This window comes from Saimiri boliviensis, chromosome 2, assembly GCF_048565385.1.
Source record: "Saimiri boliviensis isolate mSaiBol1 chromosome 2, mSaiBol1.pri, whole genome shotgun sequence".
Classification (NCBI taxonomy): Eukaryota; Metazoa; Chordata; class Mammalia; order Primates; family Cebidae; genus Saimiri; species Saimiri boliviensis.
In genome coordinates this window covers 64,405,497-64,982,212 of record NC_133450.1, presented here as the reverse complement: position 1 = coordinate 64,982,212, position 576,716 = coordinate 64,405,497, and the positions used below count along the sequence as shown (strand labels likewise).

The 576,716-nt window shown below is 45.8% G+C and overlaps 4 protein-coding genes, 2 non-coding genes and 1 pseudogene across 19 annotated transcripts; 4 read left to right on the top strand and 3 right to left on the bottom strand.

The window, feature by feature from the left end:
• Window positions 1-22,907: 22,907 nt before the first annotated feature.
• RPS6KA5 (ribosomal protein S6 kinase A5) lies at window positions 22,908-214,927 on the bottom strand. Of its 2 annotated transcripts, XM_003939861.4 has the most exons (17): window positions 214,591-214,926; window positions 156,588-156,659; window positions 135,990-136,208; window positions 106,869-106,984; window positions 101,966-102,073; window positions 84,268-84,351; window positions 81,216-81,319; window positions 61,980-62,130; window positions 59,633-59,794; window positions 57,430-57,555; window positions 56,912-57,045; window positions 56,027-56,120; window positions 51,183-51,353; window positions 47,210-47,401; window positions 28,617-28,776; window positions 26,059-26,222; window positions 22,908-24,761 (listed from the first exon to the last, which is right to left on the bottom strand). In XM_003939861.4, exons 1-17 carry the CDS (start codon window positions 214,694-214,696, stop codon window positions 24,522-24,524), a joined length of 2,403 nt encoding a protein of 800 aa, XP_003939910.1. In that variant the 5' UTR covers window positions 214,697-214,926; the 3' UTR covers window positions 22,908-24,521. The 2 variants fall into 2 exon arrangements, with proteins under 2 accessions (XP_003939910.1, XP_074249573.1); XM_074393472.1 differs by lacking the exons at window positions 22,908-24,761; window positions 26,059-26,222 and adding an exon at window positions 26,230-27,973 and having other exon boundaries at window positions 214,591-214,927.
• On the top strand, window positions 157,648-158,376 carry LOC104653192 (dnaJ homolog subfamily C member 17 pseudogene; annotated as a pseudogene).
• Window positions 214,928-242,881: 27,954 nt separating the features above from the next.
• LOC120364140 (U7 small nuclear RNA) lies at window positions 242,882-242,943 on the top strand. The gene has a single exon (XR_005579483.1). It is a non-coding gene; the product is annotated as a U7 small nuclear RNA (small nuclear RNA).
• A 21,363-nt stretch (window positions 242,944-264,306) lies between these two features.
• DGLUCY (D-glutamate cyclase) lies at window positions 264,307-369,941 on the top strand. 6 transcript variants are annotated; one of them, XM_074393474.1, is made up of 15 exons: window positions 264,307-264,533; window positions 273,700-273,808; window positions 307,101-307,202; window positions 310,112-310,242; window positions 316,838-316,991; window positions 319,966-320,164; window positions 323,919-324,069; window positions 326,405-326,527; window positions 331,385-331,588; window positions 340,007-340,267; window positions 348,453-348,552; window positions 353,895-354,043; window positions 357,794-357,913; window positions 362,627-362,778; window positions 369,265-369,941. In XM_074393474.1, exons 4-15 carry the CDS (start codon window positions 310,140-310,142, stop codon window positions 369,412-369,414), a joined length of 1,866 nt encoding a protein of 621 aa, XP_074249575.1. In that variant the 5' UTR covers window positions 264,307-264,533; window positions 273,700-273,808; window positions 307,101-307,202; window positions 310,112-310,139; the 3' UTR covers window positions 369,415-369,941. The 6 variants fall into 6 exon arrangements, with proteins under 6 accessions (XP_074249575.1, XP_010348874.1, XP_074249574.1 ...); XM_010350572.3 differs by lacking the exon at window positions 273,700-273,808 and having other exon boundaries at window positions 307,101-307,162; XM_074393473.1 differs by lacking the exon at window positions 273,700-273,808.
• LOC120364180 (small nucleolar RNA SNORA11) lies at window positions 276,964-277,094 on the top strand. The gene has a single exon (XR_005579522.1). It is a non-coding gene; the product is annotated as a small nucleolar RNA SNORA11 (small nucleolar RNA).
• A 6,056-nt stretch (window positions 369,942-375,997) lies between the features above and the next one.
• GPR68 (G protein-coupled receptor 68) lies at window positions 375,998-408,570 on the bottom strand. 4 transcript variants are annotated; one of them, XM_010350570.3, is made up of 2 exons: window positions 408,412-408,570; window positions 375,998-378,635 (listed from the first exon to the last, which is right to left on the bottom strand). In XM_010350570.3, exon 2 carries the CDS (start codon window positions 378,534-378,536, stop codon window positions 377,409-377,411), a length of 1,128 nt encoding a protein of 375 aa, XP_010348872.1. In that variant the 5' UTR covers window positions 378,537-378,635; window positions 408,412-408,570; the 3' UTR covers window positions 375,998-377,408. The 4 variants fall into 4 exon arrangements, with proteins under 4 accessions (XP_010348872.1, XP_003939909.1, XP_074249577.1 ...); XM_003939860.4 differs by lacking the exon at window positions 408,412-408,570 and adding an exon at window positions 386,602-391,592; XM_074393476.1 differs by lacking the exon at window positions 408,412-408,570 and adding an exon at window positions 384,020-384,293.
• A 5,916-nt stretch (window positions 408,571-414,486) lies between these two features.
• On the bottom strand, window positions 414,487-568,053 carry CCDC88C (coiled-coil domain containing 88C). Of its 5 annotated transcripts, none has more exons than XM_074393469.1 (30): window positions 567,554-567,623; window positions 566,915-567,015; window positions 556,763-556,871; window positions 507,470-507,539; window positions 491,520-491,578; window positions 490,319-490,402; window positions 487,846-487,986; window positions 487,240-487,424; window positions 486,470-486,551; window positions 485,991-486,149; window positions 472,825-472,971; window positions 471,729-471,873; window positions 468,086-468,270; window positions 463,059-463,196; window positions 460,512-461,582; window positions 457,112-457,239; window positions 455,256-455,397; window positions 453,941-454,129; window positions 452,697-452,858; window positions 450,555-450,832; window positions 446,996-447,139; window positions 444,552-444,738; window positions 440,534-440,679; window positions 435,706-435,801; window positions 433,826-434,067; window positions 427,286-427,474; window positions 425,456-425,512; window positions 422,824-422,892; window positions 421,565-421,854; window positions 414,656-417,810 (listed from the first exon to the last, which is right to left on the bottom strand). In XM_074393469.1, the coding sequence occupies exons 2-30, from the start codon at window positions 566,965-566,967 to the stop codon at window positions 416,788-416,790; spliced, it is 5,970 nt and encodes a 1,989-aa protein (XP_074249570.1). In that variant the 5' UTR covers window positions 566,968-567,015; window positions 567,554-567,623; the 3' UTR covers window positions 414,656-416,787. The 5 variants fall into 5 exon arrangements, 4 of the variants coding, with proteins under 4 accessions (XP_074249571.1, XP_074249570.1, XP_010348867.3 ...); XM_010350565.3 differs by lacking the exon at window positions 567,554-567,623 and adding an exon at window positions 567,804-568,053 and having other exon boundaries at window positions 414,657-417,810; XM_074393470.1 differs by lacking the exons at window positions 507,470-507,539; window positions 556,763-556,871; window positions 566,915-567,015; window positions 567,554-567,623 and adding an exon at window positions 500,259-507,463 and having other exon boundaries at window positions 414,487-417,810.
• Window positions 568,054-576,716: the final 8,663 nt, after the last annotated feature.

The window sequence follows — 576,716 nt, the reverse complement described above, 5'->3', positions numbered from 1 at the left end:
TCCTCCCAAGGGTGTTGTAACTGGTGGGTGGCTTCTAGAGAATGTAGAGATGAGTGTAGAATCGGGCAGAGATGACAGCCTGTGACGTTGAGGGTAAGACATCAAAGGAACTGTGGCCCCCTCCTCGCCTTCTCTCCAAATCATTAGCCTGGAGGAGCCGGCTGCGCTATTTTAAGGGCACTCACGCCCTTATTTTTAGGGCGCTAAAAATAGTGCCTTAAGGCACTCATGCCCTTATTTTTAGGGCACGCCCTTATTTTAAGGGCACTATGGAGCCCACCTTGCAGGCTTCCTGCCATGTGAGCCAACTTGAAAGCGGATCTGCCAGCCCCAGTCAAGCTTTCAAACAGTGGCATCACTGGCCCACATCCTCACCTTGACTGCAACCCAGGAGAGACTCTGAGCCAGAACCACCCAGCTAGGCTGCTTCTGAATTCATGACCTACCAGAACTGTGAAATACTGAATGGTTATTGTTTTAAGCCACTAATTAGAGGATTACCTGTTGTGCAGTAATAGACAGGTAATACACGATCTGAGTCTGTGCTTACTCTGCCAAGAGATGCCACCTCCGGAATGATCATGTTAGGTCATGATGTCTTCGGAAGGCTGGGAGAAGCTGGTGTGGAGGACGGAAGGTGGGAGAGTTTCTGAGGATAAAAGGTGAAGGACAGGTAGCTAAGGGAGCGTGGGCAGAAGGGTGGGCTGAGGAATGACCGGGGCCCAGAAGACTGGGTGGGTGGAAGCAAGGGGACTGAGGAATCAGCTACCAAGAGTTATGGGAATGGAGACCCAGGCATCCCCTCCCTGAAACATCTGCTCCGGGGCTCCTTTTTTGGAGCCCTCCAATGACGGCGGCTTGATGAGGGGAACCATGAACGGGTCCTAGAGGAGAAGGCCTTTGGCGAACACTAAATGGGTGAGTGCTTCCTTCTCCTTTCAAGGCATCCTTCGGGGCAATTCAGAAAACGCTGCATTCAATTGTCTATACACAGTTTTCTTTCAAGCATAAGTTAAGGTGAGTCTTCTAAGATGTCAATTCACTGATATAGACTGTTGTGGTTCTTTACCACTCTTACTTAATTCCAAGGAGCAGCATACCTACCCCCACGCCCCCAAAAGGAAACAAACAAACCACAAGTCCAAGTCAGATATCAGGCATTTGTACATTGACAGGTTTATTCTTAAAGCTTGAACAAAATCTTTACACACACTGAAGTTGGTAAAAGGTAAGCCCTTACTGCTTTGTTAAAAATAAAACCCATACATAAAGCTGTCCGGCCAAATTCCCAAAACATGAAAACATCATGTTTCTACAATACATCCGCTTTTTTGATTCATGTGTTTTCAACTCAACAGAACTCAACGACTCATCCTGATCTACCCGAACGAAGAGAAAATTAACTTCAAGACCATGAAGGGAAAAAAATACATGCCTCTTATGACTGTTAAAGACAAGTTGCTGTGGAATTCTGAAAATTCTCAATTAATAGTTAATAGTATAAAAATGCTTACCTCCATATAGCTCATCTTTAATCAAAGGCAGACCAGTTATCACTATAAATAAAGCACTCAAAGAACACTGCAATGACTATGCGATCTACAGCAATGAGAAGAACGTAGAACATTTAGCCCTCCTAAACAATTCCAGAAGAGGGAAAGTTCATTATAAATTAATACTTGAAGATTCTAGCCCAGCTAGAATAGATTTTTAAAGATTACAATAAAGTATACAAATATGAAATTCAGAAAGGCAGATAAAGAAACGCTATCCCTTACTAAACACAGGTGGTGGCAAGCAAACACCGTCATTCTCTCTGGGTGAAATTAATGCTAGATTAATACCAATCAAATAATCGAAAATGACATAAAATGAAGATACAAAATAAAATGGATCCTTGATGTGAGAATAACTGTAATCCTTGCATTTTCAGAATGTTCTTAGGTTCTTCTAGAGAGACTTAGGGAAAAAAAGCCATGCAAATAAAATTCTAATGACGTGCCAGTTGAGTGATTTGCAAAGGTTTGCCTCAGAAGGGCTTTTTAAAGAGGCTAAAGACATTCTAATTACATTCCAAATTGATGTTTACACCAAAAGAAGAAGAAAGCATCTATTCCCAAAGCTAACCCTATGGACTTCATAGAATTGCTTATACTTTGTAACATTTTCTGCTTCTTTCTTAAATATCTAGGGGGAAGGTCAGCGTGTGGGACATAATACCTCATTAAGCCAGGCAGAGGATGGCAAAGATCAACAAAAGACAAGAGTCCACTGCACTCCAGCCTGGGCAGCAGAGCAAGGCACCGTCTCTAAACGTAATAATAAATAAAAGGAAAAAGATGCACGTAAATTTCTGCAAACAGAAGTGTTCACCCCACAGATGAGAAAAGAGGACTCAGGAGAGCCCACACAGGCACCTTGGTGGTCTGAATCTAAAAGATGCCCCTCTCAAATTCTGAGGATGATGAATTAGCTACTGTTTATCAGGCAACTAACAGAGCCAGCAACAGAAAGGTTACAAAGCCACCTTCAGAACAAGCCCTTTGAAACTGGAAACAAAGTTTTGGCCAGAGATGAACACTCACTCATATGTCTGAAGACAAAGTTTTTTAAAAGGACACGGACTCCAGATCTTTGATTTTATGAATAGATCCACTTTGGTTGGTAATTCTTCTGCCTGACAGGCTGCCTTGGGCTCCTACACAGCTGATGTGACTGGTCAGCAAATAGCTCTGTAAATCTGTCTAAACTAGTGAATTTGGTGGCTACATCCAGCTGATCGCTGCTTGAGAGTTTAGAGTATACGGGTGACTGACCTCAGTATGGTAACCTGGACTGCAGCAAGATTGAGCGCAGCTTCCTTTAGATGGGTGGAAGAAGGAGTTACGGAATTTGGTGGCTACATCCAGCTGATCGCTGCTTGAGAGTTTAGAGTATACGGGTGACTGACCTCAGTATGGTAACCTGGACTGCAGCAAGATTGAGCGCAGCTTCCTTTAGATGGGTGGAAGAAGGAGTTACGGAAATGTATGTGGATGTGTGCACATGGAGGGAGTGAGGGGAGGGCTGGTGGGGAGGAAAGAGGAGAGAGAGAGAAGGGTAATAAAAGGAAAGTTAAAACTAAAGGGATTTACTTTGTTGATGCCAATTTAGTGGTCAGCTAACAATAAAAGTTACTACTATCATTTCCCAAAGATGGAACAAAGGGTGATGTCACACGTAGATGCTAGATGATGTCCCCAAACCTGATGTATTAGAGGAATATCAACACATTGTCTCACAGCGTTCTTACCTGGCGGCTGGCGCCACAGTAGCATCTCCATGGCCATGCACGTGGCTCATGCCTGTAATGCCAGCACTTTGGGAGGCTGAGGCGGCAGGATCGCTTGAGCCCAGGAGTTCAAGACCAGCCTGGGCAACACAGTGAAACCCCACCTATATTTTTAAAAAAAGAGAATCCCCAGTCTCTTTGAAGTATGCACCTTGGAAGGAAACAGTTTCAGGACACTCTGGCACTTTTCTTTCTACTCTGGGAAGGGATCCGTGGGCTTTCTACAAGAGAGCAAACAACCCGAATTCTTTCCTCTGGGATCCTGTGGGCTTCCCCTTCCCCAGAGGCCCTGACATTGCTTAGCAGGCATTGACCTGAAACGGACTGCTTCAAGGCGTTCTAAAGGACCTTTAAATAAGATAGTAATAAATCCAGTTGCTACAGAAAGACAAGAACAGTCATGATTGCAGTCAGTTTTAAAAATAGATGTACCTTCCCTTCTTGCTCTCTCCCATAAATACTAAATGGAAGAAGACACAAATAGAGAAGAAAGTGTCTTTAAACTATTAAGAAAAAGAAGAAAACAACCTAATCAATGTGGGACACCATGCAAAAATTAAAAAAAAAAAAAAAACAAACAACAAAAAACGAGAAAATATTACCAACCAGGCCTTTTAAATAAGGATGGAAAAAATTTTAAATGCTTACATCTTCTGAAAAAACCCATGATTAGCTCCAAGTTTTAGAAAGTTCTTGAACAAAAGGTGCACATCAAAGTAGTGAGGTAGCAGCCCCACCTTTCCCAAAAAGCTTTCAGGAAAAGGCTGGGCAAACACCTGCTGGTGAGGTCACCAGGAAGAAATCTGCTTCCGGCAGGAAATCGCACTGGCTGAGCTCTAAGGCTCCTAAATGCTAAGATTCTCGTATGTGCTAAAAACACTGCTATGATGACTGTGAGCTGATCATCTATGCATCTCTCTGAAATAAATGAAGTCAACTCAAGACATTCTACAAATTAGCCAAGTGCAATGATATATTTTAAACCCACACTCAGACCAACAGTGTACATCATAAATTTTTACTAGAACTATTTCATAACCATATATATTAAAAATTGGCTGGGCACAGTGGCTCACGCCTATAATGTCAGCACTTTGAAAGGCTAAGGTGGGTGGATCACTAGGTCAGGAGTTCAAGACCAGCCTGGCCAACATGGTGAAACCCCATCTCTACTAAAAATACAAAAATTAGCTGGGCATGGTGGTAGGCGCTTGTAATCAGGAGGCTGAGGCAGAGAACTGCTTGATTGAACTTAGGAGCTGGATGTTGCAGTGAGCCAACATTGCACCACAGCGCTCTAGCCTGGGCAACAGAGTGAGACTGTATCTCAAAAAAAAAAAAAAAAGAACAGAAAAAAAAAAAGAAAACCTACTTAATTTGATACTTTATTGTTAAAAGTATTGCTACTTCAAAATGCTAGTCAATATCTTTTCCTGCTACAGAGAAGTGGGTAAAGATATTTTTTAAATTAAATTGCTATGTAACAGCAAGTCTTCATAAATATTGATTACATCTGTATTCTAGCCATCTTTGGGGTCAATGCACCTATAGATTCTTTTATCCTCTTTAATCAATCCCTCAGTATGCTGTTGAGACGCAGAGGGACAGGTTATGCCCATTTTACAGATGAAGAAATGGAGGCAAGGGGAGGCTGAGTGATTTGCTCAGGGTCACCAAGTCTGTAGCCAAGCTGGAAATAAAGTACCAAACTGCCTTCCCACCTCTTTTTCACAAAATCCTCAGTAGTACTCATGTAGAGTGTCATATCTAATACATTTTACTCTTCACTTAAAACCATGGGTTCAGGGAAAAAGGAATTAAGTGAGCTCTTTTGGTAACCTTGTTTTCTTTTAGAGGATGAATGTACTTCTCTTTAAATGCTGGTAGGTCTAGTTAGTAAAAACTGAATTGTGAGAAACAAAGCTGGGCACAGGCCAAGGCAGACATGAATGACAGGCTTTATTTTTCATGGTTTACAGTTTTCCCAGAATTCAGTTCTCACAAGAGGCTCACTGTACAAGGTCTAACTTTGCATCTAACTTCAACACACCGCCTTCCCAATCATCTCACAGCGTTTGTTTGAACACAAAATAAAGAATATATTGGTTGATCTAAAGAAATAAACAGTATTACTCAGTAAGAGTCCTAGAATATAAAAACATGGTATTCATCTACAGCAAAGACAAATTATCAGTACCTTGTAAGAAATCACTTTAAAAAAATGGAAATTTCTTCTAAAATGGTTTTTCAAAGCTATGACTCATAAAGAAATAACTAATTTTCAATGTCTAAATACCTTCAAAAGAAGCAAATAGTCCAATTACGTGAAACCCAATAAAACAAGATCTGATGTGAAAACACTGTCAATGAAAAGTGCAAAGTTTAAGGGAAAAACAGCATCTGATGTGTGCATCCTATCGGGAATCATTGGTATCTAGTGCTGCAATGGAGTACTAACCCCTAGTTTAGAGTCTGTCACATGGAAGGCATACTTAAAACTTTTATCCATATTAAACAAATTTGTCTTTAAACAAAATTAAATCACAGTTAGCCTTTGCTGGGAGAAACATTATGAAGTGTACGAAGCAGTCACAACGAAAAAAAGCCCTGGAAGTCAGCAGAAAGAGGCGGGTGTGTTTTGCCGTTCTCTATATGAAATGCGTTCGCTACGAAAAAAAAAAAAAAAAAGAATTTTGTTATGATGCTTTACTTGATTTGCCCATCTTTCAACATAGGCTTTGAAAAATTCCTCTAAATGAAACAATTTTATAAGGGATGAAGATGTCATCATGATATTTTCCACTACAGAAACTTCTTAGGTTATCACTCAAAAAAACAAAAACAAAAGCCAAAACTTAGCAAAATAATCAAACTAAAATTTCAAAGAGTAGATTAATCAAACTAAAATCTAACAGTGAAGTGGCTAATAAAAAAGTAAGCATCACATTTATGATGTCTAGATAAAAGTCAACCAAATAAATAAGATGGATCCCTTACTTAAAAAAACAACAAAAAACTCCACAAAACCACAAACAAATCACCAATGGATGTGTTAAACATTTAATACACTCTGAAGTTTCTATATTAAATCAAAATCATAACCATCTTGAAAGCTGTATTAAAATAATCCTGGAGCTCTGGAACGTTATTCCCTCTTACAGCTGTATTAGGTCTTCAGGAAATCAGTGTGGTGTTACTAGTTTACGTGTATCCTATTATTCTTTTAAAAAGAAACTAACACAAATATCTGACACCCTTTTGCTTGATTAATTATTTATACCAGAGAGAACTCTGTATATACCACTACAGGTGGGGGATTACTGGCAGGGCAGATAGTCGACTTAAGGAGGGGGGTCTTATTAATTTGGTGTTGTAAGCCCCCAATACACGTGTCTATACACATACATAAACACACACCTATGTAATTTTCACAAGACAAAACTCTTAAAGTACCTACAAAATAGAATTTTTTTCCTCCAAACCAAGATATCTGTTAATATAGACTACTGATGCGACCTAATTTTAAGTAATTATAGTGCAAGGAGCCTGAAGTATAAAGATTTGACATTATAATGTATAATTCCTAAATAATTATTAAATGATTAATGCTTAGTCATTAACCATTTAGTAAGTGGCTACTAGATTTAGAACAAAACTTACTGTAGCCATTATAATCTGCAAATATTTGAAAAACAACATGAAATCAGCACAGAAACTAATTTTTTAGAAATAGCCTACATAACAAAGATTATATATTATAGTCACAAATTTTTATCATTTTTGATTTCATAATGTACCTTTGTCTCAAGTAAGTCCATTTAAATACTAATTAGAATTTTTAAAGACTTGAGTTTTTTGCTAAATGTGTCATCATTAGAAAAAGTTTTCTGGATGTTTATATGAGCAGGGTTTGATTATTCTGACATCAGAAAGCCAACACTAGACTCCACAGCAAGGATACTGCAATTTAAAAATCTGGAATACTTTTAACAGATTTTACTCAAATATCTGAAAGATATATCAGACTCAATAAAAAAAATATACTGTACTTACTACAAATACATTATTTTCCAAACCCATTTTTTTTTTTTTTTTTTTGAGACAGAGTTTTCACTCTTGTTACCCAGGCTGGAGTGCAATGGCGCGATCTCGGCTCACTGCAACCTCCACCTCCTGGGTTCAGGCAATTATCCTGCCTCAGCCTCCTGAGTAGCTAGGATTACAGGCACGCGCCACCATGCCCAGCTAATTTTTCGCACCTTTAGTAGATACGGGGTTTCACCGTGTTGACCAGGATGGTCTCGATCTCTTGACCTTGTGATCCACCCGCCTCGGCCCCCGAAGTGCTGGGATTACAGGCTTGAGCCACCGGGCCCGGCAACCCATTCTTATTTTTAAAAATATGTACAACTAGACTAGTGATGCAAAATACTTATACAAGTTTATACATTTTAGGTGTGCTTTACTAGAAATATATTATGAAAAAAATTTCAATACCTAGTTACTTTAAAAAATACCTTCAAAATGCATACCATTCGAAACATAAAAAGGACTGATTTTATTGTACTGCAATATATATCCTTAACATAAGGATTTTATGCAAAACAATCTGCAGATAGAAACAATTTTATTTACATTTGCCATAAAAGTATTTGGAAGTTTTAAAAATCTAATTAATTTTTTTCAATACATTTGATCTTTGCCTTTGCCAGGAACAAAGTTTCAAGTGATATCTCCATCAGTGAATAAAAAGATGTATAAGTTCACTCATATTGACAAAACTTTTGCATTCAAATAAGTATAGATTATCTAGAATAAAGATATTTCTAATGTATATGTTGGGATTAATGGAGATAATATAGCCTCTGAGTACTTAGCAAAACAGCAAAATCATGAGTAGTGTTAATTTTCCGCTATTTTAAAGGTATGTTTGATGAAAAGACAACTGCTACAAATGATTTCACGAATGAATACTTCAGCTAACTGTACAAATGAGCCTGCTTCTAAGACAAAGTTAACATAGGTAAGGTAAGAGAGATTTTAGAAAAGCGTTCACCAAAGAAAAATTGAACTAAAACAAAGGCCTGGTGCTCCCACTATTTTTTATTACTGTTTTTTGTTTTTTTTTTTTTTGAGACGGAGTCTCGCTCTGTCACTCAGCCTGGAGTGCAATGATGAGATTTTGGCTCACTGTAACCTCCACCTCCTGGGTTCAAGTGATTCTCCTGCCTCAGCCTCCCAAGTTGCTGGGACCAGAGATGCCTGCCACCACACCCAGCTAATTTTTGTTATTTTTCTTAGTAGAGATGGGGTTTTGCCATGTTGGCCAGGCTGGTCTTGAACTCCTGACCTCAGGTGACCTGCCTGCCTCAGCCTCCCAAAGTGCGGGTGCTCCCATTATTACAACGAGTCCCAAAGTAAGAAATTAAACTTCAGTGCAAGATGCAATAAATAATAAGCTGGATATGATCACCATGGAAACATAGCCCTTTGATCTTTATCTTTCCAAGCACTACCCAACACTGGGAAAAGTAGGATCCCAAGGAGGTTCTCTCTGTTAAGCTGGAACTTTGGTGTTAACTGTAAGACACAAGTTTATTTTGTCCCCAAGAGCTTAATCTCTGCTTAGAAAAGATTTTCCAACTATAAAATAACCATGCTTCGGAGCTGATGCCAAAGAAAGGAGGGCAGGATGGCATTCTCTGAATAGCGAGGTGTTAGAACTGACTTCCTCAAACTAGCTGTAGCTTTTCTAGCTATGTGTGTGTGGTTTTTAAAAATATAAAATTCATTTTAAGTGTACCATTCACTGGTTTTTACTATATTTACAGTGTTTTGCAATAATTACCACCACCTAATTCCAGAGTATTGTCATCACCCCAAAGCCCCATTGCGGGTATACATGAAGTCGTGCTCGATTTCCCCCTCACCAGACCCTGGAAAGCACTAATCTTTCTGTCTTTATGGATTTGCTTGTTCTGGACATTTCATGAAATGGAATCGTATATCACATGGCCTTGTGTGTCTGGTTTAACTGGTAATTCTTAAGCCATTCCAAAGGGGCTATAATCTCGAGAATACCAAGCCACAGGTGCTCGAGACGGTGACTCTGTTCTCCCCGCGCATCCTTGTTTCTATGGAGTTACCATGTCACAATGTCCTACTCTTTGCTGCCTTTTGATCACAGGAACATGGATGTAATCAGAAGTGCAAACTTATCTCTAGAATAAGTCTTTGTAATTTTAAAAATCCACTGGATAAAGTTTCACAAGTAGGAAAGAATTACAGAGAGGAATACAATTCTTGATCTGATTATAATATTTTAACAGTGACATGTGCCCAGATTATATTTTTCTCTTGGTAGCACTGAAACTTAAGCTATTCTGGAAGACACAGACACTAAGCCATTTTTTGGTATCATAAAGCATTTAATAAGTGCTTGGTTGCATGTGAAATGTTTTTCAAAAACAGAAGTTAAAATGGGAAACCACAGCAGGCTGATTCTTCATAAGATTTCATGTCAATATTCATAAAGAGACATGATTTCAGAGGTAAGTTTGTTCTCCATAAATCAGTTCTTCCAGTTTCAACTCAAATTTCAAATAATTGTGCTCCAAGTGAGATTTTTACGTAGAACACAGAAACTCATAATTAGGGAATCGGGCTTGCAAAAGGTAGGCCAAATATTGATGTAGTGTGGGTGAACTGTGAACGGCATTAAGCTCTCTATTTTTTTTTAAAAGGCTAAAAATGTTTATATAAAGATGTAATCATCCAAAAGATTCCAGTCTCTCTTTTTCTTGCTCCCAAGCCCCACACAAGAAAAGCCTATTTTAATTACCACAAGTCTGACTTAGCAACCCTTTTGTAGCCTGTCTATGAAAACAACAGGCTTAAGTCCCAGAGTGACATGGATCTTATCGTAAATATTGTTATATTGCTTGTGTCTGGAACAATACCTGGCCTGAAGGCAGTGCTCAAAAACTATTTAATGGACAAAGAAACAAATGAATAAAGCTGGTGCCCTCACATGGGAACATGTGACAACCAAGTTATCAATGCCAGAAGCCACAGCAGAGAAATCAACAATGGCATTAAACATGATCACCACCAGATTTGTGCTTTTGGCCACAACAGAGTAGCTTGTGATTGGACTAGCACTCCTACTGAAAACAACAGTGAAAGCTAAATTAACCCTTTTCCCATTTAGAAAAAAAAGTCCAGCTCAACGCCAGCACTCATTTAATTTTATATGAACACATTCTTTGAGGCTAAAGCAAATCTGATTTTCAATGTGAAAATAAAATATAAAAACTGTTCTTGATGTTATTTCTAAACAGAACTAGTATCAAAATCATCTGAATCATCAGAATCATCTATTTCAGAAAAACCAAATTCATTAAATGAATCTCTGGCCAACAACTGTTAAGAGAATGATGTTAACATCATGTGTAGGAATGCTACATTTTCTAGGATTTGACATTTCCAGCGACTGAGAATTATTATACTTTGTAAATGAAAATAACCACTACTAAAAACAGAATGCTATAAATAGAATGATGTACTTTTTTTCTGAAGTCAATACACTAGAGCTACACAAAAGTAATAATAAAGGCAAGAGAGTTCGTGGCAAAGTTATCTCAGGGTCAATGCTGCAGCAGCAAGCGCTGCTGGGAAGTATTCTTGGGGCAAGCAGGAAAAGGGTTAAACAGAACATCTTTTATAGGCATCAAGGAGAAACCAATGCAGGCAGAACTTGACGAGCTACAATAAAAGACCTGAAAGAGAAAGAAGGGAAGCACACTTTGGTGAGCTGCATGTTCATTCTGATTTCTTCTTTAAGGCACTACAAATTCACAACACAGAGAAATAAATATCTAGCAGAAAGCAGTAATGTCGAAGAGACAAAAAGTGGAGCTTGGCAAAGTAGCTAGGATTTTGGGGGGCAAAATCCCAGAGAGAAGAAACCTCAGGGAAGTCAGCCTGAAGTACTGGTACAGTATCTCCTTGATGTGTCTGCCAATCCTAGACTCCTGAGCACAAGGTGAGACCTCGAGAAACCCAGCAAAAGGCAGCAGATGGGAGGCTAACAAGCTGAGCAGCTCTTGGTACTGAGGAGGTTGGAATTCAAGGTCGCTACGGTGAAGTGGCCCTGATAAACACCCCAGATTTTCAGATGGGATCCCAAAGAGGCCATATGCTAGGAGTAAGAGCAAAACTGAAATATACAAGCCTTAACAAAGTCTAAAACCAACCTTCAACAGGATTACAGTGATCTGCTTGTATTTTATCATACTGCCAGAAGAAAACATAACCATCTTAGAGCAAGATAACATCATTCAAAGCCCCTACAACATTTAACACACAATGTATGACATGTCACCAAACTGACAAGATATGCTAAAACACAGGACCAAAGGACTGACAGCAGATGATGGAAACAAAAAATTACAGGTGGTAAATCAGACACTGGATTTCTCAGACAGGAGTTTAAAACCACTTTGATTAATATGTTCAATATAGAGGAAAAGACTGAAGATCTGATCAGAGATCTGGCATCTACAAAAAAGTGTCAATGGATATTTTAGAACTGAAAATATAAGATATCCAATTAAATTTAAAATCGATCAGACTCAGCAGAATAGAGGATAAGTTAACTAGGTCAGTAAAAACTATGCAGACTGAAGTGCATACAGGAATAAATTCAGATGGAAAACACAGGACGGTAACAGACATATGCAACGTAGTATAACATAATTCCTAGAAAAAGAAAGAGAATGCATTGGAAAACAATGACTTAAAGAATGACTGGTTAACAATTCTAATAAGGAAGGACATCAACAACAGATTCAGGAAGTTTACCATCCTTAGGAAAGATATAATGGCACACAGAGGCATCATAGTCACACGTTTAAAAACAAAGATGAGGCTGGGCATGGTTTTCTATGCCTGTGATCCCAGCACTTTTGGGAGGCTGAGGCAGGTGGATTACAAAGTCAAGAAAGTGAGATCATACTGGCCAACATGGTGAAACCTCGCCTCTAATAAAAATACAAAAATTAGCTGGGCATGGTGGCACATGCCTGTAGTCTCAGTTACTCGGGAGCTGAGGCAGGAGAATCACTTGAACCTGAGAGGTGGAGGTTGCAGTGAGCCAAGATTGCACCACTGCACTCCAGCCTAGCGACAGAGTTAGACTCCGTCTCAAAAAAAAAAAAAAAAAAAAAAAAAAAGAAGAAGAAGAAGAAGAAGAAGAGAAAATCTTAAAAGTGTAAAAGTGACCAGAGGAAAAAGATGCATTACCTTTAAAGGAAATAAAACTAATGGCTTTTCCCACAGAACTTGAGGATTGGAAGGATATCTTGAAAATGGTGAACCTAGGCTAGGCGCAGTAACCCGCACCTGTAATCCCAGCACTTTGGGAGGCCGAGGTAGGCAGATCACTTGAGGACAGGAGTTTGAGACCAGCCTGGCCAGTATGCTGAAACCCCATCTCTACTAAAAATATAAAAATTAGCCAGGTGTGGTGGTGCATGCCTGTTATCCCAGCTAACAAGAATCACTTGAACCTAGGAGGTGGAGGTTGCAGTGAGCTGAGATTGTGCCCACTCAGCCTGGGCAACAGAGTGAGACTTGGTCTCAAAAAAGGAAAGAAAAAAAAATGGTGAACTCAGTATTTCATACAAGGCAAAAACATACTTCAAAAATTAAAGGTAATATTGAATTGTGCCTGAATGTAATGATTAGATGAGTATATTACATGATACATGAATTTTATCTTAATAAAATTGTTACAGAAAAATAAAGGCAAAAGAAAAAAGGTTTCAAAAAACAAAAGCTGAGAGAATTCATTGTCAGAAGACTGGCACTAAAATAAATACTAAAGGGAATTCTCCAGGTGAAGGAAAATAATCCCAGAGGGAAGTAAAAAAGGCAGGATGGAAAGAAAAACATCAGAAAACATAAATATGTGGGCTAACAAAAACAGAGACTTGAAAATATAGAGGAGTAGTACTAATAATGTCTGTCAAGTCTGAAATACTTATAGAATAGTATAAGATATATATATATATATATAATATATATAGAGAGACAAGATATATATAGAATGTAGAAGTAAAATACATGACAACAATTAACACAAAAGGAAGAAGGGGGAAAGCAGATTTAAACTGTCATAAAATTCCTGCATTGTTGGGGAGCGGTAATGTATCAATTTAAGGCAGTAAGTAAGTCAAAGACGGATGCGATAATCTTTAAGGTAATCACAAAATGAATTTCTAAAAATCTCTAACAAACTAACATAGGAGGAAAAAATGGATAAAAGACTTGGTTTATCAGAAGAAGACACAAAATACTGGAACCAAGAGGGTATAGGACAAAAATGTTAAAGAAATTGTAAGATGGCAGACTTAAAACCAGTAATAAATAATTACATTAACTGTAAATGGACAAGATATATTCCAATTAATGACAACTTTCCCACAAAGAAAACTGCTCATTCAAGTGGCTTCAATGTTGAGTTATTTTAAACAGGAGGGATAATATCAGGTGCAAACTCTTCCAGAGTGTAGAAAAAAGGGAACATACCTCCAAAGTTTTTTTTTTTTTAATTTTATTTACTCTATTTTCAGCATTTCAAAATTAGTATAACTTATCACTGTAGGGGAATAAAGAAAAAATACATGATTATCTCAATGGAGGCAGAAAAAACATTTAGCGAAAACTAGAAATAAAAAGAAACAATCTGGCATATGATATCTATAAAAATTACGTAAAACATAATATTGAATAGTAAAATATTGAATTCTTATTTTGAGTTCAAGAAGTTAAAGTAGTCCATTGCCATTACTTCATTTAACATTTTAGTAGAGGTCCTGGTCCACTCAATAAGTCAAGAAAAATAAAAACTGAAAAGGCAGAAATGAAACTATCCTGAGGCCAGGATAATATTAATACCAAAACTTGACAAAAATAGTAAAGAAAGAAAAATTGGCCGGGCACGGTGGCTCAAGCCTGTAATCCCAGCACTTTGGGAGGCCGAGGCGGGTGGATCACAAGGTCGAGAGATCGAGACCATCCTGGTCAACATGCTGAAACCCCGTCTCTACTAAAAATACAAAAAATTAGCTGGGCATGGTGGCGCGTGCCTGTAATCCCAGCTACTCAGGAGGCTGAGGCAGGAGAATTGCCTGAGCCCAGGAGGCGGAGGTTGCGGTGAGCCGAGATCGCGCCATTGCACTCCAGCCTGGGTAACAAGAGGGAAACTCCGTCTCAAAAAAAAAAAAAAAAAAAAAAAAAGAAAGAAAAATTACAGTTCTATCCTCCTTTTTCTTCCTCTCTGCCTCCCCTCTGCCTTTTTTCAAAGACAGTCTCTTGCTCTGTCGCCCAGGTGGGAGTACAGTGGAACAATCTTGGTTCACTGCAACCCCTGCTTCCTGTACTCAAGCGATTCTCCTACCTTAGCCTCCAGAGTAGTTGGGACTACAGGTGTACACCACCACACTTAGATAATTTTTAAATTTTTTGTAGAGATGAGGTCTCAGTATGTTGCCTAGGTTGGTCTCCAACTCCTAGGCTGAAGCAATCCTCCCTTCTTGGCCTCCCAAAGTGTTGAAATCACAGGTGTGAGATACCACACCCAGCTTAGGCCTATCCTTCTTATGACTCAAAATCTTAGGCAAAATATTAGCAAACTATATCCATTGATACATAAAAAGAGTAATATATCATGAACATGGAATTTACTCTATTTTCAGCATTTCAAAATTAGTGTAACTTATCACTGTAGGGGAATAAAGAAAAAATACATGATTATCTCAATGGAGGCAGAAAAAACATTTAGTGAAAACTAGAAATAAAAAGAAACAATCTGGCATATGATATCTATAATAATTACATAAAACATAATATTGAATAGTAAAATATTGAATTCTTATTTTGAGTTCAAGAAGTTAAAGTAGTCCATTGCCATTACTTCATTTAGCATTTTAGTAGCGGTCCTGGTCTACTCAATAAGTCAAGAAAAATAAAAATTGAAAAGGCAGAAATGAAACTATCATTATTTACAGAAGATATAACTATAGACCTAAAGAAATCTAAAATAATATATAGAATTATTAGAATTAAAAAGTGAATTTAGCAAGGCTTCTAACTGGAAGGGCAATATACCAAAAACAATTCCTATATTTCTGTAAACAAATTAAAACCAATTTGATAATAAAATAAAACTGTCAAAAACATAGATATAAATCTAACCTCTACATGTAAATCTATAAAACTCTGGTGAGACGAATTAAATACCTAAGTAAATAGAGGGACATACCATGACCATGGATTGGAAAACTCAAAATTGTTAAGATATAATTTCTCCTGAAATAATGATTTATACATTCAATGCAACACCAAGTAAACCCTAACATCCCCTGCCACAAAAACCAACGAGGTGATTCTAAAATGTATATGGAAATGCAAAGGCAAAAGAAAGGTTTCAAAAAACAAAAGCTGAGAGAATTCATTGTCAGAGGACTGGCACTAAAGAGAATTCTCCAGGTGAAGGAAAATAATCCAGGTGGAAGTAAAAAAGGCAGGATGGAAGGAAAAACACCAGAAAACATAAACATGTGGGTAAACAAACAATACAGAGTCTTTAAAATATACAGTAGTAGTACTAATACCAAGTACTAATAGCCAAAACTATTAGAACTATTAGATCAAAGTTAGAGGTCTTACACTACCAGATACGAAGACTTCATAAAAATGACAACTCAGCTTTTCAATACATTGTGGTGGGTCAAGTGAATACTGATATGAAAAAACAAACTTTGGCTACTATTTCACATCATATACAAATATCGGCAGTAGACAGACTATAAGCCTAATGTGAATGATAAAACAATAAAGGTTTTATTTTTATTTTTTTGAGATGGAGTCTCACTCTGTTGCCCAGGCTGGAGTATAGTGGCGTGATCTCGGCTCACTGCAACCTCTGCCTTCTGGGCTTAAGCAATTCTCAATTCTCCCGCCTCAGCTTCCCAAGTAGCTGGAATTACAGGTGTGCACCATCACGCCTGGCTAATTTTTGTATTTTTAGTAGATGGCGTTTCACTATGTTGGCCAGGCTGGTCCAACTCCTGACCTCCAGTGATCCACCTGGATCAGCCTCCCAAAGCACTGGGATTACAGGCATGAGCCACCTCGCCCAGCCAATAAAGCTTTTAGAAGAATATAAGAATATCTTCATAATCTTGAATGTGAACATTCATTAAATATGATACAACATTATTACAAATTAAAGAAAAGATTGGTATATTGGACTTGATAAATTTTTTGGTCATCAAAGGAAAGCACTTAGGAAGTAGAAAAGCAAACTAAAAGAGAAGACATTTATGGTAATACATCTGACAAAAAAACCTCATGTCCATAAAACATAAAGGACTCTTGCAAGTCAATAAGAAAAAAAGAGAATCCAATAAATATGAACAAATGACTTGAACAGGCACTTAACAATTGAGGATAGCCAAATGACTATTAAAAATATAAAAAGGTGTTCCATACATCATTACTTATCAGGAAAATGCACCTTAAAACCTTAGTGAAATACACAATCACCAGAATGGCTAAAACCACAATCAAATATGCATTTGTCAGAATGGCTAAACTACTAGGGCTTATGGTACCAAGTACTGATGAGGATGTGGAACAACTAGAACACTTATACCTTACTGGTGGGTTTGTAAGTTGATACAACCACTGTGGAAAACTATCTGGTAATACATTTTACAGCTAAATATATATTCATCTTTCGACTCAGTAGTTTCACTCCTTGTTTGCTTTTTGAGACAGGGTCTCACTCTGTCGTCCAGAATGGAGTGGAGCGGTGCGATTATGGCTCACTTTTAAGTGTACACACAAGAGAAATGAGTGTACATGTCCACTAAAAGATATGTACAAGAATGCTTATGGCTGCTTTAAACGTAAAAGTTAAAAACTATAAACAACCAAAATGTCTATCAATGGCAGACTGGATAAATTGTGACGTATTTATCTGATGGAATACTACACAGCAATGAAAAAAAAAACCAAATTATCGTTATTGTTACATGCAACAACATAGATGCATTTCACAGACATAATGCTGATTAAATTAAACCAGACACAAAAATCTACAAACTGTATAATTCCATGTAGAGGAATGTCAACAACAGTGACAGAGGTCAGAATGGTGGCTATGTGTGAGTACTGACTGGGAGCCTCGTCTTGATCTGAGTGATGGCTACTGGATGCATAAATATATAAACACTTTTTGAGCTGTATACTTAAGACCTACCTGTGCACTTATGCCATATTGCAATAACATTTTGAACAATATGATCACTATCTGCATGTAGTCTTAGTGCTTCATTTGGACTGGTCTCTTTGGCCACTGTATGTCAGTGTTTGGAGCAGTGGGCAAGCTGGGGAAGGAGTGGGAAAACAGAGGAGAGAATTACCACGTGGGATTCCTAAAGAAAAAGAACCACTTAAGGAAGCTTATAAGTTCCTTTATCTACACAGTAGACAAAACTTTATAAAAGAGATTTGTCCAGGCTGGGCATGGTAGTTTATTTCTGTAATCCAAGCACTTTGGGAGGCTGAGGCGGGTGGATCAGGAGGTCAGGAGATCAAGACCAGCCTGGCCAACATGGTGAAACTCCATCTCTACTAAAAATACAAAAATTAGCCAGGCGTGGTGATGTGTGCCTGTAGTCCTAGCTATTCAGGAGACTGAGGCAAGACAATTACTTGAACCCGGGAGATGGAGGTTGCAGTGAACTGAGATTCACCGCACTCCAGCCTGGGCAACGAGAGTGAGACTCTATCTCAGAAAAAAAAAAAAAAAAGAGAGAGAGAGAAAGAGAGAGAGATTTGTCCATATGGGTAATGAAATAACATTTCTGTAAAGTAGCCTTTTCTATGTTTATTGCAGATGTTTGTATGTCAGAACTGTGAGTCTACTTGCTTTCTCACACAGCATCATTATTTCCTTATGCCTAATAATTTTCAGCACAAACATTTCCCAGCTCTGTCCCAATCAAGTTCTTATTTCTCTGATCAGAATTACAATTTATAAATGTAGGTCCACATGTGGGTATCTTAAGAAGTAGTGAGTGAAATACCAGTGTAGAAATACACAAATGAGTGTGAACATATAATAGAAAAACAGAAAAACAATGCAAGAAAAAGTGCATGTACTAAGTATGGAATGAACTGATGCAGTTAAGAAAGACAACTCAAAAGGCAACTCATGGTTGGGCACAGTGGCCAACACTGGGAGGCTGAGGCGGGAGGACTGCTTGAAACTAGGAGTCTGAGACTAGCCTGGGCACCATACCGAGAACTTGTAGCTATTAAAAAAAAAAAAGAAAAAGAAAAGAAAAACAGCTGGGCATGATGGCACATGCCTGTAGTCCCAGCTACTTAGGAGACTGAGGTGTGAGGATTGCTTGAGCCCAGGAGATAGAGGCTGCAGTGAGTTGTGATCACTCCACTGCACTCCAGCCTGGGTGACAGAGTGAGACCCTGTCTCACACAAAGACAACTCATTTGAGCCAAGGCTCGACTATACTTTTAATTGTCCACATAGAAAAGAGGAAAAATAATGCTTTTCATCTTTTAAAATTTTCCATTTACCTTTTAGTAAGACAAATTCTTATCTTTACGTAAAACTGTGAAAGAACGGTTACATAGATTATTGCAGCTTAGATTATTTTCAACAAGTTTAAATTCCACACGTAGGGATACATACCATTTTTATCAGCTATACTTTAAAATGTCAGTCTTTAAAAATTCTTCTATGTGTATATGTGGTTTCTTCTTCTTTTCAAAAATTCATGCCTGTGAAGTTTTTAGGAATATTTTTCAAAACTTCAGTACTGAAGCATTAACTTTTTATGTGATATAGCACCTTTAAATTTGTGTTTTTATTCACACAAGAGCATTATTGTACATTAAATCATTCCTTTTGCTAGTATTTATAGTTTCAGCGAACAGCAGTATAGTACCTAAATTAAACTACTAGGAATAACTGAATGCCTGCCACAGCAACAGAGCTTTAATGAGGATAATTATTACACATATATCCATTCCAACATAGCAGTGCATATTTTACATGACCAGCCTCTTACGTAGTGAAAAATAAAACTACTGTTTTAAAATGTCAAGTTCCTCAACCTTACTGGATTTTAAAACAAAACAAACAAGAGAAACAAGGATTTTCTAATCTATCTACAAGCAGAAATGCCAGAAAATAAAGCTGCAGTATTCCGTACAGCTCAAATTTCCTTTTCTAAGTCATGACATTTCTCTTTCATTCTCTCTGTTTTCTTTTTCTTCTAAGATAAGAAAATGTAAAACATAAATGAAAAGATAAAAACTGCTTAATATGGCAAGGAACAAGAATGAAACTGGATTTTTTTTTTTTTAGTAAAGAGGCAAATTTTATACAACTGTACAAATTAAAAGTGTTATGCAATGAAAAACAATAATGGAAATAGCATAGTGCTACATACTATCCCAGTTTCCTGTGCTCTGAAGAACAGCTGCTATACTAAATACTAACTTTACTTATCTGAAGTATTCAATACCTTCTGATAACCCAAGCAGCATTATATTATAGCTGGAAAAATACTACAAAAGGTCCTCCTACCTCTCCCAGAAGAAGTACACCAAGAAACTGAAGCCTGATGAATAACTACCAAGAATCTTGTCTTTTAATACAAGTCTCCTTCTAAATACAAAATACTAGGCTTTTGTAATGTGGTTAAAAGGAATAATGGAAAGGAAATGACTGGCAAGAAACATTTCCTATTTTGCAAGACACAAATATTTGGAAGCCACTTTAGTTTCTTACTCCTTTTTGGCCTAATATTAGGAAAATATTAGGCACCTACTTAATTCACAAATTCATGAAACAGAGTGGACAACAGCCTTGAGTAGGGGAAGCATTTGGAACAGCAATCAACTACTTAATTACGTAACGGGGAGCTAGGCACACAAAGAAAAGGGCTCAGAAGAAATATCTTGAAAAGTAACCAATGTAGAAGCTGAGGACAGAAGTGAGGCTAATCAAATGTTCTTAGGAAGATGTTTTCCCCTTGAAAATATGCGCTCCCCCCAATAAAACACGTAATTACTACTCAAGGAAAATACTCTGTCTAAAGAATGTCACAATTTGGAGTGAAGTTATTTAACAAAACAGGGAATAAAGCCTTTATGTTGGCTGTAGCATTTATTTTATTTGTGTAGATTATACTTAAAATATTTCCTTCATACATACTTCTGTTAAATTTTTTTTCCTCATTCTTGAGTTTTACAATGTCTCCTATCTAAACTTCAAATTTCATTAGCACCTGCTACATTTGTTTTAGTGCCAGATAAAGGTATCAAATGATGACAGACACTCATGTGAGGTATACAATTAATTAAAGACTAGAAATTGGGATATTATCATGTAAGACATTTGAGAGGCCAAAAGTCATATAATTTTGATACTTATGCATGATGTTACAGTAATAATTCATCTTTATAATTATTTTGATGTAAGTGGCATATCAGAATTTAACTTATTTACTTAGATCTTAAGGAATATTAGATGTATTTTTGCATGAACACTCAAATCATGCTATTATTATCGGTCATTGGGAGAACAAAGTAGTGATCAGGTGGTCTAAGGCACATATAGACCCAATAATTTAGAAATTTTCACTATTATGAGATACGCTTTTCCTACTAAATATGTCAGTAATGGCTCTTGAAATGGGGGCAAGGTGAATAAGTACCCAGTAAATTGTGTACTTTTATAAAGTAGTGTTTTTGAGAACATAAACTGAGATGCAAAAGGAATTTCCTTACTTTAAAAAAAGTGACTGCTATCTTAGTAGACGACTTTAAAATAACTTACCTTATATTTAATGGTTAGTCATTTACATACTTAAGAAATCAGCAGCAATCTAAAAAAAATCAGAAGGCAGTTTTCTTGGATAATGAACTTGTGACTCCAAGATAGACAACAATGTGGAAATTAACTCAAGAAACTTTCTATTGTAGTAACTCAGTGGTTTCTCACTTTATAAAGGTTTGGAAGAATTAATGAATTTCTTTTTTCTTTTTTTTTAAAATATGGTCTCGCTCTGTTGCCCAGGCTGGAGTGCAGTGGCGTGATCACAGCTCACTGCAGCCTCGAACTCCTGGGCTCAAGTGATCCTCCACATCCTGGCCTCCTGAGTAGCTAGAGCTACAGGCATGAGCCACCATGCTCAGTTAATTTTAACTTTTATTTTTGGAGAAACAGTGTCTCACTATGTTGATCAGGATGATCTCTAACTCCTGGCTTCAAGTGGTTCTCCTATTTTGTACTCCTAAAGCCCTAGGATTATAGGCTTGAGCCACCACACCCCACCAGTGAATTTCAAAATGCAAATTAACCTCTTTTAGACACAGGATCTGGCAGAGTAATGAAACTGGTCTTTCTTAATTTCTTTCTTTTATCACCTTCCTTTTCTTATTCTTGCCTCTCAATTTGTTATATATAGTTACAAAATATATGAATCAGGATTTATGTTGGCATGAAAATTATATACAATATGAAATCACTAAGTGAAGAAGGGAAGGGGTGATTTGGCTCTAGTCCCAAAGTTAATGTCATAAAGAGAAATAATGTGAAGTATCTGTATTTCTTAGATCTTCTATTTTACTCTTAATACCAAAAAAGAGTCCTATCATTTAACATTTTTATATAAAGTATTTTGCATTGTTTATTTTTGATGTGACCAAATGAAAGCTTTCTGAATTTTAAAGTGCAATTCACTGTATATTAACCAACAGCCTGCAGACTACCTAACTGCTTCAAACTTGGCATCAAATGCTGTCTTTTTGGTACTTATAAGTAGGGTAAGAATGAAGATACTTGACAAGGGTGCAACAGTACGTGTTGGCTAAGGTCTTTTCAAAAGCCCATTCTAGATTATTCAGGCAGGCTCATCAGTTGACGGCTAGCCTTACCTTTCCTTCTTCTGTTTGTCTCACTGCATTTTTACTCATTTCATTCTCTGTCAAGTCCTCTTCCAGAAGAGGCAATGGAAACACATGAAAATGAAACCCATTAATTTCCAACATTCAAAATGAAATCAACCACATCATCAATCATGAGGGTATACTGTCTGACCATTTTTCTGGATCATTTTTTATTAGCAACATAGTCCCTTTAGTTTGTACTTTACAACTAGTATTTTCTACCAGGATGCACAGTTAAAAAAAAATGGCTTGAAGAGCCAAATATGCTCAAAATATATAAAATATAATTATAAATATGGTCATTCTCTTGAGATCTGTGCCTGACGGAATCACATTTTGTGAATTTGCAATAGTTTGGTAATAATGCACACAAAATTTCCCATAATTACTAGGAATAACTGAAAGTTGGACGTATGAAACTTTCACTAACTCAGAATCATGTAGCCATTTGGGTCAGCAAAAAGTATAAAATATTATTCCCAATAACCACTGTGGACAAAAATGTAAACAGGATAATACAATATCTTGAAAAAATTTTTAATATTTGCCATTTTTTTTGCCTGTGCTATTACTATATACATTGATTTAGTAATAAATATACTACCATTACATAGAGTGCAATATTTTTAGTATTCATAACGGGTTGAAATTAATGCTGCTATTACCTCAAGAAAGGAATAAATAAATATCATGTCCAAATTCCAAACTAATGCTCAAAAGGTTATCATTAACAAACACTATAAAATAAACATGTTGGGCATTATCTTTTTAAGCATGATTCCTGTAAACATAGCAAAAATCACTTTTCTCAGTCCTGACATTTCACATGATGGCTTTAAAAGGAAATATAACATACAAATCCTATCACTTCTTTTTTTGCATAGGGAACGAATCAATTATCTTTTTAAATGCAGCAATCTTTCAATGAAATGTTTTCATCACATAGTACTTGTTTTCTGTATGAATTCAGAACTTTTGAGCAATAAAAGTGCTCTGCAGAAGTTTATAAAATATGCTTTCTAGATTTAAAATTTAACAGAAAAATTTCCAGCCAAGTTGTAGGTATGATTTTAAAATATTATGTACATAATATATGACTACAGGAGGAAATTCCTCACTGTAGCACAGCACAGTGTACAAACATGAAGCACAGTGTTCAGTAGAATTTCCCTTCAGGTTTTCCTCACATTGGTGCACACGTGGCTGACTACAACATTACACAACATGCCCCATTCTACTTGTTGCATACAAAGTAGAAGAGGGATGTGAGGACAAATTTAAAGTAGAAAATGAAAATAAATGGCAAAAATACAGTGCAAATGCTTTAAACGGTGCACTTTATAAAATAGTTTGCTTTATTCATACTTTTTAATAAAGTGCAATGTTACCTAAAACAGAGAGACATGTACCTTAATATTCTGCAATAACCATTAAAACAAATTGCCAGGAAAGAGCAGTGCAAAATTAAAAACATACACATAGCTTAGCATGCATCTCAGATGGATCCCACAGAGTATGGGACCTTGAGTTCTTAAATCTTTTTTTTTTTTTTAACTTTTTGGAAAAACATTAATAATAGCAGGTTATCATCATATGTAACCATAAAATAAAAACAATAAGTTAAAATCTTCTCTCCAGAAATAAGTATATGCCACACATAAAATTCGTTACAGAATCTTTTTTTGAAAACAGACCCCTTTCTCTGATAAATCACCATTTGAAGGGTGCAAATTTCAAAAACCCACATTGTCCACAAGGCAAAGCAAAAGGCATCATCACAGTATGAGTCATTTCTTGTTGGCAGACACCCGGAAAACCTGTGACTTGTTCTGCAAGCAGCTCAAATCTAACCCTAATTAAATTTACAGGAACCTTTGCTCTTTCATGAATAGTCTTGTTGGCATCATGCTAGGTTGCTAAAAAGAGTAACATGTGCTCTATTCACAGTAACATTCTCTGTCCAGTGCTTTTGGATGAGGATAACCAAACAGGTTTTTCTGAAAAAAACCATTAGGAGGCAGATTCCAATGAGACCAACGGGAAACATTTTTAAAAGCATAAAACATGGCCTCAGGCATATGCTGAGGGAAACAAGGTGCAATGGATCACTGTCACACTCCTACCATGCCTAAGCTACTCAGTCCGAGAACTGGAAGAGGGTCTCTGGGTTATTGCTGTCGGCAGGATTGCTGGGCTGCAGAGTCTTGGTGGGTGTAGTTTTACCATGAGAATGAGAGGAAGAAGAATGGGAACTCTCACTGGAACTGCTGCGCGTCTCCGTACTGGTGCTAGTCTTTTTCATTTTTCTTCTCTTAGCCAAAGGGGCCTTATCGACATTCTGAAGGCAAAATCCCTCTCTTTTGTATTTGTTAAAGGCCTAGGGGAGAAAAAAAGGGAACCTCTGTGAAGGTAAAAGCACTGACGTTTTCCTAGCAGTTATGACTTACAGCAGAAGACAACTTTCCATTGGTAAATGCAGCCCCAAGTTGTTTTAAGGGAACAAAGCTCAGAAAACCTTTGTATCGAAGTCTACTGGCAGGGTGGAGAAGTTCACCAGAAAACATTTCTGAGGGCTCTGTTTAAATCAAACTAGCTAGGCTGTCTGAGAGTCACAATTCTAATAAATCTTTGGAAGAAGTTAGTACTACAGTCTAAAACAAAACAATCGAATGGAAATTCATGAAGACCATCTGTAACCTAAACCACCCCCCAGTGCTTTTACTGGTTCTGTGTCTAAGATTTAAAATTCTGAACACAAAGTCCCAATGCAAGCAGACTTGATGCATTGTAAGTCTTTGCTCTTTACTTCCCATTCAGTGACAGGGTATATCCTGAACACTTACACACACAGAGAAGCACAGCTCTACAGCCTCGCCCTGGCCCCCTCCTCCTGTAGCCTGTCTTCACGCTGCTTAGCCTAGGCTTGGACAAGGCTATAGTTACTCCTTTTAGTTGTCACCTTGCATCCTATGTCATGAGAAGATTTGGATCATCTGACACAAATTCTTGCAGTTAATCTCTTTACCATCTCAACATTTCCTAGTTTATTACTTTTTAAATCCATTTCTGCTGCTGAAGAAGCGCTATCCCTATCCCTTCTCCTTTCTCAAAATAATCCCTTTGAAGGTGATTTTCTTTCTCCATAACTCATACTATACATGAATTATCTTAATGTATTTGCATCTACTTGACACAAATGTGCATAATCCACAGTTTCTGCCACACAGTCTCAGCCTTTCAAACATATACTCTATACTTAATCCCAATTAACTTACTTCATATCCCTCCCAGTTTTAAGAATGTGTGATGTACTAAATGGCTGTGGAATGAATGGACTTTCACATATGCCTTAGTTCCTAATGTTTATTATGGTTTTTAAAGAAAATGATTTAGTTTATTTGAGAGAAAAATGTTCTATTTATCTCATCTCATGAGGTCATTCTACAAATCAAATACATACTTTGTGGGTTAGCAGTGACTCTGGTCCCCTGTGGACTTTCTGCTATAAAGTATTTATAACCAAGAAGCAATTTATTAAAACATACTTAAAAGTAAAAGGACACATATTATTTTAAACATGAAACGAAGAAAATGTATCTGAGGCTACAGAGTAAGAACATTTGATTACGATTCCTACTCCAACTGCCCAACATGTGCAGAGCACAGGGCCTTACGTGGAAGGTTGCTTTCACGCAGGTATGCACGGCAGCTCCTGAAGATCCCAGAATATCCGGAGTCATCAGAGGATTTGAGGACAGCTGGCTGCCATCTTGAAGCCATTCATTGTACCTCAAGCCAGACATTTTAAGCCTTTTGTTTGGATCAACTGTAAGAAGTCCTGTGGGAATAGATATTTTTATTCTATCATTTTAAAGATAGTTTTTAAAAAACCTCAGAAATAAATCTCAATTATGTTCACATGACATGATGGTTTCTATCTGGCTTTAACCGCCTATAGAGATAATTAGATTTTCTTATTCATTTAAATTCTTTAGTGAATACTGGATTCTAATGATAAAGTCATAGTAGCCTACTTCTAGGAAGCTGCAGGCTAACTAAGTGGCTTTTCAATCAGGAGAAAAGAACCAACCAAAACAAAGACTCCCACTGGTGACTTGGTAAGCTCCAAATGAGCAAAGCGCACGTAATCTACTTCGTCCATGTACCAAACACTTACTGGCCATCTTCTACAGGTCAGGAAGGGCAGTAAGGCACTAGAGATACGGAGATGGAGATACAGGGAGGAGCTATTAATATCAGAAGACACACAGACAAAACCCCAGCTATTATAATATCAGGGACAAGTGCAGTGGCAAGACACACAGACACAGTGTGTGGGCAGCCTGGGGGAGAGTGTAGCCTAGGCAGTGTGGGCCTCCTGGAAGGCTTCTAGGAGATGAATCCTGTAGGATAAGGAGAAGTGGCTTGGGGAAGAGGAGGGCTCCAGGGATTAAGAAGAGCGTGTAAAGACACGAGGGATCTGAAAGCTCGGCACTTCTGAGAAATTCAAATATCCTCCAATGGCATTGCTGGGGTGAGGAGGAAGCAGAGGTGTACAATATCAGGTCATGAGGGGCTTTGAATGTTAAATGCTAGGCTAAGGAGTCTCACCTGAAGCTGAGAAGTGAGACCCCTTACCCAACTCCCTCCTCGCAGACCTCCACCTCCTCCCTCTGGATGAGAAGGAGGGTAAAGAGAGATAAAATACCAAAGAACTAGAATCCGTGGTCAAATGATCTGCTGTGAAGTGACTTGCTGACACCACTGACCAGGCCATAATGAGCCCAAGGACTAGGAAGATAACTCCCTTTTCCATTCCCAGCATCTATGCTAACTATAAACCTTGAAGTGTTGCAAATAATGTTTTCCCTACCTGCCAGAGCCTGGCTCTGGGTCATGTCCTCCACTTTTACACGACCCAGACCCTCTCCTGGAAATACCTCTGCCAACTAATGATCTACTGCCTTTGTCTTGTGTCTGTAAGCCCCCTCCCCTGCCTATTCCCGCATGCTCTGCATATGAATTAGCAAATCAACGAAAGCCAAAGACTGTGAGGTCAGCTGCCCAGCCAATGGGCAATAACACAGTTTCACCTCCGCTCCCCCTTCAGAGTTCTAAGTCCTTAAAAAGGGAAAGAAGCCACTTCTCTGGGAGCTCAGTGGTCAAGGCATTAGCCTCCTGCAGCTCCCGGCCAAATAAAAAGCCACTTCCTTTCTCAGTTCGGTGTTCTGAGAGGTTTGTTCCCCTCTGATCCTGCTACAAAGCGAACAGAGTCTCCAAAGGATTTTCAGCAGAAAAGAGGCATAATCACTTTTGGATTATAGAAAAGTCCCTCTATCGATAGATGATGAGAGAGATAATAGTTTAAGTTGGAGGAAGTGAGGCAAGGTGAAAGGATGCTGGAAGATCTGGGGAGAGAAATGGTGATGAGAACAAAGGCAATGGCAGGTGAATGGAAAGGAAGGGACGGCCAGGAGCACTGCTGAATCTGTAGGACTCCGTGACTGGCTGCGGAAGGCGAGGCAGGTGCAGGTACCCAGGAGGACATCGATGTTTCTGTTTTGGTGATCTGGCTTCTTAGCAGTGCCACTATTGACAGGAGGAAAGACAAGAGGAGGAGCGTGTTTGGGGGAAAGAACAGTCAAAAAGTATTGGTTTGTTTTAGATGTGTTTGACTGAGATGCTAGTGGGAGCTAAGTGCTAGTTCATGCTAGAAACGTAGATGTCATTGCTAAGGAGAATGTTCTGATGAGAAGACAATGCTGAAGAGAGTAGCCTTTTTATATTCTAAAAAGCCTTTTAGAATATACATGGATTCCTCGAGTAATTAGCACACATGTATGTGTAATGGGCATGATTCCACTTCAATCACTACACATCATATAAAAAATGTAAAATTTCAGCTGGGTGTGGTGGCTCATGCCTGTAATCCCAGCACTTTGGGAGGCCAAGGTGGGAGGATCACAAGGGCAGGAGTTTGAGACCAGCATGGCCAATATGGTAAAACCCCATCTCTAATAAAAATACAAAAATTAGCCAGGTATGGTGGCAGGCACCTGTAGTCCCAGCTACTCCGGAGGCTGAGGCAGAAGAATCAATTGAACCCAGAAGGTGGAGGTTGCAGTGAGCCAAAATTGCACCACTGAACTCCAGCCTGGGCAACAAGAGTGAAACTCCATTTCAAAAAAAAAAGAAAAGAAAAAAAAAGAGTAACATTTCATTAGAGTCTTACCTTGGATCAAATCTTTAGCCTCTTGGGATACATTCTTCCAGGCTTCTCCTTCAAAGGAGAAGTCTCCCTTTTTAATTTTCTTCATGATTTCCACTGCGCTGGTACATGTCAAACTTCGGTCATGAGATTGGAAGGGAACCTGTCCTGACAACATTGTGTACTATCAGGGAAAAAGTAACAAAACAGAATGACTACCCAGATATGTTAAAGCCACTCTCTAATAATCCTAATAGTAACGTCATCGGTGTAATTTACTAACTACTACGACTAGCATAATTGAGTTTAAAAGACTATGTGACTTCTATCACTGAGGCAGCAAATACATCTCAGAGAGTTGTAAACCAGTGGCATGGCTTATTCTGATGTAAAGATTTAAAATCACATTTATAAATATGTTCAGGGCAATAAGAACAAAAATGGATAATCCCAACTGCTGCAGAAAAGATGGTACTGATGTTAACAGAAAAGAGAGGGACAGCAGAATCCCTTAATAACTATGCTTTTCTATACATTTCCACCATTCTTTCCCCAGGACACGGAACCATGGTTAAGGACTTGAAAAACTTTATATAAGCATTCCCATTTGATCTGTAATTACCCCTGTTTTTATTTTATTTTTCTCACTCTTGTCTTAAATACAGTGAATTATCTACAGCCACCTGTTTTCATTGTAGCCGTATGTCTGAAATCTATGTTTAAGATTTTTCCCCTTTAAAAAGTTAAGAGAATAACAAGCCAAGGCTTGTCTTTGTAGCAGAGATTGGATTTTAGAAAATCGTTCCTTTAAAATTCTTGGCGGGGGGAGCAGCTTTCTCTGCTCGCTGATTTTTGGTCTTGCAGAGATGGTAGGCTGGTTATCAGTGGTGGTGGGCTGCCTGGTGTTAAGTAGCTAGTGTCTGCATATGGACCAGAGTGGACGAAGAGACTGCCCCACCAAACAGTGTGAAAAGGGACCAGTGGTGTCGGCAGAAGCCTGGGCTGAGAGAAGCGTGTTCATCATGGCACTTAGGAAGGGACACATAGGGGAGGCTCAGTGTCAACCCCAACCCTTATTAGGAAGCATGGAAGCCACAGGACACTCTGGGGATCTAGAAACAACATGCCATCTTTGTTTTCTGGTCACGCATCTGAAAAGGAGGCTTGCCCTCACAGTGACAAGACAGTGAAGCAGCTTTTACACACTGACTCTCAGAAAAGATGGAAACTCCTAGACAGGCTAATAAAAATAACATAAAAAGGACAACCAGTAGATCCAATAGGTACATAATAAACAAACTATGAGTAAGAAGGATGGAGAAGACAGGAATAAGACCCACACGCAGAGGTAGAGAAACTTGACAACTCCGAGGTTACTAGAGACTAGAAGGCTTTGGGCAAATTTGGATTTTCCGAAATAGAAAATTGTGCCTGAGAAGAATAAAAACTATATGCATGACAATGTGCAGAGTTTGAAAATAGAAGAAGACATGGAGAAGGAACCTCGGTTCCTAATTTGGAGCAACCTAACAAGGAAGATTCATTGCTGTAAGAAGGGCAAGGTCAGAACATCTGTAGAACACAGACAAAACTCCCTAAAACCTTGATGTAGCTTCAAGGCAGGCTCCGACTAGGTCTGAGTGAGCCAGTCCACAGGCTGGCAGTAACTGTCCAAGATTAGGCTGCAGTCTCATAACTGATGCGGTGCCTCCGCCTGCCCCTCACCTGACTTCTTGCCTCCTGTATCCTTCATGCGGACACCAGAGTAACAGTCACGCAACTTAAATCTTACAACATCTCCCTGTTCAAATCCCGTCACTGGCTTCTTTCAGTCTCTGACTCTTGCCTCTCTTGTTCAGCCTCAGTTTCTTCAGTTCCCCATATTCCAATCCTGTGTTCCTCACCAAGAGTTCTTGGGCCTCTGGGACTTTTCACATGCTGTTGGTCTTAGAATGCCATTTTCTTTGTCCAGCTGGCAAAGTACCAAGCATCCTAGGGTGCCTAGGGTGTAACCTTTCGGTCTGGGTAACCGGGAAATCTGCAGTCCTCTACTCCAGAGAGAAGACATGTGGCACAAAAGCAGGGGAAATGAGCATTAGGGTCACATCTGGCTGCAAACAACTGCTTTTTCAATTACTAGCTTTGAGACGGGCAAATTTGTTAACTTCTCTTAGACCATTTCTTCATGGGCAAAAGTAGCAAGTCATATATAAGGCTATACGAAATCATATACCTAGTATTGTGTCTGACATACAGTAGGTGCTCAGCAAATGGTTAATCGGTTTGTCTCTTAAGGCTTCCCCTCTATAGAAAGAACCCTTTCTTCATGATCTTATCCTCCACTCCTGTATCCACAGAACTGAGGGCCAAAATCTACAAAGCCACTGAATTGGTATGCACACCTATAGATGCCTTATCACTTTGTGGGGTAACTCAATACAACGGCTCGCCTTGCTAAACCATGAGCTCTCTAGAAGCAGAACTAGGTCTTATGTATCACTCTATCCCCTGAACCTTGCATAGTCCCAGAGTTTGCTATCCCAGTATCATTATTTTCTGAATGAGTAAGAACTCTTTAAGAATACTTAAGACAGGAATATGATAGAGATTGTACCGTGGTCTTGACTAAACAGAGGAATGCCACCAAATGATAGCTCTAATGAGTCTGTGGAACTTGTGTCACATGTATTCCAGACCCCCTCCTCTTCCTCAGATGCCAGGAATTCAGCTCCTTTCCCCTCTCTTTCTGCAATCCTATTTCCCTGACACTTGCTGCTGAACAGAATGTAGTTTCCCCAGGTCTTGCCTTTCTAGCTGCAAGTTTACCTCCCCAAACGTGGCGAAAAAGTTCTCCTAACATCTATGGGGAAGCAAGGAAAGGAAAGTAGGGCAAAATTAGTCCTGTGAATGCGATAAGCATCTTTATAGGGTATTTTCCTGATCCCCCAGAAGTGGAATGATATAATTCTCATTCTGCAGAGCAGAAAACTGGGCATGGAAGTCAGGTTATTAGTCTGCCCAAGATCCAGCCTGAAAGAGGAACTTAGTGGTGGTGGAGTTGGTGCTAACAGTAGTAATAAAAGGAGCTAATGTTTATGGACTGCTTTCTTTGTGCCAGGCTCTGTTCTAAGTACTCTATTTGTATTAGTTGGTTTAATCCCCACAACAATCCCATGAGGTGGGTACTATTATCATCCCTATTTTCCCAAAAAGTAAAGTCTTAATAACGTGCCTAAGCTACATTACTAGTAGGTGGCAGTGGTAGGATGTGAATCCTAACAGTTTGTCCCCAGAGTCCAAATTCAGTGTGTTTGACAGTAAATCCTACATTTGTTTTACTAATCCTTATTCAGAAGTCATGAAGTTCCAGAAATTTAACATCATCATCTTGATATCATTTCCTGGTAAACATGTCTACAAGCCATTCTAATTTTATTCTGGGTACCTTTCTTAGAGGGTGATACACCCTAAGCCCTATTGCCATAACCCTATACTACACCGTTCTTTTGTTTTCTTCCTGCTCTTTTCTCAGACTGATTAAAAAAAAAAAACAACTTTTATTTAGACATAACATGCATAGAGGTAAGTGCCAAATACTAGGTGTACAGCTTACTGACATCCCAAAATAATACCTGTAACCCAGCACCCATATCCAGAAACAACATTCCCAGCATTCCAGAAGCTCCTTTCTTATGGAGCATAAAACCTGATGGAGGCCAGGAGTGGTGGCACATGCCTGTAATCCCAGCATCTCGGGAGGCTGAGGCAGGAGGCTCAGTGGTAACAGTAGTAATAAAAGGCAGGAGGCTAGGGGGTTCAAGATAAGCCTGGGCAGTGTAGCAAGATCCCCATCTCTACAAAAAATAAAAGTAGCCAGGGGCAGTGGCACACACCTGTAGTCCCAGCTACTTAAGAGGCTGAAGCAGAAGAATTACTTGGGCCAGGAGTTCGAGGCTGCAGTGAGCAATGGAGTGAGACCCTCCTGTGGTCTACTAAAAAAAAAAAAATAGTAATAATCCCCAAACCCAAAAACTTGGAGAAGAAATTACTGCCATGGGAATACTCATCTGAGACTCAGAATTCAAATTTCTGGCAGATACCTGGAGTCGGTGCTGGCAGCTGAAATGGCTCCCTGAGGCCTGGACACAAAAAGATAGTATGGGGTAAATTAAATGAGATGCTGAACTTCCTCGGCACAGCGCTCAGGAAGCAGTTCAACAGCTAAGGAAAGTGAATGACTGCTGGAAGAGATGGACCACATAAGGCTTGAGAACCTGCCATCTGCCAATGCTCCCAGGGAGGGCTTAGAGCACAGTCCTGTCACTGAGGCAGTAAGGAACATACTGGCGAGAGGAGGACTGTGAAGAGAAGTTTGGTGATGGCTGTTCACAGCAGGCCAGGGTTGACAGTGGAAGCGGTTGTCATAGAACTGAGCTCTCTAGCATCAATGCGATGATGGGGTTTAGGCACAGCAGAGACCAGGTGGCCTCACTTAACCATCAGTGGCAATAAAGCAAGGCTGGGCAGACAATTACGATGCCTAAACTTGGAGGGATTTGCAGCTCTGGCTGACAGCGAGGGCAAGGCAGATGGAAAGATGACTAATGTCGCTTGACTTGTTTAATGTTTCTTTCACTGATAAATAGAAAGGCTGGCATCAGCCACTAAATGGAAGAAGTCAGTGTCCCTCACCCAGTTTCTCCATCTACATCAGTTCACAGGCCCACAATTCTTGATTGATGGGGAAAACAGATCCCTTTGAAGAAGGGACTTAAAATGCCACAGCAATTATAGGTAGTAGAGTTCCCCAATTTTTCCACAGAGAGACCTGTGGCCACTTGCCAAGGTATACTAAAAAAGGGAAAAACCCAGGCTTTTATGAGACCTACTTGGGGTCTAAGCACTGACACCAGGGGGCCCCAAAACATTCTAATGATCCTCTGGTGGGAATGGGACTTGTTCATACAGATTACAGATGAAGTTTTGGCCAAAGTTCATTTTGCAGTGCTTAGTACTATCATGGTGCTCACACTGGTTCCCTGGCTTGTGGAGCAAGAGCCATGATGGGAGGAAGTACCAAGTGGAAGCCCCTGAGGCTGTCTCTGGCCAAGATCATAAGTCACAAGCAAAACCTTTTATCTGAGAGATTAATGTCACAATTAACTGAAGAATACAAGGGTGGTAGGCCCCACCACATTCTCATTCCAGAAGGATTGTGGTGAATGATGGAGGACGACCAAAACCAAGTCAGCTGCGACCCTGAAATGCAGCTGCCATGCCGAATGTGGTACAAATTGATACGGCTTCTGGTATGGATAAGCACTATTCATCTGGTCAGTGGATGCTTCTTGATTCCCATCAACAGGAAAGATTGAAGCAGGAAGTTTTTACACAGCAAAGATTGCATTCAACTGCCTTGTCAACTGCCTTTACAAGGCTACGTTAACTTTCCTGCTCTGTGTTATAACATAGTCTGTTGGGACCCAGATCATCTTGACATTCTGAAGAAACCCATGCTCGTTCTCTACATTGATTTCTTCATTAAATGAGATATAGTAAGCAGGAACTAGGAAGTATCCTAAATGCCCTATGAGCCATTTGCATGCCAGAGGATGAGACAATAATAGCACAAAGATTTAGGGGACTGTCACATTAGTAAAGATTTGAGGGCTTCAGTGGTCAAGGGCATAATGAAACCTCCTTCTCTTAAAGACAACCTACCTTGTACCACTAAGAAAGAGGAATAGAACTTAGCGGCTTCTTTGCATTTTGGAGGTAGCATATGTTGGATTTGAGAATACTGCTCCAAGAAATTTATCAAGTGACTTTAAAGGCTACCCATTTCAAGTGGGGCCTAGCATAGGCTTTGCTACAGGTCCAATCCTGCCAATTAGCAGGACGCTACTTGGGCCATAGGATTCAGTTGCTCTGATTGTACTAGAGGTATCTGTGAAAGATGAGATGTTACCAGATCCTGGCAGGCTCTGAGTGCCTGGACAAGCGATACCAAGAGTAGTGTATCATGTGCTAAGATCAGCAGATGCCTTGATTCACAAATTCAGGGAGGTACAGCAGCAAACCAATGCACTATGGAAATGGTACACTTGGAGTCTGCCCTAGGCAGTTCAGAAGGCATGAGAAAATGACACGCTTACATGCATGTCACCTGTCTTGGCTGCACTAACATTTCTTCCTTAACTCACACTATAGCCTCATTGAAGGAGGTTTCCTATGATCAGCTGATAAGCCTGGTTGACAGATGGTTCACTCAAGTGTAGCTGGCCTGTGACATGACAGGCTCAGCAAAGATACCAGCTGGCTCAGGATAATACCTTGTGGGGTCGGGGTGCTGTCTCTGAGAGCTGTGCTGAACCAATGGCTGATGGGTCCAGGTCCTCTATATCTAGATTCTATGGGTACATGACCCACTTACAGAACTCATGCTTCCTGGCTCTGCTTAGAAGTCTGCTACATGAGTTCAAGTGATCAACTGCGCTTGGTAACAACATACGGCCAGCCCAGTAGTACATGCTCTGCTTTCTTTTCCTCACTCCTGCACCCTTGGGATTATGCTCCTTAATAACATAATATGACATTAAGTATTAGCTTCAGGTTTCACTTTCTGGGGAACACAGAATAGAATATCTTTCTCTCCACTCTAAATTTTTTATTGAATTAAAATACATTTAACAAAATGTACCATGTTAACCATTTTTAAGTGTATAGTTCAATGGATTAAATACTTTCATGGTATGCAACCATCATCACCATCCATCTCCAGAACTCTTCTCACCTTGTAAAACTAAAACTTTCATTAAATAATAACTCTCCATTCTCCCTTCCCCCACAACCCCTGGCAGCCACCATTTTACTTTCTGTCCCTATGATTTTGAATACTTCTAAGTAACTTCTGAACATACAGTGTTTGTCTTTTTGTAACTGGCTTCTTTCATTCAGCATAATATCTCTAATAATCATCTGTGTTGTAGTATATGTAAGAATTTCCTCCCAAGGCTGAGTAATATTCCAGTGTATGCATATAGCACATTTTACTTGTCTATCATCTACTGAAGGAAACTTGGGTTTGCTTCCACATTTTAACTCTGTATGTGTCCATTAGATCTAGTTGGTTAAGTCTTCTGTTTCTTTACTTATTTTCTGTCTGGCTGTTTTAGCCATTATTGAGAGTGGGGTATTGAAGTCTCCAATAATTATTACAGGACTGTCTACTTCTCACTTCAGTTCTGTCAGTTTTTGCTTCATATACTTTACTGGTCTGTCACTAGGAATACAAGTGTTTGTTATGTCTTCTTGTTGAATTTGATCTTTTATTAACATATGAGGAATCTCTGACCCTTTGTCTTTTGTAAACTTTTTTTTTTTTGAGACAAGATCTTGCTTTGTTGCCAAGGTTGGAGTATAGTGACATAATCATGACTCACTGCAGTCTTGACCTCCCAGGCTAACGAGATCCTCCCATCTCAGCCTTCTGAGTATCTGGGACTACAGGCACATGCTACTACATCTGGCTAATTTTTAAATTTTCTGTAGAAATGAGGTCTCATTATGTTCTCCAGGCTCATCTCAAACTCCTGGACTCAAGTGATCCTCCTGCCTCCAAAGTGCTGGGATTACACATGTCAGCCACTATGCCCAGCCTCTTATAAACGTTTTTGATTTAAAGTCTATTTTGTGGCTGAGAGTGGTGGCTCATGCCTGTAATCCCAGCACTTTGGGAGGCTGAGGTGGGCCGATTGCTTGAGGCCGGAAGTTTGAGACTAGTTGATTTAAAGTCTATTTTGTGGCTGAGAGTGGTGGCTCATGCCTGTAATCCCAGCACTTTGGGAGGCTGAGGTGGGCCAATTGCTTGAGGCCGGAAGTTTGAGACTAGTGTGGCTAACATGGCGAAACACCGTCTCTACTAAAAATACAAAAATTAGCTGGGTGTCATGGTATGCACCTGTAATCCCAGAGACTTGGGAGGCTGAGGCATGAAGTGAGCTGAGATTGCACCACTGCACTCCAGCTTGGGCCACAGAGCAAGACTCTGTCTCAAAAAAAGACAAAAAACAAGTAACAACTCTATTTTAGTGTAGCTACTCCCAATCTCTTTTTGGTTTGCTTGTTTGTTTTTGAGACAGAGTTTCACTCTTGTTACCCAGGCTGGAATGCAATGGCACGATCTTGGCTCACTGCAACCTCTGCCTCCTGGGTTCGAGTGATTCTCCTGCCTCCACCTCCCGAGTAGCTGGGATTACAGGTATGCACCACCATGCCTGGCTAATTTTTGTATTTTTAATAAAGATGGGGTTTCACCATGTTGGCCAGGCTGGTCTTGAACTTCTGACCTCAAGTGACCCGCCTGCCTAGGCCTCCTGAAGTGTTGGGATTATAGGTGGGAGTCACCGCACCCAGCCCTGATCTCTTTTGGTTACTATTTGCATGGAATATCTTTTCCCATAGTTTCACTTTCCATCGATTTGTGTCTTTGGATCTAAAGTGATTCTTTTGCAGACAGCATATAATTAGTCATGTTTTTAAATCCATTATGCCAATCTTTGTCTTTTGATTAGAGAGTTTAATCCATTTGCATTTAAAATAATTATTGGTAAAAAGGAAATAACTTCTGTCATTTTGCTATTTGTTTTCTATATGCATGATAGCTTTTTTTGTCCTTCAGATTCTGCATTACTGCCTTCTTTTGTGTTGTTTTTTTTTTTTGTAATAAAACATTTAAATTCCTTTCTCCATTCTTTTTGTATACATTTTTTCCTTTTTAAAAAATCATACTTTTAAGTTCTGGGGTACGTATGCAGAACGTGCAGGTTTGTTACACAGGTATACACGTGCCATGGTGGTTTGCTCCATCTATCACCCTGTCATCTACATTAGGTATTTCTCCTAATGCTATCCCTCCCCTAGGCTCCCACCTCTACAGGCCCTGGTATATGATGTTCCCCTCCCTATGTCCATGTGTTCCCATTGTTCAAAACCCACTTATGAGTGAGAACATGCAATGTTTGGTTTTCTGTTCTTGTGTCAGTTTGCTAAGAATGATGGTTTCTAGATTCATCCATGTCCCTGCAAAGGACATGAACTCATCCTTTTTTATGGCTGTATAGTATTCCATTGTGTAGATGTGCCACATTTTCTTTATCCAGTCTATCATTGATGGGCATCTGGGTCGGTTCCAAGTCTTTGCTATTGTGAACAGTGCCGCAATAAACATACGTGTGCATGTGTCTTTATAACAGAACGATTTATAATCCTTCGGGTATATAACCAGCAGTGGGATTGCTGGGTCAAATGGTATTTCTAGTTCTAGATCCTTGAGAAATCACCAGTCTTCCACAATGGTTGAACTAATTTACACTCTCATCAACAGTGTAAAAGTGTTCCAATTTCTCCACATCCTCTCCTCCAGCATTTGTTGTCTCGTGATTTTTTAATGATCTCCATTCTGACTGGTGTGAGATGGTATTTCAATGTGGTTTTGATGTGCATTTCTCTCATGACCAGTGATGATGAGCTTTTTTTCATGTTTGTTGACTACATAAATATCTTATTTTGAGAGGTCTCTGTACATATCCTTTGCCCACTTTTTGATGGGGTTGTTTTTTTTTTCTTGTAAATTTGTTTAAGTTCTTTGTGGATTCTGGATATTAGCCCTTGGTCAGATGGGTAAATTGCAAAAATTTTTTCCCATTCTGTTGGCTGCCAGTTCACTCTAATGATAGTTTCTTTTGCTGTGCAGAAGCTCTTTAGTTTAATTAGACCCCATTTCTCTATTTTGGCTTTTGTTGCCATTGCTTTTGGTGTTTTAGTCATAAAATCCTTGCCCATGCCTATGTCCTGAATGGTACTGCCTAGGTTTTCTTCTAGGGTTTTTATGCTGCCAGGTCTTATGTTTAAATTTAATTCAGAGTTAATTTTTTTTATAAGGTGTAAGGAAGGGATCCAGTTTCAGCTTTCTGCATATGGCTAGCCAGTTTTCCCAACACCATTTATTAAATAGGAAATCCTTTCACCATTGCTTGTTTTTACAGGTTTGTTAAAGATCAGATGGTTGTGGATGTGTGGCATTACTTCTGAGGCCTCTGTTCTGTTCCACTGGTCTATATCTCCGTTTTGGTACTTGTATATATTCTATAGCTTTTTTCTTTGTGGTTCCCAAGAGATTACATTTAATATCCTAAAGTTATAACACTCTAACTTGAATTTATGCCAGTTTAACTTTAATAATGTATAAAAACCTCTGCTCTTCTAACAGCTCTACCCAACCTCTTTTGGTTGTTTACAGTACAAAATTACATCTTTATACATGTGTGCCCCAAAACAAACTGATAATTCTTTTAAAATGCATTCCTCTTATGTCACATAGAAAACAAAGAGTGAAGTTGTAAACTGTTGTTACAATAATGACAGCTTTTTACAACTGGCCATGTATTTACCTTTACTGATATCTTTATTTCTTCATAAAGCTTTGAGTTAACTATCTAGTGTCCTTTCTTCTCACCCTGCAGGACTCCCTTGAGCATTTCTTATAGGGCAGCATTAGTGGTAATGAAGTAATGAACTCCCTCAGCTTTTTATGGATCTAGCAATATATCTTAACTTCTCCCTCACCTTTGAAGGACAGTTTTGCCAGAGATAGGATTCTTGGTTGAGTTTTTTTTTCTTTCTTTCTTTCCTTTTAGTGCTTTGAATGTATCAGTTCGCTGCCTTCTGGTCTCCAAACTTTTTGATGAGAAATCTGCTGATAATCTAACTGAAGATCACTTGAATGTGTGGAATCACTTTTCTCTTGTTGCTTTCAAGCTTCTATCTATCTATCTATCTATCTATCTATCTATCTATCTATCTTTTATTTTATTTTATTTTTGAGATGGAGTCTCATTCTGTCACCCAGGGTGGAATGCAGTGGCGTGATCTCAGCTCACTGCAACCTCTGCCTCTCAGGTTCAAGCGATTCTCGTGCCTCAGCCTCCTGAGTAGTTGAAATTACAGGTGCGTGCCACAACGCCCTGCTAATTTGTGTAGTTTTAGTAGAGACAGCGTTTCACCATGTTGGTCAGGCTGATCTTAAACTCCTGACCTCAAGTGATCCACTTGCCTCAGCCTCCCAAAGTGCTGGGATTACAGGTGTTTCATTATAATGTGTTTCAGTGTCGGTCTCTCTCAGTTAGTCTTACTTGAAGTTTGTTGAGTTTCTTAAATGCTTATATTGTCTTTCATCAAAACTGGAAAGTTTTCTGCCAAAACTAATTTCCAATAGACTACTTCTTTCAATATTTTCTCTGTCCCTTTCTATCTCTTCTTCTTCTGAAACTCCCACAATGCATGTTAGTCCTCTTGATGGCATCCTACAGTTCCCTTAGGCTCTGTTCTTTTTTTTTTTTTTTTTTTCATTTTTCTTTCTGTTCCTCACACGCAATAATTTTAATTGTCCTAATTTCACTGATTCCTTCTTCTGCCTACCAAATCTGCCTTTGAAACCCTCTACTGAATTTTTCATTTTAGTTATTGTGCTTTTCAGCTGCAGAATTCCTTTTCATTTTCTTTTCAGATTTTCTATCTCTTTACTGTTATTTCCATTTTGTTCATACATCTTGTCTTGATACTCCTTTAGGTCTTTCAGTGTCTTTAACGCAGTTGTTTTAAGTTTCTGTCTAGCCAAATTTACCAGGAGTCCTTTTTCATGGACAGTTTCTGATGATTTATTTATTTATTTATTTTTGAGTGGGCTATACTTTCCTGTTTCTTTGTATACCTTGTGATTTTTGTTGAAAACGGGACCTTGAACTTAATGATGTGATACTTCTGGGAATCAAAATTCTCCTTCCTTAGGGTATTTTTTTTTAACTTGTTATTTTTTATTGCTTTTTGTTTTTTGATTGTTATAGACTGTCTCTGAGCTGAGGAGCAGCATGAAGTACAAACTGAAGGTCTTCTCAGGTCTTCGATGAGCCTGTGGCTTTGCCTGGGCATGCTTGGTAACTTTCTAATTTTCCCTGTATAAGTAGTTGCTTTTGAATGTCTGGCTCCCAAAGGGAAAAAGGAGAAAAATGAAGAGGGGAAAAAGGGGGACTGGTCCTTTAAGTACCCCTGAAAATCACTTCATCCAGAGGAGGAGTGGCTTGCAGTAATGGTGGCAGGCACAACAACAATGACCACTGCTTCTTTGTACCTCTATAATGAGAAACAGCAATCACAGCAATTCGGATCACAGATCCTCTGTATTTAGAGGACAAAGTCCTTCTTACCCATCCTGGCTCCCACAAGCTGTGTGTCAGTTGTTTTAGGAATATGCACATAGCTGCCTGCTACAGGGTTGAGGGTGGGGATTGGATAGCTACTATAAGTTGAGCATCCCTAACCCATACATCTGAAATCCAAAATACTCCAAAAACAAACTTTTTGAGCACCAACATGCTCAATGGGAATGCTCACTGGAGCACTTTGCATTTTGGATTTTCAGATAAGGGATGCTCAACCAGCAGGTATTCTGCAAATATTCCAAATCCAAAATACTTCTGGTCCCAAGCATTTCGAATAAGGGATACTCAACGAATACTCTGCTAAGGGCTACAATTGACCAAAATTAACCAAAATTAACTGCACTTTATGTCCAAGTCTTCCCTGGAAGTTGAAAACCTTCAATTAACTTCAGAGTTCCAAAACAGTTACGTCAGAGAGATTCTGCCACTGCAATTGATGGTGAGACAGATTCCTGGTGCTTCCTACTGCACTGTCTTTCCAGCATCCTGTCTTTAAAATATCCTTCTATTGTTGATGAATATTGGGCTGTTTCCAGTGTGGGGAATTTTGAATCATGCTGTTATACATCTTCTTATACATATCTTTGTTACAGAAATGTACATATTTCTGTTGGATATATTCCTGAATTGGAATTGCTAGGTTATTTGGCCTGCATATGTTCAGTAGATACTGCCAAATAGTTTTCCAAAGTCTGCTCTACTTCTTTGTTCTGCCCTACTTCCTAACAGGTATATTTGTGGCTAAATATAAGAAAGCAGGGGAAGGAGCCGTGGTTCACACCTGCAATCCCAGAACTTTGGGAGGCTGAGGTGGGCCGATTGCTTGAGTCCAGGAGTTTGAGACCAGCCTGGGAAACATGGCCAAGCCCTACCTCTACAAAAAATATAAAAATTAGCTGGGCATGGTGGCGTGTGCCTGTGATAACATCTACTGGGGATACTGAGGCAAGAGGATCATCTGAGCCTGGGAGGTTGAGGCTGCAGTGAGCCACAAAAGCAACTGCACTTCAGCCTGGGCAACAAACAGAGCAGGATCTTATCTCAAAAAAAAAGAAAGAAAAGGAAAGAGAGAAAGCAATCTTTATAACTAAAGGTTTTTTGCTTTCTGACACATAATAATGCAACAGATTATTGGGTGAAAAACCTGACTTTCCAACTTTGGAAGTATTGAAGAGGAAATTGGTGATGATAGAGAAGATCCCTTTTCTGGAAGAGGTAGAATTCAACAAACTTTTAGGATCCTCTCAGTTCCAAGCCCTTAAAATTTTAGTTGATTATCTAGCAATCAATTTATGTTAAGGATAATTTTGTATCTGTAAATTGTTTGCAAACAGTGTAGCAAGGTATAGGGATATATCCACATAAAGATATGTATCATATATGTATGTCTGTATATATGTGTTATACATGTTCACATTGCATACATACACACATACAGAGAGAATGCACACTAGAGATAAGTAGAGAGAAAGAAAAAGCAAATGTATCAAAATGTCAGATGTTCACAGTATTATTCTCTTTTATTTTCTCTAGCTTTAAAATTTTCAAAAGAAAATTTTGAGAAAAAAATTAAAAAATAAGGTCCCAAGAATAAAACACTTAGAGAAAATATTTTAAACAAAATTTTATGACATCTCATAGGAATGTTATATATCTTATCCTACTTTCTCTAAACACTGTGTGCTGTGGACTGAATGTTTGTGTCCTCCCCCTGCCCCCTGGGGATTTATACGTGAAGCCCCAGATCTCCATGTGACTGTATTTGGAGACAGGGCCTTTAGGGAGGTAATTAAGGTTAAATGATGTTATATGGGTAGGCCCCTGATCCAAGAGAATTAGTGTCCTTAAAGGGACAGACACTTTCTCTTTGTGAGGGTACAGACCAAGGAAGGGTTATGTGTACACACAGCAAGCAGGAGGCCGTCTGTAACCCAAGGAGAGGGCCCTCACCAGACACCAATCTGTTGGCACCTAGATCTTAGACTACCCAGCATCAAGAACTGTGAGAAAATACATTTCTGTTGTTTGAGCTGCCTAATTTGTGGTATTCTGTTACAGCAGCCTAAGCAGATTAATATACCATGTAAGCTCTATTTTATACATTTCAGGCAGGCATTGTATATCCATAGGGTATAATGGGTTATAATCAAAACTTCATAATACTGCATGATGTATCTTCCTGGAGTATTTATTTTATTCAGTGGGGACAATATAATTGGTTTCATATTAAAATATCCACATGCACGTTTATTAGATGAAAAATACAAAACTTCCATTTATTTTTAAAACAAATCAGGAGACCTGAAATAAATTTTGTGCTTGTTATGGGATAATTCAGCCTTCGTATCTAGATATGCATTCATTTATATGGAAAAGTTAGCAGAGCACTCCTTTTTTTCTGATAGTTTAATGAAGACATTAATGTCATTCATTTTAATCTGTATTTTATCATGTACCTCTAAAAAGCAAGGACTTTTGTTTTTTGGATACAGGGTCTTGCTCTGTCACCCAATCTAAAGTGCAGTGGCGTGATCACAGCTCACTGCAGTCTTAACCTCTGGACTCAAGTGATCCTCTCACCTCAGCCTCCCAAGTAGTTGGGACTACAGACAAGAGCCACCATGCCCAGCTAATTAAAAAAAAATTGGGGGAACTGGGCAGCGGCTCACGCCTGTAATCCCAACACTTTGGGAGGCTGAGGTAGGCGGATCACCTGAGGTCAGGAGTTTGACCAGCCTGGCCAACATGGTGAAACCCCGTCTCTACTGAAAATATAAAAAAATTAGCTAGGTATGGTGATGGGTGGCTGTAATACCAGATACTTGGGAGGCTGAGGCAGGAGAACTGCTTGAACCTAGGAGATAGAAGTTGCAATGAGCCGACATGGTGCCACTGCACTCCACCCTGGGTAACAGAATGAGACTGACTCAAAAAAATTTTTTTTAATTTTTTTTTCTTCTAGAGACTGGATCCCACTCTGTTGCCCTGGCTGGTCTTGAGCTCCTGGGATTAAGCAATCTTCCTGCGTTGGCCTCCCAAAGTGCTGGGATTACAGATGTGAGCCACTGTGTCTGGCCATAAAAGGCAAGCACTTTTAAAACCACAACTATAACACCAATATCACATCTAAAAAAACTTAGTAGTAATTTCTTTGTATCATTCAATTTTATTCAAATTTCTAATCAATGTTCAAATTTCCCTGGCTGTAGTATACACTTAGTATATAAATTAGATCTACATGAACTACATTTAATTTGAATTTAATAAATAGAATTTAAATTAAGCTAGGCACTGTGGTTCATATCTGTAATCCCAGCATTTTGAGAGGCCAAGGCGGGAGGATCACTTGAAGCCAGGAATTTGAGACCAGCCGGTGCAACAAGGCAAGACTTCATTTCTATTAAAAAAAAAATTAGGTGGGGTATGGTGGCACGTGCCTGTGGTTCCAGCTACTCAGAAGGTTGAGGTAGGAGGACTGCTTGAGCCTGCAGTGAGCTATGATGGAGCCACTGCACTCCAGCCTGGGTGACAGAGGGAGAGACTCTGCCGCAAAAAAAAAAAAAAAAAAAAAAAAAAAAATCTAAATTAGAAAGTGCTTCAATCAGGATTTCAGTTAAGATGCAGACACTGTTTCTCATATGTCTTTTCATCTATAAGTTCTCAGGTTACCTTTTCTTACCATTTATCTGTTGAAGAAACTGGGTTGTTTGTTCAGTAGAACTTCCCACAGACTGGATATTGTGATTATACTCTGTTATATCATTTAGACTGGTTTTTTGTACTATTTTTCTTAAAAATTTGACAATTAGATCTAGAGAGAAGCACGGCTTCCATTCATGTCATTTCACAAAGTTATTTCTATAGTTAGAATTCAGAGGCTCCAAAATACCTTGCTGCATGTTTAAGACTGCCTTTTAGAACCTTCAAGAGCTTGATGGACATAACTGGCCTTGTACAAGAGAATATAAACTCCTAAAAATAAAAGTCTCTTTTTTATTTAGATTAATTTTTATGACATGCTACCAATATAAATGTCATCAATTTAAGTCCTTCAACGAAACTCAGACCTACAAGTCAGTTTATTTTTGTTTAAAATGTTATTCACAGATATGTAAGTTTAGTTTCAAAATTATACGTGATGACTGAAAATTAATGAGATTAAAACTATATAAAACTTAAAAATAAAAGAACCACCATCCTGCAGGGACAAGTGACTAGTCATTGGGGAAAAACAACTGGCATCAAAATAAATACCAAATTTAAGCATAAAAGAAAAATATAATTCTAGAGAAAAATTTAGGAGGATATTTTTATAATCTTGGGTGGAGTGACAATCTGACATCAAAGACAAATATCATAAAGAAAAAGACTGACATATCTTAGTACACAGACATTTAAGAATCTTCTCTGTTTAAAGCCCTCTAAAAACAAAATCAAAATCCCATATTACCATATACAGTTTTTTGAGTTTTTTTTGAGACGGAGTTTTGCTCTGTCACCAGGCTGGAGTGCAGTGGCGCTATCTCAGCTCACTGCAACCTCCGCCTCCTGGGTTCAAGGGATTTTTCTGTCTCAGCCTCCCAAGTAGCTGGGACCACAGGCACGTGCCACCATGCCCGGCTATTTTTTGTATTTTTTAGTAGAAATGGGGTTTCACCATGTTGGCCAGGCTGGTCTCGATCTCCTGACCTCGTGATCCATCTGCCTCGGCCTCCTAAAGTGCTGGGATTACAGGTGTGAGCCACCGCCATACACAGTTTTAAAACAAGCGGCACACCAGAAAAAACATTTCCAGTATTAATGTCAAAGAATGAAAGTCTTTATTAGAGCTTTAAAAGGCAGTAAGAAAAATCTCCCCATAGGAAAATGGACAAAGCTCATAAAGATCAATTCATAAAAGAGGTTGGGCACGGTGACTCACATCAATAATCCCAGTACTTTAAGAGGCTGAGGCAGACGGGTCACCTGAGGTCAGGAGTTCGAGACCAGCCCAATCAACATGGTGAAACCCTGACTCTACTAAAAATACAAATATCCCAGGCATGGTAGTGCGCACCTGTAATCCCACCTACTTCGGAGGCTGAGGCAGGAGAATGGCTTGAACCCAGGAGGTGGAGGCTGCAGTTAGCCAAGATCATGCCACTGCACTCTAGCCTGGGCAACATGGCAAGACTCCATCTCAAAAAAAAAAAAGGTAATTAAAATAAAAGAAAAAATATAAATGTTCAAATGCGTGAAAAGATGCTCGACCTAAATATTCATCAAAGAAATACATGCACATTATCACAATGGGATAGCATTTCAGATGAAAACTGATCACCAATGTACTCCCATACAGTTGATGAGAACATAATCTGGTAAATTTTTCAGAAGGAAATCTAGGCACATATGTTAAAAGAAACTTGTGCATACCCTTCTCCTGGAAATCTATCCTCAGGAACAATGAGACAAACACAAACACATATATAAAAAATATTCATTTGTGTAGCTTATAATTAGTGAAAAAAATGCTAACTTGTTAGTCAATAAATGGTTAAATAAGTTTTAGAGATTCAAAATACAGGTATAATATATTCTTATTTGTTTAAAAATTCAAATACATACATGTGTATAGAAAACATGGAGAGATGCAAAGCCTACATACCTACAGGGGAGGAGGGGCTGGAGGGAGAGGGAGAACTTGAGCTATACATCTCTCTAGAAGATTATGAGTAATTTTCACCTTGTTTCTTCTTTCTGTACTGTCTGAAATCTTCCCAAGATTATGCATTACACATTATATGTGGAAAAAATAATGATACTTGGAGGAAAAAATGCAAGATTTTACCAGCTTAATGTTCTGTTTCTAATCACAGCAGCCAAAGACATTTTGTGAAAAGCATGCTCACAATTACTTTAAATTACATAGTAGAAATACATCTAATTTAATCTATGTGTGTTAATTTAGCCTAAATGGTATTCTTTAATTACATTTTAGTCTGAAACTTCACAGAATAGTTTTTAAAAAATGTTTTTCTATTGATGAATCACTTTGCTATTTTCATATTATGTCCAGTATGTCTTTAAAAATATATACTATAATTCCTTTAATTCTCATTCATAGAAAACACAGCTAACTTAAATATTTTAAAATGAACCAAAAGAAAAATTCCTGATTTTTCTCCAATATAAATTTTAAGAAAGGGAAATACTCTTCGGTCAGGCCTCTAACTGGTTGTACAGACAAGAAACCAATTCGCCAATTTTTTCATGAATGTAAGAAAACACTAAGGAGCGAGATAAGGAGAGAGGACACCAAAGAAATGAGCAGGTTAAATGGCTCTATTGAAACGAACTCACCAAAATGACGCCCAAGCTCCACAGGTCACAGGACTCATCGTAGCCGTTCTGATTCAAGAGCTCTGGGGCCGCATAATGAAGGGTGAAGCATGGAGTTTTCAGGGGCTGATTATCTGGCGGCTTTAGCCGTGCAAACCCAAAGTCAATTATCTTAATTTCCAAATTGTCATTTTCATCAGTGAACAATAAATTCTGCAAGATATCAATGCTTACATCAGTTTCTTTCTAGACATGTCTTGGGATTTGCTGGTTCTATTTACGTAACACCGTACATTGATAGTTGATTCACGTGCAGAGAGATCTCATGGGGAGACCAGAAGGCAGGGCATCAATGCACTCTGCATGACGCTTTTGGTATTATTTCAATTTTACCACATCACGTGAAACATTTTTCAACTGCACTATCCTCTTCTGATGTCAGACCCTTTGTCTAAGCTTTTCCCTCTGCTTGTGTTTGTCATCTGCTTCCTCCACCAACCTACCTTCCCCCACATCTATTTCTCATTTAGAGTTACCATCCTAACCATCCTACCAAACTGAAGTTAGAACTTTTAATATTTTTTCCTAACACTACTTACTTTTCCTTTCTGGCACTGATCACCTCCGTATTGCTAGTTTAATGTCTTCATCCCCATTATACCATAATTCCAAAAGGACAGGGACTGTGCGTCTACCTTATTTTTTGACCCTACCCCAGGCTGGCCTGGCAAAGACACAGAGTAGGTACTTTGGTAAATATGTGTTCACTGAATAAAGTCACAAATAAAATAGTTATATAATATCTAGTATTGCCTATTGAAGAAGACATGGTGGAGATATCATTATATTTCAGAAATACCTTCTCCAACAGCTAATACTTAAACATATTTTGATACTTAGAGATATTATCCCTTAAATATTCAGAAAACATTATTATTTTGAATCATTCATCTACCAAGGCTTTTCAGTCACTAAGGCTTTGTAGTATTACTTTTCGTATTTATCACATGCTTAATAAATACTAACTGTACTGATGCACAAATTATTTTAATAAGTACATTAAACTAGTACTGAAAGTAAGTGAAATCTGATTATATCGTTTTTAGGCATCCTAACAAAATCTGTTATGCCTTTATAGTCATTAAATTGTTCCCAGCTCTGGAATATCATTTGCTTTGTTAATGCTATTCTAGCTGAAATAAAATACATTATAGAAGGTATCACTGATGCAAAGAAGAAAAATCTAAGCCTTCCATTTGCAAGTGAATAAAGTGGGTGGAAAGAAAAACAAAAAAAAAAATTAGCTAAAAAATGGTCTTAAATTTTCTAGCATACAATGTTTAATCATGAATTTGTGACAATGAAGTCACAGCTGGGGTTGATGGACATGTGCTTGGGAAGACGTCTTTCAGCAAATAACACCTGAGCTCCTCTGCAGTACAAGGCACTGTACCACACAGAGCAGCTGAATGAACCACTGCTGGCCTTGTCTTCATTGAGCCTGCTAAGTCTTTGGAAACGACTACGTTTATTCTATATTAAGACTGGTAAAGGGCTTCCTTGATTTTAGTTCTTTTTTTTTTTTGAGACAGTCTCGCTCTGCTGCCCAGGCTGGAGTGCAGTGGTGTGATCTCAGCTCACTGCAACCCCCACCTCCTGGATTGAAGTGATTCTGGTGTCTGAGCTTCCCAAGTAGCTGGGATTACAGGTGCCTGCCATCACGCCTGGCTATTTTTTTTTTTTTTTTTTTTTTTTTTGTATTTTTAATAGAGATGGGGTTCTGTCATGTTGGCCAGACTGGTCTCAAACTCCTGTTCTCAAGTGATCCACCCACCTCAGCCTCCCAAAGTGCTGGGATTACAGGTGTGAGCCACTGCACCCGGCCAAATTCAGTTCTTAAAGGGGAAGAAGTGAGGGGATGTGGCAATCACTTCAATTTGGTGACTTTAATCCATTCCTCCGATTCCTGAGCATGTAAAATTGAGAAACACTGCTCACTTGCCTACATCTTCTCAAGCTCAAAGTCAGTGACAGTTCTACATGGAGGACGGTGTGTCTAGTCAGGAATGGTGGGAAGTCACCATTCAATCCCCTTTTATCCTCAAGTTCTGCCTGAAACAAATTGGATGTATATAACTTTTCTTAATCTCAGAAGAGTACAGGACAAGTTTCAAAAATACAAAGCAGCTTACTAAGAATGTCAGCCAGCTTCTAAATTTATCTGACTCTTACCTAGACTTTGGATTCTGCCTATACAGAAAATGAATCCACAAAGCTACCTACCAAAAGAGAGATAATCAGACCTTAAAGTGCCTCATGGGAAAATATTAAACTTTTAGTTTGGAAATGACATGTACTGCCATTTAAAAGCCAAAGTGAAAGATATTGTAGTATGAAAATATTAGTTCAAAGGTATATTTTCATTTCTCCAAAATCCAGTTTAAGACTATAATTGTAGTTGAAAGTCCTAAATAATCTGACAGTTCTGCCTCATTTCAAGTGAGTATTTGAAAGAAAAACAGTATAACAAATGAGAAGAATTAAGCTACATAAGTATCTTTTTATCAGGAAAGGAGGAATGCAAATCTAAATTCTGCAAGAGAGGACAGTTGCCTCATTTGAGACTCATGAGGTGACAGATGGCCAGTTTTCAAAGAATAAAACATGTGAAAATGAATTCTATACAGTCATGGAACAGATCTTTTCAATAAAAAAAACTACATGCTTGTTCCTTGTCTATCAAGAAAACATTTAAGTGGTGTGCTTTCACATTTAAAAATAGACAGCTAATCTCCAATGTACAGAGCACCATATTTTCAGTGGGTGTTATGTAGGAGAGTGAGAACTATGATGAAGGAAGCAGGGACAGCTATCACAGTTGCAAGTTAATAAAACACAATTCACTTTTGGTTAATTACTAGTAATGTGAATAACAGTAATACAAAATACATAAACAGAAGTTTAAATACATGAAAGGAATAAACCAAATATGCTTTAAGGCACAGAATTCCATTACAAAATTTTCTTCTGCATGTGAAGTTGAGACACTTAAGTACCTTGAATTATTAGAAGAGGAGGATGCTTGAAAAAACAAGCATCCTCCTCTTCTAATAATTCAAGATACTTAAGTAAAAGGCAAAAATAGTATTTTTAGAGAAATATTCTCTTGTGGCTTAATCACAAAAGGAACATCAAATAAGTTAATATTTTTAAATATACTTGATAATGTATTATAATCACATGATAATTAAACAATTTTGGAGAGAATATGTACAATTTTGTATATGGTAAAGGATGAATCATCTTTTTTTTATACATACTGGTTTTTGCTTTTCAATTTTCATTATTTTGTTGATTTTCTAAAAGAAAGGAATTTTCATATTTTTGATACTAAAAAGAGATCGTTCTAAGAGTCAGAACGTTTTCTATTGGCCTTTCCTAAGAGGAGATATATAAAAAGCTGTTACTTCTGCATAGTTCTATAAATATGATAGCACAATCACAGAAAGCACATAGAAAGATGGCATAACTAATTAAACCAAGACAATTCTTTAAGTATTTAGAGTAGCATTATATACATTTTTATTCATGAGCTAACCAATTTGATTACAAATGTAAAAAATAAGTTTTCAAAATACATCATTTAGAAAAAAACCCTCTAAAATTGTATGTATGAGATACTATTTTCTGCTATAAAAATTCCTGTTGCTATTTTTAGTTCACAACTGTTGCATAAAGTATTTTTTCCATAAAAGGCCCTCACACTTACAAATACAACCTCAAGATGATCAGCTGGCAAAAAACAAAGACAAATTTATTTTAACCTGAAATACAAAAGAAAAAAAAAATCCAAGAAACATATTTTTAATTATCTATTTGACAGCCCTGAAAAGCAAAAAAATAAGGAAACCTCCCCAGAAACCTCCCACACATTTGGGAGATCTTTAACAATGATGCTAGATTGGATTACATAAGAGATCAAGTTATTTTATACCTCAGGTTTCAAATCTCTGTGCACCACTCCAACATCATGCATGTGGCTTACAGCAGAAACAAGCTTCCTCATGATGTAGCTAGCTTCCGTCTCACTGAAGTGCTTCTTTTTCTTAATGCGTTCAAACAATTCTCCCCCATTCAGAAGTTCCATCACTAGAAATGTGTGAAGCTAGAAAAAAAAAAAAAAGAATAATGTGGTGGGCCTTCCTGAAGCACAGTAGAAGTTTATTAACATATACAACATTTATTGATTAGCACCAATAAGTTTAAATAATCTCTTGTTAAAATAATCAATAGCAATCCTTGTATCTTAGAGGAAAGAGCTGAAAGATACTGTAGCTATTTTAGAATTCTATTTCAGTAATGGAAAATTTCAAGTACTGCAGTGAAATCTTTATACTGTATATCCTTTACCCCTTCCATGATGAATTCTTTCATTTGTAGTGTTTTAAGAATGAGGTCTCTAAAAAGAAATCTGGCCTTAAATCCCTGGCCTAAGGGATTCTCTCATCTCAGGCCTCCCAATGAGCTAGGACCACAGATGTGCAGCACTGTACCCAGCTAATAATTTCATTTGAATTCCACTCCAACCCTCTCTACTAAGTTTACACGTTTCTTTTTAAACTGCTGACAATAATGTGAAATCACTTGCTTTAAACCATATAGACTCTGAATACCGACTGAGTATAATGGGCAACTGCCCAAATGAGGCCTGGCACACCCATCTAATGGCAAATTAATCTTTTAAAAAAGATATTGAGGCCGGGCTCAATGGCTCACACCTGTAATCCCAGCACTTTGGGAGGCTGAGGTGGGAGTTGCTTGATGTCAGGAGTTCAAGACCAGCTTGGTCAATACAGTGAGACTCCACCTCTACAAAAAAAAAAAAAATTAAAATTAAAAAAGTTATTGTTTGATACTGTCATTTTGAACCTCTTGTTAGGACTCAACAGATTAGTTTAGGGTTCCTATTAATATTCATTACAAAAACCCATAAACTCACTATGGGTTTCTGCTTTAATCCCAACAGCATTATCTTCACAGTTACTCTGTAAGTTATATGTTTACCATGCTTTCTCTTCTTCCCCACCCCTGGCCCTTTTCTGTCAGAATGCATAATTTCCATGAAGAAAATAATATGGGAACTATAAAAAAGTAAAGGACTATAATCCCAGCACTTTCAGAAGCCAGGGTAAGAGGACTGCTTGAGCCTAGGCGCTCAAGACCAGCCTACACAACATAATAAGACCTCATCTCTACAAAAAATAGTAAAAATTAGCCAGATGGTGGAGCACACCTATAATCCCAGCTACTCAGTAGGCTGAGGTGGGAAAATCACTCAAGCTCAGGAGGTCAAGGCTGCAGTGAGCCATAACTGTGCCACTGCACTCCAACCTGGGTGACGGAGTGAGACCCTATCTCAAAAAAGAAAAAAACAAAGGACTTAATCAGCTCTCAAATGAACACAAATGGTTTAGAAAAAGATATTATATCAATATACTGAATTCAGGTGCTAAGCATTATAGGGCCAACATCACTTCAGAAACAAAAATGTTTCCTTCTGTATTAGCAAAACTCAGAATAAACTGCTCATAAAAAGATAATTATCAGTACATTATCCTGAACATATTAGATAAATTGTAGAGTGAACACCCTTCTAACAAGAAAATTGCTCCCAGCCTGCTATACATCAAGCTAACTTGAGTTTCTACATCACACAAATAAAGTCGAGGCTGCAGGTCTACTCCAAGTGCAGGCTGGTGAGCTTTCAAAAGATGGAAGGCAATACCTGCAGTGCTATAAGAAGAGATTTAGAGTTCAACCTGGATTTGAAGGTGAATTCTGTTATTCATTCATGATCTTGGGGATGCTACTTTATCTTATTTTTTAGGATCCCTATCAATAAAATGCAGATAACAATGAGAAAATGTATGTGTGGTAGAGCTTGAATGATGGGCCTCCAAAGCTGTTCACGTTCTAATGCCCAGAACCTGTGTTGGTTACCTTGGAAGGATGGCAAAAGGGCCTTTAGCAAATTAAGGATCTTGAGATGGGAGATTATCCTGAATTATTCATCAGAGTTAGCAGTATGATATGTGACCCTGGAGGCAAGATCTTAAGAGCGATGCACGGAAGATTCATAGTCGAAATGTTGGAAGGTGTCTAGAAGCTACAAAAGGCAAGTAAATGGACTGTCCCTTAGAGCCTCCAGAGCAGTGGTCCTCAACTTTTTTTTTTTTTTTTTTTTGAGACAGGGTCTCACACTATCACCCAGGCTGGAGTGCAGTGGTGCAGTCTCAGCTCACTGCAACCTCCCCTCCCTGCCCCATCTCAGGTTCAACCGATTCTCCCACCTCAGCCTCCTCGGCTTCCGGAGCAGCTTTGACTACATGCGTGTGACACCACACCTAGCTAATTTTTGTATGTTTTGGTAGAGATGGGGTCTCACTATGTTGGCTAGACTGGTCTCAAACTCCTGACCTCAAGTGATTCAGCTGCCTCGGCCTCCCAAAATGCTGGAATTACAGGTGTGAGCCAGGTCCCCAACTTCTTTGGCACCAGAAAATGGTTTCATGGAAGGCAATTTTTCCATGGAAGAGGGGAGGCGGTGCAGAACAGGCGTTAGATTATCATAAGAAGTGCTGTGACTTAGATCCCTCACATGCACAGTTCACAAAAGGGTTTGTGCTCCAGTGAGGATCTAATACTGTGGCTGACCTGCCAGGCAGTGGAGCTCAGGCAGGAGTGCTGGCTCACCTGCCGCTCACCTCTGGCTGTGTGCCTGGTTCTGCTCTAGAGAGAACCAGCCCTCCTGACAGCTTGACTTTAAGCCAATGAGCCTGATTCTGGACTACTGACCTCCAGACTGAAAAGACAATAAATTTGTATTGTTTTAAGTTTGTGGTGATTTGTTGCAGCAGCAATAGCAAACTCATGGAGTATGTGAAATGCCTATCACGGCACACAAAATGAACCACACTACTGCACAAAGGCTGAAGACCTATCACAACCAATTTTAACCATTAGTCGAAGAAAAGATTGGATACAGGGATGATCTAGGCAACTGTATCACCATCATGGGAAAAACCCAAGATACATTACAACTGCATATTAGATTGATAATGTAATTTATACTAGTTTGTTTAGGATCATATCATGTGACAATTTATATTTTACTAACTCCTGAATATATAAATAGCAAAACATCTACTGAATCTGTGACATAAATAAAATTTAGGAATGTAGTTCCTGGGACCTGACGTTAGTTTAAAGGTCACAGATCAAATATCTTGTCTGGGACGTAGGTACGGGTAGAGCTGCAAACCCAGACGGAACATCTAAGATCACCCATTGATTCCTTGAATGATCTGAACTTCCTCTATGTCATCTTCAATAGGAGACTGTCCAGGGAGCCTTTTCTTAAGCACCTTCGTGGCCAAGGGACTCCCTACCTCCTCTGGTGTCGAGTGGCTTGATGAGGCAGAGGAGGTGGAGGATCAGGGACAGCAGTTCCCCGAGTCCTTGCCTCAGTGGCATTTCTTTTCTGACTACAAGAACCAAAGAGTGAGTAGAGGATAACAGCATTCTTGGGTGCTTACTGCCAGATGTGATTCTGCCTTCCCTAAGGCAGTATTGCAAAGCAGATAAAAGCTGTTTGGGCTCTGAAATTGGACTGTGTGATTCAGATCCCAGCCTTACCACACTTACCAACTGTAAAACCTGTTACTTAATTTCTGTGAGTGTCCATTTTCTCACCTCATGGGTCTGTGGTAAGGACTGAATAAGATAACACATGCAGAGTGCCTGGTACAGGACCTAGACCACACGAGATATATGATAATAAATGGCAGTAGATATTATGGTTGTGGTGCTACTGTTGTTGCTGCCTGGCCTCACCACGGTGTATCATTCCTACCAACATTTCAGTGTGGTGGAGAACTGGGCCCCATCGATCCTTGGTCACAGATATTACAACAGCACAACAAAGAGCACCCAAAGCTGGAGTCCAGGTTCTCCTTAGTAGATTCGCTTTGACTTGCTCTGTGACCTTGGACAAGTTTTATGACCATTCAAAATCTCAGTTTCTTCACTGGTAAAACTGGAGCGAAGCACATTCAGGATTGGCTTGCACTCTTGTGCTTCCAAGTTGTCTTGAGTAGGACTGCATCACCTCCCCCGCCACCGCCAGTCTCAGGGGCAGAGAATAGTGTAATGGAGCAATTTCTGTCATGGGTGAGGTGAACAGACATGAACTGGACACATGGGGCTCCTCCTCTCCACCTACTGCAAAGCAGGACTGAGAGTAGAAGAGGGGGCAGCCTGACCTGGCCAGGTGTCTGAGCAGAATTTACCACCTGGAGCCAGAAGATAAAAGGAGTATCTTTGCTTTCTACTTCCCATTTGTCCTTTAGCTTGCATTAATTAGGCTCCAGACTTTCTCAGTTCTACTCAAGAAGCAAAAGGGAATTTGGAGGCTCAAAATTCCTGAGTCCTGAGAAGTATTTCAGGACTAAGTGATGGTGGGTAGCAGTTGCACTGGCAACAAGGACATTGTGGCTAATGACTGCACCACTGAGCTCCTGCCCGCCCCCCTTCTTCCTGTCATAGGTTCATAGGTGGCAACTACTGAGTGAGAAAAGCATGAGAAGCGAAGAGATAACCTGATTTGGGGTTGGGAACAGTGTGTGGCTGGGGAGGGGCTTGGGAGGGTGGTTTCTCTGCCCTTTCTGGTGGCTGGGTGACGTCCCATATCCCTGACTCTGACCCAGCAGCACCAACAAAACTGGTGAAAAGTACAACCTTGTATGTGAATTAGTACACAGAGAAAAAAAAGCAGGATACCTGATCATGAAAAACTTCATGCAACTTCACAATATTGGGGTGTCCTTCACAGAGTTTCAGAGCTGTTATTTCTTTCTGAGTATTGGCTTCCATCCTGCAAGATGAAACACTACATGTCTCTTCAGGCAAGTTTTTATATCAGTACTGCCCCAAGACTAATTTTGGTTTTATTTACATTGCATTCAGAATATACATGTTACAGTATATAGTAATAAGGGTTCCATGAAAGTAATGAATTATACCACATACTAGGAAAAGTAGTATTCTGGAGAAGATTATTATTTCTGACTCAGAAAAGTACAAATCATATGAAGAAATGAATGCTCTACTTGTCTGACAATTTGATAATAAGAATATGCAATCTTAATGATAATCATAAGTTACCAAAACAACTAGATGGTTCTCAAAGCTATCAGTAGCTTGCTAAATAATTTTAGAGAAAAGAGTTTCAAATATACAACTAGTAGAAATAGTAATGGCTGCTAAAATCACTGAGACTGATTAAATATGTCACTGTCACAAAGAAGTTTTCTCTGAACTTGAAAGCAAATGAAACTATGATTTATGTCTAACATGGATTAGTTTATGAGAAAATATCAATCAGAGCTAGAAGTATAATGGACCAACTGCTGAGCCAAGTGTTAAACCTATGGGTAAAAAAGTATTACAATGTAATACGGTTTCTTTTTTTTTTTTTTTTTTTTTTTTTGTGATGGAGTCTCGCTCTATTGTCAGGCTGGAGTGCAGTGGCTCAATCTCGGCTCACTGCAACCTCTGCCTCTCGGGTTCAAGTGATTCTCCTGAATATTCATTTTAAATAAATACTCTTAATTTACAGAATTCATGAATACATAAGAAAGAATATTATATTATAAACTGTCATACCTTTTGCTGATTATTTTGACTGCAAAAGCTTGGTTACTTTTTTTATGCACACACTTTCGACAAATCGAAAAACTACCTTCTCCTAATGGTTTGTCCTTCAAATCTAGGTCATAGTGTTGATAGAATGGAGAGTCCTGTTTAGAAACCAACATCATTTAACTTGAGAAAATGTCAGTAATACACAAGGGATCAAATAAATTATACAGTAAAAGTATTAATATTAATAAATAGGAATAGGAGACATTTATAACCTAAAATTCACCTTACTTTATAGGTAATTTCGATTTTCATCTACATAGTTATTTAAGATACATAATACTCTATCATTGTGAAAAGAAGCTCATTCAACTTGACATTAATTCTTTAGGGAAAATAATTGCTATTTCCATTTTTTTAATTCCACTTTAGTTGAAGGGCAAATTTATGAAACTTACTAGACTTAAGAAGATTAGTTAGAAGTTGGTATTTAAACACTCACAAAATCTACAAACACGTCATATAAGTTACCACATCTATACCTTCATCATTGCACTCCTGGCGACATTTGTCACTCCAGGACGTTCGACTCCCATATGAAACTGAAGAGGGTCTACGACAGCTGCATTACGCTTGAACAGGATGGAAGGAGCAACGAAGGAATAGCCCTAAAAACAAGAAAAAGAAATATAAAGAAAAACGAATTGCAGTTTTCCAGTTTAGCACAGATTAGACTGTAATGATATTTTTTCTTAGAAAAACACTTAAATATTTGTTGAGATTGAGTCTAATTTTATTTTATTTGCAATCTAAAATGCAAGATTGTTTCAAATCATTTGAACAATGCTGTTCAGAAGGATATAATGCCATCTTCTGGTAGAACTAACCCAATTCAAAAATAAAGGTAGAACAAGACTTCTTCCTTATTTCACCCCTAAAATCAGACTCATAGATGAAATTTTCCTGGTTTGCTGATAAAAATTTGTTTATAAACGTAACTGACTTCTCAAAAAAATTCAGTAAATGCATTAAGCAAAGTGGTCTTTATTTTTTTATTAATATTATTTTTTTTGAGACTGAGTCTGGCTCTGTTGCCCAGACTGGAGTGCAGTGGTGCGATCTTGGCTCACTGAAACTTCTGCCTCCTGTGCCCAAGTCATTCTCCTGCCTCAGCCTCCCAAATTGCTAGGATTACAGGCACACGCCACCATGCCTGATGGGGTTTAGCCATGTCTTGAATTGGTCTCGAACTCCTGACCTCAAGCGATCCACCCGTCTCAGCCTCCAAAGTGCTAGGATTAAAGGTATGAGCTACCAGCCCCAGCCACAAAGTGGTCTTTAAATGCTATTGTTTTTCAAACTGGAAAAATGGCAAGTCTCATTAAAGTTAGTTTCTAGTTTAGCAGTTATTTGATTCTCATTTATAACTTCAGAATAATTAAATTTAAAATTGTGTTTTGGAAAGGAACAAAGTCTAATGGCAGAGTGATGCTCTGAGCCAAGTGATATAAAGATGGATGACTAATCCTTTCAAGCTAGAAACCCTTCACTTATCAACAAACATTCAAAAAAATGTTCAGTAAGTGCCCAGTTACATACTAAACACTGATAAGCAAAGAAGAAAAGACATAGTCTGGATGGCCAGATTAAGCATACTAAAGCTATACTGGTCAAAGCAAAGCTCTGATGCCATTTAAGAGTTAGAATATTTTATTTTTTTGACAAATATCCTTTTCTAAATATAAAATCTAAATCTTTTTTAAGAGTTAGCAGTTAAGACTAGTTATTGATGGTAAAGAATAAGATAGCGTTGTGAACTAAAGAGTGTTTTTATACAGGGGCTGGGCACAGTGCCTCATGTCTACAATCCTAGCACTTTGTGAGGCCATGGCAGGAGGATGGCTTGAGGCCAAAGTTCAAGATCAGCCTGGGCAACTAAGTATGGCTCTGTTTATACAATTTTTTTTAGCTGGGTGTGGCAGCACACATCTTGGTTCCAACTATTTAGGAGGCTGAGGCAGGAGGATCCCTTGAGCCCAGAAGGTCAAGGCTACAATGAGCTACGATCATGCCACTGAACTCCAGCCTGCGTGACAGAGTGAGAACCGGTCTATTAAAAAATTTTTTTTTTTTTTTTTTTTTTTGGCTGAACATGGTGGCTCACACCTGTAATCCCAGTACTTTGGGAGGCCAAGACAGGAGGATTACTTGAGGCCAGAAGTTCAAGACCAGCTTAGGCAACATAGCAAGACCTTATCTCTAAAAAAACACAAAAATTTGCTGGGTATGCTGGTTTGCACCTATGGTCTCAGGTATCCCAGAGGCTGATGTGAGAGCATCACTTAAGCCCAGGAGTCTGAGGCTGAAGTGAGCTAGGATAGCACTGCTGCACTCTAGTCTGGGCAGCAGAGTGAGACCCTGTCTATATAAAAAAAAATTTTTTAATATGAATAGAGGTAAAATAAAAGACTACTGTATTTTCTATAAAAGAGTCTGAAAAAAAAAATGTCAGGTATAAAATTAAAACTTCCCTTATGCCAAAAATAAACATGTAAACAATATCTGCTATTGAGCAAACTACAAGCTTCGGTTAACAACCTGCAATATTTCTGCACTTAATAATTTTGAAGATATTAGAGAATCCCATTTTTATGACGCCAACAAAACTACTTCGATATGGGAAAATTAATCTCTTCTTTCAAAGGATATATGGCCAGTGTACATGTGCACAGTATGGGAAATTACCTGAAACAGCTTCTCAGAGCTCTGGGGCAGGGCTGCAGGAGAATAAGTGGGATCCATTTCTGTGAACTCTTCTGCAAAGTTACTCACATCTAATTCATCTCGAATGACTGGCTTAAATGGTGCAGGCACTTTTTTGGCAGCTAAATCATCCCAATTTATTTTCTAAAACAAAGAAAGTTGGTACGAAGTAGAAATCAATAGCCAAAATGTATTTCCTAAGAATAATAAAGATAGATTAGAATTTTGACTGGTAGGGAGAGAGGATAAAAATAAGGGAACATATTTCAAATCAATAATAAAAAAAAATGTATCTTTTTCCAAGCAAGACCACAGCAGTTTATAGCTTGAGCCCATGCTGTGCCTCCAAGATGAGACTTTCACTGTTGAATCTCAGAGTGTCCTCTGGGGGGCACCAAGACACCCTAGTTTACTCTTAAAGATAACAACAATACTTTTGTCCTGAGCCTCTTCAGAAAGGTGTTAAGCCAAAAAGAAAACAACAAAAAATCCAAAACAAAACAAAAAACTGAAATCAAGGGTTTCCAAATGCTCTGCGGATGTGGATATTAGCTCTAGAGGAATATTCCTGTTTTCTAGAGGTAATGCTACTTAGCTGTCCACCTGCACTTGCTTTTCCTCCTGGTCATCCCGACAGACTGGAAAATAAATTCACCATAAATCATGCATGTGCTTATGTCTAGAGATTCAAATGACACTATCATACTGATGCAATCACTCTTTTCTTATTCAATTGTGTTCAAGCATTTTAAAGACTGCTTCTTATGTCCCTCACAGAATGTAAGCCCCTTTTCTAACTAGGTCACTTCACTTACTGAGTTACAATACTGAAATCCAACCCTTTGCTGTTTCTTTGTGCTCCTACCATTTAAAATAACCTCAGATAACACTTACTGAATTAAATTCTACAGATCTCCTATTACCATATTTCTTCAAATCTAAGATGCCATCACTGATAGTAAGATACACAATTATTTTATGTATCATTAAGAAAAAAGTATTAATCATAGAATATAAGATGATGGTCACTGTAATATGCATACTAATTTCAGTGATGATAAAATATGAAAATGTGCACTTCTTGGTTGATAAAATTCAGTAAGTTTAATCAATTACCATATAATGTTTTTATTATGCTGTCTTGTAGATGCAATAGAAACAAAATAATTAAATTACAGATCTTCAAATTTCTCGGCTAAAATGCAATTGAGATCATTTAGTTCATCTTCTTTATTTGATCCAGTGAAACTGAAGCCCAGAAATAAGAAAGACTCTTTCATTCAAACACCAGTTGGTGGAAGAGTCAGGATTTGAACACAGTCTCTTGACTTTCTAATGAGCGTTTTTTTCTCTCTGCAGCTGTAATGTTTTCCATTACAAGCACATAACTTGTGCTTCGCTACTGTACATATATTAAGAGAAACTTCTATAGGAAAGGGGTAATTTAAAGAAACATGTTGTTAGCAGGAGAATGTTTAATATGTAGAAAATGGAATGCTGTTATGATCCTTTCCACCCCCACTCCATTTACAGAGAAAAAGGCCATTTAGGCCTTTACAAGTAGAACTCTGGTCTTTCCAAAAGTGTCCTGATCATTTAAAAAGTCAAGGCAATTAAGTAACCTAAAATTACTATTCCAAGCTACTGAAAAGATAAATTTCTCTAATATGAAAGACACATTGCAATATTCTCAAATACAGGGAGCAATGGAGAAAACAATCTTAGAAAAATATGATTGGGGGTACTTTACTCAAATCATTTCTTAAATTTTACCTGTTAATTTTTGAGATAAACTTCACAACAACTTGTTTGAAAGTGTGTTCAAAGACTAATCTTTCCAGGCCATGTGAATCTATGAAATACATATAATAAAGTTTATTTGATTCTAAATGTTTTTCTCATTATGTTACTGAACTTCTGTAAGATATGCAGTATTTTTTAAAAATTATATTGACAGACTAAAAGAAATATGCCCTTTTTTTGAGCACAGAAGTGCAGAGATAATTCTCATTTCCAATCAGTATTTGTTTTTATATATTTAAAAAGAAATAAATAACACAAGCTTACTTGACGAAAGAGTTTTTTCTTTCATTTTGATATGTTATTTTCATTTGTTTTGGTGATAATAATGTAAAAGCTTAATTTACGGAATAAAAAAAACCTAGATGGTCCCTTTAGACCATAATATTTGGGTCAGGCTTACTGATATGATGAAATGTCAGTGGAAAATTAACCCAAAGGGGACTGTGTTCATTAATTTCACCAAGAATGCCAAGGACCCTGAAAGCGGCAAGGAGTAGGAAACCATTTATCTATTCAATAATTTCACCTGAAAGAAGAGATGTTCTTTGATTTCATCTGCATCACGTGGACCACATCCCAGTCTCTTCTTGGGATCTTTCATCAAAAGACGCTGAATTAGGTCTTTAGCTAAAGCACTCATTTCTTGGGGATATGGAGGCTCACTTTTTAATATTCTCCTGTAGGCAGACAAAACTTGCTGTTAAAACAGAAAATGACAAAAAAAAAAAAAAAAAAAAAAGCATGGTGAAATACACTTTGAAACTGAACCACATATAAATAGTTAACATGTATTAATAACATCTCAATACTATTGAAGAAATATGAAGTCAAATTTCTGAAACTCGAGTAGGAACAAAAAATGCTCGCTCATTTTTCAGTGTAAGTCAATCCTGGTGGGAGGCTACATCCCAACTATTTCATTAGGGGGAGAAAAGGAAAAGCTTGGGACTAGATTAGACCTCCCATATATAGACTAGACTCAATGATTAAAGACTTCACAACATATAACACTCTTAACAAGTTCAGATAAGTGAACTGAGCACTCAGATTTAAAAGTACAAAAGACAATAAGCCTCTCCACCTCACTCCTCTTCCCTTGAGTGTCAGCAAACCTAAGGGGCCCATGGGAATGCAAAGGGCAGTCCACTGAGACAAGAGGGGGTCAGACCCACCTGGAGATAGTTCAGCTCTTGATATCGGGAAATGGGCACTAGAGCTGGAGCTTTTCTTGGGGTAAAAGTATCTGCTTCATTGTTTGCTGCTATAAAATGGCCAGAAAACCCCTATGAGACCAGTCGAGCTCAGAGATGGAGTAAAGTCCACAATTTATTATGGAAAATAAAAATATAAGATGGTAATCAAGTTTCTTGATGAGAAATTTATTCTGAGGTCACAGAAGAAATCAATTCAATCCAAGTGTACCTTTCTCCTTCTTAAGATCCAGATCAATAATTTATTAAGAAATATTGAAAGGACTGACCGAAATGAAGAACCTTAACACAATATATATGAAGACAAACAGTTACTACATTAATTGGGTATGCTAAAAGATTACCTATTGTGCATTCAAATATTAATAACCATTATGAAACAAAAACAGATAACTAATGTATAAGACACAGTATAGTGTGGTGGGTTAGAACACAGACTTTGGACCCAGGCTGAGTCCAGTGATGGCTTGGCTTGATCTCAGGTGACCTTGAGACAATTAACCTCTGTACTTCAGTTTTCTCACCTGCAAAATGGACATAACATCAGTACCTACCTAAAATGGATATTACGATGCTTAAATGAGTTAAGACCTGTAGAGTGCTTAACACAGCACCTAGTGCATAGCAGATGCTCAATAAATGTGGGCTACTGTTATACTCCCTCATTCTACGGCAACCATATAAAAAATAGGCCTAGATGCTCTATCAAGTAGCCACTGAGAATGACTGAAATGATAATGAAACTGTAATTTTTAACAAAAGATTCCAGCAGTGTTGTTAATCTCAAAGTTAATTCTACCTCTAGCACTTAATTCTTGGAACCCCCAAAAATGCTGGTAGAACAAGGAAAAAAGTAAGCAGCAGCCTGTCTTCTTTTTGATTCTGTAATACTCTCCCACTGCTCACTGCTTGTCTGAATTTTCAGCATTAGTAGACAATCCTCTTCTCAGATCAGATACAGATACATCTGAGAAATAAACGGGGAAACCTGTTCCTCGGGGAAAAATAAAGATAGCCTTTCCCATTTTCTCTACCTCTACTGTACTTTTTGCAGAAAAAAAAATTTGGGTAAAAAAGAATCAGGGTCGAGATAAGCAAATTGTGACATTTACTTTTGTTCAATCAGGTAGAAATACATGCACTTTGGCTGACATCATCTTAGCATACTGACCCTGCACCATCTACTACTTCTTAAACCTTAAGAATACTGCAACGTGTATGAAAATCTACTTGATACCAGGCGCTGGGGAAAGAATGTCAATCCTGTGAAAACAGAAAGGAGAAATGTCCAGCATGGTGGGTCCATCCTCAAAAGGAGTACCCAAAAACAGAAATGGCTCTGCTGAGATGCCAAGTCTGGAGAGAGGAGCACAAGGAGACCACATGCAAGGAGGTAGAATTTTAAATTCAGATGAGGCAGGGACCACACAGCAGGAGAAATTGAGTAGAAATCTGAAAGAATGTCTGCAGAAAACAGTGCTGATAGGGGAGCTTGAAGAACCGTCAGTGATGGCCTGAACCCCTTCCTTTCCTGAGTGAAAATCGTATGGCCAGAAGCAGCAGCAGGGACCCTAGCAAATGTAGACGAGTTATCTTGCCCCACTCTATGAAAACAGAAGGTATGTGGAAGAAACATCACTTAGGCTCCCTGTTGTCTCGGTAAACCGAATACCACAGAGTTTCCCTAGTGAGGTGAGGAGGTTCTAAAGCCTATTCCTGTTAGAAAACTGCAGTGCCAGGAAGAGAACCAGACACTGGGAGTCATGTGGTGAGGAAAAAGGACCTAGAGCAGGCTACATCTTTTCTCCATGAGAAGGCAGTACTAGATGTAACTTTTTCTTATACCATTTCCTTGAAATATACTGAGTTAAGATAACGGTGGCGTGACAGCTGGGTCAGGTGCTGTGAAAGATACTCCTGGAAGTGGACTGCATCTGGACTGAGAGGTGTGAGCAGGCATGCAGACCCCTGGAAGCCATGCATGCTCAAGAGCTGTTATAAGGGACAGTTGCTGTGCTGAGCTTCCCATGCTGGGGTGGTCCACACGTTCCCACTTATTCTCATCACCAATGGTTGAGGGTGTCTTCTGTGGGCTGGGAAACCACACATAGGTGGTGGGAAGGTCCTTGATGAAGACGTGTTTGATGCTGTAATGTTTCCTGTCCTGCATCCTTATATAAAGCTAACTAAAACTGGTGCCCGATTCCAGTCTATTGTGACATGTAAGTATGAACATCAAGTGAACCCCAGACCACTGCTGGCTATGCAGAATGGGCACTGCAGAAGTGGGGCTAGGGGTAGAGAATTCTGTGAGACATTTAGTCATAACAATACTAGAGCATCCTGCAACAGGGGCAGGAAGACATTTCTTGGGTACTGCTGTCACTTCTCCAATGTGCTTGATTTCTGAATTGGTAATATCCCAAAGTTATCTTTTTCTTGCTTAAAAATGGATCTGGAAAACTCCAGAAATGAATTACAATTAGGTAGAGCCCAAATAAATCTTAGAGCCTTCTGAAAAGTCAGAAAAACCTCTGAGTTGACAAGCCATATTAAACACTTCATGTGTGTTATTTAATCCATATAATAATCCTATCAAAGACTGCTATTTTTATCCTTTTACAGAAGAGGAAAGACTCCTTTCAAAAAAACAAGAAATATGAATATTGAATAAACTTGCAACAAGGATTTAGAACATGGGTGACTTAAATACTCATTTTTAAAATATGTAGCACAAATAAGAAAACTCTGAAAAAGACAACTCCAGTGATTTGCCTAGCCACATATTACAATGTGTCATGAAATGAAACTGTTAAAGTGTAGTATTAGCAAAATAAATTAACAGCCAAATCAAGTGAACACAGACGACACGTTTGAAAAATTACTAAGCTTTTATAAAAACTTGTATTATTATTATTTATTTTATTTTGAGATGGATTCTCACTCTGTCGCTAGGATGGAGTGCAATAGTGCGATTCTCCTGCCTCAGGTTCAAGCAATTCTCCTGCCTCGGGTTCAAGTGACTCTCCTGCCTCTGCCTCCTGAGTAGCTGGGATTACAGGCACCCGCCACCATGCCTGGCTAATTTTGGTATTTTCAGTAGAATGAGGTTTCGCCATGTTGGCCAGGCTGGTCTTGAACTCCTAACTTCAGGTGACACATCTGCCTCAGCCTCCCAAAGTGTTGGAATTACAGGCGTGAGCCACCACGCCCAGCCAAAAACATGTATCATTTTTTAAAAAATTACCAGATCATGTACCAAAGGCCACAAATGTTGGGGAAACCAACTGTACAGGAAACAAACAATAAATAATGCAAGACTCTTGCCTTATACTACAACCCAAATGAATTCCAAATGGATTGAGGAACTGCATTTAAAATATCAAATGAAATAAAATTAAAATCCACACCAATAATATAAAAATGAATATAAAATTTCTTCCTACTGATGAATTTTCCAGAAACCTCTGTGGCAAAAAGAATTCACAAGTGATTAGCTTCAGAATGTACAGAATATAGGGTAAAGATACCAACATTAAAATTAAACCTATGATGGGAGAGATACAGATACACAGGCACAGGTAACAAGCGAGGATGATAAAATATTCATGGCAGAATGTAGTTAGTGAGTGCGTGGGTGTCCACTGTAACAAATGTTTAAAAACTTTTATAATAAAATGTTTTACAAAAAGTAAAACTATGAAACTTTGTACATGTGTTTTTCTATGTTCACTGAAATATAACAAAGACCTGTCTCAAAAAAAAAAAAAAAATCACTGACATTTAAGCACAACAGTCTTAGTAACAATGGGCGATGCTCACTTCTTAAACCCACTAGGTTCTTTGTTCAAGTGTCAACTTTTCAGAGAAGCCTGCTCTAACCATCCTATCAAGAACAGCCATTACCTCCATACTCCTTATCCCTTGGCTCTATTTTATTTTTCTTCATGTATATCATATATTTATTTGTCTATTATTTCTCTCTCCCAACTAAAATATAAGTTCTAATGGAGTAAGAATTCTGTTTTGTTCACTGCTTTATTCCCAGGGCCTAGAACACTGCTTAGCATACAGCAACTCCTCAACAAATATTTAGTGAATAAATAAATGGTCAAATTGTTTTCCACTTACTGTATCTTGCCCACTCAGGATCTCTTTTCCTCACAGTTTCAGTGAGATGCCTGCAAATAACTCTTTTGCTTTTCTGCAAATGGCATGCGTTCTCATGGGTTGTTTATTTCTATTTGTCCTCCATTTAAAAGTTCACAATCTTTTCCACTTCATGACTTTTTACTTCCTGGTTCCCATGTGGTCCCAGAATTACAAAATTGTTGACATGCCTGCCTGAGTTACAAACAGCTTTCAGTAAACTTCACTTACTCTAAATTTTTGTCCAATACTAGGGGAAAAGTTTAGCATATTATGGTGTATCCACTCAATCGTACATTATCCAGCCATTACAGAATTATGTTTACACAGAGTGTGTAATTAGAACAGAATGTTTATACATGTCACCAAACTGAAAAATATAAATATTTCTAGTATGAGTACAACATTATACAAGTTAAAAAGAATAAAACAAAACATATCAAAACATTAATAGTATATGTTTCCAGGTATTATTATTGACTCTTTACCCTATATCCATAAACTATAATAAACATGACATTTAGAGTAGGAACAATAAAACGAATTTCACTTACAAGATCATGAACCCACTAACAGGAGTACAGAGGGGCAAGGAGGCCATGGAGTTCCGAACCTCCCGTGTGCCCCTGCGGGTACTTCCCCACCGTCTTTTCTCGTTTACTTTTGGTGGCAGCCCATTCCTCATCTCCATCACAGAAGGCCTCCCTGACAGCCCAGCCCCAGGGAACCAAACCTCCTTTGTCCTCCCCCCAGCATTCTTCTTACCTAAAAGCACTGAGACATTTGTCATAACTCCCTGATATTATGAGTTTTCATGTATTTATTCCATATCCTTCCCAAATGCTATATAAGAGTTCTCAGGACAAGGACTTTGCCTTATATTTCTCTTTCTCCTTAGGAGTAAAAAATTATTCAACAAATACTCCATTGATTAATGAAATCAATTCCCTGGTGTCTGTGGGCCAGTACTTCCCAGTCTTTCACCTGAAACAAGCATCTGCCAGACTTGGAAAGAAAACAGCAGTATGGAAACAAGTGTTACTGGAGAAGACAGCACGGATTAACTTTCCAGTAACTGTATTTGATCCCAGTCCAACCTCACGGTAACTCTGAGTCCCAGGCAAGTGACATTCTAGTTTCTTCATCTGTAAAACTGCATATGCTACCACTTATTTTTCAGGGCTCTGCGGATTCCAGAATATAATGTGGGTGACTTCTCAGCATAGAGGCTGGCACACAGTGGTCCCCAGGGGAAGGGTGCTGCTGGTGTCACTCTACAGGAGTCTGTCTTCTTTTAGCAATGAGACAGGCTGTCACTTCCCTTTTGGTGTTACTGGGTTCTTCCTTGATCCAATTAACCTGGGTTTCCCTAGGCCACACCAGCCAGATCATTAATAATAAAAAAATGAGATTATTTGGCTGGTACCTTTATCTGCTTCTGCGGAATCTGTGACTGCACTCAAAAGTCTCACCCACCCAGTAACTCCTGGAGTCCCCAGGGCATATCTTATATGAGCTATAAATAGTCTTCTTCACTGTCACATAAACCACCTTTTTTTTTTTTTTAAGTACTGAGTCTCCTTCTGTTGCCCAGGCTGGAGTACAGTGGGTGCAATCTTGGCTCACTGCAACCTCCACCTCCTGTGTTCAAGCAATTCTCCTGCCTTAGCCTCCCGAGTAACTGGGATTATAGGCACCCATCACCATGCCCAGCTAATTTTTCTATTTTTAGTAAAGATGGGTTTCACCATACTGGCCAGGCTGGTCTCGAACTCCTGACCTGAAGTGATCCACCATCCTCAGCCTCCCAAAGTGTTGGGATTACAGGCATGAGCCACTACGTCTGGAAAAAAAAATAAAGCATCTTGTTTCCCTCTTCTGCCCAGTACACTAACCAGGTATCCTGCCACACTGCCTGGGAAGCCATCTGAGAGGTGCACACTCCTGCCATTGCTTCTGGGACTGGCTTACGTCTGTAAACTCAGTATTCTGGGAGGCTCAGGTGGGTGAATCACTTGAGGTCAGGAGTTTAAGACCAGTATGGCCGACATGGTAAAACCCCATCTCTACTAAAAACAGAAAAATTAGCTATGCGTGGTGGCATGTGCCTGTAATCCCAGCTACTGGGGAGAATGAGGCAGGAAGATCAATTTAACATGGGAGGCAAAGATAGCACCACTACATCTAGTCTTGGTGACAGAGAGAGACTCCGTCTCAAAATTTTAAAAAAATTTTAAAAATAGGCTGGGCACAGTGGCTCATGCCTGTAATCCTAGCACTTTGGGAGGCCAAGGTGTGTGGACCACAAGGTCAGTAGTTAGAAACTAGCCTGACCAACATGGTGAAACCCTGTCTCTATTAAAAATTCAGAAAAAAAAAAAAAAAATTAGCCAGGTGTGGTGGTGCTTGCCTGCAGTCCCAGCTACTTGAGAGGCTGAGGCAAGAAAATCACTTGAACCTGGGAAGCAGAGGTTGCAGTAAGCCAAGATCGCGCCACTGCATTCCAGCTTGGCAACAGAGCAAGATTCCGTCTCAAAAAACAATTTAAAAAAAAATAAAATAAAAGCTAGTATAAGACACATAAGTAAGAAAAGCACATGAACATATATTTAAAAAATAAGAAACAGACTCACAGAAAAGCTAAAAGCAATCATTCCAATCTATAATATTGATAATTTAATATTAACTCCATCTAAAAAAAAAAAAAAAAAAGACACTGGAGACAGATTATCTAAATAATACATATAAGATTTATCCCAGAAAAGATACTCAGAATGATTATTTTGAAAGAAAAATGTATTGTAGGATAATTTAGTTATCACATTATTTGTAAATTTCTGTCACACACACAAAAACTATGAAATTACAGGTTGACACCACAACAAAGTGGATAATTAATTGATTAAAGGGAAGGAATCCTATTTAAATTCTTGAAAAGTCCATTTGCTTTAGTTTTAAGGTTTTAGACAACCTGAATCAGGCTTTTTTTCTCTTTCTAAAACCAGAATGCCAATTGATTGATAGAAAGAGAATAAAAGCAATATAAATGTGAACATTACTTTGTTCAGAATATTCTTGCCATCATAAGCAATGTATTTCTCTCTACACTCAGACCTAGAGTGGAAATGATTATTTTTAAAAGATTGCTTGTATATGTGGAATCAGAAAGAGGGGAATTAGTGAGAGAAGCCACCACTTAATGTTGTCAGGCTAAGGCCATCCCTTAGCACCTGTCACCATTACAGGTAGAATCTTGCAATTGGACCCAAATTCTCAGGACCATGACCAAGGCTTCCTATATTCTGAGGCATTTTCAAACTGTCAAAAAATCAATTTAAAATAAACGAAGTCATATTTATTATTTTTCATAAGAGGTTTGATTTTTAACTCACCTTGACTTTACAAAGAAGTACTGCTCACATAGCTTTGGTATTAAATAAATTGAAACAGTGAGAAATCATTTACTTCCTAGCCTGTCCTGGAAAAAATACACTTTAAATTTTTAACAGTTTTACTGAAGTACAATTGACGTACAATAAAATTCCCACAAAGTATATAATTTTATGTTTTTTTAATTCCACGGAAGAAAATATTCAAACCTTGGTAAGTTTTGACATATGTATACACCTGTCAAACCACTGCCACAATCAAGATAATGAACATATTGATCACCTTCCAAAGTTTTCCTATTATAAAGCTGGTTGCCTCGCTGGGAGGTCAGACACACCCAACTCTGCTGCACTCAGCACCTGACTCTGCACCCGGCACCAGGCTCCGCACTCGGCACCTAGCTCTGCCACATGGCTCCCCTGGAAGGCTCTGGCTGATACAACCCTGGCCGGTTCTCGCACCGGAAAACCCACCCGACAACCTGCCAACCAATAGTGGCCCGCCCCATCTCAATCCCGCTCCCCTGGACCCAGTCAGGGCGTCCTGCTGTTGCTCATTCCTCATAGCCATAAAAACCTCCCACCCCAGGAAGTCAGTGAGACTTCTCTGGCCCCCTTTCCCCGGACCACAGAACCTTGCCCTGGAGCTGAATAAATTGGCATTTAATTTTCTTATACTGGCCTCAGTTTCCTCATTTTAAACTCAGCAATAACCCTTACAAGTGGTGCCAAAACCCAGGAGGAATTCAAGACCCCTCCTGGGGGAAACTGACTCCTCTACCATAAGCTGAACCAGGGAGCCGCCGCCTCTCCGATCGTCTGCAGCCATCACTCGGTAAGACTCCTATTGCTCATAACCCCATCCTCTGTTTGCTCCAATCCGAGGAGACCCTGTCCGTAATCGCGGCCGCGTCAGGGACTCCTTCCCATCTTGAGCTGTGGGTCTTGCAGAGATGTCGTGGTGCCCCTGCTCGCCCGTTCCGGAAGACAGGAATATTGTGGAGATGTCCCTATACTCCTGTCCTTCCCCGTAACCTCTGGTAGTCGGGCGTTGATGTCCGGGATGCCTTCCTCACTCCTGACTATCCCGCAACAGAGAGGGAACTATGGGTAATCAGGAGTCCCACCTAGACCCCGAGTTGCCATTGGGATATCTAGTCCAAAATTTACTGAAACTGGGCCTCTCCATAGAAAAGAAAAGGCTGCTTTCCTCTCCACCATGCCCTAGCCTCAGTATCCTGTGGATAATCAGTCCAAGTGGCCACCGGAGGGAACTTTCGATTTCGGCATTTTAACTGATTTAGACAATTTCTGTCAAAAAAAATGGTAAATGGTTGGAGGTTCCCTATGTTCAGGCCTTCTGGTATCTCCGCTCCCATCCCACCCTCTGTTCCTCCTGCACCACCGCTCAGGTGCTCCTGGCCAAAGAAACTCCCTCACTGCCCTGGGCCCCTCCACTCTCCTCCTCCTTTTCTGACCTGATCCACCCGAGGAACTATCCATTTTACCCGCCCGACTCACAAATCCTCTGCCATATGCAGAACCTCAACCCCCTCCAGCTCCTCCTCTTCCTGGTCCCAACCTAGCCTCTCCTGTTAGTGCTCACACTTGCTTGTGCTACGCTCCTAACGATGAAACCTCTCTCCTTTGTCCCCTCCACAAGGTGGCCAGGGCAGAGGGCTTGTTTGAGTACATGTTCCCTTCTCCCTCTCTCATCTATCAGCCATTGAGAAACACCTAGGGTCATTATCCACCAATCCTACTGCTTACACCAAAGAATTTCGCTACCACACCCAGGCTTACGACCTCACCTGGCATGATACCTATGTAATTCTGTCCTCCACCCTTACTCCAGATGAGTGTGACCGCATCCTTACGGTGGCCCGGGCACACGCTGATCAGGTACATCTCACAATCAATCAAATGCCAGTAGGTGCGGCGGTGGTCCCCGAGGCCAACCCTAATTGGAACTATCAAACTGGTCAAGATGGCCGCTGCTGCTGAGACCAAATGCTACAATGTCTCCTAGCGGGCATGCAAACCGCAGCCCAAAAGGTAGTTAATTATGATAAGTTAAGGGAAATAACTCAGGGTCCTACTGAAAACCCAGCCACCTTCCTTGACCGATTAACTAATGCTATGATCTTTCATACCCAGCTGGACCTGGCCTCTTTACCGGGGGCTACAGTTCTAGCCACCCATTTCATCTCTCAGTCAGCGGCTGACATTAGAAAGAAACTTAGGAAAGCTGAGGAGGGCCCCCAAACTCCCATACGAGACCTGGTAAATATGGCATTTAAAGTTTTTAATGGCCAAGAGGAAACGGCTGAGGCCACCCGCCAGGCATGTCTACAGCACAAGGTAAGCCTCCAAACCCAAGCTCTTGTGGCAGCCCTGAGGCCGACAGCCCACCAGGCAGCTGGTGGAGGGAGTCCATCAAAGCCTGCCAAGAACTCTGGAGGCGTTCCGCCTGGGGCCTGGTTCAAGTGCGGTCAGGAGGGACACTGGGCACGTCAGTGTCCATGTCCTCGACCATCTACCAAGCTTTGCCCGAACTGCAAGCAGCTTAGACACTGGCGCAGTGATTGCCCGTCCCAGATTACAGGCCCACCCCCCACACCTCTATGTGGAGGACAGGCTGGTTCGCAGGAAGCAGTCCCATCACTTGAACTTCTCGGCCTTCTGGACAACTGACGCAGCCCGGACTCAAAGACCCCCATCACCCTTGCTGAGCCCAGGGTAACACTGCAGGGAGCGGGTAAGTCTATTTCCTTCTTAGTGGACACGGGGGCTACCTATTCTGTATTGCCTTCCTACTGAGGACTATCATACTTTCCTAGGTTTCAGTCATGGGAACTGACAGCAAGCCTTCCTGTCGCAATCACCCATCCTTTAGCCTGTGTCCTCAAGGGACACCCCTTTTCCCACTCCTTTTTAATCATACCCTCATGCCCAGTCCCCCTTTTAGGACGAGACATTCTCCAGATGGTGGGGGCCACTCTCCAATTCACTGGCCCCTCACACTCAAGCCCATCATCCGCCTACCTCCTACTGCCACTCCTAACTGATGCCACACCCTGTCTTAACACCCCGCCCCAACCCCCTATTCCTCCTGACGTAGTTAATCCCCTGGTATGGGATACCTCCAAGCCTGTAGTGGCCAAACATCATCCCCCGGTTAAGATACTTCTCAGAAATCCTACCCACTTTCCTTCACGTCCTCAGTTCCCCATCTTGAAGGCCCACCGTCAAGGCCTGAAGCCTATCATCACCCACCTGCTAGCCCAGGAACTAGTTATTCTCACCAGTTCCCCTTGTAACACTATCCTGCCAGTCCAAAAGCTGTCCGGTCGCTACCGCCTGGTTCAGGACCTGTGCCTTATTAACGAGGCAGTGGTACCCCTCCACCCTGTAGTCCCCAACCCATACACTCTGTTATCAAACATTCCCTCCACTACCCCTCATTTTACAGTTCTTGACCTCAAGGACGCCTTCTTTACCATTCCCCTTCACCCTGGGTCCTACTTTCTCTTTGCCTTCACCTGGACCGATTCTGACACCAACCTGTCACAATAGCTTACCTGGACAGTCCTGCCTCAGGGATTCCAAGACAGCCCTCACATTTTTGGACAAGCCTTGGCAGCCGACCTTGGCTCCTGCCCCCTTCAACCCTGTCTCCTTCTCCAGTATGTAGACGACCTGTTACTTTGCAGCCCCTCCCTCTCCCTATCCCAACAGCATACTGCCACTCTCCTTAACTTTCTCAGATCTCGGGGATACCGAGTATCTCCCTCCAAAGCACAGTTAGCAGTCACCTCAGTGGTCTACTTGGGCATTTGCCTCACCCCCAAAACTAAAAGCCTAACAACAGATTGCCGGAAGGCACTTCTTTCACTGCAGCCCCTGGAGACTGCCAAACAGATTCTCTCCTTTTTAGGATTTGTAGGATTCTTCCACCACTGGATACCTAACTTTGCCTTTCTAGCTAAACCTCTGTACGTGGTGGCTAAGGACACCCCCAGGGGACCTCTCTCCCATCCTGAGATTGTAAAACGGGCTTTGAAAACCCTCCAAACTGCTCTGTCCACCACACCCCCATTTCACCTGCCGGACCTCAATCACCCCTTTTATCTGTTCACTGATGAGAAACAGGGCATTGCTGTTGGGGTTCTAACCCAACCCCTTGGTCCTGTGTTCCACCCTGTAGCCTACTTATCGAAGCAACTTGACCCCATGGTCAGGAGGTGGCAGCCTCGCCTGCGGGTCCTGGGAGCAGCAACAGAACTTATCAAGGAATCCCTAAAACTTACCCTGGGCCTGCCAATCTCAGCGTTCTCTCCTCACAGGCTTACCGACCTCCTCTCCCACAAATCCCTCACTCACCTAGGGCCCTCTCGTCTATAGGAGTTCCACCTGCTCTTCGTTGAGAATCCTTCAGTCAGCCTTCACCCTATTTCCCCACTCAACCCAGCTACCCTGCTTCCTCTTCCATCCCCTACTGCTTCCCCAGCCCACTCCTACCCTGAACTAATGGATGTACTTGCCAAACCTCGGGAGGGCCTATCCGACCTTCCCCTGCCTAACCCAGACCTTACTTTCTATGTGGATGGAAGTTCAGTAATAACAGCTGACGGGAGGCGAAAGACAGCCTATGTGGTAGTCACAGATTGAGCCACCCTCGAGGCACGTCGCCTCCCTAATGGAACCACATCACAAAAGGTGGAGCTCATTGCCCTAACCCGAGCTCTCACACTAGCACAGGGAAAGCGAGCAAATATCTATACTGACTCAAAATATGCTTTTCTTATTACCCATTGCCACTCTGCCCTCTGGAGAGAGCGGAGATTCCTCATCACAAAAGGGTCCCCCATAATCAATGCTACACAGATCTCCAACCTTTTACAGGTATTATAATTGCCCAGGTAAGTTGCAGTCATACACTGCCGAGGACACCGTGCCCAGCATGATGCCATCTCCTGGGGCAATGCACAGGCAGATACAGTAGCAAGATCTTTAACTAATGCCAAGTTAACCCTTACCCCTTTTCTCTTCCTTGCAATGGCCACACAGCCTGTATACTCACCATCAGAAAAACAGACCCTTATACTAAAAGGGGGAACATAATCTAATCAGGGCTGGATCTTCCTAAATAAAATAATCGCCCTTCCCTGGGAACAGGCCCCTAAAATTATTGCTGAAATCCACCAATCCTTACATACAGGGCCTAAGGTGTTACACTGCTTTGTACATACCCTCTTTTTCTCGCCAGGTCTGCAACAAACAATTGAGCAGGTACACATGGCATGCGTTACTTGCTCTACGGTCTTGCCTCAGGGAGGCTTAAGGCCACAGTTTCCTACTCACCAAATGCGTGGCAACCTACCAGCCCAAGACTGGTAAACTGACTTCACTCATATGCCCACTCACAAAAAGCTCCGCTACCTCCTAACTTTTGTAGATACCTTTTCAGGTTGGATTGAAGCCTTCCCCACCTCCCAGGAGATGGCAGACAGGGTGGCATCCCTCCTTACTCAAGAAATCATCCCTCGCTTCGGCCTACCTGCCACCATCCAGTCGGACAATGGTCCAGCATTTACGGCCCAAGTAGTCCAGCTAGTTGCCAAGTCCCTCAACATCTCCTGGAAACTGCACATCCTTTACCATCCTCAGTCGTCGGGTAAAGTTGAACGGGCCCACAGCATCCTCAAAGACCATTTGGCCAAACTTGCTATTGAGGTAAAACTCTCTTGGCCCACATTCCTACCTCTTGCCCTGGCCCGGGTCCGGGCCACCCCACAGGGGCCAAGGGGCCTTAGCCCCTTCGAATTGCTGTATGGCCGGCCCTTCCTGGTTTCTCACAACCTCCCTGTAAAACCCCCTCCACTGGCTTCCTACCTTTCCTTCCTCTCCCTCCTCCGCCACCTGCTAAGGGAGCATGCAGACTGCTCCCTCCCTGTTGTGCCAGGACCAGAGGACTCCCACCCAGTGGCGCCTCTCCAAGTGGGCGACAGTGTTCTTCTCGGAGAACTCAAACCAAGATCCTTGCAACTTGGGTGGTTGGGACTCTACATTGTTATCCTAACCACTCCCACAGCAGCCAAACTCCTGGGCCACACTCCGTGGTACCATGTGTCCCACCTCAAACTGGCCCCCCAAAATGATCAGTGGAAATCCGAACCCCTGGGCCCCACTTGCCTCCGCCTCACCTGTGGCCCTGACCCGTCGCCCCCTAACCCTTCAGAACCTCCTCCTGACAGTCCTTCTGATATCACCTCTTGAGGCCAACTCATATGTTTGGCGCTTCTACATCCAGGAATCCTGGACTGAGGACCCCACCACCAGGACCCATTATCTTGCACAGGCAAACTGCCAAACAGACAGCTGTCAGTCTACCGTCTCCATCCTCATCCCGCACGGTAAAAATGCTGTACTCAGTCGCAATCATGGGTTTCACTTTCGGCATGGGCTGTGTTTTCTATATGACCAAACCAAGGACTACTGACATTGGTGGAACACCACCTACAGGGGGTGCCCATACTGCTCTTGTGTTATTCACAAGCCACAGCATCCAAGTCGTCCCAACTGCATGCTCACTCGCTTCAGCAATGGTTCCTTAGCCCTCAGCATCCACGACCCCTGGCACAGCCGTTGGGATGCAGGAGTGTCTGGTAAAGTCTATGAAGATTATACCCGGAGCCACCTTCAGGGAACATTGCTAATATTCTGGTCCTATACCCACATTGTCTCTGAAGCAATAAAACAGCTCGGTTCTGTAAGCCATACAATCCTGCAAAATGAAGCCACCCTAACTAACCAATTCAAATCCTCAGATAACACCTCTCAACCTTTCTCTTGGTTGACTCTAGTACAGCAGGGAGCCAACATGTTAAATTTAACTAAAGCCATGAATATCACCAACTGCTTTTTATGTGCCTCTCTCAGCAACCCCCCCCCCCTTAGCTGCAGTTCCCCTTAGGTCCGGGTTCAATCTATCACAATCACCTATGGGACCCGGCACCATCTTAATGGATATCCCCTTGTTCCAAATACACCCTCAAAATTTCTCTTTCTGCTGTGAGACAGCCAGCAGCTCCAGTACCAGCTGTAACACCACAGTAAAGGTAAAATCCTCCCTCTACGCACCACCAGGAGGATATTTCTGGTGTAATGGAAACTTAACTAAAGTTATTAATGCCTCCTTCCCTTTCCCTTGTGTGCCTATCACCTTGGTCCTGCAGTTAAGAGGTATACAGACAGGCTAAACTTCTATCCCTCCTTCCACCCTCCCCTAATCACCAAGACAAACGAGCAGTCTTCCTCCCAATGGTCATTGGTCTCTCTCTACCATCCTCTCTGGTGGCGGCCGGGCTGGGTAGCGGCGCCCTAGACTACGGTGTCACCTCAGCCACTCAACTAGAGGAGAAGCTTCTCGTGGCTATCAAAGCGTCGGCTGCCTCCCTGGCCTCCCTCCAGCGACAAATCACGTCACTGGCCCAGGTAACTCTCCAGAACTGATCGGCCCTTGACCTGCTGACAGCAGAAAAGGGAGGTACCTGTCTGTTTCTTCGGGAGCAGTGCTGCTATTACATCAATAAAACAGGCCTTGTAGAAGAAAATGTCAACACTCTATAGCCTCCAAGAGGACCTCCGCAAGAAGCAGAATGCATCAGTCTCGCCTCTTAATTGGTGGCAATCCCCCATGCTAACCTGGCTAACCCCTATTATCACTCCCATCATCGTAGTTTGTGTTCTGTTAATGCTAGCCCCTTTTTTCCTCAGGTTTTTACAGGCCCGCATGAAGGAAATTTCCAGGGTGGCCATAAACCAAATGCTACTTCACCCCTACGTCCCACTGCCAACCGAGGCACCGGCCAACTGACCCTTCTCCCTCACTCCGCCCCTATTCAGCAGGAAGTAGCCAGAAAGAAGCGGCGTCCTATATCATCAAAAGGGTCGGAATGTAAGGCAGTTGCTTTGCCAGGAGGTCGGACACACCCACCTCTGCACTCAGCACCTGACTCTGCACCCGGCACCAGGCTCTGCACTCAGCACCTAGCTCTGCCGCATGGCTCCCCTGGAAGGCTCTGGCCGATGCAACCCTGGCCGGCTCTCGCACCGGAAAACCTGCCCAACAACCTGCCAACCAATAGCGGCCCGCCCCATCTCAATCCGGCTCCCCTGGATCCAATCAGGACGTCCTGCTGTTGCTCGTTCCTCATAGCCATAAAAACCTCCCGACCCAGGAAGTCAGCGCGACTTCTCTGGCTCCCTTTCCCGGACCACAGAACCTCGCCCGGGAGCTGAATAAATTGGCATTTAATTGTCTTATACTGGCCTTAGTTTCCTCATTTTAAACTCAGCAATAACCCTTGCACCTCTGTTCCTCTGTAACCTCTCCTGCCTCCCCCAATCCCTGTCCCGAGGCAATTGATATTCTGCTTTTTGTCACATAGATTAGTTGGCATTTTCTGGAATTGGAATCATACAGAATATATTCTATACTTTCTTGCTCCGTTCGCTCAGTGTAATTATTTTGAGAGTCATCCATTTGCAAGTGTGTAAACAAATCATTCCTTTTATTAAAGAGATAAGGTCTTGCTACATTGCCCAGGCTGACCTCAAACTCCTGGGCTCAAACAATCACCCCACCCAACCCTCCTCAGCAACTGTGACTACTGGTGCACTATTGCACCTGTCTTACATAAATTCCTTTTCATTGCTAAGGAGTATTCCATTTGTATGAATAAACCACAATTTTTTAACCACTTACTTACTCACAGATATTTGGATTATTTCTAGTTTTCAGTTACTACAAATGAAGTTGTCATGAACATTCCTGTACAAGTTTTTGTATGGATATATGTTTTCGTTTCCCTTGGTAATTACCCAGGAGTGGAATGCACAGATTAGATAGTGGTTAATGTTTAACTTTTTAAGAAATTACCTGTTTTCCAAAGTTTTTGTACTATTTTACATTTCCCCTTGCAGCATATGAAAGCTCCAGTTCCTCTAAGTCTTTATCAGCACTTGGTGTTATCAGTTCCTTTATTTTTAGCTATTCTTGGGGAGTATATAGCGAGTATTTCACTGACGTTCTAATTTGCATTTTCCTAAAGACTAAAGATGCTCGTAGTCTTTTCATGTGCTAATTTACCACCTACACATCTTCTCTGGTGAACTGTCTGTTCAAATTTTTTGCCCATTTTTAATGAGGTTGTCTGTTTTCTTGAGTTTAAGAATTCTTAAAGTATTCTGGATACCGGTCCTTTAGCGGACATATGATTTAAAATTTATCCCAGTCTGTGACTTGTCTTTTCATTCTCTTAACAGTTTTAAAGAGCAGAAATATTTAACTTGGATGAAGTCAAATTTATTAATGTTTTCTTTTATGGATTGCACTTTTTGTGTCATATCTAAGAAGTCTTTGCCTAAACTAAGCTCATAACAGTTTTCCTTTATGTTTCCTTCCAGAAGTTTTACAGTTTTAGGTATTACATTTAGGCCTATATCAATTTTGAATGAATTTTTCTATATGGTATGAAGTATTTCTTGAAGTTCATTTTTTTTTTTCCAATTTGGATAGCCAATGGTTCCAGCACCATTTGTTCAAAACTATCTTTATAAAAGATACTTTATCTTTGTCAAAAATCATTTGCATTGATTATTTGTCTATCGTGACACCAATATCACACTGTCTTAATTGCTGTAACTTAGAACGAAATATTTTTCAAGACATATTTCTTCAAAGGTGATTTGGCTATTCTAGGTCCTCTGCATTTCCATAATGAATTTTAGACCCAGGTTGTCAATTTCTAAAGAAAAAATAAATGCCTCCTGGAAATGTGATTGTGTTGAATCTACAGTTCAATTTCACAAGAAATCACAACTTATAGCACAGTTTCCTCACTCTGTGGTTACCAATACTCAATTGAATACCTCTGCACATCTCTGGACTTCGCTCTGTGTGCCACTCTCCTCTCCGGCACTCTGGCCTGCAAACTCTAGCTGTCTGGGTCTTGTTAGACTCTCAGTTCCACCACCTCAACTGCATCTGGGTTCTGCAGCCTCAAAACGCTCTCAAGGCAATAAGCTGAGGCAATCACAGGGATCACCTCATTTATTTATTTTTTTCCTCTCAAAGATCACTGTCCTTCACTTCCAGATATCCAATGTCTTCGTATCTGTTCTTTCATATATTTTGCCCATTGTTTAAAGGCAGGAAAGTAGATCTGGTCCCTCTTAATCCATCTTCTTTGGAAGTGGAAACTCTATTTTTAATTTTTAATGTCAAATCTGTTCTCAAAGTTATATAATTGAAGTAAAAACAGGACAAAACCTAACTAGTAACTAGTATAATGTTGATCACTGTTCACTTATTTGTTCATTAACCCATTTTATTCCTCAAATATTTATGGAGTTCTATATAGTAAGTACGGAGAATCAAAGCCAGACATGTCCCTTACTCTGAGAGCTTACAATCTAGTGTGACAGATAGACATTAATCAAATAATTATAAACAAAAATGTAATACTGCAACTGTGATATCTGCTATGAAGGAAAAGAAGAGAATAATGCTCTGAGACCTATTAGAGGATAATTTTATGGTATTTGTTTCTATTGAGCCTACATCCATGAGTTCAAAAATATCATTACTGTTTCTTCATGTTAAAGTCACAAAGAAACAAATTACATATACAGTGTAGAAAAAAGTATCCATTAAATAAACTTCTCAATATATGATGTACCTACTAAGTGTAAGATAATATGCTAAGTGCATGACACTATAGATCAAAAGTTAAACTTCAGATTTAATTGGGCACATAAAATCAATATAAGAAATATAAAGAAATACAATATATCTACATGATTTATAATAGAAAATAAAATTTACCATATAAACATCACTTTGTCTATCATTTTAAAAAATTATTTTTTTGACATCAGCTTAACTGCAGAAATGTGATCAGTTCCTTTGAGAAAACAATGCATTTATTTTATTTTGTTAAATCTTACCTAGATATCTCAGCTTGGGAATTTTTTTCTCCATCAACAGTGAAAGGAGATGCTCCAGTCAGTAATTCATACATCAGAACACCTAAACTCCACCAGTCAACTGCCTATAAAACAACAGTAATTTTATTTTATAGAATTATCAACTAAAATATTATGTAAGAAAGAAAAAAATGAACAAAAGAAAGCTATCTATTAGAAAAATGTTTTAACGAAAGGATTGTGTAACCTCCTTCTATGTAAGGAGTATTAACACATGCAAGAAAGACATTTAGAGACCAAATACCCAAGTATCCGCCATACAGAAAACATGTTATTTCTTTTTATCTTTTTTTAAAAAAATTCTTTAATTTTTTGCTTTTAAAATTTTGTTAATTATTTCTTAAACTAGTAACTGTTTCACCTTAATTTTAAAAAATCTAAACTTGAATGAATTTTAAAAATTTTAAGTAGGTAACATCTTTGGGTTTATGATAGGAAACTAAGTATTCAGCTCCAGTAAGCCTTATGATATGCCTAAAATTCAAAGAACAAAAAAAAAAAAAAAAAGAAAAAAAAAGAAAACCCACATCCAAGGGTATGTTATTTTTTTCCTAACTGCCTAAATCAATTTTTCTTACGGAACCTATCACACATAAACCTTAGGATCTTCACTGATGAGACGATCTAAAATAATATAAAATAAAATGTGTTCTAATTTGGAAACCAATTTACAAATGCATTTTCCTGAACTGAAAACATAGCAAATTATATATAATTTTAAAAATCTTTTGTTTGTTTTCTTTGAGATGGGGGTCTCACTATGTTGCCCAGGCTGGTCTCGAGCTCTTGGCTCAAGCAATCTACCCACGTCACCCTCCCAAAGTGCTGTGATTACAGGTGTGAGCTGCCATACCCAGCTTAAAGAATCTTGATGCATTGAAAATTACTTCTTCTTTAATTAGGCAAATCAGAGGTTTAATAACTTGAACACATGAGTGTAACCAATGAGAAATATTAACTAGATGTTAAAATTTCAAACTATCTGCTTCCAATTACCAGGGCCTAAGTTTCAGAGTGGTGACAAAATTTATGAGCCCAGAACTATTAAGAAAATACAAAGTGCTGACATATAAAACCTATCAAGCAGACTACAATCAGGAAAGAATTTACTGAACTCTGTCCCCATGCCAGGCACCAGGATGAGCACTTTGCATATGCTATCTCATTTAATAACTGTCACATTGTTCCAGGTGTGGGAAGAAATATTTATTAACTAGCTATTTTCTGCACCTTAGGTATACAGAAATTCTAGGAGTAATACAAGATTTTCTTATGTAAAACTGGTTCCATTAGGTCTCTGAAGATAATTTTCAAATTAACAGGTATAAATTCCTACCAAACTCCCCAACAGCTTCATTAAATACCAAGAAGCTCAAAGAATACGAAGAAGCAAACTAAACCAGCAATTAAACTCTTCTATTATTTATACAAACAGTTTTACTGCCATTTGAGTCAGAACCCTCAGAATGTTTTGCTGTTGGAGTTAAAACCACATTCTTCAACTGACGAAGATCAATAATCAGATTCTTAGCCCTGGGTCCCAAAACCGACACCATACAAACTTGAAGAACATGCTTTTAAATATATGATTAGTCATCAGGAAGGAGACCAAAGATTCTCCACAGTCAGATATCTGAACTGTATATGTGGGACTCTGAAAGGGAATGAAGGAGAAGGAAAGATGGGGAACAAAAAATAGAATACCTTATTTGGATAAAGCTATTAATAAAACTGAAGTGTTAAAAAAAAAAACTGAACAAATTTTGTACCCTTTAATACAGAAAAAAACCATGACCTAGATTTTATAACGTAATTACTTAGAAAGCTTCTTCTAGAATTCTTCGTTTTGCACATACAAAGGGAAGAGTGGAGGCCAAAAAAAATTGAGCTTAGGAAAATAAACTTAAACTATCTAGAACTCAGGAGTTTTTCTTTTTCCAAGCGTCGTTAAAATGTTATATCTGTTGGAAAAATTATTTTTAAATGATCAATTATGCAATTATGTAGCTCATTTCTCCAGTGTCTCTGGAAAGTTAGAGACAGAAACTGGGAATAAGAAAATATGGGTGATTCCCTTTTCATTGACCTCTCAGTGACCTCTTAAAAAGTAAATAATTAATCAAAGGTGATACACATGACTATATGTTTCTGAATGTTTTTTTTTTTTTTTTTTTTGAGACGGAGTTTCGCTCTTGTTAACCAGGCTGGAGTGCAATGGTGCGATCTCGGCTCACCGCAACCTCCGCCTCCTGGGTTCAGGCAATTCTCCTGCCTCAGCCTCCTGAGTAGCTGGGATTACAGGCACGCGCCACCATGCCCAGCTAATTTTTTGTATTTTTAGTAGAGACGGGGTTTCACCATGTCGACCAGGATGGTCTCGAACTCTCGACCTCGTGATCCACCTGCCTCGGCCTCCCCAAGTGCTGGGATTACAGGCTTGAGCCACCGCGCCCGGCCCTCTGAATGTTTTTCTAGCAGAATTAAAAATGCCAATAAGTGCTGACCAAAATCATTCATCATGACTCAAACAGGAACAATGTGCAGTTTTACATTGAGTGACGCTTTCGTATTGCATTGTGGCTCAGTTGTATCCTAAAAGATCAGGGTCTCATGCAAAAATAAATAAATAATTTTTAAAAAGAATGGAGTCACAGATTGTACTCTGTTTAAGAAACAGGCTCTCTCAACAGAAATAAAATAAAAATTACTTGAATAATTAATTTTGAGGTCTCAACTTTAACAACAGTATTACTTTATAAAACACAATTCTCACCAATAAAATCTTTAAAAAGGGAAATCTAGAATGTCCTAACCTTTGTATTATCATTTTCTTCAAAAATACTAGATATCACAATGTGTTTAGAAATACAAAGCAAAAGAGAAAAAAAAAGGAAGGTAAGATAATCAACACCAGAAAGATGGCTCTGTTGTAGAGATGACCTAAGTTGTTAACTAGGATTCTTATAGTACATTTTATAGGAATATATAAAGAAGCATCAAAAATAGAACATACCTTGTCATGTCCTGAATCTCCCCCTCGGACAATATCTGGTGCCATGTATTCAATAGTTCCACAAAAGGAATATGCTCTTTCAGTCTTGAAGAAACAAACAAAAAAGGGGTTTGATTTCAAGCTAGTATGACAAGTGACAAAAGAAGAAAGTTGATAATACACGTTAGTGGTTGAGATACACTCTAGTGGCAAAGTAGTGATAGAATCTACCTGACAGACCTTCTTTTCATCAGAACAGACCACTGCCTACATAATATGAGTCCTGGGTGTATGAGAAAGACTTCTCATGCATGAAATCCATCCATCCATCCATCCATCCATCCTTTCCATGAATCCCTTCATTTATTCTTGTTCACTTATTGTATGCATGTATATTTGAGTTGTTGACTTATTTAACCATTTTTTTTTTAAAGAATGCAAATAGTACTAGTGAGGCAACATGAACTGTCAAACACATTGGTATAAATGACTTTATCAGTCAAGATTGAGAAAACAGTTGGAAACTTGAAGGGGGAGAGAAGACCAAACTCTAAGAAGTGGAAATAAACCCAAATATTTAAAAAAAGATAAAGTTTTTTCTACCTTACCATCTTGTGTAGGTTTGACAATGCTTATGATATGTTTAATGATGGTGCACAAAACTGTCTTGGAAAAAAAAAAAGATTATTTCTTAAAGGTAGATATTTCTTTTTTATAGAATTTAAGAAATTCTAAAGGGCTAATATATTGTGCCTGAAAGTTAACCTAAAAAATTATTTTTTAAATGACCGATTATGCAATCACATAGCTCATTTCTTTATTGTCTCAACTTAGAGGAAGCTCAAAACCACTCCGAGTTAAGTGCTTAAAAGATATTTCTTCTATCTTTTCCATGTAATTTTTGGCCTCTCTTATAATTCATTTTAGCTTATCTGGTGCTTTGGGAAGTAGCTGATAGAATATACATTAATATTTATTTATTTATTTATTTATTTATTTATTTATTTTATTTTTTTTTTTTGAGACTGAGTTTCTCTCTCGTTACCCAGGCTGGAGTGCAATGGCGCGATCTCGGCTCACCGCAACCTCCGCCTCCTGGGTTCAGGCAATTCTCCTGCCTCAGCCTCCCGAGTAGCTGGGATTACAGGCACGCGCCACCATGCCCAGCTAATTTTTTGTATTTTTGGTAGAGACGGGGTTTCACCATGTTGACCAGGATGGTCTCAATCTCTCGACCTCGTGATCCACCCGTCTCGGCCTCCCAAAGTGCTGGGATTACAGGCTTGAGCCACCGCGCCCGGCCTAATATTTATTTTATAGAAATTCCAGAAGATAGAAAAATTAAAGCTTAAGTGTTGAGAAGTTCCAATCACTGAGAATAGTAGTAAACAAAGACAAACATTCCTTAATTCTCTCAATTATTTTAAAACCTTGCCATCTTATCCAGTTCCAAATCTATATTTGCTTCCTCCTGTGTTATTCCCTCTGGGTTCTAACTTTCAGGTCTCTGCCTAAACTTCCTAAGAGTTTATCTTCTATTTGTAAAAATATCACCAATTGTAACTTTTGAATTTGTAATTATCTGCCTACGAAGATGTATGTTATCTAGAGTGTATACCAAACATCTTAAAATAATTCTACCACGAAGACAAACTGATGAGATTTGACAGGGGAAGGATGCACCCCAGAACATATTCCAGACCAGGCGTGGTGGCTCACGCCTGTAATCCCAGCACTTTGGGAGGCTGAGGTGGGTGAATCATGAAGTCAGGAGTTTGAGACCAGCCTGACCAACACAGTGAAACTCTGTCTCGACTAAAAATACAAAAATTAGCCAGGCATGGTGGCACAGGCCTGTAATCCCAGCTACTCAGGAGGCTGAGGCAGGAGAATCACTTGAACCTGGGAGTTGGAATTTACAGTAAGCAGAGATCATGCCACTGCCCTCCAGCCTGGGTAACAGAGCAAGACTCCAACTCAAAAACAAACAAACAAACAAACAAACAACAACAACAAAAAAAAACATATTCCAGAGTCTCTGACAGGGGCAGGAAAGACTTCAAGGTAATAATTTTACTGTAATTATGGTTTATTATTTGTTCAAAATACAGTAATTTTCTCAAGTAACAATTTTCTCAAGGAGACAACCTATTCAACATTTATGACCATACTATTTTATAAGCAACATTAGTTGTCACAGAGTTTAAAAACTGTGAATGAAAATTTACTTGATTATGAACAAAAACAGCAGGAGTGGGATGTGTACAACATACTAGCAGATAATATGAAATACTCATGTGTCTTAAGTGATTAGCCAATCAAGGAGGCTTCGTTGCTCCTTAGAGAAAAGGATCAGATAACACTGGACAAAAAACTAGTTTTCTTCTATGGAAGAATCCCAACAGCAACTCAAAGGCCGAACTCAAGTACTTCTCATTGAAGACTCAGATGAAATCATTCCTAGCTTTCATCTGCCAATGTTTTGTCCTAATCATATCTGCTTGGGACAGATAAATGCCGGTGCAAAATTACCAATGAAAACAGTTTTTTTTTTTCCCCATCCCATATTTGGAAAGACTGTTAATGTTGGCAAATCTCCACACACAAATCTAGAAATGTTTGATTTTTTTTTTTTAATTACATATTTCATTGGTAATCGCCAAAGACCATGCTCACAAGAAAGAAAGGGGAACTCCTGGGTTCCAGCTAGGAAGTAGGTACAGAAAACCAGAGAGGTAGGCATATGACCTAATGCTGTGGCTGCGCAAAGGGAGGAAATGTGAGTTGTTACAGATCTCAGCAATGCAGAAACTTGAGTTTTTATACCCTAGGAAGATAAAAGATGAGGTTCTCAGCTCAAATGAGATGAGCTAGAATTACCACTCCTGTATAACCTTGAAACCAGAGAAAGCTAAATCTCAGTGAAAGCAAACTATAGAAAAATAAATTTACCTGCTGGCACTCATTTGTTTCCATCTAGGCCCTAGCTTAACAAAGTTCTTCCTGTGATCTCAAATGCCTCGGCTTATGCTTCTTAGATTTGAGATCGGAATTAACTCTTCCGAATCGTATGGAGAAGTAGGAAAATCTGGAAATCTGGCAAAACATGATGACACCCTAGGACAAATAATAGAACCAGAGACGTTCTCACAACTTAGACTGCCCAGAATTCCTGTGAAGCCCTGATGTCTTGATATTACCAAGTGAGTGAAGTAGACTTCACAGACACAACAAACAGAAGGATTACTTGAAACAATAGAAAAACAATCTGTAAATCACCGGTATGCTGTTTGTAAAAGATAAAAGACATAAAAGAAGACAGCCTGGGCAAGATGGAAAAACCCTATCTCTAAAAACATTAAAAATAAAAAATTAAGGCATGGTGGCTCATGCCTGTAGTCCCAGCTACTTGGGAAACTGAGGCAAGAGGATCATTCATCTGAGCACAGAAGGTCAAGGGTGCAGTGAGCCATGATCACCACTGCACGCCAGCCCGGGTGACAGAATGAGATCCTGTCTAAAAAAAAAAAAGAAAGAAAGAAGAAAAACATCTGTTTTTTTGTTTTTTTTTTAAAGCATAGAAGAGATAAGATGTGAAAAAGAATCAAATAGAGCTGTGCAAATACAGAAATAAGGCAATAAAAAAGGCAAATTAAACATATTAGACACAGCTAAAGAAAGAAAGTACATTAGAGGATACTTTTGCAATATTCTGGATAATTTTCTCAAGACTTAGTAAAATTGCTGGGCATGGTGGCTCAAATCTGTAATCCCAGCATTCTGGGAGGCCAAGGTGGGCGGATCACTTGAGATCAGGAGTTGGAGAACAGCCTGGCCAACATCGTTCAAACCTTGTCTCTACCAAAAATGCATGGTGGTGTATGCCTGCAGTCCTAGCTACTTGGGAGGCTGAGACAGGAGGACTGCTTAAACCTGGGAGGTGGAGGTTGCAGTGAGCAGAGATAGCACAACTGCATTCCAGCCTGGGCCACAGAGTGAGACCCTGTCTCAAAAAAAAAAAAAAAAAAAAAGACTTAGTAAATTTGAGAAAATTAACCAGAATGTTCCAAAAGTCCTAAGCAGATTAAATAAAAATATATTCACAAGTGGCCACATTCTGTGTGTGTGTGTGTGTGTGTGTGTGTGTGTCTCAAAGGCCCATTCCTAGATCTATTCATATGCAGCAGCTAAATTATTAGTTAATATGCAGGGCAAAATAAAGCATTTTAAGACAAAGACAGAATTTATTAATCATTGATCCTTGCTAAAAAGAAACTAAAGTATGTATTTCAGAAAGAAGCTGAACTTGGAAGAAAAAAATTCAGATGCAAGAAGCAAGAATAAGCAGAGAAAATATATGTGTAAGTAAATGTAAACAAGCACTGAATTTATAAAACTGTACAGTAATGATTGTGGAAATTTACCAGGTAGGACTAAAATACTAAATAATATGAAAATTAGATGAATAACTGAAGTTGAAGCATTCCAATGTTCTTGTACTGGTCATAATCACCTGAGAGATAATGGATAATTTCAGACTATTCACAAGTTTAAAATCAGGGTAATATTATAGAAATGCCTTGTGTATAAAAATAAATAAATAAAATCAGGGTAATAACCACTAAAAGAATAGAAATAGAATATACATGACTTCTAGACCATTAGGTGGACATGAAATAAAAAGATCTTAATCATTTATATAGAAGACAGAAAAAAGGAAAAAAGAAGCAAAGAGGAACACAAAGCAAGATAAGATAAATAAATAAAAATACATCAGTAAGCATAAAATACAGGTATCATAACTCACCAGTTAAAAGACAGAAACTCCTGATCAAAAAATAAAATCCAGTTATAGGTTATTTACAAAAGGCACACCTAAAACATAACGACAAAGAAAGATTGAAAGAAAAGACATGAAAAAAGTTGTATCGGACAGCACTAACCAACAGAAAGGTGAAGTATCTTTATTAATAGGAGGAGAAATGAACTTTAAAGCCAAATAATTATTAAAACTACCTACATTACAAAATAATAAAAGGAACATTTATTTCACTAGGAAATAACTCTATTCCAAGTTTGAATATCCTTTAAAATTTTTGAAAAGCCTTAAAATATGTAAAATAAAAATGGAGAGATCTTCAAGAAGAAATGAACAAATCCACAATCATCACAGATATTTTAAATTATGTTTCTTACAACTGACAGATCAAGAAGGAAAACATTAGTAAATATATTCAAGATATGAATGATATTCATGAAAATACACAAAACCCTGTATCCATCATCAATTAGAGAATACCCACACAGGCTTTCAGACATAAAATTCTAAGCAAAATATTAGCAAATAAAATCTGGCAATGTTCAAAAATATATATATCATGGGAAGTAATGTTTGTTCCAGGAATTGAAAGACTGTCTAACACTGAAAAAGAAAAAAAATAATCTATTCATATAATTCACACCACTATGTGGTTAAAGAGAAAAACCGTAAGAATTTCCTTATAACAATAAACTCTTAGATACTAAAAATATAATTTACCTACCAAAAACCTAGAGCAAATACCATACTAAATGACTAAAACACATGTTCTTTACTATAAAAAAAAATACATACATATAAATATAAAACTTGGTAGACAAAGCAATAAAACCAAGCCAAACCCAGACAAAATAACCATGCCCAAACACACAGAAACTAAAAGGTATGAGAAATGAAAAGAAACAAAGACATTATTACTTACAAATAGTGGTTCTGATTTTTTTCTTTTTAATGTAATCATCTATACAAAAATCCAAGTCAATCTATAAATTTGAACACCTAACAAGAATTCAATGTTTTATGCATAAGGTCAACAACATTCCTATGCACTGACAAGAAAAACATAAATATTCTAGTTTTTAAAGATAATTCTTACAATTGAAACAAAAAGTATAAATAGAAATGTCTAATAATATACATTATAAAATATAATATAAAATATACAGTACAAAATATTATAGATAATAGTACAAAATATTTTTGAAGGACATACAAAACAACTAAATATATGGGAAGATATAAACATTCACTGAGGCAAATTCATTGATTGGAAGGGTCAATATCCAAAAATTGCAGTTCTCTCCAAATTAATTTATATTATATTCAATTCTAGAATTAATGTGGAGGAGCAGAAAATGCCAGGAACAGAGAAGACAGTGAAGAGGAAGGAGGAAGGTCAGGAGAAAGGAGAGGGAGGTAGGGCGAGGGTGAAGAGGAAAAAGACCTCACCTTTCCAGAATCAAGACTTACTATAAAGTGATAGGCTTTTTTTTCTTTTTTGAGATAAAGTCTCGCTCTGTTGTCCAGGCTGGAGTACAGTGGCGTGATCACAGCTCACTGCAACCTTGAATTCCTGGGTTCAAGTGAACCTTCTGCCTCATCCTCCCGAGTAGCTGGAACTAAAGGCGTACACCAACACACTCAGCTAATTTTTTAATGTTTTGTAGAGATGAAGTCTTCCTATATTGCCCAGGCTCATCTCAAACTCCTGGCCTCAAGCGATTTTCCCACTGCAGCCTCCCGAAGTGCTGAGATTACAGGTGTAAGCTACCATGCCCGGACAGTCAGATGCTTTAAGATATTTTGGTTCTGATGCAGGGCAAGGCAAACAGACAAATGGAATTGAATGAAGAGCCTAAAAACAGACTCATAAACATGCATGGGAACGTAGTTATATGACAGAAGTTGCATTTCAGTTAAAGAAAAGACTGACTAGTCAACAAATACTTTAAAGGTAATTGGGTTATCTGCATTAAAAATATAAAATATTTCCACTTGGTTTTATACCCTAAATTTAAGACCTAAAATTGTGAAACTCCTAGAAGAAAACATATGGGAAAACCTTCAGGACATTAAATTTGCCAATGATTTTAGATATGACACCAAAAGCACAGGCAATAAAAGCAAAAATAGACATATGGGACTATATCCAACTTAAAAAATTCTGCAAATCAAAAGAAACAAACAGAATGAAAAGGCAACCTGCAGAATGGGAGAAAATATTTGCAAATCATATATCTGATAAGGAGCTAATATCTAGAATGTATAAACAACTCCTAAAAACAACAAAACCCACAACTAACCTGATTTTAAAATGAGCAAAGGACTTTAAGAGTCATTTCTCCGAAGATAAATGCAAATGGTTAACAGCATATGAAAAGTGCTCAACATCACTAATGATTAAAGAAAAGCAAATCAAAATTACCGTGAGATTTCGCCTTACACTCATTAGGATAGACCCTATAAAAACAAGAACACAGCCGGGCGAGGTGGCTCGCACCTGTAATCCCAACACTTTGGGAGGCAGAGGCAGGTCGATCATAAGGTCAGGAGATCAAGACCATCCTGGTTAACACAGTGAAACCCTGTCTCTGCTAAAAATACAAAAAATTAGCTGGGTGTGGTGGCACGTGCCTGTAGTCCCAGCTACTCGGGAGGCTGAGGCAGGAGAATCGCTTGAACCTGGGAGGTGGAGGTTGCAGTGAGTCAACATTGTGCCACTGCAGTTCAGCCTGGATGCCAGAGCAAGCCTCTATCTCAAAAAAAAAACAAAAAACAAAAAAACCCACCAGGCTGAGAGTGGTGGCTCATGCCTGTAACCCCAGCACTTTGGGAGGCCAAGGTGGGTGGATCACGAGGTCAGGAGTTTGAGACCAGTCTGACCAACATGGTGAACCTCTGTCTCTACTAAAAATATAAAAATTAGCCAGGTGTGATGGTGCACGCCTGTAATCCTGGCTACTCAGGAGGCTAAGGCAGGAGAATCTCTTGAATCTGGGAGGTGAAGGTTGCAGTGAGCCAAGATCGTGTCACTGTACGTCAGCCTGGGTGATGAAGTGAGACACTGTCTCAAAAAACAAGAAAATAAAACAGAAAAAAATAAAAAAAACCCCAAAACCACCAAAATAACAAGTGTTGGCAAAGATATGGAGACTCTGGAACACTTTAGCACTGTTGGTAAGAACGCAAAATGGTACCGCTGCTGTGGAAAATAGTATGAATATTCCTCGAAAAATTTTGAAAATTAAAAGTAGAATAAATATATGGTCTAGCAATTTCCCTTGTGGTTATATATCCCAAAGAATTGAAGGCAGACTCTTGAAGAAATATGTGCACAACCACAGTCACTGCATTATTCACAACAGCCAAGAAGTGGGAACAACCCAAATGTCCATCAACAGATGAATGAACAAACAAAGTGTGCCATATAAATACCATGGAATATTATTCACCCTTATTAAAGAAAGAAATCCTATCCCATGCTACAGCATGGATGAACCTTGAGAACACTACGCTAAGTGAAATAGTCACAAAAATAAAATACAGGATAACCCTATTGACATGGCATACCATAAGTAGTCAAACTCAGAAATATAAAGTAGAATAGTGGTTGCCAGGGGTTAGGGGAAAGAGGAAAAGGAAAGTTGTGTTCAGTGGGTATAGTTTCAATTTTGCAAGATGAAAAAAGGCTAGAGATCTGTTATACAACAAAAAGAATATTATTAAAGCTACTGAACCATATATTTATAAACAGTTAAGACGGTAATTTTTGTTTTGTGGGTTTTTTTTTAACTAAAATTTAAAAACTTTTATTCAAAAAACATAAGCCTTAAAAGAAAAGAGTAGTGCATTGGATCTTATTAAAATGTCAAATGGCAAAAAATACCATGAAACAAAATTGAAAACAAGTAAAAATGTTAGAAAAGAAATTTACAAAACATATAGTTATAGAGGGTAGGTATCTATAACACTTAAGTAACTGTAACAAATCAATAACATCAGGGGGGAAAATGCAACACTGTGACCGAAAACATAGAAACAACCTAAATGTACTTCAGTAGGATAGAGGATAAATATACTGGATACTAATATAAAGGATTATTATACAATAGTTAAATGAAACATCCCATTTATCAACTTGGATAAATTTCAAGAATAGGTCAAATAAAAAATAATTCGCACTAGAATATGTCATATATGTACACTCAAAAAACAAAAGATAATAGTATATATTGTTTATGGACATTCACACACAAAGTAAGAGTACTAAAACACAATTAAATTCAATCCACCACATACTCTTTACCTGCACCAGTGCAGCTACATGTTGTTGGAGAAAACCGTATAGTCAGGTTGACCAATTTCTTTCATTCATTCATTTTTAGACAGGGTCTCATTCTGTTCATCCAGGTTGGAGTGCAGTGGCATGATCTTGGCTCACTGCATCCTCTGGCTCCCGGATTCAAGTGATCCTCCCAGCTCAGCCTCCCCAAATAGGAATATAGGCAGGTGCCACCATGCTCGGCTAATTTTTTATTTTTATTTTTATAGGAACGAGGTCTCACTGTGTTGCCCAGACCGGTCTCAAACTCCTGGGCTCAAGCGATTACAGGCATGAGCCACCGTGCCCAGCCAATTTCACTTTAAATTCATGATCAGGAATCTCATGTGGGTCTTTAATGGTACCCAGCAAACACATTCATTTCTTTTATCCATTCACTCCCCCACATCGTTAGTTGGTTTTCTTCCTCACACTCAGTGAGAAAACAGATCTTCTATAAGCTGCCAGTACATGACATTTTACCTCTACTCACATGTGTGCCTATTGACTCAACTTCCCACAAATGGAACTAATATAGTGCTTTACACTTTAAAAAGTATTTTCACAAGCATCAATTCATTGTGTCAGTATGACAATTCTATAAAGTAGATAAGCTAAATATTATTTTACAGATGACAAAATTAAGACTCAGAAAGGTTAATGACTAAGTAACTTGCCTAATGTCCCAAAGCTAGGAAACAGAGAATGATCCCCCTAATTAAAATGCCTCTTATATGTTCAAAGAATTAATAAATAACATTATCTGAATTGAGCAAGGTTAGATTTTTCTACTTCTAGAAAAAGAAAAATAGTCATAAATCTATAGGCTTTTCCCTTTAAGAACAGATACTCTGTACTGTTCAGTCAACACATTACTTTTCTTGACTGAATCTTATAGTTGTATTTATCTACCTGGGGATTCATGTTAATGATCTGTTCTGAAAATTTTCAAATGTTCACTATCAAATCATAAAAACAGAATGCATATACTATATTTAATCATAAACATGAATGTGTCCTTTTTGACATTATTTGCTTATATAAGAACAGACACAATTTTGAAGCTATTATCACTTTACCCACACTTTTTAAAAATTGTCTTTAAATCTTCAATGTGAAAATTAAATATACAGTAACTACCAGATTCTCTGACTGGAAGAACTCAACAAATGTTTGTAAAACTATACTACCAAAAAATTCTATGGATGATATATATTAGCCTGCAAATTAGAAATGTTTTATTATTTTCAGAGTCTCAAGAGATTGAATTTTGTGGTTGAGAGCAGAACAGTAAAAATAGCAAATTTTCATTATCATAATATATTTTTAAAGTTTCTAAAATAAATTTACTTTAACCTGTATGCATAGGCTGCAAACCATTATCTAGAAACAATTATAAGGTCTTGGCATGGTAGCTGATGCCTACAATCCTGGTACTTTGGGAGAGTAAGGCAGGCAGATTATTTGAGCTTAGTTCAAGACAAAACTGGGCAACATGCTGAAACCCCCATCTCTACAAAAATACAAAAATTAGCTGGGCATAGTGGCCGTGTGCCTGGAGTCCCAGCTACTTGGGAGTCTGAGGTGGGAGGAGGGCTTGAGCCCAGGAGGCAGAGGTTATAGTGAGCCAAGATCTTGCCACCTTGAGCAACAGACCAAGACCCTGTCTTAAAAATAAAATAATAATAATAGTATGAACATTTTTATATGAATATTTGACAAATATCTCTAGAATATAGACTCAGGAGGATAAGGAATGTGTTATGTTCACCATTATATCTCTAGGGTCTAGTGCAATACCTGGCAATGGTAAATACTCCAAGATTTTTGATTACTAAATTAATATATATACAGAGATAAGTATAATTTCATGAGCAGAAACATCAAACATACATAAAAAGTAAATTTCTGAAGACTAAAAATATTTCCCAGACCAAATGAGGCCATAATTTATAATGTAAAATTGTGATATACTGACAGAGAAGCAGATTTGAGTGGGAGATTACTTCCGTTTTGAAAATGTTTATTTTGAGGAGCCTGTGAGAGAGTCAAGTGGAGATACAACATTCACATATTGAGTCTTGAGCCCAGAAGAGAAGGTTGGGAAATGAACAGCATATAAGTAAGGCATAAAAAGAGAAGAGTACCTAGGATTGAGCTGAGGGGAACCCACGGATCAAAGAGGAAGAGCCTACAAAAGGCAGTAAGAGAGAGAAGGAAAGTCAGGAGGGTGTTGTGTCACAGAGCCAAGGTAAGAGGTGATTTCCAGTTCCACACTACCAGGAAGTCAAGCAAGGTGACTAAAAAGAACTAATATGCAGGTCAATGGCAACACTGGCAAGAACAGCCTCAGTAGATGGAAGGGGGGAGGGTACAAGCAGAATTGGAATTGATAAGGGAATAAGTGATAATATGAGTAAGAAGAGACAAATATTGACAAAGGAGAATAATGAGACAATAGCTAGGCAGGAATATGGTATTCTGAGTTTTTTTTTTCTTTTTATTTATCAGTCCATTCATCTCCCTATTTTTAAAACTGTAAGAAGGAAAGACTACGTATGCTTAAACAGTGACAGAAATAGTCAAAGAGGAAGAGGTTAAAGAGAAGAGAAGGCAGGTAGAGTGTATCAGTCCATTCTCATGCTGCTGATAAAGACATACCCAAGATTGAGCAATTTACAGAAGAAAGAGGTTTAATGGACTCACAGTTCCATGTGGCCTGGGAGGTCTCACAATTATGGCGGAAGGCAAGGAAGAGCAAGTCACATCTTACATGGATGGCAGAAGGTAAAGTGAGACAGAAATTGTGCAGGAAAACTCCTGTTTTTAAAAACATCAGATCTCGTGAGAGTTATTCACTACCATGAGAACAGCAGAGAAAAAACCTGCCCCCATGATTCGATTACCTCCCACCAGGTTCCTTTCACAAGATGTGGGAATTCAAGATGAGATGTGGATAAAGACACAGCCAAATCGTATCATTCCGCCCCTCGCCCCTCCCAAATTTTATGTCCTCACATTTCAAAACCAATCATACCTTCCCATCAGTCCCCCAAAGTCTTAACTCACTTCAGCATTAACTCAAAAGTCCATAGTCCAAAGACTCATCTGAGACAAAGCAAGTCCCTTCCAGCTATGAGCCTCTAAAAGCAAGTTAGCTGCTTCTTAGATACAATGCGGGTACAGTCACTAGTTTAATATACCACTCCAAATGGGAGAAACTGGCCAAAACAAAGGGATACAGGCTCCATGCAAGTCCAAAATCCAGTGGGGCAGTCAAATCTTAAAGCTCCAAAATGATCTCCTTTGACTCCATGTCTCACATCCAGGTCACGCTGATGCAAAAGGTAGGTTCCCAAGGCCTTGGGCAGCTCCGCCCCTGTGGCTTTGCAGGGTATAGACTCCCCTCTTGGCTACTTTCACGGGATAGCATTGAGTGTCTGTGGCTTTTCCGGGTGCATGCTGCAAGCTGTTGGTGGATCTACCATTCTGAGGTTTAAAGAACAGTGGCCCTCTTCTCACAGTTCCACTAGGTGGTTCCCCAGTAGGAACTCTGTGTGGGGGCTCCAACTCCACATTTCCTTTCCACATTGCCCTAGCAGAGGATTTCCATGAGGACCCCATCCTTGCAGCAAACTTCTGCCTGGGCATCCAGGTGTTTCCACACATCCTTTGAAATTTAGGCGAGGTTCCCAAACCTCAATTATTGACTTTTCTGTGCACCTAAAGGCTCAATTCCACATGCAAGTTGCCAAGGCTTCCATCCTCTGAAGCAACAGCCTGAGCTGTACCTTGGCCCCTTTTAGTCATGGCTGGAGCAGCTGGGACATAGGGCACCAAGTCCCTGGACTGCATATAGCAAAGGAACCTTGTGACTAGCTCAGGAAACCATTTTTTCTTCCTAAACCTCCAGGCCTATGAGAGGAGGGGCTGCCACAAAGGCTTCTGACATGGCCTGGAGCCAATTTCCCCATTGGCATGGTGATTAACATTCAGCTCCTCATTACTTACGCAAATTTCTGCAGCTGGCTTGAATTTCTCCTCAGAAAACAAGATGTTCTTTTCTATTGAATTGTCAGGCTGCAAATTTTTCAAACTTTTATGCTCTGTTTCTCTTTTAAAACTGAATGACTTTAATAGGACCCAAGTCACCTCTTGAATGCTTCGCTGCTTAGAAATTTCTTCTGCCAGATACCCTAAATAATCTCTCTCAATTTCAAAATTCCACAAATCTCTAGGGTAGGGGCAAAATGCCACCAGTCCCTTTGCTACAACATAACAAGTCACTTTTGTTCCAGTCCCCAACAAGTTCCTCATTCCATCTGAGACCACCTCAGGCTGGATTCATTGTACATATCATTATCAGCATTTTGGTCAAAGGTATTCAACATGTCTCTAGGAAGTTCCAAACTTTCCCACATGTCCCTATCTTCTTCTGAGCCCTCCAAACTGTTACAATCTCTGCCTGTTACCCAGTTCCAAACTGGCTTCCACATTTTCAGATATCTTTTCAGTAGCATCCCATTTGTGGTAATAATTGCTATATTATTCCATTCTCATACTGCTCATAAAGACATATCTAAGACTAGGCAATTTACAAAATAAAGAGATTTAACAGACTTACAGTTCCATGTGGCTGGGGAGGTCTCACAATCATGGTGGAAGGCAAGGAGAAGCAAGTCATGTCTTACATGGATGGCAGCAGGCAAAGAGAGAGAGAGAACTTGTGCAGGGAAACTCCCATTTTTAAAACCATCAGATCTCATAAAACTTATTCACTATCACAAGAAGAGCATGGGAAAAATCTGCCTCCATGATTCAATTACCTCCCACCAGGGCCCTCCCATAACATGTGGGAATTCAAGATGAGATTTGGGTGGAGACACAGTAAAACCGTATCATAAAGATACATATTTAACCTGGAAACCAAGAAGGCAGAGATGGGATGGAGCAGAAAGAACCTTGTTCCAAAAAAATATATTTTGCTGAGTTGGAGCTGACATATGAAACCAAAAAGGAATGCTATCTAATCAAAACAAATGATCTCATGGGAATATTTTTAAGGTAGAAAGGGTCTAGGTAGAGAAACTTCCTAAACAGGTACTGGGTGGAATCAGAAGAGCAAAGAACCATTAGATCAAGTTTTAACAAAGGACTCAGCAAAGGAAAATTCCTACCTGAGCCCTGAGAATTAAACCTGAAGCCTAACATGACAGTATGTCCTCTAGGGCTAAGAGGAAGAAGGAGCAGGCAGTCTAAGGATCAAAGAGACATGCAACCCCTTAGGCTTAATAGTAATGTTAAACTATTAACATAACCTAGAGCAAGGCTGTATTCAGTAAATAAGGGCGCCTATCAATTACTCCTCTACTTCAGCTTGAACTCTATCATTTCATTTTTGTACCCAACCACTAAGTGCTCAAAGACAATAGTATCTTACTGGATCCCCATCATCCCCTTGAGGGGAGGCTGTTGACACAAGAAGCAGAAAACTCTCCTCTTCTCACACAGCATTTCACACACTAATGTTTATTACTGTATTAAGACCTAACAACTCTGGTTAACTTTGATTTTTATTTGTTTGTTTAGTTTTGGGTCCTAACATTTGCTGTTTCCCAGGGCCAAAGTCTATTTCTATCTATTGCCAAGTGATCAGCCACGCCAAATGATCAGCCACACATACTTTCCAACAGAGGATTCATTAAGTGATTATTTTCATTAGTATACTACCAGAACCTACTCTACCATCTAACACAGAGGCCCCTAACCCCTGTTAGGAACCAGGGCACACAGCAGGAGGTGACAGACAAGTATTGCCACCTGACCTCCGTCTCTTGTCAGATAGCAGTGGCATTAGATTCTCCTAGGAGTGCCAACCCTATTGTGAAGTGTACATGCAAGGGGTCTAGGTTGCATGTTCCTTATGAAAATCTAATGATAAATGAATAATCTTGAAATTATTTGAATAATCTTGAAACCATATCCCCACCTCAGTCTGTGGGAAAATTGTCTCCTAGGAAACCAGTCCCTGGTTCCAAAAAAGTTGGGGACCGCTGATCTGGTACATAGAAGGCCCTCAACAAATATCAATGGAGTGAATGAGCAAATGAAAGTGATCATCAAATCTCTCTATCCAGGGGGAATTTTACACATTTACAGACTAAGGACCCCTTTGGAACTCTATTGAAGCCTGTGGACCCCTTTGCAAAATAGTATTTTAAAACAGATAGTATTGTGGAGGAAATTAATGACATTGAAATACAGTTACAATATTATTTTTTTAAATTGAGAGATCATCACAAACACACTTCTATGGTACAGGCTGGGCCTGCCAAGTCCCAGGCTGTTCTATAGAGAGATCTGGCTGGGCCAGTTCAGAGGCAAAACTACTGATGTCATCTGTAGCTTTTTTGTTCTTGATTTCTCAGAAAAAAACCCTCCGAACTCCTACCTGGGAAGCCATTGTGTTCAGAGTGAAGTGGTAGAAAGCGGCTAAGGGAGTTTTCACAGTTGTGTGTGTCCATTTTCACCATACCTGTCATTTTCTGTATGGTATCCTCACCCTTAGCTGTGCCCATTGTCCCTGAATGCACAGACCTTTATAGTCTTCCCTTAGGATAAGGAAGGCACAGCTGCCTATATGAACAGGGGCAGAGATAGGATCTGGGGGTTACCCGTTTCTTACACAGACTTTCAATCAATCCTTCTGGGTCCTGCATCACCTGCATTCCTACTTTGAGAGATAACTCCTGACTCCAATTCTTGAACCTTTCAAGGGGGTCAGAAGTACACAGAGCCGCTTTTAGGCTTCCCATGCATGTTACTGTTGTCCGTCTTCTAAAATGTGGTTGCTGTTTTCTCTTTTCCCTTTTGAGTGCATGTCTATTTTATTCCTTTCCTTTTATTCTTGTGGGATTTATTAAGGAGGCAACAGTAAACAGATTTAATCTGCTACAATTTATTGAAGTTGCCACTAAAATTTTACAAAGGCATAAAAAGTTTTAAGAATCAAATTTAGAAGTAAACTCCTCAAAATTCATTTAATCTATTTTATAACTATATTTGTATCAAAGATAATCAATTTACTGCAGTAACTACAGCTTCATGAAGGCAGAGATCATTTCCATTTCATTTATTATTGTATTGCCCAGTACCCAGCATAGTAGAGGTGATCAATAAATATTTATTGTATAAGTAAAATGAATATACATATGATTAAAAAATTAGAACCTTTAATTTTTATAATTTCAGCACTTATCTCACTCACCTAGGACTGCTTTAGCAATACTCCAAAAACCAATCAGAAATAGATACACCTAACTTGGAATCCAAAAATGATATATTTTATAACAACAAAGTCCTTCACTACAAAAATATTACTACAATTCCATATTCTATACCAACAATTTCCTGGATAGAAATGAAACTGACATTCAAATTTACTTAGTTATCTTGAGTAACTAGTAGTGTAGAAATAAATGTAACTTCTATTACAACCACTACATAAACAGTATTTAACTACAACTTATAGATGTACAATTTTAAGTGTCATTAAATGCTTTTGTAATATTAAACAAATTCTAATTAATACCAAAAATTAAAGTCCTCCATACGTAAAATTTGCATATTAGCCATGACATTTTAATTCATATTGAGCAAAAACCAGCAATATTATTTATTTGCTCTGGCAGATCTCTCTTTCCTGTCAAGAGAATTCAAAGGGTCTTCATAGCATGTCCTGCTTTGCTATTGTAATGTAAACTGTATGTACTTTGCGTTGCGAATTTTTTTTTTTGAGATGGGGTTCTCTTGTTGCCCAGACTGGAGTGCAATGGCACGATCTTGGCTCACTGCAACCTCTGCTTCCTGGGTTCAAGCGATTCTCCTGCCTCAGCCTCCCAAGTAGCTGGGATTACCGGCATGCGTCACCATACCTGGCTAATTTTGTATTTTTAGTAGAGACAGGGTTTCTCCATGTTGGTAAGGCTGGTCTTGAACTCCCAGCCTCAGGTGATCTATCCACCTTGGCCTCCCAAAGTGCTGGGATTACAGGTGTGAGCCACCATGCCTGGCTAATTTTGTATTTTTAATAGAGACAGGGTTTCTCCATGTTGGTAAGGCTGGTCTTGAACTCCTGGCCTCAGGGGATCTACGCACCTCGGCCTCCCAAAGTGCTGGGATTACAGGCATAAGCCACTGTGCCTGGCCAGCTTTGTGATTCTTTATTGGCCATCATTAAAACCATAATTCTCCTCAAGGGCAAAAGAGTTATTTAATTTTTCAGTTACATTTTATATATTTCATGGGGAAAGTTAAAAGCACAGTGCTTTTTTTTTTTTTAATAAATAGGAATTCTGATATATCCATCAAGGTTTACAGTATTTTTAACAGGATGGTCCCCTATTAATTCTAAACTAAAAATCTCTATATTTTCATGTCAAAATGTTCCCCTGGGCAAACCCTGCACAAAAGTTCAAATTCATATGGCAGTTTTCTACTAAATGTTTATTCTGCAGCTAAGTTGTCATCCTTGTTTACATTGTGTTATTATTAACTTCAAATTAAAATATCATACTCACTTCATCAGCCACAAACTCCTTACTCAGACCAAAATCTGTCAGCACCACATGGCCATTAGAATCAAGTAGAATATTCTCAAGCTTAATGTCACGATATATAATCCCCAACTGCAAAAACAAACAAACAGGAATTTTAAAACAATTTACAAAAAAATGAATTAGGACAGTCTTTCTAATCTACCATTTTTTTTTTTTTTTTTAAAAGGTATTTCCCTCCTCAGGATCCTGTGGTGGCCCTTGGTGACTGGTCAGGGCAAATGTAAATTCTTTTACCTGCTGCATTCCTCAGACCTCTCTAACCATGTCTTAGTTCTCCTCGTGCACAGGGTCTACCTTGTTGGGTCAGCTTCTTTAGGGCCTCCCTCTTGACTAGTGCTTCTTTATGTCTCTACTCTTCCTATTTCACCCTCACTCTAGATGACCTTCAAGTGTTTTCGTGGCCAATTCTTGTCCATCACTTCCTAATGGTTTCAGAAGGCTTTTCTGACTAACCAGATCCCACCCTGGTCATTTCTTTGTTTTTCATCCTACAACACCTATGTTTCTATTAGGTGTCCCCAAACTTTTTACACAGGGGCCCAGTTCACTGTCCCTCAGACCGCTGGAGGGCCGCCACATACTGTGCTCCTCTCACTGACCACCAATGAAAGAGATGCCCCTTCCTGAAGTGCGGCGGGGGGCCGGATAAATGGCCTCAGGGGGCCGCATGCAGCCCATGGGCTGTAGTTTGGGGACGCCTGGTTTATATTATACTTACCTATATATGACTGATATTTTCTAGGTATATCCTATTTGTCTTTATATACTTATACTAACTCTGTTTTTCACATTTTATGTATATATCCAATATTTGTGCAGCACACCATGTATAAAATAGGTAATTGATAAATAATTGTTGATTAACAGGCTCTTAAACATAAAGGTTGAAGATCATAGGTTAATTTCACTCTAGTTCTTTTTTGTTTTGAGATAGGGTCTCACTTGGTCACTCAGGCTGGCATGCAGTGGCATGATCCTAGCTCACTGCAGCCTCAAACTTCTGGGCTAAAGCTATCCTCCTGCCTCAGCCTCCAGAGTAGCTAGGATTACAGGTGTGAGCCACTGTACTAGGCTCAAACTTTAGTTCTAATTTTTTTTTTTTAATTTTTTTTTTTTTTTTTTTTGAGACGGAGTTTCGCTCTTGTTACCCAGGCTGCAGTGCAATGGCGCCATCTCGGCTCACCGCAACCTCCGCCTCCTGGGTTCAGGCAATTCTCCTGCCTCAGCCTCCTGAGTAGCTGGGATTACAGGCACGCGCCACCATGCCCAGCTAATTTTTTGTATTTTTAGTAGAGACTGGGTTTCACCATGTTGACCAGGATGGTCTCGATCTCTCGACCTCGTGATCCACCCGCCTCGGTCTCCCAAAGTGCTGGGATTACAAGCTTGAGCCACCGCGCCCAGCCCAAACTTTAGTTCTAAATAAGCAAAGTCAATCAGTTAAGTAACATTTACTCTATTTTACTCTGCATTTATAAAACTTACTTTTTTGTAAGTTCTACAGCAAAACACGTCAGCTATATAACAAATCTATCCAACTCATACAAGAGGTGCTTGATCTGCATGAATTCTACTTTTCATGTTTTTAGTTACATTGGCCTGAATTAAATGTTTCTAAACTTAGAAATGTTGTTTTCCTCAACACTAAGAATATGAGACAGTTCTTAATAAACTCTTAAAAGGAAAAACAAAATTATACATACAGAAAACACGAGGGGCCAGGCACAGTGTCTCATGCCTATAATCGGAGTACTTTGGAAGGTGAAAAACAAAATTACATACAGGAAAACTCTAGGGGCCAGGCACAGTGTCTCACGCCTGTAATCTGAGTACTCTGGAAGGCTGAGGCAGGAGGGTCACTTGAATCCAGGAGCTCAAGACCAGCCTGGGCAACACAGTGAGACCCATCTCTACAAAAAAACTGGCACACATGTAGTCCTAGAGCTACCTGGGAGACTTAGGCAGGAGGATCACTTGAGACCAGGGTGTTTGAGGCCACAGTGACCTATGATAGCATTCCAGCCTGGGCAACAGAGTGAGACCCTGTCTCTATTTTTTAAAAACAGAATAAAAAAAGCGGGAGGACAGGCACAGGTGGCCCACACCTGTAATTCCAGCATTTTGGGAAGCCAAGGTGGGAAGATCATTTGAGCTCAGGAGTTCAAAACTAGCCTGGGCAACATGGCAAAACTCCATCTCTACAAAAAATACAAAAATTAGCCAGGTGTGGTGGCGCATGTCTGTTGTCCTGGCTACTCGGGAGGCTGAAGTAGGAGGATCACCTCAGCCCAGTAGGTTTGGAGCTGTGATCATGCCCCTGCACTCCAGCCTAGGCAATGGACTGAGACCCGGTATCAACAAAACAAAACAAAACACAAAAGCACCAAGCAATTTCCTCTAAGAGCCTCAGCAATTTTCCTTCCTGTATGTCCTCTAAGACATACAGGAAGGAAAATATCTAGAGAAGGGACATTGACTTCAAGCATTACATGCATCTAACAACCAGGAGATGCTTTTACCTAAAAAAAAACCTCTTTGGAAAACATTTTAGGAACAAGTAATTTACTATCTGTGTCACCTCATTACTTGCAAGTAAACATCCATTTTTGCCTCTTCCTGTGAAACCTAATGTTAGTAGCTTTTCAAGATTAACATTGCTGGCTTTGCATTATAATTATCTGTATCTTTTTAGTAAGGTTAAGAGAAGGTTAACTGAGATCTCATTTGCTATATTACTCCCATTCCATATCAGTTACAGTTATACCCAATATTCATTGTTTTCTTTACTTCTGTGTTTGACTATGGGCAAGTTTCACATAAATTAAAAACTGGATTTTCAGACAAGCACAGCGGCTCACGCCTGTAATCCCAACAATCTGGGAGGCTGAGGCGGGCAGATTGCTTGAGACTAGGAGTTCAACACCAACCTGGGCAACATGGCAAAACCTTTCATCTCTATTAAAAACTACAAAACGTGGCCAAGTGTGGTGGCATGTGCCTGGGTCCCAGCTACTCGGGAGGTTGACATGAGAGGATCACCTGAGCCTGGGACGGTGGAGGCTGCAGTGAGCCGAGATCGCACCACAACACTGGACTTTCTAGCTTACCCACTGGAGCTATTCATTTTGTTTTTTACTCATATTTATAATGATTTCTATCATCATTTTTATATCATAAGCTAATTCCCCTAAATCATAAGTTCCAAAGGTCCTTCTTTGCAGCATATTCCTGGGTCCAACTGTTTCTTATATGAAAATGTCTTAACTATCTTATATCCTATAAAAATCATCTTAAAGCTTGTTATTGTATCAAGACTTCTATCAAAAGAAGTCCAAGTGTCTGCTTCGCTACCTCGGTTTGAGTGCCTACTTTACTGGACCTCGTTCCCTTTCCTCTCCATTGCGCTGCAGCCCTGCCCTCCACCCATTGCTGCCAAAGGTTTCTTTCTCTCCTTGTTCTCATACATTTTTCATTCAGTCTCCTTAAGATTCTTACCCTGAACAATCTCCCATCACCTAGCAGGTCTTGCTTCTGCTCTGGGCTGGATCTGCCCTTTTCTTGATCTGTTTTTTTCTTCCATTTTATCATTTATTCTCACAGCCTCACCCATCTGTTACCTCCACCTTGCTGCCTGCCCCTTTAGAAATTTCATCATCCTTCCTTTTCCCTCCAATTCTCTGCTTTCTTTTCTATGCTCCATAATCAGCACTTAGATCTCTATCTTAAATTAGTGTAGGACCCGATTACAACATGACAATGAAGGGTGGCTTCATGATGTACCTGAATTGTCCTAATTTAAAAATTACCTGAGTACTTTCTGTCTCTGAGGAAAAACATGAGCCCAGCCTACAGAAAGACTGCATCTACAGTATTTCCTCATTAAGTAAAACAAACAAAAAATGGAGTCAAAATTTCTTGGCTCAAGATTAATGGTATCTGCAATAACTTTTTTTCTTTTTTAGACGGAGTTTCACTCTTGTTGCCCAGGCTGGAATGCAATGGCATGATCTTGGCTCACTGCAACCCCCACCTCCCAGGTTCAAGCGATTCTCCTGCCTCAGCCTCCCAAGTAGCTGGGATTACAGGTGTGCACCACCACACCCAGCTAATTTTTCGTATTTTTAGTAGAGACAGGGTTTCTTCATGTTGGCCAAGCTGATCTTGAACTCCTGACCTCAGGTGATCTGCCTGCCTTGGCCTCTCAAAGTGCTGGGATTACAGGTATAAGCCTCCACATCGAACCTGCAATGACATTTCTTAAAGTTTAAACTGATTGTTACAGTTTAAATAGGGTCACAGACATGAATTTTATGTAAAGTTTTTTAGTAAGAGTTCATCCTATCTGGGGACAATGGAGTAGAGAGTGGGTGGGAGCAAGAGATGGTGTCAGGGACAAAACAAATGGAAAGAAAGGCAGAGTGGGAGAGTGGAAAATAACGCTTATTCTACAACCTCATCGGGACACACGCTAAAGATGTACAGGCAGAGTCTGCAATGCAGTAAATTAGAATGAAGGAAATACGTATTAAGACTGTTGGTTTCATTTTACTGGTAATTTTAATAATTAAAAGCCTTTATTTTAATGATACTTTGTAACAAATAAGCATTCGAATTTTTTCTGAAAAAAGGTCAAAAATTGCTTAGGTTCTATCTTTTTAATCTGCATCACAGCAAGTACAATTGAAAAGTAGATTTTTTTTCAAACAGAATTACGAAATTGAGAAAACTGGTAATCTTCTTCTTTAAGTGTGCTTTCATAATCTCCACTAAGACAATAACATGTAACAACATTAGCTCTTCTAGCTCCATTATTACCTTAGTTAACAGACTTCAAAAAAGAAACTTGAAAAATGAAGTGTCTTACCTTGTGGAGATGTTCGAGGGCAAGCACAATCTCTCCAACATAAATCTGCACCTCATGCTCTGTGAAACGTTCTCTTTGAGAAAGATGAGTAAAAAGTTCTCCACCATTTATATAATCTAAAAATGAAATATATTTGTCTTTCTTTTACTTGTATTCATAAATGAAAAGCAGTGTTTCCTTTTAATCACTTTGGATTCACCATAAGGCACTGATTTTAATAGATTGCTATTTACACAGTTTAGCATATAGCTTCATGGAGATATTTAGATTCAGATAGCCATACAGTTTCACAAAAGAATGATTATCCTAAATATAATCAAATGAGTTTGCAAAGAGTATTGTCATTAAAACCATAGTTAAAATCTGCATATATATGAATACATTTTCTCAAATACAGCATATCAGAAACCTCTGCCATCACCATGTAATGCATAATTAACCTACTCTGGAGTACCAAAACATCAGCCACTACAATAAACAAAACCAAAACAAAACACAAAGTCCCATCCTTTCATTTGTAATAATTGCCAGTCACCTGTAAACAGATTCCCTATTTTCCAGAAATGTCTACATGCACTTCCAAAAATTTATATTAGGTAGTAGATAGTCTTTTATTTAGCCCAAAAATGTATTACAACTTGGTCAAATCAAAGATTCTAAAAGTAGAAGATTCCCATTTCCCTTTCATTTTTCTCTATTTTTCCCAAGGGGGATCATGAAATAGGTGACCATAAGAAATAAACAGGCCGGGCATGGTGGCTCAAGCCTGTAATCCCAGCACTTGGGGAGGCCGAGGCGGGTGGATCACGAGGTCGAGAGATCGAGACCATCCTGGTCAACCTGGTGAAACCCTGTCTCTACTAAAAATACAAAAAATTAGCTGGGCATGGTGGCGCGTGCCTGTAATCCCAGCTACTCAGGAGGCTGAGGCAGGAGAATTGCCTGAACCCAGGAGGCGGAAGTTGCGGTGAGCCGAGATCGCGCCATTGCACTCCAGCCTGGGTAACAAGAGCGAAACTCCGTCTCAAAAAAAAAAAAAAAGAAAGAAAGAAAGAAATAAGGGAGCTGGTTAATTAAAAAAAAAAAAATACAAAAATAGTTATGTTGATATATGGCTCTAATAGACATGTCTTCTAAAACTCAGAAACTCAGAACTTATTTATTATTCATTACTTTAGGTAACAACTATACAAATTAGAAACTGCTCAAAATCCTATAGGATAATAAACTTTTTGCCAAATAAATGTTGCTAAAAAGCTTTATACTTTCATCAGAAACCACTGATACATTAACACAATATCTGTGTGAAAAACCATTAACAACTAGAAAAGTCACAAATGCAATTTAAAGCTCTTCTCCTGAAAACTTTGAAAAGCTTATTTCCCAAGTATATTGTTGTCTACCACAATTTGATTAAGAAATGAAATTCTTCATAAACTCAAAAATTTTTCTTTTACTTTGTCCATTTAACTTTAAACTCCAAAGAGCAGATACAACAGAATTAAAGAACTCTAACAGGTAGTTGTTTTTGCAATGCAGTTTACAAATCACATGTCAACAAAAAGCATTTCCCTTCTCAGGCTTCTGTATTTTGCCAAGAAGTTTTAATTATATCTGAACACAAATCTAATTATTAAAAAGGTGTAAAGGAACACAGCATTCCTGCAAACTAATAATGAACTTTTTTTCCTACCTTAAGATAATTATTTATTTAAAAACCCAATACTCATGTTTATGCATAAATGGTTTCCACAGTCAGTCGTGACACAGAAAGAGGCACAGGTACATCAACTGACAAACTCCTACATAGCCTTGAGTGTCCAATTCAATCATCTCATCTTTTATAGCCACTCCAGCAGAGTTGATGACTTTCTTCTATGTTACCATTGTACTTATTTAAGACTTTCAGCACTGCAGGTATCCTGCTATACTGCAATTGTTTATTTGCATACTTACTTTCTCCGCTAAAGTAAGGATTAATACATTCATCACTATTTACTCATCATAGTGCCTGCATGCAGTAAACACAAAATAGATGCTTATGGCATTAACAATTGAACACAAATTCTTAATATTGGAATATATGATAAACAGGGTCTCTGAACAAAACCACTCTGAAACCTAAGAGGCCAGTCTATTATTTAAAAAATCTAATGTACTACTGTTTCAAATGCAACATGGCATAGTCAAAAGAAACAGGGCTTTGTAATTGATGGATCTGAACTACACAACGGCTCCACAGCTGTCCTTCCTTAAGCAAATTAAGTCTCTCCAGGCTTCAGTTCTTTATCTATAAAACAGGAATAATAACTACTTATAAATTATTGTTACTTGGGACGAAGTGCTTTATTTCCCATTTACTGGGAAACTGTGAAAAAGTAACTGTAAATCTCAGGAGACGTACCTAAAATATCAAGTGATCTACTTCCTACTTCTGGGATGAACTGACCTAACAGCCCAAGGTAAAGACTTGACATTATAAAATAAGTTATTTTATTTTGAGGGGGCTGTTATGGGTTGTATACTAAGTTTAACAGCAAACTCTATGAACTTGGGGATGCATGGGTGATACAGTGGTGAGCACAGCTACCTTCAAACGATAAACATAGGATGTCTTTCCATTTATTTAGGTCTTTCATTCTTTCAATAATGTTTTATAGTTTTTAGAGTATACATTTTTGTACTTCTTTTGTTAAATTTATTCCCCAAAATTTTATTCCTGTTGATCCTAAATGATTTTAACTTCATTTTAAGATTGTTTATTCCAAATGTATAGAAATACAATTGATTTTTGTATGTTACTCTTAACTAATTTTACTGAACTTACGTATTAGTTCTAGTAGTTTCTGAGTAGATTTCTTAGGACTTTCTATTTACAAGATCATGTCATCTTTAGATAGAATTCTTCTTCCTTTTCAATCTGAGGCATTTTGTGTCCTTTTCTTGCCTACAATGTTGAATAAAGTGGGAAAGTGGATATTTTGTCCATGTTCCTGATTTTAGGGGGAAAGCATTCGGTCTTTAACCATTAAGCATTATGTTAGCTCTTGGTTTTTCCACAGATGCCTTTATCAGGTTAAGAAGTTCACAGCCACTCCTACTTTATTGAGTATTATCATGAAGAAGTTGAATTTTGGAAAACGCTGTTTTTCTACATCTATTGGGAGGATCATACACTTTGTGTTATTTATTCTGCTGATATGGTACATTAAATTGACTTTTGGTTGGTAAACCAATCTTGCACTACTGGGATAGATTCCATTTGGCCATGGCATATAATTATTTTTATTTGTTGCTGGATTTGGTTTGATAGAATGTTGTCGAGAATTGTGCATTTATATTAATAAGAGATAATGATCTGGACCAGCCACGGTGGCTCACCCTGTAATCCCAGCACTTTGGGAGGCCAAAGCAGGTAGATCATGAGATGTAGAGATCGAGACCATCCTGACCAACATAGTCAAATATTGTCTCTACTAAAAATACAAAAATTAGCTGGGCATGGTGGCATGTGCCTGTAGTCCCAGCTACTCAGACGGCTGAGGCAGGAGAATCGCTTGAACCTGGGAGGCACAGGTTGCAATGAGCAGAGATTGCACCACTGCACTCCAGCCTGGTGACACAGTGAGACTCTGTCTCAAAAAAAAAAAAAAAAAGGAGCAGTAGTGGTGGTGGTGGTGGTAATAGTAGTAGCTCAATTTCTTGTCTATTCAGAAGTTGTATTTCTTGAGTACTTTCTAGTAGTTTGTGTCTTTCTTGGAATGTCTTTATTCATATAAGTTATCTAACATGAATAACAACAAAACTGTATGTTGATATACAGTTGTTCATGGTATTCCCTAAAGATTCTTTCTAATTCTGTAAGGTCAGTAGTAATGTCCTTTCTTTCATTCTTGATTTTATCAATTTGAGTCTTCTTTTTTCCTGGTCAGACTACTCAAGGTTTGTCAATCTGTTGATCTTCTCAAAAGAATAATCTTTTGGGTTCATTGATTTCTTTTGTTTTCATATTCCATACTTGATTAATTTCTAATCTTTGTTATTTCCCTCCTTTCTGCTTGCTTCGGATTTAGTTTGCTCTTCTTTTTATGTGTCTTAAGGTGGAAGATTGGGCTACTGATTTCGGATGTTTCTTGCTTTTTTAATTTCAGCAATTACAGCTACAAATTTCCCACTAAGCACTGCTTTAGCTTCCTTCTGTAAGTTTTAGCATGTATTATCTTCATTTTCTCTTACCAAAAAAAGAATTTTTTTTTAAACCTCAAGACCAGGTCTCACTTGGGAGACACCCAGGCTGCAGTACAGTGGTATAATCACAGCTCACTGAAGCTTCTAACTTCTGAGCTCAGAGATTTTCCGGAGTCGTTAGGATTACAGGTGTGTGCCACCATGCCTGGCTATAATTTTTTTTTTGTGGAGATGGGGTCTCACTTTGTTGCCCAGACTGTCAAAGTATGTTTTGATGATTTTATTTAATCTTTAACACATTGAATACTTAGGAGTAGGTTGTTCTATATGGTTGTGAATACCCCAAATTTCTTTTTGTTACTGATTTCTCTTCTCATTCCATTGTGAAGAGAAGACATAATTTTTATTATTTTAATTTTTAAAAATTTATTAAGTTTTTAAAAAATGGGCTGCCATATGATCTACCCTAGAGAATGCTCCATCTGCATATGTATCCTGCTATTGCTATTTAGAGTTCTATACATGTCTATTATGCCTAGGTGTTGTTTAGGTCTTCTATTTCTTTGCTGAAACTTTTTGCATGACTGCTGAATTGTCTATTTCTTCCTCCATTTCTTTCAGTGTTTGCTTTATATATGTTGGATCTGTGTTAGGTACATCCATGTTAGCCTCTATGTTGTTAGGCCTTCTATCTCTGTGGTTTCTGCATCCACAGATTCAACCAACCATGAGTCAGAAATATTCAGAAAAATAACAATACAACAAATGAAAATAATGCAAAGAAAAAAAGTTTAACAACTATTTATATAGCATTTACATTGTATTAAGTATTAGAAGTAATTTAGAGATGACAAAGTATACAGGAGGATATATATGCTATATGCAAATATTATTCCATTTAATATAACAAACTTGAACATCTGAAGTTTTTTTTTTTTTTTTTAATCCGTGGGGTGTCCTGGAACCAATTCCCTGAAGATAATGAGGGATGATGGTATATATTTACAATTGTTATATCTTCATGATGGATTGGCTTTCTTTTTTTTTTTTTAATCATTATGAAGTATTCTTTTAAGTCTCTATCAGCATTTAAATACATCTATTTTGTCTGATATTAGCATAAACACTCCAGCTTTCCTGTGGGTGATGTTTCCATAGTTTATCCTTTTAATCCTTTTCCCCTTTAATCTATTTGAATCTTGGACTCTATAGTGTATCTTCTGTAAACAGCATTATAGTTAGGTCTCCCCCAGTCTGACAATCTCTGCATTTTGATTAAAATGTTTAATCCACTTACATTTATTATGAACATAATGCTGCAATTTTCCTTTCTTGTTTTCTATTGTTCCTCTAGTCTAGTCTTCCTTTACTCCTTTCTTGTTAACTATTTTCTAGTGTAAAGTTTTAATTCCTTTAATACAGTCTCACTTAAAAAATTTTTTTAAAGTTATTTTCTTAGTGGTTGTTCTGCAACTTGCCATACAATATTACCTTATCAAAACAACTTTGGATTTATACTAACTTAATTCTGATTTTATATAGAAACATTAATTCTATATAGCTCTATTCTCTTCCCCTTTTGTGCTATTGTTATACACAGTACAACTACATATGTTTAAAACCCAACAATACGTTACTACGACTTTACATAATGTTGTCTTTCAAAGAAGCTGAGAGAAGACAGAAGGGCAAATACATACTTGTAGTTTGTTATATTAGCCTTCCTACTTAACGTTTTTCTGTTTTCTTCCTTTTTTCCCAGTGGATTCAAGTTATAATCTGATTCTAACAACCCACTTCCATCCCCACCCCTCGTTTTTTTGTTTGTTTGTTTTTTTTGAGACATAGTCTTACTCCGTCACTCAGACAGTACAATACAGTAGCACAAACTCAGCTCACTGCAACCTCTGCCTCCTGGGTTCAAGTGATTCTTGTGCCTCAGCCTTCTGAGTAGCTGGAACTAAAGGTGCGCACCTCCACACCTGGCTAATTTTTGTATTTTTAGTACAGTCAGGGTTTTGCCATGTTGGCCAGGCTGCTCTCAACTGCTGGCCTCAGGTGATCGGCCTGTTTTTATAGTTATTTTTCCTTTAATAACTTGGCGTGACTACTTTAGTAAAGTATTTTATCTGCAGTGTGAAGCCTCCAATGTTGCTCCTCAGACAGCAGAGTCTTGGGCATGTGAACAATGGTTCTGGCAGGGCTCTCTTTGTACTTTCTTTTACTGATCTGTTAGGCTGTTTGCCTCTTGCTGGTATTACACCCAGGTGTTAGGACCCACTAATTGCTGGCTGGTCACTCTATTGTGGTGGCTCATGCATGAAATCTTAGCCAAGGTAGGGGAATAGTTTAGGTCAGGAGTTGGAAACAAGTCCAGGCAACATAGCCAGAACTCATCTTTTAAAAATAAAAATAAAAATAGCCAGGCATGTAGTTCTAGTTACTCAGGAGGCTGAGGCAGGAGGCTCGCTGGAGCCCAGGAGGTCAAGGTTGCAATGAACCATGACTGTGCTATTGCACTCCAGCCTGGGCAACAGAGCGAACCCTGTCTCAAGATAATACTAATAAAATAAAGAACAAACTAGATGAGGCTATTTGAGTGCCTTTATATTTGCATAGGAATTTTACAGTCAGCTTGCCAATCTCTACAAAAAAGTCTGCTTGGATTTTTATTTGGACAATTTTGCATCCATAGCTCAACTTGGGAGAAGTGACATTTTTAAAATATTGCATTTTCCAACCCAGAAATATGGTGTATCTCCAATAATCAGGTTTTCTTTCATTTCTCTTAGCAACGCATTATAATCTACAGAATAAGACTCCTACTTCTGGACTACATTTTGGTCTCTGATTCTGCATATCCTTAGAAAGGAATATTTTTATCTTTAGAAAGGAAGACCAATGCAGTAGTGAAGCATGTCTTTGGTGTCAGAAAGTCCAAAAATCTTAGCTATACCTTTTAGCAATTGTGTGACTTTGAGCAAGATGTTTAATCTCTCTGAATGTAAATCTGTATTTTAAAAGAATGATATATCTTCCTAAGGTTTGTTCATTTTATTCAACAGATATCTAAGCTCTTATTATGTATCAGCCACTCTTCCAGGCACCACACACACAGCATTGAACAAAACAGACAAAAATCTCTAACCTAGTGAAGCTTGCGTTCCAGTCAGGAAAATAAGTAAATTAGATATTATTAATAAGTTGGAAGGTCATGATTACTATGGAAAAAGTAGCACAGATAGAAAAGTCTAGGGAGTGCCAGGGTAGAGATGAGGATTGCATTTAAATAAGGATGGTTAATATAGGCCTCAGTGAGGTGACTTTTGAGCAATTACTTTAAAGGGGCAAGAACACGAGCTGAGCACATATTTGAGGAAAGACTGTTCCAAGCAGAAGTAACACCTAATCCAAAGATCCTGAGGCAGAGCAGGTCTGGTGTATTTGAAGGTCAGAAAGGAGATCAAGTGGCTAGAACAGAGTAAACAAAGGAAAAGCAATAGGAGAGTCAAGGTCACAGAAGTAACTGGAATTAGGGGAGTAGGGCAGATTATACAGGGCTCATGGACCTTTACTGGAGCTGTTGTATACATGGTCTACTGCACAACATGGTGTGATCTATGTGAACAGTTGCCCTTGTGGCTGTGTAGCACAGAGGCCCTAGCTATCATCTTTTACTGTGAATGAAATGGAAGACTGGAGAGTTCTTAGTAGGGTAGTAGTGTGATATGACTTTCATTTTAATAGGAGCAATGACTCTGGCTACTGTATTGAGAATAGAAAGGGTAGAAGTAGGGAGATCCCTTGCAATAATAAACAAGGCAAGAGATGACTTGCTAGGAGGAAGGTGGCAATGGTAGTAGTGATAAGGACCCAGCATAACTGAGCAACTGGAGAGATGGAGTGGGTGTTACTTGAGATGACTAAGGATGGGGGAAGAACAGGTTTGGAAGGGGCTATCCATTCACTGTTGGATATGAAGAATGAACAATGCCTGACTAATAGTACAAGCTAAATAAATGGTAGTCACCATTGTCGTCGTCGTCATCATCATCATCATCATCATCTTGAATTATACATTCTAAGACTGGTAAGAGGTTCAAGAGAGCACCACTGGAACCCGTTCAGAAGGAGAAGATCAATTTCTTGTGGCCAGTTGTAGGGCATTAAGAGTAACTTCCGTGAACCATCATGAAAGTGCTTCATGCGGCTGGGCGCGGTGGCTCAAGCCTGTAATCCCAGCACTTTGGGAGGCCGAGGCGGGTGGATCACAAGGTCGAGAGATCGAGACCATCCTGGTCAACATGGTGAAACCCCGTTTCTACTAAAAATACCAAAAAAAATTAGCTGGGCATGGTGGCGTGTGCCTGTAATCCCAGCTACTCAGGAGGCTGAGGCAGGAGAATTGCCTGAGCCCAGGAGGCGGAGGTTGCGGTGAGCCGAGATCGCGCCATTGCACTCCAGCCTGGGTAACAAGAGCGAAACTCCGTCTCAAAAAAAAAAAAAAAAAAAAAAAAAAAAAAAAAAAAAAAAAAAAAAAAAAAAAAGCAAGTGCTTCATGCTAATTCCTTGAAATTATCTAAACTGTTTGGGTATGTGTAGGCCTACATGCATTATTCTAAGAAGAAAGAATCCACAGCTTTTATGAGATTTGCCAAAGACTTATCAGCCAAAAATTTACGGAACACCACTTTAAAGACAACATAAATTTGAACGGAAAAGTTCCTATCAAGTTTATTTACAAACAAACCAGCAAGTACTGACAGCACATGAGAAATTTCTGAAAACAGGTGCCATAACTCTGCCCTGAGAGCCCACATCACACACTTGATCTTGCCCAGCATGCCCACCAGTGCCACACTCCCCCTGACTGTATGGATTAGTTCTCCCTGCATTTTACCCTTGCTTGGCATAACTATCCTAGAGATTATTTGTATTCACATTTGGACCAGTGGGGTTCAAAGCTTAAGAAAAGTGAGATGGAGCAAGGGATTTCATTTCCAATGACAGCTCTGACTATCAAGAATGTACTAAAACTGTCTCTCTGATGTCTTTACACCTCTTTGTTTTTTAAGAGATCTAGCAACTCTGTTAGGGTAGGCCTTGGGCTTGCCCTTGAAAGTAAAAATTTAGCCAGGCAGCAAAACAACAAATAAGACAAAATATGTAAAAGACTATCAAGGGTATCATTAAATTTGAGTTGAATTTTAAAATTATTATTCTCTCCAAAGGAATGCGGTGGATTCTGAGCTAGAGTTAGCAGTAGGATCAAAGTGGTCAATTATATTGTGACCACCCAGATCCTCACTAACATCATAAAGAGTCTTCTCAGCCTTATAACCTAAGGAAAACCCCCAGATCTTTTAGACCCCCAGAACCTTTTCAACTGGCCGTAAATTACATTTCCTCATATAAAAGCATATTAAATAACTTAGGTTGAATAAAGCACTTGAAAAATGTCTACTGCTAGAATTTATGGTCCAATCTACCTGGTGGGCTCTTGATCTAGGCCAGCTTATCTATCCTGAATAACTTTTCTACCAAAATTGTGATCCATTAGATTTCTGAAAATTCCTTCCAAAGTCTCTGCCATTCCAACAAATTAATTGTAAGCTTCAGCATTCTTGTAATTTTTAAAGCTAGTGCTGTTTGTCTTCTCTTTATTATAGAAAAACTATCAGAAAATAGCACGATATTGCTCAGTTTTTACTGATATTCCTCCAGTTTTTTGCCTCTGCGGACATATAATGAAAATGCACTAAGTAGTATTGTTCACCTACACTCCTGGCTACTGATGTGTGTACAGAAGTGGCATCTTAATAACCCCAGATAGTCAGGGAAAGTGGGAAAGGACTCCTGATACACAAGAATCCAGATGTAAAATAAGGACTTCGGTGACCCTCCTTAAAAACTTGTAAGTGAACACGGGCCACTGCTTACGGACCTTTACTGGGGCTGTTGTGTACATTGTCTACTGCAAAACAAAGAATAATAGCAACCAGATGAGAAAAATCATACAACTAGAAATACTGGATACTTATTTCATGCCTGTTCTAGTTAGATGTGATGAATCTGATCCCAATAAATAATGCTATAAAGTAGGTACTATTAAAATAATCATATAATCCTCAGAGAAAATAGGAATCTCCAGAGAAGAGTAAAACTGAGAGTGGTTAAGTAAATTTTCCAGAGTTACACATCTTAGGAAGGTGGAGAGAAAGGAATATGACCGTGTCTGACTCTGAAGACAGTGGGTTTAGTCGTTGTCTCAGAGCTGCTCCTTTCCCCTCTCCGGCTTGGCTTTCCTGCTGCTTATGAGAAGCAGCCTCAACAGGCAGTTGGGCTTGCTAATTTTTGTCAGAAAAACTGCCTTAAGATCACCTATTCTGTCTTCCAAATACTTAAATGACTTAGAACCAATAATTCTATGTATCTTATATAAGAATGCTATCTCACATGCTTTTTCCAGTTAAATTATGGAGGGCTCATCTGAATGTTACAGTAACCAGAAGTAGACATTCTATGTCTACTGAGGGTTTTTTTAAATGATTAAAGTAAACAATGAGTTTAAATACTTTTTTAGACTGCCAAGCTAAAATTATTGCTAGTAGATTTTAAGGCACCGAACTTAGGGGCAGCAATTTAAATCTTGTAGTAGAAAACCTTGAGCTGTTTTCTCAAAAGAAAGTACTGCACCTTGAATGCAGAGTATCTACAACCTTGCAAAAAGCTCCTTAATTTTTCCTAAGAGGTTAGCATTTTAACCCACCTGCTTGTTAAGGCAGAGGATCTCAATTTGGCAACATAGAAGAGTGAACATTCATGGCTCTCGCCAGAGATTAGAACCTTGAAGTATCTGCAGACCAAATATCATTAAATAATACATAAAAAGGACAACGCATATGATCAATAAATCTCTCTTGATATGCTATATTAGGGCTCTGGACAAACAGCAGCAGAAAGTTATAAACACAGATTACACTTTTGGAAAGATTATACTCTCCCGTCGTGTTCCACAGGCTTATGTTATGAAGCTTGAAGAGTGGTATGAAACTTTTGATTATCTTTAGTCTAGGAAGTACATAGTGGCTCCTAAATGAAGCCCTTTAAAAGAATTTTTTTCCTCAGGGCTTTTTTTTTTTTTAATTTTAAAATAAAAACTGACCTTGGCACAATTTCAAACTTTAAAAGAAAATTGCAAGAACAGTACAAAGAATCCCTATATGCTCACCATGAAAATTCACTAATTGTTTACATTTTGTTTCATTTGCTTTAGCACTCCTTGTTTTCATGTATGTGCATATTTTTCCCCAACCAGTTGAGAATATGTCGGAGATATCGTGCTCCTCTACTCCTAAACATTTCTATGTACATTTCCTAAGAACAAGGACATTCTTGCATATAACCACAGTATAATTGTAAATATCAGAGCCATTAACCATGATAAAAATACCATTTCCTAATCTACACTCCCTATTCAAATTTTGTCATTTACCCCAAATAATGCTCTTTGTGGCTACTTTTTTCAGTCTAGTTTCTAGTTCAAGTTTGTACAATGCGTTAGAAATCATACCTCTTTAGTCTGGAATCCTCAGTCTTTCTTTCTTGATATCTTTAAAGAGGACAGACCTGATATTTTGTGGACTAACTCTGACTCTGGGCTTTATCTTATGTTTTCTCATGATGCAGGTTATGTATTCTTGGAGGGCATAGCAATAAAACAATGTTGCCCCCACTATAACAACTCAGGAAGCATGGATGTCAGTTTTCCCAACATTGGTATTAACTTTGATCACATCATTGTGGAGTTTGCCACGTTTCTCCACTATAAAGTTACTATGTTTCCCTTTGTAATTAACTGGTAAATTGTAGGGAGAGGAATTGAGACTATGTAAAAACCTCCTCCTCCTCATATCACCCACTCATTTTAGCATCAAGTGATGATTTTCCAACTCCCATCATTCCTCTTCTATGTTACTTGGCATTCTCCCATAAGGAAGAGCTTTCCCTTCGCCCCCATTTATTGCACTTTCTTACTTTCGAGCATAACAAGATGTTCCAGTTCCATCTTGTACTTTTTGAGGCTTTATTTTAATGTCACCACCACTCATGGATCACTATCTGCCAGGGGTGGTTACGATGCACTTTACATACCATCATTCCATTTAAGCCAATCAACTCTAGGTGAATAGGACAGCAAACTATCAGAGAGATTAGCCAATTTGCCTAGGATCCTGCAGCCAGGATATACTGAAACCCAGAAACCCAGAGTTGAACCAAGTTAGTACTTGGTAAAACAGAGAAAGAAAAATGCATGTCCAGAGAAGAGTAGATTATTTGGCTTGGCTGGTGCACAGGTATCAGAGCACAGTAGTGGGAGACTGGGAGGGAAAGACAAGCTGAGGCTGGGGTCAGATTGTTTTGAGAGCCTTACTATGGACTTTAGAATACATTCTCTTCAAGTAAATAGAAGTCACTGAGAGATTTCAAGCAGTGGAGTGACCCAATTGTGGCTACGTCATAATATATATATTATATTACATAATATTAATGTAAAAAATGGACTGGAAAGGATTGAAAGAGGTCAAAAAATAGACATCAGCACTATTTCTAATATTAAAAATGCTTTCTGACATTAAAAATGCTGCTTCTCCTGATAAAACAAAGAAGGAGCACATGTGGCTAAGCTGTGTATAGCAATGAAGTTGCATGGCTCCTACACATACCAGCTAGGTAGCCTTGGGCACCTTTTTTTATTCCCTGAGCCTCAGATCTATAAAACAAAGATGATAATCTATTTCTTCAAGGGTTGCTTTCAAAGACTGAATAAGATAATATATAAAAAATGCCAAGAGTAGTGTCTGATACCAAATAAGTATTACAAAATCTAAATATTACAATAAAAATATATTTGCTACCTTCATCTAAAACATCTTTGTGATTGTGAGCACAGACGTGTAGAATTTTCTGACCTACAGGAAACCTTAGTTTGTTCTGACATTGTCATTCTAATAACAATGAGAACAACGAAAACAACAAGAAAATGGTGCCACAAAAAACATTCTTGTACATTTTTTATCGACTTGGGCAGGGATAAATTGGTAGGATGGATTCTTAAAATTGGATTGCCGAGGCTGCACGTGGTGGCTCACACCTGTAGTCACAGCACTTTGGGAGACAGATGGGAGGATCACTTGAGCCCATGAGTTTGAGATCAGCCTGGGCAACATAGTGAGGCTCCGACTTCTGCAAAAAATAGAAAACAACTAGCCAGTGTGGTGGCATGTGCCTATAGTCCCAGCTACTTGGGAGGCTGAGACAGGAGGATGCTTTGAGCCCAGGAAGTCAATCAAGGCTGCAGTGAGCTGTGACACTGCCACTGCACTCCAGCCTGGGCTAGACAGTGAGATCCTTTCTCTCAAAAAAATAAAATTAAATAAAATTAAATTTTAAAAAATGGATTGGCAAGTCACAACAAACATACATATTACATTTTGATAACTGCTGCCAATTTTTGGTAAGTACCTCCTCAAACAGGCTGAAGCCATTTGTATCACCCACCAACAGTGAATAAGTACAACTTTAAAAGTTCTTATATCAAATATCTTTAATTTTTGCCAATCTGATATGCATTGCAAAGATATAGAGAATTTTAAGGTACAGAAGAAAAGAGAAAGGAAGAAAACTTGAGAGCTTGCAGCAACTGGACCTAATCATCTCACAGAGAGGAAGATATAATGGGGTTGTGGGTTTGAAAAGTAATAAGAGGCTGGGAAAGTTCATACGCAGTTCACGAGAGAGGGGTAAAATATTTGCTAACCTCTGTGAAGCTCTGCTGAGACTGACAGCATGAGTTTCAAGCCAGACCCAGGTGACGCATTCTGTTGACACATAAGGAGCTTAGCAATACAGTATTGGGAAGACAAGTTCAGAGAGTAATCCAAGTGACTGCAATGTCAGGTGAGGAGAAACGTGAAGAGAACAAGCGATGCCAGTGTGCCAGCCAAGGCAGATTCCAGGTTAGTAAGGGTACAGATGGAACCCAAAGGAAGTAGGAGAATTAAAAAAAGGCTCAAAAGAAGGTAGAGCTCAGAAGGGATTTAAAAAAAGGCTTGGGGAGTATAAGAAAGGAGAATGATGGAAGATTATGGCTAAAGACTTTGAGGTCTTAGAGGTGCAACTGGTTTGACTGATAAGGCCTAAGGTGCAGCAATACTTGTAAATGCAGAAAAAGAAGTGAAAGAGGTTTGTCATGGTATTGAACTTGTTATCAATACTGATACTAAAATTGTAGAAAGTGATGTGAGGAGCCGGGCGTGGTGGCTCAAGCCTGTAATCCCAGCACTTTGGGAGGCCGAGACGGGTGGATCACGAGGTCGAGAGATCGAGACCATCCTGGTCAACATGGTGAAACCCTGTCTCTACTAAAAATACAAAAAATTAGCTGGGCATGGTGGCACATGCCTGTAATCCCAGCTACTGAGGAGGCTGAGGCAGGAGAATTGCCTGAACCCAGGAGGCGGAGGTTGCGGTGAGCCGAGACCGCGCCATTGCACTCCAGCCTGGGTAACAAGAGCGAAACTCCGTCTCAAAAAAAAAAAAAAAAAAAAAAAAGAAAGTGACGGGAGGAAACTAGAGGAAGGGAAACTAAGTCTGATGAATGCCACTGGAAACACAGGCATGAGTCCTGGGAGTCAGTCAGCTACAGAACTGAGGGAAGTGGTTTAGAAAAGCCCTTTTAAAAACAAGGTGCTGTTGAGAAATGATTTTTTAAAATGATGTTTAACTATCATCATATCGTTGAGTACAGGAAAATGGCCGTCTGTGACAGGGGCTGCTAGAGAAGCAACATCCTCCAGAAACCAAAGGTTTTACTTTAGAGGAAAGAATAAATAAAGCATTTCAAGAGTTTGTGCACACAAAGTTACTCATAGAATACTAATCCTTTCTGTTAGTAGAGGAAGATGAAGAGGAGATGTTTGAGTAGGGGGAAGAACACAAAATTCCTGAAGACATAAAAAAATCTCCAAAGCTTCTAAAATTGTAGGCACATACAAAATTAAGCTTTAGAGAGTACAGTGTACCAACAGTCATACTTCTTTATTTACATATTGTACATTTTATTCTAAAAGCTAATTTACATGTATTCTGCCAGAAAGTCAAGTTGGGATCTGGCACTACAGAGGCAGACTAAAGTCCAAGGGCAATTTTCTCTCTGCCAGGCACAGGGTCTAGCACTATCAAATACAAGGCACTAATACTAGTTGCAAGGCATGAATAAACATGTAATATTGCAGTAAATAACTGTTGTAACCACATGGATATTAGGGTAGATTCTTTACCTCAAGTTCCAGCACTGATACGGAAATAGAAAAGGGGGAGAGGAGAAGGGAACTGGTAATAACAGTAAGAACATCTTTCCTGATGGGCACGTCTCAAGTTCTGATCTCTTCCAAGGGAAAAATTCAGAATAAGTCTTCACACTTACTCTGGTTACAAGTGAAGAACAAAAGAAGAGTATCAACAATCCATCTTTATGACAATAATGAAAAACAAATAGGTAAGGCATAACTCTAATACATGTTCTCAGAAGCTGTCAGGCCAGATTTGTTAATGTGACTCTTCAAAAAAACATTTATCATCCCACTGAGATTGATCTACAGTCCCTACAATGGAATATCTTATAGGATCTGTATGCCAATGACTTGTTTCTTCATTAAAAGACATTTCATTGCCATGTATATATTATATTTTAATCCTTTTGTATTTGTTAAATGATCTTCTTTATATGTAGGATGACAAATATTCTATAATTGCAAAAAAATTAATATAAATAATTATAACTCCCACATAAGATTGTTATGAGGATTAAATGAGCTGCTGAGGATTATGGGCCAAGCATACAGTAGGCATTTATTAAGTAACTAATAGCTCCTAATATTATTTACAGTATCAATTAGTTTATAGATGAAAAATACTGTCAAACTTAATTATAATGACTTAAATATAAAATTTATTGTACCCTGACTTACATACTCAATGTGGTTATAATTTTAAGACTTCTGAACGCTTAACATATATTTCCATAAAGTACTACCAGGATCTAATTACTTGTCAGTATTAAGCCTAAGAGAGACTTTCTTATATAACTGATATTTCAGTGCGATCCTAAGTTTTAAAATTGCAGAAATATCCGGTTTTTATTCAAGTGCAATTAACTTGCTTTTAAAGATTTTTATGTTCTGGTATTTGGAATGCCAGATGAAGCACTCTGATACTGTGTCTCTAAGAAGCACAAAAATAACACAGAAATCACACAAATAATGTGAAAATTCAAAAACATAAAATTTCTCTCATTTTAAAACACACTACCATCCTCCCTAAATCCCACGTGTCCCATCTTGTCTTTCTTCTTTCTTTCACTGCCAAACTTCTTTAAAGCATGGTCTACATGGCTGATGCTCCTTACCCACGGTTTCCTTCATACTGCTGCTATAACAAGCTACCACAGACTTGGTGGCATAAACAATATGTATTTATTATTTTATAATTTTGTACTTTACAAGTCTGACATGGACATACTGGGCTAAAATCAAGGTGTCTGCAGGACTGCGGTTCTTCTGGGGCTCCACGGAAAAATCTATTTCCTGACCCTTTCTAGCTTCCAGAGGCCACCCACATTCCTTGGCTTCTGGCCCCTTCCCTGATCCTAAAAGCCAGCTATGGCAGCTGAGTCACTTTTCACATTGCATCCCCTGATCTTCTCTGTAATCACATCTTCCTCTCACCCTCCTCTTTCCTCCCTCCTTCCTTCTTCCTATTGTGTAAGGACCCTTGTAGTTACACTGGCCCCACCTAGATAATTTAGAATAATCTCCCAATTTTAAAGTCAGCTGATTAGTGATCTTAATTTCATCTGTAATCTTAATTCGTTTTTAGCATGTAGCTCAACATATTGACAGGTCCTGGGGGATAATAATATGGGTATCTCTGGGAGGCCATTATTCTGTCTACTACAGCCTCTATTCATTCCTTAATGTACTACAGTACAACTTCCACCTCCATAATAACACCATAACCTAAAAAAATCTCTTGTAACTAGAGTCAAAGAATACTTTTCAGTCCTCATATTACTTAACTTTTTGCCCTTTGCAAACCAAGGAAAAGAATATTTCAAGGGCAGCAGAGTGGCACAAGAACTGCCTCTATGGATCAGCTCAAATTGAGTTCCTCAAAAATGGCTGTGTTAACCCACTGAATTTTGGGGTAGTTATGTAGAAAAAGACAACTAATATATTAGTAACTTGTAGATCATGCTTGTAACTTAGTGATTTGTTTGGATCACAGAGTTAATAATCAAAACAATCTTTTTATTTTTCCAGAATGATAGCCCTTTACACATCTGTCATGATATTAGGGAAACAATTTATATTTCATTTCAATGACATATAATTTATGCAGATATTAAACAGAAGCAAGTAGATTTCACTTTATTAGGAAATAATAACACTTCCTTCTTGGATCCAGAACAGCAAGCCATATGTGTGTATGTGCGTTTGTATGTATATGGAAGGGTAGGTAGAGAATGGAGGAGAGAAAAATAGCCTTTAAACCAGTAAATTTCTTTCTTAAAACAGTAAATTAATCCTGAGAATTGAACTGAAGATCTCTAAAAAATTTCCAAGATTCTTAAGCAATGCATATCATTCTGAAAATTAATATCTTATGGTTAATGTTAGGGTAAAACAGCATCTGCTCTCAATCAAAATTCTAACTTTCTAAGCACATAACTGTTGCAGTTTCAAGCTGCTTGTCTTTGCACATCTGATTTGACTTAATGTTGAACCCAGAAATCTCTCCATTATTCCACAGTTCATACACTTTTATTAGCAGATGGAGAAAGTGACATTCACAGAGACACTGGGTTATATAAGCTTTAAAGTATTACTAAAAACTAGAGCCTAAATAGCCCATTTTCCATTGAAGATGCAAAAGGATAACCACAGAAAGGGCTAGCAAGCTTATTTTAAGGCTATGTCTTGTTCGAGCAATTGCATGGAAGTCAGCTTGTAGGAGGGGAAGTCGTAGAGTTAACAGAAATCCCACATCTCCTGCTTTCAAGGAAAGATTCTGTTCTGCTTTCACTCTCCAAACACCCAAACACGTGCTTATTTCCAGTAATACTCCGGCTGACCTCTAGACATCTAAGTTTTCTATTTCAAATTCTCCTTGTTAGAATTTCTCTCCCTCATATTTCTTCTTATGGTGGCACCTTCAAAGACCTGTTATTAATTTCCACATGCCCCCTATGATTCAGACCACTTTTCTTTCTCTCTCTCTCTCTCTCTGCACTGTTACTTGGTCTTCTTTTCTTTTTCCTACAAATTTTCCTCTTCCTTCAGATATGCTTCACTTCCATAAACTCCCATATCTTCTACTCTCATTTCTACCTACTTTTTCCTCCTCTGAACTACCTAAATCTCTCTTGATAGCTCCCTTTTCTTATCTTCTATCTAAAATATGTCTTAACGTGACATGCCACACAAACCTGATAGTAATTTCATTTTAATGTCATGCCAAAGCCATGTCAATTTATTTTTCATTTGGTTTTAGCTCAACATTCTAATAGTATACTCTATAAATGCATTCCAGCTTATCAAAATCATTACAAAGTTCTGACTAAAAATATCTATCAATCTTGTGAATTAGTCATATTTACTTCAAAGCAAGGAAGTGCTTTCAGTTACTGTCTGTTTTGTCATACTAGTGACTGTAATATATCATGAACCATTCTGTTACAATCTCAGCAAGCATCCTCACCCTTGCAATTATTGAGATGAAACCAATACTCAAAAGTGAAACTTTAATTTTTAAGTACCTTTTAACTCCACTGAAAGGATGACTCATGATCAAATAACTGTCTACAAGGCTGGGATGGCATTCATTATTGGAAATAATCCTTGGCCTCACCTTTACAAATACTTTTGTTATTTGCTTCTTTAATGTCTTGTGAATTCTACTGATTAATGTGACAGTTTATTACAGTTATAGATCAGCTGGTGTTTTAACAAAATCACCACTAACAGAAACCAGAGAATATCAAAAGAAAAATTATTTTTTACAGATTATTTTCCATACGGAATTCCCTCCCAGTGTCATTTGAAATAAGTACAAGTTTTAAGAGAGAGAGAGAGAGATAAAAATATTTTTATATCTCTTGTAACCATGCATAAGTACAGAAAAAGTTACAAAAGGAGACATGGTCTCCACGTTATGAGATTTAGGAAAAGCAAAAGAAATATAAAGGGAAAAACCCATCAAATCCAATCATGTCATTAGATATAAATCACAGCCTAAAAAGTTATTAATGCTGTAGAATTTTTTAAAAAAATAATCAGAAATGTGACTTACAATCGATGAGTTTAAAGCAGCGGTCAACAAATTATAGCCCGGAGGCCAAATCTCGTCCACCACCATTTTTGTAAATAAAATTTTATTGGAACTTGGTCAGGTGCGGTGGCTCACGCCTGTAATCCCAGCACTTTGGGAGGCTGAGGCAAGCAGATCACTGATGTCAGGAGTTTAAGACCAGCCTGGCCAACAAAGTGAAACCTTGTCTCTACCAAAAATACAAAAATTAGCCAGGTGTGGTTGCACTGGCCTGTATTCCCAGCTGCCTGGGAGAACTGCTTGAACCGGAAGGCAGAGGTTGCTGTAAGCAGAGATCACACCATTGTACTCCAGCCTGGGTGACAGCAAACTCTGTCTCCAAAAAAAATTTACTGGAACCCTGCCATGCCTATTCGTTTACTACTGCCTATGGTCAAAAAGACCTTAAGGCTTGCAAAGCCTAAAATATTTACCATCTAGCCCTTCGCTGGTCAAAGTGCTGGTGGTGCCTGAGTTAGAGGATGGCAGATACAATAAAATGAATAGAAGGCAATTACAAGAAAATACAGCATATTGTAGGAAACAATCACACATACTCAGTTCAAGCAGAAATGCTTGTCTATTCCGTATCTGGCTACTAAAAGCAAAACGTCACAGGTAAGCAACTGGCAAGATAATACTAACATTGGATCTAAAAAAAACCAAAAAACAAAAAAAAAAAGATGGCTGATCACTAGCAGCTCGGGATTGTAGCTCCCAGTGAAAGCACAGAGAACGAGAGGACGCTACACTTTCAGATGAATTTTTGTTGCTCAAGCACCAGGAAGATTCCCAGCGGAGGAGCCCCACGGGTTGCCAGCACGACTCTTGTGACCGGCGAGGCAGTATTGCCAGCGCCTCCGAGCGGCGGTTCTTGGTGCAGAGTCAGAAAAGCACCATCAACCTTAACACCGCTGTTTTAGTCGGAGCAGTGGGTTGCTCAGATTTCGGCGCTGAGAATCAGTAAGTTAGACGTCCACTCAGAAGCCCAACTACAAAGACGGTAAATACAAAGACCACAGATGGATAAATCTACAACGAAGGGAAGAAAACAGCCAAAAAAGGCTGAGAATACTCAAGATCAGAATGCCTCTCCCTCAGCAGGGGATCACAGTTCCTCATCAGCAACGGAACAAGGCTTGATGGAGAACGAGTGTGTTCCAATTACAGAAGCAGGCTTCAAAAGGTGGATAATAAGAAACTTCTGTGAATTAAAAGAACTTGTTCTAACCCAATCCAAAGAAACTAAGAATTTTGAAAAAAGGTTTGACGAAATGTTAACAAGAATACACAATTTAGAGAGGAATATAAGTGAATTGATGGAGCTGAAAAACACAATAAGAGAACTTCGTGAAGTATGTACAAGTTTTAACAGCTGAATTGATCAAGCAGAACAAAGGATATCAGAGGTCGAAGACCAACTTACTGAAATAAAGCGAGAAGACAAGATCAGAGAAAAAAGGATAAAAAAAACCAAGCAAAGTCTCCAAGAAATATGGGACTATGTGAAAAGACCTAATCTACGCTTGATAGGTGTACCTGAATGTGACAAAGAGAATGAATCCAAACTGGAAAATACGCTTCAGGATATTATTCAGGAAAATTTTCCCAACCTAGCAAGGCAGGACAATATTCAACTCCAGGTAATACAGAGAACACCACAAAGATATTCCTCAAGAAGAGCAACCCCAAGGCACATAAACGTCAGATTCGCCAGGGTTGAAATGAAGGAGAAAATACTAAGGGCAGCCAGAGAGAAAGGTCAGGTTACCCACAAAGGGAAGCCTATCAGACTCACAGCAGATCTCTCGGCAGAAACCCTACAAGCCAGAAGAAAGTGGGGGCCAATATTCAATATCCTTAAAGAAAAGAACTTTCAACCAAGAATTTCACATTCAGCCAAACTAAGCTTCATAAGCGAAGGAAAAATAAAATTTTTTGTGAACAAGCAAGCACTCAGAGATTTCATCACCACCAGGCCTGCTTTACAAGAGCTTCTGAAAGAACCACTGCACATAGAAAGGAACAAACAGTATCAGCCTTTCTAAAAAATACCAAAAAGTAAAGAGCATCAATATAATGAAGAATTTACATCAACTAATGGGCCTAAAACCCATCGGTATGCTGCATCCAGACCCATCTCACATGCAAGGATACACAAAGACTCAAAACAAAGGGATGGAGAAAGATTTACCAACCAAATGGAGAGTAAAAATAAATAAACAAAAAGCAGAAGTTACAAATTTTGCCTCTGATAAAATAGTATTTAAAGCAACAAAGATCAAAAGAAGCACAGAAGGACATTATATAATGATAAAAGGATCAATGCAACAACAAGAAGAGCTAAAGATCCTAAATATATACGTGGGATCCTAAAATATAGTGGGAGACTTCAACATTAATATTAGACAGATCAATGAGATAGAAAATTAACAACGATATCCAGGACTTGAACTCAGATCTGGAACAAGCAAACTTAATTAACATTTATAGAACTCTCCACTTTAAATACACAAAATATACACTCTTATCAGTACCACATCATATCAACTTACAGGTTTAAATGAAATATTGGTTGGCTCCTTGTTTGTTATTTTTTTCCCTCATTTTTTTTCATGTCTCCATGATTAAGCACAATTATAGGCATACCCATATTTAGACTGCATTCTAGCCCGGGCAATAAAGCAATACCCTCATTCTCTCTCCCTCTTCCTCTTTCTTCCTCTTCTTTATTCTTTTTTTTATTATTCTTTTTTTCCTTTCTTTCTTAAAAAAAAAAAAAGATAATACTAACATTGTAATAATCTTATCATTTGGAGAAGTCTGTGCAAACAAGGCAATTTTATCCCAACGGAACAAGTCCCATCAAGAAGTCTACAGTGAGCCATGAATAGTAGGAGCATGATAGCAGTCTAGACAAGAATCTCCACATCTGCTCCTAAAACATCTTTACAAGCAGCCAGAAAAGCTGTAAACCTCCATGACCTATTCCTTCAACAAAGCTGAGAGAAAGAAAACCCACATACACCAAACAACATGCTGCAGGGCAGGCTAAGAAGGAACAGGGCAAGACATGAGCAATGTGGGAAGGTAGGAAAATACACTAAGGTACCAGGATATAAAACTAACATATAAAAGAAATAGCTTTCAGCTAGACAGTATGGTGGAAGAGAAGACCTCATTTACAAAAGCAACAGATGACAGAATATCTAAGATTCACTTAAAAATGTGGCTGGGAAGTAAATGCTAAAACATACCTGAGGGTCTTAGAAGGATTCCAAAATGAGAAGACATACCATGTTCTTGAATAGGAATAACCAATATCATTAAAATGTCAAGTATCCCTAAATTAATTTTTTAATTCAGCAATTCCAATAAAAATACAAGTTTCTTTTCCCCAAAACCAGACAATGTGATTCTAAAGTTCATGCTGAAAAATAAACCAATAGAAAGAGCCCTCCAACAAGCTCTGAAAAATAAAGACAATGAAAGATCGGGGCAGAGGGCAACTAATCTTACCAAGAATTGGTATTGATGAATTAAAACAGTATTGTACTGGCACATGACTTAACAAACCAAACAGAAAAAAATCAAATAATCCCAAACATATGAGAATTTCATGGAGGAAAAAGGAAGCACCTCAAGTCTATGTAAACATGGACTTGTTACTAAACCGTGTTGGGAAAATTAGCTATTTGAAAAAGATTAAGTTGGATCCTTATTTCAGGTCATACTCCACATGGATCAAAGCTCTCTATGCAAAAAATAAATCATGCAAGTACTAGAAGAAGACATCAGAGAATTCCTTTACAAACTCAGTAGAGGAGTAGAGGAGGTCTTTTGGCTATGACTCAAAATCACAAGCCATAAAAATAATTTTTAAAATAAATTCTACTATACATACATTTTTGCATGGTAAAAAATTTTTGCATGGTTATGATTAACCAAACTCCAAAAAAAAAAAAAAATCTGTGGGAAATAGGGGAAAGTATTTACAATGCATACCAGAAATGATTAATTACATTATGAGCTCCTAGAAATTGAGGGAAAAAAGGAGGCAAAGGGTACAAATAGATAATTCTCAGAAAAAATACATACGGCTTTTTAAGCATGTGAAAAGATGTTTGCCCTCACTCAGAAAAGAAAAGAAGAAAATTAACTCTACAATGAAACACTCACCTATGAGACAAGCAAACACCCAGAAGTTTGAGAATACATTCCGTGGATAAACAGGCACTCTCATACAATGCTGATGGGAATGTAAAATGGTAAAACTTCTACGGAAGCATATCTGGCAAAATCAGAGATGGCAAAAATTTTGGATTGGCGTGGTGGCTCATGCCTGTCATTCCAACACTTTTGAGGCCAAGGAGGATGGATCACTTGAGGTCAGGAGTGAGCCTCCTGTTGGAGACCATCCTAGCCAACGTGGTGAAACTCCCTCTCTACTAAAAAAATACAAAAATTAGCCTGGTGTGGTGGTGTGTACCTGTAGTCCCAGCTACCTGGGAGGCTGAGGCAGGACAATCACTTGAACCCAGGAAGCAGAGGTTACAGTGAGCCAAGATCATGCCACTGCACTCCAGCCTAGGCGACAGAGCAAGACTTCATCTCCCCGCACCCTGACCAAAAAAAAAAAAAAAAGAGAGAGAGAGAGATGGCAAAAACATAGACCCAGAATCTCCCTTCATCACACCTACAGGCTTTTTTTTTCCCCACACAAGTAGAAAACGACATATGTGCAAGTTATACCCTGAAGCATCCTCCCAAGAAAAGATTAGAAACAATAACCCAAAGATCCCTTCACAGGGATCTTGTGTACCAATTAAGTACACATGGAATGGAATGAAGGACTATGCAGGAATAAAAAAAGAAAAAGGAATATCTTTATGAATTATATGGTGATCACGTTATGTTACATTACAACCACATGTTATACTATGTTAAAACTACAGTGTCAGACCAAGCACAGTGGCTCATGCCTGTAATCCCAGCACTTTGGGAGGTCAAGGCCAGTGGATCACTTGAGGCCGATGGATCATTTTGGGAGGCCAAGGCCAGTGGACCAGCCTGGCCAACATGGTGCAACCCCTGTCTGTATTAAACATACAAAAATTAGCCAGGTATGGTGATGGGCACCTGTAATCCCAGCTACTTTGGAAGCTGAGGCACGAGAATCACTTAAACCTGGGAGATGGAGGTTACAGTGAGCCAAGATTACACCACTGCACTCTAGTGAGAGAGACAGAGCGAGACTCCGTCTCAAAAAAAAAAAGAAACCATACTGTCCAAATGCCACACAGAATATTTTCACTTCTAGGAAATAAAATAAAATCTTATGATAAGGAATCAGGCTGTCACTATGTAATCTAATCTTAGAATCACTAATTGGTAACAACTGGATAATAGGTTTCTCCTAATGTGATATAACATGAAATATACAACATCATTTATGGTGCATTCCAGCTCAAAAATGTTTAAGTTCAGTCTACTGAGCCTTTAGATATAGCTTCCCAGTTACTACTAAAATTCAGCAGAGGCAAAAATAAGTCAAAAGATACTACAAAGACACAACCAAGTGAGTGTTCTTGGATTAGACAAACAGCTATAAAGCGTAATTATGTTACAATCAGTGAAATATAAATATGGACATGTGTGACAGATGGCCATGAATTCTTTCTAGTTCCCTTCTTCAAGATGTAAAGTCTATTTCCCCATCACTTGAATCCAGGCTGGTGCAGTGTTGAGAGTGAGGCTAAGTGAGTTCCAGTGTCTAGCCTCAGGAGGCCCAGCAGCCTCCCCTTTTGCCCTCTTGGCAGTAGTTGCTAGCTGCCCTGATACTAACCATGCTATGAAAAAGCTATCTACTGTACTGGAGGATGAGAGGCCATATGGAGGAGAAAAGAGGTGGCCCGGCCAACAGCTAGCACCAATTACCAGACATGAGAATGAAACCATCTTAGACCTTAGAGCCCAGCCAACTTTCCATCTGAACACCAGGTGGGTGAGCCTAGGCTAACCCATCAGAGAACTGCTCTGATCAGCCAACTCACAGGATCATGAGAAAACAAATCATTGTTTAAGTTATGAAATTTTAGGTGGTTTGTTATACAGCAATAAATAACTTGTAAAACTGGGTTTTAAATAAAAATGTATTAGCTGGGAAAAGTAGGCATCATTAGCTGAAAGATCTGCTTACAAATCATACACAGGACAAACTCATTTTGATAAAACACACACACAGACATACAGACAAAAGACCTAGAAGAATATATACTGATAACAGAGGGGTTTATAATAATGTACACTCTGGGTAGTAAAAATATGTTTTTATTTTCTTATTTTTGCTGTCCTGTATCTTCTGCATGCATATATGCTTTTGCAGTAATAAAACTTTAAAAATACATATATATATTTTAAAAAGGTTTATAGTATTTACTTAGTCATCAGACAAATTGTCAGCAAAGTCCCTGAAGAGCTAGACATGTAAGTTCCCACTAATAGCTCACAAAAAGCTGGATAAAGTGAGTCAATCAATAAACCTTTTGAGACTGTTACAGGCTGAACTGTATCTTCCCAAAACTCATTATGTTGAAGTCCTAGCTTCTGGTACCTCAGAATGTCACCGTAAATGGGAGTTAAAATGAGACCCCTAGGGTGGACCCCAAAGCAATCTGACTGGTATCCTTATAGGAAGAAGAAATTTGGGCACAAAAAGAGATAGCAGGGGCACACATGCATGGGGGACAACATGTGAAGAGGCAATAAGAGGGTGACCATCTGCAAGTCAAGGAGAGAGGCCACAGAAGAAACCAACCCTAGCATCACAATGACCTTGGACTTACAGCCTCCAGTACTGTGAAAAAATAAATTTCTGTAGTTTAGGCCACCCAGTCCTAGCAAACTAATACAGGGACCAAGTGTATAGCACAATATTTGGGAAACTGACCTAGTGTGCATTAGAGCACTGTAAACAAATAATTGAACCATAAAAATGGTTTATATTTCTCTTCTAAATTCCTGGAAAGTTTTCATCTTTAAAAGTCAAATAACTGCTGTAAACAGACACAAAGAATAAATAAATTAATGTGACCAGAAGGTAAAAGAGCATGCTTTCTAAATGCAACGCCTCTCTCATTGTGGAATGTGTATGTGTCTAGTTCACATTCCACTCTTGAGTTAGCATAAGAAATGGGTTTTCTCATTTTGTTTTGGATTTGTTTATTTAGGGCCAATGACAAACAGCAAAAGTAATGGAGAGCCAACAATGAAAAAGCAACATGATTAAGGACTATTGTTTTCTAGCCAAATACAAAACATTTCACTCATATCTACTCCTAAATTTAAAATGTTTTATAAAAATTACAGTATTTAAATAATTTTTTAAAACATATTGAGTACAGTTAAGAGAACAGAAAAAAAGAAGAGAGGAGGCAGAAAGGGCGGGGGGTGGGGGGGGTGCGGGTGCAGGCTAGAACATAATAATGCAGAGTCCAGGAACCTGTTTTCTTAACAGCTTCTGACTCAGACAACCTTAGACACATGATTTAACTTTTATGAGTTTATTGTCAAGGAAGAAACTTGAACAAGATAATCATTTCTCAAACGGTCCTCACGGATTTCCTAAGGCTTTCCTGTAAATTATTCTAGGGTAAAGAACAGAAATAAACTGGTAGGGCTTAGCACCCTTAGGCCAGATACAAGCAGAGCTACTCCTTTCCATTTGTTTTCCATTTGAATTTGCGTATGTTCATCTGAGAGAAGGGTACTGCACTAAAAATACTTGAAACTGTTGTATCAGAACGCTCTGTCGCCTCCAACAGTCTTATTGTTCATGTGGGTAGATACTAAAGACATACATAAGAAAAAATCAACAACACAGCAGATACACACAGGGGGCAGAATGAAGGGCCAAATGATATTGACTCACTGTAACAACAGGCAAATGGTAACGTTAATGGGGACTTTAAGAGGACAGAAGAGAGTGTGCTCTACATGAATAAAGATTTAGAATTGTTAACTGATGGCAAGCATTGCAAAATGAGCATGAAGTGAAACGTCATGGCTCAAAAGGTGAATGCAATCTTAGGTATCAATAAAAATATAGTTTCTAAAATAAAAGCATTCAACAAAATGGCCAAATATATATTAAAAACTGGTTTATATTACCAATAATCAAATAATACAGGCAGCAACTTAGGGAAACAGAAGACTGACATTGGAATGAGTCAGACTTGAGCCCCAATCTGCAAGCATACTTCAATCCTATGTAACTTCAGGACTGCAGCTTCCAGAATGCTGACATCATTAATGAGGGGCTCCTGCAGTGACTGACGGTCAGTGATATTACGGAATACACCTAGTGTAACAGCTGGCATATTGTAGGCACTCAAGAAACAGCTAATGCTTGCAGGGCACTATGTGAAATTCTAGCTCATCCAATCCTTACCATAATGCTAGGAGAGAATTATAACACATACATGCAAATTAACACAAGGATGGGACTAAAATGGTAACAGACAAAATCTTCAATGATGGTAGAATACTAGAAGCACTGCCATTTCTCTAGTGGGAACAGAAAATGGTGCAACTTTTCTGCAAAGCAATCTGACAATGTGTTACTGAGGACTTTTCCAAAGATCATGTATCAGGTCCAGCTCTATTCGAGAAAGGAATGGATTCAGAAAGTACCTAGGGTGGAAATCGGAGTGTAAATGGCTGGCTGACTAGTGGTTAACCAAGTTTTTCACCAGGAATGCAAAGCATCTCTAGGAACAGAAGTCTTTTCTTTCTTTCTTCTTTTTTTTTTTTTTAATTTTTCCCCATTACTGGTTTCCATGAACGTCCCATTGTCAGCCTAAACCTGTTTATTCTGAGAACTCCGAAAGCAGAAATTGGCCCACTTCACCAATCAGTTCCTCACATTTGAATGGAAGCATACTGCCCAGGGAGGTAGACACCTCTAACAATTCAACTGTTTCTTAAGATTAATAAAGGAAGGGCTGGGAGTGGCAGGTCACACCTGTAATCCCAGCACTCTGGGAAGCCAAAGCAGGCAGATCACTTGGGGTAAGGAGTTCCAGACCAGCCTTGCCAACATGGTGAAACTCCATCTGGTGCATGACTAGAGTCCAGCTACTCGGGAGGCTGAGGCAGGAGAATCACTTGAAGCTGGGAGGCAGAGGTTGCAGTGAGCTGAGACTGAGCCACTGCACTCCAGTCTGGGTGACAGAGCTAGACTCTGTCTCAAAAAAAGGCGACAGGGTGGGAGTGGGGGGGGGGGGTTAAAAAAAGGTGTGGAATAGAAGTATGTAAATTCTTTCATAATGGGAGGCCTCAAATCCAGAACAATGCATGATATTCTAGGAGATGCCGCCACAAAGAATAAGAAGCAAAATAGTTCACTTCTTCTAAGTCCAAAGTATCTTGCCTTTTGAGTACATTATAACTTAAGGCCCAAGGAGAAAAGTTTTCTTAAAAAGTCTGATAACAACTGACACTTACCTAAAATGAGATGAAGTTTGGTTTCTGTCTGGAAAGCGTAATGTAATGTCACCAAAAACGGCGACTGCCTAATGTGCTCCAGGACTTGCCGTTCTGTCCTTGTATGCTCTGTGGTTTTGGCCTTTTGAACTATTGTTGCCTTTTTCAAAACTTTCATGGCATATAGCTTTCCAGTATCATGTCCACTTATTTTACGAACTAGAAATACTTTTCCATAAGCTGAAAATGAAAAGAAAAAATAAGAATTAAAATGCTACACAAGAAAAATGATAATTTAGTGGAAATACATTTCTTTAATGCACAGAAAATACACTCTTTAAATAAAAAGTATCTTTCGTACCAGTTTCAATAGTTCTTTAATAGATTTCTTCAATTTTATACCAAATATATTTCTAAGTCTAACCCTCAATGTTTACATATCTAGCCACTGCTGACAAAATTATGCTTTTACTCTTTTACTGTTATTCTCTCCTCAATATTTTTAGCTGTAGGAAACTGGCTGTTATTATGGTCAACTCACCACAATCCAATTCTGGAACAACCAGGACATTTCAGACATCAGATAAAACTTATATATATATATATACATATTTGTTACTGATGTAGACAAATGAAAGCAGTTCTCAATAAGAATTTCATATATATATATATATATAAATCAAATGCCTCAATTATTCCTCTATAGTTATAAAAAAAAAGCCTAAAGCAACATAAGCTGACATTGTATGAACAAAAGAGATCTTGAGACTTAAAATATAAAAAGATCCTAAATTGCATGCAATACAGACAGAAGCCCTTTTGTATCTCTGGACAGTAATTTACAGCTTACTGGGTCAACCTCGCCACACTTTTCTTAAGAAGGACTCTGTTGGGCATGATCCTATGTGTGGTGCCTCTTCTCCAGGTAGAAGAATTGGGGCCATGTGGGCACTGTGCCTCGTGGACAGAGCAGGTTCTCTGCATTTATTTTCTTAGAAAAGTGGGCTAGGGCAGGAAGAAGTGGAAGGAAGAGGAAGGAAGAAGGAAAGGCAAAAAAATCCAAAAACATTTTGGGAATGAAAAGGTGAGTCCCTCACTTCATTCCTATAAGGTATCAAATCTCTATAGCTAATCTCTTTAAAAAGACAAATGCTTTCTGGGATGTTTAAGTCCAGTCTGCCTGTTAAATGTCTTAATCAGACCATTATTGAGTCAGTTGGGTTTTGGCCCAGATCAATGTTCACACTCTGCGGTATTTACCACCTACTTCTATTGTAATCCACCCACTAGAAGAAGGGAGCTTTAAGGGAAGGGCTCTTGTACTCTGTATGTTATTTAGTTCAGTACTTTGACTGGATTAGTACCAACACATGATGTGCAAGGGATTGGTGAAAGACTAATAATCCTTAGAAGGAGTGCCAACACTTATTAAGGACTTGCCTATGCCAGGCTCTGCACTAAACATATTGATTCACTTAATCCTCACAACAGCCACTTTACCCATGAGGAAATGTGTTCAGAATAGTTACAGAACTGGCCCTAAGACTGGGGCTAGAAGCAGCAGAACTGATTCAAATGCAAAGAGTGTGACTTCAGGGACCACACTCTGAACCATAATGAACGAAAAAGTGATACCTCACAAATGCTAGTAATCAGACATCCTGGATCTTAATACAACCAGTACTGACTGTAAACATACTGAACACATTCCAGGGCACAGAAAAAGTTCACAAAGGCTTGTGTATTATCTCATAGTAAATACAGTAATTATAGGTTGAGACCTTAGTAAGGCAGAAATGAACCAAAAGGATGAAATGACAACTTTCAGAACCTAACAAATTAGAATATAAAAATGAAAAAATATATTTATCTGTTCAGAAGCAACAAAATGAAGCTAGAAAATACTATGCACTAAGTCTTCCAACAAGGTAAGCCACTATATAAACTCAGGACAAAGTAAAGTCTACAAGCAGCCCTGAAACTTCTGTGTTCCTTACATACACATGGCACTTGCCCTAAATTCTTGTTCTCCCAGATGCCTATCTCCAGAGCACTATGATGTTTAGAAATCAGGGAATCCACCTATGCTTTCAAAACAGGATTTTTTTCCACAACATTACCGAAACATGGCTGTTCAGCTTCTTCCTAGTACGTCTGCCTCAACATAGGTGTGGACCACATATGCGACAGACAGACTGCTGGGTATTCATACCTAACATCTGAGTACTCAGCATTTATGATATGTAACAACTCATTCAATTCTTATAACATTCCTATAAGGAAGTGAGAACTATTATCTCCATTTTATGGATGAAGAAATTGAAGTATAGAAGAGTTGGGTCACCTGCCCAACATCACACTTGCCATTTAGTCTAACTCCTGGGCCCACAGTCTTACCTGTGGTCCAGCTGCTTCACTTAAGTGAATGACCTCATAGACAAATAAATAGGGTACCAGATATTAAATAGAAGTCACCATACAGGTTAGGTGTTTTCACAGTGGAAAGGACCCAGTGCTCCTACTTCCAAGAGGAGGAAGTTTTGCAAAGCAGCTCATTTTATTGATGGGAGGCTCTAAATGTTAGAAAATCTTCCTTATATTGACTGGAAGCAGGTCTTTTTATAATTTTCACCTGTACTTCTATATCCTCTGAACTTAAAAAAGAGTATCACTCTTCTATAAGATAATCTTTTAAATATTTAAAAACACTATATGCCATCTTCTTACTCTTACTTCCTTAAACCAACCTTAAAGTAAGATGACTCTGAGACCTCTCACCACTAGGAGGTTCCCTTGATATGTTCTGTGGGGTTTAAATATTTCTTTGTTATTTAAAAAATTTTGTATTTCACTCCAAATATGCATGAGGTAGTGCATAGGATGTTAATATACACCATCAAATAATGTAAAATCATCCTGATTGCAATGTTACGCTCTATATGGTCAAATAATACACAATCATCCTCCTTGCCATGTGATTAACATCCAGAAGTTTCCCAATAATGAATTAAAGACTACATACTCTGCCAATGCAATTGTGTTCAACTATCAGACAATGTCAGAGAAAAACTATAATGAAGCTCATAAATCTTTTGTTTTTACTTTTATAGTTTGCCATGATTAACATTTAAGCTACATCACATGGATGCTTATTATCAACAACATTCAAGGAATGCCTTACAACATTCCAAACAGTAAGTATTTCAGACAACAATCGTACTTCTAAGAAGGCTGTATAACTAAAACACAGTTGCTTCCAAACAGTTTCTGAAGCACCCATAAGGCTGTTTATCACATTGCCGAAGGGGAAGAAAACACATTCCCTACTAGAGAAATCTTGAAGAAGCCACCTTACCTGGTTAAGCTGGTTTATGGCTCGGAGCAGAGAAAGAAAGTGAAGTAGTCCTTCTGTTGAAAATGCTATATATTCCAGAACCACCTTTATGTTCTCCAACATTTCAAGAGTAGCCATTGAAGCTGGAATTGATGGCAGTATTCTTTTCCTTAAATTTGCAACTAGATGAATGACTGCCTGCAAGTACAGCCTCCTTTCATTCACTATGTGTGCCCTGACATTATTAGAGTAATCCTATTTTTAAAGTATCTTTAAGAAACTGCAAAGATGACCAATAGTGAAAATTCCTTTGGTCAAAAAAAGATAGACAAAACAGAGGGTGGGTTCAATGGCTCATGCCTATAATGCCAATACTTTAGGGGGCTAAGTAGAAGGATCACTTCAGGCTAGAAGTTCAAGACAGCAGTAAGCCATGACTGCACCACTGCACTACAGCCTGTGTGACAGAACATGATCCTGTCTCCAAAGGAAGAAAAAAAAATAAAAGATAAACAGTACTTCCTGCTTGGATGGAGCTAAAACTACCTTCATGCTTTAGTACGTATGATTCTCTAATTTCTACATCAACATGCAATAGCACCAAATGCTGAACCAGTAATCCTCATGTTTCTACCACTGTTAATCTGATCAACTACATCAGAGCCAAAGTCTTTTCAAGATACTCTGCTAAGAAATATGAGCAAGGTATGGGCACAGTGGCTCATGTCAATAATGCCACAATTTTGAGAAGCAGAGGCAGGCAAATCGCTTGAGCCCAGGAGTTGAGATGAACCTGGGCAACACAGGAAGACCCCATCTCTACAAAGAATACAAAAATTATGTGGGTATGGTGGTGCATGCCTGTGGTCCCAGCTACCTGGGAGGCTGAAGTGGGAGAATCACTTGAACCCAGAGGTAGAAGTTGGAGAGAGCTGAGATCATGTCACTGCACTCCAGCCTGGCCAACAGAGCAAGACCCTGTCTCAGAAAAAGGGGAAGAGGAAGCGGGAGGGGGAGGGGGAAGAGGGGGAGGGGGAGGGAGAAGAGGGAGAGGGGAGGGGGAGAGGGAGGGGGGAGGGGGAGAGGGAGGGGGGAGGAGGAGAGGGAGACAGAGAAGGGGGCGGTAAGAGAGAGAGAAGGGGGCAGTGAGAGAGATACAGAAATCTATCTCCAAAGCTGGAGATAGATTTCTATAGATTGGAGGAACACTGAAGATATCTTACGAAGTTTACTTCTGTTTAAACTGAAATGTAGATTTATAATTCTATTCTAACAACTGTAGACAACAAAACATTGACCATCTTTGTTGATAATGATTTCAATGGCTCAATGTAAACTGAACCAAAGGAAGTGTCAGAAAAATTTCTGGTTCCTTGGAGTAGGTTTCTTTCCAGCTTGCTTTTCCAAATGTGAGGCTCTTATTCCATTAGCCACAATTAACATTGTGAACCAGGTTTTAAGCACTTGTTGCTATAATAAAGAAAAGTTAAAAATGACTGACAGTTTGTTTTTGTTTTTGAGACAGAGTCTTGCTCTGTTGCCCAGGCTGGAGTGCAGTGGTGTAATCTCAGCTCACTCCAACTTCCACCTCCTGGGTTCAGGAGATTCTTCGGTCTCAGCCTCCCAAGTAGCTGGGACTATAGGCACACACCACCACGACCGGCTAAGTTTTGTATTTTTAGTAGAGACGGGATTTCACTATATTGACAAGGGCGATCTCGAACTCCTGACTTCGTGATCCACCTGCCTCGGCTTCCCAAAGTGGTGGGATTACAGGCATGAGTCACTGTGCCTGGTCCAAAAATGACTGACAGTTTTAAAACAAGAAGACATTCATCCTGCCATGTCAGAAACCACTGCACAATTCCAACTTACTAAGCCAAGCAAATGCAATCTTCTTGCTGAAATTTACTTTGAGCATAATTAAACTGATCTTTTCACTTTGTGAAATCTGAATTTATTAAAAATGTTCATAAGTAGCCTTTAATCTTTACATTAAGATAGTATGAGGTTAATTTGTTAAAAAATATTTTTAATTTGTAAAAACAATCAATTTAAAATATAACATAATTAAATGCATGCAAAATTTTGTGCATGTACACATTTACACGTATTATTCTGGAGGAAGCAACCACAAGCCATGAACTTGGTTAAGGGCCATTGTTCAGAGGCCTCTGGTTTATGTCCTTCCTTATAGTTCTCAACTAGGACATGCTGTCCTCACTAGGACCTGAATGGCTCAACTAAGGTGCCACTCAAACTTTTGTTAATGCAGATTAAAATTATATACCTTGAATAGACTGTTCACTAGCCATGCTGCACTTTGGGTTCATAACTTAATAACTATTGAACTTGAACTACCACTTAAAAAAAATACAGCAGAAACAGTCTTATGTGGCTTCTACTTAGCCAGCTCCTAAGACTAACCTAGTCTTATATTCCCCTTTCTCTCTGAAGACACCCACTGCACACTGACAATCTATGACTAGTTCCACGCCAGTGACAGTTCCATGTAGTTCCATGCCAGTGACACTTGTTGCTTTGCCTGCTTCTACTTGTTGTATCTGTTATTCTTATTATGTAATTTCATTAAATATTACATAAACTACTGAAATGTGTATGCAAAAGAGAAAAATGAGGATGAATGCTTTGAAAGGACTAGATAAAAGCAAAACACTTTAAAAAAAGGAACTGCTGAAAAATTAGGTGTGAGTGAAACAACTATAAAAGGGTGGGGGAAACTGTGAAAATCTAAAAGGATTTTGTACTCAGACTACTTCAAATGTGTCTAGTTCTCACTCTAAAGAATCTGAAACCTATTTTTAGATGATGCATTCAACTGCGGTTTATGCAAAATAAACCACTGTTTATGAACCTATACTCACAGTCCTATGCTTGCATCCAAAGATTCACAAGTGAAGTATACTTACACATTTTAAGCAAAAATTGTTCAAAAATATATATAATGATTTTTAAATGATTCCCACTTGAACCAACTATTTTAAATTACCTACACATACCAACTGTATCATATGAGAGCATTTCTATTAACTGAAGAATCATATTAATCACTGGTAAAATTCATCTTTCTAGATTATTGGATTCTTATGAAATGGTGACTCAGTCATCAACCACACTAGCTAGGCCTCAGATGTGCTTATTTCAATCTGGTAAACATGATTATCAGAGCATCTTACTAAAAAAGAAATATGGTAAAATAAGAATCAAAGACGACTAAGGGGCATATTCATAAATAATTCTCTATGTATATCTCAAAAAAGAAGCCGTTTGCCTAACTAGTGATATCTTAACTGCTGGAGTGAATGACCATCTGTAGTGGGTGCTGATGGTGTTCTGGCAGATCCCCTTCACAGGCTGGTGCTCCTATTCTCCAGCTGCTGTGAGTGTCGGCTGATGGAGAAGGGCTGCCACACCTGGAGGGTTACATGCCATTATTCTCTACTCCACCCTCACTCAAACAGCCTGCAGCCAATGACTAACACAGGTAAAAAAGGCCTGTGTCTTTGCTCTTGCTCCAAAACTTCCCGTGAGTTCAGGCTGAATCCAGACCACTGCTTAGACCACACACTTGTCTAGGCTCCTCCCCGACCACCCTCCTTCCCTCACCCTTGTTCCCCTGAGAGCACATACGCCCAAATCCATGTCCTGGGCTCTGCTTCTAGCTAACATGACCTAACATAGCATCAATAATAAATAAAATTAGGCCAGGCATGGTGGCTCACACCTGTAATCCCAGCACTTTGGGAGGCCAAGGCGAGCGGATCACAAGGTCAGGAATTTGAGACCAGCCTGGGTAACATAGTGACCACGTCTCTACTAAAGATACAAAAAAAAAATTAGCTGGGAGTGGTGGCACTTGCCTGTAATCCCACCTACTCGGGGGAGGCTGAGGCAGGAGAATTGCTTGAACCTGGGAGGCGGAGGTTGCCGTGAGCCAGGATGGCACCATTGCACTCCCGCCTGGGTGACAAGGTGAGACTCTGTCTCCAAAAAAAAATAAATAGTAAATAAAATTGTATCTACACTACAGAAACAATGTCAATTGACACATTCATAGGGAATCATCTTTTGATTACGGCATAAAACATCACAAACATTTAACCTCTAAGATTTACATAAACATTGTAGGCTTATACTGAAGCATAAGGTATAGTGGGTATACAAATACACAAATGCAAAATTGTAAATTTTTGAATGACAATTTTGATACTTTATTGAATACATGCTTTTAAAGGTACTATTTTAATACGGATACTTTCCAAACACTTAAAAGAATAAAATGACATATGATGACTAAGTCATCATACTTTTTAAAACAATCTTATATGACTCAACTGAAGCATTTTTCCCTCTATCATGTCATCAAAAAGTAGCAATGTCTTTAAGTTGCCTAGTGCAGTTTACAGCACCCTCTAGTAACAAATTACCCATGAGAAACAAGTAGGTCTCATTTAATAAATAAAATGTGTTATTGTAAATCTGTGGTAAAAAAAGATTGGAGGAAAAAAGGTTATCTTATCAGGAATATTTATAGAGCCTGGGACCAATGAGTAAACAAATATCTCAAATTACATTTCAAGATGGCACCTAAGACTGGGGTAAGCAACCCAAAGACAGCCTCAACTGGAAAACCAGTAGTTACACAAAGCAAACTTACAAGTTTGATTGCTGTCATTTAATCTACTGTTGATTAGATGACGGCAACAACAATAACAATAAAGGAAATCCACATAAGGAAAAAGTGAATTTCTTAAGAGGACACCAGGGACCAAGGTAGGCACAAATGGTTCTTGCTCATTAGACACTATCATAAGCAAGGCCCTCTGAATTTCTATACTTTGCCAGCACTCACTCCAAGGTTTCATAAACTCAGAAGTAACTCTGCATTACGTGAAGACCAGTTCCATACTATTCCATTTGCAAGGTTACATGTTGTATGAGGGGTGTGTGTGTGTGTGTGTGTGTGTGTACATACATAAACATATACATATTTAATACTCACTACTCTTATCTCCAGCACCCAAAACAGTGTCTGGTCTTGGAAAATACTAATTAATGAATGAATGAATCCCAAGACCAATAGGAATGAACTAAAAGGTTTTAAATTGAAAAGTGACATAATCAAATTTGCCCATCAGAAAAATAACCCTGGCTGTAGAATGGAAATAAATGCTCAGCAAGGCCTGAAACCAGGAAGACCTTTGGTGGTTATTTCTCTATTTACTGCCGGACAGATTTTAGGCTCTATAAAAAATACTCATTAAGAAATTACATTCACTTACGTATAAAGCTAATCTGAAAGCCTGGTAATGTATTACACTAGCTCTTTTAGAAGCTGAGCTACATTCCCTTTCAGTTTCCCCAATAATAGCTAAAAATTTTTTTTTAAAAAGCTAAAACTTATATAGCATTTATTATGTGTCAGACAATCAAAACATTTTATTACTCACATTATGTATATCTTAGCAGAAGACTGTTAACAATACATTAAGATGGTTCAGAATCTATGATGTTTGAATAGTTAAAACAAACAAGAGGCTGGGTGTGGTGGCTCATGCCTGTAATCCCAGCACTTTGGGAGGCCAAGGCAGGTGGATCACCTGAGGTCAGGTGTTTGAGACCAGCCTGGCCAACATAGTAAAACCCCACCTCTACTAAAAATACAAAAATTAACCGGACATGGTGGCAGGTGCCTGTAATCCCAGCTACTCAGAAGGCTGAGGTAGGAGAATTGCTTGAACACGGGAGGTGGAGTTCGCAGTGAGCTGAGATCACACCACCGCACTCCAGCCTGGGCGACAGAGAAAGACCCCGTCTCCAAAAAAAAAAAAAGAAAAGAAAAAGAAAAAAACATAATCTTTCCATTTGACAGGTTATGCTTAAGGTAACATACAAATCAAGTTCTTATAAATGCTAACAAAATCATAATTACCAACATTTCATTTATGAGGTATTTTCTCACTGATTAATTTTTATTATTAGAAATATCACTTTAGTTGAAATTACTCCCAGAGATGCTAATAAAGTGACTATATAAAATAATAAATAATCTCTTCTTATGAGTGTCCTAAACAATTTTGTTTTTCTCAACTTAGGTTACAGCTTTACAATGGAGTTCCCTGTTGAATAAATAACCACAACCCATGGTTATCTAGCAATTGGCAATTCATATCCATTATCTCATTAATCTTATAACAATATTGTGAGACAGGTATTATTAAAATAACTTATGCCAAAAGGGACTTGGACATATAGGGTTCATATGATTAACTCAAGAAACTCAAGTAAGCAATGACAGTGTCAAGATTAAAACTTGAGTCTTCTACATCATCCTCGATACTCAAGTCCACAAGAGTGAATCAACTCAGCTGTACCCTTTACTCTTACATGGCAAAATTTTTCTTTTTTCTTTTTGTCATGGTAAGACAAGCCCACATCAGCTCTTCAAAGTACATGACAAAGTATATGACCATATATGATAAAAAAAAGAAAATTCATAGAATACTAAAGTCTTTAGCTGAGACCCTCATGCTGCACTTCGTTATCAGAATTACTAATAATGCACACTACAGGTACATTTAAACACTTTCTTCTCCCATATTTGGACAGATATCTCAAAGAAGCCAAAATGGTCAAAAGGAAGGTGGCAAAAAGATTTAAAAAGAAATAAAAATAAAGTTGTTATTCCCCAAAATAACCCAAAATTTCATCATCAAACAAAAAAAATTCTAAAAGATGAGCCAAAGATAATTCCTGGACATCTGAAGAATACTGCTAGAGACAACAGCATAAATGACCTACTTGTTAGATTATTATACTTCACACTATGCTGGATTATGGGCCAGTAGCAGGACAGGGCAACAGGGTTGGAAAAATATACAGAGATGATCTTAAGAGCTTATAATCTAGAGGAAAGATTGCAGATGTGAAGGAAAATTCAGAGAACAAGTCAGTGCTACGCTCTCTACTGAGGGCTCTCAGTACAGCAATTCAGAGAATAAAGCCATATGGGCATTAGGGGGAAAAAAAAGAGCACTACCAATGGGGGAACAAGATAAGGCAGGGCATCAGAGGGTGGAAAAGAACACCTAACTGTAGGCAAGGGAAGGAAAATAAACCAGACTAGGAAGTAGGCCAATAATTCAACAAGCAAAAAACAAACCATCCCGTTAAAAAATGGGCGAAGGAAATGAACAGATACTTCTCAAAAGAAGACATACACACGGCCAAAAAGCATATGAAAAAAGGTTCAATATCTCTAATCACCAGAGAAACGCAAACAAAAACCACAATGAGACACCATTTCACATCACTCAGAAGGGCTATTATTAAAAAGTTAAAAAATAACAGTTACTGGCAAGGTTGTGAAGAAAAGGGAACGTTTATACACTGCTAGTGGGAATGTAAATTACATCAGCCACTGTGGAAAGCCGTTGAGATTTCTCAAAGAACTTAAAAGACACTAGCGCTCAACCCAGAAATCCCATTACTGGGTATATATACACAAAGGAATATAAATCGTTCTGCCAAAAAGACACATGTGCTCATATAAGATGCCCATCAATGGCGGACTGGATAAAGAAAAAATGGTAAGTATATGCCACAGAATACTATGCAGACATTTAAAAAAATAAAATCATGTCCTTCGCAACAGCTGGAGGCCATTTTCCTAAGCAAACTAATGGAGGAACAGAAAATGATTTCACTTAAAAGTGGGAGCTAAATATTGAGTACACACGGAAAAAAAATGAAAACAATAGATATTAGGGCCTACTTGAGGGGGGAGGGGTAGGAAGAGAGTGATGGTTGAAAAACTGCATATAGGGTACTATGCTCCCTAGCTAGGTGACAAAATCGTTAGTACATGGAACACCAGTGACAGCAATTTGCCCAAGTAACAAACCTGAACATGTACCCTCAAAGCTGGGCGGTGGGGGGGGGGGGGTGGTGCGGGGAAAACATAAAGTAGGCAGGATATCAGCGTAAGGTGGGCCAAAAAAGACATGGGAAACTGAAAGCGAGGCAAGAATTTGGGCTTGAAGAATTAACTGGGAAAAATGCAGTATATGTTCTTAAATAGGAGGACTGCACAATAATGTTGTATTTTAATAAGGCTGCATATTATTTATAACAGAAGATGATATTAAAATGCATAAATGGGAGAGTCTGTAGAAAGGGAGACAGGTCAAGACACCCCTTGGATGGTACTTTCTGTACTTAGGAGCCGAAAAGGTAAATCCAAGGATCACGTTGAAGGGAAAATTATAGGACTTTATCAGAAAATAGAAATAAAGAGGCTGGGCCAAGCACAGTAGCTCATACCTGTAATCCCAGCAATTTGGAAGGCTGAGGCAGGTAGATCACTTGAGGCCAGGAGTTTGAGACTAGCCTGGTCAACATGGTGAAACCCTATCTCTACTAAAAATACAAAAATTAGCCAGGTGTAGTGGCACACATTTGTAATTCCAGCTGCTTGGGAGGCTGAGGCAGGAGAATAGCTTGAACTTGGGAAGCAGAGGTTGAAGTGAGCCAAGATCACGCCACAGCTGGGTGACAGGGCGAGACTGGGTGACAGGGCAAGACTCCATCTCCAAAAAAAAAAAAAAAATAGAGACAGAGAGAGAATGGCCAAAATAGAGAAGAATCCAAAATTATTTCAAGGTTTTTAGCTCGGAAAGCTGATCAAGAAGATTAGTGATAGGCCAAAGGAAACAAGACCGTTCAAAAGAAGCAAGTCAATCTGAGTAAAAAATATTTCATGCATATTATACATATTTAAGTATCAAAAAGTAAGTTTTTCATACCCAAATATTCCACAAAGTCTTTAAGATATTTGATGAATAGCATGTTTTCTAGTTTAAATATATAGAAATTAATTCATCAGAAGAGTTTTCAGTTTCATTTCCAAAGAAAACCTTACATGACACATGAAGACATCTGATGAGGCTTTTCTATTATTCTAAGTAGTGCTGAAAAAAAAATTTTCTAAAAAAGGTAATAAAACTGAAAGATTAGTGGTAAAATTTTTGAATAAAAATTGAGATATTATATTCATAATAAAAGTTTCCACCTACTCCGTTTAGTCATCAAAACTGTGATTTTTAAATGCAGAAATACCTACAATGGCATTTCTTAGTTATGCCATCTTCTTAAAAGAGACTGTACTGTCAGCTGGCAAAAAGGAAAAGCAGTCTCCACTGCCGATAACTGATCCATCATAAAACAGTGCACAAGCACAAAACAGAAATGCAAAGGTAAAATATTACTGGTAAACTGTTTCCTAACCTTTGCAGAATTGTCTTAAAGACCTGTGATTAAACTACACAACACTGAGATAATAAGTCAAAGTATTCAGTGTGTTGAAAGAAAATACACACAAGGTTTGATTATACAAATTTTATATTAAAAATTTCATATACAAAATGGACTAATAATTTGCCTTCTTTATACTGTCCTACTGTGTTTTTTGGAATCAAAGTCATACTGGACTCATATAATGAGTTGGAGGAAATGATCTCCCTTTTTCTGTTCTCTCAAAGAGTTTGCGGAAGATTAGAATTATCTACGCTTGAATTGTGGCAGAACTCATTCTTAAAACTGTACTGTGTGTCCTCCAGTGGGAGGATTCTTACTTACTGACCAATCTCTTTAATCTAGTTATAGGATTATCCAGGTTTCTCACATCTTTTTCAGTTATAGGATTATTACTCACCAATCCAGTTATAGGATTATCCAAGTTTCTCACACCTTTTTCAATCAGTTTGGTAATTTACACATTTCAAGATTCCTGTGCATATTAAACTTTGAGGAACATTACCTCAGAAAACTAACTCCTGTCACCTCCCAAATTATATGGTATTTTATCGAATTTTTCAGTTTTCTTTTTTCAACTCCATAAATGAGACATCGCCACAGCTTTACACAGTCAGTATGTTACAGATTGTTTGTTCCGTGATCCTTTTTGCATCTCAGAAAATTCTCCAGGGATTATTTTCCTTCCTCCTAAAACTACTTCTTTTAGAAAGTCCCATAGTGAGGATCTAGTGGTAGAAAACACACTCAGCTTTTGTATGTTTGAAAGTGTTGGTGGCTCACGCCTGTAATCCCAGCATTTTGGGAGGCTGAGTGGGGCAGATCACAAGGTCAGGAGTTCAAGACCATCCTGGCTAATACGGTGAAACCCCATCTCTACTAAAAATACTAAAATCAGCCAGGTATGGTGGCACATGCCTATAATCCCAGCTACCCAGGAGGCTGAGGCAGGTGAATCACTTGAACCTGGGGGGTGGCAGTTACAGTGAGCAGAGATCATGCCACTGCCCTCCAGCCTGGACAACAGAGCAAGACTCCATCTCAAAAAAAAAAAAAAAAATGTATTTTTGCCCACACTTAGGGAAAACAGTTTGGCTAGATATGCAATTGTAGATTACCAGTTATTTTTTCTGCACATTTTGAAGATACTATTCCACTTTACTATGGTTTCCAGAGTTGCCATTGCAGAGTCCACTGAAACTAATGGTTGTTCCTTTAAAAATAAGTATTTTCTCTTTGATTGCTTTTCAGGTATTTCTCTGTCTCTTTTGCTCATCAGTTTCTCTCTGATGTATCTACATTAGAATTTCTTTATACTTGTATGCACAGATTTGCTCTCTGCAAATTCACATGTTTAATTAATCCTGCAAACTCTCAGCTATTATTTCTTTGAATAGTGCCTCTGGCTCATTCTATTAGCTCCTTCTGAAAGTCTGATTAGAAAAATGTTACAACTTCTGTCTATTCTCTGTAACTTTTTTTTTTTTTTTTTTTTTTTTTTTTTTTTTTTTTTTGAGATAGGGTCTTCCTGTCAACCCAGGCTGGAGTGCAGTGACGTGATCATAGCTCACTGTGGCCTTGACCTCCCAGGCTCAAACAACTCTCTCACCTCAGCCTCCTGAGTACCCAGGACTACAGTCATGTATACACCACCATACCCAGCTAAGTTAGTTTGTTTTTCTAGAGACAGAGTCTCACTATGTTGCCCAGGCAGACGGGGATCCTCCCACCTCAGCCTCCCAAAGTGCTGGGATTCCAGCTATGAACTACCACACCCAGTCTATCCTCTATGTCTTAATAGTTCTGTCATGTGCTATCTCTTTTTTCTCCATTCTATATTCTGCATATTTTCCTCAAATCTATCTTCCAATCCACTAATTTTCTCTTTAGCTGTATCTCACCTGTTAGTGAACCATCCATTGAGTTTGTACTTTGAATTGTTCTTTTCACTCCTAGAAGGAGTACTGGTTCTCTTTCCGATCTGTCTGGTCATTTTTTAGCATGTATTATTCTGTAATATTACTACCAAATCTCTTTTTAACTAAAAAGACATATATACATTTATATTATATTTCATATATAATGAGACTGTTGGAAAACAGTCTCTTAAGGTATAATTCTACTATTTGTTGTTTCCACTTCTTAGATGTTTGTGAGTTTTGACAGTAAAATCATGTCTATAAAACTTTATTTGATAGTTCCTTAAGATCTAGGTAAGAGTTTATTACTCCAGAGAAGATTTACATTTGTTTTGCTAGTGCTGCTAGGAACACTACCAACTCATAAGTAGAATAAACTAAATTCATACTTATTTTGGGGGTGTGTGTGTGCATGTGTGTGCGTGCACGTGTGCATAATGGAGTCTCGCTCTGTGTAGTGGCATGATCTTGGCTCACTGCAACCTCTGCCTCCCAAATTCAAGCAATTCACCCTGCCTCAGCCTCCAGAGTAGCTGGGATTATAGATACCCACCACCACGTCCAGTTAATTTTTTTATTTTTATTAGAGATGGGGTTTTCCTATGTTGGCCAGTCTGGTCTTGAACTCCTGATGTCAGGTGATCCACCTGCCTCAGCCTCCCAAAGTGCTGGGATTATAGGTATGAACCACCGTGCCCAGCCAGGATTTTTTTTTTTTTTAATCATGTAAGTGTATATAACAAACTCAAGTTGCAAACCTGTATGATGCTTGGTTTAAGGTTGTGACTGCTCAGGGAAGATTTTAAATACTTATCCGTTTCCCTCACCCAAAGCCAATGCTGAGCTGGAAAAGTTTCCCCTCCATCTCCCTTTGCAGGCTAGATTTTTATTTTCCCATTTAATCTTTTACTGAGCAGTAGTCTTCTCTGCCTCTTGAGTGCCTTAGAGGCACTCCTCCATATGAAGTATGAAAATGGCAAACCCAGAGAACAAGCTCACAATTCACTGGTGTATTTCTCCAGTGTAACTTCTGCCTTCAGGCAACTTGTTTACTTCTCTAAATTTCTGCTCCCATTTTTTTTCAAGCTTAAGAATTTTCCTTACTCTTGCCAGATAATATATGCAGTTGAATAGTCTCTATCAATCTATAAGATTATCTGGCAAGAGTAAGGAAAATTCTTTATCTAGCACTGTAGGGGTTTAATAATGATTGTGGCCACATGCAGTGGCTCATCCCTGTATTCCCAGTACTTAGGGAAGCCAAGGCAGGAGGATTACTTGGGCCCAGGAGTTTGAAGCCACCATGGGCACATAACAAGACCCTGTCTCTACTAAATAAACAAATAAGCAAGCAAAACAGCCAGCCGGGTGTGGTGGCACATGCTTATAGTTCCAGCTACTCAGGAGGCTTAGGTGAAAGGATTGCTTGAGCCCAGGAGTTCAAGGCTACAGTGAGACAGGGTCTTGCTTTATCATCCAGGCTGGAGAGCAATGGCACAATCATGCCTTGCTGTAGCCTCAACCTTTCAGACTCAAGAGATCCTCCTGCCTCAACATCCCTAGTAGCTGGGACTACAAGTGAGTGTTACAACACCCCAGGCTAATTTTTTTTTTTTTAATTTTTCAGTAGAGATGAAGTCTCACTCTGTTGCTTAGGCTGGTCTCGAACCCCTGGGCTCAAGTGATCCTCCCACCTCAGCTTCTCGAAGTGCTGAGATTACAGGAATGAGCCACTACACCTAAAACTGCCTTTTTCTTTCTGCTTCTGTATTTGGAGTATACTGCCATATATTAAATTAACAGATCAAAGAACAGGATTAGTCTCAGGGCTCTTGTTACATACTATAAAATTTAATGATGAAAACTAATAATATTACATTTTAATAGCATCCTTGAGAAGGTTCTATAAATGCTATGTCTATTTTGCTATAGAGAAGTTATCTGTTATTGCAGATTAGAGCTGTTTAGCTGTGACCATATCTGGAATAAAACATGATCTCCAGTCTAAGATAACATTTTCTTTAAAAACTGCTACAAATCTATTTTTAAATACAATAAACAATAATTGGGTTAATTAAAAGTATATAAACAGCAGTTTCATTTGATCAATTATACTAATATTTTTACTAAGTTTTGCTTTCGATAAAAACCAGACACCAACATTTCTAAAACTTTAATATGAAAAAGAACGTTAAGTTCTAATCTCTAAAACATGGAAAGTCATGGAAACGTTGCAAATAAAAATAGCAATTTGTTTTCAAATTTTCAATGATCTTTATAGAAATCCCTTATTATATGGAATAAGTATACTCATCCATTCATTCAAAAATATTTGAGAAACGGCTATGCGTAAGTCAAAAATTTCTGTTTACCCAAATGCTATTTTCCTGGCAATTTTATATACTAAATTATAGATAACTTAGATGGAATTCTGCCATCTACATGGCAGATGGCAGGAAATATGCCACGATACTATGAACTCTTCAGGCAATATAGATTATGATTTAAGTTTAAGCATATAGTATTTTTCTGTCACAGACTTCTTCCTATGACAGAAAACCTAACCTGTAGTAAAAAAGGAAGAAGACCATTCACAGATTCCTTCCTGTTTTAAAATTGTTTGACCCAACCTGTAGTGAAACAGGAAGAAGACTATTCTCACATTAAGGATTACTTTAAACTGAACTTGAGAGAACTTACAGAACTTCTATTCAAAATATTTAAAAGTGTGCATGACTTTTTATAAAACACTTGAAAAAGAAAAACATGTTCATATAAAAACTTGTACATGAATGTTCATAACAGCATTATTTTTATGTATTTTATGTAGGGTCTTGCTCTGTTGCCTAGGCTGGATTACAGTGATACAATCATGGCTCACTGCAGCCTCAAACTCCTGCTCAAGCGATCTTCCCACCTCAGCCTTCCAAGTATCTGGGATTACAGGCACATACTACCATGCCCACCCAATTTTTGTTGAGATGGGAATCTCACTATTTTGCCAGGCTATTCTCCAAAGCAGCATTATTTATAACAGCCAAAAGATGGAAACAACCCAAATGTCCATCTCCTGATGAATAGAGAAACAAAATGTGTTATATCTGTACAATGAAATCGTTTAAGTCACAAAAAGTATGAAGTTCTGATGTGTGCTACAACATGAATGAATCTAGGAAACACTGTGCTAAGTGAAAGAAGCTGGTCACCAAGGACTACATATTTGTATGTTTACCTTTCTATGAAATGCCCAGAAGAGGCAAATATAGAGATACAAAAAGTCAGTTAGTGGTTGTTTAGGACTGGGGAAGATGGTGAGCTCGTTTGGGCATTAATAGCTAAAGAGTTCGGGGTTTCTTTTTGAGATAAGAAAAATGTTATAAAACTGACTGTGATGATAGCTGCACAATTTGTGAATATACTAAAACCCTGAATTGCACACTTCAAGTAGTGGAACAATATGGTACATGGGTTATACCTCAATAAAGCTGTTACCAAAAAAATAAAAATAAAAGACACATACAGATAAAAACATGCAGATAAAACAGATATTATAAAGACAATTTATAATATATATCAACCTTAAGAACTTTTGACCAGATGTACGAACACTATTTTTAAGGGAACTGAATCACCACAGAAGTGTGACTCTCTTTCCCCTTTGAGTAGATATTGCCTTTGAAACAGGAAACAAAGGTAGGAATAAAGGATATTATTTTGATATTTTGAAAGCATGATTTCCTAAGAATAGGGTAGGGTAGAGCTTAGATGTTTAAAAAATCTCCAAGTTGACAATGACACTGAATTTCTGACAATAAAATGCTTAGTTGATGGGAATAAACTATTCATCGGACTTACTCACTGGCAGCTGTAAAGATTGGGCCTATATGGCATGCTAAACTACTCAGGGAGGTTATAAAGAACTTGCATGGCAGAGCAGTAGGCATGAAGGCTCATTACTAAATGACCTAAAGACAGCTTACATAAGTGAATTTAAACACAGGCATGAGGCTAGAGAAGTGACTGGTATTGATTACAGAAACCCAAGAGAAAGGCTTTTTCTCTTGCTATAATGTTTGGCATTTTGGAAGGGATGGGCAGATACTCTTGTATGGACAGGTGTAATCCATCCAGTAAGGGGCTAGAACTCTGAGGTCCCTGACAGTGTGAAGCTAAACTGTAGTAGGGAAAAAAAATGGTCTGTCCTCTGAGGCTCTCCCTGGTCTTACAGCAAAAGAGGTTCTAGGCCTGCTGAGAATGGAAACAAAAAAGACTTAAAGGCCTCCTTTGTACCTTCACCTGATGGAAGAAAAATGACAGAAGCCAGTTCTGACAGCAGCGGTGGCTGCAGAGCAACATACTCCAGAGGGAAAGTTGAATAGGAAACATACACATGACAAGAAGCTGCGTAACTGGCAAGGCCTGGTGCAAAATGGAAATGCAGGGTGCCTTGTTCATGGATGACTCATAATTTCGGAACAATGACAGCAGAGCATTACACCAAACATGGGGCTTTTCTAAATGTGGGGATCTCTACAACTGCACAGGTCATATCCCCCTTTAAGTCAGCTCTGATTCTTGAGCAGCAAGAGCAGTGGTAGCAAAAAATTCAGAAGGCAAAGGAACGTACAAAGCGGAAAACCAAGATCATGTAAAATCCCACAACTACTAAAATTTTAGTGTATACAAACATGTACATCCCAGAGATTTTTCTTTATTTTTTGTAGAGGTGAGGTCTCACTACATTTCCCAGGCTGATCTTGAACTCCTGGCCTCAAGGGGTCCTCTTGGCCTCCCAAAGTACTGGGATCACAGGCATAAGCTACCACGCCCACACAGCTAGAGATTTCTCTGCATACATTTATACATGTAGATATTTTCCATATCCATATATATATACATGTGGATATTTACATTTATCCATATGTTTTGTATATTGTACATTCTCTTCTGCAGCTTTTTTAAAACTTATTTTGGAGAGCTTTCCAAAATATTAATAAAAGTAGATCATTTTAATCCATTACATATATTATACAACATATAGATCCATGTTCCATTGAACCGAAGCCCTACTGCTGGGTTTCTAAACAGTCTTAGGCAGGTATCCCCAAACTTTTTACATAGGGGGCCAGTTCACTGTCCCTCAGACCGTTGGGGGGCCGCCACATACTGTGCTCCTCTCACTGACCACCAATGAAAGAGGTGCCCCTTCCTGAAGTGCGGCAGGGGGCCGGATAAATGGCCTCAGGGGGCTGCATGCGGCCCGCGGGCCATAGTTTGGGGATGCCTGGTCTTAGGTTTTTCATTATTACAAATTATATGCATTGAATATCAATAGAGTTGAATGAAAATTGAATAAGACAATCAATATAAAGTCCTCCACAGAGTACTTGGCATGTAACAAGCACTCTTTCAATGTTGGTAGTGATTTTTGAAAAATATTTTGTCGTGGCTGAGCACAGTGGCCGATGCCTGTAATCCCACCACTTTGGGAGGTTAAGGAGGGTGGATTACTTGAGGTCAGGAGTTTGAGATCAGCCTGGCCTACAAGGTGAAACCCCATCTCTACTAAAAATACAAATTTAGCCGAGCATGATGGCAGGCACCTTAAATCCCAGCTATAGGAGGCTGAGGCAGGAGAATCACTTGAACTCAGAAAGCGGAGGTTGCAATGAGTCCAGATCATGCCACCACACTCCAGCCTGGGCAACAGAGCTAGACTCCAGCTCATAAAATATAAAATAAAATAAAAATAAATAAATAATAAAATAAAATAAAGTGTCCTGTGTAAAGGTTGAATTTACATTCCCAACAGCAGGGTAAAAGGGACTGATTTCCCTAAATCTTTGCCAATTCTTTTAATTTTTGCCTTTTGTGCTTCTTCTATGAATGGTCTGTTCATGTTCTTTGACAGTTCTCCTAATGGATTCCTCATGCTTTTTAATTTTTAATTTCCGTATTAGGGATATCAATCCTTCATCATAGGAATAACAAGTACTTTTTCTTTTCCTTAAAAACAATTAACTTATGACTTACCTCCAGTTCCTAGGACCTTCAGAAGTTCAAAATTTTCTATCCCCACCTTCTCTGCATGTCCTGTCAAATTAGCTAAAAGAAAAAAAAGAGAGAGAGAAAAAGAAAGCAATTAGGGTCAGCAAGAGAAGAAGGTTCCTGGGGGCTTCTCGGGTACTATCATGCTCCATTTCCTGACTTGAGTCATTAACCAGGGTTTGCTTCACATTATTTGTTAAACAGTACAGCATATTTTACAATAAATTTCTGTATGTTATACATGACAATAAAACTTTTTTTTTGAATTTAGGAACTATATATGTCATTTGTACCAAAGATTAACATAAATTAAAGTGTTCTCTACTGACCAATATACTCCAAAAATAAATAAAAATTCTAACATATAGATAGATACACAGTGGGAAAAAAACTGGATGGATTGAGAAGATGTATTAATTTATTCAACAAACATTTACTGAGTATCTATTAATGCCATCCCCAGGTTCTAGACTGGGTGGTAGTTCCATTTCTGCCACTAAATAGTCGGACACAATTTAGCATGCATTCGTCACTTGAATACTCTATGTCTCCATTACTACATCTCTGAAATGAAAGTGTTGGTCTCAATGAACTCTAAGGATCCCTGTCAGCTCTAAAATTCTAGGACTATGTTTAAAAACATAAACTCTTCTAAAATGTATTGTCTTGAATAAATAAAATTAGAGTATCTTATAAATAACCATTTTCCATAACATATTCCACTGAATTCTAGTCCTATCCTACGAAGTGTTAATAGGTGTTATGTTTGGGGGAGACGTGGGGAGCAGAGTGCTTTGGTAGAACAAATGTAGAAATGCCCGGCTTAAAGGTAAACGATTTCTTTACCGCTGGACCTTACAGATCCTGTATTATGAAATACGCACACAGATAAGCAAGACTAAGATACTGTATTTGTCAATGTATTTAACCACAAAATTATGTGAACTAGTACTCTGTAGAAGTGGTTAAGAATGGCTTGATCCAAATCCTAGTTATGTCACTTAAAAGCCAGTGACAGGTAGTATGACTCCGTCAGGCCGGAACCATGGCAGTAACCAAGAAGCTCTTACAGATGGACCTGTACCGGCTGCTAGGCATTGAGGAGAAGGTGGTGGACAAAGAGGTGAAGAAGGCATATAGACAATAGGCCCTCCCCTGCCACCCAGACAAAAATCCAGATAATCCCAGAGCAGCTGAACTCTCCAGGCCCAGGAGAGTGAGGAGGAGGAGGAAAGCTGGAGCACCAGGACACTAGAGCAAGAGAACGAACCCCTGAGAGAAGAGGGTTGCCGGCAGCTGGAGGAACAGCAGAGGCTGACCCAGGAGCAGATACAGGAGCATGACCAGAGATTGAGAGGAAAGACAGAAAATACTGAAGGCCAAGGAATCCCCAAACTAAAGCTAAAATGGAAGTGCAAGAAGGAGGATGAGTCAAAAGGTGCTCCAAAGACATCCTTCTACGGCTTTTGCAAAAAAGTATGGTGAGGTTCTCAACCTAGTGCTTTTCAGTAAGAAGGCAGGCACTGCTGTAGTAGAGTTCGCGACCGTCAAGGCTGTGGAGCTGGCTATCCAGAATGAAGTTGGCCTGGTGGATAACCCTCTGAAGATTTCCTGGTTGGAGGGACAGCCCCAGAGCACCGTGGGCCACCCGGGACTGTCAAAGGGCTCAGTGCTGTCGCAGAGGGTCGAGAGCCTCGTCGTGATGCGCATGCGCCACGCCACCAAGCTGCAACAGCTGATTGCAGATATGCAGCCAGAGGGGCCTCCCACGTAGCCCCGGGGTTCCAGCCCCCCACCCCCCGCCCCCAGCCCTTTTCTTCAACGTCACCAATAAAAGTTTAAAAAAAAAAAAAAAAGGTGACATTGAACAAATAACTTGTCTGTGTCTCAGATCCCAATAATGTAAAATGGATCCTCAAAGCATACTGATATCTGCAATTTGCTTTGAAATGCATTTTTAAAAATAAATTTATAAATAAATATAGCTATGAACAGATACATCAAAAGCAAATACAACAAAATATTAATTATAGAATCTAGGTAGTAAATATAAGGGTATTCAATATACAATTCTTTCAAATTCTCTGTATATTAGAAAATGGCAATTATAAAATGACAGAAAACAAAATAATATCTACCCCATAGAATTTAATGAGGATTAAATAAGGTAAATTTATACAGAGCTTGCTGTGCACCAATAAGCAGTATTATAAGTGTTTGTAAATAAATGAGTGTTTTGGGACTACAATTTGAAAAAAATAAAACTAAGAACTTCTAGAATTGAAAGTTTTGGGGTATAAATAATTTGTGTCTTTCCAAAGTTTAAACTCATAATTTGAAATTCTTTAAACCTGTGGTCAAAAATATGTAAAATTTACTATCTTCACCATTTTTAAGCATATGGTATTGTTAACCACACATACATTGTTTTACAACAGATCTTTAGAACCTTTTCATCCTTCAAAATAAACTATATCCAATGAACTACTCCCTTTTTACTACTTCTCTCAGCCCTGAGAATCACCATTCTATTTTCTGTTTTTAAGAGTTTTACGGATGGGCGTGGTAGCTCACGCTTGTAATCTCAGCACTTTGGGAGGCCAGAGGCTGAGGCGGGCAGATCACAAGGTCAGAAGTTCGAGACCAGCCTGTCCAATATGGTGAAACTCCATTTCTACTAAAAAAAAAACTAATACAAAAATACAAAAATTAGCCAGGCATGGTGGCGCACACCTGTAGTACCAGCTACTCAGGAGGCTGAGGCAGGAGAATCGCTTGAGCCCAGGAGGTAGAGGCTACAGTAAAGGATTATGCCATGCATTCCAGCCTGGGCGACAGAGTGAGACTCTTGTCTCAAAAAAAAAAAAAGCTAAACAAAACAAATTAAAAGAGTTTTACTATTAACGTATGATTTTATAGTAGGAATAAATCAATGTACATGGATGGCCCAGCCTAGAGTTCACATTGGCATCAATATAGATCTAAAATGAACACCAAAAACATAGGTAGTATTTTTAAATAAACACATAATAGCTTATCTTTCTCTAATATGTCAAGTAGATTACATAAAAAGCCAAACTCAAAAGAGATAACCATTTAAAAAATAATGATCTGGCTTTCTTCTAATGTTAAATTCTATTATTTTATTATGTAAAAAAGATAATTACTCCTGGTTCTTACTATTAGGACTCATTTTTTATTTACTGAGAAACGTACAAGCCCAGCTTTCCAAAAGCATTGTTCATATACTAGATTATATCTATATTTATATTTGCCTTATATTTATATATTACTTACCTATATTTGCTGCTACACTAAGAAGATAAGGAATTATTTGTTGATACACATTAACTTTCATAGGAAATTAAAATAGGTTATAAATTAATTAGTTTCTTTTGCAAAATATACTACCCAGGAAGCCCTAGTCATTCACAAAGATCATTCAGATGATCTGTGAAGACTGTTTTTGTTCATAATCTACTACCTTTATTATTTTGTTTCTAACATAAATTAACACTTTGCCTGCTACAGGAGCTCAAGCCTCCTATCCCCAGGGCTCAAGAGGAAGGGTATCAGTGCCTTCTCTACTCAGGGTAGAAGGTGTCCAGGTGATGAGAAGCAGCTCAAGGTATGTTATCTTTGGTTCCTGCTCTCATTAGTTTAGCAGCTAAGAGTTTTGTTTACTCTTTGTATTGCTTTTCCACCCATACTCTTCCCAGGCGGCTAGTAGGTAAGGCAGAGCTTGGAAGAGGTTCTTCTCTCTCCCATACCTCAAGTTCTAGGCCTTAGGAAAAGTAAAGAATGCTGGTTTTGAAAAGAGCTTAGCCCTGGGCTTATGAAGAAAAACCACTCTCTTCCATCTCAAGTTTCTGCTAGAGTTTAGATTGCTTGCAATTTTCTTGCTTAGGAACGGCAAGATTCCAGTAAACAATCTTAAGAGATATCTGCGTAGGGCAATGGAACAAGTAATCTTTAAGCAGGTCCATGTGGTCCAGCCCAGCTCACCAAGGTCAAGGTTTCAGTTTGGGTTATAGAACTAAAGATCAAGTGTCAAGATATGTTAAGTTTATGAATAATATTGAGAAATGTTAAGTTTATGAATATTGATGAATGCTGAATGTATAATAAAATATATTGTTTGCTAGGAAGAACAATGTCAAGGAAAACCTAGCCGCCCCTCCCAAGTAGGAAACTACTTGGGGCATTCCAAAGTGGCAGGACAATGTATAAATATCATAAACCGGTTAAAACAATTCTTTAAGATATCTGACCCTGCCCCCCTGGCTCCCTCGTGGAGAATATTAAATTTGTCTGTGATCAGTGATAAGCGGGCACCAGCTGCCTACTTGGCATATTTTGTGTTAAGAGAAAATACCAAACATCTGTTTGTTAATAATGATCACCTGTTCAGAGAGAATAAATGCATGGGTTAGAGTCTGCTTGAGGCTTTCAGGCTGGAATGCTGTCAGCTCCTAAGGCTCTCCACTCAGAAGGCTGCTGGTCCCCCAGATAGACCCACTTTGCTGTTCTGTCTGGGTGTCTGCCTCTCAGTTCCTTCAGCACTGCCTGGGTGGGGTCTCTATGGCCAAACTGGCTCTCAATAATCAAGCTTGCCATCATGTACTCCTTTATTTTGTCTTCACTTTCTTTTTTCTTTTTTTTTGTCTTCACTTTCTTAATCTCACCTGGGACCCATGCAGTTGAAACTATGATAAGGTAAGATACAGAAATCTTAATCCTTAAAATAGTCCTCGAAGTTATTGTCTGAGATTGTCAGATAACATTCTGTTGGTTCTTGTCGTTGTTCAAAGGAAAAATTAGCTGAAGACATTTAAGCACCAAAAATCCACAGGTATTGATTGACTTACGACCTATGCAACTTATGACCATTCGACTTTATGACCACAATTGCTAGCCACAACTGCTCAGCGTCTGGCAGCGCAAATGTTGCCCAGCTGGGCGTACGACAGTGTGGACCAGCTTCCGGCAGCACTACCATCTCCACGTGTACCATTTCAACTGTTATCCCAGACTCGATACAGCAATTTGTGTTTTGTACATGTTTATATATTTTGATATGTTCTGCAATTGGGAAAATGTTTCCTATGGTATTTTTTATACCTGTATTTTGTAATTTTTTATGTTTTGCAAATATTAAACCAGTTGTACTGGTAATGCAGTGTTTTACTTAAACCTGATGAATGTAAAAATAAGAAACAAAATAGTGTAGAGATGATACAAATGGCATAAAATGAACAAAGAAAATTATCATATATAACAATAATGAAAGAAAATTATGATAAAATATGACTTAAAGATTTTTATAACATCATTTCACAGTACGGTACATATAGCCTACTCAACTTAACGACCAAATCATGTTACGACCGGTCTGTCGGAACCAATCATGGTCGTAAGTCGAGCACGAGCTGTATAGTTAACGTATTTTTAAGTTTTACTAATGTACAATTTACATACAATAAAATTTACTTAAATGGACAGTTTGATGAATTTTGGTAATTGTATATAGTCACAATGCCACCACCACAAGCATGATATACAACAGTTCCATCACCCCAAAAAGTTTCCGTTCCATCACCCTGAAAAGTTTCTCAATGTCCTTTTGAAGCCAATCACTTCCAGGGTAACTAATAATCTAATTCCAGTCATTACACTTTTAACTTTTCTAGAATTTCATATAAATGAAATCATATTAATATGTAGTTTTCTGGCTTTCAATTTCATTTACTTAGCCTATGGTCTTTGAGTTTCATCCAGGTTTTTAAGAGTCTACTATTCTTCACCTGAATCACCATAGTGTGGACTGCACTTAGCCTTAACTTCAACTGCCCTCATAAATTATTCTAAAAGAGTAAAATAAAAAGTTTAAAGGTGATATGATATAGGCCCATCTCAGAGCTCTTGAACTTAATAACCACATGATTCTTTTTTTGTTTTGTTTTGCCCCTCTTCCTGACTCTGAATCTTTTCCATTACATTTATTAGGCAAAGTAAATAAACACATATGAAAGCAAATCAGTAGTAAGCGCTATCATATTTAGGCATGGGGGAGTATTTGTCCATTACAAAGATTTTTTTTTTTACTGTGTTAATGATAAACACAGAAGAGGAAATGGAAAATATCATACTATATAGAATCCTAAGTAATTAAAAAACACATATTCAAGCATGTGAGTCTAGATGTCTAAATAGTTTTCATCCTGTGCTATTATTTTGTCATTATGACTAAAGATTTTGTGCATGAAAGTCTAAAAATAAATTACATTTCTCTTAATTGTTAACCTAAGAACAAGAGCTCTTGTTCTTACAATAATATTAACAGTATTAGAACAAGACTTAAAATATTTTCACATTTTATCTCACCCTAAGGGTGATATAAAACATCAACCAATTGCAGAAATCTGCATGTGTGAGTCACTCACATGCTTTAGTAAAGTCCAAAATATGCTTCTCAGATGATGTGGAGCTACCCGCATGCCTAGGACCAGACTGTACGAGAAACAGGCCTGGTAGAATTGTATGTACATTGTCTTTCTTCATACTCAAAAGGAGATGCTACTTTTTTGTGCTTGTAGGAGAAAAAGGACTTTTGCTCCTTTTTCTATGCCAGGTATATCTTTTCCCAACTCCCTTTCTAGTTCTCTCCAAAGGTAAGAAAGGTGAATAATTCATTTATTCAAGAGTGCAAAACACCTAATGGGCACGATTAATAGGTAGACTCACTGTGTTGAAAGATCAGCCTCCACACAAGGTCTCTTTGGTTTTTTGCCTCAAATTTCTTGTGTGGCCTGACAGACTGGCCATTCTCTTGCACTTCTCCCTTCAACATACATGGCAGTTAGCTAAGCAGATTCAGGGGTTCTCCTGGGACCTGTTGCTACGCTCTGAATGTTTGTATCCTTCAAAATTCACGTTAAAATCCTAATCGCCAATGTGGTGGGATTTAGAGATGGGGCCTTTGGGAGGTAATTATGTCATGAGGGTGAAACCTTCATGATGGGATTAGTGCCCTGTAAGACAGGAGAGTCTGCACAACTCTTATTAAATTTGTACTGTGATTCCCACTAGCTACTTGTGCCTTGCAGACGGATCACTCATGATTCCTGAGGGAAAAAGGTCCTGGGAGAGCAGGGTTTAGGCATTTCTGGATATCTGACTATAATAGAATAGTGGAATCAAAACCTTACCTTCAGCCTCTAAATCCTAACTGAGAAAAAGATTAACTCCTTCCCATAGAAAGAATGCCTATGAAAACTTTTCAAAAATATACAAAACAACAAAAAGTATCAACAAACTAAAAACTCAGAATAGAGCTAATCAACTGGTAGACAGTAGTATGACCATATCAGTTGTTTGTTTCTGGTGTCTATTCTGATGCTCACGTGAGTTGTTAAATGTTAGTAAATTTGGACTAAACCAGTATTTTAAATCTTTTCAAGGTCTACTTCAGGTTTATCTCTATTGTATCGGCTTAAACTGTGCTCCTCTCCAAAAGCACTTAAGATTTTTTTTTATATCAATGCCTTAAGTTTAATCATCTAGGGAAAAAGAGGTGTAAACAGTTTTAATGCTTTAACCAATTTTTCCATAAATTTTGTGAAATCCCCTCATATGTACCTTTTCACATTCCCATTAACAGTGCATAAGGATTCCAATTTCTCCACATTCAGTCCATACTTATATTTTCTGTTTTTTTGGTAGTAGCCATCCTAGTAGATATGAGGCGGCAATTGACGTAATTTTTAAAACAGTAAACTTATGGATAAAAGGAAAATTGCCTTTTCCTTCAGATTTAAGTAACTTTGTTGTTGTTTTCTTTATAAAATAATCCAGGTTCCCACGCTGGCTAACACAGTGAAACCCAATCTGTACTAAAAATAAAAAATAAAAAAAAAATTAGCCAGGCATGGTGGTATGCACCTGTAGTCCCAGCTACTTGGGAGGCTGAGGCAGAAGAATTGCTTGAACCGGAGAGGTGGAGGTTGTATGAGACAAGACCATGCCATTGCACTCCAGCCTGGGCGACAGAGTGAGACTCCATCTCAAAAATAATAATAATAATAATCCAGGTTCACTGTTTTTTGAAAAAGTAGGTCTAAAGCAGACCTTGAAAATCTCCCATAATCCCAACACCCAAAGGTAACTATTGTTAACCCTTGTCACAGTCTACCAGGATTTCAGCCACAAACCTGATTGATAAATGGCTTCTTAACTTTCTAAGCAATTCTATTATAAGTGTAATTTGTATAATAATTTTTTAAGTTGTGAGATGTTTAACTTGGAACTTCCCACTCCTATGCAGGAAAACGATAAGTAAAAATGCATTTTGCACTCTGTTGCCATAGTTTCAGCTAAGCTGCACAAATGTAATTGCACAGAGCATGTGCTGAAATCATTTGATTAGATCCAATGATTCACTTATGTTAAAGGCTTAATTTAAAAGCACTTTTGCAATTAAGGTAGCAATAAAGAGAACAATAATGCTTTTGAAGCCACTTCAAATACATTTCTCAGTATATGACTAAGGCATTCATATGCCAGACTATATTCAATGAATTAATCATTTCTTAAACTTGAAATAAGATATGAGAAATGTAATTTAATAAACAGGCCTGTAGAGTCTGTGGACATGAAGGAGAATATCATCGCGTGAAGCCGGTTAGAAAAGCTCATTGAGAATATAGGTCCCCATTTACTAAACATTCAAGAGTGCCTACTAAAGGCCAGTGTTCTGGCCTATGTGTTAAATCTTTAGCCAAGAAGTATAGGATTTGTAGTAGCAAAAAAATGAGAGGATGGTTGGAGAATTCTGGACTGGAAGAACAGCTGGAGCAAAGATATAAGTAGAAATAACTATGTTCCTAGGAGACAATAATAAAAGGACTGTTCTAACTAGCTGCAATAAGTTTATGTGGGAAAAACATAAAATAGGTTAAGTGAAACCAGCTGACGCAAAACCTGGACTGCCAAACTAACTAGTTTTAATTGAATCCATAATAATGGCTCTTGACTTGATAAAAGTAATGTTTTAGAAAAATTCTTCTGGTAGAAGTATACAAAATGCATAGAAGCAAGGAAAAATGATTGCTAAAAAATGATGAGGTTTTGCAGTAAACGAGGTGTGTACTAAGAGGGTCTGGTCTGAGTAAAAACTAGAATGAAGAAGAAAGAGTAAACCCAAGAATCACTGTAATGCTCAGTTAACAAACATCCAATGAATACCTGCCTTGGGTGTTGAAACTACAAAAGGCACAGGACAGGGTCCTCAATTTCAAAGATAAATTAATTCTTCTGTTCAATTATTTCCCTATTGGCCCCTGCTATGGTCTGAATGTTTCTCTCCAAAAATCATATGTTGAAATCTAATCCCCAATGTGTTGACATTAAGAAGTGGGGCTATTGGGAAGTGATTAGTCACTAAGGCAGAGTCCTCATGGATGGGATTAGTACCTTTAAAAAGAGGCTTGAGCGAGCCTGCTGGCCCCTTCCACCATGTGAGGACACAGCTAGAAAGCACCACCTATGAAGCAGAGAGCCCTCACCAGACACTGAACCTCCTGGTGCCTAGAAGTGTCAAAACTAAATTTCTATTGTTTATAAATTACCTAGTTCAAGGTTGTTGGGCTTTTTCTTTCAATAGAGACGAGGTCTCACTATGTTGTCCAAGCTGGTTTCAAACGCCTGCCTCATGCAATCCTCCCACCTTGGCGTCTCAAAATACTGGAATTACAGGCATGAGCCACCACACCTGGCCTTGTCTAACGTATTTTACTATTGTAGCCTGAACAGACTAAGACAGCTCTATATCTAAAGCATAAGAAATGCAAGTCTAGTGAATGGTAGTGTTACCAACAGAATAAGGAAGTCAAAAGGGGAAGTTTTTTTGGTTTCAACATTGATTTTGGAGTAACAGCAGAAAAATCCCAAGAGCTGTCATGTAGGCAGCTCTAGACAAGGAACTAAAGTTCTGCAGAGACATCATGCACAGAGTTGTTAGGAGAAAGGCAATGGCTAAAGCTTTAAGACGAATGCCCTTCAAGAGACCACACGAAAGGAAAGGCAAGTCTAGATGATTACGTAGAGCTATGAAGCAAGAAGAAAAAGAGCCAGAGAAGTGCTTCAACTGTGTATGGAATTCAAAGAAAGACAGCACATCAAAAAAGAAGTATCAATGCAGTCAAATGCAGCAAGAAGGTGTAAGTGCATGAAGACTGAGACACTCTAATTTGACTAGGTCAACAGTGATATTTTTAAAGAACCATTAATAAGGGGAAAATGAGAGCAAAAGCCAGGTTTCAAAAGTGTAATGAAGAAAGTAAATTTCTAATAATTTGTTTACTAAATTTTTTTAAGTTTACTAAACTTTACTAAATGTTTTAAAGTTTAAAAGGAGATTTTTTTTTTAAATAAAACAAATAGTCAAAATAGAAGAAAGATGCATTTTCTACATAATGACCTGCCCTGACCTATCATGACAGGACTGTTAAACAAGATAGTCACCACAAATGACCCCCTTTGAACTATACAGTCAAACAGCATTGGCTGGACTCTGCATTCAGGCCATAAGCTGGGGAGCTAGAAAATCTGACCCAGGATAAAAACAACAAGCTAGCTCCAAGAACCATGAGTTTTACAAGGAGATTTCATAGAGCCATAATATCCTGGATCATCAAATTGTTCAATAACATTGCAACCCAAGTCACATCTAACCTTTTAAGGATGTTTTGAAACCCCTAATGTCAATGTCAAAATGGGCATCTAACGGCCCACAATAAAAACCCAAGCCCCGGCCTAACCAAGTATAAGAACAGAAAAGCTTGAGCCTAAAATTTACACAAGAAGGTTACACCATAAGGGTGTGGATGGAAAAACAAAACAGTAACACTTCTGTTCAAGGAATGAGGTGTAATGAAAAGGAACAGAGAGAAAATGGGAAAGAATCATATGAAACTTTTTTCCAACTTAAGGCAGATGAGAGAGAAGACCTGTGGGCAAAGGGGATATAGGAAAGGCTAAAAAGTAGAGATGGGAAGCGTAGTTCCTAAGGGAGCAGGTTCGTCAGGCAGTGATAAATAATGCGATCCAGGGCAGAAGGGACTCAAGAGTTCAAGAATAGATAGAAGAATATGTTAAGGTGTCGAGAGCGGGGGGGGGGGGACAAAACTCAGGCTTTCTAAATGACACAAATGGTTTCTGAGGGAAGTACCAGAGAAGCAGTACTTCTCTGAATCAAGAGTAGAATGCCTGAGCAGTCAGCTTGGTTAAAATACACCTCAGGGGATGAAATGAGATCTATGCAAAGTCACCTTATGAAATACAAATCACTGTATGCAGAGTAGAACTTGAACTTTCCTAATTAAAAGAACAAAATGTCTAAAAGAATGGACCACAAAAGATAGACTGGACAAAATGAAAACTAAAAAACAGAATTCCAAATTGGGCAATGTGTTTCTAACATTATCCATGGGACCTAACCTGTCAATTCAAACATCAGGTTCCCTACCATGAAAATTGCTCTATCATGCTCCCAAGCCTTAATGTCTTTAGCTATTATAACATTTGACCAATTCCAGGCCGGGTGCTGTGGTGCATGCCTGTAATCCCAACACTTTGGGAGGCCGAGGCAGGCAGATCACAAAGCCAAGAGATGGAAACCATCCTGGCCAACATGATGAAACCCTGTCTCTACTAAAAATAAGAAAATTAGCTGGGCGTGGTGGCAGGTACCTGTAGTCCCAGCTACTTGGGAGGCTGAGGCAGGAGAATTGTTTGAACACGGGAGGCAGAGGTTGCAGTGAGCCGAGATTTCACCACTGCACTCCAGCCTGGTGACAGAGTAAGACTGTCTCAAAAAAAAAAAAAAAAAAAAATGACCAATTTCTTTTTCCTAAATCCCTTCTCGCCATGGAAAGGTATCATTTGAGTCCTTCCATCCTTTGCTTGTAACTACAGCTGTAAGCACATAGTCAAAACATGAAGAGAAAACACACATAGCATAATGATCCAGTGTTGAATGAATCCTAACTGCCACTATCAAGGCACATTTAATTAACAGCAATATATACATAACACTGCAGTAAGTAAACTATGACCTACTCAATTATTTTTCTATTTTTTTATTTCAGAAAAAAAAGGAGAACAATTATAAAAAGCAACACTGTGATATTTAGTTGTGAATGCAATAGGAAGGATGGAAATTTATAGCTTGTTGCAGCTAAACTGAAATAAGCCACCGTCTACTTTAAATGATCTACAGAATAATCAATTTCTAAAACTTAAATTTTATTCAAAACCTTGTCCAATTTTCAGTTAGTTGACAATTTTTTTTTCTCTTTGAGACATTAGTTCATCAATTAAAATTTTAAAAGAGGGGAAAAAAGCCTAATATGTTAATAAGAAAGTTCCTATTTTTGGTAAAGAAAGGAGTTTCAGTCCTAGCCCTTATTCCCTATTCCTCAATAAACAGTTTCATTTTCTCCTTTCCAACACCTTCGGTATTAATGAAATCTCAGTATTAACCTTTAATTTTCAAGTTCTGGTACGAATAAGATCATGACATTGTATTGCACATATTTTCGTCTTTTTGAAACTGTTCCCATATTATGAGTTATGACAAAGTCTCCAGGGGAAAAATAACTGTGTATGGTAGGTAATCCCATCTTCTGAACACTAGCTACTCTCATTTTTGTATGCTGAATTCCAGTCTCATCTTGTTGTATGCATACCCTAGTTGTTACGTTGGGCTCACCAGCCCCTTATAATCTACATTCAATACTCAATCTGCAGTGCCATGGCCTCTGCGAGTCAAAAGCCTCCCCTGTCTGCCAAGATTTCCCTCAATTACTGGAAGAGCTGACCTCAAAACTCAGAGCTGCTTGGTCATCATCGCTTTTGTGCACTGCATCTATCCAGTGAGGACACAGCTCACCAACTTCTACACAAGATAAACAAAAACCAAACATGTTCAAAAAGCATTCCTTAGCATACCAGACTTCAGTGAAAACTTCTGAAGCTAGGCAGAAGAGTGATACACCAGGCAATAATGAAAACAACGCCCTCAAAAGGAGCTGGAGAAAGGAACCTTCTTTATCTGTCTTTCCATCATCCAACCTTGAGGAAGGGAAACTTTCTCTTACCTATCCCTGACCTTACATAACTTTTAACTTTTCTGACTTTTCTTTTCTCTCTCCTCTTCCCTATTAGGAATAAGACCAGCAAATCCATCCTCTTGTTTGCTCCACTTCTGACCTCTCAGACCCTGTGAACATCCATTCTCACAAGACTCCCTATCCTTAAGTGAGCCTGATGTCAAGGCAATGTCCCCCGTGTAATTCCCTCCATATAAGGAATTCTAGGGTCCAATGATGCCATAATACATTTTCTCCTTCCCTATTTCCCGGGTTTCATGTAGTCACCAGACTCTACATGTAAGCCACAGTCTATTAATTGAACAAACATCTTGAATGCTTACTTATATCCAATATCGTACAAAGCACTGACAAAAGGAAAAGACACACTTTCTGACCCCAAGCAGCTCAGGGTCCAGAGGGGACTTAGGCAGGTGAACAAGTCCAAGGAACAAGCATTATTAGAGAGGAATGAGGTAGACAGTACCAGAAGGGCATAAGAGAGCATCTCAGCCCATCTGAAGGTTTGGAGAAGTTAGGCAGTTAAGGAACAGCAGAGTAGAAAGAAAGCTGTGAGTAGGAAGGGAAAGCATACAGAAAAGCACCAAAACAACAGAGAACATGACATGTCTGAGAATCTGCAATTAGTGCAGACAGGCAGATGCATGGGAAGGAAAAGGAAAAAAGGCACTGCGAGACACCAGTCAGGAACCAGCTCATGAAAGAATCTGTGCTTGAGCTGAAACATTAGTATTTTATTTCTTCCCATCTAAAAGCAAAGGAGAGGCAATAAAAGATGTTAAGCAGAAGATGATCAGGTCTGTGTCTTAGAAAGACCAGATGCAGCAGCAGTGTGGAAAACAAACTAGAAAGGAATTGAGATGGAAAACTGCGAAGCCAATGCATAGGTTGATACAACAGTAAGGCCAAAAATCATAAAGGCTACACTAAGCCACTGAAAGTAGGGAAAGGGAGGAAAAAGTAAATTCCTTAATATGTATTCACTAATTCTACTGAGTACAGACAGAAACATTGGAAAGTACTAAAATTATTATATTCTGAATAGTTACAGTGCAATCATTACAGTGCATTCAAGTTCACAATGATAATCCAAAATGACCAGATCAACTATCCAAACGTTGCACATGAACTGTTAGCATCTGTTAAAACGCATAAAACTATACTCCAAAAAGAGTGAACTTCATTGCATGCAAATTATAACTCAAAAGAAAAAATTAGGGCTATCAAGTAAACAACATGAACATATTATGAAAACACAAGTATTTTAAAGAAATTTTCAGACTAAATTAGGATTTTCTTAATGTTTATTTGGTTATGATTTTGCACGCATGTTATTTACTTATCAAAATTAATCCTTACTTATTAAACTTATTTTTTAACCATGATATAAAGCTCCTGAGACTTGTTTTTCTAAATACACACATTTTTGATACATCTTACACTACATCATCTAAAAAAAATTCTCATTTTTATAAAAAACATTAATGTACAATTGTTAATGTTTCAAGTTTTTATGTCTTTGCTTTAGTAATGTGATTTAACAGGACATTACTATTTCATATGCAGCTTTGTGTGTTTATATTTGATGACAATAAACTTTATAAAATGTTTTAAAAGTATATGAAATATCTATGGGATTTCCAAATGAAGATGGCCAATGGAGAGTAAACAATTTTAGTGTAGTCAAATTATTTGAAAATTTACTATTATTACAAAACACACAGTTTTGCTTAAGAGAATGGTTAATTCAAATACTTCATTTCTTGGCCATGACATATGTCTGAACTTAATACACACAAAAATGTAAAGAAAAAGATTTAGGGAGCAACAGAAAAAATCCAAAGGATTGCACAGAGGTTTTTAAGACTTACTTTCAAAAGCTAGTTCCCTCAGTGTTAGTTTATAAATCATTAACTATTTGTCAGACACGCCGGAGATAATCATGCCTGGAACCTGAATCTAGATATATAAGGAACAGATACATTCTATCTACACTCGGAACAGCATTCCTTATCCTCAAATTAAGGTATACCTTTATTTACAAGACAAGTCTTGCTTCAGTATTTTGGCAAGCAAAAATTAGATAACTTGTGAATGATAAAAAAATTAAGCCATTACAGCAAGGCAAACATTCTAGCTTCCAAAGTGCTACCAAATTTGTATGATGATGTTTTGAATTACACTTTTCATAAAAGATACAGTTTCTTATAGTCCAAAGTAATATTTCTAAGGATAAGATTTCAATTTAAGATGTAAGATGTAAGAAAACATAGCAGTACTTTGGTTCCTCCTAAGTCATAACCTCATTTTTCCACTGCAGTTCTATTGTCACTTCTACACGTAATTCTACTGTGAGAAAGTACTTTATCAACACCTTTTCCTTTTTCTGTTTTCCAGACTACATACTGCTAACAGTGCCAATTTGGTTTCTATTAGCACATAAATGTGGCAGCCCTACATCAAATAACAGTTTGTAATAATTTGTTCTTACAGCAATAAACTTCCATATGACTACAGTCAACTCATTTTTCAAGAATAATCCTACTTTTTAAAAAAATGCTAATTTAAATCACAGTGAACTACACAATCTAATGCTATGAAAACTGGTAACAAAAGAAACTAGATTCATCTTGTCTTGTCCCAGCCTTCAGCTTTCCTTTCTTACCTCATTTTAACTGTTTAATCAATCACCACTGTTCCCCAACCCCAATCCTGAATTTAGGAGAAAAAAGTCCAGGGGTGCTATGGAAGGACTTAGATGCACTAGAGAGCTAGAGCAATGTGCACCCCAATGGTGTCCCCTCCTGCTCTCATTTCAAACATGAAGTGTGTAACCCATTTCCCTGAAACCAAGTTAGGCAATTAATCATGGGTATCAGCACAATTATGTTGTCTAAGAAAGTCAGATATTTAGTGCCTTTAAACACAATTACAGTGCTCACTGGTCAACTATTTTTTTTTTTCTTTTCTTTAGAGATGTGGTCTTACTACATTACCCACACTGGCCTTGAACTCCTGGGCTCAAGAGATCCTCCTGCCTCAGTCTTCCAAGTGGCCAATTAATTTTTTTACATTTTATTTTTAAATGATTTAAAATCTAAAGTTGCCAAAGTAATAGACAACTCTCATATTCATAATCCTTTTGCTTATTCAAAATAACCCTTTGTTCATAATCACCAATTTTTAAAATTCTGTCATATTTTTCTATCTTATTCATATTCATACATACTACTTATTTTTTTGGTTCTAGGGTTCCCAGATATTTAGTCAAACATTATGCTGTGTGTTTCTACGAGGTTTTTTGGATGGGATCAGTAATTAAATCCGTGGACTTTAAGTAGACTGCCCTTGATAAAGTGAGGCATGCACAGCAATATTCCACCATTAAATGAAAGTGGTATACACTCGGTTCTTCACTTTGCTTGAAGGAAAAATGACCAGACATCAGATTACATATCAATGTATGGGCTATCACCAACAGTTTGGTTGGATGGTCAGAGACTCAGAAGGAACAAAACTGGAAAATAAATGAAAGTGTAAGGAAGAGGTATGTGGCTAGTGCTTTCTAAACGGGCAAAAAACCTGAAGGTATTTGTATTTTCCTATGTCAACGCCCACCAAAGGATGACCTCAGCAGAGAAGGATATTAATAATCAAGTAGATAGGAAGATCAGTTCTATGGATACCACCCAGTCTCTTTCCCACCTGTCATCCTATCTACTGTCATCACCCAGTGGGCTCATGAACAAAGTGGCCAGGGTAGCAGAGATGGTTACACGTGGGCTTAGCAACATGGACTTCTACTCACCAAGGCTGATCTGGCTACAGCTGATGCCAAGTGCCAATCTGCAAGCAGCAGAGATCAATACTGGGTCTCAATATGGAATCACTGCCAAGAATAATGAGCCAAGCTACCATGCCAGGTTGATAACACTGTACTGCTTATATCATGGAAGGGGCAGTGTTTTGTTCTTGCTGTAATAGACACTTACTCTGAATGTAGATTTGCCTTCCCTGCACACACTATTTCTGCCAAAACTACCATCCATGGTATTACAAAATGCCGTATTCACTGTCATGGTATTCCACATAGCATTGCCTATAATCAAGCAGCTAACTTCACAGCAAATGAAGTGTGGCAATGGGCCCACACTCACGGAATCACTGGTCTTGCCATGTTCTCCACCATCCTGAAGCAACTGGCTTGATGGAATGGCCGGCCTCTGGAAGACTCGGGAACAGAACCAGATGGATGCCAATTCTTTGCAGGGCTGTGGCAACATTCTCCAAGAAGCTGTACATGCTCTGAATCAGCAGCCAATAAATGTGCCACTTCTCCCATAGCCAAAGTTAATGGATTCAGGAATCAAGGGGTGGCAATGTGAGTGGCACCACTCATTATTAACCCTAGTAGCCCACTAGCAAAATATATGCTTCCCATTCCCACAACTTTATACTCTGCTGACATAGAAGTCTTAGTTCCAAAGGCAAGTTGTTTCCACCAGGAGCAGAACTGGAAGTTAAGACTGCCACATGGCCACTTTGGGCTCTTCATGCCTTTGAATCACCAGACAAAGAAACAAGTTACAGTGTTGGCTCAGATGCCTGATCTTGGATTGCTACTCCACAATAAAGGTAAGGGGAGTACACCTAAAATACACATGATCTCCTTTAGATATCTTTTAGTACTACCATGCCTTGTGATTAAAGTCAATGGAAAACTACAACAACCCAATGGCCCAGGCAGCACTACTAATGGCCCAGACTCTTCAGGAATAAAGGTTTGGGTCACCTCCCAGGTAAACAACCACAAACATCTCAGGTGCTGGCTGAAGGCAAAGGCATACAGAATGAGTAATGGAAGGAGGTAATTATAAATACCAGCTAGGACACAGCAATGGGGACTATGATTGCCATGAGTATTTCCTTATTTTGTTTAAAAGTATTTGTGTCTATAAATTAATATATGTACTAATCAGGTATTTGTTCTCTACTGTGATGGTTAATAGCAGGTGTCAACTTGATTGGATTGAAGGCTGCCTAGATAGCTGGTAATGTATTGATTCTGGATATATCTGTGAGGGTGTTGCCAGAAGAGATTGACATTTGAGTCAGTGGACTGAAAGAGGAAGACCCACCCTCAGTGTGGGTGGGCACCACCATCCAATTGGCTGCCAATGTGGCTAGAGCTGACTTGCTGGCATAAACTGACTTGCTGAACCTTCTGGCTTTCACCTTTCTCCCGTGCTGGATACTTCCTTCTGTTCCACCTGCCCTTGCACATCAAGACTCCGGGTTCTTTGGCCTTTGGACTCTTGGACTTACACCAGGGGTTTGCCAGGGGCTCCCAGGCCTTTGGCCATAGACTAAAGGCTGCATAGTCGGCTTCCCTGCTTTTGAGGCATCTGGACTTGGACTGAGCTACTACTGGCTTCTTTCTTTCCCATCTTGCAAGATGGCCTATCGTGGGACTTTGCCTTGTGATACTGTGTGCCCAATTCTTTCTAATCAACTCCCTATTATATATATACATATAGCCTATTAGTTCTGTACCTCTGGAGAACCCTGACTTATAATACATCTACCCTCTCTTTTCCCCTGAACACGTAACCTAAGATATATTACTTGATATCATAGCATACAAATGACAAGATGTCAAGGAGAAGAATAAACATTATCCAAAGGTTTTGCATCCTCTTCTAGGGAAAGGGTCAGTGCAGTTTTGGTTGTACATGGGATAGCTGTTACCATGTTAGGCAGATTTATGACCGTGTTGTTATTTTATTATTTTTTTTCCCTGCCTCCCTCCAACTCCCGTGTTGTTATTTTATTTGGAAATTAAGCATGGCCTAAGGAGACATGTATGGGTACTGAGTTGAAAAGGGGTGGACTTGTGATAGTGAATTTTATGTGTCAACTTGACTGGGCCATGAAGTGCCAGATATTTGGTCAAACAATACTATCCTGGGTGTTTCTGTGGGAACATTGTTGGATGAGATTAACACTTAAATCAGTGGACTCTGAGTAAAGCAGATTACCCTCCATAATGTGGGTGAGCTTCATCCAATCAGTTGAAGGCATGAATAAAACAAAAAGACTGTCCTCTCCTGAGCAAGAAAGAATTCTTCAACACAGTCTTCAGACTTCATATGCAACACTGGCGCTTCCTGATTATATGGTAGACTGTCTCCAGACTCAAATGGGAACACTGACTTTCCTGGGTTTCCACTCTGCCTGGCCACCATGCAGACTTTGGACCTGCCAGTCTCCATAACCACAAAGCCAATTCCTTACAATAAATCTTTTTATATTTATACACACACACATAGTCCTTGACTTACAATGATTCTATTTACAGTTTTTTTTTTACTTCATGACAGTGCAAAAGTAATACACATACCGTAGAAACTGTACTTCTCTCACAATGGTAGGCAGTAGCGCTAAGCCACAGCTCCCACTCAGCCAGACATTTTCAACTTAGGATATTTTCAACTTGTAATGGTGTTACCGGAACATAACCTCATTGTAAGTCAAGTAGAATCTGTACATACAGTCATGCATCACTTACCAACAGAGATATGGTCTGAGAAATGCATCATTAAGCAACTTCCTCATTGTATGAACATCACAGAGTGTGCTTACACAAACTAGATGGTACAGATGGTACAGCCTACTACATACCTAGACTAGTTGATCTAGCCTATTGCTCCTGCGCTACAACCATGTAGAGCATGTGACTGTATGGAATACTGTAGGCAACTGGAGCACAATGGCAAGGATTTGTCTAACTAAACACATCTAAACATAGAAAAGGTACAGTAACAATACCGAATTCCTTCGTTGACTGCTATACAACAATGGTCCCATCAGATTATAATATGGTATTGTTACTGTACCTTTTGATGAAGGTACATTTTGATGAAGAACAGCATATTTTTCAGGGCCTAAAATGTGTCCCTATGGATTGCTTATTGCAAAGGGAGAATTAGTATAAAATCCAGTATATAATCACATACTGCATTTATTTTGTCATGTATCTTAGGTCTGAAAGTTTCTCAATTTCTGTCTTTAAGGACTGACTTTGCTGAAGAATACTGTTTTTTGTTTGGCACTTCTTCATGATTCGGGTTATGCATGTTCAATACTTCAGTGATGTGTGCTTCACAGGGTATCACAACCAGAAGCATAAAATGTCAGTCTGTCCCTCATTAATGACATTAGATTTGAACACCCAGTTAAGGTGATGTCCAGTTTATTCAAAGTATAGGTACTAATTCTCCCTTTGCAATAAGCAATCCATAGGGATACATTTTAGGGCCATGAAAAATATGTTGTTGTTGTTCATCAAAATGTCCTACCTAGATTTAGCATTCACTGATGATTCTTGCCTGAACTAATCCTTACTATAATGGTTACAATGGAGTAATTTTCTGACTCTTCCACTTCTTCCAAGTTTATCAGTCAACACTGCACCATAGGGAAGCCAGCCCTCCCTTATTCCCACTTAGATAACTACCTATCTATTGGACTACTCATGAATCACTATTTTTTTTTTCAATGCTTTACCACTCATTCTTGGTCAGGTGCAATGACTCACATCTGAAATCCCAGCACTTTGGGAGGATGAAGCAGGAGGACTGCTTGAGCCCAGGAGTTCAAGACCAGCCTGGGCAACATCGTAAGACCCAACTCTATTTCAATTTTAAAAATAGGCCAGGTGTGGTGGCCCATGACTGTAATCCCAGCACTTTGGGAGGCCAAGGCAGGCAGATCACTTGAGGTCAGAAGTTCGAGACCAGCCTGGCCAACACGGTAAAACCCGTCTCTAATTTTAAAAATACAAAAAAAATTATCTGGGTGTGGTGGCACATGCCTCTACCTAGCATAATCCCAGCTACTTGGGAGGTTGAGGCAGGAGAATAGCTTGAACCTAGGAGACAGAGGTTGCAGGGAGCTGAGATCACACCACTGCACTCCAGCCTGGGCAACACAGCAAGACTCTTTCAAAAAAAAAAAAGTTTAAAAAAAAAAACTCATTCTTTTCCCTAATCATTTTAATGCACAACCTGTCCCAGACTTGGGTCAGTGGAAGCACTTTTTCAAAAGCTGCTCTGTGTCCTGACATGCCCCCTTTCTTTATTTTTCTTTTTTTCTCTCTCTTTTTTGTTTTTGAGAACTACATTTGTTCTCTTACAAGTAGCCTTGGTTCCTTTTAATGGGAAATGATACTAGAAACCAAGATCTGGGCATCAGCTATGCTCCTTGCTACTCAGGTACCTCGCCTTCTAGGGTCTTTCACGAACAGAGCTAGGATGTCTATATATAGATCATACATTTATGCATATTTAGGTCTTTTACATACATTTAAATCTGCTGTACACATATTTATGCCATACATAAACTTATATTGTATACATATGTGCTATGCACGTTTCAAAATACTATAAGGAATACCTTATTCAGTTGACTTGTAATGATTTGCTTATAATTTTCCTCATTCAGAAAATTATTTGAATATGAAATTGACTTTAAACTTGTTTACTGATTTAAGACATCCCAAATGAACCAATAAGCATATAGCCAACTTACCCAGAACAAGTAAGAATATGATGTACAAGAGTAATGATCAAACTGAATGGTGAAACCCAAATATTATCATGAGGATCCAATGCAATGTAATGTCCATGTCTCTACCTAGCATAAAAACCTGGTCTGTTACCCATCACTAAACCACTTATCAAACAACCTGTGCGCTCACTTCCCTGTGTTTTTCCAATAAATATTAGAGTGGCAGCAACTAGAGGACACTTAGTGGCAGTTAAAGCAGAAGAAAAGGTTAAGCATCTAAGAATTTGGGTCCTATATCCCTGGCCTACCACATTTTTAGACTGGAAATAAATGCTTGAATTTGAAAATGTTTACATGGTTTGCATGGTTTCTGATTGTTTCTGTGTGTTACATCTCAAGGAACTAGATGTTTGCTATGACTTCAAGTGAAATTGAAATTCAAACTAAAATCAAGTATGCACATGTTCTTATGCTCTATGCATATTTACATAATTGCAAATATATATTCAATATAATTTAAAATTTGTGTACTACTCTTCTATCTATGGGCCCCCATCCTTGTTCCTTGGTATCAGCTCTACAAATAAAGATATTAAGTGCTCACCATCAGGTCATTTCCTCAGTCTGTTTGGATGCAATTCATTGTCTAATAGATCCTCCAGGAGACTACCAGTCTACGATATTCTCTGAGTTCTTGAGTGCTTAAACTTTTTTTTTCTTTTCTTTTTTTTTTTTTTTTTTTGAGACAGAGTCTCGCCCTGTAGCCCAGGCTGGAGTGCAGAGGCACGATCTCGGCTTACTTCAACCTCTTCCTCCTGGGTTCAAGCGATTCTCCTGCCTCAGCCTCCCAAGCAGCTGGGACTACAGAAGTGCACCACCATGCCCAGCTAATTTTTGTATTTTTAGTAGAGATGGAGTTTTTCCATGTTGGCCAGGCTGACCTTGAACTCCTTACCTCATGATCCACCTGCCTTAGCCTCCCAAAGTGCTGGGATTACAGGCATGAGCCACTGGGTCCTGCCTCAAACTTTTTTTACAGCCTTAATCTTAAAGGCACTTAGTTAGATGTAACTCTTGCTTTGTACTTTCTTTCCTTAAGTTTCTTTTTTCTTTTTTGAGACGGAGTTTCACTCTTGTTACCCAGGCTGGAGTGCAATGGCACGATCTCGGCTCACCGCAACCTCCACCTCCTGGGTTCAAGCAATTCTCCTGCCTCAGCCTCCTGAGTAGCTGGGATTACAGGCACGCGCCACCATGCCCAGCTAATTTTTTGTATTTTTAGTAGAGACGGGGTTTCACCATGGTGACCAGGATGGTCTCGAACTCTTGACCTCGTGATCCACCCGCCTCGGCCTCCCAAAGTGCTAGGATTACAGGCGTGAGCCACCGAAGTTTCTTTTAAAAAAAAAAAAAAAAAAAAAAATGTTGCTCCAGTGCTGCCTTGCCTTATATGCTACTTTTGAGAAGTCAGATGCCAACCTAATTATCCTTCCATTTATAATTTATCTTTTTGCCTTAAGTCCTGAGGATTTTTTCTTCTTCTTCTTCTTTTTTAAAGATGGGGTTTCACCATGTTGGTCAGGCTGGTCTTGAACTCCTGACCTCAGGTGATCCACCCGCCTTGACCTCCAAAGTCCTGAGGATTTTTTTAAATGTTAAAAATTCTAATAATATTACTCTATATTGAAGTCTAATAGTTTTAATAGGATATATTTCAGAGCTGTTCACTATGGGAACTGATCATTGTATCATTATCAATTTTCCCCCAGCACCTAGTAAGCCATTTCAATATGTATACTCAAGTCTTCTTTTATTTTCAGAACTACATTTGTGCAATAATTTTTCTTCTTTAAGGACTCCAGTTGTACATCTGTTACATCTTCTTTGCCTGTTCTCCATTTCAGCCACTTTTTCTCTGACATTTTTTCTTTCTGTATTTAATTTTTTTAAGTTCCCCTACTTTTCTTCAATGCCCCTATTAAATTTGTATTTAAATCTATTCTTCCTTGGGGGATCTTGTAAATATATTCACCATTTCTAATAAGATTCTGTCTTTTCCTTTTTCCCCAGAATCCATGGTCATTTTATTTCCTCCCTTTTCTTGTCCATTTCTTTCTTAATTTTTAATACCTGACTCCAGGTGTTATATTTTTCTTTTCATATTATCTAATGCTTGTCTCAGGACATTTATTCAGTTTGGAGTACTGTATTCCTGTTTTTCTTCTACATAATGGTTGGATTTGGAGGAATATTTTTATTTGCATTTTCTGATTTCTTTTTACAGTGGTTTTGTGGTATTTTTTTTTTCCTCTTTCTAGGCATTTAGTACACAGCATTCTAAGTATAAAAGGTCACTAACAGTTTAATGAGGTTCACTTTGTTTAATGAATGATAGAGAAAAACTGGTGTATAATTTTTCCTGTTTCTGCAAAATGTACAATTTCTCTTTCTCTTCACTGGTCACATCTCCAATGTGCCAACCCCTTTTCTATTTATGTGATTCCCCTCTAGAAGCAAGGCTTCTTTGAGGCTGCCCCTTCTGGTTCTGCTCAATTTAATGCCCTTTTCCTTAGCCAGAGGTGTAAACTAACAAGTCCCAGGCCAGAGTTGTGTATTTTGGCACATATTGTTGACAACTTCTCTTTCTGAGAATGACTTTTGCATGTGGTTTGTCTAAGGTTTGGGGGCCTCTCTCCTTTTTTTTTTTTTTTTTATATTTTAAGACCAAGTCTTGCTCTGTCACCGAGGCTGGAGTGCAGTGGTACGATCTTGGCTCACTGCAATGGTTGTCTCCTGGGTTCAAGTGATTCTCCTGCCTCGGCTTCCTGAATAGCTGGGACTACAGGCACGTACCACCACACCAGGTTAATTTTTTTTTTTTTTTAGATAGACTCTGACTCCATTGCTCAGGCTAGAGTGCAGTGGCACAATCTCAGCACATTGCAACCTCCGCCTCCAGGGTCCCAGCAATTCTCCTGCCTCAGCCTCCCAAGTAGCTGGGACTATAGGCACACATCACCACACCCAGCTAATTTTTTTTATTTTTAGCAGAGATAGGGTTTCACCTTGTTGGTCAGGCTGGTCTCAAACTCCTGACCTCAGATGATCCACCCACCACCTCAGCCTCCCAAAGTGCTGGGATTATAGGCATGAGCCACTGCACCTGGCCACTAATTTTTGTATTTGTTAATAGAGATGGGGTTTTGGCATGTTGGCCAGGCTTGCCTTAACTGCAACCTCAGATGATCTCCTGCCTCAGCCTCCCAAAGTGCTGGGATTACAGGTGTGAGCCACCATGCCCAGTCTTCTTTTTTTCATAGAGTCTCTTAAGTCTCCCCTTCCCCACTACGCCATACCCAACAAAACTACTGCGGCAAGAGCCCTATGTAATCAATATCTTTTTCTCTTAAAAAAAAAAAAAAAAGATGGATTAATATATATAATTTCAACCTTTATTTTAGATTCAGGGGGTACATGTGCAGGTTTGTTATATGGGTTATACAGTGAAATGCTGAGATTTGGGATACAAATGATTCCAGCACACAGGTAGTGACCGTAGTGCCCAATACGTATTTTTTCAGCCTTTTCTCCCTTCTTTTTCTCCCTCTTCTAGTAGTCCTCAGTATCTACTGTTCCTACCTCTATATTCCTGTGTATCAATGTTTACCTCCCACTTATACATAAGAACATGTGATTCAGTTTTCTGTTCCCGAATTAAATTCACTTAGGATAATGGCCTCTAGCTACATCCATGTTGCTGCAAAGGACATAATTTTGTTATTTTTTTATAGCTGCATAATATTCCATGGTGTATATGTACCACATTTTAATTTTGTTCTCTGTTGCCTGAAATTTTTTGTTCTCACTCTGTTGCCCAGGTTGAAGTGCAGTGGCATGACCACAGGTCACTGCAGCCTGTATCTCCCAGGCTCAAGTGATCCTCTCACCTCAGCTTCCCTGGGAGCTGGGACAATAGGTGTATACCACCACACCCAGCTAATTTTCTTTCTTTTTTTTTTTTTTTCCCAGTAGAGACAAGGTCTTACAACATTACTTAGGCTGGTCCCAAATTCCTGAACTCAAGCAATCCCTCCTCCTCAGCCTCCCAAATGCTGGGATTACAGGCATAAGCCACCACGTCCAACATATGTACCACATTTTCTTTAATCCACCATGGATGGGCACCTATACTAGTTCCGCGTCTTTGCTATTGTAAATAGTACTGTGATTAACATACAAGTACATGTGTCTATTTTGATATTCATGTAGCCATATACTCAGTACTGGGATTGCTGGATCACATGGTAGTTCTAAGTTTTTTCAGCTTTCCACAGTGGCTCAACTAATTTACATTTTCATCAACAGTGTATAAGTGTTCCCTTTTCTGTGCAGCCTCACCAGTATCTGTTATTTTTTGACTTTATAATAAAAGTCATTCTGACTAGTGTGAGAATGGTACTCACTGTGGCTTTGATTTGCATTTCTCTGATGATTAGTGATGCTGAGCATTTTTTCATGTTTGTTGGCCACTTCTACGTCTTCCTTTGAGAAGTGTCGTTCATGTCTTTGCCCACTTTTTAATGGGGCTATTTGCTGTTTGCTTGTTGAATTGTCTAAGTTCTTTATAGATTCTGGATATTAGGCCTTTGTCAGATGCGTAGTTGCGAATATTTTCTCCCATTGAGTATGCTCTCTGTTTAGTCTTCTGATAGTTCCTTCTGCTATGCAGAAGTTCTTTAGTTTAATTAGATCCTACTTGTAAATTTTTGTTTTTCTTGAAATTGCTTTTTCAGGACTTAGTCACTAATTTTTTTCAAAGGCAGAGGTCCAGAATGGTATTTCCTAGGTTTTCTTCCAGGATTTTTATGGTCTGAGGTCTTACATTTAAATTTTTAATCCATCTTGAGTTAACTTTTATATATGGTGAAAGGTAGGGGTCCAGTTTCATGCTTCTGCATATGGCTAGTCAGTTATCACGACACCATTTCTTAAATAGGAAGACCTCTCCCCACTGTTTGCTTTTTTTTTTTTTCCACTTTGTCAAAGATCAGATGGCTGTAGGTGTGCAACTTTCTTTCTGGGTTCTCTATGCTGTTTTCACTGGTCTATGTGTCTGTTTTTGTAAAAATCGTAGATTCTTTGCAGTTCCACAGTCTTAAAAAAATTCTGAGAGGCTTCAGTACCAGACTTTCTACACAGGAGGTTTTATCACTCATAATTATCTACATTATATTACAGTAACATATTACCCCAAAATTTCAGTGGCTTAATACAATAGTTCACTTCTCCCTCAAACTGCATGTTTAGTGTGGCTTGTCTAGGGGCTCTGTTCCATGTCTTCTTCACTACAGAACCTGTGTTTAAAGAGAAGCTGACATCTAGAGTACTGCCAGTTGATGAAGTAGTGGAAATAAAGCTTATAAAGGAGTTACACTGACAGTTAAATGCACCAGTCCTGAAGTCTTACATGTAACCTCTGCTCAATTTCATTGCCAAGAACTGATCACTTAACCACAAATGGGCCTATCTTGTGTCAGATGGACAGCCAGAAATCTCCACCATAGAAGCTGTATCTTAAACCTAAAACATTCCTGAACATTTCAGTTAGCTGCAGTAATGTACCTTGCATATAAAAACATATAAAATCTACAATGACTCAACATTAAAATCAAACATATCAAGTTCTAATGAAATTAAAATGACATACAGTAAGACCTGTCACATATATGTAATATTTTAGTTGGCCAAATGATGAAGACTAAAATGCTTTAATTAGAGTTCCCAGAAAACAAAGTTAGCTATTGCCAAAGCAAGCTACTGCCAACTTTAAATTATGAAAGATGACTGTATCCATAACACCCTTACAAGAAAATCTGCATTTTTTTTTTTTTGGAGACAGAGTCTTGCTCTGGAGTGTAAAGGCACAATCAGAGCTCACTGCAGCCTTGACCTCCCAGGCTCAGGCAATCCTTTCACCCCAGCCTCCAGAGTAGCTGGGACTACAGGCTTGTGCCACCACACCTGGATAATATTTTATTATTTGTAGAGACAAGGTTTTCCTATATTGCCCAGGCTGGTCTCAAAATCTGGATAATTTTTTATGATTTGCAGAGACAAGGTCTTCCTATGCTGCTCAGGCTGGTCTCAAATCCTAGGCCCAAGCAATTCTAGCTCGGCCTCCCAAAGTGTTGGAATTATAGGCATGAGCCACTGTGCCCAGCCTTGCATGATTTTTAATAAAGAGAATCACCAATACACACATACATAGGTGTACCTTATATACACAGAGGTGTTTATCTTCATATAGGTTTAGATGTTATTAATTACCTGTTTACTTACCACAAATACATCTAAAGTAATATCTGAAGGGGAAGTAAGCACAAAGAAAGATATCTATTTAATGTTATATTTGTAGCAGTTATTATTTGGGGCCACACCTCTGGAAGTAAAAAGGTAAGTTTTAAAATATCTATAATATCTGGATGATAGCATGTTCATAGACATAAACATTAAAAAATCCAAGGTCATCCCATAAAGACAACTAACCACAGAAAATGACTTGTTGTTTATTTGTTGTATGCCCATAAAAGGGAATTTTAAACTCACTAAAAAATGACATAAAAATTCAGTGTTTCTTTCCTACCACTTGCTTTATTACTGCCTTCCATTTTCTAAAACTTTTTAAAAGTGTGAGTGAAAAACATACCAGCTTTTTAAAAGAAGCTTACACTTTACTAAACTGTCCTTATTTATGATATTAAAACTGACTGAGGCCGGGCGCGGTGGCTCAAGCCTGTAATCCCAGCACTTTGGGAGGCCAAGGCGGGTGGATCACGAGGTCGAGAGATCGAGACCATTCTGGTCAACATGGTGAAACCCCGTCTCTACTAAAAATACAAAAAAATAGCTGGGCATGGTGGCACGTGCCTGTAATCCCAGCTACTCAGGAGGCTGAGGCAGGAGGATTGCCTGAACCCAGGAGGCGGAGGTTGCGGTGAGCCGAGATCGCGCCATTGCACTCCAGCCTGGGTAACAAGAGCAAAACTCCGTCTCAAAAAAAAAAAAAAAAACAAAACTGACTGAAATAATGAAAGAATAAAAAGCAAATGGGCAATAGCTAACCAAAGGATATAACTATAAAGATATCTTAATTAAAAAATTAAAACCGGAGTATACTTTAAAATTTTCATTCTACAAATATTTAACAAATTCTCATTACATGTAGGCACTGTGCAGAGCTATCCAGAATACTGGCTTAGAATCATGTATACATTCCCAAGCAAATTACTTAACCTCTGTGCCTCTCTGTACCCTCATCTGTAAAATGAGATTACTGGCCTTACAAGATTTGTTGTGGAGATAAAAAGAATTAAAATATTTTAAAATCTTGGGAAAGTACATGCCTAACACGAACCAGACATTGTAAGGATTAAATAAGATAATAAATGTACACCACTTAGAATGGTGCCAACTAGGTAGTAATTATACAATATGTGTACATTATATTGCTATAATTCATTAAAAGAAAGTCACTTACTGACTTCCAATTTTAAGATGGTAAAAACATTTCCATATCCCCATGGATAAAAAGGTAAACAAGAAACAGAAACACATTCAACAACTCACAGACATTTATATCCTTAAGCTAAAATGAATGAGCACAGAAAACATTTGAAAAAAAAGGTAAATGACTCAGAAGAATAGGAAAAGGTAAAGTTAGAATGCCTGCAGAGAAAACTGTTCATGTGAGCAAGCTAAATCATCCCCAGAGAACCCCAAAAGCTCCGAATTATAGAAGCTCTGGTAACCACCAAAGGCAGAGGACTGGGGAGGTCAAGATAAAGAATGGAAAACAGGGGAAATGTCTGAAAGGAGTTTAAGGAGTTTTATTCCCCAAGTCCCTACACTCGCAACACTTAGGATTAATAATTTCGAGGGAGAAGAACCACATTTGGGGTCACCTGGTGTAGAGAGAAGCAAAGATGAGGTTAAGAAATGAAAATGCAGAACAACATGTAAGTCTACACATGCACTGTTGGTTTCAGAAAGCAGACAGCCAGGCTAATGTTCCCCAAGAAGTCTGGAGGATTCTTTTATGGAAAAATGAACAAACTTGGGTAAAAATTGTTGATATTGACATATGGGTTCCCAGTGAAAAACTATACCACGTAAGCCTCCAACCAGCAAGACAAGTACCCCTTCCACAGAGTTTCTAACCAGCATTTTGGTGTCTCATATATATTAACAGTCAAGGATTACCAGACAATTGAGAGAAATCCCTAACATGCAAGACACCAGAATAAACAGAAGAAAAAAAAAAAAGAAAAAAAAAGAAAAAGAAATTCAGAAGAAAGAGAGGCAATTCAGGGTACAAGGAAAATAACTTCATAAAAAGTACAATTAATATCCTTAAGGAGGTATAGTTCAACCATAAAATAGAAAAAGAGAGCAATTACAGGAAATAAATTAAAACAAAAAACCAAGCTCTTAGAAAATTTTTAAATCTGTACGAGGGGAGTCCATTAAAGGTCTAGACAATAAAGTTAAAGAAAGAGGCCAAATGTAAAGTAAAAATGCAAGGAGATAACAAGAGAAGAGAAAAATTTTAAAATACAGAATAATCTTGGAAATCCAGTATCTAAGAGAATCGGAGAAAAAGTACACAGAAGGATTCTATAGGTTTAGATGTTATTAATTACCTGTGTACTTAATAACAGGTATTTTTGAATTAGTTCTTAATTCAAAATTAATTTTGAATTCAAAAATATCCCCAGAACTAAAGGAGTTTTAATGGGCACACTCAGTGCTTAGCTAATACATTTTAAAATATAAATGTAAATGTAAAATTCCAAAATTCTAAACCAGGTATAAAGAGAGGATCCTAAAACCTTTCAGAGATTTAAAAAAATAGGTCATATACAAAGCACTGGAAATGAAAATGGCATCAAACTTCTCATCAGCATCATCAGAAGCTTAGAAGACAATGTGAGAATGCCTCCAAAATCCCAAGTAACAATTCAATCTACAACTTTACACCAAGCCACCTATCACAAATATGAGAACATAATGAAGACATTTTAATATTTGGAAAAGCTTTTCCAAAAAAAAATCTCCTATGCAAGCTTTCTCAGTAATCTACTGGAGGAAGCACCACAGATACTAACAAAGAGGACAGCCACTGGACCCAGGAAACAGGATTAAGCACATAATTACCAGGATGATAGTGAATGAAAATCCCATCATGAATATTATGCAGAGTTGAGAGAGAAACCAATCCAGAATAAAAGAGATGGAACTCAGTTCCAGAAAGGATTGTCTTAAAGAAAAAAAGAGCTCATGGGTTATCTAACCTACAGAAAATGATATTGAAAAGCAGTTAAAACATGTGGAAACACTTGGAAACTCAAAGAAAGCTAAGTGATTGAAAAGACTGGGGTAATTTAACTCCAGGAAAAATAACCAAAAAAACACTTATTTAAGGAAAAAAAAAAACAACATAAAACACTTGGCCACACAATGAATATTTATACAGCCATTAAAAACTGAATGTCAGTTCAACCAAAATTATAATAAAACTTCATTAAGTAGACGGGCAGGGAAATAAAAGAGGTCTAAAATTGACAGCTCAAGATCTTTAAAATGCCGCTTGAAATTGGTAGAAAACATTAGGAGAAAGTAGAAACTGGGAATGAAATCCCTTTTGTACTATTTGACTAAATATCTATATGGATTGTTTTAATAAAAATTTTTAAATTAAACAAAGAATATTTATTGAGTACTCTTTGTGGCAGACACTATAGGCAGGTCCACTTAAACACCATTCTCAACTACCTTCTCCCTTGGGACGCTCAATCTGATTTCATAGTGTCCCTTGCAGAAGGATGGCCATGTGACACCATGTGACCAAAAATTCAACATACAGAAGAGTCTAGCGAAGAGGATTTCAAAACCTACATATAAAGAAAACACCTCACAAATAGAAACTGTTTTCCTCTTCCCCATATTCTTATGTAAACGTGGATAATGAATGAGGACAAAAGCCAAAACACATTTAAGCCTGCCAGAGTAGAAAGACCCTAGATTCTCAGGAGCATGGGCTTCCTGACTCCTCCCTGTTACGAGAGGTTTTTAAAAATCCTACTTAGTTGCCGGGCGCGGTGGCTCAAGCCTGTAATCCCAGTACTTTGGGAGGCCCAGGGGGGTGGATCACGAGGTCGAGAGATCGAGACCATCCTGGTCAACATAGTGAAACCCCGTCTCTACTAAAAATGCAAAAAACTAGCTGGGCGTGGTGGCGCGTGCCTGTAATCCCAGCTACTCAGGAGGCTGAGGCAGGAGAATTGCTTGAACCCAGGAGGCGGAGATTGCGGTGAGCCGAGATCACGCCATTGCACTCCAGCCTGGGTAACAAGAGCGAAACTCCGTCTAAAAAAAAAAAAAAAATTCCTATTTAGTTAAGCCATTGTAGTTGAGTTTTCTTTTACTTGCAGCTAAATGTGCACAGTTATTATGACAGACACTGGAAAACAAAGATGACAAAACAGTTCCTCCCCACAAAGCACATTATCTACTGGAGTAAACATAATCAATTTTAAAAAACTAGAATACCTAACAGGATGCACTACAAGCAAAATGTGGTGCTGCGAGAATTCCAAAGAGGGAGGGGCAGCACATCTTGTTGGAACATCAGAGATGGCTTCATGAGTGACTGCTATGGGTCCTGAAGAACTTAGTGAGTTTTAACAGGAATATATATTCCACATCAAAGAAACAGCATAAGCAAACATGCAGGGAAATGACAGAACATTTTCAAGAAAAGCAAGGGCTTCTGAGTTAACAAAGCACTGCTATACAGAATTTATAGAAAAAGAAAAATATATCATACAACAGAAAAATAGGTAAAAGACACAAGCACATCATAAATCTAAAAATAAACATATGAAAAATCTTCAACCTCATTAATAATAAGGAAAATGTAAACTGAAAATCCAAATAAGATGACAGTAAGATTCACCCCTACCAAACTGGCAATGAGCACTGTGGCTTACACCTGGCTCAGGCCGAAGAGGGTGGATCACTTGAGGTCAAGAGTTCAAGACAGCCTGGCCAACATGGTGAAACCTCATCTCTACTAAAAATACAAAAAATTAGCTGGGTGTGGTGGTGCGTGTCTGTAATCCCAGCTACTCAGGAGTCTGAAGTGGGAGCATCACTTGAACCTGGAAGGTAGAAGTTGCAGTGAGCCAAGATCACACCACTGCATTCCAGCCTAGGAGACAAAGCAAGACTCCATCTCAAAGGAAAAAAAAAAAAAAAAAAGATATAAATTAGTACAACTATTTTGAGACAAAATCAGAATTATCCAGTACAGGTGAAGATGTGTATACCTCCATGACCACTAGAGTATCTGACTTCTAGGTATGTATATGACAGAAACTCTTATACATTTGTATCGGAAGAGATAAAACAAAAAACGTTTATAGCAACATTGTTTTTAATAGGGAAAAAGAAACAATTCAAATGTCCACTGACAGTAAATCCGATAAATTATAGTCTTCACACACGTAAGTTTAAAACCATGATAATGAATAAAACACCTAACACACAGCGACATAGATAAATCCAAGAACATAAAGGTATGCTGCATGCAGCATAAAAAATTCCTTTTAGGCCAAAACAAATGGATGGGCATGTGCATGGCACAACCTGTATACTGGTGAACTATAACCAAGCTGTATGGACAGTTAAAAAGCACGAAATCACTGAGGAAAGACAACCTAACTAAGGCCTACTGATTTCATCTTCAAAGGTCAGGAGACAGTATAATGAAGGAGGAAGAGAACATCTTTTGGGTCACGCCTGTATTCTCAACACTTGAAGAAGCCAAGGCAGGCATATCGCTTGAGCCCAGGAGTTCGAGACCTGCCTGGGCAACATAGCGAAACCTTTACAAAAAATATAAAAAAATTAGCCGAGTACGGTGGTATACACCTGTAGTCCCAGCTACTTGGGCGGCTGAAGCAAGAGAATAGCTTGAACCCGGGAGGCAGAGGCAGAGGTTGCAGTGAGTCAAGATCACATCATTGAACTCCAGCTTGGAAGACAGGAGTGAAAACCCCGTCTCAAGAAAAAAAAAAAAAAAAGATCAATTTGATCCCAAAATAGTCACATTATTCATACCTGAGGTGACATTCATCAACTGTTCCTCTATTCTAAGTCAATCCATTCAGTGGGCACATAGTATGTACCACAAAAAAGAAAAAAAAAAAAAAAACAGCTGGTTTAGAGGTGTTCACAATTTGATGGGGGGAGGGGAGACAAATATATAATTACAATGCAATATAACAAATGTAATTAGGGAGAGGTAAAGCAGTTAGAACACAAGGAAACAGAAATATCTTAGCATGGAAACTGGACAGCTATAAGAAAGGCTTCAGGGCCGCACGTGGTGGCTCATGCCTATAATCCCAGCACTTCGGGAGGCCGAGATTGGTGGATCGCGAGGTCAAAAAGATCGAGACCATCCTGGTCAACATGGTGAAACCCTGTCTCTACTAAAAATATAAAAATTAGCTGGGCATGGTGGCACATGCCTGTAGTCCCAGCTACTCGGGAGGCTGAGGCAGGAGAATTGCTTGAACCCAGGAGGCGGAGGTTGTGGTGAGCCGAGATCGCACCATTGCACTGCAGCCTGGGTAACAAGAGCGAAACTCCATCTCAAAAAAAAAAAAAAAAAAAACGAAAGGCTTCAAAGAAAACATAAGCCTTCAAAAGTACAGAGAAACTTCTGGATGTGGGAATCAATGAAGTTTGCCTGATTTCAAATCTCTCCACCCGCCCTTAAAAAAAAAAGACCATGGGTCAGGTGTGGTAGCTCGTGCCTGTAATCCCAGCATTTTGGGAGGCCAAGGCGGGCTGATCACAAGGTCAAGAGATCAAGACCATCCTGGCCAACATGGTGAAGCTCCGTATCTTCTAAAAATACAAAAATTAGCTGGGAGTGGTGGCTCGCACCTGTAGTTCCAGCTACTCAGGAGGCTGAGGCAGGAGAATCATTTGAACCCGGGAGGCGGAGGTTGCAATGAGCCAAGATCAAGCCATTACACTCCAGCCTGGTAACAGAGCGAGACTCCATCTCAAAAAAAAAAAAGACCATAAACCCAACAAATAAAACTGCATATGACCCATGCAGTACTAGGAGACAGAAGAGACAGAAACAACCTTCAAATTACCTGCCATAGAAAAATAGACCAAATTCCAACAGAGCTGCTGCCACAGCTAGTCTAAAGGTTTGGAGACAGGAAGAAAGGCTTATGGGACATTAAAAATGAGTAGAGGGGCATGAACTTAGGCAAAGGAAGACAAAATCATCCCCCAGAAAGAGTCCAGCTGTAAAAGCCAAAATATTATACATAGGTCAGGACTTGGTGCTTTAAAGCAACAGCTAGGAAACAGGCGTGATGGTTAGGGTTGAAAAAGCACAGCTTCTGAGGGCAAACCAGATAGAGAGAAGGGTAGGTACCCTTGGAAACACTGCAGTAAAGGGAAAGAGAGAAACAAGAGGAAAAACCAGAAAGGATCCAACAGAAATGAAAGAGAAACAAGATATACCAAACCCATCCCCTCCCCCAGCATCATCCATAAAAGCTACTGCAGAGGAGGGGGCTATGGAACACTCTGAGTAAAGAATGAAGAGATATACCAAAAAAAGCCAACCAGAGACACAGAAAATTACTGTTTAAAAAGAAAATCATAACATGTTAATCAAGGCATTTCAGCTGATGAAACCCTTGCCCTCCAAAATAAAAAATTAAAAAAAAAAAAAAATCCTAAAGCTGAAGAAAACAGTAATACAACACTCTAAACTGAAATAGATATCTTTAAGCAAGCACTTAGGATACAAAAAACAAAAAAATCCTGAAGCCCAAATACAAAAACTAAGAACAGAAATGAGCAAACAAACAAAAAAGGAAGAAATGAAACATGAGTTGACAGAATTCAGAAAAGAAACAGAAAAAAAGTACACAGACATTTTCAAAATAGAGTGTGGGGGGTGCAACTCCCCCAAAATGAAGCACAAGAAAGAGAAAGGAATTTACTGACAAATGGATGGACGTGTGCATAGTACAACTTGTATCCTGGTGAACTATAACCAATCTGTACGGACAGTTAAGAAGCACCTGATCATTGAGGACTTGGAAAGACAACCTAAGGCCTACTGATTTCATCTTCAAAGGTCAGGAGACAGTATAATGAAGGAGGAAAAGAACATCTTTTGGTTCAGCTGAACTCAGTTTAGAACCAAACTCTACCATTTACTAAAGCTGTGCTGATCGAATCTCTAAGTTTTTTATTTGTACTCCGTAACAGGATGGATGGATGGATGGATGGATGGATGGACGGATGGATGGATGATGGATGGGTGGGTGGGTGGCTGGATGAATAGGCAGATTAGATAGGAAGACAGGTAGACAGACATCCATGCACACAAATAACAAATGTACTTGTATGAGTGAGCCTGCGTTCTTCCCCAAAGCAGCACATCAGAAAAGGACATTTACATAGGACATTACATTTAGGTGAAGTAAAGGACCACGGAAGGTGAAACTGGAAAGGAGCATATGCCAATAAAAAGCTACCTTTATTGAGGTCACTGCTGTAACTGAAGCCCAATTTTGCCAGGATTCCCTAAGAAACCATTAGAATGCTCTCCGAATTGTCAATTGTCTTTGCAAGGACAAGGAAAAGCATTTCTCTACTGGCTCCTGCCCGCTCTAGTTAAGGGCTGCCGGAGGGGAGCATTAACTTCCCAGCACTTCCAGGCTGCACATGCCTGTATGCTCTAGTCACTGCCCCACATCTCTGTGGATAAGGACACCCTGAATGCCACTGTGGCCCATTATGGTAATTACATTCACTCTAGTCCTGATGGTTAAGTATCACCATCTGGCCTTTGCCATTCCAAAATCCCATCACTGCTATGGATACTAGGGAATACAGCTCCATGGAAGCATCTCCTATAAACTCCAGCCTCTGACCCCTCACCAGTGCACTTTATTACTATGGTGAATGAAGTGTTTTCTTGGGACCTTCCTAAGGAGCATGGTCAGATAGTGTGTTCTCCAGTCTCATAGTCAATCCATTCTAATATTCCCTCTTCTCTGAGAGGTCTGACCTCAATATACTCTGCCAAAGCAGTTCTTGCATATTTACCTAATTTACTTTGCTTATACTCATGTTCAAGCTTCAAGAAACCATTTTACCAGTATATATCCTAGGACCAAGTTATCAGGATGTCAAATCCTGAGTTCTGAATAGTGTTCCCATGTTAATAAATTCTCCCTTATCCATCCTTATTATCCTGCCACCCAACCCCATGCAAGACCTGCAAGATCCACCTCCCTAAATGTTCCCTCTGTTCCTACTGGTACATATTAGCCAGGTCCTGGTATTATTTGCTTAAGTATTTTCTCCCAGAATAAGAACAACATCCCTGATTAGACTATGCTGAGATTGTGCCTAGCTACTGTTCTGGAGGAATGGGACAGATCCTGAGGAGGACAAGTAACACCTTGTAAGAAATCCACCTGAAAGTGATCTCTGCCTAGTTTCCAAACAAGGAAAGGTTATTCTCTCTAACAAGGTGTTGATCCTGCCTATCCAGAGGACTGAGGGAAATTCAAGAGTTCAAGATTCTCAGGTTCATCCACTCAGAATTCTCCTTCTGAGATTTCAGGGTCCTACTCTTCCCATGTTAGGGCTGGGACTTTGGCCCTGAACACCTGTCAAGGGTGTATGTGAGGTAAGACCACTATGAATTATACAGAATAAGAAAATACATAGGAGTTTGGCCTCACACAGGTGTGGGAGTTGGTTAAACAATCTGTGTAAGACTGTCTGCTTCCACATTTGGAGTTGGGAAGGAAAGATTATTACAAAATAGAATGGAGCAAGAATAGACTGGAATCCCAAAGACAATCTGGAACCCATGAGGACCAACAGGAGTCCATGTCTGTCTCTCACCACTGGCAGGCTTCCAACCTCAATGATACAGATAACCTGCAGAAAAGCTGTGCACACGGGCCCAGAAGTGCAGAAGCTGGTGGCAGTGATGCAACAAGAGCTGAAGGAGCCGCAGGCCTGGCTACTGCTCCAAACCAACAATATGACACAGCAGGTTAGCAACGATGTGTGAGAGCTGCAACAGTGCCTAGTACCAGCACCAACCTTTAGCCATAAAAGAAACATTATCTGGCTGCTGCTGCTTCACTTTTGTGTTCCAAACCTCACTCAAAATGTCTCATGGCCAGTGCTAATCCAGAGCCTAGAAGCAAGTTCTGGGAAACATAATTCCAGTTTAGCTCAGTTGACACAGTACAAACCTACCACAGAAAGTACATAGCTCTTTCACCCTTATGATTAAATCTTCAGCCTGATTTTTAGCATAATCTGTCCTACAGTCACAAGCAATGGGAATCTTTCCAAATGCTGCCGTAAAGACCCTCTTTTCACAGTGTACCCTGAATTGAAAACTGGCTGATCTCTTCTTCTCAAGGTTTCAAAAGCTAAAAGAGGTCCATTAAAAGTCTTTATTAATTACAACGTTGTCATACCATCCATGTCCTCCAGCTATTGAATAACCCAACTCTTCCCCATCCATTCAGTACTAGAAGCAATCCCCTGGAGCTAAGAGTCTTAGTAACTGTGCTGTCATGCATGCAGGGGCTATTAGTACCCACTACCACCAGCAATGGGGTCCTTGTTGCAATCTCACCAGTGAGTCATCCACCCCAATATCCCAGTGGATATTGTGGATGTCTAGAACCATGGTAAATACTGAATATATCTGGATTCATGAAAGTTATTTGGAAAGTAATCCCAATAAGAGGTAAGGAGGAATTGAGAATGAAATCAAGACTGAAGAAAAACCAATGCAAAAATACATTACCAACTCAATCTGATCTGGATCTTTTGAGGAATGTATGAAATGCCCCTCAGAATTTTCTACTCTAGGATCAATACAAATAAGCTTTATTTTCAGGTCCCATACTTCATTAGTTGAAGGTCACCCCAGTGGGACATTAAGATCCTTATGCTTCTGAGATGTACACGTATGCTTCTTGAGCCAGTTGCCACCAGCGTCCTAAGCCTTGGAGGAATCAAAAGCCTGGGACAGAGAGTTAAAAAATGTGCAGCAATGTATGCTTGAAGCAAGATGCCATCACCTTGAAGCGATCTGAAGCCCAAACAGAACTGTATGTCATAGCCCACAGCCACAGCTTGACTCCCGAGTAAGGCAGATAGGGGGGTAGGGTGGTGCACCGGAGGTGTCAAATACAACAACACCCATCACATGGGTGTGCTGTGAAATTTAAATATGATATGCAAAATGCCTGGAAGAGTCCTGACACATAAAGCTAAATATATGATAGCTATTATTATTAGATGAAACACTTAACTTAGACTGCAGTAATGCCAATGATGAGCAAGAAACAAAGGAAGTATTAATATTTCAGAGCTATAATTGACCCAACTAGGAGAGTAAGTTGGTGGGTGGGGAGAAAGTAAGAGAGAGGAAGGAGTCTCGACGTTTCTAACTAGAGTTCTGGCAGGACAGTGAATGGCAATGCCACTAAAAACAACATGGAAAGCTGGAGGAAGAAGAATTATTAACTTCAGAGTCTAAGGTACCTGTAGACTGGCCAAATGTTTTCTGTTTAGTGGGTTGCTGGAAGTAATAAGAAACTCAAGAAAGGGTCTTGAAAACCTGAAAGAAATTTAGGCTGAAAACAGGGCCTGGATAATAGTTCAAGTGATGATACCATGTGCTCTCCCAGGAAGACTGTGTACAGTTAGAAGAAAACAGGGCTGACAATGGAGCAACAATATTCAAGGCACAAGCAGAGACAGCAGCCAATGAAAGGAGATGATATAGACACTGATTGAGAAGAACCAGGTAGAAGAACACAGTTTGTCACTGGGCAAAGGGAAGACAGTACCAATACCCAAGCATTGAGTGCTCTAAAAAAATTAGGTTAGATTCAAAATGAGACATTTCCACCAGATTAGGCAACAGAGAAACATTAATAACTTTAGTGAGAGCAGTTTCAGTGGAGTGCTTGAGATGGAAGCCTGATGTTCCAGCGCATTCAGTGAATGGGACATAAAGATGTAGAAACGGCTGGTGTAAACTGCTCTTGCAAAAAGTAGTGGAAGGGGGATAATAGCAATAACTAGGTGGCAACAGAATTTTTTTTCTTTTTTCTTTTTACAAAAAGACTCAAATGTGTTTGTGGGAAGGAGAACTTGAGGACCAGGAAAAGGGGAGAACAATATGGGGTAAAGTCTCTGAGGAAGAGGAAGATTCCAAAAACAGGTGCAAAGCACAATCAGACTCAATTATCTTTATTTAATAGGCTTGGATTTGCTTTTAATATGCCAACTAGGAAATACGTATTTAGTTTCTCATTTACTGGGACAATTTCATAAAGTTGTGAAATAACTTTTTTTCATTTCCCTTGTCTTTTCTTACTCAACATCACAAAACATAGGCTTCTTAGACTAATTTAGCTTCAGTCAAAAGGTGACAATTGTATGCAGTGAGAAAAAAATCTTTTTCTGCTATTTGACATTATTTTTTTGTTTTGTCAGGTGGAAATAAATTATTTATAAAGCAATTTACCAGATAAGCTCTAATTTAGAGGGTGCCCAGCATAGTATCGACGGCACATACATACTCTGAAATATGAATCTTTAACTCCTGTCTACAGGGTCCAATTAGCCCAAGTCTAGGGAATACATGAGAGCTTAAAAATAAGCTAAATAGCTAGCACATCCAGGTCCTTTTAACTGCCAGGTGGTAAGCTATTCTGAAGCTGTTTAGATTTGTGGTTGGGCCTCAAACCATGTCTCTGGACAGAATTCTGCTGGAGGCAGAACAAAGTTATATTTAATATCTGTGTACTTTAAAACAATGCTGCCCACTTTTCTCTTATTACCAGGGTCACTTACCTTGAAGACTCACTGTACTTCTGGTGTATAAAACAGCAGTGTTTACTAAACATATCCAACTGATTTTGGAACTACATGATTGAGCCAGTAGGAAAGCTGAGTCAATAAGAAAACAAATGCTAATAAAGCAGTAACAAACAGGCTTTTTTCCCCCCAATACATGTACCAAATAAATTTAACTTAGAAGAACTGAACTAAATATAAAACACTTCAAAAAGGAGAAAGAGAACATTAAGCTTACTAAGAATTTTGGCATGATCCAGAGAACATGTTCAGGGAACTGACCTCTGTGGAAAGCACAGAAGCATTTCAATGGCTATGCCTGAAAACCTCTTTCACTAAGTTGTTCTACTATAAATTTTCAACTTACAGCATACACATTTTGTGTCCACTTCCTGTGTTTTTCCATATCTAAGAATTTTTTTGAAGACCAGAAAAACAATTTTTTAAAAACAATGATGTTATTTTTCTCTTTCTGGATAAAGAATTGCCTTTTCCGCACAATTTGAGAAGAAAAAGAATCGCGCTCGAAACCCAAAACTCCCGTATCTTCCTGCCATCAAATCTACAAACGCACCTGTATCATCTCCTTCTTCTTTCCCATTAAAGTAATAAAAACAAGTCCTTTATCAGACCTCCTAACCCCCCAGGTGCACAACATCCCATCTGCCTTCTCAGGGACCATGACACCATTGTCTATCCATGTTGTGTAGTTTTAATAGCTATGAAACTAGAGTACTAGGCTAAGTCCAGCCTAGTAACATTTAAGCATGCTCTACCATTATTCGTGTTGAAAAATAAACCTTTTCTGAACCCCATATTCTCTGGCTAAGTCCCTCTCTTTAATACCCTCCAGAACCAAGTCTCTCAAAACTTATCTTAACTTGCATTCACTCCTCAATCCATTCCAATCTGGCTTCTCCCACCAAATCTCCACCAAATTTTGCTCTTGATAAGGCCATTAGGTGGTCGGTCAAACTGATCCCCTGCCACTCCTAAAGCATCTTTTCTCCTTAGCTTCCAAACACAACTTTCCTAGGTTTTCTTCTGGTTTTTATTCTGGTTGCTCCTCCTCTGTATCATTTCTTAGCAACTCTTTTTCTAGCAATTCCTAAAATTTTGGGAGTTTTTCAGGACTCAATTCTGAGTCGTCTTCCTCTCCACTGTAAAATCCTCAGATGATCTAACCTACTACTTTGGCTTTAAATGTCATCTAAATGCCAATGATGATAGGCTTTTTATCTGCAACCCAAACCTCTTTTCCAAGCTCCTGACCCATATCCTACTGATACAACTAAGCGCAGTGCTTTAGGGGGGCCTTGTGGCCAAACTACTTCAGTTTCACAACTGATTCTTCTACTTACTTCTTGAGTAACCCTAAAAAACTGGTGACCACACTAAGACTCAGTTTCCCTATATGCAGATTGGAATAATAGTAATAATTCTCACCTCATAGGGTTGCTGTTTAAACGAGCTGATGAAAGCATCTACTATCTAGTACATTATCTATGGTTATTATTACCACAGATGTCCATCAGAATATGTCAAAGGCATCTCAAACTTACTTTGATGGGTACGAAACTGGATCCTATCTTTTCTGCCCACCCCAATATGCATTTCCCCTGGTTCACCATCTGTGAATTCCAAGGCAGAATTCCTAAATGACCCCAATGACCCTAGCCTTTGTATAATCTCCTCCCCTTGAATGAGTGAGTATCATGAAATCTCACACTTCTGATAAAGGAATTTTACAGATGTAACTGTGGTCCCAAACCAACTGACCTTATGATAAGAAAATTATCCAAGTAGGCTGGGTGCAGTGGCTCATGCCTGTAATCTTAGCATTCTGGGAGGCCGAGGCACGGGGATCACCTGAGGTCAGGAGTTCGAGATCATCCTGGCCAACGTGGTGAAACCCTGTCTCTACTAAAAAATTACAAAAATTAGCCGGGTGCGGTGGCAGGCACCTGTAATCCCAGCTACCTGAAAAACTGAGGCAGGAGAAATCACTTGAACCCAGGAGGCGGAGGCTGCAGTGAGTCAAGATCACGCCAGCCTGGGTAACAACAGTGAAACTCCGTCGGAGAGGGGAGGGGATCACCCAAGTAGACTTAACCTAATTACGTGAGTCCCTTTAAATCTGGGCCTAGAGGTCAGAGAAGGGGGTTTAGAAGTCAGAGAGTCAAGTATAGAAAGGATTTAACACACTTTTACTGGCTTAAAAATGGAAGAGCCAAATGAGAAGAATGATGATAACCCCGGCTAAGAGCCAGCAAGGAAACTGGAACCTTAGGGAACAAATACAGGAACTGAATTCTACCACCAACCATAATGAGCCTGGAAGTGGATTTTTACACAGAGCCTCAGACAAGAACTCAGTCTGGCTAACACAGTAACTTAGGCCTCATAATATCCTGAGCAGAGAAGTCTGCCACCCTGTAAGGACTTGTAATCTACCAAACTGTGAGCTAATAAATGGGGGCTGTTACAAGCCACTCAATTTGTGGTAATTTGTTATGCAGCAATAGAAAATTAATACCATCTCAATAAACAGCATCTTCAAACACACATTTGTTCCAGCCACAAAACCCCATGTCAATACAATACAAGTTCTGCTGATTCTTTTTTTTGAGATGGAGTAGTCTTGCTCTGTTGTCCAGGCTGGAATGTGCAATGGTGCGAATCTCGGCTCACTGCAACCTCCATCTCCCAGGTTCAAACGATCTCCTGCCTCAGCCTCCCTAGTACCTGGGATTACAGGTGCGTGCTACCACACCCAGGTGATTTTTGTAATTTTAGTATAGACAGGGTTTCACTATGTTGGTCAGGCTGGTCTCAAACTCCTGACCTCAGGTAATCTACCCTCCTCAGCCTCCCAAAGGGCTAAGATTACAGGTGTGAGCCACTGTGCCCAGCCTCTGCTGATTCTTATTTCCTTAGTACATCTCAAACACATTCACCATTGTTAATCTCAATAGTTGTCTGTTCTAAATCTTTATATTCCATTTGAACTTCTGCAGTAGTTTCCTACCTGGTTTCCCTTCATATAATCTTTCTAGCCACTCTCCTCACAGAAATAGGAGCCATTTTTTTACTAAGCGAAACTAATCTCATCATTCTTCAACTGGAAATCCTTCAAGAGTTTCACATCGTACTCAATGTCTGCACTCTAGAAAACCCTGCGTGGAATAGCCCTGGCTCCCTTTTCAGCCCCATTTCTATGTGATTCTCCCGCTTGAATGTCATGCTCAAGCCAGACACCTTCCTTCCAGTAACCCCAGTGTGCCAAGCAATTTCCCACTGTGTTAGAAGACCATCTGTGTGGCTTCCTTTGAGAGAAAGGCTTTGTCCCCCAACTCTTCACCCCACAATAGCCAGGGCCTCAGCTTCAACATAACTGCTACCAGACGCTTGTTATCATTCCTTTTGGGTTCTTTCACAGAACTCTGTACTTCTTAACAGAGTTAATCATAATCACAATTACAGGGTTAGTTATTTAGTGATTATGTATTTACCGTCTTTGTCTTAGTATTATACAATAAGCATAGCAGCCAGGTCTATTATGCTCCCTACTAAAACCCAGCATCTAGTGCGGTGCCAGACACACAATAGGAACTGAATAAACCCTTGTGGATGAATAAAATTGGCTGTTTTGCCCAACTTATCCAAGGCAAAATCAGGTCAAAGTTATGAGTTTGGTTTGCGTTTGGCCCCAAAAGGTCTGTTCTATTTTAGCCCTAATTATGATGCTTCATTACACACAAGTAATATTAGTATAAAGGTAAAAAAACACAGGTAAAAATCATGGGAGAGGGCTACTGCAAATCTACTGCTAAAACTCTGTTCATGCTCTCTTTATGCAGCATCATATTTAGATAGAAAATATAACACTATCCTTATTATATACCTTAAATATTTCCTTTAGAAAAAGCACATAATCTCACTTCAGATTATTATGATGTGATTAGAGGAGACAGTGCTTCAGTTGACTCAATTTTCCAAGTAATGGCAGAATTCTCCTTATGTGAAAAACCACATGGTACAAAGAACAGACCTGTGTATAACACTCCACCTTTTTACCTCTAGCATTCTTTTAAATATTCCTCAATTTTATTGTTTATCATTATGTATTTCTTTAAACTAAAAGTCAGAGACCTTACTACTTCTCTTTTTTGAAGAAATATAAAAATAGCATTAACACCATATGACAAAGATTTTATTTAAAAAGCAAAACAGGTCTGGCGTGGTGGCTCACACCTGTAATTGGCGCACTTCTTTGGGAGGCCGAGGCAGATGGATCACTTGAGCTCAGGAGACTGAGACTACAGTGAGCTGTGATCATATCACTGCTCTACAGCCTGGGCAACAGAACAAGAATCTGCCTCAAAAAAAAAAAAAAAAAGCAAAATACTGGACATAAATTCAAATATCTACCCATATTTTCCACACTAATGTTTACATATAAATGTATTTATTTAATTATATATTTACCTAATCCTTGCCTTGGTCCACAAAAGATGTAAGGCAAATTACCAGAACACATTAAAGCATAAGAAAAGAAGAAAGAACAAGGGCACAAAATGCTGCCAGGATAAGATTCAATACGCATGCCAAACCATACTTCTAAATGATATAGACCTGAAATTCGATGCTTTCTAGCCACTAACTTGATAAAAGAGGTCTGCTCAGCCACCTACTTCAGAGTATTCCCATGACAAACAGAACAGCTGGTCAAAGACAGCACAGCTAGGCTTGGTGCTGAGATCAGAAAAGAATGTCTCCTTGGGCATTCATTAGAGAAGACACCATTCTACTTCTACAAAGAATGACACTTGACTATCATTTTCTGGCAAAACAGTTGTTTAAATAACTGCTTCACATTCTGTTATCACCCTTAGTCACCCATATCTTGGGGCAAAATTATCTCCTGGTTAATCCAATCTTAGTAAGTTGTATTAGTTTCCTGTTACTGCAGTGGAAAATTAACATAAACCTCATGGCTTATTAACACCACAATTTGTTTTCATACAGTTCTGGAGATCAGAAGTCTGAAACTGAATCTCCTGGAGCTAAAATCAAGGTGACAGCAGAGATGTGTTCCTTTTGGATATTCTAGGGGAAGATCTGTTCCCCTGCTTCTAGAGGCTGTCTGCATTCCTCAGCTCACGGCCTCCCTTCCAGCAATGGCATCACTCCGATCTGTTTCCTCATCACATCTCTTCTTTTTCTCTGCTTCATCTTCACATCACCTTCTCTGACTCTCGCCCTCCTGCCTCCCTCTAATAAGGTCTCTGGTGATTTCCCTGAGCCCACATGGATTACCCAAAATAATCTCCCCATCTCAGGATACTTAATCATATCTGCAAGGTCTCTTTGGACATGTAAGACAACATGTTCCAGGTTCCAGGGATTAGGACGTGAATATCTTAGGGGAGTGGTCATTATTCAGCCTACCACACAATACTTCATCATTTATTTGTTTGAAGCTACCTAAATTGTAAGAAACAGTATTAGAAAAATCTACCTAATAGTAAGAGCTACAAGCGGAAAACTTAAAGTTTTTAAAATACAAGAATTACAGAATTATTTTAAGTATCAAATTCACTTTCTATATGCCAGATAATAGGATATACAAAAATTTTATTTACACAATTTTTGTCAAAAACACCCTAACTACATAAAAAAAAAAAGCACACCTACACAAAAACTTGAGTGTGAAATAAAATAACTGCAATACCCCAAGTACTACACTAAAAATCGGGAACTTTACTTCCTTATTCTCCCTGCAGTTACAGGGGAGGATGCCTACTGAATACATTTTCTAAAAAGAGAGAAAAAAAGTGAAACAGCCATCCCACTCACAACTTTGAGTATATAAAATAGAAAGAACTTGTGTGATTTTTGGAGGAATAGCTAGCTACACCTGAGCTGAGAGGGACACTGCTAGAAACAAACATAACGAGGCCAAAAGTCTATTTTAGACCCTATTCATCTTCCCTGAAAAGCAAGATGAATGTAGGAAGGATCATACCTTTGAGGTGCACACAGAGATCTGTAAATCCTGATAGGAGCTCAAAGGAGATAACTGTGACAACCCCTCCCTCCTACAGTGCTTGAGGACTGACATGTCTCAACAGTGTATTTAATTGTGAAGCTCCAACTAACACATGATGTTATTATGTTAGATTTTCCCTAGAGCAGATTTCAACAAGAATCAGCTTCTTTTTCACAGGGAAGAATTCAATTCTGCCCATCAAACCGCTTGTGTCTCTAGGAAGCTGAGCCTTCACAATGTTTCCTTGCTTTGGAGCAGAGGTTAATGTTGGGTCTGATGCAACATTAGACTTAACACCTGAGGCTTTTCCCCCTACAGACTACAAATACAAAATACACCTGAATCCCCCTTGACAGAAGGGATAAGATGTCACCTTCTTTGCCCCATTAGATGATTTTCCTAATCTCTAAAATTCATGCTAGAAAGTTAAGAAGGGATTTTCTTTTAAGGTCTAGGCTCTAGGGAACCAAGTTAGGGTACTGTTAATAATCTATTCATATTTTAACCATCCCAACGTATCTACAGAACAAAAGAGCACAGGTTCTTCTTACTCTTCTCGAGGTGAAGAAAACATGAAAAAAGGGAAAGAATACTACAAAAACAAACACACACACACACATATTCAGTCACGTGTTGCTTAACAACACGAACATGTTCTGAGAAACATCATTAGGCGATTTCATGGTTGCACAAACACCACAGAGTTTACTTACACAAACCTAGATGGCATACATTACTACACACCTGCTATATACTGCTATTGTTCCTAGGCTATAACCCTGTATAGCGTGTTACTGTATGAATACCATAGGCAACTGGGAAATAATTTTAAGTATTTGTGTATACAACCAGAGAAGAAGTAGAGTGAAGATAGAGTAACAATTTTATTGACCACAATCTATGTGCAGTCTGCCATTGACCAAAATGTCACTACGCCACTCTGGAATGAATATATATATATATATATATATATATATATATACACACATAAAAAGTATAAAAAGGAGAGCTGTAGGCCGGGCGCGGTGGCTCACACCTATTATCCCAGCACTTTGGGGGGCCAGTGAGGGTGGATCACGAGGTCAAGAGATCGAAACCATCCTGACCAACATGGTGAAACCCCATCTCTACTAAAAAATACAAAAATTAGCTGGGCGTGGTGGCCTGCGCCTATAGTCCTGGCTACTCAGGAGGCTGAGGCAGAAGAATTGCTTGAACCCAGGAGGTGGAGATTGCAGTGAGCCGAGATTGCACCACTACACTCCAGCTTGCTGCCTGGCGACAGAGCAAGACTCTGACTCAAAAAAAAAAAAAAAGGAGAACTGTACTATACTCATAGATAACTAAATAACTAAAACTGTCACTGAAAGCTTTCAAAGTTTCTTACTGGGCTGGGCATGGTGGCTTATGCCTATAATCTAAGCACTTTGGGAGGCTGAGGCAGGAGGATCCCTTGAGGCCAGAAGTTCAAGACCAGTCTGGGGGCTGGGAATGGTGGCTCATGCCTGTAATCCCAGCACTTTGGGAGGCCAAGGCGGGTGGATCACGAGATCATGAGATCAAGACCATCCTGGTCAACATGGTGAAACCCCGTCTCTACTAAAAATACAAAAAATTAGCTGGGCATGGTGGCGCGTGCCTGTAATCCCAGCTACTCAGGAGGCTGAGGCAGGAGAATTGCCTGAACCCAGGAGGCGGAGGTTGCGGTGAGCCGAGATCGCGCCATTGCACTCCAGCCTGGGTAACAAGAGTGAAACTCCATCTCAAAAAAATAAAAAAAGACCAGTCTGGGAAACATAGCAAGATCCTATCTCTACAAAAAAAGAAAAAGAAAATTAGGCATGGTGGTGTGTGCCTGTAGTCCTAGCTACTTGGGAGGCTGAGGCAGGAGGTCCACTTGAGCCCAACAGGTTGAAGCTTCAATGAGCTATTATCACCACTGTATTCCAGGCTGGGCAACAGAGTAAGACCTTATCTTCAAAATAAATAAAACAAAAAACAAAAACAAATCATCTTACTGTTGTTGTTGTTGGTTTTTTTTTTGAGACGGAGTTTCGCTCTTGTTACCCAGGCTGGAGTGCAATGGCGCGATCTCGGCTCATCGCAACCTCTGCCTCCTGGGTTCAGGCAATTCTCCTGCCTCAGCCTCCTGAGTAGCTGGGATTACAGGCACGTGCCACCATGCCCAGCTAATTTTTTATTTTTAGTAGAGACAGGGTTTCACCATGTTGACCAGGATGGTCTCGATCTCTTGACCTCGTGATCCACCCGCCTTGGCCTCCCAAAGTGCTGGGATTACAGGCTTGAGCCACCACGCTCGGCCTTGTTTTTTTTTTTTAATGCAGTCTCACTCTGTCCCTCAGGCTGGAATGCAGTGGCACAATCTCAGCTCACTGCAACTTCTGCAAGTTTTAGCAATTCTCCTGCCTAAACCTCCCAAGAAGCTCGGATTACAGGCATCTGCCACCATGCTCAGCTAATTTTTGTATTTTTAGTAGAGATGGGTTTTCACCATGTTGGCCAGGCTGGTCTCAAACTCCTGACTTCAGGTGATCTACCCGCCTTGGCCTCCCAAAGTGCTGGGATTATAGGCATGAGCCACTGTGCCCAGCCAGCTTGCTTTTATAAACTATGCTAGTTTCAAAAAAAAAAAAAATAGTATCTTATCAGAAGTAACAGTTATGTTTCTTAAAAGATAATTACAAATCACATTATTTATTAATGGAACCACATTGAAAATGTAGCAGGGAACTGTTGTTTTTCAATGGATTCAACATGAATCCTTTGGTAAAACAGGATGATCTTTTAAAGTAAGTCACAGGGTCAGGCGTGGTGGCTCACATCTGTAATTCCAGCCATTTGGGAGGTCAAGGCAGGTAGATCACGAGGTCAGGAGTTTGAGACCAGTCTGGCAAACGTGGTGAAACCCTGCCTCTACCAAAATATACAAAAATAAGCCAAGCGTGGTGGCACGCACCTGTAGTCCCAGCTACTTGGGAGGCTGAGGTGGGAGGATCACTTGAATCCAGGAGGCAGATGATACAGTGAGCTAGGTCACACCATTGCACTCCAGCCTGGGTGACGGAGTAGAACTCTGCTTAAAATAAATAAATAAACTAAATCACCAGCCAGACTTGGTGGCTTGTACCTGTAATCTCTATATACTTTGAGAGGCAGAGATGAGAAGATTGCTTGAGCCCAGGAGTTCAAGACCACCCTGGGCAACATAGTGAGATCCTGTCTCAATAAAATGAAATTTCAAAAATTAACAACAATAAAGTAAATTACCATTCTGAACTTTTTATCATGAAACATCCTTTATTTTACTTTACTTTCTTGAGAGGGAGTTTTGCTCTTGTTGCCCAAGCTAGAGTGCAATGGTTTGACCTCAGCTCACTGCAACCTCTGCCTACCAAGTTCAAGCAATTCTCCTGCCTGAGCCTCCCAAGTAGCTGGGACTACAGGTGCTCACATCTGGCTAATTTTTTGTACTTTTAGTAGAGATAGGGTTTCACCATGTTGTCCAGACTGGTCTTGAACTCCTGACCTCAGGTGATCCACCCACTTTGGCCTCCCAAAGTACTGGGATTACAGGCATGAGCTACTACACCCAGCCAAAACATCCTTTTATGATTTTAAATAAAAATTAAAAAATAAATAAATAACCCACCCAAACCAGGTAGGAATAGAAGAGAACTTTCTCAACCTGATAAAGTACATCTATGAAAAACTCACGGCTAACCTTATCGCTAATGGTAGAAGACTAAAGCGTTCCCCCTAGGATCAGGAAAAGACAAGGAACTAACTTTGTCTATACCAGAATTTCCATGGAAATTCCACAGAAGAGGCTTAATGCTGGTAAGTACTTTGGTTATAACTCAGTCCAACACCTTCACTTTATGGATGAAAACACTTGGGCTCAGAAAGGCAAAATTACTTATCCCAGGTCACACAGCAAATTAGGGGCTGTCTTAGAACTACAGCCCACTGCCTACCTTAAATCTTTACTTAAGGCCAGGTGCAGTGGTTCACGCCTGTAATCCCAGCACTTTGGGAGGCCAAGGCAGGCAGATCACCTGAGGTAAGGAGTTCAAGACAAGCCTGGCCAACATGGGAAAACCCCCACTCTACTAAAAAAAAAAATACAAAAATTAGCCAGGTGTGGTAGTGGGCGCCTGTGATTCTAGCTACTTGGGAGGTTGAGGCAACAGAATCGCTTGAACCCAGGAGACGAAGGTTACAGTGAGCCGAGATCGGCACCACACTCCAGTCTGGAAGACAAAGACTGACTCTGCCTCAAAAAAAAAAAATAAATACTTACTTAAAAGACTGTAAATATGGACAACAGTAACCAAATAAATAATATCTTTAGTTGGTGGCAGAAATCAATCAAGAATATTTTGGGGAGACTAGACAGAGGCATCACAAAAAAAGAAAACTCCAGACAAATATTTATTATGAATATAGACGCAAATCCTTAATAAAATGCAAGCAAACTGAATCCAGCAACAAAGAAAAAGAGTTGTATACTATGACAAACAGGATTTGTCCCAGAAATGCAACGTTGGCTTAACATCCAAAACTTAATGGAATATACCATATGAACAGAAAAAAAAAAAAATATATATATATATATATGTATCAATAGATGCAGAAAAAAGCATCTGACAAAATCCAACAGTCTTTCATGATTTAAAAAAACACCCAAGGCCGGGCGCGGTGGCTCAAGCCTGTAATTCCAGCACTTTGGGAGGCCGAGGCGGGTGGATCACGAGGTCAAGAGATCGAGACCATCCTGGTCAACATGGTAAAACCCCGTCTCTACTAAAAAATACAAAAAATTAGCTGGGCATGGTGGCGTGTGCCTGTAATCCCAGCTACTCAGGAGGCTGAGGCAGGAGAATTGCCTGAACCCGGGAGGCAGAGGTTTCGGTGAGCCGAAATCGCGCCATTGCACTCCAGCCTGGGTAACAAGAGCAAAACTCTGTCTCAAAAAAAAAAAAAAAAAAAAACCACCCAAACAAACTAGGAACAGAAGGGAAAGTCTTCAATCTGATAAAGCATATCTATGAAAAACCCATAGCTAAACCGGTACTCAGTGGTATAAGACTAAAGCTTTCTCCCTAGGATGAAGAATAAGACAAGGATGTCTGCTCTTGCCAGTTCTACTGAACTGCAGTGAAGGTTCTAGCCAAGGCAATGAAGCAGGAAACGGAAATAAAAGGCATCTGGATTGGAAAGAAAGAAGTAAAACTGTCTATCCATGGCTAACACAGTCTTATAAATAGAAAATCCTAAGGTGTCCACTAAAAAACTATTAGAACCAATAAATTAGTTCACCAAGCTTGCAGGACACAAGATAAAATCTGTGTCTCTAAACTCTTGCAATGAGCAACCCAAAAATAAAATTAAGAAAGGAGATCCTTTTACAACAGCATCAAAAAAAATAAATAAAATATTTAGGAATATATTTAACAGAAGTGCAAATTTATACTCTGAAAACTGAAAAACAATGTTGAAAGAAATTGAAGACAACCTAAATAAATGGTAAGACATCCCATGTTCACAGATCAGAGAATTTAACATTGCTAAGATGTCAACACTCCCAAAGTTTACCTACAAATTCAATGTGATCCCTATCAGAATGCCACTGAGCTGGCTTCTTTGCAGATACTAACAAGCTAATCTAGAATTCATATGGAAGTACAAGGAATCCAGAATAACCAAAACAATGCTGAAGAATAAGATTCACATTTCTCAATTTCAAAACTTACTAAAAAGTTGTATTCAAGACAGTGTGGTACTGGTATAAGGAGACACATAAAGATGAGGGGAAGAGAACTGAGAGCATAAAATAAATAAACCCATACATCTATAGTCAGCTGATTTTCAATAAGGGTGCCAAGTCAATAAAATGGAGAAAGAATAGCCTTTCAGCTAATAATGCTGGAATAACTGGATATTTACATGCAGAAGAATGAATATGATATCCAACAATTACCTCAAAATGGATCAAAGTTCTAAATGTAACAGCTAAAGCCATAAACTCAGAAGAAAACAGAGACATAAATCTTCATAATCCTGAATTCGTGAATGATTTCTCAGATACAAGAAAAAAAATGGAAAAAAAAAAAAGGTTTTATCAACATTAAAAACTTTTAGGGCCAGGAGCAGAGGCTCACTCCTGTAATCCCAGCACTTTGGGAGGCTGAGGCAGATGTATCCCTTGAGGACAGGAGTTCAAGATCAGCCTGGCCAACATGGTGAAACACCGTCTCTATTAAAAACACAAAACTTAGCCAGGCATGGTGGCGCACACCTGTAATCCTAGCTACTCAGGTGGCTGAAGCATGAGAATTGCTTGAACCCAGGAGGCAGGGGTCATGGTAAGCCAAGATCATGCCACTGCATTCAGCCTGGGCTGAACAGTTTTAAGACTTTTAGGCCAGGCACAGTGGCTCATGCCTATAATCCCAACACTCTGGGAGGCTAAGGAGGGAGAATCACTCAAGTCCAAGAGTTCAAGACCAGCCTGGGCAACACAGGGAGACCCCTTATCTATTATTTAAAAAAAAAAAAAAATTTTTTTTAAATCTTTTGTGCTTCTAAGAATACCATCAAAAAAGTGAAAAGACAACTCATTTATGTAAGAAAATATCTGCAAATCCATATTCCTGATAAGACACATGCACCTAAAACATATAAAGAACTCATATATCTCAATTTAAAAAAAAAAGACAAACTAGCCAATTTTAAAATGGGCAAAGGATCTGAATCAACATTTCTCCAAAGGTATACAAATGGCCAATAAGCACATGAAAAGATGCTTGTCGGGTTATTAGGGAAATGCAAAACACTTCACACTTCCTATGGTAAGCAAAAAGACAGACAATACTGTTGGTTAGGCTGTGAAGGAATCGGAGGCCTCATACATTGCTGATGGGAATATAAAATGGTACAGCCGCTCTGCACAACAGTTTGGAAGTTTCTTACAAAGTTAAACGCACACTTTGTTTAACTTTGTTTTAACAAGTGATCCAGCAGTTTTACTGCTGCTATTTACCCAAGAGAAATAAACATAGGTTCACACAAAAACTTGTCCACAAATGTGCATAGCAGCATTATTTACAATAGCCAAAAGGTGGAAACAACCCAAATTTCAAACAACTGGTCAAAGGATAAACAAAACTTGGTACATCTACACAATGGAACACCATTTATCAACAACAATAACAACAACAACAAAATGAAGTACTGATGCATGCTACAAAATGGATTAATTTTGCCGGGCATGTTGGCTCATGCCTGTAATCTCAGTACTTTGGGAGGCCCCAGGGGGATGATCACTTGAGCCCAGGAGCTGGAGACCAGTGTGAGCACAGTGAGATCCGGTCTTTGCAAAAAAAAATAATAAATTAGCCAGGTGTGGTGGTGCATGCTTGTAGTCCCAGAGTTACTCAGGAGACTGAGGCAGGAGAATCTCTTGAGCCCAGGAGTTTGAGATTATAGTGAGCCTTCATCGCACCACTGCACTGCAGCCTGGATAGATCCCGTCTGTAAAAAACAAAACAAAAGACATGGCAGAGTGGGTTCCACCTTGCTCTCTCCCTTGAGTCATTTGTTCTTGGGGAAACCAGCTGCCTGTCATGAGAACATAAAAGTCACTCTATAGAGGTTCACATAGCAAGGAACTGAGCATCCTGCCAACATGTGAGTGAGCCATCTGGAAGGGTAATCGCCAGATCCAGACAAGTCTTCAGGTGACTGCAGTCCTGGCCAACATCTTGACTACAACCTCATGAGAGTCCCTGAGTTAGAACGAAGAAGCTTCCTGTGTTAATTCTTACAATTAAAAAAAAAAAAAAGAACCAACAGGCTAAGCCACTCCTAAATTCCTGACCCACAGAAATCATGTTGTTTAAGCCACCCAGGCAGGCGTCCCCAAACTTTTTACACAGGGGGCCAGTTCACTGTCCCTCAGACCGTTGGAGGGCGGCCACATACTGTGCTCCTCTCACTGACCACCAATGAAAGAGGTGCCCCTTCCTGAAGTGTGGCGGGGGGTGGGGGTTGGGGGGGTGGGGGGGCAGATAAATGGCCTCAGGGGGCCGCATGCAGCCGGGCTGTAGTTTGGGAACGCCCGGCCTAATTCTATGCTCTGCATTCTTCAGCTTTTATACTCACTGTCACCCACTTATCAACCATGTAACATCTGCAAGGCACTGGTAATACAATAAACTTATTAGACTTGCTCCTGGATTCTCATACATTCAATGAATTCATTCAAATATTAAGTACCTAGTATAGGTCAGGGGTTGCAAATAAACAAAGGACATGGTGCCTGCCTGTCTTCAAGGACCTTACAGTCTAACACAGACAAGTAAATTGACTCTGTGTTAAATGTTACTAAAGAGATACATGCAGGCTGGTAAGTGGCCACAAAGATTATGGCAAATTTACACTATACATGAGACGAGAGGACATATATAGAAAAAGATAATAGGCAGTGTGGCATAAGCTAAGCACTAATGAGTGATTTGTTTCCCAAATTACACTGGATTAAATCACACACTTCAAGATAAGATGCTATTATGGAGTGATTTTCATATGCACATTCAACTAACGTTTCCTAAGGGCTCACTATATGCCAAACAACCTGCTTAGCACTTTTCCAACAGTGTCTCATTCAATTCTCATATTTTGTAGATGAAAGATGCGAATCTGAAAGGGTGAAGTGACTTGCACATGTCTACACAGTAAGCGGCAGAGATGGGATTTAGAATCATGTCTTCCAACTCCATGTCCTTTCATGGGACATTTTTTGCTTTTTCATTCATCCTACGGAATACAATAAAGTGTTCTGCAAAAATGAGCAACCACCAACTGCCAGCCTGATATAACTAGATGCCTGTCCACATTCTGAGTCGGGACCATATCAGATCAAATTACTTTGGTGCCTATTATAACATCATGTGCTGAAGGAAGGGCAGCTGGCTGAAGATGAGCAACTCTTTCAAGTTATATTTTAACAGTGTTTTTGACCACTATATCCGGTCAGTTGTTCCAGGGTTCAGTAATAAATCAAAATGATTGTTCATTTCCTTTGACAGTTAACAATACTAATGAATTCAGTATAATCTCACCATCCATCAGAAAAATTTCTAAAATGCAAACTTGAAGCTGATGATTCACACAGTTAAAAGAGAGGGGGAAATAAAGCAGTACTCACTGTTTTCTACAAAACTAGCATTGTTCGTAAAATCCAGAAACTGAGCAGTTGGTTGACTACTAATAACAAGCAGGTTGCTCCTTGGTCATTTAGCAAAAAGCTGCTTGTTGCACCACAGCCGACGGCAGAGAAGCATATGACTTCAAGTAGCTTTTGCTGTACAGTAGGATTCCATACATATAAATCAGTGGATCATTATGTAAGACAAGAAAAAAATTCACAATCTTCACACCAGAAAGCACCTGACACAGAGCCTGCCACAAATCAGAATAAATGTATACTGAGTAAACTATATAAGAGCCTTTTGGAAAATATTTGTCTATGAAACTGAGAGAAGAAAAACCAAAGCACCTGAATCCATACAGGTTATGTTAGGAACTCAAAAATATGTAATAACTGGCTCAAGAGATAAAACAGATTCACAATGACCAAAAAAACAATGATTACAAATGTTGACTTAAGAAGCATAAATTTGACATCTCTCTTGAATTAAGTCACCACACTGGCACCCAATGGAATGCTAATAGGCAATCTCAGTAGAAATTAACAAAAACTGAAAGAACTGACGAATAGAGTTAACTTTCCAATCGGTTTAAAACAGAAACAAGATGTACTAGGTGAACACCTGAAACCTACTATTTAAGCTTTGTGCCTTCACAATTAAAGAATATCCCGGCCGGGTGCAGTGGCTCACACCTGTAATCCCAGCACTTTGGGAGGCCGAGTCAGGTAGATCACCTGAGATCGGGGGTTCAAGACCAGCCTGACCAACATGAAGAAACCCCTTCTCTGTTAAAAATACGGAATTAGCTGAGCATGGTAGTGCATGCCTATAATCCCAGCTACTCAGGAGGCTGAGGCAGGAGAATTGCTTGAGCCCGGGAGGCAGAGGTTCACACCATTGCACTCTAGCCCGGGCAACAAGAGAAAAACTCCGTCTCAAAAAAAAAAAAAGAAAGAAAGAAAAGAAAAAAAAGAATATCCCAATATGCCAAAGAAGCTCTGTGAAAAACCTTCAACGCTCACAAACATATCTAATAACGAACGACTTATTAAAATGTATTATCTGTTCAGAGAAAACAAGTATTAATATGATCTCCAATACGAGACTGGGCTCCAAGAATATGAACCAAACTGTACTGATTGGTCTGAATAAGCATTTTCCAAAATGAAAAACCCGGACCTACACAATCAATACATTTAATTAGTTATAAAGCTTAGGACAACCACAGTGATCTCAAACATTAGAAAGTAAGCGCTGAAGCCGGCTCGTTCGTTCCTTTTACCTGGAGCTTGAAATTTACAGAGCCATCATCTCCAGAGACCTCTCAAGGAAATTCAAGGCCAAGTATAGTATTTCATGTTAAGTGAGAATAAAGGCACTCAATCCCTGCAGCCCGCGATTCCTGTTCGTATCTCTAGAGACCGGACTCGGTAAAAGCCCGAGGCGCAACCCCCCATTTATCTTTTACGTCGGGACCCCAGCACCTTAGGGGATGGTTCCACAAAGGGCCACTGGGACCCCCTCGAGGAGAGCAAAAGGGGTAGAGCAGGGAGTCACGCTCCAAAACAAAGCGCCGCTTGCCCCACGCTGAGGCAGGAGCACCTTTCACCCCGACAGGACGCAGAGACACAAGTGTCACCTGTGCGGGAAGGGGGAGCAGCGACATCCGCGGAGGTGCGTGCCACGGGCAGCGGTCGGCGGCTGCGCTAGCCCCGATGCCAGGTGCCCGCCGCTCATTCCCGGGCTCGGGAAAACTTTCGGCCGCCTCCCCCGGACGCGCCCCCACCTCCCGGGACCCCCGGGGCTCGCACCCAGCCCGCGACGCCCCGCCCCGGGCCCGCCCCTCCGCGCCCACGGCTCCGGCCCCGCGCCCCCAGCCCCGCGCGGGAACCCGCGTGCCCTCAGGCGCGCCCCCGCGCCGGGCCCGGCCGGCAGAGGGCGGGGTCGCTCACCCGTCCGCAGCTCGTGCTTGACAGTGAGGAGCTGCTCTCCCCCGTCGCCGCTATCCGCGCTGGTCCCCGCGGCGCTGCCGCCGCCACTGCCGCCCTCCTCCTCCATCTTCTCCTTTTCTGATCCCGCGGGTCGCTACTAGGGGAACTCGGGAGACAGCGGACGCCCGTCCCCTCGCAGCCGCTGCCGCAGCCCCAGGAGCCGGGGTGCAGCAGCTCCAGAACTCGGACGCAAGGACGAGTCTCTTTCCCGCTCTGGCCGCACGGCTTGCTCCTCGCCTCCTCCCCCTTCGGCGGGCACCGCTAGTACCGCGCAACCAAACCGCCCCCTGCTCCACCGCCGCCTCCTCAGGCCGCTCCGCCCACAGCCAGCAAGGTAGGGGAGCCATTCGAGCCGCCTTCACTGATTGGGCACAGGGCGCGCGCGTCTGCCAACGCCAGTTCTCATTGGGCAGTCCCCCGTGACGTTTCACGGGCCTCCCCGCCCCGCTCCTCGAATTGTTGTTGCTTGGCGGGGAGGCAGGAGAGGGAGGAGCGCGGCCACTCCGATTGGTAAGACCCAAAGCTCTGCCCCGCCCATTTCCTCTGGCGCGCACGCGCAGTCAAGACCTTCCCTTTCCTGACCTCCCCAGAACGGTCACACCCCTTATTCCCCAGCTTCGTTCTGTTAGTAAACAGTGTCTAGTAGTCAGGAGGCGCTCGGGGTCTCTGATTGGCTACTGCCGAAAGAGGCGGGGAGGGATGATTGGAACGTTTGGTCCGCCAATCACCGTGGACAGAGGAGGGCTTGGAGGGTAGCGCTTATCACCCACGTGCTTGCAGACAAACCTAAGGGTCCCGGCAGCGATCCTTAGGTGTGTGACCACCTGCGAGACAGCGTGTCCTAAAAAGGTCTTACTCGCGCTAGTGAACCCTAAACAAGTTAAGTGGAGCATTTTTGCTTAAATGACAGATAGTTCTTAAACATTGCAAAAATTCGCAGTCCCAGCTCCCGATGAGGAATTTTACGAAGGAAAGATGTTTCAGATTTGAACAAGACTCTTCCTAGACCCCTAAAGGATATAGAGATTAACAAAATAGAATAAAATCCCTCCCCTAAACAGTTTTCAATAGAACGTGAGCAAAAACTATAAAGCAGAATTTGGAATAAAGCGGTCGTACAAGGCGTTAGAGAATCTCGCATGGATGGCAATAATTATTCCCAGACTAGAAGCTGGGAAAAGCTTTTAGGGCAAGGAGGCATTTGAGATAACCAACGTAAAGGATGGATAAGAGAGAAATACGAGCAACAGACTTTTCACACAGACAGTAACTGTGAGCGTTGGCCTACAGCAGAGAAGTCAACGGTGGGTTAAATGACTGATAAGGTTAGATGAAAGTATGATGTAAGAGGCTGGGCGCGGTGGCTCAAGCCTGTAATCCCAGCACTTTGGGAGGCCGAGGCGGGTAGATCACGAGGTCGAGAGATCGAGACCAACCTGGTCAACATGGTGAAACCCCGTCTCTACTAAAAATACAAAAAATTAGCTGGGCATGGTGGTGCGTGCCTATAATCCCAGCTACTCAGGAGGCTGAGGCAGGAGAACTGCCTGAACCCAGGAGGCGGAGGTTGCGGTGAGCCGAGATCGCGCCATTGCTCTCCAGCCTGGGTAACAAGAGCGAAACTCCGTCTCAAAAAAAAAAAAAAAAAAAAAGTATGATGTAAGAGATACAGCTGACAAGGTGAGTTGTGGTAAGAAAATGGAGAACTACCAATGCTGTGCTGAACAGTGCAGATTTTATTTATTACACAATGAAGAACCGACATGAAGAAGAGAGATAGCAGGGCAGGAATACTGCTGCAAAGATAGAACTAAAGGGGACCTGATTTCTAGTAGCAGGCACGAGAATGAGAAAAAAGGAGAAACTTAAAGATGTACAGTTGGACGTAATTCACATAGACATGATATTTTAAACTAAGCATGGATTGGATCAGGAGTCAGCACACTTTTTTCTATTAGGGGCCAGATAGTAAATATTTTAGGATTTGCAGTCTGCATGATCTCTTTCACAACTACTCAGCTCTGCCATTGTAGCTCAAAAGCAGTCAAAGACAATAAACAAAAGACATGGCTTTGTTCCAATAGAACATTTTTATGGACATTGAAATCTGAATTTCACATAGTTTTCACGTATCATAATACATTCTTCTTTTAAAATTTTTCAATCACTTAAAAATATAAAAACAGGCTGGGCACGGTGGCTCACGCCTGTAAGCCCAGCACTTTGGGAGGCTGAGGCAGGTGGATCACCTGAGGTCAGGAGTTCAAGACCAGCCTGGCCAACATGGCAAAACCTGTCTCTACTAAAAATACAAAAAATTAGCCAGGCATGGTGGCAGGCACGGGTAATCCCAGCTACTCAGGAAGCTGAGGCAGGAGAATTGCTTGAATCCGGGAGGTGGAGATTACAGTGAGCTGAGATCCCACCGTTGCCCTCCAGCCTGGGCAACAGAGCAAGACTCCGTCTTAAAAAAAAAAAAAAAAAAAGTAAAAAGTATGTATATATATAACAATTCTTAGCTTGAAGGCCATTAAAAGCAGGCAGTGAGCCAGATTTGCCCTACAGGCCATAGTTTGCAGACTCCTAGATTTGATTGCTATGAAAGAGAAAACACAGAAGCCTTTCAAGTTCCTTCAGGTTGCTGTCACAGCTCCCTGGGCTTACCTGCCTGGAACATTTATCATCACACTAAACCATGACTGCCTACTTACTTGTCTTTCTCCTGCAAAAGTCGTGTGCTATTTGGAGCCAGGCAATGACTCTGTGTGCAACTGCTCATTTGTTCACTTAGCAACTTTTATACCAGTTTTATACGAAGTACTGCAAAAGGTGCTAGAGACACAGTGGGAGCAAATCAGATGCAGTCCTTGCTCCTATAGTGCCTACAGTCTAGCAACAGATATAAATATTAAATAATTACATAAAGAAATAAAAACTTTCCATTGTGATCATGCTGTAAAGGAAAATTACAGGGTGCTACAATAGAATGTATTAGGGATGCCTAATTTCAGTTAGAGGAGCTGGAAGACCTTTGTAAGTAAGTATTATATAAGCTGAGTCTTTAAAAACAAGTAGATTTTAACCAGGATGTGGCAAAAACTAGCCTAATGTTCACCAATCTCATTTCCTCTTCCTGGACATACAGGAAGACTTTTTTTTCTTCTTCTTCTTTTTTTCTTACCTCCTTTGCAGTTAGGTTAGGGTCATATGACTACAATCTGGCCAATGGGGTATGGTCAGACCCTACTGGAATCATAGATACCATTTTCAGCCCTGACCAGAAGACTCCCTGCATAATCATTCACATTCTCTTCTCTTCCTACTGCTACAACAAAGGCCACATCTTTAATATGGGCATGCCACAATCTAGAAGGACTCTGACCTCCTGAGTTTCCACTTAATTCTTTAAGAAGATACCTAACCTATATCAGACTGTGAGGTGAGCAATAAATAAGCCTTTTTAGGCATAAGCTACTTGGATGGGATGATTTGCTACCAAAGCATATGCTAGCCTATGCTATTCCATATGTGAAATATGGAGGGATCAAAATTTTTGGAAGATGTCCTGAGGCAGGCAAAGAGCCTATTCTATGGAGAGATTGAGAATGTCAATGGAGCCTAAAGAAGTAAGTAAGGGATAAGGTTAGGGAGGTAGGCAGAGGCCCAATCAAGAAGTATGTGGGTGCTCTTATTAATATTTTTGTACTTTATCCTGTGTGAAGTGGGAAGCAATAGAAGGAATTTACACACAGGAACGATGTAATTGCGGTAGTATTTTCAGAAGGTCACTGAAGTTAGTGTTCGGAGACTGCACCAGAGCGGGCAAAATGGGATACAAGAGACCAGTTAGGAGACTATCACTGTAATCTGGACAAAAGATGAGAGTGGATGCTGTAGAGCTGGAGAGAAATGGAACATTTCTAGTTTTATATTTTCAACTTGAAGGATTAGATTTGGTGAGAAAAAAGGGAATATCTGAAAAAAAGGAATCACGTGGGATACCTAAAAATGACAAAACAAAAAACTCTGCCACTCCTACCCCTAAAGAATCTGATTTAAATTGATCTGGGGTGGGGCCTGGACTTTGGGATTTTTTTTTTTTTTTAAGCTTCCCACATCATTCACCTAATGTACAACCAAGTTTGTAATGCACAACTCTTTTGTACAACTATTAGAGAGTGATAAATAAGAGCAAATTGGAGTTTTGAAAAAAGACAGTAACTTTTCAGAGGTCGTGATGACGCTAGAGAGAGTTTCTAGCATGACCAGCTGGGTGGATGGAAGAGGATAGCGGTATCATTTAATAATAAAGGGGCAAATTAAAGGAAGAGCACTTATGAGAGAGAACATCAAGCGTTTAATTTGGAAACATCCAGGGCCAAAATTAAGTAGCTATGTGGATATATGAGTCTGGAGCTCTGAAGACAATTCTAGGATAGGGTTGTAAGCTTGGGAATCAGGCACATCGATGGCATTTGAGGCCAGAGGTGTGAATAAGATTACCTAGGGAGAGGGCCAGGTGTGGTGGCTCACTCCTGTAATCCCAGCACTTTGGGAGGCCGAGTGAGCAGATTGCTTGAGTTTGAGACCACCCTGGTCAACAAGGTGAAACTGTTCTCACTAAAAGTACAAAAATTAGCCAGGCATCGTGGTGTGTGCCTGTAATCTGAGCTACTCAGGAGGCTGAGGCAGGAGAATTGCTAGAACCCGAGGCAGAGGTTGCAGTGAGCAGAGATTGTATCACTGCACTCCAGCCTGGGTGACAGAGTCAGACTCTGTCTCAAAAAAAAAAAAAAAAAAAAAAAAAGAAAGAAAAAGAAAAGTTGGAATAAGAAGGTACAGCTAGAGGTAGAAGAGGAAAACCTGGAGAGTTTTGTATCTTGGAAGCCGAAGTATTTCCAGAAGGAGGGAATGGGCAGCTGTATCAGACACCCTGAGGTGTCACATAACGTGAGGTCTAGAAAGAACCAATGAATTTGGCTGGGCACAGTGGCTTAAGTCTGTAATCCCAGCACTTTGGGAGGCCAAGGCAGGCAGATCACCTGAGGTTGGGAGTTCGAGACCAGCCTGACCAACATGGAGAAACCCTATCTCTACTAAAAAATAACACAAAAATTAGCAGGGTGTGCATGCCTGTAATCCCAGCTACTTGGGAGGCTGAGGCAAGGGAATTGCTGAAAACCAGGAGGCAGAGGTTGTGGTAAGCCAAGATTGCACCATTGCACTCCAGCCTGAGCAACAGGAGCGAAACTCTGTCTCAAAAAATAAAAAATAAAAAGTAATGCAATTACTGTGTCAACTTGGGTGCCACTGGCGACGATATCCAAAGCAGCTTTGGCAAGGCCAGTGGAAGGTAAGGAAGTAGTAACCCTGGTGGGGACATATTTTTCTCTGAAGGAAAATTAAAAACAAAGGTCCTAGCCGGAGGGATACAGGGAATGTTTTGGGGTTTTATTTTTTAATCTTATTTTCAAATAACTTTAAAACTGCAGAAGAGTTGCAAAACTTAGTAAACTTAGTAAAGCAGATGAAACACGCCATGTGAGCACTCAGATGTGCACACATGCAGGAAGAGTTTCTTCCAGAGACTTAAGCACTATGCTGAGTGATGAGAGGTAGGGGAGGGCATGGGTTAGTGGATAGTAGATCTGAGGATAGTGGAAAGAGTTTGGAACAGCCACTGTGAGACATAGATCTATCCAGGCAGCTTGTATAAAGGCTCACTAGCACGGGGCTCCAGTGGAGTTAGAAAGCCTGAATCAGGACCGTGAAGTGTCTTTCTCTAACAACTTACATATCCCCTCAGGGTGGGAGATGAGTGGTTAGGCCACAACCTGGTTAAAATGAATGACCCTGGGGCCCAAGCTGGGTGAGAAGGCAATAAAGCCAGGATAAACTGCTAGCCTGGAAGAACAGGATGGAGTCCAAGGAGTTGATGCTAGCATGATGAGTTCCCAACCTTGGCTGAACATCAGGATCACCTGGGATACTTAAAAATAACAAAACAAAAAACTCCACCATTCCTACCCTTAAAGAATGTGATTTAAATTGGTCTGGGGTGGGGCCTGGACTTTGGGATTTTTTTTTTTTAAAGCTCCCCACATCATTCACCTAATGTACAACCAAGTTTGTAATACACAACTCCTTTGTACAACTATTAAAGCAAAAAGTGGTAAATAACAGCAAATTGGAGTTTTGAAGACAACAGCAACTTTTCAGAGGTGGTGATGACGCTAGAGAGACTAGGAGGGAAAATTAGAAATGAATGGCTGAAAACACCAAATTAAATGGGTGGGGGACTTGAGTGATTAGTGATATGAGCAGAGGACCTAGAGTCAAATGAGGAAAAGTTGTTGACCTGGGATGAGATAATGGGCTACGGCCTGGAGGATGCAGCAGCTGGAAGTGAGGAAACCATCACTGCTCCCTCCTGCCCTGAGAGATGGAGAAGTAGAGAAGGCAGGGTCCATGAAAAGGCTGGCACAGAGAGGTTGTCCCCTAAAATGTCAGATTTCCGCCATGGCCAGAAGAGTAATCGAGACAAGACCTTGAAAATATGTTTCTTCCTCTTAGAAACTGACTTTATCGGCTGGGCGTGGTGGCTCACGCCTGTAATCCCAACACTTTGGGAAGCCAAGGAAGGCAGATCACCTGAGGTTAGGAGTTCGAGACCAGCCTGGCCAACATGGTGAAACCCCGTCTCTACTAAAAATGCAAAAATTAGCCAGGCGTGATGGTGTGTGCCTGTAATCCCAGCTACCAGAGGGCTGAAGCAGGAGAACATTTGAACCCAGAAGGCGGAGGTTGCAGTGAGCCAAGGTCATGCCATTGCACTCCAGCCTGGGCAACAGAGCGAGACTCTGTCTCAAAAAAAAAAAAAAAAAAAAAAAAAAAAAAAAAGAGAGAGAGAGAGAAAGAAACTGACTTTATCCAGGCTGGCTTGGTAGATGCTGCCAGAACAGAGTCCATGCTCACCCGCTTTTGTTGTAGGCCTGTGTCTGTGGCACCATTCTATGTGGTCTCAACTATCCTTAGCTTTACCCCTCTTCACTGGGAAGCGGAGAGCATCACTTGAGCCTAGGAGTTCTCTAATCCAACCTGGGCACGTATCATTACCCCATCTCTAAAAAAAAAAGGAAAAAGAAAAACCAGTGTTACTTGCCATAAATAGGAAGTAGTAAGTAAATATTAAAATAAATACAATGAGGCCGGGCGCGGTGGCTCAAGCCTGTAATCCCAGCACTTTGGGAGGCCGAGGCGGGTGGATCACGAGGTCAAGAGATCGAGACCATCCTGGTCAACATGGTGAAACCCCGTCTCTACTAAAGGTGCAAAAAATGAGCTGGGCATGGTGGCTCAAGCCTGTAATCCCAGCTACTCAGGAGGCTGAGGCAGGAGAATTGCCTGAACCCAGAAGGCAGAGGTTGCGGTGAGCTGAGATCGCATCATTGCACTCCAGCCTGGGTAACAAGAGCGAAACTCCGTCTCAAAAAAATAAAATAAAATAAATAAATAAATAAAATAAATACAATGAGAACAAAATGATTTAAGTTATAGCTAGACACAGTTGTCTGCTGATAGTTGAGTCTGGGGCCTATACTTTCCTTGTTAAAACAAGTGATTTCGTGTTGAGTAGATTGAGGAAGAACAAAAAAGAGTGATTGGTACAAATTAGAGAAAAGCTAAAGACTACTGGCGCCCAGCGAAGGCTTTCTTCTTGGTATAATCACAAATGAAAGGGAACCAAAAAAGAACAAATCACTTTTTCATTAGGAAAGATGAGTAGTTTAGGTGGTACATGGACAGTCCTTTAGTCATATAAGTAAGCAGAGGGGGAGAGGGCCTCACCTGGTGTGAGCCCCTAAGACGTGATTAATCTCTTTATTTAGCCAATGTGAGCAGGAAGCTCCCCCACGTTTGCCTTTGTAGGAAATAGGAAACACCCAAGACCCACCATATCTACTTCCCCTTATCTGGCTCTATCAAAAGACTCCAGTGTATGCAAGATAAGAAAGAAAATCTTTCAAAAAGTCAAAAACTACATTACCAATATCTTTTTTTTTTTTTTTTTTTTTTTTTTTTTTTCCGGAGACAAGGCCTCACTCTGTTGTACAGGCCAGGGTGCAGTGGCACAGTCTCCGCCCACTGCAACCTCTGCCTCTGGGGCTCAAGCCATCCTCCCACCTCAGCCTCCGTAGCTGGGACTACAGGCACATGCCACCGTGCCTAGCTAATTTTTGTATTTTTTGTAGAGATGGGGTTTTACCATGTTGCCCAGGCAGGTCTCAGACTCATGGGCCCAAGCAATCCACCTACCTTGGCCTCCCAAAGTGCTGAGACTATAGGCCTGAGCCACTGCACCAGGCCCGTTGTGAATATCTTAATACTATTTTTGACCCTGTCAGTACTTCACCATGTGATACAGAGTCAGTAAGTTGAAAAGACTCACTGTAAGAGACAGAGACCAACACAGTTATGGGGTGTGAAGTTCACACTTAATGAAGACAGCCACCACTGCTGAAGCTGACGTGTCACTACTGTTATGAAGTAAGAAGGTTGGGAATGTACTTGCACAGACACACACACACACACACACACACACACACACACGGAGAGACAGTCTTGCGAAGGGAGCAGCAGCAAGTAAGCAGTGTCTTCACCCTATCTTTTGGTGCCCCACATACTACCTTCCTAGCTTAGCAACCTTCCTAGTGTGGCAGATGAGAAGTAAGTACTAGGATGAAAGGGAAGATTCAAGTCTGAGATGTGGCTCCATCCACCTCCGTGTGAACCTGCGCCAACCATCACACAGCCGTGAGAGCCTTCAGAGGGATGCACATTACACATATGTCCAGTTAAAGGATATAAAGATACTTGGACTCCCTTCCTCTCTCCTCCCTTAAAATCTTCCAGAAGTGACACAAAAAGAAAGCAAAGCAAAAACACAGAAAAGGTCCCATTTTTAATGAAACAAAGAAACTCTCAGAACTTCAAACCACAAACCATGAGAAATACCTGCCAAATACTGCAAAGTCTGACTAAATTGATGAAATGCTGAGTCGATGTACAGCCTTGAACAGGAAATATATTTCCTTAGAGGGACCAAATCACTGATCCTTGGATGGGAGGGGTGTTTCTGAAAGGGGAAAGAAGACTTGTATTACTGGGGAAAGATCAAATAAGTTTAGGTGGCACATGAACAGTCATTGAGTTATATTAAATAACCTAATGAAAAAGTGATTTATTTTTTTAGTTCCCTTTCATTTGTGATTATACCAAGAAGAAAGCCTTGGTTTGGTGTCGATAGTCTTTAGCTTTTCTCTAATTTGTACTAATCACTCTTTCTGACTAGGAAAATACAGACCTCAGACTCAGCTCCCAGCAGACAACCGTATCTAGCTAGAGCTTACTGTAGCTAGATACAGTGTGAGCGACAGAGTGAGATTCTGTCTCAAAAAAAAAAACAAAACAAAATGAGCTCCATGAACTGCAGCTTTTTTAAGCAAACATGATTCTAATTTCTTGGTGATTTTTATGTTCGTTTTTCTTATCTTTAAGGGGATTATTTTAGGAATTTTTGTGGTTTACAAACATTTAGCTGAAGTTCAGCAGTTCCTTCTACTTTAGTTTATTTCTGTTTTCCGTAAAATTAAACTTAAATTTACTTAAAAATAATTTACAGAATAAAATTCCACTGTTATCTATTGATCTTCTTGCTCTGTATGCCCGAGTTCAGATGACATATTCCAAATATTGATGGCTGTTCCCAGAAAGTGAGATTTGAGACACCAAAAAAAACAAAAACAAAACAAACAAACAAACAAAAAAAACTTCCTCATGGTGCTTTTTGATGCTTTTTAGAAAAACTCGTTATATATAAAAATAACAGTCATTTTTCTTGAGTAGTGTGGGATAGGAGGATGAGATAGCCCCCATGCTTTTTGTCCCCAGGTGTTACACCCGTGATCATGTGATTTACATGGCAAAAAGGATTTTGCAGATGTCATAACAGTTACTAATTACAGAATAGGCGTGGTGGCTCATGCCTATAATCCTAACACTTTGAGAGGCTGAGGTAGGTGGATTGCCTGAGCTCAGGAGTTCAAGACCAGCCTGCGCAACATGGAGAAGCCCCATTTATACTAAAAATCCGAAATTAGCCTGGTGCAGTGGTACAAACCTATAGTTGGCTACTCGAGAGGATGAGACATGAGAATCGCTTGAACCTGGGAGGCAGAGGTTGCAATGAGCCAAGATCGTGCCATTGCACTCCAACCTGGGCAAGAGAGTGAGATGACATCTCAAAATATAAAATATTTAAAACATTTAACTCTGTCATGCAGGCTAATGTTTGTGTTTTTAGTAAAGGGTTTTTTTTGTTTTTGTTTTTGTTTTTGTTTTTGTTTTTTGAGACGGAGTTTTCGCTCTTGTTACCCAGGCTGGAGTGCAATGGCACGATCTCGGCTCACCGCAACCTCCGCCTCCTGAGTTCAAGCAATTCTCCTGCCTCAGCCTCCTGAGTAGCTGGGATTACAGGCACGCGCCACCATGCCCAGCTAATGTTTTTTTGTATTTTTAGTAGAGACGGGGTTTCACCATGTTGACCAGGATGGTCTCGATCTCTTGACCTCGTGATCCACCCGCCTCGGCCTCCCAAAGTGCTGGGATTACAGGCTTGAGCCACCGCGCCCGGCCGAGATTTTTGTATTTTTAGTAGAGATAGGGTTTCACCATGTTGGCCAGGCTAGTCTCAAACTCCTGACCTAAAGTGATCCATCCCCATCAGCTTCCCAAAGTGCTGGGATTATAGGTGTGAGCCACCTCCCCTGGCTACATGAAAAAGCCTTAATGCAAAAGGGGTATCTGGTTGGGGGCTTTGAAGATGGAGGGGACCAAGTGGGAAGGCCCTGAGGAGCAGCCTCTAGGAGTTACGAGCAACCCCCTTGCCAACAACCAGCAAGGAAACAGGGACCTTAGCCCTATACCTTCAAGAACCTGCAAGGCAGGAGGATCACTGGAACCCAGGAGTTCGAGGCTGCAGCGAGCTATGATGGTCTCACTGCACAAGATAAATTGAAGATAAATGAAGTTAACAAGGCCAAGTTGAGAGAATCATGTGAGGCCAGGAGTTTAACACCAGCATGGGCAATATAGCAAACCCCCATCTCTACAAAAAAATTTAAAAATTGCCTGGCAATGTGGCTCACACCTGTAATCCTAGAACCTCTGGAGGTTGAGGTGGGCAGATTACTTGATCCAGGAGTTTGAGACGAGGCTGGGCAACCTAGTGAGAACTCATCTCTACCGTGTATATATATATATATATATATATATATATATATACATATATATATGTACAAGCACTTGTATTCCTGGCTACTTGAGAGGCTGAGGTGGGAAGATCACATGAGCTCAGGACACCAAGTCTGCAGTGAGCCATGATTGTGCCATGTACTCATGTACTCCAGCCTGGGCAACAGAGTGAGACCCTGTCTCAAAATATGTACATGTATATTATATTTTATATATGTATAAACCAAGTGTGGTGGCATGCACCTGTAGTCCTAGTTACTTGGAAGACTGAGGCAAGAGAGTAACAGCATCCTGGTTCTTCAGACAGATTCCCTCCGACATCTACCTCCCAACTTCTGTTCCATATAATTTTACAGATAAAAAACATTTACCTTATATTCTTAACCATAATTAAACTCTTCTGCAGACTGACCCTAAAACATGAAAAATCTCTTTAACAGCATTTGTTAGATTGGTGGAAAAGTAATTGTGGTTTTTGACATTGAAAGTAATTGTAAAAACCATATCACAGTATTCTGTAAATATTTTTCTCTGAAGAGGCAAAATGTTTATAAGAATTGCTCTTCTTGGCCAGGCACAGTGGTTCACACTTGTAATCCCAGCACTTTGGGAAGCCAGGGCGGGTGGATCACCTGAGGTTGGGAGTTCAAGACCAGCCTGACCAACAAGGGGAAACCCCGTCTCTACTAAAAATGCAAAATTAGCTGGACGTGGTGGCACATGCCTGTAATCCCAGCTACTTGGGAGGCTGAGGCAGGAGAATCACTTGAATCTGGAAGGCAGAGGTTGTGGTGAGCTGAGATGGCACCACTGCACTCCAGCCTGGGCAACAAGAGCAAAACTCCATTCCCCCCTCCCCCGCCACAAAAAAAAAAATTGCTTTTCTTTTCATTGTGCAACCTTTTTTCCCCTCGGATCATCTATTTGCCTTTCTTTTATTTTGTTGCATTTTTTCTTTATCATGGTTCATTTTACCCCAGCCTCTTTATCTAGTTAGGTATTTAGTTGAGTTTTTAAGCCTTCCCATCTGAGGCTCATCATCCTCCTACAAGGTTGTCATGGTAGGCTTTACTTTCATGGCTTTCCAGGGCCAATTGTCTTTTGTATTTGGGGTAGAGACAAGGTTTCACCATGTTGATCGGACTGGTCTCAAACTCCTAACCTCAAGCAATCCATCTGCCTCGGCCTTCCAAAGTGCTGGGATGACAGGCGTGGGCCACCGCACCCTACCTAGAGCCATGTTTTTAATTAATAAAGCCCTTGTTTGTCCTTTGTTGGGCATCCTATCTTTCTGAATGTATTAATTGGAGCTTTTTAGTTTAGTTTGCTTGGATTTGGGTTTTCTTCCTCAAAATAAGTGTATTCTCCAAGGTGGTTGTTTTATTTTCCTGCTTATTTTAGTCTCTTTTGTTAGTCATTTTCTGAAGTGCCTAGAGATTTTTTTTTTTTTTTTTTTTTTTTTTTTTGAGACAGAATTTTACTTGTCACCCAGGCTGGAGTGCAATTGCATGATGTCAGCTCCCTGCAACCTCTACCTCCCAGGTTCAAGCGATTCTCCTGCCTCAGTCTCCCAAGTAGCTGGGATTGCAGGCGTGTGCCAACACATCGGCTAATTTTTGTATTTTTAGTAAAGGGTTTCTCCATGTTGGGCAGGCAGGTCTCGAACTCCTGACCTCAGGTGATCTGCCCACCTCAGCCTCCCAAAGTGTTGGGAATACAGGCATGAGCCCCTGCACCCAGTGAGATTTTTATTGTTTATTCTTATTTAAAAGTCAAGCATTTAAAAAGTTGATTGAGTTCCATGTGCCTGGGCAGAGGCTATTAACTACAAGACATCAAGTGCCAGGGAGTCCTGAATATTACTATGTGCTGATTTCCTCCCTCTGGAGATATTCAGCTTCTCACCACCCCTCAACCCACAAACAGCAGAATCTGACGATATCTTTCCTGAGTAATAGAGACTTTGCTTTCAGGGACTGGGGTAGGGTGGAAAGGCCCAATTTTTCCATATGCAGAATTTCAGTTAATCCCCTATTTTCAGCCCAGGTCTCACACTCTCTGCCACATTGGGTGCTGTCACATCCTGAACTTCTCTGAGATTCAGCTTGGAAGACCAATCTCTTCCCATGTGCCTCTGAGAGTATTCCAGACAGTGGTTCCCAAACCTCCCGCCATTGCTCATCAAGACTATGGTCTTTTCTTGCTTGACATCACAAAGGTAATGACTGCCAGAGCCTGGACTCAAACTCACTGTGATTTCAAAGCTGAGGTCCCCACCTCTACCCACAGCACTCTAGTAACTGCATAGTTATGGACCAGTAAAGAAGGATGAGCATTCTGGGCCTGTTTTTCAATAGACATTATACTTTTGCACCTTACAAGGTGCTTACAGCACATTAGGATCACAATCTGTCCTTCAAATGCCTCAAATTCAAACATCTGTATAGGCCAGAGCCATCAAATGAAGCAGCTGGCTGGAGTGATGTGGGGAGGGAGGGGCGCACCTCATTCTAAGTGACGGTCACTCCTGAGCTTCAGCCAGTTGCTGCCATCCAGGAATGCTAGCCTTCCATAGCCCAATCTTCTGATTTTCCAAGAAACATCAAAATTCAGATTATTAAGTAATATTAAGTAACAATTTAAAATTGTTAGCAAATAATTTCAGCTCAACTGTGGTTATAGGCCAGCTGCAGCTGCTAGTTGGTTGCCTCTAGACATTGCATGTGGGAGAGGAAACTCGAAAAAAAATTGTGGAGGGAATAGAAAAGTAAAAGCCACTACAGTCTCCCCTGCCGGTCCCCAAAGCCTGGTTAAGACAGACCGGTTTGACAGGGTGCAGTGGCTCAAGCCTGTAATCCCAGCACTTTGGGAGGCCAGGTGGATCGCCTAAGGTCGAGAGTTCGAGACCAGCCTGGCCAACATAGTAAAACCCCGTCTGTACTAAAAATATAAAAATTAGCTAGGCATGGTGGCAAGTCTCTATAATCCCAGCTACTCAGGAGGCTGAGGCAGGAGAATCACTTGAACCTGGGAAGCGGAGTTTGCAGTGAGCTGAGATGGTGCCACTAGACTCTAGCCTGAGCAACAGAGTGAGACTCCATCTCAAAATAAAATAAAATAAAAAGACGAACCCAGGCAATGTGTCTTCTTTGAGCTCCATTCATGCTAGGAGGTGGATCTGCTCATTTCCTACTTTTTTTTTTATGTTTTAATTTATTTTATTTAATTATTATTATGTTTTAGCTATCTCCTACAGGAAGGGTCCTCCTCCTCTTAACATTGACAGCCACGCTGGCATTCTCAGATCCTAAGACAGCTAGCTTCTCTTCTCTTCTTCTTGAGTCATTTAGACTCAAAGAGATCTTCCCACTTTTAGGGCCAAGTTCAGTGGCTCACACTTGTAATCCCAACACTTTGGGAGGGGCAAGATGGGAGGATCACTTGAGACCAGGAGTTTGAGATCAGGCTGAGCAATTAAGCAAGACCCTATTTCTGCAGAAAATAAAAAATGACAAAATTAGCCAGGTGTGATAGTGCATTCCTGTAGTTCCAGCTACTTGGGAGGCTGAGGCTGGAGGATCACTGGAGCTCAAGAGGTTGAAGCTGCAGTGAGCCATGATTGCACCACTGCACTCCAGCCTGGGCAGTGTAGCAAGACCTTGGCTCAAAAACAAAAAACAAACAAAAAGAAAGAGGTTGTCTAATTTTTAGATGACAAACCCAATAGTACATTGTATCATGGGTATAATACAGGTATTGAAGAGGGTGGGGAGGAAGGCTAAGATCAGAAGCCCAGAGATGTGTTTTGGTGTTTGTTTAACACCAGAGTGTGTTATGTTTGCATACTTCTGACAAGGGACATGTAGCTGGGTGGGTTTGGGAAGACTTAGAGTGGAAAATACAGTCTGTACCATCACAGTTCGAGATGCTCACTACATCCCAGCTGTTAGCCAGAGGCTTGCCTGGAGACTGGGAAATCAACCAGAAACCATTTAACATTATTGAGCCTGAGCTTTGGCATCTGTAAAACGAGGACAATAAAAATAGCTGTTTGTACTTTAGAGTATTGTTCCGAGAACCAAATAAGATAATGTGCAAAGTGGTGGTATTGTTATTGCAAATAAACCATTTCTTCTGTTGGAGAAATGAAGAATGCATTTGATTGCACAAGGTATGGGGAGAAAGCAGATCTCAAAAATATCCCAAGGTGACTCCGTAATGAAATTCCCAGTCATTTTAGGGTTGATGTCATCCCATTGGATGCAGTAGACTGCCATTTATCTTATTTAAATAAACTTATTTAAATAAGACAACTACAATAATGACACATCAGAAAAGAGGGTAAGACTGTCATCAGAGTCATTGGAATGGCCTGACTCTCATATCCAATCGACGCAATGCGAAGAGCCCTTCCAGAAGACGTGGATTCTCCTTAGTTTTCAGGAACTTTGTTTATGTGCTGGTCTGCTCCCAGAGAATCCCCCTTATACCTTACAGTCGTTTGGAAAACTATCAGAGAACTGTGGTATTAAGGCCACACTAAGTTCTAATTCAACTCAGCTATCAGAGGAGCAGGAACTTTTTTTTTTTTTTTGAGACAGAGTTTTGCTCTTGTTGACTAGGCTGGAGTGCAGTTGTGCGATCTCGGCTCACTGCAACCTTCGCCACCTGGGTTCAAGCGATTCTCCTGCCTCAGCCTCCAGAATGGGATTACAGGCATATGCTACCATGCCCAGCTAAATATGTTTGTATTTTTAATAGAGATGGGGTTTCACCATGTTGGTCGGGCTGGTCTTGAACTCCTAGCCTCAGGTGATCCACCCACCTTGGCCTCCCAAAGTGTTCGGATTACAGGCATGAGCCACTGCACCCAGCCAAGAGCAGGAGCTTCTAAGATTCCTTTGGTGAGAGTGTTGACCTACTTACTGCTCAGCCAATGTCTGCCTTGTCATTCAGTTTCATTATTATTGTGTACATTTCATAATGAACAGCACAAAGATTCATGTACAAATATGTTCCTGGAAGCAATTTTTGTAAGAGCAAACAATTTGAAAATGACATAAATGCTCAACAATAGGGAAATAGTTAAATAAATCATATTTTTATGATGAAGGATTCTGCAGCCATTAACAATATGTTTACACAGTGGTTACCACTAGAGAATGGTAACACCACAAATGTCATTCAACTGACCGGAACTGAGGCTGACTGGAATAATATACTGCTCAGTATAAGCCAGCTGAGGCCATGCAGAAGCATGACTTAAAATAATGCAGCTCGGCCGGGCGCGGTGGCTCAAGCCTGTAATCCCAGCACTTTGGGAGGCCGAGGCGGGTGGATCACGAGGTCAAGAGATCGAGACCATCCTGGTCAACATGGTGAAACCCCGTCTCTACTAAAAATACAAAAAAAATTAGCTGGGCATGGTGGCGCGTGCCTGTAATCCCAGCTACTCAGGAGGCTGAGGCAGGAGAATTGCCTGAACCCAGGAGGCGGAGGTTGCGGTGAGCCGAGATCGTGCCATTGCACTCCAGCCTGGGTAACAAGAGCGAAACTCCGTCTCAAAAAAAAAAAAAAATAATAATGCAGCTCAACTGTGCAGCGCTGGCAAGGTTCTATCACCTGCAGGTGACTTTGTTAGGGGACAGAAGTAGGTGGCAAAATTTGGAGATAATTCATTGATTCTCAGAAATAGGATGGCTTGACTTTGGGGCTGGCTGACTGTGGGAATGGACAAGAGAAAATGGAGTAAGGGCTGCTCCTTACTGTTGACCAAATGTGTCTTAGAATATCTGAAGTCAGTGTTTGCTCCCACCCGAGAAGCAATCAGCTTTAGCCCAGGTGGTTCATTTCCTTATTTATTCAGCATGTTTACTGGACCCTTTCTGTGTGCCAGTGCTACAAAGTTTATAAAGATGGATAACAGTCTAGGTGAGGTGGCTCACGCCGGTAGTCCCAACGCTTTGGGAGGCCAAGGTGGGCAGATCACCTGAGATCAGGAGTTCAAGACCAGCCTGGCCAAGATGGTGAAACCCTTTCTCTACTAAAAATATGAAAATTAGCTGGGCGTGGTGGCACATGCCTGTAATCCCAGCTACTCGGGAAGCTGAGGCAAGAGAATCGCTTGAACCTGGGAGGTGGAGGCTGCAGTGAGCAGAGACTGTGCCAATGCACTCCAGCCTGGGTGACAGAGCGAGACTCTCAAAAAAAGAAAAAAAAGATGGAAAACAGTGCATGCCCTTAAGAAGCTCATAGCTGGGCAAGAGAAGACAGACATAGAAACAAGTACAGTCTCCCTCAGTGTCTGTGGGGGCTTGATTCCAGGATCCCCAAGGATACTAAAATCCGTGGATACTCAAGTTGGTAACATCTGTAGATGCTCATTTTATGCTATGTATAAAATGTAGTATTTGCAGGTAACCTGTGTATGTCGTCTGTGAACTTTATAATCTCTAGGCTGCTTGTAATACCTAATACCGTGCAAATGCTAGATAAGCAGTTGTTATACTATATGGGTTTTTTATTTGCATTCTTTATTTTTGTTTTTTTTGATTTTTGTTTTTTGTTTTAGTTTTTGGTTTTTTTTGAGACAGAATTTCGCTCTTGTTTCCACCCAGGCTGGAGTGCAATGGCGCAATCTCCGCTTACCGCAACCTCTGCCTCCTGGGTTCAGGCAATTCTCCTGCCTCAGCCTCCTGAGTAGCTGGGATTACAGGCACATGCCACCATGCCCAGCTAATGTTTTTTATTTTTAGTAGAGACGGGGTTTCACCATGTTGACCAGCATGGTCTCGATCTCTTGACCTCATGATCCACCCGCCTCGGCCTCCCAAAGTGCTGGGACTACAGGCTTGAGCCACCGCACCCGGCCTATTTGCATTCTTTATTGCTTTTTTTTCTTCCTGAATCTTTTCCATCCAAGGTTGGTTGAGTCTGCAGATATAGAAGCCACAGATGGAAGGGCCACTGTGTGTGCAATAGCATCTTGAGTGTTCCAATAGGAATCTGTTTAGGACCCGGCGAAGGAGGAAAAGGGCAAGTGCCCAAATCTGCTGGGAAGGGAGGATCTGGGAAACTCCACAGGGATGGTGATGCTTGGGTCAGGGTTGAAAGATGACTGGGCATGGCTGAGAGATGGAGTAGGAATCCAGGATTCCAGGCAGAGGGGGCAGTGAGAGCAAAAACGAAAAAGCAAGACACAGTCGCAGGAGTGCTGGGGACTGCAAATTCCCAGAGTCCCAGAGCACTGAGGCTGCATGAGGGAGGGAGTCACAGGCCACACCACAGTGTCCTGTGTTCCTGGCCACGGTGCCAGCACAACTCCACAGGAATTGAAAGTACCAACAGCTTAGACATACGGCAGTGCCATGAGCAGATTTTTGTTTCAGAAAGTTCCGATAGGGCAGGTACAGTGGCTCATGCTTGTAATCCCAGTCCTTTGGGAGGCCAAGGTGGAAGGATCACTTGAGCTCAGGAGTTTAAGACCACCCCGAGCAACATCGTGAGAGCCTGTCTCTACAAAAAATGAACAAAATTAGCCAGGTGTGGTGGTGTGTGCCTGTGGTCCCAGCTACTCAGGAGGGTGTGAGGATCACTTGAGCCAAGGAGGTGGAGGTTGCTGTGAGCCATGATCATCATACCACTGCAGCCCGGGTGTCAGAGCAAGATAAGCAAGAAAGCAAGCGAGGAGAGAGAGAGAGAGAGAGAGAGAGAGAGAGAGAGAGAGAGAAAGAGAGAGAGAGCTAGAAGAAAGAAACAGAAAGAGAATAAGGAAGAAAAAGAAAGGGAGGGAGAGAGGGAGGAGAGAGGCAGAAGAAAATGGAAGGGAGAGAGGAAAAAAGAAGGGAGGGAGGGAGGAAGGAAGGAGGGAGAGAAGAGTTCCAATCATATTAACTAACTAAAATAACTTTTTGTTTCATAGCAAACTATCCCCACAAACAGACTCTGCTTGTAGTGTCTTTCTGGTACAATAAACATCAACAAGTCTTAAAATACTAAGCTATTTTGTTTCTATTATTGTTATTATTTTGAGACAGAGTCTTGTTCTGTGGCTGGAGTGCAGTGGCTTGATCTTGACTCACTGCAACGCCTGCCTCCTGGGTTCAAGCAATTCTCCTGCCTCAGCCTCCCAAGTAGCTGGAATTACAGGCACCTGCCACCATACCCAGCTAAATTCTGTATTTTTAGTAGAGATAGGGTTACGCCATGTTGGCCAAACTGGTCTTGAACTGTTTCCATTATATTTAAAAGGCAGTATGAATAAATGTTAATAAAAGCGACTTTGAACGGTATGCTAATGAGAAATTAGATTGAGTTTCCCTCAAAAACTGGATTTAACAACCTTGGCCTACATTTACTTTCAAGGAACTTGGTGGCCTGCCTTTATCCTGAAAATGAAAACTTGTGGTTTTAGAAGCTAAGATTTGATGGGGAGGTCGCAGGGAGGAAGAATGAGAAGGTCCCCGAAGTGGGTCACTTCCTTTGAGTCCTCTCCTCCTCCCCACTCCCATGCCTTCATTCTCTATCTTTCTGTGAACCAGCATGTGCCTCATTTTGAAAACACTAGCATGACTTCGACAACTAAGATTAAAGCAGCAGTTGTTACAAAAGAGCATAATCTTGTACCCCAGAGGATGTGGTAGCCCTAAATAAGCAAGAACTATGCCATACCGAAGTTTTGGGGTTTTGGTTTTTGGTCTTCATAGTAATTCATTTTCTCTGAGGAAAGCTGGAGAGTCAGGAAACTAAGAAAGAAATGGAGAAAAATGATCTTTATCTGTCCAGGGACAACGTTTGGTAATATTTTGGAATATTACCAAAATATTACCAAATATTCCAAATATATTGGAATATTTTCTTCCAATATATTTATTTTTAGTTTTTATTTTATTTTATATTATTTGAGACAGAGCCTCACTCAGTCACACAGGATGGAGTACAATGGCACTATCTCAGCTCACCTTCGCCTCCAGGGTTCAAGCAATTCTCCTGCCTCAGCCTCCTGAGTAGCTGGAACTTCGGGCATGCGCTACCATGTGCAGCTAATTTTTGTTAGCTAATTTTCAGTAGAGACAGGTTTTTACCATGTTGGCCAGGCTGGTCTCAAACTCCTGACCTCAAGTGATCTGCCCGTCTTGGCCTCCCACAGTGCAGGGATCATGGGTGTGAGCCACCACTCCTGGCCTTATTTTGTGGGGTTTTTGTTTTTGTTTTTTGAGAAGAAATCTTGCTCTTGTAGCCCAGGCTGGAATACAATGGCACGATCTCACTGCAACCTCTACTTCCCAGGTTCAAGTGATTCTCTTGCCTCAGCCTCCTGAGTAGCTGGGATCACCGGTAACTGCCATCATGCCCAGCTAATTTTTTTGTATTTCTTGTAGAGGTGGGGTTTCACCATGTTGGCCAGGCTGGTCTCGAACTCCTGACCTCAGGCAATCTGCCCGCCTTGGCCTCCCAAAGTGCTGGGATTACAGGCATGAACCACTGCACCCGGCCTTATTTTGTGTTTTAAAATTTTTTTTAACGCTTGGGAATCTTTTCTTTTTCTTTTTCTTTTTCTTTTTTTTTTTAAAGATGGGGTTTCACCATGATGGCCAGGCTGGTCTTGAACTCCTGACCTCAGGTGATTCACCGACCTTGGCCTCCCAAATGCTAGGATTACAGGTGTGACCCACCGTGCCCGGCCAACACTTGGGAATCTTTCCAAGCACAATATTTATAACCTGCCCTTTTTGACTTAAGGTGACATTATCATCATTTTCTTACATCAGTAAAATATCTTTGTAAACGTGATTTCTAATGACTGCCTGATAGTCCATTAATTTGGATTACACTAATTTCCTAACAAATCACTTACTAACAAACTTTTAAGTTATTTAGAATATATTATGATTATAAACAACACTGTGATGAAGAGCTTTATGCAAAAAATTGCTCACATGTCAAATTGTTGTACTAGAATAGATTGAGAAAAAAAGGTCTGAATGCATTTATGGCTTTTAAAAAATTATAATAAGTATGTATAAGATGACATTTATTATTATTATTATTATTATTATTATTTTGAGACGGAGTTTCCCTCCTGTTACCCAGGCTGGAGTGCAATGGCGCGATCTCGGTTCACCGCAACCATCGCCTCCTGGGTTCAGGCAATTCTCCTGCCTCAGCCTCCTGAGTAGCTGGGATTACAGGCACGCGCCACCATGACCAGCTAATTTTTTGTATTTTTTTAGTAGAGATGGGGTTTCACCATGTTGACCAGGATGGTCTCGATCTCTTGACCTCGTGATCCACCCGCCTCGGCCTCCCAAAGTGCTGGGATTACAGGCGTGAGCCACCGCGCCCGGCGACATTTATTATTTTAACCATTTGCAAATGTACTATTCAGTAGCATTAAGTACATTCACAATGTTGTGTCACCCTCACTGTCTACACCCAAAACATTTCATCATCCTCCATACCCATTAAATAATAACACTCCTGTTTTTCCCTTCCCCAGATAACCTGTATTCCACTTTCTGTCCCTATGAATTTGCCTGTTATAGGAACTTCATGTAAGTGGAATCTTACAATATTCTTCCTTCTATGTCTGGCTTCCACTGCACTCCAGGCTGGGCAACAGACAGAGACTCCATCTCAAAAAAAAAAAAAAGAATAAAGAGAGAAAGATCCATGTAAGAGTGAGTCTAGAACTCCTGACCTCGTGATCTGCCTGCCTCAGCCTCCCAGAGTGCTGTGTTTCCACCTTGGGGCCTCCAGATCATCCATGGCTCATTGCTAAAGCATCATTCAGGGTTCAGCTCAGCTGTCACTTCTTGGAGTCACTTCCATGGCCCCCAGTCTGACGTAGCTTCCCTCTATCTCCCCACCCCCATCTCATCTCCATTCTCTGCTTTAATGTCTTCATAGCATAGAACACTCTCCAAAACGATCTTGTTCATTTATGTATTTTCTTCCTTGCTGCTGGTGGTCTTCCTCCTTCCGGAAGTAGGGAATTTCTCTGTCTGTTCTTTCTGTGTCCTCATTGCTTAGCATAGTCTCTGGCACACGGTAGAGCTGGCAATACATGCTGTTGAATGAATGAGGAGTGCTGCCTGGGCCAAGGCCTGAGCACTTGGATGCCCACCCCCCACCGTCTATTTGATTTCAGGCCTTAGCAGTTGCCTCCACCATCATCTGTCTCTCTCTCTCTCTCTCTTTTTTTTTTTTTTTTTGAGATGGAGTCTTGCTCTGTCACCCAGGCTGGATTATAGTGGCACAATCTCGGCTCCCGGCAACCTCTGCCTCCTGGGTTCAAGAGTTTCTCATGCCTCAGCCTCCCGAGTACCTGGAAGTACAGGTGCTAATTTTTATATTTTGGTAGAGACTACCAAAAATTTTTAAATTATTTTTTATATTTTGGGTAGAGACGACTAATTTTTTATATTTTTGGTAGAGACACGCTGGTCTCAAACTCCTGACCTCAAGTGATCTGCCTGCCTTGGCCTCCCAAAGTGCTGGGATTACAGGCATGAACCACCGTGCCTGGCCCATTTGTCTTTACCCCTCTCTTATTCTCCGTCTCTCTCACTCCTTGCACTAAAATTCAAGCCCTAAGGCAATTACCATGGTGGAAACTGCTCTGTCTGCACCAATCTCTAGCCCACCCTGTCACGAAATGTTCCTTCTGAATCTCACCAGGGTGCTTTCCTCTCATTAATTCTTAGCTTTGGTCTGCTCCACTCCAACCAGTGGGCTGATTTCCAGCATGGAGGAGGAGAGAGGCACCCCTAGGGGGATACATTGGACTTGAAGTGGGTGTGAGGATATGCAGATTGGAAGCAAAGCAGTGCCTTCTCCTGCCCGCACTTTTGTTTTGTACTCACAATGTTTATTTTTGTGTGTCAAAATTGTTAAAGGAGAGCCTGAGATTTCGTGTTTATCAAGGCGGCGGGGTGGGGGGGGAGCAGGTGGTGATTTTTAAATGTTAAGAGAGGCTGGGCATGGTGGCTCATGCCTGTAATCCCAGCACTTTGGAAGGGCAAAGCAGGAGTATAGCCTGAGTCCAGGAGTTCAAGACCAGCCTGGGCACTAGGGCAAGATGCCATCTCTACAAAAATATTTCAAGTTAGCTTAGCATGGTAATGTGCACCTGTGGTCCTTGCTGCTCCAGAGGCTGAGGAAGGAGGACTGCTTCAACCCAGCAGGTTGAGGCTTCAGTAAGCCATGTTTGCACCACTGTACTCTAGCCTGGGTGACAGAGCAAAACCCTGTCTCAAAAAAAAAAAAAAAAAAGAGTTAAGAGAGCTGTCGATTGCTCTTTTCACTAAGCAAGTGAAACCTCACCCGTTAGTGCATTTGCCCATATGGGTCTTCCCTCCTGACCTCTGCCTGCGAAACTCCTGCTGTCTTCAAGGGCCAACTCAAAGGCCTCTCCTGGGCTGTGCCACATTCTCCATACCCCACTTCCCCTTTGTCCCATAGCACTGTGTCCACAGCTCTCATGAGTCAGTACAGTTCTCCCTGAGTATCCATGGAGGATTGGTGCCAGGACCCCCTGCAAATACCAAAATCCATGAATGCTCAAGTCCTTTATTGGTTTTTTGTTGTTGTTGTTGTTTTGTTTTGTTTTGTTGTTTTTTGTTTTTCTTTGGGACGGAGTCTTACTCTGTTGCCCGGGCTGGAATGCAATGGTGCGATCTCAGCTCACTACAACCTCCACCCCTAGGTTCAAGTGATTCTCCTGCCTCAGCCTCCCAAGTAGCTGGGATCACAGGCGTGTACCACCATACCTGGCTAATTTTGTATTTTTAGTAGAGATGAGGTTTCACCATGTTGCCTAGGCTGGTTTCAAACTCCTGACCCATAAACTGGAGTTTGGTTTCAAACTCCAAACTCCTGATCCACCACCTCGGCTTCCCAAAGTTCTGGGATTACAAGCATGAGCCACTGTGCCGAGCCCTGCTCAAGTCCCTTATAACAGGAGTCCCCAACCCCTATGCCACGGACTGGTACTGATACCAGTTTATGGCCTGTTGGGAACTGGGCCGCACAACAGGAGGTGAGCAGCAAGCAGTCTGTGTTTATAGCCTCTCCCATCACCTGAGCTCTGCCTTATGTCAGCCCCAGTGGTGGCATTAGATTCTCAAAGGAGCATGAACCCTACTGTGAACTGCACATGTGAGGGAGCTAGGCTGCAGGCTCCTTATGAGACTCTAATGGCTGATGATCTGTGACTGTCCCCCAAACTGGAACTGTCTAGATGCAGGAAAACAAGCTCAGGGCTCCCACTGATTCTACATTGTGGTGGGTTGTATAATTATTTCGTTATATATTTCAATGTAATAATAATAGAAATAAAGTTCACAATAAATATAATGCACTTCAGTTATCCCCAAACCATCCCCGACCCTGCCTGGTCTGTGGAAATATTGTCTTCCATGAAACTAGTTCCTGGTGCCAAAAAGGTTGGGGACTGTCGCCTTACAAAATATGCTGTAGTATTTGTATGTGGCCTATGCATATCGTCCTGTATACTTTAAGTCATTTCTGGATTACTTATAATACCAAATACAATGTGCATGCGATATAGACAGTTGTTATAGGGAATAATGTGCTGTTTAGGGAATAATGACAAGATAAAAAGCTTGTCTATGTTCAGTACAGACACAGCCTTTCATTTTTTTTTTTTTCAAATATTTTTGATCCATAGTTGGTTGGCTCCACAGAGGTGGAACCCACAGCTAGAGACGGATGACTATGTTTTGTACTTGTTCAGATCCCCCGTCAGATCAGGTGAGCTTTGAGGGGTAGACACTCAATAAATACTTTTTATATTTTATTTTTAAATTAAATTTGATTATTAATTTTGAGACAGGGTTTTACTCTGTCACCCAAGCTAGAGTGCAGTGGCTCGATCTCAGCTCACTGCAACCTCGACCTCCCAGGCTCAAGCCATTCTCCTGCCTCAGCCTCCCAAGTAGCTGAAACCACAGGTGCATACCACCACACCTGGCTAATTTTTTGTATTTTTGGTAGAGACGGGGTTTTGCCATGTTGCCTAGGCTGTAGACTTCTCTAAATTCCCCCAGAACAAGGTCAGGACTGACCCCAGGGTCCAAATCAGGGCTGCATCTGCAGGTGGCTGCAGTTCACGGGACCCACCTTTGAAAGTCAGAGGTGAACAGAGTCTAGAAGTTTGCCACAAGATTGATGTCAGCTGGGCTTGTTCCCTGGTCTCCACAGACTAAAAAAGTCGAGCTCCCAGAAAATTCAAAGACTCAGCCAATGTCTTATTCATCTTCTCTGTGCCTAGAATCAGACACTGCTTACAAATCATCTTTGTCCATTCAAAAAAATAATTATTGGTCACCTATTGTGTGCCAGCAATTGCGTTGCCCTACAGAAGCCCCCTGTCTGATGTGGAAGACAGCTCTATAGACAGGCACAAGCAGACAGCCCAGGGATGGAGCCTCCAACCCAGCAGCGGGTCAGAGCAGGCATCCTGGGGAGGTGACAGCTGAGGGGAGTCTCCAAGGAGGAGGAGGAGTTGGGCAGGCAAAGGGTCAGAGGAAGATGTTCCAGGCAGAGAAAGTGAGCTGGAAACCAGGGAGAAGCAGACCCTGTTGGAAGTTGCAAGTAAATTCAGAGAAGTCAGTATAATTGCAAAGTGCTTTGTCCAGTTTTAGGGCTCCAAGGAATTAGAAAACAGGGACCCTGACCTCATGGAATTTACAGTAAAAGATGTGAAAAGGGAAATAAATGATGTAGAGCCTCATGTTTTGCTCCACCTCCCTGCGGGTTATGCCATGGACAGTTTGAATGTGATTCGGAGTTCCCACCCTGCTATTATAAGGACTTTTCTTTCCTTCTGGAGCACCTCAGTCTTCCATGGTAAGTTCCACAACCACAGGGTTCTATTCAGTCACTAGGATAGTCCTAGAGCTTCTGCCTATTAGAGAGAAAAAAATCAGACATGCCATTGAGTCCCCTCAGTGTCTTGTTCTCTACTGTTTCATTGCTGTTGATGTCAGCAGTGCCACTGGTGAGACCTTGGAGCCTGGAGCAGAGCTTGTCCAAAGAAGAAAGTGCTTCTAGGACAGAGATGCAGGCTGTGGTCAGGGAGGGGAGAAGAAGCCCCTTTTCCATAGGTCCCTCTAAGCAGGGGTTGCTGCAGACCACGGTGACCTCAACTCCAGCTGCCTCAGTTTATTGGCCCTGAGCCATTTCAGATCCTGGGAGCATAGACACGTGCACACACCCAGAGTCACCCCTAGGGACAGGGGGCTGCCAGCCGGAACCCACATCCATTCTGGAAAGCAGCATCTATCTTTCCTCAGGGACCCTGCCCTCCCAGGCAAGGAGGTTTCTCCTCCTTCTGTTCCAAGGCCAGCTCTGTCCCCAGGATGAATGGCATCTCTCTGTGGAGACTAATGGGAATATGACTTCGCTCCAGTACACATGTAACAAGCAAGTGGTTAGATCCACGCCACAGGACCCGCTCGATAAATACTTGATGCTGATTGTACTGGACACTGAAGGAGTTGTCCATTCCACACCACTCGCCCCTTCTAAAAGCTACCTCTTCCTCCCTTCTCTTCATGGTTCTCTAGAGAGCTGCAAGGTTCTGGAACCACCTTGCCCTCCTGCCCACCATGGGACAGTCAGTTCCTTCCTGGGTGTTTTTGGGGCCTCCCAACTGAGAAAGTCATGGTTCTTCTGATAATGAAAACTGCCAAAAGTCCAACTCAGGAGCAGGTGGGTGCTCTGTCAGGAAGAAAATGGTGACTGTGCAGAGAGAAAAGACAAGCAGAGCCACAGAGCAGAAAGAAGCAGGAGAGACAGTGAGGGCCCCTGGGGGGATCTCAGGTTCTCATCCTGTCCGACTTGCCTGTGGTTCTGGCAATAAAACCCTCTCTTTGCTTAAGCGACTTTGCCTGCTTTATGTAAGTCTGTCACCTTATAAACTAGGGTGACCAAGCAATTTGTTGTCCAAACTAAGACTTTTAAGAATGAAAGGGGGGCGGGCGCCGTGGCTCACACCTGTAATCACAGCACTTTGGGAGGCCGAGGCGGGTGGATCACGAGGTCAAGAGATCGAGGCCATCCTGCTCAACATGGTGAAACCCCGTCTCTACTAAAAAATACAAAAAAAAAATTAGCTGGGCATAGTGGCGCGTGCCTGTAATCCCAGCTACTCAGGAGGCTGAGGCAGGAGAATTGCCTGAACCCAGGAGGCGGAGGTTGTGGTGAGCCAAGATCGCGCCATTGCACTCCAGCCTGGGTAACAAGAGCGAAACTCCGTCTCAAAACAAACAAACAAACAAAAAAAACAAAAAATCCTCCCAGCCTCCTGCATTACTTTGGCCGTAAGCATCATTCCTTATCTGGGCTGAAAATAACAGGGAGTTCCTGAGGGTTGGGCAGTGTTTGCTCATGAAGGGCAGATACACTGCTTCCTGCCATGGCTCTGGGGGAGCCCTGTCCTAGTTAGTAAACTAAGAGCCACTGGCAGGAGCTTGTTGATGTCAGGAAGTCCACTGGTGGCCACGTGGTGTATGATCTGCTCCCCTCTGACCCTGTTTGATCACCGGTAGGTTCTCGAGGACAGATGGGAAGGAGACACTGAAGAGGATACCTAAGACATCCTGTGGCGCCTTGGCTGTTCCCTCTCCACTGTCCTTGTCAGAGTCCCAGCGAATGTGCACAGCGAGGGTGGGGATGGCTCCATCTTCCAGGGTGACTGCCACCCTACAGCTCAGAAGCTGTACCCCACAGGGAGAATCCACCCATTTCCCAGGCTTCTCTAAACACCTCAGCCTCTTGGTCTTCTGCCCTTTGCCCTCTGCAAGAGAGAGAGGAAGGTGTGGCCAGCGTGAACATTCCCCCTGAAGGGCTATTGCTTTAAGGAGTGCTGAGGGTGGGAAGACATCTAGTAAGCCAGCTTGTTAAATTCCCCACCCAGTGTTACAACTCTTTTAGAATTTGTCTAACAGGTTTTCTGATCTTAACTGAAAAGCCCCAAATAAAATAGATTCTTCTCCATAAGTTCCTCTTCCAGAAAGCCCTCCACCCCACCCCACCCCACCAAAAAAAAAAAAAAATACTGTCCATTTGTCTATTCTCAGAGGGCATATGCCTTTTCTTGAACCTGGAAATAATCCAAAAAGTTCTGACAGTTGGACAAAGGTCCGTAGCCAGTCTGGACAATTAATATGTGCCTGTCTGGGGGAAAAGATGGTTGGTGTAGAGGGCAAAGCAGGTGCTGTCGTAAGAGATCAGTCTGAGTAGAGACCCCTATTCCATCCCTTATGGGGTCTCTTCAGTGACTGTAGCCTGCAATGAACATACCGAAGTCCCCTGAACACAGGCTGTCCTGCCTCAGCCAGGCTGAGCATTTTGGGACATGGTCTTCCTTCAACCCTCCTTCGTTCTAAAACCTCAGTGGCTTTTGACTGCCTATCAGTCATCCTTGCAACTCTAGGACTCTGTCCTCTGATGTACTACCCATGGAAATCGACCATGTCTTCCAAATCAAACCCTCGACTCCAGGCAGGCCAATATCTATACTCTAAGATTCCTTGCTCATTCCTGTCTCTACCTACCTGGAGCTCCCCACCCCTTTAAAAATGTGCCTATTCTTCAAGGCAGACTCTTCCTTGGAGCCTTTCCTGATGACTTCAGCCCATGTTAATTTCATATATTATCCATAGGACTAATTCCACACTTGATCTTATGCTGACACATTCTTGACTCCTGCACTGGCCTATGGCTGCTCTTCCCAGCTACAGAGTGTGCAGGACAAAAACTATCTTCTGCATATTCATATCCACACTCCCCCACCATGGTGCTTAAAATAGTATCAAACTTGTAGTAGGTGTTCAGTAAACTCTTGTTAAACATTTGATTTCCATACTGAGTTAAATTGTTTTAGTTTCTTTTAGTGTTGCTGTGTGCTACTGGTTTCTAATCTTCTCAAATATGAAGATCTCCCCATGAGAAAAGTGGTATCTTGAGTATTGTTTAGATTGAGAAGACACATGATGATAAAAGGCTTTTATATGATTATCTTTTATTCATTCTCAACAGAGGTGGCACACATTTGAGAAACAATAGTGCCTGTATACACTGTGGAAGAGAAAGGGTAGCCGCTGAGTACAGGAAGATGCTTGCTGCAGATGTGGTTCATGAACTCCTTGCTGTAACCGTGTAATAGAGATATCATGGCTTCATGGCCCCAGATTGAGAACCAAAGGAGCATACAACTCAGCATAATCTTTGCAAGTACCTAATCCAGATACCTAATCTCTGCGGCTATGCAACCCTGATTGCATTTAAGATATTTTGTGGGCCGGGTGAGGTGGCTCATGCCTGTAATCTCAGCACTTTGAGAGGCCGAGACGGGCAGATCACCTGAGGTCAGGAGTTCAAGACCAGCCTGACCAACATGGTGAAATCCTGTCTCTACTAAAAATACAAAAATTAGCTGGGCATGGTGGTAGGCACCTGTGGTCCCAGCTACTTGGGAGGCTGAGGCAGGAGAATCGCTTGAACCCAGGAGACAGAGGTTGCAGTGAGCTGAGACCACGCCATTGCACTCCAGCCTGGGCAATAGAGTGAGTCAATCTCAAAAAAAAAAAAGATATTTTGTGAAACAAATGAATAGATACAACAGAAAACAAGAAGTTAGAAGGAATTTATATGATCATAATGATTGCATAATGACTATAATGATGATATAATAATTAATAATGTATTACTGAGCACTAGTTGCTAGGTGCTTTTGGTCACTTTACCTGTTGTGTATTATTATTTAACCCTCACAGGATACAGTGAAGTATCATTATCCCCATGAGGAAACTGTGAGCAGGGGTCGTTGTGGAAATTTCAGAAGAAGGGGCCAAGTTTTGCATTTGGGTGGATGAGGTGCAAAGCAGCACCAGCAAGGAAACAAAATGTGGAAGATCCATGAAATGGAATATGATTTAGCTATAAAAAGGAATTAAGGATTGATCCATGCTACAGCATGAATGAACCTCAAAACATGCTAGCTGGGCATGGTGATTCATGCCTGTAATACCAGCACTTTGGAAGGCCAAGGTGGGTGGATTGCTTGAGACCAGGAGTTTGAGACCACCCTGGCCAACATGGCAAAACCCTGTCTCTACTAAAAATACAAACATGAGCCAAGTTTGGTGGCGCATGCCTGTAATCCCAGCTTCTTGAGGGGCTAAGGCATGAGAATTGCTTGAACCTGGGAGGCGAAGATTACAGTGAGCTGAGATCAAGCCACTGCCCTCCAGCCTGGGCAACAGAACAACAAAACAAACAAAAACAAAAAATCATTATGCTAAGTGAAAGAAGCCAGACACAAAAGGTCACATCTTGTATGGTTCCATTTACATGAAATGTTCCAAACAGGCAAAGCCATAGAAGGAGAAGGCAGATCAGTGGTTGCAGGGACCAGGGGCGGGGAATGAGGAGTGACTGTTTAACAGGTGTAGGGTTTCCATGTGGGGTGATGAAAAGTTCTGGAACTAGATAGTGCTGATAGTTGCATAACACTATGCAGATACTTAATACAACTAAATTGTGCACTTGAAAATGAGTCATTTTATGTTACGTGCATTTTACCACAATTTACAACAAAAGTCAAAAAGAACAACTACAGGCCAGGCACGGTGGCTCACGCCTGTAATCCCAGCACTTTGGGAGGCCGAGTCAGGAGTTTGAAACCAGTGTGACCAACATGGCAAAACCTCATCTCTACTAAAAATACAAAAATTAGCTGAGCGTGGTGATGGGTGCCTGTATTCCCAGCTACTTGGGAGGCCAAGGCAAGAGAATCGCTTGAACCTGGAAAGTGGAGGTTGCAGTGAGCCGAGATCACGCCATTGTACCCAAGTCTGCATTTCACAAGAGTGAAACTCTGTCTCAAAAAAAAAAAAAAAAAAAAAAAAAAAGGAATGTCTTCAGGCCTGGAGTCAGAACTCAAGCCATGATCTCAAGAGAAAGGACTGTTATCAGCCTGTGTGGACATCTATATAAAGGATATAACACTTTGTAAAAGGACCCAGCACACACTGTGATGAATGAAACCTGCTCACTCTGACCCTGGACACGGGTGATCTAAAGCCACAGCTGCTCTCCAGCGGCCAGTCCCCTCTCCTAGCCACACAAAACTCTAGCCATCTCCTCCGCTCATGAGACAGCACCCATGAGAAATCCCCCGCCCCCAGTTCATTTGTCCTGAAAGCAGACCATGTGCCCACTTGCTTTTCTTCTCAGCAGCAGCAGCAGAGCAAATGCCATTCTTCAGTGGCCCTGGCTTCTAGAACCGCTTTCTGTCATATCACAAAAACAGTGGCTATTGCCGAGAAATTAGTCTGCCCCTTCCTGAAGAGCTTCCCCAAGTCATGGTTGGGATATGCTGATTCCTAGGGGCACCAGGAGGGAGGAGGAGGCTGGTTCTCAGGGTTGGCAGAGGCTGCCACTCTGCCTATGCCCTGTGCTTGCCTGCCTCACCTCCTGCCACAAGGCCAGTGGCTAAGAAGACTAAGGGTGCTTGTCACTGCATCTTTACACGTGAAGGCAAGTGGCTATCACTTGCACTCCATGTTCTTTCTTTGGCAAGGGAGCTTTTTTCCCCTAGTGGAGTCAAGCCTCTTAAAGAGAATACACCATAGTTCAATCTGTTTCTCTTGTGGATTTCAAAAGAGATGATTTATTCAGTTCAGAAATGTGGCAACAGCTGGAGAAGCTATTCCTAAGGCAAAGAACAAAGACTTGCAATTATTTATAGTGTGGGATGGGAAGAGAGAAGATGGAGTGGAAGAAGACTCCACAAATAGCTGGGAGAAAAAAATGGCAGCTCTCCTTTATATATTTCTTCAGTGATACTCTCCATTGGGCCACCCCTCCCTTCCCAGCTGTCCATTTGGGTGCACCTTTCCCCAAAACACATCCTCTATATCTTTATCACCTGGAACCATCACTGCCTCAATCCAAAGCTCACATCTTCAATGTCCCAACACACACAGAGTCCAGCCCCTGTTTTCCAAAGTAAAGTCTTGCTGACCTGAGACAGGTGCTAGTGCCCTTCCCCCACTTCCAATCCCCTATAACAAGAATTTCACTCATGGCCTCTGGGGATAATGGTATAACTCAAAGGATTGACAAGGGTTTCATGTGCTATTTGGTAGTGGGAATGTTTTGAGATAGGTGGGGGTCTTTGTCATCCCCTCACTTTATACTGCACAAGTAGCCAATGGAACCAGTAGGGAGGCCAGGCGTGGTGGCTCATGCCTGTAATCCCAGGACTTTGGGAGGCTGAGGTGGGCAGATCATCTGAGGTCAGGAGTTCAAGACCAGCCTGGCCAACATGGCAAAACCCTGTTTCCACTAAAAATACAAAAATGAGCCGGGTGTGGTGGCATGTGCCTATAATCCCAGTTACTTGAGAGGCTGAGGCAGGAGAATCGCTTAAACCTGGGAAGTGGAAGTTGCAGTGAGCTGAGATTGTGCCACTACATTCCAGCCTGGGTGACAAAGTGAGACTCCATCTCAGGAAAAAAAAAAAAAAAAGAACCAATAAGGAGCTGCTTTACTGAAAACGGGGGAGTGAGACCCTCACACTAGTGACTCCTCCTGGGGCCGTCAGTGATGGATGGAGTGGTTTGTACAGCCAAATGGGTTATGACTTTTCTTGAAAATGCCTGGGGACAGGCCGGGTGCGGTGGCTCACATCTGCAGTCCCAGCACTTTGGGAGGCCGTGGCAGGCAGATCACGAGGTCAGGAGATCAATACTATCCAGGCTAACGTGGTGAAACCCTGTTTCTACTAAAAATACAAAAAATTAGCCAGGCGTGGTGGCACACAGCTGTAGTTCCAGCTATGCAGGAGGCTGAGGCAGGAGAATCGCTTGAACCTGGGAGGTGGAGGTTGCAGTGAGTTGAGATCACGACACTGCCCTCCAGCCCGGGCAACAGAGCAAGACTCCATCTCAAAAAAAAGAAAGAAAGAAAGAATGAAAGAAAGAAAGAACAATGCCTGAGGACTGACCACAGCACAGTCCTCCAGAGAGGCTTGTCTGTCCTTAGAATGTCTGGGTCCACACTTGAACACAGGCCCATGCTCAGCTGAGCATCTTTCCCTGCCCACACCCTTGGCTTGTTTCTCTGACTTCTGCACCCTTCAAGGTTTCAGCTTGTACCTTCAGCCTGAGGCTGACCACTCGGCTCACCTGTAGGAACTTTTCCACTTGATCCTTCCCAGGGGAGGGAACAAGTTTGAGCACTGAGAGGGAGCGGGTCAGCTGTGGTCAAGAGGCAGTTTTACTGAGCTCCCACTGGGAAAATTGGAGAAATTGCTGGGTTGGCACAGGGCATGCTGCCCATGAAACACTCTCCAAGATTGACTCATACAATTTCAGATTTCTGTGTCATCTTAAAAAAATAGCCTTATATCTATAGAAGCAGAAAATAGATTAGTGTTGCCTTGGACTGGGGAAAAAAGGCTGGCGAGAATGGGGAGTGACTGCCAGTGGGTCTGGGAGTTTCTTTTGGGGTGATGAAAAGTTTTAGGCTGGGGGCAGTGGCTCGTGCCTGTAATCCCAGCACTTTAGGAGTTCAAGGCAGGCAGATTGCTTGAGTCTAAGAGTTCAAGACCAGCCTGGGCAATATGGTGAAACCCTGTCTCTACAAAAAAAAAAAAAAAAAAAAAAAATACAAAAATTAGGTGGGTGTGGCACACGCCTGTGCTCCCAGCTACTTGGGAAGCTGAGGTGAGAGGACTGTTTGAGCCTGGGAGGCAGAGGTTGCAGTGAACTGTGATTGCCTCACTGCACTCTAGCTTGAACGACAGAGTGAGAGACACTGTCTCCAAAAAAAAAACAGAAAAGAAAATGTTTTGAAATGGTGGTGATAGTTGCAAAGCTCCATGAATATGCAAGACATTATTGAATTATGCACTTTAAATAGGTGAATTGTGTATGTTTGAGATTTCAATCTCAATAAAGCTATTTTTCTTTTTTTCTTTTTTTTAAAATTGCTACCTCCAGTGTTTTACTTGGTAAATAAAGCTATTTTTTAAGCCTCATGTTTCTCTCCAAAAACCATTCAACACAGAAAGTCCTCACAAGGCAGTCTTGTAGACTGCTTGCCCACCCTCCTCACTTTCACCCTTTCTCTCTCTACTTGGTGTTCAAGGTCTATTTCTTTTTTGAGTTGGAGTTTCACTCTTGTCGCTCAGGCTGGAGGGCAATGGTGTGAACTTTGGCTCACTGTAACCTCCGCCTCCTGGGTTCAAGCGATTCTTCTGCTTCAGCCTCCCAAGTAGCTGGGATTATAGGCATGCGCCACCACGCCCAGCTAATTTTGCCTCCTCCCCTAAATGTTAATTACTCATTTGACTCTTCCTATCTTGTATGTATCCAGTGGTGTTTTAGTAAATGTTTAACAACCAGCTTTCTGGAAGAAAAAGAGAAAAAAAAACCCTAGTAGCATTTGCCAATGTTTCTAATATAAATATTCCCCACTGCAATGTCAAGCTACCAGCCTGATGGCACTGAATGCAGAGCTAGGAAATGCCCACAGGCCACCATTATGTAGCATTTCTACCATTTAGATGTAAAGGACCCCAGGAGCAGAGATGATAGTAAAACATCAGAAAACAATTAGGAAGTGGCTGGGTGCTGTAGCTCATAGCTCATGCCTATAATCCCAGCACTTCAGAAGGCTGAGGCAGGAGGATCACTTGAGCCCAGGAATTCGAGACCAGCCTGCGCAACATGGTGGGACCTCATCTGTAAAACCAAAAATTAGCCAAGCATGGTGGTGCGCACCTGTAAGTCCCAGCTCCTCAGGAGGCTGAGGCAGGAGGATTGCTTGAGCTTGGGAGGTCAAGGCTATAGTGAGCTGTGATGGCACCACTGCACTCCAGCCTGGGTGACAGAGTGAGACTCTGTCTCAAATATTAAAAATAAAATAATTGGGAAATGATGAGCTTTGAGTGTATATTACCTTTATTTTTAATGTAACTTATTAAATTATGTTTATAGTATTTAATTTCTGATAATGGCTGTATTTAACAACTGGCTGACAAACTTCTCGAAAATTTCACACTCGGTTCCTACAAGCTTGTGTGAGCCAGCTCCAGCCTCAGAATAATCACCTGCCTCATCCTGGCCACTGCTGCAGGCCTGTCCTCTTGCCAAAAAGATGTCATTTCTTAGAAGGCAGACTGGATACTCTATGAGGACAGGGATTATGTTACCTTGTTGATCATTGAATAACCCATGTGGCCCACAGCCAGCACATGCTGGGTACACTCAGTACGTATTTGTTGAACGAAAGGAAGGGACCTCCTTGTAAATACAGCAACAGTTAATGAACGCTGTGCAAGTAACAGGCTCCTATAAATATTGGCTGATTGAATACTGGAAAATCATGGAATAAAAGAAAATTTTTCCTGTTGAAAGGATCAGAAAAAAGGGAAAAAAAATTTAATGCATATAGGTCGTTAGCTTATTTATCTTTATGATTTAATAAAAGTAAAAGATGTCTGTTCTGCTGTGGGCACACAGCAAGCTCTCTTTGCATTTGGGGTGCAGTGTAAGAATAAGAGAAGATGAAATACAGAAGATGGGAGGCTGCTTGATGCAAGTGGTAGCTTTAGAAGAATTAAGGCCAGACTGGGTGCGGTGGCTCACGTCTGTAATCCCAGCGCTTTGGAAGGCCAAAGTGGGCAGATCACCTGAGGTCGGGAGTTCGAGACCAGCCAGACCAACATGGCGAAACCCGGTCTCTACCAAAAATACAAAATTAGCCGGGTGTGGTGGCACATGCCTGAAGCTACTAAGAAGGCTGAGGCAGGAGAATTGCTTGAACCCAGGAGGTGGAGCTTGTGGTAAGCTGAGATTGCACCATTGCACTCCAGCCTGGGCAACAAGAGTGAAACTCAGTCTCAAAAAAAAAAAAAAAAGAAGAAGAATTAAGGCCAATAAATGGAACTACCTCCTAACCTACTGAAGAGAATAGCAATTTAAGAAAGGAGGTCACATGGTGTGGGGTCAGAGTTTCCAAACACTTTTAAACAAATGCCCTTCACTGGCCAGGCACGGTAACTCATGCCTGAAATCCCAGCACTTTGGAAGGCTGAGGCAGGCAGAGTGTTTGAGGTCAGGAGTTCGAGACCACCCTGGCCAACTTGGTGAAACCCCATCTCTACTAAAAATACAAAAATTAGCTGAGTATGGGGGCATGCACATGTAGTCCCAGCTACCGGAGAGGCCAAAGTGGGAGGTGGAGTGTTTGAGACCGGGAGGTCGAGGCTGCAGTGAGCTGTGATGGCGTCACTGTACTCCAGCCTGGGCAACAGAGTGAGACCCAGTCTCTGAATAAATAAATAATGCCTTATGCTGATAAGCATAAAAATCTCACTTTTTTTTTTTTTTTTTAATAGACGGGGTTTACCATGTTGATCAGGCAGGTCTTGAACTCCTGACCTCAGGTGATCCACCCGCCTTGGCCTCCAAAGTTCTTGGATTGTAGGCGTGAGCCACTATGCCCAGCCAAAAATCTCCCTTTTTTTCTTCGAGATTCTGATGTGTTCCCTTAGGATAATATCTCCATTGGCTTAGAATGAGAATTATTTTTACTTTGGGTATCAGTTCTGGGTATCCCCGCCAGCCCAGGGAATCTGCAGTTTTATTTAGGAAAGCATAGCATTTTGGGTCAGTGGGGCTGAGAATCCGGCTGCGAAAGTCCGATCCGGTCCGGGCCGGCAGACAGCACTCACAGCTTCCAGGTCTGCACTTCCCTTGGACTTGCTGTGGCACCTTTGGCAAGTTGCTACCCCTCTCTAGGTCTCTGTTTCCTCACCTTCGACATCCTCACCTTCATCTAGAAAATTCGATGGTTTCAAAGTTTCCTCTCAGCTCTAACATTTGATGAGCCCAAGTTCAATATTCATCCTGACCCAGATTTTAAAGATAATGTACTTAAAATATTACAAAATTTGAAAGTGATCAGTTATCTCCTCCGCTTAGAAATGTCATCGCTGGCAGTGCATTGGTGGGTGTTAGGGGCTATTTTGGTGCCTGGGTGTTCAGAAGAGGAGGAAGAGAGGGTGGAGAGATTACCAATTCAGTAACCTCCTCACGACTTTTGAGGCCGAGGCTTGTCTTGAATGCCTAATCCAAACAGCCGTGAGTTGTGGAGGTGTGTTAAAATGGTGACAGAAATAGCAACTACTTTCTTTTACTGGGCACTTACTTAGGACTTTGGACCTAACGTGATTTCTCTCTGATTTCCAAAACAACTTCTCTAGGTGTGCCATACGCTGATTCCCATTTTACCGGTGAGCACTGAAATGACTTGCTCAAGCTTGCAAGGCTGGTTGAGGCTGGAATTCAGACTCCAACCTGCCTCCCGTCTTCTTCCACTGTAGTAATAAGCTGTGGTCCCCAGACCAGCAGCACCAGCTTCCCGGGGAGCTGCAAAATGCTCCTTCTTGGGCCTTACCCCCAGGCCTGCTGAATCAAGAACTCTGGAAGCAGTGCCCAGGAATCTGTGTGTTTTAACATGCTCTCCAGTGAATTCTTTTTTTTTTTTTTTTTTTTTTTGAGACGGAGTTAATCTGTGTGTTTTAACATGCTCTCCAGTGAATTCTTTTTTTTTTTTTTTTTTTTTTTTTTTTGAGACGGAGTTTTGCTCTTTTTGCCCAGGCTGGAGTGCAATGGCATGATCTCAGCCCACCACAACCTCCACCTTCTGGGTTCAAGCGATTCTCCTGCTTTAGCCTCCCGAGTACCTGGGATTACAGGCTTGTACTACCATGCCCGGCTAATTTTGTATTTTTGGTAGAGATGGGGTTTCTGCATGTTGGTCAGTCTGGTCTCAAACTCCCAACCACCTCAGTCTCCCAAAGTGGTGGGATTACAGGTGTGAGCCACTGCGCACAGTGTGAATGTCTTTTTAAAAAAAATTATTTTGGCCAGGCATGGTGGCTCACACCTATAATCCCAGCACTTTGGGAAGCCGAGGTGGGTGGATCAGTTGAGCCCAGGAGTTCAAGACTAGCCTGGCCAACATGGTGAAACCCTGTCTCTACTAAAAATACAAAAATTAGCTGGATGTGGTGGTGCGTTCCTGTAATCCCAGCCACTTGGGAGGCTGAGGCAGGAGACTTGAACTTGGGAGGTGGAGGTTGCAGTGAGGAGAGATCATGCTGCTACACTTTAGCCTGGGCGACAAAATGAGACTCCATCTCTAATAATATATATACAGTATTATTTTATTGTAGTAAAACATTTAACATGAGATTTTTCCTCTTAACAAAGTTTTTTTTTTTTTTTTTTGAAACAGAGCCTTGCTCTGTCCCCCAGTGGAGTGCAGTGGTGCTATCTTGGCTTGCTGCAACCTCCGCCTCCTTGGTTCAAGCAATTCTCCTGCCTCAGCCTCCCAATTAGTTGTGACTACAGGCACGTACCACCATGCCCAGCTAATTTTTTGTATTTTTAGTAGAGACGGGGTTTCACTGTGTTAGCCAGGATGTTCTTGATCTTCTGACCTGGAGATCCGCCCGCTTCAGCCTCCCAAAGTGCTGGGATGACAGGTGTGAGCCACTGGGATTATAGTCCCCTTAACAAAGTTTTCTGGGTATCAGTAAAGATATTTGATCTATCAGTGGGGTAACTGTTAATGTCGTTGTTGGCTATAGGTACCATGCTGGGCAGATGCTTCTATAGCTTATTCATCTTGCTTGACTGAAGCTTCATGCTCCTTGGTTAGGATCCCACTCTCTACCCTTAGCCCCTCCCTGGCCTCTAGCAACCCTCACTCTACTCCTGGATTATCTAAATTTGACTTTTTCTTAGAGACCTTATGTAAGTGGAATCATGTGATATTTGTCTTTTTCACTTCATTTGAGAGGCCCCGTGTGAGGTTAGGCCACCTCTCGGCGACAGCCTGGCCAGCAGCCACACTGTGGAGATGGTCAGAAAGCAGGCATCCATGAGGCCCTTACAATGACATGACATTTCCCCCAGGACATTGAAAGTCGTTCACTCCTTTACTGCTGGGTCACATCCTAACACTTCAGGGATATTCCAAATGCCACACAAATCATAAAGTTGGCTTATGGAAGCATTCTTGAGTTGAGTCAAAGTAAATCATCAGCTATTTGATAGATCAGTGGTGTAACTATGTTTATATCAATCTACTGTACATTTGTTTTTGGAGAGGACAGGATCTTGCTCTGTTACCCAGGCTACAATTCAGTGGCGTGATCACAGCCCACTGCAGCCTCAAATGATCCTCTCGTATTGGCGTCTCAAGTGGCTGGAACCACAGATGTGTGCCACCATGTCCAGCTAATTTTTTATTTTTATAGAGACATAGTCTTACTATGTTGCTCAGACTGGTCTGAAACTCCTGGACTCAAGTAGTCCTCCCACCTTGGCCTCTCAAAGTGTTGGGACTAGAGGCACTCCCACTGTGCCCTGTCTTCTTGTATATTTCAAAATAGCCAGAAGAGAATAATTCAAATGTTCCTAGCATAAAGAAAAGATAAATATTTAAGGTGATAGATATCCCTGTTACCTTGATTTGATTATGTGAATGTATCAAATTATCATATGTGCCCTGAAAATATGTATGTCTATTAGGTATCAATAAATTAGAAACTGTAAAAATCATAAACAAGTGAATATCATTTAAAAAAATAAATCACCAGAGATTTTCTAATTTGACTCTCTGGCTCCAGTGAAGTGATCAGTGCGCAAGGCTTCTGGAATGTCTTGCTCTTAAGTTCTCTGTGAGACGATGGATGAAGTTCAGTATTAGGGTGAATTTAAATCCTTCTCAAGAAAGTGTCCTTTTGTCTCATGTCCAGTGGTGAACTTCCCTCATTTTTAGATGAGCAGATCATAATGTCTAGAATTTTGCATGTTGGTTTCCACCTGCACTCATCGCTCATACCTGCCACCCTCCCCCCAGGACTGTCCATGGGAGCCAAAAGGAAGGTGGCATTGGGAGGAGAGGCAGATGTGACTGGCAGAGAAGCAATGGTGTCCACTGAGAGAATGTGGAACATCAGCAGACTTCGGTTTTCTTCTTGGTTGGGGCTCACAGGCGCTGCAGGGCATGTGGATGTGGAGAATTGCATGTGGTCTAGGAGATTTGTGCATCTGCTCCTGGGGATGGGAGGGTGCTGCTGGGACCTCCTCCATTCTTTTCTTTTTTGGGATGCAGTCTGCCTCTGTCACCCAGGCTAGAGTGCAGTGGCATGATCTCTGCTTACTGCAACCTCTGCCTCCCAGGTTCAAGCAATTCTTCTGCCTCAGCCTTCTGAGTAGCTGGGATTACTGGTGCCTGCCATCATGACTGGCTATGTTTTGTATTTTCAGTAGAGACTGGATTTCACCGTGTTGGCCAGGCTGGTCTCGAACTCCTGACCTCAAATGATCCACCCACCTCAGCCTCCCAAAATTCTGGGATTACAGGTATGAGCCACTGTGCCCGGCACCCTTTTCATTCCTGATCTTGAAAGTGCAAAGATACCCCCATGTTTCTCTCAGGCCCAAGGGAGAGCAACTTAATGATGGGCCCCTGCTCCTGTAGGCTGTCTGGGAGCTGCTGCCAGTCACTGAGGCTTCATCCACGCACTCCATGCTGTTCCCAGAGCAGATGAAGTTGCCGGAGAAAATCCTCACACCACATGGGCTGGCCTCATTTCAAATTCCTGGCCTCAGACTGCAAATGGGCTATCAACACGGCCTAGCAGTCCTTCCCCCTTCTCCTCTTAGCCTGCTTTGCTGCACTCTGAGACAAGTATTCTGTGCCTTTTCCTCCCTCCTCCGTCTCCATCCCAGCTCTGCTGATGACCCTGTCACAGGCTTGGCTGGGAAAATAGAAGCCAACAGATGGGAGCTCCCTCCTCTCCCCATCACCAAATACACACGCCTTCCTACATCTACTTCTGCTTTGGGCCTCTCTTCCTTCTCTTATACCAGAGCAAATGTCTGTACTCTTGCAAAGGCAAATCCCACAACTTGTAGTCTAGATCCCATTTCTTGTTGCCTATCCCAGAAATTCACACCTTCTGTTTCTTTCTTTCTCTCTTTATATATCTCTCCACTTTATCAGCAAATCAGCAAACGTTCACTCTCTCATGTGTCATTGCCATCAATGTACAGTCCTCCTCCGCTATCTCTCACCATATGTATCAACACACACACACACAAAGACATACATGAAACACACATACATATATATATATATATATACGCATACATGAAGGTTTTAGAAACACATTCCCCTGGCCCCCCCTCCACCTCCAGCTCCCACTTGTGCGCATGTCTGTGCAGGCTTTCTCCTCTCCCTCGCCTCCCATTCCCTCCTCTGCCTACTCCAATTTGGCTTCCACCCACCACTCTATAGAGCAGTAGTGCTCAACCTGGGATGATTTTGTACCTGGGGACATCTGGCAGTGTTTGAGAACCCGGGGACATTTGGCAACATTTGAGAACATTTTTTATCGTCGTAACTGGTGAAAGGTGTTGCTACCAGCATCAAGTGAGCAGAGGCCATGGATACTGCCCAACATCTGCAATGCATAGGACAGCCCCCTGCGACATGGAATTATCTGGCCACAAACGTCAGCAGTGTCGCAGTTGAGAAATCTGGACGTAGGGGCTGCTCTTGTCAAGGTTACCAAGAGTGTCCATGATGCCAAGTCCAAGAACCACTTTCCACACTCATCATACCTGGCTTGTCTCTCTTGGTTTCCATGACATTTCTCTCTCCTGGCTTTCCTTCTGTCCAGAGGCCATTCCTTTGCAGGTTCCTCCTCCTGGGCTCTCAGATTTCTCTTTCCTCTGTCTTCCAAATTGGCCTGTCCAGTGGCTTCAGATCATTTCCAAGCTGGCTCTGGGGTCAGACTGTCTGGTTGGAGTCCCAGCTCTCAGCTTCTCCACTGTCTATAGCCGCAATTTCTGTGATCTGGCAGCCTCAGTTTCTTCTTTGGTGAAACGGGAATATAATAGCACTTACTGCTTAGAGTTGTGATAACTGAATGAGGAAATCCAGGTACATCTTATGACACAGAGTTTAATCCATGTCAGCTGTTATCTTTATTTATAACGTCTATTACATAAAAATTGCATTATTGGCTGGGCGTGGTAGCTCATGCCTATAATCCCAGCACTTTGGGAGGCCAAAGTGGGAGGATCACTTGAGGTCAGGTGTTCGAGACCAGCCTGGCCAAAATGGTGAAACCCCATCTCTACTAAAAATACAACAATTAGCTGGGCATGGTGGTACGTGCCTGTAATCCCCACTACTGGGGAGGCTGAGGCAGGAGAAATACTTGAACCTGGGAGGCGGAGCTTGCAGGGAGCTGAGATCACACCACTGCACTCCTGCCTGGACAAAAGAGTGAGACTCTGTCTCACAAAAAAAAAAAAAAGAAAGAAAGAAAGAAAGAAATTGCATTACCTTTTTGCTTTTCACCAGACAACTGAAGAACAGGTGCTGAGGACTCGCCAAATCAATTCGAGACTGGCTGATCATGAGCCCTGTGCCAGGCCTGGTACTAAGTCTGGAGGTTCCTAAGGTGCAAAGCAGGATTTCTGCTCCAGAGAACTTGCCCACAGTGAATAAACAGGAGAGCAACATAGAGGAATACATGGAAAAGTCAGGCAGCTACAATAGGTGCCCAGTTATTTTTTTATTTTTTATTTTTTTTTTGAGACGGAGTTTCACTCTTGTTACCCAGGCGGGAGTGCAATGGTGCGATCTCGGCTCACCACAACCTCCGCCTCCTGGGTTCAGGCAATTCTCTTGCCTCAGCCTCCTGAGTAGCTGGGATTACAGGCATGCGCCACCATGCCCAGCTAATTTTTTTGTATTTTTAGTAGAGACGGGGTTTCACCATGTTAACCAGGATGGTCTCGATCTCTTGACCTTGTGATCCACCCGCCTCAGCCTCCCAAAGTGCTGGGATTACAGGCTTGAGCCACCGCGCCCGGCTCGGTGCCCAGTTATTAAGAGACCAGTAGTTGGCTGGGCGCGGTGGCTCACACCTGTAATTCCAGCACTTTGGGAGGCCAAGGCAGGCGGATCACGAGGTCAGGAGTTCGAGACCAGCCTGACCAACATGGATAAACCCCGTCTCTACTAAAAATACACAAATTAGCTAGGCATGGTGCTATGCACCTGTAATCCCAGCTACTCGGGAGGCTGAGGCAGGAGAATTGCTTGAACCTGGGAGGCAGAGGTTACAGTGAGCCGAGTGCACCATTGCACTCCAGCCTGGGTGACAGAGCCAGACTCCATCTCAAAAAAACAAAAAAAACCCTTCGTTTATCTGCTTGATATATTGAGATTGCAGCTACGAGTGAGTGTGAAGAGATTCTATTTGACACGTGTTTACTGACTCTGTGCCATGTGTCAGGCTCTGTTGGAGGCTCTGGAACTCAGCCACGAACAGGCCGACATGAAGCTCCTGAAGCTTAGATTCCAGTGCAGGGAGACGGAGAATCACTAGAGAGAAAGCAATGGAGTGGTATATCAGATGGTGATAAGTACCGTGAAAACTAAAGCAGGTCCAGAGGGATGAGGAGCTGGCGGGGGAGGGAGACAAGAGACGGCGCTACTTTACAGAGGGCGCCAGGCCAGGCCTCCCTGAGGATGCAGCCTTGGAGCAAAGATGCAAAGGAGATCAGGGAGTGAACCTGGTGCTTGCCAGGTGCTGCTGCCAAGGAAGCCTGAAGCCCTTGAAAGGCAGTAAGAACGAGAGGAGCTCAGAGAAGCGAGAGCAAAGGGAAGGGTTTGTAACACAGATAAGAGCTGGGAGAGTGGGAGAGGAAAAGGCTTTGGCGAGCAGAGGAACGGGGTTGGTCTTCTGGGGGCTGCTGGGGAAGGGGGCAGTAGGAGCAGATATGTGCTGGTGGAGGTGTCTGCATGGTTCTGGAAACAAGGAGTCGATTATCTGATTAGCTCAGTGAGGAAGCAATAGGGCCAGGCGGGAGCCAAGCGTCCGAGTGTAGGGCCAGTCCTGACCTCGTTTAAAATTTTGGTATTGTGTTCATTGTGGAATTTTTGCATTAACTTTGATTTTAAAAGAATTAGTACTCAGCCAGTTGCGGTGGCTCACACCTGTAATCTCAGCACTTTGGAAGGCCAAGGAGTGTGGATCATGAGGTCAGGAGTTCAAGACCACCCTGGTCAACATGGTGAAACCCTGTCTCTACTAAAAATTAAAAAAACTAGCTGGGTGTGGTGTCACATGCCTGTAATCCCAGCTACTCGAGAGGCTAAGGCAGGAAAGTCACATGAACCCGGGAGGCAGAGATAGCAGTGAGCCAAGATTGCACCACTTCGCTCCAGACTGAGCAACAGAGTGAGACTCCGTCTCAAAAAAAAAAAAAAAAAAAAAAAATAGTAGTCATATTGGTTACTGAGTTGTTTTGTACTCCCTTAAACTTTGCACTAGTCTCACCCTAGTTTCAGCCCTGGAAGCAGAGTCTGTGTTGATAAGTTCACGGTCCCTAGTGGAGGGACCGCCAAAGTCTTTGGACTTGACTCTGTGGTCACTGGAAAGGCCCTTGAAGGGGGTGTGTGTGTGTGTGTGTGTGTGACCGACTCTCGCTTTGTCGCCCAGGCTGGAGTGCAGTGGCATGATCTCGGCTCACTGCAACTCCACTTTACAGGTTCAAGTGACCCCCCTGCTGCAGCCTCCCTAGTAGCTGGGACTACAGGCTTGCACCACTATGCTTAGCAAATTTTTGTATTGTTAATAGAGACGCGGTTTCACCATGTTGACCAGGCTGGTCTCAAACTCCTGACCTCAGGTGATCTACCCGCCTCAACATCCCAAAGTGCTGGGATTACATGCACCCGGCCCCTTGAAAGATCTTGAGCAAATAAATGATGTAACCAAAATATCCTTTGGGGATGATTGGTCTAGAAGCAGTGTGGAAAATAAGGAAAGGGACCAGAGAGCAAAGACCAGTCAGGAAATGGATTGTGATGCCCTAGACCCACAGTGTAGGAACAGGAGGTGTGGGAAGTAGAAAAGTTCCTTTTCAAAGTTTCCTTTTTTCTTAAAGAATAAATCATAAGTGTGCTAATAACTCTTTGTGAAGCCCTTTCCTAGGTAGCTGTTAAACATACTACATTTGTAGTACATTCTATGTCCCGGTACTTTAACCAAGATATCTGTGCTGGACGTGCTCACAGGCATGTCCCAGCTCTCTATTGCTTTTATCTGTTTAGAAAAGTTTTAAGTTGTTAGCCAATTGGGTGTTGGTTTAGATTGTGAGATCTGGCTCCAGCCAACGGAGATCAGACACAGCAGTAAGGACAACGCCAAATGCATATGGAATAAATTGGTGTGTTTTCCTTTGTTCACTGTACTCTTGTGGCATGATGGCTAGCGAGGGTACCTTTCCTGCAGTCCAGGAAGTAAAAACTGTGTTGCTGAAAGATCCTTTGTCTTAGTGCTGATTTTTCTTTGCAGCACCCGGCATCTCTTTCCAACAGAAGGAAAGCTGGCTGCTCCTTGCCTTTTGTGGGTCTTTGCCTGCCTCCAAACCGCCCCCAGAATCCATCATTTCCCAAACAACTCAACAGACACAATGAATGCCGGCCTCGTGCCTCTCTGTTTTTATTATGACTGATTTGTGGAAAACAGGAAGTGCTACCGTGACAATGGTATTATTTGTGGCTGAGAAATGTACTTTTGAAAACTCTGCAAACCCTGGATTCCTTGAACTGAAGCTTAGTTGTGCTTATGGATTTTCCCCGTTGGGTGGGCTCCATTCCAACAGCAGCATGGACTCAGGAGCTGCTGTTTCTAGGACAGGGGACAAGTTGCTTCACCTTTCAAGAAATCCCAGCTGGTGAGGGCCTGGCACTGTCGAGGTGAGTGGCTGGCTGGGTGCCACCAGGCACGGTGAAGACAGGAAGATTTATGAGGAGGTCACAGGAAACCCTCCCTGCCCCAAGCTTTGGTCCTAGATCAACATTTTCATCAGAGGTAGTTAGTGTCTATAGACTTCAGGGAACACAGAGGTAATTCCCTGAGGCACAAGTGGATCAGAACTCTGGTGGGTGGGTTCTGGTGAGGTTCCTCTTCTGGCTTGCAGATGGCTGCCTTATCGCTGTGTACTCACAGGGCAGAGAAAGAGAGAAAGGAAGCTCTCTGGGGTCTCCAAAGGTACTAATCCCATCAGACCAGGGCCTCACCCTCATGACCTCGTGTAACTCTAAGTACCTCCCAAAAGCCCATCTCCAAAACCCATCACATTGTGGGTGAGAGCTTCAGCACAGGCATTTGGAGGGGATATAAACATCCAGTCCATAATATTCCCATTGTTAGAGCCGGCCAGGTCTGGAGGCTTCATAGCTAATTCAGGCTGAGGAACCTCAAGCGTCTCAGTTCCAGGTCTGGAGGCTTCATAGCTAATTCAGGCTGAGGAACCTCAAGCGTCTCAGTTCCTATTTCTAACGCTCACTGAATCCCTTCAATTGCCTTCCCTTTTAAAACTTTTAAATAGCTACAATTACTTGGCATACAATAGTTACCTAGGTTTAATTCCTTTTTTTTTTTTTTTCTTCCTGGAGGGGGCCTCATTTTTAGCTAAGCAATTGCAAACAATAGCTTGATTATACTTCTACATTCTTTTGACACAAGCAATTGCTTCTCTTCCCAAGCACACTGTGACACCAGCTGAATATTGTAATATTTCTCTTCCTGAGCAGTTTTGCCTGGCTCTCACCCACTGAGGAAACCAACTGTAAATGTTAATATTTGGCATTCCTTACACCTCTGGCCATCCACGCAGTTTAACCTTCTGAGACTCTGTATCTGAGCTTTAAGCCTCAGGAAGAAAACAGAAAAGCAAAGGCTAGGGCATGTTGCAAGCCCTGCTTGGTTTCAAGGAATCCTCCAAGCGCTGCTTGGTTTGTTTCTTTCTTTTTTTTTTTTTTGGAGACAGAGTCTCGCTCTGTTACCCAGGCTCGAGTGCAGTGGTGCGATCTTGTCTCACTGCAACCTTCGCCTCTAGGGTTCAAGCGATTCTCTTGCCTCAGCCTCTCCAGTAGCTGGGACTACAGGCACCCACAACCACTCCTGGATAATTTTGGCATTTTTCATAGACACAGGTTTCTCCACATCAGCCAGGCTGGCGTCAAACTCCTGATCGGACCTCAAGCAATCCACCTGCCTCAACCTCCCAAAAGTTTTGAGATTATGGGTGTGAGCCACTGTACCCAGCCAATAGTTTGGGGTTCTAATCAAGTGTGTTCATTGTAGTAAAATATGCATAATGTAAAAATTAATCATTTTTAAGTGTAAAATTTGGTGGCATTAAGTACATCCACAATGGTATGCCACCATCACCGTTATCCATCTCCAGAACGTTTTCATTTCAAACAGAAACTCTGTACCCCTTAAACAGTAACTCCTCAATCTCCTCTGCCAGCCCTTGGTAACCACTATTCTACTTTTGTCTCTATGAATTTGCCTAACCCTAGGTGCTTCATATAAGAGGGATCGTACAATATTTTTTTTGTGTCTGGCTGATTTCCCTTGGCTTAATGTCTGGTCAGGTTACTAGAACAAAATATCATTAATAGGGTGGTTTATAAACAACAGAAATCTATTTTATTTTATTTTACTTATTTATTTTTTTATACAGAGTCTCGCTCTGTCGCCAGGCACCAGGCTGGAGTGCAGATCTTGGCTCACTGCAACCTCCACCTCCCAGGTTCAAACAATTCTCCCTCAGCCTCCCGAATAGCTGGGACTACAGGTGCGTGCCACCATGTCCAGCTAATTTTTGTATTTTAGTAGAGACAGGGTTTCACTATGTTGGCCAGGATGGTCTCAATCTCTTGACCTCGTGATCCACCCTCCTCTGCCTCCCAAAGTGCTGGGATTACAGGCATGAGCCACCGCGCCCGGCCTTTATTTTATGTTTATTTATTTATTTATTTATTTTTGAGATAGCATCTCACTCTGTCACCTGGCTGGAGGGCAGTGGCACAATCTCAGCTCACCGCAACATCTGCCACCTGGGTTCAAGCGATTCTTCTGCCTCAGCCTCCCAAGCAGCTGGGATTACAAGTGTGCGCCACCATGCCCAGCTAATTTTTGTATTTTTAGTAGAGACGGTGTTTCACTGTGTTGGCCAGGTTGGTCTTGATCTCCTGACCTCGTCATCTGCCCACCTTGGCCTCCCAAAGGGCTGGGATTACAGGCGTGAACCACTGTGCTTGACCTTTATTTATATTTTTAAAAACTTACAAGACTATCACTCTCAGATCTTAGTGAGGGCCCCCTGAACAAGTTTCGGTGCTCCTAAACCCCACGTTGTCCAAGGGTCAACTGTAAGTTTGATCCAAAAGTAAGTCCTGATGGCTTTGAAGCAGGAGAAGAACACATCAGGAGAAAATCATGGTCATAGTCAACATATTTTGGGCACTTCTTGTTTTCTTTTCCTTTTTTTTTTGAGATGGAGTTTCACTCTGGTTGCCCAGGCTGGAGTACAATGGTGTGGTCTCAGCTCACCGCAACCTCCGCCTCCCAGATTCAAGCAATTCTCCTGCCTCAGCCTCCCGAGTAGCTGGGATTACAGGCGTGCACCACCATGCCTGCCTAATTTTTATATTTTTAGTAGAGATGGGGTTTCTCCATGTTGGTCAGGGTGGTCTTGAACTCCCGACCTCAGGTGATCCACCCACCTTGGCCTCCCACAATGCTGGTATTACAGGCGTGGGCCACCCTTTTGAGTACTTTCTAAGTGCTGGTACTGTTCTAGTGAGTAATGCTTATTATTATCTCAGTCAGTCCTTGGAGCAGCCAAGCAAGATAAGTGAGGAGGAAACGGGCCTAGAAACACCAAGACCTCTAAATGTGGGTGGCAGAATGTAGCTCAAAACATCACCCCTGCTATTCACAGTGTGGCCCACGAACGGGCAGCTGCATCTTGTGGGAGCTTTTTAGAAATGCAGACTCTCTGCCTGACCCCAGATCTTCTGGATCAAGCCTTCCCTTTCACAGGATCCCCTAGTGATCCCAGCGCACACTGAAGTTTGAACAGCACAGATGGTGATTCACCAGTTAGGCTGCACGTTGGAATCACTTGAGGGATTTCAAACATCCTTAGTGCCCAGGCCAGACACCCCTAGATCAATTACATCTGAATTTCTGGGGCTGTGACCCTGGCGTCAGGATTTTTCAAAGTGACCCCTCTGTTGACACGGGGACAGCAGGCTAACTCCTGCAGGGAGAACTGGGCTGCAGGGTCCAGGCAGCTGCCCGCAGCTCTGTAGCTTTAAGAACTGGGGCGGGCTGGCTGCCGAGGAGACCACGCCGCCGCCTGGGCGACGTGAGCTCAGGCTGTGGGAGCCGATGGAGCTGCCACAGTCAGCGCTTGGGGCTGGCTCCGGCCTGTAGGCCTGAGCCCTGCAGAACAACCCCCCGTGGCGTGGGCGGGCAGAAGAAAGGGGGCCTTTATGCCCTTTTGAGGGAAGCACACATTCTGCGAGGCCGTGGAAACAAAGAGAGGAACTGTTTGTAGCCCTCGTCCAGACGTCCCAAACAAACAGTAAGTCAGAAGGGAACAGCGCACAGCACAGCCCCTCCCTCTGCCCCAGGTGACATCCACCTTGCCCTGCCCCACCTAAGGAGCGCAAGGGTATGCTGAGAGCCCACCCCAGGGCGCTGGCGAGGCAAAACCAGTGAGCCAGGCAGAAAATTCCTTGAAATTCTCCACTGGGCCTAACTGTTCCTCTCCTTGAAAAGTCGGGGCTTGGCTCAAGGCAGATAGCATCTGAGGACGGAGGTAACACAGCAGGTATTGCTAGTGTTTCAACTCTCTTCTCCCTCCTGGAAGGGCCCTTGAGTCCTTGTCACTGCCCTTGAGCACTCCCAGGTCACGTGAAAGCAAAGAAAGTAAAACTGAAACTGCCTTTGGCCACAGGCTTGCTGGGGATGAGGTGACAAAGCTAATGGAGGTGGCAGTTGGGGAAGGGGTTCTGGGATGCTGCGGGCACACGGGCCACAGCTACATGGTTGCCTGCAGGGCTCAAAGGTCCCTCCCTGTTTTGAGGCATGAACGATGGCCGTGGTTGGCTGGAGGCAGAGCCCTGTAAACCCTCGCCAAGGCTCTCTCCAAGCCACTGGTGAGCTCATCTCAGCCTACTCTGGGAGCACCAACACCAGCATTGCACAGGGGGCTGCAGCGGTGTGCTTTGGACCTGTTTACCCACCCAAGGGTAAAGGCAGAGCCAGGTGACTTTGTGGCGGTGGTGGGGGGTCTCTTCTCTTGGATGATCTGTGCTTCCCCTCTGTCCTCCTTCCTACGGGAGATCGAGAGCTAGCTATAACCCGCCTTCCTTCATGAGAACCACACTAAATTACAAAAGTGATCTGAGTGCTGGAGGAGAGCAGCACATTGAGATTATGTTGGCAGGAGGAATGTTGGCATTGATTGGCACGCAGGGGAGGAGAGCTGCTTTGTGCTTTCAAGGTAGCTGAGTATGATCTAAAAAGAAGGAAAGGAGAGGCCGGGAGTAGGAAGAAGGAGAGCTGGCTTCACTGGTGGGGTGGAGTGAAGCCGAGGGAGCAGGAAGGGGAAGGCAGCGAGGGCAGGCCGGAGTTAGCTGAAAGAAGCCTAAACTGTGGCTTATACATAATTATGAGGAAGCATCTTTTTTTTTTTTTTTTTTTTTTTGAGACGAAGTCTTCCTCTGTCACCCAGGCTAGAGTGCAGTGACACGATCTTGGCTCACTGCAACCTCTGCCTCCCAGATTCAAACAATTCTCCCACCTCAGCCTCCTGAGTAGCTGGGATTACAGGCACATGCCACCATGCCTGGCTAATTTTTGTGGTTTTTTTAGTACAGATGGGGTTTCACCATGTTGACCAGGCTGGCCTCAAACTCCTGATCTTGTGATCCACCTGCCTCAGCCTCCCAAAGTGCTGGGATTACAGGCATCAGCCACCACACCAGCCACATCTTTTTTTTTTTTTTTTTTTTCCTTTATTTTGAGATGCAGTCTCTCTCTGTTGCCCAGGCTGGAATGCAGTGGTATGATCTCAGCTCACTACAACCTCCATCTCCCAGGTTCAAGCAATTCTGCCTCAGCCTCCCAAGTAGCAGGGACTACAGGTGTGCACCACCACGTCTGGCTAATTTTTGTAGTTTTAGTAGAGATAGGATTTCACTATGTTAGCCAGCCTGGTCTTGAACTCCTGGCCTCAAGCCATCCACCTGCCCTGGCCTCTCAAAGTGCTGGGATTACAGGCATGAGCCACCACACCTGGCCAGGAAGCATCTGAAAGAGTCAGATGTCACTTCCGGCTGAGGACTAGATCCCAGGAGGCCAATTGGTGGCTTCTGACATGTTTTATTTATAAGTGAGCACTCTTGGAAATTTCGGAAATTTCACGTGGAAGTGTGAAAGAAAGGGCTAATGTTTCCACAGGGCGGCTGGCACTGGAGCTGCTGGTTTGCCGAAGTCCCCACTTTTCCTGCACTATGAGCTTTGCATTCCTTGACCCACCCCCAAACTTCTGTACCTGCCTGGGTCTTGGGGCCAATGCAGATTGCTGCTACTCCTGGCTTAATAATAGCGATTCTCATCCTTTGAGAGCTTCCGTGTGTGTGCAGGCACCGAATGCACAGGTATGTGCTCTTTCTTTTTTTTTTTTTTTTTTGAGACGGAGTTTCACTCTTGTTACCCAGGCTGGAGTACAATGGCGCGATCTCGGCTCACCGCAACCTCCGCCTCCTGGGTTCAAGCAATTCTCCTGCCTCAGCCTCCTGAGTAGCTGGGATTACAGGCACGCGCCACCACGCCCAGCTAATTTTTTGTATTTTTAGTAGAGACGGGGTTTCACCATGTTGACCAGGATGGTTTCGATCTCTTGACCTCGTGATCCACCCGCCTCGGCCTCCCAAAGTGCTGGGATTACAGGCTTGAGCCACCGCGCCCGGCGGTATGTGCTCTTTCAATTAATATCTCCCTTTTTCAGTTGAGCATGACAGATGCACAAAACCAACCCTCTCCTTGACAGACTTCTCAGCCTTTCCAGGTGATCTGCCAAGTTGCTTAGAGGGTATTTGCATTAAAAAAAAATAAAGTTTATTTTCCTATTTTGGGTTTAAGGATTTTCCAACGTGCCTTAAGGCAATATTTCATTTATGCCACACGTTACAGCTTTCAAATCATTTCTTAAACAGACTTGAATTTGTCTTATCCTTCCAGAAGCTCCATGAAGTCTGTAGTTTGGATCTCCTCATGCTGTTTTGGAGGAAGCAGAATTAGAGAGAAACTAAAGGACTGCCCTTAGTCCTTCAGTAATGTGAAGGTTTCACATTCAGGCACAGGTCACTGGAAGATTATGCCATGTCTTTTTGACGATGTGGAATTGTAAAAAGGTTTGCTTTGAAAAGCATAGTGACAGCCGGGCGAGATGGCTCACACCTGTAATCCCAAAACTTTGGGAGGCCAAGGCGGGTAGATCATGAGGTCAGGAGTTCAAGACCAGTCTGGCCAAGATGGTGAAACCCCGTCTCTACTAAATATACAAAAATTAGCCAGGCATGGTGGCAGGCACGTATAATCCCAGCTACTTGGGAGGCTGAGGCAGAGAATTGCTTGAACCCGGGAGGCGGAGGTTGTAGTCAGCCAAGATTGTGCTACTGCACTCCAGCCTGGGTGACAGAGCAAGACTCTGTCTCAAAAAAAACCAAAAAAAACCAAAAAAACAAAAGCATAGTGACTGAGAGTATGATCCCTATCCAGAATACTAGTGTTACCAGAAAGGGGTCCCAAACCAGACCCCAAGGAAGGGTTCTTGGACCTTGTGCAAGAAAAAATTGGGGACAAGTCCGTAGTAAAGTGGAAGTGAAAGCAAATTTATTAAGAAAGTAAAGGAAGAGCGCCGGGCGCGGTGGCTCAAGCCTGTAATCCCAGCACTTTGGGAGGACGAGGCGGGTGGATCACGAGGTCAAGAGATCGAGACCATCCTGGTCAACACGGTGAAACCCCGTCTCTACTAAAAATACAAAAAATTAGCTGGGCATGGTGGCGCGTGCCTGTAATCCCAGCTACTCAGGAGGCTGAGGCAGGAGAATTGCCTGAACCCAGGAGGCGGAGGTTGCGGTGAGCCGAGATTGCGCCATTGCACTCCAGCGTGGGTAACAACAGCGAAACTCCGTCTCAAAAAAGAAAGTAAAGGAAGAAAAGAATGGCTACTCTGGCCAAGCACGGTGGCTCATGCCTATAATCTCAGCCCTTTGGGAGGCCAAGGTGGGCAGATCATGAGGTCAAGAGATAGAGACCATCTTAGCCAATGTGGTGAAACCCCGTCTCTACTAAAAATACAAAAATTAGCTGGGTGTGGTGGTGCACGCCTGTAATCCCAGTTATTTGGAAAGCTGAGGCAGGAGAATCGCTTAAACTCAGGAGTCGGAGATTGCAGTGAGTCAAGATCGCGACACTGCACTCCAGCCTGAAGACAGAGTTAGACCCCATCTCAAAAAAAAAAAGGCTACTCCCTAGGTAGAGCAGCGGCATGGACTGCTTGGTCATAGTATACTTATAATTACTTATGGATTATATGCTAAACAAGGGGTGGATTATTAATGAGTGTTCCGGGAAAGGGGGCAGCAAGTCCTGGAACTGAGGGTTTCTCCCCTCTTTACACAATACAGGGTAATTTCCAGATGTTGCTATGGCATTTATAGACTGTCTTGGTGCTGGAGGGAGTGTCCTTTGCATGCCAATGCATTATAATTAGTGTATAAGGAGCAGTGAGGATGACGAGAGGTCACTTTCATTGCCATCTTGGTTTTGGCTGGTTTCTTTACTGCAAACTGTTTTATCAGCAGGGTCTTAGTGACCTGTATCTTGTGCCTACCTCCTGTCTCATCCTGTGACTAGGAAGGTAGCTCAGTAGGTCTCAGCCTTATTTTACCCAGCCCTTGTTCATGATGGAGTGGCTCTGGTTCAAAAGCCTCTGACACTTGGACTTGACTGCTGGTTTGGCCACTCAATACCTGTGAATCTTTAGGCAAAGTACTGAATCTCCCTGTGCCTCCTTTTTTGTAAAATAGGGATAACAGCTCTCATCTAGGGAGTGTTGTATGGATTAAATGACAGTACATGTGAAGTGTTTAGGACAATGCCTGACACAGAGTAAGCCATTGTTCACACACACACACACACACACACACACACACACACACACAAAAGCCAAACTCTGTAAAATATTTGAAGAGACTTATTCTGAGCCAAACATATGGACCATGACCCATGACACAACCTCAGTAGGTCTTGAGACCATGTGCCCAAGATGGTTGGGATACAGCTTGGTTTTATGCAGTTTAGGGAGACATAGACATCAATCAATACATGTGGGGTACACGTTAGTTTCATTGGTTCAGTCTAGAATTGAGGGAGAGGGAGGTTTTCAGGTCATAAGTGGATTCAAAGATCTCCTAATTGGCTATTTGTTAAAAGAGTTAAGCTTTGCTTAAAGTTGACGTTAGCAGGAAGAAATGCTTGGATCTAAGATAAGGGGGATTGTGGAATCCAAGGGCCAGGGTTCTTGTTATGTAGCTGAAGCCTCCAGGTAGCAAGATTCAGAGAGAATGGATGGTAAATCTCCCTTTTTTTTTCCTCTCAGACGGAATCTCACTCAGTCGCCCAGGCTGGAGTGCAGTGGCATGATCTCGGCTTACTGCACCTCCGCCTCCTAGGTTCAACTGATTCACTTCCCTCAGCCTCTGAGGAGCTGGGATTACAGGCACCACCCCCACTAACCATGCCCAGCTAATTTTTGTGTTTTTAGATTTTTAGTAGAGACGTGGTTTCACCATATTGACCAGGCTGGTCTCGAACTCCTGACCTCAAGCGATCTACCTAGGTGCCTCAGTCTCCTAAAGTGCTGGGATTACAGGTATGAGCCACTGAGCCAGGCAGATGGTAAATCTCTTATTAGACCTTAAAAGGTGCTAGACTCTTCACTACTCTCTTCAGGGTTGGGAGGACCTGGAAGGGGAAAGAGCTACTTACGTTAACAGAGTCTTTACAGATGCAAAACCGTTTCAAAGTACGGGTGACAAAACATATTTGGGATAAAATATTTTGATTTCCTTCTTTATCTGTCATGTGATAGAGTCAGGTTGGAATTTGGTATCTTATTGCTACAGAGAGTCTCTTTTGTTAGTCTTAAGATCTGTTTTAATGTTAATGCTGGTCAGTTGTATCTAAACTCCAAAGTGGAGGGGGTGTAATGAGGCATGTCCAACCATTCTCCTCCCATCATGGCCTGGACTTGTTTTTCAGGTTTCTTTGGAATGCCTTTGGCAGAGAGGGGGTCCATTCAATTGGTTGAAGGGCTTAGAACAATTGAAGGGCTTAGAATTTTATTTTTGGTTTATTCTTTCAAGAAATATTCCTATCAGTGGGGCCAGGCGTGGTGGCTCATACCTGTAATCTCAAAACTTTGTGAGGCCAAGACAGGGAGATTGCTTGAGCTCAGGAGTTTGAAACCAGCCTGGGCAACATTATGAGACCCTGTCTCTATGAAAAAAAGTTTTAAAAAGATAAAAAAAATAAATTATACGATTACTACTACTAAAATTATTATTATCTGTGCCTTTGGGAGACACTCTATATTAGTTAGGGTCCAGGTTAAATTGTAAAAAAGATCCCAAAATACTTTTGCTTAAAAAGGGTAGAAGATTTTTCGTCTTTCACATAATAGCTTAGAGGTAGATGGTCAGTCGAAGACAGGCAAGCCACTCTGCTCCACAGGGTCATTCAGGAACCCAGCTTCCTCCATCTTGTTGCTCCCTTTTCTGCATTCGATATCATTCAATATCACCTTCACCTTCTGTTCCTGCTTGTAGTGGGAAGAGGGAAAGAATTAGAGGGCAAGCAGCTCCCTTCTAAATGATATAATTCAGAAGTTAGACATATTCTTTCACTCATATTCCCTGACCCACTCTGTTCCCCTGACCAAACTTCCCAGGCTTTTCCACCTTTGTCTGACCTTGTCTTTCTGGACCTTTGGTACTACTGTGCTCCTGTTACCTGGAGCCTCTTTCTCACTGCAGTGCTACTCTTTCTAGCTTCCCAGTCTACTTTGCTGGACACTTTTTTCCATTTCCTTCACAAAGGCCTCCTGTTCCACTCACTCCCTAAATATCCCCTGGGTCTCTGTGTCCCACCCACTGCCCTTCTTGCCCTCTGCCCTCTCCCTTGGTTTAATATTGTCAACTTGATTGGATTGAAGCATATAAAGTATTGATCCTGGGTGTGTCTGTGAGGGTGTTGCCAAAGGAGATTAACATTTGAGTCGGTGGACTAGGAGAGGCGCCCTCAATGTGAGTGGGCACCATCTAATCAGCTGCCAGCTTATCTAGTAGGATAAAAGCATGCAGAGGAGCATGGAAGAACTAGACTGGCTGAGTCTTTCAGCCTCCACTTTTCTCCTGTGCTGGATACTTCCTGCCCTTGAACATCAGAACATCAGACTCCAAGTTCTTCAGCTTTTTTTTTTTTTTTTTTTTTAAATTGAGACAGAGTTTTGCTCTTGTTGCCCAGGCTGGAGTGCAATGGTGTGATCTCAGCTCACTGCAACCTCCACCTCCCAGGTTCAAACGATTCTCTTACCTCAGCCTCCTGAGTAGCTGGGACTATAGGCATGCACCACCACATCCGGCTAATTTTTGTATTTTTTGTAGAGATGGGTTTCACCGTGTTGGCCAGGCTGGTTTTGAACTCTGACCCCCAGGTGATCCACCTGCCTCGGCCTCCCAAAGTGCTGGGATTACAGGTGTGAGCCACTGCACCCAGCTCTCATAGTTATTTGTGATTCCTTTTCTTCATTGCACCTTTTGCATGCATTCAACTATACATGTTCTGGCAAGTCTACCTCTTCCAGTTTCTCAAATCCACCCTTCCTCTCATTCTCTCCCTTGGGGAGAGGCTTTTTTTTTGTTGTTTTTTTGTTTTTTGAGACGGAGTTTCTCTCTTGTTACCCAGGCTGGAGTGCAATGGCGCGATCTCGGCTCACTGCAACCTCCGCCTCCTGGGTTCAGGCAATTCTCCTGCCTCAGCCTCCTGAGTAGCTGGGATTACAGGCACGCGCCACCATGCCCAGCTAATTTTTTGTATTTTTAGTAGAGACGGGGTTTCACCATGTTGACCGGGATGGTCTCGATCTCTTGACCTCATGATCCACCCGCCTCGGCCTCCCAAAGTGCTGGGATTACAGGCTTGAGCCACCGCGCCTGGCAGGGGAGAGGCTTGATTGCTTCTCACACAGCTATGACAAAGGATCCCTGAGGGATGTGATTCTTCACTTTCATCCTCTACCGAGTGCTGCCTGCTCATGGCATCCTCCCACCCTTAGTGCTCCCGGAGCTCTTAGATGAAGCTCATACTCCTTCAGTTTATTCACATGCTCCTTCCCAATCAATTCTTTGTCTATCTTCCGAGCCCCTCTCCCTCTTTACCCCAGGTGTGCCAACCACTCACACTTTCACCAGCCAAGGCTTCTTCAACTTTTCTCCCAGTGCTGATTAAATTCATGCAGCCCCTCCCATACCGCAGCTCTCTGAGTGAATACAGTTTTCCTTGCCTTTTCCCCATTAGCAGCTCTAGTGCTTAAGCACATTGCCCAACACACAGAAGGTGCTCTCTAAATAGCAAAATAATGAACTGTATGTCTCTTTCTATGTCCTACTCCTCCAGCATCCAGTCGTGCCACCTGCTCTGTACCCAAGCTTCCGAGAAGACCCTCTTCTCCCATGGGGATGTCTGTAACTCTTTCTTCAAGAAATAATGTTTTTGGCTGGGCACGGTGGCTTATGTCTGCAATTCCAGCCCTTTGGGAGGCTGAGGAGGGTGGATCACCTGAGGTCAGTAGTTCGAGACCAGCCTGACCAACATGGCAAAACCCCATCTCTAAAAATACAAAAATTAGCAGATGTGCTGCTGCACACCTGTAGTCCCAGCTACTTGGGAGGCTGAGGCAGGAGAATTGCTTGAACCCAAGAGGCAAAGGTTGCAGTGAGCCAAGATCGCGCAACTGCACTCCAGCCTGGGTGACAGAGCAAGACTCCGTCTCAAAAAAAAAAAAAAAAAAGAAAGAAAGAAAAAAGAAATAATATTTTCAAGAACAAACAACAAACAACTCTACTAATGTCTTTGGTGAAGCTTTCTCCTACTTCCCAGCCAGATTTTCATTATTTATTTATTCACTGAGTATTTTTTAAATGCCTTTAGTGTGCCAGGCACTGTTCAATATACTGGTGAGAAGAGCAGGGAAATAAAATGACAAAAACCCCTACCCTTACGAGGATCACAGTATAGCATGGGGAGTTAGAAATAAGCATCTGTCTCTTCTTTGGTCTTTAAGCACCTCACAGGCACTGGCCATGTCTATTCATCTGTTTATTCCCTGCATCTAACAGAGTGCTCAACGTATTGCTTGATGAACAGGTTTTGAGCACTGGGAGATGATTGCAGAAGAGCTAAGAACTGGTAACAGTTGTATTTAGTGGAGAACAGTATTCACACCTTGTTGTCTAGATTGCCTTGAAATCAGGCTCTGCATTTTATCTTCTGTTTTTTTTTCATTTCTTAGAAAAACCTGTTAAGAGTAATTTAAACCTATTAAAAACCTATTTAGAGTAATTTCATTAAAGAGTCCTTTGTTTGTTTGTTTGTTTGTTTGTTTTTTGAGACAGAGTCTCGCCCTGTTCCCCAAGCTGTGGTGCAGCCATGGCTCCCTGCAGCCTTGACACCCTGAGCTCTGCAATCCTCCCACCTCAGCCTCCTGAGTAGCTGGGAACACAGGTATGAGCCACCCTGCCCACCTAATTTTTTATTTTTTGTAGAGATGGGGTCCCACTGTGTTTCCCGGGCTGGTCTCAAACTCCTGGGCTCAAGGAATTCTCTCACCTCAGCCTTCCAAGTAGCTGCCATTACAGGCATGCACCACCACGCCCAGCTAATTTTGTATTTTTAGTAGAGACAGGGTTTCTCCATGTTGGTCAGGGTGGTCTCAAACTCCCAACCTCTGGTGATCCGCTCGCCTTGGCCTCCCAAAGTGCTGGGATTACAGGTGTGAGCCACCACGCCTAGTCAGTTCTTTCTTTTTTTAAGGGTGCATTTAATTAAACAAAGAGGCACTCACTATGTCTCCAGTATTACTCTGGGTTTGTGGGCTATGAAGACAGATGAGACACAGTCCCTGTCCTTGGAGTAGTTAGACTTAGCAGGTGACAGATACCTGAGCCACAGAAACAGTCAAGAGTTGCTCCCTGTGCCCGGGGAATTCTGTTCAGCCCACACCACATTAGTCACTAGTGACAGCCACCAGACTTGAAGCATCGTGACTACCTGGATCATCACAGAGGAATTAATGCATTTCTATAGGGCTAAGTTGGGTGTTTCCAAAAATGTCAAGTAACAAACACACAACAGAACATTTGTAAGAGCAGGATTCCAAGACATCGGTTCGACAGTAAACAGAGAGGGCCAGCCAAGCATATTCTCATGCTGCAAAGCCATTTGACATTAGCACACATCTTGAAGCAATAAACACAGCCCTGGCAGGCCCTGGCAAATGGCACTTGTGAGTATTTAGAAAGCCCTGTTTGGGAACACTGTCAGATTAACTGTAGGTTGGGAGAGATGGGATAGAGACAGTTAAAAAAAAAAAATGAATGAACTGTATGCTTTCAGAAACGTTAAACTCTCACTCACAGAGCCTAATGTATCAAGTTAAGGTCCATTGTAACAGCACTTCAGGTCTTTTTTTTTGGAGACAAGGTCTCATTCTGTCGCTCAGGCTGGAGTGCAGTGGCACAATCATGGCTCACTGCAGCCTCAACCCCCTGGGTTTAGATGATCCTCCCACCTTAGCTTCACGGGTAGCTGAGACTACAGGTATGCGCACTACCAGAGCCAGCTAATTTTTTGTAGAGGCAGGGTTTCGCCATGGTGCCTAGGCTAGTTTTGAACTTCTGGGTTCAAACAGTTCACCTGCCTCAGCCTTCCAAAATGCTGGGATTACATATATGAGCCCCTGCACCCAGTCTGGTTTTGATTTTTTTTTTTTTTTACAGAGCATCATTTATTTTAAAAGTCAGACTTTTCGGCCTCAGCCCACCTGTACCCGGGTGGAAAAAAAAAAGTCAGACTTTTTTTTTTTTTTTTTTTTACTCTGTCGCCTAGGCTGGAGTGCAGTGGCGCGATCTCAGTTCACTGCAACCTCTGCCTCCCGGGTTCAAGTGGTTCTCCTGCCTCAGCTTCCTGAGTAGCTGGGACTATAGTTACCCACCCCTAACCCAGCTAATTTTTGTATTTTTAGTAGAGACGGGGTTTCACCATGTTTGCCAGGATGGTCTCGATCTCCTGACCTCATGATCTACCCTTCTTGGCCTCCCAAAGTGCTGGGATTACAGGTGTGAGCCACCGCACTGGTTGATAGTCAGACTTTTAAAAGTAGCAAACCCAGCCAGCTGGGAGTGAGCAGCTGCTCCTCACTAATTTGCTGTCAAGGAGCTGAGCGAAGGGAAGCGCCCTTCTCCCTCCTCCCTGATGCCTCTTCTTTTCTCTGGGGTTTCCACATTTATTGTATTACTGAATTTGGTCTGTGAGGTTGACAGTTCAGGAGAACTTAAAGCTGGAGGTAACAAATGGGTCCGCTGTGGGCAAGCTGCCTGTTAATTCATGGCAGATTAGACTTTCTGTGAACGGTATGGCTTTTTTCTACCATGAGTTCACTGAGGCCAGAAGAAAGGGCTGGTGGAAGGCTATTTCCCAGGGCTAAGGAAACTGTCCTGTTACACAGGGTTTGGTTGTAACTCACTCTGATTCTGTGGTTGAACAGAAGCAAATCGGCATGTTTTAGAGAAGCCTTCACTGTTTGTTCTGTTGAGATTTTTTACCTGCTGTACTTGAGATGCACCTGCTGCAGAATCTGACCTCTGGAATGGCTGAGATCCTGTCTCAAATGGATTTGAGCAAAAAAGGGGAATTGACTGGCAGAAAAGTCCAGAGAGAGATGTCTATTTAGGTGAAGCTGTTTATCCAGAGAGAGATCTGGGTTTAGGTATGCTTGCTTGTAGGGCCAGGGGTGACAGCATGAAGTCTCGCCTTTGTACCCTTGGTTCTCTGCTTTCTTCTCTGTTGGTTTCCTTCTTGGTCCAACTCTCTCTGTGCGGTGACAAAAGACCACTGGCAGCCTATGCTCACAATGTCCCTGCATCTAGCAATTTCAGAGGCGAGCAATACTTCTTTCTTAACAGCTATACAAATTCAAAGGATAAGGCCGGGCATGGTGGCTCATGCCTGTAATCCCAGCACTTTGGGAGGCCAAGGCAGGCAGATCACCTGAGGTCAGCAGTTTGAGACCAGCGTGGTCAACATGGTGAAACCCTGTCTCTACTAAAAATACAAAAATCAGCTGGGCATGGGCTACTCAGAAGGCTGAGTCAGGAGAATTGCTTGAACCCAGGAGGTGGAGGCTACAGTGAGCCGAGATCTTGCCACTGCTCTCCAGCCTGGTGACAGAGCAAGACTCAGTCTCAAAAAAACAAAAAATGAAAAAAATCAAAGGATAACTCTGGTTGCCTAGCTTGGCTCATGTGACCATCCCCAAACCAAACATTGTGCTAAGGAGGATGAGCTATTTTGATTGTCACCTAGGTCTGAGATAGCGACTGACAGCCCCACCGGGTAGTGAGGGACACTCTTCCAATTTGCTGAGCATGTAATGGTTTCTTAGGGCTGCCACAACGAATCCCAGCTTACTTGGTGGCTAAAACCAACAGAAATCTCTTATCTCACAGCTCTGGGGGCAGGAGTTCCTGGTCAGTGTTTCAGGGGGACCATATTCCCTCTGGTACCTCTAGGGAATAGTCTCTGCCTCCATCTTCACAGGAGGCCCCTTCTGTGTTTCTCCTGTAATATCTGTGCCTTCTCTTCTTACAATTACGGGTGTTGGGGTGTGCTCAGAGCAGGGGGCCTGAAGAATGCCTCCTCTGTTTACAGCACACCCAACAGGAATCTGGCGTCATTGCAACAAGGGACACAGAGCTTGTGTGAACTCCCTACAAACAAATGCCCTACACATGAAAGAAAATAAAATAAACAGAACATGTGTCAGGTTGGGTGTGGTGGCTCAGGCCTGTAATCCCAGCACTTTGGGAGGCCGAGGCCGGAGAATTGTTTGAGCCCAGGAGTTTGACAGAAGCCTGGGCAATATAGCAAGACCCCATCTTGACCACACAAAAAAATGTGTTACTGGTTTTAGGGTCCACTCAATTAATCCATAATAATCTCATCTCAAGATTTTTTCACTTAATTGTATCTGCAAAGACCTGTTTTCCAAATAAAGTCATATTCACAGATACGGGGTGAGGGTTAGGACTTTTGGGGGACATAATTCTACCCCCTGTAGGGCAGAAATAAATAGCCACTGCACTCCACCCCTTTTCCACATAAACAGTTTCAGAAATGCACCACCCCAGTGTGGTACAGGCTACCCACATCCATGCAAAGCTGGCCTGTGTACATTCTTCTCAGTCAGGCCTTGATACTACTCTTTTTTTTTTTTTTTTTTTTGAGACAGAGTTTCGCTCTTGTTACCCAGGCTGGAGTGCAATGGCACGATCTCGGCTCACCGCAACCTCCGCCTCCTGGGTTCAGGCAATTCTCCTGCCTCAGCCTCCTGAGTAGCTGGGATTACAGGCACGCGCCACCATGCCCAGCTAATTTTTGTATTTTTAGTAGAGACAGGGTTTCACTATGTTGACCGGGATGGTCTCGATCTCTTGACCTCGTGATCCACCCGCCTCGGCCTCCCAAAGTGCTGGGATTACAGGCTTGAGCCACTGCGCCCGGCCGATACTACTCTTTTTTATTTTTTTCCCCTCAAGATGTTGTCTTGCTCTGTCGCCCAGGCTGGAGTGCAATGGTGAAATCTCAGCTCACTGCAACCTCTGCCCCCTGGATTCAAGTGATTCTCCTGCCTCAGCCACTCGAGTAGCTGGGATTACAGGTGTGCACCACCACGCTTGGCTAAGTTTTTATATTTTTAGTAGAGATGGGATTTCACTGTATTGGCCAGGATGGTCTCAATGTCTTGACCTCGTGATCCACTTGCCTTGGTCTCCCAAAGTGCTGGGATTACAGGCGTGAGCCACTGCACCCGGCCTTTTTTTTTTTTTTTTTTTTTTTTCTTTTGAGACCGAGTCTCAGCCTGTCACCCAGGCTGGATTGCACTGGCATGATCTCTACTCACTGCAACCTCTGCCTCCCAGGTTCAAGGGATCTTGTGCTTCCCGAGTAGCTGGGATTACAGGTGTGCACTACCACACCTGGCTAATTTTTGTATTTCTGTTAGAGACCGGGTTTTATACCATGTTGGCCAGGCAGGTCTCGTACTCCTGATCCTCAAGTGATCTGCCGTCTTCGGCCTCCCAAAGTGCTGGGATTACAGGCATGAACCACCATGGCCACACAAAAAGTCACTTTGTATCTCCTGAAGGATATGGTTCCTCACATCCAGGGGTGGTGCCTGTAATCTTCTCTCTGGAAGAGGCTCTCTTGCCCATTGCCTTCCATGAGTGGCATCAGAGAGACTGCCCTTCCAGAAACTGTATATTTGAGCATACTGCTGCAGGATTTGCAGACATGAAGGCAGAGGTCTGGGGCTGGCCTTTGTAGCCGAGCACCCCCATGCTTGGTTTACTGGACAGGATTGAGTGTCTCTGGTGACAAGTCTACAGCTCATGGGCAGTTTCTGGATGGTCTATTTTCTTTTTCTTTTTCTTTTTTTTGAGTTATAATCTCTCGCTGTCACCCATGCTGAAGTGCAGTGCATAACTATGGTTCACTATAGCCTCAACCTCCCAGTCTCAAGCTATCCTCCCACCTCAGCCTCCTGAGTAGCTAGGACCACAGGCATGTGCCACCATGCCTGGCTAATTTTTAAATATTCTGTAGTGACAGGGTCTTGCCATGTTGTCTAGGCGGGTCTTGAACTCCTGGTCTCAAGCAATCCTCCTGCCTCAGCCTTTCCAAGTGCTGGGATTACAGGTGTGAGCCACCATTCCAGGACCTTCGTCCATTTTCTGATAACTCTGTGAGCTGCCAACTGGAGCTGGAAACGCGTCAAGTCATGCTCTGGAATCTGGAGCTCATCCTCACTACACCTGTCTCCCCTACCCACTTCTCCCCGAGCCTTCCTTCAGACTGCAGCCTTCTGGCCTCCACCCCAACACACTGGGCCTGGGCTAGAGGGATGAGGCCGGCCTGTCTGGCCCCTGGCTTCAGGCTGTTTGCAGTTTGGCCAGGCAGGGAGTACAGGGCAGGACCAGCTTGTGGGGAGCCAGGGGAAACTGCTTCTCCAGGTTTCTGTCCCTCACACCGTGTCGTCCGTCTCCCAGCCTTTGCCTCGCACCTAGCCTGAGGCAGGGAATCTGACTTTTGCAATCCTGAAATATGATTTTCTGGTTCTCAGCTCAGTTGAATTACTTGCCACAGAAAGAGAAACTCATGTCTTTCTTTTCTCCTTCCCTGCTTTCTGAAAGGTCAGTTGGGACCAAAGTGCATCTTTTTCTCACGCCAGGCCTGGTGGCTTATGCCTGTAATCCCAGCTCTTCAGAAGGCTGAAACGGGCAGATCACCTGCAGTCAGGAGTTCGAGACCAGCCTGACCAGCATGGAGAAACCCCATCTCTACTAAAAATACCAAAGTAGCCAGGCATGGTGGCGCATGCCTGTAATCCCAGCTACTCGGGAGGCTGAGGCAAGAGAACCACTTGAACCCAGGAGGCAGAGGTTACGGTGAGCCAAGATCATGCCATTGCACTCCAGCCTGGGCAACAAAAGCAAAACTCTGTCTCAGAAAAAAATCCATCTTTTTCTCAGAACTTACTAAGGCTGAAGAAGGGGCAGGATACCCCAGGCACCTGGGTTTTTTTTTCTTAACAAGTTTTACAAATTTCCAGCCTCATTGAACATGTGGTCTGACTCACAGGGCTCAACAGGAGAGGGTTTGGCTATCTTGCACCACGTGATAGGTATTGCTCACTCCTGAGTCAGGAAGGGAAACCACGCCTTACACCCACCTCAGCACAGCACATTCCAGATATCAGGGCCTTTTATTTGCAAAACCCTGCTCCTGGTTCAGAATTCTGAGTTACTTAAGACACTTGCTTGCAATTGATGTTAAGAAAGATCCAGGCTGGGCCCACTGGCTCACACCTGCAATCCCAGCACTTTGGGAGGCTCAGGCGGGTAGACTGCTTGAGCCCAGGAGTTCGAGACCAGCCTGGGCAACATGGAGAAACCTCATCTCTACCCCCCCCCAAAAAAAGAAATCACGAAAATATTAGCCAGACATGGGGGTGGTGGCATGTGGCTGTAATCTTAGCTACTTGGAAGGCTGAAGTGGGAGGACCACTTGAGCCTAGACATGGAGGTTAGAATGATCACGCCACTGCTCTCCTGCCTGTGTGACAGAGTGAGACTGTCTCAAACCAAATAAAATAAAATAAAAAAATAAAAGGAAGATACAGAAAGTGGGTTGTATTAGCTTATATAACTAGGAAGCAGGAAAGGCTGGATCAAGGCACCTAAATGACAGGATAAGGACTTTGTTTCTCACCCCCACTTTGCTCCCTGTGACTCCCCAGCCCTTCTTTCTGCTTTCCTTTCTACTGGTTTCAGTGGGTTTTTCAGGCCAATTTTCATGGAGCTCTAGTCCTGCAGTGCATTTACATCTAGCAATCCACTACTTCCTGAGTTGTTCCAACAGAAGACACAGGGAGGGCTCTGAGTGGGCTCACTGGGGACCTCTGCTCACCCCCTGTATTAAGTAACCACTAAGGTCAGATGAGTGGAAATACTCTAGTTAGTCGGCCTGAGTCACATGGCATTCACTATTGATGGGACAGTTAAGGCCACGTGATTGGCAGCCCCTCTGGGTTGGGGGAAAGACAGTTTCTGAAAGGAAAAAAAATGCTAGGGAGACAAAATCAAATGTTGAGGGGCTGGGCCTCTGAGCAGGTTCTCAGTTTGCATTCTCCAGTGGGTCAGAAGCCTGACAGTCCACCTAGCCTCTGCTTCAAGCTTCAGGGGACCTAGTTCTATTCCTGCATCCTTAGCCATCATCTACACACTTTTTATCTTTTCTTTTACGTTTTTTAAAATTGTGAAATCTATATACATATAAGCCATATGTTCAACTTAAAGAATAGTAAACAACTGTGTCCCTACGATCCAAGTTAAGAAATAGATCAGAGTCAGTTTCTTAGAAGCTTCTATATGTGCTTCCTTCTAGTCATGTGCCCTCCTGTCTCCACCCAAGGGAAACTACAGACTTCTGTGTTCATTATCCCATGCTTTTCTTTATAGTTTTCCTATACACACATACCCTTAAACCCCTAAGTTGTAGATGGTTTGGTTTTGCAAAGCCCAGAAGCCTATTTTAATGCCGTATATAAAATATGCTAGCCAGGCATGGTGACTCACACCTGTAATCCCAGCACTTTGAGAGGCTGGGGTGGGAGGGTTGCTGAAGCCTGGGAGTTCAATCCTGGGCAACCTCCCCATCACTACAAAATTAGCAATTAGGCTGGGTGTGGTGGCTCACGCCTGTAATCCAAGCACTTTGGGGGCCAAGGTGGGCGGATCACCTGAGGTCGGGAGTTCAAGACCAGCCTGACCAACATGGTGAAACCCCATCTTAAAAATTAAAAATTAAAAAAATTTGTTTTAAAATTAGCAATTAAAAAATGCTGTATTTCTGTGACTTGTATTCAGCATGATGTTTTGAGCTTCATCTGTGTTGATGCAGGTAGCTGTAGTTTATTTTTTAACCACTGTGTAGTATTATGTTGTGTGATTTTCCCACATTGCATGTATTCTTTAGATTGTATAACTAAGAATGGAATTACTAGGTTTAAAGGTGCTTCCACTCTAAGGAATAATGCTAATTTTTTCCCCCAAAGTAGTTTGTAACAATCAACCCTTGCACTACACGTCAGTGATAGTGTTTTGGTTGACCTCATTCTCGTCCATTTTAATTCTTGTCAACCCCACAAGTGTGGCCTGTGTCTCATTATGGTTATAATTTGCATGTATTTAATTGCTATTGAAGTGAAGACTCTTTTCTTATTTATTTTTACTGGAGACAGGGTCTCATTCTGTCACCCAGGCTGGAGTGCAATGGTGCAGTCACAGCTCATGCAACCTCAACCTCCTGGGCCCAAGCCATCTTACCACCTCAGCCTCCCAAGTAGTCGGGACCACAGATGTGCACCACCACGCCCAGCTAACAGTGGATAATATTTTTGTGTTTATAAACCAATTGTTTTTTCTCTATTGTAAATGCCTGTTTATATCTTTCCCCCAATTTTAATGAATGGGTGGTCTTTTTCTTATTGATTCATAAGAGTTCTTTATATAATCTGGGTGATGATGATTCCATATCAGTTTACGTTTTTACCTTTTGAGACAGGATCACGCTTTGTCGCTCAGGCTGGAGTGCAGGGGCAAGAACGTGGCTCACTGCAGCCTCAATCTCCCAGGCTCAAGTGAACCTCCTGCCTCAGCCTCCCAAGTAGGTGGGATTACAGACATGCACCACCACGCCCAGCCAAGTTTGATATTGGACTCCTAGCCTCAAGTGATCCTCCTGCCTTCGCCTCCCAAAATGCTAGGATTATAGGCATGAAATATTATGCCTTTCCCAATGTTATATGTTCATATATCTACTTGCAGATTGGGAATGCTTTTGCATTTTATTTATGGTGACTTTTGAACAGAAGTTCTTAATATTGATGTCAAATTTATCTTCTCTAGGAAAACTTTCCCAACTTGAGATATTCTTTTCTATTATCCTCTAAAAGTTTCCAATTTTGTCCTTCATATTTAAGTATTTAATATTTTATATTTAAGTATTTGATCTACCTGGATTTGATTTTTATTACTGATAATCAGCTTCCAATTTTACTTTTTTTTGGTGCGGGGGGACGGAGTTTCACTCTTGTTGCCCAGGCTGGAGTGCAGTGGCACAATCTCAGCTCACTACAACCTTTGCCTCCTGGGTTCAAGCGATTCTCATGTCTTAGCCTCCCAAGTAGCTGGGACTACAGACATGCGCCACCACACCTAGCTAATTTTGTATTTTTAGTAGAGACAGGGTTTCTCCATGTTGGACAGGCTGGTCTCTGCCCGCTTTGGTCTCCCAAATTGCTGGGATTACAGGTGTGAGCCACCATGCCTGACTTAGTTTCTTTTACTTATGTCTTTCATGTCTCCAGTGTACATCCATGTTATGGCATATATCAGAATTTCATTCTTTTTAGGTCAGGTGTGGTGGCTCATGCCTTAATACCAGCACTTTGAAAAACCAGGATGGGCAGATCACTTGAGGTCAGGAGTTCGAGGCCAGCCTGGCTAACGTGGTGAAACCCCATCTCTGCTAAAAATACAAAAATTAGCTGGCCATGGTGTAGGCATCTGTAATCCCAGCTCCATGGGAGGCTGAGGCAGGAGAATCACTTGAACCCAGGAGGCAGAGGTTGCAGTGAGCTGAGATCTTGCTACTGCACTCCAGGCTGGATGACAAGACTCCTTATCAAAAGAAAAAAAAAAAAAAGAAGAAGAAGAAGAATAATTTTATTCTTTTTAATGGCTGAGCATTTGCTCAATATTCCATTGTCTGTATATACCGAATTTGTTTATCTAGTCATCCATCAGTGGCTATTGTGGATAATACTGCTATGAACATTGGTGTACAAATATCTGTTCGAATCTCTGCTTCCCATTCTTTTGGGTATATACTAGAAGTGGAATTGCTAGATTATATGATAGCTCAATGTTTAATTTTTTAAAATTATATATATTTTTTGTAGAGATGAGGTCTTACTATGTTTTCCAGGATAGTCTCAACCTCCTGGCCTCAAGCAGTCCTCCCATCTCAGCCTCCAAAAGTGCTGGGATTACAGTCATGAGCCACTGCCTGTAGCTCAATGTTAGTTTTTTGTGGAACTGCCATACTGTTTTCACAGAAGGCTACACCATTTTATAATCACACCAGCAATGTACAAGGGTTTCAATTACTCCACGTCCTCACCGATACTTCTTTTCTAATTTTGCTTTTGTCTTTGATGATGGCCATCCTAGTGTATGTCAAGTGGCATCTCACTGTGGTTTTGATTTGCAGTTCCGTAATGAGGTTGAGTGTCTTTTCATGTGCTCAGCGGCTATTTGTACAGCTTCTTTGGAGAAAGGGCCATTCAAGTCCTTTGCCCATTTAATTGGGCTATTCATTTGTTTTTTGGGTTGAGTTGTGGGAGCTCTTTCACTCCATCTTAATTACCATGGTTTTCTATGTCTTGATATCTGGTAGAAGACAAGCCCCCAACCCCAACACACACCCTGTCTGTTGCTCTTGTTTAAAAGTGATTTGTTGTTTTTTGGTACTCGGCTCTTCCCTGTAAGTTTTGGAATTAGTGTGATCAGATCAGTTCCTTTTTAAAAACCTGTTGGGATTTTGATTGGAATTGCCTAGAATATACAATTTAGGGAGAACAGATGTATTTACAACATTACGTCTTTCTATCATGAACATACTATCTCTCCATTTATTAGTTGTTCTTTAATATCTTTCAGTAAAGTTTTGCCATATTTTCCATAAATGGTTTTCACATGTTTTTTTTTTTTATATTTATTTCTGGATATTTGATATTTATTTATCCTATTATAGATGGTATCATTCAAAATTACACTGCTTTTTTTTTTTCCCTGAGATAGAGTCTTACTCTGTCACCCAGGCTAGAGTGCAGTGGTTTGATCTCGGCTCACTGCAACCTTAGCTTCTTGGGTTCAAGCGACTCTCATGCCTCAGCCTCCAGAGAAGCTGGGACTACAGGTGTGTGCCATCACACCTGCCAAATTTTTGTATTTTTAGGAAAGATGGGGTTTTGCCATGTTGCCCAGGCTGGTCTTGAGATCCACTTGCCTTGGCCTCCCAAAGTGCTAGGATTACAGGTGTGAGCTACTACGCCTGTCCGGAATCTGGGCTGGGTGAGTATCTCTTTGAAAGGTTCACTCTCAAGCACAACTAAGAGCCTCCTGAGCCCAGCAACTTCTGAAGGGCCCCTTGCAAAGTAGCAGGGCTTCTGCCTAAGCCTCTCTTTCCAACCACTAGGCAGCTTTCTAACTACCCTAACAAGCCTTAGACCAAATGGAAATAAAGCTTTTTGAAGCAAAAAATAAAAAATAAAAAAGGCTGGGCATGGTGGCTCAACCTGTAATCCCAGCACTTTGGGAGGCTGAGGCAGGCGGATCACCTGAGGTCAGGAGTTTGAGATCAGCCTGACCAACATGGAAAAGCCCTGTCTCTACTAAAAATACAAAACTAGCTGGGTGTGGTGGTGCATGCCTGTCAATCCCAGCAACTTGGGAGGCTGAGGCAGGAGAATCGCTTGAACCCAGGAGGTGGAGGTTGCAGTGAGCCAAGATCGTGCCATTGCACTCCAGTCTGGGCAACAAGAGTGAAACTTCATCTCAAAAAAAAAGAAAGAAAGAAGAAAAGAAGTGCAGATCCTAAGCTTCAGGGAAAACTCTATTTTTATGCTTAGGTTCGCTGAAAAATGGCCAGCTGTGTAGAAATGTGATTGGACAAAAGAGAGTGATCTAATGCTCATAGACTGATGGAAAGAGAAGGTCCAGCAGAACCTGTCTGTCCAGATACTTTTTTTCCATAGAGACATGGTGTCACTGTGTTGTCCAGGCTGTTCTTGAACTCTTGCCTCAGGGGTTCTTTTGCTCCAGCCTCCCAAATTGCTATGATTACAGGCATGAGCTACCATGCCTGGCCCTGTGTAGATTCTTCTTGGTCTCTCTGTGTCACATTCTTTTACCTGGAGAGTAGAATAGGACCTCTTTTGGAATAAAGGTTTTATGATTTACTATCAGAAAAGGTACAGAATTTCTTTATGGCCAGCTCTTGCACAGAATTGCAAGGGAAAGTTAGAGTAATATTTTTAGGTCTTATGACTGGCTTTGAGAGAAGGGGGTTCTAGTTTCTATGACCTGCCTTAGGGAAGAGGAATTCTAGTTTCTATGGCCTGCCTTGGGGGAGAGGGGAACAGGATAGATGGGGACAGAAAAAGGTCAGACATCTTGCTTTAGAGCCCCCTCCAATGTCCTTCAGTTCAAACTACTCAGCATGACAAAGTACCAAACTTTGGACTATCATTTTCTGAGCCCCCAAAAGACACTGCCAGATTCGGTTTGCTAATTCTTTGTGTTACACACACACTCTGAATGAAGAGAACCCCCCTCCCACAAACAGGTTTTGTATGAGTAACATGGCTGTTTATTCACCCGGGTGCAGGCGGACTGAGTCTGAAAAGAGTCAGCGGAGGGAGGTGGGATAGGACTTGGTTTTATAGGTTTGGGGTAGGCAGTGGAAAGTTAGAGAAGTTACAGTTCAGGGCGGTTTTTGCAAGCTGGGAGGGGGTTGTAGGATCTGGAGTAACAAGGTTGACCCATCAGTTGAGCAAGAGTGGTTACAAAGTCCAGTTGCCTTATCAGTTGAGGCAGGAATAAGGAACAATAGAAGAATGTCTCAAAGTTAATTAGACACCACAGGGGTTGGTCATTCTTCTCCTTTTGTGGTTTTCTAGTTACCTCAGACTTTCTAGTTCCAGGAACTCATCTGGAGGTATAGGTGAAGGTCATAGAGGTTACCATGCAGTCCGTGGCTCAGTCAGGCAGCCTAAAAGACCTTACACTCTATTTAGAATTTTTACATCTAGACTCACGAGCTGCCACTTTCCTGTTTGATCCTGCCTTTGTCTTCTTCTGGTCCTAAGGGTTTTCATTGATCCAGATAAACATTCTGGGCACTAAGGTAGTGTCCCCTGCCTATGGAGAAGTAGTGGATCTGTGGTAGCTGCTCACTTGGTAACACATCAGTGGCATGTGAGGATTTGTGTTCTGATGGAGTATCAGACCATTCTCAAACTGCTATAAAGAAATACTGGACACTGAGTAACTTATAAAGGAAGGAGGTTTAATTCCCAGTTCCAAATGGCTCGGGAGGCCTCAGGAAACTTAAAATTGGGGCAGAAGGCGAAGGAGATGCAAGCACACCTTCTTCATGAGGCAGCAGGAGAGAGTGAGCAAAGGGGAGGAGGGATATGTCACACTTTTAAGCCATTAGATCTCATGAGAATTCACTCACTATCACGAGACCAGCATGGAGGAAACTGCCCCCATGATCCAGTCACCTCACACATGGTCCCTCCATCATCACAGAGGGATGATGGAAATTACAATTGGAGATAAGATTTGGATGGGGACACAGAGCCAGACCATATCAGATGGTGCGTGAATCTAAGTTATATTGGCCTTTGAGACCATGAGCTAAATCAACAATCAGCTCCTGAGCTCCTGCTCAACAAACTTTTAGGAAAAGAACCAGATATTTTAAATATGTTAGGTTTCTGGGACACGTACATTTCTGTTTCTATTAGTCATTGTTCTCCAGAAAAACAGAACCAATAGGAGATACACATATAGATAAAGAGATTTATTATAAAGAATTGGCTCACAGGATTATGGAGGCTGAGAAGTTCCAGATCTTCCATCTGCAAACTGGAGATAAGGACTAAATTCCAGCCTGAGTCCAAAGGCCTGAGGACCAGGAGTGCTGAGGGGGCAAATCCCAGTCCAAGGACAGGAAAAGGCCCAGCTCGGCCAGCCAGGCAGAGAGCAAATGCTCCCTTCCTCCACCTTCTTGTTCTCTTCAAGTCCTCCAAGGACGGCATGATGGCCGCTGCCATCAGTAAGGGTGGGAATCTTCCTTACTCAGTCCCTGGATTCAAATGCTAATTTCACCCCCAAACACACTCACAGACATACCCAGAAATAATATTTAACCAGGCTGGGTGCGGTGGCTTATGCCTGTAACCCCAGCACTTTGGGAAGCCGAGGCAGGTGGATCACTTGAGGTCAGGAGTTCGAGACAAGCCTGGCCAACATGGTGAAACCCCTTCTCTTACTAAAAATGCAAAAATTAGCTGGATGTAGTGGCTCATGCCCATAATCCTAGCTACTGAGGAGGCTGAGGCAGGAGAATCGCTTGAATCTGGGAGACAGAGGTTGCAGTAAGCCGATATCATGCCACTGCACTCCAGCCTGGGCAACAGAGTGAGACTGTCTCAAAAAAAAACAAAGTTTAACCAAATGTCTGTGCACCCTGTGATACAATCAAGGTGACACATAAAGTTAACCATCACACTGTAAATTAAAAAGTACCTGAGACAGGTCTCAATCACTTCAGAAGTTTATTTTGCCAAGGTTAAGGACAACCCCAGGAGATGGGTCTGTGTTTTTCTCCAAAGATGATTTTGAGGACTTCAGGATTTAAAGGGGAAAAGCTGGATAGAGGGGGAAGGGAGAGGGTGTGGTCATATGACAGTCCACATGTTGCAAGAGAAAGGAAGCAGGTAGGAGAATAGTAATCAGCACTTTACATAAGATAAGGTGAACATAGACTAGCTACCTGCAGAGATCTTTAACCTTTTATCTGCTGCTGTCTGCTTAGGAAGAAAAGGAAAGACAGATTCATGCGTGACTCGGTTTTCGGCTTCATTTTTTTCTTTTTGGCAGAGTGAAGCAGGGTCCAAGATTTTGTTTTTCTTTCATAATACTGTTGTTTTTCCTTTTCCTTTTCCTCCTCCTCCTCCTCCTCCTCCTTCTTCACAACTCTAAAAATGTAAAACCTATTCTTAGTTCACAAACCTTACGGAAAAAGTTTGCCGGTTTAATTTAAACTATCTTGAAAAATCTACGTCTCAATGGCATTTTGTTGTTTCCTACAATGTAGTGACGCTTCAGTGATTATCTAAAGAAAATAACTTATGGGCCGTTTGTGGTGGCTCATGCCTGTAATCCCAGAATTTTGGGAGGCCGAGGCAGGTGGGTTACCTGAGGTCAGGAGTTTGAGACCAGCCTGGCCAACATGGTGAAACCCCGTTTCTACAAAAATAGAAAAATTAGCTGGACATGATGGCGAGTGCCTGTAATCCCAGCTACTGGGGAGGCTGAGGCGGGAAAATTGTTTGAACCCGGGAGGTGAAGGTTGCAGTGAGCCAAGATCCTGTCACTGCACTCCAGCCTGGGCGACAGAGCAAGACTCTGTCTCAGAAACAAACAAACAAGAAAATAATTTGTGAAAGTCAAGGGTCTGATAAACAGAGTAATCTGTGCTGCCACACCTCTACCCAGCAGATCTGCCGTCTTTTGAAATGAGTAGCAACCTAGACAATGCCAAGTAAAGCGCCCACAACACCTGGGTGTTGTAATTAGAACAGCAGTGGTTAGACTCAAGCTCTCTTTCTGCCCTCTCCTGGCTAGCCCATTGTTGAGGATCAGATGTGAATCCTCTAGGATTTCATGAGGCTCAGGAAACTTTCGGGTCTTGTCAAAATTTTCACCAGTGGATAGTACTATCAAGGATCTTAATGCTGGTCGTGATGGCCAAGTTTGCCTGTTATTGTAGGGTTCTCCAACTTTTTTGAGTGTGTTATAGAAAAAGAAGAGTTATCAAGCTGGGCATGGTAGCTCATGCCTATAATCCCAGCACTTTGGGAGGCTGAGGTGCTTAGCTCACTTGAGACCAGGAGTTCAAGACCAGCCTGGCCAACATGGTGAATCCCTGTCTCTACTAAAAATACAAAAATTAGCCGGACTTGGTGGAGTGTGGCTGTAGTTCCAGCTACTTGGGAGGCTAAGGCAGGAGAATTAGTTGAAGGGAGGCACAGGTTGCAGCTGAGTTTGCACCTGAGCTCACTCCAGCCTGGGTGACAGACTGAAACTCCATCTAAAAAAAAAAAGAAAAAAAGAAAAATAAGAGTTATGATATATTGAATATCTACTATGTGCCAGATATTGCTAAACAAGTATTATTTCATTTCATCCTTAGAACAATCACATGAGCTCCATACCCCTTGACTGTTCAGTATTACCTTCACACAGGTGATAAAATAGAGACTCAGATAGGTTACTTATTTATTTATTTTTTGAGACAGAGTCTTGCCCTGTCACCCAGGTTAGAGTACAATGGCGTGATCTTGGCTCACTGCAACCTCTGCCTCCCGGGTTCAAGCAATTCTCCTGCCTCAGCCTCCTCAGTACTGGAACTAGAGGTGTGCACCACCATGCCCAGCTAATTTTTGTATTTTTAGTAGAGATGGGGTTTCACCATGTTGGCCAGGCTGGTCTTAATCTCTTGACCTCATGATCCACCCACCTCAGTCTCCCAAAGTGCTGGGATTACAGGTGTGAGCCACCGTGCCCGGCTAGAAATTTGCGTTTTTAACAAGCACTCCAGGGTCCTGGAGAGCTACAATTTGAGAACACTGCCTGTCACAAATAGAAACTGTACTGCTTCCAGTAGAAAGATTAAACTCTGCTCACGCCTGTAATCCCAGCACTTTGGGAGGCCAAGGCAAGCGGATCACAAGGTCAGGAGTTCGAGAACAGCCTTACCAACATGGTGAAACTCCATCTCTACTAAAAATACAAAAAATTAGTGGGGTGTCGTGGCCCATGCTTGTAATCCCAGCTGTTCAGAAGGCTGAGGCAGGAGAATTGCTTGAACTTGGGAGGCAGAGATTGCAGTGAGCCAAGATCACACCATTGCACTCCAGCTTGGGTGACAGAGTGACACTCAGTCTAAAAAAATAAAATAAAACAAAATAAAGATGAAACCCTTCAGCAACAGAAGACTTATTCTGGGGTAGAACTAATTGCTGGGCTTTCCCTCTTTTGAGCACAGGAGGAGGTCAGAAGAGGATAATAAGATGCAAAGATTTCTTATCTCTTCCTGTCCCTCAGGTCTCCCTGCCCCTACCTAACCCCCAGAGAAGTGTACCTCAAATGAATTTGCCTAAAGAGGTATAACCTTGCCCTTTGCTGACGAAATCCCTGAGTAAACATATATTGCTTATTTGGTAACACTCAAAAATCTAATTGCAGCTGGGCATGGTGGCTTCCTGTAATCTTAGCACTTTGGGAAGCTGAGGCGGGCAGATCACCTGAGGTCAGGAGTTCGAGACCAGCCTGGGGAACATAGTAAAACCCTATCTCTACTTAAAAAAAAAAAAAAAAATTATATATATACACACACACACACACACACACACAAAGATTAGCCAGGCATGGTGGTGCATGCCTATAGTCCCAACTACTTAGGAAGCTGAGGCAGGAGAATCACTTGAAATTGGGAGGTAGAAGTTGCAGTGAGCCGAGATCTGGTCACTGCTCTCCAGCCTGGACAACACAGTGAGACTCCCTCTAAAAAAAAGTCTAATGGCAGTTTTTGGTGTTCTGAGGAACAGTTTACATTTTAATTGAAAATGCATGCCAGGCCACCAGGCAAATCTTCTTTTCTTTCTTTAATAAATCAGACTTGGTGCTCAGGCTGTCTGATCTGGAAGTGTTCGTGCCTTGCTGAGCAGAGACAAGAGGAAAAAGGCTTAGGTGTAATCTAAATACAGTGGATTTGCAATGAAACAAGTGGCCTGGGCTACAACCATCTCTCCACATGCTCTGGCTTTCTGGCAGCAAATCTACGTTTGGCAAGGAATGGGATGGAACCTTCTCCCCGCCTGGTGGCCAGTGTTTTCTTGAACCTCTATATCATCCTTCGGCTCCTGGGTGGATGGGTGGTCACCCACGGAGAATGGGGGAACATACACCTGTGAGGGCCCAGCCACCGGTCAGTGTTCTGCAGAGGAGAAATATAGCAGAGAAAGAGCAAGACGATGCCAGGATCGTGCTGGGTATTTGACTCACATGATTTAATCTTCCAACAACCCAGAGAAGTGTTGGGATTCCCTCTTCATTTGCCACATGAAAAAACTGAGACACAAATACGCAAAGTAACTTGCCCAAGATCATCCACATAAGAAGTAGAGTCAAGAATTAAACCAAAGGCCTTGCCCTTTCCATCCAGCTCTGTGCCACCATGAAGGGCCACCGCTCTCTGCGTTAGTTCCTCTGTATAAGATGTCCCCCTCCAGTTCACACAGGCTCCACTCACAAGCCTTGGCAAAAAGCCACCAGCCCTTGCGTTTGAGAATAACATAAATGCAATGAGCCGTTTTCTGAAAATGAGATAACATATGTCATGCATTCAGCCCAGAGCCTGGTACTTTTTGGACTACTCAGCTGGGGCGGGGGTGTCCCTGGGACAGGGTGTTTCTGGTTGTAGGAGATTGTATTAGCCATTTGGTAACAAACATTTATCAAGTAACTATATAAATGGTCAAAACAGGAAGAGCAGAGCCAGGTGTGGTGGCTCACACCTGTAATCCCAGGACTTTCGGAGGCCAAGGCAGGTGGATCACCTGAGGTCAGGAGTTCGAGATCAACCTGACCAATATGGTGAAATCTTGTCTCTACTGAAAATACAAAAATGAGCCAGGCGTGGTGGTGCTTGCCTGTAGTCCCAGCTACTTGGGAGGCCGAGGCAGGAGAATCGCTTGAACCTGGGAGGTGGAGGTTGTAATGAACCAAGATGGTGCCACCTCACTCCAGCCTGGGCAACAGAGTGAGACTCCATCTCAAAAGAAAGGAGTCGTGGGAGTCATTCTAATTGGACCAACTTAGATCTCAGGAATCAATCCCTGCCTGCCAGGGGGATTGAGTGGCTAATTGGTTTAGCTTAAGTGGCATGCTCTGTCCTCGGAAACACATGGACCCTCAAACGAAAATTGGGGGCTCTCATGGGAAGTGGGGTTTGTCAGGGAGGAGACAGCCACAATGATCACAACAGGAAAATTGCTTTTGTGAAATAAAAAGGCAGGAAGGCACAAGCAGTGTGTGATTGTAGCCCGCAGATTTGTTTGGCTAGAGCAGAGGGTTCTTTGTTCTTGAAAGTGAGTTGTGAGAAATGGAGCATTTGGGAGGGAGTTGGGGTTGCTGGAAGGGGCCTTGTGGGGAGCCTGTGGGGCCTCAGGCTTTGTGTGAGTCTGGGAGTTTCAGTGCAGTATTTACCGGATTACTGGCAAATTCAGGAAATGAGCCTGTTTCCTCCTATTATAGTGCCTAATCCTTTATTCATTAAATGGGGTATTTACTCAGCCTTAAAATATTCAGTGTTGAGGTGGGTGTTAGGAAACAAGGGAGCTCACAGTTGCTGAGAGCCCACTATGTGCTAACTCTGGGCTGGAGGCTTTTCCTGCATTTTCTCTTTTAATGCTTCCAACCTCCCTCTTTGCCCCGTTTCACAGATGGAGAAGGAAAGGCAAGTGACTTGTCCAGAGCCACTCTGTTAATGAGTGGGCCAAAGGGAGACTTGAGTCCTCAGGGCTGTTAACTCCAAAACCGACAAACAAGCGGGTAACCACATTGGGGTTTTCTCCAGGACCTGAGAATTCTTTTGTCCTGTGTATCATATCGAGCACCTGGGCTGATGACCCTTCTGCATGGTATTCCCGCAGCCTGAGCTTGGCCTCAGCTACATCCACTATGCCCAGGGACACTGATGAATATATCTGGGAGGCTGGGCACTGTGGCTCAAGCCTGTAATCTCAGCACTTTGGGAGGCCGAGGCGGGTGGATCACCTGAGGTCGGGAGTTCAAGACCAGCCTGACAAACATGGAGAAACCCTGTCTCTACTAAAAATACAAAATTAGCTGGGTGTAGTGATGCATACCTGTAATCCCTGCTACGCAGAAGGCTGAGGCAGCAGAATCACCTGAACCTGGGAGGCGGAGGTTGTAGTGAGCCGAGATTGCGCCATTGCTCTCCAGCCTGAGCAACAAGAGCAAAACTCCATCTCAAAAAACATTTTTTAAATAATAATATAATAATAATAATAAAAGGATGCATCTGGGAGTCTGGAGGCAGGGGTCCGCTCATGAGTTGGGACTCTGTTTGTACCTGCTCCACCAGGACTGAAGACGGGAAGTCACATGTGGGAGAACCAAGATAGGGCTGACACAAACGTTCCCCACAGAGCATCCTTGTCCCAGCTGTCACCACCATCCTCCTCACACCTGCATCTCCAGCAATTACTGAGCGCTTGCAACGTACCCGGTGCCCTCTCAGCACTTTACATATATCATCTCCTGGAACCATCCCAAAGCTGCTTTGAGACAGGTGCCATGATCCTCCCCATTTTATAGATGGGAAGGTCAAGGAATGACCATGGAGGCTGAGATCAGAGCAAGGGGCTTGTCCCTGTAAGGTCTGTACATTCATCCCCATTTTCTTTTCCCTCTTTCTTTTTCTTTTTGGAGACAGGGTCTCACTCTGTTGTCCAGGCTGAAGTGCACTGACATAATCACGGTTCACTGCAGCCTTGACCTCTGAGGCTCAAGCAATCCGCCCACATCAGTCTCCCAAGTAGCTGGGGCCACAGATCTGCACCACCACACCTGGCTTACTTTTGTATATTTTTGGAGAGACAGGGTCTTATCATGTTGCCCAGGCTGGTCTCAAACACCTGAGCTCAAGCCATCCGCCCTCCTCAGCCTCCCAAAGTGCTGGGATTACAGACATGTGCCACCATGCCTGGCCCATTCCCCATTTTAAAAATGAGAAAATTTAACCTCCAAGAGGTTGCCCACTAATCTCACATGCCTGGCAAGTGGCTGAGTTGGGATTTGAACTCACGTTCTGCCTGACTACAGTGGCTGGGCTGAGCACTGCTCTGAAGGATAATTGTTGACTTAAAGAAAACCTTTGGGCTGGGCGCAGTGGCTCACCTGTAATCCCAGCACTTTGGGAGGTCAAGGCAGGTGGATCACCTGAGGTCAGGAGTTTGAGACCAGGCCGGCCAACATGGAGAAACCTCGTCTCTACTAAAAATACAAAAGAATTAGCCAGACGTGGTAGCACACGCCTATAAGCCCAGCTACTTGGGAGGCTGAGGCAGGAGAATCACTTGAACCGGGGAGGCAGAGGTTTCTGTGAGCCAAGATTGTGCCATTGCTCTCCAGCCTGGGCAACAGAGCAAGACTGTCTCAAAAAGAAAAAAAAAGAAAAAGAAAACTTTTGGAGAAGCGATTTGGCCTTGTGAATCTTTCCCTGAAGACAATTTCCAGGATGTTCCTGAGAAAGCAGGGGCTCCTCTTTGTTGGAATAAATGCAGGTCCTTTCTCAGGTCACCAATGTGCACTAACGTCGCAGTCATCCCCCACTCCCCACTTCTTCCCCGTCCCAAAACCCTGTCTGACATGGGGCTCCCAACAAGGCCCAGGAGGAGCTGCTTCCTGGGTGAATGAGTCCCCTGGAGGAAGATACGCCTGCAGCAAGGCGAGTGGGACATTTTTAAAGCCTCAGGCCACATCATTTCCAAGACGAGGCTGGAGCGGATAGTAAGCTTCTTGTTTTTTAAGGTCACATACAGCAAAAACACAGAAACTCAGAATGGAAGAGGCCCGTGAGAGCAATCATGAGGCATAACAACAGCTGCAGAGGTGACTGCAGGGAAGGGGACTGCGCTCCTTTTCTTTATGTTCTGTTTTTAGCTGTGTTTTTCAGAGCAAGTAGGTACCATGGTGATAGGTACCATAGAAATAGATGGAGCGCACCACCCAGCACGGGGCTGCCAAGCCGTTCCCCTGGAAATGCACCGAGAGCTGCCAGGGAGAGCTCAGGGACTCTGCTTCCTGGGGGGGCTGTCAGCTGCACGGCCAGGAAAGAAGTCCCCTGTAGAATGGTTCCCAGAGCTTCTCACTGTCTTGCTGTGATTGTCCAAGTTCCCTGATGGTGCACTCTCCCTCCCAGAGCACCTATGGCCCTTCTCTCTGAGTCCTCCCAGGAAACTCACTTAAGGAGGTTTGCCTTTGCCGAGTGAAGCAATTATCTTGGGCAATAGTGACCTCAAAAGTAACACTGCCAGCATTCCTGTTTCCGCTGTTAGGAGTATACGGTCCTCGTCCTGCCTGGATGTGGCACTGTCACTGGGTTTATGCAATAGATCATAAAGACTTTGTGGGGCAGGAGCTGAGTTCCAAACATTTGGTGACCAGGAATACTCATAAAATGAAATCTCAGAGGATCTAACCCAGAAAGCCAAGCCAGATAGGGCATAACCATGTCTGATATGGGGGTTTGCAGTTTGTGAAGCCTCAGGCCGTATAGAATAGGGCCCAACCCCAACTATTTTTGGATGCAGCTTGAATGGACTGAAAGACCCTTCAAAACAAGTGCTGGAACCATCCTGTAGCACTTACATAACCATCTCTGCAAGGCTGTTGATAGATGAATGTAAATTAACTCAGGCAGAGCTTAGCTCATTTTTATTTAGATTGAGACCAATTTCGTGTCTTCTGAAATGTAACCCATATGTACACACACTAAACCTAACTGTCTTATTTTAGGCCTAGCATGAGAGGATCAAGTTTAAAGGGCATCTGCTAGTTTATCTGTCCCATCATATCTGCTTCTGAAATGGCTTTATTATGTACATTTCTTTATATACGTTTATACTCTCATGTAGCATTCTACTTCAGAGCAGGGCAAATGTTATTCTGGACCAATGTATGATTTGGAGACCAGTAATTCTAAGCACCAACCAACTGCAGGTAATTTTATTCTCAATTAAAGAAATACAGGTTGGGCGCAGTGGCTCACACCTGTAGTCCCAGCACTTTGGGAGGCTGAGGTGGGCGGATCATTTAAGGTCAGGAGTTTGAGACCAGCCTGGCCAACACAGTGAAACCACATTTCTGCTAAAGACACAAAAATTAGCCAGCTGTGGTGGCATGCACCTGTAATCCCAGCTACTTGGAAGGGTAAGGCAGGAGAATCGCTTGAATCCAGGAGGTGGAGCTTATAGTGAGCCAAGATTGCACCACTGCACTCCAGCCTGGGTGGCAGAGTAAGACTCTCTCTCAAAAAAGAGAAAGAAAGAAACACACATCTCTAACAAAGCATTTTTTTTTTCTTGAGACAGGGTGTCTCTCTGTCACCCAGGCTGGAATGCAGTGGTGTGTTCTTGGCAGTGGTGTGATCTTGGCTCCCTGCAACCTCTGTCACATAGGCTCAAGTGATATTCCTACCTCAGCCTCCCGAGTAGCTGGGACCACAGGTGTGTACCACCACATCTGGCTATTTTCTTGTATTTTTAGTAAAGACAGGGTCTCACCATGTTGCCTAGGCTGGTCTTAAACTCCTGAGCTCAAGTGATCCACCCACCTTGGCCTCCCAAAGTGCTGGAATTACAGGCATGAGCCACTGTGCCTGGCTAGGAATCTATTTTAAAAACCCAAAACTTTAAAATCAATAACGTTGTTAATTCTTAAATTATTGTTTAACTAGTTACAGATTCTGAAAATGATAGAACTAGAAGATGCTAACAAAATGTCTGTCCTGCACGTGTGGCATTTGACATGAAGAAACTGAAACCATTGCCGGGAGCAGTGGCTCATGGCTGTAACCCCAGCACTTTTGGGAGGCCAAGACAGGGGGATCGCTTGAGCTCAAGAGTTCAAAACCAGCCTGGGCAAGATGGTGAAACTTTGTTTCTACCCAAATTACAAAAGTTAGGCTGGGCAAAGTGGCTCATGCCTGTAATTCCAGCACTTTGGGAGGCCAAGGTGGGTGGATCACACTGTTAGGTGTTTAAGACCAGCCTAGCCAATATGGTGAAACCCTGTCTCTACTAAATATACAGAAATTAGCCATGCATGGTGGTGTGCTCCCATAGTCCTAGCTACTTGAGAGGCTGAGGCAGGAGAATCGCTTGAACCCAGGAGGTGGAGGTTGCAGTGAGCCAAGATCACGCCACTACACTCCAAGATCACGCCACTACACTCCAGGCGATAGTGTGAGACTCTGTCTCAAAAAAGACAAAAAAACAAAAAAACAAAAGTTAGCCAGGCATGGTGCAGTGTACCTGTAGCAGCTACTCAGGAAGCTGAGGTGGGAGGTCACTTGATCCTAGGAGGTCAAGGCTGCAGTAAGTTGTGATTGTGCCACCGCACTCCAGCCTGGGTGACAGAGTGAGACCCTGTCTCAAAATAAATAAATAAATAAATAATAAAAGAAAGACACCGAGGCCCGAAGAGTGGGCATACCTTGCTATTAGTTCAGCATGCCTTCTGTGTATGTAGGTGGTATCTCTAGGTGATTACCACTCTGGCAAATTCTCTCCCGGAGATGGAGATGTGTGGAGCCCCCAGTCTCTCCAACCAGGGAGTGGTGTTCCTGGTGACCTTGAAGTAGGCTTGGTTGAGCTGTGCAGGCAAGAAGTAGCTAAACATCATTGGAGCAACTGCCTGGTTTATCACTAGGACTAATCATGGAACTGATGACTCAGCATTTACTGTTGGCAGCATCATACACTCAGCCTGCATGTAGATTTCATGGATCATATTTTGTGGTTACAGGAATTTGGCCTGCTGGACCCGTTGCAGAAACCCTGTATTAAATAAGCAAACACATGTGCTCTAGTTTTACAGGCCAAGCAAACTGTGAAACAGAAGGGCTGGCCTTTGTTGCCCATAGCAGTCATACCTTGGACTTTTGCCACTTGGTTGGGTTGCTTTATTTGGCTAAGCAGCTAAAAGCAGATTCACATGAAGAATGAGGTTCTCAGATATTCTAGAACTCTCTAAGAATGGTCATTCACAGTCACATTGGGCAGACAGAATTATTCCCAAATTTTCAGAGTCATAAAGCTAATGTTTGGGCCAACTGTGGTGGCTCATGCCTGTAATCCCAGCACTTTGGGAGGCTGAGGCGGGCAGATCAGAAGTTCAGGAGTTTGAGACCAGCCTGGCCGATATGGTGAAACCCCATCTCTACTAAAAATCCAAAAATTAGCTGGGCGTGGTGGCGGGTGCCTGTAGTCCCAGCTACTTGGGAGGCTGAGGCAGGAGAGTCATTTGAACCCAGGAGGTAGAGGTTGCAGTGAGCCAAGATTGTGCCACTGCACTCCAGCATGGTGACAGAGCGAGGCTCCATCTCAAAAAGAAAGAGAGAGAAAGGAAGAAAGAGAGAAAAGAAAAAAAGAAAAAGAAAGGAAAGGAAAAGAAAGGAAGGAAAGAAGGAAGAAAGGAAGGAAGGAAGGGAAAGGAAGAAAGAAAGAAAACACTTGTTTCATTAACAATTCTTTGCATGTGGTGAGCCCTTGTATTTGACCTATTAAATTTGATTTGGTAGCCAAATCTTAATTATGACTACCAGCATTTTCCCGATCTTTTGTCTCTGCTATTATAATACAATATTTTTAAATAAAATGTTTATGCAGTTAGGATGCCTTCTTCCTTGCAGCAACACTTATTTTGCAAATTTGCAGTTGTATTTAGGCTACCACCAGCAACTCTCTTGGCAAACATTGAGCAACTCCTACCACAGAAAATAATGAGTAGAGACAAGGTCTGCACACCTACTCATTCTGTTCTTCCATTATCAAGCTGTGGGACTCTGGGGAAGTGATCCAGGGGACATCTACAGCAACCAAAATCAGAATTTTGTAATGCTGGGAGTTGTCAACTCTTGTGAATAATAGTATCTTCTTACTAGACCGGAGGCTTCAAGGAAGCTGTGTCTTCTATTTTTCACATGCAGCCTTCAAGGTTCTAAATATGATCTGAGGTGAACAGAAGGCGCTCCCTGTGCTTCCGGGCTGGTGGAGCTGTGACGGCTTCCTGGGGATAAACTGGGAGAAGGATCCTTGTTGGGTTTCATCTTCCTTGACTTCCCCAGACCATAAATTCCTCCTTGAAATACTTGCTTCTGAGTCACAAAGTTTCTCTCCTGCTTTGCTGGCTGTCTTAGCTCAGCTGCCTTTGTGTGAGCCCACAAGATGATGCTTGAAGATGAGTTCTGCCCATCTCTCCTGACAGTGAACTTTATTTATTTATAGACAGAGTCTGGCTCTGTCAGCCAGGCTGGAGTGCAGTGACGAGATCCCGGCTCACTGCAACCTCCGCCTCCTGGGTTCAAGTGATTCTTGTGGCTTAGCCTCCCGAGTAGCTGGGATTATAGACATGCACCACCACATTTGGCTAATTTTTGAATTTTTCGTAGAGACGGGATTTCACCATGTTGGCCAGGCTGGTCTCAAACTCCTATCCTCAAGTCATCCACCCACCTAGGCCTCCCGAAGTGCTAGGATTACAGATGTGAGCCACTGCACCTGGCTGGCAGTGAACATTTATTAGTCACCTTTTGTGTGCCAGGCACTGTTGATGGTGCACGTCCAGCAGTGAGTACAGCAGATGGAAAGCCTTGTCTTCACTGAACTGAAAGAACGCCCCCTCCCCTGGGTGTGAGCCTGCTTCCTTGTTTCTGGGTCACAGGAGCAGCCTCAGCTGCTTCTTGAGTGTGCTAAGCACTGCCTGAAGACCTCGCCGGGCCCACGAAGGATGAAGGCAGCCTCTCCCCTGCGAAGTTCTTTCCTGCGTGAACCCAAGAGTATCTGAGACAGGTCTCAATCAATTTAGAAAGTTTGTTTTGCCAGCCGGGTGCAGTTGCTCATGCCTGTAGTCTTATCCAGCACTTTGGGAGGCCAAGGTGTGCAGATCACTTGAGGTCACGAGTTCAAGACTAGCCTGGTAAACATGGTGAAACCCTGCCTCTACTAAAAATACAAAACTTAGCCAGGCATGATGGCAGGTGCCTGTAATCCCAACCACTCGGGAGGCTGAAGCAGGAGAACTGCTTGAACCAGGAGATGGAGGTTGCAGTAAGCTGAGATCATGCTACTGCACTCTAGACTGGGAGACAAGAGCGAAACTCCATTAAAAAAAAAAAAAGAAGTTTATTTTGCCGAAATTAAGGACACAGCCTTAACACATAGCCTCAGGAGGTCCCAAGAACATATACTCAAGGATATATACACAGGTTTTGCTTTTGGTTTTTGAGACAGGGTCTCACTCTCTTACCCAGGCTATAGTGCAGTGGTACAATCTCACTGCAATCTCTACCTCCTGGGTTTAAGTGATTCTCCTGCCTCAGCCTCCCAAGTAGCTGGGATTACAGGTGTATGCCACCACACCTGGCTAATTTTTTTTTTTTTTTTTTGAGATGGAGTTTAGCTCTTGTTACCCAGGCTGGAGTGCAATGGCGCTATCTCGGCTCACTGCAACCTCCGCCTCCTGGGTTCAGGCAATTCTCCTGCCTCAGCCTCCCGAGTAGCTGGGATTACAGGCACACGCCACCATGCCCAGCTAATTTTTTGTATTTTTAGTAGAGATGGGGTTTCACCATGTTGACCAGGATGGTCTCGATCTCTCGACCTCGTGATCCACCCGCCTCGTCCTCCCAAAGTGCTGGGATTACAGGCTTGAGCCACCGCGCCCGGCCTAATTTTTGTATTTTTAGTAGAGATAGGATTTCGCCATGTCGGCCAGGCTGATCTTGAGCTCTTGACCTCAAGTGACCTGCCCAACTTGGCCTCCCAAAGTGATGGAATTGCAGGTGTGAGCCGCCTCGCCTTCTGGAGTAGCTGGGATTATAGACATGCACCACAGCTTGGTTTTATACATTTTAGGGGGACATGAGAAATCAATCAGTATGTGTAAGACTGATTAGCCTTTCACTGAATACACAATTTACATGTGAGATGGGAGTACAGGAATAGTCATGCCTTAGTGTGGCTCAGTTAATCTGCCTTTATTTATTTATTTATTTTTTTGAGACGTAGCCCCGCTGTGTTGCCCAGGCTGGAGTGCAGTGGCTCAATCTCAGCTCACTGCAACTCCACCTCCCAGGTTCAAGCGATTCTCCTTCCTCAGCCTCCTGACTAGTTGGGATTACAGGCGCTTACCACCACACCCAGCTAATTTTTTTCTTTTCTTTTCTTTTTTTTTTTTTTTTTTGTTTTTTGAGATGGAGTTTTGCTCTTGTTACCCAGGCTGAAGTGCAATGGCGCAATCTCAGCTCACTGCAACCTCCGCCTCCTGAGTTCAAGCAATTCTCCTGCCTCAGCCTTCCGAGTAGCTGGGACTACAGGTGTGTGCCACCATGCCCGGAGACAGGGTTTCACCATGTTGACCAGGATGGTCTCCATCTCTTGACCTCATGATCCACCCACCTCGGCTTCCCAAAGTGCTGGGATTATAGGCATGAACCACTGCACCCGGCCAATTTTTTTCTATTTGTAGTAGAGACAGGGTTTCACTGTGTTAGCCAGGATGGTATTGATCTCCTGGCCCCGTGATTGGCCCACCTTGGCCTCCCAAAGTGCTGAGATTGTAGGCGTGAGCCACTGCCCCCAGCTGTGAATCTGCATTTTTACATAAACAATAGGGCAGATGAAGCAATCAGATATGCATTTGTCTCAAGTGAGCAGCGGAATGACTTTGAGTTCTGTCTACCCATTGTCGGGCACCAGTGAAAATATGCTGTCAATTTACATTGCCAGGGTGAAATTCACTAGAAGAATTTCAGGGTAAAGATCTTGAAGCTCACAAGCAATTCATCTTGTAGCTATCTTATTTAGGAATAAAATGGGAGTCAGGCTTGCCTAGTTCCCAGCTTGACTTTTCCCTTTCGCTTAGTGATTTTTCGGTCTCGAGATCTATTTACCTTTCACGCCTGCGAGGGAGACTTTCTGATGCTCCTGTCTCTGCCATGTGCTCCCTTCTCATCTACCAACCTCTCACTTTGGTGCCCTACCGTCCCTGACCTGCAGCCTGAGTGATCATCCTAAAAGGCAAGTTTCACAAATCACTCACTGCTCAGAACCTTCAGCGATTTCCTGAGGCTCCAAGATAAATCCAAATTCCTTGACATGACAGGAGGCCCTCCACAAGCCAGCTTCTGCTTTCCTGCCCAACCCCTGCCCCTGTCCCCTCCCACCTTATGGCAGGCTCCGAAGCATGGACAGCTGGTCCCCCTACATACCTCCCTGCCTCGCTCCTGCAGACCCCTGAGCCTAGAGGGCTTCTCCCTCCCCAACCTGCTGCTAGTCTGACCCCTATTCTCATTTTAGACTCAGCCCCTTCTCCTCCTCCACCCCCAGTCCACAGCCCGGAGCACTAAGCACATGGTGTTATATTTAACTATTTACTTTTCTATCTTTTCCTGGGAGACAGACACGATGGTAATTATGTGTTTAATGTCTGTCTCCTGGGATGGTAAATCCCTGCGAGCGTGGGCTATGACTGTCTTATTCACTATTATGTCTCCGGCACAGGGCACAGAGTAATAAACACAGGTAACACTTCCACAGCGCAGTGAACTGGCCAGAAGTGTCCTGATAGCCTTTCATGTATTTACAACTTTAAGTTTTACCACCACTCAGTGAGGTACTGTGATATGATGAGATCTGTATTTAGGCCGGTCACGGTGGCTCATGCCTGTAATCCCAGCACTTTGGGAGGCCGAGGCGGGCGGATTGCGAGGTCAGGAATTCGAGACCAGCCTGGCCAATATGGTGAAACCCCATCTCTACTAAAAATACGAAAATTAGCTGGCCGTGGTGGCAGGCACCTGTTATCCCAGCTACTCCAGAGGCTAAGGCAGAAGAATTGCTTGAACCCAGGAGGCAGAGGTTGCTGTGAGCTGAGATCTCGCCACTGCAGTCCAGCCTGGGCAACAAAGCGAGACACCATCTCAAAAAAAAAAAAAAAAAAAAAAAATGCACTGTGAGCCGAGATATATATTTGGTCTTCCTCTCGTTTCCTGGCATAAAACTTCTAAAATCCTTGAACTCTGCAAAGAGGTAAACATGTTTTTATAGGCTAAAGAGTTGACTGATGACCAGGGACGGTGGCTTTGGCCTCACACAGCTGGCTCACTCCTGTAATCTTGGCACTTCGAGTCCAAGGCCAACAGATCGTTTGAGCCCTGGAGTTTAAGACCAGCCCCATCTCTACAAAAAAATTAAAAAATTAGATGGGTATGGTGGTGCTCACCTGTCGTCCCAGCTCTTCAGGGGGTGGAGGTGGGAGGATTGCTTGAACCCGGGAAGTTGAGGCTGCAGTGAATTGTGATTACAGTATGGCCCTCTAGCCTAGGCAACAGAGCAGGAACCTGTTTCTAAATGATAAAGAGTAGAAACGATAAAGAGTAGAAAGCCCCTTTTCTATCAGGGCTACCCCAAAGCACAACTCCAGAGGGTGCCATTCATATAAAACATAGTGCCACAGCCACCCCTGCTCAGGCCCCAGCCTCCCGGTTTCCCCTCTGAGGGCACCATTGCTACCAAGCTCTTCTCCCTCCTTCCACAGCTGTCTATGTGGATGTGAACAGAACATGGGCATGTCGGCTGGCAGAGAATTCTCCAGCTTGCCGTGTTCATTTTGCATCATTTTGCATCACTGGGAGATTGATTCAGATAAGGTATATAGAGTAGCCTCATTCTTTTTAACAGTCCCTAGTATTCCACTGTATGGCATAGATGTGCCGTGGTTTATTCAGCTACTCTTCTATTTAACCAGTCCTTAATGTACTTCATCAACTCCTGCTACTCTGTTTCTAAATCATTCCCTCCCTCCCTCCTTCCCTCCCTTCCTTCCTTCCTTCCTTCCTTTCTTTTTTTAGACAGAGTCTTGCTCTGTCACCAGGCGCCAGGCTGGAGTGCAGTGGCACAATCTCCGCTCACTGCAACCTCCTCCCGGGTTCAAGCAGTTCTCCCGCCTCAGCCTCCCGAGTAGCTGGGACTACAGGCGCACACCACCACGGCCAGCTAATTTTGTGCATTTTTAGTAGAGACAGGGTTTCACTATGTTGGCCAGACTGGTCTTGAACTCCCAGCCTTGTGATCCGCCCACCTCAGCCTCCCAAAGTGCTGGGATTACAGGCATGAGCCACCATGCCTGGTCCCTCCCTTCCTTTCTTCCTTTCTTTCTCTTTCTTTCTTTCTCTTTCTCTCTTTCTTTCTTTCCTTGTCTCTCCCTCTTTCTGTTTTTTTTCTCTGTTGTTTCCCAGGCTGAAGTGCAGTGGCGAGATCTTGGCTCACTGCAACCTCCAACCCCCAGATTCAAGTGATTCTCTTGCCTCAGCCTCCTGAGCAGCTGGGATTACAGGCATGTGCGACCACGCCCGGCTAATTTTGTATTTTTAGTAGAGACGGTGCTGGGGGGTGGGGAGGGGGAGGGGGCAGGTTCACCATGTTGGCCAGGCTGGTCTTTAACTCCTGACCTCACGTGATTCACCTGCCTTTCTTGCTGACTAGCTGCAAGGTCACAGGGCAAGATAACACCCAAAGAATGCACAATGCATTTCTCAAAATGCTATTTTTCAAATATAATATACCAGGTAGCAGCTACCAGATTTACAGAAGCCAGAACAAAGAACAGTTAATTGGTAACACCTTGGCCTCCCAAAGTGCTAGGATTACAGGCATAAGCCACTGTGCCTGGCCCTCCATCCTTTCCTCCCTCCCTCTTCCTTCCCTCTTTCCTTCTTTTTTCTTTTTTTGAATACAGGCTCTTGCTCTGTCACCCCGGCTCGAGTGCAGTGGTGTGATCACGGCTCACTGCACCCTTGACCTCTGGTCTTAGGGATCCTCTCCTCAGCCCCCCAAGTAGCTGGGACTACAGGCATGCACCACCACACCTGGCTAATTTTTGTATTTTTTGTGGAGACAGGGTTTCCCCATGTTGCCCAGGCTGGTCTCGAACTGCTGGGCTCCAGTGATCCCCCCACCCCGACCTCCTAGAGTGCTGCGATTACAGCCATGAGCCATTGTGCCTGGCCTGTCTCTAAATCATTTCTGTTACAAACAGTGCTGCCAGGTACTTAGTCATTTCATCACTGTTGAGCACATCTGTAGGATATAGTCCTAGGATTGGATTGCTTGGATCAAGCAGAGAAATTACTTTCTAAGGGTGGAATTTCAGACATCTGTGACAAGCATGCATGAGATATTTTTACACCGAAGTTTGGGGCATGTCAGATCCTGCTAAGAACTTTACTGTCTGTGGGGCCCTTCTCTGATATATTTGATGTTAGGGAATGATGTTCCTAGGTTTGATAGTTTGTTCTCTGAAGAGAAAAGAGAGAGCTCACTGTGGAAAGGGAGCTTTGTGGAATCTAGCCAGGGCTCACTGATTGGATTCCATCTCACCTCACTTGTAGAGAAAGACCACTCAGGGGAACAAGAGACCTGGGCCATGAAACAGTGGGTTCCCCAGTGCCCTGATAGAAAGTCTGAGAAGTTCAGGATTCAGTCCCTAAAAACATATGGACTGAAGAGTTTCTGGCCCTAGAATCACCAATCACCTTGTAGCGGGTAGTGGGAAGGTCCCTGTTATTCTTTTTTTTTTTTCTTTTTCTTGAGATGGAGTCTCACTCTGTCACCCAAGCTGGAGTGCAGTGGTGAGATCTCAGCTCACTGCAACCTCTGCCTCCCGGGTTCAAGCGATTCTCCTGCCAGAGCCTCCCGAGTAGCTAGGACTACAGGCACCCGCCATCACATCCTGCTAATTTTTGTATTTTTACTTGAGATGGGGTTTCACCATATTGGCCAGGCTGGTCTTGAACTTCTGACCTTGTGATCTGCCCAACTCAGCCTCCCAAAGTGCTGGGATTATAGGCGTGAGCCACTGCTCCCAGCCTAGGTCCCTGCTATTCTAAAATATACCGAAGATGTGATTGCTAACACCACAAATGGGTGGGTGAATGGATGGATGGCTGGGTGAATGGATGGATAGCTGGGTGAATGGATGGATGGATGGATGGATGGATGGGTGGGTGGATGGATGGGTGAATAGATGGATTCATTCACCATGAATGGATAATGAATGAATGAACGGGTGGGTGGATGGATGGATGGATGGATGGGTGAATGGATGATGAATGAATGAATGGGTGGATGGATGGATGGATGGATAGATGAATACATACATGGATTCACACATATAAATAGGTAGACAGTGATAAAACAAACATGGACTTAGGCCTGCTTTATTATTAGGTAACTTCTTTGACCTCCTTGAACTCAGTCTCTGTCTTGATAGGATTGACAATGCCTTTTTTTGGTGAGACTATAGTGACAATCAAACAGATGATGTACGTAAAGGCCCTAGTGTGAGCCTAGCACACCTTGGGTACCCATATATGGTGGTAGTTGCTATCATTTACTGTGAGTGGGCATTCTCTGGTTGGTATATATTGAAGTCTTTTTTTTTTTTTTTAGCTTTGCAAAAGCTGAGTTACACCTTTTGTTTGACCTTGCCTTCAAAAGGATGACTCTGTAAGGTTGGAGCTCTTCTGCCTTCTTTCCCTCCCAGCATGCACGGTGGGTGACACTGGGATGCCTAGCACACTCCCAGCATGCATTTCACAGGGCAGGATGTCTGGCAACACACATTTCTCTCCAGGTCAGGAAAGCAACCTAGAATTCACTTACATTTATATTAAAATAATACATAAATAAAGGAAAGAGAAGGCCATAACCCTCAGACTTTGGTCTTCTGGCTAAAGTGTATTTGCAAAACAGCACACAGGTTGCACCTGCTGCCCTCTAGAGTAATAATGAGGGTGGGTGGAGATGCATGTGGGGTAGCCCATTCCGGTGGGCTTGGGTAAATGAGGACACTTATCAGAGGGGTAGCTGCTACTCCCCACGTGGTTATGGAACACTTCTCTCTTCAGCCTTTGCTGAGTGCCAGGCAGAGGCGCTAGGTCCTCTGTAGTGTGCAGTGACCCCGGGAAACCACAGACATTCAGGACCCTGGCCGGTAGCTCAGTGCTTGGCTAAGGGGGTCAGGCTTGCCAGGGCCAGGCATTAGCAAGCCCAGGCCTGACCTGCCAAAGCAGCTGTGTTAAGCCTCAGAATCTTCCACTGGGCAATGGAATCTACGTCACTTGACTCCTGCCAGCACCCCTCCCCCCAGCCTGGGGGAACTAAGTGTTCTCTCCCCTGTGTCCCAGCGGCACTTTGTTCCTGCAGCTATTAAAGTACTCACTGTTGGCTCTAAATACATCTCTCCTCCTTCCAAAGCATATTCTTTTTGTTTTGTTTGCTAGAGATTTTGTGCAATCTCAAATTCTTTGTTAAAATGGCCCTGGCGTTTACATGATTTTCTGTCTATGAGATTAGAGTTGAAAACATAAATTGGTGGTTTGGCATCCCAATGAGTTCTTCTCTTTAGATAGAAAGAGTTGTGGAAAGTCAGGCTTGTCCAGGCTTGCCCTCACTGTGGGCCCTGCCCTTGACTCATGCTCTCATTCGTTCTGCAGTCAGCCAGTCATTCAACAAACACTGAACTCCCACTTTTGTACCACTATGCTAGGCACTGGGTCTATCTGGATGAAAAGGACCTTAGCTATGCTTTAGAGACCAACACGATTGGTTATCTAGCTCTAGATTTTGCTGACACACTAAAACCTATTATTTTGTTTTGTTTTGTTTTCTTTCTTTTTTTTTTTTTTTTGAGATGGAGTTTCCCTCGTTACCCAGGCTGGAGTGCAATGGCACGATCTCGGCTCACCGCAACCTCCGCCTCCTGGGTTCAGGCAATTCTCCTGCTTCAGCCTCCTGAGTAGCTGGGATTACAGGCACGCGCCACCATGCCCAGCTGATTTTTTGTATTTTTAGTAGAGACGGGGTTTCACCATGTTGACCAGGATGGTCTCGATCTCTCGACCTCATGATCCACCCGCCTCGGCCTCCCGAAGTGCTGGGATTACAGGCGTGAGCCACCACGCCCGGCCTGTTTTGTTTTCTTGAGACAAGTCTCACTCTGTCTCCCAGGTTGGAGTATAGTGGTGTGATCTTAGCTAACTGCAGCCTTGACCTCCTGGGATCAAGTGATCCTTCTGCCTCAACCTCCCAAGTAGCTGAGACTACAGGCACATACTACCACGCCTGGCTATGGTTTTGGTTGGTTTGTTTGTTTTTGTTAGAGATAGGTTTTTGCCATGTTGCCCAGGCTTGTCTTGAACTCCTGGCCTCAACCAATCCTCCTGCCTTAGCCTCAGAGTGCTGGAATTACAGACTTGAGCAACCACACCTGGCCAAAACCTCTCTTTTTATGGCATAAGAAGTCAATTTAGGCCAGGCATGGTGGCTCACACCTGTAACCCCAGCACTTTGGGAGGCCCAGGTGGGCTGATCACTTGAGGCCAGAAGTTTGAGACCAGCCTGGTCAACATGACGAAACCTCGTCTCTACTAAAAATACAAAAAAATTAGCCAGGTGTGGTGGCACATACCTGTAATCCCAGCTATTCAGGTGGCTGAGGCACAAGAATTGCCTGAAGCTGGGAAGCGGAGGTTGTGGTGAAATGAGATTGTGCCACCGCACTCCAGCCTAGAAGACAGAGTGGTGAGACCCTGTCTCAAGGGGGAAAAAAAAGAAGTCAACTTACAGGATTCCTTTCTGAACACAATTTCCTAGAGGTTTGAGACCATCTCTATTTTTTTAAAATAATATTTTTCACTTTTAATTGAGATTTTTAAAACACATTCTACTTTTAAAAATCCGCAATATCTATTTACTCACCAAAAAATCTGTATAAGGCACTGTGCCTACAGTGAGGTTGAGGGAAGCACAAGGAAAACACAGTGTCCCTCCCTTCTAGAAACCTAAGTCTAAATAACAAGTCACGTGTAGACAGAAACTTGGCCTCTTATTTCACTTGTGATTGCAAGTGGTATTTGTCTGTTCATTCAATCGTGTGTATTTTGGACACGTGCTATATGCATAGGCTCTGATAGGTGCTCTGGAGCCTGTGGAAGAAGTCTCCCATGTGCCCCTGACTTCCAGGCCCTAGGGAGATAAGGAAGTTCAGAGTCAAACAGAATAATAGGCCACAGTGATTCCTGGCCAAGGTGCCCAGCACCAACGAGCCTCCTAGTGAAGACTCTGCAGCTTCCGAGGAATGGGAAGGCCTTAGGGAAGGGAAGGGGGATGTTCCAGGCCAGGGGAAGGGCACAAGGAAGTTTGTGTTAGGAATTTCTCATCAGAAACTGAGATGTTAGAACATGCACCTATTAAAATCCCCTAAAAAAAAAAAAAAGAAAGAAATTGAGATGTGACAAGGGGGAGAACTGGTTCCAAACCATGCCCACCACAAGGCAGGCCTGGGAACGGGGCCAGGAAAGGGTGGGATGTGATGTGGTATGTGATGGTCTGTGAGGCTGAATCTGCTGCCTTCAGGAGGCCACGCTTTCTAACCTGTTTCCCTTCCTCCCCTCACTCAGATTGTCTGCTACTCATCAAGGTGGCACGATGCCCTTCACACTCCACCTGAGGTCCCGCCTTCCCTCTGCCTTAAGGATTTTGATTCTACAAAAGAAACCAAACATCAGAAATACATCCAGCATGGCTGGGGGTAAGTGGTGCCAGATACTTTATAAAAAAAGGAAAAAAAAAGAAAGTTCCTGGAAATACCAGCTGTGTAGGGTCCCCGAACTCCTGAGACTTCTAGATTCTGCATAGGAAACAGAAAGTAAGGACAGAATGATATTAGCTCTGGTCACTACTTAACTTCCTAGAAGAAACTGGAACCTTGGACCAGACTCAAGGTGTGGAAACTCATCAGATGGGTCTAAAGACACCCAGTTCTGATTGGTCACTCAGCCCCATCCAGAGAACCACCAGTGGGCTCAGATGATGAAATGTGTTGTCCCTCCTGGGAAAAGTTCCCCAGGCTACACTGCAGTTTAGTTGGATTTTGATTCAGACCAATTCTCCCTACCCTTGACTGGTCTTATTCTCTGGGCGGCACCTACCTCCCCACCGTTTCCTGGGAGTGACACCAAAGGCTCTAAAAGGTCCTGCAAGAGAAAACAGATACCAAATTTGTTATTGACCTAAGTCCAAGCAAAATTTCACTTTAAAAAAGACTCTTCTGGTTATAGTATAAGTGCCCAAGAGAAAACTATCAGCACTGTCTAAAGCACTAGTGTGGGACCATTTTCCTTTAGTTTATTTATTTATTTATTTATTTATTTATTTATTTATTTGAGACGGAGTTTTGCTCTTGTTGCCCAGGCTGGAGTGCAATGGCGTGATCTCGGCTCACCACAACCTCCGCCTCCTGCGTTCAGGCAATTCTGCTTCAGCCTCCTGAGTAGCTGGGATTACAGGCACGCGCCACCATGCCCAGCTAATTTTTTGTATTTTTAGTAGAGACGGGGTTTCACCATGTTGACCAGGATGGTCTCGTTCTCTTGACCTTGTGATCCACCCGCCTTGGCCTCCCAAAGTGCTGGGACTACAGGCGTGAGCCACCGTGCCCGGCCCCCTTTAGTTGATTAACCTGTCTGGCCTCTGTTGCCATATATGGGCTAACAGCGTTAACTGTTGTATAACAAAGCACTCTTAAACATAGTGGCTTAAAACCATAATTCTCACAATTCTATAATCAAGGCTGGTCTTAGCAGGGCGGTTCTTCTGTTCCATGTGGTGTCTTGGGGCTAGACCATCCAAGATGGCTTCTTTCTCACATGCCTGGTGACCAGTGGGATGGCTGGAACATCGGAGACTGGCTGAACAATTCTTTTCCATGAAGCCTCTTCAATAGTGGTAGCCAAACTTCTCTACATAAGAGCTCAGGACACCATGAGACAGATTCCAAAAGAATAAGTCCGAATACCCAAACTCATATCAAGCCTCTGCTGGCGTCACACTTACTAATGTCCCATCTGCCAAAGCACATCACACAGCCAAGGCCAAAGTCAATGGGGAAGGGGCTACAATCGGTGTGAATACCAAGGAGCATAGTTTATATAAACTGGTGAAAAGTAATTGCAGTTTTTGCCTTTTTTTTTGAGATGTAGTTTCGCTCTTGTTGCCCAGGCTGGAGTGCGATGGCATGATCTCAGCTCACTGCAACCTCCACCTCCCAGGTTCAAGTGATTCTCCTTCCTCAGCCTTCTGAGTAGCTGGAACTACAGGCGCCCATCACCATGCCTGGCTGATTTTTATATTTTTAGTAGAGATGGGGTTTCACCATGTTGGCCAGGCTAGTCTTTAACTCCTGACCTCAGGTGATCCACCCACCTTAGCCCCCAAAAGTGCTGGGATTACAGGCATGAGCCACCATGCCTGGCCCAGGTTTTTTGCTATTAAAAAAAAAAAAAAGTAATGGCAAAAACTGCAATTACTTTTGCATCAGCTAATACTGTATATACATAGAGAGCCACCAACGTCGTAGTCTGCAACAACCTCTCATATAAGAGCAGTGAACACCAGCTAAACTCCAGGTTGACGACTGCTTGCTAGGACCCTGGAAAGGCAACAGAGCAGAGCAGCCAGGGCCTTGGAGCCTGAAGGGAGACAGCCTGGGTGCGAGTCCCAGCTTTGCTCCTTACCAGTGGCAGAGCTGTGGACAAACTGTGACCTTTCTTTTTTTTTTTGAGACGGAGTTTCACTCTTGTTGCCCAGGCTGGAGTGCAATGGCGCGATCTCGGCTCACCGCAACCTCCGCCTCCTGGGCTCAGGCAATTCTCCTGCCTCAGCCTCCTGAGTAGCTGGGATTACAGGCACGCGCCACCACGCCCAGCTAGTTTTTTGTATTTTTAGTAGAGACGGGGTTTCACCATGTTGACCAGGATGGTCTCGATCTCTCGACCTCGTGATCCACCCGCCTCGGCCTCCCAAAGTGCTGGGATTACAGGCTTGAGCCACCGCGCCCGGCCAAACTGTGACCTTTCTAAGCCTCACCTACACAATGAAAATCGCCTGCCGGATGGGACTGTCGGGAGGGGCACCTGAGTGATTCCTGCTGTGGTGAAATGCTCCTCAAGGAGAGAAGCTCATTTTACCAAACAGCTGGAAAACTCCAGCTTGGAGCTGACTTCTGGGGGCTTTCAAACGGATTAGGAATGATACAGGGTGTTTTTTCCTCTCTCTTGTCATTCAGTTAAAAAAAATGATTTGGGGATAAAAGGACACAGAGAAATTACCAATTTCTCTCTACAAAGAAAAGTGTCATTGCCTTCCATGGAGCCCAGGGGACTGGGGGAGGCGTGAATCACGACAGACCATAAGGAATCCTCCAAAAAGGTGAGGCCCCCAGAGGCCACCATCCTCTTCAGAAAGAGACCATGAGGGTTTCCGTTCTGTGTCCCGTTACTAATGAGGACAACTTGGGGACTTTTCTATTCATCTCCAGCCATGGAGATGAACAAAACCAAAACACAGTGCCCTGCAGAGTTCATTTAATTAAAAAGGAAATAAGCTTTGTGGACATTAATACCATCCTAATTTATTGTATTACAAATCCAATTTGGGCTGGCCTCGGTGGCTCATGCCTATAATCTCAGCACTTTGGGAGGCCTACGCGGGCAGATTGCCTGAGGTCAGGAGTTCGAGACCAGTCTGCCCAACATGGTGAAACCCCATCTCTACTAAAAATACAAAAAAATTAACCGGGTGTGGTAACATGTGCCTATAATCCCAGCTACTCGGGAGGCTGAGGTAGGGGAATTGCTTGAACCGGGGAGGTAGAGGTTGCAGTGAGCCAAGATCGCACCACTGCACTCCAGTCTGGGCAACAGAACAAGACTTTGTCTAAAAAAAAAAAATCCAATTTGTTCTCACAAGGGGCTTTGGCGGTTAGAAGAAGCAAGTGGGTAGGGAGGGGGAGGCCTCTAAGCCAGCTGAATCCTCTCCCACCTCGCTCCAGATAACTTTTAGAGGCATGCCGGGCTTGCCTGAGAAGGGTATCAGGTTCTTTGGGCTTTCAGCAGCTGGGGATGTCTCAAGTGACCTCATCTAGAAAGTCTGCTTGTAGAATTGGCAGGCACTGTAGCATCTGCAATAATGAGCTCTGGGCACCACGATTTGAGGGAGCCCGTCCTGGACATTCCCAGCAGATGGTTACATCTGTTTCACTCCACAGTCCCCATGGAGGATGGCGCTGTCCTCCTAGGGAAACCCAGTGCCCTCAGCCCAACGGAGGCCACTCCCTGATGAAATGAGACGAGCCCAGCAGGCACCCGTCTCAGCTTTAAATGCTGGCTATGCTGTGCAGCAGCTGTGTGACCCTGGGAAAGTCACTTCATCTCTGTGAGACTCATTCTCCTCATCTATAAAATATAGATAATTACACATGCAAATGACTTGGCACTGGAAGCCCGGCACATAAAAAGCACTCAGTAAATACTAGCCAACCAGATTATTGCAGGAGAGAAAGGGACACGGGTTGATAGAGCAAATCTGACAGGGTAATTGTCCCCAAGGGTATGTCTCCAATAGAGCATAATTAATTATTATTATTTTTTGAGACAAAGTCCTGCTTTGTCACCCAGGCTGGAGTGCAGTGGCGTGATCTCAGCTTCACTGCAGCCTCTGTCTCCCAGGTTCAAGTGATTCTTCTGCCTCAGCCTCCCTAGTAGTTGGGATCACAGGCATGCACCACCACACCCGGCTAATTTTTGTATTTTTAATTAAGATGGGTTTTGCCATATTGGCCAGGCTGGTCTCAAACTTCTGACCTCAAGTGATCCACCCATCTTGGCCTCCCAAAGTGGTGGGATTACAGGTGTGAGCCCCCATGCCCAGCCCAATAGAGCATCATTATGATAATTATGTTTTTCTTTGGGATGGTCTTAATTTTCGAATATTGAGAAAAGCACACAGAAGCAAATGACAAGCACACACAGCTCTGTCACCTGGAGACAACTGTGATTAACTTGTCATGTCCTTCCTTCTAGTTCTAGTAGGTGTTCTTTGGTGTCTGGGCCTTCATGGGTTAGGTATTCATTGTAGTCTTCACTGTCTTATTTGTAGCCCTCTGTTTAGAGAAGGCTTTCCAGTTATTTGAAAGGACTTGGTTGTTGTGATCTAAGCTGTTTCTGCTTTAAGGGGCACCCCACGCCCAGTAACGCTGTCATTCTTGCAGACTCGTTAGAGGTACGGCTCTGATGGTCTTGGACAAGATCTAGGAGAATTCTCTGGCTTACCAGGCAGAGACGCTTGTTCTCTTCCCTTGCTTTCTCCCAAAGAATCTCTCTCTCTCTTTCTCTGTTTTGAGCCACCTAAAGCTGGAGGTGGAGTGACACAGGCACCCCTGTAGCCACCACCACTGTGAGTGTGCTGGGCCAGACCTGAAGCCAGCACAGCACTGGGTCTTACCCAAGCCCTGCTGTAACCACTCCCTGGCAACTGCCTATGTTCACTCAAAGTCATGGGGTTCTGCAATTAACAGGAACCAAAACCAGCCAGGCCTGGTTTTGTCCTTCCCTGCAGGGCGGTGAGTTCCCCCAGGCCCTGGGTGAATCCAGAAGAACCGTCTGGGAGTCAGCGACTACAGCCGAAACCCTTAGATGTCTACCCGGTGTTCTATTGTATTGCAGCTGAGCTGGCACAAAAATCACAAGACACAGTCCTTTCCATTCTTCTGTCCCCTTTCCTTCTGGTTCTTTGACTCATTAATTTTACAAGAAGGAGAATATGTCCAACACATTGTTTCATTACCTAGTATAGTTCCTTTAATGACATGTCACAAACATCTTTTAACGTCATCATTACATACTGCTGTAACCATAATTTTAAACATCTGTACAGGATTTCATTGAACAATAACCTCAGTCCCTGCTTCCTGAACACTGAGGTGCTCAATCACTTACATACATTACCCCTCTGAGGTCTCTTGGAGGTAGGTATGCCATCTTATAGATGGGGAAACTGAGGCTGAGACATGCAAAGCCATGGCCCAACGTCACACAGCTGGTCAGAGGCAGGATCAGGATTCAAGCCCGGGTGTGTTTACCACCGAAGCCAAAGGACTTCCGTTGTGGAGGAAGGCTGGCTGCCCCCAGAGGAGGTCACAGGGTGCAGGGGGAGGCCTTCTCCTGTAGCTCTGTGAACACTGTGGGCCTGCTCAGGCAAGAATCTGCCCTGAAAACAGATAACTCAAACGGCCAGTAAGACATGAAAAGGCAGTCAGCCACACTCGTGGTCAAGACAATGTAAATTAAAACCACAGGGGATACCACTACACCCCCACAAGAATGGCTAAAAGGAAAAAGGCAATACAAAGTATTAGAGATGCTCACATAACACCAGTATGAGTGTAACTTGGTAGAACCACTTTGGAAGACTGCTTGGTAGTATCTATTCAAGTTGGACATGTGTTTGTTTTACTGCCCCAGAAATGCACATTTATGTACCCCAAAGTTCATGTTTGTGGCATTAAAATGTTCATGGCAGCACCATTTATAGTCCCAAATTGGAAACTGCTCAGATGTCCATTAGCAATAGGGTTGAGTAAATACTCATTGTGTGAGTATACTAGACAGCAGAGAGAATGAACCATTGTTAAATGTGACAATATGAATGAATCTCACAGTATGTTGTTGAGTGAAAGAAGGTAGGCTTAAAAGACACATGGCGTATGATTCTATTATATGAAGTCCAAGAACAGGCAATAGTAAGATGTGGCGCTAGAAGTCAGGACCGCTGGCTGTCGTTCCTTGATCTGGTTGCTGCTTACATGGGTGCATTCATTTCCTGGAAGTTCATCAAGCTGTAGGTTTGTGTGTGTTTGTTTGAAGCCTACACTTTTCTGAGTGTAGGTAATGCTTCAATCAAAATTTATATTAGGCTGGGCAGAGTGGCTCACAGCTGTAATCCCAGCCCTTTGGGAGGCCAAGACAGGCAGATCACTTGAGCCCAGGAGTTTGACACCAGCCTGGTCAATATGGTGAAACCCCGTGTCTACAAAAAATATACAAAATTAGCCAGGTACGGTGGCAGACACCTGTAATCCCAGCTATTCGGGAGGCTGAGGCACGAGGATTGCTTGAACCTGGGAGGCGGAGGTTGCAGTGAGCTGAGATCGCGCCATTGTACTCCAGCCTGGGCAACAAGAACAAAACTCTGTCTCAAAAAAAAAAAAAAAAAAAAAAAAAAAAATCAGAAAATGTCTGCCAAGAAGCAGCTGACTGTATATTTTTCCCTTCTCTCACCCTTCCCAGAGCTCCGACCAGCCAGCCTGGTGGTCCTGCCCAGGTCCCTTGCTCCAGCCTTTGAAAGATTCTGCCAGGCCAACACTGGTCCTCTGCCCCTGCTGGGCCAAAGTGAGCCAGAAAAGTGGATGCTGCCCGCTCAAGGTGCCATCTCAGAGACTAGGTAAAAAGCCTGGGTTACTGTGGGTTGAAGCTTGCGAGTGTCCAGGTGCTGTAGCCAGGTGCCTCTGTCATCAGGGGCCTCTCTGACCAGCCTCAGGGACCCTCAGAGTGCCTGGCACAGGGCCTCACTTGTGACTGTCACTCAGGAACGAGCTGCCCTCCCCACCGTTCTGACCCCTCCCCCTATCACTTGGCCCTTGCCCTGGCTAGGATCTTTGGGATCATGGAGAAATTCCAGCCCTGGATAAATCCCACTGGCTCTGCCATCTGTCTCCTCCATTGCCCAAGCCAGAAACCTGCCTGCAGAGAATTAAGAAGAAAATTAAAAACACTTGCATTACCAACACCCAGAGACAGACATACTGTGTATTTTCTCCCAGACTGTCAAACTGTAACCTATCTAGTAAATGGCCCCACTGAATCTGCAGCCGTGTACCTCTCCCGCGTGTCCACATTTCCCATGGCCCCAGCACAGACCCGCATCTTCCCTGACCTGACCCTAGTCTCATCCTCTCTTCCGCGGCCCTGTCTTTGTCTGCTCTCCCAGCAGAGTGACTTTTTCTAATGCTAAACTTGATCACGTGACTCTCCCCTTAAAACTCCTTCCGACCAGGTGCCATGGCTTGTGCCTGTAATCCCAGCCCTTTGGGAGGCTGAGGCAGGAGGATGGCTTGAGCCCAGGAGTTTGAGACCAGCCTGGGCAACATGGAGAAGACCTGGTCTCTACAAAATGTCTTTTCTTTTTTTTTTTTGAGACAGAGTTTTGCTCTTGTTACCCAGGCTGGAGTGCAATGGCGCGATCTCGGCTCACCACAACCTCCGCCTCCCGGGTTCAGGCAATTCTCCTGCCTCAGCCTCCTGAGTAGCTGGGATTACAGGCACGCGCCGCCATGCCCAGCTAATTTTTTGTATTTTTAGTAGAGACGGGGTTTCACCATGTTGACCAGGATGGTCTCGATCTCTTGACCTCGTGATCCACCCGCCTCGGCCTCCCAAAGTGCTGGGATTATAGGCTTGAGCCACTGCGCCCGGCCTCTACAAAAATTTTTTAAACAATTAGATGGGCATAGCAAGTGTGCACCTGTGGTCCCTGCTACTCAGGAGGCTGAGGAGGATTGATTGAGACCAGGAGATTGAGGCTGCAGTGAGCTGAGATCATGCCACTGCATTCCAGCCTGGGCAACAGAGTGAGACCCTGTCTCAAAAAAAAAAAAAAAAAAAAAAAAAAAAAAAAAAAAAAATATATATATATATATATATATATATATATATATATATATATAAAATAAAATAAAATTATTTGGATCTTCTTATGGCTTGGACCTCAGCCTGATCTCAAGACCCGTTCGTCCTGGCCCAGCTGTTTCTCCTCTGACCCCTGACACTCCAGTCATCCCCAACCAGCTTCCCAGACAGAAAGCTCCCCAGGAACATTCTGTCATGATTATTAGGATGGGAAGGTCCTTTGGAGACCCCATCTGGGCCCACGATTGTGTCTTTACATTTTTCCCTGGTGCCTCCTGTGCTGCCAACTTGAAGACTTCTAGAGCAGATCCCCCCAGCAAGCTTCCACATGCCGCTTCCTCTGTCTGAGTGTGCTTTCTTCCTTGCCCAACTGACGAACTCCTATTCATGCCTCAAGACCCAGCACCTAACTCCTTTGTGGGAGAGAATCGATTTCTTCCTTCTCTGTGTCACTCTACTTAGATGGTTGACATTCACTGCTGGGTATTGCAAGTATCTGTTTTCAGCAAAGTCTTACCTATCAATGTAGGATTATGGGCCAGGCACAGTGGCTCACACCTGTAATCTCAGCACTTCGGGAGGCTGAGGAGGGTGGATCACCTGAGATCAGGAGTTCGAGACCAGCCTGACCAACACAGTGAAACCCTGTCTCTACTAAAAATACAAAAATTAGCCATGCATGGTGGCGCAGGCCTATAATCTCATCTATTCTGGAGGCGGAGGCAGAATCACTTGAACGTGGGAGGCAGAGGTTGCCGTGAGCCGAGATGGCTCCACGGCACTTCAGGCTGGGCATCAGAGCAAGACTCCGTTTCAAAAAAAAAAAAAAAAAAATTAGAGATCATAAAATAAAAAAACAAAGGCTGGGACGGTGTCCTCTCCATGACTCTGGCCCCATCACCCAGCATGTGCCTGGCATGGAGGACTGGCTCAGTAAGAGTTTGGATGAGTAAAGAATAAGCTTGTAGCCAAAGAAGCTTTTCAGCCCTACAGAAGCATTTCCTCTAAGGGAAGAGAAAAGCCGCACCCACTGCTAGCACTGAGAGGTTCCCCAAGATACATGTCCTCTGTCCCCTTTGGGCTGCTGACCTCACCTCCATAGCAGAGAGGGCACCATTTACTTCTGTTTTTGTTTGTTTGTTTGTTTGTTTGTTTTTTGTTTTTTTTGAGACAGAGTCTCACTTCATTGCCCCAGCTGGAGTGCAGTGGCGCCATCTTGGCTCACTACAACCTCCACCTCCCAGGTTCGAGCAATTCTCCTGCCTCAGCCTCCTGGGTAGCTAGGATTACAGGTGTTTGCAACCATGCCTGGCTAATTTTTATATTTTTAGTATAGGCAGGGTTTCACCATGTTGCCCAGGCTGGTCTTGAACTCTGTAGCTCAAGAGACCCACCTGCCTTGACCTCCCAAAGTGCTGGGATTACAGGCATAAGCCACTGTGCCCTGCCACCATTTACCTTTCTTGGTGGTTTGTCTTGTCTTGGATTGAGGGTATAGGAGACACACTGGGTGGGAGGTGGGGGTGTATTCTATACATGCTGATCTAATAGTTTCCTATCTGGGGACATTTGAAGGATGCCAGCAAGGTCCCCTGCTGAAAACTATGCCCCCTACCCCCGGTGCCAGGGCCAGAAATGTCCGCACTAGACGTCCTCTTCTCTCTCTGCAGCCCTTCTATACTGTATTATCAGGGGCCGCAGTGAGAGTCTGCTTTCCCTTGTGTCCCCAGCACGAGCCGTCCCCAGTTCTGGAAATACGAGTCAGGTGCCTGCACTGGCAGCCTGACGTCGCTGGAGCAGTTCTCTGAGCAGCTGAAGGACATGGTGGCCTTCCTCCTGGGCTGCAGCTTCTCCCTGGAGGAGGCCTTGGAGGAAGCCGGGCTCCCCAGAAGAGACCCAGCAGGTCACAGCCAGGCAGGTGCATACAAGGTAGGGTGACAGCCCGCAACCCACAAGGGCAGAATGGCCCGAAAATGCAGATCAACTTACGTATTCCTGGGGTGGGGAGAGCACGGGCACGGGAGGCAGAACGCCTAAGCTCTAGCCCCAGCTCAGCCACCTTCTAGCTGTGCAACCCAGGAGAAATGATCCATCTCTCTGAGCCAGACTCGATCCCACTCACGTCTGGGAACACGCAGTGTGGCCCTTCTTCATGGTTCTGTGCTGTAAACCAAACCCGCTTGGAATTTCTCTGGCTCTTTTAACTTCAGGCACCTCAGTGAGATTTTTAAAAATCCTCCCTGGCTCAGGGGAGCCTCAGCCAGTGGGGATGAGCCTGGCTCTGTAAATGCCCAGGGATTTGAGGCAGGGCCTGGGCCAGGCGGTAGCACCGGGGTTAGGTCTCTGTCCAGAAAGCCGGGTCATGTTCTTGGCTGGAGGTGGCCTCTGGCAGTCACACACAGCACAGGCGGCCTCCCTGGGACCTGCCCGCTGTGCCTCTTCCAGCCCTTACTTGTGAAGGTGAGTGCACTAGACTCCCTCATTCCACAGACCCTTCCTGGACATTTGTTGGTAAAGTCCGAGAATTCACTCTGCTCCGTCAGTGGTCAGCCAGCATAAACAGCCAGGCTCCGGGTTTCTTTCTTTACGGAGGACTTGGACCGGAGATTTCATCTGGGACTCTGGGACATTTATTAAAATGTCTTGGTTTGGGCTCCTGCCAGAGAGGCCCCAGCTGCCTCTGATCAGAAACAAAGCTGCCCATAGTCCATGCTGCCCTCATGGGTGAAGTGTGTGCCGAAGCCAAGGAAGAGTGGGGATGGGACCCCAGCTCTGGCGGGCACCCAGGGCAGGCTCTGGCGCTAGAACACACCGCCCTTTGTAGGAGGTGGGAACTGAGAGGGCCTCATGGCTCATCATGTGCAGACTCTCATTTTAGATGAGGAAACCGAGGTCTAAAGAGAAAAAAGGACTTGCCCAAGTCCCAAAGCCAGATGGGAACCCGGAACTCCTGGCTTCCATCTGCACACAGAGATGTGACAATTAAATGATGCTTTCCTGTCACAAGAGCTGCTGATATGGTGGCTGTTTGTTACTTACAAAGGTGTAAGTAAGTGCTCAACACAGCTTCACTGACCCTGAGGCTTATCAAATAGCTTTCAGTGTATCATCCATGTCTCTGCCCCTGGGCTCCAGGTAGAGAGGCTGGACAGCCATCTGGGATTCCATTGCCCCCCATAACCCCCCCACCCCCACCCCAGACAGGATGTGTCTCAGCCTTGGGGAGTGCTGTCTGGCTCTGCCAGTGGCTCCAGCGTGTCCCCTCTCCTTGGTGCTGTTATGCAGACACTGCTGGCAGGCACGCTGAGGTTCCATCCTGCTGCCACCAGGGTGGTGATAGCAAGCCCTTTAGGTGGTGGCCAAGGCTGTCACCATAGATTACAGTACTGGCCATGTCCTAAATCTTTCTTTTTTCTTTTTTTTTTGAGACCGAGTTTCACTCTTGTTACCCAGGCTGGAGTGCAATGGCGCGATCTCGGCTCACCACAACCTCCACCTCCTGGGTTCAGGCAATTCTCCTGCCTCAGCCTCCTGAGTAGCTGGGATTATAGGCACGCGCCACCATGCCCAGCTAATTTTTTGTATTTTTAGTAGAGACGGGGTTTTCACCATGTTGACCAGGATGGTCTCGATCTCCTGACCTCGTGATCCACCCGCCTCGGCCTCCCAAAGTGCTGGGATTACAGGCGTGAGTCACCATGCCCGGCCATGTCCTAAATCTTTCATAAGCTCTATTGCAGGCACCAGAAACCATTCAGGAGGTGGGGTGGGGGAACAAAATACCAGTGAAAGTCACACAGATCAAACCGGGCAATTCTGTGAAGGCAGGAGGAACCAGGCAGCACTCTGTGGGGTCTGGGGCCAGGCTTGTCGCTGGTGTGGATTCAGGAGGCAGAGCAGACACCAGCTCCTCCTGTGATATTCTCCTTTGCCTCCCTCAGCCCCTGATTCACCAGAGGCTCTTTCCCTGTGGCCACAGCCCCTGCAGCCCCTGCAGAAATTCAGAGGCTTCATGATATTGGATGGGGAAAAAAATACATTTTTCACCTACCTACCTACCTTCCTTCCTTCCTTTCTTCCTTCCTTCCTTCTCTCCCTCCCTCCTTCCTTCCTTAAAAGTACGTTTTCCTCCTTCCTTCCTCCCTGTAAATGCCCAGGGATTTGTGGTAGAGCCTGGGCCAGGCAGTAGCTCCCGGGTTAGGTCTCTGTCCAGAAAGCCAGGTGATGTTCTTGGCTGGAGGTGGCCTCTGGCAGTCACACACACAACACAGGTGGTCTCTCTGGGACCTGCCTGCTGTGCTTCCTCCAGCCCTTACTTGTCAAGGTGAGTGCACCAGATTCATTCACTCCTTCCTTTCTTCCTTCTTTCCTTCTGTATTGCATTGCATTGTAATGTATTGTAACATTGTGTTGTATTGCATTGCATCGCATTGCATTGTAATGTATTGTAACATTGTGTTGTATTGCATTACATTGCACTGTTGGCAGTTCTTGCTCAGTTGCCCAGGCTGGAGTACAGTGGCACAATCACAGTTCACTGCAATCTCAAACTCTTGGGCTCAAGAGATCCTCCTATCTCAGCCTCCCAAGTAGTTCTAACTACAGGCACACGCCACCACACCAAGCTAATTTATGTTTGTTTTTGTTGTTTTTGTAGAGGTGGGTTTTTGCCGTATTTTCCAGGCTGGTCTTGAACTTCTGCGTGCAAGCCACCCACCCTTCTCAGCCTCCCAAAATGCTGGGATTACAGGCACGAGCCACCGTGCCCAGCCTGTTATATTTTCATAACCTTAAGTCACATTTAGTATTTTCTTCAATTATGAATGTAGGCAACAAACAGCTGTCCTATCAGCAGACCCTGTGACTTCATGGCTGGCAACAGAAATCACAGATATCTTCATATCACGTTAGAGTTCTTCCTGATATCTCAAAAATATCCTATATGCCAATCACTGCTTCAAAGTTACAATGATAGTAGGTCTTGTTTCTTAGGCTGCTACTGAGGAAGCATGCATATTGTTGTCTCACGTTTTTCCTTATTTTTTTTTTTTGAGATGGATTCTTGCTCTGTCACCCATGCTAGAGTGTAGTGGCACGATCTCAGCTCACTGCAACCTCTGCCTCCTGGGTTCAAGCGATTCTCCTGCCTCAGCCTCCCAAGTAGCTGGGACTACAGGCATGAATCACCATGTCTGGCTAATTTTTGTATTTTTAGTAGAGACGGGGTTTCACCATGCTGGCCAGGCTGGTCTTGAACTCCTGACCTGGGGATCTGCTTGCCTCAGCCTCCCAAAGTGCTGGGATTACACATGTGTGCTACTGTGCCGGGCCACGGTTTTCCATTATTTGATAACTGTGCTTGCAGGATAATTGTTTTCCTTTGGAATCCTGTGCATTTTCTTGTATGCAGTTAAAAGCCTTACTCTGACCAGGGGTCCACAGCTGCACTAATCTACCAAAAGGGTCGGTGGCACACAAAAAGTTAAGATTCCCTATTTTCAACCAGTAATTAGCAGCAAACTCCCCCTCTCTATGTCACATAAAAATAGAAGCTAATTTCTATAACAGCAACTCCTCCTTCATTTAGCTGCCTTGAACTCTTGGTGCTCAGAGCTTGGATCTGTGCTAATTCTTTTTTTTTTTTTTTAACGTTTTCACTTGATTTTTTTTTTTTTTTTGTCAGACAACAGTGCCTTGTGCTACCCATGCTGGCTTCTGCTGCCCTCTGGTGGTTACAATGAGGCCCATTCCCAAGGACAAGCTGGAAAGGCTGGTGCGGGCCAGCTGCTCCCTAGGGGGTAAGCAGGGACAACCTGTTCACATTGGTGACCCAGGTGAGTGTCTCTCGCTCCTGCCCATGACCCTGACAGCCTCTCTTGGAGTAGGGCCTGAGAAGCAGGCAGGAGCTTGCTATGTTCCTGAGCTCCCACGGCTTGTCTTTTTTTCCAGGGGTCTCCAGGGGCAAAGGCCCTGAATAAGGCTCCAAAGCTCTGGCAGCTGTATCGGCGCTAGACTTACTGATGCCCCTCAGGTTTAAAGGTGCCACCCTTGGCAGAATAGCCAATCTCACTGTGGTGTAAGTTTACATATATCATATCCTCTTGGGTTTTTATGGAGTCTTCTAATATATATGTAGGACAAAATATATATATATATAAAATGAATATATATATATATGTTTTTGTCCACAATTCCTGCTTATGACTCCTAAAATTTTTGGGACCTCCAAAATGCTATATTTTGTCTGGCAGGTTCAGAGTGTGGCTGGTCAATGGAAAGACTTAGAACTTTCAGCTCCACCCCTCCCCGAAACCTCCAGGGAGGAAAGAGGGGTTGAAGGTCAAGTTGATTACCCACAGCTGATGGTTTAATCAATCATGCTTATGCAATGAAGCCTCCATAAAACCCAAGAGGGTAGACTTTGGTGAGCTTCCACATAGCTGAACCCTGCAGGTTCCTAGAGGGTGGTACCCAGGGAGGGCATGGAAACTCCACACCCTTTCCCCACACCTCATCCCGGGCATCTCTTCATCTGCATTCTTTGGCATATCCTTTATTTTTATTTTATTTATTTATTTTTAAGACAGTTTCCCTCTGTCGCCCAGGCTGGAGTGCAGTGTTGCAGTCTCAGCTCAATGCAACCTCCGTATCCTGGGTTCAAGTGATTCTTCTGCCTCAGCCTCCCAAATAGATGGGATTACAGGCACCCACCACCATGCCTGGCTAATTTTTGTATTTTTAGTAGAGATGGGGTTTCACCATGTTGGCGAGGCTGGTCTTGAACTCCTGGCTTCAAGTGATCTGCCCATCTTGGCCTCCCAAAGTGCTGGGATTACAGGCATGAGCCACCGCACCCAACCTGCAATATCCTTTATAATAAACTGGTAAAGATAAGTGATTGTTTCCTCAAGCTCTGTAAGCTGCTCCAGCAAATTCATCAAACCCAAAGACAGTTCATCAAACTGGAGGTCAGTTGGTCAGAAGTTCCGGAGGCCCAGGCTTTCGACTGGTGTCTGTTGGGGGCAGTGGTGGGGACTGAGCCCTCAACCCATGGGTTCTGATATCCAGGTAGAATGGAATTGGAAGGCACCCAGCTGGTGCCTCTTGCTCGATGGTGGGGAGAAACCCCCACAAATTTGGTCACAGGGGTCTTCTGTGTTGATGACTGTTATTGTGGTGTGAGAGCTGAGGACGCACACCGTTTGGATACAACTTTTTTCTCTACACACTCACCCACTGGGGATCTTTGATAAACATAAAGCTCCTATGAACTTCCAATGAATCTGGGGTTGGGGAAAGCCAAGGGTGGCAGCAGGGCTCTTTGCCCAGAGATTTGAGCTCAAAGAAACCTCTAATCCAGGCTGCTATTCGCTGATATATTGGGTAGGAGACGGCTTTGTTCCAAATGTTAATTTGAGCTGAAATCCATTGATCCCCAGCATATTAACTCAATCTGAGAGTGAGTGAACAGATCCAAGATGAAGAGCCAATATCAAGAAGCCGTGCAGGCCTCTCGGAGGCTCTCTGAGGGCCTGATGAGAGCTTGCGACTGGGCCTTGGATGAGGGTACAAGTTTGGCATACCTGCACTTGCTCAGCTGTGTAACCACAAAATCAGACAAAAACCTAGCCTTTTGCGAAAATGCAATCAGCACTTGCTAACTTCATCACATGAGAATTATTTTTTGGAGCCACCTACCAGGACGGTGTCTGCTGAGGAGTTTTATCATTAGTGGGATGGATTGGGCCCAGTACGTCCGGCTTTGCTGACTTCAGGATGAGGTTGCTGCTGGTAGTCCAGCAGCTGAGGTTAGGTGCATGAGATGGGACTCAGCCTGGACCAAGATCCACTCCCCAAGGCTGACTTCGGTAGCAATCTACGCAACGAGAGTACTAGACTCAACGCACCCAGGGCTCTTTCCAGAAATCACGCAATGGAGTTTGAGATGCTGTGTTCTGAAACCTGCAGTCCACATGGACTGTGAATTATGGAGTACCTTGAGTTGACAAAGCCTTAAGTCCTTTTCTCCTTCACCTCTTCCTCAAATACCATTTAAAATAATCCTGCAACTTGAGTTTCTTTTTTTAGGGAAAGAACCATGAGCAACTTGACCAGTTCTAATTGGGTGCTCCTTGCTGAGGGAATTACATTTTCCTTTTCCATTGGCAGAACTGTTGGGAATCAAAGAGCTTTCCAGACCTGACTACGGGGATGCCATGGTGTGTCCCCCAGGGGAGGTCCCAGTGTTCTGGCCTTCTCCGCTGACCAGTCTCGGAGCTGTCAGCAGCTGCGGTACGTTGGGTGATCACGGGACAATCACCCTGCCCTAGGATGGAGCCCAGTGGGGTCTAGTTCTTGAAAGCGCAGTCTTGCAGCACAGTGATTTAAAAATGAAGCCGTGAAACAAGACACAAAACGGAGGCCTACGGCTGCAGTGAATGTCTCTCTGGTTTCCGTCTTTTAATCCCAGGGCTGGAGGTCCTCACCAGAGCACTTTGTCTTAGAACTTAAGTTTTTCTTGCTGTTGGTTTTTGGTTTTCTTGAGACACCGTCTTGCTCTGTCACCCAGGCTGAAGTGCAATGGCATGATCTTGGCTCACTGCAACCTCTGCCTCCCAGGCTAGAATGCTTCTCCTGCCTCAGCCTCCCAAGTAGCTGGGATTACAGGTGCATGCCACCACACCTGGCTAATTTTTGTATTTTTAGTAGAGACGAGGTTTTGCCATGTTGGCCAGATGGTCTTGAACTCCTGGCCTTAAGTGATCGCCTACCTCGGCCTCCCAAAGAGCTTGGATTATAGGAGTGAGCCACCGCATCTGGCTTCAAATACGTTTTGATTAAATATGTTTCTTTTTCCTTCCTTCCTTCCTCCCTTCCTCCCTCTTCCCCTTCCTCCCTTCCCTTTCTCTTCCTCCCTCCCTCTCTTTTTCTTTTTCTTCCTTCCTCCTTCCTTCCCTCTTTCTTTCCTTCCTTCCTTTCTTTCTCTTTTTTTCTCTCTTTTTCTTCCTCCCTCCCTCCCATCCTTCTTTCCTTCCTCTTTGTTTCTATCTTTCTTTCTGTCTTTTTTTCTCGGGGTCTCACTCTGTTACCCAGGCTGGAGTTCAGTGGCACCATTATAGCTCACAGCAGCCTCAAACCTCTGGGGTCAAGTGAGCCTCCCACCTCAGCCTCCCAGGTGGTTGGGACTACAGGCATACACCACCCACCATACCCAACCAAATTTTAGAAATTGTTTGTAGACATGGGGTCTTGCTACATTGTCCAGGCTGGTCTCAAAGTCCTGGCCTCGAGTGATTCTCCTGCCCCAGCCTCCTGAGTCATAGAGATTACGGGCATGAACTGCTTACTCCAGTATTTTGATTAAGTATATTTTTATCTGCTGAAACATCCCCACCCATTCTAGCAGGAGGACTAACCTTTAGCTTGGCTTTTTGAGACATTCTGGAGATTGGTGGGGCCTTTAAAACAAAGGTGAGACCAAGAAATATAACTAAACAAATCATTTCCCATGGTATTTGCAAGGTGATTATAATAAACAAGGCCAGCAGCCGTATTTTTTTCAAAGGCCTTGAGTGATATTACAATAAAGAGACACACGGGGGCGCCCTCCTGTGCTCACAGTAAGCTAGGAAGGTGACGGAAATAACAGCCACTGCAGACCATGGTCATGGACACTGGAAAATTCTGGCCAGGCCAGCCACACTTGCTCTATAAGCACAGAATCTAGTGTTACTTTAATTTATTTTGAAAGCATTCATGAGAGTTCAGCTCTCAGAATGGCTTCATGAGAGGAAAAGATCATCCCTATGTGGTGAGGAGGCGTGGCTGCCAGGATCCACAGGCTTCCATTCATTCGTTTGTTTACTTACATGTGTTGAGAACCTGCTGTGTAACAGGCATGCATCTAGGCCTCGGGAGTACAGTGCTCCGCGGGACAGGAGGGAGTCCTCTGGGTGCTCGTGGTCTTTTCCGAGTGTGTGTGGGGGCATGTGTGTAGACACACACATCTACGTGCAGAAAATGTCCCCCAGCCCAGTGGCCTCACCGCTTTCCCACCCTGGCCGTGGCAGGTGCCCTGCAGAGGTCTCACTGCCATGGGCACCCCAGCACGCCCCAGCCCTTTAGTTCTGACAGCAGTGGCACAGTTGATCATAGATAAGAACTAGTGACATCAGACAGTGACAACCTTGAATCATTCTCAAACTTCCTTTATTTTTATTCTTATTTTTTGGAGAGAGGGTCTCGCTCTGTCACCCAGGCTGAATGCAGTGGCACGATCATGGCTCACTGCAGCCTTGACCTCTGAGGCTCAAGCTATCCTCCTACCTTAGACTCTGGAGTAGCTGGAACCCCAGGCATGTGCCACCATGCCCAGCTAATTTTAATTTTTTAGAGATCGGCTCACACTATGTTGCCCAGGCTGGTCTCAAGCTCCTGGGCTCAAGCAATCCTTCCACCTCGACCTCCCAAAGTGCTGGGATTATAGTCATGAGCCACCATGCCTAACCTGAACTTCAATATTTAAACTGCTATTAGCAATAGATTATTTGCTGCAGCCCTCACAACCGATGGGGACAAAAGCCTGTGTCATGCTCTGAGCTGACTGTTGTGATGCATACCTGGCTTTGCAGTGACCAGTTTTAGGTGCTGTCCAAAACACAACCAGACAATGATGACATTCATCAGATTCATGACTTCTTCCCCTTATACATCAAATCTGAAAGTTATGTATCTATCAGACTTTCATTTTAAAGTGCTGGCTTACTCTGGCTTTCTATTAAATATGAAACTTTTTTAAGCATGTATGGTGGCTCACACCTATAATCCCAGTACTTTGGGAGGCTGAGGTGGGCTCATCACTTGAGATCAGGAGCTCAAATCCAGCCTGGCCAACATGGTGAAACCCTGTCTCTCCTAAAAATATAAAAATTAGCCGGATGTGATGGCACACACACCTGTAATTCCAGCTACTTGTGAGGCTGAGGCATGAGAATCACTTGAATCCTGGGGGTAGAGGTTGCAGTGAGCTGAGATTGTACCACTGCACTTCAGCCTCGGTGACAGAGAGCAAGACTCTGTCTCAAAAGAAAGAAAGAAAGAAACTTTATTGTTTCTGTGAAATCCAGGATTTATTTACTCAATCCACATCTGCATTTATTCAACACCTATTATGTGCAAGGCACTCTGTGAGGTCCTGAAATGCATGAGCAATGGTTGTTCTTCAGGAGCATACAGCTGAGTGGAGATGAGTACTCAAGGATAACAATGACACTGAAGAAGGCAGAAGAGGTAGACAGTATGGTATTAAGCACTTAATGAGCTAGGCACAAGAAACTAGGAATGAGTAAGATACTGCATGGGTCAGGCCAGGCTCCACGGCTCATGCCTGTAATCCCAGCACTGTGGGAGGCTGAGGCAGGAGATCTGTTTGAACCCAGGAGTTTGAGGCTATGGTGAGCTGTGTTGTACTACTGTACTCCAGCCTGGGCAACAGAGCAAGCCCTCGTCTCTAAAAAAAACACAACAAATTTGTTGTGTTTTTTTTTAGAGACAACATAGAGACCATATATACATATATATGAGGCTGGGCACAGTGGCTCACACCTGTAATCCCAGCACTCTGGGAGGCTGAGATGAGTGGATCCCCTGAGGCTGGGAGGTCAAGATCAGCCTACCCAACATGATGAAACTTTGTCTCTACTAAAAATACAAAAATTAGCTGGGTGTGGTGGTGCACGCCTATAATCCCAGCTACTTAGGAGGCTGAGACAGGAGAATTGCTTGAACCTGGGAGGCAGAGGTTGCAGTGAGACGAGATTGCACCACTGCATTCCAACCTGGGTAGCAGAATGAGAGTGTCTCAAAATAAATTAATTAATATGTATATACGGTGCTTATTTAATTATGCAAACCATCATTTATTGAGGGCATACTCTGAAAAAGCACTTTGCTAAACACTTAAAATTTTTTTTTTTCTTTTTTAAACCACTTGAGTATGCTAAACACTTTAAAAAAAAAAAAAAACAGGGTCTTGCTCTGTTGCTTAGGCTGGAGTCCAGTGGCACGATCTCAGCTCACTGCAGCCTTCGCCTCCTGGGTTCAAGCAATTCTCCCACCTCAGCCTCCTAGGTAGCTGGGATTGCAGGCACACCATCATGCCTGGTTAATTTTTGTATTTTTAGTAGAGACAGGATTTCACCATGTTGGCCAAGCTGGTCTCAAACTTCTGACCCCAGGTGATCCACCCTTCTCTGCCTCCCAAAGTGTTGGGATTATAGGCATGAGCCACCATGCCCAGTCTGCTAAACTCTTTAATGCACATGTTCCAATTTTGTTCCGACAACAGCCATATGAAGCATTATCATTACTTTACAGTCATATAAACAGCATTAAAGAATAAAGCTGGGCCAGGCATGGTGGCTCACACCTGTAATCCCAGCACTTTGGGAGGTGGAGGTGGGCAGATCACCTGAGGTCAGGAGTTCGAGACCAGTATGGACAACATGGTGAAAACTGTCTCTACTAAATCACTTAAACCTGGGAGTCGGAGGTTGCAGTGAGCTGAGATTGTGCCATTGCACTCCAGACTGGCCAACAGAGCAAGACTCCATCTCAAAAAAAAAAAAAAACAAAAAAAAGAATAAAGTCAATCAAGTCATATCTCAAATTCAAGTATAATCACAATACTAAAACCACTCCCTAATAACTATGCTAGAGTGTTTCACATTGCCTGAAATCTAACAAGGGAGAGTCTTTACAGAACAAAACCAGCATAAATCAAAGCAAAATATACATGATATAAGGAAAAATAGAAATGGTGCTCACAGAAGAGTTCCAGATCTAACATTTGCTGGAAAGCAAAGCAAGATGGCTTCATGAGTTTTAAGAATCCAGTAAATACTTCCTGATATCCATGGGTTCCATTGATGGAATCACCTAGAGCTGTAGCTATTAGAGACAACTGTTTAAATGGAACTTGAGGTAGCCACAAACCAGTTTGTTCTGACCCCGGTGCCAACAGGTGGCAATGGGCGTGCCTAAGCTGAGTTGATGGCCGGGTGCCATCTTGCCTATCAACAGTGAGCTAGATGAGGGTAGACTGGGCTTGATGGAGTGGCTGGGCTCAGACCCTCCCACTGTGTGTTTTAGGGGCCCCACTGGCTTTTGCCAGCATGCCAGGCTGCACAGTTATGACTGACCTGAAGGATGCAAAGGCTCCAGCTGGCTGTCTCACCCCTGAGAGAATTCCAGAGGTCCATCACATTTCCCAGAATCCTCTGCACTACAGCACCGCGTCAGTATCTGCTTCTCAGAAGATCAGAGAACTGGAGTCTGTAATCGGCATAGACCCAGGTAAGAAACAATGCATTTGCTCCTGGAGACACTCACCACGGACATCATTTTCAGTGAAAAAGGCAGGATGCAAAATGTATCCACAGGATGGTTTTATAAATGTTGCTACTGTATATAAATCTCAAAAAGACCAAAATTAAATACACCAGAATACTGACATGGATGGTCTCTAGGTAGTGCTATTATGAATAATTTTTTTTTCTTTTCTTTTCTTTCTTTCTTTTTTTTTTTTTTTTTTTTTGAGACAGAGTCTCACTGTGTTGCCCAGGCTGGAATGCAATGATGTGATCTCTGCTCACTGCAACCTCTGTCTCCAGGGTTCAGGTGATTCTCCTGCCTCAGCCTCCTGAGTAGCTAAGACTACAGGCACATACCACCATGCCTGCCTAATTTTTGTATTTTTAGTAGAGACAGGGTTTCATCATGTTGGCCAGGCTGATCTTGAACTCTTGACCTCGTGATCCTCCCATCTCAGCCTTCCAAAGTGCTGGGATTACAGGCGTGAGCCACTGTGCCCAGCCTTGCTTTCTTCTTTATGGCTTTTTCTTTTCTTTATCTTTCTTTTCTTTCTTTTTTTTTTTTTTGAGATGGAGCCTCACTGTCACCCAGGCTAGAGTGCAGTGGTGCAATCTCAGTTCACTGCAACCTCTGCCTCCTGGGTTAAAGTGATTCTCCTGCCTTGGCCAGGATCCTGAGTAGCTAGGACTACCGGTGCATGCCATCCCACCCAGCTAATTTTTGTGGTTTTTGTAGAAACAGGGTTTCACCCTGTTGACCAGGCTGGTCTCGAACTCCTGACCTCAGGTGATCCACCTGCCTTGGCCTCCCAAAGTGTTGGGATTACAGGCGTGAGCCACCACACCCAGTCGTTTGTGGCTTTTTCTTGCTGTTGTTCTAAACTTTACCACTAAATGTGTAAGGGAGTTCATTGAGTTCATTTGCTGGATATGTTGCCAACCAGAAGCAGATGGGGTTCAGTACGTAAGAAAAAAGAATGGTTCCTAGGTAGGCAACTGCCAGCATTTAAAAAATATATATATTTTAATTCATTTTAGTTTCTGGGGTACATGTAAAGAACATGCAGATTGTTGCATAGGTACATACATAACTGCCACCACTTTAAAAAAGTTCTCAATGGAGTTTATTATTATTATTTAGAGATGGGGATCTCACTATATTGCCCAGGCTGGTGGTCTTGAACTCCTGGACTCAAGTGATTTTCCCGCCTTGGCCTCCCAAAATGCTGGGACTACAGCATGAGCCACCCAGCCTGGCCTCTATGGATGTAATAATGTTCTTAATCTCCCCATTTTCTGCCGTTGCCTTGGGGTTGGGCATGGAATCTATTATTTGTATACTGGGCAGCAGGGATAGTGGTGGGGGCTGGGTTACTTCTCTGGGGATCCCAGTGGGGCAGGACCCTGCAGCCACAGCCTCACTGCAGTTTGCAGTCAACTTGTATATTGTATAATGCATCTAAGAGGTAGATAGCCCTTCTGTGGCTTTGGAACCACCGGCCTTCTATACATGGGACAGGGCTGGTGGGATCCCCAGGGGACCTGCTGCTTCCATCTATCTATCTATTTATTTATTTATTTATTTGAGACAGAGTCTCACTCTGCTGCCCAGGCTGGAGTGCAGTGATGCAATCTTGGCTCACTGTAACTTCCACCTCCTAGGCTCAAGCAGTCCTCCCACCTCAGCCTCCTGAGTAGCTGGCACCACCATACCCGGCTCATTTTTTGTTGTATTTTTAGTAGAGATAGGGTTTTGCCATGTTGTCCAGGCGGGTCTCAAACCCAAAGTGGTCAAGTGGTCTGCCCACCAAAGTGCTGGGATTACAGGCATGAGCCACCATGCCCGGCCCTGCTGATTCCAGTTAGAAAGAGGTTTGCTGAAAGCTGGTAGAGGGGCTTTTAACTTCCAGCTATATCTTCACTTAAGGGCTGAATATCTAATCCCAGGTGGCCAGCAGACACCACAGTTTCACCCACCATTGCACGTGGTAAGTTCCCTTGTTGGCAAACAGCCATGAGAGAATTACGGTGTAGACTGTACCTCAGTTTCTTCATCAGCGTAACAGGAGTAATGACAGTTACGCCTCTCTCTCCGGGTTGTGGTGCGTAATAAGGATAATGGTGTCACCTACCAAGTTGTACTCTGCCAGGCATCAGGCTGCAAACATTTACACGTTTCATCTTATTCAGTTCTCCCAATGACTCTATGTGGAGGCAACTATGATTAACTTCATTTAACAGGTGAGGAAACTGAGACAGATAAGGTGCAGAGACCTGTCAGAGTTCACATACCTAGTAGGTGGGCAGGGCAGATCTTGAACCCATGTCTGCTGACTTCGAGCCTGTGATTTATAAATGTCAGCTAAATTAGAATCTGAGTCTAAACGGTAAGTCACAGTCTTACCTGGACAGTTGAAAGAATGCTCCAGCGACTCCTGATTGTCCCTCTTCTGGACTTTCTCATGGGCTGTGCTCCTAAACCTGGGGTACAAACCACCCTTGGCACCTGGAATGACTGGAGAGGAGAAGCCATATGTGGCCTCCCCACCTGCTCACCTGACTTTCGTTCCCCAGAGTCAGATGGGCTGGTGGGGAGACCCAGGGAGCTACCTGGTTCAATGGCGGCCCACCTCCCTAGAGAGCTGAGGGGTGAGGCCAGCCTGCAAAGCAGCCATCAGGTGTCTAGGCCGGACTCCCAGGGCCCAGACAGAACCAATTCCAGTGCTAGCTTAAAGTCTACAGCAGCTGGGCAGAGCCCCAAAACAGATAGGCTGGGACCTTCCCTTACTGGCCAGCACTGTCACGAATCTCACAGTGCAGATCAGCCCTAGAAATGCCTAATCCTTGGGAGGCCGAGGTGGGAGGATCACTTGAGGTCAGGAGTTCAAGACCAGCCCAAGAAATGTAGAGAGATCCTACCTCTAGAAAAAATAAAAAAAAATTAGCTGGGTGTGGTGTCACAGGCTTGTGGTTCTAGCTACTGTGGAGGCCGAGGTGTGTGGATCGCTTGAGTTCAGGAGGTTGAGGCTGCAGTGAACCATGATTGCACCACTGCACTCCAGCCTGAGTAATAGAGCAAGACCCTGTCTCAAAAAAAAAAAAAAAAAAGAAAAAAAAAAAAAAAAAGAAAAAGTACTGTCTGATTCTCTCCCCTGGGTCTGGAAGCAAAAGTTGTCTTCCAATGACAGGGGTGTGTGTAGTAACTAAACTTGCTGCTGAACCCCTGGACATAGCTCTTTGCTTGTTTGTCTTCTGTTAGGTTGTTCATTCATTTATTCTGTAGAGAATATGGTTTCCTTTACATTTAATTCTACAGTAAATTAAAGATACAAGCCCACCATAGATATATCTAGTAGGTCACATGCTCATGACTGTGTATACATAAAGTCTCTTGCACAGTTGATCCCCTGGGGGATTTTTTTTTTTTCTTTTGAGACATAGTCTCACTCTGTCGCCCAGACTGGAGTGCGATGGTGCCATCTTGGCTCACTGCAACCTCTGCCTCCTGGGTTCAATCAATTCTCATACCTCAGCCTCTCAACATAGCCGGGATTATAGGCATGCGCCACCATGCCTGGCTAATTTTTGTAATTTTAGTAGAGATGGGGTTTCACTGTGTTGGCCAGGCTTATCTCAAACTCCTGGCCTGGAGCAAACTGCCCACCTCAGCCTCCCAAAGTGCTGGGATTACAGGGGTGAGCCACTGTGCCCAGCTGGATTTTTTTGTTTGTTTTTTGAGGCAGGTTCTTGCTCTGTCCTCCAGGCTGGAGTGCAGTGGTACAATCACAGCTCACTGCAGCCTCACTCTCCGGGACTCAAGGTACCCTCCCACCTCAGCCTCCTGAGTAGCTGGGACTACAGGTGCGCACCACCATGCTGGGCTGATTTTTAACTTTTAACTTTTACTTGTAGAGATGGGATCTCCCTGTGTTGCCCAGGCTGGTCTTGAACCTCTGGGTTCAAGCAATCCTCCCTCCTCGGTCTCCCAAAGTGTTCAGATTACAGATGGGAGCCGCTGCTCCTGGCGCTTTGGGTGGATATATATTTTAAAATTTCAAAAGCCGGGTGCGGTGGCTCAAGCCTGTAATCCCAGCACTTTGGGAGGCTGAGGCAGGTGGATCGTGAGGTCAAGAGATTGAGACCATCCTGGTCAACATGGTGAAACCCCGTCTCTACTAAAAATACAAAAAATTAGCTGGGCATGGTGGCGCGTGCCTGTAATCCCAGCTACTCAGGAGGCTGAGGCAGGAAAATTGCCTGAACCCAGGAGGCGGAGGTTGCGGTGAGCCGAGATGGCGCCATTGCACTCCAGCCTGGGTAACAAGAGCGAAACTCCGTCTCAAAATAAATAAATAAATAAATAAATAAATAAATAAATAAATAAATAAAATAAAATTTCTGCCATATCTTCTCCTTTACAAAGATTCTTACCCAGGCGGATGTCTCTCCACTTAGCACAGGGTCATGAGGGAAGATGAATTATTAACTCTACCATTAGCTCAGATTTTTAAAAAAGTAATTGCAGACACGATGCCCCCATTGCTTAATAAAGTGAGCTAAGATGTCAGCCACAAACGTGACCCATCAATGTTGTGCAGACTGCAAGACGCAGCTTGAAGGATGAGGCTGGGGAGGCGGATTTACAGCTGTTGGATGTGTCGATGTCGTCCGTTAAGGACTGTCTTTAATCCCCAATAACAACAGATGCTTTTGATCCCCACTATATTAAATAAGATGATAGAAGATTCATAACAGCATCTTGAGCATTACTCACTGGGCACAATAATAGACCCACTCAGTCATTTTTGAGAGGATGTTGGCTTGCATTTGAGGTGCCTAGAGAATATGAAGGGATATAGGGTTTACAGTAATGATTTTTGCACTGATGATAAAATCATCATAAACTTATTGACCAGTTTACAGTTGACCAAGTTCTCACTCTCCGTTTCTCCCTTTGGTGCTCACCATGCCCTATGAAATAGGTTACATCCCAATTTTTTTTATTTGAAAATATTATTCTTCTCCCTGTCCCCACTTTTTTGGAGGTGGCATCTTACTCTGTTGCCCAGGCTGGAGTGCAGTGGTGCGATCTCAGCTCACTGCAGCCCCTGCCTCCCAAGTTCAAGCAATTCTCCTGCCTCAGCCTCCTGAGTAGCTGGGATTACAGATGGGCACCACCATGCCTGGCTAATTTTTGTATTTTTAGTAGACACAGAGTTTCACTATGTTGGCCGCTGGTCTCAAACTCCTGACCTCAAGTGATCTGCCCTCCTTGGCCTCCCAAAGTGCTGGGATTACAGGCATGAGTCATACCACCTGGCCTCTTCTCCCCTTTTATCAGTAGTACTTCGTGTTCATTGTGAAAGTATCTGAAAATATATACAAGTAAAGAGGGGATAAAGATTACCAGTATCCCAACACAGTTAACCAGCATTAACAGCGGCATTTGCCTTTAAAGTGACTTTCCTCAGTCTTGAGCCTATGCATGCATGCATGTGTGTACTGGACTCACACTGTGAAACTATTTTAGGACTTGCTCTTCCCTTTTTGATATACTGTGAACATCTTTCCTGTCATCAAATAGTCTTCTGCAACAGCAGTCAGCGGTCCCCAACCTTTTTGGCCCCAGGGACTGGTTTTGTGGAAGACAGCTTTTCCATGGATGGGGGTTGAGGAGGGGTAGTTTCAGGATGATTCAGGCACATTACATTTATTGTGCACTTCATTTTTATTACGATTACATTGCAATTATAGAACAAAATAATTAAACAACTCAGCATAACGTAGAATCAGTGGGAGCCCTGAGCCTGTTTTCCTACAGCTAGATGGTTCCATCTGGGGGTGTTGGGAGTCAGTGACAGATCGTCAGGCATTAGATTCTCATAAGGAGCGTGCAACCTAGCTCCCCCACATGTGCAGTTCACAGTAGGGTCTGCGCTCCTATGAGAGTCTAATGCCGTAGCTGATCTGACAGGAGAGGGGGCTCAGGTGGTGATACGAGCCGTGGGGAGCGGCTGGCAACACAGATGAAGCTTCGCCCCTGCTGCTCGCCTCCTGCTGCTGGGCCTCGTTCCTAACAGGCCCGTGGGTTGGGGACCCCTGTTCTATTAATACAACAGCCTTTTTAATGTTTGCGTAGAATTTTTTTTTTTTTTTTGAGATGGAGTTTTGCTCTTGTTGCCCAAAGTGGAGTGCAATGGCGTGATCTCAGCTCACTGCAACCTTTGTCTCCTGGTTCAAGTGATCCCCCCGACTCAGCCTCCTAAAGTGCTGAGATTACAGGTGTGAGCCACCGTGCGTAGCCCCACGTCCTTGCTTACGGTCTTCTTTGAGGATATCCCTAACTAAGACAGTACTAGCTCCCTTCCCTATTGTATTTTCCCTGTGTTAGTTAGGCTTTGCTAGAGTGCTGTAACCAAGAAGCCCCAGGGATGCTTTGCTCAAATACAGCAGAAGCGTGTTTCTCTCTCACATAGCAGGCCAGAGTGGGTCTTCCAGGGTAAGCATCCTGGGTCAGCAGGAAGGGGACTGGCTCCACTAGGTCATTCAGGGACCCTTCAGCTCTGCTGTCACGTCCTGTGACCCCCAGGAAGTTCTGGCTGTCAATTTTCCAGCCACCAGGAAAAGGGAATGAACTTGGAGGTACGTGTGGGTGGGAGGTGCATGCCAGGCCTGGAGGTGGCATGCGTCACTTCCATCATGATCCAGTTGAGGTAACCTAATCTTGTGGCCACATCTCCCCGAAGGGAGGCTGCTCAGCCATTTAGCCATCTCCCCTTCACTGCTGGGGTTGGGGGCAGGGGTAGGATACACTATGGTGAGCAATTTGCAGTCTCTGTCACATCCCTCAAAAAAAAAACAACAAAAAAACAAAAAAAAACAAAACAAACTAAAAACCCAAACTACTCTTACTGTAAGTTTCTACTTTAAAAATAATTGCTTTTGGGGCTGGACACGGTGGCTCAAGCCTGTAATCTCAGCACTTTAGGAGGCCGAGGCGGGGGGATCACGAGGTCAAGAGATCGAGACCATCCTGGTCAACATGGTGAAACCCCATCTCTACTAAAAATACAAAAAATTAGCTGGGCATGGTGGCGCATACCTGTAATCTCAGCTACTCAGGAGGCTAAGGCAGGAAAATTGCCTGAACCCAGGAGGTGGAGGTTGTGGTGAGCCGAGATCACGCCATTTCACTCCAGCCTGGGTAACAAGAGCAAAACTCTGTCTCAAAAAAAAAAAAAAAAAAAAAAAATGCTTTTGGCTGGGTGCAGTGGCTCACACCTGTAATCCCGGCATTTTGGGAGGCCAAGGTGAGAAGATAGCTTGAACCTGGGAGTTTGAGACCAGCCTGGGCAACATAGCAAGACCCTATCTTTTAAAAAATGCCAAAAAGGCCGGGTGCAGTGGCTCATGCCTGTAATCCCAGCACTTTGGGAGGCCAAGGCGGGTGGATCACGAGGTCAAGAGATCGAGACCATCCTGGTCAACATGGTGAAACCCCATCTCTACTAAAAATACAAAAAATTAGCTGGGCATGGTGGCACATGCCTGTAATCCCAGCTACTCGGGAGGCTGAGGCAGGAGAATTGCCTGAACCCAGGAGGCGGAGGTTGCGGTGAGCCGAGATCGTGCCATTGCACTCCAGCCTGGGTAACAAGAGCGAAACTCCGTCTCAAAAAAAAAAAAAAAAAAAAAAAAAAAGCCAAAAAAATGTGGTGGCACGTGCCTTTGTATTTTCAGTAGGGATGGGGTTTCACCATGTTGGCCAGGCTGGTCTCGAACTCCTGACCTCAAGTGATCTGCCCACCTTCGCCGTGGTAAGCAATTTTCTGTCTCTGCCACATCCCTCAAAAAAGCAAAGCAAACAAACTAAAAACTCAGCCTGTAGCCCAGCTACTCAGGAGGCTGAGGTGGGAGGATCACTTGAGCCCGGGAGTTTGAGGCTGCAGTGAGCTATGATCGCATCACCGCATTCCACCCTGGATGACAGAGCGAGACCCTATCATAAATAAATAAATAAGTAAATAAGGGTCAAGTTCAGTGCCTCACGCCTGTAATCCCAGCACTTTTGGAGGCTGAAGCGGGTGGATCACCTGAGGATGGGAGTTCAAAACCAGCCTGACCAACATGGAGAAACCCTGTCTCTCCTAAAAATCCAAAAAATTAGTCAGGTGTGGTGGTTCATGCCTGAGATCCCAGCTACTCAGGAGGCTGAGGCAGGAGAATCACTTAAACCCAGGAGGCAGAGGTTGCGATGAGCCAAGATTGGCCGTTGCACTCCAGCCTGGGCAACAAGAGTGAAACTCTGTCTCAAAAAAATGAAAATAAATAATAAGTAAGTAAATAAATAAATTTAAAAAATAAAGACAGTTTAAATTCTATTTTATTTTTGTCATTCCAGGCAACCGGGGGATTGGGCACCTGCTTTGTAAAGATGAACTGCTGAAGGCCTCTCTGTCGCTGTCCCATGCCCGCTCAGTGCTCATCACCACCGGGTTCCCCACGCATTTCAATCATGAGCCTCCAGAAGAGACGGACGGCCCACCTGGAGCTGTTGCTCTGGCTGCCTTCCTGCAGGCCTTGGAGAAGGAGGTCGCCATGATCGTTGACCAGAGAGCCTGGAGCTTGCACCAGAAGATTGTTGAGGATGCTGTTGAGCAAGGTGAGCAGTGAGATGGGCTTGGTCTGTTTCCCCAAACAGGCTTTGTGGATGGAGGCTGGAGGGAATCAGCATCCGCAGCACAGAGCATTTTCCTTTCAGCTCAGAACAACTCGAAGATAAGCTGCATAGCCCTATTTTAAAGGTAAAGAGACTGAGGCTCTGAGAGATCCAGGGGATTTTCCCAGGTAGGATGGTGAACTGGAATTGGAACTTGGGTCCACCAGGCTCCAAAGCACGGGATCCTTCCTCATACCTGCTGCCCTCTGTTGGGATTTGCTCAGGGTGGCTGGCAAAATATTAGGGAAATACTAGGGAAAGTTATAAGATTATAGTCTCCAACCTTCTGGAAGGCCGAAAGGCTTTAATGGAATGGCAGAAGGCAGCTGATAACCATCCCTAGCCCACTCAGAGTCATTCTGGTGTGTGTGAGTATTCTCGTGTGTGAGTGCATTTATTCATCTATCACTGAGTCAGGGTCTGCAGGACAGACCTCTGAAGGTGGTGATCAGCATCTCAGATGGTGACCCCCACGTGATACTCATCACAGCTGGCACCCTAACAGGGACACCGACATGATCGAGGTCTCAGGTGGTGACCCCGATGTGACAGTCATCATAGCCCTCCCTGTGCAAGGTGAGGAATGAATTGCTGAGTGCTCTTAGCAAGCCGGGGTAGCCCTGGAGCACCGGAGCTGGAGAGAGTAGTGGAGTAGGAAGTGGCTGCAAGGCTCAGATGGCAGTCCCACCTGGTCATGATGGACAGGGCTGCACCTGGAGCACCCAGATGGGGGTTATTGCTACAAGGGTTGGAGATTCGAGGCTATAATTCCACTGCCCATGTAACCAGATCAGCCTCAGGCTCAATGTGAACAACCAGAGCTGCTCACCTCACCTCCACCCTGCAGCAAGTGTTATCCAGCATGAGCTGGAAGCCTGGTGAATCTCACCTGACTCCTGCTACCGATTGTACCTTCAGAGGTATGTTTTTTCCTTTTAGCATTTAAAAAGGGGTTTAAACCCAGTGAGGCATGCCCTAAAGCACCCGTTATGTCAGAAGTTTCCAAAAGCCTGTGTCTGTACATGCAGAATCCATTTCATGCCACAAATGTGTGTTGAGTGTGAGTCTGTGCCAGGCACTCTGTTGAGTTCCTGAGATCCGTCCCTGAACGAAACTGACAACGATCCTGCCCCCACAGAGAGTATCTTCCAGTGGAGCGTGACAGAAAGAAACCACATGAAGGATGAACCCACGGTGTGTCCGAGTGATGGTGCCGTGGGGAAAATGGACCAGGATGAGGACTGCAGAGTGAGGGGCTGGGTGGTGGCAGCAGGGAGGGCAGCTGTCACTTTAAACAGGATGGCCAGGAATACCTCCTGGAGAAGGTGACTTTTGAGCCCAGACTTCAGGTTGATGATGAGGGCGTGAGGCCTGGACTGGCTGAGGGAAAGGTGTCCTAGGCTGTGGCAGTGGCTGAGGCAGAGGCCATCAGGTGGAGTGAGGGTCTAGTGGGTTTAAGAAAGGGTGACACACTGGCTGACTGGCCTTGAGTGAATGAGGAAAAGGGAAGTGGGATGGGGGACAGAGAGGCAACAGGGACCCTGTGGGCAGCTCGGCTTTTGTTCTGGGTGGGTTGTGGAGCCCAGGATTTCGCTGAGGGGGGACAGCCATGTCCTGTGCGGGTTGTAAGTGATCACTGGGGTGCAGAGACAAGGGTGGAAATGGGAGACTGGTGAGCTATGGAAGGTGGGAGAGGAGCACAGCTTGGAGGGGGTGCTCCGTGGCATATCCCTTCAGCCTCACTTCTGATTTCAGCCGCCACTGCGGTGGAAGTTCTGAGTCGCACTGACCCAATTGGGCCAGCCACAAGCTAGGGCCCTGCAGGGCCTCTCCAAAGCCATGTGGAATCACTGGCTGATGGCTTCAGGGCCCCCTCAACCCCTGGGGGACAGGACCTGAAGTGTAAGTGACCTGTCTCCTGTCTTTTGGAGACACACAGGCCCTGGTGGAACTGAGGCCCTGCTCCCTAGAGTGACAGGCTTGAAGGCGCACATTCCCTCCTTCCCAGCCTCTCTCCCTGTTCCCTCCCACCTGCCTCCTGGCACCATCTCTCGAGAGACCATCTGCACCCAAGTCTCAGGCTCTGGTTTCAAAGGAACCCAAGGAGATGAAAGGTAAAGATACAGAGGGCTGGGGGTGTTGTGAGAAGTAGCCAGGTGCTAGATCTGTTTTGCAGGTAGAGTCAGCATGATTTCCGGATGGACTGGATGTGGGTGTGAGGTGGCAGGATCAGGGCTTGCTCTAAGGCTTTTGGCCTGGTAACTGAAAGGATGGAGTTGTCGGGACTGAGATGGGGAAGACTGGGAGGGCCGGTTTAGGGGTAAGTCAAGAGTCCAGTTTGGACATTCGTGTGCTGCTGGAGGGATTGTAAAATGGTGTTGATGCTAGGAAAATCAGATGGCAGCTGGACACGGTGGCTCACGCCTGTAATCCCAGCACTTTGGGAGGCTGAGGCGGGCGGATTACAAGGTTAGGAGATTGAGACCATCCTGGCCAACTCACTGAAACCCCATCTCTACTAAAAGTACAAAAAATTAGCTGGGCACAGTGGCGGGCACCTGTAATCCTAGCTACTCAGGAGGCTGAAGCAGGAGAATCGCCTGAACCAGGAAGCTGGAGGTTGCAGTGAGCCAAGATGGTGCCACTGCACTCCAGCCTGGTGGCAGAGCGAGATCCCATCAGAAAGAAAGAAATTAAAAAAAAGAGAGAGAGAGAGGGAGGGAGGGAGGGAGGGAAAGAAGGACAGAACAGATGGCAGTGGCTCAAAAAATTAAAAATAGCAAATAGCAAATATCATATAATCCAGCAATTCCACTTCTAGGCATATACCCCCCAAAAAGGATCGACTTCCAGGCATATACCTGCCAAAAAGGAAAGTAATGACTCAAGAGGTATTTGTCCCCATCATGCTCAGAGCACTTTATTTTCAATAGTCAAGAGGTGAAAGCAAACCCAGTGCCCATCAATGGATGAATAGATAAACAAAATGTGTATATGATTATCACTCAGCCTTAAACAGGTGGGAAATTCTGACGTGCTACAACGTGGACCAACCTTGGGGACATCATGAGAAGTGGACTAAGCCAGTCACGTTGTATGACTCCACTCACGTGATGCACCTAGAGTGGGCAAACTCACAGGGGAGAAAGTAGAATGGTGGTTGCCAGTGCTGGGGGGAGCGGGGAACGGGGAGTTGTTTTATAGGGGTTCAGTTTGGGTTGGTGAGAAAGTTCTAGAGGTGAATGGGGGTGATGATTGCACAATAATGTGAACATACTTCATGCTACTGAACTGTACGCTTGAAAATGGCTAAAATAGGCCGGGTGCGGTGGCTCATGCCTGTAATCCCAGCACTTTGGGAGGCTGAGGTGGGTGAATTGCTTGAGGTCAGGAGTTTGAGACCAGCCTGGCCAACATAGCAAAACTCCGTCTCTACTAAAAACACAAAAGTTAGCCAGGCATGGTGGTGCACACCTGTAATGCCAGCTACCTGGGAGGCTGAGGCACGAGAATCACTTGAACCTGGGAGGCGGAGGTTGCAGTGAGCTGAGATCATGCCACTGCACTCCAGCCTGGGTGACAGAGTGAAACCGTGTCTCAAAATAAAGAAAGAAAGAAAAAGGCTAAAATGGTAAATTTTACATTGCATGTATTTTACCGTAATTTTTTAAAGAACGCAGGTTTGACCCTGTTAGGTATGAGGAGTCTATTAGACACACAGTGGAGAGTCAAGGAGGCAGTTGGTGACATATGAAGAGAGTTCAGGAGAGCAGCATGGGCAAGAAGGAGAAATTGGGAGGCTGTCGGCGTGTTGGTGTCTCCCAAGTCAAGATACTGGGTGAGATCACCGTGAGGACAAATGGGGGCAGAGCAAACCACCCGGGATTGCGTCCTGGGTCTTCCTGTGTTGAGAGGACGAGAAGAAGGCAGGGCAGCCAGCAAGGGAGACACTGACCTGAGAAGAAGGAGCGGGGCTGAGGCCAGAGGAAAGGCGAGGGGCAGCGTTTCTGCAGAGCAGTGAAAGGACTCTTTCTCTTTCTCTCTCTCTTTTTAAAATTATACTTTAAATTCTGGGGTACATGTGCAGAACGTGCAGGTTTGTTACAAAGGTATCCACATGCCATGGTGGTTTGCTGCATCCATCACCCTGTCATCTGCATTAGATATTTCTCCTAATGTTATCCCTCCCCTATACCCCCACCCCCTACTATTCTTCCCTAGCCCCCCACCCCTCAACAGGTCCCAGTGTGCGATATTCCTCTCCCTGTGTCCATGTGTTCTCATTGTTCAACACCCGCTTATGAGTGAGAACATGCAGTGTTTGGTTTTCTGTTCTTGTGTCAGTTTGCTGAGAATGATGGTTTCCAGCTTTATCCATGCAAAGGACATAAACTCAACCTTTTTTATGGCTGCATAGTATTCCATGGTATATATGTGCCACATTTTCTTTATCCAGTCTATCATTGATGGGCATTTGGGTTGTTTCCAAGTCTTTGCTATTGTGAACAGTGCCACAATAAACACATGTGTGCATGTCTTTATAATAGAACGATTCATAATCCTTTGGGTCTATACCCAGTAATTGGATTGCTGGGTCAAATGGTATTTCTCTTTCCAGGTCCTTGAGGAATCACCACACTGTCTTCCACCATGGCTGAACTAATTTACACTCCCACCAACAGTGTAAAAGTGTTCCTATTTCTCCACATCCTCTCCAGCATCTGTTGTCTCCAGATTTTTTAATGATCACCATTCTAGCTGGCGTGAGATATTATCTCAGTGTGGTTTTGATTTGCATTTCTCTTATAACCAGTGATGATGAGCTTTTTAAAATATATTTGTTGGATGCATAAATGTCTTCTTTTGAGAAGTGTCTGTTCACAGCTTTTGCCCACCTTTTGATGGGGCTGTTTTTTTTCTGGTACATTTGTTTAAGTTCTTTGTAGATTCTGGATATTAGCCCTTTGTCAGGTGGAGGAAGAGTACTGCTCACAGGCCAACCCTCATTTCCATCTGTCAGTGGCATTGCTGGGTATTTTCAGCTGCCCCCTTCCCAAAAGTCACTCTGCCCTCTCTGCTCACCCAACAGCCCGGCTTGGGGACACCTGCCAGACTCCACGGAGAGCTGGGTCTTTTCTCTCGGTGGAATTTGCTATGTTGAATTTTGCAGTATTTCCATTACATTTAGATGAAGAAAGTAAAAGCAATTTGGCCTTTTAATGAAAATTATTTCAGCTCCCTTTTTAATAACCAAAGCCTAGGAAAAGTTTTTGAGAGGCTGGGTGCGGTGGTTCACACCTGTAATCCCAGCACTTTGGGAGGCCGAGGCAGGCAGATCACCTGAGCTCAGGAGTTCGCGACAAGCCTGGCCAACATGGTGAAACCCCATCTCTACTAAAAAATACAAACATTAGCTGAGTGTGGTGGCATGCGCCTATAGTCCCAGCTACTTGGGAGGCTGAGGCAGGAGAACCGCTTGAACTCGGGAGGTGGAGGTTGCAGTGAGCCAAGATTGTGCCACTGCACTCCAGCCTGGGTAACTGGGTGAGACACTATCTCAGAAAAAAAAAAAAAAAAAAGAATTTTAAAGATGACCAGGTATTATCATTTATTCCCTGTCTTGAGCATAGACAGACCAAAGATCTTTCTTTGTAGCTCAGAAGTGGGAACCTCATCTTGCCCGGACCTTCCTTTCGGGGGTTCTCCTGTGTCTTTTCTTGTGTGTGCCCCACTTTGGGATACATTATGTTCTCCGCCCTCCTGGGCTCTCTGGTACTTCTTCTTCCTAGTATCCTATATCCTTGATCCAATTTTGAGCAGTAAGAAAGAAACATCCTTTACTTAGCACTGACGGTGTGCAAGGTAGCCAGCCAGGTACTCGGCACATATTACATCACTGCACTCTCACAGCAGTCCTGGGAGGTGGGTGTTACCCCATTTTGCAGAGGAGCTAACCAATGGCTTCCGTGGCTTGCCCAAGGTCACATAGCTGGGGAATGGTGTGACATTCCCACCGAAGGCTGTTTGGCTCTAAGTTCAGCCCCCTTTTCCAGATTGCCAGGCTGCCCCTCACAGTACAGGGAAGGGCTGGGTCATTCCTTTGTTGTGACTGTCCCCCAACCCCAGATTCCTGGCTTATGGCTTTGCATGTAGAATGTTCCATGAGCATCACGATGACTGACTAACAGCTACTTGCCTTCCGCCTTAGATGTGGGATGGGGTCTGCTGGGGATGGGAGTGAGGAAGGAACCACAGTGAGATTCTTTAAGATTTCTTTCTTTCTTTCTTTTTTTTTTTTTTTTTTTTTGAGACAGAGTTTCGCTCTTGTTGCCAGGCTGGAGTGCAATGGTGCGATCTCGGCTCACCACAGCCTCCGCCTCCTGGGTTCAGGCAATTCTCCTGCCTCAGCCTCCTGAGTAGCTGGGACTACAGTCACGCGCCACCATGCCCAGCTACTTTTTTTGTACTTTTAGTAGAGACGGGGTTTCACCATGTTAACTAGGATGGTCTCAATCTCTTGACCTCGTGATCCACCTGCCTCGGCCTCCCAAAGTGCTGGTTTTACAGGCTTGAGCCACCGCACCCGGCTAAGATTTCTGACAATGATTCTTGTTCTTCACCCCAGCCTGCCCCACTGACCCACTGGGGTGGCAGTGATGGCTCCCGAAGAGCTCAGAGGCAGCAGCATGTTGGAGTAGCTGGGGGTGGGAGCCGCTGACTAAGCGCTCCATTTCCAGTTCAAACACGCAGTTTTAACATAGGTGCAGCATCTCCTTGGCCTGGCTCTACGTGAGGGGTGTGAGGGGCTGATGATAGAGATTGAGGAGCTGGCTACAGCTCCTCCAAGGCTGCCTGGGCCCCGCTCCTGGGCCACAGAGCAGTCTGGGAGCTCCTGCAGGACCAGGCAGACCAGAATGGTGGGTCCAAGAGCCCCTGCCCCTGGCTTCCTGCCGTCTTAAGCTCTGTGTGGAGACTTCACCCTTGGCCAGTGAATATGCCGGGATTCCACCCCAACCAGCTGTGAGATAGATCATTTAATGAAAACCAAGTTCATTTTATTTCATTTCGGGATTTTTATATATTTCCCACATATTCTACAACACTGTGTATTCTTTTTGTAATTAGAAAAGGTCCTATTTTTAAGAGACTAATTAACTTTGATTCACTTTTGAAAGTCACTCCAGTATAAGTAATTAACCCAAGGCACAGACTCTGGGAATTTCCTCCAGTTGTTCTTGACCTTCCTTGAAGGTATGCAGGGAGGTAGCTGGTAGGGAGTAGGTGAGAATTTGGGATGAAAATTGGAGCCATGAAACTGACATATATACAGGGTCTTACCCAAGTTGATTGGCATCTCTGAGCCTCAGTTTGCCTCCTCTTTAAAATGGGGTAATGATGTTTTTTTAAAAAATCACACTGAGTTGTATGTAAAAATTAAACCAGAATGTTCACATCAAGTGCTTAGCAAAGGACTGGCGCACTGTCACTGAGGGCACATAAATGTATGCCCAGCCCTCATGATGGCAGTGGGCCAGAACAGGCCACTGTTCCTTTGTTTGTTTGTTTGTTTGAGACAGAGTTTCGCTCTTGTTACCCAGGCTGGAGTGCAATGGCACGATCTCGGCTCACCACAACCTCCACCTCCTGGGTTCAGGCAATTCTCCTGCCTCAGCCTCCTGAGTAGCTGGGATTACAGGCACACGCCACCATGCCCAGCTACTTTTTTGTATTTTTAGTAGAGACGGGGTTTCACCATGTTGACCAGGATGGTCTCGATCTCTCGACCTCGTGATCCACCCGCCTCGGCCTCCCAAAGTGTTGGGATTACAGGCTTGAGCCACCGTGCCCGGCCTGTTCCTGTGGTTTTATGGGCATCTCACATGCAGCATTAGTTAGGCTGTATTAGTCCGATTCTGCCCTCTACCCTGTCAACCCTAGAGTTTACCCAGGACCAAAAGTAATCTGAGTATCCTCGGTGTCATGGCCATGATTACCCAACATGTTCTACAGATAGAGGTTGCTTAGTAACAGTAATGATACCCTTCAAAGAAGCTTTTGAAAAGCCAATATGAATTTCCAAAATGCAGTGCCAGAGCTGATGTGTGTCCTGCTTGCCTTTATTTTCAAGGTGTTCTGAAGACACAGATCCCAATATTAACTTACCAAGGTGGATCGGTGGAAGCGGCTCAGGCATTCCTGTGCAAAGACGGGGACCCCCAGACACCTAGGTACGTATGTCCCATCCCAGTTTAAGTGGTTGACGGTGGAAACGCCCATATGCTCTTAGCCAACAAAGTGTCTGCACACTCAAGCCCTTCAGAGGGAACAAAGCCATGAGCCAAGGAAGATGGGTTCTCATGGGCCAGACGAACAATGAGGCTGGGGGGTTTTGAGGTGTCCTGAGGGCCTCACAGAGCATTTCTGGAAATAACAGGTTCCTGGTCAGAATCTGTTACAGAGAGAGACGGCATATCTTCCTGACAGAGGGGAGAGAGAGAGAATAAAAAAAAAAAACCAAAAAACTAGAAGTATCTTAATCTCAAACTATGGGTCATGACCTGTTAGAGAATAGTGAACTCATTTCAGTTGGAGTATCCGGCCCCTTTGGAAAATGAAATAGAAATACAGCATCATTGTATATCTTGTATGGTAATGGTAAGTACTCTCTCATGAGACTGTGTGTGTGCAAGTGTGTGTATTTCTTACTGTGTGTTATGGTCAAACTTTTTTTTTTTATTTTTTGAGATGGACTCTTGCTTTGCCACCCAGGCTGGAGTGCAGTGGCACGATCTCAGTTCATGGCAACCTCTGCCTCTCAGGTTCTAGTCATTCTTCTGCCTCAACCTCCCAAGCAGCTAGGATTACAGGCATGTGCCTCCACACCCAGCTACTTTTTGTATTTTTAGTAGAGACGAGGTTTCACGAGACGGTGTTGGCCAGGCTGGTCTCAAACTCCTGACCTCAAGTCATCCACTCACCTGGGCCTCCCAAGGTGTTGGAATTATGGACGTGAGCCACTGCACCTGGCCCATGGCGAAACATTTTGAAAAAATACTCTTTTATAGTATATGGGGATGTGTTTTAGATCTTATGTCTTGCTATATACAATGCTTTGCAAACTTACATCACAACCACCCATAGTAAGACATTTTGTACTGAAAACCAGTACTCATGCACATGAGTGAAATGGAAGTTTCAAAACATTGACTCTTGCTATGTGCAGTGTGCTCTAATATTTTCAATTCTACTGTGTTCTATTCTACTTTTCTTTTCTTTTCTTTTTTTTGAGACGGGATTTCTCCATGTTGGTCAGGCTCTTCTCGAACTCCCAACCTCAGGTGATCCACCCATCTCGGCCTCCCAAAGTGCTGGATTATAAACGTGAACCACCGCGCCCAGCCTTATTCGACTTTTCAAATAAAAATGCCAATATGGGGCCGGGCGCGGTGGCTCACGCCTATAATCCCAGCACTTTGGGAGGCCGAGGCGGGTGGATCACGAGGTCAAGAGATTGAGACCATCCTGGTCAACATGGTGAAACCCCGTCTCTACTAAAAATACAAAAATTAGCTGGGCATGGTGGTGAGTGCCTGTAATCCCAGCTACTCAGGAGGCTGAGGCAGGAGAATTGCTTGAACCCAGGAGACGGAGGTTGCGGTGAGCCAAGATCGTGCCATTGCACTCCAGCCTGGGTAACAAGAGTGAAACTCCATCTCAAAACAAAAGAAAAAAAAATGCCAATATGGTTGAATAAATGTATTGCATAACCCACTAATAAATGTTGCTTAGAATTTTAAAACTCTGTTTTTTTGTTTTGTTTTGTTTTGAGACAGAGTATCCCTCTGTTGCCCAGGCTGGAGTGCAGTGGTGCAATTTCGGCTCACTGCAACCTCCACCTCCCGGGTTCAAGCGATTCTCCTGCCTCAGCCTCCCGAGTAGCTGGGATTATAGGCGCCCACCACCACGCCCAGCTAGTTTTGTATTTTTAGTAGAGACAAGGTTTCCCCATGTTGGTCAGGCTGGTCTCAAACTCCCAATCTCAGGTGATTTGCAGGCCTCAACCTCCCAAAGTGCTGTGATAACAGGTGTGAGCCACTGCACCGGCCAAAATTCTGTTTTAATGAGCCTTGAGGGTATAGCTAGGTTGCAGCTTCCAGTGGAATCTGGTGTTGATTATGAGAATCCTGAGTCACCACGGAATAGTTTGACTGTGGATCTGATGTGCTACTTAAAGCTGCCAGCACATGTGTGGCGCATATTGAAAATGTTTCTATTCCCCCATAAGAGTTGGCATACAACTGTCAGCAGCTCTATGTCCTAAGGGAGAAACTAGATTATCTTCTTAGGCAAGACACCTGCTGCCTGATAACCTAGGCCCTGCTGTTTGCTGAGTAGCGAGGTGAGCAGATCTGCTTGTGGGGAGAGATGATTCTATTCTCCTTGGGGAAACCAAATTAACCCTTCCCATGGAGCATGCTTCCCAGGAATGAATAAGTTCCCACTGTAGCTAAATGGATCTGTCTGGGTGAGAAAATCATTAGACCCTCGCAATGTATGCAACTGAGGTCTCCTGTGGGAGAAGGTCCAGAAATAGCGTTCTCTCTCCAGAACGGGGAACATGTTAATCTCGACAGCAACTTTGGATCTGTCTTCTCATCCCTACTGACGTAGGTCTAGAGGAAATTCAAGGTCAAAGCTCCTTCCTCCTGTTCATTCTGCTTCTCAGTGTCCGCCTTTTCCTGCACCACACTTGTAGCCTGAGGATTCTATCCTAAGACCTACCCATGGTCACCCAGTCAAGGCATGTGTGATGCTGCCACATTTTAGCACAACCCAAGGATATGGGCAGGCATGTAGATTTTGCTTTTGAAAAACATTTATTTAAAAAGCACTCAGAGGCCGGATGCAGTGGCCCATGCCTGTAATCCCAGCACTTTAGGAGGCCAAGGCGGGTGGATCACCTGAGGTCAGGAGTTCAAGACCAGCCTGGCCAACATGGTAAAACCCTGTCTCTACTAAAAATACAAAAATGAGCCAGGTGTGGTGGTGCACACCTGTAGTACCAGCTACTCAAGAGGCTGAAGCTGGGACTACAGGCATGCACCACCATACCCGGCTAATTTTGTATTTTTAGTAGAGATGGGGTTTCTCCATATTGGTTAGGATGGTCTCAAACTGCTGACCTTAGGTGATCCGCCCGCCTCGGCCTCCCAAAGTGCTGGGATTTCAGGCATGAGCCACTGCGCCTGGCCTCTTTCTGAACCATTTTTAAGCTTACACTTCAGTGGCATAAAAGTACACTCACATTACTGTCAGCCGTCATCACCATCCATCTCCAGAACTCTTCATCTTGCAAAACCGAAAGTCTGTGCCCCATTCAACGAGAATTCTCCATCTCCTCAACCCAACCTCTGGCAACCACAGTTCTACTTTCTGTCTTTGAGTTTGACTATTTGAGGCACCATGTGAAGTGGAGTCATGCAATATTTGTCCTTTTATTACTACTCATTTCACTTAGCATAATGTCCTCAAAGTTCAGTCATGTCACAGCATGTGCCAGAATGCCCTGCCTTTTTAAGGCTGAATAACGTTCCCTTCTGTGTTTGTACCCCATGAGGTTTCTGCATTCATCCATCAGTGATCACTTGGTTTGCTTCCTGCTCTTGGCTACGATGAATACTGCTGCTATGAGCATGGGTGGACAAATATCTCCTTGAGTCTTTCACTTCTCCTGGACATATACCTAGAAGTGAAATTGCTGGACCATATGGTATGCTCTATTTTTAATTTTTTGAGGAATAGACATACTATTTTTTATAGCAGAGTTAAGATTTTTGAAGAACACTGTCTTGGAAGGATTGAGAGAGATGTAAAAGTACGATATGCATATTTTTTGATTTTTTGTTTTGAGACAGCATCTTGCTCTGTCACCCAGGCTGGAGTGCAGTGGCACAATCTTGGCTCACTGCAGCCTCTGCCTCCTTGGTTCAAGCAATTCTCGTGCCTCAGCCTTCCAAGAAGCTGGGATTACAGGTACCCACCACCACATCTGGCTGATTTTTTGTATTTTTAGTAGTGACGGGGTTTCACCATGTTGAGCAGGCTGATCTTGAACTCCTGGCCTCAGGTGATCCACCCACCTCAGCCTCCCAAAATGCTGAGATTACAGGCATGAGCCACTGTGCCAGGCCCTTTTTTTCCCCCCCTTGAGACAGGGTCTCACTGTGTTACCCAGGCTGGACTACAGTGGTATGATCTTGGCTCACTGCAACCTCTGCCTCCTGGGCTCAAGTGATTCTCCCACCTTGGCCTCCCAAGGATAGCTGGTACTACAGACACGCACCACCACATCTGGTTAATTTCTGTATTTTTAGTAGAGTTGAGGTTTCGCCATGTTGCCCAGGCTCAAGTGATCTGCCTGCCTTGGCCTCCCAAAGAGCTGGGATTACAGGTATGAGCCACTGTGCCCAGCCTGCTTGTTCTTAAATTGGATTGTCAAAACAATATTCCTGCTAGTAATAATAACAACAATAATCACTGGAACTAACACTGAGCGCTAAGTAGGTTCAGGGCTTCATGACAAACGCCTCCTGTGTATTTTCTTATTTTTCCCTTTGAACACTGTGTGAGATAGACATTATGGTCATGTCACCTTACAGATGCAGAAAATGCAGGTTAGGAAGGTTACGCCATTTGCCCAAGGCCCGTGGCAGGAGGACCTGGAATCAGAACCCAGATGATCTGATGCCACCGCCCACATTCTGACCACTATGCCATCTGTGCCCCTATTTCTCTGTTTCTATCTAAAGAAGTTTACCTTTGTGTTTGACTCATTCCTTTTGTCTTTTGAGCCCTTTTCCTTCTGTTTTGTGTCTGTAAACTGAACAGGAGCCCGGAAGGGGCCAGCGGCAGGCCAATAACAGCCAATATTCCCAGCCTCTCAGGCTGGCTGCTCCTGGGGGACAAAGGGAATCTGAGTGGGTACCAGCAATGTTCCCATCCCCCATAGCAACCCTGACCACTGGCCTCCTGCTTTTATAGCCTCTGACCCTACCAAAGAAATTGCTGAGGATTCCAATGCTGTATTTTTTTTCTTTTAGACAGAGTCTCACTCTGTCACACAGGCTGGAGTGCAGTGGTGCAATCCCAGCTCACTGCAACCTCCACCTCCAGGGTTCAAGCAATCCTACTGCATCAGCCTCCTGAGTATCTGGGACTACAAGCATCCACCATCAAGCCTGGCTAATTTTTAAATGGAGATGGGATTTCACCATATTGGCCATACTGTTCTCAAACTCCTGACTTCAAGTGATCCACCTGTCTCGGCCTCCTAAAGTGCTGGGATTATGAGCGTGAACCACCATGCCCAGCTCCCACGCTGTATCTTACGCTGATTTGATACACTAGTCCCCAGCACAGGTCCTGGCCCAGAGTAGGTATGCCACCAAGTTCTGTAGGAATGAGGGAATCAAGGAAAGAGAGAAGCGTCCTTCACCACAAACACAAGAGGCATGACGCAGGAAAGCAGTCAACTCTCCATAAGGACCCCCTGACCCTTGCTTCCTGGCAGATTTGACCACCTGGTGGCCATAGAGCGCACTGGAAGGGCTGCTGATGGCAATTACTACAATGCAAGGAAGATGAACATCAAGCACTTGGCTGACCCCATTGACGATCTTTTCCTTGCTGCAAAGAAGATTCCTGGAATCTCATCAACTGGTAAGTACGGAGTACTGGGAATGCAAAAAGAATGTGTCTCCATTAAGTGTCTTTTTAATTTGTTGTTATGGAGTCTTGTTCTGTCACCCAGGCTGGGGTGCAGTGGCACGATCTTGGCTCACTGCAACCTCCACCTCCTGGGTTCAAGCGATTCTCTTGCCTCAGCCACCCAAGTAGCTGGAATTACAGGTGTGCACCACCACACCTGGCTAATTTTTGAATGTGTAGTAAAGACAAGGTTTTACCATGTTATCCAGGCTGGTCTCAAGCTCCTAACGCAAATGATCCACCTGCTTCAGCCTCCCAAAGTGCTGGGATTACAGGTGTTAGCCACCGTACTCGGCCTAAGTGTCCTTTTATTGGCTATTGAACTCGTGACCAGAAAGAGTTACATGGAGACCATCATTTTCTACTGCAAAGACGGTGTTTGTTCATTATGGCTGGTATAGACACTAATGACACTGCCATTTAGAAATCCAACATCCCCACAGACAAGGAAGGGAAATGGCACTTAACTGAGCATATTCTATCTGCCTGCCTCTAAAGTAATAAAACTAACATTAGAGGCCGAGGTGGGTGGATCTCCTGAGCTCAGGAGTTCAAGACCAGCCTGGCCAACATGGCAAAACCCTGTCTCTACTAAAAATACAAAAAAATGAGCCCAGCGTGGTGGCGGGCACCTGTAATTCCAACTACTCAGGAGGCTGAGGCAGGAGAATCGCTTGAACCTGGGAGGTGGAGGTTGCAGTGAGCCGAAATTGCACCATTGCACTCCAGGCTGGGCAACAAGAGTAAGACCCTGTCTCAAAATAATAATAATAAGAAGAAGAAGAAGAAAATTTGTGTTTGTACAGAAATTTATACTTTTCCAAGAGGCTTCACATTCATTGCAGTGTTGAAGCCTCTAGGGAAACCCCATGGGGCAGGTGAGGTGAGTCCTGGCAGGTTCTCCCAGATCGCCCAGCTAATTAGTGCTGCTGGTAGCATTAGGGGTAGACTGCAGCCTCCTAGGGCCCCAGCCCATTATCAGGGAATCTTGCCTTTTTAAGAATTGCTGAAAGGCTTTGTGTAAGACCCAAGGAGAACCTTTCTTCCCTCTGGGTGGTCTCAGGCCCTGGGGTAATGAAGGCTTGTTTGTCATTCCACGTTTCCCAGACTCATTAGTTTCCTTTGGCTTTTGAGGTTTTGAGGAGACAGTGAGAGCCTTCTGGGATTAAACTTTCTCAACTGATTAAAAAGTTTCTGCAAATCGCCCTGGCCTTTCCGAGAAGAGGCCGTGGGTGTGGTGCACACAGTGTGGTTGGCTTCCAGCTTCCTGTCCCTCAGTCTGGGCAGGCGGAGAACCTCAGCCTGTTGGGGAGGGGTTCTCAGGGTGGAGAAGAAAGAGGTCTCTGTGGCTACAGGAGCAAACAGGGTCTGAGGGAGTGGCTAGAGCAATCCCATTCTCCTGGTGCCCACAATGGGACCCCCATCTGTGCTGTGATGACCCTGAGATCCCAGAGGAAGCAGGTGGAGCTGACCATTCTTGGCTTTGAACTGCCCCCGTTGTCAACCCCTGGGCCCTTCTCAAGGCTTCAGGAGCCCAGTCCGTTCCTGTGGCCCCCCAGACCCTCCTGCCCAACAAGGCTACCTCCTGATTTTGTCTTTTTCTCTTCTTCGCCATCAAAACCCCTATTCCTCAGGTTCCATGGGCAACTCCCATGTCATGGGCACAGTGTTCAATTGAGAATCAAGTCACCTGGGTTTAAGTCTCCGTCTTCCACTGACTGCCCAGGGACTTCCCCCATCAGGGACTGCCAGCTCTGTACAGTGAGGATCACGATACCCATGACAGGATGGATGTGAAGCCCAAACGAGATGAAAGTCCTGAGATGCTAAAAAGAGACAGCTATAGACAAGATACCAGTGTTACATGGTGGGTGTTATTCCCCTCATTCAGTGGGCTGTCATAGATCTAGAGGACTGTTCTGAGAAAAACTGTGGAAATCTAAGGTGTTTGGTCTTTCACAATTGCGTCATTCTTTTGGCCAAATCCAGGCCCTGATGCTTGAGATAGATCAACTCTAGTTCCCCCTCCACCATCCTGCAACGAACACTAGCCTCTGACAGAATTCTTCCACATCTTCCAAGCCTGTGTAGGAGCAGACACAAAAACAATGAGGTACCTGTTCTGCAGCCTTGTAGGCCTGGGGAGTCCAGCCCTCTGGCTTTGAGGCGCTCAGACAGGTGCATTGCATGAAAGGTTATTGAGACAGCTGCAGCCCTCTTCTAGAGGTAGATTCAGCTGAACATCTAGTTTACAGAATCCTCTAGAAACACCTGGACATGGGAGCTGTGTCCCCCAGATCTATAGCATCACCTCAAAGGGCACAAGCTTCGGGGCTTGCTAGGTTTTGTTTGTTTGTTTTGTTTTGTTTTGAGATGGAGTCTTGCTCTGTTGCCCAGGCTAGAGTGTTGTGGCATGATCACAGCTCCCTACAACCTCCACCTGGAGGCTATTTCCCTGCCTCAGCCTCCACCGTAGCTGGGACTATAGGCATGCGCCACAGTGCCTGGCTAATTTTTATATTTTTAATAGAGACCCGGTTTTGCCATATTGGCCAGGCTGGTCTCGAACTCCAGGACTAAAGTATATCTGCTTGCCTTGGCCTCCCAGAGTGCTGGGATTACAGGCATGAGTCACTGCACTCAGACTAGATTTTTAAATCTTATCCATACAAGGGTAGAGGTACCTGTTAATTATTTTTAGCCAATCCACCTATCATGAACACCATTTATTTCGCTAATGAATTAAATCATTTCTAATATGTATTTATTCTAGCATTCATTTATTATGGTAATTAACACATTCTCTGATGCAGACTATCAGATGGGCCTCAAGACTGTGGGTCTGTGGGCTCTTTCTTTTCTTTCTTTTTTTTTTTTTTTTTTTTTGAAAAGGCGTTCGGCTCTGTTGCCCAGGCTGGAGTACAGTGGCTCAATCTCAGCTGACTGCAACCGCCACTTCCTGGGTTCAAGCGATTCTTCTGCCTCAGCCTCCTGAGTAGTTGGGATTAGAGGTGTGCACCACCATACCTGGCTAATTTTGTATTTTTAGTAGAAACGAGGTTTCTCCATGTTGATCAGGCTGGTCTCAAACTCCCGACCTCAGGTGATCCACCCACCTCAGCCTCCCAAAGTGTTGGGATTATAGGCATGAGCCACCACTCCTGGCCTGTGGGCTCTTTCAAATGCTCACTAACCACCCTTGGAGTGTGTATTCCTGACTAGGATATTTCAGATGTTAACCAGGCACCCCTCTGGTATAGATTTAAATGAACTAAAACACATACATTTCACATTCTTTTAGGAGAAGCCTTTAAAGTAAGTTCTAGAACTGACTTTGCACCAGATCCCCCTAGGGGCTCAATGAGCGGGAGCCACTGGAAGGGAAGTCCTGGTGTCACCATACACACATCTCCCGTGGGCCTGGCACCAAGAGCATAGAACGTGCTCCATCTTGGCTGGAGAATGTGACCCAAAAGGGGACATGCCCACACTGTGGTGTGTTCCAAACTTGGACTCGTTTTTAACTAAAGAAGTTTAGAAGGCCTAAGGGGAAGTACCACAACTCCTGGTTGTCTGAAAATATATCCCAAGCTGACCTCTTGGCCCTCTCAAAGACAACAGGCGCATGTGGGGCTGCCTCGCCCCAGGCCACTTCCGTTTAGCCCTGGTCCTGTGCACTGACTCAGTTCTCCTTCCCTTCAGGAGTCGGTGATGGAGGCAACGAGCTGGGGATGGGCAAAGTCAAGGAGGCTGTGAGGAGGCACATACGGAACGGGGATGTCATCGCCTGCGACGTGGAGGCTGACTTTGCCGTCATTGCTGGTAAGCACTAGGATGGCCGCCCAGGTGGGCTGGCTACCCAAGGTGAGGGACCTCGCTTGGAGCCTGACCAGGCCAGAAGCTCTTCTCTGCAAGTGGTCCAGAGGGCACCAGGGCAGGAAGGGGAGGTGGTGCTCAGCCTCTGGCCTTTCATTCAGTCATTCAACAAACACTTACAGTGTGCCAGGCAGTGTTCTGAGCACTGGGGTTATAGCTGCAATGACCCTGCTCCACAGAGCTCCCATTCTAGGATTGGGAGAGTCAGAATGCGCCCTGACAAATAAGTGCATCAGATGATTCTAAAGAGTAATAAGAGCCCAGTACAGGTAGTACAGGTAGCCGAGAGGGTGATGGGAGAGCCACTTCAGATCAGCGGTCAGGAAGGCCTTTCTGAAGAGAGTCATCCGCGCTTTTATCTGCATGGACAGTAAGAAAGCCATCTGGGAGGTGTTTGGAGGATGCAAGAAGCTTTCCGCCTTTCCTTTCACCTGCTTCTGGCTTGGGCTGTGCTGCGCCTTCCCACTCCTGCCCCTCTCCTGCAGGACCCACCTTTTCTGCATCCGGATCCTTCTAGATCTGACCTTCCTCCTTTGACCTCTCCTCAAATTTCAAGAAAATTGGCAGATATGGGCCAGGCGCGGCGGCTCACGCCTGCAATCCCAGCATTTTGGGAAGCCAAGGCAGGCGGATCACCTGAGGTCAGGAGTTCAAGACCAGCCTGCCAAATATGGTGAATCCCTGCCTCTACTAAAAAAAAAAAAAAAAAAAAAAAAAAAAAAAAAAAAAAAATTAGCTGGTATTGATGGCACACACCTGTAATCTCAGCTACTTGGGAGGATGAGGCAAGAGAATCACTTGAACCCAGAAGTCAGAGGTTACAGTGAGCCAAGATTGTGCCATTGCACTCCAGCCTGAGCAACAGAATGGGACTCCGTCTCAAAAAATAATAAAAATAATAATGAAAATTGGCAGATCCCTGAAAAAGCTCTCTCCTAATTTATAGTTGTAGCCTGAAGAGACATGGAACCTCATGGGAACCAGTGCCAGGGTGGGAAAACCTGGATCATAATTCAGAAATGGCTGAAGGCTTAGAATGGGCACGTATGAGAGTTTGAAACTCCAGAGGACTCAGTGGTCTGGGGCCCTCGTGCTCTTGTGAATTTTGCCTCTGGTCGCCCAACCAAGTTCTCATAATGAATATCAGAGAAAAATCTCTTCATGCTTGGCATCGGGGAAGGGAAAAGTGAGTCATTTTCAAGTAGTCCAGGCCGTTCTATTCTTCTTCTTCTTTTTTTTTTTTTTTTCTTTTGAGACTGAGTCTTGTTCTGTCACCCAGGCTGAAGTGCATTGGCACCATCTCAGCTCACTGCAACCTCTGCCTCCCGGGTTCAAGCGATTCTCCTGCCTCAGCCTCCTGAGTAGCTGGGATTACAGGCACACACCACCACACCTGGCTAATTTTTGTATTTTTTTAGTAGAGACGGGATTTCACCATGTTGGCCACACTGGTCTCGAACTCCTGACCTCAAGTGATCCACCTGCCTCAGCCTCCAAAAGTGCTGGGATGATAGGTGTGAGCCACCAGGCCCAGCTGATTTTCACTTTTTAGATACAACACGAAAGGCATTATCCATGAAAGAAACTTCACTAAAATTTCAAACTTCTGCCCTGTAAATGACAATGTTAAGAGGAGAAATTGAGTGCAGTGGCTCGTAGCTATACTCCTAACACTTTGGGAGACCAAGGCAGGAGGACCATTTGAAGCTAGGAGTTTGAGACCAGACTGGGCAATGTAGCGAGAACTTTTCTCTACAAATTTTTTTTTTTTTTTGAGACAGAGTCTTGCTCTTTGGCCAGGGGCCAGGCTGGAGTGCAGTGGTACAATCTCGGCTCACTGCAACCTCCGCCTCCTGGGTTCAAGCAATTCTCCTGCCTCAGCCTCCCAAGTAGCTGGGTCTACAGGCACATACCACCATGCCCAGCTAAATTTTGTATTTTTACTAGAGATGGGGTTTTACCATATTGGCCAGGATGGTCTCGATCTCTTGACCTCATGATCCACCCGCCTCAGCCTCCCAAAGTGCTGGGATTACAGGCGTGAGCCACTGCGCTCAGCCCAAAAAATTTTTAAAATATTAGCGGGGCTTAGTGGCATCTCTGTTTCTCGTTTTCAAATCGAGATAATAATAATACTATACCTCAAAGCTTGTTGTAAGGACTTCAAGAGCTAGTCTATGTAAGGCATTTACAACAGTGCTACATGTTACAAATATTCAATCAAAGAAGATACTCCATTCCATAAAATATAAGATGTCACTGACAGCCAGACACAGTGGCTCATGCCTGTAATCCCAGCACTTTGGGAAGCCAAGGCAGGAGGATCACTTGAGTCCAAGAGTTCCAGGTTACAGTGAGCTATGATTTTGCCACTGCACAACAGCCTGGGTGACAGAGTGTGACTCTGTTTTTATTAAAAAACAAAAAACCAGGCACAGTGGCTCACGCCTCTAATCCTAGCACTTTGGGAGGCCAAGAGGGGTGGATTATTTGAGGCCCAGAGTTCAAGACCAGCCTGGCCAACATGGTAAAACTCCACCTCTACTAAAAATACGAAAAGTAGCACCTGAAGTCCCAGCTACTAATGAGACTGAGGGAGGAGAATCGCTTGAGCCCAGGGGTAGAAGTTGCAGTGAGCTGAGATCAAGCCACTACACTCCAGCCTGCATGACAGAGCAAGACTCTGTCTCAAAAAAAAAAAAAAAAAGATATAATTTATTACAAAAATTACCAATAATTTACATACTACTAAGAATGAAAACACAACCAATTATAACTATAAGATGCTATTAATTATAAGATATATCTCAGTTTCAGAGATGTAAGTGTAATGAAAGTGCATCTTAAAATCAATAAAATACTGTATCGTTTTTATCACGTGGTCTTTACCTGCCGTATTTTGATATATGCCTTGTATCTTCATGCCATATACCTTTGTACTCACAAAGTACAGGTTTTTTGTTTGTTTGTTTGAGACGGAGTCTTGATCTGTCACCCAGGCTGGAGTGCGGTGGCACAATCTTGGCTCACTGCAACCTCTACCTCCCAGGTTCAAGCGATTCTCCTGCCTCAGCCTCCTGAGTAGCTGGGATTGCAGGCGTCTGTCACTACACCCTGCTGATTTTTGCATTTTTAGTAGAGATGGCGTTTCACCATGTTGGCCAGGTTGCTCTCGAACACCTGACCTCAGGTGATCTGCCTGCCTTGGCCTCCCAAAGTGCTGGGATTACAGGTGTGAGCCACTGCCCGGCCAGGGTGGGCCAGGGTGGGGGAGTTGTTTGGTGGATTTTTTTTTTTTAACCTGAATTGCTCCCATTCCTCCACCCCTCTTCTGGCAAAATTTTACCCAACCTACAAGGCCCACGTTAAATTACCCCTTTTCTGTGACTCTTTCCTAAACCAGTCAGAATGAGCGCCCCTCCTCATGCTCCCATAATCCTGCGTGAACACCTCCGTCGCAATGGCCCATGGCTGGCTGGCTGCACAGTCCCTCCTGTCTGGCCAGGAGTCACCTCTCTTTCACAGTGCAGTAGCACCTAGAGCTTAGCAGGCCTTTCATCACTTCTTCCTCGGCTGCCTGGAGAACTCAAGCAGGTTTCAGGGAAGAACCACGGAGCTGGTCCTAAAACTGGGGAATGAGCCCTTTGGGCAAAGCTGATGGAAAAGGAAGGGAAGCCTGAGGCTAATCTTTGAGTGCACGAAGCGGCCACACAATGCAGCGTGACGGGGGGGCTCTTTCCTGCCCTCTGAGGGTGGGCTTCCTTGTGGCATGGGAGGTTCAGCTCATTCAGAAGGGAGAGTTTCTTCATGTTGAGTTCTCTGGAATGGGTTTCTAGGGTTATTGCCTAAACCGTTTTCTCTGATGGTCATTAGCAGTGTATTACCCAAGTAGTTTAGAGCAAGGGTTCTCAAAGTTTAGCTTAAATCAGACTCACATAGGGGGGTTATGAAAACTCAGTTAGCCGAGTGTACCTATAATCAATCCCAGCTATTTGGGAGGCTGAGGCAGGAGGATCACTTGAGCCCAGGAGTTTGAGGCGCCAACCCGATGAGCTATGATCGTGCTAGCCTGGGGGACAGAGGGAGACTCCATCACTTAAAAAATTAAAAATAAGCCGGGCGCGGTGGCTCAAGCCTGTAATCCCAGCACTTTGGGAGGCCGAGGCGGGTGGATCACAAGGTCGAGAGATCGAGACCAACCTGGTCAACATGTTGAAACCCCGTCTCTACTAAAAATACAAAAAATTAGCTGGGCATGGTGGCGCGTGCCTATAATCCCAGCTACTCAGGAGGCTGAGGCAGCAGAATTGCCTGAACCCAGGAGGCGGAGGTTGCGGTGAGCCGAGATCGCGCCATTGCACTCCAGCTTGGGTAACAAGAGCGAAACTCTGTCTCAAAAAAAAAAAAAAAAAAAAAAAAAAAATTAAAAATAAAAATAAAGAAAACTCAGCTTGTTCCTCTCCCCTCCTCTCCTGCTGAACTTTTTATTCAATAGTTCTGGGTTGGGGCCAAAGAATTTGTGTTTCTAGCAAGTTCCCAGGTAATGCTGGTGCTATAGGTTTGGGGACCAGTCCTGCAGATAGTTCGGCTTCCTAGAGGGAGGCTGATGGACACGTGACCTTTCCAATTCCATGATGGAATCTTGTTTTGCTGTTCTAGGTGTTTCTAACTGGGGAGGCTACGCCTTAGCCTGCGCGCTGTACATCCTGCACTCCTGTGACGTCCACAGACAGTACCTGAGGAAAGCAGTCGGACCCTCCAGGGCACCTGGAGATCAGGCCTGGATGCAGGCCCTCCCGTCAGTCATGAAGGTAACAAACCCCCGCTGGCCACTCACCTGGAAGCAGTGTTTACCCTGGATGAGCAGCAGGCCTGAGGTCCTAACCATAGCTGAGGGCTGGCAGCCTGCTGCCCCTCAAAAGCCAGAGGCAAAGCTGACTTTGAAGCAAAGGTCTCCTGGATCCAGTGCTGTTTAAGCTATTCGTGGTCCTGAGTCACATGGCAGGCCCGATCCAAGTGACCATTTTCCTTCTAGTTTGACTTTAGGTGAGTTGCTTAGCTTTTCTGAGCCTCATTTTCTTCATCTGTAAAATGCGGGCAGTCAGCATTGTTGAAGGAACCGAATGTGTCGCCCATGGTGGGTACTTCATACTGGTAGTTGGGGAGAGGTGTCCTATCAGCCTCTCCAAGGAGTTCACCACCCAGTGAGGTCACTGAGACCCCCAGAGTGAGACAATCAGTCATGCTAAGGAAAGCTCTAAGGGGGCCAGACAAGGAGTGAAGATAATCCTGTGGGCTGGAGCCTGCAGAATAAACTGGGTAGGAGAGGAACCACAGCGCGAGGAATGCGGGGAGCAGGGGCTGGGAGGTGAGGACAGGCTTAGTGACAGTTTGGGGGAGACAGCTCTTGAGGTAGAGATCAGGAGAGAGCAGGTGAAACAAAAGCAGAAGAGGGTCACAAGGCGGAGGTCTGTGAGCCCCAGAAGCTGTTTGCACAGTTGTTCCTATACATGTATTTTTTCGGGCAAGATTCTGTGGTTTCATCAGATTCTTTAAGTCATCTGGGGCCATTAAGAATCCCTGGTCCAGCTGCGTGTGGTGGCTCGTGCGTGTAATCTCAGCACTTTGGGAGGCCAAGGCGGGAGGGTCACCTGAACCCAGAAGTTCAAGACCAGCCTGAGTAACGTGGTGAGACTTCATCTCTACAAAAAATTTTTAAAATTAGCCAGGCCTGATGGCAGATACCTGTAGTCCCAGCTACCAGGGAGGCTGAAGTGGGAGGATTGCTTGAGTCTGGGAATCCAGGGCTGCAGTGAGCTGTGGTCACACCACTGCACTCCAGCCTTGGTGACGGAGGGAGATCCTGTCTCAAAAAAAAAAAATCCCTGGGAATGGGCAGATTGTATTAGCTGGACCCAAGAACAGCATGACTATCTCCCTGAGAGGCAGCAGGGAGCCACTCAAGGGCTTTGAGTAAAGGAATCAGAGCCCCATTTGGTGGCTTTTGTCTGAGCTCCTCCAACTGCAGAGGCCATGCTCTGAGTGTTGTTTGTAGTCAGTGTGTGCCAGTCTAACTTATGTGAACTCACACAAGCATATGGGGAAAATACAGAACAGAAGCGGCCAGCTCCCAGCACCTGAGCCTGAGCAGCCAGGAGGCGGCAGGACTGGCCCTTCCTTCCTTGGCCTCAGTCTTCGGGGCCCTCATGGAGCAAGCCCCGCCCCCAACTCTGATTTCAGGCTCTAACCTGCCTCCTCTGGGGCTCCTCAAGGAGATGGGACCTGCCCTGCCTGGAGGAGAAGCTGGTGAACCAGACTTAAGGGACATCCACGATGCCTCAGTCCCTAACGGGACACCTACTTGGGGAATTTTCCCGGGTAATTTGGACCTTGGAGAAGTGGGGCCAAAGCTCTGACTTTACATCTAAATCTTGGGTCAGATGTGACTTCACCTGTGAGCAGACAGCAGCCTCAGGGATTAGAGGTGGGTAGAAGCTGTGGAAGACTGGTCTGGGGAGATGGGAAGGAAGGCAATCCAAGAGGCAAGAGGCTGCTGAGCACTGAGCCTGCAGAAGAGCCCGCATTTGGGTGGGCGGTTGCTACACGTCCCTGGCCAGCAAGCAGGCATCTGTATCGCTGCCTCTTTTCTGGTTTTGTTTTGTTTTGTTTAAGACAGAGTTTTGCTCTTTTCACCAAGGCTGGAGTGCAATGGCATGATCTCGGCTCACTGCAACCTCCACCTCCCGTGTTCAAGGGATTCTCCTGCCTCAGCCTCCTGAGTAGCTGGGATTACAGGTGTGCACCACCACACCCAGTTAATTTTTTTTTTTTTTTTTTTTTTTTTGTATTTTTAGTAGAGACAGGGTTTCACCAAGTTGGCCAGGCTGGTCTTGAACTCATGACCTCAGGTGATCCACTCGCCTTGACCTCCCAAAGTGCTGGGATTACAGATGTAAGCCACCCTGCCTGGCCTCTTTTTTATCTTTCTTTTCTGTTGTCTTGTACCCTGTCTATTCCCTGTTTCCTTCTGTCTGTCTCTCCCTCTCTGTTTCTCTATGTCTTTCTCCTCCTGCCCCAGCCTCTGTTTCTCTCCAGCACCTGCCTGGATTGGTGGTATCATTCCCATTTTACAGACGAGGGAGCTGGAGCTCTGAGAGGCCGGTGGCTTGGCTGAGACCACCCAGCTGGGAGGCAGAGCTGGGATCTGAGTCTAGGTCTCACTGACTCCATTCTCCGGGCTTTCCCCAATACCACTCAGATATGTCCCAGTTCCTGGTAGTGCCAGGGTGACACAGGGGAGGAGGAGCTCAGGCAGCCATGGTGACATTTTCAGAGGGAAATGGTCTGCCCTAGAGGGGCCCAGAGGGCCTTTTGTGCTTTCTTTATACTTCCTGGATCTGAACTGGAAAAAAACACGCAAGAGCTGCCTCACACATGATTCCTGATTCACAGAGACACAAAAGAATGACCCCAGCCAAACAAATCCACACAGCCCAGCACGCACCCACTAAAGATTGAAGCTTTTCCTTCTGCATTTCCACCCAGTCCTACATAAGTCGATCCTTCATAAGTCAATTAATAATGTACCACCCTTATAAAGAACATAGAATGGGGATTTTTTTTTTTTTTTTTTTTTTTTGAGTCTGAGTCTCACTCTGTCACCAGGCTAGAGTGTAGTGGAGCAATCTTGGCTCACTGTAACCTCCGCCTCCCAAGTTTGAGCAATTCTCCTGCCTCAGCCTCCTGAGTAGCTGGGATTACAGGCATGTGCCACCATGCTTAGCTAATTTTTGTATTTTTAGTAGTGACAGGGTTTCACCATGTTGGCCAAGCCGGTGTTGAACTCCTAACTTTGAGTGATCCGGCCGCCTTAGCCTCCCAAAGTGCTGGGAACACAGGCCTGAGCCACCGCTCAAAATGGGGATTTTTAAAAGCAAAAGTACAAACAAACACACATTTGTCCAGCCCCTCCCCCGGGCCAGGCCCAGGCTTGCTCTGGGGACAGTGAGGAGTCAGACATGGTCCCTGGGTGGAGGACTCAAGGCCCACTGGGGGGACAACACAGGACAGGCATTTTCAGGAGCCAAGATGGAATGTGCACAGTAAGCTCCAGTGGGAGGCTGGGCACAGTGGCTCACGCCTGTAATTCCAGCACTTTGGGAGGCTGAGGTGGGCGGATCACTTGATGCCAGGAGTTCGAGACCAGCCTGGCCAATGTGGTGAAACCCCATCTCTACCGAAAATACAAAAATTTCCCAGGAGTGGAGGCAGGTGCCTGTAGTCCCAGCTACTCGGGAGGCTGAGACATAAGAATCACTTGAATTTGGGAGGTGGAGGTTGCAGTGAGCCATGATCACGCCCCTGCACTCCAGCCTGGGTGACAGAGTGAGACTCTGTCTCAAAAAATTTAAAAAAAAAAAAATTTAAGGAAAAATAAGACTTCTGTGGGAGCACAGAAAACAGGGCTTAGGTCAGAGAGTTCAGGGAACACTGCCTGGAGGAGGTGGCACTGAGCTGTCTTGAGGAGTGAGTAGGATATAAGAAGCCAGGTAAGGAAGGGTGGAAAGGGCCTTCTAGGCAGCAGAAGCCATGTAAGCAAAGGTATAGGGACCTGAAGCCATGCAACGTGCAGGGGAAATAGCTAGAATCATCACACTGGAGTTCTGTGGGTCACCTGTGGGGGTCCGTGAGTTATCCAGAGATGCTGGGCGAAGCTGTGGCCTGAGCTAGTGGCAAAGCTTGATTGGTTGGGGCAGAGAAATGTCTCACAGCTCTGCTCAGTGACTTGCTTCTAAGTGGAACTTCCTGCATTTGGGGACAGAGCTTCTTAGGGATCTGACTGTGACTGTGGCAGAAGTGGGCACCATGCCAAGGAGGCCAGGGAAAGTGGACACCAGTACCTGGGCATGCCCTGCCCACTCTGGCCCTTGGCCCAGGGGTGCCTCAGAGTGAGGGAGAGGCAGTTCCGTTGGGATGTACTCGAGGGAAAGCATTCCTCAAATGTCATCGAGGGCCAAGAGCCAATTGATGACTCTTTACAGAGGCAGTCAGGGGGTACCTGTAAGGTCAGACAAGGAGGGCTTGGAGCTAAGGGGCTGGAGAGCTTGGTCTTTCTCAGCTTGGGAGCCAAAAGGGTGCAGTTTGGCAGGGAGACAGAGCTCTGGGCAGGGGATGGGGTCCCTGGCAGGGACTGAAGGCCTCCAAGGATGAGGCCTGGAGAAGCCCCCTCATGGGGCCGTGTTCCCCTCAGTCCAGTGGAGGCCGGCTCTGCCTGGATGCGGGTCTGGATGTATACATCCACCCGTGTATACATAGGTATATATCCTTGCAACTACCACCATGATTAAGACACAAAACAGTTCCAGCTTCCCAGGAGCTGGTTAGGGTCACTCTCTTCTCTGTACTGTGTAGTTTGTGGATTTCTTGTCTGTTTGCTAGGACCAAGTCCTTTGTAAAAACATCTGGCTTGCCTTGGGTGAGTGAAGTGGGTTAGAAAGATCACAGGCTCGGCCGCCTGCCTGGTTCAAGTCCTGGCTCCACCCATTTCCGCCTTGAGCAAGTCTCCAACCTCAGCCTTCCTCAGTTTCCTCGATTAGGGCCGTAACAGACCTACCTTTCGGTTACCGTGAAGATGAAATGAGTCCCTTTGTGTAAAGCACTTAGCACAGCATCTGGCATGTATTAACAGTAAGTGTTCAATAAATGCCAGCTGTCACCATCACCATCATCATCCTTCTGATCATGACAAGGTCCTTTCTTTACTTCAGTCAGGCTGGGACAGGTGTGAGGGTGTCCCTGAGCCAGGCTTGGTGGTGGCAGCCGGTGGCCTATCCCAAGGAGAGCTCCCTCGGGAAGAGCAGAAGGAGGTGAAGGCCAGGAGACAGAGCTGGGCCTCCAGATGCCGTGTGGCGTCACATGGGACTGTCTGTCTTTCCCTGTGTGGCCGGGAGGCAGATTGAGCTGTTTCTCCCACTGCCACACTCCTCAGCCCTGCCCAGCCAGCCAGCTCCTCCTGAAACCTTTTGCAAAGTGAGACCATGAGTATACCAGCCCCATCCTGCTCCACGGGCAGCCTCAGCACCGCATTCCTGCCTGCCTCACCATTGCCTGTGCCAGAGCCCAGGGCCAAGGGAGTGCCTTTCCTCGCATGCCAACCTGTCTCGTGCCAGCCTTTTACAAGATATCACAAAGAAGAGGCACTCCCTGGGAGGGGCGAGCCAGTGTCAGAAAGCTGATGCCCGGACAGGAAAGAGGCTAAGGGGATGTGGGGCTTGTGGTGTAAACACCAGGAAAGGTTTCCTGGATGTCCCCACCTTAACCCAGTACTCAGGGAAGAGGAACACAGCAGCTCGACCTGTTTACATCCCTGCCTTGAAGTGGAGGCTGGAGGGAGCTGCCTGAGGGCCCTGGCCAGGCTCCCAACCCCTCTGTGCTCCATCTCTACTCCAGGGTAGGTACTGAGCACCTATGGTGAGCATGGATGTGCAGTATTCCATCAGCCCAGAGCACAGCAGCCACGTGGGTTGGGGAGATAGGAAAGGACCCTTTTATTCACATGTCCAGTGGTAGGTTGGGAGTGAGGGGCCAAAGAGTGCGAGCTCTTGGAGGAACAAATGATAACTTATTTGTCTCTACTTCAGGGCCTGGCCCAGGGAAGGCACTCAGGAAATGTTAGATGGCAAACGTTTATTGCCTTAGTGATGACAAAATGAGCAAAGTCACACTTGTCAAGGACCCCTCCCCGCAACTGCGCCCAGCACTTTGCCAACAGCACAGGACTTGAGACTCATCTCTTATTCACACGCAGGTGGGAGGTAGATTCTGCTGTTAGTCCGTTTGACACATGCAGAAATGGAGAACAGGCAGCGGGTGTGGTGTTGGGAGAAGACCAGGGCCCAGGGACAGGGGGGTTGTACCAGGGACCCGCAGACCCATGGCCTGGGCAGGGCTGGAGGCCACAGGACTGGACTTTTAGGCCAAGGTAGCCCGGGTCAACGAGGCTCTCATTGGCAAGGCCTGGCTCCCCACCAAGCAGGCAGGCAGGCGGGCGGGCAAAAGAGCAACTGTTCCCGTGATTGCTTCTGGGGAGTAGATCCGGGGGCCACTGAGCTGTGATGTGGGCCACTGTTATTTTTCATGACTCTTCTGATGGTATTAGTATTTTAAACCAAGATTTTACTTTTTTTGAAAATCAAGTATGTCCAGGCAAAGGATCCTTCTCACTTATAGATGTGTATAAAAGAAATTTCTCTTTCCTCCCCCTCCACTTCTCCTATTTCTGCCCCATTTCTTCCCAGGAAGAAAAGATGCTGGGCATCTTGGTGCAGCACAAAGTCCGGAGTGGCGTCTCGGGTGTCGTGGGCATGGAGGTGGATGGGCTGCCCTTCCACGACACCCACGCCAAGATGATCCAGAAGCTGGTGGACGTCACCACGGCTCAGGTGTAATCGTCCATGTTCCGTGTGAGCGGAGTTCCTACCAGCAGGCAGGCCTGCATCAGGGAGGACTGTCTGCTTCTTGTGACCATCTGCTCATAAACACCGATCTTTGGTGAGCAACGAACACTCCCTTGGCCTGGGAAACTCTGTACCCACTTTCTAGGTGGGGTTAGTGCAGGTGATATGGACAAAGGACAGCATTTCTCTGGAGCTTTTTAACTTTTATTCCTAAGACTCTTAAAGGCATTGATTTTAACCCTCCTTCACGCTGGCTTCTTCAGGCCACCTACATGGTCTCCTGAGAGACGTGAGGTGAGAATCTTCTCGACAGTCACTTATGGGGACACTTGTGAGCAATTAACTGCCAGGCAGAGCATCAGAGCAAGCATTCCCAGGTCATGTAGGACACTCCAGACTGCAGTCATCCTGTCTTATCCCTGGCTTCTGTGACTCATGGTCTTCGTTACTCATGGTCAACTGCAGACCGAACATACTAAGTGAACAATTTCAGAAATAAACAACTCCTAAGTTTTAAATTGTGTGTGCTTCTGAATATTGTGATGAAATCTCCCACCATCCCGCTCCGCCCTACCTAGGACATGAATCCTCCCTTTGTCCGGGGTACCCACGCTATCTACACTACTGCCTGCTGGTCACTTAGCAGGTGATCAGATTGACTGTCATAGTATTGCAGTCCTTATATTCAAGTCCCTCATATTTGACTTAGGAATGTCCCCATAGTGCAAGAGCAAGGATGCTGGCAATTTGGATCTGTCAGAGGGGCCATAAAGGGCTCCCTTTCAGTGAAAAGGTGAAAGTTCTTGACTAACAAAAGAAAACGTTCAGGCCGGGCACGGTGGCTCACACCTGTAATTCCAGCACTTTGGGAGGCCGAGGCGGGTGGATCACTTGAGGTCAGAAGTTCAAGACAAGCCTGACCAACATGGTGAAACCCTGTCGCTACTAAAAATACAAAAATTAGCCGAGTGTGGTGGTGTGTGCCTGTAATCTTAGATTCTCAGGAGGCTGAGGCAGAAGAATCGCTTGAACTCGCAAGTTGGAGGTTGCAGTAGCTGAGATTGTGCCACTGCACTGCAGCTGGGGCAATAAGAGCTAGACTCCATCTCAAAAAAAAAAAAAAAAAGGAGGCTGCTAAGATCTATGGTAAGAATTAATTTTCTATTCATGAAATTGAGAAGGAGGCTGGGTGTAGTGGCTCACGCCTATAATCTCAGCACTTTGGGAGGCCAAGGTGGGCAGATCACTTGAGCTCAGGAGTGTGACGCCAGCCTGGCCAACATGGTGATACCCTGTCTCTACCAAAAATAGAAAAAATTAGCTGGGCGTGGTGATGCGTGCCTGTAATCCCAGCTATTCAGGAGGCCGAGGCAGGAGAATCACTTGAACCCAGGACACAGAGGTTGCAGTAAGTCTAGATCGCCCCACTGAACTCCAGCCTGGGTGACAGAGCGAGACTCTGTCTCAAAAAAAAAAAAAAAAGAAAAAAGAAATTTGTGCTAGTTTAGTTGTCAAACCTCAAGCTGCAAAAGTTCTGGTCACAGTGTGTGCTAAGTGATTAAGATGGAAAAGGCATTGCATGTGTGGGTGGAAGACATGAACAGAAATGTGTTCAAATTGACAGCAATCAAATTCAGTACTATCCACTGGGGATCTTGGAACCTATTCCCTGCGAATGATGGGGCACTATTACAAAGGACACAGTCAAGCAGCCGTGCATGGTGGCTCACGCCTATGATCTCAATGCTTTGGGAGGCCAAGGCGGGAGGATCCTTTGGGCCCAGAAGTTTGAGACAAGCTTGGACAACATAGTGAAATCCTATCTCTACAAAAAAAATTTTTTTTAAAATTTGCCAGGCCTGGTGGCATGTACCCGTAGTCCCGACTACTCAGGGGGTGAAGGTGGTAGGATCATTTGAATCTGGGAGTTCAAGGCTGCAGTGAGCTGTGATCACATTGCTGCACTCCAGCATGGGTGACAGAGCAAGACTTCGTTTCAAAAAAGGAAAAAAAGGCTGGGAGCAGTGGCTCACACCTGCAATCCCAGCACTTTTGGAGGCTGAGGCAAGTGGATCACCAGGTCAAGAGATTGAAACCATCCTGGCCAACATGGTGAAACCCCGTGTCTACTAAAAATACAAAAATTAGCTGGTTGCAGTGGCGTGCACCTGTAGTCCCAGCTACTCAGGAGGCTGAGGCAGGAGAATCACTGGAACCCGGGAGGCAGAGGTTCCAGTGAGCCGAGATCGCACCACTGCACTCTATCTAGCCTGGTGACAGAGTAAGACTCTGTCTGGAAAAAAAAAGAAAAAAAGAAAAAAGGAAAAACATAAAATGGTAAAATGTAAAAATGTGGAATATATATTTACAAAGTTTTTGGGCTTTACAGAAGATTTACTCACTACCACCATCAAAATATTTATACCTTTGAAATGCCTTTTTTCCCCCCAAACATCGTTTTGTTTGCTAAAGCAAAAGGTCCTTTGAAGAGCCTGACATTTATCACCATTGCTGCCCCTCGCCTGCCTTCACTCCTGACACTGCCTCCTCTCTGTCTGCACCTGTGCCCCTCCTGAGCCCGGACCTTTCGACCTCTTGCATAGAGGGCAGCCTTACCCTGTGGGGGTCAGGCCAGTCCAGTGCCCAGGTGGCTCACAGAGTCCTCCTGAAGAGCTCGTCACTTATCTCCTCCACAAGCTCCCACTGCACAGTAGAAACTGAGTCACTGACCGTGTCCCACTACACCCTTATGCTCTATTGTGCTGGTTGTACTGCTGAGTGACAGCTGACTCATCCGGACCAGGGGTGTCCAGCTTCCCAGCCATGGCCCCAAATGTTTGTTGAACCTGCTTCGTTTTCCTTCATTTCCTTAAACAGGTCTAGTTTCATTTCTTTAATGGGCAGCAGTTGTGAGAACAGAACGCCTGGGATAGAAATGACCCCCTCGTTGTACGCAGCTGTTAGGCATAAGGACGTAGCCCCGTGGTTCCGGGACTGACTGCAGTCCTCCCTATGCGGGAACGTGATGCAGCCCCTGGGTGGACGTCGCTGGGGTGGGGGCTCTCCCTTGTCATTCTGGGGGAGTTCCCTCCGGCAGTGGCTGTGCTGGTGCTGGCTCAGCATCCTGATACCTCCGACATCCTGAGAATGCAGCCCTCCATCTGCGGCTTCTCACGGCTCCGTGAAGCCACCTCAGTTCTGCTGCCTCCCCGGCCAGGTGTCCTCCAATTATGATTTTTGTCCTTGATTTGGGACTGCAGAGTTCCATGTAGCAAGGGCCTCTGATTGACAGTGTACCCTGACATTTCTGCAATCTGGATGGCTAGAAGAGAGAAAGCCCTCACTACGGTAAAGCTGCCAGCACCCTTCTGACTCCTGTTTTGGGGGAAGACACGAACGGGCCTTTGTTTTTGCACTGGTTACAGCAGACTTCTCTCCCGGCGTGGAGGCGTCTGAGGCATAACCATGTAATGGGTTGTCTTCACTGTGGGCGGAAGTTCATGGGGAAAGGATTTCAGTTGTTTGGGGAAAGGATTTCAGTTGTTTTGGGAAAGAGGCTGACACCCAGGTCGAGCCCAGAGAAAGCTGAGAATAGGGGTCCTAGACTCAGTGATGCATACAAAGCCCCCACCCAGCTACAGGGAGAGGCAGGCCTGTGGTCCCACAGCAGGGGCTCGGGTGCAAGGGAGGGTCAGGAGAAGACCCCTTAGCAGGGCCCAGCCCAAGGACTGCAGGAGCTCTGCGTTCTAGAATCCAGTTTTGATGCTTGTCCATTCCGCAATAGGATTCCTGCTTAGACCTTTAGGAATGTTTTGCTCAGCTTTGCTCTTTTGTCCTAGCCTTGCCTGTGCTTTGGGGAAGCATCTGTATCTGTGGGATGGCCATGGGGAGTGTGGCTGCAGCCTGGAGAAGCTGGTTACAGGAGGACAGGAGATGATCTGCAGGGAATGATGGGGTGAGGAGATGACCTGCAGGGAATGATGGGGCGCCTTAAGATGAGATATGGGCCCGGTGCCAACCAGAATGGATCTGTGGGACACAGGAGCATCCCTGGGCGTTTCCAAGAACATTGAGGGGAGGCGATCCTGGTAAACGGTGCGTGGGATGCTCCGTGATCACAGGCAGCCTATAGACCTTGGCCTGTTGAGGGGAGAAGGAGCCATGCAGACTCTGCAGGAGGTGGATCAGAGGCGAGTGAGCCAGCTGAGAAGGTCAGCACTTTGGCCGGGCGCGGTGGCTCACATCTGTAGTCCCAGCACTTTGGGAGGCCAATATGGGCGGATTGCAAGGTTGGGAATTCAAGACCAACCTGACCAACATGGTGAAACCCTGTCTCTGCTAAAAAGACAAAAATTATCTGGGTGTGGTGGTGCATGCCTGTAATCCCAGCTACTCAGGAGGCTGAGGTGGGACAATTGTCTGAACCTGGGAGGCGGAGTTTGCAGTGAGCTGAGATCGCGCCACTGCACTCCAGCCTGGGCTAAAAAGCAATGTCTCAACAAAACAAAACACCTGTTAAGTTGAGGTGTCTGTCTGTCAGAAACTAGCCGGATGCTCAACAATTCTGTCTCTTTTTCCTGCATCCATAGGAAAACTACATTCCTCAGCCTCCCTTGCGGTTAGGTTGGGGCCACATGACTGGGATCTCACCAATGGAGTGTGAGTAGCAGGGATATCGACCATTCCCACACTTGGCCAAAAACCCCCGTGAGATTCTCTTTTTGCTGCTTCCCCTTACCTGTGTGGATGAAAAGGGAAGACCCCGAGATGATAGGCTCTGGTGATGGGAGGATCCTGAATCAGGGCCATTGCTTTGGGAAAGACTTGCCAGAAAGTCGCCTCTCATTGGACTTTGCATGAAGTTTTCTGCCCTGAAATAAGTCGTCTTGGGTAGTAGTGAGTTGTCATTGGTGGTGCAAGTAGAGAGACTGGACTATCATTTTTGGGGAACGCAGAGGGGAGACTTCATGGAGAGGGAACTGGATATTATGACTTTTCTGGTATACGCCAGCACTGATATCTAACGTGTAATTTAGCAGTGTTCTAAAAGTTGTTGAATGAAAGCAAATGGGATTGAAATCCCAACATTTCCCCAGAGTACTGGGCACTATTATAACTTCAGGATGAATGCCATCTGTCTTAGTCCATTTTCTATGGCTATAACAAAATGCCACAGACTAGGTAATTTATAAAGAACAGGCATTTATTTGGCTATGGTTCTAGAGACTGGGAAATCCAAGAATATGGTGCCAGCATCTGGCAGGGGTCATCTCATGGCAGAAAGCAGAAAGGCAAGCAAGCTCTGAAGACAGAGGAAAAGGGGGCTGGACTTCTCCAATAACAAACTCTCTCCCACCATACATCATTCATCCATGACCCAACACCTATTAAAGGTCCCACCTCTCCACACAGTTGCAATGGCAATGAAATTTCAGCATGAGTTTTGGAGGGGACATTCAATTCATAGTCTCATCAAAGACCACTGTCTTGCCAGATGATTTCCAGGGATAGAGCCTTCAGGATCCCCAGCTACAAGGAGTGGGTTTTTCAGAAAAGCAATGAGCCAAGAGGGTCAGAGTCTGACTCTTTCGGTTGGACCAGCCAGAGGAAAGAAGCAGATGGGGATGTATTTCATGCTGAAAATTTCTCCCACTCTTGTCTGGCCAAACCCACAGACCAGTACATGTAACAGGAAGATGTGCCCTGTGTATAAACAGGAAGATGAGCCCTCATCTGACTAAACAACGCTGGTGAATAAGAAATAAATCCTAATGGTTTCTGTCACCTTCCAAACCAGATGGGCTTTTTCTCCTACCCATCCTCTCAGGAGAGAAAGGAGTCATAATCCCCAATAATGCCCTTACTTAGTCTGTTTAGAAGAAGGATCCACTCTTCTGGAACACTCCAGGACTCTAGGAGCCTGACCCGGAGGGGGATTAAGTGACCAAGATCAAATTTACATTTTAATATGATGCAGTTAATCCTCAGTGATAAACATGGCATATGCCATTGCTGAGTAGACGCTCCAGCCTAAAGAGGCGGGTCAGCAAATGTGGGCCTCTCCAAACACAGCCCCGTCACCGAGGACAGCCCCACAGAGATGAATGCAGCAGGCCCTTCTGCACTGGAAATCTTCTCTAGTGAGGAGGGGGTGGCCTGATGGAGCCCTCCCTCACTGTGGGGAGCAGCTACCCAGCAGGTACAAGAGATCCTGTGGCCAAGGACAGAGAGGGTGATATTCTCCAAACCACATGACTGGGCTCTGCCCTCAAAAGGGAGTTGTCCAAATTAGGCCCCAGAGCAAATTTGCAACACCATGCCTAAGAGCTGGGTGGCACTTTGTGAATCTCAAGCAGAGGGAGAGAAGGCTCTACTGCACTCAAGGGCTATGTCCTTCTCCACCATTGTTGGGTGAGCAAGTGCAAATCCCCTAATCGCTCTGCTTGCGTTTGCCCTGAGAAGGTCAACCCCTGGCCCTTCCTGACTCCTTTGGTTCTTCAAGGGCCCTCTAGATCCCCCTGGTGTTGGGAATCCCCTACCCCATAAGGACCACGGAATACTTCCAAGGTGTCTGGTTACTTTGCTTTATTTGCAGACTGAAGTTTGCTACATAAATCCATTGCACAGTCAACACACGTACACTTGGCAAAAAGAGAGGACAATACAAAAATACAGCTCTTGATAGTAAATGATACTGCCCTCAGCTCATCCCAGTCTGTAGTCAGTGGGAAAGCTGGTGTTTAAGGTCAACATAGGAGGAGGAACTGTGGAATGAGGCATGGAAGCTTCCACCAATGTCACTGACCCAGGAGGATCCTGGGCTGAGTTGCATGGACTCTTGTTGGCTGTGTGGTCATTTCTGCCTTCAAACTTGGTCATTTCCTCCTCTAGGAAGGGACAGAGAACCTCCCCATGTCACTGGACACCCTTCACAAGGATCTGAGCAGGGGCTGCTCAGTCAAAGCCAAGTGTAGTCCTGGGACCACCGTGAGCAACCCTCCCTTGGGCACCTCCAGCCTAGGCTGTGTGCCTCTGAGCATCCCTGATGAAAGGGCTAAGAGACAGAGCACAAAGGGAAGACGGGAAGGGAGACTGAGGAAGGGGTTCTGCCTGGGCCTCCCTTTCCGGAAATGTTTACTGATGCCAATTTCTGTTCCTCGCCCCTGGTCCATTCTTGGAAGACACCCATGTAACCTCTTGGTTCTGAGGAATTTGAGTTGCAGGCCTTGGAGGGCATGACCTGGGAAGTCAGAGCTGGTCCCAGCCCACCGACCAGAAGGTCTGAAGGGCTAGCATTTCCGTAGAAGGGGGCAGGTCTCCTGGGGCAGCCAGCGGCTCTCCCAGTTCTTGTGGCTGGAGCTAGCGTCCTCCTCTGCCTATAGCTCCCCCACTCCCCGACTCCGCCACCCCAGCTCGACTCCCAAACACCAACTGCCTTCCCTCTCCCCTCCTCCCCTCCTTCACCCCTCCGCCCTTCCTTCTTCCCCTTTTCCTTCCCCCCATTCCTCCCCGCTCCTGCCTTCCTTCCCCCTCCAGTCTTCACTTCCCACCCTGTTGTGGGCAGGACTCCAGTGCTGGTCCCACCGGGGCATCTGGACAGACATTGTCTGTGACAACAGTGGCACTGGAAGCCCTGGCAGGTGAACCCCCAGCCTCCCACCCTCCACGTCCGCACAGTCCCCATGCACAAACTCTCTGCAGGAAGCAGCCCGGGCAGCGCAGTTCACTGTCTCCCCGCCCCAGCAGCCCCAGCTTGGCCACACCATACTCTGCGGCAGAGGCCACCACGAGCCGACGGGGGCTGATTCTCACCCTCGATGGTCTCAGTGGGCTCAGCAAGCGAGAACAGGCTTCCGGAGTCACAGGGGCCTCGCCGCCTCCGCAGAAAGCTGCACTGGCGCTGAGTGAAATAGGAAGTGGCCAACCCTGAGGCCTGTGGGCTGAAGGCTCCTGCCTCACGTGGCCCCACCCGTGGGGGACCCAGGCTAGGCCGAAGTGCCTGTGGGGGACCCTCCTGCCCCTGGTGAGTTAGGGGTCTGGAAGGCCGGGTGGAGCTTGGTCAACAGCTCAGGCTCCTCACCCTGGGCCCCGCTTTTCCCGGAGGCCTCGGGGGCACCCAGTGGGTAGGCCTCCCGGGCCCGGCCGGTCCTGGAGCAGGTGAGGAAGGCCAGGCAGGCCCCGCGGAGCCGGGCCAGGTCCCGGTGGGTGGTCTCGCTGACGAAGCAGTAGAGCACGGGGTCGGCAACGCAGTTGAAGCTGGTGAGCAGGAGGGAGAAGTGGTACGCGTTGAAGATGCCCTTGGCGAAGTCGCAGCTGGCCTCCCAGAGGCTGCGCACCAGCAGCAGCACGTGGTAGGGCAGGAAGCAGGCCAGGAAGATGACCACGGTGCTGAGCACCAGCCGCTGGATCTGGTCCTTGCGGCTCTTCTGGGTGCCGTGGCTCCGGCGCACGGCGCGCAGGATGCCCTGGTAGGAAGCCAGCAGCAGGCAGATGGGGAAGAAGAAACCCACCAGGAAGCGGTAGTAGTTGATGCCGCGCTGCCACGCCTGGATGGGGTAGTGCTCGAAGCACACGCGGTGCTGGTCCTCGTCCTCGATGACCTCCTCGTGCATCAGGAAGTAGATGCTGGTCAGCAGCTCCTTGGCCCAGATGACCACGCTGATGCCCACGGCCGCCTTCAGGGTCCGGAACTGGTGGAAGCGGAAGGGATGGGCCACAGCCAGGTAGCGGTCGACGGAGATGCAGCAGAGGAAGCCCACGCTGATGTAGATGTTCTCGTAGAGGAGGATGCCGCACACCTGGCACGACAGGTCACCGTGTGACCAGTTGTCATGCTGCAGCACGTACTGCAGCCAGAAGGGCAGTGAGCAGATGTAGAAGAGGTCGGCCACTGTCAGGTTGCACAGGTACACGCCCAGCTCGTTGCGGGCCTTGATCTGCAGGTAGCCGAAGTAGAGGGACAGGCAGTTGGCCGGGAAGCCCACCACCAGCACCATGACATAGACCACCGGGGCCAGCGTCTGGTGGATGGTGTGGTCAATGGTGCAGCCCATCGAGGAGTTGTCTGCAGTGATGTTCCCCATCTTTGGGCCTGGAGGGGCCTCACCCCTCATGGACTCAGGGACCGGGCCTGTCTCTCCACCGCCATTCTGTTTACAGAAGGTGGTTCAAGCTCTACCAAGGGCTGGGCATCACTGGTGGTGGGCGAGACCCTGAAAGTCAGAGGCAGAACAATAGTAGCTTAGAATAATAGTAGCTAGCATGTATGTAGCATCTGCTGTGTGTTAGGCACTGTTCTGAGTTCTTTACTCGTTTAATTTAGAAGGGGTACTGGCCCACCAACTCCAATTCAACTGGAATGTCTCAACGGCCGGACATGATGGCTCACACCTGTATTTCCAGCACTTTGGGAGGCCAAAGTGGGTGGATCACCTGAGGTCAGGAGTTCCAGACCAGCCTGGTCAACATGGCAGAACCCCGTCTCTACTAAAAATACAAAATTTAGCTGGGCATGGTGGCATGGATTAATATAACTGTAATCCCAGTTACTCCGGAGGCTGAGGCAGGGGAATTGCTTGAACCTGGGAGGCGGAGGTTGCAGTGGGCCAAGATTGTGCCACTGTGCTCCAGCCTGGGTGACAGAGGCAGACTCCATCTCAATAAAACAAACACTAAGAATATATCCAAATGAGTCACATACCAAGATGCTGAAGGGTAGCTTATGTCTCCCCTCCCCATTCCCTGGCTTTGCCAATTTATTCCCTAGCCTTTATATATTTTCCTGCTCCCCTGGTGTAGCAAGTCAGGCTGGAGGTTCTCATGAGCACGTGCCCATCCTGAGCCTGCTCTCCCAGGGAGACTTGGGGCAAAGATCAGTTCTAACCCACACGTGACGGCACTGGCCATCCTCATCTGCAGCAAGAGGTGTCATTCACATTTGTCCTATTTGCTCACGAGAATATACTACGTAGGTCCATTAACACTGAGGCCACTGCCACTCATGGTGGCCTCTCCAGATAGCATCAGAAGAGGTCCAACCTTGTCCATACTTTATCACATTCTGGTAAGAAACAAAAGCCCAGTTTCCTGCAAGCCTGGACTCCTGGGTACTCACCTAGCAAGACCTACCTTGCCTCTCCCTGCAGCTCCAGGAAAGCCCTGGACCAAGGCCCCAGGACGTGAGCGCCAGGCCAAGGCCAGCCAGTACTGACTGTGCAAGCCACTAACCTTGTCTGAGCCTCAGAGTTTCCTCACCTGTCAAATTGGAGATAAAAAGCTCACCGTCCGGGGTCAGTATCAGGGCCACGTCAAATGATAAATATGAGAACACAGGGCATCGTTTTTCCAGAAGCAAAGAGGAGGAGTAAGAGATTATAATCTTGCTGGAGTTAGTGAAAAGTTCCTATTTATTGGCCAGGTGCAGTGGCTCACACCCGTAATGTCAGCATTTTGGGAGGCTGAGGTGGGCAGATCACTTGAGATCAGGAGTTTGAGACAAGCCTGGCCAACATGGTGAAACCCCATCTCTACTAAAAATCAACTGGGCATGCTGACAGGTGCCTGTAATCACAGCTAGCTACTCAGGAGGTTAAGGCACGAGAATCACTTGAACATGGGAGGCAGAGCTTGCGGTGAGCTGAGATCGCAGCACTGTGCTTCCAGCCTGGGTGACAGAGCAAGACTCCATCTTGGAAAAAAAAAAAAAAAAAAAAAAAAAAAAAAAAAAAAAGGTCCTATTATTGAGGATTTAACAAAGAAGATTCCAGATATACAAATAAGTTTGAGCTGGGCACAGTGGCTCACACCTGTAATCCCAGCACTTTCAGAGGCAGAGGCAGGTAGATCCCTGAGGTCAGGAGTTCAAAGCCAGCCTGGCCAACATGGTGAAACCCTGTCTCTACTAAAAATACAAAAATTAGCCAGGTGTTGTGGTGGGCGCCTTGTAGTCTCAGCTATTTGGGAGGGTGAGGCATGAGAGTAACCTGAACCCAGGAGGTAGAGGTTGCAGTGAGCTGAGATCATGCCACTGCACCCTAGCCTGGGTAATGGAGCAAGACTCTGTCTCAAAACCAAAACAAAACAAAACCTTCTTGGATGAATAGATGAATGGCACTTCCCATCTTCCAGGTGAGGAAACTACAGTTCTGAAGGGCAAGTGACTTGCCTGGAGCCAGCCGGAGGAAGGACACATTGCTGCTGGAATCCAGGTCTCCTTGCTCCCCATCCACCTCCCTGCCACGCACAGTCTCCTCTTGAGACTCAGCTCCCAACCTCTCCGTTCCCAGAAAACAGGGACTCCCAGTCTCTGACTCACCTCTTCCATCCTCTTCAGGACACTGGCCTAGAATTTCCGTGATGGTGGTGGAGGGAGGTGCTTCTTGTTTTCGTTGTAGTAAAATGCATGTAAATAACATTTACCACTTTAGCCACTTGTAAGTGGCATTAAGTACATCGACACCGTTGTGCGACCATCAGCACCCTCCATCTCCAGAACTCTTTTCATCTTGCAAAATTAAAACTCTATACCCATTAAATAATACCTCCCAGCCTCTAGCAACCACCATTTCTGTCTCTATGAACTTGACTATTGTAGGTACCTCATATAAGTGGACAAACGGTATTTGTCCTTTTGTGTCTGGTGTATTTGACTTAGTATAATATCTTCAAGGTTCATCCACACATGTCAGCATTTCCTTCCCTTTTAAGGCTGAATAATGATCCATTGTCTGCACAGCCCACATTTGGTTTATCCATTCACTGATGAGCACTGGGATTTTTTTATTAGGCTATTGTGAATGAAGCTGCTATGAACATGAGTGTAGAAAGGTCTGTTCAAGTTCCCACTTTCAGTTCTCTTGGCTATATACCCGGGATTGGAATTGCTGGGTCATATGTTGGTTCTATTTTTAATTGTTTGAGGAACCACCATACCATTTTCCAACGTGGCTGCACCATCTTACATTTCCACCAGCAATGCATAAGGGTGGGTTGGTTGGTTTGTTTTCACCTGTATGTTTTGGCGGTGAGAGAAGGGGGAGAAGGCTCAGCTGAAGCCCGTGATCCAAAAACTGCCCACAACCCAGTGAATCAGAATTCGGCCCTGGTCACCCTCCTCTTGCCAGCCCTCCTGTCCCTGAATTCCGCGCTCACATCTGTGTGGCCAAATGCTTTGCCAGGATTACAAATCCACAGACCATGTTCCCGAACGGTCCCCAAGGCACCCATCCAGAGCCATTCCTGTTTCAGGAATTTACTTCAGATTCTCTGCAGTCCATACAAAATCCACCCACAGGAAGATAAAATCCATTCATAAGCACAGGCCCCCAGGCTCCCCCCAAACGGCAAATGAAATCCCCATGAAAACACAACTCGCTGAACGTCACCAGGCTGTGGTTTACGAGTGGTGGGTGTATATGTATATAGGGTGGTGCTTCCTCTTCCCCAGGCCAACAATAAGCTAATTCTGGCAACCAAAGTCAGAAACATTCGAGCCCACAGAACAAAGAAGAAACATTTACTATGTTTAGATGAAAGCACCCCCTACGTTCATTTTGGAGAGAAAAGGGGGTTTTGGTATTCCAACACTGCTGTCCTTGAACTTAGGTGCATCAGAATCCCCTGGATTATTTGTTATGATGGATTACTAAGCATCTCCTCCAGAGTTTCAGACTCAGTGGGTCCGGGGTGGGGCTCAAGAATTTTACATTTCAGACAAGCTGCCAGGTGACGGGAATGCTGCCAGCCCATGGACCACACTGAGTAGCAAGGTACTAGGAGCTTCTGGAAGGTCCCAGTTTCAGCTCCTGAGCACATGCCCTACAAGAGCTCCCAAGGCAGGGAAACAGAGGCAGCTGGAAGGGGAATGGGATCCAGCAGGACCTTGTGGGCACAAGAAGAACGCAGCCCTTGCGATGTCTCTTGGCTGATTCAAGGCATCAAGAAAGAGCAATTAAACCTGAGTACTTACACCTTTTATTTGCAAAATACTTTAGACTGTACAGACTTTTCAGTCTGTTCTCTTGTCCAATTTTAAAAACAGCTTTTTACAGATGTCTCCATTCTACAGATGAGAAAACTGAGGTCAGCGAGATGAAGCAGTACCCTGGCTTTCACTGCACAAGTTTGTGTACAGCATCTCCAATGTTCACAGTACCACGCTAGACACGGGGGACTTAGGGGTCACAAGAAATGGGCTGGGTGTGATGGCTCATGCCTGTGATCTCAGCACTAGCTGAGGCAAGAGGATCACTTGAGCCCAGGAGTTCAAGACCAGCCTGGGCAACATAGTGAGACTCTTGTCTCTATACAAAATTTAAAAATTAGCTGGGACTATAGGTGTGGTGGTGCACACCTATAGTCCCAGCCAATCAGAAGGCTGAGGCTGGGGGATCACTTGAGCCCAAGAAGTCGAGGCTGCAGTGAGCCATGTTCGTGCCACTGCACTACAGCCTGCATGACAGAGTGAGACGCCCATCTCAAGCAAATGCAAGAAATGGCTCCCAGCCACAGGAACCTGCAAGCTTGAAAGACAGGAATGCCATGTGCACACATCACTAGCACGCAAGGCAGTATGGCGGGTGCAGTGGGCATGTGGTGGGTGCGGTGGGCATCTCTCCCACAGACATTAAACACGGGTTTGCCCTTTTTACTCCATGTGCACTCTCTGCGGGATGGCTGGCTCTCCATGGTTTCAATCCCACCTACGCTCTGATGACTCCCGGGCCTCTCCCAGGATAAAGACATAACCGGCTTCCTGCCCCTCACAGGACATGCTCAGTGAGGCCCACACTGGGTCCATTATTTTCTCCACTGGTCAGTTCTTGGAAGGGGCATCCCCACGTGCCCAGCCACTCATGTCAATGGCTGGCCTTCAGCTTTATCCCTCATCTTCATCCATAGCATCCAGTTAATTTCCAAGTTCTGCCATTTTTAACTCCTAAGTATTTCCTACATCCATCTCCTCTTCTTCAGCTCTCTCACCAGCACCCTAGATGGGTTTGGTCAAGACCTCCTTCCCAGAGTCAGTGCAACAGACTGGGAAATCTTACCACTCTCACAGCCATCCTCTAAACATAAATCTAAGCCAGTCACAAATGCTTCCATGGTTCTCCAGTCATCCACCCATCCATCCATCTGTTCATCCATCCATTCACTCATCCACCCATCCACCCATCCACCCATCCACCCATCCACCCATCCACCCATCCACCCATCCATCCATCCACCCACCCACCCATCCATCTATCCATCCATCCATCCATCCATCCATCCATCCATCCATCTACCCATTCACCCGTTCACCCATCCTTCCTTCCATCCACCCATCCACCCATCCACCCATCCACCCATCCATCCATCCATCCATCCATCCATCCATCTACCCATTCACCCATTCACCCATCCTTCCTTCCATCCACCCATCTACCCATCCGCCCATCCATCCATCCATCCATGCATGCACCCAGGTATTCATTCATACAACAAATACTCACAGAGTATCTATTATATGAAAGGCACAACACTAGACATTGGCCGCAACTAACAAGTGGCTTTTAGTCTTAAGGTGGAGGAGAGAAGATAAGTGAAACAAGCTCACCAAGAGAGGACAGGATTTTATGAGAGTTCATAGGTGGGGACCTCATCCTGTCAGGAAGGGCCTTCCAGAGCATCGGCAGAAGAAGATCACTAAGATCAGGAGAAGGAGGAAGTGCTGCCTAAGCAGAGGAGAGTTTCTGCCTGTGGAAAGTGTGTCCAAACGGCCAAAATGCAAGAGGGAGAGAAGGTGCAGATTTGCGGAACTGAAAGTAGGTTAATGTGGCCCATGAGGTAGGCAGGAAGTGAGAGGAAACAGTGTGAAGCTGTAAAAACTGACAAGTAATTACGGGGGGGGGGGGGGGGGGGCGGCGGGGAGGGAATAACCAGGGGCAAATCGGAAATTTGTTGTGGTGCCTGGTCTTTATAGCCTCCCTAAAATTATTTGTTGGATGGATGGTGGAGTGGAGGGTAGGTGAGTGAATGAATGGAGGCCTGGGGTAGCCAGATAGATGGGTGAGTGAATGGGTGGACAGATGGATATATGGGTGGCTGGATAGGTGAGTGGATAGATGGGTGGGTGGGTGGATAAGTGGATGGGTGAATGTGTAAATGGACGCACGGGTGAGGGGAAGATGGATAGATGGATGAGGGAATGGGTGGCAGATGGATTATGGGTGGGTGGAGAGGTGAGTGGGTGAGTAGGTGAGTGAGTGGATAGGTAAATGGTGGGGGGTTGAGGCTGGGTACTGGGACAGTGGGGACATCACTAGTAGAAACAGGATAGTGAGGAGGAGGAATCACTGTCTTCCCCTCTGCTCAGGGTGTCTGAGCTGGTCTGAGGGTCCTGCTTTTTCACCAGTACCTTCCCTTCTACCGCTCCCTGAGGACAGCCACCCCTAGATGGAAACTCCACCTTGCCCTCTACCTCGTCTCCACGGGAACTGTGCTCCTAAAAGATCGAAGGACACAGTGGATGCAAAAATATTCTGTAAATGGGAAAACGCAGATGGGTAGAACTAAGCCACATCTGCTGAGGGCTCTGCACTTGCCAGGGAAGTTTCTGAACATTTGTTCTTTCTTTCAACCTCACTCTCATCAGCTCCCACTTTCTAAATGGATATCAGTGAAAAAAACTGAAGCTCAGAGAGATGAATCGACCTGCTCAAGAATCCACAGTTGAGATGCGGCAGGCCAGGTCCGGAGCTCGGACTGGTCCACACTTGCCTCGATGCTGTGCTCTCTGACTGACTATCATGATCATCCCACACCACCACCCTCAACCCCCTAGCTCAGCCAAGCTCCAGTCCTCACAGATGCCGCAGCAAGGGCCACCAGGCTTGGTCCTGGGCTGGCCCCCTTCACCGGGGGTATGCTTTAGCAAGTCAACCATGCTTTCAATGCCCCCTGAGGAAAACCTGCCATAGGTGCAGTCTGTGGTTTGGGAGGGCATTGGGAAAAAGAATCAAAATAACACTTAATTATCTAGCTAAGAAATGAGAAAAACTACAGAGTGACTCAACACCTAAAAGCAAATCTTTAGCAAATGCAAATCAGCACAGAGGCCTCCAGGGACTTTAATGACCAAGAGAAACAAAGCTATCAACAGGAAGAAAAGGCCTTTATGACTAAGCTAGGAGTCTCTTGCATGTCCTAAGTCAGAAGGTGGAGGTGCAGTGGCTCAAGCCTATAATCACAGCACTTTGGGAGGCTGAGGCGGGCGAATCACCTGAGGTCAGGAGTTCGAGACCGCCTGGCCAACATGGTGAAACCCCGTCTCTACTAAAAATACAAAAATTAGCTGGGCATGGTGGCCCATGCCTGTAATCCCAGCTACTTGGGAGGCTGAGGCAGGAGAATCGCTTGAATCCAGGAGGTGGAGGTTGTAGTGAGCCAAAATCATACCACTGCACTCCAGCCTGGGCAGCAGAGCAAGACTCCATCTCAAAAAAAAAAAAAAAAAAAAAAAAGGCGGAGGTGCGTAAATGCTGGATTCCAGCTGGCACATAAATAGTGATCTAACTCACTCCCCCTCCGTGCGGCACACACAGGCACGCACGCAGACAGTTACTCATGCTGTCAAGGCGGCTCACGGATCCCCAAGCCCACAAGGGCTGGGGAGTTTCCCGAGGGATCAGCTTCCTTTTCCTTCAGTTGGCCAAACCTCTGCATGCTTTACACAAGGCTGTTTCATTCTCTAAAAGTGCTTTATTTTCCCTCTGAGGAGAGGGGAGAAATCAGGCTGCATTTGTCCTTAGTCCCCATTCTCCTCCCAGATCACCTCACGCAAGGAACAACGTGGACCATAGCACTCACTTCTAGAACCCTTGTCACTGTTTCAAATAACAGTCCCATCTGGGCTCACAAAGTTCCTGTGAGTCAGGTGGGGCTGGCATTGCCAAGCCATTTCTCAGAACCTGAAGCCCAGAAAGGTTAATGTGAAGCGGCGGGTGGGGCGGGGGGGTCAAACTCACAGTCAATTGGGGTGGATCTGAATCCAGAACCCAGGCGTCTAGGCACCAACCTGTTACCTTTGAGCTTTTTGGATCACAAGCAATAGCAAGAAATATACCTGACATCGCGACCACAGATACGAGCACCCACACATCTGTACAAAGCAACAAACTTCCCCAAAGCAATACTTACCCTACTTCTTGCCACGCACTCTGATCGTTTCTATTCTATTTCGGTTTTTAAAATGCAGGTCATGAGCTACGAAGTTGATTTACTGACCCACGAATGGGTCACAACCCGCAGTTTGAAAACACCTGGCTGGACCCGCACCTGTGCTTTCCAGCTTCTCCTAGAGCCTCCGGGCCCCAGGAAGGCGGCGTGGTCTCTGCAGCCAGGTGAGGAGCAGGCAGCTGCTGAAATCAGGATGAAGGGAGTCATCTGAGGGGGCACTCTGCCTGCCCCAGCTGGGCTCTGCCCTCAAACCTCAGACAGCTGGGCTTTCTGCAGAGGCTCTGCAGGAGCCTGGGCACCCTTGCAGCCACGACCCCAGCTCTCCGTCCAGCGATTTCCCGCAGCCTGAACCTCCCAGCTCCGGCTAGAAAATCCCCAGCTGGAGGCTGCCCATTCCGGAGCTGAGGCAGAATCATGTGAACTCCAATCTGGTGTCAGGCTGGGCGGTTGCCGAGGAACCACTCGCCCGCCAGAGGCTGAGGGCGGTGGAACGGCTCCCTTCACGCATCCTCCCCAGCTCTCCGTGCTCACCGGGAGTCAATGAGCAGCAGCTGGGAATTCGAAAGCCTGAGCTAGGGGCGGGTGCCCTCAGATCTGTGTTAGGGGTGAAAGAGGAGGGGGTGTGCTAATTCTACCCACTAAACCACCTTCGAGTACCTACAGGATACCAGGATCCAGGCAAGGGTAGGGGAAGCTGCCAGCATTTGGGTCAGTAGAGTTCAACCCTGGCCACACGCTTGAGAACATACCTGGGGGCCTATAAAAAAAACCCATGCCTGGGCCCCACCCAGGGCTGGAGAAATCACGCTTCCTGGAAGTGAGGCGCCAGCATCAATGGTTTTAAAGCTCCCTGGACCGTCATAAAGAGCAGTGAAGGTGGGGAACCACGGATGTTGTGAAGCAGGTAGGATCCTGTTTGGCACAGCAGCAGAGCGAAGGCAGTGGAGCCAAGGCTCTGGGCATGAGTAAGGATAAGGTGGGCACCAATGTTTTAAACTGTGTCGGTCCCCAGAGCAAGGACCAAGCCCAGGGCTCAGCCCACAGGGGGCCTTCTGGCTCTCAGGAGCATTTCCAAAACTCCCTCCCTCACACACAGAGCACGGAGGATGGAAGGCGCAGCAGGGCAAAGACTCTTGACCAGGGAGGGCCCGACAGCTAAAAGGTGCTAGAGCTGTGGCTGGAAGCTGCTGCCGACTTCCATTGTCATGCTATTTGGCTTAACCATCCCTCTCCAAGGCAGTCTCCTGGGAAGCTGAGTATAAGCTACATTGCCAGAGCCAGGAAGCCTACAGACCCGGTGCAGGGGCCCGCTGGGGGCTCAAGTGAGTTCTTCCTGCCAGAAGTAGCCAGAGCCCTGTTCTTGGTCCCTGCTCTGGGGACCAAGTTTAAAACATTGTTGCCCATCTTATTCATGCCAAGACCTTTGGCTCCCCTACCCTCGCTCTGCTGGTAGGGGTCTGAAGAAATCCCCTTCGGTGGGTCGTGGGCCCTCAAAGCAAAGGCTACCACATAGCAGGCCTTTAAAAAACTGTTTCTGGCCAGGTGCAGTGGCTCACACCTGTAATCCCAGCATTTGGGAGGCCGAGGCGGGTGGATAACCGGACGTCAGGAGTTTGAGACCAGCCTGGCCAACATAGCAAAATCCTGTCTACTAAAAATATAAAAATTAGCCGGGTGTTGTGGTGGGCACCTGTAAACCCAGCTACTTGGGAGGCTGAGGCAGGAGAATCACCTGAACCTGGCAGGCAGAGGTTGCAGTGAGCCGAGATCGAGCCATTATACTCCAGCCTGGGAACAAGAACAAAACCCCGTCTCAAAAAAAAAAAAAAAAAAAAAAAAAAAAAAAAAAAAAAAAAAGTTTCCTATGTCAGTTGCTTCTTGTAGGCCTTGAAGCAAAGGCTTCAAGTTGTTACAGTGCAGTAGTGTACATTGAGACACACGTGCTATTTGTGTGTGTTGCGGAACTGTGCGGAAGTGTGGCTGGCTTTCCCTGATGTCATATGGGACGACTGGGGGGATAGGAGCATAGGACTGACTTAGTAGTGTCTGCCTGGCTACCCCTAAGACACAACCTGCCAGAGAGCACCTCTGGCCCTCTACGGGGTGGCCTGGCCTAACGGGATGTGCCCACACAGGCTGTCTATACCTGCAGGAACCACTAAGGGCACGGTGTCCCCTTCCTCCCTCCAGCACCCCCAGGGACCGGCAAGCTGCCCCAGCCCCTCTGCCAGCAGCGCCCGCCCTACTGCACTTGGAGTAAGGACCAGCCTTCGGGATGAAGAAGGAGGGGTGACACTTTCTTTGGTTTTACTCAAATGGTCTGAGCCCACATCTTTGTGAAATGCTGGCTCAGTAAAAGAAAAAAGAGCCCATGCTGTGCGCCGTGCTCTATTTTGGGCTGGGATTTTGTCTTTATCCTAGAATCGGAAGGGAAGACTAGAAGTATTAGTGACATAGCAGCGGCCTGAGGAGTCCTGGAGGCCCCATAACCACCACCCACTCTGTAAACCTCTACGCAGGGGTAGTGAGTCTATCATAGAAACGCAGCTTCGCTGGCTGCAGTGGCTCGCACTTGTAATCCTATCACTTTGGGAGGCTGAGGCGGATGCTTGAGTCCGGGAGTTCAGCCAGGGCAACATGGCAAAACCCTATCTCTACAAAAAATACAAAAAACTTTAGCCAGGCATGGAGATACACCCCTGTGGTCCCAGCTACCAGAGAAGCTGAGGTGGGAGGATCGCCTGAGCCTGGGAAGTCAAGGCTGCAGTAAGCCATGATTGCACCACTGTACCCCAGCCTGCGTGACGGAGTTCGACCCTGTCTTAAAAAAAGGAAAAGAAAAAGAAAAAGAAACATGGCTTCAAGAGCAGGCCCTGGCCCCTCTCCTCCCAGCCAGGCTTCTGCCCTTCAGCCCAGAGTGGCAGAATCCTGGGAGTGGCCACTGAGCAGAGGGGACCCCTACTCGGTGGCTCCTCCCTCCTGGAAGGACATATGGGCCTAAATCGGGCCGGGCTTGCCACTTGCATTCATTTTTTCACTCTTGTTCTCTCTCTGTCTTTCTCCCCCATTGCCCCCTACCCAGGTAGTCGTGAAGCATTATAGACCCCCACCAGGATGGCAGCCCCAGGAGGCTGGACCGAGCCCAGACATCCCCATCAAGCCTCCAACGTAAACATCTGCTCCAGGCACCTGGGTGGGTGGACCTTTCCAAACATCTCTGGAAGCTACTTTGAGGGCAACAGGGCCCTAGGTCATGAGGCTTTAGGGCACCCCTGGCCTCCCAGGGGTCCAGACAGCCGGGAGTCAGCATAGAGGATGTTGGGGTCATCCCTGAGCTGATGGCATCATGCAGGGTCTCCAGCACCTGGCAGCAACTCCATGGTCACTTGGCGGGCAGCACAGGGTGGAGGGAGAGTCAGAGCATAGGTTCTGGGTCAGACTGGGGAGGTCAAGTCCCTACTCTACCCCTCTCAGGCTATGTGATCTTAACATGGTTTGGCTGTGTCCCCATCCAAACCTTATCTTGAATTCTAGCTCCCATAATTCCCACGTGTTGTGGGAGGGACCCAGTGGGAGGTAATTGGATTGTGGGGTGGGTCTTTCTGGTGCTCTTCTCATGATAGTGAATGTCTCATGAGATCTGACGGTTTTGTAAAGAGGAATTCCCCTGCACAAGTTCTCTCTTGTCTGCCACCATGTAAGACATGATTTTCACCTCCTGCCTCCCAACTCACACAGAACTGTGAGTCCATTAAACCTTTATTATTATTATTATTATTTTGAGGTGGAATCTCACTCTGTCACCCAGGCTGGAGTGCAGTGCTGTGATCTTGGCTCACTGCAACTTCCACCTCCTAGGTTCAAGCAGTTCTCCTGACCCAGCCTCCTAAGTAGCTGTGATTACAGGTGCCTGCCACCACACCCAGCTATTTTTTTTTTTTTTTTTTTTTTTTGTATTTTTAGTAGAAAGGGGGTTTCACCAGGTTGGCCAGGCTGGTCTCAAACTCCTGACCTCGTGATTCTCCCACCTCAGCCTCCCAAAGTGCTGAGATTATAGATGTGAGCCACTGTGCCCGGCCAAACCACTTTTTTGTTACTTTAGTTTATCTTTTTGAGGAGCGAGACTCTGTCACCCATGCTGGAGTGACACCTGAGCCCAGGAGTTCAGTAGCACGATCTCGGCTCACTGCAACCTCCACCTCCTGGGTTCAAGCAGTTTTCCTGCCTCAGCCTCCCAAGTAGCTGGGACTACTGGTACGTACCAGCAAACCTGGCTAATTTCTGTATTTTTAGTAGAGACATGGCCAATATGGTGAAACCCCATCTCTACTAAAAATACAAAGATCAGCTGAGTGTGGTGACCTACATCTGTAATTCCAGCTACTCAGGAGGCTGAGGCATGAGAACTGCTTGAACCTGGGGAGGTCGAGTTTGCAATGAGCCGAGACGGCGCCACTACACTCCAGGCTGGGTGACAGAGCAAGACTCCACCTCAAAAAAAGGAAAAAAAAAGAAAAGAAAAAAGAAAAAGAATGGCTCTGCTGGAAGCATCAGGGACCAAGACGAATAGCAGGGAACTCCCTGATGTGTCTGGCACCAAGGCCCTTGAGGGGTTAGAGAAGAGCATGGGACAGCTTGATACCAATGGTAAAGGCAAACGGCCTTTACCATCTCCTGAGCATGCACTTTGCACCAGGTGCTGTGCTAAGCACCTTCCCGATCCTTTCTTTTAATCCCTACATCAGTCCTGTGTGGCAGAGATTATCCTGTTTTACAGATGAGGCAAATGACACTCAGAAGCTTAAGTGACTTGCCAAGGGTCACACAGCTGGTAGCAGCGGGGTTGTGATTTGAACTCAGGGCAGTCTGACTCCAAAGACATGTCTCTTGACCACTGTTCCAGTGTCCTACGCTACTGTAATAAATGTCATAAACTTAGGAGCAAAAAACAACATATATATATATATATATATATATATATATATATATATTTTTTTTTTTTTTTGAGGTGGAGTCTCGCTCTGTCACCCAGGCTGGAGTGCAGTGGTACAATCTCGGCTCACTGTGACCTCTGACTCTTGGGTTCGAGCAATTCTCCTGCCTCAGCCTCCCAAGTAGCTGGGATTACAGGCCCGCCACCACACTCAGCTCATTTTTGTATTTTTAGTAGAGACGGGGTTTTGCCATGTTGGCCAGGCTGGTCTTGAACTCCTGGCCTCAAGTGATCCACCTGCCTTAGCCTCCCAAAGTGCTGGGATTACAGGTGTGAGCCACCACGCCCAGCCAAAACAACATACATTTCTTATCTGGCAGTTCTGGAGGTCAAAAGCATGACATGGATCATACTGGCTAAAATCAAAACTGCAGTCTATAGGGCTCCATTCTTCCTCGAGGCTCTAAAGTCCATTTTCTTGTCTTTTCTAGCTTCTAGAGGCTTCTAGCATTCCTTGGCTTGTGGCATCTTCCATCTTTGAAGCCCATAAGTTGATTGAGTCCTTCCCATAGCACATCTCCTGCTCTGACTCTCATGCTCCCTCTTCCACTTTGAAGGGTCCTTCCTTGTGACAATGCTGGATCATCTCTTTACTTTAAGCTCAGCTGATTAGCAGTCTGAATTCCACCTGCTGCCTTAATCCCCCTTTGCCATGTAAGGTAACTCAGTCACAGGTTCTGGAGATTAGGAACTGGAGCTCCTTAGGGAGGGCATTATTCTGCCCCGCACACCCACCATGTGATACTTAAAACCCCGTACAGTGCTGGCTGGAAGAGCTGGCTCATGCCTACAGTCCTAGTACCTTGGGAGGCCGAGACAGTCAGATTGCTTGAATTCAGGGGTTTGAGACCAGCCTGGGAAACATGGCGAAATCCCATCTCTACAAAAAGTACGAAAAGATCGGTGGGTGCAATGGCATGTGCCTGTAGTCCTAGCTACACAGGAGGCTGAGGCTGCAGAATTGTTTGAGCCCAGAAGGCAGAGGTTGCAGCGAGCCAAGATCTCACCTGGACAACTGGAGTGAAACCATGTCTCAAGCAAAACAAAACAAGACCAAAAGCCTGCTTGGCTTTTATAGCGCTGCTTCTCAAATGGTAGTGTGCATGGGTTATACATCTCCCAGGAATCTTGTTATTGTAGTTTCTGGTCCAGTTCCATAGGTCTGGGGGCAGGGCCTGAGATTCTGCCCTACTAACCTGAGCTGAGGACCACCTTTATCTCTTGTATGCTGTAATGCTGCACAAATGTTTGGACTAAATACATACTTGATAATGGAAAGGGCCAGGCATGGTGGCTCATGCCTGTAATTCCAGCACTTTGGGAGGCCAAGGCAGGAGGATCAATTGCTTGAAGCCAGGAATCTGAGACAGGCTGGGCAACAAAGTGAGATCCTGTCTCTAGAAAAATTTAAAATATTAGCTGGTTGTGGTGGCATGCACTTGTAGTCCAAGCTATTTGGGAGGCCAAGATGGGAGGATCCCTTGAGCCTGAAAGTTTGAGGCTGCAGTGTCCAGCCTGGGCAACAGGGAAAGACTGGAAGGAAGGAAGGAAGGAAGGAAGAAAGGAAGGACAGAAGGAGGGAGGGAGGGAAGGAGGGAAGGAGGGAAGGAGGGAGAGAGGGAAAGAAGAAAGGAAGGAAGGGAAGGAAAGAAGGAAGGAAGGAAGGGACGGAGGAAGGAAGGAGGGAAAGAGGGAAGGAGGGAGGAAGGGAGGGGAGGGAAGGAAGGAAGGAAGAAAGGGAGGGAGGGAGGAAGGAAAGAAAGGAGAGGAAAGGAGGGAGGGAGGATGGGAGGAAGGGAAGGAAAGGAGGAAGGAAGGAAGGAAGAGTTGAGTTCTGAGTGTTTTTATCACTGTGGTACAAGAGAGCTGGGACGAGGGCTCCTCACACACGCTTCACACAGAAAGAAGGTGCCTAAGGTTCTGAATGACAAGCGGGTGCTGAGCAAGGGGATGCAGGGTAGGTGCTCACCTGCCTCAAGCTGCCAACATATGCCAGGCATTGAGCTTTCCATAGGCTGCCTTGATGCCTCACAGCGACCAGCCAGGTAAATATCATCCCAGCGTTACCACTGAAATCTCAGGGCTGTCCAAGACCAAGGGTCCCACAGCTGGCAAGCAAGCCGCAGTGCTGGGATTCAATTCAAGGCCTGAACTCACTGTGTTTTCATTTTTAATTAATTAATTAACTTTTAGAGATGGGGTCCTTGATCTGTCACCCAGGCTGGAGTGTAGTGGTGCGATCATAGCTCACTGCAGCCTCCAATTCCTGAGTTCAAGCAATCCTCCTGCCTCAGACTCACCAGTCACTGGGACTCAAGTATTTGCCATCACACCCAGCTCGCTGTATTTTTTAAAAAAATTTTTAGGATATTCAAGGGATTCGTTCCATCATTGCATTCATCGATTTTTATTTTTATATATTTATTTTTTGGGACAAGTCCCTCTCTGTCACCCCGGTGGAGTGCAGTGGCATGATCTTGGCTCACTGCAACCTCCACCTCCTGAGTTCAAGTGATTCTTGTGCCTCAGCCTTCCGAGTGGCTGGGATTACAGGTGCACAACACCACGCCCAGCTAGTTTTTGTATTTTTAGTAGAGATGGGGTTTCAGTAGGTTGCTTATGCTGGTCTTGAACGTCTGAGCTCAAGCCATCTGCCTGCCTTGGCCTCCCAAAGTGCTGAGATTATAGGCGTGAGCCATCACCCTTGGCCTACCCTTGTATTGTAACATTCACCAATGTAATGCATGGGAATATGTATGACTATTGGTTAATGCCTATCTTCCCCTTTAGACAGGAAGCTTCCCGGGGAAGGAGAAGCTGGGTCTATTGTGTTCTTTGCCAGGGAAAGGGCACACCAAAAACATGTCGAATGTTTGGGTAAAGAAATGAATCTAAATTCCACCTCTTCCTGTAGCCTGCTGGAAGGCAGCATGGCTATAATTGAAGTCAGCAACTAACAGTCTGGGGGAGACAGTCAGGACAAGGCACCAGGAAGAGGGTTGGTTTGGACTCTCAAGGTGTGGGTGGGTGGCCTTGCGTGGAAGTGCATTTCCACGATAGCCTGCTGCTGAACTAGGGGCTTCGGCCAGGAGAGTCTGTGGTCTGAGAAGATCTGAGCTGTGCGGGGTATCTCTCCTGTCTGCAGCTGCAGCACAGACCACAGACCTGGACGTTGCCATGGCAACCCCTGGGGCCTGCCGCCCCCACTGCCTGCAGAGTGCTCCAGCCCATCAATTAATAACCTAATAATGTATGACAACAGTCACTCCAAACACACAGGAAGCAGCCCTCTCGAGAAACAAACAGACTTCTCCAGCAACTCAAGAGCCTCGAAGATGCTCATTACACTCAACCGTGGGCCACTTGCTCAAATCTACTTTCTTGAATCCAAATTGCTTTCTCATTGGCTCCTCCCTCTTGTTTTTCAAAGGCCCGGGGTTGACAAAGCTGGGGACTGAAGCCTCAGAGGTTCCAGAGAAAAGGATGCTAGAGAGGTCGTCGGGTAGGGTGCCCGCTCCCTCAGCCCTGCCAGGCCCAGAGACACTGATGCCGACCAAAATAGACTGTGATAAGGCCCGTATCTCTGCCTCTGCAGGGCCTCTCCTGGGAGAAACACTTCAACTTTTGCAAGAGATTAATTCATTCACCACCATGGCGCCCAGAAAAAAAAATGCAAAGGAGAAGACTCAAGTTGTGGCAGACCTAAGATGGCTGCGAACTGTTTGAGATTCTCCTTGTTAAGAGGTGGGGGGTCTCGGTCCCTGCCCTGGAATCTAGGCAGGCCCTCTGACTGTCTGGCCAACAGAATAGAGTGGAAGCGACACTGCACCAGTTTCTGAGGCCAAGCCTGAGGAGACTGGCCCTTGGCATTTGCTGTCTTTTGGGATTAATTGTTCTTGAAACCTAAGTGCCATGCTGTGAGGAAGTCAAGCAGCCTTGTTGACAGGCCCACATTGAGTGGCGCCAAATCCTGGCCAGCAGCCCCTGCAGAACCCTGAGCTGACAGCCAGGTTCGACCTGCCTGCCACACCAGTGTGTCATCTTGGAAGAGGACCCCCGAGCCCCAGGAGGTCCATCTCAGCTGATGCTCCCAGGAGCAGAGATGAGCCATCTCCACCAAGCCTGGCCCAAATCACAGATTTGTGAGCAAAATAAATGCGCTATTTTAAGCTAATATCTTCTTTTTCTTTCTTTTCTTTTTCTTTTTCTTTTTTTTTGAGACAGAGTCTCACTCCGTCACCAGGCGCCAGGCTGGAGTGCAGTGGCACGACCTCGGCTCACTGCAACCTCCACCTCCCGGGTTCAAGCAATTCTCCTGCCTCGGCCTCCCAAGTAGCTGAGACTACAGGTGTGTGCCACCATGCCCAGCTAATTTTTTTGTATTTTTAGTAGGGAGAGGGTTTCACCATGTTGGCCAGGATGGTCTCCATCTCTTGACCTTGTGATCCACCCACCTCGGCCTCCCAAAGTGCTGGGATTACAGGCGCAAGCCACTGCGCCCACCCTGACCTACTATCTTTAAATGTGGTTTGTTATACAGCAATAGATAACAGGAACATAAGTATTAGTTGTCCTCCCAAATCACTTTAGGGCCTACCAGGTGCTGGGTTCATTCATATAATTATTTGATTTCAATTTTTATAATAATTCCTTGAGGTGTACATATTATCATCTCCACTTTCCCTATGAGACACTAAGGCTCAGAAAGTTCAAATATCTTGTTTGAGGCCAACCAGCTAGGAACGATGAAACAGAAACTCTGATGCTAAAGCTCATTCCTCTACCACCACCATCATCATCCTCATCAAGGCTAGTGCTAAGCGCTCCTCCTTCCCTCCGGGGTCCTCAGTCACCAGCCCCTCTGTGGGCCCACCCACTGAAGTCCACCAACCTCTGGACACCTGCATACTTTGTATTTGTTGCCTTGAACCTGTTTTTCACTTTGTTTCCTGTTGGCTGAGTCTTCTCTTCCGACCATGTGCACTTTACCCAGAAGCATTCAGTATAAGAGTAATAACAGGAGTGGGCGGAGCTGATATTCAGAGGACACTGCAAGGCTTTCAAGGTAGGATTTCACCTGCGCAATCCCATAACCACCCTACTATGATGCTCATTTCACAGGAAACTCTGAGGCTTAGAAAGAGGCAACGTGGGCTAGGCGTGGTGACTCACATCTGTAATCCCAGCACTTTGGGAGGCCGAGGCGGGTGGATCACTTGAGGTCAGGAGTTTGAGACCAGCCTGGCCAACATGGTGAAACCGTGTCTGTAAAAATACAATAATTAGCTGGGTGTGGTGGTGGGCGCCTGTAGTCCCAGCTACTTGGGAGACTGATGTAGGAGAATCTCTTGAACCTGGTAGGTCGAGGTTGCAATGAGCTGAGATCGCACCACTGCATTCTAGCCTGGGCGACAGAGCAAGACTCCCGTCTCAAAACAAAACAAAACAAAACAAAACAAAACAAAACAAAACAAAACAAAACAAGGCAACTTGGCCAAGGTAATGGCTCTAAAACATGGAAGAGCTGGGATTGGACCTAGACTGTCTGGTTCTGGAATTGGCTGGCAACTAGTCACACAGTCCACAGCTCGGCAGTGTCCAGCCCCACTTCCACCGCTGAGCTCAGGAATGTGTCCCTCCCTCCTTCTGGAAGTGATCCTGTGTGTGGAGGTGGGGGCAGAGGGAGTAAAGCCAAACATAACCACAGTGTCACGGATTTGCAGACTCTCAAGTCAGCCTCGCACTGCAGTGAGGTAACAATGGCTGATAATTTTTATCTCGGTTTTACGGAGGCTCAGCCGCAGCAGTGACCTGCCCAAATCTACACAGCCTCGGGCTGCCGGGCGGGGCTCTCTCCCCTGCCTGTGCCCTCTGGCCACCGCAGCCCCTGCTCTCCAGCTGGAGGACCGCCGGGAGGACCACCTGGATCCTGCTGCCTCAGTCCGGCCATTTGCTTGCCAGAGTAGGGGAGGGGGGCCTGCAACCAGCGACCCCACCCGGCGCTGCCCGTGCCGACCAAGCAAGCAGTGGGCCAGCTGTCCCCTCCTCGGTGGCAGGGGGTGCTGGTGCTATCCGTGTCTCAGAGCTGCCCTGAGGGCCGCGCAGATCTGGGGGACAGAAGGGCCCAAAGGGACTCGGAATGGCCGGTGCGGCTGGGCTCCGGGAAATGAAGGGCTCGGAGTCATCACCCCACACTTTGTGTGGGGGCGGGAGTAATTACCGGGTGGCCGCGGAGCCAGCCCGGGGGGTGGGTGGCTGCTAACCCGGGCGGCGACCGCAGGCGGAGACGCCCCGCCGGGGAGAGGGACCGGGCCCCGCCGGCGCTGGCGGACAGACACCCGCGGTCCCGGCCCCGCCACGCCCCTGCGGCCCCGGCTCGGGCCGCGCCCCGGCGTCGCACGCTCAGGTGCCTGCCCCCGCCCTGGCCCGCGGGGCGCTCAGTGGAAGGCGCTGAGACCCCAGCCTTCGCCTGCGCGGCGCGGGACTGAGGCGCCGGCCGCTGTCACCCCGCGCCCCCTCGTCCTGCCGGCGCGCACGCGGATGGCGGGGTGGCCTGGGGACGTCCTCGGGTCCCTTCCTGGGAACGCGGGGCCACTTTGTGCTCCGATTCCACTCCCGCGTTGGATACCCGCAGCCCTGAGTGAGGGTCCACGCCCTACCTTTCACCCTGACCACAGTCCCTAGGCTCGGCCCCTGCTGGGAAGAGCCAGGTGGTTCAGGGACCCCCACCCCCACTACCATCCTGCCCCGGGGATAGGCCCTAGAGGGGAATGAGGCACAGAGAGGGCAAACGACTTGCCCAAGGTCACACAGGTAGTAAGTGGAGGCCTCGGGACTCGAATCCAGGCAGGTGGGTACAGAGCCCTCCTCCTCCCCACATCCTGTCCCAAGCCACCCTTGGCTGTTTCCTCTGCTCCTTCTACTCTTTCACAACTGCATACCTTGGCTCCTGTGGCCCCCCCAACTCCAGAGACCTCCTGTTTCCCATCTCCTGAACTCCTGCCCCGGTCTTAAGACTCTAAATCACTTTCGAACCTAGGGAGCATTCTTGGCTGCCCCAAGCAATGTGTGCTAAACCCCGATGGGTACCCTTGGTCCCTTTCCAGAATTGCACTGCGGCTGGGGTCGCTGGCACACAGCTGCCTCTCTACATGGCCTTTGCCCTCAGCCCAGTTATCCTGCTCAAAGCAGGGTGCCCCCATTCCTATCTGTGAAATGAATGTCTGGAATTGTCACTGCAGGAGTCTGCAGAAGTCTGGCGGTTGTCAGGACAGATGGTTGGGGTCAGGGAGAAGGGTGATTGGAACTGCAGCGGGGCAGGCAGGAGAGAGAGAGCACCATCTCACCTGCTAACACCTCCGGATGGCTCAGCGCTCCTCGCGGTGTGACTCAGCCTCTAGGTGAGTCTCCGGGAGGATGGACAGTGCGTAAGAGGACAGAAGTACCCTGGCAGGGGAAGACGGGAGAGCAGGAGGAGGCAGAGGGACGCACGGGGAGTGAGGAGGCAGAGGGATTGGCTCTTCCCACTGGACACTAGCCCCATGATGTCCCGGCAGGCTCAGAGGCCGGATCAGCCTCCTCTGCTGGTCTTCATTTTGAAATTCCTCCTTCTTAGAACGTCTTCACAAATGGAATTTTCTGGGTTGACTATTCATGCCATCGAAGTTCACATCTGCTTTCTGAAAGTCGCCAAACTGAATGTAGTTGTGAATAGTTTGGCATTGAAAGCCCAAGTGCTGGAATTTGAATTCCAGTTGTACTACCTACTAGCAGGTGACCCTGGCCGAGCCTCTTAACCCCCCTGTGCCCATTTCCTTGTCTGTGAAATGGAGACATGAGGTCAAAAGAGGGCTGAGACAATTACATGAGTTAAATCAAGGAAAGCCCTTGACTCAATGCCCAGAACATGTGAGGATTCGATAGACGTTAGCTGTTACTATCATTGTCATTGGACATTGCAGATATCCTGTTATTTGCGGCTCTTATCATTTATGTATTTATGTATTTATTTTTGAGACAGGGTCTCACTTTGTCGCTCCCCCAGAGTACAGTGGAGTACAGTGGCAGCTCACGGCAGCCCCAGTTGCTCTTATCTTTTAAATGGTTCCTGTGTCCTTAGTGCCTGTACACGCTCTTTCATCCCCAAAACAAGTGGTTTTATTCTCTCCATTTCACAGACCAGGAAACTGAGGTTTCATAAATTGCCTGAGGCCACTCCATTCCCAAGTGACTGAGCCAGGACTTGACTGGAGTTCTGACTCTGAAGCTGTTTCTTCCAGTGACTCTGTTCTGCTTCATCTTATCTCTCTAGGAAAAAGGTGGGCTGTTTGAAAGCTCATTGCCAGTTGCTAGATGGAGGACTCTTGACTGTCAGGAGAACAGAGCATGCCCTGTGGGAAATGTATTACAGAATGAATCCTGCCAGGGCTACAGCACTGCACTACCCCAGGGGAGCCGTGTATGCTATAACCCACCAGTTGGTGGTCCCTAGAGTTGGCGCAGTGTGCCCGTTCTTGGCGGCCCTGTCTCCTCCCTCTCTTTTCTTTTTCTTTTCCTTTTCTTGAGACAGAGTCTCCCTCTGTCACCCAGGCGGGAGTGCAGTGGCATGATCTCGGCCCACTGCAACCTCAGCTCCTTGGGTTCAAGCAATTTTCATGCCTCAGCCTCCTAAGTAGCTGGGATTACAGACACGTGCCAGCACGCCCCAGCTAATTTTTAGCATATTTAGTAGAGACAGGATTTCACCATGTTGGCCAGGCTGGTCTTGAACTCCTGGCCTCGAGTGATCCACCTGCTTCAGTCTCCCAAAGTGCTGAGATTACAGGCGGGAGCCACCACGCCCAGCTATGCCTCTCTTTTTCTACCCCCCATTCTCCGTTTACAGGTGCCTAAACATATCCAGTGCCTTTCACAGTCTTAAAGCTGTTAAATTAAAACAAACTCCCTTTTGATCCATGCTTCACTTTTTAGAGACAGATAGTATGGCTCTTATTATAGTTACTTAAAGATCTGGAACTGGCCAGTGGAGTCGGCAGAAGCTTGGGCTGTTGCCAAAATACAGACTTGGGATTTCTGACCATGCTTCCCCTAAGAAAATGCTGGATCTGGAGAACCATATAGAAATTCATCATGTTGCTTGCAAAGTCACTTTTGGCTGGATTTTGCTGTTTCTTGGTGTCAAGATGTCCAGTCCTTGGCAGAAGCAACAGAATTTGTTGTTTTGTAAGTAAAACCTGGCCTTACACGCAACAAAACAGCTCACTAATGGTAAAATGAAGCACACGTTTTCTTGCAGAACCTTCCTGAGCCTAGACAATGTAAATTACGACCCGTCCTCTTGAAATGCTGATTGGAAATGCTGCACTAATAACTATCTTTCTCGCCCACAGAAATGACCTCCCACATTGGGCTGGGCTCCAGAGACAGTCTGAAATTCACCACTCCCAATGCAAGTGACGTTTGCATCCATTTCTTCTTTTCCAGTCTCTTGTGGGTTTTTCTTTTTATCTTGGCATCTCTAAAGGCAGAATCTCTACACAGAGCCCGAGGACAACTCATTCACTGCATTTCCCCAATGTCAAACCCAGAGTGACACACTGCAGGTGTCCAGAAAATGGCAGCCAAAGAAATGTGTGAAAGAGGTTCCCGCACCAGAAGGGAGCTGCATACTTTCTATGCACCTATCCAGATCCAGTCTCCTTCCCCCTAATCTAAGGATTATGTCACCGGCTCCCTGCCCTCCAGGGTCTGCTAGGGTTGGACAGGGAGCACTAACTGGAGATCAGAGGATGGGAGGAGAGTGAAGACCCGGAAATACTGATCCACTCTGCCAGGGTTGCTTCAGGTTGGCTGCTTCCCTTGGCTGAAGGTGTCAGCTCAGCTCCTGTCCAGTCTTTCTCCGGCCCTTCTCTCTGCCTTCCTCCTGCAAGCCTAGGGCTAGTAACAGCTCCCGAGGCATGCCAGACCCCTCCATCCCTTAGGCTCCCTTAGCCCTGTCCACACGTTTGTGTTACTCTCATCAGTTACCCCGCTTAAGGGTATCATCTGCTTCCTGCTGAAGCTGATTGATACTGAAATGGATGCATCAGATATATCCTCACTGCAAACTCATACTAATAGAAGAATGTGCATATATCTCAGAATGCACAGATGATATATTTTTGAAAATTACTGTTTTTCCACTTCGTTCTTCCAATTAGCACAGCTGGCTGGCCTTAGCGGAAATCCCTTTTTATCCCCTAAACAACAGAATGAGTCCCTGCTTCCTCCCGAGCTTCTAGTGTCAGCTTGTCTCAGTCCCTGCGCAGGCCTTTGCCTTCTCTTGCGGATCCACCCTGTCCTGTGCTTCCTGTCATCGTGAGCGTTCTAGAGCAGGGCATCCAGCTGCCGAATCAGGTCGGTAATTTTCCTTTTGGGAAATACTCGCTGATGATGAGTCAAGTACCTCTCAGGACAGTTTCAGGCAGAAAGAGGCTGGTTTTCTTTCCTAAGAGTTATTGCTTCTGGCATCAACCACACTCCAGTAGGCTCAGGACTGAGCTGATGAATGGGACAACCTGATGACCACACTCCCATCCAGCTAATCCGAGGGCTCTCAGACTGTGACTAATGGGGACATCTGAGGGCAGAACGTTTGGAGGCCAGGGAGGAGCAAGTCCAGACAAAGTGTGAGCGCACACATCTGGAGGCCTGGGGAGCCCATGTCACATTCCTGGCTGGGCTTGGGACTCCAGGTGGAGGAAGGCTTCAGGTTGGGCTTGCTCGGGCTGAGACAGTTTGGGAGTGCAGGGGACTTGGGCATCTGAATGCCTGGGTTTGAATTCCACATCTGTTGCTTTTCGGCTCTGAGAGCTCTGGCAAGTTATGCAGCTTCCCTAGGCCTTGGTTTCTGCCTCTTTAAAATGGGGCTGACATGAAGATTGGTGTAAGAATCACATATAAAGGTGCTGTCAATAAATCTACTTGAAGGCTGGGTGTAGGTGGCTCATGCCTGTAATCCCAGCACCTTGGGAGGCTGAGGTGGGAGGATCACTTGAGGCAAGGACTTCGAGGAGGAGCCCGGGCAAGTCTATAGCCATAGCCATAGCAAGACCCTGTCTCTATTTAAAGAAGAAAAAAAAAAAAAAAAAAGGAAAGGAAATAAATTAATTAAATGGAAGTGTGGTTGACATAGAAACCAGGATATCAGCTTCGCCAGGTCCAAAAATAACAGGTTATGCTGGGAAGGCACAAGAGGGGGCTTTGCTGATGGACGTAGCATGGCCCAGGCCGGGGCTGTTCAGCCCTGGTCAGCCTCCGCCTTTGTTCTCCGCTGATGGAGAATGGCCCCAATCCTGGCTCCCCCACTAATTGGCTATGTGACCTTAAACAAATGGCATACTCTGTGTGCCTCAGTTTCCTGATATGCAAAATGGGGATAATAACAGTACTGGGCCAGGCGTGGTGGCTCACACCTGTAATTTCAGCACATTGGGAGGCTGAGGCAGACAGATCATTTGAAGCCAGGAGTTCAAGACCAGCCTGGCCAACATGATGAAACCAGTCTCTGCTAAAAATACAAAACTTACCCAGGTAATGCCCGCTTGTAATCCCAGCCACTCGGGAGGCTGAGGCAGGGGGATCGATGAAAGGAGGCGGAGGTTGCAGTGAGCCGAGATTATGCCACTGCACTCCAGCCTGGGCAACACAGCAAGTCTCCGTCTTGAAAACAAAACAACAAAAACCAAAACAACAAGAAACAGTACTGCGCGGGGTTGTGGTATCAACTGAGTAAGTATGAAACTCTTAGAACGGTGCCTGCCCTAGGAGTGCTCAGGAGTAAATGTTAAGCCGTGCCTTCATCCCCTGATGCCCATGGAAGGCTTCTGTGTTCCAATCTGGTTTAAGAGTGTAGGCTTTTTTGTGGCAGTGAGCTGGCTACACGGTGATTACTTTTCTTTGATTTGCTACGTAAGATTTGCCTCCTGTGGGGCTCATAGGACTTGGTGTGTGGATGCTGGGGAAGGACAGCGATAGATTTGAGTGGTATTTGGCACACAGAAACTTTTCCAGGCTTAACTGCCTGGAAGCCCTAAAGAGAACCATCGGCAGCTCTCCCTCCAGCCCTCTTCGATCACGGCTGAGGTGCCTATAATGAGCTGTGGATGGTGGGAGTGTGAGGAAGGGCTGAAATGTCAGAGCACTGGCAGAGAATTTGTAGCCTAGACAGGGGCCTCACCTAGAAAACCCTGGGGAAAATTCTCCTCCCGAGCTGGGCTTCAGATCTTCTTGGCCTGTTCCAGGCATCTTGAGGGCAATAATGGAGCCAGAGAGGCAGTGTAGCCTAGAGGCCAGGAAGGTGCACCCTGGAACCCCACTGCCTAGGTTCAAATCCCAGCTCTACCACATGGCAAAGTTACCTAACCTCTGTTCCTCATCTGTGAAATGACAATGACGGTACCTAACTCATGGAGTGTCATGTAATGTGCCTGGAGCAGTAAATGTCAGCTACTAGGAATATTCCACCAGCCAGCGTGTCCTGTGACTACCAGGGACAGCTACTGTGGTAGGCAAAGCAACATCCCTCAAAGATGAGTGTGCCCTTGACAGGGTGCGGTGGCTCACGCCTGTAATCCCAGCACTTTGGGAAGCTGATACAGGTGGATCATTTGAGGTTACGAGTTTGAGACCAGCCTGGCCAACATAGTGAAATCCTGTCTCTACTATCTCTACTAAAAAAAATACCAAAAAAAAAAAAAAATTTATTCAGTCATGGTGGTACATGCCTGTAGTCCCAGCTACTCCCTATTCTCTCAAGGCATGAGAATCACTTGAACCCAGGAGACGGAGGTTGCAGTGAGCTAAGATCGTGCCGCTCTACTCCAGCCTGGGCAGCAGAGGAAGACTCTGTTTAAAAAAAAGAAAAAGGAAAAGAAAAAGAAAAAAAGATGACTGTGTTCTCATCCCCAGTACCTGTGAACACGTTGCCTTACACATTAAAGGGACTTTGCAAATGTGAAAAGACTTTGAGATGGGGAGACAATCCTGGGTTATCAAAGTGGGCCCAATGTCATCACAAGGCAGAAGAGGGAGGCAGAAGAGAGAATCTGAGTGATGCAGCGAGGGGAGGGCTCCATCATCCATTGTCAGCTTTGAAGATGGGAGGGGGCCACAAGCCAAGAAATGCAGGCAGGCCTGAGATGCTGAAAAAGGCAAGGGAATGGAGTCTCCCCTGAATCACCACAAAGGACCTGGCTGGCCCTGCTAACACCTTAATTTTAACCCTATGAGACCCTATTCTCGCCTCTAGAATTCTAAAATAATGAATGTGTGTTGTTTTAAGATGCTAAATTGATGGTAATTTGTTCCACAGCAACAGGAAACTAATATAGCTGTTGAGCCCCAACACAGCTGCGTCCTTGGAGGGTGGCCCAAGTGGAGCCACTCCACAGTGTTTCCTGAGTACCTGTGGTGTAGGTGTCACCCACAGCCCCTGCCCTCGGGAAGTGTGGGGAACACACTGGACCATGGAACTGAATGCATCCTGGGTATACATATTGCCAACCATGGAAGATTCAAGGGCAGGAGGGCTCAGCGTGGATCTCTTGGTTAAAAAAGGCCTCTGCAGAAGCTGGACCCTTGGCAGGGCTTTGAAGGATGGAGGGTTTAGATAAGGACAGGAAGGAGGGCGGGGAGAAGGAAAGAAAGGCACAACTGAAAGGGGCCAACAGGATCCAAGTCAGGGAAGCTGACTCAGTTATTCGTTCATCAGCTCATTGAACACCTGTGCTCTAGGTTCTGCGGCTGGGGTAAGGCAGGTGCCAGGACGGTGAGGTGAGCAAGACAGATCTAGTGGTTGTTCTCATGAAATTTACACTCAGGAGTGGAAGACAATAAGCCCTTGCAATGAAACATCTTAAGCGTTACAGCAGGAGAGGTTTAGCTTGTGAAGGGCACATCAGGGTGGACTTCCTGGAAGAAGTAGCCCTTTAGTTGATAACAAGATGAACTGAAGATTTGTTTTCTATCACTCCAGGCACTGCTGGGTACTCTGTGCTCAGCAGGTACTGACTGAAGGAGTCAGTGATTTTTATTATTCCCTGTGCAAGCTTTTTTTTTTTTTTTTTCTTGAGACAGAGTCTCACTCTGTCACTCAGGCTGGAGTGCAATGGCACAATCTCTACTCGCTACAACCTATACCTCCCAAATTCAAACAATTCTCTTGCCTCAGCCTCCCGAGTAGCTGGAATTACAGACATACACCACCACACTCTGCTAACTTTTGTATTTTTAGTAGAGACGGGGTTTCACCATGTTGGTCAGACTGGTCTTGAACGCCCAACCTCAGGTGATCCACCCGCCTCGGCGTCCCAAAGTGCTGGGATTACCAGCGTGAACCACCACGCCCGGCCCCAGTCCTTTCTTAATCTGTTTTATCACACTAAGGAGAAAGCCTCACATGGGTGCTAGAATGTCTTTAACCCCTCTCATCCTTGCTTATCTCCTTTTGTAGCCTAGAGATCAGGCCTCAGGTATGTCCCCAGCTGCTAAAGTTTAATAACACCGCTGCCTTAGTTCCTTGCTTTCATTTGTTTTATTTGCCCAGTCCCTTGCTTTTATTTGTTTAATTAGCTTCCTTTGTGGCAAAGGGTACTGATTTTTTTTATTTCTGGAAGTAGAGTATAATTTCTTTTTTAAAAAAATAATGTATTTGTGGCCGGGCGCGGTGGCTCAAGCCTGTAATCCCGGCACTTTGGGAGGCCGAGGCGGGTGGATCACAAGGTCAAGAGATCGAGACCATCCTGGTCAACATGGTGAAACCCTGTCTCTACTAAAAATACAAAACAGTAGCTGGGCATGGTGGCACATGCCTGTAATCCCAGCTACTCGGGAGGCTGAGGCAGGAGAATTGCCTGAACCCAGGAGGCGGAGGTTTCGGTGAGCCGAGATGGCGCCATTGCATTCCAGCCTGGGTAACAAGAGCAAAACTCCGTCTCAAAATAAATAAATAAATAAATAAATAAATAAATAAATAAATAAATAAATAATGTATTTGTGTAATAGAACCAAAAGTGGGGTGTTCCCCCTTGCCCTGGAATTGACCACTGGGTCCAGGTCCTCTTCAGTGCTGGGGCCTGAACCCACTCCCCTATCAGGACTTTCACCAACAGCAGCCCCCACACTTCACAGTATCCACCCCGCAACACACACAGTCAGTACTGGGGAGGGGGAAGTAGGAACAGGGGTTAGAGGGAGAGCAGCTGGAGGCTCTGAGAGTCTCTGAGAGCTGGAAGCGGGGCTACTCTCTTTAGAAGGTGGGTTCCTATCTGTTCTCTGTACTCAGTCAGGAGCCCCAGGGGTTAATCGGAGGTAACAGGATTTGTATCTCAGGGGCCTGGAAATGATGAACTCTGCCCAGGAAGTTGAGAAGCGCAGGTGGTATCTGAAAATAGTGATGGTAAGACATAAGTTTCCAGTTTCCATTTTTGAGTAGAGGTCTCGCGGTATTCCAGCTCCCAAGGTAAAATATTCAAATAAGAACATTATGTGTATACCAGACATGGAATATATGTATATCCTTCCCCTAGTAATGCTCAGTAATAAATGTTAAGCCATCCCTTCATTCCCCTGGTGCCCATGGAAGGCTTATGTGACCCCACTCCCCAATCAAGACTTCCACCTGGAACTTGAAGGGGCTGAGGTTTCCTGAAACTGGTTAGATAGGAAGACCGGGATGAACACAGCAAGAACAACATTCTGAGAACAGGTATGATTGGAGGATAATGGGCAGGGAGGAGCCACACCTCAGCCACACCTCAGGAGCCAAAGCTCCTGGTCTTTTTACTTTGGGTGGGAAGTCAGGGAAGCCTTCCTGGAAGAGGTAATTCTGAACTGAAACCCAAAAGCGACTAGATCCTAGGACTTCTCTTGGTGACTGGTGTGTATGATGCTGTGGATACGGAAGGTGCCCTTGAATGTTGACGGTGGGGGCTTAGGGCTTTCTCATTGGTCCAGGGGTGTATTGCCCGGGGCCTCTTAGTTTGATTCAGATCATCTTGGGCAGGAAGGAGAAGCAGGGCAGCCTTCCCACTGGCCACTCTGAATAACAGTCTGTCTCTAATGTAGAGTGAGTTTCATGGGCAGTGACCAGCTCCCTCCACCTCAAACCAAAGCCCAGCAGAGTGCCCGTTTTGCTGAATAAATGAATGAAGGATAAAACAAGACAGTTAAACAAAATGTGTGAGAAGTGCCTGGCACCAGGCGGGCATTCAGTAAATGTTAGTGTGCCTCTCCCTCCTCTCGCCTCTCTCCTCCCTCTGGGCCACGGTGGCATGGCATTTCCCCAGCTTTACGGGATGCCACTGAACCCAGACCTCCAGCCCGGGCGCAGGTCCTTGGACGACTCCTGCAGTGCTCCTCTCTGTGCCTCAGCTGCTACTATGTCCTCAGGGGGTCCGGGCAGTGCTGGACTTTTGAGATCCGCCCCCACCCCAGGAACCCTGGGCAAGGGAGCCCCTCTGGCCTGCCGTCCCCCTAAACACCACCCCATGACACCCTGAGGGTGGCAGGCCCCTGGGCCCCAAGAGCCCCATCCATTTGTTTCCTAGCGCAGAGACCTGCCCCAGTCCTTCTTCCGCTCCGCTTCCCCCAAAGGCCTCTTTCCACAGAGCGGATTTGAATTTTCTGCCCCGGGAGCTGGCGGGGAGCCGGCCTCGCTGAAGGTCAGCTGTCCCCGGGCGGGCGCGTCCCTATGCTGCCGCCGCGGTCCGCCCTCGCCCCGGCCGCCCGGGAGCACTCACCTCTGTCGGGTCCCGGGTGCAGGAAGCGCGGCTGCGGCTCCGCTGGGCCCGCGGGAGGGAGTGGCCGCGGGGACGGCGCCTGCGGGGCGTGGCGGGACCTGCGCGGCGCTCGCTGTGCGGGGTCCCCGGGCGGGAGGCGGAGGCTCCGCCGCCCACCCGGCCGCGGGGACAGAGACCAGGCCCCGCCGGACACCAGGGGGCGCGGGCGCAGGCCGGCAGGGCACCCGCAGCCCCCACCGGCCTGGGGAGGGTGCGTGTCCAGGGACTGCTCCTGGGGGCTCGGAGGGGTCCGGGTTTCCCTCCCTGCCGGCCAGGCTACCTGGATCCCTGCCGGATCTATTTGTGGTCTCTTTGCGGGAGGGGAGATGGGGAGCAGGTGGCTGGTTCTGCCTCTGCTCTCAGATGTGACACGATGAACCCAACTTCGTGGGGCTGGGACAAAAGGCTGGAGCTTGGAGGGGGTACATTTCTGTGCCCGACTTCGGACTATGGACTCTGCCCGGTGGAGATCAGTGTCCCCCATACGGATGGAGAGGTGATGGGCTTGCCCCCGGGCCTGGGGTCTGTCATTCCCCAGGCCCACTCTTTCTGCTCTCTCTGGAGAAGGGCAAGGAGGGAGGGTGGAAGGTGAGGGAAGAGCCCGGACAGAGTTTCCCTGACTCCAGACAAGCCAGAGGGGCCATTCTCTGTGCCTTGTTCCGGAATTGCCTTGTTCGGGAAGAAGATCACGTCTTTCAAACCTAGGCTCTTCCAGGGCTGAGTTCGGGGGCAGCTGAGCCTGCGGAGGCGAGTTGTTCTGCTCTGAGCCTGCCACTGGGCCTGCCTCAGCAGACCTTCGGACTGGGATTCCTGTGACCCTCCTGCCCACCTGGTACCCCTCCTCTAAGGCCATTCCTGGGGCCAGGAGGGCAGAAATGAGAGGGAAACAGCCCAGGACACAGCCAGCAGCCGGCATAGCTGCACACAGCAAAGCTGGAGGGATGGTTAGCTCTGCAAAGCCCCCAGCTTCGCTTCTCTTCTTGCTCCTTCTCCTTTGGTCATTTCTGCTTGGTCCTTCTGACTCTTCCCCTGCAGCCCAACCCTAAGAGGCGGTGCTTCCAGTGCCGGAGCTGACCTGTGCTGGCTTGTGGAAACACATCAGTGAATTTCCAGGAGTTTTGCAAGCCAGTTGTTCAGCACAGCCGTCATTAAAAATTAACTTAAGTAAACCTACCATCAGGTAAGTTACATGAAAAGCAAAGGTAATACTCAAGACTCCCCACTTCCTAATTATTTTACTTGTACCCATGCTTTCAGTTTACACCTATTGTATCTGTATGGTGGTATTACATCGTGGGGTGCTACGGCACATCTCTTTCTGGTGAAGGAAATCCCAAAATATTTCACCCCAAAATATGGCTCCCTGGTACAATGAGTATTTTGAATTCAACACCTTTAGAGATCAATAAGCTGGAAGAAAGTTTCCCCCATCTACAAAAAGAAACGACTGCATCAGCAAGAGGAGCAGTGTTCTCGTACTCCCCCCACATCATCTCATCATCCATTACAGCAAAGACAACCCAGAATGTAAATACATCTGAACAGACCCGTTTTCAAGACAACGACTTGAAAGGATCGTATAAATTCCAAAGAATTTTACAGGTTATGTTCTGTTGCCCATCCAGTCATTCTCCTTAGTAATCACTTATTGCCCCTCAACAGAATTCTTCTCCCCCTCCCATAACCTGCTCTGCCAGGACCTGAGACCCCACTCTGTCTGTAATCTCAAGATAGTATGTAAGTTTCTGGACTTCACTAGAGGGGGTCTAGTCTTTATTCTGAAGCCTCTCATGTATACATGTTAAATCTGTATGTCTTCTCCTCTTAATCAATCTGCCTCATGTGAGTGATTTTTCAGGGAATCTTTAGGGGCCAAGAGCTTCCCTGGCTAGTTCTGTGTTTAGTGATGTGTTCAGTGCTGGCAGCTTGACCTTGGCCATGGTGAGAGTACTTACACCACAGAAATTGGTAAATCTGATAAACTTGGGCTTATGTTTTTTCATTTCATTGTCTAGTGTTTCTAGACTTAAGAATGATAGAGATGCCTTGGGTGATTATGGTATGTAAATTATATCTCTATTTTTTAAAAGTTGAGATTTTTTTAATTGCAAGATTGAGACCGGCCTGGCACGGTGGCTCATGCCTATAATCTCAACACTTTAGGAGGCCAAGGTGGAGAGATCACCTGAGGTTGGGAGTTCGAGACCATCCTGACCAACACGGAGAAACCCCGTCTCGACTAAAAATACAAAAATTAGCCAGGCTTGGTGGTGCATGCCTGTAATCCCAGCTACTCGGGAGGCTGAGGCAGGAGAATCATTTGAACCCAGAAGGTGGAGGTTGTGGTGAGCCAAGATCGCACCATTGCTCTCTGGCCTGGGCAACAAGAGTGAAACTCCATCTAAAAAAAAAAAAACAACCAAGATTGAGACCAGTTCTGTGTTTGGTGATGCGTTCAGTGCTAGCAGCTTAACATTGGCCATGGTGAGTGTCGTTAGTCCACAGAAATTGGTAAATATTATAAACTTAGGCTTGATTTATGTTTTTCATTATCTAGTGTGTCTAGACTTATGAATGATAGAGAAGAATGGTGAATATTATGGTATGTAAATTGTAATTCAATTTTTAAAGAATAATGTGTTGCGTCTGTAGCCATTACAAGGAGAATAGCACAAAAAATTGAGGAACTATTTGCTCTGCATTCAGAAACTACCACCAGGTGAAACAAAGTTACTCTTGTTTTCAGTGAAGTTCAGACATACATCTTTGACTTGCTTCCCTTTCATCTTACATGGGAATATAAAAAAAATTACCAACCACATGCATGTTGGAGCTACGCCCATTTGTCAGTTGCAAACACAGGTTGGCTGCAAATATGAGAGTTTGGAAAATATCAGTGAGCTTTCTATGAGAATCAATTGGTTGTATGGATTTTACAGTAACTATTATTGTATGTTTTATTATTTGTAAATTGTTACGGATAAGAGTCAAACTCTGGCCAGGCATAGTGGCTCACGCCTGTAATCCCAGCACTTTGGGAGGCCAAAGTCGCAGGATCACTTGAGATCAGGAGTTTGAGACCAGCCTGGGCAATGTAGCAAGACCCCGTCTCTAAAAATAAATAAATAAAAAAAAAATAGCCAGGTGTGGTGGCATGTACCTGTAGTACCAGCTACTCAGGAGGCTGAGGGAGGAGGATCACTTGAGGTTGCAGTGAGCCACAGTCATACCACTGCACTCCAGCCTGAGGGACAGCATGAGACCCTGTCTTAGAAGGAAAAAAAAAACAATATCCAGCTACAACTTGGGTATTTCCCAGCCCCCAGGTCACATACCACACCAGTGCAGAGGGTGGGGCCCTGGAACTCAGGAGAGGGTGTGATCTGGGATGCTCTCTTAGCCACAGGACCCCATGGTACTGCTGAAGGGGGTCATGGCTTGGGATTGGCTGTGGAGGTGAGCGGGGTCTTAGCGTTGAAAGCAGCCGATGGAGGAACAGGACACCGGGAAGTGTGAGGGTCAGGCCAGCATCCTCTGGATGTGTATGGGGCCTGAGGGGTGGTGGGGTGGGAATACAAAGAGGCTTCGCTGTGGAGGGGAGGATGGTGAGCTGTGCTGGGCATGTTGAATTTGAGGTGCATTTGGGACATGCAAGTTGTAAATTCAGATCTGGAGTTTTGGAGGAGAGGTGGGGGCTGCAGATACAAGTTTGGAGCCTCTGGGAATAGATGGTAATTAAAGTTGTGGATATGCCTGGGCTTGATGAAGCATGATCAAGGGGGCTGGATGTGCCTCTAGAGAGGACCTAGCCTGCAAAGGGCTGGCGTACAGAGCACTTTCCACATAAGTAACTCCATCTTAGAAAAAGACTCCATCTTACACTTAATAAGGCACTTCGCCAACAGGGACCACATGTTTTACCTGATCAGTAAAGACTGCATCCAGCCAGATAAGGACATAACCAAGCACACTCCTCCACCCAGTCCTCACCAGAAGACTCTGTGACCATAAAGAGAGCAAGACTTCAGCTGCTCGAAACTGCCGTCTCAGCTGACATCATCTTGCTGTCACTCCTGATAAGCACCTAGCATCTGTCACTGAAGGCTCTGCCCACATCAAAGAGTCTGCCATTCACAACAGCCAAGATGCGGAAGCCGTCAAAGTGTCCATCAACAGATCAATGGACGGAGACAATGTGGCACATGTACACGACGGAGTACTACTCAGCCATAACAAAAGAACGAGACGTTATCTTGCAATAAGGATGGATCTGGAGCTCATTATGTGAAGTGAAATAAGCCAGGCACAGAAAGAGAAACTTCACATATTCTTATTTGAGGGAGCTAACAATGAAAACAACTGAACTTACGGAAATTGAGGGTAGAAGGATGGTTATCAGAGGTTGGGCAGGGTAATGGGGTGGGAGGGGAATGAGGATGGTTAATGAGTACAAACATGTAGTTAGTTAGAGTAAGAACTAGTATTTGATCACACATGGTGACTACAATCAACAATAACTTATTGTACATTTTTAAATAACTAAAAGAGGCCAGGTACAGTGGCTCACACCTGAAATCTCAGCACTTTGGGAGGCCAAGGAGGGCAGATCATTTGAAGTCAGGAGCTCGAGACCAGCCTGGCCAACATGGTGAAAACCCATCTCTACTAAAAATACAAAAATTAGCCAGGCATGGTGGTTCACACCTGTAATCCCAGCTACTCGGGAGCCGGAGGCAGGAGAATCCCTTGAACCTGGGAGGCAGAGGTTGCAGTGAGCTAAGATGGTGCCACTGCACTCTAGCCTGGGCAACGAGAGCAAAACTCCATCTCAAAAAAAAAAAAAAAAAAGAGCACCAATAAAAGTCTGGCCATGGCCGGGCGCTGTGGCTCAAGCCTGTAATCCCAGCACTTTGGGAGGCCGAGGCGGGTGGATCACGAGGTCGAGAGATCGAGACCATCCTGGTCAACATGGTGAAACCCCGTCTCTACTAAAAATACAAAAAATTAGCTGGGCATGGTGGCACGTGCCTGTAATCCCAGCTACTCAGGAGGCTGAGGCAGGAGAATTACCTGAACCCAGGAGGCGGAGGTTGCGGTGAGCCGAGATCGCGCCATTGCACTCCAGCCTGGGTAACAAGAGAGAAACTCCGTCTCAAAAAAAAAAAAAAAAAAAAAAAAAAAGACACACACGTGTGTGGACCTGGTTATGCCTGACCTCGTGCTGCTCAGGGTGTGGCCAGTGCAGAGGGAAGTGTTCTAAATAGGAAGGTAGCCTGAGTCAGGGCACCTCCTGAGAAGTGACAATGAGGGCTGAGAAGTCGACTCTGGATTACTGACCTTGGCAGGAGCTCTCCTATAAAACCAATAGGATCAAAAGCTGGCTGGAGCCAATGGAAGAGTAGGGGGAGAGCCTGGGGCAGCAAGACCAGTCAGCTGGAGGGTATGACCTAGGACAGGGACTGCCCCCACAGAGGGGAGGGGCCCAGATTCCCGTCCCATCCTCAGGTACAGGATGTGACCTCTGAAATGTGGGATGTGAGGAAAGAAGGGGTCCAGCTTGAATCTCCAGCTCCTGAGGTTGCAGAGATGATCCTGGGAACAGGGAAGCTGGGTTGAGGAGGGCAGCAGTCCTGGCCTGAAGGTCAGGAGAGGTTGGCTGGAGGTCACCTCCACAAGCCCTCCCTGTTGTTGGGGGTGGGGGGTGGGTGGGGAGTCTGGCCTGAAGGGCAGATGCAGAGCAGGGGTGTGGTGGAGGCGGAACCCAGGGCTCTGCCCACAGAGATCCCTGATGTCCCTGGGAGGGAATGAGTGAAAGGACGAAGGAGCCTGGCAGAACAGAGCTGTCCCAGAGGGACAGAGAAGCACTCAGCAGAGGCTGAGGGTGCCAAGGAGTGCCTGGCCGGGTGTCAAGTCTTACAAAGGCCACACAGGATGAAGACTGCGGGTGGCCGCCACTCAGTCTGGCTCAAAACAGCAGGGATGGCAGTTCCTGCAGAGGGGCCAGATACAGGACAGACTGCAGCACCTCGGGGAGAATGGGCAAGGAGGCGAGAGAGAGGAGAGGCCCAAAAAAGAGGTCTGGTGGGAAGGAAGGAGACGCGGGGGGGCAACTGGACAGAAAATGTATCCAAAGAGCCATGGTTAGGCGCGGCTGTATTCATGCCTCCTCCTTCCCTCTCTTCCTCCTCCCTACCAAATCCCATTTCAGCATCTGTGGCCCTCGAGGTCCAAATTCCAGATCCAGCATTTACTGGTTGCGTAGCCTTGGGAAAATCAAAAGGAGCCCCGTCCAGCTGCGCTCCCATCCCCACAAGATGAACTCCACAGCAAAATGCGATTCTTCACAATTATTTCTGAGGCGGCGTATCACTGTTTCCCAGGCTGGAGTGCAGACGCACAAGCCCTGGCTCACTGCAGTCTTGACCTCTGGGGCTCAAGTGATCCTCCCACCTCAGCCTCCCTTGTGGCTGGGACCACAGGTGTGCGCCACCACACCCTGCCATTTTTTTCTTTTGAGATAGGATCTCACTCTGTCTCCCATGCTGGAGTGCAGTGGCGCTATCACTGCTCACTGCAGCCTTGACCTCCCTGGGCTTAAGGGATCCTCCATCCTCAGCCTCCTGAGTAGCTAGGACTGCTGGTGTCGAAATTTTTCTATTATTATTATTATTTTTTGGTAAACATCTTACTATGTTGTCCAGGCTGGTCTTCGGCCCGTCACATGCCCCTTGTGGTGGCGGTGACCCATTAGAAAAACAAACAAAATAGGATTTGATTTATGCCAGGTTAAATGCACCTGGGGAGGAAGTGGTAGAAAGCTGTCGCATTACAGGCCATCTCTCTCCTTCACATTTGTCTCTCGTTGTGCACGTAACAGCATCCCCCACCCAGTGGGAAGGCAAGGAGTGGATTCCAACTGTGGAGGAAGGGTCCCCGGGGTGCAGAGGCAGGGGTGCAGGGAGCCCCAAGTCCCCAGGGGCCCACCCAATGCTAACAATGTGCAGTGAGGAAAGCCAGAACATGCTTTGGTTCCATTCCATTTTATTACAATCCTGTCCTTGCATTCCAGAATGGATGGCTATATTTAATACACAATCCCAAACACTCCTAAAAGGATCTTGTTAACATTCAAAAGTCTCCCATTTCTTTCTCAGTATATTAAATCAAAAGGAAAAAAAAAAAATCTTAAAAAAAAAATCAATAGGTTTAGTTCACCCCAGGAAAAGCACCTTTACAACAGGAAACTAAATTGTCAGGAATCCGACCAAAGACACAGAGCAGCAGAAACGATTCCCAACAGAAGAGAATGACTCCCTCTGGAACATAAATAGATCCCCCAAAGTATACATATTTCACATGAGTGTGTACATATATATGTCATATAATTAAAAAAAAAATGGTTTCTATACCCAAAAAGTTATTCAGAAATAAATCAACACCCCATCTGAAACTGGGGAAGTCGGGGGCCCCGGCCAGTTACCCATCGAGCCTGCACCCTGCTTTGCCTGGGTGACCCCTCGGTCCACTATGCACCCTGGCCTGGAGGGGGCTAGTGGGGGCCTCTGTCCTGCCCACCCCATCCCCAGGCCTGGCAGATCCAGTGTTGGCAGAAAAGTGAGCCAGGGAAATCTAGGCAGGCAGGTGCCTGTGTGGTCCCCAAAGCCCCCGGTGCAGAGCTCGGGAGCCAGCTGGATGGAGGCTGGGGACAAACGGCCAAGGCCACTGCCAGCTGCCTTGGAGGCGCCCTGGGTCCTGGGGTAAAGGGAAGTGCTTGGGACCCCAGGAACGGAACAGCAGCACTCCTGTTTTTTAACAGCAGGCCTGACTCTGGGGTCTGCCCACAGCCCTGGAGACCTTGGCAGTATGGCGGGTCTGGGCTTCTCCTCGGATCTGATGGCCTTTGGGAGAGGGAGTGGGGCTCTTAGGCCCCCCAGGCCGGAGCCTTGTGAGCCTGTTGTGAGCGTTATGTGTGCGCCCAATGGAGCTGCACACATTGCAAACGAGTGTTGTACTGGGACATACCGGAGTAGTGTCTGCTTTGGGGGAAGTCAGTTTGTCATCGCATCCTAATTGGTCCCCATGCTGACGTGGATTTATTCCAAAGACACCAGCTGCTGGAAGCGGCAGATACAGAAGCCTCGTTACACACCTGGAAGCGTCATCCTCTCGGGGCTTGGTACAGTGTTTCCATTCACAGAACAAACAGCAGAAAGGCATGGGAGCCCCGCTCCTCATTCCAAACCCGTTCCTGGCGCCGCAGGCAAGCAGGAGAAAAGGCCGTGAGCGTCGGAGGGCGCGTCAGTCGTTTTCAGGTTTGCGAGCTCAGCCTCAGGACAGTCACACGCAGCCGTACTCGTACCACACCGTCTGCTGGTCCCCGCCTGGCTCCGGGGAGGCCGGGGTGCTCTTTGAGCTGCTCCCTCGACTCAAGTCCTCGGGGCCCCGGCCGGGGTGGGGAGCTGAGTCAGGAGACCGACCTGGGCTCTTGGCCGGGAGCCCCTCGCCGCAGCCCTGCCCTGGGACCCCGTCTCCCTCTGAGAGGTTGAGCCCCACCCGGACAGGGGCGATGGCAGCCACCTCTCCTGAGTGTGGGGGCGCCTTGGGCTTGGTCCTGGCAGCCGGGGCTGCAGCAGGTGAGAAGTGCGGGAGCTGGGAGTTGCTGCCACCACTGCCAACACCAGCACCTGCCGCGGCAATGGCGGGGGCTGTGGCAGACTGATGCAGAGGGGCCAGCCTCTCCTCCTTTGGGGGAGCCAGGGAGAAGCGCCTCGTGTCCAGTGGCCGGCTGCGGGGACCCGGGCCCTGACAGGAGCCGCCAGCCTTTCCCACAAGTGGGGTCCGCTCCCGGGCCAGGCTGTGGGAGCTGGGGGGTGCGGGGCTTGGCAGGGTATAGCTGCCTGTCTCTCTGCCCCCCGAGGCCTCGGGAGCTCCCAGCTTCTGGGGGGACTCCTGTTTGCAAGCCTCAGGCCCGCTGGCCCGGAGGAGGTCAGCTGAGGCCAGGCTGAAGGCTCGGCTCAGGGAGGCGCTGCGGCTGGCAGGTGCGTGGGAAGCTGCGGGCACCGGGACCTGCCTGGGTCTGCCCAGAGACAGGCTCTGGGGGGGCTGGGCCTGTCTGGGGGCCACGCTGGGTGGGGCCTCGGCCTCAGTCAGTCTGAAGTTTGGCTTCACGTACTGCCCAGGCTTTAGCGACCTCCCCTCCGAGCCAGGGACGGCCACCTTGACAGTGGGGGCCACAAAGCTGGTGGGCATTTTGGCCCCTTCTTTCTTGGCAGGTGGTCCTGGCTGGCTTCCGATGGCTGGCGGATCGCTGGCCTTCCGGAAGTAGTCACTCAGCAGGTCATCCCGGCAACTGGGTGTGTCCTACAGAGGAGAGAGGGAAGGGTGGAGGTGGGCATGAGGGTAGAGGGTCCTCGGACCCCTCGCCCACCACTGAGCAGCCTGCATGGCTGGGACTGCAGTTCCCCCCTGCCTGCCTTCTCTGAGGCACACACATCAGCCATGGCAGGATGGTCAGGGTGGCTGGGGCAGCATGGGACCACCAGGAAAGAACCCCAGATTCCCTCCAGGCAGCACCCTAACTTTACAGATCAGCAAACAGACCCAGAAAGGGAAATGCCCATCCTACTAAGTGAGTTGGCTTCCGAGAAACCCCGACCACAGCTGACTGCTTTGATCTGTCCGTTTCCACCAAGCAGAGCAGGAACTGGAACCTTGGTGGGTGTGGGCAGGGCCTGCCTTTCCTGGTCACTCCAGGACGTCACGAGGACTTCACCTTGCACCACCGAGAGCAACAGGAACAAGGGCAGCTCCTGAAACGCCAGAACCTTCACTGCCACCCAGACCTCTCTCTGGGCCCGAGAAAGGGAAGAGAGAGGCAGAGCGAGAGCCGGAGCGGGGCGGGGGACAGAGAGGGAACAGGGCCCAGAAGTGAGAATGGTGGGCTGCACAGGGAAATGAAGTCAGCGGGACAGCCCAGCCACCAGACTGTCCCTGTGAAGCTGCTGCCAGAGCTCTGCTTCCCCTGCCCGGGGGCAGGTGTCCTTTGCCACCATCCTGGGAATCGGCAGAGTCATGGAGACAAAGGTCTGTGGCCCTGCTCAGGGAACTGCAGCCTTCTGCAAGCACAGGTTCTCCTGAGGCTGACGTGAAGGGGATGAGAGGCCGGTGGGTGTCAGGCTGAAGGCGGGTTGGTGGCTCAGGAGCCATCTGCACCTGCCAACGATTCCTGCCCCGCACAAACATCTGGACATGGGGTCACTGAACAGATGCATCTGTTGTTTTATGCTAGTTTGATGCTGCGTATCTCGGGTGGGTGTCCAGTAAGACCTGTGATATCCACAGGTACCTTTCATCACCCGTGGGACCACGTGCTGTTCTAGGAACCACATGTATGAATTGCAAAGAAACTCATTTAATTCTCAAAGCAACCTTGCAAGGTTGCTGAAAGGCTGTGTCAAGGTGAGGAAACGGGTCATGGAGGTTTAGCAGGCCATGCGTCCAGAGAGAGGCAGACCCAGACAAAGGCCTGCAGCTGCCTGACACCAGAGCTGCCTCTGCTCCACCCGGCTCCTCCCTGCACACTTCAGAGTCTTTGATAACCACCATCCCTGGCCATGCAGGGAGCCCCATCTTGTGACACTCCCTCCCTGCACTGACGCCCAGAAAATGAGGGTGTGGTGGGGTTACTGTTGTCATTTCTGTGGGATGGGAAGCTCCCGTGTGCATTAGGGGCCTTGTGTGTCAGAGGTACCAGGAGGGCAGCCGGGTGTGTCGGCTAGGAAGTCATGGGGCTAATATCCCACGTAGATAGAGGGGGCTGGCTCACTGGACGCCAGGCATCAGCTTCCAACAGAAACTGCCATAGCCAGACTGGTTTGGTTTCATTGAAGCTAAGGACGGACAGGTAACAGTACAGGGCATAGGGAATGGGGACAGTGAGGATGCGTCTGAGCTGAGCAGGGAGGGGCCCCACTCCTTGCTCGGGACCTGCCTGCCAAGATCTCCAAAGGGAAAGTAAACCACCATAAGGGGCATATAACAAAGAAAGACTGCGAAGGAAAGCCTTCCAGTTGTAGGTTCCCCAGTTTCTGGAGTGTTCTTGTTCAGTCCATTAGACCAGCAGTTTTTCTTTTTTTTTTTTTTTTTTTGAGACAGAGTCTCACTCTGTTGTCCAGGCCGGAGAACAGCGGCGCAATCTTGGTTCACGGCAACCTGAGCCTCCCAGGTTCAAGCAATTCTCCTGCCTCAACCTCCTGAGTAGCTGGGATTACAAGCATACACCACCATACCAGGTTAATTTTTGTATCTTTAGTAGAGATGGGGTTTCACTATGTTGGTCAGGCTGGTCTTGAGTTCCTGACCTCAAGTGATCCGCCTGCCTCGGCCTCCCAAGGGCTGGGATTACAGGCATGAGCTACCGCTCGGCTAGACCAGCAGTTCTTAAACCATGGTGCCTACCCAGCCACAAGGCCATTACCTAGAATTTATAAAGATTTAAATTCTCAGCGAGCCCAACCTCAGACCTACTGATTCAGAAGCTCAGGGGATGGGTTCTGTGGTCTGGCAAGGCCCCCAGACGATTCTAACATACGCCTGAGTTTGAGAACCACAACATTAGACCTTTAACTTCTCGAAGGCGGGCCCTGCGTGGGTTTTCTCAGCTTGGTCTCTCCGGTGCCTTGCACACAGTAAGTGCTTGGGAGAGAAGTATTTAAGTGAAGGAAGGCCAGGACCATGCTTTATACTTCTCATCTGTGTCAACTGCAAGGCTGGGTGGAGTGTGTACAGGCAATGAAAACCTGCTGATGAACTGGTTTGCTTCGTTTTTTGAGACTAGGCACCATGCATACTGCTTAACAAGACAGTAGGTGCTCAGTAAGTATCTACCAAACACATACCTTCTTTTCTGTGTCACCATGCCCTAGTAATGCAGGTCACAGAGTTTACTAGAGAGCTAAAGTCCAAATGTGTTTCTTTAAGGGGAGTGAGATGGAAAAATGGAAGTTTTAAGTATCCTCAAAAGGGCTCAACTGGAGACAGTGAACTTCGTTCACTTAGTAACCCAATAGCTCACGTGATGAAATTCAGACAGAACACTTCAAAGATTATACGTGCAGCTTCCAAAAAGCTAAATGAAGATCCAGAGAGGTGGCAGGAAGATGGCAGCAGGCAGTGTTTAGGGTTAGGAGCTGCAGAGCTGGGGCCTAATCCGGCTGGCCACCTGCTTCTGTATATCCTGTAGGCTAAGAGTCTCACTCTGTCACCCAAGCTGGAGTGCAGTGGTGCAATCTCAGCTCACTACAACCTCCACCTCCCGGGTTCAAGTGATTCTCCGGCCTCAGCCTTCTGAGTAGATGGGATTAAAGACACCTGCCATAATGCCTGTCTCTACATGGAATTTTCTGTAGAGATGGGGTTTCACCATGGTGGCCAGACTGGTTTCAAACTCCTAACTCAGGTGATCCACCTACCTTGGCCTCCCAAACTTCCGGGATTACAGGCATGAGCCACTGTGCCTGGCCAGTTGCTACATTTTTAAGTGATCACTTCACAACATGTGAAAATCATATGCAATTCAAATGTCAGTATCCATAAGTAAAGCTTTATTGGATGTCAGCCAAGTCCATCCACTGACATACAATCAGTGTTTGCTTTCTCGAATGTGGCGGAGTTGAGTAGCTACAACAGAGACTGTGAGGCCCAGAAAGCCTAAAATCATTTCTCTCGAGCCCTCTCAAGGTCCTTAAAAGTTTGCCAACATCTGCTGGAGAAGATGCAGGGCAAGTGGGTACTCAGAGCTCTGCCATGAAACCCAGCGTGAGATCCTAGCCCTGAAGTCAGGTGCTGGCCACACACGAGCCCACCTTGGTGCCTGCCACAAGCTCTGCTGGCTCACTTCCCAGACCCAGAGGAGAGCAGCCTCTGAGGTCGGGGGCTGGCAGCTGGCCTGCGGTGACTTGCCAGCTAGTGCTCTAGTAAGCCTCTGACGTCCACGCCAGCTCTGTACCTAGGCCTTGCCACCCCCACCCCATCCCTTTCTGCAGCTCTGATCCCGAGCCAGGAAGAGACGGCGCAGGAAGAAGAGACCGTCCGAGTCTGTGTCCCGGTCACTCACGTGGCTCGGGGAGCTGCGGCTGCTCTCCTCCAGGAACTCCTCCAAGGTGACCATCTCGCTGCTGGGGGAGGCCGAGCAGGGCCGCACTCCAGTGTGTGGAGGGGCTGTGCCCCTCTTCTGGGCACCCTCCTGCGGGACAGGCCCATTCTGGGGTAAGGGGTACTCCTGGCGGCTGAGGGCACTGCGCCCTGGGGCGCTGGCTTCCCAGGGGAGAGTGGTTGGGTCCCTGCTGGGGATCAGGTCTTCACTGCTGAAGCTCTCAGACCGGCCATGGAGCTGCTCGGAGGAGCCTGGGTGTCAGGGCAAGAGACAGACGACACTCATCAGTCTTGGCAGCCCTCTGGCAGCTTCTAAAGGCTTTGTGCTGCCTCTGGCTTCAAGCCATCAGAGAGCACCTCTGCCCAAAAACCCAGGGCTTACTCCCACCAGGCTGAAAGTCTGTTAAAGAACCTTTTAGACTCCTTTTGAGTTTCACTGTGGCTTTAAAAAGAAAATACCATGAGTTAAAGTAGAAAGCTTCTGCTACGGTTTAAGTGATGACCGGCTGTAAGGCGCTGCCCTTGTCAGCACTCGCCCACTCATGTATTCAAAGCTTATTCAGCACCTACTACATGCTAGGGGCTAAATGTACGGGGGACGTTCATGAAGAAAGACCACATTCTGTGCCTAAAACAAACTCTCCACGGGTTCCAGGAATCAAAGTCCTCCACATTTGTTCTCTGGCCACAGTAGAATGGACTAGTGTGACTCTCCCCACTCTACGGATGAAGTAACTGACTCATCTGTGATGTGTCTGCATGCTCAGCGCCGCTCGAGGGAGAAGGGAGCTGAACCCCAACCCACTCTAACTCACGGCCTGTGCCCGAAACCATGCTGTGTGGCCATCTGAAAGCGCTATTCACATGTTTTTAAATTATAATAATATGAACCCAGAGCTAAACCACCAAATACAGTTTTTTTCTGAGATAGGGTATTGCTTCTGTTGCCCAGGCTGGAACACAGATTACTACAGCCTTGACCTCCAAGGCTCCAGCGATCCTCCCACTTCAGCCTCCTGAGTAGCTGGGACCACAGGCATGCACCACTACACCTGACTAATTTCTTATTTTTTTGTAGAGGTGGGGTTTCGCCATGTTTCCCAGGCTGGTCTCCAACTCCTGGGTTCAAGAGATCCACCTGCCTGGGCTTTCTAAAGTGCTGATTACAGGCATAAGCCACTGTGCCTGGTCCAAATAAATTTTCAGAAACACAAGACTTACCTTTTAGGTTAAGAGGAGAGCTGTTGCTGGATGTGTTTCTACTGCTGTCTAAGCTACTTGGCCGCGACACTGAAAGGAAATGGCAGCGTTAAAATTAAAAAGCCAATGACCAGGTATAGCCCAGATTAGCCATCTAATCGCAGAAAAACTGCACCCAAACAATCCTGTGCCAACGCTAAGGCCAACGCCCTCAGGAAGGAGGGACTCTAGGACTCCCTGTGCACTCAGTGAGGAAGTCTTGCTTCACTGACAGAGTGTGGGCACAGCATGAGCAGCCATCAACAGATGACGACTCTGCTTATCCATGTTTATGAGGCCTGGGGCTGCAGCTTCAACTTCACAAAGGAAATCTCACACACAACACCAGTATAGAGGGCAGATGAAAAAAAGCTGCTCTGGGTGAACCAGAGGTTGGGGTGGATGGTCCCCCTCTATGACTGCATAGAGCTTTCTGGAACACCTGTGGACAGCCGCAGCCAAAGCCACAGGAACAGAGATGAGGGCTGTTCAGGACCACGTGTGCACACATGTACGTGCACCTGTAACCAGGTGTCATGCCAGGGCACCCACAGAGAGCAGGTGCTGGGGCCCTGAGAAGGAAGGGGGTACTCCCCTCGCCTGAATATTCTGCTGTTCTTCAGCTTCTTTGTGTCAAGTGCCTCAAATTTACATCCGCCCCAAAGGAAAAAAAAAAAAAATCAAGGTTTATGGTACTGAAGGCACCTGCCCACCTGCCCACAAAAATGGGCGCCTGCCTGAGTGTGGCTCTGTCACACTGCCCCGCTACAGACCCTTGGGAAGGCAGGCACCATTCCCTACAGAGGGCAGGCCATCCCTTCCAGGGCTCACAGGCCTCTCCTGGTGCACTCCTCCGGCGGCCCTATCTCAAGAGCAAGAGTGTCTATGCTGCTGTCCTGTGAACGCCCGTTGCAGGGATGGCATTCCAGCTGTCCCTGCAACCCCCAACACCCAGCAGGTGCTGAGCTGAGCTGCCTCCGGAGCCTGCAGAGACATGTGGGGTTCCTCTGCTTGCCGTGCCACCAAGACAAGTTCACACAGCTTTCCTGGGCACCTGGTTCCAAGGGCTGAGGTGTTCTGCAAACAGCAGATGTCCAGAAAACACCTGCTAGCAAATGTGTTTAAAACTGACCCAAAAACATACTCGGTGACAGGGAATAGCCTAAGAACAGAAGAGGTCCCCTCCCTGAGCAGTGAAAACGTGAAATAAACAAATGCACAGCTCTCTTTAAAAAGGAAACACATTTCAGTACAAGGAAACCATGATGTCAATCAAAGGCCCAGAAAGCACCATTGTTCACTCAAGCACTGACTGCATCGCAAATCCCTTTCCCTTCTTTCTCCTAAGAGAAGCTACAGGAAACAAGCCCGTATGGTTAGCAGACTGATGATGGCAAATCTGGCTGCTCAGGCAGACGCACCCAGCACACGAGGCAGATTCCTCCTGCTGGATTAGCCTCCACTCGGTGTAAAGATGTAAGACTCCTGCCCATTCAATTGCTTCATTACAGTTTTTTACTCAAGTAGAAGACTGTAAGCTTTTTAGACAGTGGATAGGGGTAGGAGGTGATGCCAGCTCCTACACTTACCAATGCTTTCAGAAGTAAACCAAAATTGATGTCAACTTCGAGGGGTCTTTTTAGGATTATTTTCTCACCCTTCTAGGGTTGCTTTTCAAAAATTAAATCAAAGCAGTTTTTAATTTCTCAGAAGGCAGGCAGTGTGTACTGTCTCCCTTCTGCAGAAATTTATAACATGCCCGAATCAAATGACAAGTGCTTCTAACAACTTCTAAGACTAAATATACCTCGGAGCCACCATGGGCAACTGCAAGCCAAGTGAGGACAGTAATAAACCTTCTTGAAAAGAACACGCCTGGCCGGGTGCGGTGGCTCATGCCTATAATCTCAGCACTTTGGGATGCTGAGGAGGGCAGATCGCCTGAGGTCAAGAGTTTGACACCTGCCTGACCAACACGGAGAAACCCCATCTCTACTAAAAATAGAAAATTAGCTAAGCATGGTGGCACATGCCTGTAATCCCAGCTACTTGGGAGGCTGAGGCAGGAGAATCGCTTGAACCTGGGAGGTAGAGGTTGCAGTGAGCTGAGATTGTGCCATTGTACTCCAGACTGGGCAACAAGAGCGAAACTCTGTCTCAAAAAAAACAAAAAAACCCAAAAAAAATGGCCAGGCACAGTGGCTCATGCCTGTAATCTCAGCCCTTTGGGAGGCCAAGACAGGTGGATCACTGAGGTCAGGAGTTCAAGACCAACCTGACCAACATGGAGAAACCCTGTCTCTGAATAATTAATTAAAAAAAAGAACGCTCCCCACCTGGGCCATCCTGGAAGGGTGCTTGAAAGCACGAAGAGGAGAGATCAGTGCTTCCAAAACTGTGATGGCTGGGAGGCAGCCAATTCCCCACCACTGGGGGTATGGAAGTAGAAACTACACGCTCAGCTCCCCGGGAAGGGCAAGGAAGAATGGGTCCCGCATTCCCACCTTCCTTTTGTGTTGGACTCCCCAGTGGGACTCAGCTTAAAGGAAAGGTACCGTGGACAAAAACCAGTCTGGGAACCCAGGCAGGAGGAGACAGCAGCCTTCCTACTTACCGTACTGTCTGTGGTTGGGGACCTCAAACTCCACGGATGGCTCGCAGAGGTTGTCATCTGAGTTACAGCCGAAGGTGAAAACAAGGCTGGTGAGTCAGGGTTACAGAACATCCCTCATCCACAGGGAACCCCGCCACCTCTCCTGGCACCTGGATCCCAGCAGCTCCAGCTCTTGGGGATGAGGGAGTGGCATGCAGATGGTGCCTTTGGGACCTGCCTCTCCTACCCCTCCACTATTTCTCCTCCTGGGGCAGCCTTGACACGCCCGATTCCCATCCCTTTTAAATCACACTTGTGCCTCTGCTGTGGCTGGGATGTGTGGACCGAAGGTGTGCTCTGGCCTAAAGATGATATAAAAAGAGCTGAACACTGAGTGTCCTAGGGAGCCCCTTCCAGCCTCAGAGGCCAGCCCTGAGAGCAATTCACTTTTAGCAGTCAAGTTGTTTCCAGGTGGCAGGAGGAAAAAGAAAAAGAGACAAAATCAGAATCTACCCCTTGAGGGGAGAGGCTGAATTCCTGGGGCCTAAACCTTGCACTAACAGCTTCTGACCAGAAACAGACCTGGAATCCACAGCCCATGGAGCATTCGGCCTTTCCATGAAGACTAGAAAATGCCCCACCCCTCAATCTTGCTAGTTTCAACCTAAGAGCAGACCCTGGATCCCCTCCAAAATGACAACAGGGTCTCCATTTTGGAGATGGTGACAAGCCCACCAGCGATGGATATATGGAGTGTGAGGGTCCCTTGAGGTCGGGGACCCTGTCTCTGTTGCTTTTTTGTTGGTCAGACTCAAGGTTTCGCATGGCCACGGCTTTAAGAGTCAGGTGGGTGGGGTTATTTATGCAAATTAAGCCCTTCTTGCTCTGACTTCCAACACGCCAGAGGCAATCACTTTCAACTCTTTCAGCTGTTTCTTTGGATATTTCCCCATCTCTTAAATTATAAGGGGAATGCCCTTTTCAGTTTGAAGCACTCTCTCTTCCTTTTTTGCATATTTTAAATTTCCAAATGCTTCTCCCTTCTCTGTTGCTTTTTTATAGCATCCTGTTCGTTTCTTGGGTGCAATCATTTCTCTTACCTCTGATTTGAGTGTCACCTGGCAAGATCTGGCTGAGCTATCCTGCTGGGACTCTCTTGGGCTAATGAGATTACTCAAAGAGTATTTTAATCTCAAGCCTAAAGATATGAACTCCTGGCATCCTGGAGACGGGGAGTTTGTAAATCCTTCACTGAACCTGTTGGTTTTCAGTAAAGGACAGCTGCCTCAACTGTGTTCAGTGAACTCCCAATTCAGAGACTCTATCCTTTCTTGGCCGGGTGTGGTGGCTCAGTGCCTGTAATCCCAGCACGTTAGGAGGCAGAGGCAAGAGCACTGCTTGAGCCAGAAGGTTGAGACCAGCCTGGGCAACATGATGAGCCCACATCTCTACAAAAAATTTAAAAGACACACACACAAATTTAAAATATGTAATTTATCTTCTCTAGAGAAAAAAACTCCAAACTTCTACCAAGGTAGGGCAAAGGCAGTTGCCTGGTTTTAGCCCACAGTCTGGTTCTCAGCCTCCCTTTACCTCCCTTCTGGAGCCATTTGGTGCCTTCACTTCCTGAATGCCAGAGGTGGCAGTGGGGTCTCAGGCCCCATTGCAATTGGGCCTCTGGAAGGTTTCCTGCCTAAAGTCTTTGGCTGGTAAGCAGAGTTGCATCTATGCCACCAAAGCATGCCAGCAGCCTCACCCCTCTGCTCACCACCCCTCTGACTTCCAAGAGCCTGGGGTCTTCAGGGAGGGCTAGTCCCAGTGCTCATGGCTCTGGAAGGGCCCTTAACTCACCTTTGGTGCGGCCTGGGTGCCGGGCGACGGGGGTGGAGCTGGAAGGGGTTGGAGTGGTGGCTGAGGTTGAGCAGGTCCGGGAGCCCAGCTCCAAGGGCCAGGGCCTCAGGGCTGGATCAGTGGAGGCATCTGTGCGGTCAAGGCTGCCTCTGTGTGGGGAGCCTCTCTTTGGTTTTAGGTCCCCAGGGCCTGGGGCAGAAGAGGACATTGAGAAATGAGGCTGCCAAGTCCTATGCCCAAGCTCGGCGACCACACCATGGCCTAGAAGCGGGGCAGCAGGGCACGAGGACCACAGACACAGAAGCGCGGCTGCCACAGCTCTCAGGCTGCGATTTAAATGGGGACTAGTGGGGGCAAGAAGGCTTGGCTCCAGGCCGGGGTCGAAGGCCCATGAGGGCGGCTCTGGCTCTAAAGCTGAGGTCATACCGCCAGCCCTGAGAGGCTGGGAGAAAATGAAGGGGGCCCTTGCAGGGATCAACTGTTGGTAAAAAGTCAACATATTCATTCTGGGGCACATCTCCTGGGTAACACTGTCCGGAACTCCAATCCCTGACTTCCAGAGATCCTAACAGGTGTCTGCCCAGCTCCAAACCCGCAGCTGAGGATCTGAAGGTCCTGCCAACTAGACTCACTGAGGACTTCAAACACAAGTTTCTTGCTAACCTCACAATATATATATACGTGTTTTTTTGTTTTTTTTTTTTTTTTTGAGACGGAGTTTCACTCTTGTTACCCAGGCTGGAGTGCAATGGCGCGATCTTGGCTCACCGCAACCTCCGCCTCCTGGGTTCAGGCAATTCTCCTGCCTCAGCCTCCTGAGTAGCTGGGATTACAGGCACGCACCACCATGCCCAGCTCATTTTTTGCACCTTTAGTAGAGACGGGGTTTCACCATGTTGACCAGGATGGTCTCGATCTCTTGACCTCATGATCCACCCACCTCGGCCTCCCAAAGTGCTGGGATTACAGGCTTGAGCCACCGCGCCCGGCATATATGTGTTTTTAAAAAGGCAGTGAGACTAACTGCACATGGTGAGACTCACTGCAAAAAGATTTTTACCTTGTTATCTTGTGCTTTTCTGAAATCTCTAACTTTCCTACCTGGAACATAAACTCTGGCCAAAATTAAAATCATATATAAAATCATGAAAGAAAAACACCCCATAAAACCAACTACTTGGAAGAGGATAGGCTTTCCAAACACGATAAAAAGGAACATGGCTGGCATTCCTAAGAGTGGACAAAGCACTTTGCCGAGCGTCCCACTCCACGTGGCCGGAGGGCCATGGAACCCAGAGCCAGACTCACTGTTTGGTTCAGCTCCTCTGCCCGTCAAGCTGTCTGCCCTCCCAGCCACTCAAAAGTCTGGGCTCACTGTGCAGTTTTAAGTGCCCAGAGTTTATGATGTGAAATCAAGGGGGAATTTGGATTTAGAAAGATAACCTTGATGAGAAGCAAGAGTCAAGTCTGCCTGATTGGAGACAGGTGGAATGAACAGGGACAGGGGGAATGAATTGGGACAGGTCATCCTACAGGTGAAGCTAAATGAGGCTTCACAGGGGAGGCGAAGATGGGCGAACAGTTAGCAGGAGCAGCGGACAGAGAAACAGCACGATTCCAACAGCATGCGTGGAAGACAGGACCGGAGGACCTGGCGCCCCGGCAGCCCAGGGCTCCCAGAGCGAGGCTCGTGAGATGGAGTCGGTGGCGCCTAAGCCGACACTCACATTTTAGTAGTTATGTGTTTATTCTCACAGTTACCTTGTTTTTATGACGATACTTGTGTTTTCCACTTACAGGACTGATACTAATCTTTCCTTTGAATACATTTAACTACAAACTGGATCAACGTGAGGGAAAACATACAGGTGATCACATTTCTGCAGGTGATCATAATGGATGGTATCAGGATATGACAAAAATCACGGAGGTGGTAGAGGGATGGCTGGAGATGGAAATGCTCCGTAGGTAATGGCCTCGCTGGCCGGCTGCCATTTCCCCCTGTGCGAGGCATGATTTGTGTGATGTTCTTTCTGTCTCCTGCTGTTTTAACTTCAGCATCCAAGATGTCAGAAAACCAGAGCACAGTCATAAAACTTCATTCTGGGCTGAACTCTGGCTGGGCAAAATCAATCCAATTAGTCAAAATGCCTGAACAGAGCAATTGGTCCTTCAAAACAGAACACGTTTTGTGAGGGCCTTCCCGGAAAGGGCCAAAGACTCAAGGGCTCTGACAGAGGAAGGGCGAAAAAAGGGCAGCAGTTTTAAATTTAGCTGCTTAAAAACAAGTCTTAAAAAACCTCTCACTTGACAGAGGCTGTGTATTTTAGGAAGTGCAGCAACCACCCGCCAGTTCTGCTTGACACACGGGCAAAACAGAAGCTCGCAGGTGCAAGAGGCGGGAGAGGCACACAGCCGCTCGACTTACTTAGCAGGGACATCCCGGCCCACGGACCTGGGCACGTGTATCCTGAGGCTCCCCCTAAACTGTGTTGTGCTGAAGACACAGTCCAGGGAGGGTGACAAGCCATCTTCTGTTTTGAAATCAGAATCCACGCCGGCTACTTTAAGCTGGGAACTGGGGGCAGGAGGAGGGGTCTGCTATTGGCCATTTGGCCTTTTAGATGATTTTTTTTTTTTTTTGGTTTGTTTGAATTTCAGAAATGAAGGAGGATACACAATGCAGACACATGACAAAGGAAAGGGATTAGAAATCTCCAATGTCTGAGAAAGAGAGAGACTCGTTAGGAGAGGATGGGATGTCGGAGGAAGACCAGAACCGCAGGCGTTTAGAGAGAGCTGGGTGGGTTGATGGAGACTTGTCTTTGTCCTTGGTTTTGCTTCTCAAAAAGGGACTCTTTTTGCGCTGAGGTGCTAAATTGTTATCAATCAGATAACCCAAAGGAGGAAGGAAAAAAAAAAACACAAATAAATGAACAATAATTACAAATGAATCGATATTAGCTAAATATATTTAGAAAATCAGAATCCCATCTTGCCCAGGAAAGATGAAAACTGTACCCGGTACTCAGACCAGAATCAGGGCTCAGTGAATCATCTGTGCTCAAACTCAATTTAATTAATTTAAAGGCACCTGACTGCCAACAATTTACTTCCTCAGCACGTGAGGAGAATTACATACTGCCCAAGGAGCCGATGGTTTAGCTCATTTTTCAATTTCAGTGTGCCAAATTGTTAAATATGAATGCCTATTAATTTAGGGCCCAGCTTCTCTTACTCATCCATTTTAATGACAGGGTCCCTAACAGCTCGGCTTACACAGCCCTCCCGTTCCCACTCAGAGACCTTGGAAACGGTGATATGTTTCAAGGTGCTGTAATCAAATAGTCTACCTGAAGTATTCACTAATGATTTTGTATCTCTGAAATAATCTTTTGGCAGGATGAGTTTTAAAGTAATTCAAATACCTCTTTTTCATACCAAAAAAACCCTTCAACACCAAGAAGAGTCATCATTTCCTTTTAGTTCTATACACATCATCCACTTCAATCCTCCACTCCTCAGCCTTCAGATTATAGTGTCTTAACAAAGACACTACAGTGTCTTAACAAAGCAGAGAGTTGGGCCAACTTCCTAAACATGTCTTCTATCAACATTAATCGACCTAACCAATTTCTGATGTCAGATTGAAGTAGTTATCAGGATTTCCATTATTTCCTCCTCCACAGCACCACCTGGTGGCCATGGTGGCTCACACCACAGAATAAGGGATCAACTTATTCAAGGTTGTCCTTGCGGCCAGTTCAGGGATGGGCTCTTGTTCAGCATCTTCAGGGACCAAAACAGCTTTAACTGGAGGCGGTTCATGCAGCCAAGTGTGTGCAGTTAAGAGCTCAGGCTCCGGAGCGTGGTTGACCTACATTTGGGTCCCGCTTGCCCAAAGCAAGTGTTTCACGCTGTTGAGCCTCACTGTCTCAGCTCTACACAGGGGAGGGCGCTCCACCTGCCTCAACAGGGTCGTTAGCATTCAATGAGATGCATAAAGCACATAAAGTAGTTAAAAGGGGGCTGAACCCAGAGGGAGCGCCCAAGACAGGGCGGCTGCTACCCACTGTAATCATGGCCACGGACCTGCTCGCTCATGTATCACTTTGAAGCAGTCAGGCATTTTTTTCTCTGAAAGTTTTCCTAATTCGGTTAGACTTTATAGTTAATTCCACTTAAAGAGTAATACAAATTGAGATGACAAATGTCCAAAAGTTAAACAGGAGCCAATATAAAAACCAGAGGCAACAGAACCCCTCTAGACTGAAAAAAAGTTAAGCTTATCATTTACTTGCATGTGAGTCCTCTAATTTTTTTCTTTTTCTCACCCCGTCTTATGGTGCTGACTCTAATCTCATCCCCATAAAGAATGACAGTGTGGGCTGGGCTCGGTGGCTCATGCTTGTAATCCCAGCACTTTGGGAGGCCGAGTTGGGCAGATCACAAGGTGAAGAGATCCAGACCATTCTGGCCAACATGGTGAAACCCTGACTCTACGAAAAATACAAAAATTAGCTGGGCGTGGTGGCATGCGCCTGTAGTCCCAGCTACTTGGGAGGCTGAGGTGGAAGAATCACTTGAACCTGGGAGGTAGAGGTTGCAGTGAGCCGAGATTGTGCCACTGTGCTCCAGCCTGGCGACAGAGCAAAACTCTGTCTTGAAAAAAAAAAAAAAAAGAATGACAGTGTGTTAGTCCCTGAACAATGTACGTGCACATTATTTCTGTTAGGGATAGGGTGTCACTCTGTCGCCCAGGCTGGACTACAATGGTGTGACCACAGCTTGCCACAGCTGCGACCTCCTGGGCTCAAGCCTACTGAGCTGCTGGGACTACAGGTACATGCCACCACACCTGGTTCATTAAACATTTTTTTTTTTTTTTTTGGTAGAGATGTGGGTTTCCCTGTGTTGCCCAGGCTGTTCTCAAACTCCTGGCCTCAAGTGATCCTCCTGCCTTGGCCCCTCCAGGTGCTGGGATTATAGGCATGAGCCACTGCACCAGGCCTCTTTTTCTTTTGCATCTGAAGGGACACAGCAGGTACTTGTGAATGTGCCCCCTGAAAGCCTTGTGCACATCCCACACTCAGAGGGTGGCCTGTTGCTGCTCCTCAGTGCTATATCCTCCACCTCCAAGACCTCATGGGTCTCAGGCACAGCCTGGGTCTTCAGAAAGTGCTGGTGTCCTTTGTGAAAATATAAATGACTTGGGATATAAGCCTGGGATTAAGCAGTCTACCCAAAAATGATACTTAAAAGCAAGGCTGAAAATTTAACAGTGTTTACCCAAAGCAAGTGTTACCCAATGTTTACCCAAAGCAAGGTAAATGCTGTGTCTAATCGATTCTAAGACACAGTTTTTTCTATACTTTACATCTCGGAAATTAAGAGGCAGTTTCGATGGTGTCTCACAGTCACCACTGGCCAGGTGGCCAGGGTGACAAAACTGTCATTGTCATAAACAACCATCTTGCTCCTATTTTCCTTTTACATGTGTGTACAAAAACCGAATTCTTATTTCGAAAAGCTCTTTCAACACGAGCGTAATAAAAATTCCAAGTGGTGGTCCTGTGCCGTTTGACTGCCAGCATTTTTGCTCCTAGTGGTATATAAAGTAACTGCGCAGCTTTCACGGCTCCTAAGAGTTGATGAAATAAAGCACACACAAATAGAAATCCTGTTCATGTTTCAGAACCTCTGGCAAACTCCAAAGAACAGCCCCGAGGGAAAAGGCACAGTGTGCCCTACGGCTGGCAGGACTCAAGGCCAGGTCAGACTGTAGAGGATGTCCTAAACTGTCTTTCAAAGTGGTAACAGATGAGAACCACCCAAGGACTTTCGGGAGACCTTATATACATGGAGAACGTGTGGTGTGCACCCAGGATCTTCCTGCACAAAGCAGCTTACTACTAATCTTTGGCACATATGAGGGAACCCCAAAATAAGCTACTACACTTGTCTCTATGGTACCTACATGAATGTCAGCTTTGGATATTCAAATATCTGCCCAGCTATGTGATGAATGATGATTTTCATTCTAAAATAACAAAAGCAGTTGGGCATGGTGGCTCAAGCCCATAATCCCAGCACTGTGGGAGGCTGAGGCGGGTGCATCACCTGAGGTTAGGAGTTCGAGACCAGCCTGGCCAACACGGTGAAACCCTGTCTCTACTAAAAATACAGAAAATCAGCCAGGCACGGTGGTGGGCGCCTGTAATCCCAGCTGCCTGGGAGGCTGGGGTAGGAGAATCGCTTGAACCGGGGAGGAGGTGGCAGTGAGCCAAGATCACACCATCAAACTCCAGCCTGGGGAACAAGAATGAAACTCCATCTCAAAAAAAAATAAAATAAAAGCGTTGTGGGACAAAGCGATCACCACGCTGACATTTCTACTTGGCCGTCACACACATAAGCAGGAGGTGCACGTGCAGCCCCCGTCCCCGCCACGTTCCTGCACAGGTGTGCACAGCCACCGGGGAGGGACCCTTCAGGCCAACCCCCTCCTCACCCCACCACGGCCAGGGTAGCCGCCCCTACCTTTCCCCAAAGACCCATTGTGGGCATCGCGCTCTTCGGCACAGCTGGAGCCCAGGGCAGGGGGTGTGTCTGGGTTCTCAGGCTGTGTTCTGAGAGGCTGAGAGGCTGCTGGCAAGGTGGGGTCTGAGGACTCCAGCTGCCAGGGAGGACTGTCCACAGTGGACTTCAAGCGTTCCCTCGAACCCTCCTTCTTTGGTTTGATGAGTTTGACTAAGGCTTTGGCTCCAATCCAGTGGTTCTTCCTAGTGAGAAGCAGATGTTTAGGACATAGCCCGCCCTCCCATACACCCCCAGCGGGTCCCTGGTTCCCTACTGTGGGCTGGGACGTTCATCCCCAGTCTGTGGAGCTCGGCCATTCACGTGGGATTTAGGACGGTGACACTTAGGACTATGGTAATTGCATTTGGGGCTCAGGAGCTGGAACCTAATTCTCAGTATGGCGCAGGGCTGGGGATGGTAGAAGCCTGTATGTTGTGACAGAAATCCACACTAGTCTCCCAGGATGAAGGAAGTGAGGTCGTGCTTAATTTGGCTGGCAATTTTTCTGTCAAAAAGCCCTTTTCATGAATCTCCTCATTTTCTGCTAAAGGTAATAATCAGTGAAATCAGCTGGCATTCCTGACTCCTCCCTGGGACTCAGTAATCTGGGTGAGGTGGAGAGGGCAGAGGACAGCAGGCTGTTTGACAAAAATCAGTGCATTTAAAGACTAAGCAATAACATCACAGCTAGCTGGACACCGAGGCCATCTTGCTGTGACAAGAAGAGACCCTCACCTGGGTTCTCACCCCGACTCTGAAACTAAACAGCACCTATTTATATCTTTACTCCAGTCTCCCATCTTGGCTTTAATTTCTCTGTCAAACAGAAGATTTATACCGAGGTTCCGGGCCAGGCGCGGTGGCTCATGCCTATAATCCCAGCACTTTGGGAAGCCGAGGTGGGTGGATCACTTGTCAGGAGTTTGAGACCAGCCTGGCTAATATGGTGAACCCTGTCTCTACTAAAAATACAAAAAATTAGCTGGGCACGGTGGCATACACATATAATCCCAGCTACTCAGGAGGCTAAGGCAGGGGAATTGCTTGAACCCGGGAAGTGGAGGTTGCAGTGAGCTGAGATCGTGCCATTGCACTCCAGCCTGGGTGTCACAGCAAGACTCCGTCTTCAAAAAAAAAAAAAAAAAAAAACCAGAAAAAAAAGAAAAAAAACAGACTGAGGTTCTGAAATTCTGTGGTTCTGGAGTCCCAGAGAAACCTCAAGGGATTCACGGTGATTTTGACCTCAAGGCTGGGCCAGGATAATCCCAAGGGACAATTCCTGGGGCTCAGGCCGTGGACAGGGGCAGTACTGCTGGGCGGGGATGCCTTCACTTGGGGGAAGCTGCTGCTGCTCTCTGGGGGAGAGACACGTCTGTCAAGCTGCCCTGAGGTTCTGTGAATCCAAAAAATTCTGCGTAAGATCAAAAGGTTCCCACATTTGAAGACCACAGGGCTGAGCCAAGGGTGGTGCCCGAGCATCCTTTCCAAAGCGGGAACACAGTTGTCCATGTCATGTTTAATCTTGAGACAAAAACCTGACAAGGCAACCCTGCCATTCTGCTTGAGTGACTCCTGGCTGACAGATGCTCTGCCCCCTTAACAAGGTTCATAGCTAAATGTGTCTCATCGGGGTCACCCGGCATTTGCCACCCCTCACAGGATAAGCTAGAATACAGAGGCAGTCTGAGATTCTAAACTCTCTCTGATGTAGGAGACGTCTGTGCACAGGTGACCCGCCACACAGCGGACAGTATGGGCCCTGCCCTAGACGGCGGCTTTCACCCTATGCACAGGAAAGGGAGCTTTTAAGTTCTGTCTTTATGTCACTACACTTAACTCACTTCTTTGGAGCAGGAGCAGGATCATAGAATTTGTATTGATCCATGATTTTTTCTTCCAGTTTTTCCTTATGTCTTCGTAAGGCATTTAATTTGTCTCTGTGAAAACAAGAGAAAGAAAACCTATCAAGCTAGTTTTAAATCAAGCAAGTGAATTTACTCGTCAGCCCAGCCTGGAACGTGGCGCAGCCAGGACTGGCATGTTTCCAGGATTGATCCCGTCACGGTCACTGAGTTTGGAATATGTGAATGGAGGCATTGGCCGGGGGTTCTGGGAGCCCTACAACCCCGAGATTTACTGAAGCCCCCAGGATCCAGCTGTGAGTGAGCTCAAGGCAGCAAACTTCGAATAATCTGAAAACTCACACCCGGAAGCCCCAAAGATTCTCCTTCCTGATTGTTCAGGACCTGGGGTCGCTCCTGGGGTCAGGTAGAAGCTACCTCCTGGTGGGGGTTTCGGGGGAGGGTGCATATTAATAACACCTGGGCATTGAGGTTGAAAAAGTCAGCTCAGTGAAGTCACATGTCTGATCCAGGCCCACTCCCACTCAGAAGCAAACTCCCAGAAGCTTTCAGGAGCAAGAAAGAGAAGTTCATGAGCACAGCAGGGCTGAAGGAACCAGGGACCCTGGTGAGGACCGCAGTGAGCTCCAGTGCTGCAACTCCAGCAGGCCACTCCACAGGGCGGGGTGGGGGGCGTGAGCCGGGGCCCAGTGGAGCAGATTTCCCAAGAAGCCAGAGGCCCAGATGATGCAGTAACATCTCCCAATTCCTAAGTATTGGAAACTGGGTCACTTCTCAGAAACTCTAACAAGGGACCAAAGAGATGCCTCTTGAATCTTGGGGCAGGCTGAGGCCCCTCTGCTTGTCGGCAGACTTTGGCTTTCCTCACACGAAGAGAAAGCTTCTGTTTGCACGCAGGGAGGCAGGGGCTGTGTCTGCAGTGTGTTCTGCGCAACGTGGCCTGTGGGACTGCGGACCCCTGCCCGCTCCTGCCTCTGCGCTGGGTGGTCTCGACAGCCCAGACCCTTGGTTTCCTCGTTTGAAAATGAGGCCTTACATGAGAGGTTCAGGATGTGGGGTGCTCCTGAAGCTACCACCTGGCTGGGACGGAGGCTTGGGGGATTCATATTAACAACACCTGGGCATTGAGGTTGAAAGAGTCAGCTCAGTGAAATCAGATGTCTGACCCAGGCCTGTTCCCATTCAAGCTCATTTTTGAAGCTGCCAAGGTCTGCCCCAACTGAGGACTTTCCCAGGAGCTTGCGATGACGTGAGCCCCTGTGACAAGTGACCCCAGCCATGCTCCACTCCTGGTCCCTTGACTCGACACCTGTGTGCTGGTGTCTGTGCTCACGGCCCTGCTGCTGACCTTATGCCTTGAGTCCTTCATGGCTGGGGTTGGCCCCACTGGCTCACACAAACTCCAGGGCCCAGAGTAGGCCCCAGGAAGCCTGCCAACCCGCTGGCCTGGAGCAGACACTGTCTAATGCAAAAACGTCATCAAATAATCCCCCTGGGCGCTCCTACGCTCCTTCCAGTTAGCACCGGCTCAACCTCTGCTGGCGATTTTTATCACCGGGATTATAGAGGGCCAACTTCAGGGTCATTTCCACCCCACAATTACAGTGTGCGTTTCCATACAAACCATCCTCCTGAAGGTGGCACGCCAGCCCTAGACACGTAGGTGAAGCCGACAGAACAACAAAGAGGCATCGTTACATCAGAGAGCTGGGATGGCACACGGGCGTTCGCTGTGACCACAGTGACCATGTCCCACCACAAGCACGTCCCTTCTTGCCTTCCCCACACTGGTGCCAGCACACCGCCTGCCCGGACGCCAATACGTCCTGCCCAGGACGTATGAAATGGCCTGCCCAGCCATTTCAATTACATGGAAGGACAGCCCAACTACCATGGCTGGGATGGTGAAACCACCCTGGATTCTTGATTCCTCAACTTCTGAACCACAAGATTCCTGGTATCTGGGTTTTTCCTCTTGTCCTTTATGTCTGGGAGCTTCCCTGGCCCTGCTAGGTTAGTATCCCTTCCAAAACGCCCCGAGGAATCCAAGCTGGACCTCAAAGCTCCCATAAAGGAAGAGTGCCCACTTCCTTTTCCAGCCTTCTCTCCGGATGCCCCCTGCACATTCCCTGCATGCCACGGCCCACCTTCCCGTCCTCACCTACCACGGCCCACCTTCCCGTCCTCACCTGCCACGGCCCACCTTCCCGTCCTCACCTGCCACGGCCCACCTTCCCGTCCTCACCTGCCACGACCCACTTTCCCGTCCCCTCATCTGCCACGGCCCACCTTCCTGTCCCTTCACCTGCCACGGCCCATCTTCCGGTCCCCTCACCTGCCACAGCCCACCTTCCCATCCCCTCACCTGCCACAGCCCATCTTCCAGTCCCCTCACCTGCCACAGCCCATCTTCCAGTCCCCTCACCTGCCCTGGCCCACCTTCTTGGCCCCTCACCCGCCACGGCCCACCTTCCCATCCTCACCTGCCACAGCCCACCTTCCCATCCCCTCGCCTGCCACGGCCCACCTTCCCGGCCCCTCACCTGCCACGGTCCACCTTCCTGGCCCCTTATCTGCCATGGCCCACCTTCCCGGCCCCTCACCTGCCACAGCTCACCTTCCCATCCTCAGCCCACTTTCCTGTCCCCTCACCTACCACGGCTCACCTTCCCGTCCTCACCTGCCATGGCCCACTCTCCCGTCCTCACCTGCCACGGCCCACTTTCCTGTCCCCTCACCTGCCACGGCCCACCTTCCTGTCCTCACCTGCCACGGCCCACTTTCCTGTCCCCTCACCTGCCACGGCCCACCTTCCCATTCTCACCTGCCACGGCCCCCCTTCCTGTTCTCTCACCTGCCACTGCCCACCTTCCCATCCTCAGCCCACCTTCCTGGCCCCTCACCTGCCACAGCCCACCTTCCCGTCCTCACCTGCCACGGCCCACCTTCCCGTCCTCACCTGCCACGGCCCACCTTCCCGTCCTCACCTGCCACGGCCCACCTTCCCGTCCTCACCTGCCACGGCCCACCTTCCCGTCCTCACCTGCCACGGCCCACCTTCCCGTCCTCACCTGCCACGGCCCACCTTCCCGTCCTCACCTGCCACGGCCCACCTTCCCGTCCTCACCTGCCACGGCCCACCTTCCCGTCCTCACCTGCCACGGCCCACCTTCCCGTCCTCACCTGCCACGGCCCACTTTCCCGTCCCCTCATCTGCCACGGCCCACCTTCCTGTCCCTTCATCTGCCACGGCCCATCTTCCGGTCCCCTCACCTGCCACAGCCCACCTTCCCGTCCCCTCACCTGCCACAGCCCATCTTCCAGTCCCCTCACCTGCCCTGGCCCACCTTCTTGGCCCCTCACCTGCCACGGTCCACCTTCCTGGCCCCTCACCCGCCACGGCCCACCTTCCCATCCTCACCTGCCACAGCCCACCTTCCCATCCCCTCGCCTGCCACGGCCCACCTTCCCGGCTCCTCACCTGCCACGGCCTATCTTCCCGGCCCCTCACCTGCCACGGTCCACCTTCCCATCCTCACCTGCCACTGCCCATCTTCCCATCCCCTCACCTGCCACAGCCTACCTTCCTGGCCCCTCATCTGCCATGGCCCACCTTCCCAGCCCCTCACCTGCCACAGCTCACCTTCCCATCCTCAGCCCACTTTCCTGTCCCCTCACCTACCACGGCTCACCTTCCCGTCCTCACCTGCCACGGCCCACTTTCCCGTCCTCACCTGCCACGGCCCACTTTCCTGTCCCCTCACCTGCCACGGCCCACCTTCCCGTCCTCACCTGCCACGGCCCACCTTCCCGTCCTCACCTGCCACGGCCCACCTTCCCGTCCTCACCTGCCACGGCCCACCTTCCCGTCCTCACCTGCCACGGCCCACTTTCCTGTCCCCTCACCTGCCACGGCCCACCTTCCCATTCTCACCTGCCACGGCCCCCCTTCCTGTTCTCTCACCTGCCACCGCCCACCTTCCCATCCTCAACCCACCTTCCTGGCCCCTCACCTGCCACGGCCCACCTTCCCGTCCTCACCTGCCACGGCCCACCTTCCTGGCCCCTCACCTGCCACGGCCCACCTTCCCGTCCTCACCTGCCACGGCCCACCTTCCCGTCCTCACCTGCCACGGCCCACCTTCCTGGCCCCTCACTTACCATGCCCCACCTCCTGTGGGCCTCCCCCAGGCCCCCCAGGGTAGCTGTAGACCTCAACTCCCCCTGTATTTTTTTCCATGCTTCTGGGTAACCCTTTACATCTGGCTGGTAATGGACAAAGCTCTGTTTACATCTTACCTCCCCTACTGGTTCCTGGCTACCAGGGAACTGGGCCTGTGCAGCTCACAGAGCCACACTTAAACCAGCACCCCATAAACACCAGCTGAGTGAGGCCAACTGGGGCACACCAAGCCCACTTCCCTCCATCCAGCGGAACACAGGCAGGGGCACAGCACTCATTCCCAGCCTTCAGTTTGAATTCTCTCCCTGAGATACTTCTTTTCAGTGTTCTCGTGATTTTTTAAAGTGAATTTAATTCTAGAAGCAGAGAAAGAAGCTTCTGGTGGTGGAAAGCACCTCTGGAAGAGCAAACCAAAGCCAACTGCCACCACCTGTAGAAACTGAGAACATTCCAGGACACCCTGGGAAGTCCGTGTTGGTGATCGGTCTGTACCCTGCCCTCAGGATCCCAGTGGGTCCAGGGGCTCCGCTGTGCTTGGAAAGCCAGGACCTCCAGAGACTGAGGACGCGTGGCTGTGCTGAGCCAGGCAGAGGGCCTCAGGACTCCCAGCTCACCCCCGCTTACATGTACTGCTTCTGCTCCTCGTGGTACTGCTCCTTGTTCTCCATGTTCTGCTCCAGAAGCATCTGGTTCTGCTGGCTCAACAGCTGGATCTGGCTCAAGAGGTGATGATTTTCTTCCTCCAAGTTCCCCTTGAGACGGGAGAGCAGCTAGAACACAGACCAACAGCGTCTCAGACACCATGTGGCTTCGAGATCCCACTGCCGGCAACCTAGCTTCCAAAGGAAGAAGCCCGCTGCACAAAGATGTTCTCAGTATAATCTACACCACTGCAAACTTGGAAAGGGCGAAAAGGCCAATAACGTGGGAATGGCTGAGCTCCCTCTGCAACTGCACTGTCCAATCAGATGTCCCTGGCAACACAGGGCTACTGAGCATGTAAAATGCTGCTAGTCCGAATTATGACGCATGAGTACAAAATACGCAACAGAATTTGAAGGCTTAATTAAAAAAATATTTAAAATTTCATCAATTTTTTTTTTTTTTTTGAGATGGAGTCTCTGTTGCCCAGGCTGGAATGCAGTGGCACTATCTCGGCTCACTGCCACCTCCGCCTCCTGGGTTCAAACAATTCTCCTGCCTCAGCCTCCCGAGTAGCTGGGATTACAGGTGTATGTCATCATGCCCAGCTAGTTTTTTTGTATTTTTAGTAGAAATGTTAGTTCATCATGTTGGCCAGGCTGGTCTCGAACTCCTGACCTCAGGTGATCCACCCTTTTCGGCCTCCTAAAGAGCGAATAATGTTTTAATGATCATGTGCTAAAATGATATTTTGGATACGCTAGTTAGCTAAAATGCATTAAAATTAATTTCCTTTTAAAGAAAAATGTTTTAATGTGGCTACTAGAAAATTCTAAATCGTAGATGCATCTTGCATTATATGTCAATTAGACAGCTTTGATCTAGAAGTGAGGCAGCACATTTCTTCTGTGAAGAGTCACACAGTAAATACTTTGCATTTTCCAAGCTGGATGGTCTCGGCTGCAGCCTGTGTAGCTTGCGGACTCTGCCCTTGTCACCTGAGAACAGTCTCAGATGACGTATCAGCAAATGGGCATGACTCGGTTCCAATAAAACTTTACTCAGAGACACTGACATTTAAATTTCATAGCATTTTCACTTAACAAAAAATATTATTCGTTTGATGTCCCAAAAACGTAAAATTCATTTAGTTTGTGGGCTGTATAAAAACAGGTGGTGGGCAGGGTTTGACTTGTGGGCTAAAGTCTGCCAATTTATTTCTTCTTTTTTTTTTTTTTAAAGACTGAGTTTCACTTATTGCCCAGGCTGGAGTGCAATCGCACGATCTTGGCTCACTGCAACTTCTGCTTCCCAGGTTCAAGCAATTCTCCTGCCTCAGCCTCCTGAGTAGCTGGGATTACAGGCACGTGCCAAAACACCCGGTTAATTTTTTGTGTTTTTAAAGAGACAGTTTCACCATGTTGGCCAGGCTGGTCTCGACTACTGACCTCAGGTGATTCACCTGTTTCGGCCTCCCAAAGTGCTGGGATTATAGGCGTGAGCCACCGCACCAGGCCAGAAGTCTGCCAACTTCTAAAGTAGGATTGGGGGGCAGCGGGAAAATCACAGCCTTTGCATTCCAATGTGCGACTATGAGAAAGGAGGATGGGCTCACGGGGCCGCTGTAAGGATGAAGTGGGAATGTGGCAAAATGCCGGGCGCACGAGGCTCCCCTCCTCTTCGCCTTCTACCTATTTTTAATATAATTATATATAATTTATGCATATACAGTGACAAGGACTGGAAGGGAAAAGGAGGCGAGGCTACGGCATTTTTTCACTATTTCTTTCTTTCTTTTTTTTTTTTTTGAGATGGAGTTTCGTTCTTGTTGCCCAGGCTGGAGTGCAATGGCACAATCTCGGCTCACTGCAACCTCTGCCTCCTGGGTTCAAGTGATTCTCCTGTCTCAGCCTCCCGAGTACCTGGGATTACAGCATGTGCCACCACGCCCGGATAATTTTGTATTTTTAGTAGAGACAGGGTTTCTCCATGTTGGTCAGTCTGGCCTTGAACTCCCGACCTCAGATGATCTGCCCGCCTCGGCCTCCCAAAGTGCTGGGATTACAGGCATGAGCCACCACGCCCAGCCTCACTAAAAATATTGCTGTGATTGCTACTGCCATATTGCTTGGGCGACAATGAAAATAAATACCATAATAAAGCACGAGTCTCCCAAGTGCAGAGAACTGCATGAGGCTTGCGAGTCAGGCACATCACAGACGCGGCGAGTCAGTACCCTGCAGGGTGAAAGGCCATCCCTGCAAACTCAGCTTTGCCCACTGGAAAGACCCTGTGTGGCCAGGGGGAAGGGGTGGGTCCCAGGGAACCAAGCAGGTTAGACCCGGCCCTTCAGCCCAAGTCGGTGATCCCAATGGCCAGTGCACCCCAGTAATGATGGGAAAGCTGCTCTTCCAATGCAGCAGATGCCAGGCAAGAAACCAACACAACGTATGGCATACGGGCTCCTGGAGAGAGAGGCAGGGTGGAAGGAGCGGACAGATGGCTCCGAGCACAGGCACGCCCTCGTCACTTCGCTCAGGCTGCTTCTCCCCAAAATTCCTACCGTGAAGTCCTAAGCCCAGTCCCTAGCATGGGCTGGCATTTGGAGACGGCCGATAAAGAGGCCATCGATCCAAATGCAGGCCGCCGTTAAGGGTGGGCCCCGATCCACTCGGACTGATGCTCTTTCAAGAAGAGAAAATTTAGGCACACAGACACTGGGAATGGGCCCACACAGAGAAAAGAGCACTGCCTTTGAGCCGCGGGGGAGTCCTCGGGGGAACCCCGCCCTGCCTCTGACCTGGGAGAAACCCAATTCTGCTGCGTAAGCTACCAGCTGGTTGTCTTTTGCTTCTCCAGCCCAGGGAGATGACCACGGCCTGTTTGTGGGGACTCGTTTGTGCTATACCTGGAGTTCCACGGAACCCCTACCATCCCTCCACAGCCTTCCCCTCGACCCCTCTCGTGACCAGTGTTCCCCCCTGACTGCATCAACAGCATCTTCCAAAAAGTGCCCCGACCATTTCTGTGCAAATCCCTCCTTCCCCTGTGAAGCCTGCCACACATGTCCAGACCTCGCCCGTCCTTCACTTCACCACAAGTGTGATCTTTCCCACAGGTCCTGCCATGCAGCACCTGCCCTGAGGCTTCCTGGAAAATCCTGGCGCCCCTGCCCATGACAGCGCAGCCCCGGGAGCGAGGATTCTGCAGGCAGTGCTGGGGCCTTTGCCTCACCCCTGTGGGGCCCTCAGGGTCCCAGGGTCTCTCATCGTTGGGGGACAGCACAAGATCTGGGTGGGTGGCTGTGACAAGGCATCGTGGCACCTGTGCCTCAGTTTCCTCATCTGTGATGTCCCACAGGGCTACCGAGGGGTCTAGGGAAAAGGCATCTCAGATTGTTTTTCGACAAAAGAGCAAACCCAGTCTCAAGGTGCTGGCTGTCGTGGGGCTGTCTAGGAGGGCGAGACCTACCTGCTCCTCCCTGCCACACCTGCCTTGCCCGCCGTCCGTGTGCTGGGGTCTGCTAAGATCTCATCTGGAGAGGGTCTGGCTGCTTAAGACCATTTCCAACCTTGTGTACTAGAAGACACAGCTCTGGAAGCTGGGGACTCCTGAGTGAGCTCTGTCTCAGAGGCAGCCACACCCCAAAATGGAGCAAACCCACACCCTTTCTCTCGAAGAGTGGCTACTGAAGTAAAGAGATGCAGGAAGACGGTGTAGACGTGGCCAAGAGGACTGGCATAAAACCTCATCACCCGTCCCCACTATGCCTCTCCCAACCCGGCAAAAGGCAAAGGTCAGATGGGGTGTTTACACATACAGTCCCACCAGAAGCCGTGCTGACCCCCATCTGGCTTCATCTCAGCCTCCATACCACCTCCATACACCGTCTCCGAGCACAAATGCCCATGAGGACCCGTCACAGCCTGGCTGAGCCCTGGGCTGTCCACTTGGGGGACCCTGTCCCTGCCTCCTGAGGCCCCCCTGGCACGGGCCTCACCTCACAGTGGTTGTCCAGCTTGGTCAACGAGATGTCCATGGCCTGGTGCTGCCCCTTCAGCTCGTCGAAGCGGGCCTGCCAGCGGTTGAGCTCCAGCTGCGCGTTGTTCAGTGAGGTTTTCAGCTCCTTGGTGTGGGCGTGCAGCTCCTCGTACTCCCCCTTCAGCTGGTGGTGCAGGAAATTGACCCTGGAGGGTGAAGAGCCGCAGGGCAAAGGGGCTGAAGAGCCTGCCAAACAGGTAATGGCCAGAGACCTGGGCTCTGTCCCAGCTCTGACAGTGGCAGGCTGTGCAACCTTAGACAAAATCACAACCTCTCTGGGCCTTTTTTTTCCATGTGTAAAACTGTAAAATGAGGAGGTTTAACAAAACTGTCCATTAGCAAACTGTTCTTCGGGGTTCCATGAGAGTACCCCTGATGCCACCACACTGAGCCTCCAGGGAGACAGAGCAGGCAGGCTCAGACACGTGTTTGAACACAGCGTCACTGCTGCCATCTTTACTGTGCTACAGCTTTGGCATCTGCATTCACTTGAAAAAAGGATTCTACTGTTTAAAAAAATGCATAAACCACTGCACTAGAACATTCTTGCTCTAAAATTCTTTGTCTCTGCTCAGTTCTTGTCAATTCCAAGCCCCTTTCTAATTTCAACTCCTGAGATAAAGTATGAGATGGTGTGTATTATGTAAATCTACTAAAACTGCCATCATCAAAACAACTATTATCCAGCTGAGTTTTCTGGAGATTTATATCAGAAAGCTCACATTAGCAGGGTCTTGTGAACTTGACTTGGACATAGACCTGACTTTTTTGGCCTGTACAATTTTACTTTTTAACAACAAATTAGTTGGCCAGATGTGGTGGCTCATGCCTGTAATCCCAGCACCAGCCTAGGCAACATAACGAGACCCCCATCTCTGCAAAAAGCTGGGCATAGTGACGCACACCTGTGGTCCCAGCTACTTGGGAGGCTGAGCTGGGAGGATCATTCAGGCCCAGGAGGTTGAGGCTGCAGTGACCCACAATCATGCCACTCTAAGCCTCGGCGGCTAAGCAAGATCCCGTCGCCAAAAAAACAATTAGTTGCCAACATTAAAAAATCTGGAAGTTGACATCAACACCCAAACTTTCAGGTTCTCTTAAAATACAAAAAACAAAAGGTTGACCAGGCAGTCCCAGGCCTGCCTCTGGCTGGCGACCTTTGCTGGGGCCGACTCTCTGCTGTCCTTTTAGACAATGTGCATTTGCCATTCTCTGGCCTGTGGTCCAAGTCTGGCACTGTTTTACCCATTGTTTTATTTGCCTGGGGAGCCAAGGTAGCTGAGTTTGTAAACCCCGGTAAGCATGTGGGAGGAAGAAGAATTTCGTAAGGTCAAGCCTTTGCAGTGAGACAGGACCCGGATTCCATCCTGACTCTGCCATTCCCTAGAAACACTTTGAACAAGTTATTTAATCTCTCTCAACCTGTCTCATCTGTTAAAAAAAAAAAAAAAAGCCAAAAAGATAAAATAGTACAGTCGATTCTCATTATGTGTGGCAGTTACGTTCTATAAGGTTGCTGTAAACCCTGAATTAGTGAACAGCGAAGCAGCCAGCCTCGAGAAAACAGAGAATTAGGTTCCTGGGAGCTTCTGGTCCCATTTTTGTTACTTTATCAATATATAATCTTGTTTTATGTGGGTTTCTGTTTGACGATACCTTACGCAACATACTCTCAGCCAACAGCACCATAACTCACGCCAGAACAAAGCTCCTCTAAGGCTTTTTTTCTCTGAAAAGCACATCACAGCCACCCTCTGCTTAGCGACATGAAATAGCACTTCAATGCTACAATTATGAGTCATTTTCAACAGCAAAGTCACTGGCCAAAAGCACAAAATACAAAAACTGTGGCACTCGAGAGATTCTGAAAGGGAGGTTTGCAGTAGGAGCTGAAACTAGAAGGCAGCATGTCACCATTTGCCCTTGGCCGAGAACGTGAGCACCCGGCGACCCTCGCCTTTCACCATTCTGTGTGTCCACGAAAGCCACCCCCCACGCCGCCAAGACTGGTCTTGAGGCTGCAAATAAAACTTCAGCAAGCAGGTGGATTGACGGGGGCTCTGTGAATCATGAGGAATCAGCAGTCTCTCCTTTATGAGCACGAGGCGGGCTTATGCTGGAGGATGAATTCACCTGTGCCTGATGCAATCCTTACCACAAGGGTGGGAGGGGAGAACCAGCGAACTCCGATGACGCGACATCCCCTGGTGTCACCTGAGTCCTCACATCCCAGCAACCAGCTCAAGTTCCTTTAGCTTATTACCCACCCAGCTGTTCACATGACAAGGGATAAAATCCCTTGATTGCCAGGGGACTTTTCTCAGCGGTTGCTACACAAGGCGGGTCTGAACAGAATCAGGGTGCCAAATGCCGCTGTGTGCAGGGCCGGGTGCCGGCGCTCACCTGTCCAGCTCACCCCGCAGCCTCTGGTTCTCGCCCACGGCAAGGGCATTTGTCCTCTGCTCCTGCTGCAGCGCCTCCCGCTCCGTGGTCAAGACTTTCTCCCGCTCCTCCAGCTCCGCCTTGAGCGTCAGCATGTCCCCGTGCCTGTCGGAGGAAAATACCTGCTGGAAGCCTGGCCCGGGGCCGCCTTTTCCTACCGGTGACTCACACCCAGAGGATCTGCGTGACTCCTATGAGAAAACGGGATTCCTCTGGAGATTCTCTCTGCAGAAGAAAGGGGTGTGGGGCAGAAAGCAGGAGGGGAGTGCAGCTGCTGGGAGCCATGTCCAGGCCAGCGCTGAGCCACAGATCCCAGAATCCTTTTCCTCAACTCATTCTGTCTCCACAGTCCCTCCATGCCCTGATAAAGCCGCCCCTCTTCCTTTAGCCAGCCGATAACACAATGACTACATTTTCTGAGCTCCATGCCCTTCTCTTTTAGGGAATTATAAATAAGCTACTAGGTGGTTCGCCAAGCACAAATAGATCTAAGAGAAACCACAAAACCAACAGTGGAATTCCACTGCGCATCACAGCTAATCCCACCCTTCGAGGGCTGGAGAAGCCTCTCCCTCTCCCGTCAGGAGCCCACATCCACTTGTTCTTAGTCTGGCCTTCCCCAGGGGACAGAGGCTCACCCAGGAGCCGCCAGGGACTCACTGTCACATACACACAGCAGCTCTCCTCGGGCCCCCCAACCACAGCCCTTGTCTTCCCCACGCCTTGTCCCCACCCTCCAGGCTCTAATCTCCTCCAGGCTCTATCTATCTTTGCCCGCTGCACAGGCGTCTCTGGAGGGCGGCAGAGCACAACCATGCAGTCCAACAGGCGCTGGGTCCTCCTCCTCCCAGCCTGCTTCAACCTCGTGTGTGCACGGGTGACCCAGGATCTCCTAGCAGACTGGAAGTGTTGAGGAGTCTCAGGCGTAGTCTCCCATCTTCCCCGTCCAGGCAAATTCTTCTCTACAGACCCCTTCCTGAGTGTCTCACACCCAAAGACAATCTGACAGGGACCAGCCAGTGTCCCTGGGGGTTCCAGCCTTTCTCTGCAGGACTCCACTGCACATTAATCAAGCACATATCTAACCATTAGCAAATGACCCAACCGCAGGGCAGAAATTAAGTCTTGCTCACCACTGAAGCCCTGTGTGAGCAACCACACATAGTGAATACGTGTTAGAGCAATGAATGTCTCCAATTTCAGTGTCAAATGAGAATAGAGAACCATCAACCTTGTGTGCCATGTACCTACACTCCTAAACCTGTTACCCTGCTGCAGACACACCAAAGGGGCCTCCAGTCATCTGTCCAGCCAGCAAAAAGCACTGAGTAACTCCCACATGCTGTACTGCGCAAGGACCTGCAGGGAAGCAACAGCCCAAACTCCACCTGCCAAAACCTTTGCCCTCTGAATAGACATTAAGCATACAAAAAGGTCCAGGTGTGGTGGCTCACGCCTGTAATCCCAGCACTTTGGGAAATGGAGGCAGGCAGATCACTTGAGGTCAGGAGTTCAAGACCAGCCTGACTAAAAGAGTGAAACCCCTATTAACACTACAAAAATTAGCCTGGTGTGGTTGTGCATGCCTGTAGTCCTAGCTACTTGGGAGGCTAAGGTAGGAGGACGGCTTGAACCCAGGAGTGGAGGCTGCTGTAAACCAAGATCACTCCACTGCACTCCAGTCTAGGTGACAGATCAAGACTCCATCTTACACACACAAAAAAGGCATTATGTAATAGAACATAACACTAAGAATAAGGTACATGAGTCCCTGGTGAGTACTGGGCATCGTGCTAGTATCAGACTTACACGAATGCTTTATTAGTTTGTCAACCGGGTGCAATTCCTACCACGTCTAGACACCACATACGCAATAAATGTCACACAAATGACAAGATGGATGGGGGAAGAGGAGGGAGACATTGAAGTGCCCGGAGGCAGAAGATGTTACTTTTGGCCAGAAGGAATGGTCTTATAGGAGCAGATGCCTCAACAGCCTCTGAAGGATGGAGATCTGGATGGATAAAAGGAGTGAAGAACTCCAGATACAGGCAAAAAGGAAGCACTTCGTAAGTGAATAAATGCATGTCATCACCACCCATGAACCCACAAGCATCATCAGTGCCCACAGAAGAAGGCTTTTGTGACTCAAGTGTGGCTTTTGTGAATTGTGGCTCCTGACCATGGAAATGTCCTCCCTGCTTCACACCTTGAAGAACCAGTGCTCACTTAGCCGTGTTGCTGAGGCTGCTTCAAAGGAAATAGCATCAGCAGGGCCATTTCCCAGGCAAAGGAAGTGGACCTTGCTCCCTCTGTTGTACTCTGTCTGAGAGCCTCTCTTTGGCCCATGTTTCTCTCATGCATCAGATTCAGGTGCATATCAGACCTGGCCCTCAGACTCTAGAGAGCAGCATCCTACCTATCCTAGCCCTCCCTGGATCCTGCCATGCCCTGTGCAGGTGCCTGGTACCATCATTGATTAGCAGGAGACAGGATCAGCCCAGGTTGGTTGACCTAATGAATACAAAACCCAAGACCATGAACTGTCAAGGGTGCAAAGTTAAGATGTGTGCATTTCAATTTATGTAAATTTCACCCACAAAAAATGGGGTATGGGGGTGGAAAGTGAGAGGTGCACATGAAATGAGAACAGCGGGACATAGGACTGTTGAGGCTGCATGATGCGTACATGAGTTTCACTATATGATTCTGCTTACTTTCTATATATTTGGAAGTTTCCATAATTAAAGACTAAAACTGAAAGAAAGCAATTGAGACCTTGGTATGAAAGAGAAGAGATAAGAGGCCAGAGAAAGCACATCCCTACAAACGCAGCCATAGAGAATTCCCTCCTTATTTCTGTTTTGGGGAGAAAAGAAGAGAACCCTTCTGGGATCAGGGCCCCAAAGGCCCATTCTGGGCTTTCCAGAGGTGGAAGCAGTAGAAGCACCCCCTTCTCCACACAGGAACCCCTCTTGCCACTGTCTCCAGCTGCACAAATACCAAATTGCTGCAGGTGACGTTTTATTTCCTTCCCTTTGGGAAAGTTCAGGTGCCCCAACAATGGGAAGCAGCCAGCCAAGAGATTTCCTGCAGGGAGGGAAGGGGAAGTCCCAGCCTGGCAGACTCCGCAGGCCTGGCCCTAGGCCCCGCTGCAGGCCTACCCAGGAGCCCGACCTTCATCCTCCTTCACCTCCCAGACACGTTCCACCTCTCCCCTTCGTTTCCCCCAGGCCCCGCCTCTCCTCCTCCAGGCTCCACCCTCTCCCCAGGCCGCACCTTTCCCACAGGCTCCACCCATCTCCCCAGGCCCCGCCTCTCCTCCAGGCCCCACCTCTCCTTCAGGCTCCACCCATCTCCCCAGGCCCCACCCATCTCCTCCAGTCCCCACCTATCCTCTAGGCTCCACCCATCCTCCCCAGGTCCTGCCTCGCCCCCAGGCCCCACCCATCTACCCCAGGCCCCACCTTTCCTCCAGAATCCACCCCTCCCCAGGTCCTATTCCTTCCCCAGGCCCCACCTCTCCCCGAGCTCTTTGTGCTCCAGCTCCAGGTTCCGATGCAGCGTCTTCAGGCAGCTATGCTGGCGGATGAGGGCCTCGTACTCGGCCGACTGCCGCTCGTGCAGCGTGCCCAGGTGCTCGTGGTCCTGCAGCAGGGCCTCGTAGGCCGCTGTCAGCTGCTCCTGCTGCCTCTGCAGGCTCTCGTTCTCCGTCTCCTTGGCCGTGTGATGGTTCTGCAGCAGCGCGTACTGAGCTGTGAGCGCGGCGCTCTGGGAGCTCAGTGTGGAGTTCTCTACCTGTCCAGAGGGAGAAGCACGGCCAGGCCCCACAGTCAGCAAGCAGGTCAAGGGCTCCAGCAGACGCGAAAATAACTGGCACCCTCAGGGCAGAAGGCCCAGAGGGTACTCGGGATGGCTCTTCCAGAACTTAAGGAACTGCTGTGGGAAGGGGGCTAAACCGCATAGACAGGGCCTCAGAGGGTGCTTCAGTTCTGAGCCACTGGCCACGGAATCAGGGAGAGGGGCAGATGATGTCCTTTCCCTGGATAATTTCCTGGTGTGCTGTGCCCTCTTTGACTATTTTTTAAAAACTTCTTTTTGGCTGGGTGTGGTGGCTCACGCCTGTAATGCCAGGACTTTTGGAGGCAGAAGCAGGAGGATCACTTGAGCCAAAGAATTCAAGACCAGCATGGGCAACATGGTGAGATCCCATCTCTATATTTAAAAAAAGTCTTTTTAACGTAGCTGGGCAGGGTGTTGTATGCCTAAAGTCCCATCTGCTTGGGAGGCTAAGGCAGGAGGATTGCTTGAGCCCAGGAGTTGGAGGTTATAGTGAGTGAGCTATGATTGCAGCACTGCACTCCAGCCTGGGCCACAGAGTGAAACCTTGCCTCTTACAATGAAAACAAAACCTATTTTCTATAACAAGTAGACAGAAAATCTGTAAATAAGGATATAGACTATCTGAACAATACTATCAACCTACTTAACATAATTGATATTTGTATAACTCTCCAACACCATCTAAAATCATCAGAAAACTGAAAAGGAAGGAATACTTCCCAAATCAGTTTATGAAGCCAGGATTACTCTGATACTAAAACCAGATGAAGACTATAAGAAAAACCCAAAATAGTAAGTCAACATACTCTTTTCTTGCTAGCAAAACAAATTCCAATTTCTTTGCCAAACAGCTTCCTGTTGATTGTCCCTGCTCCATAAGTTACATATTTTCCAATTTTCTCAGAAACTGCAATAAAAGGCCAGGTGTGGTAACTCACACCTGTAATCCCAGCACTCCGAGAGGGAAGGTGTGTGGATCATTTGAGGTCAGGAGTTCAAGACCAGCCTGGCTAACTTAGTGAAATCCCGTCTCTACTAAAAATACAAAAATTAGCCAAGGCACAAGCATCGCTTGAACCCAGGAGGCAGAGGCTACAGTGAGCCAAGAGATCACGCCACTGCATTCCGGCTTGGGTGACGGAGTGAGACTGTCTCAAAAACAAAAACAAAAACAAAAACAAAAAAACACCTGCAATAAATGATAATTCATTTTCCCACAGTCTACAAGGGATAAATGAAAACAAGTGTCTGAAATGGCACATGCCCTAGTTCTGCTTGATGCTCTCAACAGTCTGGGATCCACTTTATTATACCCTATACTTCCCTCTTAGAGATGAAAAATTTACATTAGCTTAAAAAGAAAGAGCTGTGCCAGGTTCTACAGTAAAGAAACCCGGTTAACTTTGTTTAGCCAAGCTTACTCCTGAAACCTCTTTTCCAAGTCAGTCCCGATAGCATCTCAAGGAAAAGACTGAAAAACACGGACCGAAATGCAAGTAAAAGGAGAGAAATGAAACTCTTCACCCGTGCAGCCATTTTCTCAATCACTGAAAATGGCTTAAAAACCATCACCTCCTTGCGGTGAGCCGAGATCGCGCCATTGCACTCCAGCCTGGGTAACAAGAGCGAAACTCCGTCTCAAAAAAAAAAAAAAAAAAAAAAAAACCATCACCTCCTTCACCGATCGCTGTTTACCGCGGTCTATTAACACAACCCCAAGCTGCTTTGTGCAGTCTGATCTCCCGCTTCTTTTGAGGAGTCCTAATGCCCCCAGTTGGTTGCTGGGCTTGGGACCACAGGTGCTAGGAGCCCTGCTCACCTGCAGCTTGGCTGTCTGGGTCTGCAGTGCGGTGTTGTGCTCCTGCAGGAAGGCACTCTGTTTCTGCAGCGTCAGGATCTGGCTGCTGAAGGCCACGTTCTGGGTCTCCAGGTGCTGCAGCTGTTCCTTGAGCAGCTGCTTTTCGGCTTGCAGAGCTGCATTCTAGAAGATGGGGAAGCATGAGCCAATCACACTCCACCTGGGTAAATGCTCACCTGCCACAGGTACTTGGGTTGTAATGAAGCCTCAAAAGTTGACGTTTTGGGAGCCAAAGTGAGGGTCCACTAGGTGAGAGCAGTCTATTTTCTCTCTTTGAAAAAGATAAGCAGGACTTTTTAAGGCTACACATCATGGGGACACTGCCTCAGCATTTACGTGGGAGGTGAGTGCACGCTGGAGTTAAAGCCACTTCCCTCGTCTTTTTAATGTGTTCCGTTTTCTGTTCAACACCCTAAGAGCGTGTTTCTGTGAGCTAGTTCCATTTCCCATTGACTCCGACCCTGAGTATCTCGAAGGACAGGGAGTCAAAGCTTTAGGCTACAGCCTTGCCCTGCTCAGGGGTGACAGCAAGTAGAATAAGTTGCATCACGTTACATGAGACCAATAAAGACCATGTTAAAGTCTGCCACCAAGTGGGCTAAGGGCCAGGACCCATAGCCTTTTACTATCCCTTATTAGCATGGGACTTTGGGTCAAATCTCTTAAATTCTGTTTTAGTTTTATCATCTATCAATAATGACAATCACCACTCTGGACTTCATTAAGTCATTATTGAGAGGCAGTCAGAGGTATGGACATACATTAGCAAACTTTTTCTAGAAAGGACCAGATAGGAAGTACTTTTGGGTTTGCCACCCATGGGGTTTCTCTCTCAACTCACTGTCACTGTAGGGGAAGCCGCCCCAGACAACCTGTAAACAAAGGGCATGACTGTGTTCTAATAAAACTTTATTTATAAAAGTGGGTGGGGGCTGGAGCTTCCCAACCCCTAGTACTGAGCACTGAAAGACACAACACTACAGGAAGAGACTGAATTGCCATGAAGACCATGTGTGCCCTGATGTGAGAAACACTGAAGGGACCTCGAAGAGGAGCCCACGGGACCTGCAACTCACGACGTGTCCAACTCAATCTGGCTAAATCTCCTGTGTTCTTTACAGCAGTGACACATCATCAGTGGGACTCCTGACAGGCCAGTCTCTGTCTTTCTCCCCAGTGGACCATGTCCGGGGCAGCCCACTCACATTCCGCTCCAGCTCGATGGCCCGGTCCTTCACTCGGAGCAGCTCCATGGTGGCTTCCTTGTGGCTGGGCCCCCAGGCCTCCTTCCCCTGGTGACTGGCGGCTGTCTTCCCCGCAGGGTGTTTGAAAGAGTTCTGCAGGTGCTGCCCCTCTCCCTGGTTCTGCCTGAGGATCTCACACTCCTTCTTCAGCTACGGGTGTGACCATGAGCAAGGAGGCTTTAGGCAGAGGCAGCCTGGCCTGGAGCCCCGAGTGTGTGGCTGAAGGCGGCCCGAACAACACCCTCTGCTCCCTCCCCCCGTCAGCCACCCTAGTGCAGGTGAGCCAGACACACTCCTTTGGCTTTTGAGGGGAAGGCGCCGACCCTCAGCCCTACATTTTCCCTTCCGGAGAGGACAGGAAGGTGGGGGCCTGTGACCCCTTCCTGCCTCAGTCCCTGCTTTAGCCACATGGCTTCCTGCTTTCCTGAGCCTCAGTTGTCAACTTCCTAAAACAGAGGTGAGGCTGAGGATACGGGGAGTGAACAGGGATAAGGTCTCCAAGCCCTCGCCGGCGCTGGAGCAGCTTCATCCAGATTCCTGCTCAATCCTGCAGCCAAGAAGCATGGCATGTGTTCAAAACTGAGGCTGGAAGAACACGTGTGTGCAAGGGGGGAGTGTGTGCTCACCTGATCACCTGTGGGAGGGTGCACACTGAGGACACATATGTGTCGTGTACACCTGCGTGTGAGCATGTGTGTGTGGAGTGTGCACACATGGCGGGCACACGTATGATGTATATAGAGCATGCATGTACATATGTAAACAGCACGTGTGTATGGAGAACATGTGCAGATGTATGTGGAGAGGGTATGTGTGGAGAATACACATCTATATGCAAGTGGAGAGCGTCTTCATACATGTGGCGAATATATGTGCACGCATGCACCCAGGAGGAGACATGTGCACGTCCTCACGAGCCCCTGTGCTCCGTTTGTCTCATTGGAGAGCACCCGTGAGACGCTGCAGGCCGCTGCTCAGTGCCCGATGTGCAGTTTCACGGAGGGCGCTCAGGGGTGTTCCCACATCTTGCCTGGTGGACTGGGTGCTGCTCTAGGCCACTGCCCGCCTCCCCGAAGACCTGTGGCTCTTACTCTGGTTCTGTGTGGCCCTAGTGCGTGTGATTCTGAGGGTGGCTCCCTAAGGCACCCTGCAGCACATCCACAGGTGCCCGAGGAAACGGGTATCCAGGCCACCCCTCTGCTATACAGGTTGGGGACTGGAAAGGGTGAGGCCGAGAACGGGCAGCTGGGCCCGACAGCGCACCCGCCACGCTCACCATCTGCAGCTCGCTCTCTAGCTGGCGACTGAGGCTCGCCTTCTCTTCCATCTGTGCTTCCAGGAGCACAATCTTTTCTTCTTTCATGGCTAGTGTTGTTTTTAATGCTGACTCATTTCTGCCCTCCAAAATCTTGTATTTTCTGGAAAATACGAAGGTATAATAGTATCACTTATCTACCTCTCCCCCCAGGTTCCCAGTGTCCTCGCTGCCAACACATCACTCCTTCCATAAGGCTGGTTACGGAGCTGCAGCTTTTGGCCTAGAAGAACCAGGTAGCCAAAATTCATCTTCCCAGGGCCCTTCGGGGGTTCCCTGGGTGGAAACACCTGTGATACCTTCAAAGGTGACACCACTGCTACAGTTTCACAGTCATTGTCTTAGGGAGGCATTATGATTGCCATTTTACAGAAGGGGAAACTGAGTCTCAGAAAGGTTAAGCAACTTGCCCAAGGTCGCAGTGCTAGGTTAAGTGGTAAGTCCAAGGCCTTTCCACCAAAGAGGACTCCTACTGTAAGGCATGTGATCTTCTCAGTTACGAGTCCAGGGAAAGTCCAAGATGTTGGATTTCCTTAAAACACAAGGGCCGGGCGCGGTGGCTCACGCCTGTAATCCCAGCACTTTGGGAGGCCGAGGCGGGTGGATCACAAGGTCGAGAGATCGAGACCATCCTGGTCAACTTGGTGAAACCCCGTCTCTACTAAAAATACAAAAAAATTAGCTGGGCATGGTGGCGTGTGCCTGTAATCCCAGCTACTCAGGAGGCTGAGGCAGGAGAATTGCCTGAACCCAGGAGGCGGAGGTTGCGGTGAGCCGACATCGCGCCATTGCACTCCAGCCTGGGTAACAAGAGCGAAAACTCCGCCTCAAAAAAAAAAAAAAAAAAAAAAAAAAAAAAAAAACACAAGGTCAGGCTGAGCACTGTCAGTCACACCTGTAATCCTAGCACTTTTATGGAAGCTGAGGTGGGAGGAATCAGTTGAGGTCAGGAGTTCAAGACCAGTCTAGCCAACACGGTGAAACCCCATCTCTACTAAAAAAAAAAAAAAAAAAAAAAAAAAAAAACAGAAAAATTCGCTGGGCATGGTGGTGTATGTCTGTAATCTCAGCTACTCAGGAGGCTGAGGCGTGAGAATCACTTGAACCCAGGAGGCGGAGGTTGCACTGAGCTGGGAGTCTGTCTTAAAACAAACAAACAAACAAACAAACAAAAAACCCCCAAGATAACATTTAAGAAAACATTGCAGGGAAAAACTGTAATAGTCGAATTTTTAAATAAAATTAAGAAGTGTGGCTGGGAGCAGTAGCTCACACCTGTAATCCTAGCATTTTGGGAGGGTGAGGTGGGCAGATCTTTGAGCTCAGGAGTTCAAGACCAGCTTGGCCAATATGGCAAAGTCCCCTCTCTACAAAAACCACAAAGATTAGCCAGGCATGGTGGTGCACGCCTATGGCCCCAGCTGAGTAGCAGTCTCCAGCTGGGGCTGGAGGATTGCTTGAACCTGGGAGATGGACAAGGAGGTGAGCCAAGATCCTAACACTGCACTCCAGCCTGGGCGATAGAGCCAGATCCTGTCTCAGAAAAAAAAAATTAAGAAGCCTTTTCATCAGACAAAATCTCCTTCTACAACTGCCCAAGAACCTCAAGGAACAAGAGCTGGAATAGAAAAGACAAAGGCACTTTGGGCTCAAGAAACCCCTGGAAGTAGAGAGTTAATGGAGGTCTCAAGTGAGGGTGAGCAGCCTGCAGACTGAAGGGTGGAGGAAGTGCTCCCATAAGAGAGAGGAGGAGGAGAAGGAGGGAGGGAGGGAGGGAGGGAGGGAGGGAGAGCGCGCACGTGCCCGAGCGGCCTCACGTGTCACTGCCGCTGTCATCCTCCTGCAGCAGCAGCTCCCTGTTGAGGCCGACCTTCTCCAGCTCCTGGCTCAGCTTGTCCAGCTCACTGCTCAGCTGTTGGCTCTTCAGCTTCTCCAGCACCAGGTCCTGCATGATGGGGACACAGCAGGGGGACAGGAGCTCAGCAAAACAACAGCAGGGAGGCCAGGCACCAGGCCTGCTGGGTGTGGGCCACTGTCCACCCAGGCCATGGCTGCCTCCATGTGGAACGAGGGGACTCTGAACCCCAGGGACGTTCTTCCCGAGGAAAGCGAATGCGTGCACGTGTCCAGCCCTCCTGCTGCTGAAAACCACCAGACTAGGTGGCAGTGTGTCAAAGATGGGTCTAATATGCCACTTCTCTAAGTCGTGTATTTGAAATGCCACTTATGTTGAACGTTTAGTAGTAGGTTTGATTTCTGACAACATGACTGCCTTTTCAACGGAGCAACAAGTAATTCAATGTCCCTCGTAGGCATTTTGAAAGAGAAAATATGTAAAGAGGGGAAAGATTGTATTTCAAACACTGGATCTGGTTTACTTTTATTTTTTAGAGACAGTATCTTGCTCCGTTGCCCAGACTGAAGTGCGGTGGTGTCATGTAGCTCACTGCAGCCTTGAACTCCTGGCTTAAGCGATCCTCCCACCTCAGCCTCCTCAGTAGCTGGAACTACAGATATGCACCAGCAGATCTGGCTAATTTCTACATTTTTTGTAGAGTTGGGGTCTTGCTGTATTTCTAGGTTGGTCTTTAACTCCTGGCCTCAGACAGTCTTTCTCCCTTGGTCTTCCAAAGTGCTGGGATTACAGGCATGAGCCACTGTACCCAGCCTTGGTCTACTTTTCAAAACGTGGGTGTTGAATGCATGTCAATGATTCACTTCCTCCACCCTAGTTTATGTGAGCACCTCTCCGTAGCTCTCTAGGTAGTGACCGTTTTCTGCCTGGTGTCACAGTCTCACATGCATGCTTAACTCTCCTACTAAATCTTTGGTCCTGAAGGGCAGTGTGACAGAGACAGTGATGCTTACCACCTGCTCCCCCAAATTTCCCAGCCACCCTGCATCAGCTGAAGCCAGGTCACCAGCTCTGGCAAAGGTGAGAGTGACGTGGGTCACTTCCTGGCTGAGGCATAGAAGAGCCTGTGTGTGACGTTCAGCTGCCCTTTCGCCTGCCCTGGCAACTGCCCAAGCCTGGTGTTGAGACGGTGGAGCCGTGAGATCCAAACAGCCCGCACTGCTGCTCAAGCAGAGGACAGACTCCCTGGAGGCTCCCCCGGACTCTGGTGAGCAAGAGGTAAGGCTTGCTGTGATGAGCTATGAAGATGCTGGGTTGGCCACTGTAGCCCAGACTAACTTACACTAACGAGCCGGGCTCTGCCTGCGTCCAGATTTTGGATCTCTCCCCAACAGCACACGGACCTGCCAGCACGGATGGTCAGTCATCTTTTTCGAATGTGGAAACTGCTCAATGTTCACCAAACTGATTTCCTGCTCTTGTGGCAGCCTGTGGTTAGGTGTGGCTGTGCTACTGAGCCCCGCCCATGCATCGTGACTTTCCTCGTTCTCACCTCTACCCACCACATGCCGAGGAGCCGGAAGAGGACTCCACTGGGGGTGCCTGAGCCTCAAGATCTCAAGATGGCAGAAGCCAGGCGCCTGAACTTGGCCTTAAGTGCGATAATTCAGGTGCCTGGCTTCTCCCATGTGGACGGGCCCCCACACTAGACCCTACATAAGTGGGACTAAATGGCGCTGGGCCACTCAGCTGCTGAAGCCATTTCCCAGAGCAGCCATCTCCCCATACTAAACAAATGCCCAGGTGGCCCACACAACACATGCCAGGGTAGGAGAACATGGAATTCTGGAGAATTTTATATCCCTCAAGACACTAACATGTTCACACTCTTTGACCCTGTGATTTGATTTCTAAGAATATACCCTAAAAAATAGTTTGACTGAGCCAGGTGCAGTGGCTCGCACCTGTAGTCCCAGCACTTTGGGAGACCAAGGCAGGTGGATCACTTGAGGTCGGGAGTTTGAGACCAGCCTGACCAATATGGGGAAACCCTGTCTCTACTAAAAATACAAAATTAGCTGGGCGTGGTGGCACATGACTATAATCCCAGCTACTCGGGAAGCTGAGGCAGGAGAATCACTTGAACCCAGGAGGCGGAGGTTGTGGTGAGCCGAGATTGTGCCACTGCACTCCAGCCTAGGCAACCAGAGCAAATGAAACTCCCATCTCAAAAAAAAAAAAAAAAAAAAGTTTGATTCCTAAAAGTCTGTATGTACCAGGATGTCTAGTGTTGTTTAAAATAGTGGAAAATAGGATTCTAAGAAAAAATAATTAAATTTTAAAAAATGAGTTAAATTCTTCAGGAAAGGATCCTAGAAAAAATTTTAAAATAATAAATAAAAATAAAATAGTGGAAAACACTAAGATAACTTAAACGTCCAAAAACTAATTACAGTAAACCTATAGGATTAAATATCTTGGCCAGGTGCAGTGTAATCCCAGCACTTTGGGAGGCTGAGGCAGGCAGATGATCTGAGGTCAGGAGTTCGAGACCAGCCTGGTCGAGATGGCGAAACCCCATCTCTACTAAAACTACAAAAATTAGTCATGTGTGATAGTGCATGTCTGTAATCCCAGCTACTCAGGAGGCTGAGGCACAAGAATCGCTTGAACCCAGAAGGTGGAGCCTGCAGTGAGTTGAGATTGCACTGCTGTACTCCAGCCTGGGCAACAAAGCAAGACTCTGTCTCAAAAATAAATATGGGCCAGTTGTGGTGGCTCACGCCTGTCCCAGCACTTTGGGAGGCTGAGGTGGGCAGATCACCTGAGGTTAGGAGTTCGAGACCAACCTGGCCAACGTGGAGAAACCCCATCTGTACTAAAAATACAAAAAATTAGCTGGGTGTGGTGTTGGACACCTATAATCCCACCTGCTCGGGAAGCAGAGGCACGAGAATCACTTGAATCTGGGAGGTGGAGGTTGCAGTGACCCGAGATGGCGTTACAACGCTCCAGCCTGGGTGACAGAGTGAGACTCTATCTCAAAATAAATAAATACGTATCTTGCAGCTACTGAGAAATCGTGGCTTTGAAATCTAAATAACAAAAACCACAACATCATAAATAAAAACCAGGACAGCTCACCTGTATGTGAGTATGACATCACACACGTCTGTATACACATGCGCAGGGAAAATGAGGAAATGAAACAACCCAAACTATGAGGAGTGGTTATCTCTGGTTCGCAAGATTGTAATACATGGTATTCACTGGGTTCTTGGACCTTTGGGTATTGCTGTTTAGAATTAGAGAACCTACCACCACCTGCCCACCCCCTCGCAGGGTCACCTGTGCCCACTCACCTCCCTCAGGGTCGTCAGTGTCCTCGCATGCACGGTGACTTGCTTGGTGAGGTCCCGGTTGTCCTTCTCCAGCTCCTTCAGCTTGCCGGCCGCATCCCGGCAGCGGGCCAGCTCCTTGTCCAGCGCACGGCTCTCCTTCTCAACGGCGGACAGCTTGGCGGTGCTGTCGTCCAAGACCGCGTCCTTGAGCTCCACCTGCTGCCACAGCCGCTTGGCCTCCTTCTCCAGCAGCTTCTTGTCCTTCTCGAGCTGGGCCACCTCCTGCTCCAGGGCCTTCCTATCCTTCTCGGCCCCCTCCAGCTGCGTGTTGGCCAGCCGGAGGGCCTCCAGGTCCCGCCGCAGCGTCTGGCGCTCGGCCTCCAGCTCGCCCAGCTCACTCTCCAGGGCCTGCGTCTTGCGGCCGCTGCTTTCCAGGCTCTGCTGCAGCCGGAGGTTCTCGGCGCTCACGCTCTGGTAGCTGAGCTCCAGGCGCTCTGACTTCTTGCCCAGCGCCTTGAGCAGCTCCACGTTCTTCCTCAGCTCCTCCTTCTCAAGCTCCAGCTGCTGGTTCTCCCTCTCCATCTGCGCCAGCTTGGTGCTGGTGAAGCGCAGGGTCTCCACCATCCGTCGCAGCTCCAGGTTCTCCGCGTCCAGCTGCTTGTTGTCGCGCTCCAGGCCCTCAAGCTGCAGGGACACGTTCTGCAAGGTGTCCAGAGACTTCCTCAGCGTCCGATTCTCCAGCTGCAGGCTCCGGCTCTCATGTTCCAGGGCCGTGACCTTCTCGGTGGCCGACTCCAGGGAGGTCAGCTTCCTGGCCAGCTGCTTGTTCTCCTCCTGCAGTCGCTGCAGCTCCCTCTCCAGCTTCTCCGCCCGCTCCCCCTTCTCCCTGGCCTGCTCCAGGTCCCTGTGCAGCTGCCGCTTCTCGAACTCCAACTGGCTGAGCTTGCCACTGGTCTCCGTCACCGTCTGGTGGAGGGCCTTGTTCTCCTTCTCCACGTCCTTCATGCGTGCCTCGCTGCTGACCTGTGACCTCTCCCGCAGCGTCCACACGGCTCGGTTGAGGTGGTCCTTTTCCTGCTCAAGGTCCTTGATCTATGGGAAACACAACGGGCACGATCCAGGCTGCTGCAGGAACCTATTTCAGTGACTTAGGCTCACACCGGGGAACGGGAGAGAGAAAGCCTTGAACGGCCATCCTACCTGCACTCAGACGCTGTCTGCATGTCCCCAAGGCCCGACGGACACATGTGAGTGGGCACGGACACCATGACTTAGATGGCTCAGAATACGCTTGGAGCAGTCAGGATGGCTTTAAAACGTAAATTATCTCTCTCTCCCTTGATTAAGTTTCAGTGGTTTCCTTGGTCTCTGCTGGCCAGGCCCTGCCCACCTCTGCAGCCTCTGCTATGCCACACTCCACCCAGCCCGGCTGGCTGTGAATACTGTACATGCAGATCCCTCTGTTTGGAGTACTTTTCTCTGGCCATCAACCTCAATGGTTCCTTCTCATCCTCGGTGTCAGCTCCCCAAAGCAGCCTGGCACGATGATTCTAAGGGGGTCTGCACCCCAGTATTCTCTCCCTCGGCACCCTATTCCCTCGTAGCACCCTCCTGAGATCATCTCGCCTGTCACCTGGAAGTTTGCCTTCCCGGCTGTGAGCGACATCTGGGCAGGGCCCTATCCATCTGCTTACCATGCGCCATTCCAACCCTCTTCTCCGGGCTTTTTAGTCCTCTATTAGACGTGAAGATAAAATACTCGGGGCCCGGCATGGTGGCTCATGCCTGTAATCCCAACACTTTGGCAAGCTAAGGCGGAAGGATCACTTGAGCCCAGGATTTCGAGACCAGCCTGGGCAACATAGCGAGACCCCCATCTCTATTAAACAAAACCAAACCAAAACACTAAAATACTTGGTACCCCGGCATAATCTGCAGGCAGAGGTAGTCACATGTCAGTTCTGGCCAACATGACGTCTACGGAGCTTCTGAGAGGGCTTCCCTGCGCCTCTGAGCCCTCCACCTTTCTCCTGCTTGCACCTTAGGGACGTGCAGCAGCCACTGCTGGGGCTGGCGGAGCCGCAGGCGAGAAGCCTGGTTCCTGATGGCGTCCTTGAGCCACTACATCAGCCCTGGACTGCCTGCCCTGGGGCTGCTCGTAGTGTGAGGCAAATAAAACTATGCAGGTCTGCGGGGGTTCTCGGCTGGGGCACTAAGTGCATTCACAGATGGAGCATTCCTCGCCCTGCACACTCAGGAACATGGAGCAGCATCCTTGGCCTCTGGGTGGAGGACCCACTCCATCCCAGGAACCGCCCTCTCCCTTCCCCCAGGTCACAACAATCAAAAATGTCTTGAGACATTGCCAAATGTTCCCTGGGAGGCAAACTTCACCCCACCTTTTCCCACTGCCATCTGGAAAATTGAGAATTGCTGGTTTAAGCTGCAGCTAAGCTAGGTACAGGTAACTCACACATCCACAATACAGTACCAGGAATGGCTGTCATCTTGGCTCTCCGTCTTGCAGGCAGGGGTTCTAGGAGAGGCGTTAGCGGCGGAGGCACCCACCTGCCTGGCTTTGTCAGCCTTTAAGGTCTCCATGTCACTCTGCAGCTGCTCCTTCTCTCTGATCAGCTCCTCACTGAGGGTCTCCAGATCTTGGTTGCTCTGCTTTTCCCTCTCCAGCTGGGTCTGTAACTTTTCAATCTGCAGAACCAAAAGACCCAGCCCAGTGCAGATGTCAGTCCCACGAAGTAAACCATTATTTGAAACAAAACAAAAACCTCTCAGCCCCACAGAACGCACTAATGGGTCTTTTCTCAAGGGAAGACCTCCTGGCATCATTCTGTAGCAACCCCCCCACCCCCAGAAAGGTCACTGGCATCAACCCATCACCATCCCCCTAGCCTCCCTCTGCCCCATCTTTGCTGCCATGTGCTCCACTGCCTGGGGCCACCACTGCTAGGTACCCTCGAGGGCTTCACATGCATCCATCTCCCTGTCCTCCCGGAGACTCCCTGCCTTGGCTGGGAATGTCACCTGGCTGCTCAAGCGGCCCTCTGTTATATCTCTTCCGCTTTCATCTCCATGTAAATCTTCTCCAAGCCCTGTCCTTCCCACCTTTTCTACGTCCACCACCTCCAGCAGAGGCCAGGCCACATGTCGTCTGCCTGGACAGCCACCCACTAACCTGACATCAAGCTCTTATGCCAGAACCCACCTGTGCCCAGCCTCCTAAACATGAACCACCTAAACAGAGCTCCTCACGCTTCCCGGTGCACACCAGTGCCCGGAATGACTTGCTGAAATGCAGAGTCTGACTTAACCCTTGCTTTTTTTTTTTTTTTTGAGATGGAGTTTTGCTCTTGTTGCCCAGGCTGGAGTTCAATGGCACAATCTTGGCTCATTGAAACCTTTGCCTCCCAGGTTCAAGCAATTTTTCTGCCTCAGCCTTCTGAGTAGCTGGGATTACAGGCACTCACCACCACACCTGGCTAATTTTTGTATTTTTAGTAGAGACAGGGTTTCGTCATGTTGGCCAGGCTGGTCTCGAACTCCTGACCTCAGGTGATCCACCCATCTCGGCCTCCCAAAGTGCTAGGATTACAGGTGTGAGCCACCGCGCCCGGCCAACCCTTGCATTTCTGATTGCTGCTACTTCTGGTCTAAAGGTGTGATTTCCTGGGTCCTACCTGCCCTTGCTGGACCCCTCATCTTTTTCATTCTGTAATTCTTTGCCCTACACTCCAGTCCATCCCTGAAGAACGCCCATGCCCCTGACGGACACTTGCTATGCTGAGACATGGGCTGGCTGCAGGCCTTCTGGCCCCCAGAGGGCTTCCTGTCCTCCCTGCAGTCCCTGGCTCGATGACGGTCTTGTGTAGTGCAGGACCCTGCCCCTCAGCTCCCATGCTGCAGATGTCTTTACATGAGCTGCTCCTGCCTCTCATAACAGACCCCCAGAGGGTTGCCCCTCTTCTTCTAAAAATAAGAATTCATTTTCCTTCTTGACACAGAGAATGATGACTTCAATGCAAAAGCTACAGACAGTGGAGGGAGGGGCTTCTCTAGGACCCACAGAGGTGCTTTGAGTTACAGGGAAAGAGGCTTTACCTTCAGGGAAATGTGGTTTCCACAGAGGTACCACACCAATGCAAGCGTGCAGCCTGGGCTACACTCGGGGTAAGTGGAAAGCCAGGCTGGCACTAGGGGCCCCTGTGGGACTTGGCAGGGCCAATGGACTTGCTTACTGACTAGGAAATGCCAGCTGGAGGGCTGAGGTTGAAGAGGGAAATTCAGCATGAGCTGAGCTGGCTGGGGGTCTCTAGGGCTGCAGCACAGCCCGCCTCCTCCTGGGGCTGAAGGGTTCACCTGTCAAACGCTGGAGAGCACCCCTTACATGTCAGGCTCTGGGCTGGGTATTTGGGCCAATACAACAGTCAGTGAGATGTGGACAGAGGGTGAAGGGAGAACCACCCTGCAGGGTAGGGCCAAATTCCAGCCAGGCCCAGGGCAGGCCGAGGACAAGAGGGAGGACAGGCTCCAGGGACAAAGGACGACTCTGCCTGCGAACAGCGGCCCCTCCCTTCCAGCGCCCCTGAAATCAGGGAGTGTGGGCCAAGGCAGGGCCTCCCGAGGGCCACAGCAGGAGAGGCTGGCCAGGGCCAGGGAGGAAGTGGGTAGGGCCTGAGAGATCAGCATCAAAAGTCGTGATGGGTGGGCAGTGCCCCTGCCAGGTCCTGTTTGTACAGAGGAGGGGCCACAGCAGACGGGACAGGGATGCCCGAGCACCACCCTGGCAACCTGCCGGGAGGTGACCTGACTGTCACTAGGCCACAGAGATGACACTGCAGGCTTTCCGGGGGAGAGTCATGAGGACCCGCAGCCTTTCTCACCTTCCTAAAGGTCGATTCTTTTTTTTATCACGGCCAAGGTTGGATGGCCCCTTATGAAAACATGTCCCATGCTAGGCCCACATGAATCTAAGAAACAAAAACGCTGAGCCAGGCGAGGTGGCTCGCACCCATGATCCGAGCACTTTGGGAGGCTGAGGACTGCTTGAGCCCAGGAGTTTTGGGACCAGCCTGGGCAACATAGGGAGACCCCAGTTCCAAAAAAAAAAAAAAAAAAAATTAGCTAGGCATGGTGGTATGTGCCTGTGGTCCCAGCTACTCGGGAGGCTGAGGTGGGAGGATCACTTGAGCTCTGGAGATCGAGGCTGCAGTAAGCCACCATCACACCACCACACTCTAGCCTGGATGACAGAGCAAGACCCTGTCTCAAAAAAAACCAAGTCACTTTCCCCGTGCTGCCCTGCACCGGGAGACGTGGCATGAGATGGGGGCGTTTTCTGTTGTCCTACACAGAGGAGAAACCACCTGGCAGGCAGCTAAAACACTGCAAGGTACACAAAGCTTCAAAAGGACAAGAGTGAGGAGCCAGGCAGGAGAGGTCCCACGAGGGAACTCAAGGGACCAGTTCCCAGAATAGGGGGACTGTTCCCAGCCTCAGAGATCAAGAACCTGCAGAGCGCCCGGGCGCGGGGGCTCACACTGCGAGGCCGAGGTGGGTAGATCACCTGAGGTCAGGAGATCAGCCGGGCCAACACCGCGAAACCCCATCTCTACTAAAAACACAAAAATTAGTTGGGCAAGGTCGCGCACGCCTGTAGTCCCAGCTACTCTGGAGGCTGAGACAGGAGAATCGCTTGAACCCAGGAGGTGGAGACTGCAGTGAGCCGAGATCACACCACTGCACTCCAGCCTGGGCAACACAGCGAGACTCCATCTCAAAAAAAAAAAAAAAAAACCCAGCAGAGCCAGGGGAGCCAGGTGTCCTGCCACAGTGATGCCTCAGTAAACGACACTGCCAGGACTCACAGTGGGTTGGGAGACACCCAGACGTGCCCGTCCTGCATGGCAATCAACCAGCAAGAGCGCTCTGGCCTCTTCCCTCAGACAGAATCTGACAGCTGGTGTGTTCAGAGCCCACGATACACCGGTGCCCCCGCAGTGTGAGGCAGGGGGAGGAGAGGTCCTCCGACCTGCAATGACCAAGCCCTGTTGGCAATCCCTAGTCTCTCAGTGGCCCCTTCCTGCGCCTGGGATGGAAGCCGCCACGTGACAGGGATCCTCTTCACTGCAGAGCGAGACTGGCTTGCAAACCCTCATGTTCGCCCTGATGTCTGGCGTCTTCTGTGCTGCCAGGAAGACCTAACAGCTGTCCTTAAAAGACGACACAGTTCAGCTATCTCTCCATCCCACAAACCCGGAGGAGGCAGGGAGCACTGACCTGCTTGTTTCACCACCAGCAAGACCCTAAGATGTTCCCTCAGTGGCCTTGCATATACACGCCTAGGCTTTGCAGCCACAAGGATGTTATCATTATCACTGTAGCCAACCGCTCAAGCTCTGCTATTTGGTACTTTACCGCCTCCCCTCCCTGAGTCTCTACTGCATGCTTTACAACTGTGCACTGCTCTCTTTTTACTGAGCACTTACAGTGTGCAGAATCCGTCACACACACTACCTTCTCTAATCCTCACGACACCCAGCGGGTACTGTCACATGAGAAGAAATGCTCGTTTGGCTGCTGCTAAACTTCCTGGCACAAGTTTCAGAAACGCTTGGAATCTCCAAAGTGACAAGAGTCTTTCTCGTATGCTGAGATGAATGGGGGCTGGGGGCTCCTGGATAGCCTCGGGATGGGGGCTGGTGGCCAAAGGAACCAACCACGTTATTAGAGAGTTGAAACTTTCAGGCCTCCCCTTCCTCCAGGGAGGAGACAGGGGCTGGAGGCCGAGCTCATCAAATGGTCAGTGATGTAATCAATCATGCCTCCATCATGAAACCTCCAGAAAAACCCCAAAGGACTGGGTCAAAAAGTGTCCAGACTGGTGAGCATGTGGCGGTACTGCAGGGGCACCGGCAGAGGACAGGGTAGCGTCGCACACTCCCCCACCCACCGCCCTGGGCATCCACCCCGCCTGTGCGTTGCATACTTTGTAATAAACAAGGAATACTAAGCCATCTAGGCAACAGCAGAGCCCACGAAGGAGACCACGGGAACCTCTGATCTACAGCCGGCCTGTCAGAGGCACAGGTGACAATCCGGACTTGGACTGGCAGCTGTAGTGGAGGCAGTCTGGTGAGACTGAGCCCTTAGGCTGCAGGGTCTGCGCTAACGCCAGGTAGTTTCAGAACTGAGTTAAACTGTAGGACACCCACACACCCGGCGCAAGCAGTGAAGTACTGGAAACAGTGGTGCGGAAGAGAAGTTTTCTTTTTACAGGCAGGCACCCCATCAACCCCATTTCACAGACAAAGACAAAGAGGCACATGAAAGTCATACGTCCAGGTCATCCTCTAAAGGCAGCGGGGCAGGGGCAGGGCCACGCCCCCCTCTTCTGGCTCTCCCAGTCCTCACTCCTATTCCTATGATAATAGTGGTGACTGCACCTGGCTTCCGCCCGCCACCTGACACCTGTGTGCTCTACCTGGCCGCCTCCTTCCTGTGTGCTCCAGCCAAGCACTGGGGAGGGCAGGAGGGAGCCCGAGGGCTCAGTGCCTCCCGCTGACCTAAGGAGGCCGAGGTACCTTCTTGCTGAGCTGCTGGTTCTCCTTCTCCAGCTCGCCGCACTTGAGGCCACTCTCCTCCAGCACAAGGGACGCGTCCCGCAGCCCCTGGATGGTGCTCTGGAGGCTCTGGTTCTCCTTCTCCAGCTTCAGGATGCGGCTGGACGCACACTCGTTCAGCTCAAACACAAACGACTTCCTGGAGGCTGAAGCACAAAGTCCGGTCAGAGCCCAGCGTTCTGTGGGCCTTTGCTTCCTCTCTCTGCCCCAAGCTCTGAGTCGGTCATCAGCCCGGGAGTCCAGGGTCTCAGGGGCTAGGGAGGAGCTCCGACAGGTCAGCTGGGGACCCTCCCTCCTGCCCCTCCACACCCAGTGCCCGAGGGTTCCTCTGCAGACTTAGCTGGGGTCTGTCAGGGCAGCAACCCAGGGCTCAAGAACGCGACAGGTTACGGTCCGGGCGCCAATGCAAGGGCGAACGGCTGTGTCACGTGGTCACGTATGAGAACCATTTGCCTTCCAGGCTGCTACCCTAACTGTCTCATCAAGGATTTGAGAGGCTAACAGAGATGGCACATAGGCGACGTTTGCCATGCCTCTCAGAGCTAGCGGACATCTCGGCGGCTCGCAGGCAGGGGCATGTAACTGACCACTCCTGCCAGCCACGGGTGGTCGAAAGCTATACTGGAACATGTGCCAGGCACTTGTCAGCCTGGAAGAGACCCTATGCAGAGAATTATCCTATGACTTCACAATTATGTTGACGAAAAGCATGATAGTATATGCAAATTGCTTTTCAAATTCTAAGTGAGACGAAAAATAAGCTAAAGATAGTAAAAGGCTGACTATCTACTCTGCTTTTAAGGAGCCCGATGCAAATGGGGAAGGGAAGAGTCTCAAGTCAGGAATGGGAGTTCCTGGCCCCCTCCTGCCACAGCAGGTGCATGATTTTAGTTAAGTCATGGGGCTGTTTCAGGAAAGGAAAAAAAAATGTGCAAAAGCCCTCTTAAGAAGGGAGCCAGGACCTTGCACGCATCATACACCCAACTCAGTGCCACCTCCTCATCTCTTAGGGCCTTTCCACACTGCTGCTAATACAGCAATTCCTCCCCTGGCCATCCTTCATCCTGAGGGCTGAGGGTACAGGAGGGTGATGGCTTTCACAGCAAACACATAAATGTGTGTGTTCAGATCCCCTGGGTGATCATAGAGACTGAAGAGTGGCTCATTTCCCTTTGAGTCTTCATCCTCTACCAAGGTTAAGGACACAGACCACGCAACAGGCCAAAACACCCTAAAGACCCAAAGCAACCACAGGCGAGCAGTGGAGGGGATGGTGTGTCCCTGACCGCAGCCCAGGGCTGACACACACGCACTCCACATACAAGGACACTTGGAGGCCTCTGTCCCAACTAAGATCTAAATGAAACTAACCAAACGTCAGCACCGAGCCTCAAATAGGACTCCATTATGTGAAAACCTGTGGCCATCTGGACAGTGTGCCTTTATAGAATTCATGGAAGAGAAAACCTGTTTTTTAAAATTATAGAAAAATATGCTAAAAATGTACCATTTTAACTGTTTTTAAGTGTGTGGATCTGTGGCATTAGGTACAAGCACACTTTTCCACAGCCGTCACCACCATCCCTTTTTACCTTCTCAAACTGAAGCTCTGTGCCAGAGAATAATTTTTAACGTTCTCTAAGTTCAACAATGGAATCGATGTTTCATTTCCTCTTCCATTAAAGTCACTGCCTTGAAGACTATTAAAATGACACAATGGTTTACTACTAAAACGCCAGTGTTTCTCCTTTTTCTTGAGAAAGAGTCTCTCTCTCTCTCCCCCCTAGGCTGGAGGGCAGTGGTGTGATCTCAACTCACTGCAATCTCCACCTCTCAGGTTCAAGTGATTCTCCTGCCTCAGCCTCCTGAATAACTGGGACTACAGGCATGTACCACCACACCCAGCTAAGTTTTGTATTTTTAGTAGAAACAGGGTTTCGCCATGTTGGCCAGGATGGTCTCAAACTCCTGACCTCAAGTGATCTGCCTGCTTCAGTCTCCCAAAGTGCTGGGATTACAGGCGTGAGCCACCACGCCCGCCCAGTATTTCTTTACTAGTGCTACTCTCATCAACCCCCAGCAACCAGAGTAACTGGGTATGTCATAGTAAGACACACAAGAGCTGTCCTCTGCGGAACACATGGGCTGGGCCCAGGCTCACGCCCCACTGTCTTCTCTCACTCATCCTCACGGCCATCTTGTGAGGCAGGGTCACTGCCCCTGTTTTGCAGGTAAGGAAAGTAAAGTTTGAAGAGGTTAAGTACTTGCCCTAGGTCACCCAGCTAGTGGAGGAGCCGAGGCTTTATGCCAGGCCTTTCTGGCTCTCGAAGCCAGTGCCGCATACATTCAAGCTTTGCTTGCGCAACGCCATCACTCCAGCCAATGCTAGAATGATGTCGGCTCCTAGCCAGGCACTAGGATTTGACAACACTAAGAATAAATCATGGTATTGACCTTAAAGGGCTCACACATTATATAAAATAAGTCTAAATCGGTGAGGTCTTCTGACCCCACCGCCACTGTGGTCTCTGAGTCTAACACATACATTTATTTGATGGCACACCATGCTAGGTTGCCTGTACCACCTCTCTGTTCCACCAGGGGGCGCCCCCAACTTGGACTTCCAGAGGCGTGGGATTTGGGGGGGATCCCCCTTGTGCAGCACTCAGGTCCAGCGCTAAGCACAGAGAGACTAAAGCACAGACAGCTAACTTCTCACACAGAGTCCCAGTTTAACTGATTTTAGGTTTGGAACTGATAGGAACCCCCAAATACAAGAAATATTCACCTGTTTCCAATAACCTTTCCAGAATGCTTAGAGGTCTACCAGAATTTTTAAAAGCCACCCCCTAAACAAGCCAAAAGCCCCATCACGCTCTGGAAAGTCTAAGTAACCATGAACTCGCACTATCAGGTGCATGGGAACAGTGAGCGTGTGCTATTTTCAAACACAGGAACTGGCTCATTGTTTGCCGGGGCTGAGGCTTCCTGTGCGGGGGGCTGACGGGGGCCCCACCCATGCTTCCCATGACTGACACCTTGTCTCTGGGCACGAGGCAGTGGGCAAGAGAGCAAGCCCAGGAGGGAAGAAGGAGAGGCCCATCAGAAGAGCTGAGAACCTGGGTCTCAGGGGGAGCAGCCACTTAGCACCCTCCCCACGCAGGAGAGGGAGAACAGGCTGCATCCATCTTGCCCAATTATGCAAATGAATGGAGGAAATAATGCCCAGGGTACATTTATAGCAGGGATTCATTGGCCACTGGTGATGGCTCCTGCCATCCAGGGCTTTCAAGCCATCCACAGATGGCCTAAGGGAGCCTCTGGGCGTCAGCACACTCTAATCTGGAAGCTCCTGGGAATGTCCATATGGGAACTGGGAAACCTGGCAACACTTAATTTGTGTTTTGCGTCCTGACATCAAGGCTGCCAAACCCCTCATGTCTTCCCTGGGGAGAACTGTAATGAAACAGTTCCAAGTGGCGCTTGAAGGAAATCGTGTTTGCTGGGGATGTATGGATGGGCTGACACGGCAGATTCAGAGCCCAAGGCTCAGCTCCCTGGACGCGGTGGCCAGGCTGGCTCCCTGGCACCAGGCGCTACCTACCGTCTGACAAGTCTGCGTTCTTGGACAGCTGCTCCAGCTCCCAGCCAAGGTGGGCAGATTCGTTCATGCTCTGCTTCTGTGCAATCTCAAGGACCATGTTTTCTTCCAGCAGCTCCTCAATTCGTTTCTTATCTGCGTCCCGGTCCTGGGGCAGGAAGAGGCAAGAAGTGAGGCTGCACAGCTGGGGAGCGCTCTGGACAAGCCTCAACCCCTGTACAGCTACCGTCATGTGCTGTGAATGAAGACGTACTGGCTCACTTCCAAACACACAGAGCTGCGCAGACACATCCAGCACAGGGCCCTGCTATGAGAGGCACCCTGACCTGGCTACCTCGGTTATGAAGAGAGTACCAAGGTCCCTAACTGAATGCTGTCTGAACAAAGTGATGTATTGCACAGGGCTTTAAAGCAAGTGTGCAGCAACGGGCAGCTTCGTGGCTCTGGCGAAGCCCTGACGGTCCTTGAAAGCTTTTAAGAAGCTAACAAATCGCAACTCACCCCACACCATCGACACCAGCAGAAGACACACATGTACACTCGTTTCTACAGAAAAGCAACAGTGTTCTCCGTTTGTGGGTGTTAAGTCAAGTGTTCTCCGTTTGTGGGTGTTAAGTGGCGCCCACTCAAGCCTGCCAATTTTAGCAAGCTACTCCCCACAGTCGACAAGTCATGGGTGGTAGTGGTGGCAGCAGCAGCAACAAACCCAGAAGCTGAACTATCAGAGAAGGGTACGGCATAAACCTGAAGCTGCTCCCATGTTTTCCTTTCTTCCTTTTCCTGAGACAGGGTCTTGCTCTATCACCCAGGCTGGAATGCGGTGGTGCGATCAGAGCTCACGGCAGCCTCAGCCTTCCAGGCTCAAGGAACACTCCCACCTCAGTCTCCCCCAAGTAGATGGGACTACAGTGTCATGACACCACACCCGATTATTTAGTTTACTTGTAGAGATGGGGTCTCGCTAGGTTGCCAGGGCTGGAACTTCTGGACTCAAGGAATCCTCCCACCTTAGCCTCCCGAAGTGCTGGGATTATAGGCACGAGCCGCTCTGCCCGCCCCCAATCTGTTTTCCGTGCAGTAACAACACAGCCTGCAGTACCAATTCCAGGTCGTGAAGCTTAGATTTCAGCTGCAGGTTCTCCTTCTCCAGCTCATGGACTTTATCACCCCGAGCCCGAGCAGCAGTCAGCTGTTCCTCCAGCATGGCCTTGGTTTCAATTAAAATGATATTATCTTCTCTCAGCTCCTGGTTAGCAAAAACATACACGAGAACCATCAGATAAAGGCACCTGGGTCATCAGGACGGAATTCTAAAACCAAAGCTCTTTCAGGCATCTGGACGCAAACAAACAATCTAGAGGGAAGCCCAAGGCAGGAAGTTTTTTCTCCACTTTTTTTTTTTTTATCATCCTCACTGCCAACCCCCTCCTTTTTTTTTTTTTTTTTTTTTTTTTTTTGAGATGGAGTCTCTCTCTGTGTCGCCTAGGCTGGAGTGCAGTGGCGCGATCTCAGCTCCCCACGAGCTCTGCCTCCCGGGTTCAAGTGATTATCCTGCCTCAGCCTCCTGAGTAGCTGGAATTACAGGCGCCCGCCACCATGCCTGGCTAATTTTGTATTTTTAGCAGAGATGAGGTTTCCCCATGTTGGCAAGGCTGGTCTTGAACTCCTGACCTCAGGAGAGCCACCTGCCTCAGCCGTCCAAAGTGCTGGGATTACAGGTGTGAGCCACCTTCACCCTTTTTAATCAGGCAAGGACAATGGACTTTCTCTGCTATAAGAAAAAAAAAAATCCATAAATCAAGATAGACTGGGAATGGTGCCAAGGCTTTGACTTCCCTAATCTCATCTGGACGGACAAGGGGGCTCTGAGCTCGTTTCCTTAACAAGGAAGGAATGGGGCCAAGAGTCAATCCTGGGTTCCAGGTGTGAGTCTAGACCTCTGAATTCAACATTCATCCACTGATGTGGGACCTGGAAAAAAGTAGCTATTCAGATACGCTTTCATTCAATACACTGCTCCTGTGGGAGTATCTTACAAACACTCTTAGAAAACAAAAGTTCTTGGCAGTTTCCTGGAAATGAGGGTCTTTAAGGCAATTAAGTTGCAGCACAGCAAACCACACGAATGTGAGCACCACGAATATGCACAAAGGCACAGCCGGCAATGTCTTCGCTTGCGCATGTTACTACCTGTGACAAAAGCAGATTCGGGTCTGCTAGCCCCAAGAAAACAGCCACTGTTCCTTTGCTAAGGGTCTTCTTGGTTTCTCTTCTCCTGGGCCCTTCCAAGCACCACTTGGTATCTGGTGGGGGGTGGGGGGGACTAAACTTCCCCCAAATGCCTTTGCAGGTTATAAACAGCGCACGCCAGGAATGTGTGCACTTCTTTCAGTGGGCACAGTTGTCTAAGGTTTGCCCCACTCACGACTCACACTGGGGACCAGGCTGGGAATTTCTGCCCATCTTCCCATGTGGGCCAGAATCCAAGACTCCTGGTAGGGGGGAAGCCACATGCTTTCTGCCAGCGGGCACAGCTTTGATCAAGGCCTGGCAGCCGATGAGGGCTTGGCCATTAAGACTCTGGATTCACCTGTGTGCCCTCTCTCTGCCTGTCCCCAGCAGAGACCATGTTTACTATGTGACTGGCCCTGCCCCAGGCAATCCAGGTCCTGCCTTACTTACAGTGGCCCTCAGAGGGAGGCAGGGACAGTTCCTTCCTGCAGATGCAAGACCGACTCAGAGGAAATAAGCAATGAGCTCAAAGCCACAAACCTAATGAGTTGCAAAGCCGGGGCCTGAACTCAGGCCAAACAGCTACAGACCCTGTACTCTCCCCACTGCCCTCGGCTCCCTGAAGCCCACCCTTGAGGGGCTCGGGTGGGTAAGAGAGTCTCCTCCTGTACTAATGACACAAGCCAGAGCACAATGGCGGGCTTCAAAGCAGAAAGGCCCAGCCTTTTATCTCTGGCTACTGCCCCCACTGTTCCCACCAGCGTTCCAGCAGGGGCCACCGCCAGCACTCCCCAGCATCACCACCCTCAGGCCCTGAGCAACCACAGCACAGGCTGCCTACTGCTTCACCCTCACAACCAACTCCTATTCAGGCTTCAAGATCCAGCCTGAGTTGCCCCCTCTCAGAAGTGCTTGGGGATTCGCTGAGCCCCACCCAAATCAGGTTTCTGGGCTCCTTGTGTTCCCTGGGTCTGCTCTGAGGTGACAGCAGCCTGCCCTGTCCTCCTCCCTGACAGCAAGACTCATCTGCTTTTGCTCTTGTGAGCCTCACACAAGTGTTCAATAACACCAGTTGGCCAATTCATGCCCCAAGGAGGTCAAAGGCAGCACGTGAGGTGGGCCTTAAGGAACTCAGAGACTGCTCGTGACGCACGGAGACACCCAGGCGTGGGAGATGCAGGGAATAGAAGATCTCTAACCACGATTCAAACATGCCAGAGTTTTCCAGCCGTTTCAGCCTCCACCATTTATAAGGCAAGAGAAGTATCTTGACAGCCTTGCACACCCCACCACCACCTCTGGAATGAGAAGGCGGATCCAGAAGAAGCTGCGCCCAAGCTCCCGAGGCAAGCCCAGGGCTCCCCCGGGGACCCGGTGAGGAGGAGTGGAAAGCCCGATTCCACACCTCTGCGTAGCTGTCCAGGGCCAGAAAACCCCACCATGGCCCTGACCACAGGTGACCTCGGAGACTATTTAAAGGCCTGACCCAGCTCAGCAAACAGCTGAGGGGGCCACACTCGTGAAATCCCAGGCCAGGCCTGAGAGCTGGTCCAGGTGGCTCCAGAGCTCACTTCTAATCTGCTACTGCGATCAGGGCGTGATTAGGCGGAGGAGCCAATAGGCCCTGATTCCCAAGGCTGCTACATATGCTAGCTGTGGGGCCTCTCGGCCCTGGATTCCTCCTTTATGGGATGGGCCCGAGGACAGGGTGATGCCAAGCTCGGATGATGTGTGTGAAATACTCCGTGTGCAGCGCCTGTGATCTTGCCAGCTGCCATCACTCACACTGACAGAGCACCTCCAGCACTGCCCGAGGAGCACCTATCATGTTAACAGCAAACACTAGGGTGTCTCCTGACCCCCTAGGAGCACACAGCACCAGAGGGGGTGCAGAATCAGAGAAACAAGCAGTCCCTCACCAGGGAGCTCGGCAGCAACCACGGTTTCCTACCGTGGCCACAGCAGCGGGAGGCCACCAGGGAATCCTCAGTGTGGAGGGGCTGGGTCTGCTGACTCAGGGCCGGCAGACCTCCTACCCACCCAGGAAATATCGCCACACTCTGAACACTACCTGCTCATCCAGCTTCATGGACAGCCCTTGAACTTCACCGAAGACCTGCCTGTTTTTACACTGCACCTGCTTTGAGGAGCATGGCGGACTTAAACCTTAAAACGTCAGATGTGTCCTGTTCAGTGCCCGAGTGTGCTGAACCTCATCACAACTCCTCAGCAGCTGTTAAGAAACAAGGGACACACAAAGTCCCAGGTGGGAGCAGAAGACTTCCCCGTGTTCAAGCTGTTCTTACTAAGTGCCCTGAATTTTGACATTCCCTGATTTAGTATGACGTGATGTGTCGGCTCTAACGTGAGCTGCTGGAGGCTGGGGCCCTTCCTCAGGCCTCCACGGCCTCTCAGAGAGTGGCAGCCCCTCACCCCTCCTAGGAGTACCCCTCTATCAGCACTCCCCCCCCCCCCCCCCCTTTATTTTTTCCTTCCTGTGAAGGCCGAAGCTCACGTTCACTCACAGGCAGGCATCAAGGTCTTAGGGCAGACAGTCATTCCCATCCTGGGTCCCCCTGATTTGCAACTGCCATGCTGAGCAAGCTATTAATTAATCGTCAGTCTCCTCATCTGGAAAGAGGGGAGGAACTGGCAGCAGGGCCACCAGGAGGCTTCAGTGCACTGATGCAGTGAGGGGCTGACACCATTCCTGGCAGGCAGGGAACGCTCCACAGATACGCAGTCGTTACCACTCACTGAAAGACCTGATCCTGCACCTCATTTGGGCCAGACCTTGGGACTGTGAAGGCCAAATCAGGCAATGTTTTCAGCTCTGCAGGTTGTAAGTCTCTGTCACAACTACTCAACGGCACAGAGGGGTCACGCAGAGTCCACAGCTATGTTAGCTGTGTTCCAATGCAACTGTGTTCATAAAAACACGTGGGCCGGGTTTGCCCAGGGACTGCCATCTGCTGATCCCTGAGCTAGAAGGTGCATGGGGCATAGAGGACCGGGAGTCAGTAAGGCACAGACCCTGTCTCCAAAGAGCTTCCACTCTGGTCGGGAAACAGACAGGAAAGTGCCACATGATGGGTGCCGCCTGCAGTCTGGAGGGGTTTCTAGGAAACCTGGAGCAGGAGGCTGGGAGACTCGGCCCGCACAGCTCAGCACCCAACCCCTGACCTGGCCCCAGAGTCTGAGGAGTGAGCGGGGAGGAGGACGCACGTGTGCAAAAAGTCCCAGGGGTCCTAGGGGAGGAGAAGGGGGCAAGTGGCAGACGAGGATGCAGTGTGGATTTTAGCCAGGAGCCTCGGGGAGTGGCTGCAAAGGCCTCCGCAGCAGGACAGACGGAGGCAGAGCAGCCAGTCCAAACCTTCAGGGAGGGTGCTCCGTGGGCAGACTCTGGAGTAACATGAGCGAGGATGCCAGTGAGGCCGAGGCGCACTCATCACCACCCACCTCAACCAAGGACATGCTGGGAGGTGAGAAACCGGCTTATAAACAGGAGGAGCCCCTGGGGGTGGGGACGAAGACAAAGAACCAAGGTGGCCCAGTGTTCTGGCCTGAGCACCCCAGTGGATGTGACTCCAGACCAGAGACAGGACAGGCAGGTGTGGAGGAAAGACAGTGACTCTGAACAAACCGGCCTTGAGATGTCTCTGGACCATGTGGGTGCACTGAGGTCCGGAGCACAGGGCAGAGCCCCAGCCAAAGATGAGGGCCTGGGACTCAAGGGCCTATGTGTGGGCTAAGGGAAGGGGCCAGGGCAGGTGAGGCACCCCTGGAGAAAGCCCAGAGGAGCAGCAGAGGGCGAGGGGTGAATGAGGTCTCCCATGCAGAGGGGCGGGCCTGCGAGGGGAGGGTGAGAGTTGGGGAGGGGGAGCGGAAGCTCAGGGAGGAAGTGATGGGAAGGGCGGGGCTGAGCAGTGCTTGCTGGATATGTCCATGTCAGGAGCATCCTTCGCTGGCAAGAGTGGCTTTGGTGAGCGGGGGCCCAGGCAGGCAGGTGGCCGCAGACTGGGGGAAAGGGGCCCACAGCAGACACTGCTTTCACACAGGTCTACCTTGGAGGGCGAGCCCAAGGAGAGGCAGCTGGAGAGAGTGGGAGCAAAGTGGGAAGGTCTGTTTTAAGTTAAAGATGGGAGAGTCTCAGGGGCCCTAAGGCACTGGACTCAAATCAGCAAACTTCCCGAGCACCTTTGCCTCTGAGGAGGACGAGACCTCGGAGAGCTGCCGGAGACGCTGCCTGGGGCCAGAGGAGGCTGGAGGAGGGCAGGGGAGCTGGGGTCCCATCTGCAGGCCCCATGGGCAGGGCAGACCAGACCACAGCAGGTGACGCTTCCCAGTCACCATGGGAGGAGGGGTCTGTGTGCGTGCGAGAGAGAGAGAGGAGAGAGAGAAAGACAGACACCATTCTGGGACTGATCATTAGCCCAGCTCCTCACTGGCCAGTGCTGGCCAACAACCTTCCCTGTCCCTCTGACTGACCCCTCACTGCAGAGATCTGTTCCAGGGTCCCCAGCTCCTCTGAGGCAGCTCCCTGTTGGGGAGGCTCCCTGGGGAGAGGGGCACCTCAGGATAAGCCCATTGCAAACATGCTCCTGTATCACAGGATGCCAAGGTCTCAGACATGCCCAGAGCACACCCGCTTTCACAGATGGGATCAAGACTTGCTCAACACCTGGAAAGCTGGGTATAGACTGTGCCCAGCTTAGCCTCTGTCCAGCTAGGCCTCTGCCCTGGGTGTAGACTGTGCCCAGCTAGGCCTCTGCCCCCGGGCATAAACTGTGCCTGGCTAGGCCTCTGCCCCCGGGGTAAAGACTGTGGGTACAGACTGTGCCCAGCTAGGCCTCTGTCCCCAGGTATAGACTGTGCCCAGCTAGGCCTCTGCCCCGGGTATAGATTGTGCCCTGCTAGGCCTCTGCCCCGAGTGTAGACTGTGCCCCGCTAGGCCTCTGCCCCCGGGTATAGACTATGCCCGGCTAGGCGTCTGTCCCCAGGTACAGACTGTGCCCGGCTAGACCTGTCCTCCAGGTATAGACTGTGCTCGGCTAGGTCTCCGCTCCTGGATATAGACTGTGTCCAGCTAGGCCTCTGCCCCGGGTATAGACTTTGCCCAGCTATGCCTTCGCTCCTGGGTAAAGACTGTGCCCAGCTAGGCCTCTGCCCCTGGGTATAATAAACTGTGCCCGGCTAGGCCTCCACCCTGGGTATAGACTGTGCCCGGCTAGGCCTCTGTCGCTGGGTATAGACTGTGCCCGGCTAGGCCTCTGCCCCTGGGTATAGACTGTGCCCAGCTAGGCCTCTGCCCCTGGGTATAGACTGTGCCCAGCTAGGCCTCTGCCCTGGGTATACACTGTGCCCGGCTAGGCCTCCGCCCCTGGGTAAAGACTGTGCCCGGCTAGGCCTCTGCCCCGGTTATAAACTGTGCCCGGCTAGGCCTCTGCCCTGGGTATAGACTGTGCCCAGCTAGGCCTCCGTTCTGGGTATAGACTGTGCCCAGCTAGGCCTCCACCTCAGGTGTAGACTGTGCCCAGCTAGGCCTCTGCCCCTGGTCTGGGCCTCTGCCCCGGGTGTAGACTGTGCCCAGCTAGGCCTCTGCCCCTGGGAGAGAAAGGCCACGACCACTCAGCTCAGGATATGGAGGATCCAGGACACAGCATTTATGTATCTGCCCTTGGCCCGCAGTAGAAACTTTCAGCCAATTTTAAAATATGGGCAGAGAGAGCTTCCCAGTTCTCTTCCTTTGTCCTCCTCCCCTGTAGCCCTGAGGGCAATCCCCGTGCCCTGGACAGCACTGAGCAGAACTACTGTTTGCAGAGGGAAGTCAGGGACACCCCACGCCCACCAGCACGCTTCCTCCTGGACCGAGAGACGCCTACTTTGCTCTTCGTTTTGTTGTTTCACCTCTTATGTAAGCTAGGCTAGAAGCAAAAATAGCTGCCAGACTTTTGAAAACAAACCATGTACATTTGTGTTCTTTGTTTTTATAACCAAAATTAATCTGCCCTCGCCCCGAAGCCCTGGTCCTTTATCTTGTCCTCCCAGTGGCAGGGCGCGCTCTCTCCTCGGTGATGTGCACTGATGTGCTTTCCGCGTTAGACAGGCGGCCTGCCTGGGTGGACCCAGGCACCAGTCTCTCCCTCTGTCCCTGCAAGTGCTGAACCAATTCGAGCTGGCACGAACACAATGACCCCTCTGCTCTCCTGCTCACCTCACCTAACAGCCCTGTCTCCAATCCCAAGGAGTCGAAAAACCTGATTCCTTTCCTTCCCTCCTCCCCAGACAGCAGCCCTTTTAATTGCAGAGCAAAGGGTGGCGTGATTACCAAGTGCCTTCTGTGTGCCAGGCTCTGTGTATACGCAGTCAAGTAAGACAGAGTCCCGCCTGCTGGGGCTCAAGGACTGGCCCTTGGCTCCACAAACCCTCCCCGCTTCCAGAGGGAATCCAGGAGTGAGGAGCCTCAGGGGAAAGAAAAAGCACTCTGTTCATCTGCAACCGTAGTCCTCCAGCTTGGGAGGAATCCAAGAAGTAAAAAGGGAGAGACACGCGCGGATGTGTTCATATTTACATTTGGATGACAGCCACTGACGTAAGTGCATCTCTTTTGGCTGCACTATAGGAATACATTAAGTAATTGAATGGAAACATACCTTCTTGCTAATATTTTAATGATACAGATCTGCTAATGAATTCTCCTCAAAACAGACACTTAGTATACTCTGTTGCTTTATGTCTTATTTTAAACTAAGCCTTAAGGGAATATAGTATTTTAACATTTACTCTGCCAATACTTTTATCTAGAAGCCTGTTGCCATTTTTGTCTTCTATGAAATCAATGTCCAAAGAAAGGCAGGATTACATTTTTCCCTAACAGACGGAGTTGGCGTAGCGTATTTTTAGTTATCGAAATACTCATACAGCTTGGGAATTTCGAATTGGTAAATATTCACGATGTGTGAAAAAGCCTCACACAGACCGCACACTCTCAACCATGTGACACGATGCTGTGTGCACACACGGGACCCGGAAGGACATGGCAAACTGTGAACTATTTGGGATCGTGGAGGACTTTGTTCTTTGCTTGTCTTTTTCAGTTTCCTGTAATATACATATTAACTTTTTAAAAGTATTTATTTATTTATTATTTTGAGACGGAGTATCACTCTGTCGCCCAGGCTGGAGGCTGGAGTGCAATGGTACAATCTCGGCTCACTACAACCTCTGCCTCCCAGATTCAGGAGATTCTCCTGCCTCAGCCTCCCAAGTAGCTGAGATGACAGGCATGTGCCACCATGCCCAGCTAATTTTTTTCTATTTTTAGTCAAGATGGGGTTTCACCATGTTGGCCAGGCTAGTCTCAAACTCATGACCTCGTGATCCACCCACCTTGGCCTCCCGAAGTGCTGGGATTACAGGCGTGAGCCACCTTGCCTGGCCGGAATCTGCATTTCAAACACAAACCCTCAGCTGATCCTGATATAGGCAGACACACAGACCACATCTTGAGAAACGAGACTCAGGGGAAGCTGCTTCACAGCTTTAAACTGATCAACATTTTTAACTGTTTCACAATGGATGTGGCTGACCAGGTGTGAGCTTAGGCAAAGTGCCTGTTGTCCCGCTGACCTTTTATTTGGAATACCTCTTTCAACACTAACATTTATTATGAAAAATATAAAATTTCCTGAAAGGTCAAAATAATTCTATCACACACCCCCATACATGCACCACCTTGATGCTGCAATTAGAATTTTCACTACATGTGCTTTATCACATACCCATCATCCATCTATCCATCGCAATAACCTATTTTCTGAATAAACATACCTTGTACTTGGGTCTTTTTTTTTTTCCTGAGACAGAGTCTCACTCTGTCGCTGGGAGCCCAGGCTGGAGCGCAGTGGCGTGATCTCAGCTCACTGTAACCTCCGCCTCCCAGGTTCAAGCAATTCTCCTGCCTCAGCCTCCCAGGTAGCTGGGACCACAGGTACATGCCACCATGCCCAACTAATTTTTTTGTATTTTTCGTAGAGACGGGGTTTCACCATGTTGGCCAGGACAGTCTCAAACACTTGACCTCATCTGCCCACCTCGGCCTCCCAAAGTGCTGGGATTACAGGTGTGAGCCACTGCGCCCGGCCATACTTGGGTCTTTTCTAATCTAACATTTTACCACCGGCAGGTCAACCTCAATTCACAGATGCCTTTGAGAGAGGGCCTCACTCTGTTGCCCCGGCTGGAGTGCAGTGGCACGATCTCAGCTCACAGCTCACCACAATCTTGGCCTCCTCCAGGGCTCAAGGAATCCTCCCACCTCAGACTCCCAAGAGTTGGGACCACAGGTACCTGCCACCAGAGTCGGCTAAAATTTTGGTATTTTTTTTTGTAGAGATGGGGTTTATGCCATGTTGCCAAGGCTGGTCTCTAACCCCTCGGCTCAAGAGATCTGCCTGTCTTATACTCCCAAAGTGTTGGGATTATAGGCAGGGCTGCCAGGGCCCATCAAAGTCACCTGTGCATTAAGGTAGCGCTGGGCCTTGACACGAAGCCCACTCAGCACTGGCAGGAGTGACTGGCCCAGGCATCTATCCCTGGGGGCAAGAGTTGACCTCAACCCCAGCAGGGCTCAGAGGGTACCTGGCTCCCATCTCAAAGCAGCTCAGCACCAGGTCTCTGAGCCGGATTCCAAGTTAACTCCAATACACACCCGCGTGCTGAGTGGGAAGGCCCTCTCTGAGAGGCCCGTGCTCCCACACAGCTTCTGTAGGTGTCTGAGAAGGTGGAGGCTCCAACGAAGCATGGCAGCCACCACCAGCTCTGCAAATGCAGCAAACGCAGCACTGCCCAAAGCCAGCCCCAGATACGCTGCTCAGTCAGCATCTCTCCAACACCTCCCAGGGGCCAAGAACTGCTCTAGATGCTGAGAACACGCCCATGAGGACACAAACCAAACTCCTGGGCCAAGGATCCTCATCCAGTGAGACTTGGGGAAGCACTGGGAGAGATCGGGGCTCATGCATCGGCCAGACCTGGGTCCACGTGGCCCGAATGCACAAATGTTCTGAAACCCCCTCCCCCATCATCCGCCTCATGAAAATGTTTGATGGGCACAATGCCCACTGCACACCTTCCATGGCTGGGCCCTGAGAGCTCCTCCAGCCTCGCTTCTCACAGTCCATTCAGGACCGTGTGGCCCTGGCCTCAGGTGTCTGCTGCCCGCTGCATTCTCCAGTTTCCAGGCCCTTGCTCCTCCCTCAGCCTGGCTCTCCCTGCTTGGTTAAGTCCTAGCTATTTCAGGCCTCACTTTCAACAGCACCCACCCCAGCAAAGGCCTTCCGTGGCCCCAGCCCAGGTGTGGGTGAGGCGTCCCTCTGACCCGAGCATAGCACTGATGATGCTGCGTCCTAACCATGTGCCTGCCCGCCTGCTTCCCTCCCCAAAGGCTAAGCCCTGTGTGTCCAGCTGTCTCCTCCATGACTATATCCACGCTGCTCAATGAATGTCACTGCATGAAGGAGGCAAAGTCACTCAAACAGAAAGCTTTCATGCCTGGAAAAGGGACAAGGGAGGGAATTGCAAATTGTTCTAAGCACCCCATGAGGAATACGGGCGGTTTGCAAGTCTGCTGTGACTACTCCAATCTGAGGACAAGCGGCCTCCGTCCTCCGCCGTTTATCTGAGTCCTGACACTGTGGGCATCTGAGGGGGTACAACTCACTCCTCTCAACTCACATGCTCAATCGAGCATGCCCAGGTCATCACCTGCGCTGGCGGCTAAGCATCTGCAAACCCATGTGTGCGTCACTACCCATTGCTGGGTAAATGTCTCATGCAGACAGATGCTGTTTCTCTTTCTCTTGAGATTAATAAAATTACTATGAAATCTAAGGCACCATTTCAGTGGTAATTTCCCACTATGAAAGTTGTTAGTGTGCAAAATAACCGCTGTCACTTCACAGAGGCATGACACTGGAGAACACGGAAACCTTTCGAACTCTGAGCACTCCCTGGTGCACAGGGCACAGCGTGTGTGTTTCGAGATCCTCTGCTCCTGGTGCAAGGTTCAGTTACCGCATGGGCAGGCGCTGAGCAGACCCATCCGTGTGACTGAGCAAGGATGCTCCCATGAGGCAAGGAACGAACACAGAGACGGGATCCCCAAACCCACCCTCCTCCGCCAATCAAGGTACGGGGTGAGACGTGGGAGTCACGTTCCATCTGTGGATGAGGTCCCCCCATGGGCAAGAGGAGCTGCTGAGGTGGCGCTTTGTGCATGACAGTCCCCAGCCCTCCCACCCGGGGTATGTCCGGTAAGCAATACAGCTCTCAGAAGCTTCCCGTGTCCTGAAGCCCATCTGCACAGTGGTTTCGTGCCTCTCGTAACCCACAGAGCCAGTGGCCCATCTCCAGGACAAAGCTGAGAACTGGTCTACCCTCCCTGCGCGTTGCTCAGGTCTGGGCTGGCTTTGCACAGCATCCAGGATGCCTTCTCAGCAGGGGGTAAGGTAAGGTGCCTTACCATGTGGCTCACATTCCTCAGGGGACACTCTCTGGGTGGGGCTGAGGAACAGACAGGCCTTTGCCCAGCCTCACCAACCCCCCTCGCCCAGCCCCAGGGCCTGCAGGACCCAGCTGCAGCACAGAGCACTCGAACTCCTGGGCCCACAACCTTCCCCATCGAACCCACCGGCTCCAGGGCAGGGAGAAGTCAATACTGTACTCTGCCTTGGGTCGCCTGAGAAGCCTTCTGGCTGGTAGTAGAGACGTCAGGATTATTTCTTAGCCTTGAAGAAGTCCACTCGATGTGTCCTGGTATTCTGATTTCACCCGACTCACGTTTTCTAACTGCCTCCAGCTCCCCCCGCCCTTAGAAAGGCAATGGGAAAAATTCCCAAATCCTCAGAAAAGAGGAAGCTTCCTCCTGGAAGCTGCTACTGACATGAGGTTGTCAGGGTGAGTGGTCAAAGCATCAGAGACCTCACCCGGGTCTGGCTCTCCATGTAGCCTTGACCCCTTCACCTGCATTTTCCCAGAACCTTGATAAGATTTAAAATAAACACATGGACACAGGGAGGGGGGCATCACACACTGGGGTCTGTTCGAGGGGACTAGGGGAGGGACAACCTGGGGAGAAATGCCAGATGTAGGTGACAGAGGGATGGAGGCAGCAAACCACATTGCCATGTATGTACCTATGCAACAATCCTGCATGATCTGCACATGTACCCCAGAACAAATAATTTTAAAAAAAGATGGCTAGAGCAGCCTCCACTGGCTGACACTGACTATGGGGCTTACCCAACACCAGTTACTCTATAGCCATTTTAGCCCTTTCATCTTTGAAACCTCAAAGAGCCATAACAGTATTCCTGTCTTATTTTTAGGGACAGGGTCCCTCTCTGTCGCCAGGCTGGAGTGCAACAGTGCAACCATAGCTCACTGCAGCCTCGCTCTCCCAGGTTCAAGCGATCATCCTGCCTCAGCCTCCCGAGTAGCTGGGACTACAGGCACATGCCACTATGCCTGGCTAAACTTCTTTACATTTTTGTAGAGACAGGAGTTTTGCTGCGTTGCCCAGGCTGATCTCAAACTCCTGGCTTCAAGCAATCCACCCACCTTGGTCTCCTAAGGTGCTGGGATTACAGGCGTGAGCCGCTGTGCCCAGTTGCCTATTATCCCCGCAGATGAGGAAATCGAGTTTTAGCAAATTAGCCACAGAAAATGCACGAAGTCTTTAAAAAGATGCACCTGGACAGAAGGAGATCAGAAGGGCATGAGGTGGGGGCAGGAGGAAGGAATCACTGCTTTACATCCATCAGTGACACTCCTTCCCCTCCCCTACTGACTGTGAGATGAAGAGGAGGAAGAAGGGGGCCCTGGAAAGCCCAGGCAGGCTGAGGTGCCAGGGAAGGATCTGCTGAGACAGCTGTGGCTCTGCTCCCCCAACCCTTCCAAGGACAGGTCAGTCTGAATGTGCTTCTGAGGATGTTCCAGCGGCCCCGTCCAGGGCCTCGCAGCGAGGGTGCTTACCTCCATTCGGGCCTTGTAGAAGTCCACATCATGCAGCTTCTCCTTACAGCGGGTCAGCTCCAGCTCCAGCCTCTCTACGCGGTTCGCCTTCTCCCGCAGGGAGTCCAGCTCATCTCGATAGGCACGAGCAGAACGGGCATCTGCCGCTAGCTGGATGTTCTGGAAGGTGGACAAAGGCAGGAGAAGCTAGCTTAGGGCATCCTCTAGGGAGGCCAGAAAGGCCAATGCCCTCCTGCATGGTGTCTCCATGATGGCCCGGAACGAGCCGGCTCCTGGTGGCCAGGGACCTCCATGTGCACGCCACCACATGGGGTCTCCACCTGCTGTCACTAAGAAACAGCATCATACCCGTGCTCAGGACAAGTGGCTCTTGGGCGGCTTAAAAGCACTGTCATTGTGCTCCTGACCCTCTGGGCTCCATTACTGGACACTCCAGCCCTGCCACCCACCGGACACACAGGCTCAGGTCCCCGACTCACCTCCTGCTTGACTTTCTGCAGCTCCAGCACCAGCTGGTCCACCTCGTGCCTGGTGTCCCCGAGCTGCTCTGTCTTCTCCTCCCTGCAGAGGCGGTAAGGAGGAAGAGTGTGGGAGGCAGCTTCCTCAACAGGCAGCCCCAGAGCAGGCTGCCACTTCCTAAGGCCAGCGGAAAAAGGGACGGACATGGGATTTGGGCGGTGGGGAGGCGGTCTGCTTATAGGGCCGCGAAAATGTTACTGACTCAAAATTCTTTTCTAAGTTTGCAACACCGGCCCTCAAACTATGTCCATCCGCCACTCAGGTCTCCCTCTAAGTGTGTAGGGCAGGTAAGGAGACCCCAGGGAGAGCTATACCACCCCACTGGCCAGGTGACATCCACCAGCTGCAGGAAACGTGGGAGAAGAGGCTCACCAGACTGGGGGGAAAGAGGGGCACCACCTCCTTCCAGCCAAGAAAACACACTAGGTGTGGTCGTTCAGGCCCTAAGCTGGAGCCAAGCACGGCCTGGAGGCTGCTTCTATGGACAACCTGCAATGTCTGGACTGGGGCGAACACTGAGACCGCGAAGAACCCCCGCCTCCCCATGCAGGCCTCGGAAGGGGAGGCAGCTAGTCCAGGGTCAAAGAGTGAGTTCAGGGCAGACCCCAGCTGACTCCGGGGCGCACGTCAGAGCTGTGCTGTTGGCAGCACCACCCATGGAAGTGGGCGGTACACTAGAAACGTATCTGCAACACACACACAAAGGGAGGAGAAGCAGCCGGGGACTCACAACTCCTGCCTGATGCGCCGCAGCCTGGCCTTGGTGTCAGCCAGCTCCACGGCCAGGTGCTGCTTGTCCTCGCTGGAGAGGCTGCTGGTAGGGCTGGGAGTGGAGTCGGCGCTGGAGGACTTGACGGGGCTGGGCGGGTGCTGCGCCTGCAGGTAGTCCCGCTCCTGAGTGAGGTCCACGATCAGCTGCAGCCGAGTGGGCGGAGAGGGGATGGAGGAGAACAAGGGGGGTTAACCAGCCCAGCGCCTGAGCTCGAACAAGAAACCCCTAAAGACAGAGATCTCAGCGTAGACTAAGAAACCCGGAGGAAGGTGAGAGAAGAATGGCGTAGGTTTTGCAAAGAGGTGAAATACTTAGTGAAACTAAAGGGCATGTATGAAGGAGGGGGGGCCCCCAAGCTCCACATCCTGATCGCCTGCATCCTCCCACAGGCCGGAGGTGACCATGCACTGCAGGGGCCATAACCAGGCAAAGCTCGCACATCCCACCCCCACCAGACCCTCAGCAGCAGGACCAAGAGGCGTCCAGGCTGAAGATGAAGTGAGAGGAGGAAGAGGAACCGGAGCCCCTTCCCAGGGTGCCCGGGCTGCCGACCCGCAGAAGCACCTCAGTGCACTCGTCCCGCTGGTCGATGAGCCTCCGCAGGTGGAGCACCATGCTCCTGGAGAGGGCCTCCAGCTCCTCCGGGGCCACGTCGGGCAGCTCCAGCCACTGCAGGTCAAACACGTTCTCCTGGTTGTGAGTCACCTGCGGGTACACACGGCAGGGCACTGCAGAGGCGGCAGAGACAGGCGCCCACTTCCCTCACACTGCAAACAGCATCTCCTTCCAATCAACCCTGCTAATCCCTCAGTGAGAAATCTACTGTGGCCAGCAAAAGGGTGCCGTACGCAAGTGCGGCCAAACCCTCAGCAGAGCCCTGTTCATACAAACCACTTCCGCTTTCGGAACCGGGTCAAAGAGGATGCCTATTTTCAAAGAGGACCAGAAAGCACTCCTTACAATTATTTCCCTAAAAGGTCCTGGGATAAGATGTCTTCATCGGAGCGACATCCGTGCAGAACACAAAGCTTACAAAGGTAAGCTTCAGGGTGAGAGGGTGAGGAGAGGGACCGTATGTTACTTCATAAAATCTAGGCCAACAGAGCAACAATATTAATCTTATGTAAGAATACTGTGTACACAGCAATCTTGGGTTGTTTTTTGGCACTATGCATAATCAAACAGTGTTCAGGGAAGGGTGCATCTCATTCCTATGGGGCCACAGAAGACAGACTCTTTGTGCCTCTTTTTCCCTGGCCAGGGAGTGGAGACGCACCACTCTGTCTAAATGAACAGCCTCTCGACACACACCGCAGAGGTGCCACAGGAGACAGGACCTCTTTCAAGCTTTTCTCCTCTCAATTTTGGAAGAAAAATAGTATAGCGCTCAGGCCTCAAGAGAGGAACACAGAAACTCTGAAACATGCCCAAAGAAGTCTTTATTCAGAGCAGTCAACGGAGGTAGAGAAAACAAAAAAACAAACCCGGCTTGAGCAACAGAGTAAGACCCTATTTCTACAAAAAATTTAAAAATTAGCCAGGCGAGGTGGCATGCACCTGTGGTCCCAGCTACTTGAGAGGCTGAGGCAGGAGGATCACTTGAGCCCAGGAGTTTGAGGTCGCAGAGAGCTAGGACTGCACCACTGCACTCCGGCCTGGGTGACAGGGAGTCCCTGTGTCTAAAGAAAAGACAAACCTATAAAATAAAAAGCAGACAGGGCCCGTCAACAAGGGCCCTTCAATTTCTCAGAATTTGAAGAGACATCATCTTCTTACCTCTCCCCACCCGAAAAGGACAAGTTTGGATACTGGTGATCACTGAGAATTAGGAGAAATCTTATCCCATGATTCAGAGCATCCTAAGGGCACAGGATTGAGAGGCCGGTTCTAGACCTGCTCCAGATCCGATGCTGGGGCAAGTCCTTGGACATCTCAGGGCCTGTATCAAGGCCGGTGTGGCTGGGCTTCAGGGGCTCAACCTGGCTGCACCGCAGCCACTCGCTGAGCTTTTATTTAAATGTTTATGCCCTTCCTCCCCCTGAGTCTGACTCAGTGGGTCTCTCATGGGGCCCAGAACCCAAATTTTTAAAAAGCACCCAGCGAATTCTGAAGCCCAGGCCCCAAAGCCCCAGCCAGCAGTGGCAGGCGGTAGGCCCAGCTACATCTTCTCCCGGTATCTAGCTGGGGCGTCTATGCTCAGCTGCCTCTGCCAGTCATACAGCAGCTCCTGGGCACACAAGCCCTCTTCATGTACCAATCTCAGCTGTGTAACGACACTGACTGCTGAACCCGTTCCCCTAAGGTCATTAAAGCACACAATGATTATTTTGGAAGAAGTGTGGAAGTGGAGGTCAGGAAAGTACATTTCCACCTGGATACTGCCCCCCAGGGTGTCCGCCTCCTTAGCTGATACCATCTCTACCAACATCAGTGACAAAAGGCCAGGAAGGCCAGGCCTCAAAGGCCAGGGGCTCCCCACCTCCACTCCGCTGCCATGAAACACAGAGCCCTCCCGACTCCTCACTGCGGGCCTGAGTTGGGGCTGGGCCAAGTCGCCCAAGACAGCCTTTCTGGGACTCGCTGGTTTGGATTCTCCAGTGGTGTCAGCTTGTCTCTGCTGTGTTACTGACAGAAGCAGAGACTCTCTCTCTATAAAGAGCAACGGTTCAGAGCAGGGTGACATTTGCCAGAATACATTTTCAGGGCTTGTAAATCAAATTCTGAGCCTAAACCACTTGACAGCTCTTAAAAATAGTCTGAGTCCATATTAGGCAAAAAGAAAGAGACAAAAGATGACTTGATTGAGGTGTGTTTTTTTTTAATTTTTATTTTTACTCCCATTTTATTTTAGCCAGCTGATTGATGGCTATCTTTCCAAATAGAATCAATGTGTCTATGGCGTCTGAAACCTAAGATTAGCAAAATCGTGATGGGTGATGTATTCTTTAAACGTTTGCACTCATAGAGAGGTTTTGCCTCCCAGCTACCACGGGAGCAGCGGTCCACGGCTGAGCCCTCCCCGAGGCCACGTGCCTACCTCCTGGATATGGGCCACGATGCCAGCCTGGGTCTCGATGTCCAGCTGTTTGATCCTTTCAATGAACTCCTCTTTCCTCTCACACTGTGGAGGGTTACATGTGTTAATGGAAGCACTGTTCAAATGAGGGCGAACCTGAGGCCACCCTAGCCACAGAACCAGTTTCAAAATAACTACCCACCCGAGCTTCTCCTTCATGACTGGGAAGGCTCTTGTTCTGCTAGCAGCCCTCATGCTGATGCTTCTCTAGTAGCTGCCAGGACCACCTACATCAGAATCACCTGGGGAGCTTGCTCTTGAAACTCCCATCCTTAAGCCCCCTCCCAGATCGAAAAGACCAGGGTAGAATACAGAATGTTTCATTTTAAACAAGCTATCCAGGTGATCCTTAACTACGTAAAGACAGACAACACCTGGTTTAGGCCGGGGGGTGGCAAACTTCATGAGCAAAAAGGCAGATGGTAAATATTTTAGGCTCTGTGAGCCATTTGGTCTCTGTCACCGTAGTGGGAAACCAGCCACAGACAATATGTAAAGGCAGGCATAAGGCTGTTTTCCAATAAACCTTTATTTATTGGAGAGAGGGTCTCGCTGTCACCCAGGCTGGAGTGAAGCGGCATGATCATGGTTCACTGCAGCCTCAAACTCCCGTATTCAGTGATCCTCTTGCCTCAGCCTCCCAAGTAGCCTGGACTACAGGCACCCGCCACCACACCCAGCTAATGCTTTCTATTTTTTTTTTTTTTTTTTGTAAAGATGAGGTCTCACTATGTTGCCCAGGCTGGTCTTAAACTCCCGGCTTCAAGTGATCCTCCCACCTTAGCCTCCCAAAGTGCTGAGATTACAGGTGTGAGCCACCGCACCCAGCCACCGCACCCAGCCTAATAAAACTTTATTTACAAATGTGGGCAGCAAATCAGATCTGGCCCACAGACTGTTGTTTGCAGATCCTGGGGGCGATTTGCTATTGGTCCCCTGGCCTGAGGGATCACCATCTCGCCTCCTGCCCAAGATGCCCCAGTACTAGAAACAGCTGCCACCTAAAACAATGGCCACTCTCTTCCAGGAACCCAGTGGCCTTCTGTCATACTGGACCGAAAGGAGCATCCTCCCACCTGAGCTAAGGGCTGGTTCCAGTCCCACAAACCCAGTATGAGACGGCTGGGGGGGTCCCTGCGCTGCAGTCCTGCCCAATCCCTACCTGGACAGCACAGCCCAGCACCAGCAGCAGCACCTTCCTGATTTCCTCCATGCTCTTCCCTAGATCAAGAGAGCAACACATTTAATATCAGGTAAGTCTTAAAAAATCATCTCTCTACTCAGTGACATTCACTTAGGCATATACACTCCATCTAGCTTCCATGTGTGGCTTTCTTTACTTTCTATTTTGAGACAGGGTCTCGCTCTGTCACCCAGGCTGGAGTGCAGTGGCAAACTCGCGGATCACTGCAGCCTTGGCCTCCCAAGGCTCAAGTGATCCTCTCACCTCAGCCTCCCTAGTAGCTGAGACTATGGACGCATGCCACCATGCCCAGCTCATTTTTGTATTTTTTGAAGAGATGGGTTTTTGCCATGTTGCCCAGGCTGGTCTCAAACTCCTGGCCTCAAGTGATCCACCCACCTTGGCCTCCCAAAAGTGCTGGGATTAAAGGTGTGAGCCTCCATACCCAGCCTTACTTTTTAATCCAGATGAGAATTCTGTACCTAACTACTTGAAGTCCCACTCCAACTATGTCATAAATATCTCATGATAATTAATGAACCATGACATCAGCATCCCTTTTCAGAGAATCAAGTAAGCAAAGAACAACTCCCGCAGGAAACACTGAGTCGACTCTAAGTAAGGCTGCATACAACCTTACCCATTTTCCCGTGAAAAATTTCAGACAGACACGGGAGGACAGTATAATGAACCTCCACAATCCACTCAGCCTCATGCTATCAACGTTCTGCACGTCTCCCTCTCGCTCCTCCTCCTTCCCCCTTTTGTTAAGTTTGTTTGGCGGGAATATTCTAAAGTAAATTCCAGAGAACATAAAGACATCTTTTTTTTTTCTTGGATACAGGGTCCCACTCTATTGCCCAGGTTGGGGTATAGTGGTGCAATCATAGCTCACTGCAGCCTCCACCTCCTGGGCTCAAGCGATCCTTCCACCTCAGCCTCCCGAGTAGCTGACACTCCAGGTGTGCACCACCACAACTGACTAACTTTTGTATTTTTTGTAGACAGGGTCTCATAATGTTGCCCAGGTTGGTCTTCAACTCCTGAGCCCAAGTGATCCTTCTGTCTCAGCCTCCCAAAGTGTTGGGATCACAGCTGCGAGCCAACACACCCTTCTGATGGTTGCATACTTTGTAAAGCAAGGTCACTAGCTTTTTCAACCAATCCCCTTCCAGAGGTTTAATTTTTTTTTTTTTTTTTTGAGACAGAGTCTCACTCTGTCACCCAGGATGGAGTGCAGTGGCACAATTTCAGCTCACTTCCACCCCCGCCTCCTGGGTTCAAGCGATTCTCCTGTCTCAGCCTCCTGAGGAGCTGGGATTACAGGTGTATGCCACCACGCTCAGCTAATTTTTGTATTTTTAGTAGAGATGGGGTTTCACCATGTTGGCCAGGCTGGTCTTGAACTCCTGACCTCAGGTGATCCACCCACCTCGAACTCCCAAAGTGCTGGGATTACAGGCGTGAGCCGCCATGCCCAACTAAAATATTTCAATCTAAACAGTGTTATAAAGAGTATCGTGATAACTAATTCTTCATGCATTCCTTTTTAAGCTTTTCATATTGACGAACTGTCCTGGAGACAGGCTCTGGCATTTCATCGTGTGGGAAATCTGTGTGATCCCCATTTTCTGATCCTTAACCAACACTTACCCTACCACTCTTTCTCAACTCTGTCAGTCAGGTACGCCAAAAATCCTATTTTGTCATTCTGAGCTGTGTTTTTGATTGTGCTCGAGGCTGAAGGCATCTTCACCTGTTTATCTCAAACACTTAAACAGCAGTAGAATACCTGGGCTCTAGACAACTGGCTTGGTCACCCAGGACCTGTGTGACTCACACAAGCCATACTCTGTCTCTAAGCCTAAGCTTCCCCATCTATGAAATGTGCAGGATTCCCTTTCAGGTTAAAAAAAAAAACAAAAACAAAAAACTAGACCAGGTGCGGTGGCTCACGCCTGTAATTCCAGCACTGTGGGAGGCCGAGGCAGGTGGATCACGAGGTCAGGAGATCAAGACCAGCCTGGCCAATATGGTCAAACCCCATCTCTACTAAAAATATAAAAAATTAGCTGGGTGAGGTAGTGGGCACCTGTAATCCTAACTACTCAGGAGGCTGAGGCAGGAGAATTGCTTGAACCAGGGAGTCAGAGGTTGCAGTGAGCCAAGATCGAGCCACTCCAGCCTGGGCAATAGTGTGAGACTCTGTTTCATTAAAAAAAAAAAAAAAAAAAAAAGGGCCTGGAGCCATCATTACACCGCTGCACTCCAGACTGGGCAACAGAGTAGGACCCTGTCTCAAAAAAAAAAAAAAAAAGAAAAAAAAAGAGGCCAGGCGCGGTGGCTCACGCCTGTAATCCCAGCACTTTGGGAGGCTGAGGTGGGCAGATCACGAGGTCAGGAGCTCAAGACCATCCTGGCCAACATGGTGAAACCCTTGTCACTACTAAAAATACAAAAATTAGCTGGGTGTGGTGGCACATGCTTGTAATCCTAGCTACTCGGGAGGCGGAGGCAGGAGAATCACTTGAATCAGGGAGTTGCAGGTTGCAGCGAGCTGAGATTGCACCACTACATTCCATACTGGGCATCCAGAGTGAGATGCCATCTCAAAAAAAAAAAACAAAAACAAACAAACAAAAAAAAAACCACACAAAAACACTATGTGTTCTGCCTTTTCATTAAATCCTATTGTCTTTGAGGATGAAAGGACATGCCAGAAAGCTTTCTTCTCTTAAAAGACGTAACCAACTCACACACTGGAATACAGTGGCCCAAAGTATCAAAGACGGCTGGGATGAAAAAAACCAAAACGCCATCCTGAGAGCCAATGCTGCAGTTCATTTCAGATCCTTGGGCATAAGCAGCGAATATGCACCCTCTCCTAAGACCCTCAACTGAGAAACAGCTAAAATTGGCTTTCCTTGAGATAATGACATCATTGTCAAGCCTCAGAACTGGGAACTGGGAGTTCACTGAACCAGAAACCCAGCCCGCGTCCCCCACCTCCCACCACCAGCCTGAAGGCAGGGAAGGGAGAAAGAGACTGGTGGGCTGGGCCATGGGGCGGGGCTAAGGCCACTTTCCTGCTATGAGAACACACCTGAGAATAAGGCTCAGTGTTGCAAAGCAATCTTCTGAGGTGAAATCCTTCTGCTACTAAATGTAGAAATTCGTCAGTATTTGAAATAGAAAAATTCTCAAAGTCTTTTAGTATTTTTTTTTACTGGAGGTCTTTTATTTGGCCCGACACTCTAATCCATAGACTAATTCACTACAGTGACTCATTTCCTTATTAACACAGAGCTATTAATCAGCCACTTTATTTAGTTTTGATAAAGAGAAAAGAGGCCGGGCATGGTGGCTCATGCCTGTAATCTCCACACTTTGGGAGCCCAAGGTGGGAGGATCACTTGAGGTCAGGAGTTTGAGACCTGCTTGGCCAACATGGTGAAACCCCATCTCTACTAAAGATACAAAAATTAGCCGGGTGTGGTGGCGGGCACCTGTAATCCCAGCTACTTGGGGGGCTGAGGCAGGAGAATTGCTTGAACCTGGGAGACGGAGGTTGCAGCAAGCTGGAATTGCTCCACTGCACTCCAGCCTGGGTGACAGAGTGAGACACTGTCTCAAAAAAAGAGACAGAAAAGGGAATGCCCACACGAGTGTTAAGGCCTCCAATCAGCCTTTCTGACAGTGCTTGCTGGCCTGGCTCAGCCCACGTCACCCACCTTTTGTCAGCCCACAGATCACTGACACGTGCTCCTCACATGCCCCTGCTGGGTAGTAGAGGCACAGATCCTTCTCAGCCATCACTGGCTTGTCTTCCTACAATGAGACTCACTTTCTGAAAGGCTACTCACCTGGTACCGTAGGAGCTGAAACACTAAGGGACTGAGATCAGCCCAAACAGAAGTCAGGGTCAGCACAGAAAATCTTTATGTACTCTACTCACAGCAAAGACCTCAAAGGAGCTAATTACATCATACTGTACAGTCATTTAGACAACTCTGGTGATCCATTTCCCCAGCCCAAAGCAGATTACAACAGCAAATTAAAAGGGGGACAAGTGCCGGAGAGGCTCACTGATCATGTTCTGAGAGCAAGGAAGAGACCAGAAACCCTGCACACACCGGAGGGCTCAAAACTACACTCTAAGGCCAGGTGCAGTGGTGCACACCTATAATCCCAGCACTTTGGGAAGCTGGGGCAGGAGGATCGCTTACATTCAGGAGTTCAAGACTAGTCTGGGCAACATAGGGAGACTCTAACCCCATTCTTTTTTTCCCCCCTTTTCTGAGATGGAGTCTCACTCTGTCACCCGGTGCAAACTCAGATCACTGCAACCTCCACGTCCTGGGTTCAAGCGATTCTCCTACCTCAGCCTCCCAAGTAGCTGGGATTACAGGCGCCCACCACCATGCCTAGCTAATTTTAGTATTTTTAGTAGAGATGGGGTCTCACCATGTTGGCCAGGCTGGTCTCGAACTCCTGACCTCAAGTGATCTGCTCACCTTGGCCTCCCAAAGAGCTGGGATTATAGGTGTAAGCCATTGCACCCAGCTGAGACCCCTGTCTCTATTAAAAAAAAAAAAAAAAATTAGCCGGGCCTAGTGGTGCACTATTTGGGAGGCTGAGCCTCAGGAGGATTGCCTGAGCCTGGGAGGTTGAAGCTGCAGTGAGCTTTGTTTGTGCCACTGCACTCTGGCCTGAGTGACACAGCAAGACCCTGTCTCCAAAAAAAGAAAAAAAAAAAAACAACCCACAAAAACAAACTACATTCCGAGGCTGTTCAGTGACAGAGCAAAGGGTTCGACTCTCTCAGCACCTTGCAATCATATACAGTGACAACCCCGAGTCAACCATTTATTCCCTCATTCATCCCAACACCCATTAGACATCAAGAAAACACTAAATCTGATCCACAGCACTGGTTAGACAAGTATGGATTCCTGTTTGCTAAGGTTTTCAACAGAAGGGAAAAAAGTTTTAAAGGTAGAGAATTAAGTTTAGAGAAATATTCATGGAAAAAATAAAAATAAACTCTTCAGTGATTAACAGGTTACTAAGAAATTCACCTGTGCCCCTCATTCAAATGAAGCAGAGCAGTGCTGGTTCTCACCAGGCTGAGTGAACAGAACCTTAAGCCTGGAACAAATGCATCCCGTGATTCCCAGCCTACAGATTCCTACAAATTAGTTTTTTAAAAGCACTCAGAGCGGGGAGCAGAAGTTTCCTCATTTCCTATGAGAAGCCGATGCCCGATTTCTTTTAGGATTTCAGTAGTAAGAAAAATCGCTATTTCCATAAATCTACCAGATTGTGGGTTTTGAAGTTAAAAACACAGCAGAAGATTCCCTTCTGGACCCTTGCCAGTAGAACTGGCTCAGTGACACAAGCAAGCAGGCCAAGAAGAAACAGACCTACAGACAGCTCCCTGCCAAGTGCCTACTATGTGCTGGAAGCTAAACCTGCAATCTGAAAGCTAATACTATGGGAACCAGGAAAGGAACTTCTAATTTGCAACAAGCCTCGGGGCAAGGATTCTAAAGGGAGTAACATCCTAGCGGAGTCCCATAGATGAGGAGCAGACAGACTAATTGGGTAGACAAGTATGGGCTTTCCAGGCCCAGGGGACAGCATCATGTGTGAAGGCTGAGAGATAAGAAAGCATGCTGCTTGTCAAATTATAAGCACCTTGGCCAGGTGCGGTGGCTCATGCCTGTAATCTCAGCACTTTGGGAAGTGGAGGCGGGCAGATCGCGAGGTCAAGAGATCGAGACCAGCCTGGCCAACATGGGAAAACCCCATCTACTAAAAATACAAAAATTAGCTGGGCATGATGACACATGCCTCTAGTCCCAGCTATTCAGGAGGCTGAGGGAGGAGAATCACTTGAACCCGGGAGTCAGAGGCTGCGGTGAGCCAAGATTGCATCACTGTACTCCAGCCTAGTGAGAGAGCAAGACTCCACTTCAAAAAAAAACAAAAAATTATTTAAGTGCTTTTGTGGTTACACTTACTTGAGATGGTGTTCAGAGGGGGAAACGGGGGCAGGTTATAAAACTACGTGGATTCCCAGACCAAAAAAGTCACAAGCAACCACTGGGGGCGGGGATCGAGAAACATCAGACCAGACACACTCCACGCTTAACCCACATCTACACTCTCTCGAGTACGGGAGAACCCCAGGGGAAATCCCAGGATGGCCTGAGTCAATAGCTGAGTCTAAGAAAAACCTTACCTTACTACCTGTTTCCTGGAGTCTTGACACAAAGAAATTCACCCCAGCCTATCTTAGCAGGAATGGAATGCTGACAGGCCGACATGAGCTATAGACAAAACTGCAGAATGTTGAGTCATAAGCTTCCAAAACAGAAGGGAAACTGCATGACAGCACACATTAGCAAGGGCAGATGTGAGGACAGAAACATAGTAGGCCAATTAAAATACACCATCCTTTAAAATGTACATTATATCAAGGTTGAAAAATTCCCCGACTTGCTAATCCTGAGTCCATGGCAGACATGATTAATCAACCACACAACTTTCTGACGTCGGGGTGGAACTAGGTCTCTGAATCCTTCTGAACACAGCACTCTACAGACTACCAGTTAATGGGCGTTGACACATGGAACAAAACCTATCTTCCTTCCATTCCTTTTTGACTCCACTCTTTGGTTCTTTAAGATGCAGCCATGCAAATGTTCAGAAGACACTTCTTTTTTTTTTTTTTTTTAAAGACAGAGTCTTGCTCTGTCACCCAGGCTGGAGTGCAGTGTCACAACCTCGGCTCACTGCAACCTCGGCTCACTGCAACCTCGGCTTACTGCAACCTCTACCTCCTGGGTTCAAGCGATTCTCCTGCTTCAGCCTCCCAAGTAGCTGGGACTACAGACACGCACCACCATGCCCGGCTAATTTTTTATTTTTTTATTTTTTAGTAGAGACAGGATTTCATCATGTTGGCCAAGCTGGTTTCGAACTCCTGACCTCAAGTGATTCACCTGCCTTAGCTTCTCAAAGTGCTGGGATCCCAGGTGAGAGCCACCACACCTGGACAGAAGACATTTTCTGATTTCTGGACACAGAAACTAAACCTTGTTGTGTATAAATGATGATGGAGGTGCGAAGCTGGAGATTTAGGCAATGGCAGGCAAGCATCCCTTTCCAAGAGGGAGCCCTTCCAGCCCCAAACTGCATGCCCTTTGCTGGGGTTGAAGGCACAGTGATTTCTCTGCACAGATGACTGGGTCAGAGATAAAACAGTGAAACTGACTCCTCTGACTTGCTAACTCAGCTCCCCACAACCTCAGAGGCCTAGGACCTGCAAATCACCAGCCAGGCTCAGGGTTTAACCCTCACAACCTGGAAAGATTGACTGTATTCCGCAGAGGTAATTCTGCCCTTCCTGCCAACATACCACCATTACTGCACCTTAATATACGGCATGCTACCATTTGACTTAATTCCAAAAGCAATCCCCCAAAGGTGGCATTATTAGCTCCATCTTAGAAACAAAAAGAATGCAGCTCAGAAAGGCTGAGCCACAGAACTAAGATCTGTCCGCGGGTCCACCACCACCTCCCATCTCCTAACTTATTCACGTTTCCTTCTAAAGCGAGACACTATGTGGTTTCACTTCTGATCCCCGTGGCCCCATGCAGGTTATTTAACAAGCGTTTGCTGACTGGGTGGTGGGAACTGTTAGCATCAAGTACTTGGGTGGAACAGCAAAGAGAGCGGTTTCAGTTTGTCTCTTCTACGGCACAGATACGTGTGCTTCATAATCCTCTTCTCTTCTGGCTTATACGCTGGTGTGAACCACTAACTGCTGTCCCTGGTTTTGTACTTAAAAACCAGCTATTTCATAAAGATGCTCACAAGGCTCTGACAGCGATGTGGAAACAGCAGTGTACCAAACGTGACCCCGTAGTCTCTTCTCAGTGTATAGGCACACCCCAACACTCACCCACGCGGGCACAGCTCTGAGGGCCTCCTCAGGGCTCAGCTTACAATGGGAAAAGCTGTCTACTATTATTTTAACAGTCAGGGGTACTTCCCAGGCAGTGCTGAGGAATAATAGAGGTGGAGAACTCGCCATGGGTGGGCACATGGGGACCCTCCATCATATGTGTCCCCACCCATGGGGAAGGAGCCAGGCACCTCTACACATGGGCTCACATTCCAGGGATCGACCCCTGTGAAATCCTCATGTCACCACATGTGCCCCTGCCCCCCGCATTAACATAACCAGGCACAAACACTGATCAACCATGGACTCTGGCAGGCACTAAGCCGCAGGCCTGTGTGGAACGGTACAGGAGCCGCCGGGGCACCCTGACCAGTGGCCCTTCATCTTCGTGTCCCTCTGCTGCCCGTGTCAAGTTGGCCCCACCCTCACAGACCCCCCGGCACCACCACGCACCACAGATGACAGCTGCCCCCAGATCATGTAGAACAATTTGAAATAGTCCCTTGGAGCACCCTCACCCCAAAAATGACCTCCTACTCCACCTGCCTGCCACGGCTGCAGAAGCTGAGAGTGAATCCATTTCCCAGTTCCAAACAACTGAAGAACAGAAAAGCAGCATCAGCCAAAGCCTGCAGCCTGAGACCCGAGTTTGCCCTGGGAGGGGTGAGAAATGAGGGCAGGCAGGGGACACTCTGGGAAAGGGTCCCTCCCAACCGCCAGGCGGAAAACTCAAACCTAAAGACCTTTGACAAACAGCATCTCTTCCCTCCTCTGCAGATGGCGGCAGCCACAGAGAGCAAGTGTGCTGGAAGCCATGGTGTGGCTGTGGCGGCCAGCAGCGCATTCTCTCTGTGCCCAGGCCATCGCTAGGAAGTTTACTAACAAAGTCTGGTCTCCAGGCAGAGCCGCGGGTGCTTAGAGGCCGGCGTGTGGGCTGTGCTGTGACGTTCGCCTGGGCTTGGTGTCAGCCAAGCTCTGCACCTTCCTGGGAAAGCAAAGTCCCGGCTCCTGGCTCCCAGCTCACGTGCCCCAGCACCGCACACAGACTGGAGGCCTCATTTCTGGATCTAACAAGCAGCATAGAAGCAAAGCAGCACGACGGAATTGGGGTCGTCTGAAACAGCATTTGGTTGCTTTTCCAAAACTTTTCTCTCAAAGATGAAAGAGGAAATTTTAGAACAATCAAAATGCCTGCAAGATTAGTTTTCTCTTTACTTATTTCTTCCCTTCCATTCAAAGGCCCCAAACTTTTTTTTGCAAATATGAAAGTTACATATATATATATACACACACACCCACACATACACATATACATTTGTACACAGGATTAGAGAATATGGGCCAGGAGAAATAAAATGAAAACAAGGGTAGGGGAAAAGAACACAAGAATGGCTCATTAAGCCTGAGTGGCAGACCCTGGGCCTCCACACCACACAGGGAGCAGGCTGGAGCCAGGGCGGGACGGGGGGAGGGCAGCAGCGCAGGGAAGACAGTGCTTTCGCTCTGCAGCCCAGGCTGGAGTGCTGTGGTGCGATCTCAGCTCACTGCAACCTCTGCCTCCTAGGTCCCAGTTCAAGCAATTCTGCTGCCTCAGCCTCCTGAAGAGCTGGGATTACAGGCACATGCCACCATGTCCAGCTAATTTTTGCATTTTTAGTAGAGACGGGGTCTCACCATGTTGGCCAGGTGGGTCTCCAACTCCTGATCTCGTGACCCACCCGCCTCGGCCTCCCAAAATGCTGGGATTACAGGCGTGAGCCACCGCGCCCGCTTTTAATTTTCAAAAGCGCAATCTCGGCAGCAGGAGGACTGCTCCCCACAAGCCAGACTCTGAGCCTGTGCCTCGGTTGCCAAAGTGGAGGTCAGCAAGCCTCAGGCACACCCAGCCCTCGCAAGTTCCTGGGGCCCTCTGAAGGAAGGCAGGGCTGTACCACGTGGGTCACGAGAGAAACGTTTCCATGGGATCTGAAAAGCACTCCAAGGACACCCAGGGAGGAGAGCAAGTCAACACTGAGAGGGTTAAATATTAAATTCCAAGGAGCTTCAGGAGGTCCGTTTCTCTGGCCCATGAAACCTGCACCTCAGCTGTCACAGAAGACCTCCTCTCTGCCCCTGGCTTGCGGCGCCTCATGGGACTCCCAGCAACTTCCCCTCCCCTGAGCTTGTTCCACCTAGAACACCTTTCCTTGCTTTCTCTGTCCGAGGCCTTGCCCAGATATTGCCTCCTCCAGGAAGCTTTCCTGACCTGTCTAAGCGGAATGCATCAGGCCCCCTGCACTGGCTGTGAGGCAGGTTCTCGCATCATCTTCTGTCCTAGAATAAATGTCGCTGTGGACTCTGTCTTCCCTTCCTGCCTCAACACAGACTGGGGGCTTCCTGAGAAGAGGCAGCCTGTTCATCTCACCAGCGGAGGGGAGCTGAAGGAGGGGACTGGGCTGAGCTCTTTCTGTGAGCCTCTGGCCAAGAGGTTGAAGCAGCCAGCTTAGACGAGGAAGGATGCAAGGGTGTTCCAGTCTTTTATTTGGGGAGGTCGAAGTCTGGGCCTTCTGGCTTCCTCGGCCGGTGCAGTAAATACAGCTAAGAAGGAAGGTCGGCCAGAGCATTTTGTGTGCACAGAACCCTGACTCTTCAGGGTGCTTCCTCTGTAGCTGGAATGCTCTCCCTCTGTAACCACCATAAGAGGGAGAAGACACAGGACAAAGGGCCAGGCCACTGAAGAGCAATTACTGAAACCCCAAGGCTATTCCCAAAGATTCCAGTGGTATTCACAGACAGGACCCTGCGGGTGTACAAATGGAGTCGCAGCTCCTCCAGGGCTCCCAGGAACCCTGCTTGGCATTTAGAATGTAAGAAACATCGGGGCACACTGGTGACAGCGACCCTCTTGCTTGAAACCAGTGGCCAACTATCCACGAAAGTAGCCACCTGTGTAATTTATGGTGCTAAATTCATCTTTCACCTAGGGGGACCTCCATGCTGTGTGCCTCTGAATGAGCTCCTCCGCTCTCTGGGCTGGGATTCCGCATCTATACGGCTCACTCCCTTCCATTCTAAATGGCTTCGGTGCGATCGGCAATGTGTGAGTTTGGAGCCACTACTGCACTTGGATGCAAACCCTGGAAGACAAAACAATGCTCTCTTCCAGCACGACTGTCCTATGATTCATCGCAGAAAGTAATTTGCTAACACCCTGGCTTCCTGTTAGACAAATCTAGTCTTTATTTGTGCATGTGGCACAGTGACAGGCCTGGCTGCTGAGAACGATGCTGAGAAGCCAGAGCTGGAGGGACCCCTAGCTCCACCCAACACTCTTTCCTTGCTGCTCACACAGCACAGACGTGAGCTCCTGCTTCTCATAGGCTTCTTGTAGAATACACTCATCAGTAACCACAGAAAAGGTTTAATAGCTGTGCAGCTGGCAAGATGGCGAAGGTGGTTTTCAGGGGGTCATCTCAGGCCTAGGGGAGACAGACATGATACTAGGCAGAGAATAAATCTCACTTGACCCTGGCCACTGACAAATGGCCTTCTTATCTGTGACAGCAAGTGGTTAACACCTGTTGGGGGCCCCAGCTTGAGGGAGGCACAAAGTGGAGATAGGAAGAAAGGTGAGCGCCCTGCCTGGATGCTAGATTTACTGAGCACCTACTGCGTGCCAGGCACTGATCTAGACGTTCAGAATGCACTGACAACAAGAACAAAAATCCCAAGGTCCCTGCTCTCATGAGAGCGTGCACCCTAGACGAGGAAGAGTATGCAATGTCACAGACAGGAAAAAATAAGTGAACTGTATAGTCACAGGTGCCGAAAGGTATGGAGGGAGGAAAGCAGAGCGGACAAAGACGACGGGGCCGCACTCAGCAGGGCCTCGCAGGAGGTGTTCACATAGCTTGCTGGCAACCAGAACAGCCAGCACACAGGCCCTGGTGCCCAGAGGGGGCTGCAAAGTGACAGTCAGCTGACGAGGAGTAGGCTGCTCGGGTTGCCATGCTGGGAGCAGCCAGGAGGACGCAGGGTAGCTGAGGGGGGGCACTGAGGGGAAACAAAGCAAAGGACACTCTATGCCATTCAGGCCCCAGAAGCCTGCACGCTGCCCCGCTATGGGGGCCCGTCTCTTCTGCGAAGAGCCATCATATAAAAGTGAGGACGGGGTTCAAGCAGGGTCCAGTCAGAGCCCAGGCCACGCTCGGAGAAACAGAGACTACAGCAGTGAGGCACCAGACAGACCCCCTCCCCACGGACGCGGGCACGGCTGAGAGTGAGCTGCAAAACCACAGCACCGTCAGAGCAGAAACCCAGAGACGGCCCCCGGGGCACACAGCAAGGTGGGGAGGACGTCGGGCCAGGAAGGGCAGGTGCCGAGGAGAGGTTTCAAACACAATTTTAAGTACACGAAGTCCTGTTTCCTAGTCACTGCACTGTCCTTGACGGCCACCCAGGGTAGCAGAGTGAACACCCTTCTGTCTGATGGGTGCGGGAGGTTAAGTGAGACACACAGAGAAACTAAGTGGTGACACCTCCCTTTTTCAGGTCAGAGAAAGGGGACAAATGCATAGCCTCTCAGGGTCTTTTAGCATCTTTGTTTTGGGGGACAGCGGTGCTGTGTTGGGATCTGGAATATGGGAGCTTGTGATGTTATGTGCCCAGAACAGAAAAGTTACCCCACACAGTAAAATGTTATAAATGGCCAGGCACGGTGGCTCACGCCTGTAATGCCAGCACTTTGGGCGGGGCGGATCACAGGAGTTCGAGAGCAGCCTAATACGGTAAAACCCTGTCTCTGCTAAAACTACAAAAATTAGCTGGGTGTGGTGATGCATGCCTGCAGTTCCAGCTACGCGGGAGGCTGAGGCAGGAGAATTGCTTGAACCCGAGAGGTGGAGGTTGCAGTGAGCCGAGATCACGCCATCGCACTCCAGCCTGGGTGACAGAGCACGACTCCCTCTCAAAAAAAAAAAAAAAAAAAGTTATAAATAGTACAGTGTCGGCATCCACTAAAAAGAGTACAAAGCAAGCCCCTCACACGCGAGAGGGACAGATTTAGTTGAAAAGCACACGCACACCCGACCCCAGGCAACCACACAAACTATAAAAACACCGACTTTGTTATTTGTTTAAAAAGAAACGAAAAAAGCTTCACACATCTATTTTTACAATTGAAAATTGTAAATGCTGTTTCATAAATACCTCTCTCTGCCCCTGGCTCTGGTGTCTGCGTCTTCCTACTGCTGGATGTCCCCTGTCAGCCTCCTCTGCTGTCAGAGCACCCTGGGGCCCCTGTCAAACCTACCCATCCGTGCACCCAGCTCCCGGGCCCCCAGCCCCGACGCACTGCCCTCCGTGTGCAGCCTGCCGAGGCCGCCGTCTAGCATGTCAGTCAGCGCAGCCCAGGGGCCCTGTGAGCCCTCGGTGATGGACAGTTACTCCCACCCTTCACTTTCCCAGTGCTCACTGTCCAGTTTCTCCAATTCCACCTCTAGAGCTGAGAGCAGAACCTCTTTGATCCATGTGGGCTGAGTATATACCATGGTGGTCCCGGGGACATTCAATTCACCGGTCAGCAGTCTAAAACCAGCTTCCCCCTGACGTTCTAAAGCTGGATTGTGGTTAGGATTATATGACTCTGTATGTACACTTATGAAAAAAAATCACTGAACTATACACTTACAATGGGCGTATTTTATAGCATGCAAATGACATTTCGATAAAGCTGTTTTTAAAAATATCGGCATCCACATCTCTACAGATGCTTCTGTTTGGCAGCAGACCTGAGGTGGGGACTACGTTCTCTGCCATGGACAATCTCTGTCTGTGATGTTGGGAGGTGCCTGACGGCAGCTGGGCACAGAGACGCAGAGAGGACAGGCTTCCAGATGGCAGTGGAAGGGGAGACACCTGTGGGGATGAGATGAGGGGAGCACCAGCAGGAAGCGGGGCAAGTCGTACAGGTGGCATCGGAGCTGAAGGTGGGGGTGAGGATAATCATGGAGAAGGATGTGTTTCATATTAGGGTCAACCTCATACAACTGCCGTTTTTGTTGGTCACAAAAGGCTGAATATTGGCAACTGCCTACAGTTCTACCTAACCCATAGATGTCCGTGTGTGACAGATGAAGGGGCTGAGGTGTGGGGGCGGACAGCGAAGGTTTCCAATCAGCCTCTCTGCTTACAGGCCAGCTGGTCAAGGGCATGGCACCCAAGCCCTCTGAGCCTCAGTTCCCTCACTGTAAATGGATATGGGCGCAGCCACACCCAGAAGCACATTTTCATTCCTTCAAAACAAATTTTAATTAACTAAAGATGGAGTCTTGCCTGTCACCCAGGCTGGAGTGCAGTGGCACAATTATGGCTTACTGCAGCCTCAACCTCCTGGGCTTAAGCAATCCTCCCACCTCAGCCTCCCAAAGTAGCTAGGACTATAAGTTAATGCCACCTTGCCTGGCTAACTTTATCTTTTGTAGAGATAGGTCTCGCCACCACGCTTGGCCTTTCGTTCCATTTTTAACTCATGTTCAGTGCCAAGCATGGGCTAGGCTTGCTAAGGAGTGACTGTCCTCCTCTCTTGTCCTCCACTGTCGCCAGAGTGGACAAACAGCAGGACTAAGCCACTGCCAGCCTCTGCAGGCATCACTCTCATCCCCTCCCATAACACCAGCCCCAAATAAACCAGGAAGGCAGCACGGTTCTGCTCAGCAAGAGACTCCACCTCCCTGAAGTTACCAGAAATCATGAGAGTCCCCACTGTCCCAGGAGCCCAGGACTGTGGCCAGCATGGACTACATGTGGCACCCCTGCCTTTCTCTGGGGGAGCTGTGAAATAAAGCTGGAACACACATGGCCCCCCAGCAGAGCTAGCAAGAGAGCAGAACCAAAGGCTGCCTGCTACTAACTCATGGAGAGGGAGAGGGCACTTGCTGTCACGGGCCACCAGGAGGGCCAGGGGTGGCCTCCGCAGAGTCCCCACGTAAGGTGGTGAGTCCCCACGGGCCAGAGCGCTGAAGACTAACTGGGGTCCCGGGAAGCTCCTCCTTCTGGCTCATGCAGAGAAAAGGCAGACACCTCAGCCAGCTGGAGCCCACAAAGAGTGCCCCCACGCAACAGGGAAGCCGCTGCTGTCCACAAGCTATGGGTGCAGGTCAACGCACAAACGTCAAAGGAAGGCAAGGCATCACTCCATTTAACACACCCAGGGAGTTATCTGTCAGGTAGATTAAGTTCTTTCTGTAAGATGCCAGGAGGACATTTCACGTGGTCTTTCTTTTTTAAATGTTACAATTAGGGATGAGGTCTCACTATTGCTACCCAGGCTGGTCTTCAACTCTTGGACTCAAGTGATCCTCCTCCCTCGGCCTCCCAAAGTTTTAGGGTTACAGGAATGAGCTACTGCTCTCAGCCTCATTCGGTCTTTCAAACTCACACTGAGCATCCGAGACTGCGGGGACCTAGAACCCATACCTGCCAGGAGAGCCGAGCCCAGCAGGGAGACCTAAGACAGATGAATGAGCTTCATCACTGAGCATGAATGAAGCCTCGTGGGACCCAGTGAAGACCGATGTCAGTTCTCTAAAGAGATTCTTCCTCTCTTGTCTCAGGTGCAACACTCCCTGATGGTGTCAGCTGATTCCACATTTACTAAGGGGGTAAGTCCACCAGACCGTATGACTCAGGCACCTAAACTCAGACCCATCTTCCCAGGAGGAACAGGCCATGGCCTCGTCGGCCTCAGCACACACATCTGAGGGGTTGGGAAGGCATCATTCTTAAAGAAGAAATGTGCTCTTGGCTGAATGCCTCAGGGTAATGAACCCTCACTCTTTAAAATCTCACCAAAACGATCACGTGTTTTCACTGTGCTGGTCCAAGCTGGCAGCCAGAGCTCTACGGCCAACAGCTGCCTGAAGCTGATGGCACTGCCCAGGCACTGCAGGGGGGGAAGGGGGCAGCTTTCACTCACCAGACAGTGGGTCTCTGCCAATCATCAAAACATTGGGCAAATTCATTACAATCAGCTGCTGGAGAACCTCCTGCAGAAACAAAGGGGAAAAGATACCATTAAGAACCGGAAACAAAAATAAAGAGGGATTAAGTAAATTACAATTAATGAAGCCCCTGGGTGGGTGCGCAGCCACCCCGTGGTGACTACGAAGGTGCTAATAATGACAGCAAGGGGCACATAAGACACAAACTCAAAAGCCAAAGCTTCACTGTATTTGTCTTGACAGTTAGCAAATAAAAAATATGTCTACAAGAGATTTCATGGGGTTATGAAAAAAGAAAAAGTATATTTTAAAAGGAAAATAAAAGCTAAAATTACGTCTGCATCGGTAGAGGCTTTCGCCAAAAAAAGGTGATGTATTACACGCTAGGAGAGCAGAATAATGTTTCTTTTTTAAAGATATCCTTATTTTCATCATGAGAACAACATGGGAAAATAAAAAATAAAAACAAAAACTGAAAAGGTAGCCTTATTTTTCAGCCAGGTGCAGTGGCTCACGCCTGTAATCCCAGCACTTTGGGAGGTGGAGGTGGGTGGATCACGAGGTTAGGAGATCAAGACCATCTGGGCCAATATGGTGAAATCCCACCTCTACTAAAAACACAAAAATATTAGCCAGGTGTGGTGGTGGGCACCTGTAATCCCAGCTACTTGAGAGGCTGAGGCAAGGAGAATCGCTTGAACCTGGGAGGCAGAGGTTGCAGTGAGCCAAGATTGCACCACTGCACTCCAACCCTGGGTGACACTGTGAGACTCTGTCTCAAAAAAAAAAAAAAAAAAAAAAAAAGATATCCTTATTTTTATTGCATGGCTTGAGCAATTCAAAAATAAGGAGGCCAGGCACTATGGTTCACGTCTGTAGTCTCAATGCTTTAAGTGGCTGAGGTGAGAGGACAGCTTGCTTGAGGCCAGGAGTCTGAGACCCAGCCTAGGCAATATAGCAAGACCTCATCCCTTCTCTTCTCTTCTCTGTCTCTCTCTCTCACGCACACACACACACACACACACACACACACAAACACACACGAATTAAATTAGCCAGGTATAGTGGTGTATGCCTGGGGTCCCTGCTACTCGGGAGGCTGAGGTGGAAGGATCGCTTGAACCTGGGTGGTTGAGGGTACAGTGGGCTAACATCTCTGCACTCCAGCCTGGAGAACAGATGGAGATTGTCTCCAAAAAAGAAAAATAACAGTAATAAGGAATAAATATTAAAGAGACGCTACTGAGCCTTTCTAATCTGATGGTTCAGGATCCAGCACTAAGCATGTCTTTTACAAGTTATAAACGGGACACTTCTCTCGTTTACAGCACGGACTTCCTTAGTGAGGGATACATCAGAGCTGCTCTGCACAGCCAGAGGTGGGGCACAGGCAGCGAGCTGCCTTCTGGCCCTACACCAACGGGCTTGGAGAGAAGGCCCAGCCATCTGCTATCAGTCAGGCTCGCTCGTCTGGGTCCGTTTTACAGGCTCTCCTCAGTGAGCCTTCGCACAGCCCTGCCGGCCACTTACATCCCTGAGTATTTATTGGGGCAAATCAGTCTTCCATGCCCAGATGCACCATGTCATTCACAAATAAGGAGATCTTAAAATTCCAGTTCTGGCAGGGCACAGTGAGCACACCTGTAATCCCAGCACTTTGAGAGGCTGAGGTGGGAGGCTTGAGCCTGGAATTCCAGACCAGCCTGGGCAACATAGGAAAAACCCGTATCCACAAAAAATTAAGCATCAGCTAGGTGTGGCAGAGCCCTTGTGGTCCCAGCTACTCGGAGGGATTGCCTGAGCCCAGGAGTTCCACGCTGCAGTGAGCTATGTTGCACAATTGCACTCCAGCCTGGGTAACAGAGCAAACCCTGTCAAAAACAAAAAAAAATCCAATTTTACGGAAGACAAAGAATAGAGTGGGTTTCATAACTATTCTAAAAGTGACCACTATAGAAATTCTTCACGAAGAACGCTCCTCTTAGGCCTTTTGGAAAGTGTTTCTGTTGAGACACAACTGGTTTCACAAGTCACTCTATTGCATAACAGGCAGAATCTCTAGTGCTAGAAGAGGGGGTAATTACACAACCCACATGGCCCAGGTGCGTATCTCAGACCATCTCTGAGTCAGATTAAAATGGGGGGCCTATGTCATGTGCCAGGAGAGGCCAACACCTGCAGAGAACTTAGGAGATGTGGTTTTATTGCCCCCCATTTACTGTCTTTCTGTGGCTCATGTCCACACTGCGGGAGGAGATATTAAACCGTGAGGTATACCCTACTCCTGAACACACCAGCCCCCCTCCACTCAATGCTGGAATCACATTTCTCCATTATCCAGGGTCACACGCAGCGATGGCTCATGCTTTCTCAAACATGTCTCAGCTGGTAAATCTCTGTCCCCACTGGACAACAGTGTGAACTGTTGAACGGCCTCAGCCCTCCTTTAGGGCTTGGGAAAAAGTCAATGTGAAAAAAATAGTCTCTGAAGTGCATGAGTTTGCCAGAGGGTTCTAACACCCTTGCTCTACCACTCCCGGCAAAACACACAAGTAAAATCAGTGAAATCTACTTTCCGGCTAACTCGCTCAGTGAAAGTAGGGTGCACAACGACATCGGCCTGCCTGTCACATAGCTCCCTCTCGGCCTCAAGACTACACCCAGGCCGGGTGCGGTGGCTCACCCCTGTAATCCTAGTACTTTAGGAGGCCAAGATGGGCGGATCACCTGAGGTCAGGGGTTTGAGACCAGCCTGGCCGACATGGTGAAACCCTGTCTCTACTAAAATGCACAAATTAGCCAGGTGTGGTGGTGCATGCCTGTAACGTCAGCTTCTCGGGAGGCTGAGGCAAGAGAATCGCCTGAACCCAGGAGGCAGAGGTTGCAGTGAGCCAAGATTGTGGCACTGCACTACACCGAACTGCAGCCTGTGCGACAGAGCAAGACTCCGTCTCAAAAAAAAAAAAAAAAAAAAAAAAAAGGCTATACTCCAGTGTTCCAGCCAACCCAAGGAAGAACAAAGGTCATCACCAGCAAAGCATCCACAGTCCCCTTTCCAACTCTTGGCTGGCTTTCTTCTGCCATGTGTCCAAGCTCAGCCCTGTAGCCGGGTCAACATGTTTGTAAGTGAGATGCAATATGTGAAATGATCTTGTTTCGTTGTTTTGTTTTTTGAAATAATCCAAAGGTCATTGCAAAAAAAAGCAAATTGTTATTTTTACGCAAATGTTAATCTAAGCAAAATACTGCTGGAAATATTGCTAGAAAATGTATGTCTTCTCCTTCCAAAACAGGATGGTCAATTTGGTCTAATCAGTACTTTCTAGTTTTCCCACAAGAAACGTGTCATTTGTGCAATTAAGAAATAACGTTTTAGGAACGAACAATGTCTGTCTGAGTTGTTCCTTTCAAAACACTATGGGTCTCAAGATGGAATCCTACAGCCAAAGCCACTCCCAAGCCATTACCTGCCCCACTTAAAGAACCATCAATCACATTTCCAGTAAAAAGTGGCTCAGACGCCACGGCTGTCCAGCAATATACATAATTGAGACATACTAAGTTCAAATTTTCTATTAGCCACCTTTAAAAACGTAAAAACAGGTGAAAAATATTCAACTTTAAGCCAACAGAACCAAAATACAATCATTTCAACCCATAACTGACATAAAAATGTATTTTACATTTCTTTTTTCTTTTCTTTTTTTTTTTTTTTTTGGTAGAGAGGGTGTTTCACATCGCCCAGGCTAGTCTTGAACTCCTGGACTCAGGCAAGCCCAGCCACCTCAACCTCCCAAAGTGCTAGGGTCACCACGCCCAGCTTTGCATCCTTTTTTCATACAATGTCTTTGAAATCCATGTATATTATACTTACAGCACATCTCAATTCACATGCTAAATTTTTACTGGAAATAGCTGTTTCCAAATTTTAGGAAATGTAGCGTTGAAAAAGTACATTTGTCGGAGGTATAATATACTGAGATTAAGAAAAAATAATTTTAAGAAAATCTTTTTAAAGAAAGAAAAAGTAAATTTGTATTCCTAGGTTGTTCCAAACACATTTAAAAGTTTTCCTACAACTGAACTGAGTACCAGTTTTTAAATCTAAATGAACTAAAATAAAAATTCATTTCCAAAGTTACACTGCAGTATCTCCAGGCCCTGAAGGCCACACACAGCTGGTGGCTGCGGGGGGGGGGGGGGGCGGGGGCCCAACACCAGACCTTCGCCCTCCCCCTCGGACAGCGGGGTGGGGTGGAGGGGCCTCGGAGCCAGCCCTCAGTCTGGCAGGGACGTGAGGAGGCTGCTGACGAGGGGACCCGCCCACGCGGCATCAGAACAGAAAGCCACTCAACTTGGAGGCCACAGCTGATGCTGTCCCGCCAGGGCACCTGGTCACACCCCGGCCAGCTCCGCGTGAGGCATGACCACACCAGGCTGTAGAGTGCAAGCCCAATGATGCTCCAGACAGGCCCCCAAATTTGCCAACAAGCCCTCCTTGAGCCACTCTGGCCTTTGCAACGGCAGAAACAAGTGCCAAGACAAGCTTGAGGGACAAGGGACACACACCAGCCTCGCTGAGGCCTCTGTCTTGCCATTTGTGGTCCTTGTGGTCTGATGGACGGGGGAGAGGAGAGTCAGGCTTGGGGCAGCACCCTCCCAGGGAACCCCCACTTCAGAGCACATGGTGGGGTGTGGCACCCCTCACTCCTCCCCACTCCCCACCCCCTTCTGCTTTAGCTTTGCTTTCGGATCCTAACATAAGATTAGGTTTTTCATAAATGACAGTGTGCCAACTGCATCCTGGAATGACTCCACGGCCAATTAAATGCTTTAAACAAACCTAAAGAAAAGTCAGAGGCAGGTGCATTTGGGTTCTGGGTACTGCAGGGGCCACTGGAGTTCCTGGGGGTCGGGGGAGAGCAAGGCTGAAAAGCCCTTTGTAATGTAAAAGGGGAGAGGGTCCACCCACCTGACACTACCCTGGTCTCAAATCCAAAATCTAGGCTCTTATCAGTAGCCCCAGAGGAGGCCCTACATCCATGGGGGAGGGGTGGGGCCAGCCAGGAGCCTCTCAGGAATCGTCTGTCACCCCAGCAGGAAGGTCCTGGGGTAGCAGCTGTGTCTGCAAACGGTGTCAACAGGCCTCCATTCTCAGCTCCCAACCCAGACACAGGAGGCAAACTGAGGGTGGCCCTGGGCACTGGGCGGGGGGGCGGGGGGTCTCAAGACCTGTCAAACTGGCTTTCCAAGGTCCTGGGTGAAGAGTTCTAAGAACAGAACCAAAGAGAAAGGTGATTCTGAACCCACTGGGGACAAGCATGAATGTCCTTGTTGAGAAATGGGGCCTGTCCCCAAAACACAGGATACAGGTGTCCCAATCCAGGCTTCACAGGCAATGAAGCCCCAATAGGCGAGGATGATGTCAGATGGCAGAGGCGCCTGGTCGGGGAGTGAGGCCCGTGCTGGGTGGTGGGGCCGCTGCAAACAAGACTAGAGTCCAGGCCAATGGCCTCCTGAGCTCCTGATGCTAAGCACTTGTCACTGCTGGCTCCAGGAGGTCACAGGCACCCTATGGTCCCCTCCAGCCTAAGTGCTCCCCTCCTCTCCCCCAGCTGCCTCACATCTCACCCCTCCCAAGCAAGGGCCACCCTGCTGGGGGGGCTTCTGCCCTCCCTGAGAGGCACAAGGACAGAATGAGTGGCAGGCAGATGCCTGGAGCCGGTGCAGCAAGCAGGGACCGGGGTGGGACGGGACTGGGCTGGAAGGACTCAAGGAAGAAGGCCTCCCTTCTCCACCTACAGTCCCCTCAAGCCCGACGTAATCCTGTGTGGCTCCTGGGGCTTGCAGATGAAGCTCATTTTCTGTTTTGTCCGGTTGAGGCCATTGCAGAAAGATAGGCCATTATATAACACCTGCACTGTTAGGGGACATGTCACTTCATTCCTTTCCAGCCCGTCTTGATCTGAGACTTGGAAACAGTGCATCCACTCAACCATGTTCACCACGGGCTGAATGTCTTAGAGGCCCTGAACTGAGCCCCCACTTTCTTTTGGGACCCCCTTCCTTGGTTTGGGAATACCCTAAACGACATCCTCAGCCCCACTCTAAGAACAAGCGTGCGGACCCCAACTCTGAGTCAACCATTCACTATGCAGTCAGCCCATCAATCACAGACTCTTAAAGGCCCTAATCCTCCCCAGAATGTCAAACGGAAGCATGAAAGAGGTGTGAGATTAGAGAAGAGCACTCTGACAGTCATGCTGCAAAGTAACACTGAGGAACAGTGAGGTCACTGGGGAACGGTTAGGTCGTGGATGCTATGGCCACTCGTCCCATTTAGGAAGGCAGCAAAGAATGCTTGAAGGTGTAAAAAGACACATAATTGTATGCCGAGTAGGAAACGTATGTTGAAAAAAGAAAACAAAACCTCAAAGGAAATATATAACGCTAAAATGACAGAATTTTCTTTATTAGAGTGATTAGGACAAGAGCAAGTTTCCCTAGCATTTTCTAAATATTCTGGAAGGATTCCCACAGAGACCAGAGAGACCACTCAAGGCATCTATTTACCACGTATTTCAGCTGTGAACATCACAAATCCACTTAAAATACAAATATATATATGACATATAGATACATGGCCATATATATATGGCCAGGCACGGTGGCTCGTGCCTGTAATCCCAGCACTTTGGGAGACCAAGGCAGGTGGATTATATGATGTCAGGAGTTCAAGACCAGACTGGCCAACATGGCAAAACCCCATCTATACTAAAAATACAAAAACTAGCCAGGCATGGTGGCATGTGCCTGTAATCCCAGCTACTTGGGAGGCTGAGACAGGAGAATCACTTGAACCTGGGAGGCAGAGGTTGCAGTGAGCCAAGATCACAGCACTGCACTCCATCCTGGGCAACAGAGCAAGACATCATCAAAAAAAAAAAAAAAAAAAAAAAAATATATATATATATATATATATATATGTATATATGTACGTGTGTGTGCGTGTGTGTCTGTATCCATTCTTCCCTCTGAGACAATTCACCAACTATCCAGCTGAGGAATGAAGTAGATTGCCATTTTTTAAAATACCCACAAAAAGCAAGCTGCACCTCCAAACAGCTTCTCATCAGGAGAAGCGGAGCCTCCTGCTTGGGAAGAATGGATGAGAGCCAGGAATGCCCAAGGGGCCTGCAACCAGTGACGGGGCACAGGGATCCTGGGGGAAAGGCTGACTCCCAGGGTACAAGCCCCATGAAGACAGAGGCTCAGAGGTCCCAGAAAAGGCCCACTCAACACTTGAGGCAAAGTAATGGCCACCTGCAAAGACTTCACATCCTGCCAGGGCCGGCTCAACCTCTGTGCCTGCTCCACCACAAAGGCCATTTTCTCTGCAGGTGGGAAAAAGAGTATGGTCCTGGGAACGATTCAGGTGGAAACACTGCCCTGTGCCTGTGTGGCAGGGTTAGCTTCAGCATCCACTGGAAACACCGCCCTGTGCGTGTGCGGCAGGGTTAGCTTCAGCATCCACTGGAAACACTAGGATTGTTGGACCAAGAACAATGATTTCTTGAAGAAATGGGAAGAATTATGTTTCTCCTTCTAAATGAAACTGAATCTCACAGCTTTGCTATTTTACCAGGAAGGAAGAATAAATGCTGCTGAAAGCCAAGTGTTTAGGCCCAGGGGATGCCCCTCCATGGGGCTGTGATGGGAGCTGCTAATGCAGAGTAAATGACAGGGAAATCCCAGAAAAGTTCAGACGAACGCTCAGCACAGGCATCCAAGGACAGAGGTGACACTCACGGTTGCCAAGGAGACCAAGATGGTCCAAACAGCAAAGTGAGCCTTCCACAGAGCCAAAGCAAAACCACAGAGAATGCCGCTGTTGACCCACACAGGCTCACAGTCAAGACTGAAGCAGCAGAAGCGTGAGTGCCATCAGCTTTGCAGGTGCACCCAGCACACCTTTAGACACCGTCTTCCCTGAAGCAAAAAGCCAGGGCACTTTCTACACCTTTAGGTCTGGCCTGGGGTTCAAATATTAAGAAGACATACCCTGCATACACCTTGCAGCAAGCTTAGCAGCCTGGCTGGGAGGAAGAAAGGCAATGGCAGCACAGCACAGGGAGTACTGCCAAACTGCCCAGGCAAGTCTGGGAAGGCTTCCCAGAGGAGGCAGCTTCTGGGCTGGGCTGTAGAGAATGCTTAGGAGTCTGACACGTGAAGGACAGAGCCAGGAAACATATTCACTGCTAAGCGTGGACAGCAAGTCAACCCCTCCATTACCGTGAGCATCAAACTGAACTACCTACACTCTCTGCGTGTCCCACAGGGTGCCCTTCCTCCCACAGCCCCATCCCCAGATTACCACCTGCCAGACCCTACCCTCCCTCCCTCCAAAGCTCAGCTACAACGCCCCCTCCTCCAGGCAGTCAACCACTTTTTTCTCCCCCAAACTCCTAACGCTTCATCTGCCCCCTTCTGTGGCACTTTCCATACTGTGCGTGTCAATCAGCTCCCCGCTCCAAAGTGGCAAAAAGTTGCTAATAGTGACAGTTGAAAAAAAAATTTTTTTTTTTTTTTTGAGACAGAGTCTTGCTGTCTCCAGGCTGGAGTGCAGTAGCTGGGACTACAGGCATGCACCACCTCACCCAGCTAATTTTTATATTTTTAGGAGAGATGGAGTTTCACCATGTTGGCCAGGATGGTCTCGATTTCTTGACCTCATGATCTGCCCACCTCGGCCTCCCAAAGTGCTCAGATTACAGGTGTGAGCCAAGGTGCTGGGCTGACAGTTGGGAAAATTAAATTGAAAATATTCCTCAAAATGTATATTGATTGAGTCCACGGTTTTGAAAAACCTCTATTGTGGAGGCGGCGGCGTCTCTGTCTCTTCCACGCTGACAGGAGAACCAAGACCTGAAAACTGACTGCTCCGATCTGTCACGGCAAGGAGGGTGTCTTCTCTGCTAATTCCTGTGCCTTGCAACCTGGCAAAATCTGACAGCATGTTCCTTACGATTCACAGCCTGTAGCCGTTAGCAAAAGTTAAAAACATTTCAGAGTGGGGAAAAAAAAGCTTCAAACTTGTTTTAGAATTTTTCATTAGAACTTGTGTAAGTGGAATATTCAATACAGACTTTTAAAGACATTCCAAAGGGAACTGGTAATGCTGGTTTGAATATACCATGCTTTCCAACTGTAAAATCCCAAATGCAATAGTTTTACAAGCAAACTGAGCGAAACTACATTAATTTTAAATTCCTAAACTACAGAAGTGACTTCAGACAGGAAAGGCCCTACATGTATTCTAGTGTTCCCAGCGTCTAGTCCAGGGCTCTAGGAGGGATGTCTAAACCCTGAGGCAGCAACACTTCCAGAAACGGCCCGGGGCCGGCTATGCTTCAGGCAGGTGGGCTGCTGCTGGGGAACCCCCCCAGACAGCTGTGTAGTCCGGAGGGATAGTCCATGGGTCTCCTTTGCAGGTGTTGGAATGTCCACGCTCATCCCGTTGATTAACTCTCTATAGGACACATCTCACCACCTCCTCCTGGGTTTGGCCGGGAGCAGCCCCTGAATGCATTTCAACAACTTGATGGCCAAGACAAACACCACCTGATGACCTGGCACCGGCAACCCACCCACCTCATGCTCTGCTGCTAGACACACAAGGGAGAGAGGCTCCATCTCCTTTCTTTTCCTTCCTCCCTGACATACAAGCGAGGTGGCCAGGACAATTATTAGCATTTCCAGCTTGAGGGAACAACTGCAGAACCATGTCATCGATAGTTTGCCAGCCGGGGTCCGGGGCAAGGTCAGGGACGGAACCTCAGGCCCGGAGAGCTTCCGCCATAGACACGGTCTTCCCTGACCCCCGCAGCCAGGGCACGTTTTACAGCGCAAGTCTGCCCCAAACCTTCAATGACAACTCATGACACAGCCTGCCGCCCAACCCCAGCCAATCGCGCCCCCCACGGTGTCACCCCATCGGAGGGCAACAGGAACTTGACCCCAAAACCAACACTTTCTGGGCTGCTAACTACACCCAGAGCACAATTTTCCTTTCTTTTTTTCCTGTTTTTTTTTTTTTTTGAGATGGAGTCTCACTTGGTCGTCCAGGCTGGAGTGCAGTGGTGGGATCTCGGCTCATTGCAACCTCTGCCTCCCAGGTTCAAGCAATTCTCCCACCTCAGCTTCCCAAGTAGCTGCGATTACAGGCACCTGCCATCATGCCTGGCTAATTTTTGTATTTTTGTAGAGACAGGGTTTCACCATGTTGGCCAGGCTGATCTTGAACTCCTGCCCTCAGGCGACCATCCCAACTGTTGGGATTATGGGCGTGAGCCACTGTGCCCAGCCAATTTTTTTTTTATTCATTATCATAATTTTTCTTTTTCACCTCCGGAACATAGCACATTTTCTAACGTAGCCACTGAGAGGAAACCCAAGCAGTGATTCATCCTCGCTGCCTGCACAAAGCCCGGCCCACGGGCTTCTAACCCCATCTGCACAGGGGTTCTCCTCTCCACCATGGTCCCCCTTTGACTGAGGTAGAGTCTTGGCAAAACGAGTGGCAATTAAGTGCTTTTATGTTACAAGACTGTCATGTAAAGCTGCTGATAGATTCAATCCATCTGTTCCACCTCATTTCGATTAATCCTGGGGTCCCTAGGGTCTGACACGAACTGCAGTCTACACAGGCCCAGGAGTGCTGGCTCCCCTAATAAGGCCACCCCTTGTCTCAGTACCCAGCTACCAACTCGGCCCGGCCGAGGTTACCATGTCATCAGAAAAGTCCCTCCCACGGAACACTTCATAACTGCCTGTCCTCGTGGCTGTGTTCACAGAAACAAACATAAGCTGGTTCTTTGTTCACAGAAAAGAAAACAGATTTCCTCTGAGCTGACCCAGGAGGAGGAGAACCGCTGGGAAGGAGCACCTGGAAACTCAGACACCACCACGTGAAGGCAGAGCCATGAACTCCTGCCTCTGCCTGTAATCTGCTGTGTGGCCTCTGGCAAGTCACAGTCCCTCTCTGAGCCACACCCTCATCTGTACCAGGACCCAGACTCCACTGTCTCTAAGGGACTTCACAAGTGGGGAGGAAGGGGCTGGAAAAGGAGACGCTCCCAGCAAGAGAGGCAGCACAGCAAATCTTTATGGCATTAACTCGGCTGCCAGCTCTCACCAGCAGGCAAGTGACCACACGTCCAGAAGAACACAGGGAACCCGGCAGGGAGGGAACCAGAGGACATTTCAAGCACACCCAGGAGTGCCTGCCACCTTCCCTTTAGAGCTGTGTGATGCCTGGATTGCTCTGTGGGCAGAGTTGTCTTATCCGATACCAGGAAGGGCCTGTTCTGAGCCCCTGAGCCAAAGAAGGGCGGGGGGCAGTCCTAGAAACACGGGCAGGGCATGGCATTCGTCTCCTTGCAAGGGAACCTCTGCCCATAAACGGTGCTTCAGGAACCATTTTATAAGGGAATGCAAGCCTGGTCAGTGCATCAGGCTTCAGGAGCCACCTCTGCCTCCAGCAGTGATGCTCTCGGCAGCCACGGGGGCGGGGGTGCATACAGACTCCAACAGCACAGGGATGCTAAGAAGCTGAATTTTAAAACCAAAAGAGCCATAAAGAGTATCCATAGAGTCAGGAAACTGAGGCTCAGAGCAAAAAATGACGGCACAGCTGCACATTCAGGTCTGGAATCCCAGGTCTCCTTGGACTCCGCCCTAGGGCTCCTTATGCCACACCAGGAAGCTTGTATCCACTCAGCGGCGTCTACTGAGTGCACAGCATGCCTCAAGGTGTGTGTCTGTGGCGAGGCGGAAGGTCTTCAGGGATCAGGCTGGGGTGGAAAGGAGGGCCCTGTCACACAGGGCAGCATCTGCAGCGGTTCTGGGCTGCCCGTCCCCTGTGCTGAAGTCCACCCCTCCTGGCTAAAACAACAGCATCAGTGCTCGGGGCTGATACAAGGGCCCCGACTTTATGGCCGTGAGGGATCGTATGACCAGGACTTGGTGGGGGTAGAGCCCTGTGTTTTTTTTAAGCTTCTTGGAAAAGTATTTCTGCTGATGGATGGAAAAGTTAGTATCCCTTCTGATGGATAAGCAAGAAAGGAGCAGAGAAAGTGTGGCCAGAGGCAACGTTGGTCTGCATGCAGGGTGAGCTGGGACAGGCGAGCCACCCCCGGCCAGAGTGAGTGTCGGGGTCCCACGGGAAGAGCCATGCACTCTCTCCAGGCCCGGCCGGCCTCAGCCGGCAGTGGCAGGAATATCACACTCCACAAGCTCCTCGGGACCAAGATTGCCTCCCTTGCCCTCCAGCCAGGGGTGGCTCTAGCCGATTTCCTGGGCAGGCACTGTATCTGCCCTGGGCACATCCTCCCTAGCTCAGCAGAAGCAAGGCCTTCCTCGTCCCAGCAAGTAGCTGGGCTGGGAGAACATGGTGCCTGCCCACACAGTGTCCCCTGTCCCACTCCACCGCTCACCCACCCAGGCCTGCAGGCACCTATGCCAGGGTAGGGCTGGGGCCATGCCACACCCTGGCAGCCCTTACCTGGCTGTCTGACAAGGCCACCTCACTCCCAGACACAAGTCAGAGCAGGACGGCGGAGGGCACCCGGGCGCCTCCAGCAGTAGGTGGCATCTCAGACCACCCCAGCCTGCCAGGACCTGTGAGACTGGGAAAGGCAAGCGGTGGGGGCAGCCAGCCCTCCCGTGCCCCAACCTGAGCCCAGGCCTCAAGGCACGAGCACCGCAGCAAGAGTGGCCGGGTCTCCTTGTCCAGTGTCCCAAGACAGGCATCTGGAGGGCAGGGAGCGCTCCTCAAGGAAGGGAAGCCGTTCCCTCTCTCATTTATGCCACTGCATTTCCCGGGCACCTGCCAGGTGTCTGATGGCATGCCAGTTGGGAGGTGGAGGGTATGAAGGCAAGACTGCTGCCTCAGAGCCAGGAGATGGAGACAGACCAGGAGGACCAAGCCTGTGGGGCCCGTGAGGGGGCCCAGCGTGTGCCTCGGGGCCAAACGGGAGCTCACAGCCTGACCCCAGCAGCACGCCAGGCACCCTAACGGAGGGGCGGGAAGCACCTGTGCTGAGAGCTGGGGGCACGGGGAGCAGAGGAGAGCAGGGAATCCGGAAAGGTTCCAAAGAGCAACTGGCCAGAAGCTGAAATGGGGAAGAACAAGGAGCTGGTAGCATCCAGGCAGACGTGGGGGAGGGGGGCGTGCGAGTGCAGGGAGGGCCAGGAATAAGGTAAAGAAGACACAGAAGATGCCCCCACCTTGTGTCCTCCCACCGCTGTCCCAGGATGAAGGACAGCTGAGAACCAGATGCGCACACAACGACTGTCGGGGGTCCGTACCCAGCCCCGTCTGCACGCATCTAAAGCATGGCAGCAGCAGCAGCAGCTTTTGCGTCCCCTCTGCCAGCTCCACCACCACGTTACTGCTGGGCCTCGGCATCAACTCCTGCCAGGCGGCCAGAAAGGCAGGTGCCCAGGCAGGCAGGCACCACTTAACCTAGCGACGACCAAGTGTGGGCCTGGCACAAAATCAGGCCCCTGGAGGTGCTGGCTGAACCTAAGGCCTTTCCTACACCCTCAGGTTTTGCTGGGGACTGTGCTCTCAACCTGCTCAGGGGTGACACCCCTTCCTCCCTCCTGCTTCAGCGCAGGGCGGCTCTGCAGGGGCAAACACAGGAAGCCAGCAGTCACCACAGGGAGCCCATAAAGGAAGATGGTCCCAGCCACCCATGTGTGCAGTCACCACAGGGAGCCCATAAAGGAAGATGGTCCCAGCCACCCATGTGTGCGAGGACGAGGTCCATTCTAGAGGTCCCCAGGAACAAACACACACACCCTCCCCACCCGACCCCCAGGCTCAGGACTAAGGAGGAAGAACTGAGCCGGATACCTCCTCTCTTCTCCCTCCGGCTTCAGGAGGGCTGAGAAAAACACACACGAATGTTGGTGCCCTATGGTGGTCTGGACTCAAAACAGCTGGCTTGGACACCAAGCTGAGAACACCAGGGACAGGTCTGGCCCCAAGGTTGAGTGTGGCACGGCTCATCAGTGACACCTGCCTGGGGCCAAGCAGAACTTGTGCTGGGCAAATGGCAAAGGATGAAGAGAAGGAGAAATTCTGCACACATGGGAATCAAGACTCTCCAGCATGGATAAATGAGTGAGACTGTTATTAACCCTCCTTAGCCCCTGCTCCCCCTCCAAAAAAGCTGTCTGGATGAAACAGACAGTAGAGCAGGCATTTCATGCAAACTGGTCACTTTCAGTTACAGGATTGATTTTGCAGCAAAAAATCAGACTTCATCTCAAGGGCAAGAAACTCTATTCTATCACCAAGAAATCTATTCTATAGCAGGAAACTGGGGGAGGGCACATCAGGACACAGCTGAAAAGCTGGGGAGGAGGTTCAGAAATGACAAGTTTCTAATGACTAATATCTTGGCAGGAAGCGAAAATCTCAACAGATATTATCAACTTTGCAGCAGCTGTCCAGGTTGGGGGGTGGGGGCAGGGGTTGGAGGTGACCTGGCAGCCCAGCCGGTCCCCTGCCTGCCCTGCCCCTACCTGACAAAATCCTCTCTGTCTGGCAACACTCGCCTCCAACGCCTTCCCTACTCAAAGCCTTCCTCAAACTCCTCCGTCGGCAGTGCTCACTTCCTCAGCAATCAGTGCTCCCAGGCCCCTTTCTCACGTCCCCGTCTGAGTCCTGTACAGGGAACTGAGATCCTCAGGGTGCCTGGGGCAGGTGCTGGAACATGCTCACCTCAGAATCCCACCCCAGGCTCTGCACAGCATGGCCCACAGCACGCCTGTCAGCTGCTGGCTACACGGAACTGGCTGCAGGGAGGAAGGGTCTGGCGAGAACAGAGGCCTTGGGACCACCAGCTACACACACCCCCCGCCATCTACAGTGCAAAGACTGCTCCTTCCAACAGCAGTAAATCAGCATGCCGAATAACCAGGAGCTGGGCTAGACACTGTGTCTGTTACCTCTAATCCTAACTCCGGTAGGCGGTAGCAGGGTTAAGTCCACCAGGTATCTGCTAACACACGTGCATTGGATCAACAAGTACTTTTGATTGCCTGGGATACCGGAGCAAATGACAGGGCTACAGAGGTAAATACGTCACACATGTGTGTTGAGAAGAAAACTAAAGGAGCATAGGAGGAAGTGGCGGAAAACAAAGCTCTTACAGACAGGTGGTCAAAGAGGGCCCTTGAATCGTCAGCTGATCAAAATGTGAGTGCAGTGAGGGTGTGAGCCAAGCGGACGGGTGGAGGTGGAGAATTCCAGGCAGAGGGAACAGCCAGGGGCAAGGGCTCCCAGCCAGGACACGCCATACAGTCCTGCGGAGCATGGAGCCTGGGGTGGCCCAGCCGACCTCTGAGGCCATTCCAACATGCCAGCAGCGTCTGCAGTGGTCTCTGCGGTCAGGCTCATTCTGAAGCCTCAGGAGGCACAAGGAGCTCTCTCACACAAGTAACTCACTGTGATCCCAGTGGCCATTTAAGCTTGGGTCTCAGGCACAATGACCAGTAGTGGTTACCTAGAGTTCTGTGTTGAGAAGGATTCTGAGGTCAGGTCTGGGCTCAGAGACAAAGAAGGCCAAGATCGATCAGTGATGCCTGTCGGAGCCAGGAATGAAGATGTGGTGACACCCCCTTACGGAGCCCAACGGGACAGGTGCCGTAACATGTATGCTGTATAACACGCCCAGGGGATGCGGGCATAGGACCCGGAACTCTTCACTAGTTACGAAGCTACGGACTGAGCTTCCTCTGCTAAACCAGCCTCACTGTTCAAGTCTCCTTCCTGGGCTGTGGGCTCCCGAGGGTGGCAATCTGGGCGGTCCCGCTCCCCATGGCTCTCCCAGGGCCTGGCACACAGCAAGGCTCAGCCATCATTTGTCAAACGAGCTAATGAAGGGCCCCAGGCCCCTGGGTTAGCATTTGTGTGCGTGTGTGTATGTGGGAGACAGAGACAGACTGTGTGAACAGCCTGCTTCTAAAGGGCTGGGACAGAAACAATGCCCTTCAATTAGACCAACTGGACCCCTGCTGTGTGAGGCTCTGACCTGCAGACTCCAAAAACAATCAAATCAAATCAAATGAAGCTTTTTCTTCCTTCCTTTTTCCTTTAAGTAGGGAAGGTCTTCTTCAGATGTGGGTGAGGTGGGGAAGTGGGGGTGGGCACTGGAATCGAAGAGCTTTCGAGGAGGCAGGGAGGCGCAGGCCCACGGCCCCGCCCCAGCACCTGCTCCCGAGGCAGGCCAGCTGCTTCTGCTTCACCGCAGGGCCAGCCGAGAGCCCACACTTCAGGCAAATAAAAGCACCCTCACCAGCTGTTCCTATGCCCAAGCCAAGCCGGATGGCAGTCTGTGCCAGGCCTGCCTCAGCAGCAAGTGGACTCTTCTAGCCCAAGCTACGAGGTAAGGGGAGACTCAGCCCTCCCCCCACACACGAAGCACCGCTCCTGTGCGAAGCCCCTTCAGGGCAAGTGGGGGGCAAACGTCTCCCTCTGGTCTGACCCTTTCTAGCCGGCATGCATCCTCTTGCATTCAGCAGGGCAGGTGCCTTAACTGTGCCCATTTTACAAAGGAATAAACTGAGATGCAGACAAGGATGTGCCTTGGGGGTCACACAACTAGTAATGACGAGGCTGGGGCTGGAAACTAGACCCCTCCAGCCCCGGAAGTTCACAGGGCAGCTGGTGAGAAGAGGCCTGAACCCAGTTAGCAAACAGCCAGCAGCTCACACGTGTCCCCAAGGAGCTGGGAGGTGGAGAGGACCCTCTAGGCTACGGCGGCCAGGAAAGGCCACACTGGTCACTCCCGCCGCTGCCCCTGGAAGAGACTGGTGATGACAGGCCAGGCTTTCTCCTGTGACCTTCTGAAACACCCAGGTGCTCCTCACAGGGCATGTGCACCTGAGTATGGCTGGTGGTGGGGGCTCAGTCTGCTCCTACTCTCCAACCCTCACTGCCATCCTCTGTGCATTGCACACTCGTGACAGCCTCGATTTTATATTTGCTCACGTGTTCCTTCACTCACCCAACAGGTGTTTACTGAGCCCTGGTCCCCTGGAGGCATGTGCCAGGAGCCAGAGCGTGATGCTAAAGGAAAGCCGATAGGACCCCAGCCCTCCAGAAACCACAGTCAAGGGAGTGAAGGGCTTTTATCCTCCACCCTCACTGGAGAGCACACAGGTGGGAACGCAGCCCTGCTGAGCACAGGGAGGCTGTAAACACACATTCCCGCATGAACGCAGAGGAGAGAAAGAATCCCGGGAAGTCTGCGGCCGGGCATCCAGAGAGAGACGCACCTGCCGGCAGAGAGCCGAGACTCAAGGTGACTGTTGTCTGTGGGAGGCCCAGGGGTCCCCTGGATGGCACCCTCCCACAGGAGCCATGCACCCCCAGGTAAGCCCAGGGCTGGCTCAACCCCCAGATGGCTGCCCGTGATAACCAGGCCTGCCGAGGTAGGGAAGAGTGTCTGCCCCTCAGTCACACTGCTGAGGCACTCACTCCCAAGCCCCTGAGGTTAATATCCCAAAGTGACTGCCATGGCCCTTCCTGGCCACTCTTACCCATGAAAGCGGGCTGGCCCCAGGGCATCATGAAGAACTGCCCTGGGTGGGCAGACCGGGGCCACTCCCCACCCACCCGAGCAACGCTGCCCCCTCCCCCACTGCCACAAAGTGGCTCTCACAAACACCACTGAGACTGGTCTTAAACAAAGGAGAAAAAATCAAGAGCAACAGCAGCCACGAAAAAGCACCCCCACCTGAACAAACAAGCTCATCCCACCTCGGACTGTCTGCCCTGAGCTTTTCTAAGGAGGAGCGAGTGGCAGTGGCTATGGGTGTCACGGGAGCCCTGCAACCCATTCCTGTGTGGCAGGGCGAGAAATGAGCTTACTCGTCCGTAGTGGCGCTCCCAGCCAGAGGCCCGCTGTTAAGATGACAGGTCACACACACGAGGGCGGGAGTGACGGTGCTGAACGGCTGACAATCAACGCCACTCAGCTCTGGTGGCAGCAGCCATGGTTATTCACTTCCTGAACCAGCGAACATGTGAAGTTCAGGGGTTAAGTGGTGCACCCCAGTCGCCTGAGCGTGGGACTCATCAAGGGACTCATCGGCAGTTCTTGAGAGTCCAGATCTCTTGCTAAATGCAGATAGACCCCCTGGGTGCCACTTCAAGGTTCTACTGACTTTTTTAACCCACAGGAGTCACAGTACAATCATCATGTGCCCAGGAGTGCTAAGAACCATGGTAGGGAGGGTTACAAGCTGCACCCCTGAGAACTATGTTCATCTGTGAGTAGCAAAGACCTTAGAAACAGTGACTTACGCAAGACTGAAGTTTATCGAAGACAGGCAGCCCCAAGCTGCTATGAGCCACCCAGCACAGGGTGTCAGGGACCAGTCTCTGTCCAGTTGCCCCTCTGCGGGGGCTGGACCTCCGGCCGCTATGCTGCACCGCACAGCAGGAAAGGAGAAGGAGGAAGAGGGAAGGGAGGTAGGTGCGCTGCCTCCTCCTCCTTCTAGGAAGGCTCCCCAGGAGCACACAAGGCTGCTCCATACATGTCATGCAGCCACATGGCTATGCCTCGCTGGGGGGAGACTGGGGGTTCTTTAATTAAGGAAGAAGAGGAGAGTGGGCACAGAATTGGGCAGAAATCTGCCACATTAGAGGAGATAAAACATGACCTCTGGCCCTGTGGAGATTACCATCTCATTACAGACACATGCACATGTGGGAATGATTAGTGGGTGAGGCCGTATATAACAAGGCACTAATTGTGTGACACAGATAGGAAACAGTAGTTGAAGAGGTGCAAAGCCACAAGCTGGCAGAGGTCACCACAGCCATCAGGCATCTCGAAGTGGGGCAGCCTGAGCTGGGGGGACAGGGGTGACAAGAGAAGCAGGAGAAAGAGTGACCGGAAGAGCAGACTCCACCCCCTCCCCAGGGAACTCCCCCTCCCCCCCCACACACACACAGCCCAGGGAACGTGGGGCCACCACAGCCTTCACTAAACCAGCTTGGGCAGCGGGAGCGTTGCGCCTGCCACGCACGGAACTGGGTTAATTGTTCACTGCAGTCCTTGGCTCGGGACACGCATCTTTGGTTTGGACGTGGCCCACTTCCACTTAGTCACTTTTCACAATGTAATAACCACCTGCACACCCACCAGCCAAAACAAAGGCGCGGGCCTGGACAATAACCTACAGTCAACCAGACGGCGCCCCGGAGCACCGCCACCTCCTCCCACCCAAGACACCCAAACCTGAACCAGACAGACACATTCCCATGCGCTCTGTCACGCAGTTTTTACTGCATCTGTAACTTTTCCTAGAGTACGCTCATTTCAGTTGCTGTTAACTTTATTTTAAAAAGGCATAGTGCTGTATGTCGTCATTGGGAACATGCTACTTTCACTAATATTTATGATATTGCCAGAATCCATCTACATCACTGAGTTATGCTGCAGTTAATTTGTTTGGACAGCTGTATAATATTCCATTGTGTGATCGTGCCTTAGTGCATTCATCCCTTCTCCCGCTGATGGGCGTCTGGGCAGTTTCCAGGTTTCTGTTATTGTGTGCAGAAGGGCCGTGAAGTCCCCAGCGTCCGTGTGCCGAAGTTACTCCGGGATACCCTCAGAAGAGAAATCAGCGGGGCCACAGGGTATGGGGATGTGGAACTTTCGGTATTATTACCGGAGAGTTTTCCCAAAGTGACCACACCAATTTGCACTCCCACCAGCAGCTGACGCAAAACAGAGCAGCAAAAGCTTGTGACACGCTGGAGTCCGTCCACAGGAGTTCTGATCCCTTCTCCCACCCTCGTGTTACTGGTGCCTTGACAGGGAGCAAGCTGACCCACTACGATCCAGCATCACAAACTAATGTGTGGAAGGGCTGGGTCTTGCCCCCGAGCCAACCTGACTCAAACCCCAAGCTCCTGCCACCAAAGCCTCCTGTGCCTCAGGGCAAGAAGCCATGGGGGAGGCAGCTCTGAGAGTCAGAGGATGAGGTTGCAATCAGAGGACGACACCAAGATGGACACCTCCAGAGGGTCAAGTTCAGGGTCAAGGGCTGAAATGCAAATACTCCCAGGCCAGTCTGTACAGGATCCGGCCTTGGTCACCAGGGGCAGCTAGGAACTGGGCCCACGACGTGCTGTTGCAAGGTCTTAGACACGGTGTTTCTCACTCCACGTTTACTGCCTGATTCACATGCCTCCAGGTCATCACACGAGCAGGAACAGGAGCAGGAGCAGGATGCTGGTGGTGCGGTGCCGGTACCGCAGGGGGAGGAACTCTGGCCTCAGGCTCGCCTCCTTCCACTCGGCCCCAGCACCCACTCGCCTTGCTGGCTGTCAGTACCACTCCCTGAATAGCCCATGGTGATGGCCTTCCAAGGCCAGGCCTGGCAGCCACACCCCATGCCTGGGCCTCCCGCTGGGGTGCCTTGTTCACTGTCTACTTCCACTGGGTCTGCTTGAAGCCAACGTGAAAGAAACAAACACTGTGTCTGCCCTCAAGACGTTTAGTTACTGGAAAAGGGTCTACCCCGAAAACAGGATGGGAAGATTTTACTAAAGGCAAAGGGGTTTGTGGCTGAATACAGGCTCACTATGGGACATCAAAAAGGGATGAAACTGTTGGGAACCGGGCGAGCCCACCATGAGAACGTGCCTCCATCCTGAAAGTCCCTTCTTCTCGCAGGGGTCTCCCTTTCCAGCTTCCCGGGCAGGGTCCTGACACAGTCAGGGCCCCTCCCCCACCTCATTCATTTCCTATTTGTCTTCACACACATATGCTCAATCAATATTTGTCTGATAAAAGCAAAACTCACATTACTACTTATGCAAGAGTACAAACAACCTTTGTAAAACTGAATAATAGGATTCGGCTATCTTGGGGTGGCTGGACAAACTGCAGCTTTTCAGAAAGCCTTCCATAAAGCACACCAGTGTTCAGCTGGGAGGCGGCCGCAAAGACCTGAGAACAAAGTGCTGGTGTAGGAGTCAGGCCGCATCTCTGAATAGGTAAATCAGTTTTTAGAAGAGCACCGAAAACGACACGCAGGCCAAAAAGTTGTCAGTAGAATTCTATACACTCGAAAAACATTTTCATTGTGAAAAATCTCACATGCAAATAAAAGCAGACAGTACAATAAGCCCTGTATACCCTCCAATTCAACAACGAGCAAGATTGGCTCCATCAATCTTTTTTCCCCCTCGCTGTAACGGGAAAGAATTTTAAAGCAAACTCCAGCATCATGTCATTCCACTTCTCCATCAGAATGCGCCTCTAAAGAATATTGGCATTTTCTTACATAACCGCAATTACATGCTCTGAAGTTAGGGTTCCCCCCCACCATGTGCCTCTTAAAATGAAGGCCTCTGTATGTGTTTGGAGGCCAGCCCAGAAGTAGAGGACAGAGGGAAGGGGCGGGGGAGACCGTGCAGAGAGCACTGTGTTGATGGAAGCTACAGACCCCAGGGAGGGTTTGCGATTTGCACGCCCTGTATCGGTTTGTTTCCTCCCTTCTGTGGCTGTAACCACTAACCACCAGCCAAGGAAAATGGGAACTTGGAAGGCTGACAACGTGGCCCACCGGTCCGTGTAAGGGTGCAGTGGCACTGCTGGTGGAAAAATGTAAGCAAGTCTTCTAGGTGCCAAACTGATGCCCCTTCCTGAAAGAATAGAGCTGCAAACAGGGCTGTGAAGCAGTGTGCCCTGGTCCACCCTGTTTGACCCACTGAAAGCCACTGGTCCCATCATGGGAAAGGTGACCGCCATCACTCAGAGGCTCCCAGAGAAGCACCTGTGGGTGGGCAGAACTGAAGGTGCTGGGACTTTCCTGGGGGAGTCTGAGTCTCCTGTCCCCCAGCTTGTCCTCTGAAGGAAATACACACCCGCCAAGGCTGGGGATGAAATTAAATCTGACCTCAGCCTGAGAAGTAGGTACAAGCATGTGGAGATGCTCCCACGGACTACCTGGCCTCCTACAGAAAATCTGAGGGGTGACCTCATCCTCTTGCACATTCAGCACAGACTCAAGCGAACACTCCAAGCCCAGCCCATGCACCCACTTCCAAATTCTCTGCCTTATCTTCTGCAACATAAAGACTAGGGGCTCTCAGGGCCCAGACGTCCTCTGACTGTGCCTCTTTAAAAACCCATGTCACAGGCCCCAGAAATCTGTCAAGCCCTGGGTTGTGACCGTCATCCTATTTACCAAGAAGGCCACAGAGCAGGAGCCTGTCAGTCACTATCTCTCCCACCAACCTCCAAGGCTGGGGTTGCTCCTGCCTCCCTCAAAGCCTCATCTTAAAGTCAGATCCTACTGAAGGACCCCAGGGCTCCAGTGCAGCCCTTCCGGGCACCTTCCAGGCCAGGGCCTTCCTGCCTAACTGCAGCCTCCAGCTTTCTTGCTGAGCCCTATTCTTACCATCTGCTGCAGACTTGGAGCAGGGGAACCTGCTTCTTAAAGGTAAGAGAGTCACCCCCTCGCACCCTGGCTCTGCCAGGTCTGGAGTGCCCATTCCAGGCCCGTTGGAGGGCAATCCATCCTACAGAAAGGCTCATCTCCTAAGCAGTCTGCCCCAAAGCCCAGGCTGGCCACGCTGCAGTGTGGGGTCCAGCCAGGAACCTCAGGAGGCCATGCACAGACCCCCAAGCAACGCTGGCTTTGTTTCCTCCAAACAACCCTACTTTGATCAAAGCCTCCTCCCCAGCACCGAGGAACAAGAAAGCCCCTCCCTCTTTCTGCTTGGGCACTCAGGTGTCCAGGAGCCAGGAGGAAGTGGGAGGAGAAGGGGGGGAGCCAGGGACACTCTGCCTCCTCGGAGGTCACCAGGCACTTATTAAACTGTCTTATCCCTGCTAGCTAAGGCTACTCCACAGAGGTATCGGTTTACTTTGCAAAACCAGTTCTTGCTGCTTAATACAGTGGGGCTGGGTAAATGGCGGTTGGGAAACCAGACACCCCTGAGAACAGCCCCATTCCTGGGGAAAGGAAGCACTGGGAAAGATACAAGCACTCCTGCAGGTCATGAACCATTTTATTGTCCTCCGGGTGCTGTGACTGGGAGGGAGTCTCCAGTGCAGAGGTCCTCGCACTGGAAGGTGATAGCCCCAGAAGAGAAGAGGCTTCTTTCTCACCGTGAGACAGAAACAAATTTATCTCTATGGAAATTTTTCCAGGAATGGGCGATGCTGTGACACCTGCAGAAAGCAGCCTCCCTCTGTTTCTGCTATAAAGGCCAATTTTGCAGGCAGCGTGAGGGCACGGCCTTCTGGAGTGCCACACCTGGGTACCGTGGCGCAATGGCCCATGCCCGGAAGATGTTCCTAGGGTACCATACCTGGGTACCAAGAGGACTGGCACATCCAATTAGACTGAGGTGAAAAAGCCAATGCATCAACATCCAAGCCATGAAGCTCACCCAAAAATTCTCAGGTGGAGGATGGGCGTGGTGGCTCACACCTGTAACCCTAGCACTTAGGGAGGCCTAAGTGGGAGGATCATTTGAGGTTAGGAGTTTGAGACCAGCCTGATAAACAAAGCGTGACCCTAACTCTATTTTTTTTTTTTTTTTTTCCTTTTTTTGGGACGGAGTTTCGCTCGTTACCCAGGCTGGAGTGCAATGGCGCGATCTCAGCTCACCGCAACCTCCGCCTCCTGGGTTCAGGCAATTATCCTGCCTCAACCTCCTGAGTAGCTGGGATTATAGGCACGCGCCACCGCGCCCGGCTGATTTTTTGTATTTTTAGTAGAGACGGGGTTTCACTATGTTGACCAGGATGGTCTCGATCTCTTGACCTCGTGATCCACCCGCCTCGGCCTCCCAAAGTGCTGGGATTACAGGCGTGAGCCACCGCACCCGGCCAACCCTAACTCTTAAAAATAATAATAAACAAAAATTATCGAGTGGAAAGACTATGACTTTTGCTATTGTGCTGTATGCTACACACTGGCACCGGGAGGAAAGGGTGGCCAGCCTACTGCCGCCAACTGCACACCTGGCATGCCCATCAGTCGCTCTCTCCACACTTGTGGCTGCTCCATGGTGCAGGGCCAGCTGGTGGACCAGGCTTGTCAGTGTGCTACTAACAAGGCCAGTGTGCTGCTGGACCCGGGACCCTGGAGTCCTCCCCAACTCCCTTCCTGACCACAGACAGCCCCAAGGGTGGATCAGGCCCACTGATGCACCCTTAGTCGCTGGAGAAGCCCGAAGGAGGACCCCTGGCTGCATCTGGTGATGCCCCAAACCCTGACCTTCAAATCCACCCACAGGGGTGGTTATCAGGTCACCATCCGCCCAGTAGCAAAGGGCACTATAGTTGCTATCCTCTAAAGACAACAAACTTTTCCCTCTCTTGTTTTCTTTCAAAACACATTCTCCCACGGCCGGGGGCAGGGGCCCACACCTGTAATCCCAGCACCTTGGGAGGTCAAGGTGGGCGGATCCCGAGGTCAGGAGTTTGAGACCAGCCTGGCCAACATGGTGAAACCCTGTCTCTACTAAAAATATAGAAATTAGTCGAGCGTGCTGGCAGGCGCCTATAATCCCAGCTACTCGGGAGGCTGAGGCAGGAGAATCGCTTGAACCCGGGAGGCAGAGGTTGCAGTGAGCAGAGACCGCACCATTGCCCTCTAGCCTGGGCAGCAGAGCGAGACTCCATCTCAAAAAAAAAAAAAAAAAAAAAAAAAAATCAAAAAACACATTCTCCCCATGAAGAAATGCAATGGGATCCCTTAGATCAGGCGTCCCCAAACTACGGCCCGCGGGCTGCATGCGGCCCCCTGAGGCCATTTATCCGGCCCCCCGCCGCACTTCAGGAAGGGGCACCTTTTTCATTGGTGGTCAGTGAGAGGAGCACAGTATGTGATGGCCCTCCAACGGTCTGAGGGACGGTGAACTGGCCCCCTGTGTAAAAAGTCTGGGGATGCCTGCCTTAGATCACTGGAAGCCTTTTCTAATGAGCCACATGGTGAGACCAGCACTATCAATCCTTTTCTAAGACAGACAAGGTCCACCAGGAGCAGAGCACCCTCAGGTAGTTTTACTCTGAGGTTTGGGAGCGCAGGTCTGCAAGACCCCAGAGCATGCGGAGCCCATGTGGAAAGTGTCGTTCACTGGCCAGGGGTTTTACCTAAGAAATCTACCAATGAATGCCAGCCAACCACAGCCAGGGCCCCAACACACATTTCCATCTCTACCTGAGACCCAGGGTTCTCTCATCCCACAAGTAACTTCAGCCCAAGAAATGCACTCATGGCTGTACTCCCCACCACCTCCACCCCATCAGGCCTCAGTTCTGACTGACAGCAGCAACCAGACACAGATTACGAAGGTGGGAACCTCCTGCAGCCTCAGCGAGCAAGTTCCCAGGAGGAGGAACTAACACAGTGCCAGACGTCTTGCAGCTTGCCCAGCCCTGGGAGGTGGGGGGTTCCATGCCCACTTGGCCCACAGAGAACCTGTGCCTGGAGAAGGGCCTCAGGTCTAAGGTGGGTGGCAAGGCCAAGCTTGGACACCAAAAGCTGGTGCCCCTCTTGAGTAGTCCAGGGAGTGTTGAACAGGGGGCTCACACCTGTAATCCTAGCACTTTGGGAGGCTGAGGTAGGAGGATTGCTTGAGCCTAGGAGTTTGAGACCAGCCTGGGCAACACAGCAAGACACTGCATCTAAAACAAACAAACAAACAAACAAAAAACCTCAATTAATTAATTAATTAAAAATAAAAGCCTGCTCTTGTCCTGGCTGGGGCACAGGGCTCACTGCCTAAGACATATCTCCACCTCCTAGGAGAACTATCCACATGCATTTTTATTTTTTATTTTATTTTTTATTTTTGGGATGGAGTCTCACTCTGTCACCCAGGCTGGAGTGCAGTGGTGCAATCTCAGCTCACCTCCACCTCCACCCCCAGGTACAAGCAATTCTCCTGCCTCAGCCTCCTGAGTAGCTGGGATTACAGGTACGTGACACCATGCCCGGCTTTTTGTGTTTTTAGTAGAGATGAGGTTTCACCATGTTGGTAAGGCTGGCCTTGAACTCCTGACGTTGTGATCCACCCACCTCGGCCTCTCAAAGTGCTGGGATTACAGGTGTGAGCCACCACACCCACCCACATGCATTTTTATATCAGAGGCCATATAGTTCAGAGAAAAACGCTGGGGCAGGAGCAGAAGGGCCTTTATTCCAATGTCAGGTCTGACACTCACTCGATATGTGTGACCCTGAGCAAGCCAGTTAACATCCCAGGGCCTCATTACCCAACTGTAAAATGGGGACAGTAATTCCTGAACCATCTGCTTCATACTCTTTTTATGACTGAGCTCTTTTTACCATGAGCCAACAATTTAAAAAGTACAGCAGACCCATGGCAGAAGCAAAAGGGCCTGTGCACATCTGTTCACGCCGCACGCACACACCCCTGCCACGGTGCCGCAGCTCATCGTCTGCGCACGCCGCACGCGCACAGCCCTGCCACGGTGGCCGCAGCTCGTCTGCACACGTCGCATGCGCACACCCCTGCCACAGTGCCGCAGCTCATCTGCGCATGCCGCACGCGCACACCCCTGCCACGGTGGCCGCAGCTCATCGTCTGTGCACGTCGCACGCGCACACCCCTGCCACGGTGCCGCAGCTCATCGTCTGCGCATGCTGCACGCGCACACCCCTGCCACGGTGGCCGCAGCTCATTTGCCACCCCGAGGCTTGGCCCTGCTCTGGAAGCTGACAGTCTCCATGCCTGGGGCCAGTGTGTGTACTTTCTGCCCACGCAGCTTGTGTGCCACCTTTCAGACTTTCCACCATGCCCATGCCATGTCCGACATGGCTGTTCAAATGGGAGGAAGACCTGTGGATTCCATCTCAGAGGCCAGCACACTTTCTCCTCATGCCCAGAGCCAGGACAACCTTGGGCTCTGCGTTCATAGGCCATGACCCATGCTAGTCCCGCGTTAGGGGCTTGGGATCAACTAAGGCATCTCTCTGCCAGAGAAGGTGGCCAGGACCCACCACAATGAGGTAGTACTGGGCATCCTCTGTGATGGAATGCAAAAGTGGTGGTGATTGTTAATATTTGTGTACTAGGCTGGGTGCAGTGGTTCAAGCCTATAATCCCAGCACTTCGGGAGGCCAAGGCAGGTGGATCACAAGGTCAGGAGTTCAAGACCAGCCCGGCCAACATAGTGAAACCCCATCTCTACTAAAAATACAAAAATTAGCCGGGCGTGGTAGCAAGTGCCTGTAGTCGCAGCTACCTGGGAGACTGAGGCAAGAGAATCGCTTGAACCTGGGAGGTGGAGGTTACAGTGAGCCGAGATTGTGCCACTGCACTCCAGCCTGGGTGACACAGCCAGACTCTCTCTCAAAAAAGAAAAAAAAAAAAACAACTTTGTCTGCTAAGCACCCAGCACCGTTCTAAGTATTATAAACAGATTAACTTACTTATCCTGGGTCTAACCCTGTTGTGATTCCCACTTTATGAATGAGGAAAATGAGGCATACAGATGCAGAGTGTCTCGTCCAGAGTGGAATCAGCTTTTGGTGCAACCATCCACGTCCAAAACGCATAGCCTGATGTAAGGACTTTACTGGGAAAGGAAGATCAGCTACGGGGTTCTGCACACACACAGTTTATGCAAAGATCATTGAACTCCTTTGCAGAATTGACAGTTTCAAGGCTGAAGCTGGAGAAGGTGTTTCTAGGGCTGGGTTGTGTTACTGAACTGCTCAGCTCCATTCCCACAACCACAGAATCTCTAGGGGTTGTCACGGAGAGTGCCAACGTCTGGGTCGTGGAGGTTTGGCAAATTGGCTCAGATGACCGTTATACGCCGCTGAGTCTTCTTCCAAAGGCCTAGTCAGGCCAAGCCACCTCCGCAGCATGTGTGGCAGCAACCACACACGATACAGACAAAATGGCTCCCAGGAAGGCAATGACCGTTATCGCCTATAGAGCTCTCTCCGTTGCCCCCAGATTTCCAAAGCCAGATGCAAACTGACAAACGTGAACTCTCTTGCCTGCCAGGTTAGGCCCTGGACAAAGGCACTGGGAGGCAGACAAGACAGGCTTCCTCCAGTCAATCTGACCACAAGAAGTGCACATGCCAGCTGTCACCACTCCAGGGACTTTCCACAAGGCTTTATGCAGCCACGGGAAGATTCCCGGCTGACGCCTGACGGGGAAACGAGGAAAGGAGGGAAGGGAGCACCCCAGAGACAAGAGCCGAGATGCTGATGCCATGGACAAAGCCACTTCATGGCCCAAGTTTCGGTTTTCGTGTTTGCTAAATGAGGAGTGGCTTGGACGGGATCAGCAGTGCTCAATCAACCCTGGCTGCACATGGGAATCACCTAAGACGACAGCTTTTAAGGAACACTGACAGCCAAGCCCACTTGGGCCAGTTAAATCAGAAGCCCTCACTCTGCAGGGAGTAGGGCCCAGACGGTGCACTGTAATGGCTCCCCGTGGGTTCTGCCTTGCGGCTGGGGATTCAGGTCCCTGCAAGTTTGAACATTCCACAGCTGAGCGAAGCCACACGCCAGCAGGACTTGTGCTGAAACCTCCCCACTTAGATCACCATTAGTCTAAACACAGAGAAGCAGTTATCATGCCCCAGGGATAGCCCTGCTGTGCCACGGCCAGCAAGTGGGAGAGAGCCAGAGGGTGAAGGGCCCTAACCAACGTATGACGAGATTTCTGTCATCTGTCACACAGGAGTGGGCTCCAGCTCTGCTATTAACTCGGCATGTGACCTCAGCTACCCCTACTCCACCTCCCATGTAAAATGAGGGGACTGGCCCTTGTGGCTCCAGGCTGCTCAGCCCTGCTTCCCAACGTCCCCGACACTGATGCTAGAGCCTCCAGGCCTCAGGTGCTCAGAGGCCCAGGCAGGTACAAGGTAGCGCCTGTTCTGAAAAGGTCCAGGGCTAGGGTGTCTGTCATAGCAATGCCAGATCCCTCTTTTCTGGATGACCTGAGCTATGGCAGCCTTGAGCAGACGGTGACCGCGTCCGCTGTCCAGGGCTTAACTCAGATGCTCACAGTAAGCTCTCAAACTGATGTGTAAACCAGAAACACCCAGCAAGCTGTCAGCCACTTGCAAAAACAGAAAATGACTAAAAAAGGATCGAAACACTCAAACATGTGACGTTTCAGCCAGACACAGACCAAGATCCACTGTAACCATGGGCCATGACTCAAGCACACTTGGAGGGACGGATGTGAATCCCTCCCCTTGGGCCTGGTGCAAAGGACTCCCCCAGGTATTAATAACCCTCAGCTGTCCCCACGAAAGCCACAGACTCCCTTCCCAGGGAAGGGCCACAGGCTCCGCAAGGAACCCTGAAGCACCTGAATGCGCTGAGGTGGCAGGATGGCACGTGAGTCTCCCTCGTCTCTTTTCACGTGAAGTTTTGTTCAGACCCTTATCATTCATGTGACAAAAACAAAAGACAGAAAATAAAGGACAGAGGGTCCTGATTCTGCTCAGCCTAAGTCAGAACATCAGTCTGCGTGCCAGCCAACACGAGGTTCAGGTGAAACTGAAGTACACAGAGACACTCCTGTCCCCCACCTGAATGACGAGCAAATGAGTTCATCTGAAGGCCTGCCTGGCCCTTACGGCCTCAGCACTACTGGTCAAGTGGAGTGGGGGTAGTTTACAAACCAGGGAGGGGCAGGTATGGTGAGAAGGAAAAATGGCTCCATCCAGGCTTCCTCCAAGTCCAAGCATTAGAAGAGAATAGAGGGTTGCAGGCCCTGATCTCTGCTCCACCCTCCTCTCCTGGGTTTCCCAGCTTCCCCAGGGGAAAGTCAACAACTGCTCTTGAAGATGTGCTTCCAAGTTCAAAGTTAAGGTCACTGACCCCAGAGGTTTCAAGTAGAAAGGGATGCTTCCCTGTCGGACAGTTTAGTCCTGCTTGATTTAAGCATGAGCTTCTAAAAAGCCTTGCTATCCTAGGACTATCCATCAACAGGAGTACCTTCACTGCTCCAACTTAAGAGGAATTGCTTTGATGTGGAAAGACCCCTATGCTGACTCCAGGTGAAAAGGGGTTTTTGGCTGGGTGCAGTGGCTCACACCTGTAATCCCAGCACTTTGGAAGGCCAAGGTGGGAGGATCGCTTGAGCCCAGGACTTTCAGACTAGCGTGGGCAACATAGCGAGGCCCTCTATTATTAAAAAAAAAAAAAAAAAAAGACAAAAGAAGGAACGAAAGAGAAAATATAAGAAATGCTGACAAGTCCTGCTCCCCTCAGTGGGGCAGCAAGTTGCTACTTTCAAGGCTGGGCCGGGATTCCAAGCCCCTTATGGTGACTATCACACACATTCTTCATAGATGCTGGATTCCGCTCCTTGACACAGATTTAAGCACAGCGTCTGGCACATCGCCATATGCTCCACAGAAACCCTTCATTCGCTTAATTTATGCCTTTGGCATCTCCAACTCGTTATCAGACTAGAGAGGGAGAGGACTCTTCTCACTCGCTGCAACACCAAAAGCATGTCCCCGTGCTCTGTGCTAAATGAAGAAAAACCAAGCTGGCATCTCGGCGGTGCTCCTACTTATGAAAGCCTCCCATCACAAGGACACGGGGCCGTGACACGCAGGCTGCCCCAGGAGCTCACCCATCCAGCCTGCGGGTTTTCTAACTAACGGTTCCAAGTCAGCACTGTGGGTCACCAGGAGGCAAGGTCCACGGCAGGCCCACTGCACCCTCCCAGTGCTGGTGGCTGTTCCAAAGTAGCCTTCCAGGTACACAGGCAAAAAGCCAGTGGCTAGTCCCATTCTATTACAGGATTCCCAGAGCCTAAGGGAGTTACAAAGGGAAAAAAACCCAAACCACCGATTCCAAAGGCCAGAGAATGGGGTGGAAATACTCTACTTCCTTCACCTGGTCTCCCATCACCTCTCAGACCCAGAGCGCATAGAGGACAGGGGTCTTCAGAGAGGAAGGACAGGGATTCAGCCCTCAGGCTCTGCCACTTCCTTGTAAGATCTTGGGCTCTGGTTCCCAGGGTCCTTGGTTTCTCTGAACTTCCGTCTCCTCATCTTGGAGATGGGAATAGATGCCACCTAGTGAAGGTCAAGACTGAAACGGGAAGTAAGGATTCTCAGCTGCGGCAGTCTCGATAAGCACTGCCTTCAACACCAAGCGCTTAATACAATGGTAGCCACAAACCAGAATGTTCTAGAAGCCTGAGAAGCTAGCCCATTCACTGGCACCTGTGTTTTGAGCCTCATGCTGGACCTGGGGAATGCAGAACATCATTCTTTTAGTTCACCGTCATCCTCACAGTACAAACTCTCTTCCTGCCCCCTCCCCCCAAAAAAGCCCCACTGGGTGCCCATTTTTAATTGTGGTCAAATACACATAACCTAAAAAAAAAAAAAAAAAAAAAAAAAATGCTTAAAATGGTAAAGTCTGAAGTGAGTGCAGAGCTCAGTGGCATTAAATACATTCATGCTGTTGTGCAACCCTCCCCACTGTCCGCTTCTGGAACTCCTTTCACCTTGCAAAACTCAAATTCTATACCCTTAAACAAATAACTCCCTGTTGTTTCTTGCTTTTTAAAAATCAGAAGTAGTCTGGTCACAGCGGCTCACGCTTGTAATCCCAGCACTTTGGGAGGCCAAGGTGGGCAGATCACTTAAGGTCAGGAGTTTGAGACTAGGCTGGCCAACATGGTGAAACCCTGTCTCTACTAAAAAGTACAAAATTAGCCAGGCGGAGTGGCGCATGCCTGTAATCTCAGCTACTTGGAAGGCTGAGGCAGGAGAATGGCTTTTGCCCAGGAGGCTGAGGCTTCAGTGAGCCGAGATCATGACACAGTATTCCAGCCTGGGTGACAGAGCAAGACCCTATCTCAAAAAAAAAAAAAAAAAAAAAAAAAAAAAGATTTCTAAAACAAGACAGAAGTGACATTTTCCTGAGTGTACTATATTCCTTTTTCTTGTTTTTAATATTTTTACTCTACTCTGGAGCTGAAAGTTGCTTTCCAGCTACTTTTGTTTTTTTTTTGTTTTGTTTTGAGACACAGTCTTGCTCTGTTGCCCAGGCTGGAGGTGCAGTGACACGATTCAGCTACTTTTTAAACCTTTTCCAACCAAATCTGAACATACATTTGGATCTCAAAGTCACCTCATGAGTTCACTCCCAGGCTCCATTTGGCTGTTCCTGACCCTCTGGGGCCGCCAAGGGTGGCAGCCCCCAGGGCCACCATGACAGCTGCTCCCACTGACCCTGTTCCCACAAACACAGCCACCTCCAGTGACTCCAGCTCTCCCTTCCTGAGCCTGTACCTAGGAGGAGTTCAAACAGACCCAGAACTTAACATGCACGATAAACTCTGGCTTCGGATCAACCTTTCCTGCCACATGCCAGCCCCGACACCCCACAAAAAAAGAAAACCCTATCCAGAAAACCTAGAGGTGGGAGTCGGTGGACATGGCGCTCTGAGGGGCTGACTTCAACCACCCAGAGCAGGGAAGGACCCCTCAATTAGGACTAGAGGAGGAGAACGCTTTCAAGGTGAAAGAGAAAGGAGGGAGGCTTCAGCTGGTCACATTTCCAATTACTTTGTTTAAAAGGAATGAGATCAAAAGGCTCGTCAAAATGGCTTTGCCTTTAAAAATCAATTTACCTCTTTTAAACCCAGAGCCAATAATGACCCCGGGTTTCCCTACTAGCGATGCATAAAAGGAGGAACATTTTAAAGCCGAGCTGGCCTGGCCCAGCCCCCAGCCCAAGGACCTGGCCCTGCGGAGTTCTTGGAGGCGGTACCAGGGACCCCAGCAAGGGCAGCCCCTCACTGCCACCCCTTACTCTCACCGTGTTCCTCGCTCAATGAGCCCCCTCACTGCACCTCGTAGGAGGTGCAGAGGCTGCCACAATCCCCACCCTGAGTGAGCCTGCAATTTGGGGTGGGACACAGAGAAAACAAGTCAGGGCAAGGGGTGTGATGATGGCGATAATGATGTTAAATTCCAGGCTGGGCAGGGCGGCTCATGCCTGTAATCCCAGCATTTTAGGAGACCAATGTGGGTGGATCACGAGATCGGGAGTTTGAGACCAGCCTGACCAACATGGTGAAACCCCATCTCTACTGAAAATACAAAGGTTAGCTGGGCGTGGTGGTGCACACCTGTAATCCCAATCCCAGCTACTCAGGAGGCTGAGGCAGGAGAGTAGTTTGAACTGGAAGGTGGAGGTTGCAGTAAGCCGAGATCATGCCACAGCACTCCAGCCTGGGTGACAGAGCAAGACTCCTTCTAAAAATAAAAATAAAAATAAAATTCTAGAGGGTCCTCAAGGCCTCGCAGAAGGTGCTGGGGCGGGAGAAACTGCAGGAGCAGGAAGTGTGAGGGAGGGGAGGGAGTGACAGGACCAGAGTCTGCTCCTGGACATGGGCACCGGGCTCCAGGGGCACTGGGCTGGGCATTTCCTAGGCACCAATCGCTCACTGGCTCTCTCGGAATTGCTGCAACCCAGGGAGGGGAGTGCAGGCATCACCCCACCTGACAAAAGAGGACCAGGCTAGGAAGGGCTGGGCCACTTGCCCCAGGTCACAACAGTGTCAGCGCGGCCCGGGGGAGGCTGAGCTGGGAGATGACAGATCCAGATGCCAGTTGCTCTGTCTGCAAGAAGGACGGGAGCGCCCCCCCCAACCCCCCAGCCCTGCAGGCGGAGAGGCAGATGCAGCAGATGAGGCAGAGGCGACCTGAGTGAATTCTACCTCTCAGAAGAAGACACAGGGTCAGGTGGGAGAAGGGGGATGGATAGAAGCACCTGGATCTTCCCAGATGGCCCACACCTCAGCCCCCATCAGTCTCCCGCTGAAGGTCTGGACAACCTATTTTGGATTAACTGCCCCAGGTGGTTATCAAAATAGCCCAGAGTTCTCGGAAACCACCAAGGCATCTTTCTTCTGGCATCTAAGCTTGGGATAGTCACCTCTACAACTTAGTCCACTTCCATCTGAAATACTCAACTTCGTAAGCTCTACTCTATAAAATTTGAATGCCACACATTCTCACCCCAAAAACAGGGTGCTAGGACACTGACTGAGCACAAAAAGTGCCGAAATTGCTCCGGGGTTTCTGTCCTTGAAGCAGCCAGAATTCCACACTTTAAAAGCACGTAAATTTGACTTACTGGACAGGAAGGTGACCCTGTTTGGTTATTAAGGGTTGGAAAGGAGGCAAAAATTTTAGTCTTAAAATTTTAAAGTCATTAAGCCTCAACCTTAGAAAGCTCAAGGGAGCCAAGCTGGCTAGACAAAGTTGAAAACAATCAATTTAATTTCCACCCCCCAGGGACTGAGCCTCCCGGTACCTGGCATATGGCGTTTCCATCAACAAAGCAAACACCACATGAAAAGCCTACAGGTCTGCGTGAAAACAGTAGGGGAGCCTAAGCTCCAGCCCAGCCCCCTCACCAAACTGTACCTCCATCCCGGTTTACTCCCCTTTACCCCTCAACAGTCAGGGCCTGGGTCCCTGCCATGTGCCAGGGACACAGAGGAACAAGGCAGGCCCCATCCTTCAATGACTCAACAGTCTAGAAAGGGCGGCAGGTTGGGGGCTGGGCCTTAGCAGGGTCATTTTAACCTAGAGACAGGATTCCTGGCCCAGGCCTGGTGCGACACCAAGTTCCCTGATAGTAATAACTTATTCTCTGAATTATTTACTCCACTGAAAGGTGGCCTCTGTCGTTATGTATCTTGTCATTAACACGTGCTGACTGATGGCAGGCAGATTTCCATGCTGGTGCAGTGACAGACAAACGAAAAGACTCTGCCTGCTTTTAAGGAATTCTGTGGCTGAGGGATAAAAGTGGGAGGCTTCCTTTGATGAGATAACATGTGTAAGTCACTCAGATTAAAATAAAACGATCATAAAGGAGAAAGACGTGCAGTGCTAGAGACAGGCACACGTGCACACGCATGAGACTAATCCGAATGAATCAGAGTGCATTACTCCGGGAGGGGTCCTGGGATAATCCGCTCAGTACAGATGAACGAAGTGGCCTAAGGAGGGGGCTTGGAGCGGGGCGCTGCCCGCCATCCCTCTGCCAGATGGGTGGGCATCCTCCCCTCCCACCCACATGTCCTCCGAGTACAAGGCCCTCGCAGAACCCCTCCTACAACCCTCCCAGGCTGGCACTGTATCTCCACTCTTCAGATAAGAAAAGACTCTCAGACATGAAGTAACTTACCCAAGGCCACAAATCTGAGGGGTGCGCTCAAAGGAACCCGCCATTCAACCTTGTGCCTCTGCAGATGGTGAGGCTCATGGTCGCTTGTCCATTTCTATCTGGATGTGTGTCTCCTGCCTCCCAAGTCCTCCATCTGCAAGAAACCGCCTCTCCGCCTGCAGAACCCAGGTGAACCAGTGCATCCCCTGCAGAGCCGGCCTGGGACCCGGAGCTGCCACTATTATTCACTGATTCGAGCCTCACAACCACCTCTAAGGTAGTTTTTACCCCTGCTCTACAGGTAAGGTTGGATGGTGCTAAGTCACACTGCTGGGAACAGTGACACACAAGCTTCTAGACCACAGATAGAGTTCAGGGACCCAAGCTGACACAGAACACTCATCATTCCTGCCTTCCTGCCTCCCATCCCACCTAGTTCTCTGGCTTCACTTTCCTGGCCTTTGGGTAACCAAAGAAGCCACCCCACAGAGCTGGCTCAGCCACTTCCCCCAGGCGCTGGCCAACCTCCTCCTCCCTCAGCTGAGAAGGCAACCCTGCTCCCTCCCTAGCCAACACCAGGCCCCCGAGCCAGGCTTGCCCAGCTGCAGCAAAAGGAAGCAACAGGAGGCTTCGCCCTGCAGCTGCCTGGTACCCCATCTCTCCCCCAGAGAGCACCCCTACATGCAGAATACCACCCCTCAACCCTTAGCCTCCCGGAAACCCAATCCCAAACCCCACAGTGGAACTTGGCAGCCTCAACACTTTACCTGAAACCTCTGCCTCCCTACCCAAATGCCACCAACTCAGAACTGGGGGTACAGAGTGTAGCCCCTTCAACTTCTACAGTTCTGGCTGAACTCACCAATTTCAGACCAGCACTTCCTCATCCTCCTTACCTCAACATTCCCCTCATTACAAGAAAAACAAAACTACAATTTTTCTTTTTGAGATGGAGTTTTGCTCTTGTTGCCCAGGCTGGAGTGCCATGGCACGATCTTGGCTCACCGCAACCTCTGTCTCCTGGGTTCAAGCAATTCTCCTGCCTCAGCCTCTCAAGTAGCTGGATTTCAGGCACGTGCCATCACACCCGACTAATTTTGTATTTCTGGTAGAGATGGGGTTTCTCCGTGTTGGACAGGCTGGTCTCGAACTCCCGACCTCAGGTGATCCCGGCCTCCGTCTCTCAAAGTGCTGGGATTACAGGCGTGAGCCACCGCACCCGGCCAAGACTACAATTCTACCCAGAAGGACAAAGGGGCCCTGCATGCCAAGGTGAAGCAGCAGAGAAGCTCTGACTTTCCCAAAAGAGCAGCTGAATAACAAAAACTGTTATTAGCCCTGGAGGGGAGCCACACAGCCGGCTTCATGGAGAGGCAGAGCCTGCCTGGGCAAGTTCTTCAGAAACTCCTTCTGACAAACCAGTGAGAACATCAAACATGCTGATCCTGGCGTTTAACACCAAACCCAAGGCAGGGGAGAAATCTCTGTTTTGTTTTTTTTTTTTTTTTTTTTCTTTTTAACAGCTTGAGAAATCCATTTCTCTCCTTTTCGTCACAAAAGGAACTGGTCCCCCCTGCCACTTCCTCCCACTCTGGCGTTCAGGGTATGTCCATAAAGTAAGCTGTGTTTCCAATCTTCATTCACACCTGCATCACTTGATTCCCGCAACACTCCACACCCACAAGTGCGGCTTTCAATCGAAGCTGAACAAGACCTAACAATGAGCACAGCAAGTAACCGGGAACACCAAGCACCACTCACTCTTGGCTTCTGCAAGCTTCAAATTCATAGTTTTTAGCCATAATTTTTCTGGAAGCACAAATTCAGACCCCTTGTCCTCCAATCAAGGGATCACTCAGCTTCCACTCCCAGAAGCTTTGTTGTTTATTTTGCGCTCCCAAAATGGGCTCATAAACACACATCTCTATAAATAAATGACATGGATTAAGAAACAACCAGGTACAGTGGCTCACGCCTGTAATCCCAGCACTTTAGGAGGCCAAGGCAGGTGGTCATGAGGTCAGGAGATCGAGACCATCCTGAATAACATGATGCAACCTCGTCTCTACTAAAAATACAAAAATCAGCCAGGAGTAGTGGCATGTACCTGTAGTCCCAGCTACTTGGGAGGCTGAGGCAGGAGAATCACTTGAACCCGGGAGGCAGAGGTTGCAGTGAGCCGAGACTGCACCACTGCACTCCAGCCTGGGTGACAGAGTGAGATTTTGCCTCAAAAAAAAAAAAAGAAACAACTTCAGGGGTTCGAGACCAGCCTGGGCAACATACGGAGACCCCATTTCTACAAAAAATGAGTAACATTAACTAGCCAGAAGTGGTGGTGCATGCTTGTAGTCCCAGCTACTGGGGTGGGGGTGGCGGTGCTGAGGCAGGAGGATTGCTTAAACCCAGCAGGTCAAGGTGGAGGCTGCAGGGGGCCGTGACCGCACCACTGCACTCCAGCCTGGGCTACACAGAGCAAGACCTTGTCTCAAAAAAGAAAGAAAGAAAACGACTTGAGTAAACGGTGAAAAAGTCAATACTTGACATGGTAAGATAACCTGTATGAGAAACATGATTCTGGAACAGACGCCATTAGGGGAGGAGAGGGGCCTGGAGGGAGTCCTGATGTGTCAATGTGGCGACGTCTCCGGGCAGGCCCTGTGAGGATGCATGTTCTGAGTGACTGGGCTCGGTGCTGTGCCCAACAGGCACAGGCAAGGGGACAGCCACGGGGGCCTGGGTGGCACCCCCAACACCAGGAGCTAAAGCAAGACTCCTGAGCCATGCCTCCTTCCTGCAAAGGCAGAGGAAAGGGTGACCGCTCCTGGGATGGGAGGGAAGCCCCAGCAAATCAAGGTCTAGACTCAAGTCCTGAGAAGGAAACGTCAGAGCACAGAAAGACTGTGTACACACACACCCATGCAGACACACACTCACTCACATGCACTCACTCTCATACACACGCACTCACTCTCACACATACTTTCTCTCTCCACCTCCTTGCCTTGGCTGTACTCCAACTCTGCTAATGACATCAAACCCACCTTTCGCCTCCACACCCCGTGCAATTAGCCCTGAATCTCTGCTTCCTGCCGCTCTGGGGTGAGGGGTGAAGTCTGAGGACAGCTGCTCCCCTTCCACCCTCTGCCCAACCCCGGAAGTTTCAGAGGTGCCTGAAGCAACCCAGTCCCCTCCTCTGGGCTCCAGGGAAGTGCGAAGCCTGGTTATCACGGAGCCTATGCTCCCGGCTGGGGGCACACCACGAGCAGCATCCCTGCCCCACCACAGGTGCAGATCCTGACTGGCCCTGCCAACCTTCACAGGGCAGCCGGTCCACCCACAGCAACTTATCTCCCTACATGATTCTGGAAAGCCTGGCTTTTAGAAAGAAGCTTCTCCCAGCAGCTGATGATTAAGAAAACATGTAGCTTTCTGGGGCTGTTTCCTTACCTTGTTCATGAGCCTCAGTTTCCCAATCTGCAGAGTGGGAACGGTCATTTACTCCTTATCATACCTAAGTAACAGTGAAAAACGAAAAGGCTCGAAAGCCCCCAAAGCCCCCAGCACGGGCACTCAGTCAAGATCAAGCTCCCTCCCATTCATCCCTCAGTCTTCTGATTTGGGCATATCTGAGTCCCACAGCTCCTCGCTGCTATCTGATGGGCCTGCACAGCGTTTCTTCCAACAACACAAAGGACAGAAGAGAAAGGAAAACAAGCTCCACTGGCACTCGAACAGCTTAGAGAAACCAAAGCTGCCTCCCGAGAGGTTTGGGCGTTCAGCACTTCACCAGGTCCCAGCCCGGCCAACAGCGGAACCACTGAGCTTGTAACACAAACACTGGCTGGCACGGTGATTCATGCCTGTAATCCCAACACCTTGGGAGGCCAAGGCAGGAGGTTCGCTTGAGCCCAGGAGTTCGAGACGTGCCTGACCAACACAGCGAGTCCCTATCTCTCCAAAAAAATTCAAAAACAATTAGCTGGGCATGGTGGTGTGCACCTGTAAGTCCTAGCTACTTGGTTGAGTCCTAGATTCACGCCGGAGGATCGCTTGAGCCCAGGAGTTTGAGGTTACAATGAGCTATGATTGCACCACTGCACTCTAGCATGGTCAACAGAGCAAGACCCTATCTCAAAAATAAATAAAAAGGTAAAATGCATAATTGAAGGAAACACAAGCAGCAGGAGGTAGCAGGACAGGGAGCAGGCTGGGAGTGCAGGCCTTTTGTTAAGTGTGGAAAAGGGAATGGCAGTGGCCCTGAGAGCTGCAGCTGTCTTGTCTGGCTGACCAGCAAGCTACCGCCACCAGCCTGCAGCCCAGCGGGTGCACAGGTCTGCTGCAGAGCACAGCTTTCTGGGGGCCAATGGCCGTTCACGCTCCCCTAGGGTGCTTGCTCCAGGTGGGCACCGAGCCGCCTGCAGCTGAGTGGTCTGCCGGGCCTCGGGCAGCCCTGTGTGCTGCTGCCCTCTCTCCTCAGGGCAACTTCTCCTCTCTGCTGACCACTCGCCCTCTGGTCCTCCCAATCGGGGGGCTCCTGTCTCCTTGGGGAGTCCCATGAGCTCTGCCCAGCCCTAAGCCCGGGGCCTGCTCCCACCTCCTCGGCTGTGTGCAGTTCTCATCCCCCACGCCTGCTTGTGATTTTCCCGTGGCTCCCATCTGCATTCCCCGCCGGGAACGCTCAGATCTACCAGCCCGACACTGGTGACACCCAGCTGGCAGGTTCCCCACCAAGCCCACTTCTCCTCACCCAGAGCCCCAGGCCCACCCAGAGAGCAACACCAACACCCGCCCCCAAGTCACATTAGGATGCCAGGGACCCCTCACGCCAGGACTCCCACATCCCGGCTGGATCCCCATGGAGCCTCCCAGAGCTCATCCTCTCTGCCTCGGTGGCCTTGGTCCAGGCCCCTGAGACCTGCCAAGCCCTCCCAACACCTGTGCATTCTCCAAATGGGAGCAGGCATTTTCTTTCCTAAGCTCTCTCTTCTAGAAGTTCAGGTTCCTAGGCCAGGTGTGGTGGCTCACACCTGTAATCCCAGCACTTTGGGAGGCTAAGGCGGGTGGTGGATCACCTGAGCTCAGGAGTTCAAGAGCAGCCTGACCAACAAGTGAAACCCTGTCTCTACAAAAATACAAAAAAAAAAAAATTAGCTGGGCATGATGGCAGGTGCCTGTAATTCCAACTAGTCAGGAGGCTGAGGCGGGAGAATCACTTGAACCTGGAAGGCAGAGGTTGCAGTGAGCTGATGGCGCCACTGCACTCTAGCCTGAGCGACAGAGTGAAGCTCCATCTCCCCTCAAAAAAAAAAAAGTTTAGGTTCCTAAGCACCTAAGCATGGCCTCACCCCCATCCCCCACAAGAGATGCCCCAACCTTCAGGCTGCTTTATGTCTCCAAAGCTCGGCAGGTGCCTCTCTTCCCAGAGGACACCCCATCCCTGCCAGTCAACCCCACCAGTCTCAGGCGGGCATCTCCCCTGAGAAAGTTCTCCAGGATCCCTGCTCCCCGGGCCTTGTCTGGCCATATCCCATGTCCTATGTACACAGATGTTGCAGCTGATCCATCTGGCCGCTCTCCCACCCCACAAAACGTGAGCATCTCGGGCATGGAGAGGACAAGAGACACAGAAAGAGGAAGAGCTGGTAACCTGGGTGAGTCCCACCCACCTCTGGGCCACCAAAGCTCCCACATTTGCATTTCCTTCTTTTTTTTTTTTTTGAGACGGAGTTTCGCTCTCGTTACCCAGGCTGGAGTGCAATGGCGCGATCTCGGCTCACCGCAACCTCCGCCTCCTGGGTTCAAGCAATTCTCCTGCCTCAGCCTCCTGAGTAGCTGGGATTACAGGCACACGCCACCATGCCCAGCTAATTTTTTGTATTTTTAGTAGAGACAGGGTTTCACCATGTTGACCAGGATGGTCTCGATCTCTCAACCTCGTGATCCACCCGCCTCGGCCTCCCAAAGTGCTGGGATTACAGGCTTGAGCCACCGCGCCCGGCCTGCATTTCCTTCTATTATACAAGCTCTAGCAAGGGAATGGGGGACCGGATGGGCAGGTTCCCACAGACCACTGCCCTCCTCAGGCGCACGTCCCAGCAGTCCAGGGGATTCCCTTCCAAACTCTGAACTGACAGCAAACCTTCACACGGAAGCCGACCGTGACCTCCGGATGGTCGGGGCCACAAAAGCTCCCTGCCCGTAATGGCCGCCTTGTTCTCTAACCCCACTACGATTCCCTCAGGCAGTCCTGCTGTGGGGAGACCCCCAAAGAGCACTCAGAACCTCCAACACAAACCAAATCCAGCCAGACGTGCAAACACAACCTCAGGACCTCACAGGCCTGGCAGGGACTCCAGAATCTTCAGCCTGCAACAGCAATTTGTTAAAATAGCTGCATTTTAGCAAACACAATCACAATGGGTGAAGAACACAAATGGGGCAACTGACCAAAGAAAAAGGCAAACACCTATAAATAAGGCCATGTGGGCAATAAATGGCAAAAATTCTCAAAGCATTCATGTCCCTTGACCTAGGAATTCCCTGCTAAGGAAACAACACTAGTTGAAAGACTTCTGCACCAGTGGTAAGGTTTATCATCCTGAGACAATGATAGTCGTTCCATCCACACAATAAAATGTTACACAGACACAAAATTCGTATTAGTAAAGAATATTTAGGCCGGGCACGGTGGCTCAAGCCTGTAATCCCAGCACTTTGGGAGGCCGAGGCAGGTGGATCACGAGGTCAAGAGATCGAGACCATCCTGGTCAACATGGTGAAACCCTGTCTCTACTAAAAATACAAAAATTAGCTGGGCATGGTGGCGTGTGCCTGTAATCCCAGCTACTCAGGAGGCTGAGGCAGGAGAATTGCCTGAACCCAGGAGGCGGAGGTTGCGGTGAGCCGAGATCGCGCCATTGCACTCCAGCCTGGGTAACAAGAGCGAAACTCTGTCTCAAAAAAAAAAAAAAAAAAAAAAAAAAAGAATATTTAATGGTGGGGAAATGCTTGCTCACTACATGGTAAACGAAAAAAAAAAGGCAGGTTACAAACAGTATAATGATACGAGCCACACTTTACACACACACACACACACACACACACACACACACACACACACACAGCAAGCACAAGTACCAAAATGCCAGCAACAGTGCCCCTAGGTGTTGAGAAAACAGGTGAATTTAACTTTCTTTCCATTTCCTAATCTGTAGTAAGAAAATATTTTTATAACCAAAAATGTTATTTTTAATTTCTCACAATGTGGACATGAACTACAAAATAAAAAATATAGCCCTCCTCTTTAACCTCTAAAGTGAAAAGTGGAGAAACTAATTTCTCCCTCTGCAAATTCATTACAATATATTCCTCCCTAAAGCAAATGCCTCTTGTACCTGCGGCCACAGCCTGAGCGGACTCTTGCCTTCCCTTGAATCCAGTCCCTGCCCATCAGAGCAGTTAGGCAGACTAAACCCTCTGGACCACACAAATGAGACAGAGCTACAAGTTTAATGTGTTGTTTCCACCAACAATGTCAAATGTACATTTCCTTCTATTCCTGCTTTTGACAAAAGATTTTCCGTGCTGGCTCATGCCTGTAATCCTAGCACTTTGGGAGGGTGAGGCAGGAGGATCCCTTGAGCCCAGGAGTTTGAGACCAGCCTGGACAACCTGGCGAGACCTTGCTTCTACTAAAAATCAACACAATTAGTCAGACGTGGTGGTGCACACCTGTGATCCCAGCTACTTGGGAGGCTGAGGTGGGAGTACTGCTTGCGCCTGGGAGATTGAGGCTGCAGTGAGCTAGGATCATACCACTGCACTCCAACCTGGGAGCCAGAGCGAGACTGTCTCAAACAACAATAAAAAACACAAAAAAGGAAAGATTTTCCTTCTTCAAACAAAATGTCCACATTTCTTAAAGATAATCGTAATTTTTGGTAAACAGAGCGTACTTATCTAATGCAACTACCACAGAGGCTGACATCTCAGAAACTAGGCTCCGCAGAGGAACAGCCTGCAGGCAGGGTGCTCCCATTTATGGAGGTCTGCTCTAAGGACCACACAAAGCTGTGTGTGTGTGTGTGTGTGTGTACACAAGTGTGTCTAGTGTGCACACACACATATATACAACGCACACACACAGCAAGAGGACAAACATGGTAAGTGGATATCACAAAATTAACGACAGGCGCTAAGCCCCAGAGGGGAGAGGACAACAGGACTCAGTACTGGCTCCTGGGGACGTCTGTCTTAACAGAGCATTTTTTATTTCTTAAGAAAAGGTCTCAAGCAAATATGGAAAAATAGAACCCTATGTTCATATTTATTTTGAACGACAGGTATGTGAGTGTTCATTATGACCATGTGTACCGTTTTAATTCTTCAAAGCAATAAAGGAAAAAGAAAAGGGCTTACAGAAGCGAAGGCCCTTGGCTGTATTTATTCTGCTGTTTTGCTTGAGATAAGGAACATTCTGGCCTTGTGCCCACGCTAGAGGCCAGAAGTCAGAGAGCTGTGTTCAAGGAACCCAGAAAGCTAAACTTCCTTGAGGTGATCATAAACTCTGAATCTCGCCGTTTCTGGTCACCATACAACTGGAGTATTTCAGGCCCACCCCTTCACTTGACAGAGGGCACTCCGGAGGCCCAGAGGAGGAGAGAAGGAGAGCAGCCTGCCCAGAGAGACGGCGGGAACCCAGCCTTGCAGCCTCTGCGAGGAGAGGCACGCAACGAAACAGCAAATGCCTCATTTCAGAGTAAGTCCTGTGGGTAAGTCCCCACGTCCAGCCAAGGGTCCTGATCTCACTGGGCAAGATCTCCACATGTAGACTTGATGACAAAGACGGATGTCTCCATCAACACACAGGAGTGTATCCAGGCGACCGTCTGAAGGGCTTCCCACCACACAAAGCCAAGGAAAACTCGGCAATGTCACATGACAATTAGGCTCTTTTGAGACAAGGCACCAGACCGAAGGTGTCCAGGGCGGGAATGCAGATGGGATGCCAGGCTCGGGCCAACAGCATAGACAGACATGCCAGCCGCTGCTGCACAGGGCGGACTTCTGCTGGAACAGCCTCATTTTCAGCCTGAATCCACTATCTGCATTTACTGTAACTATTCAAGGTTTCTTAATGGAAAAAGTGAAGCATTGTGTAAATCCAAAAAAAAAAAAAAAAGAAAAAAGAAAAGCCAGGCCAGACACCGTGTGCCTTACAGGCTCATGCCTATAAGCCCAGGACTTTGGGAGGCCAAGGCAGGAGGACTGCTTGAGCTCCCAAGTTCGAGACCTGCGTGACCAACATGGCGAAACCCTGTCGCTACTAAAAAAAACAAAAAGTAACCAGGCCTGGCGGTGCATGCTGGTGGTCCCAGCTACTTGGGAGGCTGAGGTAGGAGGACTGCCTGAGTTCAGTGGAGGGGGAGGTTGCAGTGAGCTGAGACTACGCCAGTGCCTTCCAGCCTGGGTGACAGAGCAAGACCCGGTCTCAAAAAATCAAATTAAAACATTTTAAAGCCAGATGAAACGAACGTGGGTTGTTGAATGAGTAAAACAAGCATGGGAGGACACGGGGTAACCCCGGCCGGCCAGGCTGAGGCGGCATGGCCATCTGGTCCCGCCTCCCCTGTCGTCCAGGTTGCTCAGCAGATGTCCCATTTGAGGATGCCGTTCTAGAGCCAGTGCCCCCACCATGGACAGGCCAGCCTTTCCTTCTCCAAAATGCAAAGACTGTCCCAGGTGCTCTCTCTCCAAGGCTCTGTCCTACTCTGGCTTGTTCCGCCCCTTCCCAGCAGCTCCCCCCAAACCCCTGCTCCCTCCGGTAACCTCCTGGTCACTGCATCCTCTCCTTCCCCACCCTCCAGACTGAGACCCTCCTTCCTGTCCTGGGGCGATGAGACGTGCATCTGGTGTACAAGACGGAGAAAGGTCTCCTGGTGGGACTGAGTTCGTTCGGCCCAGGAGATCTAGCTCAACGCGACTCTTCTAGAAATCGCCAGAAATGTTCTAACCCAGTGGTTCCCATGGGCATGTGCCTCAGAATCCCCTGGGAACCTGTTAAAATACAGATCCTGACTTACACACAGGCCCGACAATCTGCATCTCCACCAAGTTCCCAGTGAGGCTGCAGATCTAGGGACCACACTTTGAGAACCAGCGCTCTCACCCACCGATTCTCAATCCTGTTGGGATGGTGAGACTCAAGCAGCTGGGAAACTTTTGAAAATGCAGATTCCAGGGCCCCGATCCCAGAAGAGTCCAATGCAGTAAGCCAGGAAGGCAGAGAATCTGGCTTAGATGCTGGTGCTGGGACGGGATCTCAGCCACACTGGTTTCCACCCACTTGCTGACCTATGCCCTCTGCCTTCCTAGGTCAGAGGTCAACTTGAGCATCCTAGTAACCCAGCCATGTTCCTTAGGAGAGGCCTGGCCTGCCAGACTGTCACTGCTCCAGTGTGCCGCAGAGAAGGGGACAGTTAGGAGCACAGAGCCATCTCCTGGCAAACAAGACCCAGAGCCAGACCACAAGACCTTGATGTTTCTACTGAAAAGCCACAGGCGAAAGGGAGGCCCACCCATGCGGCCACCCCAGTCGGAGTAAGGAACTGAGGGAAGGTGTTCTCTTTCTTGGTCCACAAGGGGGCGTGGTTTTAAGGGCAAGAACTTCCCAGCGCCATAGCCTCCTCCCATCTCTCTCCATCCGGGAGATTTATGGTCTCTGTTTTAATTTCCCATGGGTACGGGAAGACTCAAAGTCAATCACTCCAACAGAAGTTCTAAGGAACTCCTTTCATTGGCCAGAGGTCTTGGAGAAGGCGGAGGTTCCTCCCAGGTTAAAAGTCCCCTTCTTCCACACCCCTTCAGACTCTATGTTTGGGTCCCTTACACACACACACACACACACACTCACTCTCTCTCTCTCTCTCTCTCTCTCTCTCGGAAGCTCTCTCTTCTCCTTTTTTTCCTCTTTCTCTACCTAAATAAAACCGCTTTTCTGCAACACTGTTTGGGGTCCAGTATTTACTTTGTGAGTGTCCCTGGTCCCCCCTCTCATTCTTGAGAGAGCAGGAGACCAAGAACCTCCCCCAACCGAACGATGTCGGTCTCACTTCATTCCAAGCTCTCAGGACCTTTCGGGCTATTGTCCCAAAAAGAAGCTGGGCCGCAGCTCCCATGGAGACGTTCTGGAATATCCCTTTACTATAATAACCGGTTATGTTTGTGCTACACTGTTAGGCGAGAGGGAAAAAAAGGCAGGATACGCAATTGTATACATGGCCACAACCACAAAGGCATAAAACAAAAACTATTCACTCGAGAACCGAAAGGAAATACTACAAATGTTAACAGCGATTGTCTCTGGCTGACGGGTGGTCTTTTCTCGAGCTACTTGCTTGTTTTCCAAGCTGTTTAGAGAGAGCACACACAGTACGACCTGTATGAGAAGAACTTTATTTTGTCATACATCGGAAGGAAAAAAAATACCCAGTACAGTGAGTACACCATCCACACGGAGCGTGCCGGCCCGGGACACACGTGTCTTGTCAGCTTCCTTCAAACGGCAGGACTGACAGGCAGCGACCTCTCCCTGCCGGTAGCAAGCACTGTCAGCAAACATTTACTGACCATTTGCTCTGAGCTGGGCGGAGACTGCCAACGTATACCAGCCCGGTCCCCCAAGAGCTCCCAGCACAAAAGGAGGGAGAGCAGGGACGCAGGGTCCTCTCTCCACCGGGAAGGCCTTCTGGACCCCGGGGGTGGGCTGGCCATCTTTTACCTTGTGTGGCTACTTCCCATCTTCTGGAACTCCGTACAGTACCCCAAGAGCAGCAAACTGCTTCTCAAACTCACAGTCTCAAGTGAGTGTCAAGTCCATTTGGCCCGGCCCAGACGTGGAACCTCAGAGTGGCTGGTCACCAACGGCAGAAGTCCTCCTGGGCTGGCAGGGCAAGGGATGGCATCTTCATGGCCAAACAGCTTGCAGCAAGAGCCTGACTGCCCCACGCTCACAAAGAGCTGCAGAAACCTCACCTCCATTTGAGACCTTCATCACACCCAATCTCACCCAAGAGCTCACAGTGCAGGAGGAGGGGGAAGAGGGACGCAGAGACACCGCCCAGTGCTATGCCACTGGCTCTGGCCAGCCTTGCCCATTCCCTCCCACGACCCTCCAAATTGGAAACTCATTTGCCCACTGAAACACCACTCAGGTATCGCTTCCTCCAAGAAGCCTTCCCCAGCTCCCCGCATGCAGGCTGGGTTAGGGGGCCTTACCTCTTGAACTTTCAGCGCCATCTGCTTCCCCTGGCACTTAGCACATAGTCCTGAAAGCACCTGCTGATCATGAATGGCACCTGCAGACAGGGCCCATCCCCTGCATACCTGCTGAGCAGCTGGTAGAGCCACCAGCCCCCCATCACAGACGCCCAGGTCACTGGCAGCACCACCGCCTTTGCCCCACTGCCCCCATGTGTGGCTGTTGCGAGGGAGACAACAGCAGAAACGCCCCTGCCGACAGCATGCACTGCGCTGAGCCCAGAGCCAGCTCTCACAGGCTCGCACACCAGCCCTCCAGGCCTCTCCCTGACCCTCGCCCCTTCCTCAGACATCTGGAACTAAGGGGATGGGGCTGGTTCTAAGCTTCCAGATGCAATGTCCAGAGGGCCTACGATGCCCACCTCCCAGTGGTCTCCAGACTGAGCACAGACAGCTCACTGAACTGCTCACCCACACGGGCCAACTATGCCAGCCCCCACCCAATGGGAGGAGGATGCAAACAAACATCTCAGAAAACCCAGCCCATGGTCCACTCCCTCCCTCTCATGTTCAGTTTCAAATTCATGTTGAAACAGAAGCAAGAGCTCCAGCAGCAACCACAGCCCTCAACGGGAACTGGGCCCAGCACAACCCCCATGCCACAGTGCACACTCTGCCTGGCAGCCCACCCAGCAGTCCCTCAGTGGACCCTAGAACCAGCAACCACTTCAGAAGGGCAGAAGGGCATCACGGAGGCCTCACAACATCCAAAGATGCTCCCAAATCCCAGAACCAGGACTAAGTTCCAGCCCAAAAAGCCACATGCAAGGAACAGGTCTCAGGTGGAGTCTGGTCACGTGTTGAGTGAAGCACTGGTGTGAATTTGGGAGGCAGCTGTTCTTGAGCAGGTCTCCATCTGTGTCCCCTGGAGTCCCAGGAACCCAGACAGATACCCTGGAGGCAAGGGAGACAGCTGAAGCACTGGGCTTCACCTGGGGTCTCAAAAAAAATCACACGGGGGGGAAAGTTTCACTGCCAAGGAAAGGTTTGAAAACCAGGGCTCCGAGGTACACAGTTTCAGTCTGCTTCCATCGTCCTGGCCATACAGAGATCACTAACACCATCAAAGATTCTCAACTGGCCTTCCCAAGGCTGGGAGGGGTTTTTAAAGAGCGCGTCCCCATCAGGCCTCCTTGCCTGACCCACTGACCACACAGATCAGATGCAGTAAGCACTTGAAAGACAGACACTCCCTAAGCCCAGCGCTCCTGCTTGCAGCCTAGAGGCGGGTCAATTACGTTCTTGGTCCCGTGTTCATAGCCCTTCTGTGGTTTCTCCTCTCCATCAACTCTTGAATGGCTCCTGTGCAAAGAGCCACTGAGCCAGGGGCCGTGGACAACAACCACATCAGGGTCACCTTCAGGGAGCACATTCCAGCACGTCCCCATTCAACTGCATTCATTCTCAGGACGATGGCTGCAAACTGAGGCTCCTCTCTAGGGTCTTCACAGCATATAGCACAATGCTACGCACAGCTCAAAGAACACTCACCAAACAAGGGAAAGCAACGCAACACCTCGCCCTCGCACACCCCAACAAAGGGTTCAAGTGGAAGCATACCAGCTGTCAGCAAGTAGAGGCCTAGACATAAGCACTATTTTCTCCCGGCCTCCTGCAGAAAAACCGTTCCAGTGACTACACTGATGGACACGCATCACCACTCCTGACGGCAGAACTGCCCTTACCTGATAGTAGGTCTTAATGTTTCTCACCAAGATGGTCAAATTCTGAATGCGAAGGTTCACATCATTGTTGACGTGCTTATTGATGCGTTGATTTGTGGGCCTGGGATCTCTAGGGGAAGAAACATGAGAATGTGTTGAGAAATATCAAGTTTATGAATATTAATGAATGCTGAGTGTATGACAGAACATATTGTTTGCTGTGAAGAACGGTGGCAAGGAAAACCTAGCCAACCCCCTCCCCAAGTGGAAAACCATTTGGGGCATTCCAAAGTGGCAGGACAATGTATACATATCATATACTAGTTAAAACAATTATTTGAGCTATCTGACCCTGCCCCCATGGCTTCCTCATGGAGGATACCTTTTAGTTTGTCTATGGTCAGTGGCAAGCGGGTAACAGCTGCCTACGTGCTATATTTTTGAGTTATAAGAAAATACAGAATACCTGTTTGTTAATAATGATCGCCTGTTCAGAGAGAATAAATGCATGGATCAGAATCTGCTCTGAACCTACAGCCTGGAATGCCGTCATCCCCTGAGGCTCTCAGCTCGGAAGGCTGCTGGCCCCCCAGATACACCCACTTTATTGTTCTGTCTGGGTGTCTGCCTCTCACTGCCTTTAGCACCACCTGGGTGGGGGTCTCCTGGCCAAGCTGGTACTTGGTAAGAATGGAACTGCATCTCCCAGCAGCTGCTACACTTCCCTTCCCGCCACGGCATGCACTGTGCTGAGTGTGGCTCCCCTTCCGCTCCCCAGAGCCAACTCTCACAGGATCACACACCAGCCCTCCAGGCCTCTCCCTGACCCTCAGCCCCCTCCTCAGACATCTGGAACTAAAGGGATGGGGCTGGTTCTTTTTTTTTTTTTTTTTTTTTTTTTCTGGAGACGGAGTCTTGCTCTGTTGCCAGACTGGAGAACAGTGGCGCAGTCTCGGCTCACTGCAACCTCTGCCTCCCGGGTTCAAGTGATTCTTCCGCCTCAGCCTTCCAAGTAGCTGGGACTACAGGCACTTGCCAAATGCCCAGCTAATTTTTGTATTTTTAGTAGAGAAGGGGTTTCACCATGTTGGCCAGGATGATCTTGATCTCTTAACCTCGTGATTCACCCGCCTCAGCCTCCCAAAGTGCTGGGATTACAGGCGTGAGCCACTGCGCCCAGCCAGGGCTGGTTCTAAGCTTCAGACTCAATGCCCAGGGGGCCCACGGTGCCCCGTCCCAATGGTCTCTGGACTGAGCACAGACAGCTGACCGAACTGCTCGCCCACACAGGCCAACTATGCCAGCCCCCCACCCAACAGGAGGAGGATGCAAACATCCAGCCGAGATCCAGCATCTTGCCCTCCAGTCCCGAGGTGACCGTGAGGCTGTGCTGTGGTAGTGAGGTTCAAGTCAAATCCTAATCCTGTCACTGCTAAGCCAGGACTTCAGGTGAGCCACCTCACCCTTGTGCTCCCTGACTCGAGCACTGGGCCCACCGCAGGCCCTCGGTCAACACCATTTCCATTCTCAGCGTTCCTAGCCCCACGAAGAACAATCACATATCAGTGCAGACCCCAAATGCTATATTGTATAAAACCAACCTAGCCAAAATATATTTGAAGATTAAAAGAATTAATAGCTGAACAGGCCAGACACAGTGGCTCACGCCTGTAATTCCAGCACTTTGGGAGGCCAGTGCAGGCAGATCACCTGAGGTCAGGAGTTCAAGACCAGCGTGGCCAACATGGTGAAACTCCATCTCTACTAAAAACACAAAAATTAGCCAAGCGTGGTGGTGGGCACCTCTAATCCCAGCTACTTAGGAGGCTGAGGCAGGAGAATCCCTTGTACCTGGGAAGCAGAGGTTGCAGTGAGCCAAGATTGCACCACTGCACTCCAGCCTGGGCAACAGAGCAAGACTCTTTCTCAAAAAATAAAACAAAATAAATAAAAGCTGAACAAAGAAAAATACTTGAAATAGCAAGAAAGACAGAAGGAGAAAAAAAATGGGAGTTTTCGTGTTTTTAATAGAGACAGAGTCTTACTCTGTCACCCAGTCTGGCGTGAAGTGGCACCCATCATAGAGCACTACAGCCTCGAACTCCTGAGCTCAGGGGATCCTCCTGCCTCAGCCTCCTAGGCAGCTAGGACTACAGGCCCAGCTAATTTTTTATTTTTTAGAGAGACAGGGTCTCACTATGTTGCTCACACTGGTCTCGAACTCCTTAAGCCATCCTCCAACCTCAGACTCCCAAAGCACTGGGATTACAGGTGTGGGCCACTGTGGCTAACCTAAAATGATACATTTTCTTTCTTTTTTTTTGTTTGAGACAGAGTCTTGCTCTGTTGCACAGGCTGGAGTACAGTGGCACAATCTCAGCTCACTGCAACCTTCGTCTCCTGGTTTCAAGTGATTCTCCTGCCTCAGCCTGCCAAGTAGCTGGGATTATAGATGTGTGCCACTGTACCCAGCTAATTTTTATATTTTTAATAGAGACAGGATTTCACCATTTTGGTCAGACTGATCTCGAACTCGACCTCAGGTGATCCACCAGCCTCGGCTTCCCAAACTGCTAGGATTACAGGCATGAGCCCCACTGTGCTCAGCCAAAATGGTCCATTTTCTCACTTAACACACCAATGAAATCATAATGTTCCGCTAAACACAGGTCTCCCTCTGCCACGAGAATTGGTCTTGGGCTGGTCCTCCATGTGATTTACAATCCAGGGACAAAAATCCTATCTTGAGAAACTGACATGATCAATCTATGACACTCTATGGTGTACAATGAACCCTGTAAGAAATGCTAAGAGACACAATTAATTCATGTGGGAAATCCCCAAAGTGTCATTTATTTTCCAACCTCAGGCAACAGTCGGGTCTGGTTGTGATGACACTAGAAATCTACATCAAGTGATGAACATGTCCCTCCCTCATCTATATACAGGACATTTCTCAAAATGCTCAGCGTCGGAAAACGTTTCCCATTAGATGAGAGCACTCCGCATTACTGAATTCGCATCCACCCTTCCATAGACTGTGTGCTGCTTTTCATAACAAAGGCCTCCCTTCCATCTTACAGTCCCAAGACACCACGAAGGATGCCTAATTCAAAGGAGGGCCTGTCTTCACAGTTCCTTCTGTCATCCGGGCCCCGCGATGAAGGTGCTGAGCCTCTTGGGGGTTGGTGTGGGGAGTTAAGGAAATCAACCTCAATGCCATCTGGCTCATTCAAAGCCAATAATTAGTAGAAAATTGACAGACCTAAAAATCGAAAGCGTTTCAAATGTTTCTGGAAGTACAGTGATGGAGTGTGGCCAAGTCATTTACATGTTACGTGTTTCTCTTGGAGTCATGCATAACTGAGAAAATAAAGGTTAAGAGTTCTGTGGAAATTAATTCAGGAAAAGAAGAGGCATTCAGAACTTAAACTGCAAAGGCATTTTAGCTACAGAAGTGTTCCTGGCATTATAAAATTTCTCTTAGAGGTACAATTCTCCTCCCTTTGCTGTAGATACCTTAAAAGATGAAAATCAATTTGAAAGTGACAAATGCGCTTCTTAAAATACCAGAACTCAGAGAACATGCAGCGCTTTTTCTGTGTTGTTTTTTGTTTTCCTTTTTTCATCTTTGTCATTGTAGTCCCAGCTTTCACTGAAGTCAGATGGGACCACCCCAGGAGTGCCTGGAGCCGAAAGTCTCAGTACACACTGTGGACAGCTCCAGCACGTGCAAAGGCATAGCATTCACCCAGGGTCAGGAACCTCGGAGTCCCCTCACATCACAGCATGGAAGCCTCTGACCATCCCTGCTATTGTTCTCCCCAGTTCTGGGAAGAAATAGCTCACTGAAACAGCAATCTAAAAGAACCGTGGCCGGGAGCGGTGGCTTATGCCTATAATCCCAGCACTTTGGGAGGCCGAGGCAGGTGGATCACCTGAGGTCAGGAGTCCGAGACCAGCATAGCCAACACGGCGAAACCCTGTCTCTACTAAAAATACAAAAAATTAGCCGGGCGTGGTGGTGCGAGCCTGTAATCCCGGCTACTAGAGGGGCCGAGACAGGAGGATCGCTTGAACCTGGGAGGTGATGGTTGCAGTGAGTTGAAAGAGTGTCACTGCACTCCAGCCTGGGCAACAGAGAGAGACTCCGTCTCAAAACAAAACAAAACAAAACAAAACCCTGACATTTACTGTATGAGTAATTCAGCTAATTGTCATGATTGTTAGTACTGCCTCCTTTAACTAGGGCACTCTGGGTAAAGAGAGGCTATTAGGACACTAATCAAAACAAAAGCCTCAACTTCGGTTAAGGCAGGCCCAGCTCAGTCTCCCCTCTGCCCAGCACCCCCGTGACTCCCACCTTTCCATGCTATAGGAAATGGGAGTCAGGAGACGTGGGTTCTACTCCAGGTCCCAAGCCAAGCCAAAGTTCCCTGGGCTTCAGTGTGCTCATCTGCAAAATGGCAACAGGATCCTTCCAGCCCTCAAAGACTATGTGGTTCTATGAAGCCCACGTTTGCATTAACAAACTTGGATTTAGGCCGGGCGCGGTGGCTCAAGCCTGTAATCCTAGCACTTTGGGAGGCTGAGGCGGGTGGATCACGAGGTCAAGAGATCGAGACCATCCTGGTCAACATAGTGAAACCCCGTCTCTACTAAAAATACTAAAAATTAGCTGGGCATGGTGGCGCGTGCCTGTAATCCCAGCTACTCAGGAGGCTGAGGCAGGAGAATTGCCTGAACCCAGGAGGCGGAGGTTGCGGTGAGCTGAGATCGCGCCATTGCACTCCAGCCTGGGTAACAAGAGCGAAACTCCGTCTCAAAACAAACAAACAAACAAACAAACAAACTTGGATTGTAGTTGGATCTGTACCACAGGAAGATGCTATTACAACTGTTACACACATGCACTTCCCCAAAAGTCATTCAGAACAACAATCATCTTTATGTAATAGGCCTAAAACATAAAAGCTCGACACTCTACAATCAGGATGTCAGAGGACAGGACACAGACATGGATACATCTGGTGGCTCCTCAGAACATGGGGAGTTCCAAGTCCAAAATGTGCCCCCCCCCCCCCCGCCCAGGGATTCCTTTCCATAAACACTTCTAACTGGAAAAAAGGAAACCAGCCAGGCACGGTGGCTCATGCCTATTAATCCCAGCACCTTGGGAGGGTGAGGCAGGCGGATCACTTTAGGTCAAGAGTTCAAAACCATCCTGGCCAACATGGTGAAACCATCTCTACTAAAAATACAAAAATTAGCCAGATGTGGCGGCATACACCTGTAATCCCAGCTACTGGGAGGCAGAGGTTGCAGTGAGCCAAGTTCAAGCCACTACGCTCCAGCCTGTGCAACAGCGAAAGATTCCATCTCAAAAAAAAAAAAAGAAGAAGAAAAAAGGAAACCAACTCTTGCTATAGTTTTAAAGAGTTATAATTTAGGTTTACAGTAACCTTGCCCCCTTCCTTTGGGAAAGCCAGCCCCCAGCTTTTGGTCATATTCCAAAAACTTCCTAAATTTAAAGCTAAATCAAAAAACTATGTATTGATACAGCCCATAATTTATCATAGGTTAAAAAACATGCTAGGCTGGATGCAGTGGCTCATGCCTATAATCCTAGAACTTCGGGAGGCCTAGGTGGGCGGATCGTCTGAGGTCAGGAGTTCGAGACCAGCCTGACCAACATGGTAAAACCCCATCTCTACTAAAAATACAAAATAAGCTGGGCGTGGTGGCGCATGCCTATAATCCCAGCTACTCAGGAGGTTGAGGCAGGAAATCACTTGAACCCAGGAGGCAGAGGTTACAGTGAGCTGAGATCGTGCCATTGCACTCCAGCCTGGAGCAACAAGAGCGAAACTCCGTCTCAGAAAAAAAAAACAAAAAACAAAAAACAAAAAACAAGAAAACAAGCATGCTAAATGGTTTTATACATGTTCAATGTATTTTTATACAAATATGGACCCATGCTAAAAAAACAATAGCATGAGTCAATATATTTGTATAAAATATTTATACATTAAGGACATGTATTAATAGATATCACAGATAACATTTGGAAGGCACCAGAATATTAATATCGCTACCTCCACATGTTAAGATCACGGGCAACTTTTATTTTTCTCATCTGTATATGTTCCTACTCTCCTAAGATGAACATAAATTGTTTGCGTACTTTGTAAGGACTCAAAGCCCCGTGCATCATATACTGCAGCCAAAAGATGGAAATTACTGAAGTTCATAAGTAAAAATCATTTTTTCCCAACATTTTGGCACCAATACAAATTCATTCAACCAACAAGTAAAATCTGCCCTTTTATCCTAAGCTTCTACATCTGCAAAATGGGAGCATAAACCTCCTTCGTGTGCATTGGGGGAAAAGTTACTCTTCAAATGCTTTTAGGGAGGCGAAGGAACTCTCCCATTTCCCTAAGCATGCTTCTCCCCTATGAATAATTAACACAGTATCCTGAATTTTGCAGCTAGCACCAGGGGTCACAAACAAGCCTGAACAAATACAGTTGAACTTAAAGGGCACAAGCTGTTAGCCCTAGTACCAAGTTCCAACTTCAGCCACTGCATCAAAGTGGACAGTTTATCCTCACAAGTACAGATGTACAGTGTTAGGGCATGGGAACACATACATACATACACACACAGGCACACACCAACTCAGATCTAGGCCTCATCTGCACAATGACAGACGTGTTGGATTTTGTCTATCTACATAATTTTAGTTAAACCTCCCCCAAATTGGTAAAACACCATCGCCTTATTACAGATCAGCAAACTGAGGCTGAGAGAGTTTCAGTCAGGGGCTGGTGCGGTGGCTCACGCCTGTAATCCCAACACTTTGGGAGGTTGAGGCAGGTGGATCACGAGGTCAGGAGTTTGAGACCAGCCTGACCAACATAGGAAAACCCATCTCTACTAAAAATACAAAAATTAGCCAGACATGGTGCTGCACACCTGTAATCCCAGCTACTTAAGAGGCTGAGGCAGGAGAACCGCTTGAACCTGGGAGGTGGAGACTGCAGTGAGCCAAGATAGCACCACTATGCTCCAAACTGAGCAACTGAGACTCCATCTCAAAAAAAAAAAAAAAAAAAAAAGAGAGAGAGAGAGTTTCAGTCATTTGTCCAACATAATAACACTAGGAAGTGGCAAGTGGCAGAGTGGGGATTTGAACTTGTCTGCCTGATGCTAGGGTTAAAGCTTTTAAATAATTTTCCCGTGAGAGAATGAAAAATGTGTCCAACGTTAACCAGAGCAAACCTGGTTTTCTCCTGGGTGCTGGTAGGTACTAGAGACCCCGTGTGGGCAGAGGGGCTACTAAGCAGACGTTCCCAGGCCTCTCCCTCCAGGCCACCCAATGCCTCACTTTCATTCACGAATTCTAGCCCGGGGCCTCCCCAGAAAGCTGAACCTGCAGGGCTTCCCTGCCTCCAGGTGCTGACGTCACTAGGAGGCCCAGAGCCAAGAGACTACGAACAGCCTTCTCAGGTTGCCAGAGACAATGGCCAGGTACAGTCACGTGACCCCCAGCCAACCTCCACGCCGCCCCGAGGTGTTAGGTAACAGCCTCTTATCTGAGCTGTTAGCAGTACTGCTCAATGCCATTTCCTCAGCTCCTACCAGCTTGGGACAAAGGAATCAAAATAGGCAAATAGCAGTCCGGGAGCTCCTGGCATGGGAGATGAGGCAAAATAGCCTCACCCCTGACCTGCTGGCTAGTGTCGCCATTTGGTAGAAGTGAAAACAGGCTCAAGTGCAGTACAGTCTAAATGCGAGGCCAGGACTGGGGTCCCAGAGTCCAACGTTGCCCGAGACCTCACTGACAGAGGGCTAAGCGCTGAGAACTGTGGGGTAATCCCAGGATCTAAGAACGTGGGGCAAACGCAGGCCAGAACAAAAAATAAAAAAGAACTTCTACTTGGTGCCTCAAATCCTTTCCGGATTAAGACGGCACCTACAATAGGCAAATAGCTAAATGTTAACACCTGGTTTCATTCTGTCCTCACAACCATCTCTTAAGGAAGGTACTTTATGTCACATTTTACAGATGAGGAAACTGAGGCACTGAGTGATGTGCCCAGTGTCACGCTGCTGGTAAGAGGAAGACTGAGGGTTTGAATCCAAGCTGGCTATCCGACCCGGGCCAGGGTTCTTTCCTTTATTTTTTAACTGAGGTAATTTTACAAAGCGTGAAATGCATCAAGTTACAATTCGGGGAGTTTTGGAAAATGAAACATACTCCAGTCACTCTACAGGACATTTCAGCTACTCTGAAAAGGTCCCCCTGGGTCCTTTCCAGTCAGTCCTCACTGCTTCCAGATGCAAAAACACTGTTCTGACTACTATCACCTGGAACTGCGGTATTCTGATCACCCATGCAGGAAACCACGCCCATCCAACGCTCTCTTCTCTTTCCTCATTCTGGAAAGCCAGCCATTCGGCCTCCACATGGCCCGTTCCTCTGCACCCAAGCCATCCAGAGGGACCCAGGAGCACTTCTTTAAGTCTTATGAGCTACAATTTACCAGTTCCCACTTCTGGAATGATTACCCCTGCGTATCACAGAGAGAACATCTCAAATTGCCCAGGGAAGGGGAGAAGTCCCTCCCCTGAATTTAGCTACGGGCCAAATGCCCAAATGCGAACAAGTGATGAGCTGGCATTTCTCAAAGGAATGGTCCAACAGGCTTTCCTGATTTACAAGCAAGTGGGAAACGCTTCAGGAATTCCAAAGGTCAGGGAAGAAAGAGAAACAGTCCCAGCGCTTTTGTTACCCCCTCTGCCTGGGTGTAGGAGCTGAATGAAAAGACTGGGGACACTGCTGGTTTTTTTAATTAAACAGTCTTGGGCTTGGGGAAGGACAGGTTGAAGTTTCACCAGTCACTGCACCAATGGAATCCAGTAATTTTCAGAGTCTAACAGAATGAGGGAAGAGTGGCCAGAGCTGGAATATGCCACGAGACAGCCCCTGGAAAACTCAGTTTCAACCAAGTTAGCTAAGAAGTGCTGCCAAAGCTGGCAACAGGTTTATGTTGTTCAATCTAATCAAACACTGAAGGTTGGTAAAATTGGTAGTGACTTTTTTCCTACACCCATAGCTGTGAACCTTTAAAAAACAAAACATTAAGCAGCGTGACATCAAGTGACCTATTAAAACAAAAGGAGCAAGGTTCTTGAATTTTTTTTTTTTAAACAGCACATTTAAGGCAATTTATTTAGGCCACTTTCTGGATATGCCAAAGCAAACTGCTCCTCTGCCTGTGTGAGCCACAAACGAAGCTGATTTCTCATTAGCTAATGGATTTATGCTCCAGTATGACAACGTGCTCCGCTGTAGGTGAATAGGTGAGCACACGAGGCTGATCCACAGAGAACATGAGGATGCTTCATTTTGCTTCAAGTGCCTGTGAATCATACTGACACTCAGTTCCCTGCAGGTTCTGAGTTAAAAACAGAATGCAAAGGTTGGAGCCAACACCTACGCTGTGGCAAGCTGTCAATCAGACAGGCTGTGCAGAACTCAGCAACAGGAAAGGATGTGGTCGGATGTAGTCGCTGGCAAAGCTGACTTCTACCAAGACCCTGTTTAGGCTGCATGCTTCCAAACGAACAGCACCATGACCTCTAACTCACTCCCTGGGCCCCTCCGAACGCTGTGACTTTAAACTCAGTCCATATACTGGGGACTTAATTGCACTTGCTCTGGGACAACTGCAAAAGGAAGATGAAATGTAAAGGAGCTCAGAAACTCAAGCGACCTAATCTAAAATGAAACTTTATAGTCACCCTCGGATGCCTGGCCCACCCCGACACTTCCTGTAACCAGACACTCTCCGTTACAGCTCCTTGCCCTCCAAAAGGGGACTTTTTCATTTCATCGCTCAAACCACAATTAAGTCCTTGAGTTTGAAGTCAATTGCACTCTCTACACCAGGTAAATGACAGTCATTCAATTCCAAATTCCCTTCACCAAACGAACTGCCCAACCCACCGTCCTGGAGTTCTTCAAACACCTACGAATGTGTCTCCACCTTCAGCGACCCCCCCCCCACCCTCCACCCACCCAACCATGAAACCTTACTCTCCATTTCTACTCTGAAACTTTCTCATGCACCATTATTTCCTTCCTCCGCGAAGAAGGTAACTTACATTTGCAGCATGATTTGGTTCAAAAAGATGCCGTCCACTAGATCCATGTACATAGTCAGGTTGTCCTGGTTGCCGCTTCCGAATGGGCCAAAAGTTTTCACCTGCGGGGAGGAAAACGAGGAGAGAAACGCAGGAAGTCACCCCATGCGCACAAACGGCCCAAACCTCTCCCAGGCATAGGCGGACCAGGCCCGTGTGAGCAGAAAGGGGTCACCCACGCCCACCCCACCCTTCAGCAGGCACCGAGCCCGGCCTTCTCCCAGGGCCTCTCTCCCCTCCCCGCGCCAGGCAACAGACACGAGACGGGAAGAGGAAAACTTCCTGGCCACTTTTCTCCAGCATTCCAAAGCGGAAAAAAAAAAAAAAGGACTTTTCAATAAATGTCTCACGTCTCAAATCCATTGTAAATCAATGCGCCCATCCCAGTCTGTTCACGTTCCCACTCGGCGCCCCCCATTCCCCACCCGTCACCGCCATCCACCGGCTGGTTTCAGGGTTTCAGAAACTACAAGAGATTTGGTTGGGAAGAATGGGGTCCTTTTCGGGAGTGGCTAAGCCCGGGGACAGGAGTGACCACTGGGACCCGGGCCGCCCCGAGGCCGCCAGCCTAGCGCCCCGGCGGGGAACAGGTGTACCCACCCGCCCGGCTCCTGGCCCGGTCGAAAGCGCGGCGGGGTCCCGCGCCGGACGCACAACGGGGGCGCCGGCTCCAGAGTTAGAAAGCTCCAGACTCCAGGACTCGGCCCCGACCCGGCGGGGAGCCACTTGCTGCGTCCCCCGCGTCCCAGAGCCACCCGGGGCCCCGGCCGGGTCGGGTCTGTGGCGCCCCCCGCCAGGCGAGAGAGGAGCCAGTGCACCAACAAAGGGGCGGGGAGCCAGGCGCACTCACCCAGGTCACCAGCGGGCTCTGCAGGAAGAGCTCCAGGAGCTCCGAGACCGTCACGTCCATGCTGAGGCTGCGCCCGCCGACTCCACACCCCCCGGCCCGCGTCCCGGTGCCCCCGCGCCGCGGCACAAAACGGATCCGCAGCGAGCGGCGGGCACGGGGCTACGGCGGCTCGCGCCCGGGAGACAAAGGCGGGGCGCGCGAGCCCACGTTCCGCGGCTTTGGCGGCCCCGCGCCCCGCCCGGGGCTGGGGGAAGGGGAGGGCCAGCCGCTCGGGGAGGAACAATGCGGGCGGCCCCGCCCCTCAGCGGCCCTGGGCGCCGCCTCGCGGTGCCAGCCCGGGAGCCAGGAGCCCGGGCGCGGGACGCGACTGCGCGGGGAGCTGGTGGCCCGCGGCGGGAGGGTCGCGGGGCCAGGTTCCCTGCCTGTGGGACCGCGCGCCCCGGCGGAGCACAGCCTCCCCGAGCGTGAGGCCCCAGCACGTGGCGCCTCCCTGCGCGCGTGCGCCTACAGCGGGGGCCGGAGCGCCACGTGCGGGCTGGGGCGCGATCACTGGTGCGCGCCGGTTGCGGGGACGCCCTGCCCTCCGAGGCCGCTCCCACGCCGCCGCCCGCCTCGGGCTTGGGGAGCTCGGCCCTGCGTCTTTGCGCACTCCTGGCAGGTGCAGCCCCAGCTACGGCCAAGAGGCCCCGCAAACCCGCCCTCCTCACGGTTGTGCCAGGCGCGAGAAACGCGTTCCAGCCCTGGGGCCGGGCCGGAGGGCAAAGGAGGAAACTTTATGGTGAGTTTACGCTGTAGGGCGCGGTCCCTCGCGCCCCACCGTACCATTTTCCGGGCTGCCTGCCTTCTAGAAGTTCCTGCAGGAAGCAGGTGTTGTGGCCTCCACGACCCGGGCCCGCCCCCACCACTTTGCTGGAGGGGAGCTAAATTCCAGCCGGGGTTCCTAGCAGCAGCTTAGTGGCAGGCGACAGGGGAAAGGGCAAAGGCTCCAACTGGCTGGAAGGCAAGGTCTGGGGCCGGACCCCTCCAGTGCGAGACAGTACGAGGCAGGAGCGAGGCCGCCGCTCCAGACTGGTCTCGGCCTGGTAATAATTTCACACCACCAGCCGGTCATTGTTCAAAGCACTGTGGACCATTTTACCAATTTAACCCTCACGATGGCCGCATTTCTCAGTTGGGCCAACTAATTCAGGGTTGACCCGAAGCACTCTGCGTAGTGCTGGGCAAGTATACAGCAAGCACTAAATGGCTGCCGGCCGGCTGGGTGGTAATTTTGAAAGTTGGCTCTGTGGAGTGTTGGGGCCGCGGCATCTGCTGGTGGCGCGTAGTATTACAGCCCAGCGCTGGCGGACCCCGTTGGGCTCGGAGGGTTGTGAGATTGTGGCCTGGGAGCCAAGGGGGCTATGGAAGGCGGGGTAGCATAAAAGACAATGGGGGACTGCGGAGGAAGTAAAATTTCGAGACTACGTGGTTTTGTTGTGCGCCAGAAGCTCATTAGAAGAGTTCTTTAATTGTTTCTCCGCCCGCCTAGATGGCACTCAACCCGCAGATTATTATTATTTTTTTTTTCTTTTTGAGACAGAGTTTCGCTCTTGTTACCCGGGCTGGAGTGCAATGGCGCGATCTCGGCTCACCGCAACCTCCGCCTCCTGGGTTCAAGCAATTCTCTTGCCTCAGCCTCCTGAGTAGCTCGGATTACAGGCACGTGCCACCATGCCCAGCTAATTTTTTTTTGTATTTTTAGTAGAGACGGGGTTTCACCATGTTGACCAGGATGGTCTCGATCTCTCGACCTCGTGATCCACCCGCCTCGGCCTCCCAAAGTGCTGGGATTACAGGCTTGAGCCACCGAACCCGGCCCCGCAGATTAATTTAACAGCGCTAATGGCTTGCTCTGTGAAATTTGAAAAACAGTGGCTTAAGCAGAGACCGCAGGAAAGAAGAATTGAGATCAAAGAGGAGAGTGTGCCATGGCTGTGGAGGAGTTTCGGTTGTGAATCATGAAATGTCCTGTAAACCGTTTCAAAGAGTTTGATTTTTATACTACAAACAACGGGAAGACACCACAAGTTTTGGAGCAGCATCTCAGACAGGTCGAAAAAGATGTTTTAATCCCTAAAATAATGAGGGGAAAGGCCAGAGAGAAGTCTTCTGACAAGTTCAAGATTTTAGCAAATGTTGGAAGTCTGGAATCCTTATGGTAGTAAAATGCTGGAAAGAAAATTTTACATTTGACCAGGCGCAGTGGCTCACGCCTGTAATCCCAGCGCTTTGGGAGGTCGAGGCGGGGGACTCACCTGAGGTCGGGAGTTCAAGACCAGCCTGACCAACATGGAGAAACCCTGTCTCTACTAAAAATACAAAATTAGCTGGACGTGGTGGTGCATGCCTGTAATCCCAGCAACTCGGGAGGCTGAGGCAGGAGAATCACTTGAATCTGGAAGGCAGAGGTTGTGGTGAGCCAAGATCTTGACATTGCACTCCAGCCTGGGCAACAGAGCAAGACTTCATCTAAAAAAAAAAAAAAAAAAATTAAATAATGGACTCAAGAATGCGTGTTTGAGGCCGGGCGCGGTGGCTCACGCCTGTAATCCCAGCACTTTGGGCGGCCAAGGCGGGTGGATCACGAGGTCAAGAGATCGAGACCATCCTGGTCAACATGGTGAAACCCCGTCTCTACTAAAAATACAAAAAATCAGCTGGGCATGGTGGCACGTGCCTGTAATCCCAGCTACTCAGGAGGCTGAGGCAGGAGAATTTCCTGAACCCAGGAGGCGGAGGTTGCGGTGAGCTGAGATCGTGCCATTGCACTCCAGCCTGGGTAACAAGAGTGAAACTCTGTCTCAAAAATAAATAAATAAATAAATAAATAAATAAATAAAAGAATGTGTGTTTGCTAATTAGGTATGTATCCTAATTATGGAAATATTAATTTTATCTGAAATAAAATCTTTTATTTAAAAAATTTATTGCTTGTAATGTAAGTTGATGCAAAAATAGGTATAATGTGCACACACACTGCTGTTTGCTTGGAAGCCTCTCTTCTGAAAAGTAAGGAATGTAGATTTGGCCAGATTTTTTTTTTCTGATTTTTTTGGAAAGGCAAGGATGAGGGATCTTTAAAGTTATTTATTGAGGCCAGGCGCAGTGCCTCATACCTGTAATGCCAGCACTTTGGGAGGCCGAGGTGGGCAGATCACTTCAGCCCAAGAGTTCAAGACCAACCTGGCCAAAAAAATACAAAAATTATGCTGGAGAGGATGTGGAGAAATAGGAACACTTTTACACTGTTGGTGAGAGTGTAAATTAGTTCAACCATTGTGGAAGACAGTGTGGCGATTCCTCAAGGACCTAAAAATAGAAATTCCATTTGAACCAGCAATCCCATTACTGGGTATATATCCAAAGGATTATAAATCGTTCTACTATAAGGACACATGCACACGAATGTTCACTGCAGCACTGTTTACAATAGCAAAGGCCTGGAACCCACCCAAATGCCCATCAATGATAGACTGGACAGGGAAAATGTGGCACATGTACACCATGGAATACCATGCAGCCATCAAAAACGATGAGTTCGTGTCCTTTGTAGGGACATGGATGAACCTGGAAACCATCATTCTCAGCAAACTGACACAAGAACAGAAATCAAACACCGCATGTTCTCACTCATAGGTGGGTGTTGAACAGTGAGAACACATGGACACAGGGAGGGGAGCATCACACACTGGGGTCTGTTGGGAGGAAATAGGGGAGGGACAGCAGAGGGTCGGGAGGTGGGGAGAGATAGCATGGGGAGAAATGCCAGATATAGGTGATGGGGAGGAAGGCAGCAAATCACACTGCCATGTGTGTACGTATGCAACAATCTTGCATGTTCTTCACATGTACCCCAAAACCTAAAATGCAATAAATAAAGAAAAAAAAATACAAAAATTAGCTGGGCGTTAGCCTGGCGCGGTGGCTCAAGCCTGTAATCCCAGCACTTTGGGAGGCCGAGGCGGGTGGATCACGAGGTCGAGAGATCGAGACCATCCTGGTCAACATGGTGAAACCCCGTCTCTACTAAAAATACAAAAAACTAGCTGGGCGTGGTGGCGTGTGCCTGTAATCCCAGCTACTTAGGAGGCTGAGGCAGGAGAATTGCTTGAACCCAGGAGGCGGAGGTTGCGGTGAGCCAAGATCGCGCCATTGCACTCCAGCCTGGGTAACAAGAGCGAAACCCTGTCTCAAAAAAAAAAAAAAAAAAAAAAAAAATTAGCTGGGCGTGATGGTGCACACCTGTGATCCCAGTTACTCAGGAGGCTGAGGCACGAGAATCACTCAAACCTGGGAGGTGAAGGTTGCAGTGATCTGAGATTACAACATTGCATTCCAGTCTGGGTGACAGCAAGACTGTCTCAAAAAAAAAAGGGGTGCAGTGGCTCACCCCTGTAATCCCAGCTGAGGGCCGGCGGATCACGGGGTCAGGAGCTCAAGACCGTCCTGGCTAACATGGTGAAACCCCATCTCTACTAAAAATACAAAAAATTAGCCAGGCATGGTGGCATGCACCTGTAGTCCTAGCTACGTGGGAAGCTGAGGCAGGAGAATCACTTGAACCAGGGAAGCAGAAGTTGTAGTGAGCCGAGATTGTGCCATTGCACTCCAGCCTAGGCAAGAGAGTGAGACGCTGTCTCAAAAGAAAAAAAATAAGTTATTTATTACGTAAGCTTACTCTCTCACACTAAGAAATACAATGGACAAATGCTTTCTGACAGTTGTGAGACTTTTCCCATCATGGCGAGGGAATTTTCCCCGGGGACATTGACAAGGCCTTGGGCCACAGCCGTGTCAGGAATGTCTGATTGGAGTCATGATCATTGCTGTATCTGCCACCATGCCACCAGGATTCAGAGGATCTAACTCAGCTCCCTTGTTCCCTAGGAGGCAACGAGGCAGGCAAACTGGATGAAACCCCAGGTAGCAGGGTTGTAAGACTTCAAAGGACTGGGTGGCCTGGACAAGTTACCTCCTAGAAGTCACTTAATCTGCAAAATTAGGTTAAGACCATATTCCCCGTATGACTTGACAAGACAATTTTAAAGCTCAAGATGATGCAAGTAAAAAGATGGTGGAAGCCATAAAGCTTTACAGAGATATATCATCACTGTCTCTTCCTCATCTTCTGCTCCATTCTGCTCCCCCTGCTTTAATAAAAATTGTTTCCCTGAAGTCTCCAGTGGACTCAGACCTAAGCTTCAGGGAGCAAACACACAGACCCTCCAGTGACCACTCCATCCTTCAGAACACCCCTTGGCTTTCACTCCCTTCATCTGAGCCTTAACTCTTTATTTTTAAAGTTTTCTTGTTCATCTCTGGTATAAATTTATCCATTGCTTAATACATTGCTTCCTGGATAGAAACAGTATTTTGTGTTCTTCTGATAAAGGAGAAGAACTTCTAGAACTTCTACCCTCTCAGAAAATACTGACTCAGCAGTGTTAGCTAATGGCATTTCCGCTTTACCTGATAGGAGCTTAAATTGCTCCTACAACTTAGGGTGTGGAGAGGGAATGACTTTTTTTATTTTATTTTTTTTTTTGAGATGGAGTCTTGCTCTGTTGCCCAGGCTGGAGTGCAGTGGCGTGATCGGCTCACTGCAACCTCTGTCTCCCGAGGGTCAAGTGATTCTCCTGCCTCAGCCTCTTAAGCTCAGCTGGGACTACAGGTGTGCACTACCATGCCCAGCTAATTTTTGTATTTTTAGTAGATACGAGGTTTTGTCATGTTGGCCACGGTATTCTCAAACTCCTGACCTCAGGTAATCTGCCTGCCTCAGCCTCCCAAAGTGTTGGAATTACAGGCGTGAGCCAGTATACCTGGTCACAAAAGATTATGTTCTATGGTAGTTCTATGTTCTGTCTCAGATCTGACATTTTGGAACATTCTTTTATTTACATTTATTTGTTTGTTTGTGTTTGAGACAGAGTCTTGATCTGTTGTCCAGGCTGGAAGTGCAATGACTCAGCAGTCATAGCACACTGCAGCCTCAGTCTCCTGGGCTCAGGTGATCCTCCTACCTCAGCCTAGTCTGAGTAGCTAGGACTACAGGTGAGCTCCACCATGCCCAGATAATTTTTTTTTTTTTTTTTTTGAAACAGTCTTGCTCTGTTGTGCAGGCTGGAGTACAGTGGCACGATCTCAGCTCAGTGCAACCCCTGCCTCCTGAGTTCAAGCAATTCTCCTGCCTCAGCATCCCCTAGTAGCTGGGATTACAGGTGTGTACCACCATGCCCAGCTATTTTTTGTATTTTTAGTAGAGACGGGGTTTTGCCATGTTGGCCAGGCTGGTCTCGAACTCCTGACCTCAGATGATCCACCTGTCTCAGCCTCCCGAAGTGCTGGGATTACAGGCATGAGCCACTGTGCTTGGCCAACCCGGATAATTTTTTAAAAATGTTTAAATTCATAGTAGAGACGAGGTTGCTGTGTTGCCCAGGCTGGTCTCAAAGTCCTGCGCTAAAGTGATCCTCCTGCCTCAGCCTACCAAAATGCTGCGATTACAGGCATGAGCCACCATGCTGGGATGGAACATTCTTAAAATATTGGAAATTAATATTATTGTCAAATTCAGGAAAAACATAAAGGATTTGGGGTCCTTTGGGATGCAAGGCACAGGAGAGTATTTGTGTTTCAACCTCCTGCTCGTTAATGTGAGACTGATATTTTGGGGAAAATTTCAAACTGTTTCAAAGTTGTTTTTTTTTTTCAAAGAATAGGAAATAATACACTAAAACATGGAAATGCTGAAGTATACACATAGTATTGGAAACCAGGATGCTCAAGTGAACATATTTTCAACCATTTTATGGTTTTAATAAACTTTTTCTTAAGGATGTAAGTTAAAGCATATGAAATTGCCTATATTTGTCAAATTTGGGCCTACAAAAATGACAATTTCATATGATTGAACCTAAAGACTAGTAAAAATTAAAAAATAAACATTACTGAATTTCTGCTAAGTGCTAAATGGGATCAGCACTTTTTTTTTTTTTTTTTTTTTTTTTTTTTTTTTTTGAGACGGAGTTTCCGTCTCGTTACCCAGGCTGGAGTGCAATGGCGCGATCTTGGCTCACCGCAGCCTCCGCCTCCTGGGTTCAGGCAATTCTCCTGCCTCAGCCTCCTGAGTAGCTGGGATTACAGGCACGCGCCACCATGCCCAGCTAATTTTTTGTATTTTTAGTAGAGACAGGGTTTCACCATGTTGACCAGGATGGTCTCGATCTCTTGACCTCGTGATCCACCCGCCTCGGCCTCCCAAAGTGCTGGGATTACAGGTATGAGCCACCGCACCTGGCTTTCTTTTTTTGACAAGAGTCTCACTCTGTTGTCCAGGTTGGAGTGCAGTGGTGCGATCTCAGCTCATTGCAACCTCCACCTTCTGGGTTGAAGCGATTCTCCTGCCTCAGCCTCCTGAGTAGCTGGGATTACAGGCACGCGCCACCATGCCCAGCTAATTTTTTGTATTTTTAGTAGAGACAGGGTTTCACCATGTTGACCAGGATGGTCTCAATCTCTTGACCTCGTGATCCACCCGCCTCGGCCTCCCAAAGTGCTGGGATTACAGGCTTGAGCCACTGCGCCCAGCCAGGATCAGCACTTTAAACAAGACATGAACCTGCTCTCAAGAAACAGAGTGCTAGGCGTGGTGGTTCGTGCTTGTAATCCTAACACTTCAGGAGGCCAAGGCAGAAGACTGCTTAAGCCCAGAAGTTCAAAACCAGACTGAGAAAATACAGTGAGACCCTGTCTCTACAAAAAAATTAATCTAAAAATCAGCTGGGTGTGGTGGGGTGCACCAGTAGTCCCGGCTACTCGGGAGACTGAGGTGGGAGGATCACTTGAGCCCAAGAGGTAGAGGCTGCAGTGAGCCATGATCATGCCATTGCACTCCAGCCTGGGCAACACAGCAAGATACTGTCTCATTAAAAAAATTTAAAAAAAAAGTAAAAAATAATCACAGATACATTTAAACCTTTATTGAATTAATTTATTTATTTAGAGATGGAGTTTCGCTCTTGTCACCCAGGCTGGAGTGCAGCAGCACGATCTCGGCTCACTGCAACCTCCGCCTACCGGGTTCAAGCAATTCTGCCTCAGCCTCCTGGGTAGCTGGGATTATAGGCACCTGCCAGTGCACTTGGCTACTTTTTGTATTTTTAATAGAGACTGGGTTTCGCCATGATGGCCAAGCTGGTCTCGAACTCCTGACCTCAGGTGATCTGCCTGCCTTGGCCTCTCAAAGTGCTGGGATTACAGGCATGAGTCACTGCACCTGGCCAAATTTAAACCTTTAGCATTTTTAAAAGTTATATGCAGACTAGTAAAAATAATAAAAGTTTGATCACTTATTATGATGTTAGATGCATCTGAAACTGGATAATCCAATATAGTTTTTTGTGTGTGGGGGGTGGGGGATAGAGTCTCACTCAGGGTGGAGTGCAGTGGAGCAATCTCAGCTTGATGCAAGCTTGGCCTCCCAGGTTCAAGCAGTTCTCCAGCCTCAGCCTCCCAAGTAGCTGGGTCTGCAGTCACACACCACCATGCCCAGCTAATTTGTGTATTTTTAGTAGAGAAGGGATTTCACTATATTGGCCAGGCTGGTCTTGAACTCCTGACCTCAAGTGATATACCTGCCTCAGCCTCCCAAAGGCTGGGGTTATAGGCGTGAGCCACCGCACCAGCCATACAATATAGTTTTATGTAATAAGAAAACCTTATATGAAACCTTATTAGAAAATGCGCCGGGCGCGGTGGCTGAAGCCTGTAATCCCAGCACTTTGGGAGGCCGAGGCGGGTGGATCACGAGGTCGAGAGATCGAGACCATTCTGGTCAACATGGTGAAACCCCGTCTCTACTAAAAATACAAA

What these genes read in the sequence shown, in the direction of transcription:
- RPS6KA5 (XM_003939861.4), bottom strand. Translation starts at nt 214,696, where the DNA reads ATGGAGGAGGAGGGCGGCAGTGGCGGCGGCAGCGCCGCGGGGACCAGC. An exon ending in CAAACTTCATCTCATTTTAG is followed by an intron (nt 106,985 to 135,989) that starts GTAAGTGTCAGT and finishes TTTCATTTTTAG; the next exon opens with ATTATATAAATGGTGGAGAA. An exon ending in CCCTCGAACATCTCCACAAG is followed by an intron (nt 102,074 to 106,868) that starts GTAAGACACTTC and finishes TTGTTTTTGCAG; the next exon opens with TTGGGGATTATATATCGTGA.
- DGLUCY (XM_010350575.3), top strand. Translation starts at nt 265,047, where the DNA reads ATGGCCGTGGTTGGCTGGAGGCAGAGCCCTGTAAACCCTCGCCAAGGC. An exon ending in CGGAGCTGTCAGCAGCTGCG is followed by an intron (nt 326,528 to 331,384) that starts GTACGTTGGGTG and finishes TGTGTGTTTTAG; the next exon opens with GGGCCCCACTGGCTTTTGCC. An exon ending in CCCTCCCGTCAGTCATGAAG is followed by an intron (nt 362,779 to 369,264) that starts GTAACAAACCCC and finishes ATTTCTTCCCAG; the next exon opens with GAAGAAAAGATGCTGGGCAT.
- GPR68 (XM_010350570.3), bottom strand. Translation starts at nt 378,536, where the DNA reads ATGAGGGGTGAGGCCCCTCCAGGCCCAAAGATGGGGAACATCACTGCA.
- CCDC88C (XM_010350565.3), bottom strand. Translation starts at nt 567,863, where the DNA reads ATGGACGTGACGGTCTCGGAGCTCCTGGAGCTCTTCCTGCAGAGCCCG. An exon ending in TCTACAAGGCCCGAATGGAG is followed by an intron (nt 472,972 to 485,990) that starts GTAAGCACCCTC and finishes TTTGCTAACCAG; the next exon opens with GAGCTGAGAGAAGATAATAT. An exon ending in CCCAGACAGCCAAGCTGCAG is followed by an intron (nt 450,833 to 452,696) that starts GTGAGCAGGGCT and finishes CCCTCTGGACAG; the next exon opens with GTAGAGAACTCCACACTGAG.